Raw genomic sequence first — 576,716 nt, 5'->3', positions numbered from 1 at the left:
CTCTTATCCGCCACACGCTTATATCTCTCACTCATGCTCTTCAGATTATCCTGAATCTTTTGCCAAATAGATGACAAAGACGAGGAGAATCTGTCCTCATCAGGTAAACCAGAAGACCCCTCTCCCGAGAATGTCCCAAACTGTGGATGAAACCCATATGCACCAAAAAATTGTGACTTATCAGAGGACTCCAGGCGACGGTTATTTAAAGCAAACTCAGCAAGGGACAAAAAAGAAAACCAATCCTCCTGATTCTCCGCCACAAAACAGTGCAGATATGTCTCCAGATTCTGATTGACGCGCTCTGTCTGGCCATTCGACTGCGGGTGGAAAGCAGAAGAGAATGATAACCGAACCCCCAAGCGAGAACAGAAAGCCTTCCAGAATCTTGCAACAAACTATGTGCCCCTATCAGAGACTATGTCTGAAGGAATACCATGCAATTTGACAATATGATCAATAAATGCCTGCGCCAGCGTCTTAGCATTGGGCAAGCCAGGAAAAGGGATGAAATGCACCATTTTGCTAAAACGGTCCACCACCACCAGAATCGTAGTCTTCCCCGAGGAACGAGGCAGGTCCGTTATGAAGTCCATGGACAGATGTGTCCAAGGACGGGAAGGAATGGGTAAGGGAAGGAGAGGACCTGATGGCCATGGATGAGGGACTTTGGTACGAGCGCAGGTCTCGCAGGCTGCCACAAAACCCTCAACCGACTTACGAAGCGCCGGCCACCAGAATTTCCGAGCGATGAGATCCACTGTGGCTCTTGCCCCCGGGTGCCCAGCAAGGACCATATCGTGGTGTTCCTTAAAAATCTTGTGTCTTAAAGCGAGAGGCACAAACAACCTCCCAGGAGGACAAAGATCAGGAGCCTGTGACTGGGCTACCTGCACCTCTGCCTCCAATTCAGGATAAAGAGCAGAGACCACCACACCTTCAGCCAAAATTGGACCCGGGTCTTCAAAATTCCCACCTCCCGGAAAACAATGTGACAGGGCATCTGCCTTCACATTCTTAACCCCAGGGCGGAACGTGACAACAAAATTCAACCTTGAAAAGAACAAAGACCATCTGGCCTGTCTCGGGTTCAGACGCTTGGCTGACTCCAAGTAGGCCAGATTTTTATGGTCAGTAAACACGGTAATAGGGTGTCTGGCTCCCTCTAGCCAATGGCGCCATTCCTCAAAAGCCAACTTGATGGCCAACAACTCCCTATCTCCCACATCGTAATTTCTCTCTGCGGAGGAGAGTTTCTTCGAGAAAAAGGCACACGGTCGCCATTTGGCAGAAGAGGAACCCTGAGACAAGACCGCACGCACACCCACCTCAGAAGCATCGACCTCAACTATGAAGGGTAGAGAAATGTCAGGTGGTACCAAGATGGGAGCTGAAGCAAAACTCTCCTTGATATTAGAAAAGGCCTTACGCGCCTCTACCGACCAGGAAGAAAAATATACCCCCTTTCTGGTCATATCAGTGAGTGGTTTAACAACAGAGGAATAATTCAAAATAAACTTCCTGTAATAATTGGCAAAGCCCAAAAAACGCATCAGCGCCTTCTGATTCTCAGGAAGCTCCCACTCAACACAGCGCGGACCTTCTCGGGGTCCATGCGAAAACCAGAAGCGGAGAGAAGAAACCACAGAAATTGAATTTCTGGAACCGCAAACACACATTTTTCCAGTTTCGCGTATAGTTTATTCTCCCGCAGGATGAGCAAGACCTGACGTAAGTGTTCCTTATGAGTCTTGAAATCAGGAGAAAAAATCAAAATGTCATCCAAATACACTAATACAAATTTCCCCATTAAATGATAAAAAATGCTGTTCACGAAATGCTGAAAAACAGCTGGAGCATTCATCAAACCAAAAGGCATAACCAAATTCTCAAAATGGCCCTCAGAGGTATAGAAGGCTGTCTTCCATTCGTCTCCTTCTCTGACCCTGACCAGGTTGCATGCCCCTCTTAGATCTAATTTGGAAAAAACTTTAGCCCCAACAATCTGGTTAAACAGGTCCGGGATCAGAGGAAGCGGATAAGGGTCACGAATTGTGATACTGTTCAGCTCCCTGAAATCCATCTTTTTTCTTAACAAAGAAAAAAACAGCGGCAACAGGTGACTTTGAGGGTCGTATGTGTCCTTTTCTCAGACTCTCAGAGATATAAGCACGCATAGCGACCCTTTCAGGTTGGGAGAGATTGTATAAATGAGATTTAGGCAGCTTGGCGCCTGGGATGAGATTAATAGGGCAATCGTACTCCCTGTGCGGGGGCAAATCCTGAACTCCACTCTCAGAGAAGACATCCGAAAATTCAGAGAGAAAAGATGGTACAGTCTTAGTAGAAACCTCAGAAACAGATGTCGTGAGGCAATTCTCTCTGCAAAAGTCACTTCAACCATTTATTTGCCTCGCTTGCCAATCAATGGTGGGGTTATGTTTAGTGAGCCAGGGTAGCCCCAACACTAGAGGAGTAGGCAATCCGCTAAGGACGAAACATGACATATCCTCAACATGAGCATCACTCACAATTAAACGGATATTGTGAACTATGCCCTTTAATGATTTCTGAGAAAGTGGAGCGGAATCAATAGCAAAAACAGGAATATCCTTTCCCAAAGTGCATACCTGGAAACCATGAGTTATCGCAAATTGATTATCAATGATATTGACAGCTGCTCCACTATCTACAAAAATCTCACAAAAAATGTTCTTGCTCTCTAGCGCCACCCTGGCAAGCAGGACTAAATAGGAACTACAAGCAAACGGAAAACCTTCCATTTCCGCCTCAACCCTGCCAATGTTAACAGATGGAACATTTTTAAAGGATTTTTTCCTTTTTGTTTCTTTATTACTCCCAAAAAACTGCCTGAATCTCCTAGAGGGACAAACATTTGCCAAATGATTTATACCTCCGCAACAAAAACAAACCTTCCCATGCAGGCTGAATCTTCTATTGTCAGAGGCAATCAACCCCAGCTGCATGGGCTCCTGCTCAGAAGGGGTTGACAGCGACTGAGACCCCTGCGCACTGAATGTGACCGCTGCACTGTCCTGGGATTGAGTATGACAGGAAGGAGTGATCTCTCCTCTCTCTCTAAGACGCCTGTCAATACGAACGGCCCGATACATGGCAGAGTCCAAGGAGGTCGGCCTCTCATGAAAGGCAAATGCATCTTTCAATCCCTCTGAAAGACCATGGCAAAATTGACTTCGGAGTGCAGCATCATTCCAACCAGTATCAGCTGCCCATCTCCGAAATTCTGAGCAGTATATCTCTGTGGATTGTTTACCCTGGCATAACAGACGTAGTCTAGATTCAGCCAAAGCAATACGATCCGGATCATCATATATCTTACCCAGGGCTAAAAATAATTCATCCACTGAACGGAGGGGCCGTGCAGTTACCGGCAGCTAAAAAGGCCCAGGACTGAGCGTTATCCCTGAGCAGCGATATAATGATCCCCACCCTCCGTTCTTCATCACCAGAGGAATGGGGAAGTAGACGAAAATGGAGTTTGCACGCCTCTCTAAAACGATCAAAATTCTCACTACCCCCGGAGAACGTATCCGGAAGCGAGATCTTAGGCTCAGAACAAACTCCATGAACGTAAGCAGAAACGGTCACCTCAAACTGAGAGACAGTTTTCCGGAGATCTTCTACCTCCAGTGAAAGACCCTGCATGCGGTCAATCAAGGTTTAAACAGGATTCATGCTTAAGATGGTTTTGGCGGTTTATAATGTCACGGAAGGTGTACAGGAAACAAGACAACACAAAATGAATATACGACTCACTGGATCCAAAACTAAGGAACAAAAAGGGAGACCCCTGCATCAGACCTGGCACTCTCCCTGACTGCTCAGCCTATGCGAAAATCCCAATGGTAGATGATAGCATATCCTCGTACCTCGACTGTATAACACATGAACACCCTATAATAGTGAGGGGACACGACCACCGGCTCCCTACACTAGAAACGGAGGGAGTCAGGGTCACCTGGGATCCAGCAAACAGAAAAACACAAATTAATGCACAACACTTATCTTGTAGAAGACTGGGAAGTAGGATCAGCATGCACACACACTCCAGGAAGTAATATAAACCGCAAACTGATGCACTATGGGGAGGAATTTAAAGGGATGCAATCAGTACAACTACATGACAGCTGAGAGAGGCTAACGAGATGAGGAACTGAAAGCAAAACAAAGGAAGCTCAAGGAGAAGGTTCTGAAAGGCATCTGTCAGAGCTTCTCAGATGTCTGGTGGTGACAATTAGGTAGACAATGGGGAAAAAGGGAGGGGGTGTGTAGGGTATACAGCTTGTTAAGTCGTCAAGTCTGGAATGCAGCCATCTGGAAAATTCAGTCTATTATAGGGATTTGTGTAATATTACTGGATATCACTTGTTTATCAAAGCCTCTAAATGATACCCAAGGGTACCAGGTCTTCTGAAAAGTGTGAGTGGATCTGGCTTCCCAATCAGCTATCTGCTCCATTCTATAGATATCGTCACATTGATTAAGCCACATAGCTAATGTGGGAGGTCAGTCACATCTCCAATTAGAGGCGATAAGTATCCTAGCAGAGGCCAGCACGGTTATCAGTTTCTTTGCATGTCTAGGGAGTGGTATCAGATCCAACAGGTTAAATAGGCATAGTTGTGGTGTTGGCTGAACTTTGGTTTTACATATCTCACTAATCGAGGAACATATGGTATTCCAAAAGGAAGTTATATGGCTACATTGCCACCATATGTGAATAAATGTACCGGAATCTTGTTTACAACACCAGCATAGGTGGCTGATGTCTGGGTATATTTTGTGAAGGACCTCCGGGGTGTAGTACCAACGTGTGAGTACCTTATAATAATTCTCCTGCAGACAAACACATGAGGCGATCTTCGGAGTGAGCGCTAAACATTTGTTGAGGGACTTTTGTGACAGTGTCATTTGTAGGTCCTTTTCCAATTTTATCATAAACAATAGGGTTTCAGGTTTGTTATGTTGAAGTAACTCGGCATATATAGTAGTTATCTTTTTAGTTGGCTCTTTTAATTGTAATACTTTTGCCACAAATTGAGTCGGAGTTGTATATTTTGCTGGGAGTAATGCTTTCATAGAGTTTTTGACATGTGACAAATGGAGGTAGGATAAAGAGGGTACGTGGAAGGGTTGTTCCCAATTTTCTAGTAAATATCCCTGCGAATTCAGCAGGTCTATGATTGGAGTGGTAAGACGTCAAAGCCAACTTGGAAGGGTCTGGAGGAATTGAGGTGGCGCATCCCATAGTATTTCTCTTATTTGTAGTAAAGGAGATATAGGGGTAGAAATCAGAAAGTGTTTTAGGTGGTGATTCCATATTCTAACCTTGTTTTATGTTAGGAGGCTAAAAAGCTTTGTATGGGACAAAAGTTTGTCCGATAATAGGAGGGATCTTAGTGAGATGCGGTTGATTGCTTGCTCAGCTTGTATGTCCAGTTGGGCCTCTGACTGGCGGAGCCAGTCTAGACACTGTACTCCTTGTATAGCTATATAATAACTACGTATATCCGGTACTCCCATCCCACCCTGAAGAGAAGGTAGTATAGTGTACTGTTTTTTAAGTCTAGGTTTTTTCTTATGCCACAGGAAATTGGAGAGGATGGTCTGAATTTGCGTAAAGAAAGATCTGGGAAGAGGTATTGGTAAGGTCTGTAGGTAATATAGTATCTTAGGCAGTAATATTGTTTTAATTAAAGAGTGTCTGCCGAAACCAGGATGAGAATTAGATGTCCCAAGTATTAATGGTTTGGCTTAAAGCTTTGGGGAGTTCCTGGAAGTTTGTTTTATATAGATCTTTTGGGTGAGCTGTTAACCAAATTCCCAGGAATTTTAGGGAGATGTTGGACCATTGGTAAGGTGTAATTAGTTGTAATCTGTTTTGGGTTAGTAAATCCAATGTCACGTTTAGAACTTGGGATTTGGCAGGGTTTATAAGGAACAAGACAAAACATGCAATGCGACAACTCACTGCAATATAGAGTACAAAATTGCATAATAATTACAAGTGCTACAGTATAAGTGAGAGATACTTGGCAAATCGTTTTGTACAAAATTATTTGAGCCCGTCTGCCGCACGTCAAGGTGATCTCTGTTAGACGGGTTCCTTACACTAAATACTACCTGTTAAGTGCCATGACGGCTACCATACACTTCAGGGAGTGTAGGTTCCATCCTGGGTCTGCTTCAATAACTGTCATTTTGGGTGCCAAAATGGCCTCCACTGTATCCAATGAGTGCAGGTACCAACATGCATGCAGGCCCACTCCACAACACCCCCGGCGCCAAATGGCCACCAAAGACTGCAGTGAGAGTCCACAAACTATCTCACTCCTGGTGCCAAATGGCTTCAGTGAGTGGGGGGTAGCAGGCCTGACTATATACACTCACACTAATTAAAATCAGCCTACAGGGCAGACAAGGTGGTCAGGAGTGCATGACTGAGGAGGCAGCCACACCTCCAATACACTCCACTGCAGTCTTTGGTGGCCATTTGGCGCCGGGGGTGTTGTGGAGTGGGCCTGCATGCATGTTGGTACCTGCACTCATTGGATACAGTGGAGGCCATTTTGGCATCCAAAATGACAGTTATTGACGCAGACCAAGTATGCATGTGGAACCCACACTCCCTGAAGTGTATGGTAGCCGTCATGGCACTTAACAGGTAGAATTTAGTGTTAGGAACCCGTCTAACAGAGATCGCCTTGACGTGCGGCAGACGGGCTCAAATAATTTTGTACAAAACGATTTGCCAAGTATCTCTCACTTATAGTGTAGCACTTGTAATTATTATGCAATTTTGTACTCTATATTGCAGTGAGTTGTCGCATTGCATGTTTTGTCTTTTAATGTTGTTCCCTGCCATAGCAATGTGCTCCTGCGGTTTGGTATGCGCTTACTGACCCCCTTTATTGTCTTTCTTTGGGTTTATAAGGAAGTTAGATAATTTCCCAAAAAGGTCAAATATATTCTGTATAGCGGGGAATGCTGAATCTGGATTTGTTATTATTACCAAGCGGTCATCCGCGAATGCGGCAAGGTGGTGCTGTACCCCCTGCAGATCAATACCCTTTATTCTATCGTCCTGTCTAATTGCCTGAAACAAGCATTCTACTGTGAGGACAAATAGTAGAGGAGACAAGGGTCATCCTTGTCGGGTCCCATTATTGATCTGCAGAGGGGGGTATAAAGTGCCATTTATTAGGACCCTGGCTGTGGGTTTATTATACATTGCCATGATGGTAGAGATAAATTGGTCCGGTATACCAAATTTGTCGAGCGCTCTCTTCATGAACATCCAATCAATACGGTCAAATGCCTTTTCAGCGTCAGTGCCTAGTAACTGTCATGGTCTTACCTTCTTACTGTTCTCCTTCGTTTGACATGTGCTGGCGGCCATCCTGGTTTCTGGGTTTCTTGTAGCCTCCCACCCTGCGGCTTCTCCTTCCCACTGGGAGGAGCTGGATGCCTAGCTCATATATATAGGAGGTCTGTGGCTTCAGTTCCTTGCTTGGTCCTCCTGTGTTCACATGCTTCTAAGACTGCTGCTGCTTCTGGTTCCTGATCCTGGCCTCGTCTGACTACCCCGTTGGTTCCTGATCCCGGCTTCGTCTGACTACCCTGCTGGTTCCTGATCCAGGCTTCGTCTGACTACCCATCTGGTTCCTGACCTCTGTCTACGCAAGACCCTGCTTCGGTTTAGCCATCCGTTTGGACTTTTGCTCACAGCTTGATTTTCAATAAAGCCTTCTTATTTCCACTTATCTCTTGTTGTACGTCTGGTTCATGGTTCCATGACAGTAACACTAGGGGCACATGACGGCTACTAGCGCAATTTATGATATGGATCAGTCTAGTGGTGTTCATTCTGCCCTCTCTCCCAGCCACAAATCCAACCTGTTCACTTCGGATGAGAAGGGGTAGAATCGGTTTTAGCCGAAGGGCTACGAGTTTGGCGAACATTTTGAGATCGGTGTAAAGGAGTGATATAGGTCTATAGTTGGCACAGAGAGAGTTGTCCTTGCTCTCTTTAGGTATGGTTGTGATATGAGCCATCAACATCTGGGACGGCAAAGGTTCTCCTTTTAGTGCCCCGTTGCATAGGTCCAGAAACCTAGGCAATAGGTTAGTACGGAAAGTACGATAGTATAACATCGATAAACCATCTGGGCCCGGACTCTTATGGGGAGGGGTATTTTTTTAGTACTTCATTCAATTCGTGGATTGTAAAACGGTTTTAGTAAAAACCTGGACCCTTCTGCAGAGAGAGAGGGCAGACTGAGGGTAGCCAACCAGTTATCTATTGCCGTAACCTTATCTTCTACTTTTATCAATGAAAGAGAAGGGGTGATATTGTATCGACTTTCATAAAAGTCTTTGAACCGGGAGGCTATCTCATCAGTGTTTCTCAAAGGATGTGAAGAGGGTGACTGGCTCATATGGATATAGGATTTGGTTTTCGTTTTTTTAATCTGTGCTAGCATAAACTTTGAGGCTTTGTCGCCATGTGAAAAGTACTTATATTTAGCTGACAAAAATAGTTTAGCTGTGCGGACATTATGAGTGTTCTTAAGGGTAGATCTTAACTTAACAGTGTGAGTTGGCTTAGGGTCCCATCAGATATATGTTTCTTATGTATATTTTCAAGTTTCTGGATTTGCCTAGACAGATCCAGTATTTGTTTTTACTAGTTTTTCCAGTCTAGTTGTGGGAATAATGCCAAGTTTAAGCCACCACCTAAGATAACCTCTCCTTCCGCAAAGCTTCTTAGGTGTTCTAGAGTGCTACAAATCCATATGGAGGGGGTAGATTAGGGGATATTTTGAGAAAAAGAATTTAGGGAAGTGGAGATAGAGATAAGAAATAAGAAATAAAACTCTGGATAGATTCAGAGTTCAGAAAATTAGAACTTAGTAAGGGAGAACAGAGTGAACTTAGTATCAACTTATGACTTTAGCTAGTAAGACTTCAGGTGAAGGACTAATTGTGGACCAGGAGTGGAGGTTCCCTCAAGTGGAAGAGTAGCAGGAATCAGGTAATCTTCCTGTGGAGAGTCAATCTGGGTCCAGGGAAATCCTTCTTGGGGTTGTCTTCATCATCCTTCTCTGTGAGCGCTGGGCTCTGGAGGAAGCACTCGGGGTCCAAGGTTCCAACAAAAGTATAGCAGGTAAGTCCGGTTTTTAACGATGTACCAATCCGGTTTATCCAGCGGCTCGATCTCCAGGGTGCTGTATACCTGGGGAAGGTCAGAGGGAGATCTGATCATTAGCTTGCGCCCCGGGTTGTTAATCAATAAACCAAACGGATGGAGCCAACGGTAGGTGATAAATTTCTGCTGCAATCCACCTAGAAGAGGTTTTAGCGCTCTTCTTTTCTGTAATGGCATTGGTGATGAATCCTGGAATAAAGAAACAGTGGACCCAAAGCAAGAAAGTAGGTGTCTTTTTCTCGCCGCTTTAAGCAACTTTTCTTTGGTGCTAAAACTGACCAGCTTGCAAGTTATGTCTCATGGAGGTTCTTGTGGCTTGGGAGGTGGGTGAAGCGCCCTGTGAGCTCGATCCGTAGTGAGGTCATCTGTGGCCTCGGGGCCTAGTAGCTTTAGGAACAGCTCTTTCAATGCCGGCATGATAGACTCAGGCAATACAGTCTCTGGAATGCCCTTAATATGGAGGTTGTGTCTCCGTCCCCTGTTATCTTGGTCTTCGACCAGGCTGTACAGGTGGTTAATGTGAGCCTGTGTGTGTTCAAAGCTGTGGGATGCCGCGGTGTTAAAAGCCATTGCTTCCTCGTGACTGGCCTCTAGCACCTCCACACGTTCTCTGAGTTGCTTCTGGTCGCTCTTAATTTCTTGTAAGTCCTGTTTTAAAGGAGCTAATGCGACTCCTAAAGCCTTTCTTATAAAAGATCTGGAGACCGGGAGGTTTTCCCCAGTGTGAAGGGATTCTGCTTTGCTTTCCCTACCTCCGTCCGAGTCTGCAGATGCGTCTGCCTGCTCGTCTCTTACTGCTTACTCTCTCTCCCGCGCTATCTTGGATTCAGCGCGGGGTCTCTGAGCGCTTTTCTTAAAGAATTTCTCCATCTCTCCATGGACTGGGTTTGATCCCCGTGGTCCGGGGTTATCTCTGGATTTGTCTCGCCCGATTTTCCCCATTTTCTCCGCTCTGAATGTGCTGATTAAGCTCGCTTTCACTGTGTCTGCAGCAGAGCTCACACAAGCATGTGCGTCTCGCTCTGTGGCCAAGCTCCGCCCTGGAAATGGCAATTTTGACCTAACAGGTGTTTCGCTAAAATTAATTAGCAGTGGTTGGCGAAAAAAAGCTATGCGGACTAAATCAGAGATATAAGGTGGTAAAACTACAGGGTACATCATGGATGAAATTAAATTAATACTCCATGGATGAGTGCTAGATTTTAAAACACTCCTGCATGCACAGGCCAGGTTTTTCAGGGCAGGTTTTGCAGTAGTAAATGGTGTCTTTCCTTTTCCCCCTTTTGGAACACACCCTGCATCTTTTTGGGTCCTTCCCTTCCTTGCTGTCTGGGGGACTTGACCTGGAAAAGTTGCCCTAGTACAACACAGGCACCATGACTTCCTGAAGTACTTGGACCCTCCCTGACCTGCGTTTGAAAAATTATGGCCTTGATAACACCTCTTGGAACTGAAGGAAAGTTCCTGTGTGGCCGGCAGATTAAAATAGCGCGTACACATTGCACATTGCCATCTGTACAATGTGTACGGCCAGCTTTTTGTACAACACTTGTTTTTCGTGTTTGAAAAGTAATAGGGACTCATCTACACTGACATTTTTATCAGGGTTGTACACCTCAACAAACTTGGTGTTAAAGTAGTCAATGACAGGCCTAACCTTGAACAGACATTCAAATATCTGTGTATGGTCGTTGTAGTGTAGGAATTTACAAATTGACTCAAATTGCATCTGGGTCATGATCTTACTGTAAATTGGAGTCTGGTAGAAAATGTCCAAACTCCAATATTGTCTAACGTTTGGCTTTTTTACAGTGCCCATATGCAGCACGAGTCCCCAAAACGTCATCATCTCTGCTACACTTACTGTGGTCCAACCTAGGGGTCTAGTGTATGCTAATATAGGGCTCTGATCAATGAATTGTTGGGCGTATAAATTGGTTTGGGCCACCATTCAATTTACAAAATCTTCAGAGAAGAAGAAGATTTTGAAAAAATCTAGTTCAGTGAAGCCTGCACAATCTGTATTCCGGAGCTGCCCTCAAAATCCAGAATTTAGGGCTGAAAATGATCAGGGGGTGGGGTCCATATGGGCTCACTCTGGGGGGCTGCATTAGCTGTTGTTCTGGGGTGCCTTCTAGAGGGTCCCTCATCAGCGGATGATGATGAGGGGGTAGAGGAGTAGAGGAAAGTGGCATCCTCTTCTCCCTCACTGGCAGTATCAGAGGCAAGCATGACGTATGCCTCTGCAGCTGAGTATTTTTGTTGGGACGGATGGGCCATTTTGATTTTATTGGGGTGTGAAATGTGTAAACCTTAATTTAGTGTGAGCGGTGTGTATGTTGTGTTTTCACATGTGAAGGGGCTTGTAATACATTTGAAATATAGAGAAAAGGAGTAGAGAAAAAAATTTAAAATAACATTTATTGATGCACACACGCACAAAGATGTTGCATAAATCTTCACTAACACTACCTAACTAAAATTGAATTCAATATATATACTGTATGTATATGGAGATTTATATATATATAGTTGGAAGGCGCAAGGGGCAGTCATTGATGGAAGGTATGTGTCACCGAAGTTCCTGGCCTCGGTGAGGTAAGAGTCAGTAGTTTTTAGTGTCAATGGCAGCTAGTGCTGATTGACACTGTTTGTTGTTAGTATGGCTGTAAAACCAATCCGGTCCGGCTCTTACTAGCAGTAGCCAAACTACTGGGTGAGTGGCTTCTCCACACGCTCCAGGTCTTCATTGGCCAATATAAAACCCAGTCAGCAGTCTCAGCTGGGTGTGGATTATTATCCATCTGATAGGGAATCTGTGGAGACTCTGTGTTGGGATCTGTGAATTGGTGCCGTGCTAAAGGCTTGAAAGCTGCATGCTGGACAACAGGCACCTAAAGCCTGCTGTGGACGGCTGGAGGAAATACTGCTAACCAGGTGAAGATTTTGTTCTATGAACATTGCATAGTATGAACAAACTAAGACTGTGAGTGGTCATTTTGTGTTTCCTTATGTGTGAATAAACACAGAACTGTTTACAGTAAGTTAAAGACTTTGTGATTGCCTCTATACTGCGTCCGCTAGCCTGTCTACCAGAGCAAAACCCTACAATTGGTGTCAGATACGGGCAGAAGCGGTAGAGGCAGGCCTAAAAGACAAAAAGTTTTTAAGTTTTTCCCGGGCACAAGTGCATGTCCTATATTAAGCCGGCAAGGTTACGACCCGTGTCCCCTGACAAAATGGAAGCGGACATGAAAGCCCTCGTGGAGGCTAACTTGCAGCAGCGGTAGGCTAACAAGCAGCAGCAGGAAACTAAACAGCTGGTATTACAACATGTAATGGCGTTGCAAGCGGCCGGAGCATCCCAGAACGTCCACGATACCCGGAAAGCTGTCCATGCGGCGATCCCTAAGATGTCCCCCTTGGATCACGTCGAGACCTATCTGGCAATGTTCGAAAAGGTGGCCGTGAGGGAGAAATTACCCCTAAACCAGTGGGCTGAGGTCTTCGCTCCGTTCCTGGCGTCTGGACCCCAGCAACAGTTTTTTTGATCTCCCCAATGATCAAGCGGCCGACTATTCGACTGTAAAATGTGAGATCCTGGCGTGACTGGGGGTAAATGTATTGGTCCGGGCTCAGCGGGTGCAACAGTGGGAATTTAACTCGGCTGAACCTGCCAAACCACAATATTATGACCTGCTACGCCCGTTGCAGAAGTGGCTGCAGCCTGACATATTGACACATACTGCTATGCTCGACCATCTGTTGGCAGATGTGTTTTGGAGGGCTTTGCCATACCCTCTCCAGCACTGGATCGGCCAGGTATCGCCTGGTAATGCTTTAGAGATGGTTGACCTGGTGGAGCGCTACAAGGTCACCAGAAATCTGCAGGGGGGTGCTTTAGGGAGGAGGCCAGTCTAACCCCGGAAATCTCGACCCCAGACCCGGCGCCAGCCAAGCCCACCAGGGATGTATCCCTTGCAGACCCAGCCACGATGGTTTTCTGGTGGTGTCACGAGCCTGGACACATAAGGGCTGACTGTCCCCATCGGGGTGAACCCATAGATAACATGCCAGGAAGCTGTTTGCCACAGGTACCTCAGAGACTGTAGACAATAGCCACCTGTGCCAGGTGGAAGTGGGGGACCCTCTGGCAGTGGCATTGCTGGACTCAGGGATCCTGGTGTCCCTGGTAAGAGCTGCCCTGGTGCGGCCCATCGAGTATACTGGCCGAAAGGTCGGTGTTGTGTGCATTCATGGGTCTCTCTATCAACGCCCTGGTCTCTCTATCAACGGTGGCCGGCAGTTAGACTCATGAGGTGGCCGTCGCCACAAAATTACCGTATTAACTAATAATTGGGAGAGACTTCCTCGGTTTCCCGGCACTATGGCCGGGAAACCGGCCCGTGAGACAGATGTGACCCTAGCAGAGTGGCCCGGCTCAGGGGAAAGACCAGAACCCTGGGAACCTGAGTCCAAAGTCCTTAGACCCAACCCTATCCTGAGCCTGGGAAAATGTATTAATAATAGATGGTGAACCACAACAACCGGGGCAGAGACGGTGTTTCCACATTTTGTGGTTTATCAAGAGATGTTGTATCTAGTAAACCAGCTGCGAGGTCAATCCATTGACCAGTTGTTGGTGCCTAAGGCTTATCGCAAACTTGTGTTAGAGGTAGCCCACCAGCATGTTCTCAGAGGTCATCTGGGATAGCAAAAAACGCAGGATCGGATTCTACAGCGGTTTTACTGGCCCAGTGTGTTCAGAGAGGTACAAGAATATTGTAAGTCTTGCCCAACCTGCCAGATAACTAGCCCCCAGCCACATTTCCGTAGTCCCCTGGTACCCCTCCCGGGTACCAGTTCAAGTGAATCGCTATGGATATCGTAGGCCCAGTACCAAAATCTGCTAGGGAACACCAACACATCTTGGTCATCCTCGACTTCGCCACTTGGTACCCGGAGGCGCTGCCACTGTGGCATACATCAGCCAAACTCATAGCTAAGCAGTTAATGGAGATGTTTTCTTCTGTGGGTCTGCGTAAGGAGGTTCTAACTGACCAAGGGACCCCGTTTATGTTTAGGGTCATGAGGGAACTCTGTAAGATTCTCCACATAAAACAGCTACCGACGTCCGTGTATAAAAAATAATCAAATATTAAAAAATATGCTAAAAAGAGTGGTCTCTAAGGATGGGAGGGACTGGGACCTTCTTCAGCCCTATCTCATGTTCGCAGTGCGAGAGGTGCCCAAGGCCTCTACTGGGTTCTCACCCTTCGAACTGCTATACGGCAGACACCCTCGCCGTCTGTTGGACGTGGCCAACAACCCACACTGCAAATAAGTGTTGTTGAGTGCATCACCCAGATGCAAGGACGGATGGAAACAGTTTTACCTCTGGTTAGGGAGCATATAGAGGCAGCGCAGCGAGCCCAGAGTAAGATCTATAATCGACAGGCTCAGGAAGCAAGGGAGTTCATTATTCGGAACACAGATGTGTTCTCGGACCTTCCTGGACGCACTTCCATAGTCCGACATGACATTATCACCGAGCCTCAGGCAAAAGTCCGGTTAAAACCATACCGGGTACCCAATGCTCAGACGACAAGCCATTGCGGAGGAAGTGCAGCTAATGCTCCAGCTAGGTGTCATTGAGGAGTCAAAAAGTTAATGGGCCAGTCCGATAGTTTTAATACCCAAGCCGAACAGGACATTGCGGTTATGTAACGACTTGCGCAAGCTGAATGAGGTGTCCAAGTTTGATGCATATCCCATGCCCCGAGTGGATAAGCTTATTGAGAAGTTGGGCCAAGCCCAATATTTTTCTGTGTTGGACCTCACCAAAGGGTACTGCAAGTACCCTTGACAGAGGCTGCCAAGGAAAAAACGGCTTTCATCAAGCCAGAGGGGCTGTATCAGTACAAGGTATTACCCTTTGGTCTACATGGCTCTCCCGCCACATTTCAACATGCTAATGGACATTGTACTCCGTCCACATTGTCGGTACACTTCGGCGTACCTAGATGAAATCGTTATCCATAGCACTGACTGGAAAAGTCACCTACCTAAAGTACAGGCGGTAGTGAACTACCTTAGAAAGGCTGGCTTAACCGCTAATCCAAAAAAGTGTGTGATAGGATTAGAAGAGACCAAGTACCTGGGGTATGTAATTGGGCGCAGAATTATCAAACCTCAGGTGAACAAAATTGAGGCAATTAGGAATTAGCTCCGACCTGTCAATACTCGCCAAATAAAGTAGTTCCTGAGTATGGTGGGGTACTATATGAGGTTTGTCCCAAATTTTGCTACAGTCGCCACACCATTGACAGGCCTTTTGAAGGGACACAAGTCAGTGACAGTTCAGTGGAATGAGCAGGCGGAAAAGTCTTTCTCTGCTTTGAAGTCTGCCCTGTGTGGGTCCCCTGTATTGGTGACACCTGACTTAAAGAGGGAGTTTGTGGTACAGACTGATGCCTCTAGAGTAAGCCTCGGAGCTGTACTCTCTCAGGACACCAATGGGGAGGAACATCCTGTTGTTTTCCTGAGCCGAAAGCTTACCCCAGCCGAGACAGTGTACATAGGTACAGTATAGTGGAGAGAGAGAGTGCCTGGCCATCAAATGGGCACTCGAGTCTTATCTGTTGTGGAGAAAGTTCCATTTAATGACCGACCACTCCCATCTCAAGTGGATGAGCCAGGCCAAAGAGAGGAATGCTCTGGTCACCAGGTGGTTCTTGTCATTACAAAACTTAAAATTTTCTGTGGAACATAGGGCAGGCAGGTTACAGGGAAGCGCAGATGCCCTGTCCCAGGTACACTGTCTGGCAGGTGTTCACCCCCTCTGGGTTGAACAAAGGGGGGAAGGTATGTAGGAAGGTGCAAGGGGCCATCATTGATGGAAGGTATGTGTCACCGAAATCCTGAGGTAAGAGCTGGTAGTTTTAAGTGTCAACGGCAGCTAGTGCTGATTGACACTGTTTGTTGTTAGTATGGCTGTAAAGCCGATCCGGGCCGGCTCTTACTGGGAGTAGCCGAAGTGCTGGGTGGGTGGCTTCTCCCCATGCTCCAGGCTGGGTCTTTATTGGCCTATATAAAACCCAGCCAGCAGTCAAAGCTGGGTGTGGATGATCCTCCATCTGATAGGGAAGCTGTGGAGACTGTTTTGGGATCTGTGAATTGGTGCCGTGCTAAAGGCTTGAAAGGTAAAAAGGCACCTAAAGCCTGCTGTGGACGGCTGGGGGAAAGACTGCTAACCAGGTGAAGATTTAGTTCTATGGACATTGTATGGTATGAACAAACACCAAGACTGTGAACGGTCATTTTGTGTTTCCTGTGTGAATAAACACCAAACTGTTTAAGTTAAAGACATTGTGATTACCTCTATACTGCATCTGTCTACCAAAACAAAACCCCACAATATATTTATATATAAATCGTATTTTTTGCCCCATAAGACACACCTTTTTCCCCCCAAAATAGGAGGAAAATGCTAGTGCATCTTATGGGGTGAATACAAGGCCTACACCTTATGACACGTGCTCGGATCACTAATAGTCAGGGAGAGCAGAGCGTAGGAAGGGAAAGGCAGTGTAGGGAGCAAAATTTACAGTTACTATTCTAAGAAAGCTTTAAGCCTTTTTAGGACTACTGTGTGGGTGTGTGTTTTAGAGCAGCAATATATTTTTACCTGTGCTAAATTGATCAGTCTCAGGGACATGTGTGCTGAGGAAGGGACAGATAGTGCAGGGAGAGAAATTTGCAGTTTTTTCTACCAAAAGCTCTTCAAAGACCCCAAAGTCCTTTTTAGTACTACTGTGTGTGTGTTTGACAGCAGCAAGATATTTTTCTTTAATACCAATTAGTGATATATACTGTACATCATCCGCAGACTGTCTTTTTGAGTATACTCAAATAATCAGCGCCACATTTATTGTCTATAGTGTGCGTTTAATACACATCCGTGACATACAGTCAGGTCCATAAATATTGGGACATCAACACAATTCTAAAATGTTTTGTTCTATACACCACCACAATGTATTTAAAATAAAACGAACAAGATGTGCTTTAACTGCAGACTGTCAGCTTTAATTTGAGGGTATTTACATCCAAATCAGGTGAACGGTGTAGGAATTACAACACTTTGCATATGTGCCTCCTACTTGTTAAGGGACCAAAAGTATTCACTTTTTAATACTTGGTTGCAAATCCTTTGCAGTCAATTACAGCCTGAAGTCTGGAACGCATTGACATCACCAGACGCTGGGTTTCATCCCTGGTGATGCATTGCCAGGCCTCTACTGCAACTGTCTTCAGTTCCTGTTTGTCTTTGGGGCATTTTCCCTTCAGTTTCGTCTTCAGCAAGTGAATGCATGCTCAATCGGATTCAGGTCAGGTGATTGACTTGGTCATTGCATAACATTCCACTTCTTTCCCTTAAAAAAACCTATTTGGTTGCTTTTGCAGTATGCTTTGGGTCATTGTCTATCTGCACTGTGAAGCGCCGTCTAATGAGTTCTGAAGCATTTGGGTGAATATGAGCAGATAATATTCCCCAAAACACTTCGGAATTCATTCTGCTGCTTTTGTCAGCAGTCACATAATCAATAAATACAACGGAATCAGTTCAATTGGCAGCCATACACGCCCACGCCATGACACTACCACCACCATGCTTCACTGATGAGGTGGTATGCCTAGGATCATGAGCAGTTCCTTTCCATCTCCATACTCTTCTCTTCCCGTCACTCTGGTACAAGTTGTTCTTGGTCTCATCTGTCCATAGGATGTTGTTCCCGAACTGTGAAGGCTTTTTTAGATGTCGTTTGGCAAACTTTAATCTGGCCTTCCTGTTTTTGAGGCTCACCAATGGTTTACATCTTGTGGTGAACCCTCTGTATTCACTCTGGTGAAGTCTTCTGTTGACTTTGACACACCTATCCCCTGGAGAGTGTTCTTGATCTGGCTAACTGTTGTGAAGGGTGTTTTCTTCACCAGGGAAATAATTCTTCGGTCATCCACCACAGCTGTTTTCCGTGGTTCCGAGCTTTTGGTGTTGCTGAGCTCACCAATGTGTTCCTTCTTTTTAAGATTGTTCCAAACAGTTGTTTTGGCCACGCCTAATGTTTTTGCTATGTCTCTGATCGGTTTGTTGTGTTTTTCAGCCTAATGATGGCTTGCTTCACTGATGGTGACAGCTCTTTGGATCTCATCTTGAAAGTTGACAGCAACAGATTCCAAATGCAAATAGCACACTTGAAATGAACTCTGGACCTTTTATCTGCTCATTGTAATTGGGATAATGAGGGAATAAGCACACACCTGGCCATGGAACAGCTGAGAAGCCAATTGTCCCATTACTTTTGGCCCCTTAATAAGTGGGAGGCACATATGCAAACTGTTGTAATTCCCACACCGTTCACCTGATTTAGTTGTAAATACCCTCAAATTAAAGCTGACAGTCTGCAGTTAAACCACATCTTGTTCATTTAATTTCAAATCTATTGTGGTGGTGTATAGAGCCACAAATGTTAGAATTGTGTCAATGTCCCGATATTTATGGACCTGACTGTATATAGTACTCCATCCGAAAACTGTTTCTTTAGTGTAAATTTAAATAATCTGGGCCTAACCTAGTGTCTACAGTGTGTTGTTTTCTGTGACATATACAGTACGCCATCTAAAAACTGTTTCATTAGGGCAAATTTAACTAATCTGGGCCTAATCTAGTGTCCATATGCTGTGGGTTTCTGTGTCATAATGTCCTGCAACCGAAAACTGTGTTTATTACAAATTCCAATAATCTGGGCCTTATATAGTGTCCATAATCTGTGGTGTTCTGTAACCAATACTGTACTACATCAGAAAACAGTGTCTTTATTACAAATTCCAATAATCTGTGCCAAATTTTACTAAGTGGGCCGAACACCTGGGTCCATAATCTGGGTCTGCGGGTCGCACCACTGCCTCCTTTTCCCCTGTGTTACGCACTGCTGGCCAATCCCCTGTCAAAGGCGCAGGCCCGGATGCCCCTCTCCCTGCACCTGGACTTTCGCGTGAACCATCAGCAACAACATCCACTTCTCTGTCCCAGTGCAGCTTCCACAGTCATTTGAATGCAAGCACAAATACCCACCCACCCACAGGCCATAGCACCAAATGTGCAACTTTCGAAATTACTGGCCCTTGAAATGTTGCCATTTAGGCTTGTGGACACTGAGGCCTTCTGCAGCCTGATGTCAGCGGCCGTCCCTTGGTACGCAGTCCCCAGCCGCCACTATTTTTCAAGGTGTGCCGTGCCCGTCTTACACCCGCATGTGTCCCAGAACATCACCTGTGCCCTGACCAACGCAGTTACTGGGAAGGTCCACTTTACCACAGACTCATGGACCAGTGCTGGTGGTCAGGGATGCTACATTACCCTGACCGCACACTGGGTGTATGTTGTGGAGGCCAGGAGTCAGTCGTACCCTGGGATGGCACAGGTGCTACCCACGCCCAGGATTGCGGGCCCTGCGTCCATCAGGGCCTCCGCCAGCAGCTATAATACTGGCTCCAACCCCCACTTCACCTCCGCCACCTCCTCCTCCAGCAGCAGTCAGCCATCAGTCGCTAGCTGGAAGCAGTGTAGCACTGCTGTGGGTAAGCGTCAACGGGCTGTGCTGAAGCTGATCTGCTTAGGGGACAAACAGCAAACCGCCGCAGGGCTGTGGCAGGGTATAAGGGACCAGACCGAGCTGTGCTACTCAACCTACAACCAGGCATGGTTGTGTCTGACAATGGCTGTAACTTGGTGGCGGCTTTGGAGCTCGGCAACCTGACACACATCCCATGCCTAGCCGACGTCTTAAACTTAGTGGTTCAGTGGTTTATCAAAACCTATCCCAATTTGCCAGAGCTACTTGTAAAGGCGCGCCGCGTGTGTGCTCATTTCCACAAGTTGTCCACAGCTTCAGCCGGTCTGTCAAAGCTGCAGCAGTGCTTGCAGCTTCCAGCTCACCAACTGTTGTGCGACGTTAGCACGCGCTGGAACTCTACGTTCCACATGTTGGCCAGGCTTTGTGAGCAGCAAAAGGCAGTTATGGAATACCAGCTGCAACATTGTTGTCGCCTTTCGAGTCAACTGCCACTTTTCACAAGCGAGGAGTGGGGATTGATGTCAGACCTCTGAGGTTTTAAAAAACTTTGATGAATTTACACAGATGGTTAGTGGCAATAACGCTATTATCAGCATAACCATCCCACTGCTGTGTCTACTCAAACATTCGCTACTCACAATTAAGGACGACTCTTTGAATGTGGCAGACGAGGAAATGGGGGAGGACATTACACAGGATAATAGCCAGACCACCCACAGTTTGTATTCTCAGAGCGAATTGGACCATGAAGAGAAGGAGAAGGAGGAGGAGATGGAGACGGTTGCCTCTGCTACAGAGGTTAGTACCCATGGAACTTTAATTCCATCTGTTCAGCAAGGATGGGCAGAAGAGGTGGAGGAGGATAAGGAGATGTAGAGTCATGCTGATGTCGACATCAATGTTTTGCCTGTTGGTACTTTGGCACACATGGCTGACTTCATGTTAGGCTGCCTTTCCTCGCATTATATGCATTTTAGATAACACAGATTACTGGGTGTTCACCCTTCCTGACCCCCGCTACAAAGAGAACTTCTCATCTCTCATTCCTGTGGTGTAGAGGACGAGTAAAACGGTGCAATATCAGAAGGTACTTGTTGAGAGATTGCTCCAAAATTTTCCATCTGATAATGCGGCCGGCAGAGTCTGTACTTCCTTAGGCAACCGAGGAAGGAAGACAAGGGGAACAAACAGCAGTTCCAATAAAGGCAGGGCAACGTTCTACAAGGCATGGGCCACTTTCATGACACCCCGCCAGCAACCTTACCCTGAAGCGTGGCCTAGTGGTACAAGGAGGGAAAAGTTTTGGAGGATGGTGAGGGAATACATAGCAGATCGTGTCAGCATCCTAAATGATCCCTCAGTGCCTTACAACTACTGGATGTCCAAGCTGGACACATGGCACAAACTTGCGCTCTACGCCTTGGAGTGCTGGCCTGCCCTTCCGCCATCGTTTTGTCTGAGCGTGTATTTAGTGCTGCTGGTGGCATTATAGCAGCTAAGCGTATCCGCTTGTCCACTGGCAATACTGACAGGTTGACTCAGATAGAAATTAACAAGGCCTGGATTGCCCCTGACTTCTCAACTCCACCAAAGGAGAGCTGAGCTGATGATGAACATAAAGGCAATTTCAATCTATCATTTATAATGTACTCAATCTACTGTAGTGTATTCCACGCACCTTTTCCACTACAAAAAAAAAAAGAGTATATGGTTGAATCTTGTTTTCTCCTCCTCATCCAGATTGTATATATTCCCTCCACTCTAATTTTTTTAATAGGGTCAGCTCAACTGCAGGCCCTCAACTCATACGGTTTATTAGGGTCAGCTTAACTGCAGGCCCTCAACTCAAATTTTTTTATATGGTCAGCTGAACAGCATGCAATCACATATAATGTTTTAGAATGTCAGCTGAGCAGCATGCACTCGCATATAATGTTTTAGAGCATCAGCTCACCTGAAGGCACTCACAAATAATGTTTTAGAGCATCAGTTGAACAATATGCACTTGAAAATAATGTTTTAGAGCATCAGCTGTACAGCATGCACTCGCATATAATGTTTTAAAACATCAGCTCATTTACAGGCACTCACATATATGGTTTTAGAGGCCTAGATAAAAGAGATCAAGGAAGAAACAGAGAGAACTTATCTTGAGCTGAGCTGGAGCAGATGATCCAGAACACATCCAAAGCCAACAGGAATTAACTATAACCCGCACAGGCCCTGGGAGAAGTAGGAATAAATAGCCTCACTAAAAATCAACCCAGTACACCTGAGGGAAGGTGGATCCAGCTCAAACCCAAACCAAAACAAAGAGAAGAGTCAGACATATGCTACCAGTCTGACAGATCTCCGCACATTCATAGGGCAAGGCGTGACGCATATATATTTTACACTTTAATGTTTTAGAGCGTTAGCTCACCTGCAGGCACTCGCATATAATGTTTTAGAGGGTCAGCTGGACATCATGCACTCGCATATAATGTTTTAGAGCATCAGCTGAACAGCATGCACTCGTATATAATGTTTTAGAGCGTCAGCTCAACAGCAGGCACTTGCATATAATGTTTTAGAGCATCAGCTCACCAGTAGGCCCTCGCCCCTCATGTTTTGGATGGTCAGATCAGCAAGCCCTTTCTCCAAATGTTTTTGAGGGTCACCAGCAGGCCACCAATCATAATTTTTCAAGAGTGTGTAAGATGTCCTCCTTTATGTGTATTAAATAGTGCATTATTCTGCCGATTCCTTGTTATTTTTGGCAGCCCTTTCACTTAGTGCATAGGCTTTATGAGTGTAGGAGTCCCACTACCTGAACAATTGTACCACAATGTGAATGAGGCCCTCCTTTATGTGATATACAAACTGTTTTGGAGTGCTTCTTGCTTGTAATTTTTGACAGCACTTGCACTTTATATACAATTGAATATACAGATTTTTTTTTTTTTTTTGGGGGGGGGGGGTTTGTGCGTATTTTTGTCAGTCTGTAAAAGTGGTGTACAACTCAGACAACATGGTTCCTAGCAGCGACCTGGGAGTCCAAGATGCATCCAGACATTGTCCCCAGGGTGTTTAAGATCAATTCTGGTGGTGTTTCTGTCACTTTCTGACCTTTTTCAATGGACCAGGCACCCTCCCCTCTTCAGAGTAGGAGGTGCCTGGTTGTCTCCCATTGACTTCCATTATACTCGGGTGCTCGGTCAAGCATACGAATATAGCAATGTGTTCGGGCCGAACACCCGAATACTTTGGCGCTCGATCATCACTAGTGGTAATGTGTACAGTAAAATGCATTTTAGAGGTATGCTGGGGGGTTTGTATCTCACCCAGTTGTTCAGTTTAGCTGGGTGAGATAACTGAAATCTAGATATGGTTTTGCTTCAGCTAGATAGGCAGTTGCAAGAAAAAGTATGTGAACCCTTTGGAATGATATGGATTTCTGCACAAATTGGTCATAAAATGTGATCTGATTTTCATCTAAGTCACAACAATAGACAATCACAGTCTGCTTAAACTAAAAAACACACAAATAATTAAATGTTACTATGTTTTTATTGAACACACCATGTAAACATTCACAGTGCAGGTGGAAAAAGTATGTGAACTCCGAGACTAATGAAGAGACTCTCCAAGAGCTAATTGGAGTAAGGTGTCAGCCAACTGCAGTCTAATCAATGAGATGAGATTGGAGGTGTTGGTTACAGCTGCCCTGCCCTTTAAAAAACACACACCAGTTCTGGGTTTGCTTCTCACAATAAGCATTGCCTGATGTGAATGATGCCTCGCACAAAAGAGCTCTCTGAAGACCAACAATTAAGAATTGTTGACTTGCATAAAGCTGGAAAGGGTTATAAAAGTATCTCCAAAAGCCTTGTTGTTTATCAGTCCACAGTAAGACAAATTACCTATAAATGGAGAAAGTTTAGCACTGCTGCTACTCTCCCTAGTAGTGGCCATCCTGTAAAGATGACTGCAAGAGCATAGCACAGACTGCTCAATGATGTGAAGAAGAATCCTAGAGTGTCAACTAAAGACTTACAAAAGTGTCTGGCATATGATAACATCCCTGTTAGCAAATCTACGATACATAAAACACTAAACAAGAATGGATTTCGTGGGAGGATACCAGATAGGAAGCCACTACTGTCCCCAAAAAATTGCGGCACATTTACAGTTTGCACAAGAGCACTTGGATGTTCCACAGCAGTACTGACAAAATATTCTGTGGACAGATGAAACCAAACTTGAGTTGTTTGGAAGAAACACACAACACTATGTGTGGAGAAAAAGAGGCACAGCACACCAACATCGAAACCTCATCCCAACTGTGGTGGTTGCGGCATCATGGTTTGGGGCTGCTTTGCTGCGTCAGGGCCTGGACGGATTGCTATCATCGAAGGAAAAATTAATTCCCAAGTTTATCAAGACATTTTGCAGGAGAACTTAAGGCCATCTGTCCACGCTCAACAGAAGATGGGTGTTGCAACAGGACAACAACCCAAAGCATAGAAGTAAATCAACAACAGAATAGCTTAAACAGAAGAAAATGCGCCTTCTGGAGTGGCCCAGTCAGAGACCTGACCTTAACCCGATTGAGATGCTGTGGCATGACCTCAAGAAAGCGATTCACACCAGACATCCCAAGAATATTGCTGAACTGAAACAGTTCTGTAATGAGGAATGGTCAAGCACTCCTGACAGTTGTGCACGTCTGATCTGCAACTACAGGAAACATTTGTTTGAAGTTATTGCTGCGAAAGGAGGTTCAACCAGTTATTAAATTCAAGGGTTCACATACTTTTTCCACCTGCACTGTGAATGTTTACATGGTGTGTTCAATAAAAACATGGTAACATTTAATTCTTTGTGTGCTATTAGTTTAAGCAGACTGTAATTGTCTATTGTTGTGACTTAGATGAAGATCAGAGCACATTTTATGACCAATTTGCGCAGAAATCCATATCATTCCAAAGGGTTCACATACTTTTTCTTGCAACTGTAGCTTGCTGGAGATTATTTAATTTAAAGTTGTATGGGCTGGATTTCTTTGGACTTGGAGACAGGTTAGCAGTGGGAGTCTTCCTGTCAACAACCTTAATCCATTACAGGTTTCCTGGCCCCAGGTGAGGCCAGCTGGGTTAATCAAGGAGGTATAGGTCAACCCTCAGTGTATGAGTCTAGGTGAGAGGAAGTGACCCTACAGAGAGGGAAGCCTGAGAGGCTTGTGTGGTCACTGCCAGGTGGGCTGCTAGACCGTATGGCTTAGTGAAGCCGGATCTCTCCCCTGGACTTATGTTTGGTGAGCTGCTAAAGGTTGGAGCCTAAGACCCTGTGGGTAAACTGCGCTTTAGAGGTGAGTCAGGGAGAAGACCTCTTTATTAGCTAGGGCCCAGATGGGCAGATGTTTATTTTGGTTTGGATTTATGTTTGTGCTGGTGCTAAAGTACCAAAAAAAAGGACCATTTGGACTTGAATCCCATCGTCAGAGGAGAAGTCTGTCATTTCGACCCCATGTGAGAGAGCGATCCCTTACAATTGGTAGGTCACAGCGACCTAATTAAATGGCTGAATAATTATAATATATTTCCTTTGACCATGGCAAGTACAGTGTATTTTAAAGCAAAAATATATATAGGTAGGTCACATAGACCCAATTAACTCGCTGGATAACTGTTATATATTCCCTTTGACCTTGGCAAGTAAAGTGTATTTTAAAACAAAAAAAAGGTAGGACACACCGTCCCTATTAACCAGCTAGATAACTGCAGCATGCCGGACCCGCAGGGGAAAACACGTGAGGCTCACCGTGGGCCGATGAGGGTAGTAGTTCATGTACTCACAGTCAGCAGAGCCCCCCTGGGCCAGCGTGCAGTGATGAGGAAGACAGCACTAAATCTTCTGGGGCACTCTTGATTGCAGGGAACACCAGCCAGATGGAAGTTGAGGTGCCCTTGATGGTGTACAGTCGTGGCCAAAATATAAATTTTCACAAAGTTTGCTGCTAAACTTCTTTTAGATCTTTGTTTCAGTTGTTTCTATGATGTAGTGAAATATAATTGCACGCACTTCATACGTTTCAAAGGCTTTTATCGACAATTACATGACATTTATGCAAAGAGTCAGTATTTGCAGTGTTGGACCTTCTTTTTCAGGACCTCTGCCATTCGACTGGGCATGCTCTCAATCAACTTCTGGGCCAATTCCTGACTGATAGCAACCCATTCTTTCATAATCACTTCTTGGAGTTTGTCAGAATTAGTGGGTTTTTGTTTGTCCTCCCGCCTCTTGAGGATTGACCACAAATTCTCAATGGGATTAAGATCTGGGGAGTTTCCAGGTCATGGACCCAAAATGTCAACGTTTTGGTCCCCGAGCCACTTAGTTATCACTTTTGCCTTATGGCACGGTGCTCCATCGTGCTGGAAAATGCATTGTTCTTCACCAAACTGTTGTTGGATTGTTGGAAGAAGTTGCTGTTGGAGGGTATTTTGGTATCATTTTTTATTCATGGCTGTGTTTTTGGGCAAAACTGTGAGTGAGCCGACTCCCTTGGATGAGAAGCAACCCCACACATGAATGGTCTTAGGATGCTTTACTGTTGGCATGACACAGGACTGATGGTAGCGCTCACCTTTTCTTTTCCGGACAAGCCTTTTTCCTGATGCCCCAAACAATCTGAAAGAGGCTTCATCGGAGAATATGACTTTGCCCCGGTCCTCAGCAGTCCATTCACCATATTTTCTGATGTTTTTTGGGGGAGAGAAGTGGCTTCTTTGCTGCCCTTCTTGACACTAGGCCATTTTCCAAAAGTCTTTGCCTCACTGTGCACGCAGATGTGCTCACACCTGCCTGCTGCCATTCCTGAGCAAGCTCTGCACTGGTGGCACTCCGATCCCGCAGCTCAATCCTCTTTAGGAGACGATCCTGGCGCTTGCTGGACTTTCTTGGACGCCCTGAAGCCTTCTTAACAAAAATTGAACCTTTTTCCTTGAAGTTCTTGATGATCCTATAAATTGTTGATTGAGGTGCAATCTTAGTAGCCACAATATCCTTGTCTGTGAAGCCATTTTTATGCAACGCAATGATGGCTGCACGCGTTTCTTTGCAGGTCACCATGGTTAACAATGGAAGAACAATGATTTCAAGCATCACCTTCCTTTTAACATGTCACGTCTGCCATTTTAACCCAATCAGCCTGACATAATGATCTCCAGCCTTGTGCTGGTCAACATTCTCACCTGAGTCAACAAGACAATTACTGAAATTATCTCAGCAGGTCCTTTAATGACAGCTATGAAATGCAGTGGAAAGGTTTTTTTGGGAGTAAGTTCATTTCCATGGCAAAGAAGGACTATGCAATTTATCTGATCACTCTTCATAACCTTCTGGAGTATATGCAAATTGCTATTATAAAAACTTAAGCAGCAACTTTTCCAATTTCCAATATTTATGTAATTCTCAAAACTTTTGGCCACGACTGTAGGTGTTTAAGGTGTTTTGGTGGCTGGGCTGCATTCATATGGCATAAGTGATGTCTCAGAAATAATAATAATTAAATTGTATTCCACTTATCAGTTTTAGGCAATTGTCAGTTAAGGAGTTCTCTTTAAGGTTGACACTTTATAGGCAAGACTTCAAACATTATTCTAAGTCCTAACTATAGCACTCTGGTACTAAATTTACTGTTTTCTACTTATCTTGAGCTATCCAATAAGGGTGTTCTTCCTTGTGGCATGCATCAGTCTTCTGCTACATCTATTTGCAGGATGCTCTACTAAAAATATTTAGGTTTGCCACTATATCCCAGAAGGCTTCTAGTGAATAAGGACAATTCTGTGCACTAATTATCCATTTGTGTCCCAGCACTTGGAAAGTTACTCTCAGGCACTTGTGCTGATGAGGTCTGTAATGTAGATTCAGATATAACCCTCACTAGCTTGCTTCATATTTAGACGTAGACTCACTGTCTGGATCTTGGTTGCTATGCTTGTCTTCTCCAGGCTTGATCAGGGCACAGAGGAAAGAAAAACAGCTACGTGTTGATTTAGGCCTGTTTCTCTCCCCCATGAACTTGCTTCTACTCTCACACGCTCACTCTGACTCTAACATAACCTTCTCTAACATAACCTCCTCTGAACTAGACATACCCAAACTATATATATCTAGCACCATCTAGGGGCAAATAGTTGAAATAACAATAGTGATAGACGAATATCGGGACAGTTCGCGTACGCGATCAAATGTTCACGAACCGCAAGTTCACAGCAGACCCCATTCACTTTAATGGCAGGAAAACCTGAAAAACCTTCAGGTCATATTTGCAGCCACCAAATACATAGTAGAAGTGTACAAATAGTCCCACTACATGGACAGTGACATACCAGAGGGGGATCAATGACAAAAATTCCAACAAAAAATATATATCTTATTCAGGGGACATTTTAATGCATTTGTAATGAATATGGATTCATATTTACTGTCAGCCATGTCCTCACACCCACTATTTGCTGAAATATGGTAGAGGAAATCGAGCTACACAGGGGGGCCCTGCTTCAAAGCTGAAGCCAGTTAGTAGAAAACTCCTAGCAGGCCACCTTTTGTTACATTTCATGCCTCCAGTCAGACAGGAGGGATCCTGCAGAAAAAAAAACCAGCAGAAGGTATAAGCCCTTGCCAGGATCAATACTACCGCCCAGACATGTTACATTTCATAAGGAATTATGAATCGCCCGACCATCGCAGGTGAAAACCGGATACATATTTGTGTCCCAGTGGCCACGATGAATGTGCCCATGTTCTTGGTTTGATGGTGGGATGCCAGGGAAGGGTATATTTATTACTCCCCACAGAAACCAACTAACAGTACCATGTTTGGACTTTATTTGTAGCCGGAAGGTGATTAAATATATAATTTAATCTTGTGCTATCTTATATCTCGATCACAAATCCCCACGTCCGTGTTTTGGCCTAGTTATAAGCTACCACGGGTTGGTTTCTCACCCTATATAATCCAGTTAGCAGATCGGGCATATATCTAACGAGAAGCTGGTGGCAGATACTCGGGCTGAGACAGCGCTGTTTTCACTGCGGCAGTGAAAAGGCTCTCTCAGCTTGTTGCCTCCCTGTGCCCGCTTGGACAGGAGATATGTGTGTAAACTGTACCAAGCTGACCTTACCTGCTCTTCTGGAGGGCGTAACGTCATGCTTTGGTAACCCGTGACCATACCGCTTCTCGTGAGCTAGACGTAGGTGACGTCAAGCGGGCAGGAGGTGTGGTATTCGTCACATATTGGTGGCAGCAAAGTGGGATCGAGATACTAGTGTGTGTGAGTGTGAGACCCATACTCCCAGACACTAAAGACGACCAGCGATAGATTTTGCCGCTGGAGTCTTAGGATCAGCTCAACACTAGACAATCTGAGTGCAAATACAATAAGGTGTGTGTGCATCAAAATGTGGTCTGTGTCAGTGACCATCCATGGCGATGATGGCCAGTTACACACGAAGCAAGGCTAAGGAGATGGCTGAGGCTATCAATGATGGCGGGAAGGACGCAGTCCAGATAGGGGGCCGATAGGAGGTAGAAGGCAGCTTTATTCAAGGCGAGGGGGGGCACAGCCAAAGCTCTCCAAGGATAAAACAAAGTACGGGTACCGCGCTATATTTAAAGTAGTGTATGAAAGTGGTTATCGTATAGAACCATAAAACACAGAGACCGCAGCCCCTGACGAAGCTCAGTGCGAAACCCGGGTCGGGCAATTTTATACGCATGTAAAAACTGCAAAATCTGTGAGTAGAATAAAACTTTTCTTACCTCTAAGTGTTCAGGGTATTGCACCATCTCTTTGTCCTTTTGTGAAGGTAATCCTGACCGGTTTGGAGTGGGCGGTCGGTGGCTCAAGGCGAGATCCGATTATATGCTGGAGGTGGATAACAGGTTCATCGCATGTGGAGTATAGACTTGTGGCAGCTGCCTCTGTATATGCGAAGCGAAGGAAATTGCTGCTGAAAATCACATGTGGAGTATAGACTTGTGACAGCTGTCTTTGTATATGCGAATCACGGACTTGCGATCGCCACCTCTGTAGCAAATTACTCACTTGACTCTCTGCGTTTTATGGTTCTATACGATAACCACTTTCATACACTGCTTTAGATATAGCGTGGTACCCGTACTTTGTTTTATTTTTGTATTAAGGAATTTGAACCTACCCTATTAAGGACACCGCTGCTCTAGTCCAGCAGTTCACATCAACCATCTTCTGTTCTACTAAAGCTCTCCAAGGATCCAGTTGCCAGAGGTGAGGTCCGCGGTGGGCCTCACACCACCTGCCCATCCCCCCAGCCTGGCAGGCTCAACTGCTCTCCTACAGGCTGCCCTAGACCATCTCCAGGCTGGAGACCAGGCAGCCTCTGAGCTCCTCCTGGCGGCTGCAAAACGTCGGGAGAAAGCTGAAGCTGCAGAGTGTAAGCACCAGCTACAAATACTTCAGCTGAAGCTACAATTCCAGCAGCCCTCCCCAGCCCAATGTAAGTCTCCAGATTCCCAAACTGCGGACGGAGGACTTTCTCCATACTGGACAACGATGGGGACCTGGACACCATTTTGTTGGCATTTTAGATGGCCTGCCATCAGTACAAGCTGCCAGAGGACCAGTGGGTCAGATTCCTCACTCTACGGCTCAGGGGAAAAGCCCTTGAAATATTCAGGTACCTGCCCAGCGAGACCATCCTGAGCTATGAGGACATCAAGCAGGCTCTGGTCAGGCAGTATAACTTAACCCCTGAGTCGTACCGGAAAAGCTCAGGAATTTGCAGCAGTTTTCTACCCAGAGCTGGATCACATGCAGGCCTTGCTGAGAGCGGTCGACCAATGTGCAGCACGCCAGACCTGCAGGGTATTGCAATAGTGAGGTCACGGTTATGGGCAATCAAGGGTTACTCACTTTTTAGAGGGGAACCCTGGGCAGGCATGCGGCAGTGAAGGAGAGGTAGACACAAGTTCTTCTGGGGCACACTCTGGATCTAGGGACCAGACCTGATGGTGTGTGAGGTGCCCTGGATGTTGCAGGTATTTTGAGTGCCTGAGGCAAGGTCTCTTTAAGGATCGTGACGCCAGTGCCTGTAACTGTGGCACACCAATTTATAGGAGTAGTAATGGAGTACACAGATGGTATGGTAAACCAAACGTTGCTTTACTTGGAGAAACAGTCCAACTTTGTACATACAATTGATGATGATGCAGTCCCTTATGTCACATATGCACAGCAGGTTCACTTCACAATATGGCAGGTATAAATCTTGCAAGGTACTTGGAGGGCAAACAGTGAATGCTTCGCAGAACTATGCTGCACTATCCCCTCAGCTATTCTAGCTGGCTGGATCCCAAGGCCCGGATGCCTAAATGCTGGCTTTAATCCTTGGTATATAAATCTTCCTCCAGCATTGACCCTTGCTTTATATTCAAGTACCTCCGGCCATTAGCTTACTAATCTGAGCTGGTAGTTCTGTTCCTGTGCTGGGTTGCTGCAGGTTTCTCACAGGAGGTCCATTCCTACTACTGGGGTTACTTCATCTGTGCTAGCTGGGTTTACTGTTCTCCAGGCAGGCTGTACTCCTTCTCTAGCCTCCTGGTACAACTAGAAGCCTGGACTATCCACCTGCATGTCAGGAGGAGGCCCTCAGCATATCTCTGGCTGGTGCCTTCTCACTTCTGTCTCCACAGACTCCTGACTATGACCTAACCCCTCCCTGTCTGGGCCTGGACATTTATACTAGGGGCTCCCTATCTTCCTCTAGTGTCTGGGATGTCTAACTACACCCAAATAGGCCGGCTAAGCATTAACAGGGGAAACATACAAATGTAAAAACACACAGAAAATACATTACATGCATAGATCAATATAATATCACTGTCCCTTGTGAGCAGAAGTAAAACGTTACCCAATTGACCCTTGTGTAGTGCCCACTCCTACCTAGTGGGACACTACAAATGGACCACAGGATTGGAGCTCACCACCGTCCAGCACCTGAAGGAGCTTATCGCCTACTTCCGGTCATGTGACCGAGGAGGGCGGAACCAGAGAAGGACCGTACACGATGAAGTTAGTTGATCGAGAAGGTAAACGTCACTGATGATGTAGCGGCGCATGTGCAGAGGGAGGAAGAGGACGCTAAACACACCACGTGAGGTGTAGGAGAAATGAGTGAATAGAGCACGCAGTGTACCCCCCATGGATGTGTCCCAATGCCTGGGATAGGGGTAAGAAATGGAGTGAGGGATCAGTTAAAAGACAGGAAATGTCTACTAAGTGATGTGGTTGACAAAGGATACATTTTTTAGCATGAAGGGGGAGGTATCTATATCTAATTAAGGTGGAGCTAAGTCTGACCAATTGTTGGAGTTGGGTGATTATATATATGTTCACTATTGGTAAGTATTTATGAGCTTGATAAAGACATAACAGGTTAAAACGTCACTGATTTTGGTGAAATAAAGGTGAAGGGAAGAGAGACATACATATCTCCCCACAGAAACCAACAAACGCTACCATGTTTGGACTCTAGTTGTAGCCGGAACCCAGGCAGGTCCGTTGGTTCCAGAACCATCTCCCTGTGACTTTCTGGACTAGCGCTATGAACCCTAAAGGGTTTTGTGGGTCATTTGCAGCCAGTCCAGCAGAGGGGGAGTGGACCAGGAGGGAAGGGACCAGCTACAGGTTAAAAGGCTTGTGCCAGCAAGGCGGCTTGTCTTTTCTCTGAAGAAGGGTCACATAGTGTAATGTGTTTAGGGGGACCCAGGAACTAGCTGAGATCACTCCGCTTTATGTGACTACAGCAAAGAACACACCACAACCGAAAGGAACTTTCATCTTACCCGGTAACTGAATTTTGCTCTGCTTAACCCTGTTTGTACTGTAAAATCAGACCAATGTATATATTCTCTTTGTATAGTGTTATAGCTAGTGTGCCCTTAAGGTGATTAAATATATAATTTAATCTTGTGCTATCTTGTATCTCGATCACGAATCCCCACGTCCATGTTTTGGCCTAGTTATAAGCTACCACGGGTTGGTTTCTCACCCTATATAATCCAGTTAGCGGATCAGGCTTATATCAAAAGAGAAGCTGGTGGCAGATACTCGGGCTGAGACAGCGCTGTTTTCACAGCGGCAGCAAAAAGGCTCTCTCAGCTTGTTGCCTCTCTGTGCCCGTGTGGACAGGAGGTGTGTGTGTAAACTGTACCAAGCTGACCTTACCTGCTCCTCTGGAAGGCGTAACATCACGCTTTGGTAACCCGTAACCATACCACGTCTCATGAGCTCGACGTAGGTGACGTCAAGCGGGCACAAGGTGTGGTATTCGTCACAGCATCTTAAAGGGAAATTCTCTGAAATGTGCCCTGTTGGAGCCTAGAAACATTTTATTTTAGGCCACAGGAGTACAGGCCTTAAAAATTAGGCATTCAACCGACATAAAAGAAATTGTGATTATGTGGTTCAAGGTACATTATGCAGTCACTGAATAACAATTTTACTGTAGCCCACTTTTTTTATAACTTTTTTTTGGGGGGGGCAACTGGCTGGTATCTCACACTAGTAGAAATTATTTGTTCCAATGTCGTTTGTCGCTATCTGTAGCTGAGGTAACGCAGCAAAACCGCAAACCAATGCTGCACTACCCAAATGCACTATATAGAAAGTATATAATTGGTATATCACACCCCTGCTTTAATCAGTTTTTTTTTTTTTTTTGGGGGGGGGGGGGGCAATTGATATATCACATCAGTAGAAATTATTTGTTCCAATGGCTTTTTGTCTCCATCTATAGCTGAGGTAACGCCGAAAAAACGCAAACCAATGCTGCACTACCCAACTGCACTATGTAGAAAGTATAAAATTGGTAAATAACACCCCTGCTTCAATCAGTTTTTGTGGGGGGCAACTGGTATATCACACCAGCAGAAATTATTTGTTCCAATGTCGTTTGTCCCTATCTGTAGCTGAGGAAATGCAGCAAAACCGCAAACAAATGCTGCACTACCTAAATGCACTATATATAAAGTATATTATTGGTATATAACACCCCTGCTTCAATCAGTTTTTGGGGGGGCAACTGGTAAATCACACCAGTAGAAATTATTTGTTCCAATAGCGTTTGTTACTCTGCGTAGATGTGATAACGCAGCAAAACCACAAACAAATGCTGCACTACCCAAATGCACTAAATAGAAAGTATATTATTGGTATATAACACCCCTGCTTCAATAAATTTTTTAGGGGGGCCAACTGGTAAATCACACCAGAAAAAATTATTTGTTCCAATAGTGTTTTTCACTCTGTGTAGATGTGGTAATGCTGTAAAACTGCAAACAAATGCTGCACTACCCGAATGCACTATATAGAAAGTATATTATTGGTATATAACACCCCTGCTTCAATCAATATTTTGGGGGGGCAACTGGTAAATCACACCAGTAGAAATTATTTGTTCCAAGAGCGTTTGTCCCTCTATCTAGCTGCAGTATCGCAGCAGAACTGCTGCATAATACAATTTCACTATAATATACTTTCTATGTTAGAATGTATATTATAAGTATATTAAACCCCTGAGTAAGTCGGACCTATTGATAGCACACCTATACCAGTCCTTAAAGGGAGTTTTGTGGCCCTATTAGCTAGCGTTTTGTGTCCCTAACAGCCTGCCCCTGCTCCACACAGCAACCTCTACCTACACTGGCATAAGACTGAATGTAAAATGTCGGCCATCTCTAAATAACAATGCCAGACTGATAATGTGAAATACCATACATTAGATACATACATAAATAAGCAGATGTTGAAAGTGTCCCTTTCAGACATATATGGGGCGCTGCATACTCCACTGCTGAAAGATAAGTCGTCCTCGACGTTTGCAGTGACTGAATCTATGGATCTCTACATATCCTGAAATACACCAAATACGCTCCATACACAAATATGCATATGTTTATTGCAAAGTACTATTATGACACTTTGATAACCTCCTGTAATAATGGTTTGTGCTCAACAATACAGAATAGGCAATTTATCACATATATACAGTCAGGTCCATAAATATCGGGACATCGACAAAATTCTAAAATTTCTGGCTCTATACACCAGCACAATGGATTTGAAATGAAACAAACAAGATGTGTTTTAATAGCAGACTGTCAGCTTTAATTTGAGGGTATTTACATCCAAATCAGGTGAACGGTGCAGGAATTACAACATTTTGCATATGTTCTGCTGAATGAGGGAAGAGCGAGCATCGGACGTCACTGGGCTTGGCGCATGCCCAGTGACGAGGATGAAGCTCCTGCCCTCAGTCTCCTGCAGATTGCACTGGCGCAGCCCTCAGTGGGTACTGCTCCTGTGCGAGAGTTCGTTCGGCCGTGAGGGAGGGGGAGGAGAGGGATGAAAGGCTGTGGGAGGCTGGGGGCGGTTAGACAGTCGCAAGGAAGGCGGGCTGGGCACTGTAAGAGGGGCGTTACTGGGCTCACTAAGGGGAACAAAACGCCCCTCTGGGCACCTTCAGGGCTAATTTGCATAACCATAAAAGTTGATTTTCACATAAACTACTGGACGGATTAAAAGATAGAAGAGCACAGCCTATTCAAGGTAAGTTGTGCTGCATGACAGAATCCCTTTAAGGATATGGGTCTTATTTCCGGTGGATAGCTAACCTGTGGGGTAGGCTGGCGATTTTGGTGGAGGGTCTACCTCTTGCTCTCCCCCTTGGCTGTCCCACAGTGCCCGTATGCAGGCTAGCAGTGCTCCCCATCGGCGCTCACCACAGGAACAGACTGGGTCCCAATCACTAATGCTACTGGGCAAACCTCCTCCATATCTGGAGTGACAGTGAAAGTACTCTCTGCTTCCCTGGCTGCAGCTCCCGGTGCGATTTCAACTTGTATTTATGGCTCGTGATCATGCTCGCCCTCAGCCATGCGGTCCTTCTCTTCTTCTATGGCGTGCACTGCCTCTGGCACTTATTCTGTGTCCCGTTCGGCCATGCTTTAATCCACTTCGTTCTCCATCACTTCTCTAGGCGTCTTCTCTGCTGCTTGCACTAAGTCTACTAACGTGTTCAGCGTGCGCACATACATCACGCTCTTCTGGTGCGCGACCCTCCCCCTGGGTCCGCTTTGCATAGGGGAGGCGCTGGCATTGTTGGGATGATAGTGGGACGAGGTGGGAGGCACATTATTAATTACTTTGCATAAAGGGGTGTCACAATAGATTTTCCTGCTCAGAAGTGGGTGTACCTCAATTTTCCAGCTGCTAGCAGGGCGCAGCTTAAAGTAATGGCGCAGAAAATTAATCAAGAAGGCCTCCCGCAGCCATTTTAGGTTCAGTAATGACAGTCTATTCACTGACAGCAAACATTGATAGTGACACAAAAATAATCATTTTTTGTACTTTTGACACTGCGATTTAAAAGCAGGTAACTTGTATAGTATGCCCATGTAGTATGCCATGCCCATGTAGGTTTCAAGCGATTTAAACAGTTTTCCAGTTCAATAAAATGTGCAAAAAGCAAAAGTCTCTCAATTAAATAAGTGGGGCTAATTCTCATAAGGCGCAGAGGAGTTTGTTTCCTGTTCACATAAGGCACAAGGGATTTTGGCGCAGAGGAGTGCATCCCGTTTGTGACGCCAATTCTATGCAGTGTGCCAGACCAGCAGGGGAAAACATGTGAGGCTCAGGGTTGGCCGAGGAGTGTAGTAATTCATGTACTCACTGTTAGCAGAGCCTCCCTGAGTCGGCGTGCAGTGATGAGGAAGACAGCATGAAATCCTCTGGGGCACTCTCGATTGCAGGGAACACAAGCCAGATGGAAGTTGAGGTCAGGGCCGGCCTTTGGGGTGTGCGGGCTGTGCGGCCGCACAGGGCGCCATAGCAACAGGGGCGCCGGGCGGCCGACAGCCCGCAATGTAATATGGGCAGGCGAGGCGGCACTTATGTTTCCCCCCCCTCCTCCTCCTCCTATATTCAGCAGGGGGCGCACGGCGCCCGTTGCGGTTTAAAAAAAAAAGTTGCTTATATAAGTTGGGGGCGGCTGGCGGCGCCCCTCATTCTGCGCCGCCTGAGTGGCTGAGGCTGAGCGCTTGCCGCTCTAAAGAATCCTGCGCCTGTTAATGTAGCGTGGCCGAGCTCTGTTAGGTCCGCGGTACAGGAGCTTTTGTTTCCTGTACCCGGCCGGACTGACAGGAAGTGCTCACTTAGTGTGCACTTCCTTTCAGTCCGGCCGGGTACAGGAAACAAATGCTCCTGTACCGCGGATCGAACAGAGCTCGGCCACGCTACACTAGAGGTGGAGGTGGGAGTAGAAAGAGAGTGACAAGGGGGGAGGGGGGAGGAAAGAAAGAGAGTGACAAGGGGGGAGGGGGGAGGAAAGAAAGAGAGTGACGAGGGGGGAGGAAAGAAAGAGAGTGACAAGGGGGGAGGGGGGAGGAAAGAAAGAGAGTGACAAGGGGGGAGGGGGGAGGAAAGAAAGAGAGTGACAAGGGGGGAGGGGGGAGGAAAGAAAGAGAGTGACGAGGGGGGAGGAAAGAAAGAGAGTGACATGGGGGGGGGGAATAATGAGAGTGATGGGGGGGAATAATGAGAGTGATGGGGGGGGGAAATAATGAGAGTGATGGGGGGGGGAATAATGAGAGTGATGGGGGGGAAATAATGAGAGTGATGGGGGGGGAATAATGAGAGTGATGGGGGGGGGATAATGAGAGTGATGGGGGGGGGGGATAATGAGAGTGATGGGGGGGGGGGATAATGAGAGTGATGGGGGGGGGGGGGGATAATGAGAGTGATGGGGGGGGGGAAATAATGAGAGTGATGGGGGGGGAAATAATGAGAGTGATGGGGGGGGAAATAATGAGAGTGATGGGGGGGGGAAATAATGAGAGTGATGGGGGGGGGAAATAATGAGAGTGATGGGGGGGGGGAAATAATGAGAGTGATGGGGGGGGGGAAATAATGAGCGTGACAAGGGAGAGGGGGGATAATGAGAGTGACAAGGGAAGGGGGGGGGAAAGAGTGACAAGAGAGGGAGGGGGGGGGGAAGAGAGTGACAATGGAGTCCCCAGAGCCAGACTGCAGCCAGAGTCCAGATCATCTAATTGTCCTGGCGGTAAGTAGACAATGCAATATGTTATTATTTAATTGTTTAGTTATTAATACTACATTGGAAACGAATTTTCTCAGCTGGACACCGGCCGACACTGCGCATGCGCTGGGAGCCTCACCAGCGGTTAGGGTAGGGAAAAAGCACTGGCCCGTACGTAATTTTTCCCTTCCCTAACCGCTGGTGAGGCTCCCGATGCATGCGCAGTGTCGGCCGGTGTTCAGCTGAGAACATCCATCCGATCACTGCGCCTGCGCATTGGCCCATAGTTTTTCCCTACCCTAACCGCCGGCGAGGCTCCTGGCGCATGCGCACTCTGCTGTGAAATTTCCCTAACCTGTCGTTGTGCGCCTGCGCGGCGCTGCACACCTCCTCACGTCATGTCCGGTGCGACCGGAAGTGACGAGGGTAGGGAAATCTCACGAACTAGGGAAGTATAACATTACACCGGCCTTTGGGGTGTGAGGGCTGGTAACTACTTGGTTGGATAGTCAGCCAGCCTATGCCATGATGCCAGCAACAAGCAGTGTTTTTTTTTTTTTTTTGGGGGGGGGGGGGCGCCACAAGGTTATCTCGCACAGGGCGCCTGAACACCTAAGGCCGGCCCTGGTTGAGGTGCCCTTGATGGTGTAGGTGTTTAAGGTGCTTTGATGGCTGGCCCCCTGTGTTCATGATGCCAGCACCGTAAGGTGCAAATGTTGAGTGTAGTAGTAGTAGTAATGAAGAGTCAGTTGTTGACACTTTACAGGCAAGACTTCTGCAATTATTTTAAGTCCAAACTATTGCACTCTGGTACAAAATATACTCTATTCTACCTATCTTGAGCTATCCAATAAGGGTGTTCTCCCTTGTGGCAGGCATCAGACTTCTGCTACATCTATTTGCAGGATGCTCTCCAAAAATGGTTTAGGTTTTCCACTATATCCCGGAAGACTTCTAGTGAATAAGGACAATTCTGTGCACTAATTATCCATTCATGTCCCGGCATTTGGAAAGTTGCTCTCAGACACTTGTGCTGATGAGGTCCATAAGCTAGATTCAGGTATAACCCTTACTAGGCTTGCTTCATATTTAGACATAGACTCACTGTCTGGTGCTTGGTTGCTGTGGTTGTCTTCTCCAGGCTTGATCAGGGCCCAGAGGAAAGGAAAACAATTACATCTTTATTTAGGTCTGTTTCTCTTCTCTATGAACTTGCTTCTACTCTCTGTCTCTGACTCTAACATAACCTCCTCTAAACTAGACATACCCCAACTATATATATTATTTGGCGCCAGCACTGTGATCCAGCATTTATTTATGCAGGGTCACATGGTGCGCCAGCCAATTACAGCTATGTCAATACTAGGCATGACTGTGAAGGCTTCCAAGTGCCCACAGCTTAATCGCTTGTTGATTGGCTGCTTTGAAGTCTTTCAACAAGCTTTATTTAAAGTATGAACAACGAACCAGGACATGGACTGGAAACACTGACTCGATACACGGACACCCAAATGTGCAGTATGGTCCCGAACGTGGTGGTCCGGGTTCGCTCATCCCTAATGATGTGTCTTTCATCTGCTGCACTAAGTTTTCAGCAAATTGAGGTAAAGACTTGGGCAGGATTAATATTTACTCATCGCGTAATACCACCAGGGAAACCTCTCATTGGTTCCAAATTTGTTCTGCAGCAGAACAGTGATCCCAAAAATACAGCCAATGTCATTAACAACTATCTTGATTGTAAAGAAGAACAAGGGGAGGTTTATTCTCTCCCGTGCACTCAAAAAGTGTCTTTAAAAATTCAGAAACAGTGTGTTTGTGATTTCTTAAATGTAACTTTTTTGTAAGTTCCTCTTTTTATGCCGCTCTTACCACTTTTCCAAAAGGGGGCATAATAAGGGCAGGAAAGGGGCGTGGTCAACATCAGAGGCAAACTTATCTTCATTTATGCCAGTCTTCTGGTTCAAATGAAGCCAGAAATCCACTGAGCTGTCATAGATTTCTGTTTAGGTGCATGAACTACAGTAGGATGCACCTAATTTATGATGAGGCCTGCGACTTGTCATAAATGTGGTCCATCCTCCAGTAGTATAGGGAATATCAAGACCGGTGCAGAAAGTGCCTGTCTTGATAAATCTCCCCTAAGGAGTCCTGGAAGTGATTATATGGTCTCCACAGAACCCTGATCTTGACATAATTGCGTTTGTCTGAGATTAGATGAAGAGACGGAAGGAAATGAGCAAGTCTACATCCACAGAAGTTCTGTGGTTATCTCTCCAAGATGTTTGAAACAACCTCCCTGCCAAGTTCCTTCAAAAACTGTGTGCAAGTGTACCTAGAAGAATTGATGCTGCTTTGAAGGCATAGGATGCCTACACCAAATATTTAGATTTCTATTTCATTCATTCACTTTTCATTTTATTATTTGATAACAATAACCTATTAACACTTCTATTTTTGAAAGTATTCTTACTTTGTAACATTTCTTACACACCTGCCTAAAACCTTAGTTTTTATTATTGATGCTTGAAGACATTTAATTGGGTTCTTCATTTACACACACAGGTGCAGAGCTTGTTAGAATTCACAGCTTCGATAACTGTGTTGTTAGTTTTTATGAGTCATACACCTACGTACATGTCCATCATATAGCCAGGACAGCTTTTTACAACTTGGAACTAAACCATGAAGGTTAACTTTGAAAGAGAGAATGAAGAAACCTTGAAAAACCATAAATTGATACAGATACAATACATTAGAAAATGTAAAGGTTTGTTTTTTTTCTGAGAAAAATATTTGAGGCCTCAGTAAGATCAAATTATTTTATAAAATGTACTGTATCCTCAGCTCGATTATCACCTGCTGCTCCTGTTCTGACATTACTTCAGAGGGAAATATTACCTCGGCAGCCAGTCACTGGCTGTAAAGAGTTAATGGTTGCAGAATCACAAATCCTGTATCATCAGTGCAGGAGGAAGTAGTGGACATTGGGAGACCAGGCATCCATTGGAACTAGAGCAGTGTGAGATGCATGTTTTTATTCCGTTTGAGACTGCTGAAACATTTTAATACCTTGGCACCATAAATATTTTATCTTTTTTTTTTTTTTTTCTTCCTGCCTTCTAAGAACCATAACTAATTTTCTTTCCTTTTAAATAGCTGTATGAGGCCTTTTTTTTGTTACCAGACACATTGTTATTTCTAGTGGCACCATTTAATGTCCCACACTATGAATTTTATGGAAAGCTGGAAAACTAGCAATAGGATGAAAAAAAACGCTATTGTGTCATGGTTTTACAGATTACATTTTTATGGCATTCACAGTATAGTAAAAAATTATGTTACCTTTTATCTTTTAATTCTTTAAAAAAAAATAAGCCAAGCTAAAATTGACTCTGATAACACATCACATTGTTAACTGGTGCCATCTTGTGACAAAAGCCATTGAAATACATTGAAAAAGCTAGATAACCTTTTTGTGCCATTTTTTACTTAAAGCATTAAAGCATTACTTAAAGCATTAAAGTGTTGAGCGCGAATATTCAAATTCTGAATATTTATTGCGAATATCGCAACTTCGAGAATTTGCGAATATTTCGAATATAGTGCTATTTATTAGTTTTTTAGAATATTCGTCATTTTTTTCCATCTTAAAACATGATTCTTCCCTGCTTCTTGCTTGTGGGCCAATGAGCCATTGGCCCACAAGCAACTTAAGCAGGGAGGAATCAAGACTTCAGATGGAAAAAAATGACAAATATTCTAAAAAACGAATAAATAGTACTATAGTCTTTAGTGCTATATATTCGTTTTTGACCCACTTCGCAGTACGCGATTTTTTACATTGCATATTTTTTGGAATCACTTAAATAATCTTACGCAATTTTTACATTGCAGATTTAATCTCGAATACGAGATTAAATATATGACGATTATTCTACCACTGATTCATGAAATATTGCAAATTCGAATATTGCCCCTGCCGCTCATCGCTATTAACCATCAAGTTTAGCTCGGCCACATCTTTATGTATCACTTTTTGATGGGGGCCAGTGATTTTGGGATCCAGTCAGTCAGAGCTGCTCTTAGGTATAGAAAGAGCATACATGTATGTTTAAATGTTTAAAATACCTATTTTGTACCTATTTTACGAAATTCTTATCCACAAAACTATATACCAGTTTGCTCAGTTTCTCCTGTTCTATAACATGCTGCCTATGGCTTACATTACATTTTGTGATGACAGGTCCTGTTTAAGCAAGCAGTCAGGATAGTGTGTCCTCTTAGTTCCTAGTGAGAAAAATCCAGGTTGAAAGACAATCTAAACAATGTAATACGTGGTAAACATGAGGCTGATTACCAGACAAACAAGCAAACTAAAGTTAAATGGGTGGTTGCATCTTTCACAAGGCACCAAAAATAATAATTTATTGCCAGCACTTTGACCTTTGGATATGCTGCTGACAATAGGCAAACTGAACGGGGAACATCCAGCTGTAGTAGCAATAATTCTTTCTTCAGCTTGCATCAAGCCATGATAAAAATGAGCACAAATCGACTTTGTTCGCTCAACACTCAGTCAGGATCTAAAATTGCCTAGTGTAAAAAAACCTTTACTATAGTCCCTCAAAAATACCACTTGCACTGCCCACTTGGAAACCCATAATTAGAGATGAGCGAATTTCTCAAAAATTTGATTCAGCTGGTTTGCCGAATTTTCCTACATTTTTTTATTCAATCAGAATTTATTTGCGGTGAATCACATTCAAAATGGCTATTTCTGGGCTGCAGAGAGACTTTATATGGATGTAGAACACTGTGCCTTGCAGTAACACGCATAGGGAGTCTGCTGGGTTAGTAAAATAATACTGTCAGTGAGGATGACATGCAGAGGACAGGCGTCGCTATTAGAATCACTGCACACTTCACTTATTTGGGCAGTCATGGGGCCAAAACTGACCAAATAACTTAAGTATTAACTCAGTCTTACAGGTCCATGTTAGCATCAAGAAGGCTACAAAGTGGCAAAATGACAGAGTGTGGAGGTGGCAGCAGCATGAGGAGGCCACAGAGTGGCACAACGACACAGTGTGAAGTTCACAGCAGTATGAGAAGGCCACAGAGTGACACAATAAAAAAGTCTGAAGTTGGCAAAATCATTAGGAGGCTACAGAGTGGCTCAATGACAGATTCTGTAGGTGGCGGCCGCATGAAGAGGCCACAGAGTGGCACAATGACAGAGTCTGGATAAAAGACTGAGGGCACAGATTGTTGAGAAAGATGCAGATGGAAAGTTTTCTGTAGAACTGTATGACAGTAACCTGCAGATTAATGCAGCCCTCAAAAGCAAGTTGGGTTTGTCAGTTCCAAAACCTAAATTAGATTGTGGGGTAGGTGATCAGTCTAAGGCCTTTTAAGCAGCAGAAGCTTGATGATAAAAATGAGTGGCAAGGTGACATAGTGGGGAGAGGGCAGCATTAGGAGGCCACATAGTGGCATGGTGACATAGTGTTGAGATGGCAGCAACAGCAGCAGCATGATACCACAGAGTTGCACAGTGACATAGACTCGGGCTGCTGCTGATGGAGCTGCTACTGTTCCTGCCACTGCACCCCTCCCCAGCAGCCATGGCAGTGGAATGTGAGTGCAGACTTGCGAGAGGATGGACAATGGCAGAGGCCAACTGACTATTTAGGATGTCTCTGTAGTACTTCAGTTTGTCCCTGGTTTCAGTGGGTCCAAAAAGACCCCCATTTTGTAACGATAGCGAGGGTCCAACATGGTTGAGAGCCAGAAGTCATCCCTCTGCCGAATGGTGACAATTCTGCTGTTGCTAGACAAACAAGCGAGCATGCAGGCCATTTGTGCAAGTGACTCTCAAGGAGTCACTTACTGCCATGGTGTGTCTGGGTCTTCCTCATCGCCCTATTGCTCCTCTGGCTGCTCCTGCTCCTCCTCTCCTGTCACCACAGTAGAAAAAACACTCAATTGGCTACATATTACCTGTGCTCCAATGTCCTCCTCACCCTCCTCCTCTTTCAGTTCAGGCCCCACAGGGCTCATGTGGCCATGAGATCTAGGCGCCATGTCTCCAGTCCCCTGACAAGCAATATTCACCAGCATCTGTTTCAGGACATGAAGCGGTGGAATTATGGCATTCATCCCGTAGTCCTGGCGACTGACATATAACGTGGCCTGCTCAAACAGCCTGAGCAAACGACAGGTGTCACACATGAGATTCCACTGGATGACATCGAAATTGCAAAGGGGAGTACTCCTATATGCTTGGAACATCAACAAATCGTTGATGGACTTTCTCTGTTCGTACAGTCGGTACAACATATGTCGGGTTGAATTCCAATGGGTGGAAAAATCACATATCAGCCTATGTTGGGGAATGCCGTTCTGCCGCTGCAGCTCAAGGAGGGTGTGCTTTGCGGTGTATGAGTGGCTGAAGTGCATGCAAAGTTTTCTGGCCATTTTTAGGATGTCTTGCAGATGGGTGTAAGACTTCAGGAACTGCTTGACAACCAGATTGAACAGGTGTGTCATGCAGGGCGCATGGCTCAGCCTTCCTTGACGCAGCGCCGACAACACGTTCTTCCCATTGTCTGTCACCATGGTTCCAATTTTCAGTTGTCGCTGAGAAAGCCAGCAGTCGATTTCTTTCTGAAGGACATGGAGCAGTTCCTCTCCATGTGACTACGTTTGCCCAGGCAAACCAGGTGCAGAACCGCGTGACACCGCCATGCCCTGCACATGTGGAATTCTGGAGGGACACTGTGACTTGTCCCTGCTGTGGAGGCTGAGGACATGGTGGAGGATGAGGAGGCAAAGGCGGATATTGTTGCAGGACAAATGGTGTGACAACATGGAGGTGGAAGTGTCGTCACCTGGCCAAGTTGCTAGTGTGGATGTGCAGGAACCACATTCACCCAGTGGGCCATAAAGGACATGTATTGTCCCTGACCGTAGTTACAACTCCACACAATGGCGCTACCGCGCACTTTGGCAGACATAGACATGTTCAAGGACTGGCCCACCTTCTGTTCTACATGTCTGCGGGGCTGGTACTGCCTTTTGTCAAAAGACATGAAGGCTTGGGACTCTCCACCTCGGCTCGGCACAAGACATCAGTTCTATGGCATCAACTGACTCGATCCTCTCACCCCTGGCAGTCTTTCTTGAAAGATACTAACACTGTTCACCAAAATGTCTCCCTTGTATCTGCGTGACACCAAGCATTTCCTACTGGAAATTAAATCTTTAAAATCGGGCAAAGATGATATACTTGTTACTTTTGACGTATGTAACTTATATACATCCATATCACATGAAAAAGGTTTGAAAGCGGTACAGATGCTTATAGCATCGAGTCATTATACTGTAAAAATACAGAACGAGTATTTTTCCTGACATTATTGAGGATTGTGCTTGAAAAAAATTATTTTTTATTTCAGGATCCTTTTTATCAGCAGCGGCGTGGGACTGCAATGGGATTGAACGTCGCATCGCCATACGCAAATTGTTATATGGCGCAATTTGAGACAGAATTTGTCTATACTAATGATCTTTATAAGGAACACTGCAATTTTTGGCGTCGTTTCATCAATGAAATTTTTTGCGTGAGGCATGGCGACGTTCGATCCCTTTAACAATTTACATTGCACCTCAATTCTGTCTGGCCTGAATTACAGTTCACTTTGCATTTTGATATACATAGAATTTCATAAATACACATTGGCATGTGGTATCAAAATATTATCCTCAAGTTGTAGAATTTCAGCAACCACCCATGATGTGTTTTAAAAGGGGCAAACAATATGCGTGACAGGATAGTGCGGGCAGATATTGGCAGTAATAAAACTGGACCCATAGAGAGAGTATTGACTACCCCCAAAATGGGAACTTTCCCTTGTTTAAATTGTGTACATTGTTCCAGTGGTACACATTTTACACACCCACAATCGGGTGGACGCATACCAATTAGAGTCTTTTTCACATGTGATAGCCAGTTTGTTGCCTGTATTTTGAAGTACCCTTGTGGTTTATTGTACGTGGGAGAAACCTCTACAAGGATGAAAAATAGATTGAGTAATCTCAAATCCACTATTAGAAAACAAAATTTATTATTTCCTGTACCATTTAATTTCCACGAGCACAGACACACAGTAGCACAACTACGTTATCAAATCATTGAGAGTGTACCCCTACCTCGGTGGGGTGGTGATAGAAATAAATTATTACTTAAAAGGGAGGCTTATTGGATACACTGATTACAAACAATTGAGCCCCGTGGACTCAATCATGAATATAATGTACAGAGCTTCCTATGATAGAGTACCCTAATTAACATTTTTGTGATAAAGATTACAATTTATAAAAATAAATCTTTTTGAAAATATTTTTTTCTCTTATTTTTTTCCATAGCGGAATTAAAGAAAAAGCAGAACACAATAAGGAAAATGAATAATGTTTAATTTATTGGATTTAAAAATAATGCCGCAGCAAGGCTTGATTTCGTTTTGTTTATATGTTTTGATTTATCACTGATTGGTGGGAGGGTTTCCCTGTGTTTTGGCGGTCTATTTAAACATGCTTTATTCTTGTATGATGATAAGTCTGATGAAGGTGCAGTAGCACCGAAAAGCGTCACTTATTTACTGTATATGTGACTAATAAAAGCAGCAAGATTTTATCTACAGCGAGTGCCGGTCTTTTCTGCAGAGTTCTATGGAAGGTGCAGAGTCAACCACTTGGAAAGGGAGGGACTGCAGCACCAGCAACTTGTCCAGAAGCATGTTCAGCTGCTGCACCGTTGGATGCGTGCATGCATTCTGCTTTCTTTTGGCAATCGCTTCAGTGATTGATTGCTGGCGGAATGACTGACGATGAGTAGAAGGAGGAGGAGCAGGAGCTTCAGGACCAGCAGACAATAGGACAGACAGACAGCTCCCTTCTGCTGAGTAGGTGGGGCCTTGACTGCCTGAAATAGGGTGCCTGCCACTAGGTGATGCAGTGGTGGCTGCGGCAGGCTAGACCACCACATCAGAGCCACGATTGTCCCAGGCCACTTTATGGTGTTGCTGCATATGTTGTCGCAAGGCAGTGGTGCCAACATGGGCCCCCTGGCCACACCTCACCTTCCGCCCACAGATTCAACATATGGCCATGTTCATCTCCTCCGGAGTCTTGACAAAAAACTGCCACACTGCCAAGTAGCTCATTTTCCCCCCAAAACTCTGCACTGACTGACTGCTAGTGCCGCTGCTTGCGTGAACCTGTGCACCACTGCTTTCTGTACAGCTAGGCTGCTGTGAAGCGGGTGGTCTACCCCGGGCCCGTTTGGCTGCTGACCTCCTACTGCTGCCACCTTGCTGACTCTGAGCTATGCTACCACGTTGCTGGCTCAGCCGCTGCCTCGTGGGCAAGCTGCCACCCTCTTTTCTCGATGATAATGAAGCCCCTTCTTCACCCGACTCCCAAGTGCGATCGGTTTCATCATCATCGAGTATTGTCTGCAAGTCACTGGTGTCCTCCTCAACGCTCTCTGGATCAGGAGCCTTATCGCTCTCAACACCACCTCTCACGCCACTCTCCTCATCAATACATGCCCGCCTAGCAGAGGAAGCGGCGGATGTCTCCTCCAAATATTGGCTGTGCATTAGCTGCTGACTGTCCTCGAGTAGCTCATCATCGCTGAATAGTAGAGCTGAGCCCACAGCAGATAGTTATTCTGTGGCTGAGGGAACAGCAAAGGACAGAGGCAGTTTGAGGACAGGTGAGGGCACAAGGCCTGATCCCGGGCCATGCAAACTAAGGGTTGTGTCTGACAAACCCACCAACTGTTGGCTGGGGGTGTCCGATGTTACTTGAGATGAATTGGATGACCAAGTTAACCAATCAATAACCGCTGGGTTGCTGGTCAAGACACGACCAGTAGATGACACAGGGAGCTCAGGCCTCTCGCTGCAACTTCTGCTGCCACAGCCCCTTAATCTGCTGCAACCTCTGCCCGCACCAGAAACATTTATGCCTTTGCCACTTCTCTGTGCATGTCTTGGCACTTCTCTGTCTGACATATTTTTAGCTGAACTAAAATAATTAAAAGAAAATTAAAACAACCCTAAAAGCCCAGAATATATTTTATATATATTTAGACAGAAATAGACCACTAACCACTTTTAGCACAAATACAAGTAAACATAAACAGCCTATATATTTCTCGTTTTGGACTGAAATAGGCCACTAAATTATTATAACAGAAATAAAAACAAACGTGACCTGCATATATAGTTCTCGTATTCGACTGAAAAAGGCCAATAAATGATTTTAGCATAAATAACAGGAAAAGTTAACTGTGTATATTTTTCACTTTTGTTTCTTACATTTGGTGATAAACGCTTTTAGCGCAAATAACACCAAAATGTGAACTGCATATATTTTTCTCTTATTGTACTGAACTGGCAATAAATGGTTTGAATGCAAATAACATCAAATGTCAACTATGTGCATGAAATAACTGCAGAAAAGACCTGAGTAAATATATTTCTTGGTGAACTGAAATAGGCCACTATATGCTTTCACCAGAAATTACTGCAACACTGTAGTGGGTATATATTTTTCTTGTATTACTGATATAAGGCCACTATATGCTTTCACCAAAAATAATGGCAATAGTGCAGTGGGTATATATTTCTCTTTTTTTACTGGAATACTGCTCTATACGCTTTCAACTGAAATAACTGCAACAGGGCAGTGGGTATATATTTTTCTTGTATTACAGAAATACGTCCCTATGCGCTGTCACCAGTAATTACTGCAACAGTGCAGTGGGTATATATCTTTCTTAAATTACTGAAATAAGGCCTTTATACGCTTTCACCAGAATTACTGCAACAGTGCAGTGGGTATATATTTTTCTTATATTGCTGAAATAAAGCCACTATACGCTTTCTCCAGGAATAACTGCAGAAGTGACCTGAGAAAATATATTTCTTGTTGGACTGAAATACATAGGCCACTATACTCTTGTACCAGAAATAACTGCAACAGTTCTGTGCGTATCTTTTTTTCTTTGTTTACTGAAATACGTCCCTATACGCTTTCAACAGAAATAACTGCAGAAGTGACCTGAAAATGTTTTTTTTTTATGTTGGACTAAAATAGACCACTATGCACTTTCAACAGCAGTGCATTTATATTTTTATTTTTTTAATAAAATAAGCCCCTATACTCTTTCACCAGAAATGAATGCAACCGTGCAGTGCGTTTAAATGTTTTGTATATTACTGAAATACCGCCCTATACTCTTTCACCAGAAATGACATAAAATGATTTTAGCGTAAATAACAACAAAAGTGACCTGCGTATATATTTCTTGTATTGTATTGAAATAGGCCACTAAATGATATCAGCGCAGTTAACGGCAAAAGTGACCTGCGCATATATTTATCTTTTTCCACAGATAAAAGCCACTAAAGGCTTTTCAACAAAGCACTTGCACCCCAATAACTAATTGCTGGAATGACAGAGAGGTATTATGAGACTATCTGGATCCCCATGTAATGTTTCACTGCATTTGTAAATCGATTGTTTTCACAATAAGGAATTTACTATAACTCTCCCTAGCATCTGCACATGTCTCTCTCTGACTGTGAAATGATTCCTCTCACTGTCCTTTCCCTGCACTTGTAAGGCTACTTTCACACTCGCGTTTTGGGTGGATCCATCATGGATCTGCAAAAATTGATCCGTTACAATAATACAACCGCGTGCATCTATCATGAACTGATCTGTTTGTATTAACTGTAACATAGCCAAGACGGCAGTTGAAAGGAGATGGATCCGTTTTCTATTGTGCCAGATTATGTCAGAGAAAATGTATCTGTCCCCATTGACTTACATTGTGTGTCAGAATGGATCCGTTTGGCTCAGTTTTGTCAAGCGGACAGCAAAACCCTGCAGACAGCGTTTTGGTGTCCGCCTCCAGAGCGGAATGGAAAACTGATCGGAGGCAAACTGATGCTTTCTGAGCGGATCCTTTTCCATTCAGAATGCATTAGGGCAAAACTGATCAATTTTGGACCGCGTGTGAGAGCCCATGAAGTATCTCACAAACGGAAAGCCAAAACATGAGTGTGAAAGTAGCCTAAATCGCTGGTTTTCACAATGAGGAAATTCCAATGATTTTCCCTACTAGCATCTGCACACGTCTCTCCCTGCCTATGAAATGATTCCTCTCACTAGCCTTTCACTGCACTAGAAAATCGCATCTTTCCTTTTATTTTTTAACAATTAGTTTTTCTTTTACTCTCCCTAGCTCCTGCATACACGTCTGTCCCTGACCAATGTACGATGGTAAATGTCAGCATCTAAGATGGCCACCATATTTATAGGGCTGTGACATCACCGGGCTGGCTGGCTTCTGATTGGCTGCATGCATGGCATTATGGGTCATCCCGCCTTCCCAGAGTTCCTGGACCCATGTCATCACACACATAGCCACTATTTTAGATGCCATTTAGCCTCCCTCCATTGTAGGAAATAATGCGATTTGTTACCATGAAGCGTGAGGAAATTCGTTCAGAATAAAAAAAAATCAGAAATTTGAAATGAATTCAACTTCGTCAGCTTCGATTCGCTCTTCTTTACGGCCATAATAGAATATGTTTACCTGATTTTCATGCATGTAGTCAGCAGAGGGTATTCACACTGTCTACCCCTGTCCTAGACCTGTATTCTGGAGCATTTGACAATCTCTTTAACTTAAAAAAGAACTCCCGCATATTTTTTTTTTCTGACCTGTTAGAAAGGTACATGATTGTAATCTGTAATGAATGATGTAATCTTATCAGCGTCTGTATTTGTGAGTTATCCCCTCTTTCTGCTTCTCGACTGTGTCATGTGATCAGCAATCAGACTCTCTAAATAACATGGCATCTTATGTGTGGTCAGGATGTCAGTTTTTATATGCATTCCTATGGGAGCCATTCTCTCAGTCTCGTAGTAATGATTTGAAAAGTAACTGACTTCCTGTCCTGTGTCAGTTGGAGATCAGAGAGTTGGTCACATGATACAGCTAAAAATTAGAAGAGACTGGATAGCTCACAAATACATTCACTGGTGAGAATATTACATTCACTGCAGTTTACATCATACCTCTTTCTAACAGGTCAGAGAATAAACGTTTTTGTGAGAGTTCTTCTTTCTCTACCATAAAAATTATACTATTGGCATGGTTGGAGTGGCCCACCAGAGTACCAGAGGATCATCAGGTGCTCCCAGGCTCTGATATTATAATCGGCCCCAAAGATCCAGGAGAAGAAAATACTATTTGACAGCCTTTGGAGCCAATCAGTTGCCACTAAAGTTTATTTATTTGATTTAAAAACCGTTTGACACTATTGATTATAATAGGGTTAGGACTTGATAAAAATTTCCTCTGGTGTGTCCAAGGGCGCACAGTTTGACATTGACTATTGAGACTCAAACATGCCATTTTCAGTGGGACCAGCTGATAGTTTAATATGTATGGGGTGCTCCCAACTCTCCCCCAACAGATGATGTTGGGGAGAGAAGGATTGGGTGCTTTGAATTTTAATACCTGATCCTTTTGTTCTTCATGGACGTAAGTCATCAGTGTCTAGCAGTGGCTTTCTCCACTATCCCAATTGAAAACACACACATGCTTTGTCAAACCAAGCGTTATTGTGTATGGAGAAGGTGGTAGAGAAAAGGGTTAACAGAACAAACCTGCCAACTGAAAGCTATTGAAAGGGTAAAGGCACCGTTACAGGAAAATGTCTATCAATGCAATGCAAGAACAATTTTACAGATACATTTTTATGGTAATCTTCAATAAAGGCGGATTGAGAAGTGCTTTGTCATGCATTGTCCAATAAATTGTGTTAGGTGACACAATAAATTAGACTGTGAACACAGTTCTTGAGCCTTTGGATCTTGGTGCTCTTCTAAAAATGGACAATGACTGATGATAACTGTCGATTTTTGAAACAAAGAATCAAACCTGTGCAACATATTGTGCCAAAATGATATAAGCAAAGATTTTTTGTCTTTCCATATATGCAGTTATTGGCCAACAGATATAGTTGTGGACTGAAATTCATATGATTTGTGTTTGATAAGTCTTTTCTTTTTAAGTTTTGTAAACATAGGAAGGCACACATAATGTACAGGGAGTGCAGAATTATTAGGCAAATGAGTATTTTGACCACATCATCCTCTTTATGCATGTTGTCTTACTCCAAGCTGTATAGGCTCGAAAGCCTACTACCAATTAAGCATATTAGGTGATGTGCATCTCTGTAATGAGAAGGGGTGTGGTCTAATGACATCAACACCCTATATCAGGTGTGCATAATTATTAGGCAACTTCCTTTCCTTTGGCAAAATGGGTCAAAAGAAGGACTTGACAGGCTCAGAAAAGTCAAAAATAGTGAAATATCTTGCAGAGGGATGCAGCACTCTTAAAATTGCAAAGCTTCTGAAGCGTGATCATCGAACAATCAAGCGTTTCATTCAAAATAGTCAACAGGGTCGCAAGAAGCGTGTGGAAAAACCAAGGCGCAAAATAACTGCCCATGAACTAAGAAAAGTCAAGCGTGCAGCTGCCAAGATGCCACTTGCCACCAGTTTGGCCATATTTCAGAGCTGCAACATCACTGGAGTGCCCAAAAGCACAAGGTGTGCAATACTCAGAGACATGGCCAAGGTAAGAAAGGCTGAAAGACGACCACCACTGAACAAGACACACAAGCTGAAACGTCAAGACTGGGCCAAGAAATATCTCAAGACTGATTTTTCTAAGGTTTTATGGACTGATGAAATGAGAGTGAGTCTTGATGGGCCAGATGGATGGGCCCGTGGCTGGATTGGTAAAGGGCAGAGAGCTCCAGTCCGACTCAGACGCCAGCAAGGTGGAGGTGGAGTACTGGTTTGGGCTGGTATCATCAAAGATGAGCTTGTGGGGCCTTTTCGGGTTGAGGATGGAGTCAAGCTCAACTCCCAGTCCTACTGCCAGTTTCTGGAAAACACCTTCGTCAAGCAGTGGTACAGGAAGAAGTCTGCATCCTTCAAGAAAAACATGATTTTCATGCAGGACAATGCTCCATCACACGCATCCAAGTACTCCACAGCGTGGCTGGCAAGAAAGGGTATAAAAGAAGAAAATCTAATGACATGGCCTCCTTGTTCACCTGATCTGAACCCCATTGAGAACCTGTGGTCCATCATCAAATGTGAGATTCACAAGGAGGGAAAACAGTACACCTCTCTGAACAGTGTCTGGGAGGCTGTGGTTGCTGCTGCACGCAATGTTGATGGTGAACAGATCAAAACACTGACAGAATCCATGGATGGCAGGCTTTTGAGTGTCCTTGCAAATAAAGGTGGCTATATTGGTCACTGATTTGTTTTTGTTTTGTTTTTGAATGTCAGAAATGTATATTTGTGAATGTTGAGATGTTATATTGGTTTCACTGGTAAAAATAAATAATTGAAATGGGTATATATTTGTTTTTTGTTAAGTTGCCTAATAATTATGCACAGTAATAGTCACCTGCACACACAGATATCCCTCTAAAATAGCTAAAACTAAAAACAAACTAAAAACTACTTCCAAAAATATTCAGCTTTGATATTAATGAGTTTTTTGGGTTCATTGAGAACATGGTTGTTGTTCAATAATAAAATTAATCCTCAAAAATACAACTTGCCTAATAATTCTGCACTCCCTGTATAATATAAGCACTGAGTCTTATTACTGTGTTTAAAACAAGTACAATTACAGTAAATGAATTTTATATCACTCATATTCCCTTTTTTCAAGAACCTTGTTCGGTGTAAACATGAAATCTCTTAATTACAGAAAGACTCATAAGCGTAAGCCCTTTTTTACTAAATCAAAAAACAATAGTCAGTTTACTCATTGTTTCCTGTATTGGGAGATCTTTGTCTGGTTCCTTAGCATTTCTCTATCCCTTTGAGATTGCCGTAAGACTTTCACAATCAAGGATATATTTGGTAATAAAAGTACATTTCAATAGGCTTTTTGTTGGCAGGCACTGTAGTGAAAGAACTTTCAATTACTTGTGATACATAGAAAGTAATATACTGTAACCCCCTAGATATCAAACCAAAGTATTAAAATATCTGAAGTGGGCTAGCTATGCTGGAGAGAAAATAACCACATTTACATAAAAATAAATCTTATCTAAATACTGCAGCTTTGAGAGAATAGCATGCACTTGCAAAGCGTTACAAAGAAGGCTACAGCAAACCTATAGTCTTCCCACACAATATTGTACTCGGTTTCCCACTGAGGTTACAGCATTGGAAAGTGGCATGCATGTGATTGTGCAGACTTGGCATGTGTCATATTCTTGAAATTGATGGCCTACATTGTAAGTTAAATGAATTGAAGCATTTTTTGTTTTTACTGTAAAGTGTTAAATTTGTGCATAAAAGAGCTCAGTTGAGGACAAATATATTGGGGAAGATTTATTAATCAAAATGCGGCTGAATCCTGGCTTGGTTTGCGCCAATAAAGCTGGCATACATGTTTTGCATGATACATATTAACCGTTGTAGTCCAGCAAAGGGGTGGGATGGGGATGATGGATGTTGCAACAACGTGCATCAGAAATGTGAAAAAAGTCTGGCACACAATTTTAATGATGGGTGATGACCAGACAATCTGTTCACTAGACATAATTTTGAAGTTCAAAAAGTTGGAGCTTATACGGAGCTCATTTAAAGTGAAATTAAGGGGTGCCATTTACCTGTTTCCACCAAATACTGATTGATGGGTGCTATATACCTTTTTCTGCCAAATAATGATTGAGGTGTGCTATATACTTTCTTCCACAAAATACCGATTGAGGGCTGTGATACACCTGCTTCCACAAAATACTTATTGAGGGGTGCCATATACTTATTTCTGCCTAATACTGATTATTACCATTCTGGGCTGTAAGGTAGAAGGTTGTGAGTTCGAATCCCATCAAAAGTAGAGGATAAATTTATTTTAAACATACAGTTGCAAGAAAAAGTGTGTGAACCCTTTGGAATGATATGGATTTCTGCACAAATTGGTCATAAAATGTGATCTGATCTTCATCTTAGTCACAACAATAGACAATCACAGTCTGCTTAAACTAATAACACACAAAGAATTAAATGTTACCATGTTTTTATTTAACACAACATGTAAACATTCACAGTGCAGGTGTAAAAAGTATGTGAACCCTTGCATTTATTAACTGGTTGAACCTCATTTAGCAGCAATAACTTCAACCAAACGTTTCCGGTAGTTTGAGATCAGGCGTGCACATTGGTCAGGAGTAATTCTTGACCATTCCTCTTTACAGAACTGTTTCAGTTCAGCAATATTCTTGAGATGTCTGGTGTTAATTGCTTTCTTGAGGTCATGCCAAAGCATCTTAATTGGGTTGAGGTCAGGACTCTGACTGGGCCACTCCAGAAGGTGTATTTTCTTCTGTTTAAGCCACTTCTGTTGTTGATTTACTTCTATGCTTTGGGTCGTTTTGCAACACCCATCTACTGTTGAGCTTCAGCTGGTGGACAGGTGGCCTTAAGTTATCCTGGAAAATGTCTTGATAAACTTGGGAATTAATTTTTCCTTTGATGATAGCAATCCGTCCAGGCCCTGACACAGCAAAGCTGACCCAAAACATAATGCCCCCACCACCATACTTCACAGTTGGGATGAGGTTTTGATGTTAGTGTGCTGCGCCTCTTTTTCTCCACACATAGTGTTGTGTGTTTCTTCCAAACAACTCAACTTTGGTTTCATCTGTCTACAGAATATTTTGCCAGTACTGCTGTGGAACATCCAGGTGCTCTTGTGCAAACTGTAAACGTGCAGCAATGTTTTTTTTCCTCTGTGGTATCCTCCCATGAAATCCATTCTTGTTTAGTGTTTTACGTATTGTAGATTCGCTAACAGGGATGTTAGCATATGCAAGAGACTTTTGTAAGTCTTTAGCTAACACTCTAGGATTCCTTTTCACCTCACTGGGCAGTCTGCGCTGTGCTCTTGCAGTTATCTTTACAGGATGTCCACTCCTAGGGAGAGTATCAGCAGTGCTGAACTGTCTCCATTTACAGACCATTTGTCTTACTGGCACTGATGAACAGCAAGGCTTTTGGAGATACTTCTATAACCCTTTCCAGCTTTATGCAAGTCAATAATTCTTATTCGTAGGTCTTCTGAGAGCTCTTTTTTTATGAGGCATCATTCACATCAGGCAATGCATCTTGCGAAAAGCAAACCCAGAACTTGTGTGTGTTTTTTAAAGGGCAGGGCAGCTGTAACCAACACCTCCAATCTTATATCATTGATTGGACTCCAGTTGACTGACACCTCACTCTAATTAGCTCTTGGAGATGTCATTAGTCTAGAGGTTCACATACTTTTTCCACCTGCACTGTGAATGTTTACATGGTGTGTTCAATAAAAACATAGTAACATTTAATTCTTTGTGTGCTATTAGTTTAAGCAGACTGTGATTGTCTATTCTTGTGACTTAGATGAAGATCAGATCACATTTTATGACCAATTTGTGCAGAAATCCATACCATTCCAGGGTTCACATAATTTTTCTTGAAACTGTATATATATATATATATATATATATACAGTACAGACCAAAAGTTTGGACACACCTTCTCATTCAAAGAGTTTTTTTTATTTTCATGACTATGACAATTGTAGATTCACACTGAAGGCATCAAAACTATGAATTAACACATGTGGAATTATATACATAACAAAAAGTGTGAAACAACCGAAAATATGTCATATTCTAGGTTCTTCAAAGTAGCCACCTTTTGCTTTGATTACTGCTTTGCACACTCTTGGCATTCTCTTGATGAGCTTCAAGAGGTAGTCACCTGAAATGGTCTTCCAACAGTTTTGAAGGAGTTCCCAGAGATGCTTAGCACTTGTTGGCCCTTTTGCCTTCACTCTGCGGTCCAGCTCACCCCAAACCATCTCGATTGGGTTCAGGTCCGGTGACTGTGGAGGCCAGGTCATCTGAAGCAGCACCCCATCACTCTCATTCATGGTCAAATAGCCCTTACACAGCCTGGAGGTGTGTTTGGGGTCATTGTCCTATTGAAAAATAAATGATGGTCCAACTAAACGCAAACCGGATGGAATAGCATGCCGCTGCAAGATGCTGTGGTAGCCATGCTGGTTCAGTATGCCTTCAATTTTGAATAAATCCCCAATAGTGTCACCAGCAAAGCACCCCCACACCATCACACCTCCTCCTCCGTGCTTCACGGTGGGAACCAGGCATATAGAGTCCATCTGTTCACCTTTTTGCACAAAGACACAGTGGTTGGAACCAAAGATCTCAAATTTGGACTCATCAGACCAAAGCACAGATTTCCACTGGTCTAATGTCCATTCCTTGTGTTCTTTAGCCCAAACAAGTCTCTTCTGCTTGTTGCCTGTCCTTAGCAGTGGTTTCCTAGCAGATATTCTACCATGAAGGCCTGATTTACACAGTCTCCTCTTAACAGTTGTTCTAGAGATGTGTCTGCTGCTAGAACTCTGTGTGGCATTGACCTGGTCTCTAATCTGAGCTGCTGTTAACCTGCGATTTCTGAGGCTGGTGACTCGGATGAACTTATCCTCCGCAGCAGAGGTGACTCTTGGTCTTCCTTTCATGGGGCGGTCCGCATGTGAGCCAGTTTCTTTGTAGCGCTTGATGGTTTTTGTTACTGCACTTGGGGACACTTTCAAAGTTTTCCCAATTTTTCGGACTGACTGACCTTCATTTCTTAAAGTAATGATGGCCACTCGTTTTTCTTTACTTAGCTGCTTTTATCTTGCCATAATAAAAATTCTAACAGTCTATTCAGTAGGACTATCAGCTGTGTATCCACCTAACTTCTCCACAATGCAACTGATGGTCCCAACCCCATTTATAAGGCAAGAAATCCCACTTATTAAACCTGACAGGGCACACCTGTGAAGTGAAAACCATTTCAGGTGACTACCTCTTGAAGCTCATCAAGAGAATGCCAAGAGTGTGCAAAACAGTAATCAAAGCAAAAGGTGGCTACTTTGAAGAACCTAGAATATGACATTTTCAGTTGTTTCACACTTTTTTCTTATGTATATAATTCCACATGTGTTAATTCATAGTTTTGATGCCTTCAGTGTGAATCTACAATTTTCATAGTCATGACAAGAACGAAAACTCTTTGAATGAGAAGATGTGTCCAAACTTTTGGCCTGTACTGTATGTATATATATATATATATATATATATATATATGTTATAGGAAGGCGCAAGGGTCCGTCATTAGGAACCGGTTATTTTGTGTGTCAGTCGCAGCTAGTGCTCGCTGACAGTTTTTTCTTAGTGTGGTTGAAAAGCTGATCCAGGGACGGTTCCTATTGAGAGCAGCCAAAGAGCAAGGTGGATGGCTGTTCCCCAAGTCCAGGCCAGGTTTTGGGCTGGGGTTTAAAAACCCACCCAGCAACTCAGCTGGGTGTGGAATGAACCTCCAGGTGATAGTGGAGCTCTGTGTTTTGGGAGCTGAGGAGTTCTACCATACTACAAAGCTGCATGAGAGCTGCCAGCTGGACGCCAGGCACCCTAAAGCCTGCTGCGGACTGCTAGGTGACGTGTTTCTTTGAGTTCTGTGGACTTTTGCTGTGTGAATTAACACGAGGATTCCTGTAGTGTGAATTAACACCAGGGCCCTGCCTAGTATTGTGTTTTTTCCTGCCTTTTTTTGTGTGAATAAACACAGACTTTTTTTTATCAACTGTGGTTTTGCCTCTGTATTGCGTCCGCTTACCCTGCCTACCAGAGCAAATCCCTGGAGGATGCATGCAAGCGCAGTGAGGCTGTCATGAACGCCCAAAAATTTTGGTTTGCACACGGTTGTATGTCATTTATCAAACCGGCTAGATTCAAACCGGTGTCACGTGACGAAATGAAAACTGTTAAGAAGGCCCTCTTGGAGGCTAACCTGCAGCAATGCGAGACTAATAAGCAGCAGCAGGAGACCAACCAGTTGCTGCTACAACATGTAATGGATTTGCAGACAGCAGGAGCAACCCCAAGCATACACGATGCCCAGAAAGCAGTACGTGCAGCGATCCCTAAAATGACCCCTGCAGACAACGTTGAAACCTACCTGGCGATGTATGAAAAAGTGGCCACCAGGGAAGAGCTGGTGGTCACTTTTTCACTCCTTTTCTGACATCAGAGTCCCAGCGGGTGTTTTTCAACTTGCCGGACAATCAAGCGGCCGACTACCCAAAGGTAAAGGGGGAAATTTTGGCAAGACTGGGGGTGAATGTGCTGGTCCGGGCCCAGCGGGTGCATCAGTGGCGGTTCAACCCGGCGGAGCCCGTGAGACCCCAGTATTATGACCTGCTTAACCTGTTGCAAAGTGGCTACAACCTGACGTGTTGAGCCCCACTGCTATGTTGGACCGGTTGTTAGCAGACAGGTTCTGGAGGGCTTTGCCATCTCCTCTCCAGAAATGGATTGGCCAGGTCTCCCCAGGTAATGCACTGGTCGACCTAATGGAGTGCTATGAGGCTACCCGGAACCTACAGGGGAGTTCTGTTGGGGAGGGGGCAGTCAGATTCTCTACCCCACTCCAGCAGAGGCTCTGTTGGACTCAGGAAGTTTGGTGACCCTGGTAAGGGGCTTCCCTGGTAAGCTCCACTGAGTACACCGGCCTTAAGGTCGCAGTCATGTGTATCCATGGGGACTTAAAAGACTACCCTACTGCTATGGTGTTGTCTCTGTCTACGGTTTCCGGCAGGGGGCTCCACAAGGTGGCTGTTGCAACCCACCTCCACTATGAACTTATAGTAGGGAGAGACTTCCCGGGTTTCACAGCACTGTGGCCTGTTCCAAGAGTGACTGATACGCGTGAGATGTAACCCTAGCAGAGAGGCACAGCTCAGGGGGAGACCAGAACCAAGTCCGACGGTCCAGCGGTAGGGGTGACCACCACTTCGGTGGAAGAGGAGAAGATAACTATGCTGAGTGTAATGGTGGGAGACATGGAGCACTTTCCACAGGGGCTGGAGCTGGCAGACCTCAATGTCTCCGGGGATAATTTTGGTACCGCGCAACACCGGGATCCAACGTTGTCCCGAGCCTGGGAAAATGTACTAATAATAGATAGTGAACCACAGGAACCAGGGGCAGAGTTGGTGTTTCCCCGTTTTGTGGTTCATCAGGATATGTTGTATCAGGTAAATCAGCTGCGAGGTGAAACCGTTGAACAGTTGGTGGTGTCCCAGGCTTATCGCAAACTCGTGGTAGAGTTAGCCCACCAGCATGTTTTTAGGGGTCATCTGGGAATGCAGAAAACACAGGACCGGATACTACAACGGTTTTACTGGCCCAGTGTGTTTAAAGAAGTGGACGAGTTCTGTAAGTCTTGCCCGACCTGCCAGGCAACTAGCCCCAAACACCTTTTTCACAGTCCCTTGGTACCGCTCCCGATCAGCGAGTCCGCTAGGGGACACCAACACATTTTGGTTGTCCTTGATTATGCTACTCGGTACCCGGAGGCAGTGCGACATACATCGGCAAAACTTATAGCTAAAGAGCTAATGGAGTTGTTCTCCCGAGTAAGGCTACCTAAAGAGGTCCTGACTGACCAGGGGACCCCTTTTATGTCCAAGGTCATGAGGGAACTCTGCATGTTGCTGCGTATTTAACAGTTACGGACCTCCGTGTACCATCCACAAACAGACGGACTGGTTGAAAGGTTTTACAAAACTCTAAAAACTATGTTAAAAAGGGTGGCGACCAAAGATGGAAAGGATTGGGACATTCTTCTACCTTATCTCATGTTCGCAGTGCAAGAGGTGACCCAGGCCCCCAGGCCTCTACTGGGTTCTCGCCCTTCGAATTGCTTTATGGCATCCTCGTGGCTTGTTGGATGTAGCCAAAGAGGCATGGGAACAACAACCCACTCAGCATAAAAGCGTCCTTGAATATGTTACCAAGATGCAACAGCGGATAGAGACCGTTTTGCCTTTTGTCAGGGAACATATGGAGGCCGCTCAGCGAGCCTAGAGTCGGATCTATAATCGGCAGGCTCAGGTCCGGAACTTTAACCCGGGTGATCGGGTTTTGGTTCTGGTGTCGACAGTGGACACTAAGTTCCTAGCCAGGTGGCAGAGGCCCTACGAGGTACGCCCAAAAAATTGGAGAGGTAAATTACAAGGTACACCAGCCGGGGAGGCGAAAGCCAGAACAGATTTACCATGTTAATTTTCTAAAACCTTGGAAGGATAGGGAAACTTGTATGGAAGACAGTCCGTGGCTGGGCTTTCTTGGACAGTCTCTCCTCTAAACAGGCTCAGGAAACCAGGGAGTTCGTTAGTCGGAATACGGATGTGTTCTCAGACCTCCCTGGACGCACTTCCGTAATCCAACATGACATTGTCACTGAGCCTCAGGCAAAAATCTGGTTAAAGGCATACCGAGTACCTGAGGCTCGACGAAAAGCCATCTCGGAGGAAGAGCAAGTGTTGCGGCTGGATGTCATTCAGGAGTCTAAAGTGAGTGGGCCAGTCTTATAGTCTTAATTCCCAAGCCAGAGGGGACGTTGCGATTTTGTAACGATTTTCGGAAATTAAAAAAAATATCAAAGTTTGATGCATATCCAATGCCTCGGGTGGATTAACTAATTGAGAAATTAGGTCAAGCCAGGTATTTTTCTGCTCTGGACCTCACCAAAGAGTACTGGCTGCCAAAGAGAAAACTGCCTTCATTACACCAGAGGGGCTGTACCAGTATAAAGTGTTACTCTTTGGCATGCATGGCGCCCCCGGCACTTTCCAACGTCTAATGGATATTGTACTTCGTCCACATCGGCGGTACGCCTCGGCTTACCTGGACAATATTATCATTCACAGTACCGACTGGGAAAGTCACATGCCCAAAGTACAGGCCGTAGTGGACACGCTTTGAAAGGCGGTACTAACAGCTAACCCAAAGAAATGTGCAATAGGGTTAGAGGAGACTAAATACCTTGTATGTCATTTGGCGCGGAGTCATTAAACCCCAAGTGAGCAAAATAGAGGCAATACGGAATTGGCCCCGACCTGCCACCTCTAGACAAGTAAAGTCGTTCCTGGGAATGGTGGGCTATTACATGAAGTTTTACCCCCATTTTGACACTTTAGTGGCTCCGTTGACAGTGCTCTTAAAGGGATGGAAGTCCGTGATAGTCCGCTGGAATGAACAGGCGGAAGAGCCTTTCTCCACTTTGAAGTCGGCCCTGTGTGGGTTCCCGGTTTTGGTGATGCCCGACTTCAAGAATTTGTGGTACAGACTGATGCCTCCGAAGTGGGCCTCGGTGTGGTGCTGTCTCTGGAAGTCAACGGTGAGGAGCATCCCATTGCCTTCCTCAGTCGTAAGGTCACTCCAGCGGAGACCCGGTACAGTATAGTGGAGAGAGAGTGCCTGGCCATCAAGTGGATTCCTGCAGTGTGAATTAACACCAGGGACCTGCCTAGTATTGTGTTTTTTTCCTGCCTTTTTTGTGTGAATAAACACAGAATTTTGTTTATCAACTGTGGTTTTGCCTCTGTATTGCATTCGCTTACCCTGCATACCAGAGCAAATCCATAATATAATAATATATATATATATATATATATATACACACACAATTTTTTTTTGCCATAATATACATAATTTTATATAATATATTATATTTGTAAATATATTAGGGCTAAAACATCAGTAGTAGTTTCCCACATATTATGCATTCATATATATCAGAAGTAATATATATATATATATATATATATATATATACATATATATATATATATATATATATATATATTATTATTATTATTATTTTTTAATTATTATTATTATTTATATATATATATATATATATATATCTATATATATATCTATATATATGTATATATATATATATATATATATATATTTGTAATTACACATTTACAATTACTAAAAAAAATATATATAAATTTCATTTAGCCTCTATTTCTTTTTTTTTCTTTTTTTTTTTTTTGTTTATAAACTTTTTTATTTTACTTTCAAAGCCGTAAATCACGACAGTAGGTTACAGGGTAAAATGTAACATGGAAAAGGTACATAATCTTCAATAACGTACGATTCAGGTATCAATATAGAGGAAGCACGTAGTTAAGTGAGCAGCAGGTGCAAATCAGGTACAATGTACTATTATTCTGTCCATACTCATAACAAGTTATATGCGGAAAAAGCACTCCTATCAGATTTAAGGGTCTATACCTAAGTGCGGTCGTGCCTATTCCTAAGCAGCAGAGATTTTGTCTGAGCTTAGGTGTCGGAGACAAACCTAGGAGTAAAGGCCTATCTAAGCTTAGAGAACTCGGGTCTTATGAGAGGTATATTATTAGAGCATCAGAGATAGGAGGTATATATAACCAGCCAGGGAAGGGAGGGGAATGTGCCTATGTGCTATTGGAAAACCTGAACGCAGACCAGAGTGACCAACGCTTCAAGAAGGCTGGGTGTGTGCGAGACTCCCAAGCAGATAGTTCTTCAAAACGATAGAGCTGGTCTACCTTAAGCTTCCATTGTTCAATTGTAGGTAATGAGGTCTGAAGCCAGTGTTTAGGGACGAGTAAACGAGCTGCAACCAAGAGCTGTTTGAAGAGATAATTAGGAGGGGGTTGATTCGCGTCTTTATAGTGGGACAGCAATGCCCCAAGTGGAGACATCTTTACAGATTCACGGCATATTTGGTTGCTTAAGCGGTCCACCATTTGCTAATAATTGGACAACTCCACCATATATGGAGGAAGGTCCCAGTCTCCTCGGAGCACCTCCAGCACCTGTCCGAGGACGATACAGCGAAAAGTGCGGATCTAGAATGGGTGATGTACCATTGGGTCAGTATTTTATATCCATTTTCCTGGATGCGCACACATCGGGAAGCCTTATGGGGGGTGTTAAATAAGTCGGGCAGATCATTGAAAGATATAGTTAACCCAGTATCTCTTTCCCAATTGTGTATAAAATATGGCTTGGCGATAAGTGGTGGGGTACGCAATTTACTATGTATTTGTGATATTAATTTTCTCGGGGGTTTAGGATTGATGATGAGGGCCTCAAACCAGCCTATTGGGCGAAGGAGTTCACCTTTAGTATTGTTTCTTGTTAAAAAGGACCTAATGTGAGGGATCAAGGTAAGGTCACATGGGCTTGGGTTAAGAAAGGTATTCATGGCGTCGGGCTCTAGGATCCTTCCCGGAAGGTCCAAGAGGTTCCTAACGGGCAAAGAAGAGGATTTGATACGTTTAGAGGAAGATTGCAATAATATTGGAGAGGATGTGCCTAAGATGTCTGCAATCGTCAGGATAGGGATTGAGCAATGGGAGGAGTTCAGCCATCTCCAGGCATCCAGTGTAGCTTTTAGTATTGGATAGTTGGGCAGTGATATGTGAGGGGGAAATTGGTGACCTAGCAAAGCTGTCCGAAAAGGAATATCTAGAATATTTTGTTCTAGGCTTACCCAAGGTTTATCAGTAGGGTTACGGAGCCAGTCAACTACTCTAGCTAATAGTATCGCTTTACCATACAGTTCGGGGTCTGGGAGAGCCAATACCGCCTAGCTGGCGTGGATGGGCCAATAATTTGTAGGAAAGTCTGGCCTTATTTCCATTCCATATAAAGTTTCTAAACTTTTGTTTCAGGGATGTGTAAAAGGAATTGGGTATAGGGATTGGGAGGACCTGTTGTAGGTATGTTAGGCGTGGTAGGATTAATGAAGTGAGAAGGTTTTTACGCCCAAACCAGGATAACATAGGCGCCCTGGTCTGCAAATTGTCAATAGCAGTAATTAGAGAGTTTTTAAGGGGAATGTAGTTTAGGGAGAAGAGATCTGAAATTTGGGGGCTGATCTTGACTCCTAGATAGGTGATAGTTGGGGAAGACCAATTGAAGGGGGAGTTATTCATCAATAGGGACTTAGTATGAGTGGCTATTCCAAACGTAAGAATCAGCGATTTGCTAGTGTTAATCTTAAAGTTTGAGATGGAGCCATATCGTTGTAAGTGATCTTGTATATAAGACAAGGAAGTGACGGGGTTTGTCGTCATAATCATAACGTCATCAGCAAACGCCGCAATTTTGTGGTCTCTTCCTCCCAAAGTAAAGCCTCTGATATTATGATCTGTCCTAAATGTGGACAGGAGAGGTTCCATTGCCAAAACGAAAAGGAGAGGGGACAGGGGACAACCTTGGCGGGTGCCATTGTGTATGCTAAATGGTAATGAAAGACTACCATTGACCATTACCAAGGCAGTGGCCTGTGTATACATAGCAAAGATCGCTTGAACATAGGGACCAGGTAGGCCAAAGCCCAGCAGAGCTTGTCTCAAATATGTCCAGTTGATTCTGTCGAACGCTTTTTCTGCGTCGGTGCTAAGTAGAAGAAGAGGAGAGGAGGTGTGTTTGGCATGACACATCGCATTGATAACTCTCGTAGTGTTGTCTTTAGCTTCTCTATTGCGGACAAAGCCCACCTGGTCCCCATGTATCAAAGAGGGAAGGAAGTTTGCCAGCCGGTTGGCCAACATTTTCGCTAACAGTTTAAGATCCAAATTCAGAAGGGAAATGGGTCTGTAATTTACGCATAGCTTGGGGTCCTTTCCCTCCTTGGGGATCAGTGCTATGTGAGCAGTCGTCATATCCCTAGATAGGGCATTACCCTGTAACGCTGAATTGCATACATCAAGAAGGTGTGGGAGTAGCTGGGTCTTAAAGGTTTTATAATATGATGATGGAAAACCGTCAGGGCCAGGGCTTTTCCCCAAGGGCAGTTGGGAGAGAGCTACAGAAAGCTCCTCTATTGAGAAGGGAGCTGCCAATAGGGTTCTCTGATCATCGGAGAGCTGAGGGAGGGTGTTCGCCTCTAGAAAAGAGGAGATTAAGGACAAATGGGTTTCAGAGGATGGAGGAGGCGGGATGTTGTAAAGCTCTTCATAAAATGATCTAAATTGATTAGCTATTTGGTTTGTGGCAAAAATGGTATCACCATTAGGGGACCTTAGTTGATGTATGTAATTGCTGTCCCTTCTTGCCTTAATTCTATTCATCAAGAACTTAGTAGTCTTATCGCCATGAGCATAAAATTTATGCTGCGAATTTAAATAATATTTGGCGGATTTAGCATCCAATAAAGCTTTCAGTTCTGCTCTAAGACTAGAGAGGTCTTGACGCTGAGAATCGGCTAAGAAACGTTTGTGTAGGGTCTCCAGTTTTTTAATTCTAATGAGAAGAGATGCTATTTTTTGCTCCCTGATTTTCTTGATGTATGATCCAATACTAATGAAGTGTCCCCTTATGAAGGGTTTGTGTGCATCCCAAAGAGTTTGAGGGGACAGAGAAGGGTCAGTATTCAGTTCAAAGTATTCCTCTAGTAGGGAAGAGATTTTTGTAATGATTTTAGGGTCTCCAATAATGGATTCATTTAGGCGCCAGGTAAAGCACGAGGTATTGCGTGTGGGGGACGTGACCCTGAGAAAGACAGGTGCATGATCGGATATATGGATAGATCCAATCTTGGCCTCTGAGCAGTGCTGGAGGTGCTCCTTGGACACAAAAAGGTAGTCGATGCGATGGTACGTATTGTGTACATGCGAAAAAAAGGTGTAGTCTACATCGCTAGGATGTAGGGAATGCCAGGAATCTACCAGGTGCAAGTTCCAGAAACCTTCTCTCACCCTTCTCAGTGAGTTCAGGGAGTGAGTTGATTTATGGGAAGATATATCTAGCAGAGGGTCAAGCGCAATATTAAAGTCGCCTCCCAGTACAACAATACCTTCCTTAAAGGACTCGATGAGTTTATATATGCTGGCGAACCAAGATGTTTGTTTGTTGTTGGGAGCGTACAAATTAATAAATGTATATGTCTGAGGGCCTATGTTCCCTTTCACTAAGAGATATCTCCCCTCTGGATCTTGAGTATGTTCAGAGTATTTAAAAGGGATTTTTCTTTTAAACCCGATGCTGACTCCTCCGGAAGCCGACGAATTACCACCACAGTGGAACCACACAGGGTAATGTGAAAATTCCAGGTTGGGGTAATGGTTGAACCGGAAGTGTGTCTCCTGGAGAAGTAACACATCTGATCCCTCCTTACGTAGCATTGCCAAGATTTGGCTTCTCTTAGAAGGGGAGTTGAAACCTCTCACATTGTAGGTGGCAATTTGTAGGTCAGCCATGGTTGTATAGTGAGTGGGGATCAAGGCGTATCAGTGTGTCAGTCCCCCAGGGGAGAGCACTTACCAGAGAGGCGTCAGTCAGCTGGTCAGAAGAAAGGGATGAGATCCATAAGCTGGAGTAGAGACCTCTATTGAGTTGTGACAATAGAATCATGTACCTTAGAACAAACCGGGGAAAAAAGGAAAACATTAGAACAGGGGAAAAACATTTCAAGCATAGGGTCGCCCCTGAACTAGTCATCTTGGAGGGAACCAAGAAATAACTTGGGGTATGGGTTAACCCAGTTATGTAAAACATAGGGGGAAATTGGTCAAGGACCGGTGTACAAGACACTTCAGCACATTGTATTGCCACCTGAAAGGGGGAACATGTTCAGAAAGGTAACTATCAGAACCCAGTGGGGAAGAGTACAGGTCAAATTGAACTAATTAAGGCGGGTCTCTGGCCTAGAGAACCATAGGAAACCTGTAAGAATACAAGTATATGTTAAAGGGAGGGGAGACGGGTGGAACCTGTAAGAAATGGTGTTAAGTATTAATGTATATCAAAAACATGACTTCACTCAATCATAGTTTGGATCTACTAGCAGAAAAAAGAACTAGCTAACGGATAAAGCAAATTATCTGGATAGATCCGACATAGTCCTGAGAAGGAGCGATTCCCTGTATGTTGAATGGAGCCGAGAGTTCAAGCTTATCAATCTTGAGCTAGTCTCTTGGGTGTCAGCTGTCGATTCCTCTTCCCCACTTTGTGAGCCTTAGGAGTGTGCTGCAGGTTAAAGGCTGGAATCACAGGTATATCAGGTAGGGCATAGAGGTCTTGGAACGAGTCCCAATCGTCTATCGGCAGAGGAGAGATTTGCAGGTGGTCATAGACGGCTTCTAAATCGGTGTGTGAGGTAATATTGAAGCGGCGGCCCCCTTGTGAAAAAGAAAGACCGAAAGGAAAGTTCCATTTGTAAAGGGTTTTGTTAGCCCGCAGCCATTCCGTCAATGGTTTGAGAGACTTGCGCTTCCTCAAGGTGGAGGGGGCCAAATCTTGATAGATTGAGATACGGGCACCTCCAAACATGATGTCAGGTTGATTTCTAGCAGCCTCCTGGACTGCTGATTTGACCTGGAAGTTCAGGAACTTACATATAATGTCCCTTGGCGGTTCCTCTATCTTGGGCTTGGGTCGCAGGGCTCTGTGGGCCCTCTCCAATATGATCTCAGTGGCAAATTCTGGGCCTAGGAGCGAAGAGCAGAGGGAGAGAATCGCAGCCGGAATGTCTCCAGGCGCAACGGACTCAGGGATCCCTCTTATGCGCAAGTTATTTCGGCGGCCTCTGTTTTCTTGATCCTCAAGAGCGTTCTGAAGCTCAGACAGGTAAGTGCTGCATTTTCGAAGCGAACTGGAGGTAGCCCTCTGATGGTCCAGTATCTGGGCTTGGTTACTTTCCAGCGCTTCAACGCGATCGCCCACCTGTCTAACATCCTGGCGCAGGGCAGCGAATTCACAGAGCAGGGGCTCGAGGGCTTTGTTCAGAGGAGAGATTTGCAGGTGGTCATAGACGGCTTCTAAATCGGTGTGTGAGGTAATATTGAAGCGGCGGCCCCCTTGTGAAAAAGAAAGACCGAAAGGAAAGTTCCATTTGTAAAGGGTTTTGTTAGCCCGCAGCCATTCCGTCAATGGTTTGAGAGACTTGCGCTTCCTCAAGGTGGAGGGGGCCAAAACTTGATAGATTGAGATACGGGCACCTCCAAACATGATGTCAGGTTGATTTCTAGCAGCCTCCTGGACTGCTGATTTGACCTGGAAGTTCAGGAACTTACATATAATGTCCCTTGGTGGTTCCTCTATCTTGGGCTTGGGTCGCAGGGCTCTGTGGGCCCTCTCCAATACGATCTCAGTGGCAAATTCTGGGCCTAGGAGCGAAGAGCAGAGGGAGAGAATCGCAGCCGGAATGTCTCCAGGCGCAACGGACTCAGGGATCCCTCTTATGCGCAAGTTATTTCGGCGGCCTCTGTTTTCTTGATCCTCAAGAGCGTTCTGAAGCTCAGACAGGTAAGTGCTGCATTTTCGAAGCGAACTGGAGGTAGCCCTCTGATGGTCCAGTATCTGGGCTTGGTTACTTTCCAGCGCTTCAACGCGATCGCCCACCTGTCTAACATCCTGGCGCAGGGCAGCGAATTCACAGAGCAGGGGCTCGAGGGCTTTGTTCAAGGTGCTTTTCAAGTAAGACCTAGTAATCGGGAGGGCCCCCCTACCTTGCGGTTCTTCAGCGTCGCTGTCTTCATCAGACTTGTCATGCAGGCTTGCTTTCTGGAGTTGGTTCGGCGCCATCTTGGAATCTCGGGCGACGAACAAGGCAGCCGCTTTCCTGACAAATTTGTCCATGTCGCCGCCAGATGCGTGGCTTTTGGTGACGCTCGGGTGTTCCCCTGCTTTGGGGTTTCCGATTTTGACCATTTTCAGGTAGAAAGCTAAAGATTGCTGGTGCTGTAAGCTGTCTGTGACACGGAGCTCAGAGTCAAGCGGCCATCTCAGACCGGCGCTGGCTCCGCCCCATTTAGCCTCTATTTCTAAAGCGTTTCTGATGGGATTTGAACCCACAACCTTCTACCTGCTCGCCCAACACTAGCTTTGATTACTGCATGTTTCATGCAATAACAGTGGGTGTAAATTAACAAGTCCATCTGAAGCAAATATATTTTGGTTCCTCCAAACAAATATCTAGCATTAGCATTTGTCTGATTTCCACCACCTGGTACTAAATACAAGACTCAAAAACAGACATATGAAACCAAAACCTAAAGTCTACGGCTACTTTCACACTAGCGTTCGGCTGTCCGCTCGTGAGCTCCGTTTGAAGGGGCTCACGAGTAGTGATGAGCGGCAGGTGCCATATTCGATTTCGACGAAATTCGCGAATATTCGATAGAATATTCGTTTTATATTCGTCAAAATCGAATATTCGTCATTATTCTTGTTATCGCGATTAATATGCGATTTAAATAATCGAATTTCGATTTTAACTTACAGGCTACTCTCCTATTGAAATTGCAATTCGATTTTTTCAAGTTATAATAATCGAATTTCGATTTTAACTTAGCACTGCTATATGCCATATTAGGCTAACTAATATGGCATATAGCAGTGCTAAGTTAAAATCGAAATTCGATTATTATAACTTGAAAAAATCGAATTGCGATTTCAACGTAATTCTCAAATCCGACAGTACATTCTAGTATATGGAGTCGTTCCCATGGTGATGGGGACGCTCCATAAGCATGGAATATGGCTTCAATGGCTTGGTAGAATTAGCGAATTGACGAATATATTCGTTATATTCCACAAAACGAATATAACGAATGTATTCGTCATATTCCACAAAACTTCTGCATCTTCATTTTAGCTACCTATTCATCAATTTCGCTAATTCTAGCAATCATATAGGAAAGTTGACTATAGAGACAGCTAAGTTTAATTCGCTATGCGATTATATTACTGCTTTTTTTTAAATAAATAGAATAATTATAATACCTGATAATTATTATAATTATACTATTTATAAAAAAAAGCAGTCATATAATCGCATAGCGAATTATACTTAGCTGTCTCTATAGTCAACTTTCCTATATGATTGCTAGAATTAGCGAAATTGATGAATAGGTAGCTAAAATGAAGATGCAGAATACTTCGTTATCTTCGTTTTGTGGAATATGACGAATACATTCGTTATATTCGTTTTGTGGAATATGACGAATACATTCGTTATATTCGTTTTGTGGAATATAACGAATATATTCGTCAATTCGCTAATTCTACCAAGCCATTGAAGCCATATTCCATGCTTATGGAGCGTCCCCATCACCATGGGAACGACTCCATATACTAGAATGTACTGTCGGATTTGAGAATTACGTTGAAATCGCAATTCGATTTTTTCAAGTTATAATAATCGAATTTCGATTTTAACTTAGCACTGCTATATGCCATATTAGTTAGCCTAATATGGCATATAGCAGTGCTAAGTTAAAATCGAAATTCGATTATTATAACTTGAAAAAATCGAATTGCGATTTCAACGTAATTCTCAAATCCGACAGTACATTCTAGTATATGGAGATGTTCCCATGGTGATGGGGACGCTCCATGAGCATGGAAGTCGGCAGAAGCGGCAACGGGCACTGACTGGAGCAGCCAGGAAGCAAGGAATCCAAAGGACAGGTAAGAACAACTTTAGGGAAGTGGGAAAGAAAAAAATATAACAATAAAAAAAAAACAAAAAAAACGAATATTCGAAATATCGAATTTATATCACTATATTCGAAATATTCGCGAATTAGCGAAGTGCCGATATTCGCGAAAAAAATTCGATATTCGAATATTCGCGCTCAACACTACTCACGAGCGGACCCGAACGCTTCCGTCCAGCCCTGATGCAGTCTGAATGGATGCGGATCCGCTCAGACTGCATCAGTCTGGCGGCGTTCAGCCTCCGCTCCGCTCGCCTCCGCACGGACAGGCGGACAGCTGAACGCTGCTTGCAGCGTTCGGGTGTCCGCCTGGCCGTGCGGAGGCGTGCGGATCCGTCCAGACTTACAATGTAAGTCAATGGGGACGGATCCGTTTGAAGATGCCACAATATGGCTCAATCTTTAAGCGGATCCGTCCCCCATTGACTTTACATTGAAAGTCTGGACGGATCCGTCCGAGGCTACTTTCACACTTAGCTTTTATATGCCAATATAATGCAGACGGATCCGTTCTGAACGGAGCCTCCGTCTGCATTAATATGAGCGGATCCGTTCAGAACGGATCCGATCGAACGCTAGTGTGAAAGTAGCCTAAAAAGGAATTGGAAAAGTAACAAAAAATGATAAATCTGATCTTATTTTTATTTAGAATGAATCCAATACTTTCCCTTGAGTATGGAATTCTAAGCAATATTTTTCCTATTAACACATCATGAACATGAAAACAAGTTTGATATTTGAGTGTAGTGATTATATAATAGAGTCTACCCTGTATCATTGCATTGGCTATTTTTCAGCATGCATTTTAAATGTCAGATACCTACAAGGCTCTTTGAATTGCCATACCTTATTACATTCTTTTATCTCTTTTCTGTCCACCAACTTAGGACTCATGCTCACAACTGTTGGATATTGGATATTATTTCTTGTGCTTTGCGCATTTTGTGGGCCAGAAGGGCCGGCCCCTAATAGGACAATCTTATCCATGTCTGTAATGTGGACAATAATAGGACCTGTTCTATTTTTTGCAGAATAGCCATGAGCCCTTACTGTGTAGCAAAAACATTTTACCATGTTAGGGTCCATTCACACATGCATAAGTGTTCTGTGGATCAGCTTCAGAGATGAAAACAAACATAGTGTGAAGTAAGGGAAAGGACTTCATAGCAGTACAGTGCTAGAAGATTCAACAGAAGGGACACTTCTGCTTCTGAGAGAAATTAATTTAGCTGTACAGCTGAAGAGAGGGATTATTAAGCTGAAGAAGACATTAGGGAAGTCAAAAAAGACCTATTCTGCAACAGCAGGGCCAGCATTAGGGGGGCAAACTGGACCCCGATCCTCTAAGGGGCCCCCTGCTTCAGTCTGCAGATCGCAGAAGGTAGAACAGTCAGGAATCCAAAGTGGGGAATTTCCCCATTTTTGGAGTCCCTGCTCTGACTCCATATATGCATATGTCCTCATATGGAGTCAATGTTATGAACATGAAAGGGGTATTCCCAAGTACTGATGAGCGACAGGGTGTCACGCCGGACGGGATATCAGACATACAGATAAACCTGATGGGTCTTCAGATCAGGAGAGTAAATTAAAATGTCATCCAAGTAAACTACTACGAACCTCCCCACCAAATGATAAAAAATGTCATTGACGAATCGCCGAAATACTGCTGGTGCGTTAGTCAACCCAAAAGGCATAACCAGGTTCTCAAAATGACCCTTGTGCGTATTGAAGGCCGTTTTCCACTCATCCCCCTCTTTGATTCTGATCAGATTGTAGGCCCCTCTCAAATCCAACTTGGAGAACACCTTGGCCCCAACAATCTGATCGAAAAGGTCAGAGATCAAAGGCAGGGGATATGGATCCCGGACCGTAATATGGTTCAATTCTTGGAAATCCAAACACGGTCTCAGCGATCCATCCTTATCCTAACACAGTTTGTGCAATCTCCTAAAGTTTCTACTATCAGAACGGCAAGAAACCTGACCCAGCTGCATGGGTTCCTCCGCTACCCCAGAGTTACCTGTAACATCACCTGGGGGAGGCAGTCAAGACGAAACCACTCACAGAAGGGATCCCTTGCGCGGAGGGAGCCCTACTCCTTTCTCTGATACATCTATCTAACCATACTGCTAAAGACATTGCATTCTCGAAAGAATCTGGGTACTCATGAAAAGCAAGGGCATCTTTCAATCTCTCAGACAAAACTGACTACGTAACGCAGGATCATTCCACTTTGATTCGGTCGCCCATCTCCTAAACTCAACACAGTAAGCCTCTGCAGAATGTTCACCCTGAAATAAATTACGTAATCTCGATTCCGCCATCGAGTCCCGGTCTGGGTCATCGTAGATCAATCCCAGGACCTTAAAAAATTCCTCCACCGACCGGAGGGCCTGAGAACCGGGCGGCAGAGAAAAGGCCCAGGATTGCGCGTCCCCCTTAAGCAGAGAAATGACTATACCTATCCTCTGACTTTCATCACCAGAAGACGATGGACACAGCCAAAAATATAATTTGCAAGTCTCTAAAACGGATAAAATCATCCATACCCCCTGCAAATCGATCAGGAAGAGCAACTTTAGGCTCCACATAAATTTGACCTCCTCCTGATGCCAGAGCATTCTGACACTCCGCAACCTCTAGGGATAGCCCCTGCATGCGGTTAACTAACGTATCAATTGACGTAATCACAAAAAAACGCTGAGCAATGACAGTCAAAGTATGGCGGGTTATAATGTCACGCCCGGACGGGATATCAGACATACAGATAAACCAGCAAACTAGGCTCTAGGAGAGAAGTAGGGGAAGGGTCACCTCCTAGCAAATCCCTGACTTCTCTCCCTGCTCTGCTCAGCCCACATTCAGACCTAGATGGTAGGAATGATGTGTCCTCGTGCCTCGGCTAAAACACCCTAGATTCCCTGAGATGGTGAAAATGGGAATAGGAGCAGCCTGCTCGCACAGAACCTGGATGGGAGAGATGACACCAACACAACCAAGATAGCAAACAACAAAAACTGAAACCACACTTATCTTTTCTGAGCTGGAACAGACAACCTTCCTTCCTTGCTTCCAAGGCCAGAATGATTTCTATAACCCGCTCAGAGCACTGGGCTAGAGTGCTATTTAAACTAATGACCCTACCCAGTGCACCTGATGGGAGGCGGATCCAGCAAGGCTCCAAAACAAAACATTAAACCCGTGCTGCTATTCTGGCCGACCTCTGCACATAGTCAGAGCAGGGCATGACACAGGGATCATAATCAAATTCGTGATATTTTTTGAATATTTTGTAAAATATTTGTCATATATTTGCAAATTTGTATATTTGTTATATTCTACTTTTTTTTTGTTACGCTATAATCGGCAAGGTAATGATCGCGTAATATGCGAAAATTGTGTGGTCAATACAGACTTGGGTAAAAAATTAATATATAGCACTATAGAATATATGATTTCTACCTGCTTCTTGCTTGTGGGCCAATGAGTCATTGGCCCACAAGCAACTTAAGCAGGGAGGAATCGTGTTCAGATGGAAAAAAATCATGAATATTCTAAAAACGATTATATAGCACTATATTCTATAGTCCTATATATTTCTTTTTGACCCACACCTGTATTTAGTGTGCAATATTTGCATATTACGAGATCATTACCTTGCTGATTTTCACATAACAAAAAAAAAAAGTAGAATATACAAATTTGTGAATATATGAAGAATGCTTCTGTGGGGATTCGAACTCACAACTTTCTACATTACAGGTAAAAACCTTAACCAGTAGGCTATAGAGCTCTAAGGCTCTAAATATAATACAAGAGAAACTTCTATACTTTTTTTAACAGAAGAGAAACTTCTATGAGGTTTTTCAGCACTGGATTAGCATTGAGCTCTATAGCCTAGTGGTTCAGGCTCTGAATTTTAATATAGAAGGTTGTGAGTTAAAATTCCTACAGAAACTAAAGGCTGAATAAACTTAAATACACAGGGTGTTCCTAAACGTGAAAAATTTGACTTTATTGAGGAAATAAATGGAGCAAAACGTAAAATATGATCAAATAACACCTATATTAACCCATACTAACTTGTGTAGCCAGTATTTTTTGTTGGGAAAAGTAGAAATCTTAACAGCCCCCCCCCCCTTTCCCCCACACTCAGGACCTTCATAGGCCCGCTCACTGCAGCAAGCTAAGCCTCATCAGGACTCAGTTCATTAAAAAAATAAAAATAAAAATTTTCATCGTGATTTTCTTACCCTTCATAACATTTTTATAATTATGTCCATGGAGATGTGTGGGGGCTATTTTTTTGTGGGACGATCTGTTGTTTTTGACAATACCATTTGGGTTGTGTATGACTTGATCACTTATTTTTTATTTTTCTTGTTGAGGTAAAGTGATGAAAAAAAAAACTTGAAACGGCCTTTTAACCACTTCAACCCCCCTAGCTGAAACACCCTTAATGACCAGGCCACTTTTTACACTTCTGCACTACACTACTTTCACCGTTTATTGCTCGGTCATGCAACTTACCACCCAAATAAATTTTACCTCCTTTTCTTCTCACGAATAGAGCTTTCATTTGGTGGTATTTCATTGCTGCTGACATTTTTACTTTTTTTTGTTATTAATCGAAATTTAACAATTTTTTTGCAAAAAAATGACATTTTTCACTTTCAGTTGTAAAATTTTGTAAAAAAAACTACATCCATATATAAATTTTTTCACAAAATTTATTCTACATGTCTTTGATTAAAAAAATTTGGGCAAAAAAAATGGTTTGGTTAAAAGTTATAGCGTTTACAAACTATGGTACAAAAATGTGAATTTCCGCTTTTTGAAGCAGCTCTGACTTTCTGAGCACCTGTCATGTTTCCTGAGGTTCTACATTGCCCAGACAGTACAAACACTCCACAAATGACCCTATTTCGGAAAGTAGACACCCTAAGGTATTCGCTGATGGGCATAGTGAGTTCATAGAACTTTTTATTTTTTGTCACAAGTTAGCGGAAAATGATGATTTTTTTCTTTTTTTTTTCTTACAATGTCTCATATTCCACTAACTTGTGACAAAAAATAAAAACTTCCATGAACTCACTATGCCTATCACAAAATACCTTGGGGCGTCTTCTTTCCAAAATGGGGTCACTTGTGGGGTAGTTATACTGCCCTGGCATTTTAGGGGCCCAGATGCGTGAGAAGTAGTTTGAAATCAAAATCTGTAAAAAATGACCGGTGAAATCCGAAAGGTGCTCTTTGGAATGTGTGCCCCTTTGCCCACCTAGGCTGCAAAAAAGTGTCACACATCTGGTATGGCCGTACTCAGGAGAAGTTGGGGAATGTGTTTTGGGGTGTCATTTTACATATACCCATACTGGGTGAGAGAAATATCTTGGCGAAAGACAGCATTTCCCATTTTTTTTATACAAAGTTGGCATTTGACCAAGATATTTATCTCACCCAGCATGGGTATATGTAAAATGACACCCCAAAACACATTCCCCAACTTCTCCTGAGTATGTCGATACCACATGTGTGACACTTTTTTGCAGCCAAGGTGGGCAAAGGGGCCCACATTCCAAAGAGCACCTTTCGGATTTCACAGGCCATTTTATTTGCACATTTTGATTGCAAACTACTTCTCACGCATATGGGCACCTAAAATGCCAGGGCAGTATAACTACCCCACAAGTGACCCCATTTTGGAAAGAAGACACCCCAAGGTATTCTGTGAGGGGCATGGCGAGTTCCTCGAATTCTTTATTTTTTGTCACAAGTTAGTGGAATATGAGACTTTGTAAGAAAAAATAAATAAAAAATAAAATCATCATTTTCCGCTAACTTGTGACAAAAAATAAAAAATTCGAGGAACTCGCCATGCCCCTCATGGAATACCTTGGGGAGTCTTCTTTCCAAAATGGGGTCACTTGTGGGGTAGTTATACTGCCCTGGCATTATAGGGGCCCTAATGTGTGGTAAGTAGTTTGAAATCAAAATGTGTAAAAAATGACCTGTGAAATCCTAAAGGTGCTCTTTGGAATGTGTGCCCCTTTGCCCACCTAGGCGGCAAAAAAGTGTCACACATGTTGTATCGCCGTACTCAGGAGAAGTTGGGCAATGTGTTTTGGGGTGTCATTTTACATATACCCATGCTGGGTGAGAGAAATATCTTGGCTAAAGACAACTTTTCCCATTTTTTTTATACAAAGTTGGCACTTAACCAAGATATTTCTCTCACCCAGCATGGGTATATGTAAAATGACACCCCAAAACACATTCTCCAACTTCTCCTGAGTACGGCGATACCACATGTGTGACAATTTTTTGCAGCCTAGATGCGCAAAGCGGCCCAAATTCCTTTTAGGGGGGCATTTTTAGACATTTGTATCCCAAACTTCTTCTCACGCTTTAGGGCCCCTAAAAAACCAGGGCAGTATAAATACCCCACATGTGACCCCATTTTGGAAATAAGACACCCCAAGGTATTCAATGAGGGGCATGGCGAGTTCATAAAAAAAAACATTTTTTGGGCACAAGTTAGCGGAAATCTCCCTTTCCGCTAACTTGGGACAAAAATTTAAATCTTTCATGGACTCAATATGCCCCTCACAGAATACCTTGGGGTGTCTTCTTTCCGAAATTGGGTCACATGTGGGGTATTTATACTGCCCTGGCATTTTAGGGGCCCTAAAGCGTGAGAAGAAGTCTGGAATACAAATGTCTAAAAAATTTTACGCATTTGGATTCCGTGAGGGGTATGGTGAGTTCATGTAAGAGTTTATTTTTTGACACAAGTTAGTGGAATATGAGACTTTGTAAGAAAAAAATAAAATAAAATTCCGCTAACTTGGGCCAAAAAAATATATGAATGGAGCCTTACAGGGGGGTGATCAATGACAGGGGGGTGATCAGGGAGTTTATATGGGTGATCACCCCCCTGTCATTGATCACCCCCTTGTAAGGCTCCATTCAGACGTTCGTATGTGTTTTGCGGATCCGATCCATGTATCCGTGGATCCGTAAAAATCATGCGGACGTCTGAATGGAGCCTTACAGGGGAGTGATCAATGACAGGGGGGTGATCGGGGAGTCTATATGGGTGATCACCCCCCTGTAAGGCTCCATTCAGACGTCCGTATGTGTTTTGCGGATCCGATCCATGTATCCGTGGATCTGTAAAAATCATACGGACGTCTGAATGGAGCCTTACAGGGGGGTGATCAATGACAGGGGGGTGATCAATGACAGGGGGGTGATCAGGGAGTCTATATGGGTGATCACCCCCCTGTAAGGCTCCATTCAGACGTCCGTATGTGTTTTGCGTATCCGATCCATGTATCCGTGGATCCGTTAAAATCATACGGACGTCTGAATGGAGCCTGACAGGGGGGTGATCAATGACAGGGGGGTGATCAGGGAGTCTATATGGGTGATCACCTCCCTGTCATTGATCACCCCCCTGTAAGACTCCATTGAGACGTCCGTATGTGTTTTGCAGATCCGATACATGTATCCGTGGATCCGTAAAAATCATACGGACGTCTGAATGGAGTCTGACAGGGGGTGATCAATGACAGAGGGATGATCAGGGAGTTTATATGGGGTGATCATGGGTGATCAGGGGTTCATAAGGGGTTAATAAGTGACAGGGGGGGTGTAGTGTAGTGTAGTGGTGTTTTGCGGTACTTTACTGAACTACCTGTGTACTCTGGTGGTCGATCCAAGCAAAAGGGACCACCAGAGGACCAGGTAGCAGGTATATTAGACGCTGTTATCAAAACAGCATCTAATATACCAGTTAGGGGTTAAAAAAATCGCATCTCCAGCCTGCCAGTGAACGATCGCCGCTGGCAGGCTGGAGATCCTGTCTCTTACCTTCCGATCCTGTGAACGCGCGCGACTGCGTGCGCGCGTTCACAGGAAATCTCGCCTCTCGCGAGATGACGCACGGATGCATCCAGGAGGAATAAATCAACCGCCTCCCGGACGCATCCATGCGTACAGTGGTCGGGAGGCGGTTAAAAGTGTTACTGTTACGCCATTCAACATAAAGGCTAACTTTAAAAAAAAAATTTAATAGTATGAGCGCTTTCGCATGCGGCGGTTCCCATAATTCTATATTTTTTTGTTTCTTTTTATTTTGGGAAATGGGTGATTTAAATTTTTATGGTTTTTTATATTTTGAAAGCTTCTTTTTTACTTTTTTATTTTGTTAAGTCTCTCAAGTGGACCACAACTTACAATCATCAGATGCAAATTGCTCCATCATTCTATATAGAAATCACTTTACCACAGTTCAGTGCTGCCATCTAGTGGCCTGAACTGGGATATACTAACAATGAGCCTGGAAGCCTAGAACAGGCTGTGACTCATTTTTAGAACAGGGTGCCTTCCCTGATCTCCTCTGGGGGAAAGCACGCCTGAAGAGGAATCCCGCGCTTCCGGTTTTTAACACTCTCAGATGCTGTGAGTAAAGGGAACTTATTGCTGTGAGGTGAGGGGGCATGTGGCATATTCTGGGGCCATGAGGGTGAAGAACTGTGAGGAGCTTTGCATGGTTTAAATCTGTGAGGGAGCGCCGGCATCGACAGAATGTAACTGTGTTGTCAGTAAATTATTACAAGATTTGGAGACCCACTTTTGATTTTGCCCAGGACCACATTTTGTCTAAGGCTGGGTTCAGACCTGAGCGTTTTACAACGCGTTCCTACGCGCTGTAAAACGCTCAACAAGCAAGAACCAATGATTCCCTATGGGAATGGTTCTCACCTGAGCAGTTTTACAGCGCGTACGATCGCGCTGTAAAACGACCGACGCCCCAAGAAGTACAGGAGCTTCTTTGGGGCGTCTTGTCGCGCGTTCCCGTACATAGACTTCAGCGGGAACGCGCGACAATGGGCGTTCGCTTGTCTCTGTATGCACGATTGCAAACACCCGTACAATCGCGCATACAGAGGAAACAAAAAACAGAACGGTTCCGTAAAAAATGGACCGCAAAACACTGACGTAATTGCGCTAACCACGTGGTTAGCGCGATTACGTCATCAAAGGTCCTTTTGCAGGTCCTGAAAGAAGAAGCAAGAAGACAATGCCGGCTGAGCGATCAATTGGATAAGATGAGTTATTTTATTTATTTTTTTAACCCCTCAATCCACATTTTAGTAAGCATTCTGTTTTAAGAATGCTATTATTTTCACTTATAACCATGTTATAAGGGAAAAAAATAAATGAATAGAACACTTAACTCAAAGGTAAACTTCAGTAAAGAAGTCCTGGTTCGGGTACCAGGACTGCAATTGCGTGCCTACTCGTGTGGTTTTCCCGCAATGCAAACTTGGCCCCTTTCACACGAGCGAGTTTTCCGCACCGGTGCAATGCGTGACGTGAACGCATAGCACTCGCACTGAATCCTGACTATTAATTTCAATGGGTCTGTGTACATGAGCGTTTTTTTCACACATCAGTTCTGCGTTGCGTGAAAAACACAGCATGTTCTATATTCTGCGTTTTTCACACAGCTCTGGCCCATAGAAGTGAATGTGGCTTCAGTGAAAAATGTATTGCTACCGGATGCAAGTTCGGATGCAATGCATTTTTCTCTGATGGTTGCTAGATGTTAAAATGTGGGGGGTTCAGTCAGCACAACCCTGTATGCAGGTGCACATTGCTATGGCGAAATACACATACAAAGGCAAAAACACAAATGCAATGGCACTCTGCAACCAGCACTCTGCAACCAGCACTCTGCCCTTCCTCTATGCTGGATGTTGAATGAGGCATTAGTGTACATTTTGGCCAAAGCGTAATAAGCCACTCACCACGTCAAGGTCGCCTTTATGAGTGGTCCCTAGCACTAGTTCCTACCTGTTATGGGCCATGACAGCCACACAAAGTCCAGGGAGCGCAAGTACAGCATGCACGCCAGGCAAACTCTGCTTTTAACCCTGTCCGGTGCCATAACAGCTTCCATCGGATCCAGGGATACAAGTGCCAACATGCATGCTGAGCCCACTATATACTTCTCCTGGAGCCAAATGGCTACTGGTAGGCGCTATAAAAGCAGACTCAGTTTTATACTGACTTTAAAACCAGCCTCCAGGGCAGACTAACTGGTCAGGTGTGCATGACTGCAGGGAGATCGCCACGCCTCCAATATATACTACAAAGAAAAAATGTGGGGGGTTCAATTGGACATACCCTCTACCTTATAAATAAACCTGATCTGGGCGCCATTTTACATTCAGTCTTTTGCCAGTGTAGGGAGAGGTTGCTGTGTGGAGCAGGGACAGACTGTTAGGGACACAAATCGCTAGCTAATCGGGCCAAAAAAGTCCTTTTAAGGACTGGTATAGGTGTGCTAACGATAGGTGTGACTTACTGAGGGGTGAAATGATACTTATCATATACTTTCTAACATAAAAAGTATATTATAGTGAAATTGTGCAGCAGTTGTGTGCGGTTCTGCTGCATCACCACATCTACACAGAGTGCCAAACACTATTTAAAGATATAATTTCTACTGGTGTGATTTACCAGTTGCCCCCCCCCCCCAAAAAAAAACTGATTGAAGCAGGGGTGTTATATACTAATAATACACTTTCTATATAGTGCATTTAGGTAGTGCAGCATTTGTCTGCGGTTTTGCTGCGTCTTACCACATCTACACAGAGTGACAAACTATTTGAAGAAAAAATTTCTACTGGCGTGATTTACCAGTTGCCCCCCAAAAAACTGATTGAAGCTGGGATTTTATATACCAATAATATACGTTCTATATAGTGCATTTAGGTAGCGCAGCATTTGTCTGCAGTTTTGCTGCGTCACCTCATCTACACAGAGGGAAAAACACTATTTGAAGAAATAATTTCTACTGGTGTGATTTACCAGTTGCCCCCCCAAAAAAACGATTGAAGCTGGGATTTTATATACCAATAATATACGTTCTATATAGTGCATTTAGGTAATGCAGTCAGAGTCAGAGGAATTATTTTCCCATACATTCCAAGACCTTACTGATGCGCAGCCATTCTTGGCATCGGATCAGAAAGTGGAGGTATCAACAGTCACCACCCAGCAGTCTGATGACAGTACCCAGATCAGCCCATGGAGGGTGTTCCCCGCTGTTGCTACCTACTCTAATTAGATCTCTAATGTCAGTGGTGGTGGTGAAGGTGACGAATCTGACGATGAAGTGTCGATGGACATCATGTGGGTGCCCACAAGAGAGGATGAGGAAGGGAGTTTAGAGGGAGAGACGGAGCAGCAGATAGGGAGGAGAAGCTGGCAGAACTTACAGTGCACAAGAGGCAAAAAGCAGGCTGATAATGTATCTGGAACGAAACATCCACCATGCACAGTCACATCTTGTGCTCCCAGGACGCCGGCACATGGCTCCGCAGTGTGGGCTTTTTTTTAATGTGTCTGCTGCTTACAATAGTGTTGCCACCTGCAGCCTGTGCTGTCAACGTATAAGTTGCGGTAAGCCCAACACTCACCTAGGGAGGACCACCTTAAGAATGCACCTGGCCTCCCATCACCGAGCCCAGTAGGAGCAACATCGTTAGAACCCACAAAGCCACACTTCCAGTGCTCACCATCCTGCCTCTTCTCCTTCTCCTCTCTCCTCACAGTTATCCTCCACTCCATCTTCCATCGTGCTGTCGTTGCATTCATCTGGCAAAAGGCAGGCTTCCTTGCCCCAAATGTTCGAGCAAAAAAAGATGATGATGCCGGATAACCCTCTTGCCCAATGGCTGACCACTGGCTTGTCAGAAGTGCTAGCCCGCCAACTACTGCCATATAAACTGGTGGACTTGGAGGCCTTTAGAAAATTTGTGGCTATTGGAACACCGGAATGGAAAGTCCCCGCAAGGAAATATTTCTCCCAGAAGGGCATCCCAGAGCTATATGGTCACGCACAGTGGTAAGTGAATGTATCTCTGGCACACAGTGTCGGTGCCAAGATACATCTGACCACAGACACGTGGTCTAGCAAACACGGGCAGGGAAGATGCATAACTTTAACTGCCCACTGGGTGAACCTTCTGACGGCTGTCAAGCATGCAACCCATGGCACCCGTGTATATTTGGTGTTACCGCCACGGATTGCATGCAGGCCTGCCTCTTCTTCTCCTCCTCCTACTTCATCCTCCCTCTCCTCCTCGGCTGACTCCTCTTTTTCCGCTGCTACCGTCTCTTCCGCTGCACCCCCCAAGATCCCCAGAACCTATTTGACGTGCCAGGTGAGACGTTGCCATGCTGTACTGCGTCTGTTGTGCCTGGAAGCCAAGAGCCACACCGGTTATGCACTACTTTCAGCTTTGCTGTCACAGGCAGAACAGTGGCTAACCCCGCTCAATTTGACAATTGGTAAAGTGGTGTGTGACAACGGTGCCAATCTGCTGAGCGCGCTGAAACAGGGCAAAATGAGACACGTGCCGTGCATGGCACACGTCCTGAAATTAGTCGTGCAGCGATTCGTTGCCAAATACCCCGGGGACCAGGACGTCTTGCGGCAGGTCAGGAAATTCTCTGGCCATTTTAGAAGATCTTACACGGCCATGGCTCGCCTTGCTGACATTCAGCGGTGACACCACCTGCCCATCAGACGTCTGGTTTGTGACTGCCCGATGCGCTGGAACTCCACCTTGTATATGCTTGATAGGCTGCACCATCAGAAACGTGCAGTTAATGACTATCTGTACGAACTCTGCGGCAACACAGGTTCTGGGGAGCTTGTTTTTTTTTCACCGCGCCAGTGGCTGCTCATGCGCAACGCATGCAGACTTCTGCGGCCATTTGATGAGATCACTAAACTGGACAGTCGCAGCCAGGGCGCCATCAGTGACATCATACCTTACACCTTCTTTTTGGATCATGCATTGTGTCCTGTCATTGATCAAGCCATCGAGGAGCAGGAGCAGGAAGATGAGGAAGTTGCAATGCTGGATGATTTCCTAGGGGGGCTACTCCATCTGAGACAAGTCAACAGCAGGGGTCTGAAGAGGAGTCAGAGGAGGATGGTGCTGTGGTGGAGGAGGAGAAAGAAGAGCATGCTTTAAATGTTTCTGGGATCCCTGGTGTTGTCCGTGGATGGGGGGAGGAGAACGAGGACGACATTATCCTGGATGATTAGCAGGAGCCAGGCCACTTCACCGCTTCCAGTTTAGTGCAAATTATGGTCTTCATGCTCCAGTGTTTGAAGAGGGATTCCTGTATAGAAAGCATAAAGGGCAATGAACAGTACTGGGTGGCAACGTACTTAGATCCCTGGTACACACACAAAATGGCGGAAATTTTACCACCATCACAGAGGGCTGTCAGAATGCAGCACTTCCAGGCCTTGCTTCGAGAAATGCTGCATTCTGCTGTTGCGAGCACTGGCAGAGGAATTTCCACTCACAGAGAAACAGTTGTGCGTACCAATCCAACAGCTCATGGAAGAAGAGGGCGGTTTGAAAATGTGTTGGTCACTTCGGATATGAGATCATTCTTGCAGCCCACCCATCGACAGCCGTCCTCTGGATCCAGTCTCGGGGAAAGCCTAGACCTACAGGTGTCCAACTACATCAGGTTAAAGGCCGATGTGGACGCTCTGAGAAGTGATGAACACCTGGACTACTGGGTGTGCAGGCATGACCTGTGGCCAGAGCTGGAACAATTTGCCATTGAACTGTTGGCTTGCACCTCTTCCAGTGTCCTGTCTGAAAGGACGTTCAGCGCAGAAGGGGGGATCGTGACCGATAAGTGCACTCACCTAGCTCATGACAGTGTGGACTACCTCACATTTCTAAAAATGAATGAGGCATGGATCTTGGAGGAATTCATCACAAGTGGCGAGTGGACCATGTTTGATTGAAAATCCTCATGACATCCGACAAATATCCGCTACCACCCAGAAAAAATCATGGTCCCTGTCTTGGGTAAATACAGCGGCATAAAAGGCCTTTTATGTCCGTTGAATGCCTAATTTTTGAGGCCTGTACTGGCCTGCCGTTATATATTTATCCTGCGACCGCCTAATGTACCTCCAGCCACAGAATTCAAAGTTCTTTGCTGTCAGGTGAATGCCTTTTGGCTAATTTTTGGGGCATTCACTAGCCGACAGTTAAATTTTTATCCTGTGACTGCCTAATGTACCTCCAGCCACAGAATCCTACAAAGTTGTGTGCTGTCAGTTGAATGCCTATTGGCTAATTTTTGGGGCCTGTACTGGAGTGGCAAGTTCTCACAACAATACTTAGTGCACCAATTACTAATATCTCATGAGACCTTATAAAATGTGAAGTTGTGTGTAACGCGAAAAAATAAATCGCATCATTAGAGATTTTCGCAATGGTGCTTTTTTAAACACTCGATCGGCATATACAGCGATTGTTATAACATGCATGTGAAATGTAATCAAATACACTGCTTTAATGTCAAATTACTTAAGTGATCAGAAATTCTTCCTCAACATTGCGAAAATTGTTGCCAACCATCTTTTCTGATCGCATCCAACTTCCGTCTGGTGGAAACCCAGTTGCTGTAGTAGGCCGCGCATATTTTGCACATAGGCAAAAATGACATTGCCGATATTTCACATTGAAAAAAATTATGAATGGAGATCGCAAATTCAAATAATACATCTGGTATGTCACTGTCCATGTTGTGGGACGATTTGTGCACTTCTTGCAATTATTTGGTGTCTGCAAATATGAGCTGAAGGTTTTTCAGTTTCGCCTGCCATTAAAATGAATGGGGCCCGCCGCGAACTTGCGGTTTGCGAACATTTGATCGCGTTCACGAACCGTCCCGGACGATGTTCGTCCATCACTACAAATGTTGCGTGACAATTTTTATAATGGTAGTCTATGGCGTCGCAATGCGACATGCTGCAACTGCGACGCGACAGTCGCAGAAAAATCCATCTCTTTTTTGCTACTGTCTCAGCCTTTTAGCACGCCACAAGTTCTCAGTTCCCAAACACGCAGAGACTAACAGCGCTCCACTGTCAGAGAAGAGTAATGCAAGCCCAGCTGAGACTGCTGGCCGGGTTTGATATAGGCCAGTAAAGACCTGGCCTGGAATTTAGGGAGCAGCCACCCACCCAGCACTTTGGCTACTCCCAGTAAGAGCCGGCCCGGATCGGCTTTACAGCCATACTAACAGCAAACAGTGTTAATCAGCACTAGCTGCTGCTGACCCTTGAAATTACCGTCTCTTACCTCACCGAGGCCAGGAATCTCGGTGACACATACCTTCCGTCAAAAACGGCCCCTTGCACCTTCCTACACCGGTTATCAGTGGGGTACCCCAAAATTCTATGCTGGTTCTGCTATTGTTTAACGTATTCATTAATGACAGAGAGGATGGGATTAATAGTGCTGTTTCTATTTTTACAGATGACACCAAACTTTGTGATATAATGAAGGCTATGGAAGATGTTCATAATTTATAAGCTTACTTGGACAAACTTACTGTTTGGGCCTCCACTTGGCAACTGTACAGATATGCAACTGGGGGCCTAACAATCTACCGTATATGCAGAATATGTCTTAGGGGGAGTAAAACTGGGAGAGTCACTGTTTTTAGGATCTGGGTGTATTAGTAGATCATAAATTAAATAACAGCATTCAATTCCAGTCATCTGCCTTTATGGCCAACAGAATTTTCTTTTGTATTAAAAGATGTAAGGATTTGTGGGACCGGGATGTAATATTGCCACTAGGGATGATCGAAGTGAGCTTCGGATCCTAGATACAGCATTAAAATTATTCTATTTTTATTTATTTTTTAAAAGATTAATCCCTGAAAGCCCTCAATGGTCATCTCAGATGCCACAATCAGTGATGAACGCAACATTTAAGGAGTTCAATGATGTGGGGGCTGCACCATGGATGTTCTCGTTCATTGCACTAGCTACTCACAAAGAAATGTGCTTCATGACAAAGTAATTCATTATGAAGCAAATTTTTTTGTGAAATTTGGTTAAGCAGCCAAATCAAAGTTTTGTGAACTTCGTTAATCTCTAATTAACATTTATGAGCTCCGGTGAGGCAAATTCGTTATCACCAAAGTCTCGGGTTTTGATTTTTCAACTTGAAATCCTTTTAAAACTTGGATCCGAAGTCGGCTTCGGTATTGAGGTACCAATTGGTACTGAAGCCGACTTCGGACACCTGTTTTAAAATAGTTTTCCAGTTTAATAAACAAATGCCGAAGACTTTGGTGATAACTCATTTCATCTTGCCAGAGCCCATACATTTGAATACTGTATGGAGACAAATCTCCATACGGTATTCAAACAAAGTTTTGACCGAAGCGACTTCAGATCTAGGATCTGAAGTTTGCATTGCTGAACACTAGTTGCCACTATACAAAGCTTTGGTGCGGCCTCACCTGGAATAGATGGTTCAGTTCTGGGCAACAGTTCATATAAAAGGTGCCCTGTAGTTAGAAAAAGTGCAAAGGAGAGCAAAAAAACTAATAAAGGGCTTGGAAGATCTTAGTTATGAGCAAAGATTAAAGGAACCAAATTTGTTTAATCTTGAAAAAAAGACATCTGGAGAACAAAATATTCAGTCATAAGAGGTGACAAGCGTTCTTAACAGTAAGGGCTGTGAATCTTTAGAAGTCTTTACATTTTAGTAGCAATTTTGACATAAAAAAAATAAAACCCAAACCTACTTTTTTAAGTACTAATTCAGTTATGAAGTCACTTTGTAGGACTAAATTGTAGAAATCACCCATAAATTACCCCATTTTAGAACCTGCTCCCTTCACATTATTCAAAACTGACTTTACAAACTTTGTTAACCCTTTACATGTTCCAGAAGAATTAAAATAAAATGGAGGTGAAATTTAAAGATTTCACTTTTTGCAGATTTTCCATTTCTATCAATTTTTTCTGTAACACATCAAGGGTTAACAGGGAAAAACTAAACTCAATATTTATTACGCCGATTCTGCAGTTTACAGAAACACCCCATACAGGGGCGGACAATCAGCTGCACAGGGGGCCCAGCAAGAAAGGGGCCCCATCCCAGTGCCAGCAGAGGTGTTTATTTTTTTTTATCTTATCAATATCATATTTTTCATTCCCTACCTCTGCCAACAGGGTAACCTGGGCACCTTATGGGAGGTAGGAGCTGGGAGGGGGCAGAGTTTTTTTGGCTTGGGCGCGCTTACTGCGAATCTGCTGCTGTTTGTGTCTACACTCCATAGCTGAAGGACCTTCGATGACATCATAGTCATGTTATCTTTGCAGCAGTGGAAGTGGAGGTAGAACCTGTGATGAGGTCACTGTCATGTGACCAGTGCAAAAAGAGGCAGCGCTCAGCAGTAGAGACCTGTGATGCCATGGAATGAATGTAAGTGTCAGAGAAATGCTGGGAGATATGGTTCTCCCCATTATACCTCCTCCCTGCTTAGTGGGAGGGAAATATGTTATTTAACTATGACTGTATGTTAGAGGAGCTGAAGGGAGGGGTGCCAGTTACATAGGACTGTATGTTATAGAAGATTATAAGAAAGATATGTTTTTTACATGGGACTGTATGTTATAGAAGATTGATGGGAGATGACTGGTGATATTTACATGAGACTGGATATTTTAGAAGACTGGCGTGTAAGGGGTGATGATATTTATATGGGACTATGTGTTGGAGGGGGGTGAAGGAGGGGATTTAAGTTATTTACATTGGATAGTATGTTATAGAGAACTGTAAGGAAGATAAGTTATTTACATGGGACTGGAGGGCGAGGACTGATGTTATTTACATGGGACTGCATTCTATAGAAGACTGTAAGGAAGATAGGTTATTTACATGGGACTCTATCATATAGAAGACTGGTGGGAGCTGACTGGTGTTATTTACATGGGACTGCATGGTATAGAAGAGTGTAAGGAAGATAGGTTATTTACATGGGACTGTATCATATAGAAGACTGGTGGGAGACAACTGATGTTATTTACATGGGACTGCATGGTATAGAAGACTAGAGGGAGAGGACGGGCATAATAAATTATGGGGGCACTATAGAAATGATTATAACTCCGAGGGGTACGGCAGGAGGTATTATAATTACATGGGGCACTGCAGGGAACATTATAAATACTGTGGGCAGTGGTGGAGGGCATTACTACTACTGATGGCTCTATAGAAGTATCTTATAGATTATAAGAGGTACCCTATAGGGAGGCCTTATTAATACTGAAGGAACAGTAGGGAGCCTTATTACCACTAGGGGTACTATTTGGGGTTGGCTTCCGCCTAGCAGTGAGCCCGGTGATGTCACTGGCACTAATGGACATGCTTCAGCGCTGCCTTAGCCTGTAAAATGGCTAGGGTAGTGCTAAAGCCACCCATCAGTGCCGGTCTGTGTTGGGCCCATGTTCATATATGCCTGCATTATTGAGGAAAAAAAACGATATTTTAATATATGCAAATGATCCTCTAGGAGCAATGGGGGCATTACCATTTCACCTAGAGGCTCTGCTGTGTCTGCAACTGCCGCTCCCTGTCTACTTTGACAGGGCCTGGCAGTGACAATGCCATCCCACCAGGCCATGTTAACCACTTAAGGACCACAGGTTTATACCCCCCTAGTGACCAGGCCCTTTTTTACAAATCGGCACTCCACAACTTTAGCGGTTTATTGCTCGGTCATGCAACTTACCACCCAAATGAATTTTACCTCCTTTTCTTCTCACTAATAGAGCTTTCATTTGGTGGTATTTCATTGCCGCTGACATTTTTACTTTTTTTGTTATTAATCGAAATTTAACGATTTTTTTTGCAAAAAAATGACATTTTTCACTTTCAGCTGTAAAATTTTGCAAAAAAAACGACATCCATATATACATTTTTCGCCAAATTTATTGTTCTACATGTCTTTGATAAAAAAAAATGTTTGGGCAAAAAAAAAATGGTTTGGGTAAAAGTTATAGCATTTACAAACTATGGTACAAAAATGTGAATTTCCGCTTTTTGAAACAGCTCTGACTTTCTGAGCACCTGTCATGATTCCTGAGGTTCTACAATGCCCAAACAGTAGAAAACCCCCACAAATGACCCCATTTCGGAAAGTAGACACCCTAAGGTATTCGCTGATGGGCATAGTGAGTTCATAGAATTTTTAATTTTTTGTCACAAGTTAGCGGAAAATGATGATTTTTTTTTTCTCTTTTTTCCTTACAAAGTCTCATATTCCACTAACTTGCGACAAAAAATAAAAAATTCTAGGAACTCGCCATGCCCCTCACGGAATACCTTGGGGTGTCTTCTTTCCAAAATGGGGTCACTTGTGGCGTAGTTATACTGCCCTGGCAATTTAGGGGCCCAAATGTGTGAGAAGTACTTTGCAATCAAAATCTGTAAAACAATGACCGGTGAAATCCGAAAGGTGCACTTTGGAATATGTGCCCCTTTGCCCACCTTGGCATCAAAAAAGTGTCACACATCTGGTATCTCTGTACTCAGGAGAAGTTGGGGAATGTGTTTTGGGGTGTCATTTTACATATACCCATGCTGGGTGAGAGAAATATCTTGGCAAAAGACAACTTTTCCCATTTTTTTATACAAAGTTGGCATTTGACCAAGATATTTTTCTCACCCAGCATGGGTGTATGTAAAATGACACCCCAAAACACATTCCCCAACTTCTCCTGAGTACGGCGATACCAGATGTGTCACACTTTTTTGCTGCCAAGGTGGGCAAAGGGGCACATATTCCAAAGTGCACCTTTCGGATTTTGCAGGGCATTTTTTACACATTTTGATTGCAAAGTTCTTCTCACACATTTGGGCCCCTAAATTGCCAGGGCAGTATAACTACGCCACAAGTGGCCCCATTTTGGAAAGAAGACACCCCAAGGTATTCCGTGAGGGGCATGGCGAGTTCCTAGAATTTTTTTTTTTTTTGTCGCAAGTTAGTGGAATATGAGACTTTGTAAGGAAAAAAGAAAAAAAAAGAAAAATCATAATTTTCCGCTAACTTGTGACAAAAAATAAAAAATTCTAGGAACTCGCCGTGCCCCTCACGGAATACCTTGGGGTGTCTTCTTTCCAAAATGGGGTCACTTGTGGCGTAGTTATACTGCCCTGGCAATTTAGGGGCCCAAATGTGTAAGAAGTACCTTGCAATCAAAATGTGTAAAAAATGGCCGGTGAAATCCGAAAGGTGCACTTTGGAATATGTGCCCCTTTGCCCACCTTGGCTGCAAAAAAGTGTCACACATCTGGTATCGCCGTACTCAGGAGAAGTTGGGCAATGTGTTTTGGGGTGTCATTTTACATATACCCATGCTGGGTGAGAGAAATATCTTGGCAAAAGACAACTTTTCCCATTTTTTTATACAAAGTTGGCATTTGACCAAGATATTTTTCTCACCCAGCATGGGTATATGTAAAATGACACCCCAAAACACATTCCCCAACTTCTCCTGAGTACGGCGATACCAGATGTGTGACACTTTTTTGCAGCCTAGATGCGCAAAGGGGCCCAAATTCCTTTTAGGAGGGCATTTTTAGACATTTGGATCCCAGACTTCTTCTCACACTTTCGGGCCCCTAAAAAGCCAGGGCAGTATAAATACCCCACATGTGACCCCACTTTGGAAAGAAGACACCCCAAGGTATTCAATGAGGGGCATGGCGAGTTCCTAGAATTTTTTTTTTTTTGCATAAGTTAGCGGATATTGATTTTTTTTTTGTTTTTTTCTCACAAAGTCTCACTTTCCGCTAACTTAGGACAAAAATTTCAATCTTTCATGGACTCAATATGCCCCTCACGGAATACCTTGGGGTGTCTTCTTTCCGAAATGGGGTCACATGTGGGGTATTTATACTGCCCTGGCTTTTTAGGGGCCCTAAAGCGTGAGAAGAAGTCTGGAATATAAATGTCTAAAAATGTTTACGCATTTGGATTCCGTGAGGGGTATGGTGCGTCCATGTGAGATTTTATTTTTTGACACAAGTTAGTGGAATATGAGACTTAGTAAGAAAAAACAAAAACAAAAACAAACAAAAAATTTCCGCTAACTTGTGCCAAAAAAAATGTCTGAATGGAGCCTTACCAGGGGGGGGGGGGGTGATCAATGACAGGGGGGTGATCAATGACAGGGGGGTGATCACCCATATAGACTCCCTGATCACCCCCCTGTCATTGATCACCCCCCCTGTAAGGCTCCATTCAGACATCCGCATGATTTTTTACGGATCCATGGATACATGTATCGGATCCACAGAACGCATGCGGACGTCTGAATGGAGCCTTACAGGGGGGTTATCAATGACAGGGGGTGATCAGGGTAATCACCCCCCTGTCACTGATCACCCCCCCTGTAAGGCTTCATTCAGACATCCGCATGATTTTTTACGGATCCATGGATACATGGATCGGATCCACAAAACGCATGCGGACGTCTGAATGGAGCCTTACAGGGGGGTTATCAATGACAGGGGGTGATCAGGGTAATCAGGGTGATCACCCCCCTGTCACTGATCACCCCCCCTGTAAGGCTCCATTCAGACATCCGCATGATTTTTTACGGATCCATGGATACATGGATCGGATCCACAAAACGCATGCGGACGTCTGAATGGAGCCTTACAGGGGGGTTATCAATGACAGGGGTGATCAGGGTAATCAGGGTGATCACCCCCCTGTCACTGATCACCCCCCCTGTAAGGCTCCATTCAGACATCCGCATGATTTTTTACGGATCCATGGATACATGGATCGGATCCACAAAATGCATGCGGACGTCTGAATGGAGCCTTACAGGGGGGTTATCAATGACAGGGGGTGATCAGGGTAATCACCCCCCTGTCACTGATCACCCCCCCTGTAAGGCTCCATTCAGACATCCACATGATTTTTTACGGATCCATGGATACATGGATCGGATCCACAAAACGCATGCGGACGTCTGAATGGAGCCTTACAGGGGGGTTATCAATGACAGGGGGTGATCAGAGTAATCACCCCCCTGTCACTGATCACCCCCCCTGTAAGGCTCCATTCAGACATCCGCATGATGTTTTACGGATCCATGGATACATGGATCGGATCCACAAAACGCATGCGGACGTCTGAATGGAGCCTTACAGGGGGGTTATCAATGACAGGGGGGTGATCAGGGAGTGTATATGGGTGATCACCCGCCTGTCATTGATCACCCCCTGTAAGGCTCCATTCAGACGTCCGCATGTGTTTTGCGGATCCGATCCATGTATCCATGGATCCGTAAAAATCATGCGGACGTCTGAATGGAGCCTTACAGGGGAGTGATCAATGACAGGGGGGTGATCAATGACAGGGGGTGATCAGGGAGTGTATATGGGTGATCACCCGCCTGTCATTGATCACCCCCCTGTAAGGCTCCATTCAGACGTCCGTATGCTTTTTGCGGATCCGATCCATGTATCCGTGGATCCGTAAAAATCATACGGACGTCTGAACGGAGCCTGACAGGGGGGTGATCAATGACAGGGCGGTGATCAATGACAGGGGGGTGATCAGGGAGTTTATATGGGGTGATCATGGGTGATCAGGGGTTTATAAGGGGTTAATAAGTGACGGGGGGGGGGGTGTAGTGTAGTGTAGTGTGGTGTTTGGTGCGACTGTAGTGACCTACCTGAGTCCTCTGGTGGTCGATCCTAACAAAAGGGACCACCAGAGGACCAGGTAGGAGGTATATTAGACGCTGTTATGAAAACAGCGTCTAATATACCTGTTAGGGGTTAAAAAATTCGGATCTCCAGCCTGCCAGCGAACGATCGCCGCTGGCATGCTGGAGATCCACTCGCTTACCTTCCGTTCCTGTGAGCGCTGCGCGCCTGTGTGCGCGCGTTCACAGGAAATCTCGCGTCTCGCGAGATGACGCCTATTGGCGTTAGTGTGACCTGGGAGAGCCGCCGCGATGACGCCTTTCGGCGTTAGCGTGGCGGCAAGCGGTTAAAGTGCAGAGGGCGTGGCAGTTACAGAGAGAGCGGAGCCTCTAGGTGTAATGGTAACGCCCCCTTTTGTATATAATAAAACCTAATTTTTCTCAGCAATGCAGGCGCATAAGAACATGGGACCACAGCACATATGCCTTCAGCTGCCAAGTGCACACGTGACAGTTCAGTCCTTTAATTGTCCAAGTGTATGAGGGGGTCCTGAGGGATAGCTGAAGGCCTAGGGAGAATTTAACCATCAGCTATGGACTTCATTGGGGGGAGAAAGCTGGCACTTAAGTGCCTAGGGCAGCATCCAAATATCTAAATATGGACCTGGCTCCACAGCAGTAGCAGAATGTAGAGTCACACATCACACTGCTGGTCTATGTATGAGGAGGAGCGGTGCGGCCGGGAATCTGCTGTGCTTCTCCTTCTACACAGACCAGCAGAGCAATATGTGATACTACATCCTGGTACTGCTGTGGAGCGCCAGTGGCTGAACTGTAATCATGAGAAACTAGGTAAGTATATTTTTTTTACTTCCTGTGAAGAGGGCACACATCTAACCATTACTACTGCGAGGGGGCACATACTGTATCTGGACATAACTACTATGTACTGGCACAAAGGGGAAATAATTACTATGTGGGAGCATTAAGGGAACTGGGTGTGTATAGTTATGCTTTGGGCAGAGTTAGAGGCTAGTATGAAAAGTTTATCTATACATATTGTAAACATATTCACAAGATGTTTTTTATTTGCACATATGTTTATATTTGTATGTGTGGTTTGGAGGGGGGGGGGGGGGCAGGGGCCCTTTGCTGCCTGTGTCCTCCCGTGACCCCATATGTGGTTGTAAACTGCTGAATGGTCACATGGCAGGGCACAGAAGGGAAGGGGTGCCATATAGTTTTTAGAGGGCAGATTTTGGACTGTTTTTTAGGCATGAAGTCACGTTCGAAGACCCCCTGATGCACCCCTACAGTATAAACGCCCAAAAATTTACTCTATTTTGGAAAATACTTGATGAGTTGACCGGTTTTATTGGTGCTGTTTTGGGGTACATATTTTTGATCGCTTGATATTACGCTTTTTGTGAGGCAAGGTAACCACAAAATGGCTGTTGTGGCACCAATTTTTTTGATTTTTTTTATGGAGTTCTCCCGACAGGATAAATTATGTGTTGTTTTTATAGAGCAGGTTAATAAGGACACGACAATTCCAAATATGTGTTTTTTTATATTTTTGTTTCAGTTTTACATACTAAAGCATTTTTAAAAACAAAAATACTACATAATGCATTTCTTTTATTTTCTGCTGATCGACTTGTGTAGGGGCTATATTTTTGCAGGAAGAGTTGACATTTTTCTAGGTACTTTTTTTATCACATTATATTACCCTTAATGGGCAAAGTGACTGAAAATTGGTTGTTTTGGCAGTTTTTTTTTTTTTTTTAAAGAATTCACATAGAGCTGTTTTTTATGAATGTGGTAATACCTAATATGTCTACTTTAAAAAAAAAAAAATCAGTTTTACACAATAAAAGCATTTTGAACAAAAAAATTTTTGTTTTAGCATCTCCATTTTTTAAAAAGCCATATTTTTTTGGCGGGAGAGGGATTGTCTCATGTAGGGGCTCATTTTTTGTGGGATATGATGACGGTTTAATTGGTACCATATTGGGGTACATATGTCTTTTTGATTGCTTGGTACTACAATTTTTGTGATGTAAGGTGACAAAAATGGCATCTTTAGCACAGGTTTTAGTATTTTTGTTTTCACACAGTTCACTTTAGGGGGTAGATCATGTGACAGTCGTTACGGATGCGACAATACCTAATATGTCAGTTTTTTATTTATTTTTATTTTTTATGCACAATTTTGTGGTGAAGGTTTTTTTTCTTTCTTTACCTGAAACTTTTTTTTTTTATTATTATTAAAAAACACTTTTTTCACTTTTTTTTTACTTTGTATATTTGTCCCACTGTGGAACTTATACTTTTCAGGGTTTGGTCCCTGTTTTAATTCAGTACATACATTCTGTATTGTACTGAATTAAAACGTCAGCATCTTACACAGTAAGATGCTGACAGTTGCCTAGGAGACGCAGCCTGGGGGCTTGATCTCCTGGGCTTCAGTAGCTGCTAGGCTCTGATGCCTGTGTAAGGCATCGGAGCTGCTACAGCAGCCATTGGCCCCATGTCACCGCAGTGCGGAGGGCTGATGGAGTCAGATAGAGCCCCCACCCTCTGTAAAGCCCACACATGCCACAGTCAGCGCTGACCGCAGCATGAAGCGTTAATATGCCGGCATCGCCCGAAACAGCGATGATGGCGGATGCAGTTCTGGCACCCGCCTGTTCACATCATGTACATGCGCATGAGGATGCGGAAAGAGACTGCATTCCCTCACATACATTTACGTGATTATGCGGGAAGGTGTTAAAGGAAGATGAACATTGATCCAGGGACTTTTTTTTTTTTTATCAACAATTTTTTATTGTTTTTTAAGCAAAAGATAGCTTAAAATAGCAGTAAAATAATACATACATAAGAGATACAAAATAAAAGATGTACGGTATTCAGTCATACCAGTAAAGCATGAGAATGCAATTCAGTATTCAAAATCAATAAGTTAACACAAAGGAAAAGGGGATAACAAGGTTTGGACTAAACATGTGGGAAAAGTCCAGGCTGAGTACATATTATAGCTAGTATAATGCATCGACATACAATAGAGATTCAAGACATTACTTAAACTTGAAAGGAAGGGTGAGAAAGTGGTTAGGGAGAGGGGGAAGAAGGAGGGTAAGCCTCAGGAGAAGGCTCTATATTTCTTCCAGGGAGACCATATATCTTAAAAGGTAGCTCTAGTGCGGGTTTCCCAATGGGAGAGTTCTTCTAGTCTGTATAATTGATCTACCTTTTGGGTCCACTTAGCTTCTTCTGGAGCGTCAGTGGATAGCCATGCAGAAGCTACTAAAATTCTGGCTGCAGCTAGAAGAATGAGAAGCAGATACCTAACCTTTCTGTTAGTCTTGTCTAGCCCTAGGTTAAGGAGGGTCAGTTCGGGGGAGCATTGAAAAGAGGTACCACAGACACTATTGCATTTATTTACTATATAGCGCCACCAGTTCTGAATAATTGGACAACTCCACCATATGTGATAAAAAGTGCCCTTGGAGGTTTTACATCTCCAGCAGATATTGGAGACAGTAGGAAAGTATAGCGCAATGTTTTCTGGCGTTTTAACCACCTCATCATGATTTTGTATCCATTTTCTTGGATTCAAACGCATCTAGAGATTTTGTGGGGCATAGAGAACATCACTTTAATCTCTGATGGGGTCAGGGAACGGTTGAGGTCCTTTTCCCAGACACCCACTATTGCTGGTTTGGCAGTAGTTACGGGGGACTTCATCCGTTTATACAGGGATGAGATCAATCTCTGAGGCGGCTGTTTAGACCCTATTAGTTCGTCAAACCAAGAAGACAGAGGTGATTTAGGGGGGAAGTTGTTTATAGAGGACACTTCAGACACAATAAATTTGTGTGTGAAGGAGAGAGACAGAGACTCCTTTAGGTTTTCAAAAAGAAGCGGAAGGGGAGTGATGTTACCTTCCTCGTTCAGAATTTCAGAGATGAGCAAGTTAGATTGTCTGATCTGGGGGTAACACAAATCTTTAAGATCTAAAGGTGCTAAATCTATCACATCTTTAAGAGTCAGGAGTGGTGATGGAGTGGTAAGAACATTACTTTGAGAAGAGAACCAATGCCATACTGTCAGCGAACACCTTATCAGGGGGTTTTGAATTTGGTGAGATGGGGGAAAGGATTTTCCAGAAAGCAATATAGCCCTGGGAGTGGAGGGAAGGAAGTTGCTTTCCATATGAACCCAAAGTTTATGGGGGGGAGCTCTAATCCAATCCACTACTCTGGCTAGATGTATGGCCTTCATATATATTTCAGGATCAGGAAGATTAATACCTCCTAATTGTTTTGGTTTAGTGAGGTTATCAAAGGAAATTCTGGGTCGACGTCCTTTCCAGATAAACTTGTGAACTGCTTTGTTAAACCTGTTAAAGAAGGACCTCGGAATTTTTATAGGAAGAGTCTGCATGACATATGTTAATTTGGGCAGGATCAGGGCCGATACCATGTTCTTTCTGCCAAACCATGATAGGTATGGGAGGTCCAACGAGTCCATCTGAGCAATAACCGAGTGTAAAAGTGGGATAAAATTCAGTTTATATAGGTCTGCAGTATTAGGAGAGATCTTTACACCTAGATAGGTTAACAGTTGTGTTGACCAATTAAAAGGAGAGTGGAGTTTGAGAGACCTAATTGCTGAAGGGGGGAAGCCTCTATGTAGGAGTTGTGATTTAGCGGGGTTTACTTTGAAGTTAGAAAGTGATCCAAATAGATCTAATAAGGATAGTATAGAAGGAAGGGATTTTTTGGGATTAGTTGTGCAGATCAGGAGATCATCAGCAAAGGCTGCCAGTTTAATTTCCTGATCGCCAACCCTAAGTCCCACAATATCATTTTGTTGTCTCAGGGCTTGTAAAAGCGTCTCCATAACTAGTACAAATATAAGCGGGGGAAAGGGGGCAGCCCTGTCTAGTGCCATTTTGTATACGAAAACTGGGGGATAAAGTGCCGTTAACTAATACCGATGCTGAGGAGGAGTGATACATAGCCTTAATTGCATTAGAAAATCGGTCAGGTATGTTGAATTTGGCAAGCGTAAGACTAATATACAGCCAATCTATTCTGTCAAACGCCATTTCAGCATCAGTACCCAGCAGGACTATAGGGATCTCTTTGAGGGAGGAGAAATATAAGGCATTCAGAATCTTCATAACATTATCTTTCCCCTCTCTTCCTTTAACAAACCCTACCTGATCAGGATGAATTAGGGAGGGGAGGAATTTTTGCAATCTAGTAGCCAACATTTTAGCCAATAGTTTAAGGTCAGTATTAAGCAAGGATATAGGATGGTAGTTCGAACATAGTGAAGGGTCTTTGCCAGGTTTGGGGATAATAGTGATTGTGGCTCTGGACATGTCGGGCGATACAGGGGTGTTGTGTAAAGCATTATTGCAGATTGGAAGAAGATGGGGGAATAAAACATCAGAGAAAGCTCTATAGTAGGACAGAGGTAAGCCGTCCGGGCCGGGGCTTTTTCCAGCTGGAGAGGAATTTAGTGCCTCCTGAATGTCTGATATAGTGAATGGAGCAGCGAGCTGGGTATATCGGCTTTCTGAGAGGGCTGGGAGATGTAGTGAACTGAGAAAAGAGGAGATATTTTGCACTCTATCCAATCCAGGATTAGGAAGGGGAGATGTGGGGAGATTATAAAGGGATTCGTAATAAAGTTTGAACTGTTCTGCGATTTCTTCTGTTTTGAACAACATAGAGCCCGATGGAGAAGCTATGTTTTGTACAAAACTTGTCATTTTTCTACACTTTATTTTCTGTATTTGAAATTTTGTTGCTTTATCGCCATGGGTGAATATTGTTTGTTGAGAACTTAAAAAGAACTTCGCAGAACATTCATTTAGCAAGTCTTTTAGCTCTGTTTTAAGCATAAGTAGTTCCGATAGATGGAGTTGCAGTAGAGAAATTTTATGGGTCTTCTCTAATGTATTAATCTTGAGGAGTAGGGAGTTTACTTTCTTGTCAGACTCCTTTTTCAGATATGAACAAAGGCTTATTAGTTGGCCTCTTATATATGCTTTATGAGCATCCCAAAGGGTGTTAGGGGAGGTGTCAGACGAATGGTTAATAAGAAAGTATTATTTTAGGAGGGACATTATTCGCTTTTTATGAATGGCATTACTCAGGATGGACTCGTTGAACCTCCAACCAGTTTTATTACCCAATCCCTGAGGAGGACGAATGGAGCAAAAAATTGGTGAATGGTCAGACAGCGTCATGGACTCTATTTTCGCTGAGGTGCAAAGTTGCAGATGTTCTTTCGATATCGTAATGTAGTCAATTCTGCTATATGAGTTATTGGCTGCAGAGAAAAAAGAATAGTCAATGTTGTTAGGATTAAGGCATCTCCAAACATCTATAAGACCAAGATTATACAGTCTAGCCAGAGTAGCTCGGATTGCCCTAGAGGGAAGAGCTGATCTTTTCGAGGACGTATCTATTAGGGGGTTAAAAGACATATTCAAATCACCAGCTAATATTAGGATACCCGCACTCTGCTTCTCGACAAGGGACAGAAGGTTTGCAATCCATCTAGTTTGGTCTGTATTGGGGGCGTAGGCATTGACAAAGGTGTATAATATTTGGCCAATTTTACCTTTTAATATGATGTAACGACCCTCAGGGTCTTGATTATGGCTTACATAAGTGAAAGGGGTGCCACGCCGGAAACAAATACTGACCCCTCTAGATGCCGCTCCATCTGCTCCATAGTGATACCATGTGGGGTACCTAGAGAATGAGAGATCTGGGAAGTTATTTTGCTTAAAGTGGGTTTCTTGTAGGAGAAGAGAAAAAATTTGGTTGCGTTTAGAGGGAGATCTCAACCGTTTTACGTTATATGAGACAACTATTAGTTCAGACATGTCTTGGTTACTGTATGATAGGAAACATATCTAGATGTAATGAGCATATTAAAGGCAGGAAACCCAGCGTTATAACATAATAACATGGGAACAAAAACTTGGAACCACAGTGAGTGGTGTAACAACAACATAGGAAGTTGCGTGTATAGCAACCACAAAAGAGTAGGGGGAAAGTGAATCAAATTCACATGTAACCTGTTTCGAGGAGGGAACAGTCAAGAGAGATAACATATAAAATCATAAGAGATAAGAACCTAGGTTAGGATCTTAAGAAGTAGGTGGAAGCACAGCAAAAGTAACAGAGTATTAAGGGGCACAGAAGAAAGAGTTACAAAAAGTGAGAGACAGACAGAATAATAAGAGAATAGAAGTAGCGGGCATACATATAGGTGAGTCCCATATACTGTATAGCTTTGGCAGATATACATGGAAAAAAGTTAGAGTGAAGAGCAAAGTTGTATATAGAGTTCCATCTTATCTGATGAAAATAGAAAAAGGAAGAAATCGCAGGGATCTCAGGAATCTTCTTGAATGAAGTGAGTCTTCTTGGGTGTTATTAAGTCCTTAGACTTCTTGGATCTTTGTTTCTTCTGCATTGTAGTGAGCTCCCATGGCTGGAGAACAGGTAGAGCCGGTAAAGCTGTAATATCTTGTACTTTATCCCAATCTGGGATGTTTAGTGGAGGAGAGTCCAGAGCTGTGTAAGCTTCCGAAAGGTCAGAAAAAGAGGATATCATGATCCTTTTTCCAGCTACAAGGAAAGAGAGCCCAAATGGGAAAGACCATCTGTATAAGATCTTCTTTTCTTTAAGTAGAGCAGTAAGAGGCCTTAGAAATCGCCTTTTCTGCAGTGTGGACAGGGATAAGTCCTGGTAAATTTGTATCAGAGCCTCCTCTAGGAGGATCGAGGGTGCGATTCTGGATGCTTTTAAAATCGCTTCCTTGTCTTGGAAGTTTAAGAATCTGCAAATAACGTCCCTGGGAGGGTCATTGTCCTTTGGACGCGGTCGTAGAGCTCTATGAGCCCTTTCAATTATCAGCATGGCTGGATCAAAGTCTCCTAGCAAGGAATCAACAATCTTTGCGATAGCATTTGGGATGTCGGTGGCTAGGACCGACTCTGGGATCCCTCTAAACCGGAGATTGTTTCGTCTTCCACAGTTTTCCTGGTCTTCCAGGGATGAATAAAGCTGGTTTATATGGAACTGACAAGCAGACAGAGAGTTGGTAACTGCAGCGCTGTGATCTAGCGTCGCAGCCTGCGTAGCCTCCAGCGAGTCCACTCTGTGGCCTATCTGCTGAATGTCTTGGGCTACTTCTTGTAGTTTGGAATAAATGGGGAGCATCGCCTCCTCTAAGGCTTGTTTAATAAAGCGGCGTGAAACCGGGAGATTGCGGGACTCACCCTCTTCTCCTGCGTCTTCTTCTCCCTCTGATAAGCTTGCGGTGCGGCCTCGTGGTACGCTGCAGGGAGCCGCGGCCATCTTGGTTTCCTTGGCCGGGCTGGCTGCTTGCTGTTTTTTCAGATATTTTGTCATGTCCGAGACAGCAGGAGATGGTTTGGCTTGTGGGACCGGGTCCCCTTGTTTCTGGCCACCGTACTTTACTTTGGATCTCTGTGCTGAAGATTGCCGTTCCCTCAACAGGTTGAAAGCAGGAGCTTCAGCCGGACGCTGCCATTCAGCTCAGGCACTAGCTCCGCCCCCCGATCCAGGGATTTGTTCTGATTGACGCATGGAGTGGGGAAGGATTTTCTTTTTTTTATCCCATAGGGTTTTTTTTGCCCTTGAATCAATATCAGGATTACAGGTTGGACTTGATGGACTATTGTCTTTTTCCAACCTGAACAACTATGTAACTATATAACAAAAGAACAGTAACATTTAGCATAATGAGCCCTACCAGGCAATATGCCTGGTTTAATAGGGTTGCTCTTGCTGACAGAGCCTCTTTAAAATGATTGAATAGGAAAAATGGCCTTTTGTACTTTTGAGGCTCAGTGCCTAGGCAAAATGTCTACAACTGCAGTTTTATATTTATTGTCTCATACTTTCATACTAAAACACTACCACAGTGTCACTTGGGGGGCCTGTAACAGATCTTGCATTGGGGCCCAGGAGACTCAAATTACAGTATAAATATATATATATATATATATATATATATATATACACACAAAGTATTCAAAATTCTACACAGTCCACAATTAAACAAGACATAGGAAATATGAAAAGGAAGCTTTTATTGTCAGCTGTCTGCTCTACAGTACATTATTTTAGCCTTGAAACATTTCAAATTATGGAATAATTAGGGATAAATGCTAATAAAGAACACTTTAGAGTAGTTCTTCAATGACTTTATAATTTTGGGCTATAAGAAATAAAAAAATTCCCGACTTTTTTGTGTCCACAAATATCCTACAAATGGTATTTAGTTAGTCACATATGCTGCTAGTGTGCATTAGTGTTATTGCAATTTTATTACAGCAATTTAACAGCCTTTCAGCCTCAAAGAGTCAAAACTATTTCTTTTTTTCAAAGCTTTATGTTTCACTGTCAAAAGTTCACTGTAAAAAGTACTTTCATATAGTCCTACGGGTTCTTGTGCCTAAGAGTCACATGTACAGTATATATTTTGTACATTTAAAGTTTCAATATAAAATCATAAATCTGGAAAATACTAAGCTTCCTTGTAGTAGCTAAAGTAGCTTGTAGTAGCTAAAGTTGTGTCAGTTGCCACTTGAGCTCATGATATAGTGCATGCTGGCAAATGATGGCAATGAAAAGTGGGAAATGCTGTAACTTATAGGCTCATACTGACCTATCAGAGTCCCCAAGGATCCTGTAGCATGTCCAGGCTCAGCTACAAAAATGAGCCACAAAGAATCAGCAAAAGACAATAAGGTGGCCGGGTCTATTTGGTCAATGGAAAATTACTCCTAAACGCCATGCTTATTAATAGGGTTCAGCAAATCAAAGCATCTGAACTGGACTTCAATCCAAATTTCAGGAATAATTTGATTTTCTGCAAAGCCGAATTTCCTTGTGCTTTGTGGTAACAAATCAATTTTCCCTTAAATGGCGTTAAAAAAAAAAATAAAAAATACTCACTAATGTTGATCGAGCACTGTAGTGCTCGGGGGCTTGGGCCGATTACATTAGGATGTTCGGGTGCTCGACTGAGCACCTGAGTATAATGTAAATCGATGGGAGAATCCGAGCAACAAACCAGGTACCCCCTGCTCTGAAGAGGGGAGGGTGCCTGGTTCATAGGAAAATGTCAGAAATTTATGGAAACACCACCAAAATGGTTCTGTAACAGCATTGGGAGGATGTCTGGATGCAACTTGGACTCGCAGATCGCTGCTGGGAATAATGTTGTCTGAATAGTACGCCACTTTCACAGACTGACAATAATACGCACAAAACCGAATAAAAAATTGATTTTAGAGGAAAAATTTATAGGAAACATTCTTTCCTATATATATTTACTTGTATATAAAGTGCAAGTGCTGGCAAAAATTACAAGAAAGAGGCACTCCGAAACAACCTATATATCACATGAAGGAGGGCTTCATTCACAATAAGGTACAATTGTTCATGTAGTTGGACCCCTACACTCATAAAGCCTACACAATAAGTGAAAGGGCTCCCAAAAATTACAAGGAACCGGCACTCCAATACACCCTTAATTACACATAAAGGAGGGAATCATACACACCCTTGAAAAATTATGATTGATTGCCTGCTGGTGACCCTCAAAAACATTTGGATCAAGGGCCTGCTGATCTGACCATCTAAAACATTATGGGTGAGGGCCTGCTGCCGCTTTGGTGACTCTAGTTAACCTGGGGCCGATCTCACATCCCTGTGACTGAGAGGATCCATTTGGATGTATGGCCTGTAAATTTTCGATGTTATTTTTAGTTCAAACAATTGTAACTACAGGTAATGGGGAATCAGTCTTTGATCCAGGAGAGGGAGCCTGAGGAACGGCTACAGCTACGACATCAAAGCAAGCAGCATGAGCGTAAATTACCTATTAGGTGCAGGTGAGCTGACCCAGTAAAATATTTTAGGTGTGGGCCTGCTGGTGAACGGACCCTGTAAAAAAATTATATGGGAGCGCCTGCTGGTGAGCTGACCCTGTAAAACATTATATGCAAGGGCCTTCAGGTGAGCTGACCCTCTAAAAAATTAAATGGGGGGGCCTTAAGGTGAGTTGACCCTGTAAAAGATTTGAGGTGCGGGCCTACAGGTGAGCTGAACCTCTAAAAAATTCAATGCGAGGGCCTTCAGGTGAGCTAACCCTGTAAAAGATTTGAGTTGCAGGCATGCTGGTGAGCTGACCCAGAAAAATATTGTAGGTGAAGGCCTGCTGGTGAGCTGACCCTCTAAAAAATTCAATTTGAGGGCCTTCAGGTGAGCTTACTCTCTTAAATATTTGAGGTGCGGGCCTGCTGGTGAGCTGACCCAGTAAAAGATTGTATTTGAATGCCTGCTGGTGAGCTGACCATCTAAAAATGATATGCGAGGGCCTGCAAATGATATGCGAGGGCCTGCAGCTGAGCTGACCCTCTAAAAAAATGATATGCGAGGGCCTGCAGGTGAGCTGACCCTGTAAAACATTGTATTTGAAGGGCATATATGCGAGGACATTATATGTGACGAATAAGTATGTTGCTATGATGGAAGAGGAGGATGAAAAAGGAAGAGTCAACCATATACCATTGTTTGTGGTGGTATGGGTGCATGGGAATACAGTGTATTCAGTACATTATAAGTAACACATTTAAAGTGTCTTTATGTTCAGCCGCTTTCCTCTGGTGGAGTCGAGAAGTCATGGTTAATCCAGGCCTTCATTTTTAAAGTGGTCAACCTGTCAGCATTTTCAGTTGACAGGCGGATACGCTTATCTGTTATAATGCCACCAGCAGCACTACATACCCGCTCAGACAAAATGCTGGCGGCAGGGCAGGCCATCACCTCTAAAGTGTAGAGTGCCAGTTCGTGCCACGTGTTCAGCTTGGACACCCAGTAGTTGTAAGGCACTGAGGAATCATTGAGGATGCTGACACGGTCTGCAATGTACTCCTTCACCATCTTCCAAAAATTTTCTTTCCTTGTGGAAGTAGGCCGCACATCAGGGTGAGGGTGCTGGCGGGGTGTCATGAAACTGTCCCAGGCTTTTGTGAGTGTTGCCCTGCCTCTGTTGGAACTGCTATGTGTTCCCCTTGTCTTCCCTCCTTGGTTGGCCAAGGAACTACAGACTCTACCGCCAGCATTGTCAGATGGAAATTTTTGGAGCAATGTTTTAACAAGGATCTTCTGGTATTGCACCGTTTTGCTCGTCCTCTCCACCAGAGGTATGAGAGATGAGAAGTTATCTTTGTAGCAGGGGTCGAGAAGTGTGAACAACCAGTAATCCGTGTTGTCTAAAATGTGTATATTGCGTGGGTCGCGGGAAAGGCAGCCTAACATGAAGTCAGCCATGTGTGCCAGAGTACCAACAGGTGAGACTTCTGCTGTCGTCATCAGGATGATCACTATCAATCTCCTAATCCTCTTCCTCCTCTTCTGCCTACCCACGCTGAATAAATGGAATTAAACTTCCATGGGTGCTACCGTCTGTAGCAGAGGCAACCGTTTCCTGCTCCTCCTTCTCTTCATCGTCCAAAACGAACTGAGGGTGGTCTGACTATCACCCTGTGTAATGTCTTCCCCCATTTCCACCTCTTCCACATGCAAAGAGTCGTACTTAATTGTGAGTAGCGAGCGTTTGAGTAGACACAGAAGTGGGATGGTTACGTTGATAATAACATTATCGCCGCTCACCATCTGTGTTGATTTCTCAAAGTTTCTTAGAACCAGTAACTGCATTGGTCGGGGCACGTGTGATTTTACGGGACACATGTTGGTGTAAGGGGCACGGCACCTTGAAAGCTGTGCATTTAGTGCTATGGCCTGTGGGTGGCTAGGTATTTTCGATTACGTTGAAAGGCCTGGGGTAAGGACATTTGGATGCGGCGTTGGGTCACAGTAGTGGATGTGGTCGCTGATGATGCTTGCGAAGGTACAGGTGCAGGGAAGGAGGCATCCGGGCCTGCACCTTTGACAGGGGATTTGCTAGCAGGTAACATAGGTGAAGCGGAGGCAGTGGTGTGACCCGCAGACACAGATTGTGGACTCAGGCGTTTGTCCCACTTATTACGGTGCTCGGATGCCATGTGGCGGATCATGCTGGTGGTGGTAGGGTTGCTAGTGTTTATGCCCGGCTCATTTTCGTATGGCACAGGTTGTAAACTACTATTCTTTTGTCGATGGCACTTTCTTCAATAAAATGCCAGACTGCAGAACATCTGCCTTTGGCAAAGGAGATTTCCGCAAGGGGGTGCTCCGTGGTTGCTGGCCTGTTTGGTATGTCCTGCCTTCTCCCTTTTTGCCACCCCCCTCTTCCAGCCTGTTGCAGTGCTGCAGATCCCTCACCCTCTGTACTGCTCTACTCGCTCGGCTTGCCACCTTCCCAGGTTGGGTCAGTGACCTCATTGTCCACAACCTCCTCTTCCACTTCCTCACCCTGATTTGTTGACTTAACCAGAACCTCAGTGATTGCCAAGTGTGTCTCATCCATTTCATCCAACTTCTTGAGACAGTAATTTGCGGTTGACTCATTGGCAACTGTGTCTCATCATCATCCACTCCATTAAACTCTAATTGTCGTTCACTACTGTCATGTTCTTGTGACTGTGGATGCTCAAGAGGTTGGGAATCAGGGCACAAGATCTCATGTCCCTCTGCAAGCGTGCTTGGTGAGAGGGCCAAATCAAGTAATTGCGCTGAAAAGAGCTCCTCAGAATATCCGAGTGTGGGATCACTTGTTTGGCCACACTGTAAATGGTGGGAGGAAGGAGGATCAGGGTGAGGATTGTGTGGACCAGACTCCTGGCTACTGAGACTGGACTGAGACAGTGTGGTGCTTAACCGACTGGAAGCATTATCTACTGCAATCCAACCGATCACCTTCTCGCACTGGGATGACTTTAAGAGTGAAAAATTTGTATATTACAGTGGCTTGACCTCCTGTATCACCTGGGTACGGTGCCAACCCTGGCGACCTACCCCTGATCGCAGTAAAATAGAAACAGTGATATATATATAAAGATAGGGGGCACACAACTATCTGGATCCAAATAGATAATAATTGCAGTATGGAACTATTGTAAATTTTCCAAAATGTAATTAATTATATTAATACGTATTCTTACACATCAATTCATCCAAATATAGGATCACGGACTGGAGGTTGTGTATACCACGTCTATTGCTATGATACAAGGTGACTTGCAGTGAACTTATAACATACTGAGGTGATAACGCTATCTGCAATCACCTGGAGTCATTGTGATAGTCGGACCTGGTGCAATAATCAGTGTTGTGTATGATTCCAATTTTAACATATTGAGTGTTTTATTTATTGGCGCCTTTTTACGTGACGCAATATGTTTATGATGTATTTTAAGTAGTTTGATCAAATATAATTAAATTTTTGAAAATTTACAATAGTTCCATACTGCATTTATTATCTATTTGTATCCAGATAGTTGAGTGCCCCCTATCTTTATATATATCACTGACTTTAAGAGTGGTGTCCTGTCCTGGGTCATCATGGACAAGGATACATATGGCAGTCAGATGCGGGATATGTTAACGGACGCATCCACATACAGGGTACTAACCAGCAACCCACTCAGTGAATATATGATTGAGTATATGTCCTTAATACAAAAGGGAAGAGATATGGGTGTTTTTACGGAAACAGAATATAGGTACCTGTGTGTGGATGCGCCCGTGACCCCAATTATGCATGCCCTGCCAAAGATCCACAAGGGTGTCCACCCCCCCCCCCCCTCTTCGCCCCATAGTGTCTGGCATGGGATCCCTGACGGAGCGCCTGGGCAGTTGGCTGGATAACATTTTCCAGCCACTTGTCAGGCGCACGCCGGGTTTCCTCAAGGACACAGCAGACGTGTTGAGAGCCATGTACAGCCTGAAATGGGAAGCCAACTATATATGGATCACGGCTGACGTCATAGCTCTGTATCCCTCCATCCCCCACGGGGTCGCCCTGATGGCTATGGAGTACCATCTCCACAGGTATACGGGATGTGGCCCCAACTACATTGATTATGTGTGTGAGGTCACAGCATTCTTGCTGATTCACAACTACTTCATGTTCGATGGTGTGCACTACCTACAGACACGCGGGGTGTCAATGGGGGCGAAATTCTCGCCCTCGTTAGCGAATTTAACCATGGCATATTGGGAGGAAAAATTTATATATAGTTTAGATAACCCTTTTGAGCATGGATTGGTCTGGTACGGCAGATACATCGATGACCTGCTCATGATTTGGGCAGGCGGTGTATCTGCCGTCCCGGACCTCCAGACGTACCTCAATGCGAATAATTATAATTTGCGTTTCACATGTACATCTAGTGAGACCACCATCAACTTCCTAGATTTGACACTCCGTGGTTGTCCAGGGGAGGTGGTGCACACCCGAACATATAGAAAAGAGGTGGCTGGGAACTCCATCCTGAATGCCAGGAGCCATCATCCCATACACACCATCAGGGCGATCCCCGTGGGGGAATACACACGAGCAGCCAGGAATTGCAGTCTTCCTGCACTTTTGAATGAGGAATTTAATAAGGTAGATGCAAGATTAAAAGCTAGAAACTACCCCACCTGGATGCTAGAGAGGGGCCGAGCTATTGCACAGAGAAAGAATAGAGGAGAAATGCTTTTTGGCAAAACAGAAGCACGAGGCAAACAGGATACCCCATCCAGGAAGGTGGGGGGGTATGGGGACAGTGACCAGGACAATGTACCAACGTTATCGCTGGCATATAGCAAGGAGTTCAATAAAATTAGCTCCATAATTAAGGGCTGCCTACCTATTTTGTATGACGATGAAATATTATATAATGCCCTAAAATCAGGCCTCAAAATTGTTTCTAGAAGAGCCACTACGTTGTCCTGCTCGCTGTCCCCATCCCGCTTTACGGCTAATAGGACGGGAGCTAGTATGAAGTCTAGTTGGCTTAGATACAAGGGCTTCTCCACATGTGGGGGCAACCCCTGCAAGACCTGCAATTATGTCACCCCCTCAAAGTCTTTTGACAGATCTGACCACTCCTGCAGCTTTCCAATACAAAGCTATATTAATTGCAACACTGCAGGAGTGGTATACATCATACAGTGCATGGATTGCGACCTAATGTATGTTGGAAGCACGATCCGAAGGTTCAGAAATCGCCTTCTGGAACATTTAAATTATATCAGCAACCCCAATGCACTCAATATCTCGAATGCAGCCAGACATTTTATACATATACACGATCGTCAAGTAAGGGGCTTCAAAGCCTTCGCGATAGAGAGGGTCTTTGCCCCTAAGAGAGGGGGTGACCACCGCAAGAAACTCCTCCTACGGGAGGCGTTTAGGATTTTCAGGCTGAACGCTAGAGTTCCACATGGCCTCAATTTGAAAAAAGAACTACTGTACATATACCAATAATAAGCAAAGATATATAAAAAATATATGTGCCTATGTGTACTATTCTTCTGTGTTTCCTCCTTCTCCTTCCCCCCCCCCTCTCCCCTTCCCCACTCCCCCCTTTTGTCTGTCCTTCTAGTCCCCAGCTTTTGGTGCCATTATTATTGGTTTTCTCCTGCATAGTAAGAATACAAAGCGTGGTATTGGTCTTCTAAGTAGAAAAATACTGTTACAAGGGTGAAGGCTGTATTGGTTATGTACAATATATGTTTTTATATGTTGCAAGAGTCGGTGTGTTCACACTGTGCGTTTCTTTGGACTTTCTCTGTTTCCTTTTCTACTGAATGTCCACGGGAATTGGATCAGAGTCCCCCAAGGGTTAACTTTTTGTTAAGTCCCAGCACAGTCTGTAATGCATCAACTCGGTAATGAGTGGGTGGCAACCAGGGTGTGATGCACAGTGAGACGACCAATAGGGCCAATGCCGCCTCCCATGGATTGTTTGGGGGAATGGTTACCTTTTTCTTTTATATTGGGGTGTCTCACTGTGCAACAACGTTACGACTAAGGGTCCCAGTACCCGAAACGCGTCAACGCCATTCTGTTGTACTAAGTGGCAGTCTGTTATGTCCACATGATGTTCCAATAAAGAAGCGGTTTTAACATGGATCCAATTTGAATCTGAGACCTTTCTTCAAAATTACCTGCAGCCTGCGACGGGGTCACACCCCTAGGGTTTCGGAATCGGGGTTATACAAGACTGGGAGGTGAGCTGGATAAAGTTTTCTCTCTCTGTGTCCTGCGCCTCCCTGCAAGCTGGGACATGAAGCTAGGTATCTTGGATAATTGCTTTTCTTGTGCTCTGGCAGCAGGCAATTTCTCCGCGCCCAGGGCCACGGTCTCTGCGTGCACTATCAGCATCACGGCAACTACTGCCCCTCCTTCTTCATTTTAAATGTGATATATTCTTGAAAGTAGGTCACATGTACAGTAGCGTAGGATTTGGAAGTATACAGTATGTGCAAAAAAATTTACAACATTATTTGTGATGAGGAAACGTTATACAGGACAGGTACAACAGGTAATGTCACAGTTCGCAGTGTCTACAGAAAAACTGCACTGGATGTCACTGATATTTTAAGGAAGCGCACACTTTAAACAGGAGATGTGGTGCGGATAATTTAACATTTTGCTGCGGACACCGTCTACGGAAAAACTGCACTGGATGTCACTGATATTTTAGAGATGCGCACACTTTAGACAGGAGATGTGGCGCTCATAATTTAACTGTCCACAGGGGACACCCTCTGTGGAAAAACTGCACTGGATGTCACTGATATTTTAGGGATGCATGCACTTGAAACAGGAGATGTGGCGTGGACAATTTAACTGTCCGCAGCAGACACCGTCTACTGAAAAAGTACACTTGATGTCACTGATATTTTAGGGATGTGCATACTTTAAACAGGAAATGTGGTGCAGATAATCTAACTGTCCGCAGCGGACACCGTCTACTTAAAAACTGCACTGAATGTCACTGATATTTTACTGATGCATGCACTTGAAACAGGAGATGTGGCGCGGAAAATTTAACTGTCTGCAGCAGCCTATTACATGGTATATATTGCTGCTGTCACACACAAAAGTCCTTAAAGAGGACCTTTAATCAGTTTTGACATAGGCTAATTATGGTATATTCTTGTAGAGTGGCCCCCACTGATGCCATGGGTGTTTTTTTTATTTCAAAAGCCCCCCCACGTTCGTCCGCTGTGGTACCCCAATGACTCCAATGAGAAGGAGGCTCCCACAGCAGAAGACTGCGTCTCCTCCCCATTGCGAGTTTAATAATCATTATAATACAGCACACGAAATCATCAGGGGGCCACATGGCTACTGGCATTACAGTGACGGCATTACTTACCTGCATGTTTATTGGCTGCTTAGCAGCCGCAAAATGTGTGGGGAGGAGACTAGAGCATTGCGCTCGAGCACATGCGGTACTTGGCCGAGTACCGCTATGTGCCGAGCATACTCGCTCAACACTAATACTCACCTCATCCATTTGAATGCAAAAAAGGCAACCGCTTCCATCTTGATTGAAGAACCTGTGCGAAATCATCTGCATGGTCACACCGGCCAGCCTGATGACATCATCACGCACTAAGCAAGATTTTGCACAGTGTCTTCAATCAAGATCAAGCGGTCTCTTCGCGCTCAAATGAGTATTTTTTTTTTTTTTACCGGCTATAAGCCCTGAAAGCCCTCACTATAATTCTCTGATGAAGGATCAAGTGTGTTGAAATCTGACAGCTGTATCTTTTCCCAGACATTGACTGGCCAATGTTTATATAATGAAAACTACAACGTTTATCTGTGAATAGCGGGCACTCAGAATCATTTTTAATGGCAGGTTCAGAGAACCTCATTTAAATACTGATAGCTTATTGTAGAGTAAGTGGTGACTAGGGTTGAGCGAAAACCTGGAACTTCGCCGCAAAATTTTGGGACCCGAACTTGACCGCGAACCCCATTGAAGTCAATGGGGACCCAAACTTTCAGGCACTAAAATGGCTCTAAAAAAGTCATAGAATGGGCTAGAGGGCTGCAAAAGGAAGCAAAACAGGGGTAAAAGCAGGACAATTACCCTGCAAAAAAATGTGGATAAGGAAATGAATTAAATAACATAAATTATAAAAAAAAGTTAAAAATTATGATCTTGAACTAAGAGGCAGAGGTCAAAGTGAAGTAGAAGGTTGAGGAGGCGGTGCACGTGTAGATGGAAGCGGTGGTGGAGGACGAAGAGGTAGCCAACACTATTTTTGTAGTTTATTTTTTGTTTGGTTTTTATAAATTTGGGAAGACCCCAAAACATTGGGAAATATAAAAAAGAAAACAAAGAGAAAGTGCGCTGGAGTATAACAATGGCTGGGTGCAGCCGGTATACTTGTCTATTCTGCACAAGGCACAGACAAGTCCTGTGGGATCCGTGCCTGGTTCATTTTAATGAACTTGAGCTTGTCCACATTGGCTGTGGACAGGCGGCTGTGCTTGTCTGTGATACCGCCCCCCTGCCGTGCTAAACACACGTTCAGATAATACACTGGCTGCAGGGCAGGCCAGCACCTCCAAGGTGTAAAGGGCAAGCTCAGGCCATGTGCCCAATTTGGAGACCCAGAAGTTGAATGGGGCAGACCCATCAGTCAGTTCGTGTAGGTGTGTGCATATGTACTGTTCCACCTTATTGCTAAAAAGGCTGCCTCCTGCTAAGATGTTCCATATCAGCTGGTGGTGCTGGTTTTTGTGGCGTGCTGACAAACCTTTTCCACATTTCGGCCATGGTAACCCTCCCTTCTGAGGTGCTGGCGGTGCCCCAGATGCGTTGGCAACTTCTTCCTCTGCCTTCACCTTGTGCTTCCACTGAGCACCAGCTGTCAGGTGGGAATGCCATCAGCAGCGTGTCTACCAGCATGCACTTGTACTCGGTCATCTTCCGATCATGCTTCAGTGATGAAATTAAGGATGGCACGTTGTCCTTGTAGCAGGGATCCAGCAGGGTGGCCACTCATTAATCAGCACTGGTTAGAATGTGGGCAACTCGGCTGTCATTGTGCAGGCACTGTAGTATGTAGTCACTCATGTGTGCCAGGCTGCCCAGAGGCAACGACAAGCTGTCCTCTGTGGAAGGTGTATCTTCTGTGTCCTCTGTATCCCCCCACTCATGCTCCAGTGATGCCCATGAGCTGCTGTGAACACGGTTCCTCTTCATCATCATCCTCCTCCTCCTCATCATCCTCCAGAACTGTGTCCTGACTGAACAGTTGTAAACCTGACCTCTGTTGGTGCAGGAACCCACCCTCTGAGCCACTTGTAAATGACTGGCCTGATAACCATGGAAATTATCCCTTTTCCTCGTCCTCTTCCTCCAGTGCCACATCCTCTTCCATCATCGGCAAAAGCATTTTTTAAGGAGACATAGAAGTGGGATAGTAACGCTGAGGACTGAGTCATCGGCACTGGCCATGTTGGTGGAGTATTCGAGGCCCACTCTTTGGTAGTGAAGTGTTGCTGTTCCGCAGAGCGACTCACCTGTGCGTCCTGCAGCTGAAACTCCACTATCGCCTGCTGCTGCTCGCACAGTCTCTCCAGAATTGTCTTTCCACCTTGTGGGAACGTCGCATATGAGGTGGCGAGCGGGAAGGCCAAAGTTACGCTGCAGCGCAGACAGGCGAGCAGCAGCAGGATGAGAATGCTAAAAGCGTGCACAGACAGACCGCACTTTCTGCAGCAGCTCTGACATATCGAGGTAATCTTTCAGGAACCTATGCACCACCAAATTCAGCACATGCTCCAGGCAAGGGATGTGTGTCAAACGGGCTAGGCCAGAGCTGCTATGAGATTTCTCCCATTATCGCACACCACCAGGCCGGGCTTGAGGCCCAGTGGCACAAACCTCTCATCGGTCTGTTGTTCCATGCCCGTCCACAGCTGCTGTGCGGTGTGGGTTTTTTCCCACAAACAGATACATTTCAAAACAGCTTGCTGTCATTTCTCCCTGGCTGTGCTGATGGCATTGCGCAGTGCACAACTAATTTTATCAGCCACTTGGTTGTGCAGGGCAGGGATGGCTCACCTGGAAAAGTAGTGGCGGCTGGGAACTACGTAATCTGTGACAGCCACTGCCATAAGTTTTTTTAAAGTCTCCACCAGACGGAATGACAGCATTTCAAGGGAGAGGAATTTTGAAATGCTGGCATTCAGGGCCAGTGATCGCAGGTGGGTAGGGGGGTACTTCCTCTTTCTCTCCAGTGTTTGAGAGATGGACAGCTGAACTCTTCCATGGGACATTGTGGAGATGCTTGGTGATGATGACTTACTGGTTGCGTTGCTGCCATATTCTCTGTTTGTGGGATTGCAGGTGCCACTGTCACTCCAGAGGGGGAGGAAGAGGCCGAGACTGCAGCAGAAGAGGGACCAGGAGGAGCCTGAGATCTTTTGTGTTTTTTGAGGTGTTTACTCCACTGCAGCTCATGCTTTGCATTTAGATACCTGGTCATGCAGGTGGTGCTCAGGTTTAGAACATTTATGCCTCGGTTTAGGCTCTGATTGCACAGCATGCAAACCACTCACATTTTGTCATTAGCACATTGTCTGAAGAACTGCCATGCCACTCTGGGGACGGCCACTCTGCTTTTGCACACTGCACCCTCTTTATCTGTGTGGCTGGTGCTGTGTGCCCACAACATCTTCCTTCGAACTGCACACGACACTCGAATGACCTTGATTCTATGTGGGGTCTAGGACCTCGTCATCCTTTACATGATCTTCCACCCACTCTTCACCCCTGCCCTCCTTGCCAGTCTGCACACTGCAGAAAGCTGCCACAGTTGGCACCTGTGTTTTGTCATCATTATTCCTGCGGTGGTCCTCCCATGTCCACATCCTGAAACATAAGTGGTTGGGCATCAGTGCACTCAATCATTTCCACTTCTGAACCAGGGCTATGTGGACGGCCCTCGGAAACCCTGCCAGCAGAGTCATCAAAAAGTATAAGAGATTGCTGCATGACTTGGAGCTCAGATTGCTTGGCTGATTTGCAAGGGGGAGAGGTGAAAGACAGATGCCCATGGGCTGCAGGTGCCAATTCTGTGCTTTCAGCAGGGGAATTGGTGGGAGACAATTTGAAGGAACTGGAGGTACTGTCAGCCACCCAATCTACTAGCGCCTCTACTTGTTCTGGCCTCGCCATTCGTACACCGGTATTCAAGCCTACAATATAATGCTTAATGTTCTGTCGCTACGTGCACCTGAGGAAGGTGTATCATTTGGGCGTGTAGCTGTCACAGATCGACCACGTCCTCTCCCTGTAACAGGAGCTCCACCAACCCCAGCAGCACCAAGACCAGGGCCACGACCCTTATTTGATACTCTCCTTATTCTTTGAGGTCACACACCGAACTAACAGACGGATTAACTATATTATTTTCCCTGTCACGTAAGCAGTGCAGGTGTACTTCCCGCAATAAATGGGTATATGATGTGCGCCTAACAGACAAATTAACTATATCAATTTCCCTGTCACGGTATGCAGTGCATGTGTACTTCACACAATAAATGGGTATATGAAGTGCACCTAACTAACAAATGGATTAACTATATTATTTTCCCTGTCACGCATGCAGTGTAGGTGTAGTTCACGCAATAAATGGGTATATGATGTGCACCTAACAGATGAATTAACTATATCAATTTCCCTGCCACGTATAAAGTGCAGGTGTACTTTGCGCAATAAATGGGTATATGACATGCACCTAACTAACAGATCGATTAACTATATTATATTCCCTGTCAGGTATGCAGTGCAGGTGTACTTCACGCAATAAATGGGTATATGACGTGCACCTAACAAACAGACGGATTTACTGTATCAATTTCCCATCACGTATGCAGTGCAGGTGTTCTTCACACAGTAAATGGGTATATGACGTGCACCTTACTAACAGACGGATTAACTATTATATTTGTGTGTCAGGGGCACAATGTGGCATTGCACCCACAAAAAAAATTGCTGTAGGTCACCCACAGAATTAACAGCCAGATTTATGATGAGCTTTCTGTGTCAGGGGTGCAAAGATGGTGCATTGCACCCACAAAAAATTGCACTAACACTTTCCCTAACTTCAGCTGCCTGCTTTCTGTCCCTTCACTGCTGGGAGAGCTGATGGGCAGTGCTACACGTGATCCAGCTTATATAAAGGCTGGGTCACATGATGCACCAGCTAATCACAGCCATGCCATTAGTAGTCATGGCTGTGATGGCTTCTAAGGGCACACCGCTTAAAAGCTTGTTGATTGGCTGTCCGGCATCCTTTCAACAAGCTTTATTAAATGCCTGAACACTGAACTCGAACCCTAACTTTTCCAGCAATGTTCGTGTTCGGGTCCGGGTATCAAAAATAAAGTTCAGTACGGACCCGAACTTTACAGTTCAGGTTCGCTCAACACTAGTAGTGACCATCAAGGCAATTAACATAAAATTATAGGAGTACAAGTTGAATTATTTAATGTCCCATTTTTCTGAATTTCAAAATAAAAAAATGAGCAGCACACCACAAAGACCTTTTTTTGCATAAAAGTTTATTAACCGTGTGTGATAGCATTCCCAAAGTTAGAACAAGCCAACAACCCTTCATGGTTTAAACCTGAAAGCAGTTGGTAAAGTTATACATTCACACTGATAAATTCTGAGTAAAGGTAAATATATGTACTATTGAAAAGATTGTATGTATCATGCAGCTTCATGCATGTTACAACCAAGGAAACACTTCATTGGAACACTGTCTGTTTTTCATATGAAAATAGACACTAAATACTTCATGATAAAATTTATAAAGGTCAACTATGGTTTCTTCGGATATTCCAGTCAGTTGTGTAGCTTGTTTTTCAGAGGTTTCCAAACACAAGAGGTTTGTAATATGTAGCCACTTTTTCAGAGAGATGTATAACTTTGCAAAAAAAGAGCCCTTTCTGATGGATATAAATGAGGACACACAGTTAAGAACACAATCTTCATTTGTTCAAACAGGGGAACATAATCTTCACTTCATCTGGAAAATTATATTCCAAGCACTGGGTAGATGCTAACGGGTGGAGTGAAAAAGGTGCTAACCAGAAGGGAAAAAAGGTCAAAGCCAAATCAGAAAGAGGCCAAAATAGAGACAAGCTGAGTCAAAACCAAGACAGGTAAACAGCTCAAAAACTAAAGGCAGGAGTGTAGTCAGAATAGGAACTGGGTCATCAACACAAGAAAATTTACTAAATGCACCAGGAAAACTAGCATGAACCAGGTTGAATAGTCAGTAACTTGCAAAGATCAATCTGATAGCAGGAATTAAGTAGAGAATAGATCTCACTGATTGGTTCTCAAGCCAAGCCCCTCTTGTCTCTCAAGCTACTTCCTTTCCTATGTCTTTAAATTATCCAACAACCTCAGTGCACTTCAATTGAATGTGCCGAGGTATGTAGTCACACTTCCAAATAAATAAAAAATTCCTCTGTGGACAGGGTGTTCTAATATTCTAAAATATAACTTTTACTAGATATGCCATAAAATAATAAGTGAATAAGATTAAACATAACACCAAAAACAGTGAGCAAATCAAAAAAGATTGAACCACTATCAGCACACCCTACTATTATCTCGTTATACCATCAGATCTAGTCTAGTCGCCTGAAGATAGATCATAAAATTAGTAAGATACAGTCTTACCGCCTCCAGACGTGTAGATTGCAGATAGGTATAAGGTGTGTGATAAAATAGTATCCCTAAAATGCAGTGTCCACGGATATTGAAGACAGGCGCTCTGCTTGTGAGTGCAAAAAACAGCTATATAATAGTAAACCTAGTTATGATTCCCTCACAGATCATTCAGAGGAGGGGGGCTAATGCATTAGCTGCCTAACAGACACAGAGCACCCGCCCAGATAGGGGTGACCCCATACGGAACTTGTCCCTAGTTAGAGGCCTATTCCATATGCTTGCCCTTACTAGATCCCTACATGCCACGTTCCGTCCTTACTACGGGATTCATCAGGGGAATTTATTTAGTGAAGTTCAACTGAAAAACACAAAAGCCAGACAAATATATAACTACCAGAAACATATAACTACCAGTACTCCATTCTTCACAAGATTCAGTCAAATAAACACTATGCATATAGTACACATTAATCCATCTCCTACTTACTAGTAGAGTATCACATCAACTCCCATACAGGGGTGGACACAGTCCGACAGCGGTTCCGCTGTGTCTAGATGTAGGGAAGTGTCCCATACATCTTGCCGCCTCACCGTTGGTGTAACCGAGCGGGGAGAGCGCAGACCTGCATCTCATCCCTCTTATTGAATTTGCCTCGATCCTAAACAGATTCACTTAGGCTAGTTAATAGCACAGACACAATCAGATAGTAGTACCACTAGACCAACCACCCCCCTTTTTTTGGGGGGTTGTGTTCACAGTAGGGGTGGTCTAGACCAAGAATGTGTTACAGTGGTATTTTAGGGTAATAATGGTTGTTTAATTTAATCATAAAGAGATTTAGATGTGTTAAGTGTGTAACATAACCACACATACATTTCAAGTATGTGTAATCCACTTATCCATTCAGGGTTCACAAACAGTAGTGGTGGATGTGGGATCACCTTGTAGAGGCCATATGGGACAATTTTATTATTGCACGGATAATGCCACATGCCTGCCTCATTAAATGAAGCAGCTAAAGTTCTGCTGCTCATTCAGTCCGTTGGGCTGTACAGTTTTAAGATAATAAATCCACTTAGCCTCACATTGGAGGATTTTCTGATCCCAATGTGAGGCCAAGTGGACTTATTATCTTAAAACTGTCCATGCGTTAATAAAATTGCATTGCCTACATCCAGACACAGTGGGAGCACTGTTGGAATGTGTCCACCCCTGTATGGGAGTTGATGTGATACTCTACTAGTATGTAGGAGGTGGTTAAATGTGCACTATTTGCATAGTGTTTATTTGACTGAATCTTGTGAAAAATGGAGTACTGGTAGTTCTATGGTTGTCTATCTTTTGTGTTTCTCAGTTGAACTTCACTAAATAAATTCCCCTGATGAATCCCGTAGTAAGGACGAAACGTGGCATGTAGGGATCTAGTGAGGGCAAGCATAGGGAATAGGCCCCTAACTAGGGACAGGTTCCGTATGGGGTCGCCCCTATCGAGGCGGGTGCTCTGTGTCTGTTAGTGTCACGGATGGGAGTAGGGGAAATGCCCATCACGCAATGTCCTAGGCTACCAGGCTGCAATGCAGGGAAAAGGGAGCTGGTCACCTCCTACGACTTCCCTCAATAGGCCCTAGTCTCCTAGCGGTATGAGCCCCCTTCAAAGGTAAGGGGACTCATACCCACGTGCCTAGAAGTCTAGGAATCCCTGCATTGCTCTACAAATGATGACAGGGCAGAGAACACCTGTTTATCCATGACACGGATGACAGACGTCTCCAGAGGCCCAGTAGCTGCCAGGGAGCAAGACTTTAAGAGAAACAGTACAGTAGGTAAATAGCACAGCAACACAACAAATGCTATCAACACATACCTGCCGCAGCTAAGATGGAATGATGGCACAAACGACAACCCGGACCTCTCTGCGGCTACAAGATGCATGGAGGATCCAGGTTGGGAAGCACACAGTCTTACTTTTGCTTAAACCCCTCCAGGAAAGCAAGCCCCTTCCGGATCAACATTCACACACCAAAAGGAACATGTCAAGCAGCCATGCTGGTCACAACACCACAAATACCAGACATGGCACACCACACTAGACATGAAACAAAACCAGGAAGGGTACAGGAAATAGACACCAAGGGGGAAGCAATGGACATAGATAACAACAATGACAACTGAGGGTGGCTCACACAGAAGGTACACAAACAGCCCAGGAGCAGAGCTCCACACCAAGCTGACAACAAGCAAACTGACCTCAGGCTCCAATACATCAGAATATAAAGAAACCTGAGGCCACACCCAACACACTCCAACAAGTTTAACCCTGAGCAAACCAAAGCAGGGAAAACACCATTAAAAGGGAAAGACACACACATGTAAACAGCATGTTGACCAGACAACCACATGCGCGACAACCGTGCCTCGGCCAAAACAACTAGCCGAGACGGAAGACTCATGTGAGGCAAACATACATAAGCCACACATGCAGCAACCATCAAACGTTGCCACAGGCAACAAGATGAACCCACGACCTTAACACAAGGTCGTGACAGTTAGGCAGTTAATGTATTAGCCCCCCTCCTCTGAATCATCTGTGAGGGAATCATAACTAGGTTTACTATTATATAGCTGCTCTTTACACTCGCAAGCAGAGCACCTGTCTTCAATATCCTCGGCCACTGCATTTTAAGGATACTATTTTATCACACACCTGATACCTATCTGCAATCTACACGTCTGGAGGCGGTAAGACTGTATATTACTAATTTTATGATCTGCCCTAATTTTATGACTGGATTTGATGGTATAACGAGATAATAGTAGGGTGTGCTGATGGTGGTTCAGTCTTTTTTTGATTTGCTCACAGTTTTTGATGTTATGTTTAATCTTATTGACTTATTATTTCATGGCATATCTAGTAAAAGTTATATTTTAGAATATTAGAACACCCTGTCCACAGAGGAATTTTTTGCCTACTACTTTCTTCCCAGCTGTCCCTGCTGAGAAGAAAACGGTAGGAGGTGGGTCCAGGCCGGTGGGCAAGGTAGGAAGAGCAGTGGCGGCAATTTTCCCTTTTTTTTTTTTTAATACCTGCATATCAAAAAATATTTGTCGACCTAGGCCGAACAGAACATTTACAAACACAAATTATAGGTAGATATCGCACACATTGAAAGCATGTATGAAGTGACTGACAGGTAGGCATATTGAGGTTATAAAAGGACAATACGGACAATGTTTCAATGGCAAGATGGCAAATAAACAGATTTAGAACTTCCTAAACCTTTCCCATTGCGCCCATTTTGTCTTAAATCTAGCATGGGATCTGTTTTCCCATGATGCTATCTCCTCAAAGCGGTATATGGCATCTACTTTGTTAACCCAAGAAGTCTCCGATGGGGTGTCTGGAGACAACCATTGCTGCGGAACCAACAGACATGCAGCCACAATTAGCTGGTAGAAGAGGAAGGGAACCTTGATTGGTTTGACACCTTCAGGGCTACCTAAGAGGGCAAGTAGGGGGGGACAATGGAACTTTTGAGCCACAAATCAGATTGCATTTATTGAAAATTGTAACCCACCACTTATAAATATTCGGACATAGCCACCAAATATGGTAGAAGGTACCTCTTGCTTGGCCACATCGCCAGCAGATATCCGAGTTCCCTTCTTTATACCTGCAAGTTATATCCGGGGTCTTATACCACCTGGTTAATATTTTATACCCGTTCTCCTGTATCCTTACGCAACGGGATGAGGAGTGAGGGGTCATGTACATGCGAGTCAATTCCCTCGAGGAAAAACTACAATCAAGGTCCTTCTCCCAAAGGCTTATGAAGGCCGGTTTTGGTGGCATGACAGGTGAGTTAAGCCTTTTATAAATTTGTGATATAGGCTTGACAGGGGGGGATTGAGTCTGGATGATATGTTCTAACCATGTGATAGGTCTTAGAAGAGAATGAAATGGAATAAGTCTAGTGATAGGATTCTTTAAAAAGGAAATAATGAGAGGGTTGGCATAAGGGACATTCAAGGCCGCACAAAAAGCATCTCCCTCCAACAGAACTCCAGACTCTGTATATAGAGATATGATGGGAGTAGTTGAAAGGCGGAGAGCTGTTGGAATATGTTGCTTCAATGCCTTGGAGGCTAGGTCAAGAACGTCCCTTATCTGAACCAACGGCGAGGGGGTGGGAATACCCATATTGGAAGCCTGAAACCATTTCCATGCTTCTAGAGTCGCTTTAGTTGAAGGGCTAGCAATTATATCCTTAAAAGGAAAGTTAGTGGTGTCGACTAAAAGACCTCTAAAGGAGTAACCGGATTGGGAAACTTCCATGCCTACCCAAGACTTGTGAGGAGGTTGCATGAACCAATCTAGGACTCTCGTCAAGAGAATAGCCCTATTATACATAAGCGGGTTTGGGAGGCCTATACCACTCTCTGATCTATGTTTCTGGAGAGCTGGTAACGAAATCCTAGGTCTCTTTTTATTCCAAATAAACAGTCTAATTGCCCTAGAGAGGGCATCATAAAATTTTGTCGGGATAGAGATAGGGAGGACCTGTTGAAGGTAATTAAGTCTGGGGAGGACCAGGGACATCACCATATTCTTACGACCAAACCAGGATAGAAAGGGAGAGTGTAACGTGGCTAGTTGGTCCTGTATTGATTTAAGGAGAGGAGTATAGTTAAGGGAGAAAAGCTTATCTAAATCATCGGATATTTTGATGCCAATGTATGTAATATAAGGCGTGTCCCAATTAAAGGGGGAAGTTCTAGCTAGCTTTAATTTAACTGAAGGTTTCATGCCAACAGCCAAAACATTGGACTTCTTTAGGTTAAACTTAAAGTTTGAGATCGGGCTGAAGGTCTCCAATATCTTATAGATGATAGGCAGAGATATCTCCGGGTTTGTTGTAGTGATCATAAGGTCATCCGCAAATGCGGCAACTTTATGGTCTTGACCCCCTAATTTAACACCCTCTATCTTCCTTTCCTGACGGATAAGTTGTAGGAGGGGCTCCATGACCAGAACAAACAAGAAGGGGGAGAGGGGACATCCCTGTCTCGTTCCATTCTGAATAGAGAAAGGAAGAGAGAGGGAGCTGTTAACTATTACCGCTGCTGAGGCTCTAGTGTACATTGAGTGGATTGCGTCAACGAACTCTGGAGGTAAGCCAAACTTTCCCAAGGTGAGTGTCATATAATCCCATTTGACCCGGTCAAATGCTTTCTCAGCATCGGTGCTGAGAAAGACTAGAGGGGTGGAGTGTTTTTTAGCAGAAAACAGAGCATTTAGCAGTCTGGCTGAGTTATCTTTACCTTCACTTCCAGTAACAAAGCCAGTCTGATCTCTGTGTACCAGCAGGGGAAGTAGAGGGGATAAGCGGTTAGCTAACATTTTCGCAAGTAACTTTAGGTCCAGATTTAGGAGAGATATGGGGCGGTAATTAGCGCAAACGGAGGGATCTTTCCCTTCTTTGGGAATAATAGTTATGTGCGCTTTGGACATTTCAGGGGTCAAAGGGTGGCCTTTTAAGGACATATTACAAATTTTCAGCAGGTGGGGGGCTAGAATTCCACTAAAGGTACGATAGTAAAGAGCAGGAAAGCCATCTGGGCCAGGGGCTTTATTCTTAGGGAGCTGCTTGATAGTGAGCAGAAGTTCTTCCGAAGTAAATGGAGAGCTAAGTTTACTTCTTTGGGAGTCATCAAGGCTGGGTAAGGGGATCCGACCGAGGAATTGTTGAATTGATAGAGATGATGATATGGAGTCTGCATCCCCGCTAATTGAGGAATATTATATAGGGCCCTATAATACTCATGGAATTGATGGGCTATCTCCTTTGTAGTTAAAGCCTGGTCACCTCCAGCCTTGATAATTTTGTGTATATAATTATGGGCTCTTCTTTTTTTTATTCTACTCATCATAAATCTAGATGTTTTATCACCATGAGCGAAGAATTTATACTGAGAATGCAAGAAAAGCTTCGCGGATTGTGTGTTTAGATAATTTTTCAGTCCTGCTCTCAGTTCGCTAAGTCTGGTGAGCTGGGAATCTTGCAAAGACCTTTTATGAAGGGTCTCTAATTTACGGATTTCTAACATTAGGTGGTCCATATGTTCCTTCCTTTTTTTCTTAAGAATCGAGCCTGCCTTGATGGACTGACCTCGTATGAAGGCCTTGTGGGTGTTCCAGATTACATGGGGGGAAGTTTCAGGAAGCGCGTTAAACGCGAAAAATTCTTCAATGGAGTTCTGGATATCTAGAATTTGTTCTTTAGACGATAGGAGTTGTTCATTAAGCCTCCACATAAAAGACCTTGGGGACAATTGAGGCGTAGAAATGTTGACTAAAATAGGGGAGTGATCGGATAAATGGATAGAATCGATCCATGCTTTAGAACACAAATGGATATGCTCCCTGGAGATCATAATATGGTCTAGTCTTTGATATGAACCATGGGCCTGGGAGAAAAAGGTATAGTCTCTAGTTTCTGGATTAAGGGTTCTCCAGACATCAATGAAGTCCTGATTATGAATTTGTTTGTGAGGGCTGATTTATGGGAAGATGTATCTTTCAAGGGGTCCATGACCAGGTTAAAGTCTCTGCCCAAAACAGTGATACCCTCTTTAAAGGATTCTATTATTGGGGAGAGACTTTGAAACCATTGTTGTTGGTTAGTGTTTGGGGCGTATATATAAATAAACGTGTATACTTGGTTTGAAATACGGCCCTTAATCAAAATGTAACGTCCTTCTGGGTCCTGTAATTGAGAACACAATTGGAAAGACACATCATCCCTGATTCCCACACTGACTCCCCTGGATGCTGAGGAGTTGGAGCCACAGTGGAACCATAGCGGAAATTTTGAGTGGGATAAATTTGGATAACGATCAAATCTGAAATGTGTTTCCTGCAGCAGCAGGATTGAACAGTCTTTTTTTTTAAGTAGGGAGAGAATCTGACATCTCTTGGAAGGCGCGTTAAAACCTTTTACATTGTAGGAGACAATATTTAAATCCGCCATCTAGTTACCTCAGAAGTGGGAGTGCCTGAACTATTGAATGCTCGAGTGACCATAGAAGCCAGGGGTATAGATGTGCCTTCCCAGATGCAGCCATCAACTGCATTGCCATCATCCTAAAATGATATATCAAATCAAAAATGTCAGTGGTAGTTCTACCTATAAGAACAACATATATAACCAATAATAACAGGTAACTGTTATACCGCATACTCTTCTGCTTTACAATCAGCAAAGAGGTCATGTGGTAATAAAATGGAAAACATAATGGCTTGGATAGAAAATAAAATACAACCATAGGATAGAGGTAGGAATATGAAAATAATATCCCGAAGGAAAGGTAAAGTAGGGGGGAGAAAAACAGATCAGTTTCAGTGCCCTTATGACAAGAAAGTGGCCTGGTTAGATCAAGGAGGGAGTGTAAAGATCTATATCAAGAAGGGGGAAAATAGGATGTAAGCGAAAGAAACTAAGGGGGAGATACCCCAGTAAGAGGAGAAGTGCGGATAATACAAGACCTCGAGTCCTTCATTATGCTGGAGGAGAATTATTCTCCCATAGGAAGTCTTCTCGGGGTGGTTTTCTGGTTCCCTCTTCTGTTTCTCTGCTGTTTGGGTGTATGTAGTTTGTCCCAGGTTTCAATAGGAGGGAGAGCAGGTAATCCGCAGATATCTTGCACCGGATCCCAGTCCTGGATATCCAGTGGAGCTATGTTCAGATGTTCATACACCGCCTCCAGATCCACATAGGACGAAATCGACATCCTGCGGCCATCATAGACAAACGTAAGGCCAAAGGGAAAGGTCCATCTATACATGATGTTGTTCCTTCTGAGCCAATCCGTTAGTGGCTTAAGAGATCTCCTTTTCCTCAGTGTAGATTGGGCTAAGTCCTGAAAGACAAGGATCTCATAACCATCCCACTGCACCGTTTGCATATCTCTGGCTTTATTTAGCACTGCTTCTTTTACTGGGAAGCTTAAAAATTTGCAGATGACATCTCTCGGTGGTGCTGGGCTTGGGCTTCAGAGCCCTGTGAGCTCTTTCTAACAAAATCTCATGAACTGAGTCTGGGCCCAGCAAGGAAGAGCATATTTGCATCACAGTGTTAGGAATGTCACTCTGATTAACCGTTTCAGGTATCCCCCTGAAACGGAGGTTGTTGCGGCGGCCTCTGTTCTCCTGATCTTCTAAGGAGCTATAAATCGTATTCAGATTCATTTGTACCGCCTGCAGCTTTTGTGCCACTACTGTTTGATGATCCAACAGGGCTATTTGTGTCTCCTCCAGCGCTTCCACCCTGCGGCCTATGTGGCGGACATCTTGTTTTATCGCACCAATATCAGTGCTGATCGGTTCTAAAGCAGATGCCAGCGATGCAGTCAGAGTGTCCCTGAGGTAAGAGCGGGAGATCGGGAGGGTATCAGAGTCATCCTCACCTCCGTGCGCGCCTATGATCGCTTCACCTTGTCTTCTGCTGGCCGCATGTGGAGACGCCGGCGCCATCTTAGCTTCCCTGCTAACGTAGGTAGCGGCAGCTTTTTTTATGAATTTATCCATATTGCCGCTTGCTGGAGCAGATTTCACTTGGGCAGTGGATTCCCCTGCCTTGGAGCCTCCGATCTTGACCATGATTCTGCCTAATCACTCTGTAATACAGGCTGTAAGGGCAATTTTACAACGGAGCACTGTCTTCACACAGCCATTCAGCACGGCTGCAGGCTCCGCCCCCCAATACCTGCATTTCTGGAGCCATACATTTTTATTTTGCTGTGCTGGGGAGGTGGGTATTGGAAGGAGCAAGTAGTACTTCCTAATGGCACCATCTTAGATTGCATACTATGTAGTGGGAGGCTGGAAACAAATTTCAAAAGGAATGGACATTAAAAAAATTAAAAAACACAATTCTGCCATAAATTTTAAGGTTTCATTTTTACAGTGTTCCCTGAGGTGTAAAACTGAACAATTCCCTTCATTGTATAGGTCAGTACAATTATAGAAATACCAAATTTATATAGGTTTTCTCGTGTTTTAATTCTTAAAAATATAACTTTTTTATTTATGTTTACAGAGTTTGTGAGGGCTTATTTTTTGCAGAGCAATCTATAGGAAAGATTTTTTTTACAATTTTTGAGGTTGTATGACTTTTTTATAGGCTTTTATACATTTTTCTTGTGAGACAAACAGCCAAAAATGGCAAATTGGCAATTTCTTTCCATTATGGCATTGGTATGATAAATATGTTTATATTTTAATAGTTTAACATTTTGAGATGCAGTAATGCCTTGTCATAAATCAAACTCATCCTCTGGCAGCGCAGGAGATACCAAAGACCAGCATAAAAGACCTTTTTTTCATAAAGGATCCCAGTTATGTTGAATTGGTTTCATTAGAACCAAATTAGAGCTAAAGATGAAGTCTTAGGCCCCTTGCAGATGAGCGTTCCTCCCGCAGCATGTCTGCATCGCAGCACCCAGCCTGCCATCCCAATGATGATGGAATTCACATAGCATTATATTGATTTATGATGCTATGTAATCCTTACAGTTCTGGCATGTATTGGATAACACTGGCAGCATCATGCTGTGACCCCCAGCAGCGCTGGGAGGTCAGGCCGGGAGCTGCGTTTTCTAAACTTTCTAAACTTTTTTGCAAAATTTCTAAAAAGTTTCTGTTAAGGCCAATAATATATGTTGTTCTGACATGTTAATTTGCGGTTTATCATATTTTCTATAAGTCATCCAAATGAAAAATAATTGAGGTTTGTGCATGCTTTCTACTTTGTAGTTTTATCCTTGCTGGTAAACTACCGTAACTTCAAAAACTAAGGCTGTTCTAAGAAATCAAAAGCAATTACAATTATTTATTTAAAGTGTTTATGTTGACAAACAAGTTTTAGAACTGTGTCAGATGCAATGTTGATGTTTAAATGATTAAGTGGAAAGTTCAATAACATCAATAATTTTCTTGTAGAAGATGACTTTACCACTTCCAGCAAAATGTTGAAGTTTTATTTTTATTTTCATTTTTTTTATTTAACAATTTTTATTGTTTTTGAAGACATTCACCAAAGAGATAAGAGGCACATATCATCTGGTATACAGACATTACATATGCAAGATGACACAATAATGATAGTACAACATCGGTGATGTCTGAATTACAAAAAGGCAGCACAAGGAAAATATGCATAGTACAGAACAAAAAGGGAAAACTAAACAAAACAAAACAAAAGGGCATGATTTAAAAGAAGCGAGCCACGTTGCCACAGATAGGACGAATTAGATTATGCGGTCTGAGACATGATCGTAAGCATAGATACAGGAAAGGGTCAGTGGAACCCTCTATATTGTTTCCAAGAGGACCAAATGGCCAGAAAAAAAAGACAGGGAACGGAGTTCCCAGTGGGAGAGTTCTTCTAACCTGTAGATCTGGTCCACTATTTGGAACCACTTAGCCACAGCTAAGACCTCAGGGGAGAGCCAAGAGGATGCTACCAGAAGTCTGGCTGCAGCTACAAGAATAAGGAAGAGAGATCTCTGTCATTTATTCAAACCCCTGAGTCCCAGGCTGAGGAGAGTTAGGTCTGGGGTGCAGGTAAGGGTCGTCTGGCATATGTGATTGCAGGTTTTCACTATTGTGCACCACCAGTCATTAATAGATTGACACTTCCACCAAATATGAAAAAAGGAGCCTTCATCTCCAGCATAAGTTGGAAAATAGAGCGAGATTGACTCAGGAGTCTTGTACCCTCTGGTCAAATTTTTTTAGCCATTCTCCTGGATATGTACACATCTAGATATTTTGTGAGGGGTCGAAAAGGCTGTAGTGATCTCCGTGGGAGTCAAAGAATGACCCAAGTCCCGCTCCCGAATTCCAATTATTGCTGGTTTGACGAGAGATACAGGAGTTTTTAAGCGACTATATAAAGCTGAGATGACTCTTTCGGGAGGGTGTTTTGCACCAAGTGTTTTGTCAAACCAGGAGGACAGGGGCTGCAAAGGGGGTGACTTAGGAGGGAGAAGATTTCTGAGTTAAGGGAACCCTGTAGAAAAGTAAGAGTTATGGGGTTTCCTAAACCGTCACAGAAATCCGACAGGGATCTAACACATCCTTTGTTATCTAACAACTCTGATAAGGGCGTAGACGAGAGTCTAATTGGGAGAAGGCAGCTCTCCTTTAGAACACAAGAAGCTAAATCAATAATATCTCTTAGAGTGAGAAGGGGCGAGGATGTTGTCAACTGGTTACTGTGTGAGGAGATCCAATCCCAGACTGATAGCGTGCTCTGTATCAAATGGTTCGGGACCTTCTGCGGTAGTGGGAGGGTCTTACCGGATAGATGGAGAGCACAAGGGGAGGAAGGGAGAAAAGCATTCTCCATGTGGATCCATGCCTTGTGAGGGGGGATCTGATCCAATCCACCTCTCTGGCTAGATGTATGGCTCTCATGTACATTTCTGGGTCGGGTAGGCCAATTCCCCCCATTCATTTAGGCTTGGTCAAAGTGTCGAAGGAGATCCTATAATGTCTTCCACTCCAAATAAATTTACGGATAAGTCTATTGAAAGAAATGAAAAAGGATTTCGGAATCTTAATTGGCAGAGATTGCATTAGGTAAGTAAATCTCGGCAGTACCAGTGCAGATACCATATTTTTTCTGCTGAACCAGGAGAGGTACGGGAGGTCCAACGAGTCCATCTGGGCCATGATAGAATGTAAGAGTGGCAAGTAGTTGAGTTTTTTATAAGTTTGCAGTGTTAGGGGAGAGCTTCACGCTAAGTATGTTAGCTGTTGGGTGGGCCAGTTAAACAGGGATAGAGATTGGAGGGACCTAAGGGCAGCAAGGTGGAAACCCTTATGAGGAGTTGGGATTTAGCAGGATTGACTTTAAAGTTGGAGATTGAACCAAAGAGGGAGAAAATAGCAGGCAGGGACTTTTTCGGGTTTGTCGTGAGGATCAGGAGGTCATCGGCAAAGGCCGCCAGTTTAATCTCTCGATCCCCAACACAAAGACCTACAATGTATTTTTGTTGTCTTAAGGCTTGCAACAATATCTCCATGACCAATATGAAAATAAGGGAAGAGAGGGGCAGCCCTGTCTAGTGCCGTTCCGAATACAGAAGCAGGGATATAAGATGCCATTCACCGACACAGACGCCAAGGAAGAATAATACATAGCTGAAACCGCATTCGAGAACTGCACTGTGATATTAAACTTGGCTAAACTAAGCCTAATATGCGTCCTGTCAATTCTGTCAAAAGCTTTCTCGGCGTCTGTGCCAAGGATGACCAATGTGATCGCCCTGTGGGATGAAAAATAGAGGGCATTTAAAATTTTCATCACATTGTCTTTCCCCTCTCTTCCCCTCACGAATCCCACCTGGTGCAGGTGGACTAAAGAAGGGAGTAGTCGTTGCTGCCTATTAGCCAACATTTTCGCCAGCAGCTTGAGGTCAGTGTTTAGTAAAGAAATGGGATGGTTAATTAAAGGAGCGATAATAAGACATCCGGTCCTGGACATTTCCCTGTAGGGGAGGATTTGAGTGCAGCTGCCAAGTCTGACAAGGTAAATGGGGCTGCTAGTGTGGCGTGTTGGACCGGCAAAAGAGCCGGGAGGTTTAATGTTTTGAGAAAGGAAGAAATGTTGTGTTCTTTATCGTGACGAGGGTCAGGTAGAGGGGGAGGAGGTAGATTGTAGAGGGATTCATAGTAGAGCTTAAATTGCTCTGCAATATCTTACGATCTAAATAGAGAGGCGCCCGAAGGAGCCGTGATGCTTTGGACATAGTTCGCAAGCCTTCTACGCTTGATTCTCTGCATTTGAAATTTTGTGGCTTTATCACCATGAGCGAAAAAAAATTGTTTGGGAAGCTAGATAGAACCTAGCAGAACATTCATTAAGAAGGTTATTCAGTTCCGATTTAAGGGACATCAATTCAGACAAATGGAGCTGAAGCAGAGAAACTTTGTGGGCTTTTTCTAAGGAGTTAATCCGTTAGAGTAGGGAGGTTAGTTTTTTGTTTTCGTACTCTCTCTTTATAAAGGAACAGAGACTGATAATTTTACCCCTAATATAAACTTTGTGAGCGTCCCAAAGTACATTAGGGGAAACAAAGGGGGACTGGTTAAGGGTGAAGTATTCTTTCAAGAGGGAAGATAACCAATGTTTGTGATGATCATTACCGAGAATGGACTCGTTGAGCCTACAGCAAGACGACCTACCCAGTCCAGGGGGAGGACAAAGGGTGAAAAAGATAGGTGCATGGTCGGAAATCATAATAACCCTGATTCTAGCTCAGGAACAGAGTTACAGATGCTCCTTTGACACAAATATATAGTCAATTCTGCTGCAAGAGATGTTAGCTGACGAGTAAAAAGAATAGTTAATGACATTTGGATTCAAACATCTCCATACATCAGTTAACCCAAGACTGAAAAATCTAGCCAGAGTAGCTCGGATCACCCTAAAAGATATAGCAGACTTCTTCGAGGAGGTGTCAATCAGAGGATTAAAAGCTAAGTTCAAATCACCTGCTAAAATAAGGATACCTTCCTTGTGTATCTCTAACAAGGAAAGAAGGTCAGCAATCCACCGGGCTTGATCAGTATTGGCCTACACGGCCTTTCAGGATAATATAACAACCATCCGGGTCTTGAATATAGTTCAAATATGTGAAGGGAATGCCCCTACGAAACCCAATATTGACTCCCTGTGAAGCTGTGCCATTTGCACTGCAATGGTACCATGTTGGAAATTTAGAAAAGGTGAGGTTGGGGTAGTTGTTATGTTTATAGTGGGTCTCTTGGAGGAACACCACCGAACTTTTTTCCTTCACAGTAGGGAGAATATTTGGCAACATTTAGAGGGAGACCTCAAACCCTTTACGTTGTAAAAAAACACATTTAAATCAGCCATATCTAATCTGATCAAAGGCATTAACCAATGCTGAGTACATGTATTGTGGCAAATATAGAAACTATAACTAACTAAGAAAAAATCTACCGAAACTGATAACCATGGTGAAGGGAGCATACCATGAAATGTAGTTGCACAAGGAGCAGTGGAAGGTTAGGAGGGAGGGGGGGAGGGTAAATGTTAGTACACATGAAACCTGCAGTAAGGTGGGGGATTGAAAGCGCAAGAAACAACTCCGTGTGCAGTCCGCATCCGTGGCTCCGTTCCGCGGCCCCGCAAAAAAAATAGGACATGTCCTATTCTTGTCCACAATTTGCAGACAAGAATGGGCATTTATATTGCCGGCGCCCATTCCGTTCCACAAATTGTGGAAGGGAACACGGGCGCCTTCCATTTTTTGCGGATCCGCAGTTTGCGGACCGCAAAAAACGGCAGGGTCGTGTGCATGAGGCCTAAGGAGAATAGCAGAAACTCCTAATGCTGGCCATACATGTAATGACTGGAGACCCTCAAATGCCAGGGCAGTACAAACACCCAACAAATGACCCCATTTTGGAAAGACGAAAACCCAAGGTATTTGCTGAGGGGCATATTGAGTCCATGAAAGATTGAACTTTTTGTCCCAAGTTAGCGAGACTTTGTGAGAGAAAAAAAACTAAAAAAAAATCAATTTCCGCTTTTCTTCTATGAACTCGCCATGCCCCTCACGGAATACCTTGGGGTGTCTTCTTTCCAAAATGGGGTCACATGTGGGGTATTTATACTGTCCTGGCATTTTAGGGGCCCTAAAGCATGAGAAGAAGTCTGGAATTCAAATGTCTAAAAATGCCCTCCTAAAAGGTACTCATTGGAATTTGGGCCCCTTTGCGAACCTAGGCTGCAAAAAAGTGTCACATATGTGGTATTGCCATACTCAGGAGAAGTAAGGCAATGTGTAAAAAACAACTTTTTCCATTTTTTTATACAAAGTTGTCAATTTACAGAGATATTTCTCACACCCAGCATGGGTATATGTAAAAATACACCCCAAAACACATTGCCCCACTTCTCCTGAGTACAGCAATACCACATGAGTGGCACGTTTTTGCAGCCTAGGTGCACAAAGGGGCCCAAATTCCAATGAGTACCTTTAGGATTTCACAGGGCATTTTTACGCATTTGAATTCCAAACTACTCCTCACGCTTTTGGGCCCCTAAAATGCCAGGGCAGTAAAAGTACCCCACAAGTGACCCCATTTTAGAAAGAAGACACCCCAAGGTATTCCATCAGGGGTATGGCGAGTTCATGTAAAATTTTATTTTTTGTCACAAGTTAGTGGAATATGAGACTTTGCGAGATAAAAAAAAAAAACAATTTCCGCTAACTTGTGCCAAAAATAAATAAATCTTCTATGAACTCGCCATGCCCCTCACGGAATACATTGGGGTGTCTTCTTTCCATAATGGGGTCACTTGTGGGGTATTTATACTGCCCTGGCATTTTAGGGCCCCTAAAGCGTGAGAAGTAGTTTGGAATCCAAATGCATAAAAATGCCCTGTGAAATCCTAAAGGTACTCATTGGAATTTGGGCCCCTTTGTGCACCTAGGCTGCAAAAAAGTGTCACACATGTGGTATCGCCATAATCAGAAGAGGGCAATGTGTTTTGGTGTGTATTTTTACATATACCCATACTGTGTGTGAGAAATATCATTGTAAATGACAACATTTAAAAAAAAAGTTATACAAAGTTGTCAATTTACAGAGATATTTCTCTCACCCAGCATGGGTATATGTAAAAATACACACCAAAACACATTGCCCTACTTCTTCTGAGTACGGCGATACCACATGTGTGACACTTTTTTACAGCCTAGGTGCGTAAAGGGGCCCAAAGTCCAATCAGTACCTTTAGGCTTTACAGGGTTGCTCACAATTTAGCCCCACCCAAAATGCCAGAACAGTAAACACACCCCACAAATGACCCCATTTCGGAAAGTAGACAACCCAAGGTATTCACTGAGGGGCATAGTGAGTCCGTGGGAGATGATTTTTTTTGCCAGAAGTTAGCAGAAATGGAAACTTTATAAAAAAAACATTTCCTCAGAAAGTGTCATTTTCCGCTAACTTGTGAAAAAAAATTAAATCATACATGAACTCACCATGCCCCTCCGCGAATACTTTGGGGTGTCTTCTTTCTAAAATGGGGTCATTTGGGGGGTATTTATACTATCCTGGCATTCTAGCACCTCAAGAAACATGACAGGTGCTCAGAAAAGTCAGAGCTGCTTCAAAATGCGGAAATCCACATTTTTGCACCATAGTTTGTAAATGCTATAACTTTTGCGCAAACCAATAAATATACACTTATTGGATTTTTTTTTTATCAAAGACATGTAGCACAATAAATTCTGACACAAACTTGTATAGAAATGTAATAATATTTGAACAATTTTACCAGAAAAAATTAAAAATACACTTTTTGAGAAAATTGCGCTCTATTTTGATCAATATCAGAAAAACAAAAAATCTCAGCAGCAATCAAATACCACCAAAAGAAAGCTGTATTTGTGAGAAGAAAAGAAGGTAAAATTCATTTGGGTGCCAAGTTGCATGACGGAGCAATAAACCGTTAAAGTTATGAAGTGCCGATTTGTAAAAAAGGGCCCGGTCACTAGGGGGGTATAAACCTGTGGTCCTTAAGTGGTTAATAAAGTGGCGGGAGATCGGGAGGTTGTGTGACTCACCGGCTTTCCCGCAGTCATCCTCGCAGTCAGATTGCCCCGAATCGCAGGAGCCCGCGGTGCTGTTGAGAGTGGCAGCCATCTTGGGATCTTTAGTTGATCCAGCTACATGTTGTTTTTTCAGATATTTAATCATGTCCGCCACAGCAGGGGTCACTTTGGCTTGGGGGGCAGGTTCCCTATGCTTGGGTCCACCGTACTTGACCATTCTGTGAACCGTCAGCTCATAAATGCCGTCCCCACAGCAGGTTGAAAGCAGGAGCTACCACCAGACGCAGCCATTCAGCACAGGTGCTAGCTCCGCCCCCCGAAGCTTTATTTTTAAATATGACATGCGTCACTTTATCTGGTATAATAACTTTGGAATGCTTCTACTTATCCAAGCAATTCTAAGAATCTTCTCTTTTGACACATCCCATTTCATGTAAATTTGAGTTCATATGTATTCGCTTTATGTATAGAAAAAATAATAATATTTACCGAAAATTTTGAAAATTTTACAATTTTCTAAATTTGAACTTCTCTCCTTTTAAGTGCTCATGCACTCAGCCGTTGATCGGCTGTTCCATGCAATTTGCGGCTCCCAATGCACAGGCAACATCTGTGCGGATTCTGCAGACAGATCCAGACCAATTCAACTTGAATGGCTCGTGGTCCGTCCGCATAGTATGCATTTTATGCGGTGCGTAGGACAGTACTTCCGTGCGGTTCCGTGCCTCCGTTCTGCATTGACCGTCTGGATTTCAGACCCATTCAAATTAAAGGGTCCGCATCCATGATGCGGGGTGCACATGGCCGGTGTCCACATATTGCGGACCTGCTGTTTGCACGCCACAATATGGGCATGGCTGTGTATTAGATCTAAGGCCTCTTGCACATGAACGTTTTTTTTTTCCATTTACGTTCCGTTTTTTGCGTTCCGTATACGGACCGTACACGGAACCATTTTTTTCAATGGATCCACAAAAAATATACGGAAATATGGAAATGGAAGGCATACAAAGTACCTTCCGTTTGCATATTTCCATTCAAAGATAGAATTGTTCTATCAGGGGCCAGCTGTTCCTTTCCGCGAAAAATAGAATGCACACGGACGTCATCCGTATTTTTGGCGGATCAGTTTTTTTTGGACCGCAAAATACTGAAAAAGCTATACGGCCGTGTGCAAGAGGCCTAAGACAAATGGTGATTCCTTGCAAAATAGTTACTAATTAACATTCACCATATATTAAAACTGATTTTACTAACTTTTTTAACCCTTTAGGTGTTCCACAGGAATTAAAGCAAAATGGAGTTGAACTTTAAAAATGTATTTTTTTGTTCAGATTTTCCATTTTTAATACATTTTTCCTGTAAAACAACCTGCAATATACCTGTATATTACCTTGATTCTGCATTTTACAGGAACACCCCATATGTGGTTGTAAATCTCTTCCTGGGCACATGGCAGGGCTTAGGCTACTTTCACACTAGCGTTCGATCGGATCCGTTCTGAACGGATCCGATCATAATAATGCAGACGGAGGCTCTGTTCAGAACGGATCCGTCTGCATTATTTTAGCATATAAAAGCTAAGTGTGAAAATAGCCTCGTACGGATCCGTTCAGACTTTCAATGTAAAGTCAATGGGGGATGGATCCGCTTGAAGATTGAGCCACATTGTGGCATCTTCAAACGGATCCGTCCCCATTGACTTACATTGTAAGTCTGGACGGATCCGTACGCCTCCGCACGGCCAGGCGGACACCCGAACGCTGCAAGCAGCGTTCAGCTGTCCGCCTGTCCGTGCGGAGGCGAGCGGAGCGGAGGCTGAACGCCGCCAGACTGATGCAGTCTGAGCGGATCCGCTCTATTCAGACTGCATCAGGGCTGGACGGCTGCGTTCGGGTCCGCTCGTGAGCCCCTTCAAACGGAGCTCACGAGCGGACCGACGAACGCTAGTGTGAAAGGAGCCTTAGAAGGAAAGGAGCACAATACTGTTTTTGGAGGGCAGATTTTGCTGTAATGATTGTCAGTGCCATGTGACATTTGAAGAGACCCTGATGTTGCCCTTGAAAGGAAACCTCCAAAAAGTGACCCCATTTTGGAAACTACACCACTCAAGGAATTGATCAAGGGATGAAGTGAATGCTTTGACCCAACAAGCATTTCATAGAATTTAGAAACTGTGAAAATAAAAGATTACTTTAACCCCAAATTTCCATAAGGGATAACAGGAGAAAATATACCCCACAATTTGTTTTCCATCTTTTCCTGAATGTGGCAACATGCCATATGTGGTCATAAATTGCTGTTTGAGTGCACAGGACACCAATTTAATATTTTTTTTTGTATAAAACCATATTATATTAAAAATAAGTTAGATTTTGTCACAATATAGTAACATCCATACTAGAGATGAGCGAATTGAAGCGGACAAAGTGGAATTCTATCCAAATTTTAGGAAAAAAAAATCGATTCACACCAAAGCCAAATTTCCTTGCGCTTCGTGGTAACAAATCGCATTTTTCCTAAAAAGGCTGCTACACATGTGAGGACAAGGAGAAAGGAACTCTGGGAAGGCGGTATCACCCATAATCCCATATAAATAATGCCTATAAATAGCATCAGCCATCTTAGATTCTGCCATATACCAGTGTACTTAGAGCAGGGAGCGATGTCAGCAGGCGCTAGGGACAGTGTTAGAAAAAACTTAATTGTGCTATAAAAACGATTTACAAGTGCAGGGCAAGATTATTCAAGGTGTAGGGAAAGGATAGGGAGGAATCATTTCACAGCATTTATGTTGAACAGGGTTCAGTAGGGAAAGTTACACCCTGGGTAATAGGAACAATCCTATTACACCTTGCTGCACTGACTGTGCACCCAAATTGCCATTATACAGGTCTGTATTTTCAGCAAACCGTTCTTATTAGGGCGCAAGTGCTGTTTGAAACAGGCATTAACAGGGTTTATTACAAGGAAATATTTCTATGTCTTATTTGCCCTTGTGTGGTGCAGTTATATGTTCTAAAGCCTTTTGTGGCTTGTATTAGTGGAAAAATAAAAAAATATATTTGCCATTCAGTGGTGTAGTTATATGTTCTAAAGCCTTTTTTGTCATGTAATAGTGGCAAAATAAAAAAAAATATTCAGGTCAGTGGTGCAGTTATGTGTTCTAAAGCCCTTTTTGGCGTGAATTTTTTTGTGATACAGCCTTTTTTGGGAAAATTGATGGGTGATTGTAGACTTCCTTTTGCTGTATGGACCAAATTACATCAATTAGCCATTCAGTAGTGAAATTTGTTTGTGATACAGCTTTTTTGAGAAAATTGATAAGTGATTCTAGACTTCCTTTTGCTGTATGGACCAAATTACGGTAATTAGCCATTTGTTGGGGAATATTTTTTGTGAAACAGCCTATTTTGGGAAAATTGCTGGGTGATTGTAGACTTCTTTTTGCTATACAGACCGAATTATGTTGATTAGCCCTTCGTTGGGGAATTTTTTTGTGAAACATCTTTTTGGGGGGAAAATGAATGGGTGATTGTAGACTTCCTTTTGCTGTATGTACCAAATTACGTTGATTAGCCATTCATTAGAGAAATTTTTTTTGTGAAAGCCTTTTTTGGGAAAACTGATAGGTGATTGTAGACTTCTTTTTGCTGTACGGACCGAATTGTGTCGATTAGCCATTCGTTGGGGAATTTTTTTTTGTGAAACAGTCTTTTTTGGGAAAAATTGATGGGTGATTGGAGACTTTCTTCTGTATGGACTAAATTACATCGATTAGCCATTCAGTGGTGAAATTTTATTTGTGAAACGGCCTTTTTGGGGAAAATCGGTCGGTAGCTGTAACTACGGTCAAGGACAATATATGTCTTTTATGGCCCGCTGGGTAAATGTGGTTTCTGGCCAGCCACACCAGCAACTTGGCCAGGTGACAATGCTTCCGCCTCCACGTTCTCACGCTGTTGGTCCTGCCACAATGTCCACCCCTACCTCCTCATCCTCAACCGTGTCCTCAGCCTCCACTGCAGGGACAATTGAATACTGATGGATTACTGACCAAATGCTGACTGAGCGAAGGCAGATGCTCAACAGACAGGATCCGTTTTTTGTGGGTTATTGTTCTGACAGATCAGAGCAAGGGCAAAATAATCAGTGACGTCAACACAATCTTACTGCTGATACCTTCTCCACTCTGTCGGGGGGCTCTACATGTATAATTGTTTTATAGACCAGGTTCTGTAGACATCTATGTGGAATCAGCTGACAACAGTGTAAAAGGAGTGTGTTTCTTCTTGGTGCTAACATCGACCTGTAAGGCTGAATTCATACTTGCTCAGTTTTGGCCCCGTGACTGCCCAAATAAGTGAAGTGTGCAGTAATTCTAAGAGCGATTCTTCTCATCTGCATGTCATACTGACTCACAGTATTATTTCACTACCAAAGTAAACTTGCCATGCTTACTGCAAGGCACAGTGTTCTACACCACTATAAAGGCTCTCTGCAGCCAGGAAATAGCTGTTTTTTAATTAAATTCCCAGCAAATAAATTGGGATCGAAGCAATTTTTTTTTTTATTCGTTCAACTGACCGAATCGAATTTTTGAAAAATTTGCTCATCTCTAATGGCCATGTGTAGAATCTGTGGGCAGAAGGTGAAGTGTACCCAGGGTGTCAATGTTGGCACCAAGGCCCTGAGTCAACATATGCAGTGTCACCATAAAGTGGCCTGTGGAACCGTGCCTCCAATGTGGTGGTCCAGCCTGCCGCAGCAACCGCTGCATCACCCAGTGGCACACAGCCAATTTCAGGCAGTCAAGGCTCCATTACCTCAACGGAAGGGAGCTATCTGTCCTTCTCATCTTCTGCTGGTCATGATGCTTCTGCTCCTCACCCTCCTACTCCTCGTCAGTAATTCTGCCAAGAGACAACAGTATGTGTGCACTAATTCAATTGCACAGATGCTAAACGTGCTCCTGTCCAAATTGCTGGTGCTGCAGTCCCTCCCTTTCCAAATGGTAGACTCTGCACCTTTCAGAGAACTGATAGATGAGTCCCAAGCCGTCTTTTCTTTGCCAAAAAGACAGTACCAGTCCTGCACATACTGTACATTTAGAACAGAAGGTGGGCCAGCCCTTGAGCCTGTCGGTGTCTGCCAAAGTGCAAGGCAGCGACGACGTGTGGAGCTGTGACTATGGTCAGGGACAACATATGTGCTTTACAGCCCACAGGGTGAATGTGGTTCCTGTACAGTCACACCAGCAATTTGGCCAGCAACTTCCGCCTCCACGTTCTCACTCCTTTGGTCCTGCGACATTGTCCGCCTCTGCATACTCATCCTCCACCGTGTTCTCATCCTCCACTGCAGGGACAATTCACAGTGCCCCTGCAGCATACCACATGTGCAGGGCACAAGGGTGTCACGCTGTTCTGCACCTCCTTTGGGTGGGCGAACAGAGTCACACAGGGGAGGAACTGCTCCGTGTCCTTCATCAAGAAATCAAATCCTGGCTTTCTTTTCGATAACTCAAAATAAGAACCATGGTGACTGACAACAGGAAGAACAGTTCAATCTGGTTGTCAAGCGGTTCCTGAAGTCTTACAGCCATCCACAAGACATCCTAAAAATGGCCAGGAAACTTTGCATGCACTTCAGCCACTCGTACACCGCAAAGCATACCCTCCTTGAGCTGCAGCAGCAGAACGGCACCCCCCAACATAGCCTGATATGAAACCTTTCCACCCGTTGGTATTCCACCCTCCATATGTTGGACCGACTGTACGAACATAAATGGCCATAAATTATTTCTTGATTAAAGATGGCCTTGCTGTTCGCCCGGCGGTCGGTTCACAGCGAACTTAGCATGTTCGGCAAATCGCGAACGCGCAAACATATGGAGATATTCGCGTCCGCCATATTCTTTTACATTGTGTCACGGGGCGCCAAAGGCACACTTGGTCTCCCATCAGCCGCAGACCTGCTGCTTAGCTTCGGGAGCAAGGATCTGTGTTTGGCCTTGTTCCCAGGGCAGCTTTGCTAGCTGGGAGGCTCCCTGCTCCTAGGTCTGCCTTGAGCACCGAGCTGATCACTCGGTGCTCGATTTGCCTGTCTGTCGGTCATGTGACGCTGGCCACGTCACATGACTCTCACTCCCACTATAAATACAGGCAGCTGTCTGGCCACAGGTTGCCTGTTAATTTTTTAGGTATCTGGTGATTGTTTTGTTCCTGCATACTTACCTGATCCTGTGTTCCCTGACAATTTTCTGCCTGCTCCTCCTGTACTGCGGATCTCTCCTGGTATCCCGATCCCGGCTTCCACCTGACGATTCTTTGCGGACTCCTGTTGTACTTTAGTTCTCTCCTGGTATTTGACCTCGGCTTTCCTGACTATTCTTTGCTCATTCCTTAGTACTGCGTAGCTCTCTAGGTATTGACCCGGTTCATTCACATTCCGTTATTTGTCTTGTCTGTCTTCCCAGCACGTATCCTAAGTTAGGGACTGCCGTCTAGTTGTCCCCTGTCATTAGGACTTGCGAGGCAAGTAGGCAGGGCCACGGGTGAGGGTGGAGTGCAGTGGTGACTATCCTCCCCCTGTGTGTAGTGTACGTTACCGTCACAGATTAACAGGCCACCTAAGAAGCAGGTCTGCGGCTGATGGGAGACCGAATGCGCCTTTGGGAGACCGAGTGCGCCTCTGCGGCTGATGGGAGACCGTCACAGATTAACAGGCCAGCTAAGAAGCAGGTCTGCGGCTGATGGGAGACCGAGTGCGCCTTTGGCACCCCGTGACAGTACTGTCACGGGGCGCCAAAGGCGCACTCTGTCTCCCATCAGCCGCAGACCTGCTGCTTAGCTTTGGGAGCAAGGATCTGTGTTTGGCCTTGTTCCCAGGGCAGCTTTGCTAGCTGGGAGGCTCCCTGCTCCTAGGTCTGCCTTGAGCACCGAGCTGATCACTCGGTGCTCGATTTGTCTGTCTGTCGGTCATGTGACGCTGGCCACATCACACATTGTGAAGAACTTTGACCCATGACACATCCATCAGGTGGTACAGGACAGCCAATTGAGACGTTTCAGCCCATGGACAAACCCTCTACCTTATAAATAGACCCGATCTGGCCGCCATTTTAAATTCAGTCTTTTGTCAGTGTAGGGAAAGGTTACTGTGCGGAGCAGGGACAGACTGTTATGGACAAAAACACTATCAAATAGGTCGACAAAAGTCCTTTTAAGGACTGGTATAGGTGTACTATTGATAGGTGTGCAGTACAGATGGGTGTAATACACGTATAATATACTTTCTAACATAGAAAGCATATTATAGTGGATTTGTATTGTGCAGCAGTGGTGAGCGGTTCTGCAGCGATACTACAGCTACACAGAGTTAGAAAAAAAAAATTATAACTGGTGTGATATACCAGTCGCCCCCCAAAAAAACTGATAGAAGCGGGGTGTTATATACCAATAATATACTTTCTATATAGTGCATTTGGGTACAGCAGCATTTGTTTGCCTTTTTTCTGCATTCCCTCTGCTACACACAGTGACAAACGGTATTGGAAACAATAATTATAACTGGTGTGATATACCAGTCGCCCCCCAAAAAAAATGATTGAAGCGGGGTGCAATATACTTTCTTTATAGTGCATTTTGGCATGTGCGTACGTGAAAATTATATTGCCGATATTTTGCATTGAAAAAAATTCTGAATGGAGATTGCAAATTCTAATAATACATCTGGTATGTCACTGTCCATGTTGTGGGACTATTTGTGCACTTCTTGTAATTATTTCTTGGCTGCAAGTATGAGCTGAAGGTTTTTCAGGTTCGCTTGCCATTAAAATGAATAGGACCATCTGCAAACTTGTGGTTCACGAACCGTCCCGGCAGATGATTCAAGTGGACAGAAGTACTTCTCTTTGTAACTTTGATGTCAGCCATTGGCAGCTCATGCGTGACACCTGCTGTTTGCCCTTTGAGAAGGCCACGTTATTTGTCAGTCGCTAGGACTACGGGATGAACAATGTCATTCCACTGTTTGATGTCCCGGAACAGATGCTGGTCAGGGGACTGGAGACGTGGCGCCAACACTTCACGCCAGATGAGCCTAATGGGGGCTGTACTGGTGGAGGAGCACATTGGAGCACAAGCAATGTGTAGCGAAATGGGTGGTTTTTCTACACAGGTGACAGGAGAGGAGGAGCAGGAGCAGCCAGAGGACAGTGGCCTACTGCCAATATAGGCAGACCACGCATCTGCTACGGGGCCTGTGCCGAGGGGGGGGGGCCCAGAGTTGATAGAAGACCCCGCCGCCTACAATGTCTCCAGTTGTGTATTATGACATTGCCACAGCCCTATCTGCAGATAAGCCCTGCTTCCCCCTCTGCTCGGGCCCCTCTCCTCCCTTACATACATTGTTGCCTGGCATCACCTGATCTCTTACAGGGGGCTAATTGTGCGGATCACAGCCCCCTGTAAGAGATCAGGTGATGCCAGGCAGCAGGGGGCTGTTATGTCCACAGTTCTCAGTATATTCTAACTTGAAACGTCCCCATCACTATGGGAATGCCTCTGTGTTAGAATATACTGCCGGATCTGAGTTTTCACAATCTAACTTAAATCCGATGGTATATTCTAACATAGAGGCGTTCCCATGGTGATGGGGATGCTTTAAGTTAAAACATACAATCGGATTGGAGAAAACTCAGATCTGATGGTATATTAATATTGCCTGAACACCGAACCCGATCTTTTACTGAAATGTTCAGGTGCCGAACACCGTAAAGTTTGGTACAAACCTACCCTAGTGCCATCCCCTATAAAGCCTGGCTCCTGTACAGTGTCGGGATGACTACGGTCTGTATCAGGATCCGGATCGTGATATTAATACAGAGCAAAATACCAATATCCACAGTAGTTCCAAGCGCCACCTGGTGTGTACTTACCACAATTAAACCCTTTGTTTTCTCTAAAGTCTATTACGCGCTTCAGGTTAACAAAGGAAATGAGATATTGTTACGCGCTGCCGCGAGTCTGCTAAGGGTGCTAACGATGATACTACTGTATGGCTCCCTGTGCCCACTTTGCTAAAACCTGACATACCTTGCCAAAACACACTATATCTTGCCAACGCTATACCTTGCCAAAACCTGACTATACCTTGCCAAAACGAAGTGACGCGCCGCACCGGAAGTGATGAGGCCGCACAGGAATCAGCTGGAGGAGGGTGTGTGCGGCACTGTGCAAGCGCACATCCACTGGATTAGCAAAAAATCATTGCAGCGCGGCGCGAGAAGGACTTCATGCGCATGCTATGTGGTGACCTCGATATTCTGTGCACTCAGGGTTAGGGAGATCTGATGGAACATTTTGCGCTGGGAAAATCTACCTACCCTTAAGTGCGCACATGCAGTGTATGATTTTGTGCATGCGCATTAAGTACTTCTCCTGCGGCACTGCAATGATTATTTGCTAATCTAGTGGATGTGTGCTTGCGCAGTGCCGTACACACCCTCCTCCAGCTGATTCCTGTGTGGCCGCGTCACTTCCGGTATATCGTTTTGGCAAGGTATAGAAATCTGGCAGAACACCGGCTCTATCAAAGCAGACAGGCAGGAGCAGTGATGTGTGCAGTACATGGCTCACTGCACCCCAGTGAGATCCTTACTCCCATACACCAGTGTAATATCAGTGGTTTATGAGGGTACGGATTATAAAGCGTTATATGTACCTGAATTCAGCGCCTATTTCAAATAGATAATATTTTCCATTTCGTCCACCATGACGGCTCTACTATGAGATTGACCCTTGACCTCTGTAGGGGCAGGAACACACAGAGTTTAAAAGGCAACCACCCACTCTCACCCTCAGTGTTTCCTGTCCCTACGGGGTCAACCACACAGAGAGCCCTCCTGGTGGAGGTCAAGAAAGTTTTTATTATTTTAAAAATACCTGAGGATTCTGTCCTCTTCCCCTGCCCTCCTGCGGTCTGGTCCAAAGCTGCACAGGGGATCCATACGGAGCCGATCTCGTTCCTCCCTCCCCACAGTGCGGTCCCCCTTCCCTACATTGAGGAAGCTGACCGCAGAGAAGCAAGAGCATGCTGCACGCTGGCTCTGGGGGAAGCCTCAGCATTACACCCTGCTCTCGGCGGCTGGAGGCAGAAGGGGCAAAGCTTGGATCGGGCGCACGGTGATGACGTCAGACGCTGTGCTGACTACTTGTGGCGGCAGTTTCAAACAGGCAGTGGCACACACCGATCTTCCTCCTGGCGCTTACAGCACAGATGTCTGCTCCTGAAGCCCCGGACGCCTCTACAGCCCAGATGGAATCTGAAACACCCTCAGCTACTCCAACAGTGAGTTCCCCTGTGGGGAAAGGACAAAAGATGTATCAATTTTTGACTTACTTGCTTGTTTATCTATTGATACCTGGCTTCTCCTCTCTTATAGGGAGTTAAAGAGCCCAGAACAAGATCTAAAGTTCAGAGATGTGCAACTTGTAGCAAGAGGCTTCCTGAGAATTATAAAAAGAAGCTCTGCCAAGGTTGCATAAAAGATCTTATAAAAGAGGAGCAACCGTCAATTTTGTCTGAGGTCAAATTGCTTATTCAAAATGAAATTAAGTCATCTCTGGCCTCCCTCAGATCAGTCCCGTCTACACCTCCGGCAAAAAAAACTAGATTATCCACCCCATCCTCCTCTGTTTCGGAGGTCATGGACGAGGAGGCCTCCACCTCTAGACAGAATGTGGATCTTGACGTTCTATCAGAGGGTGAAATAATGGAAGATAGTAAGAAATACTTCTTTTCTTCCAAAGATATGGAGGAGCTATTGGGAGCTGTTAGAGCAACCATGGGGATTGAGGAGGTGAAAAAAACCAAGGTCCGTCTTAGATGAAATGTTCGGGGGACTAAGAGCCAAAAAATTAAAAGTTTTCCCAATGAATGAGAATTTAAAGGATATGATTCTAGACGAATGGACTGACCCCGAGAGAAGACTGGGGGTATCCCGTGAATTCAGAAATAGGCTGTTATTTGATCCAGCGGACGTCAAATTATTTAACGAAACCCCCAAAATTGACATCCAAGTAGCGAAAGTTCTTAAGAAGACTTCCCTCCCATTTGAGGACTCTTCACAACTACAAGACCCAATGGAAAGGAAGGCCGACTCGCTCCTAAACAAATCCTGGGAGACAGCTATGTTTGGGGTCAAAACCAACATAGCCGCAACATCGGTCGCAAGATCTATATGTTTTTGGCTTAACGAATTAGAAGAGCATATCAAAAACAAGACCCCTAGAGAGGAAATATTGAGCTCTATCCCACTCCTCAGATCTGCCACTGCCTTTTTGGCGGACGCCTCGGCTGAATCAGTGAGGTTCGCCGCTAAGGATGCGGCCCTCACCAATTCTGCTAGAAAGGCATTGTGGATGAAAGCCTGGGGAGGGGATAGAGCATCAAAAGCCAAGCTATGCTCCATAGCGTTTTCTGGGGAATACGTCTTTAGACCAGTATTAGACTCCATCCTGGAAAAGGCTGCAGATTAAAAGAAGGGGTTTCCGGAAGAAACTAAAAAGAAGCCCTTTCGTTCCTTCAATTCCCAAACTAGACCCTATAGGGGCAAAGGGAAGGGAGGTAGGTGGAGTTACCAGAAAGGGGGAAAAGGCAAAATAACAGAAACTTACTGCTGACACCCTCTCCACGCTGTCGGAGGGCTCTACTTGTATTAGCGTTTAATAGAACAGGTTTTGTAGACATCTATGTGGAATCAGCTGACATGTAAAAGGAGTGCCCTTCTTCTTAACTCTAACATCGACCTGTAAGGCTGAGTTCATAATTGAGTTATTTGGTCAGTTTTGGCCCCATGACTGTCCAAATAAGTGAAGTATGCAGTGATTGTAAGAGCGACGCCTGTCATCTGCATGTCATACTGAATCACAGTATTATTTCACTACCACAGCACACTCACTATGCATGTTACTGCAAGGCACAGTGTTATACACCACTATAAAGGCTTTCTGCAGCAAGGAAATAGACGTTTTTTATCTGAAATAAATTCGGATTGAAACAAATTATTTCAGAAAATTTGCCGAACTGGCCGAATTAAATTTTTAAAAAATACGCTCATCTCTAGCTATTATCAAAAGGGCATCATCCATGACATTTCCTATGATATACAAAAAAGTCATTAAGATTGTACATTTCTTCCAGCCTATTTTCTATGAAACTCAAGTTAACATTGTTAATTACAGGAATACATCAAGGTTTTGCATCATGCACATTTCTGGCTGGTTGAGGTTGGCAAAACGTCAAACATTATTCTGCTGGTCTTGACAACGTGTTGACAGTAGATAAGAACGGTATATTTGAAATATGCCTGCTTTCATTTATAAGCAATTTGTCGATGCAACTCATTTGGGGTAAGAAAAAAGTTGCTATCTGAAAACAGCAGGAATGAACTATGTCTGACAGCAACTTGCTGCAACAATGACAAATGTCAATGCGTACAATGTGGAACAATAACATGCCTTCATTTAGACAGAATTATAAACCTTATGGTAATAGATGTAAAAATATAAGCAACATTAAAAAACAATAAATATTATACATTTCATACATACAGCATTGTAGTAAAAAACATACATTTTAGAAATTCCTTGTGGACACAGAACTGGATATAAACAGCAGAAATCAAACAGAATTTCAGCAAAAAGTCCAGTTTAGACATTTATGAAATATCCTAAAATGGGATTAGGGATGAGGGATCCCATTTCCCCCACTTTGAAATAAGCATATTTCAGACATTTATACAATTTTCTGTGGGTGTTTTATAAATGTCTAACTTGGGAATACCCCTTTAATGCTATGATCAAGCAATAGAGGAAATGTATGTCTTGTCATGAAGACCCAGTGATTTCTATGGCTTTATTTGCCTCTTTAATTGCCACATTTCCTTGAATAAGTGAAGCTCAATGATTATGCTACAGACAGACTAATGTATTGGATAATTCTATAGTTTAAACAGGGAGAGCTATGGAAATTAAAAGGATTGAGAGGGAACTGAAATAATTCAGTTAGCCAAGATAACTTATGCTGTAATTTTCCTTAGCAGGTGAGAGTCCATTATACAATATAAGAGTAATAATTACATACTACAATGGGAAGTGGAGGTCGAACCATTGTGCCAACTAACTAGTTTGGTTTTGGGCTATCCCTAAGGGCATTATCCTGGCAGTATAAGGCCTTAGAGCAAGGGTACTTTGCCATGCTGAGAACCGTGACGTGGTGCATGTTGGGCTCCGATATCTTCCTGACAGGAATATATTGGCAAAAGTCTCAGCTTTTAACATCTGCTTGTATGACCAGCTAGTATAGTCAGTGGTATATCCGTTTGGTGCACTTTCTTCAGTGATTTGTATAATTGTATTGTCATCCGCACAATGCTCCGGTCTGTGTAGGATGCTGTTGTGGTGCATGTGGACCGCGCGGGCGTCCTCCTTTGTACGCATAATTGCTCGGGATGGTCGTTTGCTGCGGTCCACATGCGGTGGGACTGCTCCCCCAATGAGAAACACGCCACAGTGTTTGGGGTTTGAGCAGCTCCCCCATACTTGCCACGGTATTTTAGTGGTTCACATGCGGTGGGACTGCTCGCCCAATGATAAACACGCTACAGTGTTTGGTGTTTGGGCAGTTCCCCCATATTGGCCACTATATGTCTGTGATTTTACTTTGGAATAAGGACACTTGTGAACATGTGCCCTTATTGCTACTATGCAAAACTATCAGCTTACTACTTTATTGCACTTTGAAGGGTTAGCTTGCACTGTGATTTATGCTGTTGTGTGCACTTATACTGTTTCATATTGTTGAACTGAATTTTATATATTTATTGTAATCTATCCTATTACTTTGTGCTGTTATTGCACTATATCGACACTGCACTGTGGAAAGGATTAATGCACTGCCATATAATACTGAGAGACTTTGGGACTTTCCACCTATGCCATGTTTTGAAAGTAAAGACACAGACACCCTGTCCTTCTGACTGTCTGGTTTAGCTCTGTTGTCTGATGGCTTGTTCATATCTTGAAAAACTGCTTAGTCATTCCCATAGACTTGCATTGAAACGTTATGTAAGTCTAAATGACAGATTAAAACTGTAACATTGTTTATGTTTAGGCTGTGATTCTCCACTCTACCCTCCCACTAGAAGGTTTTATTTCAGCTAGCAACTATATATAAGAAGAGCAATTAGAACCCCCTAGTTGTCTGCAGTGTTCATTAGAAAAGACTCTGCTAGTCTGCGGATAGGAGCCAGTGTTTAGTAGCAGAGTGACCAGAGTGACCAAAATAAGATGCTCAGATGGGAATGCTGAGCCACAAACCCTGGGTCAACGGCCCTGTGACCAGGGAGCCAGCCTGACAACTGAGCCACATATGCTGGGTAGTGATAGACGAACGCCCCATTCACTTTAGGATATCACTGATGGTGCCCTGGCTGGGACTGACCAGTTTGGTGATCTCATCAAATGGATGCAGAAGTCTGCATGCATCGCATATGAGCAGCCACTCACACATTGAAAAAAAACTAGCTCCCCAGAACCTGTCCTGCCACAGAGTTCGTACAGGTAGTCGTTAACTGCACGTTTCTGCTTGAGCAGCCTATCAAGAATATACAAGGTGGAGTTCCAGCGTGTCGGGCAGTCACAAATCGGACGTCTGATGGGCAGGTAGTGTCGCTGGGGTATTTGGCAATGAAACGCTGCACGACTAAGTTCAGGACGTGTGCCATGCACGAACATGTGTGTCATTTTGCCCTTTTTCAGCGTGCTCAGCAGATTGGCACCATTGTCGCACACCACTTTTCGAACTGTCAAATTGAGCGAGGTTAGCCACTGATCGGCCTGTGACCGCAAAGCTGAAAGGAGTGCAGGACCGGTGTGGCTCTTGGCTTCCAGACACAACAGCCACAGCATGACAATGTCTCACCTGGCACGTCGAATAGGTTCTGGGGAGCTTGGGGGGCGCAGCGGAAGAGGCAGTAACAGTGGAAAAAGAGGAGTCGGCTGAGGAGGAGACGGAGGATGGAGTAGGAGGAGGAGAAGAAGAGGCAGGCCTGCATGCAATCCGTGGCAGTAACACCAAAGCCACAAAGGTGTCATGGTTTGCATGTTTGGCAGCCGTCAGAAGGTTCACCCAGTGGGAAATAAAAGTTATGTACCTTCCCTGCCCATGTTTGCTAGACCATGTGTCTGTGGTGAGATGTATCTTGGCACCGATACTGTGTGCCAGAGATATATTCACTTGCCGCTGAATGTGGCCATATAGCTCTGGGATGCCCTTCTGGGGACCCTCTATTGCGGTGTGTCAATGGCCACAAATTTTCTAAAGGCCTCGGAGTCAACCAGTTTATATAGCAGTAGTTGGCGGGCTAGCAGTTCCAACAAGCCGGCAGTCAGCCATTGGACAAGAGGGTAATCCAGCGTCATCATCTTTTTTTTATATATATTTTTTTATAAGCTTTATTGAGAGCTTATGGGAATACACACACAATGTAAACATATTGTACAGTATCAACAACAAAGATTGTACATGGATAATATACATAAACAATATAGTAGATGTAGATACATAATGAGCTGAATACACGGTAAGAACAATTTACTTCTAAGGCATCAATGCATTACTGGTGTTTAAAGTTTCTGTGAACCTCCCAGTCCCTCCACCTACCCCTGAATCTTGGTATTGTAGAAGCTTCCCAAGCTGCTATTTCTTCAAATCTATATATCGTGTCTGTTTTTTTCTATCCAATGCTCATGTGAAGGAAGTTCCGTTGATAATCAGTAGCGTGGTATGAGGAGCCGGGCCGCCATAAGGAGGTTGTGGAATAAGGTTGGAACATTAGGGATCTTGTCTGATATAGAAAGGCCCAACAGAGCCAGTTAGGGGGAGGGGGGAGATGGATGTTCTACATATAGCATTACTTTTACAGAACAATTCTCCCCAGTTTAGAATAGGTGGACAAGACTACCAAACATGGAAGAAAGTACCCCTCTCCTTTCCACACCGCCAACAAACATCAGAATACGAGCTATTGTATCTAGACATGATATCTGGGGTTTTGCACTCTCTTGTGAGAATATTGTATCCATTCTCCTGTATACGCACACATCTCGACGAGGTGTGTGATACTAAAAAAAAGCTTGGACTGTTCAGATGTAGGCAGGGAAACCTTCAGATCTCTCTCCCAGAGACCAACGAAAGCTGGTTTTGGCATCAGGATAGGAGTGCTGAATGTTTTGTATATTTGTGAGATTGGTTTGGAGGGAGGGACATGATGACATCCAATCCTCAAACCATGTAATAGGCCCAATTAGGGCCTGATGAGAGATGTGCTTGGATATATAAGAATGGAGGAAAGAAGTTTGAGAAGGGAATGCCATGGATTGAGGTAAAAGAGTGAGTATATTTTCTCTATTTATCAATCCCCACTCATCTCTAAAAAAAGACAGAATGTGGAGCTAGGACAAGCGTAGCGAAGAGGGGAGGCTCTGTCTCAACTATATTGGGTCCAGCTTTATCAGATCTCTCACCTGGATAAGTGGGGAGGAAAGTGGGATCCCCCAGGTCCTGAAACCATTTCCACACGTTGAGCGTAGCTTTAACTGTTAGATTTGGGCCTAGAATATTAGGGGAATTTTTGGTTTCCCCTATCAGCAATGTTCTAAAGGATGATTGGAAATTTGAGGATTCCATTTCTACCCAGGATTTATGTGCTGGTCGGCGGAACCAGTCCAAAGCTCTTGACATGTGGATAGCTCTGTTGTATAATAGAGGATCAGGCAAGCCTATGCCCCCATAGCCCTAAGTCTCTGGAGGGTTGTTGCAGCTATTCTTGGGCTTTTCTTCCTCCATATAAACCTGCGTACCTGCTTCATAAGAGTTATGTAGAAAGTTTTTGATATAGGTATGGGTAATACTTGTTGCAAATAATTAAGTCTAGGGATCACTAATGAAGTAACCAAATTTTTGTGCCCGAACCATGACAGTGTTGGGAAATATAATAGGGTCAGTTGTTCAAGTATGTATATATATATGAGGTAATCAGACCGTCGGATTCGTCATTATTATCAACAAATCATCAGCAAAACTATGGCCTTATGTTCTTGGTTGCCTAATTTAATGCCTTCTATCTTGTCTTCCTGTCTGATAGCTTGGATAAATGGTTACATTATCATCACAAACAACAGAGGGGAAAGTGGACATCCCTGTCTAGTTCCGTTCCGAATCCCAAATGTAGGAGATACATTATCATTCATCAACTCTGCCGCTGAGGTATTGGAATACATGGAGAATATGGCATTGAAAGGTCTCAGGGATGTCAAACTTGATCAGGGTATGGCGCATAAAATCCCAATTGACCCTATCGAAGGCCTTTTCTGTGTCGGTGCTAAGAAGCACCAGGGGGAGAGAGTAATTTTTTGCATGGTAAAAAGCATTTAAAATTCTAGCCGAATTATCCTTGCCTTCTCGTCCCTTATAAACCTTGTCTGGTCTCTATGAATCAGGGTAGGTACAGTAGGTACAAGGATAAGCGGTTGGCTAACATCTTCACCAGTAATTTTAAATCTAGGTTCAATAAAGAAATAGGGCGATAATTTGAGCAGTGGGCCGGGTCTTTGCCCTCTTTGGGGAGGATAGTAATATGAGCTCTTGCCATGTCTACTGTTAATGGGAAGCTTTGAAGGGAGTGGTTACATATGGGTAGTAAGTGTGGAATTAGGGACTTACTAAAGGTGCGGTAGTATAGGGCTGGGAGGCCATCAGAGCCTGGGGCTTTCCCCTTTGGGAGTAGTTTCAGTTCTTCAGGCCTAAAGGGGATCCTAGGGCTGACGTCTGGGAATCAGGCATAGCTGTATAGCTGTATTATTCCCCAATGGGTAAGCGACTGTGGGATGGTCCAGAGGTTCAGCTGGTGGTAAATCCGGGAGGATGGTTAAGTCCTGGACATGGTCCTAGTTTTAAATATCCAGAGAACCAATCTTTAGATGATCGTACACTGAGTCCAAGTTCAGAAAGGAGGTGATGGACATTCTGCGGCCGTCATACATAAAGGAAAAACCAAATGGGAACGACCATCTGTAAATTATTTTAAGAGCCCTAAGCCAGTCGCTCAGGTGTTTTAAAGCTCTTCTCTTTTTCAAGGTGGACTGGGTGAAATCCAGAAAAATAAAAATGTTGTGTCCATCCCACTCCACAGATTGAGCATTTTGTGCTTTTGCCAAGATGTCTTCTTTAACAGGGAAACTCAGAAATTTACATATCACCTCTCTGGATGGCTCGTTGAGTGAAAGTTTGGACTTTAAGGTCCTGTATGCCCTCTCCAAGATGACTTTGTGGGCTGAATCAGACCCCAAAAGAGACAGGCAGATCTTAACTACTGTGTTGGGGATATCACCCGTATCAACCGTTTCTGGGATACAGCGGATGCACAAATTATTGTACCTTCCTCTATTCTCCTGATCTTCAAATGCGCTGTATAATGAATTATGGTTGCATTAAATCAAGTGGATGTGTTGTGATTCCTCCAGGACCTCCACTCGTCTCCCTATATGACGGACATCTTGTTTGATGGACGACATGTCAGAGCTTAGCGGTTCCAGTGCTGAGGCTAGTGATGAAGCTAGAACCTCTTACAGGTATGTGCGGGATATAGGTAAGTTGTCTGTCTATTCCTTGCCTCCCTGCTCCTCATCTGTCTGCTCCATGTGCTTGTGTCCCGCTGCACGCGGTGTGGCCGGCGCCATCTTTGATTCACGGGCAACATAAGTTGCGGCAGCTTTCTTAATAAATTTCTCCATCTCCCCGCCACTCGTCGATGTGTTCTGGTGACCCGGAGTTTCTACAACCTTAGACTCTCCGATCTTGACCATTGTGGATCCGCCATGCTGTAATAACACGCTGTTAGAGTGAAGTGAGCGACTGAGCAACAGTACTGGGCATCCATATCCTTCAAGCGCTGGCTCAGCCCCCCCCCCCCCCCCTCCCCCGGCATCATCATCTTTTTACACTCAAAAACTTTGGCCACGGAAGCCTGCCTTTTGCCAGATGAACGCGATGACGGCACGGTGGAAGGTGGAGTGGAGGACAAATGAAAGGAGAGAGGAGAAGAAGAGGCAGGACGTGGAGCGCCGGGAGTGTGGCTTTGTGGGCTCTGATGGTGTTGCTCCCACTGGGCTCAGTGATGGGAGGCCAGGTGCCTTCTTAAGGCAGTCGTCCCTAGGGGAGCATTGGGCTTACAGTGACTTATAGGTTGACAGCACAGGCTGCAGATGGCAACACTATTGTCAGCAGCTGACACGTAAAAAAAAAAGCCTACATTGCTGAGCCATGTGTGGAGTCTGCTTTTTGCCTCCTGTGCACTGCAAGTTCTGCCTGCTTCTCCTCCTTCTCCTCCCTATCTGCTCCTCCATCTCTCCCTCTGAACTCCCCTCCTCTTCCTCTCTTGTGGGCACCCACGTGATGTCCATCAAAACGTCATCATTGTTACCTTCATCACCATTGACATTAGAGATCTTGGTGTAGGTAGCAACAGCGTGGACCACCCTCCTTGGGCTGATCTGGGTACTGTCGTCAGACCGCTGGGTGGCGGACATTGCTACCTCCTCTTCCTCATCCAAAGCCAAGAATGGCTGTGCATCTGGGAATGGAAGGGAAAATAATTCCTCTGACTTGAATGGAGGGGCTATGGTGGTGGTGGTGGTGGTGTCTTTGGGGGTGCACACAGCACAGAGTGAGGAGGGTGCCAAAACAGAAGATGAGGAGGGTGCAGAAGCGGAAGGCTGAGTGAGCCACTCAACCAACTAAAGTGTGTCCTTTGACGTAATTGCACGCACTTTCTTCAAATTCCCACTTAGACTCTGGCCTGGTGCACCTGCCGACCACTAACATCCCTGCAGAATGGCCTGCCTCTTCCTCTACCTGTCATTTTCAAAATGACCCTGTGACAAAAGTTCCTATATAAAAGCTGTATTTGTAGAAGAAGGTATATCACACCCCTGCATCAATCAGTTTTTTGGGGGAGCAACTGGTATATCACACCAGTTGAAATTATTTGTTGCAACAGCGTTTGTCACTCTGTGTAGCTGCGGTAACGCAGCAGAACAGCAAACAGATGCTGCACTACCCAAATCCACTATATAGAAAGTATATTATTGGTATATCACACCCCTGCTTCAATATTTTTTTTTTTTTTTTGCAGGGGCAACTGGTATATCACGCAAGTTGAAATGATTTGTTCCAAGAGCGTTTGCTCCTCTGTATAGCTACAGTATTGCAGCAGAACCGCAAACAAATGCTGCACTACCCAAATGCACTATATCGAAAGTATATTATTGGTATATCACCCCCCCCCCCCCATTTCAATCCGTTTTTTGGGGCGGCAACTGGTATATCACACCAGTTGAAATTATTTGTTCCGTTTGTCACTCTGTGAAGCTGCGGTAACGCAGCAGAAATGCAAACAAATGCCGCACAATACAATTGCACTATATAGAAAGTATATTAATGTTAGATCACACCCCTGCTTTAATCAGTATTTTGGGCGGCAACTGGTATATCACACCAGTTGAAATTATTTGTTCCAATAGCGTTTGCCTCTTTATAGCTGCAGTATCACAGCAGAACCGCAAACAAATGCTGCACTACCCAAATGCACTATATAGAAAGTATATTATTTGTATATCACACTCCTTCTTCAATCAGTTTTTTGGGGGGCAAATGGTATATCACACCAGTTGAAATTATTTGTTCCAAGAGCGTTTGTCCCTCTGTGTAGCTGCAGAATAGCAGCAGAACCGCACACAACTGCTGCACAATACAAATGCACTATAATATACTTTCTATTTTAGAAAGTATATTATAAGTATATCACACCCCTCAGTAAATCACACCTGTCGATACCACACTCATACCAGTCCTTAAAAGGATTTTTGTGGCCCTATTAGCTAGCGTTTGGTGACCCTAACAGCCTGTCCCTCTACACACAGCAACCTCTCCCTACACTGGCAAAAGACTTAATGTAAAATTGCAGCCTGATCGGGTTTATTTATAAGGTATGGGGTATGTCCATGTGCTGAAATGTCTCAATTTGCTGTCCTGTACCACCTGATGGATGTGTCATGGGTCAAAGTTCTTCACAATGTAAAGGAATATGGCGCCGGTGGACAACGCCATATGTTCGCCCGTTCGACAAACCGCAAACAAGCAAAGTTCTCAGCAAAACGACCGCCGGGCGAACCGCAAAGCCATCTTTAATGCTGGGTGTGTCCAGCCTTTGGCCAGGATACCAGCCTTTGGAGACAGAGAAGGTCATCTAGCTCAGGCTTTTCCTTTAGCATGAAACCTTCTTCTGCCACAGAGGAGACTAGAGAAGCCAGCTCAGTTTCTTGCCTGTATTATTTTGCACTTGAGCTCCTTCAGTAAAGAAGCACACTGACTGGTACACTGCAGACTGTGACTCTGGACTTAGAGGACAAGCTGTACCTTTTCATAACATATTTTTATATTGCATATGATGTAGTGGGAAGCTGAAAAATTTTTCCATATAAAACTGACCTGTTACATCCATTCTGTGGGTCAATGCGATCATAACAGTACAACTTTTGATAGTTTTTTGTGTCAATGCTTAAAACAATACTTTTTTTATATTTGAGTCTACAGAGCTGTGTAAGGACTCATTTTTGCAGGGCAATCTATAGTTTTTATTGATACCATTTTGGAGCATGTAAGACTTTTTGGTCACATTTTATTCAATGTTTTTGGGAGGCAAAGTAACAAACAAACTGTGAATCAGCCATTGAGGTTTTTATTTTCTGTTGGGCCATTTATTGAACAGGTTAACTATTTTTAGATTTTAAAAGTATGAGCATATTAGGAACTGATGATGCTACTGATTTTTATTTTTATTGTTTATATTTATTTTTAAATTGGGGAAAGGTGGATTAATTTGTATATCTTTTTATTTTTTTATATTATTAAAAACCTTTTTCCCTTTTTGCTACAGTTATTTTAAGTTCCCCTGTCTGATCTCTTCTCTCATAGACGGCAATTAGTGTTAAGCAAATCGAATCTAAATGAATTGACTTTGATACGAATTTCAGGTAAAATTTAATTGGCCAAAAAGCTGAATTTCCTGGTGCTTCATGGTAACTAATAAATTTTTTCTGAAATGGCAATAAATAGATAGAAATACATACTCACCTCATCCATTTGCTCATAGAGAGGCAGTCGCAGCCATCGTAATAAAAAAAAATGCGACAAATCTCGTGAACACTGACGTGTGACGTCTGACCATCATGATGATGTGATGATTTTTTTTTTGCTTGTTTTTAACCGCTGATTAACCCCTAAAAGGCCTTAATGTGACTGACTGACAGATAATGTGATCAGTGTTGAATGCGGCATCAGAGGGGTTCAATTATGGGGGCGGCACAATCGTCATACAATAGAATGCAATTCATGATGAAGTAATTCGTAACTAATCAAAATTTCTTTGTGAACTGCAGTGAAGCAGCTGAATTGAATGTTTGATAACAATAATTTAACATTGTGGCCTATGGAAGATTCAGTGTGCTCCTATCAAGCCCTGCCACAGAGAGGGCCTGATAGGAACTTTGTTATGGCAGGCCTTGAAATATTCAGAAGGCCAGAGGCTGCCACAGCAACTGAATGGCCCCCTCAATCTTGACGCAATTGCCCATGGCATCTAAGAGGTTAAATATCCATGATTGGTATTATCGTGGATCACAGACTCTGTTTCCGGATGTCTGCAGTGTAAGATAAAAGGCACTCAGTGGTTATGGCGCCTGCTCAGGTACTCAGAGGGCACTGTCTTTAAAGTCCCAAATTTTCCATAGATGTATGATTGCAGGTCATGAAAGGGTTAAAGAGAATGTGTCATTAGAAAATAATATTTGTATCTTAGTAAACATTTATATAAACCTTTTTTTTTTTTTGTATTTCGGTGATTCTAAAGGGTCATTGAGTTATCATAAAATTTTGATATGTCATGCAGAGATATCAAAGTTTTTGACAGGTGGGGATCTAAAGGCTTAGACGGTCCCTACTGATCGCTAGAATGAGAAGAGGCAAGCATTCACATCATCATGCTCTATCCTCACTAGAGATGGCCTTGCGATTCTCCCAGCGGTCGTGGGACAGGACAGCCAATTGAGATGTTTCAGCACATGGACACACCACCTACCCTATAAATCTGGCCGCCATTTTACATTCAGTCTGTCAGCTTTAATTTAAGGGCATTTACATCCAAATCAGGTAAATGGTGTAGGAATTGCAACAGTTTGCATATGTGCCTCCCACTTGTTAAGGGACCAAAGGTAATGGGACAATTGGCTTCTCAGCTGTTCCATGGCCAGGTGTGTTATTCCTTCATTATCCCAATTACAATGAGCAGATAAAAGGTCCAGAGTTCATTTCAAGTGTGCTATTTGCATTTGGAATCTGTTGCTGTCAACTCTCCAGATGAGCTCCAAAGAGCTGTCACTATCAGTGAAGCAAGCCATCATTAGGCTGAAAAAACAAAACAAACCCATCAGAGAGATAGCAAAAACATTAGGCGTGGCAAAAACAACTGTTTGGAACATGCCTAAAAAGAAGGAATGCACCGGTGAGCTCAGCAACACCAAAATACCAGGAAGACCACAGAAAACAATGTGGTGGGTGACCGATGAATTCTTTCCCTGGTGAAAACTCCCTTCACAACAGATGGCCAGATAAAGAACACTCTCCAGGAGGTAGGTGTATGTGTGTCAAAGTCAACAATTAAAAGAAGACTTCAACAGAGTGAATCTAGAGGGTTCACCACAAGATATAAACCATTGGTGAGTCTCAAAAACAGGAAGGCCAGATTAGAGTTTGCCAAACAGCATCTGAAAAAAGCCTTCACAGTTCTGGAACAACATCCTATGGACAGATGAGACCAAGATCAACTTGTACCAGAGTGGGAAGAGAAGAGTATGGAGAAGGAAAGGAACTGCTCATGATCCTAAGCATACCACCTCATTAGTGAAGCATGGTGGTGGTAGTGTCATGGCGTGGGCATGTATGGCTGCCAATGGAACTGGTTCTCTTGTATTTATTGATGATGTGACTGCTGACAGCAGGATGAATTTGGGCAATATTATCTGCTCATATTTTGCAAAATGCTCCAGAACTCATTGGACAGTGTTTCACAATGCAGATTGACAATGACCCAAAGCATACTGCAAAAGCAACCAAAGAGTTTTTTAAGGGAAAGAATTGGAAGTTGTGCAATGGCCAAGTCAATCCCCTGACCTGAATCAAATTGAGCATGCATTTCACTTGCTGAAGACAAAACTCAAGGGAAAAATCCCCAAGAACAAGCAAGAACTGAAGACAGTTGCAGTAGAGGCCTGGCAGAGCATCACCAGGGATGAAACCCAGCATCTGGTGATGTCTATGCGTTCCAGACTTCAGGCTGTAATTGACTGCAAAGGATTTGCAACCAAATATTAAAAAGTGAAAGTTTGATTTATCATTATTATTGTGTCCCATTACTTTGAGTCCCTTAAAGGGAACCTGTCATCGGGTTTTTGCCTATAGAGCTGAGAACATGGGTTGCTAGATGGCCGCTAGCACATCCGCAATACCCAGTCCCCATAGCTCTGTGTGCTTTTGATTGTGGCAAAAAAACGATTTGATACATATGCAAATTAACCTGAGATGAGTCCTGTATGTGAGATGAGTCAGGGACAGGACTCATCTCAGGTTAATTTGCATATGTATCAAATCGGTTTTTTTTATACAATAAAAGCACACAGCGCTATGGGGACTGGGTATTGCGGATGTGCTAACGGCGATCTAGCAACCCATGTCCTCAGCTCTATACACAAAATCCCAGGGACAGGTTCCCTTTAAGTCGGAGGCACATATGCAAACTGTTGTAATTCCTACATTGTTCACCTGATTTTGATGTAAATACCATCAAATTAAAGCTGACAGTCTGCAGTTAAAGCACATCTTGTTCGTTTCATTTCAAATCCATTGTGGTGGTGTATAGAGGCAAAACTGTTAGAATTGTGTCGACGTCCCAATATTTATGGACATGACTGTAGGTGTGCTATCGATAGGTGTAACATACAGAAAGGTGTGATATACTTATAATATATTTATTAAACAAAGTCCCTTTTAGGAACCCTCGGGATATTATTATTATTATTGATACATCATTGGTCTGTTGAGACCTAGAATCCCTGTATCTATGTATTTGCTAATCTTGTATCTATTTGCCTCTCACGCGGGGCTGCCTCTAGGTCACTAGTATCGCTCTCTCTGAGCTGTCTTCCCTCTCTCTCTCTCCGCTTATTAGACTGACTCCTCTATTATTTTCATAGAGGTCTCAGTTAGCACTATGATTGCTAGTAAGGCTCGCTCTACCACTCTCCTTTATGTTCTGTGCTGCGCCTGCAGCGTACTATTAAGCCATTTCTCCCTAACAAGCCTGACACTGTTTAAAACACACGACGCTAAACCACCCCTTTCGTGTGGCGAAACATGTCGGGAGGGGTGGTATAGCGTTGTGTGTTTTAAACAGTGTCAGGCTTGTTAGGGAGAAATGGCTTATTAGTACGCTGCAGAGAGGCAAATAGATACAAGATTAGCAACATTGTTAGCTGCTTGTTTACCCTGAGTACAGAGGTTGGAAGGCAGAGAGCCCCAGCAGGAGCGATATCCCTGCTACTACACCGCATGTGATCACAAATAAAGTATTAGCATGATGATTGCGAGTTTGAACATTACCCCATAATAACAAGTGGGAGGAGCTGCACCCACAAAGGGGCTGTATTGAATAAAAGGCGAACGCAACCACATACTCCGAATGTATCCCATGTAATACCGGACACTGATAATTTTAATATATATTTTTTCTGTAGAGTGTGTGTTTCTTCCAAACTTAATTTTAAATAAATAACTAATAAAAAAATAATTTTTAACATTAGTTAGGGACCCCTACAGGGATTCTAGGTCTCAACAGACCAATGATGTATCAATAGTACATATAATATACTTTCTAACATAGAAAGTATATTATAGTGCATTTGTATTGTGCAGCAGTTGTGTGCGGTTCTGCTGAGATACCGCAGCTATACAGAGGGACAAATGCTATTGGAACAACTAATTGCAACTGGTGTGATATACCAGTTGCCCCCCAAAAAAACTGATCAAGGCAGGGGTGTGATATATCTATAATATACTTTGTATACAGTGCATTTGTATTGTGCATCAGTTGTGTGTGGTTCTCCTGAGATACCGCAGCTATACAGAGGGACAAATGCTATTGGAACAAGTAATTTCAACTGGCGTGATATACCAGTTGCCCCCCAAAAAAGCTGATTGAGGCAGGGCTTTGATATACCTATAATATACTTTCTATATAGTGCATTTGTATTATGCAGGTGTTGTGTGCGGTTCTGCTGCCATACCGCAACTATACAGAAGGACAAACGCTATTGGAACAAGTAATTGCAACTGGTGTGATATACCTGTTGCCCCCAAAAAAACTGATTAAGGGGTTTGATATACCTGATTCCAGCAAATAATGATTAAGGGGTTCTATATACCTGCTTATACAAATATTGCCCTTCTATAGGGACTTTGTCACAGGGTCATTTTGAAAATGAGAACCAGAGGAGGAGGCAGGCCACTCCATATGGGTGGTAGGGGTTGGGCAGATGCACCAGGCCGTAGCCAAAGTGGAAAGTTGGAGAAGGTGCGTGTGATTATGTCAAAGGACGCACCAGAGTTGGTTGAGTGGCTCACACAGCCTTCCGCTTCTGCACCCTCTTCACCCTCTGCTGTGTGCACCCCCAAAGACACCACTACCACCACCATATCCCCTCCTCTCGAGTCAGAAGAATTATTTTCCCTTCCATTTCAAGACCTTATAGATGCGCAGCCATTCTTGGCATCGGATGAGGAAGAGGAGGTAGCAACTTCCGCCACCCAGTGGTCTGACGACAGTACCCAGATCAGGCCAAGGAGGGTGGTCCCCGCTGTTGCTGCCCACGCCGAGTTCACTAATGTCAGTGGTGGCCCGCTAACTACTGCCATATAAACTGCTGGACACGAAGGTCTTTAGAAAATTTGTGGCCATTGGCACAATACAATGGAAGATCCTCGAAAGGAAATATTTCTCTCAGAAGGGCATCCCAGATCTATATGGCCATGTTCAGCGGCAAGTGAATGTATCAGTGTTGATGTAAAGATACATCTGGCCACAGACACATAGTCTAGCAAACACTCACAGGGAAGGTACATAACTTTTACTGCCCACTGGGTGAACCTTCTGACAGCTGTCAAGCAAGCAACCCGTGGCACCCGTGTGGATTTAGTGTTACCGCCACGGATTGCATGCAGGCCTGCCTCTTCTTCTCCTCCTCCTACTCCATCCTCCATCTTCTCCTCGGCTGACTCCTTCTTTTTCACTGCTACCACCTCTTCCGCTGCCTCCCCAGAACCTATTTGATGTGCCAGGTGAGACGTTGCCATGCTGTGCTGCGGCTGTTGTGCCTGGAAGCCAAGAGCCACACTAGTCCTGCACTCCTTTCAGCTACGCGATCACAAGCCGATCATTGGCTAACCCCGCTCAATTTGACAGTTGGTAAAGTGGTGTGCGACAACATTGCCAATCTGCGGAGCATGCTGAAACAGACACATGTGCCTTGCATGGCACACGTCCTGAACTTAGTCGTGCAGCGATTCGTTGCCAAACACCCAGAGGTCCAGGACATTTTGCGACAGGCCAGGAAAATCTCTAGCCATGTCAGAAGATCTTACACGGCCAATGCTCTCCTTGCTGACATTCAGTGGCGACTCAACTTGCCCATCACACGTCTGATTTGTGACTGCCCGACGCACTGGAACTCCACCTTGTATATGCTTGATAGGCTGCTCCAGCAGAAACATGCAGTTAAAGACTATCTGAATGAACTCTGCAGCAGAACAGGTTCTGGGGAGCTTGTTTTTTGTTTTCAACGTGCTAGTGGCTGCTCATGTGCGACACATGCAGACTTCTGCTGCCATTTTATGAGATCATCAAACTGGTCAGTCGCAGCCAGGGCGCCATCAGTGACATCGCACCCTAAGACTTCTTTCTGGAGCGTGCATTGCGTCGCGTCATTGATCAAGCCATTGAGGAGCAGGAAGATGAGGAAGTTGCAATGCTGAATGAATTTCCAGGGGGGCTACTCCATCTGAGACAAGTCAGCAGGAGTCTGAAGGGGAGTCAGAGGATGGTGGTGCCTGGAGGGAGGAGGAGGAGCAAGAAGAGCAGGCGTTAAACTTTTCTGTGATCCCTGGTGTTGTCTGTGGCTGGTGGGAGGAGACCAAGGACGAGATTCTCCTCAGAGATGAGCAGGAGCCAGGCCACTCCACCGCTACCAATTTAGTGCAAATGAGGGCCTTCATTCTCCAGTGTTTGAAGAGGGACCCCGGTATAAAAAGCATAAAGGGAAAAGTCTAGTACTGGGTGGCAACGTACTTAGTACACAATGGCAGACATGTTACCAGCATCACAGAGGGCTGTCAGAATGCAGCATTTCCAGGCCTTGCTTTGAGAGATGCTGCATTCTGCTGTTGCGGGCATTGGTAGAGGAATTTCCACCCACAGAGAAACTGTTGCGGGTACCAACCCTACAGTGCATGCAAGAAGAGAGCGGTTTGAAGATGTGTTGGTCACTTTGGATATGAGATCATTCTTGCAGCCAACCCATCAACAGCTGCCCTCTGGATCCAGCCTCAGAGAACGCCTAGACCGACAGGTGTCCGACTACATCAGGTTAATGGCTGATATGGATGCTCTGAGAAGTGAGGAACCCCTTGACTACTGGGTGTGCAAGCTTGACCTGTGGCCATAGCTGGCACAATTTGCTATGGAACTCTTGGCTTGTCCCTCGCGAGTGTCCTGTCCGAAAAGACGTTCAGCACATCAGGGGGGATCCTGAACAATAAGAGCACTCACCTAGCTCACCACAGTGTGGACTACCTCACATTTATGAAAATAAATAAGGCATGGATCTCGGAGGAATTCAACACTTGTGACGACCACGTTTAATTGAATTTCACCAATTACCATTGTTGTTTATTTCAAGAGGGGGGATTTCGCCATGTTTTTAATACAATTTTATATTTTTAGTTCTTTTAAAAATATGTATTTGACATGTATTTGTACTGGCCTGCAGTAAAATTGATATCCAATGACCGTCTAATATACCTCCAGCCACATAATCACTTGATGTTTTCTGTCCGGTGAATTAATAATTTTTGGGGCCTGTAGTGCACTGGCCTGCAGTAAAATTGATATCCATTGACTGTCTAATATACCTCCAACCATATAATCACTTGATCTTTTATGTACGGTGAATGCATAATTTTTGGGGCCTGTAATTTAACTGGCCACCAGTAAAATTGTTATACAGTGACCGCCTAATGTACCTCCAGCCACATTATCAATTGTTCTTTTCTGTCTGGTGAATAATTTTTGGAGCCTATAGTCCACTGGCCTGCAGTAAAATTGATATCCAATGACCGTCTAATATTCCTCCAGCCACATAATCACTTGATGTTTTCTGTCGGTGAATGCCTGATGTTCTGGGCCTATACTCCACTGGCCTGCAGTAAAATTGATATCCAATGACTGTCTAATATACACCCAGCCACATAATCACTTGATCTTTTCTGTTCGGTGAATGCATAATTTTTGGGGCCTGTAATCTAATAGGCCAACAGTAAAATTGTTATACGGTAACCGCCTAATGTACCTCCACCCACATTATCAATTGTTCTTTTCTGTCTGGTTAATAATTTTTGGGGCCTATAGTCCACTGGCCTGCAGTAAAATTGATATCCATTGACCGTCTAATATACCTCCAGCCACATAATCACTTGTTCTTTTCTGTACGGTGAATGAATAATTTGTTTTGGCCTTTAGTCCACTAACTTGCAGTAAAATTGATATCCATTGACCGTCTAATATACCTCCAGCCACATAATCACTTGTTCTTTTCTGTACGGTGAATGAATAATTTGTTTTGGCCTTTAGTCCACTAACTTGCAGTAAAATTGATATCCATTGACCGTCTAATAAACCTCCAGCCACATAATCACTTGATCTTTTCTGTAAGGTGAATGTATAATTTTTGGGGCCTGTAATCTAACTGGCCAACAGAAAAATTGTTTTACGGTGACTGCCTAATGTACCTCCAGCCACATTATCAATTGTTCTTTTCTGTACAGTGAATTAATAATTTTTGGGGCCTGTAGTTCTTTGGCCTGCAATAAAATTGATATCCAATGACTGTCTAATATACCTCCAGCCACATAATCACTTGATGTTTTCTGTCCGGTGAATGCCTAATGTTTGGACCCTGTTCTCCCGTGGCCTAAAAAAAAAAAATTCTAGGCTCCAGCAGGGCACATTTTTGAGAGTTCCCCTTTAAGATGCATTAAAATGGCCCCTGATCAAAATACATAATTTTGTGGGAATTTTTGCCATTGATCTTCCTCTGGTATGTCACTGTCCATGTACAGTGTTTTTTGGCAACCAACTATGTAAAGGCGGAGTTCCACTGGTTACTTCAAATGAAAGAAATACAGGGTAGGCCTCAGATCTGCTATGTAGGCCGAAACCAGTGTTTATTGCAAACAACTGTAGAAATGCAGTTTTTTACTGCTTAATTATCAAATAGGTAATACTGTGCTGTACGCAAAAGTGCTCTGGGGCAATAATGCAGTGTTTTTTGGCAACCAACGGTGTAACTGCAGAGTTCCACTAGTTACTTCACATGAAAGAAATACAGGGTAGGCCTCAGATCTGCTATGTACTGTAGGCCAAAACCAGTGTTTATTGCAAACAACTGTAGAAATGCAGTTTTTCCCTGCTTAGTTATCAAATAGGTAATACTGTGTTGTACGCAAAAGTGTTCTAGGGCAGTAAAACACTTTTTTGGAAACCAACTATAGAAATGCAGTATTTCACTGCTTAATTATGAAATAGGTATTAATACTGAGGTGTATGCAAAAGAGTACTGCGGCACTAGAACACTTTTATTGGCAACCAACTATAGAAATGCAGTATTTAACTGCTTATTTATAAAATAGGTATTAATACTGAGGTGTACGCAAAAGTGCACTGTGGCACTAGAACACTTTTATTGGCAACCAACTATAGAAATGCAGTATTTAACTGCTACTGCGGCACTAGAACACTTTTATTGGCAACCAACTATAGAAATGCAGTATTTAACTGCTTATTTATAAAATAGGTATTAATACTGAGGTGTACGCAAAAGTGCACTGTGGCACTAGAACACTTTTATTGGCAACCAACTATAGAAATGCAGTATTTAACTGCTTATTTATAAAATGGGTATTAACCCACAGCCTTATTTCACCTTAAGGACCAGGCCATTTTTTGCAAATCTGACGAGTGTCACTTTAAGTAGTGATAACTTTAAAACGCTTTGACTTATCCAAGCCATTCTGAGATAGTTTTTTCGTCACATATTGTACTTCATGACACTGGGAAAATGAAGTAAAACATTTATTTATTTATTAAATACCAAATTTACCCCAAATTTAAAAAAAAATGCAAATTTCCAAGTTTCAATTTCTCTACTTCTATAATACATAGTAATACCTCCAAAAATAGTTAATACTTTACATTCCCCATATGTCTACTTCATGTTTGGATCATTTTGGGAATGATATTTTATTTTTTGGGGATGTTACAAGGCTTAGAAGTTTAGAAGCAAATCTTGAATTTTTAGGGACCAGTTCAGGTCTGAAGTCACTTTACGAGGCTTACATAATAGAAACTGTGCCGGCATACATACATAATTCCTCTGGGTAGCCATCTTATATGCTTCTGGCATATGTAAAAAAAAAAACTGTGAACTCTCATCTTCCTGAAGCCTGGGTCGCCTATGATATAGATAGACACTTTTATTACCACTACTCTTTGAGGCTAGCTATAAAAGGTCATAAAGGCTATACCAGGCCCAGCTCATCCTGTCCGGTAAGATAAGATCAGCTCGCTGTCAAGCCTGGCTGGAGCATGACGTCATTAATTTCCAGGTCTGGTTTGAGGAGAGCTAATAGCCCCTTAATTAGCTCTGGGCATAAAGCCAGTCCACTTTCATATTTCATTTATGAATCAACTTATGCCCTTTCTGACACCAGATCCAGGCTCTACAGAGTATTGTGGTTAATTGGGTATCAAATATGACTAGAGGATGTGATTCTGTAGCTGACCTATGGGTGGTAGAAGAACTACAGGTCCCAGCATTACCGTGTGTGGTTCATTCTGTATGTAAATAAATAAGGATCGCAAATATGTATTCTGTATAAAAATATGCCGATGTATCAGGGAAATACGAGCTTAAGTATAATCCTCATTGTAGGAACTGAACTTTGATGGGGTCATAAAACACTTGGGGGCAATCCCTAGGCTTTGCAGTCACTCTGCTGCCATTGGCTGACAGGAGTAAGTCTCCTGCCCATGGGAGAGTTCGTAAAAATCCATGCACAAGGACAGAGGAGAGAGACCCATGGAACATCACCAGACACTTAATTGGACATTGACGGCATATCCCTGTATCAGAAAAACTTTGAGGGTCTCCCCTGATACATACTGAAAAGGGGTTTGCAAGGATTCAAAAAGGACATATGAACGACCATCTGAAACCCTCCAGAGAAACTAAGTATTCTTTCATCTTTTTCCCTTTCATTTGAACTGTCGTGATTATTTATATTGTTATTATTATTCTGCAGTTTTATAGTCATTTTCATTAGACTTGTATGCACTGCTTTTTACCGCTTATTAAAGATGATAAAATCTAAATGGCCAAGTCTTCCATATTCTAAGCTGCTGAACAACGTACCTTGCCTTTGAAGAGACGTTACCAGGTAGTTAGTTAAATTGCATTTAGGAATTGTAGTTGGGGGTGATTGACTGCGGTTGGTCAGTAAGTGATATCCGGTTCATCCACTGATCTGTGTGATAGTGAATGACCCGGATAGTCAGCTCGTGGACCGGGAACCCACGTGGTGGCAGTTACCGAAGTGTAGTGGGGGGTGTTAGCCGAATTGTACCCCGGTCACGTGAGGTCTCTGTGTGTGCGCAGACTCCGTCACAGACCACTACGTCAGAGCTGTGGGATCCGGAGCGATCGGATCCATAGTTCGTGACAGAAAACACCCAAAAATAACCCTATTCTAGAAACTACACCCCTCAAGGTATTCAAAACTGATTTTACAAACCTTGTTAACCCTTTAGGTGTTGCACAAGAGTTATTGGCAAATGGGGATGAAATTTGAGTTAATTTTTTTTGCCAAATCTTCAATTTTAACCAACTTTTTCCACTAACAAAGCAAGGTTTAATAGCCAAACAAGACTGTATATTTATTGCCCTGACTATGCCGTTTACAAAAACACCCCATATATGGTCGTACACTACTGTACGGCCACACAGTAGGGCGTAGAGGGAAAGGTGCGCCATATGGTTTTTGGAAGGCAGATTTTGCTGGACTGGATTATTTAAACTATGTCCCATTTGAAGCCCCCCTGATGCACCCCTGGAGTAGAAACTCCCTAAAAGTGACCCCATCTAAGAAACTACACCCCTCAAGGTATTCAAAACTGATTTTACAAACATTGTTAACCCTTTAGGTGTTGCACAAGAGTTATTGGCAAATGGGAATGAAATTTGAGAATTTCATTTTTTTGACAATTTTTTTTATTTTAACCCATTTTTCCACTAACAAAGCAAGGGTTAACAGCCAAACAAGACTGTGTATTTATTGCCCTGACCAGCAACATGTTTCCAGTGGTAAGGGCACGGGTCTCACCCCTGGGGATAGGTACCTGGAGGGGGAGGGTAGGGAGGGCGCGTTGATTTTTTGGCATGGTCCCTCAGGATTATGATTATGTGCTGTGGACCCCAGACACCCTACTTGGGGTGATGCAATAAAAGTTTTTTTCGCACTAACTTTCCTTTTATTATCCCTGCCTAGCCCAACCTTTCCCTATACTTTCCATAATTACCTACTAATCAGATGGGGGGTGCTGGGGCACAGATCGGGTCCTGGTGGGCAAGGATGGGTGCTGGGGCCCAGATGGGGTGATGCTGGCTCAAAAGGAGGAGGAGAGGAGCGCTGGCAACATTTGAATCTCCCGCCCACCAACCAATCAGAAGCAATCCTGAGAGGTGATGTCACATCACCTCTGAGGATCGCAGGATGGTGATTGGTGGGGTAAAATCACACCACCGATCAACATCCTGTTTCGGGTTATCGGGTCCTCAGAGACCCGAATAACCCGGAAACGCAGCAAACCACATGTCTGAATTGACCTGCTGTTTGCTGCGATCACCGACATGGGGGGGGGGGGGGGTCACATCTAGCCATCTAGCCAAGGTGCCTGCTCAATGATTTGAGCAGGCACTGGGATACGATCACCGGAACCATATGACGTACCGGTATGTTATGTGTCCTTAAGTACCAGGACAACATGACGTACCAGTACGTCATGTGTCCTGAAGAGGTAAATACCGAGGTGTACGCAAAAGTGCACTGTGACACTAGAACAGTTTTTTTGGCAAGCAACTATAGAAATGCAGTATTTGACTGCTTAATTATAAAATAGCTATTAATACTGAGGTGTACGTAAATGTCCACTGTGGACTAAAGCACTTTTTTTGGCAACCAACTATTGAAATGCAGTATTTCTCTGCTTAATTATGAAATAGGTAATACTGCGCTGTACGCAAATGTGCACTGTGGCACTAGAACATTTTTTTGGGCAAACAACTGTAGAAATGCAGTATTTCACTGCTTAAATATAAAATTGGTAATACTGTGCTGTACGCAAAAGTGCCATCTAGCACAAAAATTTAGCTTTTTTACACCAACAAGGTAACGGCACTTTTCAACGGCTTTATTGGACTGTCAGATATGCAGTGCCTGTGGCAGACAGATAAAAAAAAAACTCTCTTCAGGTCACAAAAATGTGGGACAGTCTGACAGACTAATGTAATTGAGTAATTTTAAATGCCATGCCACTGACCGCTGTAGCGGTACTTGACCTGCCAATAAAGGGAATTTTACCTCCACCGAGCTACCAAAACAGAATTAGACTAATGTCCCTGGCACACAGGCAGTTAACATGCCGTTTCAAGGTGACTGCATTTAACAAAATGGCCATCGACGCCGACCTCCCTAACAGATGGATTAAAAATTATTTTGGAGTATCACTGGGCTCAGGGCTAGGTACAATATTGTAGCATAGCACCCCCAATTATCGCTGTAGTTTGCAGAGTGTACAACACCAGAATTCTGCCCTAATCTGTCCCTCATAGCAGCAGCAGCAGCAGCTTTCCCTACACTGACAAAAGAAGAGTGACGTGCGGCGCTATGTGATTCCAGCTTATATAAAGGCTGGGTTTTGTACGAAGAACACTAGAGAACTCCAGAATTTCAGTGTGTATTTAGAAAAAAAACAATGCATTTCCATATCTTCAGTGGACTGTTTGGCTTGTTTGTAAAACTCTGAAAGTAGGAACTAAGCAAACAACTGTTAGATGACAGTTATACATTTGTGGTAGGGGCTGAGGTGTACGTCAGCTTGGAGTTGGGGGGGGAGGTGGCCTACCACCCTCCAGGATCTGTATGGCTGAACTGTGCCTGGAGCCAGAGCGGGGTAGGCCTGAATATGTGGGCCACCCAAGGGAGAGAAATTAAAGAAAAGGGGTCGGGAGGGTGGGGCCTGAAGCGACCGTCCCGGAGGTGAGGTCGCGTGAGAATATAACGCCGGCAGCCCCGCCCACAAATGCAGGCTGTGACCAGCCTTAATACTTGTGGTAGGGGCTGAGGTGTACGTCAGCTTGGAGTTGGGGGGGGGGAGGTGGCCTACCACCCTCCAGGATCTGTATGGCTGAACTGTGCCTGGAGCCAGAGCGGGGTAGGCCTGAATATGTGGGCAAGAAGATTACCAACGCGTTAGGAATGAAACATGTTTATTGAATGAACTTACAAAGCTAACGAACCAAAAGCCCTGGCAATCTCAACCTGCGGGTTGGGTATATACCTGGCAAAGCAGGAAGATCGCCAGCGCCCCATCCTGTGGATGACGTGCGCGGGAACCCGGTGTTTAGAGGCCGCGGAGGCGGCTCCTATGCGGAAAGAATGCCCTGAAATCGTATCTGGGTTGTGCCCTAGCCCTGCCGCTAACGCGCGAACGTGGGACATGAACTGGGGCGCGGTGAGAGGCCTGCCCTGGAGGGGAAGTAGCGGATCCTCTGGAGCGAGAGGAAGGAGAAACTCGGCCAGGGCCCCCAGGACCTTGACGGGGCACCAGGAGTTAGATGTGGGGAAAAACCTAATCTCGACCGGAGGACCCGATTGGCTAGTCTTTGAAGAAGGCAGAAATAGGGAAAACTGGTCACCTTGACGAATGAGATGGCGTTTAAGGAGGGTGGAGCGTGTCAAGGCGCTGGAAGTAAATTCCCCTGGTCTTAGGAAACCATAAAACCCGAGATATATTGCAGCCTTGATGACAAGGCTTGCTGGGTGCCCAAAGGGGGAACCATCTAGGGCTAGTGACAGACTTCGAAATAGCTCCCCAGGGACTGGCTGTCTCCGCGCCACTGGGCTTGGACTGTTTTTTTGTATGCCCCTGAGGGTTGCCTTCACCGCCTGGTTGGCTAGGATGGATTGGCAAGAAGGATCAGCAAGCAGTCTGTAGTGCTGGACCCCCGCTAGGTACTCCTTGATGGAGTTGTGAGTGAGGTGCAGGTGGAGATGGCAGTGGGCGATGAATGCCATGACAAAGGTCACATTGTCCTGGCCTTTCTGCGGGTGGCTGAGCCTGAAGCGCCGGAATGCCCTGAAGCCCGTGAGATAGTTCCTGGCGGTGTTTTTGGCTAAAGATCCCTGGACCAACTTCTTCGCGGATGCCACCAGCTGTCCTAGTCCATGGTCAGGAGGTTGAAGGGGGGAACGGGCGTGCCCACCGGATCTGCGTCTGGCATAGCCTGGAAGAAGATGGTGTAGTTAAAACGGGACAAGGCGTCCGCCGCTACATTCTCAGCCCCCGCGATGTGGGACGATGGAATCCTGGTCCTGTGCCGAGGGAAGAAGAGAGAGGAGCCTAGACACGAAGGATCTCCCCTGGGGCATGATCCGTGAGGCAAAATTAAGGGAACCCAGGAGAGACTGCAACTCCAGTTTAGTAAGAACCCGGGAGGAAGCCGCGGTGGAGACTACAGACCTGATCCAAGATAATTTCGCCTCCGGCAGACTTGCTTCCATGGAGATGGAATCTAACACGATGCCCAGGAAGGTGACCCTCGTGCTAGGGCCCTCGGTCTTGGAAGTGGCGACTGGAACCTGGAGACTGGAAAACAGCTGGAGGAGGACTTCCAGCCCGGAGGCTTCACCCCGGGGGTCTTGGACGATTAAGTAGTCGTCGAGGTAGTGAATGACCCTGTCCAGACCCCCGTGGTGACCCAAGATCCAGTGCAGGGCGCCCGCGAACTGGTCGAATAACCAAGGACTGCTCTTGGAGCCAAAGGTGAGTCTATTGGCAAAGTAATACTTATGATCCCACTTGATGCCATAGAAACCCCAAAGATGAGGTGCAATGGGAAGCAGCTTAAAGGCGTCCGCTATATCAGCTTTGGCAAGAAGGGCCCCTCTTCCTAACTGCAAGATGAATTTGATGGCTTCCCCTATGGTGGAATAGGACATGGTGAACTCTTCTGACGGAATCAGGGAATTCAAGCTGGGTGTGGAGGACATGTGGGGCGCAGACAGGTCGTAAATTAACCTTTTTTTATTTGAAGATTGCTTGGAGACTAACCCGATTGGGCTAATCCTCCAGGTAGCAAAAGGGATTAAATCGAATGGGCCCAGCAGAACCCTTTTTGGACCTCCGTCAACAACAGACTATCGACTGCCCCCGGGTCGTGCATGGCCGACTGCAGGTTTTTCCCCTCCCAGGACTCAAGAGGGAGGGCAATCAACCCAGTGTGGAAACCCCTCCTGAATCCTGAAAGGAGAAACTGGACCAAATGCTGATCGGGGTGTTCCTGCAAGAGGACAGCCAACAATTCGATGTTGATGTCGGCTAGTCATGGCTTTGAGGATTTTTTTGGGCAGGAAGAACGGGGGTGAGCTCTGAAGCACAGCGAGCAAACGTGTAGAGCTCTGCAGCTACCAAAACCGCACCCTCCTGCATTAAAATTGTTACATACTTGGCTCTGCCCAAGAAACACAATGGGCCTGCCCAACTTGTCCACGGACGGCTGGCTTCTTAGGCCAGAAGGACCCGGGAGGGCCCGGTCCAGACCTGGAGTGGCCAGCAAGGGACACCAGTCGGCCGTGTGCGAGATGGACTGGCACGTCGTGCAGGTGGGAGCTCTCAGCCCGGCGAAGTGTTGGAAAAAGAGCTCCATGTCTAATATAGCCCAGTTGGTAACAAACTGAAACTGGACTAAGGCTGCCGCGGCCTTGGCGGAAAATGAACGATGATAATCGTAAAAGTTGGAGCCGCCATATTTGTATCCTAGGTCCGTCAGCCGGTACAGATAAGTGTCCAGTTCCTCCCGCCTGAGCGGGTGGGCTGAGCAGACCACATCGCGGTAAAGGCTAAATGCCAGCACAAACTCCGGAATAGAAAGCTTTCTATTCAGGCGGGCATCTTTGGCCCTGAGTAGTACTGCAACCTCCCCGCAATTGATGACTCTGTTTTCAGCCACATCTTGGGAAGCTATCAGGATGGACGCCAAGTTGACGTCCTTCCCAGCTAAAATGTCCTTTTTGATAGCTTCGGGAACAAAGTGGGCTGGGGCCACAACAGGACCAGCACTGAGCGTACCCAATACTGGCTCCTGGGAGGACGAGGGCACGATCGCCGTGATTGCGGCCGGGGGATCCTCTGGACCGCGTGATTCCAGCTCTGTGACTCTGGATTGGACGTCCGCCAAAGAACCGACGAGGCCACTTATGGTGGCTTGCAGCTGATTCAGCGACAGTTGGATAGATGAGAGGGAGGACTGCGAACTGCCGCTCCCTTGCTCTGTCCTCAGAAGGCGATAGAGCTCCGCCTTCCGGGCCGAAGCTGGATGGGGAATACCTCTCTTACTCAACTCGGCGATGAGTTTAGGGACAGTCCAACGCCTGAGTGATGGGCTACCAGCGTGCCCTGAAACTGATGAGCCGGGGCCCGAGAGGGAGTCCTCAATATCAGATGGTTGGGACATCTTGCACCTGTTAAAGAAAAGTCAAAACGACAGATGGGGAGAAAATTTTTTTTTTTTTAAATACAACCAAGGACTGGCATGAAATGAGGAGAGAGGCGAGAAGGAAACGTAATCCTACCCGAATTGCACAGAACTGGACCTTGCTACAGGAGGGTACTGGAGAGAGTACGGGGAAAAATAATTACCTGCGGACATAAGCAAGATAGGCACGAATGAACACCGCTTTTGGGAGAGCCGACGAGAAAGGAAGACCTAGGGGTGCCGAGGGCGGGGTGGGTGAACAGGCGAGAAGAGGAACTGAACGCCTCTGGTGCCTGCTTGAAGGACCTGGATGAGTTGGGTGAAAATTCTTAGAATGGGAGCGTGTCGTGACCGAAGGGGGACCCACGTGACGCAGGAAAAGGGAGGCGAGAAAAGGACCTGGCGGTCCGGGAAGGAAAATGACCCTGGCAGCCGGGGTCGACTGAAGAGGCGTCACTGGGTGGACCTGGCGTGCTCAGGAGTGCCTATAAAGAATGTGAATGGGTGGATCAAGACGACAGGGACAGAGCGGGCCTGGGCGATCCAGGACGACAGAGACAGCACGGGCCTGGGCGATCCAGGACAACAGAGACAGCACGGGCCTGGGCGATCCAGGACGACAGAGACAGAGCGGGCCTGGGCGATCCAGGACGACAGAGACAGAGCGGGCCTGGGCGATCCAGGACGACAGAGACAGAGCGGGCCTGGGTGATCCAGGACGACAGAGACGGAGCGGGCCTGGGCGATCCAGGACAACAGAGACAGAGCAGGCCTGGGCGATCCAGGACGACAGAGACAGAGCAGGCCTGGGCGATCCAGGACGACAGAGACAGGGCGGGCCTGGGCGATCCAGGACGACAGAGACAGGGCGGGCCTGGGCGATCCAGGATGACAGAGACAGAGCGGGCCTGGGCGATCCAGGACGGCAGAGACAGAGCGGGCCTGGGCGATCCAGGATGACAGCAAGAAGATGAGCCTGAGTAAACCAGGAAGACTAAAGACACAAGCCTGGGTGATCCAGGAGGAAGGAGACAAGCGAGCCTGGGCGGTCCAGGTAGACTACGTATGGCGTGTGGGAGCAAAACGATACTGTAGAAATAGTAAAACAACATGTATAAGATACCTGAGGAACCCAGGAACATGATGAACAGCTAACCGGCTGAACGGGAAGTCTGGACAAGCTTAACCGCGATCCTGCTCCTATTGGGGAAAAACGTATCAGCACCCAGGTATGACAATGAGCTCACAAGGAGGAAAAGAAAAATGACACCGGAAGCAGCATTGCGACCCAGAAGGGAAGGCCCGTCTAAGTGATCTGCCGCCCTCCTCCACATACGCGCCGGGCCGGAAAGCCGGCAGAGCCACATGCCTGTGCACAAAGGGGCGGCGCGGCCGTTATGCCAGGATCCCGAGCACGGAGGGCAGCCCACGCCACCAAGCCATGAAAAGCGCCCAGAAAGGAGGCGGTAAGTGGAGCCAACCAGGCGCGCGGGAGGCGACACCACCGCCGCGCCACAAACGAGGGCACAGGAGGGTAGCATGCGATGCGGAGGTGCAAATGCACACAGGAGGGCGGCACAACAGGAGTTGTGGACATGGCAGTTGGAGCATCGCACGGGCATGGCGTTGGGGACATGTCTACATGTAATAAGGAATCATATTGGATCAGTGGAACTGCTGGAGAACACACATTGACAAAATAAACAGAGAGCGGGGCTCTTTTTTTTTTTTTTTTTTTTATCATTCCCCAGCTCTGCGTCCACTGATGAGAGTCCCAACCCCAGTTAGGCTAGCTATGAGTTTTCGCAATTTATGACACTGAAACGTAATGAAAGTTACTCCCCACTGAAAGAAATTCACAAAATAATGAAGCGCACGGCTGGGTGAACATCAATATAATATGGACCGTAGAACGGACCGCCCCCACCTGGAGTGCCGCCGACGCCGGTATCGCCGAACCCTGCTGAGGAGAACCAGACCTGTGGAGAAGAGGTTCCCCTGGCGCTGGAGAGAAGAGGGAGACCGGCCGGGCCCGACCGGGCGGTGGACGGATGCTGCCGCACGCTCGAGGCAGCCGAGCGAGCCGAGACTTACCCGGAAGTGACGAGGCCGCAAACCGGAAGTGACGAAGCGGAACGAAGGAGCCAGCCTGAAGCAACCGTCCCGGAGGTGAGGTCGCGTGAGAATATAACGCCGGCAGCCCCGCCCACAAATGCAGGCTGTGACCAGCCTTAATACATGTCATCTGCCGAAGTTATGTAAAGGTGCCGGCCTCTACATAACTTCAGCGCATCCAGCACTGCTTCTAAATGTAAGCCAGCTTCGTAGCTGGCTTACATTGAGACCATTTTCTATGCCTAAACCAGGCATAGGAAATGATGAATGAGCCCATCCCTCCCCCACCCATGCCACTCCCACTTTTTTAGACCTGGTGTGAGTGGGGAAAAGTCACATATGCCTAATATAGTAATATAGTAACATAGTATATAAGGCCGAAAAAAGACATTTGTCCATCCATTTCAGCCTGTTATCCTGCAAGTTGATCCAGAGGAAGGCAAAAGAAAAAAAATGAGATACAAGCCAATTTTCCCCACTTAAGGGGGAACAAATTCCTTCCCAACTCCAACCAGGCAATCAGAATAACTCCCTGGATCAACGACCCCTCTCTAGTAGCTATAGCCTGTAATATTATTACACTCCAGAAATACATCCAGGCCCCTCTTGAATTTCTTTATTGTACTCACCATCACCACAGCCTCAGGCAGAGAGTTCCATAGTTTCACTGCTCTTACCGTAAAGAATCCTCTTCTATGTTTGTGCACAAACCTTCTTTCCTCCAGACGCAGAGGGTGTCCCCTTGTCACAGTCAGTCCTGGGGATAAATAGATGATGGGAGAGATCTCTGTACTGACCCCTGATATATTTTTACATAGTAATTAGATCTCACCTCAGTCGGCTTTTCTCTAAAGTGAATAACCCTAATGTTAATAATCTTTCAGGGTACTGTAGTTGCCCCATTCCAGTTATTACTTTAATTGCCCTCCTCTGAACCCTCTCCAGCTCTGCTATGTCTGCCTTGTTCACAGGAGCCCAGAACTGTACACAGTACTCCATGTGTGCTCTGACTAGTGATTTGTAAAGTGGTAGGACTATGTTCTCATCATTGGCATCTATGCCCCTTTTGATGCAACCCATTATCTTATTTCAGATTAATAAATGACCCCCAAAACCCTTTCACATTAGTTTAAAATTTGCATTTTTTATTATATTGAGCGGGTTTCCAGTCAAATACATTTTGGTGGCTGTGGACTTAAAAATATAAAAGAACAGTGTAGGAGAGTACCTGGGGTGGTAGTAGATGGGAGGTACGTGCCACCGGGGGTCCTGGCCCCGGTGGAGTAAGAGCCAGAAAAGTGCATTTTGCAGCGGTTATGCTGTTAACACAGCGGATCCGGGCCGGCTCTTATTGGGAGCAGGCAGATATGCAGGCGGGTGCCTGTCTCCCCACGGTCCAGGCCAGGTTTTGCAGGGAAGGGTTAAAACCTGACCAGCAACAAGGGTGTGGTGTGCAATGTGAAGCTTCTGTGTTCTCTGGCTGTGAGAGTGAGAAGTGGAGGTGAGCTGGGCTGTGTGCTGAGGCCTGTGGAGGACTGTGCAGGATCCTGCAGCTGAAACCAGGAGGGATCTGTGTCCTGTGGCTAGAAGCAAGACCCATGGACTTACTTCACCAAGGAGAAAAAGGTGACATTACTCCTGGCTTTAAATAGACTTTGCTTTATGTGACTAAAACAGGCCTCAAGTAGCCTGCAGCAGGGACTTGCTGTGTTTGAACTATTATTTTGCTGTTGTGTGTGACCACCCTCCCTATGAACTGCACCGTCTTTCACAAATATGCACCGTGTGAATAAACAAAGCATCGTGTTTTACACCAAGACCATTCTGTGTTGCCTCTATACTGCACTCGCTACCATTGCCTACCAGAGCGGATCCCCACAACAGATACTAACCCTAACCAATCCCCTCCACTGTTTCTCTGATAATGCTCCAGTGATCCACTTTAGAGAGTGATTGGCTGAGTGGACATTTTCTGGCATTTCTGATACGTCAAGCCAGACAGGAAGTAGAAAGCAGTTGAAACTGGAGAAGTGTCGGAACAGCAGCAATAGGGAATAGATGACAATGACTATATATTCTTAAATGGATTAAGCGCTTCTGGGCTCACAGTTATTTTTTTCTAGAGAACCTCTTTAAGGTCTGTTTTAGGACTAAAATAATGTGAAAAACTTAAAGACTCATCTACAAACACGAAAGAGGAAGATACTATGTGATGGAACCTTAAAACTTGCAAACAAAATTAACTTTCCTCTTATGTTTGGATTTTGTATCCTACAGTGACACAGGCCCAACATGAACTTCAATTTTATTGACAGAATAATTAATTCAAATCATGTTTTTCAGTATGTTTGCTACTTGTAGTATTCATCACATTGTGTCAAGTTATTCATTATAGACATAATGTACTGAAATCTATTTGTAAGAAAAGTTCTTCAAATAAACTGTTTTCACAAGAAACAATGCTCCTTAAAGCGTTGAGTAATTATAATAATATTAGAAAAGCAAGAGGTGCTAACTTATAATAACAGTCTGCAGTCAAACATTGTATATGCAAGAGAGAAAGAACACGTGTGAATAATTTTTTTTATTTATTATGTACTGTATTTCTAAAATATCTTAATATGACAATGATTTTAATTTGTACATTGTAAAAGGTCTTTGAGTTTACAAAGTTTACATGCAGCCTTCAGAAACCAGTATTATTACATTATGTAACTTTGGTGATAGACACCACAAAAGTACTACACCAAAGGTTGCTTTCCATGTTAAAAGATGCAAGGTAATGGTACAGAAACTACACACGAAAAAAGAGCACACCAAGTAATAACACCACTCAACAACAAAAATAACTTTTCGTCTGCTACTGGGCAAAAAACATTTTTGCTATACTAAATTGAGTGTGCGAATTACAAATCCGAAGTCAGAATTGCTGTAACACGTCACTAAATTTTGCTATGCATAAGTATGGCTAAATGAATTAAGCACTTGGAAAGCATTGAATAATTTTGAACAGAAGTTTTACTCAAGCAATTACCTGATCTACATCAACGTTTGCAAAGTAAACAGTGTATGAAAATGTGATGGAATAACAACATTTCTAAAAGTCTATTTTTTCAGTTTAAAAATCTTACTTGAGCAAGGCCCAGTACTGTTAAAAGTGCTTTGGTATCTGCTTTTGCTTTTGTGAATGGTCATATTTTCCCGTTGGAAAAACCAGCAGTAGTCCCCCATCATGTTGTGATTCCAGCGGCCTTGATACCTTTTCTCCATTGTAGAAATATCTTTATGGAACTGCTCTCCATGTTCGTCACTTACGTGTCCCAAATTGGGTGGGAAAAAGTCAAGATTTGAATGTAAGAAATGCACTTTCAATGACATTCGGCAGCCAAGTTGTTCATCTGCTGTAAGCATGTTGTCTAGTAAGCATGTTGTCTACTAATTTAGCATAGTTTGCAGCTTGTCTGTTCCCAAGGAAGTTCTGCACTACTAGCACAAATGCATCCCAAGCTGCAAGTTCCAGAGGGTTGAGTTTTGTTCTGAATATATCATCATGCATTTAGTTTGTTGATTTTGGGGCCAATAAAAATCCAGGCCTTTATTTTAGCATCAGTTTTCAGTGTGCTAAAATTCTCCTTCAAATACTGGAAACCATTTCCATCACGATCAAGTGCAATTACAAATTTTTTCATTAAACCTGTGTGCTCGACTCTGAGAGGCCACTGTCTTATTTTGTCATGATTGTTGTCATCATAACACCTGTGTGAAGTTGGCACCCCATGTTCTTAAATTTCAAAAAGAAATACACCATTCGTTTGTGCTGCGTTTGTGCTGGTTTGTGCCGCAAAAATGAACGTTTGTGCCGGTTCGGTTCCTGAGATATTGCGCGTTAGATTTTTATGAAGCCCCGCCCATTTTCCACCCCATGTTCTTAAATTTCAAAAAGAAATACACCATTCGTTTGTGCTGCGTTTGTGCTGGTTTGTGCTGCAAAAATGAACGTTTGCGCCGCTTTGGTTTCCGAGATATTGTGCGCTTGATTTGCTGAAACCCCGCCCACTTTCCACCCCATGTTTTTAAATTTCAAAAAGAAATACACCGTTCGTTTGTGCTGCGTTTGTGCTGGTTTGTGCTGCAAAAATGAACGTTTGCGCCGCTTTGGTTTCCGAGATATTGCGCGCTTGATTTGATTAAACCCCTCCCACTTTCCACCCCATGTTTTTAACCCTGACTCTAGACCCCCCAGGTGTCCTGCAGCTTGCCCCCCTCCCGCCCCCTTTCACAACTTTTTTTGGGGCACAAGCATATTATATTTTTTTTTCTGCATACTCTGACTGTGGCCGGGACTCTTAGCGTCACTGTTAGCGCATCGCACGCCCCACCGCTGATCAACTTCGGACGGTTGATCAGCGAGTTTGAATTAAAAAAAAAATCTCATTTTTGGGCCTTTTTTTTTTTTTTTTTGTCTGTAAGGTTTAGGGTAAGTTCCCGAACACCTGTCCCCCCACACACACGCACACCAAATAAAGTTTATCACACACACTCCCCTATGGCCTGCCGGATGTTCTAGGCGGCATATGCCCAGCTTGCCTCCGAGTCCGAGAGCCCCAGTGAGGACGAGGATAACCCCTCTTTCCTTTTGTCATCCGCGTCCTCCTCATCATCTAGCAATGATGATGAGACCCCAAGGCGGCGGAGACGCCGCCAGGTGGAGCAAGGAGACCGCCATGCTAGGGACCCTGTGGCCCACACTAGTACGAGAAGCTCTGGGGCTCGTACTAGTTTTCCGGCCCACCAGTTAAGACCACCGGAGCCCCCTACCGGTGAACTTGTCTGGTATACCCCAGAGCGTTTTGACCCTGTGATTCCTGATTTTGTAGGCCAACCAGGAATCCAGATTTCCACAGTGGGCTTCACTGAATGCGACTACTTTAGTCTTTTTTTCAGTGACCCCTTTGTGAATCTGATGTTGGAGCAGACGAACCTGTACGCCCCACAGTTCATTGCTCAACATCCGGGCTCCTTTTTGGCTAGGCCCGGTGGCTGGACTCCGGTCTGTGCAGCCAAGATGAGGACGTTTTGGGGCCTCGTGCTGCATATGGGCCTAGTCAAGAAACCTAGTGTCAGGCATTACTGGAGTGGGGACGTCCTCTACCAGACCCCACTTTACAATTATGCAGATAATGCAGCATGTCCCCCCCAAGGTGATCCTGCCTATGACCGCCTGTACAAAATCAGGTCGGTCATCGATCACTTTGGGGCCAAATTTGTGTAGGTCTATGTACCTGGAAGGGAAGTCGCGGTTGATGAGTCTCTCATTGCTTTCAAGGGGAGACTCATTATCCGCCAGTATGTTCCCTCTTACCCTAAGTTCACACCTGAGCGTTTTACAGCGCGTTTAAACGCGCTGTAAAACGCTCAACACATGAAAACCAATGCTTCCCTATGGGAATGGTTCTCACCTGGGCGTTTTACAGCGCGTACGATCGCGCTGTAAAACGCCCGACGCATAATCAAGTACTTGAGCTTCTTTGGGGCGTTTTGGCGCGCGTTTGTGGCCATAGGACACTGCAGTCAATGACACAAACGCGCGTCAAAAGCGCGTTTACTATTACAAAAAACGCGCATAAAAACGCGCGACAAAAACGCTCAGGTGTGAAAGCAGGGTAAGCGTGAAGCTGTACAAACTTTGTGAGAGTACCTCAGGGTGCACTTACAAATTGTGTGTGTACGAGGGGCGAGATTCCCGTATTTAACCCCCAGAAGGTTCCCCCACTCTGGGTGTTAGCGGGAAACTTGTGTGGGACCTTATGCACCCACTGCTGGATAATGGTTACCACCTGCACATGGATAACTTTTATACTAGTATCCCCATAGTTTTATATCCGATTGTCAGTGGCTAAAATGGGGAAGGGGAACATAAATTTAGTACTCCATGGAAGTGTGGTACTCCTTGAAGCAACCAATAATGCGGAGGCCCGGATGATTGGGGAACGTGTCACACTGAGTGGTGGTGTCCTTCCGTATCCCCCTCTTGTGACACACTCTGCACCTTTTTTGGGTCCGCCCTTCTTTCCAGTATGGGGTACCACACCTGGAAAGTGTTGGCCAGGGACGATCCGGGCGCCTCCAGTTCCCGAGGTACTCCGGCCTGCTCTTTCCCGGTCAGAAAAGATCAGGTCCTTGAGGACTGCCTCATAGAACTGGAGGAATGTCCCTGTGTTGCCAGCGCTCCGGGACAGCACAAAAGAGTTGTACAAGGCAACCTGCACCAAGCAACTTTTTTATACCATGTCCGGGTTTTGCGCATGGCGTTATATGGCTTGAGGACTTGATCAGAGAGATCAACTCCTCCCATATACCGATTGTAGTCGACGATACAATCGGGCTTGAGGACCGTTGCCGCGGTACCTCGCACAGGGACAGGGGTGATGCCGTTACCGTGAATTGTGGACAGTACAAGGACATCCCTCTTGTCCTTATGCCTGACCAGCAACAGGTTTCCACTGGTAAGGGCACGGGTCTCACCCCTGGGGATAGGTACCTGGAGGGGGTGGGCAGGGAGGCCGCGTTTATTTTTCCGCACAGTCCCACAAGCGAACGTGGATCTGGCGGCGAGAGACTGGAACAAGGGGATACTAGTATAAAATTTATCCACACAAAGGTGGTAACCACTATCCAGCAGTGGGTGCATAAGGTCCCACACAAGTTTCCCGCTAACACCCAGAGTGGGGGAACCTTCTGGGGGTTAAATACGGGAATCTCGCCCCTCGTACACACACAATTTGTAAGTGCACCCTGAGGTACTCTCACAAAGTTTGTACAGCTTCACGCTTACCCTGCTTTCACACCTGAGCGTTTTTGTCGCGCATTTTTATGCGCGTTTTTTGTAATAGTAAACGCGCTTTTGACGCGCGTTTGTTTCATTGACTGCAGTGTCCTATGGCCACAAACGCGCGTCAAAACGCCCCAAAGAAGCTCAAGTACTTGATTATGCGTCGGGCGTTTTACAGCGCGATCGTACGCGCTGTAAAACGCCCAGGTGAGAACCATTCCCATAGGGAAGCATTGGTTTTCATGTGTTGAGCGTTTTACAGCGCGTTTAAACGCGCTGTAAAACGCTCAGGTGTGAACTTAGGGTAAGAGGGAACATACTGGCGGATAATGAGTCTCCCCTTGAAAGCAATGAGAGACTCATCAACCGCGACTTCCCTTCCAGGTACATAGACCTACACAAATTTGGCCCCAAAGTGATCGATGACCGACCTGATTTTGTACAGGCGGTCATAGGCAGGATCACCTTGGGGGGGACATGCTGCATTATCTGCATAATTGTAAAGTGGGGTCTGGTAGAGGACGTCCCCACTCCAGTAATGCCTGACACTAGGTTTCTTGACTAGGCCCATATGCAGCACGAGGCCCCAAAACGTCCTCATCTTGGCTGCACAGACCGGAGTCCAGCCACCGGGCCTAGCCAAAAAGGAGCCCGGATGTTGAGCAATGAACTGTGGGGCGTACAGGTTCGTCTGCTCCAACATCAGATTCACAAAGGGGTCACTGAAAAAAAGACTAAAGTAGTCGCATTCAGTGAAGCCCACTGTGGAAATCTGGATTCCTGGTTGGCCTACAAAATCAGGAATCACGGGCTCAAAACGCTCTGGGGTATACCAGACAAGTTCACCGGTAGGGGGCTCCGGTGGTCTTAACTGGTGGGCCGGAAAACTAGTACGAGCCCCAGAGCTTCTCGTACTAGTGTGGGCCACAGGGTCCCTAGCATGGCGGTCTCCTTGCTCCACCTGGCGGCGTCTCCGCCGCCTTGGGGTCTCATCATCATTGCTAGATGATGAGGAGGACGCGGATGACAAAAGGAAAGAGGGGTTATCCTCGTCCTCACTGGGGCTCTCGGACTCGGAGGCAAGCTGGGCATATGCCGCCTAGAACATCCGGCAGGCCATAGGGGAGTGTGTGTGTGTGATAAACTTTATTTGGTGTGCGTGTGTGTGGGGGGACAGGTGTTCGGGAACTTACCCTAAACCTTACAGACAAAAAAAAAAAAAAAAGGCCCAAAAATGAGATTTTTTTTTTAATTCAAACTCGCTGATCAACCGTCCGAAGTTGATCAGCGGTGGGGCGTGCGATGCGCTAACAGTGACGCTAAGAGTCCCGGCCACAGTCAGTGTACGCAGAAAAAAATATATAATATGCTTGTGCCCCAAAAAAAGTTGTGAAAGGGGGCGGGAGGGGGGCAAGCTGCAGGACACCTGGGGGGTCTAGAGTCAGGGTTAAAAACATGGGGTGGAAAGTGGGAGGGGTTTAATCAAATCAAGCGCGCAATATCTCGGAAACCAAAGCGGCGCAAACGTTCATTTTTGCAGCACAAACCAGCACAAACGCAGCACAAACGAACGGTGTATTTCTTTTTGAAATTTAAAAACATGGGGTGGAAAGTGGGCGGGGTTTCAGCAAATCAAGTGGCAATATCTCGGAAACCAAAGCGGCGCAAACGTTCATTTTTGCGGCAAAAACCAGCACAAACGAACGGTGTATTTCTTTTTGAAATTTAAAAACATGGGGTGGAAAGTGGGCGGGGTTTCAGCAAATCAAGTGGCAATATCTCGGAAACCAAAGCGGCGCAAACATTCATTTTTGCGGCACAAACCAGCACCAGCGCAGCACAAACGAATGGTGTATTGCTTTTTGAAATGTAAAAACATGGGGTGGAAAGTGGGCGGGGTTTCAGCAAATTAAGCGCGCAATATCTCGGAAACCAAAGCGGCGCAAACATTAATTTTTGCTGCACAAACCAGCACAAACGCAGCACAAACGAATGGTGTATTTTTTTTTTAAATTTAAAGACATGGGGTGGAAAGTGGGCGGGGTTTCAGCAAATCGAGCGCGCAATATCTCGGAAACCAAAGCGGCGCAAATGTTAATTTTTGCGGCACAAATCAGCACAAACGTAGCACAAACGAATGGTGTATTGCTTTTTGAAATTTAAAAACATGGGGTGGAAAGTGGGCGGGGTTTCAGCAAATCAAGCGCGCAATATCTCGGAAACCAAAGCGGCGCAAACGTTAATTTTTGCAGCACAAACCAGCACAAACACAGCACAAACGAATGGTGTATTTCTTTTTGAAATTTTAAAACATGGGGTGGAAAGTGGGCGGGGTTTCAGCAAATCAAGCGCGCAATATCTCGGAAACGAAAGCGGCGCAAACGTTAATTTTTGCAGCACAAACCAGCACAAACGCAGCACAAACGAACGGTGTATTTATTTTTGAAATTTAAGAACATGGGGTGGAAAGTGGGCGGGGTTTCAGCAAATCGAGCGCAATATCTCAGAAACCAAAGCGGCGCAAACGTTAATTTTTGCTGCACAAACCAGCACAAACGCAGCACAAACGAATGGTGTATTTCTTTTTGAAATTTAAGAACATGGGGTGGAAAATGGGCGGGGCTTCATAAAAATCTAACGCGCAATATCTCAGGAACCGAACCGGCACAAACGTTCATTTTTGCGGCACAAACCAGCACAAACGCAGCACAAACGAATGGTGTATTTCTTTTTGAAATTTTAAAACATGGGGTGGAAAGTGGGCGGGGTTTCAGCAAATCAAGCGCGCAATATCTCGGAAACCAAAGCGGCGCAAACGTTCATTTTTGCAGCACAAACCAGCACAAACGCAGCACAAACGAATGGTGTATTTATTTTTGAAATTTAAGAACATGGGGTGGAAAATGGGCGGGGTTTCCGAAAATCAAGCGCGCAATATCTCGGGAACCAAAGCGGCGCAAACGTTCATTTTTGCAGCACAAACCAGCACAAACGCAGCACAAACGAATGGTGTATTTCTTTTTGAAATTTAAGAACATGGGGTGGAAAATGGGCGGGGCTTCATAAAAATCTAACGCGCAATATCTCAGGAACCGAACCGGCACAAACGTTAATTTTTGCGGCACAAACCAGCACAAACGCAGCACAAACGAATGGTGTATTTCTTTTTGAAATGTAAGAACATGGGGTGCCAACTTCACACAGGTCATCATAACAGTTCCATAGACTCTGTGTACCCTAACTGTAGCCAAGCAGCAGTGCTACCACTTTCAGGTCTGCACAAATTTTCCATTAATGTTTTGAGTATTTGATCATTTTCAAAATTAACTCCATAGAAGCATGGGTCTCTTTCATTCCAACTGCATGAGCCAATAGAACACATGGTTTTTCATTACTATTGTGCAACAAGACAGCTTTCAAACTTGTTTTGCCAGAGTCTATGAATAGCCTCCATTTATCGGGAACATGTGTACCATCTAGCTCCATCATAAGACCATTTACATCAGTACAGAAACAGACATCGCTTTCCATTACATAGTATGCAGCTAACTTGTCTGGATCGTTAACACATTTGTGTTTATCTATCTGAAGTTTCAAAACTGATAGCACTATAACAGATCACTTAATAAAAATCTGTCCAGCTTGCCTTATATACTTACTGCTGACATCATCCTGAGTGCGTCCAAAAAGGTCTGGACATGTCCATTGGAATGTCTCCAATAAAATGCATTATTATTATAACTGAATAGGCTTTGCATGTATAACTTAACCCTTTAAGGACCTCCGCCATACATGTATGTCCCCAAACATGGCGCCCGCTCGCACGTGCAGCGGGTGCCATAGCCACCGGGTTTCTGCTATTTTAAATAACAGAGACCCGTAGCATATGTATGTGATCAGCCATAGGGCTGATCGCATAACTTTTTCCTTTCAGATGTCCTGGTCAAATGTGACCATGGCATCTGCGCAGTCTGGAAGCGGAAGTCGCGCACTTCCGCTCCGATAACAGCGTTCCCCGGCTGAGATCGGAGAACCTGTTACATTGATCTAATAGGCTGTAGCCTCTAGCAGGCTTCGATGCCTATTAGATAACTATACCAATACAGGACACTAGGTGGCAGCATTGTATTGGTATAGTGCAAATGAAGTGTTCAATGTTGTCTATATAGACATCAATGAACGAAATAGGCAATCTAAAGGTGACTTAAAAAAAGTAAAAAAAAGTTTTTCCAAATATATGTCTGTGAAGGTTCTCATTTATCCAGGTCATGGTATATCTGTAAAGAATAAATCAAGGCAACTAGATGTACTGTAGATTTCTTGAAAACGTTTCACCCGTTCTTCCAACGAGCTTTCTCAATTCTGAGTGACTGTACAAAAATTCTGGGAATAAATATGTAACTGAATCAACATCCAAATATAAAATAAATAAAAGTTCAAATCACCCCCCTTTACTTAAAATTAAAATACTTAAACAATAAAAAAATAAACATCATGGGTATCGCCGTGTGCAAAAATGCCCATACTATTACAATATAACAATATTAATGGCATGCAGGAAATGGCGAAACAGGAAAAAAACTAAAAAACTGCCAATTTGCCATTTTTTTGTCACTTCAACTACCCAATCATTTTTTAAATAAAAAGTGATCAAAAAGTCACACACACTTTAGTGGTATCACTGAAAAGAGCAGATCGTCCCACAAAAAATGAGCCCTCACACAGCTGCATACACATAACTATAAAAAAGTTATAGGGGTCAGAATATGGTAAAAAAAAATAATCATTATTAAAACGCAAGAAAAATTATACAAATGTGGTATCGTATTGACCTGGAGAATTAAGATAATTTGGTCAATTTTACTGAATGGTGTACAGTGTAATTCTACCCCATTTGGAATTTATTTTACGCTTCCCACTACATGGTATGCAACCATAAATGTTGCCATTAGATAATACAACTTGTCCCGCAAAAAAATAAGCCCTCATAAGGTTATGTGAATGGGAAAAAAAAAGTTAGGACTACATGAAGGCGGGGGAGTGAAAATCAAATTAGCTAAAATTGAAAATCCCAGGGTCCTTAAGGGGTTAAAATCTAGACATGTCAGGCAAATTCCAAGTTCATATTTGGAATCAGAACACTCATTTTAGTATAAATCACATGTTTTTCTCTCAGTAGCAAAATGTCCTCTTTCACTATCTCGAAAAAGATTTGCACTGCTGGATAGTGATCAACGGTAGGGGTCATATTCGAATTCGCGATATTTCATGAACATTTTGTAGAATATTCGCTGAATAGTCGCAAATTCGATTATTCGTTATTTTCTACGACTCGCGTAATATGCAAATTTTTGTAATGCAAATTTTCATTGTGAATTTTTCAATCATGCAAAAACATCATTCCTCCCTGCTTCTTGCTTGTGGGCCAATGAGTCATAGCACTATATCAATTAATTTTTTCGAAATGTAATATTCTAAAACAAGAATATATAGCAATACAGCGAATATTTGAAAAAAACTAATGTAGAGCAATTTAGCTAATATAGTGCTATAATCTTGTTTGTCTAATAGTCGTAAGTTTTTTCTTATCTGAAGTACAGATTGGGAAAAAAAATCAACTATTGAAAAAAAGATTATAGCACTATATTAGCTAAATTGCTCTACATTAGTTTCTTAGAATATTCGCTGTATTGCTATATATTCTTGTTTTAGAATATTACGAATATTAAAAAAAACTAATTTGTTTTTTCGAATATTCGTAATATTCTAAAACAAGAATATATAGCAATATAGTGAATATTCGGAAAAAAAAAACACGAATATAGAGCAATTTAGCTAATATAGTGCTATAATCTTTTTTTTCAATAGTTAAATTTTTTTTTCCAATCTGGGCTTCAGATGAGAAAAAAATTACAACTATTAGACAAAGAAGATTATAGCACTATATTAGCTAAATTGCTCTAAATTCTTTTTTTTTTTCTGAATATTCGCTATATTGCTATATATTCTTGTTTTAGAATATTACGAATATTCAATATATATATATATATATATATATATATATATATATATATATATATATATATATATATGTATTCAATATATGCTATGCATTAGTTTTTTTTGAATATTCATCATTTATCCCATTTAAAGTCATGATTCCTCCGTGCTTCTTGCTTGTGGGCCAATGAGTCATTGCCCCACATGCAAGAAGCAGGGAGGAATCATGTTTTTACTCAGCAATTGAAAAATTTGCGATAAAAATTTGCATTACGCAAATTTGCAATTAAAAAAATCTTGAATATTTGAAATTACAAATATATATCACTATATTCTAAATATTCACGAATTTTCAAAGTACCTACAATACAGACCAAAAGTTTGGACACACCTTCTCATTCAAAGAGTTTTCTTTATTTTCATGACTATGAAAATTGTAGATTCACACTGAAGGCATCAAAACTATGAATTAACACATGTGGAATTATATACATAACAAAAAAGTGTGAAACAACTGAAAATATGTCATAGTCTAGGTTCTTCAAAGTAGCCACCTTTTGCTTTGATTACTGCTTTACACACTCTTGGCATTCTCTTGATGAGCTTCAAGAGGTAGTCACCTGAAATGGTTTTCACTTCAAAGGTGTGTCCTGTCAGGTTTAATAAGTGGGATTTCTTGCCTTATAATCGGGGTTGGGACCATCAGTTGCATTGTGGAGAAGTCAGGTGGATACACAGCTGATAGTCCTACTAAATAGACTGTTAGAATTTGTATTATAGCAAGAAAAAAGCAGCTAAGTAAAGAAAAACGAGTGGCCATCATTACTTTAAGAAATGAAGGTCAGTCAGTCCGAAAAATTGGGAAAACTTTGAAAGTGTCCCCAAGTGCAGTCACAAAAACCATCAAGCGCTACAAAGAAACTGGCTCACATGCGGACCGCCCCTGGAAAGGAAGACCAAGAGTCACCTCTGCTGTGGAGGATAAGTTCATCCGAGTCACCAGCCTCAGAAATCGCAGGTTAACAGCAGCTCAGATTAGAGACCAGGTCAATGCCACACAGATTTCTAGCAGCAGACACATCTCTAGAACAACTGTTAAGAGGAGACTGTGTGAATCAGGCCTTCATGGTAGAATATCTACTAGGAAACCACTGCTAAGGACAGGCAACAAGCAGAAGAGACTTGTTTGGGCTAAAGAACACAAGGAATGGACATTAGACCAGTGGAAATCTGTGCTTTGGTCTGATGAGTTCGAATTTGAGATCTTTGGTTCCAACCACCGTGTCTTTGTGAGACACAGAAAAGGTGAACGGATGGACTCTACATGCCTGGTTCCCACCATGAAGCATGGATGAGGAGGTGTGATGGTGTGGGGGTGCTTTGCTGGTGACACTGTTGGGGATTTATTCAAAATTGAAGGCATACTGAACCAGCATGGCAACCACAGCATCTTGCAGCGGCATGCTATTCCTAGTTGGACCATCATTTATTTTTCAACAGGACAATGACCCCAAACACACCTCCAGGCTGCATAAGGGCTATTTGACCATGAAGGAGAGTAGTGGGGTGCTGCGCCAGATGACCTGGCCTCCACAGTCACCAGACCTGAACCCAATCGAGATGGTTTGGGGTGAGCTGGACCGCAGAGTGAAGGCAAAAGGGCCAACAAGTGCTAAGCATCTCTGGGAACTCCTTCAAGACTGTTGGAAGACCATTTCAGGTGACTACCTCTTGAAGCTCATCAAGAGAATGCCAAGAGTGTGTAAAGCAGTAATCAAAGCAAACCGTGGCTACTTTTGAAGAACCTAGAATATGACATATGTTCAGTTGTTTCACACTTTTTTGTTATGTATATAATTCCACATGTGTTAATTCATAGTTGTCTGCACTTTTCCCCCCTGATGTCTGCACTTTTCCCCCCTGATGTCTGCACTTTCCCCCCTGATGTCTGCACAATGGTGGAAGTCGAGGCGGAGGAAGCCGGACCTTCTCATCCACTAGAATCTATCCACCCAGGTCAAGAAGAAGAGAAGGAGGGAGAGGTGGTCTACACCCCCCACCAGGAGGGTAAATATGTGCACACATCAAAATAATTCTGTATACATAAGATGTTCACATGCATCACATGATCTCACAACCCACCTTCAACTCTGGAACTAAAATGCACATGTGCAAAAAATCTAAACTATAGCCGACCTTAGTTAACATGGCTGCCTGTTTACCTGAGCAGCCTTTGCATCCTGGTTAGCAAGCGACTACGCCTGGAGCCCGGGGATTTGTTGTTACATAATAGTGCGTCCCTGTGAGTCCAGTCACTTCCCGCTGCGGCTTTCTAGTAAATTGTCCGGTTGGTAATTGTTTATAAGTGCCTACAATGAGGGGGGTCAACATAAACTACCTTACTATAATGAAACAGAAATTTACCCTTCCATTAGGCGCATGACCGTTTTTTAGGTCCGCATCCAAGCCGCAGTTTTTACAGCTTGGATATAGAGCCATTCAATTCCATGGTGCCGAAAAAGATGCGTTCTGCAAACTGTGTGCTTTCCCCATCCGTAGCTCCATTATGTGGTGCCTAGAAAAAGTATTACCTGTCCTATTGTCTGTTTTGCGGACAAGAATATGCAGTTTTTTAAATGGCTGTCTGGGCAGTTACGCTAATTACATAATGCACAGGGAAGCCTTATGGCTTTTTCAGATACACCATTTACGCGCCATGCAAAACACACAACAGTTGTGTGCATGTAGCCTAAGGTCCCTTGCACACAATTGTATGCCCTCCGGGACATAAGGGCAATGAGCATGCCATATGTCCCGGAGCAGCATACAACGTGCGCACGGGAGCGCGCAGCATCATAGATTACTATGCCAATAATGTATATTAACCATAGGTTACTATTGATGCTGTGCACATCGGCCACCTGCAGGACAATTGTCCTGCACTCATATGAACACAGGACTATAATTCGACGGGCGGCCGATGTGGAGAGTATCATAGTAACCTCTGCTGCTGTGCGCTCCCATGTGCACGATGTATGCCGCTCTGGGACATATGGCATGCTCATGGACCGTATGTCTGGAAGGGCATACGGTCGTGTGCAAGTGGCGTAAGTTTCTAAAGTAGCTAAAAAATATAAACTACCCAAAAAACACTATAATGACCATAAACATGTGTAACTTCTGGATTTTAATGTAAATCTGAAGTGTTTATACACCTACTCTACACAATGCACTAATTGTCTGCTAAACTAAATTGCATTAATATTTTATTTTAAACATACAGTAATCAATAAATGCCATAAACAAATGGCCAAGTTCCAGAAGGAGCATCAAAAGGATCTATTGGCTCTCTAAAAGCTGCTGCGACAGGTATGAAAGAAAGCTTGTAAGATGGATAAGAGGAACCGTCAAATAATGAAGGAAATAGTGGATTTCCATGAACAACTAACAAAGTAGCCCAAAAGGACAGTTATTGTTAAAATGTTAATTGTTAAAAATATTGATCTGTTACACACTCGATGTGCCCGATCTTGAAAGTTCTAGCAGTTGGAGGAACACGTCGTGTCATGTGTAGCTAATTTTGTACTTCTTTTTTTTTTGTTTAAAGGGACACTGACAGGCCCAAAAACCATATTTAGTGGTATATATGACAGTATAGGTCTTATAAAGGGTATTAAAATCATCTAAGTATACCCCCTGTCTGCCTCATAAATACAGTAATCTGAAGTTTTAAAACCTGCTTTCCTGGTGTTCAATCTGCCCAAGGGGCGGTGCTTCATATCAACTTGCGCCCAGCCAGCCTCGCCACAACTGCCGTTTGAAGCGCCGCCCAGCTCATCAATATTCGCTGGGCGGCTACTCTGAAGCGCTGTGCTAGTGTCCCCGGCCCAGTTGTGGCGAGGCTGGCTGGACGCAAGTTGATATGAAGCACGGCCCCTTGGGCAGATTGAACACCAGGAAAGCAGGTTATAAAACTTCTTTTTACTGTATTTATGAGGCGGACTTAGATGATTCTAATACCCTTTATAAGACCTATGCTGTCATATATACCCCTAAATATGCTTTTTGGGCCTGTCAGTGTCCCTTTAAAAAAAGAATTATTTATTTAACCCCTTAAGGACCAGGCTCATTTTCACCTTAAGGACCAGGCCATTTTTTGCAAATCTGACCAGTGTCACTTTAAGTGCTGATAACTTTAAAACGCTTTTACTTATACAGGCCATTCTGAGATTGTTTTTTCGTCACATATTGTACTTCATGACACTGGTAAAATAAAGTCAAAAAAATTATTTTTTTTGCATAATAAAATACCTAATTTACCAAAAATTTGGAAAAATTTGCAAATTTCAAAGTTTCAGTTTCTCTACTTCTGTAATACATAGTAATACCCCCAAAAATTGTGATGACTTAACATTCCCCATATGTCTACTTCATGTTTGAATTATTTTGGGAATGATATTTTATTTTTTGGGGATGTTACAAGGCTTAGAAGTTTAGAAGCAAATCTTGACATTTTTCAGAAATTTACAAAAACCCAATTTTTAGGGACCACTACAGCTCTGAAGTCACTTTGCGAGGCTTACATAATAGAAACCACCCAAAAATGACCCCATTCTATAAACTACACCCCTCAAGGTATTCAAAACTGATTTTACAAACTTCGTTAACCCTTTAGGTGTTGCACAAGAGTTATTGGCAAATGGGGATGAAATTTGAGAATTTCATTTTTTTGCCTAATTTTCCATTTTAACCCATTTTTTCCACTAACAAAGCAAGGGTTAACAGCCAAACAAGACTGTATCTTTTTTGCCCTGACTCTGCCGTTTACAGAAACACCCCATATGTGGCCGTAAACTACTGTACGGCCACACAGCGGGGCGTAGAGTGAAAGGTGCGCCGTATGGTTTTTGGAAGCCAGATTTTGCTGGACAGTTTTTTTGACTCCATGTCCCATTTGAAGCCCCCTGATGCACCCCTAGAGTAGAAACTCCATAAAAGTGACCCCATCTAAGAAACTACACCCCTCAAGGTATTCAAAACTGATTTTACAAACTTTGTTAACCCTTTAGGTGTTGCACAAGATTTAATGGAAAATAGAGAAACAATTTCAAAATTTCACTTTTTTGGCAGATTTTCCATTTTAATATTTTTTTTCCAGTTACAAAGCAAGGGTTAACAGCCAAACAAAACTCATTATTTATGGCCCTGATTCTGTAGTTTACAGAAACACCCCATATGTGGTCGTAAACCACTGTACGGGCACACGGCAGGGCGCAGAAGGAAAGGAATGCCATACGGTTTTTGGAAGGCAGATTTTGCTGGACTGTTTTTTTGACACCATGTCCCATTTGAAGCCCCCCTGATGCACCCCTAGAGTAGAAACTCCAAAAAAGTGACCCCATTTTAGAAAGTACGGAATAGGGTGGCAGTATTGTTGGTACTAGTTCAGGGTAGATATGATTTTTGGTTGCTCTATATTACACTTTTTGTGCGGCAAGGTAACAAGAAATAGCTTTTTTGGCACGTTTTTTTTTTTGTTATTTACAACATTCATCTGACAGGTTAGATCATGTGGTAATTTTATAGAGCAGGTTGTCACGGACGCAGCGATACCTAATATGTATACAATTTTTTTTATTTATGTAAGTTTTATACAATAACTTCATTTTTAAAACCAAAAAATTGTTTAGTGTCTCCATAGTCTGAGAGCCATAGTTTTTTCAGTTTTTGGGCGATTATCTTGAGTAGGGTCTAATTTTTTGCGGGATGAGATGACAGTTTGATTGGCACTATTTTGGGGTGCATATGACTTTTTGATCGCTTGCTATTACACTTTTTGTGACGTAAGATGGCAAAAAATAGCTTTTTTTACACCGTTTTTTTTTTTTTTTTTACGGTGGTCACCTGAGGGGTTAGGTCATGTGATATTTATATAGAGCCGGTCGATACGGACGCGGCAATACCTAATATGTATACTTTATTTTTATTTATGTAGGTTTTACACAATGATTTCATTTTTGAAACAAAAAGAATGATGTTTTAGTGTTTCCATAGTCTAAGAGCCATAGTTTTTTCAGTTTTTGGGCGATTATCTTGAGTAGGGTCTCATTTTTTGCGGGATGAGATGACGGTTTGATTGGTACTATTTTGGCGTAAATGCGACTTTTTTGATCACTTTTATTACCTTTTTTGGGAAGTAAGGTGGGCAAAATTTCAATTTTCTCATAGTTTTTATTTTTTTATTTTTATGGCGTTCACTGTGCGGGGAAAGTAAAATGGCCGTTTTATAGATCAGGTCGTTACGGACGCGGCGATACCTAATATGTGTAGTTTATTTTATTTTTTTAATTTTTATTCAGTGATAAATGTTTTTTTTTTTTATCTTAACTTTTTTCACTTATTCTTTTTATTTACCCCTATAGGTTTCTGTACTGTATTTTACTTACACTGAACAGATCTATGCTTTCAGCACAGATCTGTTCAGCACCATGGACAGCAGGACGCCTGAGCAGGCGTCCTGTTGCCATGGGAACCTTCCCCATCTGCTCAGTTATGGTCAGAACTTCGCAGACGGGGAAGGGTAAGGACGGGGCTTCGGGGGGCTCTCTGGGGGCTCTCTCCCTCTCCATCGGGGGGCTGCAAAGGCACAGCAGCCCCCCGATCGGAGAGGGAGGGAGCTCCCTCTTACTGTTAACCTTTTCCATACAGCGGTCCGTACGGACCGCTGTATGGAAAGGGTTAAACGGCTGACATCGCATCAACGATGTCAGCCGTTTATACCAGGGTGCCAGCAATGTGCTGGCACCCTGGTATACCCACTGTACACCAACGATTACGCAATAGGAGGCGGGCGGGGGATCGCGATCCCGCCTGCCGCACCGCCCGCCTCCCGCAACGCCCCCACCGCCTGCGACACCCCCCTTGCACCACCCGCCGCCATAAAATCATGCAGGGGTGCAGGGGGGGGTGTACTATATTGATTTTAGGCACTCTAAAGTTTCTGATCCCCGCGGTCAGGGACCGCGGGGATCAGAAACTGCAAAAAGCGCAGCAAACCGCAGGTCTGAATTGACCTGCGGTTTTCTGCGATCGTCGATGCGGGGGGGTCAAATGACCCCCCCCCCCTGCATTGTTACAGGATGCCGGCTGAATGATTTCAGCCGGCATCCCGTTCCGATTAACCCCCGCGGCGCCGGCATCGCTATTTAAAGCCATGACGTACCGGTACGTCATGTGTCCTTAAGGACTCGGGAAACATGCCGTACCGGTACGTCATGTGTCCTTAAGGGGTTACACAAAAATTTTACAAAGTCATATAGTGCATTTTTTCATGTTAGCCCATTCCTGCTGCACACTTACAACATGATGCTGCTGGTTGTCGTGCTGAGTTAGGCCGAGCTATGTGTAGGCCTTATACTGGACCTTTAACATCTACCTGCTGCTGATGCTGCAGTCTGTCCTGACCCTGATGACCTATGTGTGGGCCTTATACTCCACTGTTACCAATACTTGCTGTTGTAGGTCCTGACACTGCTAAGTTATGTGTGGGCCTTATACTAGAGTATTACCATGTACCTACTGCTGTCTGTCCTGATCCAGATGAGTTTGACCCTGGACTAAAGTGGCCTTACAACACAATTATACAATTACACTGTAATATAACATTTAAAAAAACAAAAGCACACATTATCAAAAATGAAACCGGTATTTATTGCCTACAAAAACTTAAAAATGGCCTCTAGGGCAGTTTCTTTAAATTAACTTAATAGTGCAGCTTTTTTAAATCAATCATATCAAGTCTGTGTTTGGCCTTCATTTCTTCAAAATGCTTGATGCAACTGAAAAAATAAATAAAAAAAAGTTCAGGTTACTTCCAAGACAATTATCGCATTGTGTGCAGTATGTGTTTAAACACTACCGATTTACATCTAAATTCAGTAACTCTAGATCTTTACGTTAATTATAAATTGGTTTGCTTAGTGATAGTTTGGATAGAATATAATGTTATTTATTTGCTTAGTTAATAGTCTTTCTCTATTTTGCAGACTAGGTTTTCCCTAGTTTGAATTTTTCTATTTCACTAGTTTTTGTTGTCCTCGCACTGCTGCCACTTTTAACCATTTCACGGCCGGCCATTAAGATTAGGCCTCAGCGGTCTGTGACTTAACGCAGAGGGACAGTTTATTACAGATCAACAGACACCCTGCCCCAAGGCATACATTTTTGTGATCCGGGGTGCAAATGCTGCTCAGCTGAACAGGCAGCCATGTTAACTAAGGGCTGCTAATTTGTCAGATTACGTACACGTTTGCATTGCAGCGCTGGAGAAGCAGGGTGGGGGGAGGATTGTAGGATGCTTGAGAATATGTTATGTATACTGAATTATAGAAATGTGTGCACATATTTACCCTCCTGGTGGGGGGTGTAGACCACCTGGTCCTCTTCTGCAGCTGGGGGGTCTGAAACCTGGGTTTGGGAGGGTCCGGCTTCCTCCGCCTCAACCGCCACTGTTACAGCAACATCTTTTGATGGTCCAGGAGGCTCTGGATCCACCTGCTCCTCCACTACCTCCTCCTATTCCTCCATGGAGTAATCTGGCTCCTCCACAACCACCTTTTTAGGTTTTCGAGTTTTGACTTTTGGAACGGGTTGACCTGTAATTACACATTTTTAAGAATTAAGTTAAACTAATTAGAAATCATAACAAAGTTAAAGATCCAGAAATTCCTATATGAAGGGATCTGCATGCTATTATGAATATCCCAACAGTGCATTTGCCTCATTTTGGGGGGAAATAACATGCCAAAACCAGTCATACAGATGGGTGAAACACGACTATGTTACAAGGTAGGATGAATTAGAGATATATGATGTTATCGTAACCGGATCAATTTGTACATGTCACACCAGGTATTAAGTAATCATTTTAAAAGGCGTTAAATAAGGATGTAGTTTACACACATGCTTTATGACGTGTTATGCAAAATAAATGCAAAAAAAAATGCGTTTTTAAATGTTTTTTTTTGCAAGATAGCGCAATGAGTTAAGACATTTCAGTTAAGAGGTTGTGTTAACTCTTCTACATCTGTACTGATTAGCTTAGCAGCAGAACTGAATATATACATTACAGAGTGTTATAGAGAGATACAAAAGTCATGTAAGCATACTATGCAATCATTGTACCTGGGCATAATGTGTTGCTCGTATTGCAATTCTTGTAAGATGGTCACACTACTTCTTTTGAACTGCCCTCTTGCTGTGACTCCGTTGAAACTTTTGCCACAGCTCATAACAGAGTGCCCTTTACTATGGAATTTTTTTTCCACCCTCTTGCTGGTGCGCTTATATCCACGGACCAACATGCACTGCAGAATAAGGCCTCTTTCACACAAATGTATGCCATTTTAGTGATTTGGGGTCCGCTTTTCATGGATCCGTTTTTTGTTTCCCTTGTGTTTCTGTTCCGTGTCCGTTCCGTATGTGCTAGGAAACTTATCCGTTTGGTTTCCATATATGATCCGTTTTATACAGATCATATATGGAAGTAGAAAAAACCTTGACATCATCATTTTTGGCCACATCCCCTTTCACTCCCCCTATTTAACTTGGTCATGTGATCATTGTGACTCCATTAGCTTCAGCTTTGTGCAGCATTGAGAGCATACTTTGAATCCTGTGTTTTGGCGACATTAGTTTTTGAGTACAATTTTCTGTTGTATGATGGCTGAGGAGGAAGTGGTGCCCTTGTGCTGGCTGATTTCTCAGGAACACGGACATCAGCCTACTATGGTGAACGTGGAACCGAGAAGGAGGCATTGGGTTCACCCAATTGTCTCTCAGCGGCGCACGAAGGGTCATTTCCACACGCTGTACATGGACCTGCGACCGCATCCTGAGAAATTTCATGGGTTTTGTTGTATGTCTGTGAACAGTTTTGACTTGTTGTTAGCGACTCTGCACCCTGGCCTCACACATCAGGACACAAATATGAGGCGCTGCATTTCTCCTGAGGAACGGCTCATCGTTACGTTGAGGTATGTAATATTTGTGTCATTTAACATATAGCAGAATCTGGCTAATATAACGTTATAGAAATGTTGAGATTTAGTTGTAATTTGTGGTTGTCTATGTGTAATGTGTTATGAATAAAATTAGTATATTCTGTTTAAAATCTAGTTGTTATTGGATGTGTGTTCACCTGTTGTTCTATTGTTGGTTCTGTTTTTCAGATTTTTGGCAATCTGAAATTCATTTTCTTCTCTGCATTTTGAGTTTCTGCTGGGAGTCTCAACTATTTCTGGGATTGTTTGTCAAACATGTGATGTGATTTGGCAGCGACTCGGGAGCACGGTGATGCCAGAGCCCAAAGCTGAGTATTGGATCCGAATTGCTGAGGGTTTTCATGTCAATGCGCAGTTTCCAAACTGTATTGGTGCACTGGATGGCAAACACATATGTGTTAAGAAGCCGTCTCACTCTGGGTCCCAGTATTTCAATTATAAACAGTATTTTTCTCTTGTGCTAATGGCCTTGGCTGACGGTACGTACAAGTTTATAATTGTAGCTGTTGGGGCCTATGGGAGCACTGCAGATGCGTGCATTTTCAGTTCTTCTAGAATGGGTGACCGACTTCGTGCCAACCAGCTTGCCCTACCAGAGCCCAGAATGCTGCCAGGTTCTGCGGGACCACCGGCTCCATTTGTTTTTGTGGCTGATGAAGGGTTTGCTTTGACACCCCATGTCATGCAACCCTTCCCCAGACGCAACCTGGATGACAGCAGACGTATGTTTAACTATCGGCTGAGTAGAGCCCGTCATTATGTAGACTGTGCGTTTGGAATACTCACACATAAGTGGAGAGTATTACTGTAATCCTTACAGATGGCGCCAGAGAATGCCACCCTGGTTATTCAAGCATGTGTGATCCTGCACAACTTTGTCAGGATTCATGATGCTCCCTCAGAAGTTGAGGATTTGCCTCCTGGATCAACTTCTTCATCTGGAGGGTTGGACCAGACCCTTCATGGACGACTGGGATCTGCAGGCCTTGCAGTCTGGGCCCTCTATGAGCAATATTTTTCAAGTCCTGAGGGTGCATTGCCGTGGTAGATGGATGTACAACTTTGCAGATTATGACATTTCTGGACTCTGGTCATCTTAGTATTTTTTTTTATAGTTAGTTATATTAAGTTGGTGTGGGGTGTGGTTCTATGTAGATAGTGTAGGGACTCACAAGACAAAGAGGACCCTTGACGTGGGCTTGTGGGCTGGGGTGAAATAGTTGGCACAACAAACAATCACAAATTATGTACTGAAGGATGTTCCATGTTTAACCATGTTCATGATTATGTTTTTTGTTGTCACTACAATAACCCTCTAATTCCTCTGATGTGTATACTTTTTTTTTCTTACCTATTATAATATGTAGTATATGTAGCCTATAATTGTGTGTTACCATTGTTAATTTATTTTTCTTTCTTGGCGCTTGCAGATAACTTATTTGACGCTGTCCAAGGTCCTGCATTTTCTGTGGATACCAGCACTTACAACACTTGCCCTATGAATGGCCGCGGGATTGTTCCTTTTTATATTAGGAGACTAAACGCATTTTTAATGACCAACCTGCGGCACCAAAGCTTTTTCTCTAAATATTTCTCCTGGTTTTCACAAAAATGTTTGCCATAATTTTGCAAGGATTAATGATTTTTAACTACATACATCTTGTGGCCAGTATGTTGAGCATAGTTGGACTATAAAAGCATGTATTGGCCAACTGTGGATCGCCAGCTGTTGACAAAATGGCAATACCACCATGGCCCCACAAACTCCAGCTATCAGCGTACAATAGGGCATTGTGGTAGTTGTGATTTTTCTTTTACGACAGCTGTAGAGGCACAGCTTGGCCATCCCTGTACAAACGTATGCACCCTGGCCTATTTGTTGGTATGTGTAAGAATGTAGAAAACACATAGTGTTAGATCTGATATGTTTGCCTGCCAATAAACCCAAAGCATGCATGTAAAAATTGTAAATATGTGAAATATATAAAGACATGTGAAACTTTTTTAACTTGTTTCCAAAAATGTTTGTGCAACATCCCAAAATATTAAACACAAACAATGGCTTAATATTCAGCCGACATAACCCCAAAAATAAAATTAGCATAAAATACACATTATTATATGTTGAATAGATCACGCGTATAAGGACCCAGTCCCTGTGTATGAGGGTCAGACCCTTGACTTTGGTGTTGGTAAGTTAATGTCCACCCAGGAACATTTTGCCGGGGCATGATTGGTGCCTCCGGAGAAAAAAGTTCCAACACCTGGGTCTGAAGTATTTGCAGCCGCATTGGGGTTCGTATTTGGCTGCCTTCTACTCCTCGCCGGTTTTCTTCTGGCCTCGGGGCTAAAGACTTGTGGTGCTGAAGGTCCCTCCTGAGGCGACGATTCCTCCCTCTGCTGCTGCTGCTCAATCCCAAACTGGGGATCCTCTGGACGAGGGGAGTCCTGCCCAGCCACTGGCAGCTCCGAATCACTGCTGCTGAAAACAGGATCCCTCTGTTGGTCCAGGCTGTCCACGGTCCTGTAGCACCAAATATCAAGATTGTTAGAGTATTCACAAACCAGACATATAATTAGGAGACATATTGGTGCAAGTAGCCCAACAGCCATGTGCTATATTGCAGAGGCCACTTTATCTTTTCTAAACTGCCAATGTAGCGTCCCACGTGTGTAGGTGGCCACTGCAAAGTTGTAGCATCTTATGTCATATAGTATTTCATGTCATTTTAGATATACAACCTGTTGAAGGTGGATTTACTGCATTCCTCCTCTATATGCCTTTAATAAAAACTGTATTAACCTTTCAATGTACTTGTGATTATGCACCTGCGTACAGTAAAATTATCGAGTTGGATTGAACATTTGTCTCAGACTTTCTTCAAAATTACTACTGCTCTCATCATCTTGCCCCATCATGGTGCTGCCATGGCGACCAGGGGCCCAGCCGGACAAGCACAAGAAACCCAGTTTACCATCATGTCGAAAAACACAAAAACCTGGCCGGTGTACCCGGTATCTATAAAATATAGTGTGCCCCTGAAAAAACTGTGCTGTTCTCCACATTTTATAATATAATGTGTGGTCCTGGGCAAGGAGCAAGAAAACTCGGAGTTCAAAGAACGGAGTTTGAACACTTGGCCTATCTACACTACACCGTGACTTGACGTAATAACATTTCCCCTGTTGGCCTAGCATTTAACGCAGCGGTGATATACTGTTTTATTGGCAACATTAGATGACACATGTTATACACACAGACTTTTTTGCATACCAATGTTATTGACCTCTCTGTAGAAAATGATTTGCACATATGGGGGTTTCTTTGCTATATTGTCCCCTTTTTCGATAATGTGGCCCATTTGTGTTGTTCCGGTGGAGGCCAAAAATACTATATATTGTATGTATTTCTGTGACATGCAGTGCACAAGGCCTGTATAGTGAAGAATACATTACATTGGACCCCGCATGTGCAATACATATCAACATATACCCTACAATGATAAATAATTAGTTATATGCTTCAAAACATTTGAAACAAAAAAGCCTAGAACGACTAATGTTATTATCATGTACATTTTATGAAAACATACATATGCAGGAATAATGTATTTATATTTTACTCACGGCCAAAGATCCAGAACAGGCTTGAGAAAACTCAGTTGCTGGTTGTAGACATACAGCTTTTTCCGCAGCGCACCCTCACCACTACGTAAAGAGGCCTGCACCATTTCACGGCGATACTGGTCCCTGCAGGACTGCCATCTTGTTTTGGCACGTTGTACTGCATATAAAAAAATAATGACATAAAAAAATGAATATAAAAAAAATATTACATTTCAAACTATATGGTTCAATACAAACACTAACATCCATCGGCTGTGACCACACTTTGCATTGTACTTGATTAAAAATCACACACAATTGAAATATACTTCAAGTGTTCCCAGACATAATATAGGCAGCCATGTTTATTTTTAAAATACTCAGCAACACATGGCCACTACAGGGTTGTTCTAAAACTAGGGAAACGTGACAGGGCCCAAACGTAATGCTACACACGTACAGGGAGTGCAGAATAATTAGGCAAGTTGTATTTTTGAGGATTAATTTTATTATTGAACAACAACCATGTTCTCAATGAACCCAAAAAACTCATTAATATCAAAGCTGAATATTTTTGGAAGTCGTTTTTAGTTTGTTTTTAGTTTTAGCTATTTTAGGGGGATATCTGTGTGTGCAGGTGACTATTACTGTGCATAATTATTAGGCAACTTAACAAAAAACAAATATATACCCATTTCAATTATTTATTTTTACCAGTGAAACCAATATAACATCTCAACATTCACAAATATACATTTCTGACATTCAAAAACAAAACAAAAACAAATCAGTGACCAATATAGCCACCTTTCTTTGCAAGGACACTCAAAAGCCTGCCATCCATGGATTCTGTCAGTGTTTTGATCTGTTCACCATCAACATTGCGTGCAGCAGCAACCACAGCCTCCCAGACACTGTTCAGAGAGGTGTACTGTTTTCCCTCCTTGTAAATCTCACATTTGATGATGGACCACAGGTTCTCAATGGGGTTCAGATCAGGTGAACAAGGAGGCCATGTCATTAGATTTTCTTCTTTTATACCCTTTCTTGCCAGCCACGCTGTGGAGTACTGGGACGCGTGTGATGGAGCATTGTCCTGCATGAAAATCATGTTTTTCTTGAAGGATGCAGACTTCTTCCTGTACCACTGCTTGAAGAAGGTGTCTTCCAGAAATTGGCAGTAGGACTGGGAGTTGAGCTTGACTCCATCCTCAACCCGAAAAGGCCCCACAAGCTCATCTTTGATGATACCAGCCCAAACCAGTACTCCACCTCCACCTTGCTGGCGTCTGAGTCGGACTGGAGCTATCTGCCCTTTACCAATCCAGCCACGGGCCCATCCATCTGGCCCATCAAGACTCACTCTCATTTCATCAGTCTATAAAACCTTTGAAAAATCAGTCTTGAGATATTTCTTGGCCCAGTCTTGACGTTTCAGCTTGTGTGTCTTGTTCAGTGGTGGTCGTCCTTCAGCCTTTCTTACCTTGGCCATGTCTCTGAGTATTGCACACCTTGTGCTTTTGGGCACTCCAGTGATGTTGCAGCTCTGAAATATGGCCAAACTGGTGGCAAGTGGCATCTTGGCAGCTGCACGCTTGACTTTTCTCAGTTCATGGGCAGTTATTTTGCGCCTTGGTTTTTCCACACGCTTCTTGCGACCCTGTTGACTATTTTGAATGAAACGCTTGATTGTTCGATGATCACGTTTCAGAAGCTTTGCAATTTTAAGAGTGATGCATCCCTCTGCAAGATATCTCACTATTTTTGACTTTTCTGAGCCTGTCAAGTCCTTCTTTTGACCCATTTTGCCAAAGGAAAGGAAGTTGCCTAATAATTATGCACACCCCTTCTCATTACAGAGATGCACATCACCTAATATGCTTAATTGGTCGTAGGCTTTCGAGCCTATACAGCTTGGAGTAAGACAACATGCATAAAGAGGATGATGTGGTCAAAATATTAATTTGCCTAATAATTCTGCACTCCCTGTATATGTATATGTTTTTTAACATTATGCATGGTCAACTATGGGGTTAAAATATATACAATGCATTTGAAAAGGTGGCATTCTTAAAATACCGATTGCAACTAGTGCATATTCCTACGTCGTCATACTTCCTTTCTAGACATTCAGATAATAAATACACTGCATCTAGTAATAAAGTTATTATAAAGAATAACACACCTTTTAATACACAAGGAAATACACATGGGTAGGCTTACCTAATTTTTAGTGTTTGGCGGAATTGGCCCTCTCCCAATGTCTGGCAAACATTTCCTGGGTTACCTCCTCCAGCCACGATCTTTTAAGAACTTGTCGTGGTAGCTGTCTGTCCTGGTGTCCCATAGCTGGGGCCTATCCTTAATTAAACTCAGCAGCTTCTCCACATCCATGTTTTTGGCAGCCTTTCTTGACAAGCCGAACTTGTTTGAGCAGGTTTCCGCACCTGCACATGTGCTGTGATAAAGTTTATAAACACAAAACACATGGCTAGGTGGGCAGAGCATAGCATACGGATCCGCTAAATACGGAACACATACGGATGGTCTTCCATATGCATTCCGTATTATACGGACCCATTAACTTTAATGGAGCCGCGGAACGTGATTTACGGCAAAATATAGGACATGTTCTATTTTTACATGGAACGGAACGACGGACATACGGCAACGGAATGCACACGGAGTACATTCCGTTATTTTTGCGAATCCATTGAAATGAATGGTTCCGTATACGGAACACAAAAAAACCGGTCCGTACAGTCGCAAAAACAACATTCGTGTGAAAGAGGCCTACAGATGAATGCATATAATCACAAAGTTTTACAAATCGATTGTTAAAAACACTGTCCTCATCTAAACAGCAAAAAGTAGTTACGTCTTTAGATGGGAAATACTCTGATTGCAATTGTATGTGTGTGGGGTCTGAGCAATCTGATATTGCCCAGCTAAGCAGATATGTACCTGTCTAGTGAAGTGACGGTACAGTATGGGGTGTACTTCTGGTTCGCCTGCCAGTGGTGCACTCTGGGTAAAGCCTAATTCCCACGTCAGTGTTCGGTCAGTGAATTCCTCAGTGTTTGAGCCATAACCAGGTGCGGCTCTAAGCACAGAACATGTGCAGATGTTTCCCTTATACCTTATGTCTGTGGAGGCTCCTGTTTTGGACTCACAATCACTGATGGAAATCACTGACCAAAACACTGACGTGTGAATGAGGATTAACTCTAAATTAAACAGCAAATACTTACAGTCAGACAAAGTAAGCGGACTTCCAAAAAATTGGACATATATATATTTTGTGAGATGCAAGCTAGTGTGTGGTTTATACTGTGTGCCATGTAAATTGATGTGCTATGTGCATGTGACAGATTTTTCTATGCTGTGTGTACATACATGCTACAGACACAGTGCTGTCCAGACTGAAAATACGGTCATGTGAATGGCCTAATTCACAAATCCTTGTTTTGACAGTGACCATGGGTCAGCGGAATACAACCATACAAGTCTATGGGTCCATGGAAACCACCGACAGAACACAGATGGCATTCCAGAAGTCCTCTTTACAAAATAGCAGCGCACATGGCAAATGGATGCAAAAAAATACAATGAATGGGATAAAAATTTCCATCTTCATGGATTAAACTATTGCAATTTTCACATATATGACAAACAGATTTGTGCATAAGGCCTAACTCATGATGGAACTTCTGTCAGCTGCTGGATAACTCTGTTTTTGCACATTATTCAAAATTTTGCGAAAGCCCTGTGGTGCAGTATATCACTGAATGCCAACCATCAGTCCTGCAATGTTTTTATTACGGTGGTGGTGTATACAGCAGACTGCATTTTATTACATAGTAAGAATAAAAATAAAAATAAAAAAAGTTTTTATTCATTTACACTCTGTGTGAACTCTGCCGAAGGGTACTTTTACACTTGCGGCAGGACGGATCCGACAGGCTGTTCACCCTGTTGGGTCCACCCTGACGCTATTTGTTCTGTTTTTTTTGCAGGCCCATTGACTTGAATTTGTGGGCAATAATAGGACATGTTCTATCTTTCAATGGAAAGGAAAAACGGAAATACGGAAACGGAGTACATTCAGTTTTTTTTGACGATCCATTGAAATGAATGGTTCCGTATACGGACCGTATATGAAGCGCAAAACAAGGCCCGTAAACGGGAAAAAAACCGGTTGTGTGCATGAGGCCTTAGTCCGGCGTTCTCTCGCCGTGCGCTGCCGTGCTGTGCCGTAGCTCCGCCCCCCACCCCCATTATAGTCAATGGGGACGGAGCGTCATGAATCTAACAATATACCATCGGATCTAAGTTTCCAGTATATCTGACTCAGAACCGATGTTATAAAAAAATTATAATATTATATTCTGAAATATGAATACATTCAATATAGTGCTCGCAATGCTTATACATACACTCACCTAAAGCATTATTAGGAACACCATACTAATACGGTGTTGGGCCCCCTTTTGCCTTCAGAACTGCCTTAATTGTACGTGGCATTTATTCAACAAGGTGCTGATAGCATTCTTTAGAAATGTTGGCCCATATTGATAGGATAGCATCTTGCAGTTTATGGAGATTTGAGGGATGCACATCCAGGGCACGAAGCTCCCGTTCCACCACATCCCAAAGATGCATAATTGGGATGAGATCTGGTGACTGTGGGGGGCCATTTTAGAACAGTGAACTCATTGTCATGTTCAAGAAACCAATTTGAAATGATTCGAGCTTTGTGACATGGTGCATTATCCTGTTGGAAGTAGCCATCAGAGGATGGGTACATGGTGGTCATGAAGGGATGGACATGGTCAGAAACAATGCTCAGGTAGCCCGTGGCATTTAAATGATGGCCAATTGGCAATAAGGTTATTTCAGTCAACGTTGCTCTTCTATCAGCTTGAATCAGTCGGCCCATTCTCCTCTGACCTCTAGCATCAACAAGGCATTTTCGCCCACAGGACTGCCGCATGCTGAATGTTTTTCCCTTTTCACACCATTCTTTGTAAGCCCTAGAAATGGTTGTGCGTTAAAATCCCAGTAACTGAGCAGATTGTGAAATACTCAGACCTGCCAGTCTGGCACCAACAACCATGCCACGCTCAAAATTGCTTAAATCACCTTTTGTTCCCATTCTGACATTCAGTTTGGAGTTCAGGAGATTGTCTTGACCAGGACCACAACCCTACATGCATTGAAGCAACTGCCATGTGATTGGTTGACTAGATAATCGCATTAATGAGAAATAGAACAGGTGTTCCTAATAATTCTTTAGGTGAGTGTATATGTTATTAAAATATTTGTCATTTTTTCAAATCTAAAGTCATGATTCCTCCCTGCTTAAGTTGCTTGTGGGTCAAGACTCATTGACCCACAAGCAACTTAAGCAGGGAGGAATCATGACTTTAGCTTTGAAAATATGACGAATATTCGATATAGCGAATATATAGCACTATATTCGTTATATTTACAAATTATTGAAGTTGCGATATTCGCGATTAATATTCACTATTCGAATATTCGCGCTCAACACTACTGCTGGAAACAATGAAAGAGAGGACACTATGGTGGATCGTTTCTTGTAGGGACAGAAAGTCATACCTTTTGAAGCCTGATTCTTCTGTAGAAAATCCAAAAGATCCTGAAATAATATAATAAAAGGAACACTAATTTCCTGAAAAGAAAAAAAAATATTTAACGAAAACAAACTTCTCATAAGTCTACTTACAAGGTACAGGCCTTTCAGAATCTTTGAGAACATGACTAAATAAATTGATAAATTGGAATTGATCCCTTTTTGGAACCAAATAAAGTGTAAAATGAAGGTAACTCACATTGAGTTTCCAAGCATGTGTCAGTGTTGCTGGTTTCTGATGGTAAAAAATAATATCACTGGTGCTGGTATCACTATTATTTGTTATTAGCATAAATATACAGCTTTAACAAGAGACAATGATCCTTAAAAAGTTGAGTAATTGTAACAATAATAGACAAGCAAATTGTACTAAGTTCTTTTAACAGTATGGTCAAACATTGTACATGCAACAGAGAAAAAAAAACACTGAGTACAAAATTAAACTAGCAATCTATTTCTAAAATATTGTCATTTACTATTTTGATTTGTTCACTGTAAAACCAGTATTATCACTTCATATTACCTGACACATTGGGTGACAAACATAAAGTTCTGTGAAAATAAGATCCCTTACATTAATTATTGTCACTCACCATCTGAGCCTGTAATGTGGGTGCAACTGCAAGTATTAATCTAGCTCTACTCACTCAACCTTGTACTCACCTTCCATTTAGGGTGACAATTGATCATAAATCACACCAAAACACAATCAAGCCCTAATTTGCAACCACACATTGTTATAGCCAAAGTAAAGTAACTCTGCTAACACACAAATACACGTTTTGAAAAACTAAGGATTCTTTTGGTGCATACAGTGACTAATGTCTTAAGGCTTTAGGCACCAACCACCTAACTGTACTGCCCGAGATGAGCTCGGGCAGAAGTGGAAGGCGGATGGCTACTTTAGCTGCTGAAATCTCCTACACGTGTTACAAAGTGAAAAGTAAGAAGCCCGGGAATGCAAGATCACCCATAATACTGTGCAGCCAGCCAAACCACAGATAGCCATCCCCTGTGATGTCATAACCCTATAAAGGCCTCATCCTGTGCAGTCGCCACCATTGTCCTGTGAGATGAGCATAGGTAGAGATGTTATATAAGTGCTCTTGCACTAGGGAGAGTTTGGGTACTCGGATCATATTTTATGACCAATTTGTGCAGAAATTCATATCATTCCAAAGGGTTCACATACTTTTTCTTGCAACTGTATTCAGCTGCAGATGTGAATAGAGTATATACTTCTCTTTTTCCGCAGATATAAGCCACTAAAGACTTTTCAACATTACACTTGCACCCCTACAACAAATTGCTGGAATGACAGAGCTGTATAATGGCTATTTGGATCTTTCCCTGCACTTGTAAATCGTATTTGTTTCCCAATGATGTTTTCTGTATGGCTCTCCCTAGCCCCTGCAACATCTGTCCCTGGACTAAGATGCTGTGAAATGATTCTTCCCTATCCTTATTGTGCACTTATAAAACGCTTTTTTTTTTTTTACAATGAGGTTTTCTTTAACTCTCCCTAGCGCCTACATAAACGTCTGTCCCTGAACAAAGTACAATGGTAAATTGCAGAATCTAAGATGGCTGCCGTATTTATAGTGCTGTGACATCACGGGGCTGGCTGCTTGCATGGCATTATGGGTCATCCCACCTTCCCTTTCCTCACACGTGTAGCCACCATTTTAGCTGCCATTGTAGCCATGTGAGGAAAAATTGTGATTTGTTACCATAAAGCATGAAGAAATTCGCATTTGTTCAGAATCAAATTTTTCCTGAAATTCGGAACGAATTTGACTTTATCAGCTTTGATTCGCTCATCTCTAATGCTTATATATTAGTCTTATCTACATTTATCACATATTAGAAGGAGAAGTGTACAGAAATTGTAACGATGTATGTGGAAAAGTACTGGAAGGGGTATATATTTCACCCAGAGTTCCCAGGTGGGTGAGATAAAAAGAATCCAGTAAGCTGTATTTGTTTCAGCAAAGTGTAGTTTGTTGGAGCTGTTTTGTTCAAACTTTGTTATGGGTTGGATTTTTGTTTTTTTTGAGTGGTTGGTAGGTTTAGAAGTGGGACCAGTCCACACTTACTCCAGTGCAGCTATTCCCCCTAGCCCGAGGAGATCCCAGGTGCTGGGTTTGGCTACTAGGATCCTTACTGGGGAATAAATACAGGCCCCAGAGCCTCAGTCTCTGTCAGAGTATGGTGGCCATTTGACTGTGTAGATGTGCAAATCCAGATCCCCCCTGACATGCTGAAAGCATAGGTGAGAAAGAAGTTCTCTGTATAGTTAGGCATTTATTTGATGTTTTTGTGTTATGCTTTATATACTGTGGCTTCACCCAAGTGGCATTAACTTGGATGCCTTTCATTTTGCTGTGCTGGATAAGAAATAAAGCACAAATTGTTTTTTTAACCCCTAAGTCAGAGAGTCAGTCGTTGCCGACCCCACCAAAACTACACATACCCTCTAGTGATGTCCCGAACTATTGCGATGTTTGGTCCGCCCCCTATACATCATCATTGAGTTAACTTTGACCCTGTACCTCACAGCCAGCAGACACATTCCAGCCAATCAGCAGCAGACCCTCCCTCCCAGACCCTCCCACCTCCTGGACAGCATCCATTTTAGATTCATTCGGACGCTGCATTCACAGTGAGAGGAGGGAGAGTGCTGCTGCTGCTGATTCAATAGGGAAAGCGTTAGCTAGGGCATTGTTCTGTGTCCACAGACTCATCTGCTGTAAGGACAGCGTCCTGACAGCACCCCAAAAAGCCCTTTTCAGGGCTGGTAAATCAGTCTGCTTTTTTATTTATTTATTTATATATATATATATATATATATATATATATATATATATATATAGATGAAATAACGAGTCAGCACTTCCAGCTTTTGGTGTACGGGTGAAGACCCCAAACTTTAATCCAAGCGACGTTTCGGCCTGCTCAATGAGGCCTTTATCAAGCTTGATAAAGGCCTCATTGAGCAGGCCGAAACGTCGCTTGGATTAAAGTTTGGGGTCTTCACCCGTACACCAAAAGCTGGAAGTGCTGCCTCGTTATTTCATCTTTGTATATCGTGGAGGAGGGGCCTACCTCTGTGGGGATTTGCACCCAGTTCACCAACTCTGACTGTGCTGCTGCACTATCTGTGTTTTATATATATATATATATATATAATGAAGCAAAAGAAGGCAGCACTCCAGATGAAAATGAAAAAGTGGACGATTTATTCACTCATCAGCAACGTTTCAGCTCTCTCTATGGAGCCTTTTTCCAGCTGAGTAACATGTGCAAAATTGCATTTATAAATAGTGCAAGTGATTAACAAAATACAAATTGATACATCATTTAATAAAGTGCAAATGCATAAATATTACAACCATATTACAAGTATAGTCAGTATATCATCGTGGTTCAATATAGCAGCAATATAAATATAGTAATGAAAATTCCACAGTGTAATAAATACAATATAAAATCACAAAAAAATCCATAATTGCTAATCAAAAGTGACAAGTTAACAAGTGTGTTTGACATAATATACCAAATAAAAAAGTTAAAAACCTTTGAATGAATCACTTCAGGCAGATTAGACATGGTGGGAACTGTTGGCATCCGGAAGAGAAGATGGCGCAGAAAAGAAAATTCATTTTCACCATCAAGTCTGCTGACAAGGGTGGTGGGGTTGTGGTCATGGACACCAGATCCTATGTAGCTGAAATCAGACAGCAGCTTGCAGATACTAAAGTATATGAAAGGATTTATAATGATCCTAAATTTGTGCTTTTGAGAGAGCTCAAGGAAATAGTAATTGAAGCTAAAGAGAAAGATATAATTGATGAGAAAACGTTTGCCTTCTTGTATTGCGACAAATCTGCTACACCCATCTTATATACTTTACCCAAAATACATAAGTCCCTGACTTCACCCCCGGGACGTCCCATCGTCTCGGGGATGGACTCATCGTTCTGCAGGGTAGCTATTTTTCTTGATAAGATTTTGCGTCCCTTTGCCTTATCCTCAAGATCATATATCAGAGATACTAGTGACTTTCTGGTTAAGATTGATGGTCTGTCTATCCCCAAGGGGGCACTGTTGGCTTCCTTTGATGTGGTAAGCCTATATACCTCGATAGAACATGAATTGGGCATACAAGCCATTGAACAGGTTCTACATAAAACACATTATAGCACCAACTGACGTGGCGCCGACCTATGCAAATCTTTACATGTCACATCTTGAGGAATCTGTCGTTTATGTGAGCCACCACTTCAGCCATGTGCTGGGGTGGTGGCATTACATTGATGACATTTTCCTGGTTTGGGTCGGCGCCGCGGAGGACCTCATCACCTTCCATAGCTTTTTGAATACTATCGATCCCAGTGTTAAGTTTAGACTAACACACTCAAAGGCTTCTTTGCAATTTTTGGACACTCAAGTTAGCATTCACAATGACAAGTTAGTGACTGACTTGTATGTGAAACCGACAGATAAAAACACCTTATTGCGTTATGATAGTCACCACCCAAAACTTATGATAAGGTCCCTTCCTTTTAGTCTATAATTATAGTGGATGGCACTCCTTATACGGCTGTTGGTGCTCAGTGGAGATAATCAAAGAGATTTATGAAGTAACCACGGCACTCATTCAGATGATCAAAGGTAAGTAATTTATTTAGTTATCCATCCCAAAATGATCTTTTTAAGTTTGGCCATACTTAAAAAGATCATTTTGGGATGGATAACTAAATAAATTACTTACCTTTGATCATCTGAATGAGTGCCGTGGTTACTTCATAAATACCTTCCTTTTAGTCAGCTCCTCAGGGTCAAAAAAATTGTCCAAGATCCGGTAAAAGCAGAGAATAGATTGCAAGAAATGGGGTCTAAATTCCAGACACGTGGGTACCCCAAAAAACAGATTCAAGAACATATTAATAGAATCAAACCACTCACTACAGAAATCATTAGAGAGGGATTAGGTGATCACAAATGTTCCCAGGCTCGAATTCCTTTTGTGTCGGAGTTTAGCACCAATAGTGGTAGGATTGCTGCCATAATTAAAAAACATTGGCAAATTCTTACTAGCAACTTTGAGAAAGTGCAGTAGTTTAAATTGCCACCTTTATGTTCTTATCGACGCAGTCCCAATTTAGGTGATAGATTAGTGAAATCTGATATTGGCTCTACCAGGGAGACGTGTGAAACCTACTTCGGTTCTACTCGAAAAGGTTGTTATCCTTGTTACAATTGCATCAATTGTAAACTGATGTTGAGAGGTGACTTTTTTGTGCACCCCACTTCGGGACAGAGGTTTAAGATCAGACAGTATTTAACATGTGATTCGTCCTATGTTATCTATCTGTTGATGTGCCCCTGTCGCCTATACATTGGTGAGACCACATGGGACATCAAAACTCGTCTCAATCAACATCGGTATTCCATTAGAAAACAAAAAATGGATCTCCCTGTGTCCAAACATTTCACTGAAGCTAAACACACACAGAATGATTTACGCTTTAGAATCTTGGAGCAAATATCCCCCTCAAGGCCAGGTGGTGATCGAATAAAATTATTTAAAAAAACATGAGCTTTACTGGATTTACACACTTGGCACCTTAAGGCCACATGGTTTAAATGTGGAGTTCAGGGTTGTCTAGTCATTGATTATGTACTTTATCCCCTGGTTTGATGGCTTATGTGGAAAACAACATGTGCTATATAATAATAAAAATATTTTTTTCTTTCTATCTTTTCTATAGGATATGACAGCATACGAATGTTCACATATGGCGATGACTGTAGGAATTTTGTTGGCGCTCCCTTTTTTTTGTATTTTGCAGTATCTATAGCTAATGCTTGAGGACAGCCCCTGTCTGTGTGATGGTGAGACTCCAGCCCCCCTATGGGACTTGGGTGGCACCTACACAGACAGGAGTTGCTGTCACATTTAATATAAACAAAATATTGATATATTATGAGCCCCGATGCAGTTTGGTCCGTGTCTCTTCAGCTGACAGTGGTTTTGGACCCACACACTGTGGATCCTGCCTACTTTATGGCTGTTGGTGACATGGAGCAGATTTGCTGTTATTCTGGACTGCGGGATGTTAACGGTTTGAATACTGCATCATCCCGCAGATACAGATATCCTATTGGTGACCGATGTTGACCCGCCGGTCCCCGATGCTTGGATCAGCTTAGTCTGCAATATGCTGCGGCGCTCAGGCACTGTACAAGTGCCTGTCAAATCTACATGGGCGGTTGTATTGGCATGCGCATGCGCCCTAAAGCAAATGCTCAAAAGTACCCATCTTTGATGTGGTTTGTACGTTACGTACTACCTCTGTGAATCTCGCGATAGCGGTTGGAGCGGCGCATGAGCCGTCTTCTATTCCGGACGCCAACAGTTCCCACCATGTCTACTCTGCCTGAAGTGATTCATTCAAAGGTTTTTAACTTTTTTATTTGGTATATTATGTCAAACACACTTGTTCACTTGTCACTTTTGATTAGCAATTATGGATTTTTTGTGATTTTATATTGTATTTATTACACTGTGGAATTTTCATTACTATATTTATATTGCTGCTATATTGAACCACGATGATATACTGACTATACTTGTAATATGGTTGTAATATTTATGTATTTGCACTTTATTAAATGATGTATCAATTTGTATTTTGTTAAATCACTTGCACTATTTATAGATGTAATTTTGCACATGTTACTCAGCTGGAAAAAGGCTCCATAGAAAGAGCTGAAACGTTGCTGATGAGTGAATAAATCGTCCACTTTTTCATTATCATCTGGAGTGCTTCTGGAGTGCTGCCTTCTTTTGCTTCATTATCCATACCCGGGACCTTGGTCGCAGGTCCCTCAGGAGGATTTTTTTGCACCCGCACGTTTTCTTTTTTTGTGTGCTGCTTCTCTCTATTATATATATATATATATATATATATATATATCACAGTTGCCTGGCTGCCCGTGTGTGAGAGGCTGCAGGCTCAGTCACAGACAGCACTGTGTGCACACCATTCATACAGGGTGTGACAGAAAATTCCTGGCAGATAAAAAAAAATTCTATTTAATATTTTTCTGTAATATAATCACATTTGCAAGCCCGTGTGTGTCAGGCCCAAACAGACTGTATTGTGGCCACTGGCTAGTGGCTAGGCCTCCACTCATACCGTTACAGGGTGTCACTCACTCAAATACCTTGCAGATAAAAAAAAATTCTATTAAAAAAAATTCTGTGATATAATCACATTTGCAAACCCATGGGTGTGAGGCCCACACAGACTGTACTGTGCCCACTGCCCACCACTTATATAGGGTGGCATAGTACCTAGCACGCATAGTACCACTTATCTAAAAAAAAATGACAGGCAGAGGCAGGCCATCCCGCAGGGGCCGTCGTGGTGCTGTGATTTCCACTGGCCCTGGAATAATGCCCAGTGTTCAGAGGCCACGTACCCTGAACCCAAAAACTTCTGAGGAAATAGTTGACTGGCTTACACAGGACACCCAATCTTCAACAGCTTCTGCTAAGAACCTTGACGCACCATCCTCCTCCAGCTCAGCTTTGGTCACCTGCTCTCAAGTTACCACTCTCCCGCCCACCACCACCACCACCACTACCACCACAGCCACCACAGCCACTTCACTTGATCCCTCAGAGGAGTTATTTACACATCAGTTGGATAAAATTAGTGATGCGCAACCGTTATTGCCAGAGGATGTAGATAACAGGGATATGTCTCAGTCAGGCAGCATTACACACATGGACGTACAGTGTAATGATGATGATGTTGTACCCGCTGCTGCTTCCTTTGCTGAGGTGTCAGATACAAGTGAAGTGGTTGATGATGACGATGTGTCTGTGTATGCCACGTGGGTGCCTGCTCGAAGAGAAAAAGAAGAGGGGAAAGTTCAGAAGGGGAGACAGAGAGAAGGAAGAGACGAGTTTAAAAGCAGGGGGAGGTCGTCGCAAGGAGCTAGTGGCACAGTCAGACAGCATGTATCGGCACCCGGGGTCAGCCAGACAGCACGCCAATCAACGCATGCTGTTGCCACCACCAGAATGCCGTCATTGCAAAGCTCAGCAGTGTGGCATTTTTTTTGTGTGTCTGCCTCTGATAACAGCGGTGCCATTTGCAACCTGTGCCAAAAGAAACTGAGTCATGGGAAGTCCAACACCCACCTCTGTACAACTGCTTTACGAAGCCACATGATCTCACATAACAAAAAAGCCAATGGGATCAACACATGAGTACAAGCAGCACACAAGCTCAAAGCCACCATCCTCCTCCTGGTCCACCATCTTCAGCCACGTCAACCACTGCTGTCCTCCTTGCCCCCTCTCAACCACCCGCCACTTCGCCTCTCACCTTCAGCAGTTCCATCTCATCTGCCCACAGTCAGGTGTCTGTAAAGGAAATGTTTGAGCGTAAGAAGATGTCACAGAGTCACCCCCTTGCCCAGCATCTGGCTTGACGGAACTCTTAGCCCGCCAGCTTTTACCATACCAGCTGGTGGAGTCTGAGGCCTTCAAAAAAATTGTCGCTATTGGAACACCACAGTGGAAAGTACCCGGACAAATAAAAAAAAATAAAAAAGGCAATCCCAAACCTCTACTCGGTGATTGAAAAGGAAGTCATGGCATCTCTGGCATACAGTGCTGGGGCAAGGGTCCATCTGACCACTGATACCTGGTCTGCAAAGCACGGTCAGGGCTGGTATATCACCTACACTGCACATTGGGGCAACCTGCTGACGGCTGCCAAGCATGGAATGCGTGGCTCTGCAGTGGAGTTGGTGACACCGCCACGACTTGCAGGCAGGCCTACTGCCACCTCCTCTGCTCCTCCTACTCCATCCTCTTCCATAACCTCCTCGGCTGAGTCCTCTTCTGCTGCAGCGTCTGGCTGCACATCAAGTGAATCCCCCCAGCTCCCCAGGGGCTATTCCACATCCCGGATACAACAGTGTAACGCTGTCTTGGGATTGACTTGCCTGAAAGCTGAGAGCCACACCGGACCAGCACTCCTGTGCTCCCTGAACGCACAGGTGGATCAGTCGCTGACCCCGCACCAAATGGAGATCGGAAAAGTGGTGTGTGACAATGGAAGCAATTTGCTGGCAGCATTGAATTTGGGCAAGTTTTCACATGTGCCGTGCATGGCACATGTGTTGAATCTTATCGTACCACGCTTTGTGTCTAAGTAACCAGGCTTACAGGACGTCCTCAAGCAGGCCAGGAAGGTGTGCGGCCATTTCAGGCGTTCCTAGACGGCCATGGCGCACTTTTCAGACATTTAGTGTCGAAACAACATGCCAGTGAGGCGCTTGATTTGCGACAGCCCGACACGTTGGAATTCAACACTCCTAATATTCGACCGCCTGCTCCAAAAAGAAAAAGCCGTCAATGAGTATTTGTATGACCAGGGTGCTAGGACAGCCTCTGCGGAGCTCGGAATTTTTTTGCCATGTTACTGGACGCTTATGTACAATGCCTGTAGGCTCATGCGTCCTTTTGAGGAGGTGACAAACCTAGTCAGTCGCACCGAAGGCACCATCAGCGACCTCATTCTATTTGTTTTCTTCCTGGAGCTTGCCCTGCGAAGAGTGCTGGATCAGGCTGTAGATGAGCGTGAAGAGGAAGAGTTGTGGTCACCATCACCACCAGAAACAGCCTTGTCATCATTGCTTGCCGGACCTGCGGCAACGCTGGAAGAGGAGTATAAGGAAGAGGAGTCAGAGGAGGAATGTGGCTTTGAGGAGGAGGAAGACCAACCACAGCAGGCATCCCAGGGTGCTCGTTGTTGTCACCTATCTGGGACCCGTGGTGTTGTACGTGGCTGGGGGGACGAACAGACCGTCAATGACATCAGTGAGGAGGTGGAACGGGAAATGAGTAGCTCGGCATCCAACCTTATGCAAATTGGGTCTTTCATGCTGTCATGTCTGTTGAGGGACCCTCGCATAAAAAGGATGAAGGAGAACGACCTGTACTGGGTGACCACGCTACTAGACCCCCGATATAAGCAGAAAGTGGCAGAAATGTTACCAAATTACCGAAAGTCAGAAATGATGCAGCAGTTCAAAACCAAACTAATAAATATGCTTAAGGCTACATGCACACGCCCGTATTTTGTTTCAGTGTCCGATCCGTTTTTTTTGCGGATAGGATGCGGACCCATTCATTTCAATAGGTCCGCAAAAAACAAGGACAGCACACAGTGTGCTGTCCGCATCAGTATGTCCGTTCCGTTGCTCCGCTAAAAAAATAGTGCATGTCCTATTTTTTTCTAGTTTGCGGACAAGGATAGGCATTATTACAATGGATCCGCAAAAAAAAACGGATCCGCAAAAAAAACGGATGCCATACGGAATGTCATCTGTTTTTTTTGCGGAACCGCAATTTGCGGACCGCAAAACACACACGGTCGTGTGCATGTAGCCTTACACAGCTTATAAGGGGGATGTCACAGCACAACAGGAATCTAACAGGGGAAGAGGTGAAAGTAATCCTCCTCCTACCACGACCACGGCGGCAAGGACAGGCCGCTTTACAGATGTGTTGTTGATGGAGGACATGCAGAGCTTTTTCAGTCCTACACATCGCCACAGCCCTTCAGGATCCAGCCTTACAGAACGACTCGACCGACAGGTAGCAGACTACCTCGCCTTAACTGCAGATATCGACACTCTGAGGAGCGATTAACCCCTTGACTACTGGGTGTGCAGGCTTGACCTGTGGCCTGAACTATCCCAGTTTGCGATAGAACTTCTAGCCTGCCCCGCTTCAAGTGTCCTGTCAGAAAGGACCTTCAGTGCAGCAGGAGTCACTGACAAAAGAAGTCGCCTCGGTCAAAAAAGTGTTGATTACCTCACCTTCATTAAGATGAATGAGGCATGGATCCCGAAGGGACTGATAGTGGGGGATACGTTTGACTAACAAAAGGCCTGGTGACATTCCTTGGCCTCAAAATTGTCCCCACGCTGCTGTATTTAATGTCTGCATACCGGATGACTTTTGCGAATTCTCCGCCACCAACTAGGGTTCAAGCCGCAATGTTTTAGTCACCTTTCTGCCTGGAAAACATCCATTTTTCCAGCCACTGCTGTAGCAGCGGCTGCAACAATACCTAGTTTTTCAGTCATGTGTACATGCCTAATTTTTCTGGCCTCTGGTGCTGCACTGTGGCCGCAAAAAACAAAACCAAAAAAAAAAAAGGCACATACATGTGTCAATTCCCCTTCGTGATCAGTACCCTGTTTAGGTAAAGGGGCTTGCGTATCACAATGAAGTGATCATCACCTCTATGAGTATGTTGGCAATGTTGCCACACCCCAGATAAGGCCGTTGCTTCATTATGATCAGACTAAAAGCGATCGACTGGATAATTTTTCATAGAAAAACATTATTTTTCTTTTTTTTTTTATCTTTTTTTAAGTTGTATGGGTTTTTAATACATAAAATAAAAAAAATCATAATAAAGTCTCTTAATAGTTTATTAGAAATAATGCAGACAATTTAAAAAATCCCCATCAATTCCAATACAAAGCAAGTACAGAGCTCAGAAAAAAAGTATTTCAGGATGTCGTTAATTTCAGAATGATTAATCAATTTGACACACGTCCCAGGGTAGGGGACGTAACAGGGATTATACTGATAGGAATAGTACTAACACTCATATAGGGTGTCACAGCACATTGCTCCGTGCACGCGCAGTGCCCCAACTTGGGAGTAAGAGGACCGACCAAGCAGCTTTTTCCATCTCCCGGTTCCTAAAATCAATTCAGTTTGGTGTATCAGGGTTTGGTCTGTCACTCTGCAGGCAGTCGAAGGTACCCGGCCTAAATTTTTTTTCACAAAAGGCAATCCCTGATATGGGACGTAACAGGGATTAAACTGATGAGAATAGTACTACAGAAAATACCACTCATATCGGGTGTGACAGTAAATTGCACGGCGCAGACGCAGTGACCGTGGCGTGGATTCAAACAAAGGGGAGGGAGCCAGTGTTTTTTTAACCATCTCCCCGTTCGAAAAATCTATTTAATAAATGGACCCCAGATTGGGGACGTCACGTAACAGGGATTAAACTGATGAGAATAGTACTACACAAAATACCACTCATATCGAGTGTGACAGTAAATTGCACAGCGCAGACACAGTGACCGTGGCGTGGATTCAAACAAAGGGGAGGGGGCCAGCATTTTTTTTAACAATCTCCCTGTTCGAAAAATCAATTTAATAAATGGACCTCAGATTGGGGACGTCACGTAACAGGGATTAAACTGATGAGAATAGTACTACACAAAATACCACTCATATCGGGTGTGACAGTAAATTGCATGGCGCAGACGCAGTGACCGTGGCGTGGATTCAAACAAAGGGGAGGGAGCCAGCGTTTTTTTAACCATCTCCCCGTTCAAAAAATCAATTCAATTAACCTTTCGGGGACCCTTGGTGTTGTACGTGGCTGGGTGGAGGAAGAAACCTTCAATTACATCAACGGGACATGTCTAGCTTGGTATCCAACCTTGTGCAAATGGGAAGTTTGCAGTTGGGCAAATGGACCATTTACGGTGCATCAAAAGGGGAGTTTGGTCTGTCAATGTCTGTGAAGCGGGCGTAACCCTTACACTACCTGATCGATACATCATACCTGATCGTATACACACACTGGATGTTTTAAACCATGTTGTTAAAAAAAAATTAGGATTGTTAGGTGATTTATGCCCTTTATGGATTAAAACCCAACTCTGCGTCAACTATGTAATTTTCCATGGGAGTTTTGCCATGGATCCCCCTCCGGCATGCCACAGTCCAGGTGTTAGTCCCCTTGAAACAACTTTTCCATCACTACTGTGGCTAGAAAGAGTCCCTGTGGGTTTTAAAATTCACCTGCCTATAGAAGTCAATGGCAGTTCGCCTGGTTCGCCCGTTCACGAACATTTGCAAAAATTCGCGTTCGCCATTCGCGAACGGAAAATTTTATGTTCGCGACATCTCTAATACCCTCTACAATAACCATAATTACAGCTGATCACCATGGATCTCAGAACCTGATCTTCCAGCTTCAGTCTAAAAAAGGGTTCTTATGGTGAAACAACTAACTTAAAATGGCCAGAAAGTATTTCTGCATAATTAGCCTTGTCATCTATAACCTTGTGCACTTTATAACCCCTTTAATACTTTTGGCAAGCTATCCTTGTACTGGCAGTTAAACTGCTTGTGTCTCCAACTTATTTTTTTATCTGTATATCAAAGTACAGCAATTTCAGTTAAGGGATCATTAAACTGACCTCCCTCTATAGTAATGAGGCAGTTCAATATCATGATTCAGAGCCACTGTCATTTGTACCTTGAAGTAGCTACAGTATATGAAAGTCCCATTTTATATGTTATACACTTAAATACATATGCTGCTCCAGAAATTATATGTTTCATCAGTAATATTACAACTTAAAAACTAGGTAATCTTGTCATGATCACTTCCTGACTGCCAGCAAAACCACAGGTGAGTATCAAATTTCTTAGCAGAATGAACATACCATACTTGCGGATGCAAATAGGGGAGACATGGTGTCATGACCCCACTATTTGCATGTGTAAATTTGCACATCAATAAGCTAATTACCTGGAAACAGATGGACATGGATCAGGCTGAAATCCTCATAGAAGAGCCAAGGAGCAATTTGATTGGAGGAAGAGTCAACAGTTGCCACGAGGATCAACCTATAAGAGAAGGAGAAAGACAGTTAGCTGCGCATGCACGTAAGTGGCAGTGAAGAAACCTGCACTTACATGAAAAATGGAAGACCTCCTAAATTAATTAAAAAAATAGAAACTCATGGAGGTGAAGAATGGCTGAAGCAATGTCTTCAGGCGGAGAGCAGCATCGATGAATCGGATCTTCAATCATCTAATCCGGTCTGCACCGCAGCCTCAGGCAGGAGCGCAGATCCGGTCACAAAAACGACATCACAGCGCTCCGCCGCAGCAATTCTCCACAGTCTCCACCTCCATCAAAAAGACACTGCAAGGAGAAAAGAAACTATTCCCCACCTCAAGACACCATAAGACGCACAAATAGAAATTCTGCGTCATGCAGCACAGGAGGCAGGGAAAAGAAAAGATTTTTATCTCGCCAACGGTCTCCTCCAGCAACTGCCAGTATGGCTTGTTAAATCAACCGCATCAGATCTTTTAGCAAGACACAGTGCAATAGTTCAAATAGAAAAAAAAAAATACTGTCATTTCTGACACATTAGCTGATGAAAAAATACAACTGTTTAAATAATGTTTTTCTTTTATGTCTCAGAAGGAGGCTAGTCAGAATCCAGTAACTGTATGGTCATTACCAGACAGACACTCAGATTCGGATAGTCTCAAGGAAACTGATTACATAACCACTAATGTTTACCCCCCTGGCAATTCAATTCACTTCCCAAATGACAGATGTTTAATCCCATCCTTGGAAATGTGTAGTGGCATAAAACAAACATCTGTGAAAGAACTAATGCCATGTCAAATTTCTCTGTTGGGATTTCATCTGTCACGTCAAACTAAAGAAAACTTTTGGAATAGAGAATTTATTGATGTTTTTTCTCTCCTCCCATCTTACAAAAAAAATCTGAAAATAGACCAAAAAAAAGGAAGATGAAAGAAAAAGAAACTAGCAAAAAACTTTCCTGAATTGGCTACAAGCATTCTGTATATATTCGGCTGTTCTGGGTGAAAACAACCAAATTTATGCAGGTTATTTCACCACTTAAATAGTATCCTAGAGCCTAGAGGCGTACAAAAACTTTGGAGGATCAGCATGGTGCAATTATGACTAGAGTTGAGCGGACACCTGGATGTTCGGGTTCGAGAAGTTCGGCCGAACTTCCCGAAAATGTTTGGGTTCGGGATCCGAACCCGATCCGAACTTCATCCCGAACCCGAACCCCATTGAAGTCAATGGGGACCCGAACTTTTCGGCAATAAAAAGGCTGTAAAACAGCCCAGGAAAGGGCTAGAGGGCTGCAAAAGGCAGCAACATGTAGGTAAATCCCCTGCAAACAAATGTGGATAGGGACAATGAATTAAAATAAAAATAAAATAAATAAAAATTAACCAATATCAATTGGAGAGAGGTTCCATAGCAGAGAATCTGGCTTCACGTCACCCACCACTGGAACAGTCCATTCTCAGATATTTAGGCCCCGGCACCCAGGCAGAGGAGAGAGGTCCCGTAACAGACAATCTGGCTTCATGTCAGCAGAGAATCAGTCTGCATGTCATAGCAGAGAATCAGGCTTCACGTCACCCACCACTGTAACAGTCCATTGTCATAAATTTAGGCCCTGGCACCCAGGCAGAGGAGAGAGGTCCCTTAACAGAGAATCTGGCTTCATGTCAGCAGAGAATCAGTCTGCATGTCATAGCAGAGAATCAGGCTTCACGTCAGCCACCACTGTAACAGTCCATTTTCATAAATTTAGGCCCAGCACCCAGGCAGAGGAGAGAGGTCCCATAACAGACAATCTGGCTTCATGTCAGCAGAGAATCAGGCTTCACGTCACCCAACATTGGAACAGTCCATTGGCATATATTTAGGCCCCGGCACCCAGACAGAGGAGAGGTTCATTCAACTTTGGGTAACCTCGCAATATAATGGCAAAATGAAAATAAAAATAGGATTGAATGAGGAAGTGCCCTGGAGTCCAATAATATATGGTTAAGGGGAGGTAGTTAATGTCTAATCTGCACAAGGGATGGATAGGTCCTGTGGGATCCATGCCTGGTTCATTTTTATGAACGTCAGCTTGTCTACATTGGCTGTAGACAGGCGGCTGCGTTTGTCTGTAATGACGCCCCCTGCCGTGCTGAATACACGTTCAGACAAAACGCTGGCCGCCGGGCAGGCCAGCACCTCCAAGGCATAAAAGGCTAGCTCTGGCCACGTGGACAATTTAGAGACCCAGAAGTTGAATGGGGCCGAACCATCAGTCAGTACGTGGAGGGGTGTGCACACGTACTGTTCCACCATGTTAGTGAAATCTTGCCTCCTGCTAACACGTTGCGTATCAGGTGGTGGTGCAGTTAGCTGTGGCGTGTTGACAAAACTTTTCCACATCTCTGCCATGCTAACCCTGCCCTCAGAGGAGCTGGCCGTGACACAGCTGCCTTGGCGACCTCTTGCTCCTCCTCTGCCTTGGCCTTGGGCTTCCACTTGTTCCCCTGTGACATTTGGGAATGCTCTCAGTAGCGCGTCTACCAACGTGCGCTTGTACTCGCGCATCTTCCTATCACGCTCCAGTGCAGGAAGTAAGGTGGGCACATTGTCTTTGTACCGTGGATCCAGCAGGGTGGCAACCCAGTAGTCCACACACGTTAAAATGTGGGCAACTCTGCTGTCGTTGCGCAGGCACTGCAGCATGTAGTCGCTCATGTGTGCCAGGCTGCCCAGGGGTAAGGACAAGCTCTCCTCTGTGGGAGGCGTATCGTCATCATCCTGCCTTTCCCCCCAGCCACGCACCAATGATGGGCCCGAGCTGCGTTGGGTGCCACCCCGCTGTGACCATGCTTCATCCTCATCCACCTCCTCCTCATCCTCGTCCTCCTCGTCCTCCAGTAGTGGGCCCTGGCTGGCCACATTTGTACCTGGCCTCTGCTGTTGAAATAAACCTCCCTCTGAGTCACTTCGAAGAGACTGGCCTGAAAGTGCTAAAAATGACCCCTCTTCCTCCTCCTCCTCCTCCTCCTCCTCCTGGGCCACCTCCTCTTCCATCATCGCCCTAAGTGTTTTCTCAAGGAGACATAGAAGTGGTATTGTAATGCTGATAACGGCGTCATCGCCACTGGCCATGTTGGTGGAGTACTCGAAACAGCGCAACAGGGCACACAGGTCTCGCATGGAGGCCCAGTCATTGGTGGTGAAGTGGTGCTGTTCCGTAGTGCGACTGACCCGTGCGTGCTGCAGCTGAAACTCCACTATGGCCTGCTGCTGCTCGCACAGTCTGTCCAGCATGTGCAAGGTGGAGTTCCACCTGGTGGGCACGTCGCATATGAGGCGGTGAGCGGGAAGGCCGAAGTTACGCTGTAGCGCAGACAGGCGAGCAGCGGCAGGATGTGAACGCCGGAAGCGCTCACAGACGGCCCGCACTTTATGCAGCAGCTCTGACATGTCGGGGTAGTTGTGAATGAACTTCTGCACCACCAAATTCAGCACATGCGCTAGGCAAGGGATGTGCGTCAAACCGGCTAGTCCCAGAGCTGCAACGAGATTTCGCCCATTATCGCACACCACCAGGCCGGGCTTGAGGCTCACCGGCAGCAACCACTCGTCGGTCTGTTGTTCTATACCACGCCACAACTCCTGTGAGGTGTGGGGCCTGTCCCCCAAACATATGAGTTTCAGAATGGCCTGCTGACGTTTACCCCGGGCTGTGCTGAAGTTGGTGGTGAAGGTGTGTGGCTGACTGGATGAGCAGGTGGAAGAAGAGGAGGAGGAAGCTGAGTAGGAGGAGGTGGCAACAGGAGGCAAAGAATGTTGCCCTGCGATCCTTGGCGGCGGAAGGACGTGCGCCAAACAGCTCTCCGCCTGGGGCCCAGCTGCCACTACATTTACCCAGTGTGCAGTTAGGGAGATATAGCGTCCCTGGCCGTGCTTACTGGTCCACGTATCTGTGGTTAGGTGGACCTTGCCACAGATGGCGTTGCGCAGTGCACACTTGATTTTATTGGATACTTGGTTGTGCAGGGAAGGCACGGCTCTCTTGGAGAAGTAGTGGCGGCTGGGAACAACATACTGTGGGACAGCAACCGACATGAGCTGTTTGAAGCTGTCTGTGTCCACCAGCCTAAATGACAGCATTTCATAGGCCAGTAGTTTAGAAATGCCGGCATTCAGGGCCAGGGATCGAGGGTGGCTAGGTGGGAATTTACGCTTTCTCTCAAATGTTTGTGAGATGGAGAGCTGAACGCTGCCTGGTGACATGCTTGAGACGCTTGGTGACGGAGGTGGTGGTGTTGGTGGTATATCCCCTGTTTGCTGGGCGGCAGGTGCCAACGTTCCTCCAGAGGCGGAGGAAGAGGCCGAGGCGGCAGCAGCAGAAGAGGTAGCAGGGGGAGCCTGAGTGAGTTCCTTGTTTTTAAGGTGTTTACTCCACTGCAGTTCATGCTTTGCATGCAGGTGCCTGGTCATGGCATGCAGGTTGTGCTAAGGTTCAGAACGTTAATGCCTCGCTTCAGGCTCTGATGGCACAGCGTGCAAACCACTCGGGTCTTGTCGTCAGCACATTGTTTGAAGAAGTGCCATGCCAGGGAACTCCTTGAAGCTGCCTTTGGGGTGCTCGGTCCAAGATGGCGGCGGTCAGTAGCAGGCGGAGTCTCTTGGCGGCGGGTGTTCTGCTTTTGTCCACTGCTCCCTCTTTTGCTACGCTGTTGGCTCGGTCTCACCACTGCCTCTTCCTCCGAACTGTGAAAGTCAGTGGCACGACCTTCATTCCATGTGGGGTCTAGGACCTCATCGTCCCCTGCATCATCTTCCACCCAGTCTTGATCCCTGACCTCCTGTTCAGTCTGCACACTGCAGAAAGACGCAGCAGTTGGCACCTGTGTTTCGTCATCATCAGAGACATGCTGAGGTGGTATTCCCATGTCCTCATCATCAGGAAACATAAGTGGTTGTGCGTCAGTGCATTCTATGTCTTTCACCGCTGGGGAAGGGCTAGGTGGATGCCCTTGGGAAACCCTGCCAGCGGAGTCTTCAAACAGCATAAGAGACTGCTGCATAACTTGAGGCTGAGACAGTTTCCCTGGTATGCATGGGGGTGATGTGACAGACTGATGGGGTTGGTTTTCAGGCGCCATCTGTGCGCTTTCTGCAGAAGACTGGGTGGGAGATAATGTGAACGTGCTGGATCCACTGTCGGCCACCCAATTGACTAATGCCTGTACCTGCTCAGGCCTTACCATCCTTAGAACGGCATTGGGCCCCACCATATATCGCTGTAAATTCTGGGGGCTACTGGGACCTGAGGTAGTTGGTACACTAGGACGTGTGGATGTGGCAGAACGGCCACGTCCTCTCCCAGCACCAGAGGGTCCACTAACACCACCACGACCATGTCCACGTCCGCGTCCCTTACTAGATGTTTTCCTCATTGTTATCGTTCACCACAACAACAAAAATATTATTTGGCCCAATGTATTGTATTCAAATTCAGCTGGATATAAATTTGAGGCCTAGTATTTAGGCGCTGGGTGACAGGTATGGGTTTACTGACAGAATTAGACTTGGAAATGCACAGTAGCGGGTGTGTGAAGTTATTCTGAATGTCCCTATGTGCACCTTCAATATGATCTACCCTTTTAGGGATAGATTTTAAATAGCTCTGATACAGCAGAAACCACTATATTTTGAAATTGCTAAATTGGGAATTGTATTTCAACCCAGAACAAGAAATGTGCTTGAACGGACACTAAATAACTCGCCCAGCTACAGCACTGACGACAGATTTAGCTGGATATAAATTTGAGGCCTAGTATTTAGGCGCTGGGTGACAGGTATGGGTTTACTGACAGAATTAGACTTGGAAATGCACAGTAGCGGGTGTGTGAAGTTATTCTGAATGTCCCTATGTGCACCTTCAATATGATCTACCCTTTTAGGGATAGATTTCAAATAGCTCTGATTCAGCAGAAACCACAAAATTTTTATATTGCTAAATTGGGAATTGTATTTCAACCCAGAACAAGAAATGTGCTTTAACGGACACTAACTAACTCGCCCAGCTACAGCAGTAACAACTGATTTAGCTGGATATAAATTTGAGGCCTAATATTTAGGCGCTGGGTGACAGGTATGGGTTTACTGACAGAATTAGACTTGGAAATGCACAGTAGCATTTCGATGGTTAAATGCACTTGGTGTGACAGCTTGACAAACCACACTACTGAGGGTTAAATGCACTTGGTGACAGGCGCAACTTGCCCCTGATGTAGTATATGGCCAAAAAATAAACAGACTATTGCTGGTTAAATGCACTTGGTGTGACAGCTTCACCCTGATGTAGGATTTAGCCAAAAAACAACCACACCATTGAGGGTTAAATGCACTTGGTGACAGCTTGCCCCTGATGTAGTATATGGCCAAAAAATAAACAGACTATTGCTGGTTAAATGCACTTGGTGTGACAGCTTCACCCTGATGTAGGATTTAGCCAAAAAACAACCACACCATTGAGGGTTAAATGCACTTGGTGACAGGCGCAGCTTGCCCCTGATGTAGTATATGGCCAAAAAATAACCAGACTATTGCTGGTTAAATGCACTTGGTGTGACAGCGTCACCCTGATGTAGGAATTAGCCAAAAAACAACCACACCATTGAGGGTTAAATGCGCTTGGTCGCAGCTTGTGCTAGCACACCACAAGACACAAAATGGCCGCCGATCACCCCAGTAAAAAGTGACTGACAAACGGTCTGGGCAGCCTAAAAACAGTGAGCAATTGAATTTCAGCAGCTCAATGATGCACAGCTGCAGATCGATCGATTAATCAAGTCCTTTGGAGGAGTTAATCTGCCTAATCTCGCCCTACTGTCGCAGCCGCAACCTCTCACTACGCTAATCAGAGCAGAGTGACTCCAGCTTAAATAGAGGCTGGGTCACATGGTGCTCTGGCCAATCACAGCCATGCCAATAGTAGGCATGGCTGTGATGGCCTCTTGGGGCAAGTAGTATGACGCTTGTTGATTGGCTGCTTTGCAGCCTTTCAAAAAGCGCCAAGAAAGCGACGAACACCGAACCCGAACCCGGACTTTTACGAAAATGTCCGGGTTCGAGTCCGTGTCACGGACACTCCAAAATTCGGTACGAACCCAAACTATACAGTCCGGGTTCGCTCATCCCTAATTATGACGAATCATTTAGTCAAAAAATTTGCTGCCTATCCAGATCTAAACTGGGGTTTCCAAAGATGTTGGATTGTGGATTAACCTCATTTTACCACAAAGGTCTAATCTTTTTTTGTCAGCAAATTACAAAGAAAGGAATTTGCTTTACATTCAATGAGTCCACCTGCAAATGGCAAACAGATTGCAAATACAAGCACGAATGCACTTTTTGCAATGGAAGCCACCCAGCAACAAAATGCTTTAAAAACGAAACTGGCATCATTCAAACACAAAAGAATCCAATAGATCAAGTGACACCATTGATCATACCAAGGCTCCTCAGCTATTTTAAAATTTACACAACAATGAAATATTAATTGATGGCTTTTCTGTACCTGCGTTAACTGGTTCCTTTGTAAAAAATAAAAATGAAATGAAATCTGTAAAATTAAACAAATTAGCTGCTCAGGAAAAAATAGATAAAGAAATTTCTGAAAATAGAGTCGCTGGTCCTTTCACTAGTCCACCTTTTCAAAACTTTAGACCATCTCCACTGGGTCTAGTCCCAAAAAAGGAACATAACAGTTACCGCCACATTGACCATTTATCATATCCCAAAGATTAATCTTTGATTTAATTGATACAAATTAGTCTACTGTCAATTATTCTTCATTTGACCAAGCATTATCCTTCCTATGAGGGGCTGGAAGGAACGCATTAATGACTAAAACTGACAAAAAAAATCTGCCTTCAGATTGTTACCAATAAACTCACTTGGTTTTCAATTTGAAGGCAAATATTATTATGACAAAGCATTACTGATGGGTGTTTCTTTATCCTGTTTTTACTTTGAGGCATTCTTGACCTTCTTGTAATGTATGTTATAAAGTCATTCAAGTGGTGGTTATGTAATACACTACTTGGATGATTTTCTATTTATTGAAAAAAAACAATAAACTTCTTTCTACTTTATATAACATAGCAGAGTACTTCAACAGTCTAATAGCCGAAAAGACTGTCTATCCCACAAACACTATAATGTTTCTGGGCATTTCCATAGACACAGAAAAAATGGAATTTAAAACACCAGAATAAAAAATATTCTCCTCACATATTATATTAAACTACTTATTATCAACAAAGATAACCAATTTAAAACGGTTGCAATCAGCCCTAGGCTCATTATACTTTATATCCAGAGTCATCAGGAGACCCATTTATTCAGCCATCAAAGGAAAAAACTCCCCATTCGATCATATCCGCTTAACAAAACAAATAAAAGACGACATACAACTATGGTTACGTTTTTTAGAAACATTTTATGGAAAAACTATTTGGCAACAATAATTTTTTGTTTCAGATTCTCTGCATTGATATACTGATGCAGCTGCTTCAGTCGATTATGGAGCAATGTTCAAAAATCAATGGTCATCTTAAAGGTGGCCATTAAACTGGTCAATCCTTTATTAATATCGTATTCCTCAATTTTTTTGCCGTACTTGTAGCATTAACTATTGCAAGAAGAATTTATAAACAAAACACATTTTATTATTTTCTGACAATAAAGGAGTGATATTCTTCATAAATTGTCTATCTGCTAAATCAGAGGTAGTAGTAAATGTATTAAGACAAATTGTTTTAACTTGTTTAAGCAATAACATATGGCTTAATGCCAAAAATAAAGAAGGTAATTCCTTGCCCACAACAAATTTTGAAGACAATATGGAAATGATCAACTGGTTAATCAGTAATTCATTGGCTCAGAACACATGGGCTGCTTATACAGCTGCATGGAGAAATTGGGGACATTTTGTTCTGCCAATGATATAAAAATTTTAGACAACAACGTTGATCATGCTATCCTTTTTGTTTTAAAACTGACAAAAAATGCCAAGAAAGCGGATTACATTAAAAAAATTTAGCTGGAGTTTCATTTTTCCAAGGAATCTGCAATTTAATGCCCTTTTCATCTAATTTCTTATGTGAGGATTCGCTCTGGTAGGCAGGGTAAGCGGATGCAGAACAGAGGGAAAAGAAACAGTTTGTAAAACATACAGGAGAAAAAAAAAAAGCAACATTTCAGTTTTAGTGTTTGTTCACACAAAGGAAAGTCCAAAGCACCAGTCACCTTTTTAGCAGGTTTTTCCAGCGTCCACAAGAGGCTTTAGGGGGCCTGTTTCCCCGCATGTGGCTCTCAGCCCTCTAGCATGGCACCATGCCTCAGATCCCAAGGCAGAGACTTTGATTCTGAGCCCAGCTGCCTATTTAAAGGACAGCCAGGTGCTGCCAAAACCCGGACCGGCACTTAAACTCCGTTCCGGTATTCAATCTCACCTGGCTGGAAATCAGCCCAGCCGCCCATGTTGGGAGGAAAATACCTGCCTTCCCAAACAAAACCCCTTGCTATGTCACACTTATTAAAACAAATATTAAAAGGTCTAAAAAGAGGCAATCCAGTCAAAATCAGAACTAGGCCTTTATCGCTAAAAAACGTAAAATATTTCCTTGACTACTTATCTTATATCTGTACGTCTTCTTACAAGGTTTCCTTATTCAAAGCAACATATTTAACCACCTCTTTTGGAGCTTTCCGTTAAGCGAAATCGTAGCTGCAAATAATTTAAAAGAAGCACATTACAAATTAATGATTTACTCTTACATCCTGACTACATCAAATTGTACTTAAAAAGATCAAAAACTGACCAATCAGCAAAAGGAACATGGATAAAATTAAATCAATTCCAATACTCAGCACTGTGCCCAGATCAGGCCTTGAAATAATGGGTAACCAATAGGTCATGTTAACCAGGCCCACTATTTATACACAAAGACAAATCCCCATTAATCAAATTAAAATAAATTTTGCATAAATGAAAAAACTATTTGGTTTACAAAAAGAAAAAAATTATAGCACATTCTTTCCGCATGGTGTGGCAACTTTAACTTCTAAGTTAGGTTTAAGGGAAAAAACTATAAAAAAAATTGCCAGATATAATCCTACAAGATATAAATTATACATCAGACATGAATTATTTATTTTATCTATGGCAGATTCTATGAAGAATATCTGGATAGTCAGAAATGAACTTATTTCTTCCGCCAGAAAATGTTCTTCTTTTAAATCTAATGCAGATAATTTAGGTTTCGGTACTAAGGTCAATATTTTATGGAAAAGTAATTATGGAATTTGCATAAAAAATATAATTAAGTAATGTATAGAGTTATTAAAAACTTGTCCGACACCTAACATGCTAATTATTCATGCAGGTTCGTTTGATATGGGCAGATTGCGTACACACAAACTAATAAGCAACTTAAAAAATACAATAGAAAATATCCACATTCATTTCCCATTGACTAAGATCATCCTTTCGGAATCATCCTTTTGGAAATACTGCCAAGGTGTGCCTGTAATTCCCCAAAAATTAATTCATGGAAACAATCATAATATGAATTAACAAAAATATTGAAAAATATATGATTTTAATTCTTGGTTCTTCGTATAGACATAAATAATTGGAAGGATATGTTAGAGGTCTATATTACAAATCTAAACAAACATTGTCAGATATTGGCCTAGATATATTTAACGCTGGCCTACAAAATGTGATTGAAGTAGCCTTCGGTGCATGTTAGCCATACAGCTTCGCTATATGGCGGTATGGGTTAAGTCACTCTTCGAGTGGACTATGTTGTTGGTTAAGTTATTGTGTTTATTGAATAGGGATAATTTAATTGGTTAGTTATATTATAAAATAGGTACCATTAAGCACTGTGGCCAATATAGTATCCTTCCACTAATAAAAGATTTAACAAATCTAAGGTGGTTAATCCTGACGACTAATAAATTATAATCGCAATTGGGATCTATGACACCATGAATATACCATATTTGCGGCTTAAAATAGAGGTGACATGGTGTCATGACCCCACTATTTGCATGTGCAAATTTACACATCAATAAGGTACTTACCTGGAAACAGATGGACATGGATCAGGCTGAAATCCTCATAGAAGAGCCAAGGAGCAACTTGATTAGAGCAAGAGTCAACAATTGCCACAAGGATTAACCATTAAAATCCATGCACGTAAGTGACAGTAAAGAACCCCCCCCCCCCCTATTTTATTAATTTAATACATAATGTCACGGTGCTTTGAATGGGAATAAGTTACTTTTAGAGTGGACTATGTTGTTGTTTTAGCTATTGTGTTAATTGGATATGGATAATTTAATTGGTTAGTTGTTAGTGTTGATCGAGCACCAAAGTGCTCGGGTGCTCGAGTAGAACACCTTGGGATGCTCGGGTACTCTACTAAGCACCCAAGGACAATGGAAGTCAATGGCAGAACCCGAGCATTAAACCAGGCAGGGTGTCTGCTTCACATAAAAAAGGTCAGAAATTTATGGAAACCTCACTGAAATGATTCGGGAACAGCATGGGGGAGTGTATGGATGCAAGTTGGACTCCCAGGTCGCTGCTGGGAACAATGTTTTCCGAGTAGTATGCAAATTTTACAGACTGACAATAATACGCACAAAAACCAAAGATAAAAATCGATTTTAGACGAAAACATTTTAGGAAACATTGTTTCCTGTGTATTTACTTGTATTTAAAGTGCAAGTGCTGCCAAAAATTACAAGGAAGAGGCATTCAGATGCAACCTGTATATCACATAAAGGAGGGCCTCATTCACATTGTGGTACAATTGTTCAGGTAGTAGGGACTCCTATTCACAGTGAAAGGGCTGCCAAAAATTACAAGGAACCGGCACTCCAATACACCCTTTATTACACATAAAAGAGGGCATCATACACACCCTTGAAAAATTATGATTGATGGCCTGCTGGTGACCCTTAAACACATTAGGAGCAAAAGCCTGCTGGTGACCCTCTAAAACATTAGGGGCGAGGGCCTGCTGCTGATCTGACCATCTAAAACATTAGGGGTGAGGGTCTGCTGATGAGCATGTAAAACATTAGGGGTGAGGGTCTGCTGCTAAGCTGACTCACTAACGCTGGGTTCAGACCTGAGCGTTCTGAAACGAGCGCTCTGTATGCGCGATTGTACGGGCGTTTACAATCGCGCATACATCGACTGGCGTTCACACATTGTCGCGCGTTCCCGAATTTCTATGTGCGGGAACGCGCGACAAACGCCCCAAAAAAAGCTCAAGCACTTGTTTGAGCGTCGGGCTTTTTACAGCGCGATCGTACGCGCTGTAAAACGCCCAGGTGAGAACCATTCCCATAGGGAATCATTGGTTCTTGCCTGTTGTGCGTTTTACAGCGCGTAGGAACGCGCTGTAAAACGCTCAGGTGTGAACCCAGCCTAAAACATTAGGGACGAGGACCTGCTGCTGATCTGACCATCTAAAACATTAGGGACGAAGCCCTGCTGCTGAGCTGACCATCTAAAACATTATTGGTGAGGGCCTGCTGCTGAGCTGACCATCTAAAACACTATGGGCGAGGGCCTGCTGCCGAGCTGACCATCTAAAACATTATGGGCGAGGACCTGCTGCTGAGCTGACCATCTAAAACATTATTGGTGAGTTCCTGCTGCTGAGCTGACCATGGAAACATTTTATGGGCAAGGGCCTTCTGCTGAGCTGACCATCTAAAAAATTTGGGGTGAGGGCATGCTGCTGAGCTGATCATCTAAAACATTAGGGGCGAGGGCCTGCTGCTCATCTGACCATTGAAAAAATTATGGTAGAGGGCCTGCTGCTGAGCTGACCATCTAAAACATAAAGCCCCCTTTCACACGGGCGAGTTTTCCGTGCGGGTGCGATCCGTGCGGCGAACGTATGGCACCCGCACTAAATCCTGACCCATTCATTTCTATGGGGCTGTGCACATAAGCGATGTTTTTAACGCATCACTTGTGCGTTCAGTTGAAATCGCAGCATGCTCTATATTGTCCGATTTCGACGTGACGCAGGCCCCATAGAAATGAATGGGGTGTGTGAAAATCGGATGGCATCCGCAAGCAAGTATGGATGCCATGCGATTTGCACGCACGGTTGCTAGGAGACGATCGGGATGGAGACCCGATCATTATTATTTTCCCTTATAACATGGTTATAAGGGAAAATAAGAGCATTCTGAATACAGAATGCATAGTAAAACAGCGCTAGAGGTCCTTAACCTGTATTTAATGGAGCAGCTCACCCCAGGTCCTGTTCATCAGCAGAGGAGGCACAAGGAGATGCCGGGCTTCGCGAGCAAGTGGACTAAGGTGAGTTAAATTTTTTTTTATTTTTTTTAATTTTTTTTATTTTTTTTAACCCCTCTAGCGCTGTTTTACTATGCATTCTGTATTCAGAATGCTATTATTTTCCCTTATAACCATGTTATAAGGGAAAATAATACAATCTTCAGAACATCAATCCCAAGCCCGAACTTCTGTGCATTTTCCCGCAACGCACCCGCCTCTTATCCGGGCAAAAAAACTCACGCCCGTGTGAAAGAGGCCTAAGGGTGAGGGTCTGCTACTGAGCCTACTCTCTAAAACATTAGTGGCGACTGCCTGCTGCTGATCTGACCATGGAAAAAATTATGGGTAAGGGCCTGCTGCTGAGCTTACCATCGAAAAAATTATGGTTGAGGGTCTGTTGCTGAGCTGACTCTCTAAAACATTACGGGCGAGTGCCTGCTGCTGATCTGACCATGGAAAAAATTATGGGCGAGGGCCTGCTGCTGAGCTGACCATCTAAAACACTATGGGCGAGGACCTGCTGCTGAGATGACCATCTAAAACATTAAGGGTGGGGGTCTGGTGCCAAGCTCAGATAATGTCGCTGTCCGCAGCGTCTAAGGAAAAAGTACACTGGATGTCACAGATATTTTTAGGATGCGCAAATGTTATACAGGAGATGTAGCGCAGGTAATGTCACTTTCTACAGCGTCTATGGAAAAAGTACACTGGATGTTACAGATATTTCTAGGCTGTGCAAACGTTATACAGGAGATGTAGCGCAGGTAATGTAACTGTCCGCAGCGGATACTGTCTACAGAAAAAGTACACTGGATGTCACAGATATTTTTAGGATGAGCACACGTTATACAGGAGATGTAGTGCAGGTAATGTAACTGTCCGCAGTGGACACCGTCTACGGAAAAAGTACACTAAATGTCACAGATATTTTTAGGCTGCGCACATATTACACCGGAGATTATATCGCAGGTTGCGCTAAAAATATATATTGCTGCCAGATACAACAATAGTCCTTAAAAGGACTTTTGGGTCTCTGACACCAACCCTGGCTAACAAAAATTTTTTATTAAATTCCCTACACTATCTGTCCCTTCTACAGCACAGCTCTCCCTGACGAAGACTGAGCTGAACCATGTGTCATCGGGAGCTTTATAGCACCCGATGACGCGTTCTCGCCAGCCAATTACTGTAATGCCAGTAACCAACATGGCTACGGCATTACAGTGAGTGGCAGTACTTACCTGTATGTTTATTGACTGCGTAGCAGGCAACAAACGTGCGGGGAGGAGACTCGAGCATCGCGCTCGAGCACACGTAGTATTCGGCCGAACACCGTGATGTGCCGAGCATCACGGTGCTCGAGCCGAACTGGTATTCGGCCGAGCATACTCGCTCAATTTGAATATTGCCTATGCCGCTCATCACTACTCAACCCTACTAGTTATATTTATATAATTGGTAACATTAGGTACCATGGCCAATATCATTTAACTAATAAAAGATTTAACAAATTGAATGTGGTTAATCATTATTTACTAATGCCTAATACATTATAATCACAATTGGGATCTATGACACCCTGTAATTCATGCATAGTCTGTGAATAACAGACAAATAGCAAATTATCACATTAATCTCAGCATTAAAGCATGAAAGTGTGATTTCCTTCTTTCACCACTAAATACGTTGATATGTATTTTTAGGCAGAACAAAAATAATATCACTTCCTTGGAACAATTATGAACAGCTTACAGTTTTCAAAAGTCTTTGAAAGTGGAATAAGTGATAACTAGATGAATGGTTATATACAAACTTCAACATTATATTTAATGATATAGCATCATGGCCAACCCAATAACCGCAAAATGGGATTCCAGCAACAATGTATTATCCAGAAAACTGGCATACTAGTTTGACAAATTCCATACCCCTGTATTTTTTAGTGATTGACCCATTAGTGACTGCAAATCTACCTTATTATGGTGGTCGCTAATGGGTCTTAGGCTAGGCTGCCGCCTTTTTACCATGACCTAGTCCTAGTCCAAGCACTGCATAGGTCTGCCATGCAAAAGAGAGCAGGGCTTTGCTCTCAGATAAGAGATGGACTCCTGCTTTAATGGCACAGATCAGCAAAAGTGCCGATATGGCAGTTTAATCCCTTAGATGCGCATACAGTCAATAGCAAGTATGGCATCGAAGTAGTTTAGGCTTCTTCTTTATCCCTTCAGCCTGCCTGCAGAGGATTCCTATCAGGCTGCACCTCTCTGACACAGCCGACAGGTGGCTGCTAGTATAGTACTAACAGTATAATACACACTTCATAAGCATGACAGTGTAGAAGTATCCTTTAAAGAAAAAAGCATTGGAATGGGAGTTGAAAAAATAAAATCCCTACCACCTACATATTCCCTGTGCTAGAGTTTGTAAAGACTCGCATTTCACAATGAGCGTTTAATTTATCTTACATGGTGAACACTGTAAAAAAAAAAATCTGAATTGCTGTTTATTGCTTACTCGCCACCAAAAAATGAAATTAAAAACAATCAAAAAGTGTTATTTACCTGAAATGATATCAATGAAAACTATGAGTTGTCCTTCAAAAATCAAGTGTTAGGATCAAGTGATGCAAAAACATTTTATTTTAAAAAGGGTTTTTATTATGCAATATTACAAAACATAAAAACGGTGCCATTAAAATGGTGCCATTTAAATTGTGCCACTATAATTTGTCTTGCAAAGATAAGCCCTCATACTGTTATGTAAACTTTTAAAAAAGTTAGTTTTTAGAATGCGATGATGAAAAAAATGAAAAAATTACTTGATGGTAACTAAGGGTTTAATATACAATTGCATTATAGTTTACATACAATGGTCTCATTATTAGGATCTACACTAATTTCTGACTGATGATCAGATGTTTTGCTATGACCCACTTTGAAAAGACTGCATGAATCATTTAATGTATCATTTCATGGAAAGGCATGTTGTGGAATGAGAAGGAGAGAAGAGTCATGGTGCTGTTTGAATAGCAGGTTAAGTCATTCTGGGGACTGCTAAGAATAAGGGGGTTAGCCATGCTAAGGACTGAGTAAAGAGTTGCCAGACTTGGGATTAAGTAGAGTGGAGTCATGCTAGGGACTAGTGTTGAGCTAGCATGCTCAGAGTAATACCAGTTCGCTCGAGCATTGCTATGCTCGGCACATGGCAGTACTCTGCCGAGTACCGCATGTGCTTGAGCACAATACTCTAGTCTCCTCCCCGCTAAGCAGCCAATAAACGTACAGGTAAGTACTGCCCTCACTGTAATGCCAGTAGCCATGTTGGCTACTGGCATTACAGTGATTGGCTGTCCAGAACCCGTCATCAGGTTCTATATAGCACTCGATGATGCATGTTCGGCTCATTCTAAGTCAGGCAGAGCTGAGCATAGGAAGGGGCAAAGAGCATAGGGAGAGTAATTAAATATTATTTCTGTACAAAAACCTTTCAGAGAACCAAAAATCCTTGTAAGGACTATTGTGTGTGACAGCAGCAATATATGTTTGTAGCGCAACATGCGCTAAATTACTCAGTGTTAGGTAGAGCTGTGCATAGGAAGGGACAGACAGTGTAGGGAGTGTAATAGGAAGATTTTTATACAAAAACTTTTCAGAGACCCAAATGTCCTTTTAAGGACTATTGTTTGTGACAGCAGCAATATATAATTTTAGCGCATCCTGCGCAAAATACCTGTGTAATAGGCCGATGCGAACAGTTAAATTATTTGTGCCACATCTCCTGTGAAAAGTGTACTCATTCCTAAAATATTAGTGACATCAAGTGCACTTTTTCCATAGACGGTGTCCATTGCGGACAGTTAAATTATCCGCGCCACATCCCCTATGTAAAGTGTGCGCATCCCTAAAATATCACTGTCATCCAGTGCATTTTTTCCGTAGACGGTGTCCGCTACGGACAGTTAAATTATCCGCACCATATCTCCCGTTTAAAGTGTGCACATCCCTAAAATATCATTATCAATACCAATATCAATATCCAGTGCTGTTTTTCTGTAGAAGGTGTCTGCTTTTGACAGTGACCTTACCAGGCCCACATCTGCTGTGTAACGTGTGCACTTTTTTGGTGCAATTTTTTGGTGACACAAAATTAAATTTTTCAATAGATGATGTCCTCTTCTGACAGACGGAAATAGGGAATTTGCACGCCCCCCCCCGATTGCCTTCCTTGGATGTAGTAGCCGTTTCTCAGGTTCCCTCTCCGGATTCGAACACTGATTCCCCGTTACCCGTGGTCACCATGTTAGCCGCTTAATTGAAAGTTAATAGGGCAGACATCCAAATGGATCATCAACGTCACAGGGACGTGCGATCAGGCAGAAGTTATCTAGAGTCAACAAAGCGGCAGCAGGCCCTCGCCCATAATGTTTGCGATGGTCAGCTCACCTGCATGCCCTCGCATATCTGTGACATACAGTGTACTTTTTGCATAGATGCTGCGAACAGTGACATTACCTGTGGTACCTCTCCTATATAACGTCTCCTCATCCTAAATACCAGTGATATTACCTGTAATTTTTTATTACTCATTCCAATAACAGGGCCTCTTAGGAGTCCTATATTTTTATTTATCGTCACTACCTCCCCGAGTCGGGAGTGGGTAATTTGCGTGCGCCCCGCTTGCCTTCCTTGGATGTGGTAGCCGTTTCTCAGGCTCCCTCTCCAGAATTGAACACCGATTCCCCGTTACCCGTGGTCACCATGTTAGGCACATAAAAAAACATCGAAAGTAGATAGGGCAGACATCTAAATGGATCATCGACGTCACTGGGACATGCGATCAGGCAGAAGTTATCTAGAGTCAACAAAGCGGCAGCAGGCCCTCGCCCATAATGCTTGCGATGGTCAGCTCACCTGCAGACCCTCAACCATAATATTTACGATGGTCAACTAAGCAGCAGGCACCCTCCCATAACAGTCTGGTCAACACAATCCACACCGTTGGGGGTCACGTAACTAATTAGCACAGAGGAGTCTTGTTGGTTATCGGAATTAACCAGACAAATCGCTCCACCAACTCAGAACGGCCATGCACCACCACCCACCGAATCGAGAAATATCTATCAATCTGTCAATACTTTCCGTGTCCGGGCCGGGTGAGGTTTGCCGTGTTGAATCAAATTAAGCCGCAGGCTCCACTCCTGGTGGTGCCCACCCATCAATTAGTTTAAGTTTCAGCTTTGCAACCATACTCCCCCAGAACCCAAAGACTTTGGTTTCCCGGAAGCTGCTTGGCGGGTCATGGGAATAGCGCCACCGGATTGCCTGTCGAATCTCTTTGAACCTCCGACTTTTGTTGTTGATTAATGAAAACATTCTTGGCAAATGCTTTCAATGTGGTTCGTCTTGCGTCAAGCCACGAATTTTAACTCTAGCGACGCAATACGGATGCCACTGGCCGTCCCTCCTAATCATGGCCCCAGTTCCGAAAATCAACAAAATTTCTGGCTGAACTTGCACTTTATATACAAGTAAATATACAGGAAATAATGTTTCTTAACAATCTTTCCTTCTAAAATCGATTTCATCTTCGGTTTTGTGCGTTCTATTTTCAGTCTGTAAAAGTAGCATACTAATTGGACAAAATCGTTCCCAGCAGCGACCTGGGAATCCAAGATGCATCCAGACACCCTCCCCATGCTGTTTCCGAACCATTTTGGTGGTGTTTCCATTAATTTCTGACATTTTCCTATGAACCAGGCACCTTCCCCTCTACAGAGCACGGGTGCCTGGTTTAATGCTCGGGTTCTCCCATTAATTTCCATCATACTCGGTGCTCGGTCGAGCACCCGAACATCCTGATGTGTTCCGCCCAAGCCCCCGAGAAGCCGAGAACTACGGTGCTCGATCAAAAATACTAGTGACTCACAGTGATACACATGATGTAGCATACTATGCAATGTTCTTCTACAGGTCGCTCTACAAATATTATGGAAGAAAATCTCTCATCTTACATAGTAACATAGTTTATAAGGCTGAAAAAAGACGTCTGTCCATCCAGTTCAGCCTAGTATCCTGCAAGTTGATCCAAAGGATGGGAAAAAAATGAAAAACTGTGAGGTAGAAGCCAATTTTTCCCACTTAAAGGGACACTGTCACCTGGATTTCACTTACTGAGCTATTAACATCACCACAACAGTCTCCACGATTTACCTTAAAATATGCTAGTATTACTGCGCGGTGTCTTGTAATTTGTCTATAAAATTGCTTTTATTAATATGCTAATTACCTCAATAAGGAGCCTAAGAGGCTGTCCCTCTGGCCATTGGAGCCCAGCCACTAGTGGCGTCGCTAGAGGGGGGCGAGGGGGGGCAATTGCCCCCCCTATGTTGTCCCTTGCCCCCCCGGGTGCCCCCCCCCGCTGATTCCCCAGAGTGAATACTAATGAGCGCTTCCATTATGGAAGCGCTCATTAGTACCGACGGACCCGGAAGTGGTGAACGCTCTGTACTCACCACTTCCTGGTCCTCGGCTGTCGGCTGTGCAGGGCTGCGCACAGCGTGAGGGCGCTCTGTGACCTCACGCTGTGCGCGCCAGTTTAGAGCACAGTCGACTGAGGAGAAAATGGCAGGCGGCGTCCGTCCAGGAGCAGGAGAGGTAAGTGTTTTTATTTTTTATTTTATAAAAAATGTGGCTGCTGGGGGCATTATGGGGGCTAATAGGAGGCATATAAGGGCTAATTGGAGCCATATGGGGCATTTGGAGGCATATTTGGGGGCTAATAGGAGGCATATGGGGGCTATTTGGGGGCTAATTGGAGGCATATATGGGGGCTAATTGGAGGCATATTTGGGGCTAATTGGAGGCATATTTGGGGCTAATTGGAGGCATATTTGGGGCTAATAGGAGGCATATGGGGCTAATAGGAGGCATATGGGGCTGATAGGAGGCATATGGGGGCTAATTGGAGGCATATGGGGGCTAATTGGAGGCATATGGGGGCCTATGGGGCTAATAGGAGGCATATGGGGGCTAATTGGAGGCATATGGGGGCTAATTGGAGGCATATGGGGGCATATGGGGCTAATTGGAGGCATATGGGGCTAATTGGAGGCATATGGGGGCTAATAGGAGGCATATGGGGGCTAATAGGAGGCATATAGGGGCTAATAGGAGGCATATGGGGGCTAATAGGAGGCATATGGGGCTAATAGGAGGCATATGGGGGCTAATAGGAGGCATATGGGGGCTAATAGGAGGCATATGGGGGCATATGGGGGCTAATAGGAGGCATATGGGGGCTAATAGGCATATGGGGGCTAATTGGAGGCATATGGGGGCTAATAGGAGGCATATGGGGGCTAATAGGAGGCATATGGGGGCTAATAGGAGGCATATGGGGGCTAATTGGAGGCATAATGGGGCTAATAAGAGGCATAATGGGGCTAATAAGAGGCATAATGGGGGCTAATGAGGCATAAGGGCTGATATGGGGGCTAATGAGGCATAAGGGCTGATATGGGGGCTAATGAGGCATAAGGGCTGATATGGGAGCTAATGAGGCATAAGGGCTGATATGGGGGCTGATATGAGAGGCATAATGAGGGCTAATGAGAGGCATAATGTGTCATCCACAGATGCCCCCATAACAGTGTGTCTTCCACAGATCCCCCATAACAGTGTGCCTGTGCACTGACGAGAGACAGAAAGAAGGGGAAAGAATACGTGGATGCAAGCAGAGGACGGCACAGCAGACGACTGAGTAGCTTCTTTTGTAAGTAAATTGCTTTATTATAACTGTATCCCTGCATATCGCAATTCACTCGTATTTTGTAATCTTATTGATATATACTTATTTTGTTTGTGCCCCCCCATTTTTGACTGTGGTATCTTTGTGCCCCCCCTATATATTGTTCCTAGAGTCGCCACTGCCAGCCACGCCCATTACTTCGGAGCCCAGCACCGCCCCCACTGCTAATTTATTCACTCCTCTTTACCGATGTAATGTTTGTGCAGCGCCCGTGATCCCACGCATGCGCCCTGGATACACATGTCAGCGCCCGCTCGGTGTCCTGGCATCATATTCACAGAACTCATTGTGCATGCGCCAGCTTTGCTCGACCCGGAAAGGTAGAGTGGAGGACGGAGGAGCAGGAGCGGGGCAACGTAACTCAAGCAGCCAGTGATCAGGCCGTTTCAATAAAGTGTGTAAAATAGGTAAAAGTGAAATAGTTTATCAAGCACACTGGAGGACACTGCACAGGCGCTGACATGTAAATCCAGGGCACATGTGCGGGATTACGGGCACTGCATAAACATTACGTCGGTGAAGAGGAGTAAATAAATTTGCAGTGGGGCGGTACTGGGCTCCGAAGTAATGGGCGCGGCTGGGCTCCAACGGCCGGAGGGACAGCCCCTTGGGCTCCTTAGTAAGGTAATTAGCATATTAATAAAAGTGATTTTCTAGACAAATTACAAAACACTGGGCATTAGTACTAGTATATTTTAATGTAAATCGTGGAGACTGATGTGGTGATGTTAATAGCTCAGTAAATCCAGGAAATCAGATTAACTCCCTGGATCAACGACCCATCTCTAGTAGCTATAGCCTGTAATATTATTACACTCCAGAAATACATCCAGGCCCCTCTTGAACTCTTTTAGTGAACTCACCATCACCACCTCCTCAGGCAGAGAGTTCCATAGTCTCACTGCTCTTACCGTAAAGAATCCTCTTCTATGTTTGTGTACAAACCTTTTTTCCTCCAGACGCAGAGGATGTCCCCTTGTCACAGTCCTGGGGATAAAAAGATGATGGGAGAGATCTCTTTACTAGGGATGAGCGAACTCGAACTGTATAGTTCGGGTTCGTACCGAATTTTGGGGTGTCCGTGACACGGACCCGAACCCGGACATTTTCGTAAAAGTCCGGGTTCGGGTTCGGTGTTCGTCGCTTTCTTCGCGCTTTTGTGACGCTTTCTTGGCGCTTTTTGAAAGGCTGCAAAGCAGCCAATCAACAAGCGTCATACTACTTGCCCCAAGAGGCCATCACAGCCATGCCTACTATTGGCATGGCTGTGATTGGCCAGAGCACCATGTGACCCAGCCTCTATTTAAGCTGGAGTCACATAGCGCCGCCCGTCACTCTGCTCTGATTAGCGTAGGGAGAGGTTGCGGCTGCGACAGTAGGGCGAGATTAGGCAGATTAACTCCTCCAAAGGACTTGATTAACTGATCGATCTGCAGCTGTGGATCATTGAGCTGCTGATCCTCAATTGCTCACTGTTTTTAGGCTGCCCAGACCGTTTGTCAGTCACATTTTTCTGGGGTGATCGGCGGCCATTTTGTGTCTTGTGGTGCGCCAGCACAAGCTGCGACCAAGTGCATTTAACCCTCAATGGTGTGGTTGTTTTTTGGCTAAAGCCTACATCAGAGTGAAGCTGTCACACCAAGTGCATTTAACCAGCAATAGTCTGTTCATTTTTTGGCCATATACAAAATCAGGGGCAAGCTGCGCCTGTCACCAAGTGCATTTAACCCTCAATGGTGTGGTTGTTTTTTGGCTAAAGCCTACATCAGGGTGAAGCTGTCACACCAAGTGCATTTAACCAGCAATAGTCTGTTCATTTTTTGGCCATATACTAAATCAGGGGCAAGCTGCGCCTGTCACCAAGTGCATTTAACCCTCAATGGTGTGGTTGTTTTTTGGCTAAAGCCTACATCAGGGTGAAGCTGTCACACCAAGTGCATTTAACCAGCAATAGTCTGTTTATCTTTTGGCCATATCCCAGTCTAATTCTGTCACTAAATCCATACCGGTCACCCAGCGCCTAAATACTAGGCCTCAAATTTATATCCTGCTAAATCTGTCCTTAGTGCTGTAGCTGGGCGAGTTATTTAGTGTCCGTTCAAGCACATTTCTTGTTCTGGGTTGAAATACAATTCCCAATTTAGCAATTTCATAATTTAGTGGTTTCTGCTATATCAGAGCTATTTGAAATCTATCCCTAAAAGGGTATATAATATTCAAGGTGCACATTGGGTCATTCAGAATAACTTCACACACACCCGCTACTGTGTATTTCCAAGTCTAATTCTGGCACTAAACCCATACCTGTCACCCAGCGCCTAAATACTAGGCCTCAAATTTATATCCAGCTAAATCTGTCCCTAGTGCTGTAGCTGGGCGAGTTATTTAGTGTCCGTTCAAGCACATTTCTTGTTCTGGGTTGAAATACAATTCCCAATTTAGCAATTTCATAATTTAGTGGTTTCTGCTATATCAGAGCTATTTGAAATCTATCCCTAAAAGGGTATATAATATTCAAGGTGCACATTGGGTCATTCAGAATAACTTCACACACACCCGCTACTGTGTATTTCCAAGTCTAATTCTGGCACTAAACCCATACCTGTCACCCAGCGCCTAAATACTAGGCCTCAAATTTATATCCCGCTAAATCTGTCCCTAGTGCTGTAGCTGGGCGAGTTATTTAGTGTCCGTTCAAGCACATTTCTTGTTCTGGGTTGAAATACAATTCCCAATTTAGCAATTTCATAATTTAGTGGTTTCTGCTATATCAGAGCTATTTGAAATCTATCCCTAAAAGGGTATATAATATTCAAGGTGCACATTGGGTCATTCAGAATAACTTCACACACACCCGCTACTGTGTATTTCCAAGTCTAATTCTGGCACTAAACCCATACCTGTCACCCAGCGCCTAAATACTAGGCCTCAAATTTATATCCCGCTAAATCTGTCCTTAGTGCTGTAGCTGGGCGAGTTATTTAGTGTCCGTTCAAGCACATTTCTTGTTCTGGGTTGAAATACAATTCCCAATTTAGCAATTTCATAATTTAGTGGTTTCTGCTATATCAGAGCTATTTGAAATCTATCCCTAAAAGGGTATATAATATTCAAGGTGCACATTGGGTCATTCAGAATAACTTCACACACACCCGCTACTGTGTATTTCCAAGTCTAATTCTGGCACTAAACCCATACCTGTCACCCAGCGCCTAAATACTAGGCCTCAAATTTATATCCCGCTAAATCTGTCCTTAGTGCTGTAGCTGGGCGAGTTATTTAGTGTCCGTTCAAGCACATTTCTTGTTCTGGGTTGAAATACAATTCCCAATTTAGCAATTTCATAATTTAGTGGTTTCTGCTATATCAGAGCTATTTGAAATCTATCCCTAAAAGGGTATATAATATTCAAGGTGCACATTGGGTCATTCAGAATAACTTCACACACACCCGCTACTGTGTATTTCCAAGTCTAATTCTGGCACTAAACCCATACCTGTCACCCAGCGCCTAAATACTAGGCCTCAAATTTATATCCCGCTAAATCTGTCCCTAGTGCTGTAGCTGGGCGAGTTATTTAGTGTCCGTTCAAGCACATTTCTTGTTCTGGGTTGAAATACAATTCCCAATTTAGCAATTTCATAATTTAGTGGTTTCTGCTATATCAGAGCTATTTGAAATCTATCCCTAAAAGGGTATATAATATTCAAGGTGCACATTGGGTCATTCAGAATAACTTCACACACACCCGCTACTGTGTATTTCCAAGTCTAATTCTGGCACTAAACCCATACCTGTCACCCAGCGCCTAAATACTAGGCCTCAAATTTATATCCCGCTAAATCTGTCCCTAGTGCTGTAGCTGGGCGAGTTATTTAGTGTCCGTTCAAGCACATTTCTTGTTCTGGGTTGAAATACAATTCCCAATTTAGCAATTTCATAATTTAGTGGTTTCTGCTATATCAGAGCTATTTGAAATCTATCCCTAAAAGGGTATATAATATTCAAGGTGCACATTGGGTCATTCAGAATAACTTCACACACACCCGCTACTGTGTATTTCCAAGTCTAATTCTGGCACTAAACCCATACCTGTCACCCAGCGCCTAAATACTAGGCCTCAAATTTATATCCCGCTAAATCTGTCCTTAGTGCTGTAGCTGGGCGAGTTATTTAGTGTCCGTTCAAGCACATTTCTTGTTCTGGGTTGAAATACAATTCCCAATTTAGCAATTTCATAATTTAGTGGTTTCTGCTATATCAGAGCTATTTGAAATCTATCCCTAAAAGGGTATATAATATTCAAGGTGCACATTGGGTCATTCAGAATAACTTCACACACACCCGCTACTGTGTATTTCCAAGTCTAATTCTGGCACTAAACCCATACCTGTCACCCAGCGCCTAAATACTAGGCCTCAAATTTATATCCCGCTAAATCTGTCCCTAGTGCTGTAGCTGGGCGAGTTATTTAGTGTCCGTTCAAGCACATTTCTTGTTCTGGGTTGAAATACAATTCCCAATTTAGCAATTTCATAATTTAGTGGTTTCTGCTATATCAGAGCTATTTGAAATCTATCCCTAAAAGGGTATATAATATTCAAGGTGCACATAGGGTCATTCAGAATAACTTCACACACCCGCTACTGTGCATTTCCAAATCTAATTCTGTCACTAAACCCATACCTGTCACCCAGCGCCTAAATACTAGGCCTCAAATTTATATCCCGCTAAATCTCTCGTTACCGCTGTCCTGTTGTGGCTGGGAAAGTTATTTAGTGTCCGTCAAAGCACATTTTTTGTTCTGGGTTGAAATACAATTCCCAATTTAGCAATTTCATAATTTAGTGGTTTCTGCTATATCAGAGCTATTTGAAATCTATCCCTAAAAGGGTAGATCATATTGAAGGTGCACATAGGGTCATTCAGAATAACTTCACACACACGCTTCTGTGCATTTCCAAGTCTAATTCTGTCACTAAATCCATACCGGTCACCCAGCGCCTAAATACTAGGCCTCAAATTTATATCCCGCTGAATTTGAATACAATACATTGGGCCAAATAATATATTTGTTGTTGTGGTGAACCATAACAATGAGAAAAACATCTAGTAAGGGACGCGGACGTGGACATGGTCGTGGTGGTGTTAGTGGACCCTCTGGTGCTGGGAGAGGACGTGGCCGTTCTGCCACATCCACACGTCCTAGTGTACCAACTACCTCAGGTCCCAGTAGCCGCCAGAATTTACAGCGATATATGGTGGGGCCCAATGCCGTTCTAAGGATGGTAAGGCCTGAGCAGGTACAGGCATTAGTCAATTGGGTGGCCGACAGTGGATCCAGCACGTTCACATTATCTCCCACCCAGTCTTCTGCAGAAAGCGCACAGATGGCGCCTGAAAACCAACCCCATCAGTCTGTCACATCACCCCCATGCATACCAGGGAAACTGTCTCAGCCTCAAGTTATGCAGCAGTCTCTTATGCTGTTTGAAGACTCCGCTGGCAGGGTTTCCCAAGGGCATCCACCTAGCCCTTCCCCAGCGGTGAAAGACATAGAATGCACTGACGCACAACCACTTATGTTTCCTGATGATGAGGACATGGGAATACCACCTCAGCATGTCTCTGATGATGACGAAACACAGGTGCCAACTGCTGCGTCTTTCTGCAGTGTGCAGACTGAACAGGAGGTCAGGGATCAAGACTGGGTGGAAGACGATGCAGGGGACGATGAGGTCCTAGACCCCACATGGAATGAAGGTCGTGCCACTGACTTTCACAGTTCGGAGGAAGAGGCAGTGGTGAGACCGAGCCAACAGCGTAGCAAAAGAGGGAGCAGTGGGCAAAAGCAGAACACCCGCCGCCAAGAGACTCCGCCTGCTACTGACCGCCGCCATCTGGGACCGAGCACCCCAAAGGCAGCTTCAAGGAGTTCCCTGGCATGGCACTTCTTCAAACAATGTGCTGACGACAAGACCCGAGTGGTTTGCACGCTGTGCCATCAGAGCCTGAAGCGAGGCATTAACGTTCTGAACCTGAGCACAACCTGCATGACCAGGCACCTGCATGCAAAGCATGAACTGCAGTGGAGTAAACACCTTAAAACCAAGGAAGTCACTCAGGCTCCCCCTGCTACCTCTTCTGCTGCTGCCGCCTCGGCCTCTTCCTCCGCCTCTGGAGGAACGTTGGCACCTGCCGCCCAGCAAACAGGGGATGTACCACCAACACCACCACCACCACCTCCGTCACCAAGCGTCTCAACCATGTCACACGCCAGCGTTCAGCTCTCCATCTCACAAACATTTGATAGAAAGCGTAAATTCCCACCTAGCCACCCTCGATCCCTGGCCCTGAATGCCAGCATTTCTAAACTACTGGCCTATGAAATGCTGTCATTTAGGCTGGTGGACACAGACAGCTTCAAACAGCTCATGTCGCTTGCTGTCCCACAGTATGTTGTTCCCAGCCGGCACTACTTCTCCAAGAGAGCCGTGCCTTCCCTGCACAACCAAGTATCCGATAAAATCAAGTGTGCACTGCGCAACGCCATCTGTGGCAAGGTCCACCTAACCACAGATACGTGGACCAGTAAGCACGGCCAGGGACGCTATATCTCCCTAACTGCACACTGGGTAAATGTAGTGGCAGCTGGGCCCCAGGCGGAGAGCTGTTTGGCGCACGTCCTTCCGCCGCCAAGGATCGCAGGGCAACATTCTTTGCCTCCTGTTGCCACCTCCTCCTTCTCGGCTTCCTCCTCCTCTTCTTCCACCTGCTCATCCAGTCAGCCACACACCTTCACCACCAACTTCAGCACAGCCCGGGGTAAACGTCAGCAGGCCATTCTGAAACTCATATGTTTGGGGGACAGGCCCCACACCGCACAGGAGTTGTGGCGGGGTATAGAACAACAGACCGACGAGTGGTTGCTGCCGGTGAGCCTCAAGCCCGGCCTGGTGGTGTGTGATAATGGGCGAAATCTCGTTGCAGCTCTGGGACTAGCCAATTTGACGCACATCCCTTGCTTGGCGCATGTGCTGAATTTGGTGGTGCAGAAGTTCATTCACAACTACCCCGACATGTCAGAGCTGCTGCATAAAGTGCGGGCCGTCTGTTCGCGCTTCCGGCGTTCACATCCTGCTGCTGCTCGCCTGTCTGCGCTACAGCGTAACTTCGGCCTTCCCGCTCACCGCCTCATATGCGACGTGCCCACCAGGTGGAACTCCACCTTGCACATGCTGGACAGACTGTGCGAGCAGCAGCAGGCCATAGTGGAGTTTCAGCTGCAGCACGCACGGGTCAGTCGCACTACAGAACAGCACCACTTCACCACCAATGACTGGGCCTCCATGCGAGACCTGTGTGCCCTGTTGCGCTGTTTCGAGTACTCCACCAACATGGCCAGTGGCGATGACACCGTTATCAGCGTTACAATACCACTTCTATGTCTCCTTGAGAAAACACTTAGGGCGATGATGGAAGAGGAGGTGGCCCAGGAGGAGGAGGAGGAGGAGGAAGAGGGGTCATTTTTAGCACTTTCAGGCCAGTCTCTTCGAAGTGACTCAGAGGGAGGTTTTTGGCAACAGCAGAGGCCAGGTACAAATGTGGCCAGCCAGGGCCCACTACTGGAGGACGAGGAGGACGAGGATGAGGAGGAGGTGGAGGAGGATGAGGATGAAGCATGGTCACAGCGGGGTGGCACCCAACGCAGCTCGGGTCCATCACTGGTGCGTGGCTGGGGGGAAAGGCAGGACGATGACGATACGCCTCCCACAGAGGACAGCTTGTCCTTACCCCTGGGCAGCCTGGCACACATGAGCGACTACATGCTGCAGTGCCTGCGCAACGACAGCAGAGTTGCCCACATTTTAACCTGTGCGGACTACTACTACAAGTGGAAGCCCAAGGCCAAGGCAGAGGAGGAGCAAGAGGTCGCCAAGGCAGCTGTGTCACGGCCAGCTCCTCTGAGGGCAGGGTTAGCATGGCAGAGATGTGGAAAACTTTTGTCAACACGCCACAGCTAACTGCACCACCACCTGATACGCAACGTGTTAGCAGGAGGCAACATTTCACTAACATGGTGGAACAGTACGTGTGCACACCCCTCCACGTACTGACTGATGGTTCGGCCCCATTCAACTTCTGGGTCTCTAAATTGTCCACGTGGCCAGAGCTAGCCTTTTATGCCTTGGAGGTGCTGGCCTGCCCGGCAGCCAGCGTTTTGTCTGAACGTGTATTCAGCACGGCAGGGGGCGTCATTACAGACAAACGCAGCCGCCTGTCTACAGCCAATGTGGACAAGCTGACGTTCATAAAAATGAACCAGGCATGGATCCCACAGGACCTGTCCGTCCCTTGTCCAGATTAGACATTAACTACCTCCCCATAACCATATATTATTGGACTCCAGGGCACTTCCTCATTCAATCCTATTTTTATTTTCATTTTACCATTATATTGCGAGGCTACCCAAAGTTGAATGAACCTCTCCTCTGCCTGTGTGCTAGGCCTAAATATATGCCAATGGACTGTTGCAGTGGTGGGTGACGTGAAGCCTCATTCTCTGCTATGACATGCAGACTAATTCTCTGCTGACATGAAGACAGATTCTCTGTTACGGGACCTCCCTCCTCTGCCTGGGTGCTGGGCCTAAATATATGCCAATGGACTGTTGCAGTGGTGGGTGACGTGAAGCCTGATTCTCTGCTATGACATGCAGACTAATTCTCTGCTGACATGAAGACAGATTCTCTGTTACGGGACCTCTCTCCTCTGCCTGTGTGTGTGCTGGGCCTAAATATATGCCAATGGACTGTTGCAGTGGTGGCTGACGTGAAGCCTCATTCTCTGCTATGACATGCAGACTAATTCTCTGCTGACATGAAGCCAGATTGTCTGTTACGGGACCTCTCTCCTCTGCCTGTGTGTGTGCTGGGCCTAAATATATGCCAATGGACTGTTGCAGTGGTGGCTGACGTGAAGCCTCATTCTCTGCTATGACATGCAGACTAATTCTCTGGTGACATGAAGACAGATTCTCTGTTACGGGACCTCTCTCCTCTGCCTGTGTGTGTGCTGGGCCTAAATATATGCCAATGGACTGTTGCAGTGGTGGCTGACGTGAAGCCTCATTCTCTGCTATGACATGCAGACTAATTCTCTGCTGACATGAAGCCAGATTGTCTGTTACGGGACCTCTCTCCTCTGCCTGTGTGTGTGCTGGGCCTAAATATATGCCAATGGACTGTTGCAGTGGTGGCTGACGTGAAGCCTCATTCTCTGCTATGACATGCAGACTAATTCTCTGCTGACATGAAGACAGATTCTCTGTTACGGGACCTCCCTCCTCTGCCTGGGTGCTGGGCCTAAATATATGCCAATGGACTGTTGCAGTGGTGGCTGACGTGAAGCCTCATTCTCTGCTATGACATGCAGACTAATTCTCTGCTGACATGAAGACAGATTCTCTGTTACGGGACCTCCCTCCTCTGCCTGGGTGCTGGGCCTAAATATATGCCAATGGACTGTTGCAGTGGTGGGTGACGTGAAGCCTCATTCTCTGCTATGACATGCAGACTGATTCTCTGCTGACATGAAGCCAGATTGTCTGTTACGGGACCTCCCTCCTCTGCCTGGGTGCTGGGCCTAAATATATGCCAATGGACTGTTGCAGTGGTGGCTGACGTGAAGCCTCATTCTCTGCTATGACATGCAGACTGATTCTCTGCTGACATGAAGCCAGATTGTCTGTTACGGGACCTCTCTCCTCTGCCTGTGTGCTAGGCCTAAATATATGCCAATGGACTGTTGCAGTGGTGGCTGACGTGAAGCCTCATTCTCTGCTATGACATGCAGACTGATTCTCTGCTGACATGAAGCCAGATCGTCTGTTACGGGACCTCTCTGCTCTGCCTGTGTGCTAGGCCTAAATATATGCCAATGGACTGTTGCAGTGGTGGGTGACGTGAAGCCTCATTCTCTGCTATGACATGCAGACTGATTCTCTGCTGTCATGAAGCCAGATTGTCTGTTACGGGACCTCTCTGCTCTGCCTGTGTGCTAGGCCTAAATATATGCCAATGGACTGTTGCAGTGGTGGGTGACGTGAAGCCTCATTCTCTGCTATGACATGCAGACTGATTCTCTGCTGACATGAAGCCAGATTGTCTGTTACGGGACCTCTCTCCTCTGCCTGTGTGCTAGGCCTAAATATATGCCAATGGACTGTTGCAGTGGTGGCTGACGTGAAGCCTCATTCTCTGCTATGACATGCAGACTAATTCTCTGCTGACATGAAGCCAGATTGTCTGTTACGGGACCTCTCTCCTCTGCCTGGGTGCTGGGCCTAAATTTATGACAATGGACTGTTGCAGTGGTGGCTGACGTGAAGCCTGATTCTCTGCTATGACATGCAGACTGATTCTCTGCTGACATGAAGCCAGATCCTCTGTTACGGGACCTCTCTCCTCTGCCTGTGTGTGTGCTGGGCCTAAATATATGCCAATGGACTGTTGCAGTGGTGGCTGACGTGAAGCCTCATTCTCTGCTATGACATGCAGACTGATTCTCTGCTGACATGAAGCCAGATTCTCTGTTACGGGACCTCTCTCCTCTGCCTGTGTGTGTGCTGGGCCTAAATATATGCCAATGGACTGTTGCAGTGGTGGCTGACGTGAAGCCTCATTCTCTGCTATGACATGCAGACTAATTCTCTGCTGACATGAAGACAGATTCTCTGTTACGGGACCTCCCTCCTCTGCCTGGGTGCTGGGCCTAAATATATGCCAATGGACTGTTGCAGTGGTGGCTGACGTGAAGCCTCATTCTCTGCTATGACATGCAGACTAATTCTCTGCTGACATGAAGACAGATTCTCTGTTACGGGACCTCTCTCCTCTGCCTGGGTGCCGGGGCCTAAATATCTGAGAATGGACTGTTCCAGTGGTGGGTGACGGGAAGCCAGATTCTCTGCTATGGAACCTCTCTCCAATTGATTTTGGTTAATTTTTATTTATTTAATTTTTATTTTAATTCATTTCCCTATCCACATTTGTTTGCAGGGGATTTACCTACATGTTGCTGCCTTTTGCAGCCCTCTAGCTCTTTCCTGGGCTGTTTTACAGCCTTTTTAGTGCCGAAAAGTTCGGGTCCCCATTGACTTCAATGGGGTTCGGGTTCGGGACGAAGTTCGGATCGGGTTCGGATCCCGAACCCGAACATTTCCGGGATGTTCGGCCGAACTTCTCGAACCCGAACATCCAGGTGTTCGCTCAACTCTACTCTTTACTGACCCCTAATATATTTATACATAGTTATTAGATCTATCCTCAGTCTTCCTTTTCTAAAGTGAATAACCACAATTTTGATAATCATTCAGGGTACCGTAGTCCATCCATTCCAGTTATTACTTTAGTTTCCCTCCTCTGAACCCTCTCCAGCTCTGCTATGTCTGCTTTGTGCACTAGAGCCCAGAACTGTGCACAGTACTCCATGTGTGGTCTGACTAATGATTTGTAGAGTGGTAGCACTATGTTCTCATCATGGGCATCTATGCCCCTTTTGATGCAACCCAATATCTTATTGGCCTTGTCAGAAGCTGCCTGACACTGGTTTCTACAGCTTACTTTGCTGTTCACCAAAATTCCTAGGTCCTTTTCCATATCAGTGTTACCCAGTGTTTTACCATTTAGTATGTACTGGTGACTTGCATTATTCCTTCCCGTGCGCATACCCTTACATTTGTCAGTGTTAAATCTCATCTTCCCCTTCTCTGCCCAAGCCTCAAATCTATCCAGATCCCTCTGTAGCATTATAGTGTTAATTACTTTACACAGTTTAGTGTCATCTGCAAAAATTTATGTTTTACTGTGCAAGCCTTCTACCAGATCATTAATAAACATATTAAAGAGAATAGGACCTAATCCTGACCCCTGAGGTACTCCACTTGTGACAGTGACCCAATCAGAGTGTGTACCATTACTAGCCACCCTCTGTTTTCTATCACTGAGCTAGTTACTTATCCACATACAGACATTTTCTCCCAGTCCAAGCGTTCTCATTTTATATACTAAACTTTTATGCGGTACAGTGTGAAATGCTTTGGAGAAGTCCAGATATACGACATCCATTGATTTGCTGCGGTCAATTCTAGAACTTACCTCTCATAGAAACTGATCAAATTATTTTGACATGACCGATCCCTCATGAAGCCATGCTGATATGGAGTTATTTGCTTATTTTCATTGAGGTACCCCAAGATAGCCTCTCTTAGAAAACCTTCAAACAGTTTACACATGACAGATGTTAAACTTACCGGCCTATAGTTTCCGGCCAATGTTTTTGGACCCTTTTTGAATAGTGGCACCACATTTGCTATGCGTCAATCCTGTGGAACCTGTCAGTATAGAGTCCTTAAATATCAGAAATAAGGGTCTGGCTATGACATTACTTAATTCTCTTAGGATACGGGGGTGTATATCATCCGATCCTGGCGATTTGTCTATTTTAATCTTTTTGAGACACCGCTGTACTTCTTCCTGGGTCAGACAGGGCATTTTTAATAAGGAATTTACTTTTACATTCTGCATATCATTCCTTAGTGAATGCAGTGAAGAGAAAAAATAAATTTAATAGGTTTGCTTTCTCTTCATCGCTCTCTCGCTCCCCCCTCATTACTCTGTAAAGGGCCGACACCTTCAGATTTATACGTTTTAACATTTACATAATTGAAGAACATTTTAGGGTTAGTATTACTCCCTTTGGCAATTAATCTCTCGGTCTCTAGTTTGGCTGCTTTTATTTGTTTTTTACATATTACATTTTTTTACTTATAGTTTTCAGTACTTCCATGCTACCTTCCTGTTTTAGTGATTTATATGCTTTCTTTTCGTCATGTATTGCTTTCTTTACATTTCTATTTATCCACATTGTTTTTTTCTTGTTCCTTAATCTTTTATTCCCATAAGGTATGTACCTCTCACAATGAGATTTTAGGATGCTTTTAAAAATATCCCATTTTGTGGCTGTATTTTTATTTTTGAGGACTTTGTCCTAGTTAGTTAGGCCTATGGCCTCTCTTAGTTGGCTAAATTTAGCTTTTTTTTAAGTTTGAAATTTTTGTTCCTTCCTGAAGAAACATTCTTTTGAATGACAATTCAATCTTGACCTACAAGTCTCTGTTCAGGTAAAATGGGAAACCATAGGTAGAAGACAGCAGTATACAGTTTAGATATTAAATGTACTTGTGTATGTCACATGCAAACATAATTTGGGGGTGTTTCATCAATTTTTGATTATATATTGGATGAATTGCTTTATTAGTGAAATAAAATTGAATGACTGCATTAGGCCTCATGCAAATAACTATGAGGCCACCGTACCTATGTTGCAGACCACAAACCGTGATTCTGCAAAACATAGGCACCGGCCATATGCCCTCTGCATACTATTTGCTAACGCCGTCAAACATGGGTTTGCCCAAAGTTATGTTTGTCACTGTCACTCTGACATGATTTGCTATTGCTGTCATTGCGTTAAAGAGCTTAGGGAGGGGAGAATATAAAAAGCAAAAATGAATTAAAAAAAATGAATGAAAAGAGATTCAATATTTTCCTAAAAATTCTGGGTCCTTGGAGACTAGCGGGAGTTATATACCAATTTCCAGGGAAATTGAAGCCACTTTGGTTCGAGTGGAATTGATTCAGGTTAGAACAGAACTTATTAAACAATTCAGATAACCGGACAAAATCTCTAAAGTTTTGCTCATCTCTAGCGTGTATAATGAAGAATATAAGTGCAGTATTTTTTTTATGACATTTCTGTAATATATTAATCATTAACCAAAATTTAAAGGGTGGCATGTGGTATTGCAACTCAGCTCCATTTACTTTAATGCAGTTGCACAGCCATACCAGAACTAAGCAATGTACAATTGTGATGCAATGCAAGAAAGCAAGCATGTTTTTCTAATCCTGGACAATTTCTTTAAAGGGGTTGTCTCATCATGGACAATGAGGGAATATCGCTAGGATATGCCCCCATTATCTTATAGGTGCGGGTCCCACTGCTGGGACCCGCACCTATATTGAGAACGAAGCCCCGCAAGTGAAGGAGGGAGCAGCCCCTCAAGTGAAGGAAGGCGCACTGCGCATGCACAGCCTTCTTTCATTCATTTTCTATGGGGACAGCACAAATAGCCAAGCGCTGGCTCGGCTATTTATGTCGGCCCCATAGAAATGAATTGGAGCCTGGTTCTGTGCATGCACGGTACGCTCCCATTCACTTCTATGGAGAGCTGGCTTGATGGTGCCGGACCGGAGTCCTACAGCTACCACATTGCAGGGCTCTGTTCTCAATATAGGTGCTGGTACCAGCGATGGGACCCACACCTATAAGACAATGGGGGCATATCCTAGAGATATGCCCCCAGTATCCATGATGAGACAACACCTTTAAGTTTGCTGCAACTTATTTGTTCTTTTAACACTAGTAAGAAAAAAAAAAGAAGAAAAAGAAGGCATATTCATATACTGTACAAAAGAAAACTGCACAGAAGCCTCAACAGCTAAACCACGATCTGAAAAACTTGTTTGAAACAAATTCCCCAAAGAATTGACTTTAATGGGTCGACAATCTGCAAGATGCTGTGTCAGAAGAAAAAGTGGCTAATTCAAAATGAGCCTACAAAAATGTTCCCTTTTAATTGGGAGCAGCACAGTTTGGAAAGGGTAGGGTAATAGAGAAACGTGGCCACAACAGTAATGGCAGCAAAAACAGCATAGCATGGAACGTACAAGACAGTAGATCAGATGCCTATGGGTAGTAGTAATATAAGTGGTCATAGAAGTATTAGTGACAGATGCCTAACGTTAATAGTGGTGGCAGTAGATAATTAGAAGCAAAGAACAGTATCTGCGGAGGCAGCAGCCATATGGTACATGTTAGCAGGCAGGCAGACAGCAGTAATTGCCAGATGGTGGAAGTGGTATGATGATAGCAGCAGCCATACAGACCATACTGTTAGGTAGGCAATATGATGGTAGACAGGCAGATAGGGACAGTGTCATGATAGGGCACTGTCAGCAAAGGCCAGATCTATTCATCGGCGTCAGCCAGAGGATTGTAAAAATCCTCCAGAATCCAGGCTTGGTTTATTTTGACAAATGTAATGTTCTGTCCGTTTGGGTGTAACCACACCCCCTGAGGCACTGAAACTTCTCTCCAAGATGACACTGGAGGTTGGAAAAGAAAGAAGAAAGGTGGCATACTGAGCCAGTTTGGGTCACTGCTCTAGTCTGCCTGCCTAAAAGTCCATGGGGTCAGGGAACAAGGTATGCTTTAGAGACTGTGCAGAGTGTAAGTCACCTGGGCATTGAGGAAGGAGGTGTCTGCTTGCTGATTTGCCTTAGCCTGGTGTAGGACATAAAAAAAACATTTCCATCAAGTTGAGGAGAATGAAATGGCTGCTGCTGCTACTGCTGCTGCTTGTGGCAGTGGAAGGTGGGTGACTCTGTGGGGGGATAGAGGGGGCCTTCCTTTTAGACATGATGGTGGCAGATGTCTGCTTACTGCAAGCTGTAGCAAACTGTATACACAATGTTTTCTGGAAATATTGTTATTTGTTCTACCTTTTTGCAGGAGGAAGACATTCCCCCATTTTGCTTTGCTAGTGAGGGTATAAAAGCATGGCTATCTAGAAAACATAAAACTGCTTGATGTCAATAATACATCTTTTATGGTAGTAAGCAAGCGAGTCTACAGGTTGCCATTCTGGCCAGCATGCCTGTGGCACAAGTTCTTGTGTGTTGTGGCCAGTTTTACTGTCATCATCTTCCATCTCCGACTCCTCCTACTTCTCCAGTGGTAGCTCCTCATCCTCTTCCTCCACCACCATGGGAGTTTCTACTTGTGGGTCCTGTGGCAATGTGATTAGTGATGGGTGCAGTAAAGTTCTGGGGAAGCATGAAAAAGGGGTGTTGTTTGCACCAGGAGCGTGTCACCAAGCCTTGTTGGAGTAAAGGCCCTAGATATAGGTGGCCACTAAGTTAGTTGTGCAGCGTCCTACTCAGGACACGTGGGACTGCATATGTATTTCTTCATTGTCATTGCTGTATTGCATGTCATTTTGCATTGCTACATCTGTTGTATCCCTGTTCATAGGCTGATCAAGTGTGCTTTATACATCCCACCACTAGATGGGGATAGCACCACCCTGGGATATCTAGCCCAGCTCAGGTCTAATCTGTGTTCAGTTATTTTCAAGTTAGTGAGTGTGCAGATCAAGCACAAGTCTGCCTAGGAGTGAAATCTAGTCCAAGAAGGGACAAAGTAGAAAAAGGACTTAAACCAAAGGATAATAGCTACTACCCAGGCATCAAAAACCTTTGGGGAGTCTAGATTAAGGATTCTCTAGCCACGGGCAACCTCACCAAACTTCACTGGATTTAAAAGGGACCAGAAGCAAAGTCACCTTCTAGAAAGAATTATACTGAACCACAGCCTGAGTCAGGACCTAGCCAAAACCTATTAACAGTGGATCAACAGAATTCCTCTATATACATTCCTCTATATACATTCTGTCTGGATGTTTATGCTGCAACTAAAACCAGCTACAGTATAAGTTGTGAGTTGTATCATACCACTGTCTAGCTCATTCATCAATACTACCACTACAACTGGTTGTACCACCATAAACAGTACTGGCGTCACGACAAATACCACAAAGGGACCCAGCTGCCACAAGCACCCTAAACACCGCCGTCATCAAGAGCACCTCAACCTCCATCTTGGCTGGTGCTCCCCTACCACAGAGTGTGCCCTGGAAGGTTTCGTGCTGTCTTCCTCATCACTGTGCTGACGGCCCAGGGAGGCTTTCTGCTAACCGTGAGTAAACCAATGAACTGTATCACTACTCCCCCTCATCGGCCCACCGTGCACCTCACGTGTCACCCCTGCGGTTCTGGCATGTCACATTAGAATGTTGGCGTTACGAACAGGATATTAACCCCTGTGCCTTATTTAAAAGACTGTCGCATGAGAATAAGCCTCTTTGCTTCATTGAGAGACTTTTACTTATTGCACTCTGTGTTGGGCCACTGAACTGTTTAAAGTGTTTGGAAGTTGCATGGAAGTGTTATACCAGTCTTCAGCATGAAAATCGCAGTGTCAAAAGTGAGAAAATCTGATATTTGTGTGTTACTAAAACGGCTTGCTGTGATTGAATGGACTGTTTCTATGCGAAAAATGGCTGCCAGAGGCCTTCTTGTTTGAAAAATACAGTGCCATCACTGTGGATAAGTTAGTGACACCCCCTGAAGAGCGGGAAAACCTAGTGCCGCCCATTTATGCAAAATTGTCCAGCCAGCCCTTCCTACCACACCACATCAAAATGTGGTTAAGAGCATGGTAAGTGATCTGTAAACAAATGTGGATAGGGAAATGAGTTAAAATAGTATAAAATATTTAAAAATAACAATTGTGAGCTAGGAGAAGGAGGTCCATATGGAGTAGGAGGTTGAGGAGGCGGTGGATGTGACGGCGTAGGTGCAAGCTGTGGTGGAGGAGGAGGAGGGAGCTAACACTGTTTTTTTGTTTTAATTATTTTATTTCTTTGTTTAAATTAAGGTAGACCCCAAAACATTGGAAAATATAACCTGTGATGACCCCCTCCAGCCATGCTAAATACATGTTCAGACAATACACTGGCTGCAGGGCAGGCCAGCACCACCAAGGCGTAAAGGAGAAGCTCAGGCCATGTGCCCAATTTGGAGACCCAGAAGTTGAAGGGGGCAGACCTATCAGTCAGTACGAGTAGGCATGTGCACACATACTGCTCCACCATGTCGCACGTCCTCGTGATGTCCAAGATCCAATTGGATATCTGCTCTATCAACTTTCAATGTTCTTTTCTGCGCCTATCATGTTGATCATGGTTAGCGGCAAATCAGGGTTCCACGCCAGAGTGGAAGCGTGAGAAAGGGAGACCACATCCAAGGGAGGTCAATAGCTGCAATGAGATCAAGCTGAAATGTGGGACAAGTTATTAAAAGCAGAGGGATCGAATGAAAGGACCAATTAAAGACAATTTTTTGAAATTTAAGACCCTGTCACCTATGCAGAGCAGTGGTTTTTCATTGCAAAAAATGGGTTAATGTCACCCACCAATGGAACAGATGATTTGTTTAAATTTCGGTCCCTGTCACCTATGCAGAGCAGGGGTTTATTCACAGCAAAAATTGTAAAATGTCACCCAAGAATGTAACAGAACAATTAGTGAAATGTATTAACCTGTCTACTAGGTAGAGCAGGGGTATATCACAGCCAAAGATTGGTGAATGTCACCCAACTATGTAACTGAAAAGTTAGTGAAATTTTATTAAACTGTCTACTAGGTAGAGCAGAGGTATATCACAGCCAAAAATTGGTGAATTTCACCAGAAAATGTAACAGACGAATTAGTGAAATTTATTTACCTGTCTACTAGGCAGAGCAGGGGTATATCACAGCCAAAAATTAGTGAATGTCGCCCAACTATGTAACCGAAAAGTTAGTGAATTTATTAACCTGTCAACTGGGTAGAGTAGGGGTATATCACAGCCAATAATTAGTAAATATTACCCAAAAAAGTAACAGACAAATTTGTGAAATGACATAAAATAAAATACGTACAAATTAAAAATAATAATCTTGATGTATGAGGTGGAGGTCCATATGGAGTAGGCGGTTAAGGAGGCGGTGGACGTTGCCGTGTAGGTGGACAAGGTAGCCAACACTGGTTTTTGGTTTGAATAACAATTTTTTATTTTATTTGAATACACCCCCAAAAAATGGGAAATATCAAAAATACAGCAATAAGCAGGGTAAAGCAGGTATACATGTCTATTCTGCACAAGGTACGGACAACTCCTGTGGGATCAATGCCTGGTTCATTTTAATGAACGTGAGCTTTTCCACATTGGCTGTGGACAGGCGGCTGTGCTTGTCTGGGATAATGCCCCCACGTTCAGATAATACACTGGCTGCAGGGCAGGCCAGCACCTCCAAGGCATAAAAGGGCTCAGGTCATGTGCCCAATTTGGAGACCCAGTTGAAGTGGGCAGACCCGTCATTCAGTACGTGTAGGCGTGTGCACACATACTGCTCCACCATGTTGCTGAAATGCTGCCTCCTGCTAAGACATTCCATACCAGCTGGTGGTGCTGGTTGTTGTGGCGTGCTGAAAAAGCTTTTCCACATTTTGGCCTGCTAACCTTGCCTTCTGAAGTGCTGGTGGTGCCCCAGATGCATTGGCGACCTTTTCCTCCTCCTCTGCCTTCGCCTTGTGCTTCCACTGTGGCCCCACTGTCAGATGGGAATGCCACCAGCAGCTCATCTACCAGTGAGAGCTTGCACTCGCGCATCTTACGATCATGCTCCAGTGACGGAATTAAGGCTGGTATGTTGTCCTTGTAACCGGGATCCAGCAGCGTGGCCACCCAGTAATCAGCACAAGTTAGAATGTGGGCAACTCGGTGGTCGTTGCGGAGACACTGCAGCATGTAATCACTCATGTGTGCCAGGCTGCCCATAGGCAACGACAAGCTGTCCACTGTGGGAGGTGTATCGTCTGTGTCCTCATTATCCCCCCAGCCACGCACCAGTGATGGTCAAGAGCTGGTTTGGGTGCCACCCTGCTGTGGACACGGTTTCTCCTCCTCCATCTCCTCCTCCTCATCCTCCACCTCATCATCCTCCAGAACTGTGCCTTGACTGGGCAATTGTGTACCTGGCGTTTATGGGTGGAGGAACCCACCCTCAAAGCCCTCTTCCTCTTCCTCCTCATGTGCCACATCCTTTTCCATCAAGTGTTTTTTCAAGGAGGCGTAGAAGTGGGATAGTAATGCTGAGAACGGCGTGATCGGTACTGCACATGTTGGTGGAGTACTCAAAACAGCTCAACAAGGAACACAGATCTCGCATGGAGTCCCAGTCATTGGTGGTGAAGTGGTGCTGTTCCGCAGAGCTACTCACCTGTGCGTGCTGCAGCTGAAACTCCACTATTGCCTGCTGCTGCTCGCACAGTCTGGTCAGCATGTGCAAGGTAGAGTTCCACCTTGTGGGCACGTCACATATGAGGCGGTGAGTGGGAAGGCCAAAGTTACGCTGCAGTGCAGACAGATGAGCAGCAGCAGGGTGAGAACGCCAAAAGCGCGCACAGAGCACTTTATGCAGCAGCTCTGACATATCGGGGTCATTTTTAAGGAACCTCTGCACCATCAAATTCAGCACATGAGCCAGGCAAGGGATGTGCATCAAACAGGCTAGTCCCAGAGCTACTACAAAATTTCACCCATTATCACCTACCAGCAGGCCGGGCTTGGGGCTCACTGGCACCAACCACTCATCGGTCTGTTGGTCCATGCCCGTCCACAGCTTCTGCCCGGTGTGGGGTTTGTCCCCCAAACAGATAAGTTTTAAAACTGCCTGCTGTCGTTTACCCCTGGCTGTGCTGAAGTTGGTGGTGAAGGTGTTACGCTGACCGGATGAGGAGGCGATAGAGAATAAGGAAGCGGAGTAGGAGGAGGAAGCAACAGGAGGCAAAGAGAAGCACCCTGCAATCCTCGGTGATGGAAGGACATGCGCCAAACTGCTATCCGCCTCAGGCCCAGCCGCCACTGCATTTACCCAGTGTGCTTTTAGGGAGATATAACATCCCTGACCGTGCTTACTGGTCCACGTATCCATACTTAGGTGGGCCTTGCCACAGATGGCATTGCGCAGTGCACACCTGATTTTGTCCCCCACTTGGTTGTTGCAGGAAAGGGATGGCTTGCCTGGAAAAGTAGTGGTGACTGGGCACGGCATACTGTGGGACAGCCACCGCCATAAGGCTTTTAAAACTCTCCGTCTCCACTTGACGGAATGACAGCATTTCAAAGGATAGTAATATTGAAATGCTGGCATTCAGGGCCAGTGGTCGTGGGTGGGTAGGGGCATACTTTCTCTTTCGCCCCAGTGTTTGGGAAATAGAGAGTTGAAAGCTTCCATGGGACATTGTGGAGATGCTTGGTGACCCAGGTGGCGGAGCTGCTGGCAGATTCTCTGTTTGCGGGGTGGCAGGTGCCACTGTCACTCCAGAGGTGGATGAAGAGGCCGAGACTGCAGCAGAAGAGGAAGCTGGAGGAGCCAGAGACCTTTCTTTGTTTTTGAGGTGTCTACTCCACTGCAGCTCATGCTTTGCACTTAGATGTCTGGTCATGCAGGTTGTGCTCAGGTTGAGGACGTTTATGCCTCACTTCAGGCTTTGAATGCACAGTGTGCAAACCACTCGTCTCTTGTTGTCAACGCATTGTCTGAAGAACTGCCATGCCAGGGAACTCCTTGGAGCTGGCTTTGGTGTGCTCGGTTCTTTGGTGCGGTGGGCAGTAGTCATGAGCGGGAGGTGCCATATTAAATTTTGCAATATTTTGCAAATATTCGTTTGAATATTCATCAATATATTCGTCGAAATCGAATATTTGTCATTATTCTATATATTGCAAATGTTAGTCAAATTTATTTTCGCATTGCAAATTAAACTTTGAGTGCCTGATGGTTGTATTGCTAGAATTGACGAAGATAATGAATATCACGAATATCACTATATTCTCAATCTTCGTTATATTCTAGAAAGCCAACGATTAGGAACTCAGCTCTATGTTTAATTCACAATGCGATTAATATAACCTGTATTACTCGCATTGCAAATTCAACTTAGAGCTGGGTTCCTAATGGTTGTATTGCTAGAATTGACGAAGATGACGAATATCACGAATTCAAGAATATAGCACTATATTCTCAATCTTTGTTATATTCTAGCAACAACCCATTTGGAACTCAGCTCTAGTTGAATTCGACATACGATTAATATAACCTGCCTTACCCGCATTGCGAATTCAACTTAGAGCTGGGTTCCTAATGGTTGTATTGCTAGAATTGACGAAGATGACGAATATCACTAATTCATGAATATAGCACTATATTCTCAATCTTCGTTATATTCTAGCAACAACCAACCATTAGGAACTCAGCTCTAAGTTTAATTCGCAATGCGATTAATATAACCTGTATTATTCGCATTGCGAATTCAACTTAGAGCTGGGTTCCTAATGGTTGTATTGCTAGAATTGAAGAAGATGACAAATATCACAAATTCACGAATATAGCACTATATTCTCAATCTGCGTTATATACTAGCAACAACTATTAGGAACTCAGCTCTAAGTTTAATTTGCAATGCGATTAATATAACCTGTATTACTAGCATTGTGAATTCAACTTAGAGCTGGGTTCCTAATGGTTGTATTGCTAGAATTGATGAAGATAATGAATATCACAACTATAGCACTATATTCTCAATCTTCGTTCTATTCTAGAAAGCCAATTATTAAGAACGCAGCTCTAAGTTGAATTCACAATGCGAACATATGCTCGCATTGCGAATTAAACTTAGAGCTGGGTTCCTAATGGTTAGCTTGCTAGAATTAACAAATAGGACGAATACAAATATAGCGCTATATTCTCTATATTCGTTAATTCTAACAAGCCAACCATTAGGAACGTTGCCTATACACAAAATTAAGTTGGATGGTGATGGGGACGCTCCATGCGCACGGGAAGTCGGCACTTGGCAGACTCGGCAACGGGTACTGACTGGAGCGGGCAAGGAGCATGGAGTCCCCTGGAGTAGAACTGCTTTTGGGAAGTTGGAACAACTTAAAAAAAAAATACATATATATTAGAATTAACGAATATATAACACTAGATTTGAAATATTCGCGAATTAGCCAAGTGCCGATATTTGCAATTAAAATTCGCTATTCGAATATACGCGCTCAACACTAGTGGGCAGTAGCAGGCGTACTGTCTAGGGGATGGCCGCTTCTGCTGTGCTAGTGGCTCTGTGCGACCACCGGCTCTTCCTACGAACTACACAGGTAATTTGTATGACCTTGATTCCATGTGGGGTTGAGTACCTCATCGTCCTCCACATCATCTTCCACCCCTGCCCTCCTTGTCGGTCTGCACACTGCAGAAAGCCACAGCAGTTGGCACCTGTGTCGTCATCATCCAAGACGTGCTGCGGTGGTCCTACCATGTACTCATTCTGAAACATAAGTGGTTGTGCATCTCTTCCACTTCTGGGGCAGGGCTATGTGGATGGCCATGGGAAACCCTGCTAGCAGAGTCATAAAAAAACAGAAGAGACTGCTCCATGACTTGGGGCTCAGACTGCTTGGCTGATTTGCAAGGGAGTGAGGTGAAGGGCTGATGGATTTGGGCTGCAGCTGATCCTTCAGCAGGAGACTGGGTGGGAAACAATGTGAAGGAACTGGAGGCACTGTCAGCCACCAAATCTACTATCGCCTGTACTTGTTCTGGCCTCACTATTTGTAGAGCCGCATTCGACCCTACCAAATAATGCTGAAGGTTCTGTCGCCTACTCACTCCAGAGGAAGGTGTTTTACTTGTTCGTGTAGCTGGCACAGATCGACCACGTCCTCTCCCTGCAACAGGAGCTCCACCAACAGCACCACGATAGGGGCCACGTCCCTTATTTGACGCTCTCCTCCTCCTTTGCGTTCACCCACCAAACTAACAGGTAGTTTATGTCAGGACAAATGCAGCAAAGGCCCCAGATGTAGGGTCTTGCAAAAAAGTGGTATTTTTTTAAAACCAGAATATAATAGCAGTATTTAAAGTTTGTATGTGACTTTCACAAATGCAACAAAGGCCGTAAATGTATTATCTTGGCCCAAATGGGTGTTTTTTTTTTTTAAACCAGAATATAACAGCAGTACAGACTGTATTGGTCGTGACTCCTTGTGTTGCATGCAGTTGTCAGCGGTCTGCTTGTTGTCTACCGCAGGTGAGGGCAGTTAGTATGTTGTCTCATGTGTGGTTGCCGCTGGCAACATGTTGGCAGTGTAGCAGCCTGAGCTGGTTGCCAGGCAGCTCACTGTCAAGGCATGCGGTTGCATCTAGCAACGTGTGTTTGTATGTGTTCAGTTTCTATGTTTGGTGTGCACGGGATTTAGTTGTGTATACACTTCCCCTTTAAGTGACACTTACCTTGTCTGGTGTTGGAAGTGTTAACTCATTTCCTTGTATGTGTGTGTGGGTGTGGCTGCTTGGGCTATTTAGCTCCTGCTGGATGCCTGTAACTGAGGGGTAATGCAGCCATGCTTTATGCTGGAGTCATCCTCCTGGTCTTTATATGCCATCTATCCAGTGAGAGCCACCCTTGTGGTCATAAAAAATATATGCATGATGTTAAGAAGATGTTTTTATGCTCTTTATATTTATTGCAGCTATGGGTGTCCTGGGTTCCTGTGTGATTTGTGGTGTGTGCTGTGTCCTTAGTGTTTGTGTGGACATTAGTACTTGTGCACGGGTTCCAGTCAGCGTGTCTGTGGCAGGTAGGTGTAGTACTAGTTTATCTCATCTGCCATATCCATATGCTGTATATGTTTCCCCTCTCCTTGCTCCTTGGCCAGTGAGACTCCTGTTCGTCCGTGTCTAGGAGGAACAGGTAGTCTTATCCTGCTCCTAGTCCAGGGATTTCCTGAGGGCTAGTAGGGACCCTAGGTTACGGAGTATGAGCCCTCCTACCATCTGGGTTGGCTCATATGGTTAGGAGTCAGGGTCAGAATTAGGGACGCGCTAGGAGGTGACCTGCTCCCTGATCCTGTCGTCCTGGCCTAGCAGCTACCCTTATCCTTTTGACATTGCACTGTTGAGGGTTTCCCCCACTCTCAGCCGTGACATTAACGTTAGTATTTGACTGTGACAAATGCAGTAAAGGCCCCAGATGTATGGTCTTGCAAAAATAGTTTTTTTTATTTTAAACCAGAATATAACAGCAGTTTTTAAAGTTTGCATTGGACTGTCAGAAATGCAGCAAAAAGCATCAAATGTATTATCTTGCCCAAAATGGGTGTTTTTATTTAAACCCAGTATATAATTGCAGTATTTAAAGCTTGTATTTCACTGTCAGAAATGCAGCAAAGGTCCCAAATGTAGGATCTTGCCAAAAATTTGTGTTTTTTTTAAACCAGAATATAACAGCAGTATCTAACACTTTGGGCTGCCAGAAATGCAGCAAAGTACGCAAATTTATTATCTTCCCCAAAATGGGTGTTTTTTTAAACCCAGTATATAAATGCAGTATTTAAAGCTTGTATTTCAGGCTGACAAATGCAGCAAAGGCCCCAGATGTAGGGTCTTGCAAAAAATGGGTGTTTATTAAACCCAGAATATAATTGCAGTCTTTAAAGCTTGTATTTCACTGTAACAAACGCAGCAAAGGCCCCAGATGTACGGTATTGCAAAAATTGGTGTTTTTTTAACCAGAATATAACAGCAGTATCTAATACTTGTATTGGACTGTCAGAAATGCAGCAAAGGCAGCAAATGTATTATCTTGCCCAAAATGGGTGTTTTTTTAAGCCCAGTATATAAATGCAGTATTTAAAGCTTGTATTTCACTGTGACAAATGCAGCAAAGGCCCCAGATTTAGGGTCTTGCCCAAAATGGGTGTTTTTTTTAAACCCAGAATATAATTGCAGTATTTAAAGATTGTATTTTACTGTCACAAATTCAGCAAAGGACCCAAAATGTATTATCTTGCAAAAAATGGGTGTTTTCTTAAATCCGGTATATAAATGCAGTATTTAAAGCTTGTATTTCACTGTGACAAATGCATCAAAGGCCCCAGATGTAGGGTCTTGCAAAAAAAGGGTGTTTTTTTAAACCCAGAATATAATTGTAGTATTTAAAGCTTGTATTTCACTGTGACAAATGCAGCAAAGGCCCCAGATGTAGAGTCTTGCAAAAAAATGGGTGTTTTTTTAAACACTGAATATAACTGCAGTATTTAAATCTTGTAATTCACAAAATGGCCGCTGACGCCCACCTAACTTACAGACAGATAAAAGTTATTTTTCTGTGTCACTGGGCTCAGAGCAGGGTAAAAAAATGTTGCACTGCACCCACAAAACAAAATCGCTGTAGATCGCTGAGTTAACAAGCACTTTTGATAACAAATTCCTTCCTATTCTCTCCCTCACAGCAGCAGCATCCTATCCCTACACTAGTAAGAACAGAGTGAAGTGCAGCGCTACGTGACTCCAGCTTATATAGAGGCTGGGTCACATGCTGCACTGGCCAATCACAGCCATGCCATTAGTAGGCATGGCTGTAATGGCTCCTAAGGGCACAAGAGTTAGGCCTCATGCACACGGCCGTGTTCCGCGGCCGAGAGCGGACCCTGGAAGCCCAGCCGGGATTCCTCCTGACAGCATGAGCGCACGGCGTCATTGGTTGCTATGATGCCATGCTCTTTAGAAGGCATGGCTGTGATGGCTTCTAAGGGCACACAAGTTAAAACGCTTGTTGATTGGCTGCTCTGCTTCTCAAGTTTGCTGTTGACACTGGGCTGTGAACACTATCAACTATAACAATATCTTATCAGAGGATTGAGGGCACTTAAATTACAAAAATCAACAGCTCTTGAATCAGGGATCGGGGTAAGATTAGCCCCAAAATAACTTCCCACTATCTTTTAATGGTGGGTCTTGCTGTTTGTTGGGCTGCCCTTACAGTAGCCAGTATCATAGAGACACAGAACATCTATTAGCATTTAGAAATATGCTAATAAATTGAAAGTATAAAATAAAGATGTCAAATAGTAATCCATTAATGGTATTTAAAAAATAAATAATATAAATATACACAAATCCTTGAAGATACAATGGCCTCAGAATACAATATTTTCAACTTACAATGGTCTTTAATAGGGCATATATTAAGTTGGAAATACTCGTAGAACCAACATATTATGCCTCAGACTCAGATTCATGGCCATTTCTCTGGTAAAACACCATATTGGGTATGTAGCTTGTCCTGTACTGCCCCTCTGTCTGTGCCAGGATGATATGCTCCTTTTTATATCAGGTGAGGGCAGCACTATTTTTTTTCCTGGTACACCATGTATATAGTATACAGTTCTGAAGAAGCTCCATTCCTTATCACATATATTTATATATAGCTTCCATCATCTATTACTGACTATCATATGTAAGGACTTGCTTTATCTGTCTTAGTTATCAGATTTTTTTTTTCCACTTTCAGGCCTGGTCATTAAGGGGTTAATACACAAAAAAAAAAAAAAAAAACACCTGTTAATGTATGCTTCTTTACTGAATAGAAAAGTGGGGAGTGCTACACTTCAAGACTTTTGTTTTTTTTCCCTCCACATATACTTTAAACAGATGGCAAAAATCTTTATATTTCCTATGCCTCCGCCTGGAATTACATTTGGAGTCTTTGGAACTGATTACTAGTATTCCATAGAGTTATGGACTCAAGTTAGAATGATCATCCTGGAACCAATTAATATTTTAACTTCAGGGAGCACTGAAAAGTCAGCAAGAAAAATTAAAAATGACATTATGCAGTATAAAATATATTAAAATTTGCATACATACATAAAAAATTACCCATATTAGATATCTACACAGCTATAATAACTTGAAGAATTAAGTTAACAGGTTATTGAATGTATGAAAAGAATTTATAAAATGCATAAAATCACTTTATTATATATTTGCCCAGCAATATAATTTAAATGTATCCTTCCCCCTTCAACACCACTGAGAAATAATAAAGCAGGGTCTTGTACAGGCACATTAATAAAAAAAATATATATATAAAAGTTATGGCTGATGAAATGCAAAGAGGTAAAACAAAAAAAAATAAAAAATTCACTAAGGGTGGGTTCATATTGCCTTTTGCTATCTGTTTAAAGTATATGTGGGGGGAAAAATGCTAAAGTGTAGCACTCCACACTTTTCTATTCAGCAGTGTCCAGTAAAAAAAAAGCATGCATTAAAGGGGAGCTGAACCCGGACATACCCTTATTTTCACCCCGGCAGGATCCCTGAGGCTAGCATCGGAGTATCTCATGCTCCGATGCGCTCCTTTGCCCTGCGCTAGATCGTGCATGGCAAGGGCTCTTTTGTTTATCATAACACACTGCTGGGCAGAAAATTCCTCCCGGCAGTGTGTTCTGTGACGTCACCGGCTCTGATGGATGGACTTTAGTGCTGCCATAGCCATTTTACTGGCTAGGGCAGCACTAAAGCCCGCCCATCAGTGCCGGTAATGCCCATCAGCCCGCCCATCAGTGCTGCTTCCTGGCAGCCCCATGTAGAGCCCCAGTACATCACCGGAACTTCTAAAAATCCCTTTGCCCTGCGCAATCTAGTGCAGGGCAAAGGAGAGCATCGGAGTATGAACTTCTCCGATGCTCAAGTCAGAGAGGGCTGCCTGGGTGAAAATGGAGGTATGTCAAGGTTCAACTCTGAACCCAGACAACCCCTTTAAAGGGGTTCTCTGGGAATTAAGAAAATTAAATTACTTAAATATTACTTTATTATAAATATATTCTCAAATACTTGTCACTATTTATAATGGCTTGTTATGTCAGGTGAGCAATCATTAGTGGAAACAAAATGGCCGCTGTCCTATTAGTTCATACAAAACCTGTCCTGATGACATTTGAGGACAACTTACTTTACAACACTGAGGTAAAGAGCTGCCTCATCCTTCTCTCTCCTCTCCTACTTGTCAGGGATTATGATCCTAAATACAGATGATAAGAACTTTAGGTGAATCTCTGGGGAATTTAGTTCATAAGGAGACATGAAGTACAGAGAGGACGGACAGGACAGACTGTGGTAATCTGTTCCTGTGGTAATGGAGACTGTAAACAAGTGCTGAGGGCTCATTAGCCACATCTTACCCTCTTCTCATGTCTCCTCATAATCTCCATTACCACAGAGACTCACCTGCATTCAGGATCATGATTCCTGACCGCCAGAGCAGAGAGGAGGAGCTCTTTACCTTGTGAAGTAATGTGTCCTGCTGTGTGATTAGGACAGGTTTTATGTGTACTAATAGGACGGCAGCCATTTCATTTCTGCTGATAATTGCTCCCCAGACAAAACAAGCCATTATAACTAATGAAAGGTATTTGTGAATATATTTATTATAAAATAATATTTAAGTATTTTATTTTTTTTATTCCTGGAGAATAGTGATGTCCCGAACTATTCGCCGGCGAATAGTTCCCGGCGAACATAGCTTGTTCGCGTTCGCCGCTGCGGGCGAACATATGCAATGTTCGGTCCGCCCCCTATACATCATCATTGAGTAAACTTTGACCCTGTACCTCACAGTCAGCAGACACATTCCAGCCAATCAGCAGCAGACCCTCTCTCCCAGACCCTCCCACCTCCTGGACAGCATCCATTTTAGATTCATTCAGAAACTGCATTCACAGTGAGAAGAGGTAGAGTGCAGCTGCTGCTGATTCAATAGGGAAAGCGTTAGCTAAGGCATTGTTCTGTGTCCACAGACTCATCTGCTTCTTTTTTTTTTTTTTTCCTTATATATATATATATATATATATTGCAGTTGCCTGGCTGCCCGTGTGTGAGAGGCACAGTGCACACCATTCATACAGGGTGTGACAGAAAATACCTCGCAGATAAAAAAATTTTTTATTTAATATTTTTCTGTGACATATTCACATTTGCAAGCCCGTGTGTGTCAGGCCCACACATACTGTATACTGCTAGTGTCTAGGCCTGTACTCATACCGTTACAGGGTGTCATTCACTCAAATACCTTGCAGAAAAAAAAAATCTATTGAAAATTTTTCTGTGATCTAATCACATTTGCAAGCCCGTGTGCGTCAGGCCCACAGATACTGTATTGTGCCCAGTGGCTAGTGGCTAGGCCTGCACTCATACCGTTACAGGGTGTCATTCACCCAAATACCTTGCAGAAAAAAAAAACTCTATTGAAAATTTTTCTGTGATCTAATCACATTTGCAAGCCCGTGTGCGTCAGGCCAACACATACTGTATTGTGCCCACTGGCTAGTGGTTAGGCCTCCACTCATACCGTTACAGGGTGTCATTCACTCAAATACCTTGCAGATAATAAAAAATTATATTGAAAAATTTCTGTGATATAATCACATTTGCAAGCCCGTGTGTGTCAGGCCCACACAGACTGTACTGTGCCCACTGCCCACCACTTATATAGGGTGGCACAGTACCTTGCACGCATAGTAACACTTATCTAATAAAAAATTACAGGCAGAGGCAGGCCACGCCGCAGGGGCCGTCGTGTTTGTGGTGCTGTGATTTCCACTGGCCCTGGAATAATGCCCAGTGTTCAGAGGCCACGTACCCTGAACCCAAAAAATTCTGAGAAAATAGTTGACTGGCTTACACAGGACACCCAATCTTCAACAGCTTCCGCTAAGAACCTTAACGCACCATCCTCCTCCAGCTCAGCTTTGGTCACCTGCTCTCAAGTTACCACTCTCCCGCCCGCCGCCACCACCACCACCACTACCACCACAGCCACCACAGCCACTTCACTTGATCTCTCAGAGGAGTTATTTACACATCAGTTGGATGAAATTAGTGATGCGCAACCATTATTGCCAGGGGATGTAGATAACAGGGATATGTCTCAGTCAGGCAGCATTATACACATGGGCGTACAGTGTGATGATGATGATGTTGTACCCGCTGCTGCTTCCTTTGCTGAGGTGTTAGATACAAGTGAAGTGGTTGATGATGACGATGTGTCCGTGGATGCCACGTGGGTGCCTGCTCGACGAGAAGAAGAAGAAGTTCAGAAGGGGAGACAGAGAGAAGGAGGAGACGAGTTGGAAGCAGGGGGAGGTCGTCGCAAGGAGCTAGTGGCACAGTCAGACAGCATGTATCGGCACCCGGGGTCAGCCAGACAGCACGCCAATCAACGCATGCTGTTGCCACCACCAGAATGCCATCATTGCAAAGCTCAGCCGTGTGGCATTTTTTTTGTGTGTCTGCCTCTGACAACAGCAATGCCATTTGCAACCTGTGCAAAAAGAAACTGAGTCGTGGGAAATCCAACACCCACCTAGGTACAACTGCTTTGCGAAGGCACATGATCGCACATCACAAACGCCTATGGGATCAACACGTGATGACGAGTAGAAGCAGCACACAAGCTCAAAGCCACCATACTCCTCCTGGTCCAGCATCTTCATCCACGTCAACCACTGCTGTCCTCCTTGCCCCCTCTCAACCACCCGCCACTTCCGCCTCTTACTTTGAGCAGTTCCATCTCATCTGCCCACAGTCAGGTGTCTGTAAAGGAAATGTTTGAGCGTAAAAAGCCAATGTCACAGAGTCACCCCCTTTCCCGGCATCTGACAGCTGGCTTGACGGAACTCTTAGCCCGCCAGCTTTTACCATACCAGCTGGTGGAGTCTGAGGCCTTCATAAAATTTGTCGCTATTGGGACACCACAGTGGAAGGTACCCGGACCAATTTTTTTTTCTAATAAGGCAGTCCCAAACCTCTACTCATTGATTGAAAAGGAAGTCATGGCATCTCTGGAATACAGTGTTGGGGCAAGGGTCCTTCTGACCACTGATACCTGGTCTGCAAAGCACGGTCAGGGCAGGTATATCACCTACACTGCGCATTGGGTCAACCTGCTGACAGCTGCCAAGCATGGAATGTGTGGCTCTGCAGCGGAGTTGGTGACACCGCCACAACTTGCAGGCAGGCCTACTGCCACCTCCTCTACTCCTCCTACTCCATCCTCTTTCATAACCTCCTCGGCTAAGTCCTCTTCTGCTGCGGCGTCTGGCTGCACATCAACTGAATCCCCCCAGCTCCCCAGGGGCTATTCCACATCCCGGATACGACAGTGTCACGCTGACTTGGGGTTGACTTGCCTGAAAGCAGAGAGCAACACCGGACCTGCACTCCTGTCCACCCTGAACGCACATGTGGATCAGTGGCTGACCCCGCACCAACTGGAGATCGGCAAAGTGGTGTGTGACAATGGAAGTAATTTGTTGGCGGCATTGCAATTTGGGCAAGTTGTCACATGTGCCATGCATTACACATGTGTTGAATCTCATCGTACAACGCTTTGTGTCTAAGTACCCAGGCTTACAGGACGTCCTCAAACAGGCCAGGAAGGTGTGTGGCCATTTCAGGCGTTCCTACACGGCCATGGCGCACTTTTCAGACATTCAGCGCCGAAACAACATGCCAGTGAGGCGCTTGATTTGCGACAGCCCGACACGTTGGAATTCAACACTCCTAATGTTCGACCGCCTGCTCCAACAAGAAAGCTCCAACAAGAAAAAGCCATCAACGAGTATTTGCTAGGACAGCCTCTGCGGAGCTGGGAATTGTTTTGCCACGTTACTGGATGCTCATGCGCAATGCCTGTAGGCTTATGCGTCCTTTTGAGGAGGTGACAAACCTAGTCAGTCGCACCGAAGGTCAGCGACCTCATCCCATTTGTTTTCTTCCTGGAGCTTGCCCTGCGAAGAGTGCTGGATCAGGCTGTAGATGAGCGTGAAGAGGAAGAGTTGTGGTCACCATCACCACCAGAAACCGCCTTGTCATCATCGCTTGCCGGACCTGCGGCAACGCTGCAAGAGGAGTATGAGAAAGAGGAGTCAGAGGAGGAATGTGGCTTTGAGGAGGAGGAAGACCAACCACAGTAGGTTGTCACCTATCTGGGACCCATGGTCTTGTACGTGGCTGGGGGAAGAACAGACCGTCAATGACATCAGTGAGGAGGAGGAACGGGAAATGAGTAGCTCGGCATTCAACCTTTCATGCTGTCATGTCTGTTGAGGGACCCTCGTATAAAAAGGATAAAAGAGAACGACCTGTACTGGGTGGCCACGCTACTAGACCCCCGGTATAAGCAGAAAGTGGCGGAAATCTTACCAAATTACCGGAAGTCAGAAAGGATGCAGCAGTTCAAAACCAAACAAAAAAATATGCTTTACACAGCTTATAAGGGGGATGTCACAGCACAACGGGAATCTAACTGGGGAAGAGGTCAAAGTAATCCTCCTTCTACCACTACCACGGCGGCAAGGACAGGACACTTTATAGATGTATTGTTGATGGAGGACATGCAGAGCTTTTTCAGTCCTACACATCGCCACAGCCCTTCGGGATCCAGCCTTAGAGAATGACTCGACCAACAGGTAGCAGACTACCTCGCCTTAACTGAAGATATTGACACTCTGAGGAGCGATGAACCCCTTGACTACTGGGTGTGCAGGCTTGACCTGTGGCCTGAGCAATCCCAGTTTGCGATAGAACTTCTGGCCTGCCCCGCTTCGTGTCCTGTCAGAAAGGACCTTCAGTGCAGCAGGAGGCATTGTCACTGACAAGAGAAGTCGCCTCGGTCAAAAAAGTGTTGATTACCTCACCTTCATTAAGATGAATGAGGCATGGATCCCGAAGGGACTGCCAGTAGGTGATACGTTTAACTAACAAAAGGCCTGAGGACATGCCTTGGCCTCAAAATGGTCCCCACGCTTCTGTATTTAATGTCTGCATACCGGATGACTTTCGTGAATTCTCCGCCACCAACTAGGGTTCAAGCCGCAATGTTTTAGTCACCTTTCTGCCTTGAAAACATCAATTTTTCCGGCCACTGCTACAATAACATTGTTTTTCAGGCATGTGTACATGCCTAATTTTTCTGGCCTCTGGTGCTGCACTGTGGCTACAAAAACAAAACAAAAAAAAAGGCACATACAAGTGTCAATTCCCCTTTCGTGATCGTTACCTTGTTGTGGTGAAGGGGCTTGCATATCACAATGAAGCAATCATCACCTCTATGAGTCACACCCCAGATGATAAGGCCGTTGCTTCATTATGATCAGACCAAAAGTGATCGGGACGGCTGGATGTTTTTTCATAGAAAAAACATAATTTTTTTTTCAATTTTTTTTTAAGTTGTATGGGTGGGTTTTTAATACATAAAATAAAAAAAATAAAAAATAAAGTCTCTTAATAGTTTATTAGAAATAATGCAGACAATTTAAAAAATCCCGAACAATTCCAATACAAATCAAAGCTCAGAACTAAATTATTCCAGGATGTCGTAATGGTTAGTTGATTCGACAATGGTTAATCAATTTGACACACGTCCCCGGATAGGGGACGTAACAGGGATTAAACCGATAGGAATATTTCTAGTCAACACACCACTCATATAGGGTGTCACAGCACATTGCTCAGTGCACGCGCAGTGCCCCAACTTGGGAGTAAGAGGACCGACCAAGCTGCTTTTTCCATCTCCCGGTTCCTAAAATCAATTCAGTTTGGTGTATCAGAGTTTGGTCTGTCACTGTGAAGGCAGTCGAAGGTACCTGGCCTAAATTTTTTTTCACAAAAGGCAATCCCACCCTGATATGGGACGTAACAGGGATTAAACTGATGAGTATAGTACTACAGAAAATAGCACTCATATCGGGTGTGACAGTAAATTGCACGGCGCAGACGCAGTGACCGTGGCGTGGATTCAAACAAAGGGGAGGGAGCCAGCGTTTTTTTAACCATCTCCCCGTTCGAAAAATCAATTTAATAAATGGACCCCAGATTGGGGATGTCACTTAACAGGGATTAAAATGATGAGAATAGTACTACATAGGCCTGCACAATATATCGCCAAAGCAATCGCAATTAATCGCCATATCGCAATCGCCAATTGGCCGACCCAAAAATGCTGCAATTATATTGCCATATTTTTCGCTTTATAAGACAAACTCCCCCCCCCCCCCAAAAGTGGGGGGAAAATGGCAGTGCGCCTTATAAAGCGATGGTTGACTTTTTACGTGGTTGACACGGATGTATCGCCGGCCGCTATGCTGCACAGTGCGGCCGGCGATACATCAGTTACAGTATGGGGAGGGAGGAGGGGCTGGAGGCAAGTCGTTATTTTAATGAACAAATGTTCTTTTATTTATTCTATTTTATTTATCTGTTCTGTGCAGTGCTATTAAGAAAATGGCAAGTTTTGTATTTTGTACTTTTGCAGTAATGCAAATATGTTATTTAATTTAGTAAAAGATGTTTTATTTTGAAAAACACTGTGCATTTCAGTTCTTGAGTTAAGGCCGAATGCACACGGCTGTTTTTCACGGCCGTGAGCGGTCCGTGGAACCGCGGCCTGGATTCCTGCTGAGAGCACGAGTGCACGGCGTCATTGGTTGCTATGACGCCGTGCGCTCCCTGCTGCCGCCACAATACAGTAATACACTGGTATACCAGTGTATTACTGTATTGTGGCGGCAGCAGGGAGCGCACGGCGTCATAGCAACCAATGACGCCGTGCGCTCCTGCTCTCAGCAGGAATCCAGGCCGTGGTTTCACGGACCGCTCAAGGCAGTGAAAAACGGCCGTGTGCATTCGGCCTTAAGCATAACTACATTTCAGCATTATCAGTAGTTTGTGTGTGCTTTTGCCTTCAAAATCCAAGCAAATAGACCTCTAGCACAATTCCCTTAAAATATTGCATCGCATACCGTTATCGCAATTTTTAGGGCCCTAATCGCAATCGCACGAAATTCCCATGTCGTGCAGCCCTAGTATTACAGAAAAAAGCACTCATATCTGGTGTGACAGTAAATTGCACGGCGCAGACGCAGTGACTGTGGCGTGGATTTAAACAAAGGGGAGGGAGCCAGCGTTTTTTTAACCATCTCCCCGTTCGAAAAATCCATTTAATAAATGGACCCCAGATTGGGGATGTAACAGGGATTAAACTGATGAGAAGAGAGAACTATAGAAAATAGCACTCATATCGGGTGGGACAGTAAATTGCACGGCGCAGACGCAGTGACCGTGGATTTAAACAAAGGGGAGGGAGCCAGCGTTTTTTTAACCATCTCCCTGTTCGAAAAATCTATTTAATAAATGGATCCCAGATTGGGGACGTAACAGGGATTAAACTGATGAGAAGAGAGAACTACAGGAAATACCACTCATATCTGGTGGGACAGTAAATTGCACTGCACAGACGCAGTGACCGTGGCGTGGATTCAAACAAAGGGGAGGGAGCCAGCGTTTTTTTAATTTGCCTGCCTATAGAAGTCAATGGCGGTTCGCCCGGTTCGCACGTTCGCGTATATTTGTAGAAATTATTATGTTCACGACATCTCTACTGGAGAACCCCTTTAACTGATCTTTTTTTTTTTCTTTTTTTTTTTTTAACAATGGACCTCTAGTGTGAACGGATGCCACTGTATGACATCTGTCTGAGGCATATGTTAAGGCTACTTTCACACCTGCGTTAGGTGCGGATCCGTGTGATATCTGCACAGACAGATTCGCACCTATAAATGCAAACGATGGTATCCGTTCAGTATAAGTCTGCATAACTTAGTCAAAAAAGGTCTAAGTGTAAGTCATACTGATCCGTCCTGACTTTACATTGAAAGTCAATGGTGGACAGATCCGTTTACAATTGCAACAATAATGTGTTAATGTAAACTGATCCGTCCCCATTGACTTACATTGTAAGTCAGGATGGATCCGTTTGGCTCCGCATCGCCAGGCGGACATCAAAACGCTGCAAGCAGCGTTTTGGTGTCTGCCTCCGGAGCGGAATGGAGGCTGAATGGAGGCAAACTGATGCATTCTGAACGGATCCTTATCCATTCAGAATTCATTGGAGCTAAACTGATCCGTTTTGGGCCGCTTGTGAGAGACCTGAAATGGATCTCACAAGCGGACCCAGAAACGCCAGTGTGAAAGTAGCCTAAGGCACTTACAGGCCTGGTCTTTAAGGGGTTAATACATGCTGTCAGATTTATTTCTTTAGTGCCACTACAGGTTATCTTTAGTACACAAAAAATGTCTGTGTAGCACCTAGAATAATTTGTATGCTGTTATACAGTGGGTGTGGATGCACTGTACAGATTTGGCTTGGGGCTACTTTCAAGGACATTATCTAAGTGCCCCCCCTCCCGTATTTACCCTTTCGCCCCTATACAGGGATTTGGACTTCAGTGCAGGGGAACCACCAGATTACTACCTCTCGGAGTAGTCTCTGTTCAAGTGACTGCTGATCGACAAAAGACAAGAAACACCAGAGCAGAACACAGAGGGATCAGGCAAAGGAGCAGTCAAGGAGCTGCCAAGCAATTCATTGACTTATATTATTGCTCTACTTAACATTTTAGATTCTTTGGTCTAGAAGTGGTTAAATGTCCTTTACAGGGTAAGTACTGGAAGAAAAAGCAGCTGTTTCGGGAGGCATTTTGGATACTAAAGTTGGACAAAAAGATATCCCAATGGACTACACTTTGGAAGTGACTTGTTGCATATTTGCTAAATTGTGGGATTTTTCCTTTGATATCGCCATTTATCCCTATGTTTAGGTTTCTATTACCTTTACTACAGTTGAATAGCTCTGCCTCCAAAAAAATGCTGCATGAAGTGGTTTGACTCTAATGGATATATATGTTTTCACCAGGTTCTGATGATTTGCATGCTGTGCCATGATGAAGCATGCATGCTTAAAACATGTTGACGGTACTACTGCATCGTGCTATTTTTTATGTTTTTGGAGTAAAATGATGATTTTTTTCCTGATGTGCAGAAACCTTTTTTCTACTTGGATTATCTTTCACAAGCCAGAAAGTGTTTCCTGCAATAATTCATTTAGGAAACTCAGTGGAGATTATTAACTGAAGCGTAAGTGGACTCCATTTACACAACTTGTTTACATGTAGTCAAGGACAGGCAGAGCACATGCAATCCAGTAAACAGTTCGCGGGCAGCTCAGGATCGGCACAAAAATCAGACAGGAGTCAGGACAGGCAGCAAAAAGTAAAAATCTAGAAAACATGCAGGAGTTGATGCACAGGCAAAAGAATGTAAAGTAGCACACCTTAGCATAAACTAGCTATCTGGAACCTATTTCTCAGGCACCCTCCCACAACCAAGTTGACCATCAATTGAATGGGAAAGATTAGGGTGTGCATGCTGGCCCTTTAAAATAAAGGAAGCATGTGCATGTCCTATGAGCAGCAGGCCTACAGCCTCCAAGAGGAAAAATGGCGCTATTCTGGCAGTCAGGCCTAACAAGAAGGTGGAGGAGAAGACTGGCGGATTCGAACTGCAGGAGCAGGAGAACAGGTGAGTAGTGCAGTCACACGTCAGGGAGAGCAGGATGGAGTAAAGAAAAGGAAATAAAGTATAAACTAGAATAAAGACAAAAAAATTTAATGAAAACTACAAAATAGATCCACACCTACAGGTGTAACAGACAAATGCTTAGGTAAAATGCAATGACTAAAAATGCAAAGACAGTATATGAGACAAGACAGGGGTTAGAATTTAAAGAAAAATAAATTCTGCAAAAAAATCCATTAGGATCTCAGTATAGCAGCACTGAAATAGCTGTCATATAAGGGTCACTGCCGGCAATCATTCAAATGAGCAGTGTTCCACATACAGTACATTACTTTTAATGTGCTGTATATACCAATCATGCTCAAATCATCTAAACTAAATCAATGTCAGGTTAAACAAGATCTGAAAAAATATTAGGTAACATTACCTGATATAGTTGAAAATTAGATCATTTGGATGCACCTAAGAATGTAGTAAGAATTTTCTAACAGATAAAGAATAGAGTTGAGTGGACACCTGGATGTTCGGGTTCGACGGGTTCGGCCGAACTTCACAAAAAAGTTTGAGTTCTGGACCCAAACGTGACCCGAACTTCACCACGAACCCGAACCCCATTGAAGTCAATGTGGACATGAACTTTTGAGCACTAACATGGCTCTAAAAGTGTCATGGAAAGGGCTAGAGGGCTGCAAATGGCAACAACATGTGGTTAAGAGCATGGCAAGTGCTCTGCAAATAAATGTGGATAGGGAAATGACTGAAAATAAAATAAAATACTAAAAAATTAAAAATAATAATCTTGATCTAGGAGGAAGAGGTCCATATGGAGTAGGAGGTTGAGGAGGCGGTGGATGTGGCGGTGTAGGTGGATGTGGCGGTGGAGGAGGTAGCCAACACAGTTTTTTGGTTTAAGTTTTTTTTTTTATTATTAGGTTACACCCAAAACATTGGGAAATATAACCTGTGATAACCCCCTCCAGCCATGCTAAACAAACATTCAGACAATACACTGGCTGCAGGGCAGGCCAGCACCTACAAGCCGTAAAGGGCAAGCTCAGGCCATGTGCCAAATTTGAAGGGGGGCAGACCCATCAGTCAGCACGTGTAGGCATGTGCACACATACTGCTCCACCATGTCGCACGTCCCCATGATGTCCACGATCCAATTGGATATCTGCTCTATCAACTTTCGATGTTCTTTTCTGCGTCTGCCATGTTGATCACGGTTATCAGCGAATCAGGGTTCAACCCCGGAGAGGGAGCGTGAAAAAGAGAGACCACATCCAAGGTTGATCAATGGATGAAATTTAATTGTGATTGAGCGGAAATGTGGGAGAAGCTATTAAAACGGAAGAATTTGGAGGAAAGTAGGGGGCAAATACCCACTTCCGACTCGGGGAGGTAGTGACAATAAATAACAATGCAGGACTCTTAAGATGCCCTGTTATTGGAATGATTAATAAAAAAATTATAGGGAATGTCACTGGGGCATTTTGGATTTTGAAACATTAGCCTGGAGAGGCCCTGCTGCCGCTTTGCTGACTCTAGATAACTTCTGCCTGATCACACGTCCCTGTGACGTCCACCATCCATTTGGATATCTTCTCTATCAACTTTCGATGTTCTTTTCTGTGCCTACCATGTTAATCATGGTTAGAGGCGAATCAGGGTTAAACCGCCGGAGAGGGAGCATGAGAAAGGGATACCACATCCAAGGGAGGTCAATGTATGAAATTAAATGTGATCGAGCGGAAATGTGGGACAAATTATTGAAGCCAAAGCTTCCAAGTAAAGGAGGGGGCGCGAGGCAATTGCCCACTCCCGACTCAGGGAGGTAGTGACGATAAATAACAATACAGGACTCTTAAGATGCCCTGTTATTGGAATGATTAATAAAAAATTAAAGGGAATGTAACTGGGGTATTTTGGATTTGTAAACGTTAGACAGGAGAGGCCCCACTGCCGCTTTGGTGACTCTAGATAACTTCTGCCTGATCACACGTCCACGATCCAATTGGATATCTTCTATATCCATTTTCGATGTTCTTTTCTGCGCCTACCATGTTGATCACGATTAGCAACAAATCAGGGTTCCACGCAGGAGAGGGAGCGTGAGAAAGGGATACCACATCCAAGGGAGGTCAATGGATGAAATGCGATTGAGCGGAAATGCGGGACAAGTTGTTAAAGCTGAAGAATCAAATGAAAGGAGGTGGCGCGCATCAATTAAATTTTATTAAATATTTCAAGAGTTACAAAGATCTGGCTTCACATAATTTAAGAGCATTTAAAATTACATAGGCTTTAGGTGTGTGGTAATTTAAATTCATCCATATAAAGTGCAAGTGCAAGGATATATATCCAAGGGTAGTATAATCAGTGCATATAAAAAGTGCTATTCTGACCACAGTATACCGAGATCACAGTATCAGTATTTCTGACACTTAGATCTCATGGACATAACATAGCACCATGCCATACATCAACATCATATAGAGTTAGAATAATACACAGCATACTGACCCAAATGTACACCAAACACCCGCCAGACCATACCCCGACGCGTGTTTCACCGTCAGCTTTTTCAAGGGGTTATAACATCCATTAGATAGCCGGGTATATGTAGCCAAGAAAGTAGGCGGAGTATCATACATTAAACCAATGAACACTGACTAAACTTAAAGTGGGCTGAGTGAGATAAATATTTTCACCTGTGTTGAATCAAACAGTGTGCACCACTATGTATGCGGCGCGCGACTCGCCGTGCACCGCCGGTACGTTCGTACACAGTCACGGCAATGACGAGAGGCGGCCGCGCTCCTTGGAGCACAGAACTTAACTAAACACAAGACTTAACATGTTTCTTCGCAGAATATCCAGTGGTGAAGTTGCGATTTATGAATAGTTTGATCCATATATTTTTGAGTATTGGTTCCAATAATGTTGATATTAGGTCATTGATACATTAAAAAAGGGAAATATTTATTGGTTGTTTATGTGCGTCAATTAAAGACACATTTTAGAAGTTTAAGTCCCTGTCACCTATGCAGAGCAGGGATTCTTCATCGGCAAAAATGGGTTAATGTCACCCACCAATGGAACAGACGATTTTAAAAAAAATTCGGCCCTGTCAACTATGCATAGCAGGGGTTTATTCACGGCAAAACTGTGTTCATATCACCCACAAATTTTACAGACAATTTTACAAAAATTAGGTCCCTGTCATGCAGAGCAGGGGTTTGTATAGGGCAAAATTGGTAAAATGTCACCTGACAATGTAACAGGCGATTTTTTTAAATGTATGCCCCTGTCACAGAGGTTTATTCATGGCAAAAATTGTAAAATGTTACTCAAGAATGTAACAGACTATTTTGCACCCTACTCCCTCTTTTGCTGTGCTGGTGCCTCTGTGCGACCACCGCCTCTTCCTCCGAACTAGACAGGTTACTTGCATGAACTTGATTCCATGTGGGGTCTAGTATCTCATCATCCTCCACTTCATCTTCCACCCACTCTTTACCCCTGCCCTCCTTGTCGGTCTGCATACTGCAGAAAGGTGCAGCAGTTGTCACCTGTGTTTTGTCATAATCAGAGACATGCTGCGGTAGTCTTCCAATGTCCTCATCCTGAAACATAAGTGGTTGGGCATCAGTGCACTCAATCTTCTCCACTTCTGGTGCAGGGCTATGTTGATGGCCCACGGAAACCCTGCCAGCAGAGTCTTCAAAAAGCATTACAGACTGCTGCATGACTTGTGGCTCAGACTGCTTGCCTAAATTGCAAGGGGGTGAAATGAAAGACAGATGGCCATGGGCTGCTAGTGCTAACTCTGATCTTTCAGCGGGAGACTGGGTGAGAAACAATGTGAAGGAACTGTAGGCACTGTCAGCCCCCCAATCTACTATAGTCTGTACTTGTGCTGGCCTCACTTGATTTGTACTGTCCTAAATGCAGTGTAGGCTGCAAATATATTTTCAAGCGCAAAAAATTTGCATTTGTCACCCAACAATGTAACAGACGAATTAGTGAAATGTATTTCCTTGCCCACTATGTAGAGCAGGTGTATATCACAGCCAAAAATTGGTGAATGTCACCCAACTATGTAACAAACAAATTAGTAAAATGTATTTCCCTATCTACTAGGTAGAGCAGGGGTCTATCAGAGCCAAACATTGGTGAAATTCAGCCGACAATGTAACAGACGAATTAGTGAAATGTATTTCCTTTTCCACTAGGTAAAGCAGGGGTATATCACAGCCCAAAATTTGTGAATTTCACCCGACAATGTAACAGACAAATTTGTGAAATTTATTTACCTGTCTACTAGGTAGATGAGGGTATATCACAGCCAAAAATTGGTGAATTTCACCCGACAATGTAACAAACAAATTAGTGAAATGTATTTAGCTATCTACTAGGTAGAGCAGGGGTATATCACAGCCAAAAATTTGGGATATGTAACCCAAAAATCTATCAGCCAAATTAGTGAAATTACTTAAAATAAAATACGCATAAATTAATAGAAAAGAATCTTGATCTATGAGGTGGAGGTCCATATGGTGTAGGAGGTTGAGGAGGCGGTGGATGTAGAAATGTAGGTGGAAGCGGCGGTGGAGGAGGATGAGGTAACCAATAGAGTTGAGCGAACACCTGGATGTTCGGGTTCGAGAAGTTCGGCCGAACATCCCGGAAATGTTCGGGTTCGGGATCCGAACCCGATCCGAACTTCGTCCCGAACCCGAACCCCATTGAAGTCAATGGGGACCCGAACTTTTCGGCACTAAAAAGGCTGTAAAACAGCCCAGGAAAGAGCTAGAGGGCTGCAAAAGGCAGCAACATGTAGGTAAATCCCCTGCAAACAAATGTGGATAGGGAAATGAATTAAAATAAAAATTAAATAAATAAAAATTAACCAAAATCAATTGGAGAGAGGTTCCATAGCAGAGAATCTGGCTTCCCGTCACCCACCACTGGAACAGTCCATTCTCAGATATTTAGGCCCCGGCACCCAGGCAGAGGAGAGAGGTCCCGTAACAGAGAATCTGTCTTCATGTCAGCAGAGAATTAGTCTGCATGTCATAGCAGAGAATGAGGCTTCACGTCAGCCACCACTGCAACAGTCCATTGGCATATATTTAGGCCCAGCACACACACAGGCAGAGGAGAGAGGTCCCGTAACAGAGAATCTGGCTTCATGTCAGCAGAGAATCAGTCTGCATGTCATAGCAGAGAATCAGGCTTCACGTCAGCCACCACTGCAACAGTCCATTGTCATAAATTTAGGCCCAGCACCCAGGCAGAGGAGAGAGGTCCCGTAACAGAGAATCTGGCTTCATGTCAGCAGAGAATCAGTCTTCATATCATAGCAGAGAATCAGGCTTCACGTCACCCACCACTGTAAGAGTCAATTTTCATAAATTTAGGCCCAGAACCCAGGCAGAGGAGAAAGGTCCCGTAACAGACAATCTGGCTTCATGTCAGCAGAGAATCAGTCTTCATATCATAGCAGAGAATCAGGCTTCACGTCACCCACCACTGTAAGAGTCAATTTTCATAAATTTAGGCCCAGAACCCAGGCAGAGGAGAAAGGTCCCGTAACAGACAATCTGGCTTCATGTCAGCAGAGAATCAGTCTTCATATCATAGCAGAGAATCAGGCTTCACGTCACCCACCACTGTAAGAGTCAATTTTCATAAATTTAGGCCCAGAACCCAGGCAGAGGAGAAAGGTCCCGTAACAGACAATCTGGCTTCATGTCAGCAGAGAATCAGTCTTCATATCATAGCAGAGAATCAGGCTTCACGTCACCCACCACTGTAAGAGTCAATTTTCATAAATTTAGGCCCAGAACCCAGGCAGAGGAGAAAGGTCCCGTAACAGACAATCTGGCTTCATGTCAGCAGAGAATCAGTCTTCATATCATAGCAGAGAATCAGGCTTCACGTCACCCACCACTGTAAGAGTCAATTTTCATAAATTTAGGCCCAGAACCCAGGCAGAGGAGAAAGGTCCCGTAACAGACAATCTGGCTTCATGTCAGCAGAGAATCAGTCTTCATATCATAGCAGAGAATCAGGCTTCACGTCACCCACCACTGTAAGAGTCAATTTTCATAAATTTAGGCCCAGAACCCAGGCAGAGGAGAAAGGTCCCGTAACAGACAATCTGGCTTCATGTCAGCAGAGAATCAGTCTTCATATCATAGCAGAGAATCAGGCTTCACGTCACCCACCACTGTAAGAGTCAATTTTCATAAATTTAGGCCCAGAACCCAGGCAGAGGAGAAAGGTCCCGTAACAGACAATCTGGCTTCATGTCAGCAGAGAATCAGTCTTCATATCATAGCAGAGAATCAGGCTTCACGTCACCCACCACTGTAAGAGTCAATTTTCATAAATTTAGGCCCAGAACCCAGGCAGAGGAGAAAGGTCCCGTAACAGACAATCTGGCTTCATGTCAGCAGAGAATCAGTCTTCATATCATAGCAGAGAATCAGGCTTCACGTCACCCACCACTGTAAGAGTCAATTTTCATAAATTTAGGCCCAGAACCCAGGTAGAGGAGAAAGGTCCCGTAACAGACAATCTAGCTTCATGACAGCAGAGAATCAGTCTGCATGTCATAGCAGAGAATCAGGCTTCACGTCAGCCACCACTGCAACAGTCCATTGTCATAAATTTAGGCCCAGCACCCAGGCAGAGGAGAGAGGTCCCGTAACAGAGGATCTGGCTTCATGTCAGCAGAGAATCAGTCTGCATGTCATAGCAGAGAATGAGGCTTCACGTCAGCCACCACTGCAACAGTCCATTGGCATATATTTAGGCCCAGCACACACACAGGCAGAGGAGAGAGGTCCCGTAACAGACAATCTGGCTTCATGTCAGCAGAGAATTAGTCTGCATGTCATAGCAGAGAATGAGGCTTCACGTCACCCACCACTGCAACAGTCCATTGGCATATATTCAGGCCCAGCACCCAGGCAGAGGAGAGAGGTCCCGTAACAGAGGATCTGGCTTCATGTCAGCAGAGAATCAGTCTGCATGTCATAGCAGAGAATGAGGCTTCACGTCAGCCACCACTGCAACAGTCCATTGTCATAAATTTAGGCCCAGCACCCAGGCAGAGGAGAGAGGTCCCGTAAAAGAGGATCTGGCTTCATGACAGCAGAGAATCAGTCTGCATGTCATAGCAGAGAATCAGGCTTCACGTCAGCCACCACTGCAACAGTCCATTGTCATAAATTTAGGCCCAGCACCCAGGCAGAGGAGAGAGGTCCCGTAACAGAGGATCTGGCTTCATGTCAGCAGAGAATCAGTCTGCATGTCATAGCAGAGAATGAGGCTTCACGTCAGCCACCACTGCAACAGTCCATTGGCATATATTTAGGCCCAGCACACACACAGGCAGAGGAGAGAGGTCCCGTAACAGACAATCTGGCTTCATGTCAGCAGAGAATTAGTCTGCATGTCATAGCAGAGAATGAGGCTTCACGTCACCCACCACTGCAACAGTCCATTGGCATATATTCAGGCCCAGCACCCAGGCAGAGGAGAGAGGTCCCGTAACAGAGGATCTGGCTTCATGTCAGCAGAGAATCAGTCTGCATGTCATAGCAGAGAATGAGGCTTCACGTCAGCCACCACTGCAACAGTCCATTGTCATAAATTTAGGCCCAGCACCCAGGCAGAGGAGAGAGGTCCCGTAAAAGAGGATCTGGCTTCATGTCAGCAGAGAATCAGTCTGCATGTCATAGCAGAGAATCAGGCTTCACGTCAGCCACCACTGCAACAGTCCATTGTCATAAATTTAGGCCCAGCACCCAGGCAGAGGAGAGAGGTCCCGTAACAGAGGATCTGGCTTCATGTCAGCAGAGAATCAGTCTGCATGTCATAGCAGAGAATCAGGCTTCACGTCAGCCACCACTGCAACAGTCCATTGTCATAAATTTAGGCCCAGCACCCAGGCAGAGGAGAGAGGTCCCGTAACAGACAATCTGGCTTCAAGTCAGCAGAGAATTAGTCTGCATGTCATAGCAGAGAATCAGGCTTCATGTCAGCCACCACTGCAACAGTCCATTGGCATATATTTAGGCCTAGCACACAGGCAGAGGAGAGGTTCATTCAACTTTGGGTAGCATCGCAATATAATGGTAAAATGAAAATAAAAATAGGATTGAATGAGGAAGTGCCCTGGAGTCCAATAATATATGGTTATGGGGAGGTAGTTAATGTCTAATCTGGACAAGGGACGGACAGGTCCTGGGGGATCCATGCCTGGTTCATTTTTATGAACGTCAGCTTGTCCACATTGGCTGTAGACAGGCGGCTGCGTTTGTCTGTAATGACGCCCCCTGCCGTGCTGAATACACGTTCAGACAAAACGCTGGCTGCCGGGCAGGCCAGCACCTCCAAGGCATAAAAGGCTAGCTCTGGCCACGTGGACAATTTAGAGACCCAGAAGTTGAATGGGGCCGAACCATCAGTCAGTACGTGGAGGGGTGTGCACACGTACTGTTCCACCATGTTAGTGAAATGTTGCCTCCTGCTAACACGTTGCGTATCAGGTGGTGGTGCAGTTAGCTGTGGCGTGTTGACAAAAGTTTTCCACATCTCTGCCATGCTAACCCTGCCCTCAGAGGAGCTGGCCGTGACACAGCTGCCTTGGCGACCTCTTGCTCCTCCTCTGCCTTGGCCTTGGGCTTCCACTTGTTCCCCTGTGACATTTGGGAATGCTCTCAGTAGCGCGTCTACCAACGTGCGCTTGTACTCGCGCATCTTCCTATCACGCTCCAGTGCAGGAAGTAAGGTGGGCACATTGTCTTTGTAGCGTGGATCCAGCAGGGTGGCAACCCAGTAGTCCGCACAGGTTAAAATGTGGGCAACTCTGCTGTCGTTGCGCAGGCACTGCAGCATGTAGTCGCTCATGTGTGCCAGGCTGCCCAGGGGTAAGGACAAGCTGTCCTCTGTGGGAGGCGTATCGTCATCGTCCTGCCTTTCCCCCCAGCCACGCACCAGTGATGGACCCGAGCTGCGTTGGGTGCCACCCCGCTGTGACCATGCTTCATCCTCATCCTCCTCCACCTCCTCCTCATCCTCGTCCTCCTCGTCCTCCAGTAGTGGGCCCTGGCTGGCCACATTTGTACCTGGCCTCTGCTGTTGCAAAAAACCTCCCTCTGAGTCACTTCGAAGAGACTGGCCTGAAAGTGCTAAAAATGACCCCTCTTCCTCATCCTCCTCCTCCTCCTCCTCCTGGGCCACCTCCTGTTCCATCATCGCCCTAAGTGTTTTCTCAAGGAGACATAGAAGTGGTATTGTAACGCTGATAACGGTGTCATCGCCACTGGCCATGTTGGTGGAGTACTCGAAACAGCGCAACAGGGCACACAGGTCTCGCATGGAGGCCCAGTCATTGGTGGTGAAGTGGTGCTGTTCTGTAGTGCGACTGACCCGTGCGTGCTGCAGCTGAAACTCCACTATGGCCTGCTGCTGCTCGCACAGTCTGTCCAGCATGTGCAAGGTGGAGTTCCACCTGGTGGGCACGTCGCATATGAGGCGGTGAGCGGGAAGGCCGAAGTTACGCTGTAGCGCAGACAGGCGAGCAGCGGCAGGATGTGAACGCCGGAAGCGCGAACAGACGGCCCGCACTTTATGCAGCAGCTCTGACATGTCGGGGTAGTTGTGAATGAACTTCTGCACCACCAAATTCAGCACATGCGCCAAGCAAGGGATGTGCGTCAAATTGGCTAGTCCCAGAGCTGCAACGAGATTTCGCCCATTATCACACACCACCAGGCCGGGCTTGAGGCTCACCGGCAGCAACCACTCGTCGGTCTGTTGTTCAATACCCCGCCACAACTCCTGTGCGGTGTGGGGCCTGTCCCCCAAACATATGAGTTTCAGAATGGCCTGCTGACGTTTACCCCGGGCTGTGCTGAAGTTGGTGGTGAAGGTGTGTGGCTGACTGGATGAGCAGGTGGAAGAAGAGGAGGAGGAAGCCGAGAAGGAGGAGGTGGCAACAGGAGGCAAAGAATGTTGCCCTGCGATCCTTGGCGGCGGCAGGACGTGCGCCAAACAGCTCTCCGCCTGGGGCCCAGCTGCCACTACATTTACCCAGTGTGCAGTTAGGGAGATATAGCGTCCCTGGCCGTGCTTACTGGTCCACGTATCTGTGGTTAGGTGGACCTTGCTACAGATGGCGTTGCGCAGTGCACACTTGATTTTATCGGATACTTGGTTGTGCAGGGAAGGCACGGCTCTCTTGGAGAAGTAGTGCCGGCTGGGAACAACATACTGTGGGACAGCAAGCGACATGAGCTGTTTGAAGCTGTCTGTGTCCACCAGCCTAAATGACAGCATTTCATAGGCCAGTAGTTTAGAAATGCTGGCATTCAGGGCCAGGGATCGAGGGTGGCTAGGTGGGAATTTACGCTTTCTATCAAATGTTTGTGAGATGGAGAGCTGAACGCTGGCGTGTGACATGGTTGAGACGCTTGGTGACGGAGGTGGTGGTGGTGGTGTTGGTGGTACATCCCCTGTTTGCTGGGCGGCAGGTGCCAACGTTCCTCCAGAGGCGGAGGAAGAGGCCGAGGCGGCAGCAGCAGAATAGGCCGAGGCGGCAGCAGCAGAAGAGGTAGCAGGGGGAGCCTGAGTGACTTCCTTGGTTTTAAGGTGTTTACTCCACTGCAGTTCATGCTTTGCATGCAGGTGCCTGGTCATGCAGGTTGTGCTCAGGTTCAGAACGTTAATGCCTCGCTTCAGGCTCTGATGGCACAGCGTGCAAACCACTCGGGTCTTGTCGTCAGCACATTGTTTGAAGAAGTGCCATGCCAGGGAACTCCTTGAAGCTGCCTTTGGGGTGCTCGGTCCCAGATGGCGGCGGTCAGTAGCAGGCGGAGTCTCTTGGCGGCGGGTGTTCTGCTTTTGCCCACTGCTCCCTCTTTTGCTACGCTGTTGGCTCGGTCTCACCACTGCCTCTTCCTCCGAACTGTGAAAGTCAGTGGCACGACCTTCATTCCATGTGGGGTCTAGGACCTCATCGTCCCCTGCATCGTCTTCCACCCAGTCTTGATCCCTGACCTCCTGTTCAGTCTGCACACTGCAGAAAGACGCAGCAGTTGGCACCTGTGTTTCGTCATCATCAGAGACATGCTGAGGTGGTATTCCCATGTCCTCATCATCAGGAAACATAAGTGGTTGTGCGTCAGTGCATTCTATGTCTTTCACCGCTGGGGAAGGGCTAGGTGGATGCCCTTGGGAAACCCTGCCAGCGGAGTCTTCAAACAGCATAAGAGACTGCTGCATAACTTGAGGCTGAGACAGTTTCCCTGGTATGCATGGGGGTGATGTGACAGACTGATGGGGTTGGTTTTCAGGCGCCATCTGTGCGCTTTCTGCAGAAGACTGGGTGGGAGATAATGTGAACGTGCTGGATCCACTGTCGGCCACCCAATTGACTAATGCCTGTACCTGCTCAGGCCTTACCATCCTTAGAACGGCATTGGGCCCCACCATATATCGCTGTAAATTCTGGCGGCTACTGGGACCTGAGGTAGTTGGTACACTAGGACGTGTGGATGTGGCAGAACGGCCACGTCCTCTCCCAGCACCAGAGGGTCCACTAACACCACCACGACCATGTCCACGTCCGCGTCCCTTACTAGATGTTTTTCTCATTGTTATGGTTCACCACAACAACAAATATATTATTTGGCCCAATGTATTGTATTCAAATTCAGCGGGATATAAATTTGAGGCCTAGTATTTAGGCGCTGGGTGACCGGTATGGATTTAGTGACAGAATTAGACTTGGAAATGCACAGAAGCGTGTGTGTGAAGTTATTCTGAATGACCCAATGTGCACCTTGAATATTATATACCCTTTTTGGGATAGATTTCAAATAGCTCTGATATAGCAGGAACCACTAAATTATGAAATTGCTAAATTGGGAATTGTACTTCAACCCAGAACAAAAAATGTGCTTTGACGGGCACTAAATAACTTTCCCAGCTACAACAGGACAGCGGTAACGAGAGATTTAGAGGGATTTAAATTTGAGGCCTAGTATTTAGGCGCTGGGTCACCGGTATGGATTTAGTGACAGAATTAGACTTGGAAATGCACAGAAGCGTGTGTGTGAAGTTATTCTGAATGACCCTATGTGCACCTTCAATATTATATACCCTTTTAGGGATAGATTTCAAATAGCTCTGATATAGCAGAAACCACTAAATTATGAAATTGCTAAATTGGGAATTGTACTTCAACCCAGAACAAAAAATGTGCTTTGACGGACACTAAATATCTTGCCCAGCAACAACAGTACAGCGGTGGGTAACGAGAGATTTAGAGGGATTTAAATTTGAGGCCTAGTATTTAGGCGCTGGGTGACCGGTATGGATTTAGTGACAGAATTAGACTTGGAAATGCACAGAAGCGTGTGTGTGAAGTTATTCTGAATGACCCAATGTGCACCTTGAATATTATATACCCTTTTTGGGATAGATTTCAAATAGCTCTGATATAGCAGGAACCACTAAATTATGAAATTGCTAAATTGGGAATTGTACTTCAACCCAGAACAAAAAATGTGCTTTGACGGGCACTAAATAACTTTCCCAGCTACAACAGGACAGCGGTAACGAGAGATTTAGAGGGATTTAAATTTGAGGCCTAGTATTTAGGCGCTGGGTCACCGGTATGGATTTAGTGATAGAATTAGACTTGGAAATGCACAGAAGCGTGTGTGTGAAGTTATTCTGAATGACCCTATGTGCACCTTCAATATTATATACCCTTTTAGGGATAGATTTCAAATAGCTCTGATATAGCAGAAACCACTAAATTATGAAATTGCTAAATTGGGAATTGTACTTCAACCCAGAACAAAAAATGTGCTTTGACGGACACTAAATATCTTGCCCAGCAACAACAGTACAGCGGTAACGAGAGATTTAGAGGGATTTAAATTTGAGGCCTAGTATTTAGGCGCTGGGTGACAGGTATGGGTTTAGTGACAGAATTAGACTTGGAAATGCACAGAAGCGTGTGTGTGAAGTTATTCTGAATGACCCAATGTGCACCTTCAATATTATATACCCTTTTAGGGATAGATTTCAAATAGCTCTGATATAGCAGAAACCACTAAATTATGAAATTGCTAAATTGGGAATTGTACTTCAACCCAGAACAAAAAATGTGCTTTGACGGACACTAAATATCTTGCCCAGCAACAACAGTACAGCGGTAACGAGAGATTTAGAGGGATTTAAATTTGAGGCCTAGTATTTAGGCGCTGGGTGACAGGTATGGGTTTAGTGACAGAATTAGACTTGGAAATACACAGTAGCGGGTGTGTGTGAAGTTATTCTGAATGACCCAATGTGCACCTTCAATATTATATACCCTTTTTGGGATAGATTTCAAATAGCTCTGATATAGCAGGAACCACTAAATTATGAAATTGCTAAATTGGGAATTGTACTTCAACCCAGAACAAAAAATGTGCTTTGACGGACACTAAATATCTTGCCCAGCAACAACAGTACAGCGGTGGGTAACGAGAGATTTAGCGGGATATAAATTTGAGGCCTAGTATTTAGGCGCTGGGTCACCGGTATGGATTTAGTGACAGAATTAGACTTGGAAATGCACAGAAGCGTGTGTGTGAAGTTATTCTGAAGTACCCTATGTGCACCTTCAATATTATATACCCTTTTAGGGATAGATTTCAAATAGCTCTGATATAGCAGAAACCACTAAATTATGAAATTGCTAAATTGGGAATTGTACTTCAACCCAGAACAAAAAATGTGCTTTGACGGACACTAAATATCTTGCCCAGCAACAACAGTACAGCGGTGGGTAACGAGAGATTTAGAGGGATTTAAATTTGAGGCCTAGTATTTAGGCGCTGGGTCACCGGTATGGATTTAGTGACAGAATTAGACTTGGAAATGCACAGAAGCGTGTGTGTGAAGTTATTCTGAATGACCCTATGTGCACCTTCAATATTATATACCCTTTTAGGGATAGATTTCAAATAGCTCTGATATAGCAGAAACCACTAAATTATGAAATTGCTAAATTGGGAATTGTACTTCAACCCAGAACAAAAAATGTGCTTTGACGGACACTAAATATCTTGCCCAGCAACAACAGTACAGCGGTGGGTAACGAGAGATTTAGAGGGATTTAAATTTGAGGCCTAGTATTTAGGCGCTGGGTCACCGGTATGGATTTAGTGACAGAATTAGACTTGGAAATGCACAGAAGCGTGTGTGTGAAGTTATTCTGAATGACCCAATGTGCACCTTCAATATTATATACCCTTTTAGGGATAGATTTCAAATAGCTCTGATATAGCAGAAACCACTAAATTATGAAATTGCTAAATTGGGAATTGTACTTCAACCCAGAACAAAAAATGTGCTTTGACGGACACTAAATATCTTGCCCAGCAACAACAGTACAGCGGTAACGAGAGATTTAGAGGGATTTAAATTTGAGGCCTAGTATTTAGGCGCTGGGTGACAGGTATGGGTTTAGTGACAGAATTAGACTTGGAAATACACAGTAGCGGGTGTGTGTGAAGTTATTCTGAATGACCCAATGTGCACCTTCAATATTATATACCCTTTTAGGGATAGATTCCAAATAGCTCTGATATAGCAGGAACCACTAAATTATGAAATTGCTAAATTGGGAATTGTACTTCAACCCAGAACAAAAAATGTGCTTTGACGGACACTAAATATCTTGCCCAGCAACAACAGTACAGCGGTAACGAGAGATTTAGAGGGATTTAAATTTGAGGCCTAGTATTTAGGCGCTGGGTGACAGGTATGGGTTTAGTGACAGAATTAGACTTGGAAATACACAGTAGCGGGTGTGTGTGAAGTTATTCTGAATGACCCAATGTGCACCTTCAATATTATATACCCTTTTTGGGATAGATTTCAAATAGCTCTGATATAGCAGGAACCACTAAATTATGAAATTGCTAAATTGGGAATTGTATTTCAACCCAGAACAAGAAATGTGCTTGAACGGACACTAAATAACTCGCCCAGCTACAGCACTAGGGACAGATTTAGCTGGATATAAATTTGAGGCCTAGTATTTAGGCGCTGGGTGACCGGTATGGATTTAGTGACAGAATTAGACTGGGATATGGCCAAAAAATAAACAGACTATTGCTGGTTAAATGCACTTGGTGTGACAGCTTCACCCTGATGTAGGCTTTAGCCAAAAAACAACCACACCATTGAGGGTTAAATGCACTTGGTGACAGGCGCAGCTTGCCCCTGATTTTGTATATGGCCAAAAAATGAACAGACTATTGCTGGTTAAATGCACTTGGTGTGACAGCTTCACCCTGATGTAGGCTTTAGCCAAAAAACAACCACACCATTGAGGGTTAAATGCACTTGGTGACAGGCGCAGCTTGCCCCTGATTTTGTATATGGCCAAAAAATGAACAGACTATTGCTGGTTAAATGCACTTGGTGTCACAGCTTCACCCTGATGTAGGCTTTAGCCAAAAAACAACCACACCATTGAGGGTTAAATGCACTTGGTGACAGGCGCAGCTTGCCCCTGATTTTGTATATGGCCAAAAAATGAACAGACTATTGCTGGTTAAATGCACTTGGTGTGACAGCTTCACCCTGATGTAGGCTTTAGCCAAAAAACAACCACACCATTGAGGGTTAAATGCACTTGGTCGCAGCTTGTGCTGGCGCACCACAAGACACAAAATGGCCGCCGATCACCCCAGAAAAATGAGACTGACAAACGGTCTGTGCAGCCTAAAAACAGTGAGCAATTGAGGATCAGCAGCTCAATGATCCACAGCTGCAGATCGATCAGTTAATCAAGTCCTTTGGAGGAGTTAATCTGCCTAATCTCGCCCTACTGTCGCAGCCGCAACCTCTCCCTACGCTAATCAGAGCAGAGTGACGGGCGGCGCTATGTGACTCCAGCTTAAATAGAGGCTGGGTCACATGGTGCTCTGGCCAATCACAGCCATGCCAATAGTAGGCATGGCTGTGATGGCCTCTTGGGGCAAGTAGTATGACGCTTGTTGATTGGCTGCTTTGCAGCCTTTCAAAAAGCGCCAAGAAAGCGTCACAAAAGCGCCAAGAAAGCGACGAACACCGAACCCGAACCCGGACTTTTACGAAAATGTCCGGGTTCGGGTCCGTGTCACGGACACCCCAAAATTCGGTACGAACCCGAACTATACAGTTCGAGTTCGCTCATCCCTAGTAACCAACACTGGTTTTTGGTTTTGTTAAATATTTTTTTGTTTAAATTAGAGTATAGCCCAAAAGAGTGGGAAATATGAAAAATACAAAAATGAGCAATTGCGCTGTAGTATAACAATGGCTGGGTAAGGCCGGTGTATATGTCTATTCTGCACAAGGTACGGACAAGTCCTGTGGGATCCATGCCTGGTTCATTTTGATAACTGTGATATTGTCCACATTGGTTGTGGACAGGCGGCTGCGCACGTCTGTGATAACGCCCCCTGCCGTGCTAAACACACGTTCAGACAATACACTGGCTACAGGGCAGGCCAGCACCTCCAAGGCATAAAAGGGAAAGCTCAGGCCATGTGCCAAATTTGAAGACCCAGAAGTTGAATGGAGCAGACCCATCATTCAGTACGTGTAGGCGTGTGCACATATACTGCTCCACCATGTTGCTGAAATGCTGCCTCCTGTTGAGACGTTCCATATCAGCTGGTGGTGCTGGTTGTTGTGGCGTGCTGACAATGCTTTAACACACCCTGCCTTCTGAGGTGCTGGTGGTGCCCCAACTGCGTTGGCGACCTATTCCTCCTTCTCTGCCTTCGCCTTGTGCTTCCACTTACGATCACGCTCCAGTGACAAAATTAGGATGGTACGTTGTCCATGTAATGGGGATCCAGTAGCATGGCCACCAAGTAATCAGCACAAGTAAGAATGTTGCCAACTCGGCAGGCGTTGCGGAGACACTGCAGCATGTAATCGTTCATGTGTGCCAGGATGCCCAGAGGCAACAATAAGCTGTTCTCTGTGGGAAGTGTATCGTTTGTGTCCTCTGTATTCCCCCAGCTACGCACCAGTGATGGCCATGAGCTGGTTTGGGTGCCACCCTGCAGTGAACATGGTTCCTCCTCCTCCTCCATCTCCTCCTCCTCATCCTCCACCTTGTCATCCTCAAGAACTGTGCCCTGGCTGGACAATTGTGTACCTGGCGTTTGTGGGTGCAGGAAACCACCCTTGGAGCCACTTGTGAATGACTGGCCTGAAATCGTAGGAAATGATCCCTATTCCACCTCCCCCTCCTGTGCCACATCCTCTTCTATCAACTCTCAAAAGGTGTTTTTTTAAGGAGGCATAGAAGTGGCATAGTAACGCTGAGAACGGCGTCATCGACACTGGCCATGTTGGTGGAGCACTCAAAACAGCGCAACAAGGCACACAGGTCTCGCATGGAGGCCCACTCATTGGTGGTGAAGTTGTGCTGTTCCACAGAGTGACTCACCCATGCGTGCTGCAGCTGAAACTTCACTATCGCCTGCTGCTGCTCGCACAGTCTGGCCAGCATGTGCAAGGTGGAGTTCCACTTTGTGGGCATATCGCATATGAGGCGGTGAGCGGGAAGGCAAAGTTACACTGCAGCGCTGACAGGCAAGCAGCAGCAAGGTGAGAAGCCGCAAGTGCGCACAGACGGCCTGCACTTTCTGCAGCAGCTCTGACATATCAGGGTAATTTTTAAGGAATCTCAGCACCACCAAATTCAGCACATGTGCCAGGCAAGGGATGTGCATCAAACCCGCTAGTCCCAGAGCTGCTACGACATTTAGCCAATTATTGCCCACCACTAGGCCGGGCTTGAGGCTCACTGGCACCAACCACTCATCGGTCTGTTGTTCCATGCCCGTCCACAGCTCCTGCGTGGTTTGGGGTTTGTCCCCCAAACAGATACGTTTTAAAACAGCCTGCTGTCATTTACCCCTGGCTGTGCTGAAGTTGGTGATGAAGGTGTTACACTGACCGGATGAGGAGGCAGTAGAGAATGAGGGAGAGGAGGAGGAAGCAACAGGAGGCAAAGAGAAGCACCCTGCAATCTTCGGTGATGGAAGGACATGCGCCAAACTGCTATCTGCCTCAGGCCCAGCCGCCACTGCATTTACCCAGTGTGCTGTTAGGGAGATAACATCCCTGACCGTGCTTACTGGTCCACTTATCCGTAGTTGGGTGGACCTTGCCACAGATGGTGTTGCGCAGTGCACACCTGATTTTGTCCCACACTTGGTTGTCCAGGAAACCGATGGCTTGCCTGGAAAAGTAGTGGTGGCTGGGCATGACATACTGTAGGACAGCCACCGTCATAAGGCTTATAAAACTCTCCGTCTCCACCAGACGGAATGACAGCATTTCAAAGGCTAGTAATTTTGACAGGCATTCAGGGCTAGTGGTCGCGGGTGGGTAGGGGGGTACATTCTCTTTCGCTCCAGTGTTTGGGAGATAGAGAGTTGAATGCTTCCATGGGACATTATGGAGATGTTTGGTGACCCAGGTGGTGGCGCTGCTGGCAGATCCTCTGTTTGCGGGGTGGCAGTTGCGACTGTCACTCCAGAGGTGGATGAAGAGGACAAGACTGCAGCAGAAGAGGAAGGAGGAGCCAGAGACCTTTCTTTGTTTTTGAGGTGTCTACTCCACTGCAGCTTGTGCTTTGCACTTAGATGCCTGGTCATGCGGGTTGGGCTCAGGTTGAGAACGTTTATGCCTCGTTTCAGGCTCTGATTGCACAGCGTGCAAACCACTCGTGTCTTGTCGTCAATACATTGTCTGAAGAACTGCCATGCCAGGGAAGTCCTTGGAGCTAAATTTGGTGTGCTTGATCCCTTGGTGCGGTGGGCAGTAGCAGGCGTACTGTCTAGGGCAGTGATGGCTAACCTTGGCACTCCAGCTGTGGTTAAACTACGACTCCCAGCATGATCCATTTATTTCTATAGAGTTCTGAGAGCAACCAAGCAAAGGAGGCATCTTGGGAGTTGTAGTTTTACCACAGCTGGAGTGCCAAGGTTAGCCATCACTGGTCTAGGGGATGGGCGCTCAGCTTTTGCACCCTGCTCCCTCTTCTTCTGTGCTGGTGGCTCTGTGCGACCACCGCATCTTCCTACGAACTACACAGGTCATTTGCATGACCTTAATTCAATGTGGGGTCAAGGACCTCATCGTCCTCCACATCATCTTCCACCACTGCCCTCCTTGTCGGTCTGCACACTGCAGAAAGCCACAGCAGTTGGCACCTGTGTCATCATCATCTGAGACGTGCTGCGGTGGTCCTCCCATGTACTCATTCTGAAACATAGGTGGTTGGGCATCGGTGCACTAAATCTCTTCGACTTCTGGGGCAGGGCTATGTGGATGGCCCTGGGAAACCCTGCTGAAACCCTGAAGAGAGTGCTCCATGACTTGGGGCTCAGCCTGCTTGGCTGGTTTGCAAGGGGGATGAGGTGAAGGACTGATGGACTTGGGCTGTAGGTGCCAATTCTGATCTTTCAGCAAGAGACTGGATGGGAAACAATGTGAAGGAACTGGAGGCACTGTCAGCCACCAAATCTACTATCGCCTGTACTTGTTCTGGCCTTACCATTTGTAAAGCCGCATTTGACCCTACCAAATAACAATGAAGATTCTGTCGTCCACTAGCACGTGAGGAAGGTGTTTTCACTTGTGCGTGTAGCAGGCACAGATTGACCACGTCCTCTCCCTGCAACAGAAGCTCCACCAGCAGCACCATGACTGGGGCCACATCCCTTATTTGACGCTCTCCTCATTCTTTGCGTTCACCCACCAAACTAACAGGTGGTTTATGTCAGGCGACAATGTAACCACCAATAGTCAACAATTAAGTTCACTGAGATTAAGGCTGTGCCAGTGTCATAAAGAGGAAAACTTTCTTTAGGTCACACAACAGTGTGACAGGCAAATTTTATACAATTACTTCACGGTTCCAAAATGTTTTAATTTGTCATCCAACAGTGTAACTGCAGTATGGACTGGTTGTATTTGACTGTGACAAATGCAGCAAAGGCCCCAGATGTAGGGTCTTGCAAATAATTGGTGTTTTTTTTTTAAACCAGAATATAATAGCAGTATTTAAAGTTTGTATGTGACTCTCACAAATGCAACAAAGGCCACAAATGTATTATCTTGCCCAAAATGGGTGTTTTTTTAAAACCATAATATAACAGCAGTATTTAAAGTTTGTATTGGACTGTCAGAAATGCAGCAAAAGCAGCAAATGTATCATCTTGCCCAAAAGGGGTGTTTTTAAAAAAAACAGAGTATAGCAGCAGTACCTAATCCTTGTATTGGGCTGCCAGAAATGCAGCAAAGGCCGCAAATGTATTATCTTGCCCAAAATGGGTGTTTTTTTAAACCCAGAATATAATTGCAGTTTTTAAAGCTTGTATTTCACTGTCAGAAATGCAGCAAAGGCCTCAGATGTAGGGTCTTGCCAAAAATTGGTATTTTTTTTTAAACCCAGTACCTAACCCTTGTATTGGACTGCCAGAAATGCAGCAAAGGCCGCAAATGTATTAGCTCGCCCAAAATGGGTATTTTTTTTAAACCCAGTATATAAATGCAGTATTTAAAGCTTGCATTTCACATTCAAAAATGGAGCAAAGGCCCCAGATGTAGGGTATTGCAAAAATTGGTGTTTATTTAAAACCCAGAATACAACAGCAGTATCTAACACTTGTATTGGACTGCCAGAAATGCAGCAAATGCAGCAAATGTGTTATCTTGCCCAAAGTGGGTGTTTTTTTAAAACCAGAAAATTACTGCAGTATTTAAAGTTTGTATCTAACTGTCACAAATTCAGCAAAGGACCCAAAATGTATTAGCAGTATTTAAAGCTTGTATTTCACAGTGACAAATGCATCAAAGGCCCCAGATGTAGGGTCTTGCAAAAAAATGGGTGTTTTTTTAAACACTGAATATAACTGCAGTATTTAAACCTTGTATTTGACTGTCACAAAGCCACATATGCTGTGCTGGTGCACTGAACTTGCGCAAAATGGCCGCTGACGCCCATCTTACTAACAGACGGATAAAAGTAATTTTTCTGTGTCACTGGGCTCAGGGAAGGGTAAAAAAATGTTGCACTGCACCCACAAAAGAAAATTGCTGTAGATCGCTGAGTTAACAAGCACTTCTGATAACAGATTCTTTCCTATTCTCTCCCTCACAGCAGCAGCATCCTATCCCTACACTAATCAGAGCAGAGTGACGTGCAGTGCTATGTGACTTCAGCTTATATACAGTCTGGGTCACATGCTGCACTGGCCAATCACAGCCATGCCATTATTAGGCATGCCTGTGATGGATTCTAAGGGCACACGAGTTAAACGCTTGTTGATTGTCTGCCCTACAGCCTGTAAAAAAATGCTATTAACTCGCTGAACACCGAACTCGAGCCTAAACTTTTACTGAAAAGTTCGGGTTCGGGTCCAGGGTTCAAAAATCATAAAGTTTGGTACGAACCCGAACTTTACAGTTCGAGTTCGCTCAACCCTTATAAAGAACAAGAGGCTAATATTTAAAAGGTTCAACAGAATGGTTGAGTAATTTTTTTTTTTAAAGTAATCCATTAATAAAATGTAATAAAATTTAAATTAAATAAGATGAAAAAAAAATATAAAGAATTGCACCGCCATCTATGATTTTGTAAGAAAACATGACAAAAACAGTGAAACAGTGCAGCATATCTTATGGGGTCCGTCTTGTCATCTGTTTCTGTTACACGACAGATCAGAGCCTTAGTTATCTTTATTATTCTGCTCCTATAATATTGCACAACTGCAATATTTAGCATAGATGTAGAAGAAGAAGTAATCTGTTTTGATATTGATGGTTTGCACATTGAAAAATGATTCACAACTTGACAGACTGTTCTGTCTGTGTTTATTGAATTTGTTCCAGGGATGCCCAGGAGGCCAAAGCATGCCCTGGCTTTTTTTTTATACCGAAATTGCTCTTAGCCCTACATACACCAGGAGGTACATAGTTTATTTAATTTTTGAATATCCCCTGTGACAGTGACTTCCACAGAGCCCAGGCACTTAAAGGTCCATTCACACGTCTGCAATTCTCTTCCGTATTTTGCAGAACGGAATTGCAGACCCATTAATTTCTCACAATGTGCGGCCCGGATCCCGAAATGCGGACCCACACTTCCGAGTCTGCATTTCCGTTCCCTAAAAAAATAGAACATCCCCTAGTCTTGTCCGCATTTGCAGACAAAAATAGGCATAGTTTATTAGTGCCGGCGATGTGCGGTCCGCAAAATGCGGAACGCACATTGCCGGTATCCGTGTTTTGCGGATCCGCAAAACACACACGGACATTTAAATGGACCCTTACTGTGACCTCCATGCATCCCACCCCTTAACTGTGATCCCCACAGTACCCCATCCCTTAACTGTGTCCTTCACAGCTCTCCACCTCCTTAACAGTGACCTCCACAACATCCCACCCCCTTAACAGTGACCTGTAGCAGTGAAGAAAACCACTGCTGCAGCTGCAATTCCCTGCTGTTAATCCCCTACTGCTACTGTCACCACTATTACTACTATCCCTAAACAGCCACACACATATTTATTGCCTTATCTGTTCCATGTTATGCTGTTACTTCTGCTGTTACTATTACTCCCAATTAAAAGGGAGAATGCTTTCAGGTTCATTCAGAAAAAGCGACTCTTTCTTCTGACAATTAACATTCGTGCATGCATAAATACGAGCATGCATTCCACCCCTGTTAAGGCATTATTTTAGATCTATTGTGCAGGAGAAGCCAGTATATCTTAACATGTGTATATAAACAGGTGCAGGAATCTACCCCCATTGAGGAAAAATTTTGGGATGTTTGGTCCCACAAGCCACTTTTCTTTTATCCACTGTGTGTCTTTAAACAATTCTGTCAATTTTCAGAAGCTTTCTAATATGAAAAAGCATAACATATGCAACAGCGCAGCACGTTTTTAAATATAGTTTTTTTTTCAACTGCTGCCATACTTTTAAGGTGGAAGTCACGTCTTTGGAAAAAGCAGCCGCTGTGGAGTGAGCCCCATGGTCACCATGTGCCTGCCGTTTCATATATTAAATACTGGGGCTGTTAGTACATCCAGTAATATACTCAATTGGCTAACTGTAGATATGGTCCAAGACAACTCAAATAGGGTAAATGTGAACAAGGCTCCGGGTCCAGATGGATTACACCCAAGAGTCCTTAAAGAGCTCAGCTCAGTCATTGCTGTGCCCCTGTTTATATTTTTTAAAGATTCTCTAGGGACTGGTACAGTGCCAAGTGATTGTAGCAAGGCAAATGTGGTGCCCATATTCACAAAAGGATCAAGGTCCTTCATAGGTAATTATAGACCAGTTAGTTTAACTTCTGTTGTGGGAAACATTTTGAAGGACTCTTAAGGGACTATATACAGGTGGATGTGACTGTAAATAATATTATAAGTGATAACCAACATGGGTTTACCAAGGACAGAAGTTGCCAGACTAATCTGATTTGTTTTTATGAGGAGGTGAGTAGTAGCCTGGACAGAGGCGCGGCTGTGGATGTAGTGTTTATGGATTTTGCTAAGGCTTTTGATACTGTCCCTCATAGACGTTTAATAGGTAAAGTAAGGTCTAAAGGCTTGGAAAGTATAGTTTGTAATTGGATTGAAAACTGGCTGAAGGACCGTGTCCAGAGAGTTGTGATCAATGATTCCTATTCAGAATGGTCCCGGGTTATAAGTGGTGCACCCCAAGGTTCAGCGCTGGGCCCTTTATTATTTAATTGATTTATTAATGATATCGAGGACAGGATTAATAGCACCATTTCTATTTTTGCAGATGATACTAAGCTATGTAGAACTGCACAGTCTATGGAAGATGTCCATATACTACAAGCTGACTTGAACACAGTTATTCAGCATCAACTTGGCAAATGAGATTCAATGTGGACAAATGTAAAGTTATGCATCTTGGTAGTAAAGTTATGCATCTTGGTAGTAATAATCGCTGTGCTTCATAAGTCCTAGGTGATGTAACACTGGAAGAGTCACTTATAGAGAAAGATTTGGGTGTCCTTGTGGATGGTAGATTAAATAACAGCATACAATGTAAATCAGCTGCTTCTAAGGCCACCAGGATATTGTCATGCATTAACCCCTTCCCGACCTATGACATGTATACTCGTCAAGGAGCACTGCTACTTAGTGCTCCATAACAGATCTATGCCTTCTATCTATGAGTATAAACGTCATGGCATTAAACTGTCACCATGTCTGCAGACATGAATGGTATTATGTGGGCGGGTGGTGCAGGGGGAGGGTTGCGGGCGGTGCGGCAGGCGGGATTGCGATCCCCCGCCCGCCTCCCCTTGAATAATGGTTGGTTTCTAGTGGGTATACCAGGGTGCCAGCACATTGCTGGCACCCTGGTATAAACGGCTGACACCGTTGATGCGATGTCAGCCGTTTAACCCTTTCCATACAGCGGTCCGTACAGACCGCTGTTTGGAAAAGGTTGACAGTGCAGGGAGCTCCCTCCCTCTCCGATCGGGGGGCTGCTGTGCCTTTGCAGCCCCCCGATGGGAGAGGGAGAGAGCCCCCAGACAGCCCCCCGACACCCCAGTCCTCACCCTTCCCCGTCTGCGCAGTTGTGACAGACGGGGAAGGTTCCCATGGCAACAGGATGCCTTCTCAGGCATCCAGCTGTCCATGGTGCTGAACAGATCTATGCTGAAGGCATAGATCTGTTCAGGCAAACTATAAGTAAAGTACAGTACTGTATAGTATATTATACTGTACTGTATTATACAGACATCAGACCCACTGGATCTTCAAGAACCAAGTGGGTCTGGGTCAATTTTTTTTTTTTAAAAAGTGAAAAAAGTAAAAGATAAAAAAAACATTTATCACTGAATAAAAATTAAAAAAATAAAATACACTACACATATTAGGTATCGCCGCGTCCGTAACGACCTGATCTATAATACAATCATGTTACTTTCCCCGCACGGTGAACGCCATAAAAATAAAAAAATAAAAACTATGAGGAAATATAAATTTTGCCCACCTTACTTCCCAAAAAAAGATAATAAAAGTGATTAAAAAAGTCGCATGTACGCCAAAATAGTGCCAATCAAACCATCACCTCATCCCGCAAAAAATGAGCCCCTACATGAGACAATCGCCTAAAAACTGAAAAAACTATGGCTCTCAGGCTATGGAGACACTAAAACATGATTTTTTTTGTTTCAAAAATGATATTATTGTGTAAAACCAAGATAAATTAAAAAAAGGTAGACATATTAGGTGTTGCCACGTCCGTAAGAACCTGCTCTATAAAAATTCCACAAGATCTAACCCCTCAGATGAACACTGTAAAAAATAAATAAATAAAAACGGTGTCAAAAAAGCAATTTTTTTGTTACCTTATATCACAAAAAGTGTAATAGCAAGCGATCAAAAAGTCATATGCACCCCAAAATAGTACCAATCTAACTATCATATCATCCCGCAAAAATGATACACAACCTGAGACAATCGCCTAAAAACTGAAAAAACTATGGCTATCAGACTGTAGAGACACTAAAACATGATTTTTTTTTGTTTCAAAAATTATATTATTGTGTAAAACCTAGATAAATTAAAAAAAGGTAGACATATTAGGTATTGCCACGTCCGTAAGAACCTGCTCTATAAAAATAACACATGACCTAAGCCCTCAGGTGAACACTGTAAATTTTTTTTAATAAAAACGGTGTCAAAAAAGCAATTTTTTTGTTACCTTACATCACAAAAAGTGTAATAGCAAGCGATCAAAAATTCATATGCACCCCAAAATAGTACCAATCTAACCGTCATCTCATCCCGCAAAAATGATACCCAACCTGAGAATGATATTATTGTGTAAAACCTAGATACATTAAAAAAAGGTAGACATATTAGGTATTGCTACGTCCGTATGAACCTGCTCTATAACAATAGCTCATGATCGTACCTGTCAGATGAACGTTGCAAATAATAAAAAATAGAAACTGTGCCAAAACAGCTATTTTTGGGGAAATTTTCCATTTTAATCCATTTTTTCCCGTAACAAAGCAAGGGTTAACAGCCAAATAAAACTCAATATTTATTGGCCTGATTCTGTAGTTTATATAAATGCCCCATATTTGGTCGTAAACTGCTGTATGGCCACACGGCAGGGCACAGAAGGACAGGAATGCCATATGGTTTTTGGAAGGCAGTTTTTGCTGGACTGGTATTTTTAACACCATGTCCCATTTGAAGCCCCCCCGATGCACCCCTAGAGTATAAACTCCAAAAAGTGACCCCATTTTGGAAACTACACCCCTCAAGGTATTCAAAACTGATTTTACAAACTTTGTTAACCCTTTAAGTGTTCCACAAGAGTTAGTGGCAAATGGAGATGAAATTTCTGAATTTCTATTTTTTGTTACTTTGCCTCACAAAAAGTGTAATATAGAGCAACCAAAAATCATATATACCCTAAAATAGTACCAACAAAACTGCCACCTAATCCCATAGTTTCCAAAATGGGGTCACTCTTTTGGAGTTTCTAACCTAGGGGTGCATCAGGGGGGCTTCAAATGGGACATAGTCCCCAAAAAAAACTGTCTAGCAAAATCTGCCTTCCAAAAAACATATGGCATCCCTTTCCTTCTGCGCCCTGCCGTGTGCCCGTACAGCAGTTTGCAACCACATATGGGGTGTTTCTGTAAACTACAGAATCAGGGCCATAAATAATAAGTTTTGTTTGGCTGTTAACCCTTGGTTTGTTACTTGAGAAAAATATTAAAATGGAAAATCTGCCCAAAAAGTGAAATTTTGAAATTGTATCTCTATTTTCCATTAAATCTTGTGCAACACCTAAAGGGTTAACAAAGTTTGTAAAATCAGTTTTGAATAACTTGAGGGGTGTAGTTTCTTAGATGGGGTCACTTTTATAGAGTTTCTACTCTAGGGGTGCATCAGGGGGCTTCAAATGGGACATGGTGTCCAAAAAACTGTCTAGCAAAATCTGGCTTCCAAAAACCATACGGCGCACCTTTCACTCTACGCCCCGCTGTGTGGCCGTACAGTAGTTTACGGCCACATATTGGGTGTTTCTGTAAACGGCAGAGTCAGGGCAATAAAGATACAGTCTTGTTTGGCTGTTAACCCTTGCTTTGTTAGTGGAAAAAATGGGTTAAAATGGAAAATTAGGCAAAAAAATGAAATTCTCAAATTTCATCCCCATTTGGCAATAACTCTTGTGCAACACCTAAAGGGTTAACGAAGTTTGTAAAATCAGTTTTCAATACCTTGAGGGGTGTAGTTTATAGAATGGGGTCCTTTTTGGGTGGTTTCAATTATGTAAGCCTCACAAAGTGACTTCAGACCTGAACTGGTCCTTAAAAAATGGGTTTTGGAAATTTTCCGAAAAATGCTTCTAAACTTCTAAGCCTTGTAACGTCCCCAAAAAATAAAATGTAATTCCCAAAATGATCCAAACATGAAGTAGACATATGGGGTCATCACAATTTTTGGGGGTATTACTATGTATTACAGGAGTAGAGAAACTGAAACTTTGAAATTTGCTAATTTTTCCAAATTTTGGGTAAATTAGGTATTTTTTTGTGCAAAAAAAAAAAAAATTGGACTTCATTTTACCAGTTGCATGAAGTACTATATGGGATGAAAAAACAATCTCAGAACGGCCTGGATAAGTAAAAGTGTTTTAAAGTTATTCACACATAAACTGACACTGGTCAGATTTGCAAAAAATAGCCTGGTCCTTAAGGTGAAAAATGGCTTGGTCCTGAAAGGGTTAAACGAGACATGGACTCGCGGGGCAGGGATGTAATACTACAACTTTACAAAGTGTTGGTGCGGCCTCATCTGGAATATGCAGTTCAGTTCTGGGCACCAGTCCATAGAAAAGACGCTCTTCAGCTAGAAAAAGTGCAGAGGAGAGCGACTAAACTGATAAGGGGCATGGAGGGTCTTAGTTATGAAGAAAGATTAAAATAATTGAATGTATTTAGTCTTGAGAAGAGACATCTAAGGCGGGACATGATTAACCTATACAAATATATAAATGGGCCAAACAAATATATGGTGAAAAACTGTTCCATTGGAGAGGAAAAAGTTCAGTCTCCGGAAGCGCCAAAGCTTCTTTACTGTAAGAACTGTGAATCTGTGGAATAGACTTCCTCAGGACGTGGTCACAGCAAGAACAGTGGACAGTTTTAAAAAGGGTTTAGATGAATTCTTAAAAGTAAACAACATTAATGCTTATGAAAACATGTAGTAATCTGAGTCTCAATTCCTTCTGGGATTCGAATCCCCACCTATCCCTATCCCTTAGTTGAACTTGATGGACTTATGTCTTTTTTCAACTGTATTAACTATGTAACTATGTATGTAACTGTGTAACTAATGTCTTTGACTGGCAATAACATAGCTAGCAGGAATTTAAGCCCACAGATGTTGTGGTCAAATGTGAAAATGGTAATCTGTTTACTGGTAGTAATGATAGACAGGAGCCTGCTGGACACTGGTATATTTCAATATAGGGCTGTATGTAACAGCACTACATGAAATATACCGAATTCCATATTGATTGAGGTACCAATAGATCAATTTCCATTACCGAATATAAATATTAATCTAATGATTGCTTGTTATGATCTCCTAGGATGACTTAAAAAAAGATTTATAAAAAGTTACGCTTATATCAAAATATATATTTTTTAAATTCTAAACATCCCACTTTCCCCACTATAAAAATAAATACTATGTATAAATATATCAGGGGTCAGTACAGAGATCTATCCCATCATCTGTTTATCCCCAGGACTGCGACTGTGACGAGGGGACATCCTCTGCGTCTGGAGGAAAGAAGGTTTGTACACAAACATAGAAGAGAATTCTTTACGGTAAGAGCAGTGAGACTATGGAACTCTCTGCCTGAGGAGGTGGTGATGGTGAGTACAATAAAGGAATTCAAGAGGGGCCTGGATGTATTTCTGGAGTGTAATAATATTACAGGCTATAGCTACTACAGAGGGGTCGTTGATCCAGGGAGTTATTCTGATTGCCTGATTGGAGTCGGGAAGGAATTTTTTATTCCCCTAAAGTGGAGAAAATTGGCTTCTACCTCACAGTTTTTTTTTTGCCTTCCTCTGGATCAACTTGCAGGATAACAGGCCCAACTGGATGAACAAATGTATTTTTTCGGCCTTATGTACTATGTTACTATGTTGTCAAAAATAATACCAAAAACAAATGAAAAACTATGTAAATGTGGTATCACTGTAATCATACTATATAGGGAACACCTCAAAAACAAAACCCACAAAACTGTGGCAGAATGGTGTTTTTTTTCCAATTCCACCCCATTTGAGATGTTTTCCAGCTTCCCACAACATTGCATGCAACATTAAATGTTTAATTATAAAGTACAACTTGTCCCACAAAAGCAAGCCCCCATACAGTTAAGTGAATGGAAAAATTAAGTTATGGTTTACAAAACGGCAGTGAGAGAAAAAAAAAATGCAGAAACCAAAAAAATCCTCCAAGGCTGAAAGGGTTAACTCTGTTAAACATTTGTTTGTTCATAGATATATATGTCACTCTGTCATTATTTTCTATTGCTGTCATTGCGTTCAAAAGCTTAGGGAGGGAGGAGAGAAAGAGCAAAAATTTTAAGAATATCTTTTAATAAAAAATCTGATGGTGTTATGTACAAATTGTCAGGGCAATTGGAGCAACTTCGATTCATGTAGAATCAATTCAGGAAAAAATCTAATTTAAAAAATGCAACAAATCAGACACAAAACAAATTTCAAGAAATTTGCTTATTTCTAAGTCCTGCATTTTTCTATTTCTGTCAAAGAATATATCTATGAGTTATGAGCAATAGGGATTACCCTATTCTTGGGTATTTGCTTACAACTGCCTTGTATCTGAATCTTGGCTTGGTTATCGCCAAGCTTGGCCGGTTTATTAAGGTGGAGTTGCTGATTGCAGAGCCCATCTATTCTAGTTACTGGGAACAGGGTTTGCTATGTTCATTTTCTCCCAGATTTTCTTGTATCTTTGTCTAGTTCAGCATGTTTTCTGTGTATTTTGGGATCTGTATTGCCATGATATGCCTTTACTGTGTTTTGGAATGTATCTGTTCCTATGTTGTTTTATTGTCTCAGCTGTTCTGCTGGGTTGAATTCAGAGCAGTGTGAGTTTAGTATTGCTTAATTTCTGCTCACTGCCATTCACCAACTATCATCCTATATGTCAGCGGTGGCCAACCCACGGCTCGCGAGACACATGCGGCTCCTTGTATCTTCACCTGCGGCTCTCAGAGGAGGGCGCTCTCCTTTACATATACGGCTCGCAGGGGAGCTGGCGAGGGATCTCGCAGGTATCAAAATATTAGCAGCACAGGGGAGAAGGAATATAAAAGCAGTCCGCCCTCCCCCCTGTGCTGCTGCCACTGCCACCATTGAAAATGCATAGGGGAAGAGGAGGGGCTGTGGCCACTGCCACCAATGAAGGTAACTCACTCATTTATTCAAATGAGCACCCAACTTCTAATGAGCAAATGAGCACCCAACCTCTATGAGAAGTAGTTGAGATCCCCGGCAGTTAAACCCGCACCTGACCTGACGCTCTGCATGTCAGGTCACTGTGGAGAGGGCGCCACAGTCTTCAGAGCAGAGGCAGCTGAGGTAGGATAAGCCTCCTACACAGTTTTATTTTATTAAAGTACTGATCTGGGGGACTTATCCGACATGGGGGTATGAGCTCAGATAAAACCCCCAAATCCTCATCAGACCCACAAAATAAGCCTCACCAGTGCTCATATAAGACACCAAAAATCAGACACCCCATGCTCACATCTCCCCTATGTCAAATCACCCCTGAGCATCTGAGCATGAGGCATCATCTGCTAATAAGGCGGTCATCTGAGCATAGGGCAGTCATCTGAGCATGGGGCAGTCATCTGAGCATGGAGCAGTCATCTGAGCATGGGGCAGTCATCTGAGCATGGAGCAGTCATCTGAGCATGGAGCAGTCATCTGAGCATGGGGCGGTCATCTGAGCATGGGGCAGTCATCTGAGCATGGGGCGGTCATCTGATAATAAGGCAGTCATCTAAGCATGGGGCTGTCATCTGAGCATAAGTCGGTCATCTGAGCATAAGTCGGTCATCTGAGCATAGGGCGGTCATCTGAGCATAGGGCGGTCATCTGAGCATAGGGCGGTCATCTGAGCATGGGGCAATCATCTGAAAATAAGGCGGTCATCTGAGCATGGGGCGGTCATCTGACCATGAGGCGTCATCTTATAATAAGGCGGTCATCTGAGCATAGGGCGGTCATTTGAGCATGGGGCGGTCATCTGAGCATAAGGCAGCCATCTGAGCATGGGGCAGTCATCTGAGCATAAGTCGGTCATCTGAGCATAAGTCGGTCATCTGAGCATAGGGCGGTCATCTGTGCATAAGGGTGTCATCTGAGCATGGGGCGGTCATCTGAGCATAAGGGTGTCATCTGAGAAATCTTAAAGCACATTGTGAAAAACAAAGATTGACAGAATTCTCACTAAAGCTGTCTACACTACAGGTAGGAAAGGTGATTTAAATGCACTTTTAAATGTTTGATAACTCAATTGCAGTAATACTGTTGTGTGCATGCATATTTGTGTAAATGGATAGCTTGTGGCTCTTGGCAGTCATACGATTTGGTTTTCTGGCTCTTTGTGTCTGTAAGGTTGGCCACCCCTGCTATATGTCATACATCTTCCATCCACTTCATAACCAAATTGCCTCCTCCATCTAAGAGAATCATTATCACCTAGTTAATGTCATGTATTGGTGAGTGTATGTTGCAAGTTGACCCTTGTCTGCCACCTGTGTCTTTCTTCATCTGTTGTTCTTCTAACTATCCAGTTTTTGCAGTTTAGCCCTATAGAAAGTCCTGATCATATCGGAGTACCAAAAGATACTGTTAAAACGTGTGAAAGGCTACTGCAATGGATAAATCAAGTTCTGTAGTCTTTTACAAAACTGCTGTTGTTAAAAGATTTCTAGAACATACAGATATGAGTTTCTTATATTTACCCATACAATTAAGGCAAAGTTATGTGAAATTACAGTGACTATTTCAGAAAAATCCTTTTTTTGTGTGTAAAATGTTTAGCAACAGCACATAATCGGGGTAGAAATGTAATCAATTTGGAAGGTTTGAGAATCATAGCAAGTTTAAAAAAGCAATGGAGAAGACAAAGATTTACATATATGGTTTCATTTGGTTTAAGCCAAAAAATAGTAAATCCCTTTTTTAATAAAAATGTTAGAAGTAGATTCAGTAATTATTTCATGTGAAGGTGGTAAGAAATCTATAATATATTGTGTGTTAGGCATGTATGTAATTTCTGTTATCTAATTATACCTAGACCAAACTTTTTGAAATGAATCCATCTTTACTATTATGTGGTTAAAGAAAATGCAGGACTAATATCTTTATATTCAGAGACCTACACACAAAACATAGCATTCACACAAGTCACATAATAGACAGATTTTGCTGTGTAAGCACTGACAAATGTATTAAAATAAATGTAAATCTATTCTAACTTTATCTTTCTAATGCTCAATAAACTATGGCACAGAAGTTAATGTGTTTCACTCATAATCTAGAGGGATTGAAAGTTGAAAGGAATTAAACCCTGACATGAAAAATTATTTTATTTCCTAAGCTTTCTTTCACAAATACATTATGTAATAGAATGACTTCTACACATGGGCTGATTTATTTCTGGAGCTTAATAAACCAATGGTTCTGGGATTAGCTTATTGCATACATTACAACTTTCCATCAACCTTTGGAGAGTAGCTCTCCTTGTGACTAAAAGTAATACTTGATTTATGACATGAGTTAAAATCAAATCTAAGCAATAATTGTGCATGGAATAAATATTAACAAAACAAACTGTGCATTCAATACATTTGTTTCCGGGATAGAAGAGACCTGCTGGGACTGGAAACCTTTTCCTATAAATCAGCTACACGCAGTTTGTTTCCAAATGAAAAAAGGCCATTAAAGCAGTATGAGTTTTTGTAGATTTTTTTTTTTTTTTTAACATCAAAGAATATTAAAATGAAAAGAAAAAAAAACAGTCTGGAACCATAATAGTCTACATTTGTATTTGCTATTTGTAGATACATTTTACAGGGTTTAAAAATATGTTAAAGTGCATACACATGTAGTATATAGAGATGAGCGAAGGTTTGAAAATTTGATTCGCAGCTTCACCGACATTCGAAAATAAATTTGATTCGTTCTGAGTTACCTTGTTCTAAATTGCAATAAATCAGTTATACTCAGGTGATTCTGCCTAATCGTATGCTTCCCATCCGGAACCACATTTACCCAGTGGGCTGTGAACGACATATTTTGTCCTTGACCATAGTTACAACTCCATACGTCATACGGTACACTTTTTGGGAAAAGTAATGTTGGCTTAGGACTCTCCACCTCGAGTGGGCACAAGCTATCAGTTCTCTGAAATGTGCAGAGTCAACTACATGGAAAGGGAGGGACTGTAGTACCATGAACTTGGCCAGGTGCACGTTCAGCTTCTGCATCGTGCACAAGAGCACGGAAACTGTTGTCTTTTTGCAATCGCCTCAGGCATCAATTGTTGTTGAAACAAGTGACAAGGAGGAGCATCAGGAGCAATAGATGACATTGAGGTCGATGGTAAGGAACGACAGCTTCCCTTTGCTGATGTTGATGAGCCCTGCTTGAGAGGGGGTGTGGACCTATGGGAAATGCAGCCGCTGTAGCACTCAACGAGTGGTACGGTTTTCCCATGTCATTTTATGGTGATGCTCCATGTGTGTTGACGCAGGGCCATCATGCCAACATTAGCACCCTGACCGTGCCTCACCTTCTGCCAACACATCCCGCATACCACCACACGTTCGAGTATGGCATTTTCCATCCACCACTTTGTGATGCCTGCTGTTGCCCTTATGACTCCGTGAACTGCAAGTAGCAGGCAGTGTACCCTTCCCGCGTTTGGCTCTAGATCCCCTACTGCTTCTACCCTTCTGACTCATGAGCACACTGCCACCCTGCTGTCTCATTGGCAAGCTTAACACCACAACACCACATCTCTAATAAATATTACATAACATATTTATTCAAAATACATCTATAAAATATTACAATAATACACAGTACATGATAATAATACTCCTCAGCAAAAGTTGCGGCGAAACGATAGCAATACAAATCACATGGTCAAAAACACATGAAATCAGAAAAGGTCCACATAAGTACAAATATATGATAAATATCAGTCCTCCTTAGCGACTATATGTCTCCAATATACATGTCATCAAAATACACAGATCACAATAGCTATGGGAGGTGCTCAAAAAAGGTACCCGCCACTACTTCATTACGTGCACAGGTAGACAGAAGTCAATCCTGTGTGTGTAAGCCACGAATGCACTAATCAGATGGCAGGTATGTCAGAGTATAAAACACATCACAGGAGATCCATGAGACACAAGGGAGATAATATAAGATCAATACAGACCGCAGTGCTATCGAATCACCACCGCTTCCCCAACGTACGTTTCGCCCTTCAGCTTTCTCCAGGGGGACTGACATTTATCATATATTTGAACTTATGTGGACCTTTTCTGATTTAATGTGTTTTTGACCATGTGATTTGTGTTGCTATCGTTCCGCCACCGACTGTCACATTGGGTTCTAACTTTAACTGAGGAGTATTACTATTATCATGTACTGTGTATTATTATAATATTTTATAGATGTATTTTGAATAAAGATGTTATTTAATATTTATTAGTGGGGTGGCGTTGAGGTGTTGGGTTTGATTGGTACCACACACTTGTAGTTGTTATAGTGGGTTTAGTGTTTGGTGTACTATTAGTAATTTTTGCTACTTTTGCCTGTATCCTTACAGAAGAAATCATTGTATTATTTGCCCCCTGGAGGAAGCTGAAGGGCGAAACGTACGCCGGGGAAGTGGTGGTGGTTCGATAGTACTGCGGTCTGTATTGATCTTGAATTATCTCCCTTGTGTCTCATGGATCTCCTGTGATGTGTTTTATACTCTGACATACCTGCCATCTGATTAGAGCATTTGTGGCTTACAGACACAGGATTTACTTCTGTCTACCTGTGGACCTAATGAAGTCATGGGGGGGTACTTTTATTTGAGCACCTCCCATAGCTATTGTGATTTGTGTATTTTGATGTCATGTACAGTGGATAAACAATGGGCCCCCTGGAGGGGGGAGGAGTATCACTGTCTATATGCAACTAAAACACACCACATAGATGCAAAATCTAAAAGACATGCACATGAGGTCCAAGCCTTGTACCCCAATGCTGGTAGAAGAATAATAATAAACCTGTTCCACCTAGTGAAAGGTGCGAGCAGTCTTACCAAACCAATATTACTGGGATCAGGGAAGATGTCCAGGTGGATGATAGACGGTATCAATGGGGTACGAGGTCACACTGTGGGATGGCGTCTGTAACGTAGATGCAGAAGTGTGCCCTAAGAGACCCTATGAAAGGGGAAGGGGGCTGGTTTTATTCTGGACATCTATACAGAGCACCCGCCCCGTCCAGATACCGGTCCCTACTTCGGACCTGATCCCTAATCTAAAGTTGTGGCCAGCTAATAGATTTCTGGTGATCTCCCAACGTGGCACATTTCTGTCTGTGTCAACTCTTCAGAGGAAATTTGCAACAAGGAAAAAAGGAAAACAAAAAAGCCGCAGGTGTGTACCCTACGGTAGTAACTGGATAAAAAATAAATAAACTTAAACTTATATTTGATGCCCCAGGGTGCTTGGACGCAAATCTGCAAAGGAGATGGTAATCCTATGCTGGTCGGTTGAGAGGGTAAGATAATCCTCTGTATGGCAGATCCCCCATGGTTGGGGAATGAATGATCTACCAGCCGCGATAGAACACCTAATCTGTGGGGTTTAAATCGTACCTACCCGTGCTTCTCATGATAGTGCCTATCATGATAGTGCCCACCTTCGGTGTTGGCGTGTGACATCAGACGCAAAGCGCCGCTCATGACGTCACACGTCTGCGCGTGGTCACGTGGGATGGCCAGTAACTAGATAGGTGGAGGCGGTGGTTGCCTGGAAACATGTAAACAGGAAACCTCACAGAGCGCATTAGTCTTGCGCATCCATAATAACGCTGTGGAAACAAACCGCAGCATAATAATAAATCTAGCATTTATTGCAGGATTGGAGACAAAGGGAGCTCAGAGTGAAGTCTGAAACATTTAGATGACACATATTCATGATGCCAGGGACAAAAGTCCTAGATAGTGAACCCAGATTATGAATACTTCCTAATCATACACAATGAAAGAATGGAGATGGCAAATATGTGCTTAAATAAAGCAGCCATAATCAAGTCTCTCATTCAGACCTAGAGAGGCAGATGTTTTTAAATAGAATATCCAGCGTGATTCACGCTGGAGAAGGTTCCTGTCCCAGTCACCTCCTCTGGGTGGAGGTTTAACCAGATCGATGCCTGTAAATAGCAATTGGGCTCTGCCATTGTGTGTTGCATGTACGTGTTTAGCCACCGGTGTGTCTCTATTGTGCGAAATGTCCCCAAGTGCTCACCTATACTTCTTCTGAATTCTCGTATCGTCTTGCTGATATACTCCATCACACATTCACAAAGGATGCAATAAATCACTCCTTTGGATTTACAATTGATGAACTATGAGATGGAGTATTTTTTGCCTGTGACAGAACCTGTGAAAAACTTGTCGGTCTGTATATCTTTGCACGCTACACAATTACCGCATCTATGGCAACCTGCAATATTATACCACAACCAGGTTGAACTGGGACCAAGATAAATCATTTCAGAACTTTTTCCACCTTTAATGTGACCTATAAACTGTACCACTCAATTGAAAGACAAACTGAAATCTTTTAGGTGGAGAAGAAAACAAAAAAAACTAAAATAATGTGGTTGCATAAGTGTGCACACCCTTAAACTAATACTTTGTTGAAGCACCTTTTGATTTTATTACAGCACTCAGTCTTTTGGGGCATGAGTCTATCAGCATGGCACATTTTGACTTGGCAAGATTTGCCCACTCTTCTTTGCAAAAACACTCCAAATCTGTGAGATTGTAAGGGGATCTCTTGCGCACAGCCCTCTTCAGATCACCCCACAGATTTTCAATCGGATTCAAGTCTGGGCTCTGGCTGGGCCATTACAAAACTTTCTTCTTCTTCTGGTGAATCCTTTCCTTTGTTAATTTGTATGTATGCTTTGGGCCGTTGTCATGCTGAAAAATGAAGTTCCTTTTCATGTTCAGCTTTCTAGCAGAAGCCTGAAGGTTTTGTGCCAATATTGACTGGAATTCGGAACTGTTCATAATTTCCTGTAGCTTAACTAAGGCCCCAGTTCCAGCTGAAGAAAAACAGCAATAAAGCATGATGCTGCCACCACCATGCTTCACTAATGGTATGGTGTTCTTTTGGTGATGTGCAGTGTTGTTTTTGCGCCAAACATATCTTTTGGAATTATGGCCAAAAAGTTCAACCTTGGTTTCATCAGACCATAACACCTTTCCCCACATGCTTTTGGGAGACTTCAGATGTGTTTTTGCAAAATGTAGCCTGGCTTGGATGTTTTTCTTTGTAAGAAAAGGCTTCCGTCTTGCCACTCTCACCATAGCCCAGACATATAAAGAATACGGGAGATTGTTGTCATATGTACCACACAGCCAGTACTTGCCAGATATCTGGCGCATCTGGAGGTACTTAAACAGTTCTCCTTTAGGAATTTGGAACTCTTCTTGGAGTTGTAGGAAGGATTTTAATGTATCCTTCTGATAAAGCTGGCTCATAAATTTAAAACCTCTTTCCCTCCATGTGCGCAGCCCCAAGTCCCGGAAGTGGAGTTCCAGTAACTGTAAGTGCCGGTCAGTGGCATTAGTATGTGGAGACTTTTTTGGTGGAATGTACGCCAATGAAATATTGATGCCTCTACTAAAGTGGGCAATTGTGGGGTTTTAGCTGGGGATACACTGATACTATTTATCAAGAGGGCTCTCAGCTGTTTAGTGGGAATCTGGGTGGCTTCTATTTGAACCCATGGAGCAGAGATCTCCAGCGACCACCAATTTCTCAGGGCTTGAATTTGGGAAGCCAGGAAGTAGTCCTCTCAGTTAGGGAGACCTAACCCTCCCATGGTCTTTGGTTTAGATAGAGTAGTTGCTGAAATTGAGTTTTTTTTTACCTGCCCAAACAAAGTTATGGAGCTGCCCTGAGCCCTTCTAAAAAATTGGCTGGGGGTTTTTATGGGTATGTTTCTAAATGTGAATAAACGTTTTGGTAGGATAAGCATAAGCATTGGAAGGACGCAATGCGACCAATCCAGGATATTTCATGTTTGCCGTAGGTAGATGTGTCTTGTTTAATTACTTCCAGTAAAGGAATGTAGTTTAGTTGGTATAGGCGGGAGAGAACCGGGGGAATGGATATTCCCAAGTATTGGACTCTGTCTTGCCTCCAGTCTAGAGCAATTTTTGTTTCAGGGACTGTAAGGTACAACTAGGAACGTTTAAGGGCAAGATTTATGATTTGGTCTCATTTACTTTGTAGTATGACAGATGTCTATACTCCTCTATGACAGAGAAGGCTGCAGGTAGGGCTTTTTGAGGTGAGGATAAAGATAATAGAACGTTGTCTGCGTATCTGTATACCGGAGATGTTTGGGTGTAATCGTATTGCTTGGGCCAGGGGTTCCACGGCGATGATAAAAATTAAAGGCGAAAGAGGGCAGCCCTGTCTAGTGCCCTTTGATAGCAAGAAAGGTGTGGACAGAGCTCCATTTATAAATACTCTGGCTAAAGGCCTACCATAAAGGGCCCCTATAGCTGTTCCAAAGGCCTTTCCCAGCCCCATCGCTTGTAACACATAGAAGGCAAACAGCCAATTAAGGCAGTCGAACGCCTTTTCCGCATCCAGGGTTATTAGCAAGGCTTGTTCCCTCCTACTGTTAACCCAATCAATCAGATTGAGAACCTGAGGTGTGTTATCTGTTATCTGTCTACCTCTTACAAATCCTGTCTTGTCTGGGTCCACCAGACATGGCAGAACCTCGGACAGTCTATTCGCAAGAATTTTGGCATAAATTTTTAGGTCCGTATTTAATAGGGAGATGGGCCTGTAGTTCTGGGGCTTATCCATAGTTTTGCCTGGTTTCGGTAGAGCCACTATTGTGGCTGAAAGCATCTCATCAGGGAGGGTGCCATCCGAGAAGGCTTTATTGAAAACTTGGGTCAAATAGGGGGAGAGGAGGTTCTAGAAGGTTTTGTATTCGAGATCTGACAGGCCATCAGGGATAAAACTGAGTCTGCTTATATAGCACCTACCAGTAGCCATTTGGCTCCAGGAGAAGTATATAGTGGGCTCAGCATGCATGTTGGTACTTGCATCCCTGGATCCGATGGAAGCTGTAATGGCACCGGACGGGGTTAAAAGCAGAGTGTGCTTGGCGTGCATGCTATACCTACACTCCCTGGACTTTGTGTGGCTGTCATGGCCCATAACAGGTAGGAACTAGTGTTAGGGACCACTCATAAAGGCGACCTTGACGTGACAAGTGGCTTATTGCGCTTTGACCAAAATGTACACCAATGCCTTATTCAACATCCAGCATAAAGGCAGGGCAGAGTGCTGGTTGCAGAGTGCGATTGCATTTGTGTTTTTGTGTTTGTATCTGTATTTCGCCATAGCAATCTGCACCTGCATAGGGTTATGCGGGCTGAATCCCCCATATTTTATCAGGGATTGGGGACTTATGTGCAGGGAGGGAGGATATTATTTTAGTGAGTTCTAATTGGGTGACAGATTGTGATAGTAGATCTCTCTGGGTGGTGTTCAATGATGGGAGGTTAAGTTTATTCAGGAACGTATTGATCTCTGATGGAGTGGCCTTTTGGGTCTCGGGTGAGTCTTTAAGATTGTATAGTGTTGAATAATATTTAGCAAAGTGGTCGGCTAAAGCTTTCGGGTCATATAACCTGGAGTTGTTAGGTGAGCTAGTTAAAAAGGGAATTCTAGATTTTGCAGCTCAGGATTTCAGGCGTTGGGCTAGAAGTTTGCCCACTTTGTTGTCTTGTGAGTAATATTTGGCTTTAATAGCTGTAAGGTTTCTTCCATACATGACCAGGAGACATTCCTTGAGTTGAGTTCTGAGAGATTGGATCTGCAGTGCTCTATTAGAGGAGAAGTGGGATTTATTGGGTGTCTCCAGGGAGGTTAGTTGGGAGAGTATTTCTTGGTTCATTTGTTCTCTTAGTTTTTTGGCTTGGTGGCCTAGTTTGATAAAAAAAAAAAAAAATACCTCAGATGACTGCCTTATGGGCATTCCAAAGGCTATATGGGCTGGAGACCGACAAGCTATTTAATAGAAAATATTCGGAAATGGCCTTCTCCAATTCAGTTTTGAGTGTTGGGTTTGATATGATGTAGGGGCTACAGCATCATAAGGTATATTTGTGGCCAAATGCTTCTTTTTTTGTGAGGGTAATTGCGGTGTGATCAGACCACTTAATGGCTCCTATGGTGGACTGGGAGGATAATTGGAATAAAGATCTACTAACAAGAAACAGGTTGATACGTTAGTAGGTTCGATGTACCTGTGAATAGAAAGAATAATCTTTCTCAGATGCATGGTGTAACCTCCACACATCATATAGTCCTTCCTGCAGAAGCAGAGGCTGGAATACGGGGTAGGAGCTTCTGGTGGTGGATGAGGAGTCAATTGAGGTGTCAGGGATAATATTGAAGTCACCGGATACAATGAGATGGCCTCTCTTCAACTTGTTCGCCTTGTTCAACCAATTTTTTGGCTTTGAAATGAAACTTACAAGATGTGCTTTAACTGCAGACTGTCAGCTTTATAATTTGAGGGTATTTACATCCAAATCAAGTGAACGGTGTAGGAATAAGGGACCAAAAGTAATGGGGCAATTGGATTCTCAGCTATTCCATAACCAGTTGTGTGTTATTCCCTCATTATCTCAATTACAATGAGCAGATAAAAGGTCCAGACTTAATTTCAAGTAGTGCTATTTGCATTTGGAATCTGTTGCTGTCAACTCTCAAGATGAGATCCAAAGAGCTGTCACTATCAGTGAAGCAAGCAATCATTAGGATGAAAAAACAAAACAAACCCATCAGAGAGATAGCAGAAATATTAGGCGTGTCCAAAACAACTGTTTGGAACATTCTTAAAAAGAATGAACACATTGGTGAGCTCAGCAAAACCGAAAGACCCGGAAGACCATGGAAAACTGTGGTGGATGACCAAAGAATTCTTTCCCTGGTGAAGAAAACCAGCCAGATCAAGAACACTCTCCAGGAGGTAGGTGTATGTGTGTCAAAGTCAACAACAAAGAGAAGACTTCAGAGTGAATACACAGGGTTCACCACAAGATGTAAACCATTGGTGAGCCTCAAAAACAAGAAGGGCAGATTAGAGTTTGTCAAACGACATCTAAAAAAGCCTTCACAGTTCTGGAACAACATCCTATGGACAGATGAGACCAAGATCAACTTGTACCAGAGTGGTGGGAAGAGAAGAGTATTGAGAAGGAAAGGAACTGCTCATGATCCTAAGCATACCACCTCATCAGTGAAGCATGGTGGTGGTAGTGTCATGGCTTGGGCATGTATGGCTGCCAATGGAACTGGTTCTCTTGTATTTATTGATGATGTGACTGCTGACATATGCGTTCCAGACTTCAGGCTGTAATTGACTGCAAAGGATTTGTAACCAAGTATTAAAAAGTGAAAGTTTGATTTTTGATTATTATTATTATGTCCCATTACTTTTGATTCCTTAACATGTGGGAGGCACATATGCAAACTGTTGTAATTCCTACACCGTTCACCTGATTTGGATGTAAAGACCCTCAAATTAAAGCTGGCAGTCTGCAGTTAAAGCATATCTTGTTTGTTTCATTTCAAATCCATTGTGGTGGTGTATAGAGCCAAAAATGTTGTGTTGACTTCTCAATATTTATGGACCTGACTGTATTTGTACTGTGGACCTTTTCAGATTTTATGTGTTTTTGACCATGTGATTTGTGTTGCTTTCGTTCCGCCACCTACTGTCACATTGGAATCCAACTTTTACTGAGGAGCATTATTATTATCATGTACTGTGTATTATTGTAATATTTTATAGATGTATTTTTTATAAAGATGTTATATAATATTTATTATTGGTGTGGTGTTGTGGTGTTACGTTTGATTGGTACCACACACTTGTAGTTGTTATAATGGGTTAAGTGTTTGGTGTACTCATGGGCAAGCTGCCACCCCGCTGTGTCATGGGAAAGTATCACCCCCTTATGATGATGCCCCCTCTTCACCCGGCTCCAACGTGCAATTGGCTTCATCATCTACAAATGTTTGGTCGTCACTTGTGTCACACTCACCTGTCACTTGCGCACATCCATGACCTCATGTGCTACCACCTGTCATAATCAGCAGTTGCATGCCTAAAGGAGTCTACAGCAGACTCTCCTCCAAGACTGTGCTGGCCTGTAACTGCTGACCGTTCTCACAAACTTCATCATCACTAAAAAGCAGAGCCAAGCTGGTAGCTATAATTACTTGGCTAGCAGAAAGAGCAGCAAAAGTAAGACGTAGGTTCAAGACAGGTGAGAGAATAGAGGCAGTTCCTGGGCCGTGCCAACTAAGCATGGTGCCAAAGGAATCCACAGGTTCCTAGATATGTGTATCTATTGTCACTTGAGATGATGTTGAAGAGCATTCTAGTACAATTGAATTGATGGTTAAAAAACAACTGCTGGATGACAGTGGCAGCTCTGGCCTGTACTGCGGCTGCCACCATCCCCACTTCTTCTGCTACAGTAAATTTTTTATCACTGCCCGTTCCTTTGGAGGGCCCAGGCAACTATCTGTTGGTCATAGTGTATACCAACTGTATCACTAACAGAAAGGATTAGCCATGATTAGGGATGAGCGAACTCGAACTGTATAGTTCGGGTTCGTACCGAATTTTGGGGTGTCCGTGACACGGACTCGAACCCGGACATTTTCGTAAAAGTCCGGGTTCGGGTTCGGTGTTCGTCGCTTTCTTGGCGCTTTTGTGACGCTTTCTTAGCGCTTTTTGAAAGGCTGCAAAGCAGCCAATCAACAAGCGTCATACTACTTGCCCCAAGAGGCCGTCACAGCCATGCCTACTATTGGCATGGCTGTGATTGGCCAGAGCACCATGTGACCCAGCCTCTATTTAAGCTGGAGTCACATAGCGCCGCCCGTCACTCTGCTCTGATTAGCGTAGGGAGAGGTTGCGGCTGCGACAGTAGGGCGAGATTAGGCAGATTAACTCCTCCAAAGGACTTGATTATGGATCGATCTGCAGCTGTGGGTCATTGAGCTGCTGATACTCAATTGCTCACTGTTTTTAGGCTGCCCAGACCGTTTGTCAGTCACTTTTTTCTGGGGTGATCGGCGGCCATTTTGTGTCTTGTGGTGCGCCAGCACAAGCTGCGACCAAGTGCATTTAACCCTCAATGGTGTGGTTGTTTTTTGGCTAAAGCCTACATCAGGGTGAAGCTGTCACACCAAGTGCATTTAACCAGCAATAGTATGTTTATTTTTTGGCCATATACTACATCAGGGGCAAGCTGCGTCTGTCACAAAGTGCATTTAACACTCAATGGTGTGGTTGTTTTTTGGCTAAAGCCTACATCAGGGTGAAGCTGTCACACCAAGTGCATTTAACCAGCAATAGTCTGTTTATTTTTTGGCCATATACTACATCAGGGGCAAGCTGCGCCTGTCACCAAGTGCATTTAACCCTCAATGGTGTGGTTGTTTTTTGGCTAAAGCCTACATCAGGGTGAAGCTGTCACACCAAGTGCATTTAACCAGCAATAGTCTGTTTATTTTTTGGCCATATACTACATCAGGGGCAAGCTGCGCCCGTCACCAAGTGCATTTAACCCTCAGTAGTGTGGTTGGTCAAGTTGTCACACCAAGTGCATTTAACCAGCAATAGTCTGTTCATTTTTTGGCCATATACTACATCAGGGGCAAGCTGCGCCCGTCACCAAGTGCATTTAACCCTCAGTAGTGTGGTTGGTCAAGCTGTCACACCAAGTGCATTTAACCAGCAATAGTCTGTTCATTTTTTGGCCATATACTACATCAGGGGCAAGCTGCGCCTGTCACCAAGTGCATTTAACCCTCAGTAGTGTGGTTGGTCAAGCTGTCACACAAAGTGCATTTAACCAGCAATAGTGTGGTTATTTTTTGGCCATATCCCAGTCTAATTCTGTCAGTAAATCCATACCGGTCACCCAGCGCCTAAATACTAGGCCTCAAATTTATATCCCGCTAAATCTGTCGTTACCGCTGTACTGTTGTGGCTGGGCAAGTTATTTAGTGTCCGTCAAAGCACATTTTTTGTTCTGGGTTGAAATACAATTTCCAATTTAGCAATTTCGTAATTTAGTGGTTTCTGCTATATCAGAGCTATTTGAAATCTATCCCTAAAAGGGTATATAATATTCAAGGTGCACATAGGGTCATTCAGAATAACTTCACACACACGCTACTGTGCATTTCCAAGTCTAATTCTGTCAGTAAATCCATACCGGTCACCCAGCGCCTAAATACTAGGCCTCGAATTTATATCCCGCTAAATCTGTCGTTACCGCTGTACTGTTCTGGCTGGGCAAGTTATTTAATGTCCGTCAAAGCACATTTTTTGTTCTGGGTTGAAATACAATTCCCAATTTAGCAATTTCATAATTTAGTGGTTTCTGCTGTATCAGAGCTATTTAAAATCTATCCCTAAAAGGGTATATAATATTCAAGGTGCACATAGGGTCATTCAGAATGAAAGCAACGGAATGAGGCGCAGCCATAATGTAGTGCGGATTGACTTAGGGGGAAGACCGCAGGATAGTGAAGGGTTAATATCTGTATGCTGGGTTAGGGGTTGGTTTAAGGGAGGAAGGGGCGGATTAGCAAATTCGCGGGCTGCATATATGGGCAGGAGGTGGAGCGGCGGTCAGTTGCTAGTGTAGAGCAAGTGCGTTTAGCAGTCACGATGTCGTCGCTGGAGGATTTATTGGAGGCGGTTAGGGCGGCTGTGCAGGTACACGGGGCTGCCCGTTTGCGTGAGACCGTGCAGTCGGTCCTGGACCCCCCTTCTGTGTCTGCGCGTCCCTGCAGGGCTAGGCGTTCGGTTCCCCCTGAACGCCTGAGCCCTGAGTCTACTCCTCGTTTGCGCCGGCGATTGCGGAGCCCCCTCAGGAGCCCTCCGCCGCAGTCTGCTCGGCCCGTTTCTGAATCGGCTCGCAGACGCAGCGGGAGGACGGCAGCGAGACATGGCGGGCCGGCGGTGGAGGGACGGCCGGGTTCGGGTCCTGTCTCGCGGTCTCTGAGAGGGAGAGGGCAGGTGCGCGCGGCTGTCTCCCCGCGTGAGTCTCGGCGGGGGGGGCGAGTCGGGGCGGACGTACCTGCGGTGGATGGAGGTGTTTCTGCGGCCGGGTCGCTTCCTGGCCTGGGCCTTCTGGACGGCGGTGAAGGAGTTTTGCCTGCGTCGCGGTCAGTCTCCTCTGATCGGCGACGTCATCATGGGGGGAGCGGCAGTGCTGGAAGAGAGAGTGCGTCGCGCCCCCTGGCGGTGGGCCGGCGACATTGCGCCTTATCGGGAGCTGCAGCGGTGAATGAGCCCCCTGAACTGCGGCATGAGAGTGCGGCTCACAGTGCCTCTGCTGTGGAGCCTGCTTTGCTGGGTGTCGCCGGGATGAGGGGCTTGCGGCCAGGTGTGAGGGCCTCTGCTTCACAAGGGGCTGCGGATGTCAGCCCTATGCAACCGGAGTCGGAGGGGGAGTTGTCGCAGCTGGAGGACGGTGAAGTGGATCCAGGAGAAGAGTCGCGGCTGGCGGTGTGGACGCTGGGCCATCCGGGGGTGACGTCTCGTTTGCGGTACCTGGAGGGAGGTCTGCGGCTGCCGGCGACGTCGTCCGGGGACGGCCAGGTGAGAGACCGACGTGTCAGGTTCCTGTGGGGGGGGTTGGGACTTCATTGTTGCCTGGTGGGGGGGGTTCTGAGGCTTTGGTGAGGGATGTATTGTCAGGTATGCTCGCTTTGTTATCGCGGTTGGGCCCGGGAGCTGCTGTGTCCCCGGCGGCTGTGTGGTCGCCGGCTCCGGATTTGGCACTGGATACAGGGGCGGGGCAGGGTTTGCTGGGGGTGAGTGGCGGCTCGGCGGCTATTGTGCAGGCCTGTGGTTCTGGGTTGGCGGCGGGGGCGAGAGGTGATGTGGTGGACGGTGTTCGGTTGGCGGATTCGGCGAAAGGGGAGATTTATGTGTGTTTTGAGGGGCCGCTGGGGGCTCATTTGAAGCAGGAGGTCAGGGAGAAGATCTGGAAGGATGAATATGTGGAAATTTTCTCGTTGCTTCCTTTGGAAAAAATTAATTTGGATAGGGGTAAGCTGGACGAGAGTGAGGAGGAAAGGAGGAGGTTTAGGTTGATTCCGCGCACGTTTCAGAATTGGTTGCAGGCTTTTGCGATTTTGGCCAGCGTCATTGGGGAAAAGGCGCCCGAGCACTGCTCGGCCCTTTTTTGCTATATGGATGCTATCGGGGAGGCTCATCGGACGTATGGGGGTGTGGCTTGGCTTAGGTACGATGAGCAGTTCCGGCAGCGGAAGGCGGTCAGGCCTAGCATTCGTTGGGACCATAAGGATATTGGTCTGTGGATGCGATTGATGGCGGCTCCTCGGGGTGGGGGGTCTCAGCCCTTTCGTGGAGCGGCCGGGGGTGCCTCGGCTGCGGAGTCTCAGGTTGGGGGCAGAAGGGGTTGTTGCTGGCAATTCAATGAAGGACATTGTCGGTTCTTGTCCGACTGCAGATTTAAGCACGAGTGCTCCAGTTGCGGAGGTTCCCATAGCCTGTCTCGGTGCTTCCGGAGGGGGAAGGGTAAGGGATCCGAGGTTATGCAAAAAAGGGGTGACGCCGGTGAGGGTGGACGAGATGGAGCCGTATTTAAGGATGTACCCAAATAGGGAGGCGGCTCGGTTGTTGTTGGAGGGGTTTACTGTGGGGTTTGTTATCCTGTGTAGTTTGGTCGGGACGAGGGTTGCGTCTCGGAATTTGTCTTCAGCTTTGCGCTACCCTGATGTGGTGAGGGATAAGATTGTGAAGGAGGTTGCGGCTGGCAGGGTGGTTGGCCCCTTTGCAGAGTGTCCTTTGCCGGATTTATGGGTGTCCCCGTTAGGTTTAGTTCCTAAAAAGGAGCCCAATAAGTTCAGGCTCATTCATCATTTGTCCTATCCGCTTGGTGGGTCCGTGAATGATGGGATAGCGGACGAGTTATGCTCGGTGTCCTATACGTCTTTTGATGAGGCAGTGCGTTGGGTGCGACGTTTCGGGCAGGGCGCTCTGCTTGCTAAAACTGATATTGAGGCTGCGTTTCGGTTGTTGCCCATTCACCCTGACAGTTTGCATTTGCTTGGTTTTCAGTGGGAGGGTTGTTTTTATGTTGATTGTTGTCTGCCTATGGGGTGCGCGATCTCGTGCTCTTTGTTTGAGTCGTTTAGTTGTTTTCTTGAATGGGTGGTGAAACAGGAGGCGGGATGGAGCTCTGTTTTGCACTACCTGGATGATTTTTTGTTTCTGGGTCCCGCTGGATCCAGGGTGTGCGCGGTTTTGCTGCATACGATGGAAAGGGTGGCGGCGCGTTTTGGAATCCCGTTGGCGGCGGATAAGACGGAAGGCCCGGCCACGGTCATCAAGTTCTTAGGTATTGAGATCGACAGTTTGGCTATGGAGTGTCGTTTGCCTGAGGATAAGGTGCTTGATCTCTTGCACGAGGTTGTGTTTTTGCGGAAGGCTAGGAAGGTGCAGCTTAAGCGGGTTCAGTCGGTTTTGGGAAAATTGAATTTTGCTTGTCGCATCTTGCCGATGGGGCGGGTGTTTTGCCGCCGCTTGGCTTTGGCGACTGCGGGCGTTACAGCTCCTTTTCATTATTTGCGGTTGCCGGTGGCTGTGAAGGATGATTTGGTGGTGTGGGAAAATTTTTTGTTGGATTATAATGGTCGGTCGGTCTGGATGGAAGCGGTGGTTAGTAATGTGGACTTGGAGTTGTTTTTGGATGCGTCTGGTTCGTGTGGTTATGGTGTTTTTTGTCGGGGTCAATGGAGTGCAGGGGTTTGGCCGGCTGAATGGCGGCAGGCGGGTTTCCTTTCTAACTTGGTGTTGTTGGAGCTTTTTCCTATTGTGCTGGCTACTGAGTTGTGGGGGGACTGGCTTAGGAATCGGCGGGTGCATTTTTACTGCGATAACATGGGTGTGGTTCAGGCAATTAACAGTCAGTCAGCTAACTCGCCGCCGGTGTTGAATTTGCTGAGGCACTTGGTGTTGAGGGGTTTGCGATTGAATGCATGTTTTGTTGCGGTTCATGTCCCGGGAGTAGATAACTCACTTGCTGATTCCCTTTCTCGTTTTCAGTGGGAGCGTTTCCGCGGCTTGGCGCCGGGGGCCGAAGTTCGGGGGTTGCCCTGTCCCCAGTGGCTCTGGAGCGTGGCCTTGGGGTGTCAGCGGGCCTGATTAGGCGGTCACTTAGTCACGGTACGTGGGCTGCTTACTCTTCTGTGTGGTCTTTGTGGGAGGGTTTGATTGAGCAGGTGGGAGGTTGTAGCTCGCTGGAGGATTTTCGGACGCTATTGGTCTTTTGGTTAGGAACGTTTTATGCTGCGGGGTTGTCTTTTTCGGTGGCGTCAAAGAGGTTGGCGGCGGTTGCTTTTTGGTTGCGGTTGCGAGGCATGGCCGATGTGTCTAAGTGTTTTATGGTGCGGCAGGCATTGAAGGGTTACCGCCGTTGCGGGGTACGGAAGGACAATCGTAGACCGGTTTCGTTTGCGGTGTTGCAGACGTTATGGATGGAGGTAGGATCAGTTTGTGTGTCGACGTTTGAGGTATGTCTGTTTCGGGCGGCCTTTTCTTTGGCCTTTTTTGGGGCATTTCGCATCTCGGAGTTGGTGGCAGCGAGTCGCTCAGGCGAGGGGGGTTTGTTATGGGAGGACGTTGTTTTGGTGGATGGTGTCTTGCGGTGTTGCATTCGCAGGTCTAAAACGGATCAGGAGGGTAGAGGGGTTGTTTTGTGGTTGAGGCCCTTGGGGGGGTCCGTACTTTGTCCTGTGCGGTGTGTGGAGGAGTTCTTGGCTGTTAGGCCAGGTGGCAGGGGGACATTTTTGATCCATCAGGACGGTTCGCGGTTGTCGCGTTTCCAATTTGTTGCGGTTTTCAGGAAATGCTTGTTGGCTGCGGGTTTGCCTGCTAGGGAGTATGCATCTCACTCTTTTCGTATTGGGGCTGCTACCGAGGCGGCTCGGTGGGGCCTAGGGGAGGAGGTTATTCGGCGTATCGGACGCTGGGAGTCGGATTGTTTTCGATCTTATATCCGCCCCCATTTGTTGTGAATGTCTGGTTTTGGGCTTAGGAGGGGTGGGATGTTGCTGATTATCTGGCGGTGTTGGTTGTAGTTTAATTTTGTTTGTTTTGTTGCAGGATCGGCGCCTTGTTTGGCTTGGATCTTCGGGCACTCGTATGTCCATTGGGGGGCCTTGCGTGCGGACGTCAGGCGGAACGGACGACAATTGGGTTCGGCGGACGACATGCAGATTAGGTGGATTGGTTTGCGGGGGCTTCTTTGGGGGAGGGTTTTGCCTGAGATTCATTTGAATGTCAGGTTGGATCGTCCGCCGGATGTGTTGGTTCTTCATGTCGGCGGAAATGATTTGGGGGTCCGTCGGTCCCGGGATGTCATCCGGGATATTAAGCTGGATGTATTGCGTTTGCTGGCGGATTTTCCTGAGATGTTGTTGGTTTGGTCGGAGGTGGTGGCAAGAAGTAGTTGGAGGTTTGCCAGGTCTGTGGAGCGGGTTAACAAGGCGCGGGCTAAATTGAACAAGGAGGTGGGGCGCTTTGTTCGCAGGCAAGGAGGGATAGTTGTGCGCCATCGGGAATTGGAGGCGGCGTCGCCTCAGTTCTTGAGAGCTGATGGAGTGCACCTTAATGATGTTGGTATTGACATGTGGGCTTTGGGCATTCAGGAGGGTTTGGAGACGGCCCTGAGGGTGTGGCAGGATGCCCACAGGTGAGGTGTCACCGGTGGTCTTCTGGTGGCTGATTGTTATGGGATCCTGGGGGAGCGATTCAATGGTTAAGAGATGCGGGACATGTTGGAGCCTGCATCTCATGTGGTTTGTGAATGCCGAGGATGGGGGCTCCTGTTTGGGCTAAAAGGCCTACAGGAGGAGATACTTGGATACTTCAAGGAGTTGGTGCTCTTGGGTCGGTGAGTGCGGCCGAGGGTAAGCTTGAAGTACAAGGTGAGACGGTTAAGGAAGAGGCCGCTGGTTTGGGTTGCCCTCCAGGATCCTTTGTTACAGTGCAGTGGGTCATAACATTGAAGGTTGTGTTAAAGTGCCTGTTGTTATTATTATTGTTATATTATTATTATATGTGAATAATAAAGTTCGGCCGTCATGGTCAATTTCTCCAAACAGGACGGTGTCAGTGTGGTTTATTGAAGGGTCAGGTTAGTGGGAATAGACGGAGGAAATTCTTCCATCCTATTAAGTCATGAAAGCAACGGAATGAGGCGCAGCCATAATGTAGTGCGGATTGACTTAGGGGGAAGACCGCAGGATAGTGAAGGGTTAATATCTGTATGCTAAGTTAGGGGTTGGTTTAAGGGAGGAAGGGGCGGATTAGCAAATTCGCGGGCTGCATATATGGGCAGGAGGTGGAGCGGCGGTCAGTTGCTAGTGTAGAGCAAGTGCGTTTCCCACCCTCCCACCCCTTTTTTATGTGATGTCTTGGATTGCGTTTGGGGGGGCTGATTGTTATGGGATCCTGGGGGAGCGATTCAATGGTTAAGAGATGCGGGACATGTTGGAGCCTGCATCTCATGTGGTTTGTGAATGCCGAGGATGGGGGCTCCTGTTTGGGCTAAAAGGCCTACAGGAGGAGATACTTGGATACTTCAAGGAGTTGGTGCTCTTGGGTCGGTGAGTGCGGCCGAGGGTAAGCTTGAAGTACAAGGTGAGACGGTTAAGGAAGAGGCCGCTGGTTTGGGTTGCCCTCCAGGATCCTTTGTTACAGTGCAGTGGGTCATAACATTGAAGGTTGTGTTAAAGTGCCTGTTGTTATTATTATTGTATATTATTATTATATATGAATAATAAAGTTCGGCCGTCATGGTCAATTTCTCCAAACAGGACGGTGTCAGTGTGGTTTATTGAAGGGTCAGGTTAGTGGGAATAGACGGAGGAAATTCTTCCATCCTATTAAGTCATAACTTCACACACACGCTACTGTGCATTTCCAAGTCTAATTCTGTCAGTAAATCCATACCGGTCACCCAGCGCCTAAATACTAGGCCTCAAATTTATATCCCGCTAAATCTGTCGTTACCGCTGTACTGTTCTGGCTGGACAAGTTATTTAGTGTCCGTCAAGGCACATTTTTTGTTCTGGGTTGAAATACAATTCCCAATTTAGCAATTTCATAATTTAGTGGTTTCTGCTGTATCAGAGCTATTTGAAATCTATCCCTAAAATGGTATATAATATTCAAGGTGCACATAGGGTCATTCAGAATAACTTCACACACACGCTACTGTGCATTTCCAAGTCTAATTCTGTCAGTAAATCCATACCGGTCACCCAGCGCCTAAATACTAGGCCTCAAATTTATATCCCGCTAAATCTGTTGTTACCGCTGTACTGTTCTGGCTGGGCAAGTTATTTAGTGTCCGTCAAAGCACATTTTTTGTTCTGGGTTGAAATACAATTCCCAATTTAGCAATTTGATAATTTAGTAGTTTCTGCTGTATCAGAGCTATTTAAAATCTATCCCTAAAAGGGTATATAATATTCAAGGCGCACATAGGGTCATTCAGAATAACTTCACACACACGCTACTGTGCATTTCCAAGTCTAATTCTGTCAGTAAATCCATACCGGTCACCCAGCGCCTAAAAACTAGGCCTCAAATTTATATCCCGCTAAATCTGTCGTTACCGCTGTACTGTTCTGGCTGGGCAAGTTATTTAGTGTCCGTCAAAGCACATTTTTTGTTCTGGGTTGAAATACAATTCCCAATTTAGCAATTTCATAATTTAGTGGTTTCTGCTGTATCAGAGCTATTTGAAATCTATCCCTAAAAGGGTATATAATATTCAAGGTGCACATAGGGTCATTCAAAATAACTTCACACACACGCTACTGTGCATTTCCAAGTCTAATTCTGTCAGTAAATCCATACCGGTCACCCAGCGTCTAAATACTAGGCCTCAAATTTATATCCCGCTAAATCTGTCGTTACCGCTGTACTGTTCTGGCTGGGCAAGTTATTTAGTGTCCGTCAAAGCACATTTTTTGTTCTGGGTTGAAATACAATTCCAATTTAGCAATTTCATAATTTAGTGGTTTCTGCTGTATCAGAGCTATTTGAAATCTATCCCTAAAAGGGTATATAATATTCAAGGTGCACATAGGGTCATTCAGAATAACTTCACACACACGCTACTGTGCATTTCCAAGTCTAATTCTGTCAGTAAATCCATACCGGTCACCCAGCGCCTAAATACTAGGCCTCAAATTTATATCCCGCTAAATCTGTCGTTACCGCTGTACTTTTCTGGCTGGGCAAGTTATTTAGTGTCCGTCAAAGCACATTTTTTGTTCTGGGTTGAAATACAATTCCCAATTTAGCAATTTCATAATTTAGTGGTTTCTGCTATATCAGAGCTATTTGAAATCTATCCCTAAAAGGGTATATAATATTCAAGGTGCACATAGGGTCATTCAGAATAACTTCACACACACGCTACTGTGCATTTCCAAGTCTAATTCTGTCAGTAAATCCATACCGGTCACCCAGCGCCTAAATACTAGGCCTCAAATTTATATCCCGCTAAATCTGTCGTTACCGCTGTACTGTTCTGGCTGGGCAAGTTATTTAGTGTCCGTCAAAGCACATTTTTTGTTCTGGGTTGAAATACAATTCCCAATTTAGCAATTTCATAATTTAGTGGTTTCTGCTGTATCAGAGCTATTTGAAATCTATCCCTAAAAGGGTATACAATATTCAAGGTGCACATAGGGTCATTCAGAATAACTTCACACACACGCTACTGTGCATTTCCAAGTCTAATTCTGTCAGTAAATCCATACCGATCACCCAGCGCCTAAATACTAGGCCTCAAATTTATATCCCGCTAAATTTGTCGTTACCGCTGTACTGTTCTGGCTGGGCAAGTTATTTAGTGTCCGTCAAAGCACATTTTTTGTTCTGGGTTGAAATGCAATTCCCAATTTAGCAATTTCATAATTTAGTGGTTTCTGCTGTATCAGAGCTATTTGAAATCTATCCCTAAAAGGGTATATAATATTCAAGGTGCACATAGGGTCATTCAGAATAACTTCACACACACGCTACTGTGCATTTCCAAGTCTAATTCTGTCAGTAAATCTATACCGGTCACCCAGCACCTAAATACTAGGCCTCAAATTTATATTCAGCTGAATTTGAATACAATACATTGGGCCAAATAATATTTTTGTTGTTGTGGTGAACGATAACAATGAGGAAAACATCTAGTAAGGGACGCGGACGTTGACATGGTCGTGGTGGTGTTAGTGGACCCTCTGGTGCTGGGAGAGGACGTGGCCGTTCTGCCACATCCACACGTCCTAGTGTACCAACTACCTCAGGTCCCAGTAGCCGCCAGAATTTACAGCGATATATGGTGGGGCCCAATGCCGTTCTAAGGATGGTAAGGCCTGAGCAGGTACAGGCATTAGTAAATTGGGTGGCCGACAGTGGATCCAGCACGTTCACATTATCTCCCACCCAGTCTTCTGCAGAAAGCGCACAGATGGCGCCTGAAAACCAACCCCATCAGTCTGTCACATCACCCCCATGCATATCAGGGAAACTGTCTGAGCCTCAAGTTATGCAGCAGTCTCTTATGCTGTTTGAAGACTCTGCTGGCAGGGTTTCCCAAGGGCATCCACCTAGCCCTTCCCCAGCGGTGGAAGACATAGACTGCACTGACGCACAACCACTTATGTTTCCTGATGATGAGGACATGGGAATACCACCTCAGCATGTCTCTGATGATGACGAAACACAGGTGCCAACTGCTGCGTCTTTCTGCAGTGTGCAGACTGAACAGGAGGTCAGGGATCAAGACTGGGTGGAAGACGATGCAGGGGATGATGAGGTCCTAGACCCCACATGGAATGAAGGTCGTGCCACTGACTTTCACAGTTCGGAGGAAGAGGCAGTGGTGAGACCGAACCAACAGCGTAGCAAAAGAGGGAGCAGTGGGCAAAAGCAGAACACCCGCCGCCAAGAGACTCCGCCTGCTACTGACCGCCGCCATCTGGTACCGAGCACCCCAAAGGCAGCTTCAAGGAGTTCCCTGGCATGGCACTTCTTCAAACAATGTGCTGACGACAAGACCCGAGTGGTTTGCACGCTGTGCCATCAGAGCCTGAAGCGAGGCATTAACGTTCTGAACCTGAGCACAACCTGCATGACCAGGCACCTGCATGCAAAGCATGAACTGCAGTGGAGTAAACACCTTAAAACCAAGGAAGTCACTCAGGCTCCCCCTGCTACCTCTTCTGCTGCTGCCGCCTCAGCCTCTTCTGCTGCTGCCGCCTTGGCCTCTTCCTCCGCCTCTGGAGGAACGTTAGCACCTGCCGCCCAGCAAACAGGGGATGTACCACCAAACACCACCACCTCCGTCACCAAGCGTCTCAACCATGTCACACGGCAGCGTTCAGCTCTCCATCTCACAAACATTTGAGAGAAAGCGTAAATTCCCACCTAGCCACCCTCGATCCCTGGCCCTGAATGCCAGCATTTCTAAACTACTGGCCTATGAAATGCTGTCATTTAGGCTGGTGGACACAGACAGCTTCAAACAGCTCATGTCGCTTGCTGTCCCACAGTATGTTGTTCCCAGCCGCCACTACTTCTCCAAGAGAGCCGTGCCTTCCCTGCACAACCAAGTATCCGATAAAATCAAGTGTGCACTGCGCAACGCCATCTGTAGCAAGGTCCACCTAACCACAGATACGTGGACCAGTAAGCACGGCCAGGGACGCTATATCTCCCTAACTGCACACTGGGTAAATGTAGTGGCAGCAGGGCCCCAGGCGGAGAGCTGTTTGGCGCACGTCCTTCCGCCGCCAAGGATCGCAGGGCAACATTCTTTGCCTCCTGTTGCCACCTCCTCCTTCTCGGCTTCCTCCTCCTCTTCTTCCATCTGCTCATCCAGTAAGCCACACACCTTCACCACCAACTTCAGCACAGCCCGGGGTAAACGTCAGCAGGCCATTCTGAAACTCATATGTTTGGGGGACAGGCCCCACACCGCACTGGAGTTGTGGCGGGGTATAGAACAACAGACCGACGAGTGGTTGCTGCCGGTGAGCCTCAAGTCCGGCCTGGTGGTGTGCGATAATGGGCGAAATCACGTTGCAGCTCTGGGACTAGCCGGTTTGACGCACATCCCTTGCCTGGCGCATGTGCTGAATTTGGTGGTGCAGAAGTTCATTCACAACTACCCCGACATGTCAGAGCTGCTGCATAAAGTGCGGGCCGTCTGTTCGCGCTTCCGGCGTTCACATCCTGCCGCTGCTCGCCTGTCTGCGCTACAGCGTAACTTCGGCCTTCCCGCTCACCGCCTCATATGCGACATGCCCACCAGGTGGAACTCCACCTTGCACATGCTGGACAGACTGTGCGAGCAGCAGCAGGCCATAGTGGAGTTTCAGCTGCAGCACGCACGGGTCAGTCGCACTGCGGAACAGCACCACTTCACCACCAATGACTGGGCCTCCATGCGAGACCTGTGTGCCCTGTTGCGCTGTTTCGAGTACTCCACCAACATGGCCAGTGGCGATGACGCCGTTATCAGCGTTACAATACCACTTCTATGTCTCCTTGAGAAAACACTTAGGGCGATGATGGAAGAGGAGGTGGCCCAGGAGGAGGAGGAGGAGGAGGAAGAGGGGTCTTTTTTAGCACTTTCAGGCCAGTCTCTTCGAAGTGACTCAGAGGGAGGTTTTTTGCAACAGCAGAGGCCAGGTACAAATGTGGCCAGCCAGGGCCCACTACTGGAGGACGAGGAGAACGAGGATGAGGAGGAGGTGGAGGAGGCTGAGGATGAAGCATGGTCACAGCGGGGTGGTACCCAACGCAGCTCGGGCCCATCACTGGTGCGTGGCTGGGGGGAAAGGCAGGACGATGACGATACGCCTCCCACAGAGGACAGCTTGTCCTTACCCCTGGGCAGCCTGGCACACATGAGCGACTACATGCTGCAGTGCCTGCGCAACGACAGCAGAGTTGCCCACATTTTAACGTGTACGGACTACTGGGTTGCCACCCTGCTGGATCCACGCTACAAAGACAATGTGCCCACCTTACTTCCTGCACTGGAGCGTGATAGGAAGATGCGCGAGTACAAGCGCACGTTGGTAGACGCGCTACTTAGAGCATTCCCAAATGTCACAGGGGAACAAGTGGAAGCCCAAGGCCAAGGCAGAGGAGGAGCAAGAGGTCGCCAAGGCAGCTGTGTCACGGCCAGCTCCTCTGAGGGCAGGGTTAGCATGGCAGAGATGTGGAAAAGGTTTGTCAACACGCCACAGCTAACTGCACCACCACCTGATACGCAACGTGTTAGCAGGAGGCAACATTTCACTAACATGGTGGAACAGTACGCGTGCACACCCCTCCACGTACTGACTGATGGTTCGGCCCCATTCAACTTCTGGGTCTCTAAATTGTCCACGTGGCCAGAGCTAGCCTTTTATGCCTTGGAGGTGCTGGCCTGCCCGGCGGCCAGCGTTTTGTCTGAACGTGTATTCAGCACGGCAGGGGCGTCATTACAGACAAACGCAGCCGCCTGTCTACAGCCAATGTGGACAAGCTGACGTTCATAAAAATGAACCAGGCATGGATCCCACAGGACCCGTCCGTCCCTTGTCCAGATTAGACATTAACTACCTCCCCTTAACCATATATTATTGTACTCCAGGGCACTTCCTCATTCAATCCTATTTTTATTTTCATTTTACCATTATATTGCGAGGCTACCCAAAGTTGAATGAACCTCTCCTCTGTCTGGGTGCCGGGGCCTAAATATATGCCAATGGACTGTTCCAATGTTGGGTGACGTGAAGCCTAATTCTCTGCTATGACATGCAGACTAATTCTCTGCTGACATGAAGCCAGATCCTCTGTTACGAGACCTCTCTCCTCTGCCTGGGTGCTGGGCCTAAATATCTGACAATGAACTGTTGCAGTGGTGGCTGACGTGAAGCCTGATTCTCTGCTATGACATGAAGACTGATTCTCTGCTGACATGAAGCCAGATTGTCTGTTACGGGACCTCTCTCCTCTGCCTGGGTGCTGGGCCTAAATTTATGAAAATGGACTGTTGCAGTGGTGGGTGACGTAAAGCCTGATTCTCTGCTATGACATGAAGACTGATTCTCTGCTGACATGAAGCCAGATTGTCTGTTACGGGACCTCTCTCCTCTGCCTGGGTGCTGGGCCTAAATATCTGACAATGGACTGTTGCATTGGTGGCTGATGTGAAGCCTGATTCTCTGCTATGATATGAAGACTGATTCTCTGCTGACATGGAGCCAGATTGTCTGTTACAGGACCTCTCTCCTCTGCCTGGGTGCCTGGCCTAAATTTATGAAAATGGACTGTTGCAGTGGTGGCTGACGTGAAGCCTGATTCTCTGCTATGACATGAAGACTGATTCTCTGCTGATATGAAGCCAGATTGTCTGTTACGGGACCTCTCTCCTCTGCCTGGGTGCTGGGCCTAAATATCTGACAATGGACTGTTGCATTGGTGGCTGACGTGAAGCCTGATTCTCTGCTATGACATGAAGACTGATTCTCTGCTGACATGAAGCCAGATTGTCTGTTACGGGACCTCTCTCCTCTGCCTGGGTGCTGGGCCCAAATTTATGAAAATGGACTGTTGCAGTGGTGGGTGACGTGAAGCCTGATTCTCTGCTATGACATGAAGACTGATTCTCTGCTGACATGAAGCCAGATTGTCTGTTACGGGACCTCTCTCTTCTGCCTGGGTGCTGGGCCTAAATTTATGAAAATGGACTGTTGCAGTGGTGGGTGACGTGAAGCCTGATTCTCTGCTATAATATGAAGACTGATTCTCTGCTGACATGAAGCCAGATTGTCTGTTACGGGACCTCTCTCCTCTGCCTGGGTGCTGGGCCTAAATTTATGAAAATGGACTGTTGCAGTGGTGGGTGACGTGAAGCCTGATTCTCTGCTATGACATGAAGACTGATTCTCTGCTGACATGAAGCCAGATTGTCTGTTACGGGACCTCTCTCTTCTGCCTGGGTGCTGGGCCTAAATTTATGAAAATGGACTGTTGCAGTGGTGGGTGACGTGAAGCCTGATTCTCTGCTGACATGAAGCCAGATTGTCTGTTACGGGACCTCTCTCCTCTGCCTGGGTGCTGGGCCTAAATTTATGAAAATGGACTGTTGCAGTGGTGGGTGACGTGAAGCCTGATTCTCTGCTATGACATGAAGACTGATTCTCTGCTGACATGAAGCCAGATTGTCTGTTACGGGACCTCTCTCCTCTGCCTGGGTGCTGGGCCTAAATTTATGAAAATGGACTGTTGCAGTGGTGGGTGACGTGAAGCCTGATTCTCTGCTATGACATGAAGACTGATTCTCTGCTGACATGAAGCCAGATTGTCTGTTACGGGACCTCTCTCCTCTGCCTGGGTGCTGGGCCTAAATTTATGAAAATGGACTGTTGCAGTGGTGGGTGACGTAAAGCCTGATTCTCTGCTATGACATGAAGACTGATTCTCTGCTGACATGAAGCCAGATTGTCTGTTACGGGACCTCTCTCCTCTGCCTGGGTGCTGGGCCTAAATATCTGACAATGGACTGTTGCATTGGTGGCTGATGTGAAGCCTGATTCTCTGCTATGATATGAAGACTGATTCTCTGCTGACATGGAGCCAGATTGTCTGTTACAGGACCTCTCTCCTCTGCCTGGGTGCCTGGCCTAAATTTATGAAAATGGACTGTTGCAGTGGTGGCTGACGTGAAGCCTGATTCTCTGCTATGACATGAAGACTGATTCTCTGCTGATATGAAGCCAGATTGTCTGTTACGGGACCTCTCTCCTCTGCCTGGGTGCTGGGCCTAAATATCTGACAATGGACTGTTGCATTGGTGGCTGACGTGAAGCCTGATTCTCTGCTATGACATGAAGACTGATTCTCTGCTGACATGAAGCCAGATTGTCTGTTACGGGACCTCTCTCCTCTGCCTGGGTGCTGGGCCCAAATTTATGAAAATGGACTGTTGCAGTGGTGGGTGACGTGAAGCCTGATTCTCTGCTATGACATGAAGACTGATTCTCTGCTGACATGAAGCCAGATTGTCTGTTACGGGACCTCTCTCTTCTGCCTGGGTGCTGGGCCTAAATTTATGAAAATGGACTGTTGCAGTGGTGGGTGACGTGAAGCCTGATTCTCTGCTATAATATGAAGACTGATTCTCTGCTGACATGAAGCCAGATTGTCTGTTACGGGACCTCTCTCCTCTGCCTGGGTGCTGGGCCTAAATTTATGAAAATGGACTGTTGCAGTGGTGGGTGACGTGAAGCCTGATTCTCTGCTATGACATGAAGACTGATTCTCTGCTGACATGAAGCCAGATTGTCTGTTACGGGACCTCTCTCTTCTGCCTGGGTGCTGGGCCTAAATTTATGAAAATGGACTGTTGCAGTGGTGGGTGACGTGAAGCCTGATTCTCTGCTGACATGAAGCCAGATTGTCTGTTACGGGACCTCTCTCCTCTGCCTGGGTGCTGGGCCTAAATTTATGAAAATGGACTGTTGCAGTGGTGGGTGACGTGAAGCCTGATTCTCTGCTATGACATGAAGACTGATTCTCTGCTGACATGAAGCCAGATTGTCTGTTACGGGACCTCTCTCCTCTGCCTGGGTGCTGGGCCTAAATTTATGAAAATGGACTGTTGCAGTGGTGGGTGACGTGAAGCCTGATTCTCTGCTATGACATGAAGACTGATTCTCTGCTGACATGAAGCCAGATTGTCTGTTACGGGACCTCTCTCCTCTGCCTGGGTGCTGGGCCTAAATTTATGAAAATGGACTGTTGCAGTGGTGGGTGACGTGAAGCCTGATTCTCTGCTATGACATGAAGACTGATTCTCTGCTGACATGAAGCCAGATTCTCTGTCACGGGACCTCTCTCCTCTGCCTGGGTGCCGGGGCCTAAATATCTGAGAATGGACTGTTCCAGTGGTGGGTGACGTGAAGCCAGATTCTCTGCTATGGAACCTCTCTCCAATTGATTTTGGTTAATTTTTATTTATTTAATTTTTATTTTAATTCATTTCCCTATCCACATTTGTTTGCAGGGGATTTACCTACATGTTGCTGCCTTTTGCAGCCCTCTAGCCCTTTCCTGGGCTGTTTTACAGCCTTTTTAGTGCCGAAAAGTTCGGGTCCCCATTGACTTTAATGGGGTTCGGGTTCGGGACGAAGTTCGGATCGGGTTCGGATCCCGAACCCGAACATTTTCGGGAAGTTCGGCCGAACTTCTCGAACCCGAACATCCAGGTGTCCGCTCAACTCTAGCCATGATACATTTTGCTCCACTGCACACTTAGGCATAGTGCAATAAATTACACCTGCCTGTAACATGGACGCAACGTAATGCCACATCTAACAGAATGGATTAGCTATGTTGAATTTCACTTCACTGCACACTTATATACACTATAGGAAAAAGCACGGTCCTCTCTTGTGACCAAGACCACCAGGGTATGTATAGGCTAGCGCTTTTCTATTCTGTGCAAACACGGCCATCATTGCTGGATTCCAGGGGTTTTATAACTCCTGGATACGAGCAGTGTATGGAGAAATTATTCAAACCAGCAAAGGAGTCAATATGGGCAATAACAGTACATTAGTAAGTGCCTTGTATTAACTTTCTCTACATAATAAATGCCATTTGCTGAAGTGAGAAAAACCCTTTAAAGGAGTTCTAATCTGAAATCCTGACCTACTTTTCACTCCACTTATGAAAGTGTCGAGGAATCGAGGATCACCAAATGTCACAAAATATGCACCAAATGTTGCATGCAGGCATCAAATGTGTAGGTCACAAAACTGTCATAGCAGACTTAATAAATGCTCCCTTTAAACTTTACTTTATCAGTGCCTTTGTTAAGTGTCAATTTAAAGTTTGCTGCAATTTTGCATTTAATACATTGTCAAATTATCTTTGCTACTTCTGTAGATTGATGATTCTGTATACCGCTTGTCCTGGGAGTTTCATAAACGATCATGCTTATGTGAATCATCACAGTTGTGATCTGTGATTTTTTTTTTAGGGATCTAAATTTAACAGGTTATTATCCTCCCCCATACAATATAAGATAGTCCAGTAATGTGTATTGCTATAAAGTAAACCTTTTCAACCCTAGCCCACTCCAACCAATTACAGTACCTTTTTTCACCACCTTCTTCCATTCCATAATTTTGTGTGGTGTTGAACCCATACATTCATTTTAAGAGAGCAGTGCTACAGCAATCAAGCACAACTTCTACACAGTGGGGCACATTTTTTTATGAAAATGGGCCAGAATAGTTGATTGCTTGACATTTAGAACCGTTTAATGTATTCTGGTGTAGGATTTATTTTAATTAAACAGAAGTGGAATTCGATACAAATTTCAGGATAAATTTGATTTGCTGCAAAGCTGAATTTCCTCGTGCTTCATGGTAGCGAATCGATTTAACCGGAAATAGTGTAAAAATAAAAAATAAATCATACTTACCTCATCCATTTGCTTTTGACGGTCCGGCCGCCGCCATCTTGATTGAAGATCTCGGACGAAATACCTGCTATAACAGATCCCTGTCATTGCACCCGCTACTTACAAAAAAATGTGCTTCGTGACAAAGTAATTTGTCACAAAGCAATTTTTTTTTTTTATTCGGCGAAGCAGCCAAATTAAATTTTCTAAAACTTTGCTCATCTCTACTTTTAATGTTAAATATTATTTTTTTGTTATATAGATGTTGTATAGATGTGAATAATTAGCAAGTACCAGAACAGGTCCTCACTATCTAGTCTGCCTGACTCTCTGTCAGCACAGACCACCACTGCCTCCTTTCTAGCACTTTTTAGTGTCTGACATTGAGTTGTCTGAGCATGTTCAGTACAATTTGCCACATTCAGTAATATTTTAATTCTACAAATATAAGCTGACTGATAGATAACTATGAAACACAACTTTAGTTACATTTAAAAAATAACACCGTGGAATACATGTTATGCAAATACTAGAACAGGATGCAATAAATACCGTACTATAGGCATGTGTCCCCCTTGTTTGTCCATTTTAGTCTTCTACAATGCTGCAGCCATATTGGGTGCACTGGTAGGAAGGGTACTTCTAACACATTACAGAATACTCATTTGCCTTTACTGGGACAGCACCAGGTCCAGTTACATTATCTGCCCTTGGACCTTGCAGTTCATCAAAAATGTTGAATTACACATATTCTCCTGTTTTTCAGATAATGAAATAGCTGATCGTGGAATTTTTTAAATACCATCGTAATGCACAAAACACATTGGTGTCATGTCTCTTAATGAGGCAACCCTTGGTAGTAGTTGTTCTCACAGTAAGTGCTCTGTGTACTTGTGTCCACCATGTTTTGGGAACAGGGAAATATATTTGAGCTGCCTTGCAAAAAAGATCCAAGAAGTATAGGATTGTAACTATGCCTATTCATAATGCCACACCTAGAGTCACACAATGGTGGCCTGTCACTTTCTCTTGCCACAACTGCTCCTTCCTTCAGGTTGGTTAATTGATCTATGTGTTGTTAAGAGATGTAATTAGTTCTTCAAAAGACTCATGTCTTCTATGCACTTGAGAATTCACCAGTCTTGGGTGCCTTTGTGCCTTCTTCCTGCATCCCACAGTCAGTCTGAAAATGCCCTTCTTTGTTGTACTAAATTGCATCAATAAATAACTTTGGAAAAGTAAAATCTGGGTGAAACTTCCCACTTTTCTTAAAAAAAAAAAAACTGTTTTAAATGAATACACTTTAGATTTAACATAAATTGGCCACATCCTTTAACAGGCCCAAAACTAATGGCCTCCCTCTTCTGGAGTCTAGGCATTAACTCCTGATTTGCCATTTCAAATTTCAGTAATGTTTCCCTTTCATGCTGCCACTTGGTGAAGAATTCCCCCTCAGTGATGAGGCAATGACTTGTCTCCATATAATCTAAATACTACATTAGATTCCTAGTTATTTACTCTTTTTACACACTTATATAGCACTGATATTCCGTAGTTCCTCAGTACCCTATTAGTATGTCTTTTGAAGTGTGGGAGGAAACAGAACTACCTGAAGGAAACCCACGCAAACAAAGGAAAAACATACATACAAACTCCATGCAGATGTTGTCCTTTGTCCGTTCCAAACCGTTCAAGGACCTCAGTGCTGCAAGGCACTAGTGCTAACCACTGCCCATAACATCACTCAGACCTTTGTTGATTTCTTCAAGAGCAGCCAGCATAATGCTCCAGGGCTCTCCTTCCATCAATAATATAGTCAAGGTCGACATCATAAGCCTATAGGAATTCACATAAGTGAGCTGCACAGTTTAATGTTATGTTAGAGCCATTGCATTTAAGTACTTAACCCTGCTCTCAGTTTTCTTGGCTCTCTCTGTAGGTGCTCTCTCCGTAGAAGCTGCTCTCTTTGATGACTCTCCTCACCGAGGTCTCTAAAATCTTTCCAGACTCTCCTCTCATAACCTCTCCAGAACATGTTGTCCCTACTCTTTGTGCAGCTCTGCCTCTCCTTTCTAGGACCTTTTACAGTGTCTGATACTGTGCACTATAAACATGCTCAGGACACTCTGCCACATTCAGTAATGTCATGCTACAGATATAAGTTGACTGATAGATAATTGTGAGCAACAACCTCAGTTTCATTTTACACATACAGTAGTACAGTGAATGCATGTTATACATATAAAACAACTACCAAATTACCTCTCTTAATTAAAATATACCTTGTATTAAATATACATTAAAATATGAAAAACCTCTCCATATGGTGCAGTATTATATCATACAAAATCAAATATAGTACCATGAAGGGTCTAATTCATAGGCAAGTGTACTCGATATATGATCTAGATTGAAAACAGGTATATGAAAAGGTGGGACATTAATGTCCTTCTTTACTCATGGTTTGTTGACACAAGATATCAGGGGAGAATAAGGTTCAGCATGTCTTTTATATTCACATCTTTTGCTGTTCAATGCGCTCCAAATGATTCTCCAGATCTGGGTGTTCTTGGGAATAAAATATGTGTCCCTATTCCACCCCTATATCTCTCCCTGCCTACAGGCAGAGCATCCGTCCCGAAAGCGGCCCCACCTCTCGGTGGCTAAACCCTTTCAATCCCTGCATTTGCCCTAAAATTGCCCTGTTATTCCAAACTGAAGATAAACTCTCTAATACACAGAGTAGTCACACGGGAACAAAAAAACGATATAGCCCTGTAAAGTAGGTTGCATGTTATAGGCTGTAATAATATACTATAGATATGTCTACCCCTCTTACACATTTATTGCTATTGAAAGTGTTAAGGAGTAGTGTTGATCATGAATATTCGAATTGCTAATTTTTATCGCGAATATCAGCACTTAGAGAATTCGCGAATATTTAGAATATCGCTAAATATATTCGTAATTGCGAATATTCGATTTTTTTGAAAATACCAGTTCATGCGAATTTTATGCGAATTTTCGCAATCAAGAAAATAATGCCTGGAGATTACGAATTTGCGAATTCTCAAATATATGGCGAATATTCGCCCGAATATCGCGAATTTGATTATTGCCCCTGCCGCTCATCACTATTAAGGAGCTGCTTCACAAATAACTGTATAAATATATACGGTAGTAATGATACAATGTGTGTACAATAATAATAAATTTGCTTAGGATGAAGTAGACATAAATTACACATGTTGAATATGTTGTGGACTTTTGGCAAATTTCCTTCAGTCTGTCCATGATTCCCCCAGTTTTTTTTTTTTTTTTTTTTTTTAAATTTACAAATATACTTTATACAAGTTAATACACTTGTTCTTTTTAACCCACCCCATCCCTTTTGTTTCCCTGCTGCGGGATCCGTCCGCATTTTAATATTTACCTTGATTTCTGTTTCCAAAAATTCCCAGTATAAGGGATCTTGGGAGCCTGAAGCAAGTAAGGGAGCCTGCCCCCTCGGGGAGCCATCACTCCAATTTCCTTGCCACTCTTCTATAGTCCTCAATAGTGTATAGCCGAGCCCTCCATTCATAAAAACTAGGGCTATTCTTCGTACCCCAATATTTAATTATCAAGGCCTTTGCCACCATACAACCTTCCATGCTAACTCGTAATTGGTAGGGGGTCAGCTCAGAGCGGGGGAAAAGACCCAATATTGCCTGCGTAAAACTTCGCTTCAATTTGATCTTATATCTTTTATATAATTCCTCATAAATACTATTCCATAGTAGGTGACCTAACTCCGCATTTTCTGATGAACATTTCCAACACAAGTCCTTCCTTTCCTTATATATCTTGGCGATGAAGGCGGGGGAGTAGTATAGGCGATGAACAATCTTGAACTGTATCAATCTGTATTTCTGAGAGATCGATACGTTTTTTATGTTTTTATATACCATATCCCATTCCAAGCTGTTCCCCTTGCCCAATTCAGCTTCCCATCCTCCCTCACTTTTTAAATATAGATATTTCCCCCAAACAGTCCTGGAGTTTATGATATATTTGAGAGAGTGTAAGTTGAGTATCCTTAAATCTGAAACAATAATCCAAAAAGGGGCTTGCCCTAATGGCCAATAAACTTTTATCCTGAGCGCTCATATATGCATGACTAATTTGTGCATACCTATATCTATCTAAGAAAGACGGTGTACCTTTTATTAATTCATCTAAAGGAATAATATTACTGCGTGATATTATATGAGTTAAGCGGTTAATTCTGCGTGAATTCCAGTATTTATAATATACAATTGATTTAAATCCTTTTAAATTATAATTGTGCCAAAGTGGGGTAAAATAAGTAGGGAATGTCTCACCCAGTAATTTTTTTATCTTATTCCAAACCTTATTTAGGCCTCTTTCACACTTGCGTTGTCCGGATCCGGCGTGTACTCCACTTGCCGGAATTACACGCCGGATCCGGAAAAACGCAAGTGTACTGAAAGCATTTGAATACGGATCCGTCTTCAAAATGCTTTCAGTGTTACTATGGCAGCCAGGACGCTATTAAAGTCCTGGTTGCCATAGTAGAAGCGGGGAGCGGGGGAGCAGTATACTTACAGTCCGGTTGGCTCCCGGGGCGCTCCAGAATGACGTCAGAGCGCCCCATGCGCATGGATGACGTGCCATGCGATCACGTGATCCATGCGCTTGGGGCGCCCTGACGTCACTCTGGAGCGCCCCAGGAGCCGCACGGACGGTAAGTATGCTGCTCCCCCGCTCCCCACTACACTTTACCATGGCTGCCAGGACTTTAGCGTCCCGGCAGCCATGGTAACCATTGAGAAAAAGCTAAACGTCGGATCCGGCAATGCGCCGAAACGACGTTTAGCTTAAGGCCGGATCCGGATCAATGCCTTTCAATGGGCATTAATTCCGGATCCGGCCTTGCGGCAAGTCTTCAGTATTTTTGGCCGGAGCAAAAAGCGCAGCATGCTGCGGTATTTTCTCCGGCCAAAAAACGTTCCGGTCCGGAACTGAAGACATCCTGATGCATCCTGAACGGATTTCACTCCATTCAGAATGTATTAGGAAAAAACTGATCAGGATTCTTCCGGCATAGAGCCCCGACGACGGAACTCTATGCCGGAAGAAAAGAACGCAGGTGTGAAAGAGCCCTTAGTGTATCGCTAATCAAACATTGTTTTTTCCTCATGTCCAAATGACCAGTCTCCAGGACAGAAAAAATATCCTCATATGGCCCCTGGAAATCCCTTGAGAGGATACCCAACAACAAAGCAGCCTGGCTTTCTGACCTCCCCCCTCCCAAACACCACTTTATCTGTGCTGCAATATAGTATCCCTGGAGAAATGGAAGGGAAAGGCCACCCCTTCTCTCCGATATACAGAGATATTTTTGCTTAATCCTAACCCTTCCCCTCCCCCAGATTAAGTCGTTCATCAATTTGTCTACTAACCCAAAAATGGAATCATCAATCCATATCGGGCATGCTGTCAGAGGGTATAATGCAATAGGGAGGACCACCATCTTGATCAGTGCAATCCTTTCCTCCTGTGACAGAGGCAGCTTCTGCCAAGACCGGATCTTCTCCCTGATCTTATTAACCATAGGAGTTATATTTAAGGAATTATATCGAGACAGGTCCGCACTTATACTGATACTCAGATATCGGATGGAATCAGTTAGTCCGACTAACTTAATGCCTAAGGGCCTGTCAGGGGGCACTCGGACCAGAGGGAGAAGTTCAGATTTATCCCAGTTTACTTTATACCCCGATATCGCCCCATATTCTATACCCCGATATCGCCCCATATTCTTTCAAGATATTCATAACAGGTGTAACGGCTTTCCATCCCTGCCTCAGGAATACAAGAATGTCGTCCGCATATAGACTAATCTTATCTTCCTCTCCCTCCAAATCCTATGATCTGATTAGACTGCTGGATTTTACAAGCGAGAGGTTCCAGAGCAAGGGCAAATATCAGAGGTGAAAGGGGACAACCCTGCCGTGTACCTCGCTGTAGGGAAAGCTGTTCCGAGTCAATCCCATTTATCTTAACCCTGGCCCTAGAATCCGAATAAAGTAACTGTATCCATTTAATGAAATGTTCGCCCAAATTCATTTTATCCAAAGTCGCCCACAGGAAAGACCACTCCACCCTGTCAAAGGCCTTCTCGGCGTCCAAAGACAGGATGGAGCGATCCTCCCCCTCCCCAACATATACGTTAAGAAAGGCCCTGCGAATATTAGATTGTATATCTCGTTTTGGGATGAAACCCGTCTGATCCGAATGGATCAGACGGTGAACAACCCCCCCCTTAACCTGTTTGCAAGTACTTTCGCTAGTATCTTGTAATCGGTATTGAGTAGCGAAATAGGGCGATACGCCCCCACCTCTGTCTTATCTTTATCTTTCTTCAGGATTAAGGAAATGGAGGCTTCCCTCAAGGAGGGGGGGAGTGAACCACTCCTCCAAGATTCATTAAACATTTGCAGAAGAAGAGGCAATACGGTTTTGCGATATGCTCTGTAAAATTCAAGGGTATGCCGTCCCTGCCCGGAGCCGTATTGCCCTTTATACTGTCAACAGCTTTTTCCACCTCTTCAAGAGAAAGTGGTAAATTTAGTTTGGCACTATATTGCCCAGAAAGGCAAGGGAGTGCCATACCTTCAAAAAAAGGGCCTGGGCTCCATCATCCACCCCGAGGTCCAACCGATACACTTTAGTCAAGTGTTCTACGATGGCAGTTTTGATTTTAAAGCAAATTATTAGTCATTAGTTAGTACACCCGTTGGCAGTTTTATTTGCTTTATTGGGATTTGGGCCTTTTGACTAGCAATCACCGTTGCCAACATTCTACCTGTCTTGCCTTTCTCAAAGAAATCTTGCTGTCCAGTAAAAAAGCAGTCTATGTTGCGCCTTTTCATAAAGAAAAGTCTGGTATTCCCTCTTTGCCTCCATTAGTAATGATCGAGTGCCATTCTCATTTTATTTGGCCAAGGCTGCCTCAAGCTCCCCGACCCTCTCTACCAATTCCTTTTCAGTGTTGGCATATTCCCCAGTTTAATGCTGCTTATATGGGCTGGGCTTTCTGTTCCCTTTTTTTCTGAATCAACACAGAAAAAAATTGAATGGGATGAATTTGATATTTTTTTTCATAAAAGTTTTAAAACAAGATGAAAAAGTATTTTATTCTACCGTTTTGGGTCATTGTAAAGAAAATCATTTAAAAAATAATATACTAGATTATTTTATTGAAAAAGTAACATAAATGTTCTTTACATTCCCAGGTTTTAATGGATTAGAAAAGAATGTAAATATAGGTATGAGGGTGGAAGGAGAATGCAAATAATACATTTCTCTGCTTTTAAAATTATATTGATCATTTTGTGTAAAAACATACTTCGACTGTAGGTTTGATCAATAAAAAGGTTATTACCTAAGGTTATAGACTAAGTAAAAGTGTGCTCAAAGCAAATTTTTACTGCACTGAAACATCCAACTATCCACTTTAACACCCTCTGTTATTGTGTGAGCTTACAAACCCATCCGAAGATAAAGCATTTTATGTGCTGAGGCAATTTTAGGAAAACATTTGTTCCATGCTGAGATTCCATGAGCTCTGACAGCCTGCAATGTGAATGTCAGTGCATTCAGCGTCCACACTCGCAGTTTATTACATTTATGCAAAATAGGAAATCACGTTTCAGCATCAATGCTGTCCAGTGAAAGGAAAACATCACTTGTCCTGTGAATGGATGGAAAAAAATCATTCAAGTATTAAAGATGGAAGCAGATATGTTTTCTAAAGGAACTCTAATCTGCAAGTAGATTTTTTTCTCTTTGCACTATATTCAAATTTAACTCACTATCATCTTGTTAGGGTGCATTCACATCACCATTTAGCTTTCCATTCTTCTAATCCGTCAGAAGAAGAGAGAGAGAGAGAAAAAAAAATGCATGCAGAACTTTTGTTTCCGTCTAAGACTACTTTCACATTAGCGTTTTCAATTCCGCTATTGAGATCTGTCATAGGATCTCAATAGCGGAAGAATAGGCTTCAGTTTTGTCCCTATTCATTGTCAATGGGGACAAAACGGAACTGAATGAAACGGAATGAACCAAAATGCATTCTGTTACGTTTGGTTGTGCTCTCATCGCGGACAGAATAACGCTGCAAGCAGTGTTTTTCTGTCCGCGATGTGATGCAGAGCAAGATGGATCCATTCTGGCACACAGTGTAAGTCAATGGGGACGGATCTGTTTTTTCTCACACAATAGAAAACAGATCCGTCCCACATTGACTTTTAATGGTGTTCATGACTGATCTGTCATGGCTATAGAAGACATAATACAACCGGATCCGTTCATGACAGATACATGCGGTTGTATTGTGGTAACGAAAGCATTTTGGCAGATCCATGACGGATCAGCAAAAAAAACGCTAATGTGAAAGTAGCCTGAAAAACAGAGCTCAAACGGATTACAACTGATACAACAGGATCCATTTTATTACAGGATCCTGTAAAAAAAATGATTCAATGGCAATCCTATGTATAACTAATGCAACAGGATCAGTTTTTTTTTTACTCTCTTATCTCTTCTGACGGATCAGAAGGACGGAAAGCTAAATGGTGATGTGAATGCACCCTTAACAAAACTACTAAGAACATTTTAACCAAATGTGAGCTTGTGAGGGGAAGGATTAAAAGTAATCTCATATATTGCACATTAAAGGGAACCTGTCACCATGAAAATGCAGTGAATAACTTCTCTCTATGACTGTGCATATGTAGATACCTATCAGTCACTGATAGGACTGCCTCCTTGACTTCCAAGCCCAGAATGAGCAGGAATATAAATGGATAATATACAAGTTTTACTGAATCTTTTGCTTATAAAACAATATATCAATCTGCTCAGCTCCCCCTCCTCTATACTATAGCATGATATTTTCGTCTCACACACCATGTTCTGCATGACTGGTTCCCTCTAAGGACATATTTAGTGTATGCAATTTTGATCATTGGCAGGCATAAATGAAACTACTTCAAAATTGGTAGTAGGGATGAGCAGATCAAAGTCCACGAAGTCATAAAATCATAAAGCTAAATTTCCTTGTGCTTCGTGGTAGCAAATTTATTTAACCTGAAATAGTGTAAAAAAAAGACAAAAAAATTATACCTGCTCCATTTGCTTGCGACGGGTTACCCGCTGCCATCTTGCTTCAAAATTCCGTGCGCAGTGACGTATGATGACACCACGTTGGCTGGCGTGATTACGTCATCTTGGGCAGTGCAAGATTTCGAGCCAGACCATCAAGATGACTGGGGCCAGCCCCTCTTGAGCAAATGGATCAGGTATTTTTTTCTTTATGCACTCTTATCTATATAATGTATGTACACGGCATTTGAGGGGTACAATGAGGCGGAGCGGTGCAATCGTCGCTCCCTGTCATTGCAACCATTACTTACAAAGAAATGCACTTCGTGACAAAGTAATTAATCACAAAGCGTTATTTTATTTTTTTGTTGGCAAAGCAGACAAATCGAATCTTACCAAACTTGGCTCATCTTAAAGACCTCCTGCACACAACCGTTGTTTTGGTCCGCATCCGAGCCGCCGTTTTTGCGGCTCAGATGCGGACCCTTTCACTTCAATGCACCGTTCTGTGGACCCGCAAAAAAATTATAGCATGTCCTATACTTGCCCGTTTTGCGGACAAGAAAAGGCATGTCTACAATGGCCCGCCTGTTCTGTTCCGCAAATTGCGCAAGGCACACGGGCAGCTTCCGCTTTTTGTGGATCCGCGGTTTGCGGACTGCAAAAAACAGCACGGTCATGTGCATGTAGCCTAATTGGTAGTTTTTATAGAATTTTAGATGTTCCATTTAACCCATAAACAACAAATGATGGACTTAGGCTGCATTCACACAGGCGAGATTTCTGCGCGGGTGCAATGCGGTAGGTGAACGTATTGCACCCGCACTGAATCCTGACCCATTCATTTCAATGGGGCTGTGCACATGAGCGTTTTTTTTTCACACATCACTTCTGCAATGCTTTAAAATCGCAGCATGTTCTATATTCTGCGTTTTTCACGCAACCCTGGCTCCATAGAAGTGAATGCTCCATAGAATGTGAATAACGCATTGCATCCGCAAGCAAGTGCGGGTTGCTAAGAGATGTTGTTTGTACACCTTCAGTTTTTTATCACACGCTTGAAAAACGCATCAAAACGCACTGCACCCGCGTGGAAAAAACTGATCAACTAAACGCAATCGCAGACAAAACTGACTGAACTTGCTTGCAAAATAGTGCGAGTTTCACTGAGCGCATCCTGAACACATCCTGAGCCAATCCGTCACGCCCGTGTGAACCCAGCCTTATCCATCATATCAGAGTAGGGAATGTCTGCAGCAGGCTCACAAGTTAAGCCCATTCCAACACAGCAGGTGCTGGCTATGTAATACATCTGACATCTGGGTAGTATGACTGAAATCGTAGATAACTCTGATCATGGGTATTTATCCACATATATGCTGTCATCAATTAGACATTAGACAGTGAGAGGGCACTCCCTTTGTCATCCAATTTTATCCCCTCACAGTGAAGTTACAGGGTGGTTAGGGCAGCCTGAGATCATGTGAAGGCACCCAGGCTGCTATTAAGACCTTTGTGAGAAGGTATGGTGGCTAACTCTGTTTATAGTTATGGAGTGGGTGCTGCTAAGCCTGGTATGACTCACCCAGTCATAAGTAAAACAATGTAAAAGATATAGAAAGGCTGAGCATTCACCAGCTGGGCCAGACAGAGACACAGACCATGTAGTAAATGACAATTTTTATTATACCTAACTGTAGACAATTAAAATCTATATTAAAACAAAAGGTAATAATAATGAAAATCGCATAATATATCACCACATCTGATATAAATAATCAGCTAAAAGAATAAGTGTTAACAGTCAGATGGGATAAAAATCGATAAGGATAAATCGATAACATATTCGGTGAGGAATTCGATAAGAACTTCGACCCCGAAATGCGTCTGGTTACTGCAAGACCCGTACATCAGCTGATGGACATTTAGAAGACCCCAACATCCTGATAATTGGACTTTAAACTCCGTCAAAATCCGACCTTCTCAGCGTGGAACGAACACCTCGATATCTCCAAACCAGGTCCTGACTCTAAATTCGGTGAATATCATCGGGAGATTGTTTGGATTGGGGACTATATGACTACCCGAACTACTCCGAAAAATCAACTGGAATCAGGTACCGCCGGATCTGACATTGTGAGCCACGTGGGACGCCACTGCAACCTCATGTCAGACGGCAATTGAATTATATTAAGAGGTGTAATCTAGAGTTGAGCGAACACCTGGATGTTCGGGTTCGAGAAGTTCGGCCGAACATCCCGGAAATGTTCGGGTTCGGGATCCGAACCCGATCCGAACTTCGTCCCGAACCCGAACCCCATTGAAGTCAATGGGGACCCGAACTTTTCGGCACTAAAAAGGCTGTAAAACAGCCCAGGAAAGAGCTAGAGGGCTGCAAAAGGCAGCAACATGTAGGTAAATCCCCTGCAAACAAATGTGGATAGGGAAATGAATTAAAATAAAAATTAAATAAATAAAAATTAACCAAAATCAATTGGAGAGAGGTTCCATAGCAGAGAATCTGGCTTCCCGTCACCCACCACTGGAACAGTCCATTCTCAGATATTTAGGCCCCGGCACCCAGGCAGAGCAGAGAGGTCCCGTAACAGAGAATCTGGCTTCATGTCAGCAGAGAATCAGTCTGCATGTCATAGCAGAGAATGAGGCTTCACGTCACCCACCACTGCAACAGTCCATTGGCATATATTTAGGCCTAGCACATAGGCAGAGCAGAGAGGTCCCGTAACAGACAATCTGGCTTCATGTCAGCAGAGAATCAGTCTGCATGTCATAGCAGAGAATGAGGCTTCACGTCAGCCACCACTGCAACAGTCCATTGGCATATATTTAGGCCTAGCACACAGGCAGAGCAGAGAGGTCCCGTAACAGACAATCTGGCTTCATGTCAGCAGAGAATCAGTCTGCATGTCATAGCAGAGAATGAGGCTTCACGTCAGCCACCACTGCAACAGTCCATTGGCATATATTTAGGCCCAGCACACAGGCAGAGCAGAGAGGTCCCGTAACAGACAATCTGGCTTCATGTCAGCAGAGAATCAGTCTGCATGTCATAGCAGAGAATCAGGCTTCACGTCAGCCACCACTGCAACAGTCCATTGTCATAAATTTAGGCCCAGCACCCAGGCAGAGGAGAGAGGTCCCGTAACAGACAATCTGGCTTCATGTCAGCAGAGAATTAGTCTGCATGTCATAGCAGAGAATCAGGCTTCATGTCAGCCACCACTGCAACAGTCCATTGGCATATATTTAGGCCCAGCACCCAGGCAGAGGAGGGAGGTCCCGTAACAGAGAATCTGTCTTCATGTCAGCAGAGAATCAGTCTGCATGTCATAGCAGAGAATGAGGCTTCACGTCACCCACCACTGCAACAGTCCATTGGCATATATTTAGGCCTAGCACACAGGCAGAGCAGAGAGGTCCCGTAACAGACAATCTGGCTTCATGTCAGCAGAGAATCAGTCTGCATGTCATAGCAGAGAATCAGGCTTCACGTCAGCCACCACTGCAACAGTCCATTGGCATATATTTAGGCCTAGCACACAGGCAGAGCAGAGAGGTCCCGTAACAGACAATCTGGCTTCATGTCAGCAGAGAATCAGTCTGCATGTCATAGCAGAGAATGAGGCTTCACGTCAGCCACCACTGCAACAGTCCATTGGCATATATTTAGGCCCAGCACCCAGGCAGAGGAGGGAGGTCCCGTAACAGAGAATCTGTCTTCATGTCAGCAGAGAATCAGTCTGCATGTCATAGCAGAGAATGAGGCTTCACGTCACCCACCACTGCAACAGTCCATTGGCATATATTTAGGCCTAGCACACAGGCAGAGCAGAGAGGTCCCGTAACAGACAATCTGGCTTCATGTCAGCAGAGAATCAGTCTGCATGTCATAGCAGAGAATCAGGCTTCACGTCAGCCACCACTGCAACAGTCCATTGTCATAAATTTAGGCCCAGCACCCAGGCAGAGGAGAGAGGTCCCGTAACAGACAATCTGGCTTCATGTCAGCAGAGAATTAGTCTGCATGTCATAGCAGAGAATCAGGCTTCATGTCAGCCACCACTGCAACAGTCCATTGGCATATATTTAGGCCCAGCACCCAGGCAGAGGAGGGAGGTCCCGTAACAGAGAATCTGTCTTCATGTCAGCAGAGAATCAGTCTGCATGTCATAGCAGAGAATGAGGCTTCACGTCAGCCACCACTGCAACAGTCCATTGGCATATATTTAGGCCTAGCACACAGGCAGAGGAGAGGTTCATTCAACTTTGGGTAGCCTCGCAATATAATGGTAAAATGAAAATAAAAATAGGATTGAATGAGGAAGTGCCCTGGAGTCCAATAATATATGGTTATGGGGAGGTAGTTAATGTCTAATCTGGACAAGGGACGGACAGGTCCTGTGGGATCCATGCCTGGTTCATTTTTATGAACGTCAGCTTGTCCACATTGGCTGTAGACAGGCGGCTGCGTTTGTCTGTAATGACGCCCCCTGCCGTGCTGAATACACGTTCAGACAAAACGCTGGCTGCCGGGCAGGCCAGCACCTCCAAGGCATAAAAGGCTAGCTCTGGCCACGTGGACAATTTAGAGACCCAGAAGTTGAATGGGGCCGAACCATCAGTCAGTACGTGGAGGGGTGTGCACACGTACTGTTCCACCATGTTAGTGAAATGTTGCCTCCTGCTAACACGTTGCGTATCAGGTGGTGGTGCAGTTAGCTGTGGCGTGTTGACAAAAGTTTTCCACATCTCTGCCATGCTAACCCTGCCCTCAGAGGAGCTGGCCGTGACACAGCTGCCTTGGCGACCTCTTGCTCCTCCTCTGCCTTGGCCTTGGGCTTCCACTTGTTCCCCTGTGACATTTGGGAATGCTCTCAGTAGCGCGTCTACCAACGTGCGCTTGTACTCGCGCATCTTCCTATCACGCTCCAGTGCAGGAAGTAAGGTGGGCACATTGTCTTTGTAGCGTGGATCCAGCAGGGTGGCAACCCAGTAGTCCGCACAGGTTAAAATGTGGGCAACTCTGCTGTCGTTGCGCAGGCACTGCAGCATGTAGTCGCTCATGTGTGCCAGGCTGCCCAGGGGTAAGGACAAGCTGTCCTCTGTGGGAGGCGTATCGTCATCGTCCTGCCTTTCCCCCCAGCCACGCACCAGTGATGGACCCGAGCTGCGTTGGGTGCCACCCCGCTGTGACCATGCTTCATCCTCATCCTCCTCCACCTCCTCCTCATCCTCCTCGTCCTCCAGTAGTGGGCCCTGGCTGGCCACATTTGTACCTGGCCTCTGCTGTTGCCAAAAACCTCCCTCTGAGTCACTTCGAAGAGACTGGCCTGAAAGTGCTAAAAATGACCCCTCTTCCTCCTCCTCCTCCTCCTGGGCCACCTCCTCTTCCATCATCGCCCTAAGTGTTTTCTCAAGGAGACATAGAAGTGGTATTGTAACGCTGATAACGGTGTCATCGCCACTGGCCATGTTGGTGGAGTACTCGAAACAGCGCAACAGGGCACACAGGTCTCGCATGGAGGCCCAGTCATTGGTGGTGAAGTGGTGCTGTTCTGTAGTGCGACTGACCCGTGCGTGCTGCAGCTGAAACTCCACTATGGCCTGCTGCTGCTCGCACAGTCTGTCCAGCATGTGCAAGGTGGAGTTCCACCTGGTGGGCACGTCGCATATGAGGCGGTGAGCGGGAAGGCCGAAGTTACGCTGTAGCGCAGACAGGCGAGCAGCAGCAGGATGTGAACGCCGGAAGCGCGAACAGACGGCCCGCACTTTATGCAGCAGCTCTGACATGTCGGGGTAGTGGTGAATGAACTTTTGCACCACCAAATTCAGCACATGCGCCAAGCAAGGGATGTGCGTCAAATTGGCTAGTCCCAGAGCTGCAACGAGATTTCGCCCATTATCACACACCACCAGGCCGGGCTTGAGGCTCACCGGCAGCAACCACTCGTCGGTCTGTTGTTCTATACCCCGCCACAACTCCTGTGCGGTGTGGGGCCTGTCCCCCAAACATATGAGTTTCAGAATGGCCTGCTGACGTTTACCCCGGGCTGTGCTGAAGTTGGTGGTGAAGGTGTGTGGCTGACTGGATGAGCAGGTGGAAGAAGAGGAGGAGGAAGCCGAGAAGGAGGAGGTGGCAACAGGAGGCAAAGAATGTTGCCCTGCGATCCTTGGCGGCGGAAGGACGTGCGCCAAACAGCTCTCCGCCTGGGGCCCAGCTGCCACTACATTTACCCAGTGTGCAGTTAGGGAGATATAGCGTCCCTGGCCGTGCTTACTGGTCCACGTATCTGTGGTTAGGTGGACCTTGCCACAGATGGCGTTGCGCAGTGCACACTTGATTTTATCGGATACTTGGTTGTGCAGGGAAGGCACGGCTCTCTTGGAGAAGTAGTGCCGGCTGGGAACAACATACTGTGGGACAGCAAGCGACATGAGCTGTTTGAAGCTGTCTGTGTCCACCAGCCTAAATGACAGCATTTCATAGGCCAGTAGTTTAGAAATGCTGGCATTCAGGGCCAGGGATCGAGGGTGGCTAGGTGGGAATTTACGCTTTCTATCAAATGTTTGTGAGATGGAGAGCTGAACGCTGGCGTGTGACATGGTTGAGACGCTTGGTGACGGAGGTGGTGGTGGTGGTGTTGGTGGTACATCCCCTGTTTGCTGGGCGGCAGGTGCCAACGTTCCTCCAGAGGCGGAGGAAGAGGCCGAGGCGGCAGCAGCAGAATAGGCCGAGGCCGCAGCAGCAGAAGAGGTAGCAGGGGGAGCCTGAGTGACTTCCTTGGTTTTAAGGTGTTTACTCCACTGCAGTTCATGCTTTGCATGCAGGTGCCTGGTCATGCAGGTTGTGCTCAGGTTCAGAACGTTAATGCCTCGCTTCAGGCTCTGATGGCACAGCGTGCAAACCACTCGGGTCTTGTCGTCAGCACATTGTTTGAAGAAGTGCCATGCCAGGGAACTCCTTGAAGCTGCCTTTGGGGTGCTCGGTCCCAGATGGCGGCGGTCAGTAGCAGGCGGAGTCTCTTGGCGGCGGGTGTTCTGCTTTTGCCCACTGCTCCCTCTTTTGCTACGCTGTTGGCTCGGTCTCACCACTGCCTCTTCCTCCGAACTGTGAAAGTCAGTGGCACGACCTTCATTCCATGTGGGGTCTAGGACCTCATCGTCCCCTGCATCGTCTTCCACCCAGTCTTGATCCCTGACCTCCTGTTCAGTCTGCACACTGCAGAAAGACGCAGCAGTTGGCACCTGTGTTTCGTCATCATCAGAGACATGCTGAGGTGGTATTCCCATGTCCTCATCATCAGGAAACATAAGTGGTTGTGCGTCAGTGCATTCTATGTCTTTCACCGCTGGGGAAGGGCTAGGTGGATGCCCTTGGGAAACCCTGCCAGCGGAGTCTTCAAACAGCATAAGAGACTGCTGCATAACTTGAGGCTGAGACAGTTTCCCTGGTATGCATGGGGGTGATGTGACAGACTGATGGGGTTGGTTTTCAGGCGCCATCTGTGCGCTTTCTGCAGAAGACTGGGTGGGAGATAATGTGAACGTGCTGGATCCACTGTCGGCCACCCAATTGACTAATGCCTGTACCTGCTCAGGCCTTACCATCCTTAGAACGGCATTGGGCCCCACCATATATCGCTGTAAATTCTGGCGGCTACTGGGACCTGAGGTAGTTGGTACACTAGGACGTGTGGATGTGGCAGAACGGCCACGTCCTCTCCCAGCACCAGAGGGTCCACTAACACCACCACGACCATGTCCACGTCCGCGTCCCTTACTAGATGTTTTTCTCATTGTTATGGTTCACCACAACAACAAATATATTATTTGGCCCAATGTATTGTATTCAAATTCAGCGGGATATAAATTTGAGGCCTAGTATTTAGGCGCTGGGTGACCGGTATGGATTTAGTGACAGAATTAGACTTGGAAATGCACAGAAGCGTGTGTGTGAAGTTATTCTGAATGACCCTATGTGCACCTTCAATATGATCTACCCTTTTAGGGATAGATTTCAAATAGCTCTGATATAGCAGAAACGACTAAATTATGAAATTGTTAAATTGGGAATTGTATTTCAACCCAGAACAAAAAATGTGCTTTGACGGACACTAAATAACTTTCCCAGCCACAACAGGACAGCGGTAACGAGAGATTTAGCGGGATATAAATTTGAGGCCTAGTATTTAGGCGCTGGGTGACAGGTATGGGTTTAGTGACAGAATTAGATTTGGAAATGCACAGTAGCGGGTGTGTGAAGTTATTCTGAATGACCCAATGTGCACCTTGAATATTATATACCCTTTTAGGGATAGATTTCAAATAGCTCTGATATAGCAGAAACCACTAAATTATGAAATTGCTAAATTGGGAATTGTATTTCAACCCAGAACAAGAAATGTGCTTGAACGGACACTAAATAACTCGCCCAGCTACAGCACTAAGGACAGATTTAGCGGGATATAAATTTGAGGCCTAGTATTTAGGCGCTGGGTGACAGGTATGGGTTTAGTGCCAGAATTAGACTTGGAAATACACAGTAGCGGGTGTGTGTGAAGTTATTCTGAATGACCCAATGTGCACCTTGAATATTATATACCCTTTTAGGGATAGATTTCAAATAGCTCTGATATAGCAGAAACCACTAAATTATGAAATTGCTAAATTGGGAATTGTATTTCAACCCAGAACAAGAAATGTGCTTGAACGGACACTAAATAACTCGCCCAGCTACAGCACTAGGGACAGATTTAGCTGGATATAAATTTGAGGCATAGTATTTAGGCGCTGGGTGACAGGTATGGGTTTAGTGCCAGAATTAGACTTGGAAATACACAGTAGCGGGTGTGTGTGAAGTTATTCTGAATGACCCAATGTGCACCTTGAATATTATATACCCTTTTAGGGATAGATTTCAAATAGCTCTGATATAGCAGAAACCACTAAATTATGAAATTGCTAAATTGGGAATTGTATTTCAACCCAGAACAAGAAATGTGCTTGAACGGACACTAAATAACTCGCCCAGCTACAGCACTAAGGACAGATTTAGCGGGATATAAATTTGAGGCCTAGTATTTAGGCGCTGGGTGACAGGTATGGGTTTAGTGACAGAATTAGATTTGGAAATGCACAGTAGCGGGTGTGTGTGAAGTTATTCTGAATGACCCTATGTGCACCTTGAATATTATATACCCTTTTAGGGATAGATTTCAAATAGCTCTGATATAGCAGAAACCACTAAATTATGAAATTGCTAAATTGGGAATTGTATTTCAACCCAGAACAAGAAATGTGCTTGAACGGACACTAAATAACTCGCCCAGCTACAGCACTAGGGACAGATTTAGCGGGATATAAATTTGAGGCCTAGTATTTAGGCGCTGGGTGACAGGTATGGGTTTAGTGCCAGAATTAGACTTGGAAATACACAGCAGCGGGTGTGTGTGAAGTTATTCTGAATGACCCAATGTGCACCTTGAATATTATATACCCTTTTAGGGATAGATTTCAAATAGCTCTGATATAGCAGAAACCACTAAATTATGAAATTGCTAAATTGGGAATTGTATTTCAACCCAGAACAAGAAATGTGCTTGAACGGACACTAAATAACTCGCCCAGCTACAGCACTAAGGACAGATTTAGCGGGATATAAATTTGAGGCCTAGTATTTAGGCGCTGGGTGACAGGTATGGGTTTAGTGCCAGAATTAGACTTGGAAATACACAGTAGCGGGTGTGTGTGAAGTTATTCTGAATGACCCAATGTGCACCTTGAATATTATATACCCTTTTAGGGATAGATTTCAAATAGCTCTGATATAGCAGAAACCACTAAATTATGAAATTGCTAAATTGGGAATTGTATTTCAACCCAGAACAAGAAATGTGCTTGAACGGACACTACATAACTCGCCCAGCTACAGCACTAGGGACAGATTTAGCTGGATATAAATTTGAGGCCTAGTATTTAGGCGCTGGGTGACAGGTATGGGTTTAGTGCCAGAATTAGACTTGGAAATACACAGTAGCGGGTGTGTGTGAAGTTATTCTGAATGACCCAATGTGCACCTTGAATATTATATACCCTTTTAGGGATAGATTTCAAATAGCTCTGATATAGCAGAAACCACTAAATTATGAAATTGCTAAATTGGGAATTGTATTTCAACCCAGAACAAGAAATGTGCTTGAACGGACACTAAATAACTCGCCCAGCTACAGCACTAAGGACAGATTTAGCGGGATATAAATTTGAGGCCTAGTATTTAGACGCTGGGTGACCGGTATGGATTTAGTGACAGAATTAGACTGGGATATGGCCAAAAAATAAACAGACTATTGCTGGTTAAATGCACTTGGTGTGACAGCTTCACCCTGATGTAGGCTTTAGCCAAAAAACAACCACACCATTGAGGGTTAAATGCACTTGGTGACAGGCGCAGCTTGCCCCTGATTTAGTATATGGCCAAAAAATGAACAGACTATTGCTGGTTAAATGCACTTGGTGTGACAGCTTCACCCTGATGTAGGCTTTAGCCAAAAAACAACCACACCATTGAGGGTTAAATGCACTTGGTGACAGGCGCAGCTTGCCCCTGATTTTGTATATGGCCAAAAAATGAACAGACTATTGCTGGTTAAATGCACTTGGTGTGACAGCTTCACCCTGATGTAGGCTTTAGCCAAAAAACAACCACACCATTGAGGGTTAAATGCACTTGGTCGCAGCTTGTGCTGGCGCACCACAAGACACAAAATGGCCGCCGATCACCCCAGAAAAATGTGACTGACAAACGGTCTGTGCAGCCTAAAAACAGTGAGCAATTGAGGATCAGCAGCTCAATGATCCACAGCTGCAGATCGATCAGTTAATCAAGTCCTTTGGAGGAGTTAATCTGCCTAATCTCGCCCTACTGTCGCAGCCGCAACCTCTCCCTACGCTAATCAGAGCAGAGTGACGGGCGGCGCTATGTGACTCCAGCTTAAATAGAGGCTGGGTCACATGGTGCTCTGGCCAATCACAGCCATGCCAATAGTAGGCATGGCTGTGATGGCCTCTTGGGGCAAGTAGTATGACGCTTGTTGATTGGCTGCTTTGCAGCCTTTCAAAAAGCGCCAAGAAAGCGTCACAAAAGCGCGAAGAAAGCGACGAACACCGAACCCGAACTTTTACGAAAATGTCCGGGTTCGGGTCCGTGTCACGGACACCCCAAAATTCGGTACGAACCCGAACTATACAGTTCGAGTTCGCTCATCCCTAGTGTAATCCACTAACTGACTATATGCCGAATCTATTCATATGATCGAACTGACTCCAAACGATCGAATAGACTTTACAGAGTACGGACTTTGGTTACAGCTCCACTTGCACAAATATCGAGTATCTTATTGGCAAAGTTCTTATCGAATTCCTCACCGATTATTTTATCGATTTATCCTTATCGATTTTTTATCCCATCTGACTGTTAACACTTATTCTTTTAGCTGATTATTTATATCAGATGTGGTGATATATTATGCGATTTTCATTATTATTACCTTTTGTTTTAATATAGATTTTAATTGTCTACAGTTAGGTATAATAAAAATTGTCATTTACTACATGGTCTGTGTCTCTGTCTGGCCCAGCTGGTGAGTGCTCAGCCTTTCTATATCTTTTGCTATTAAGACCTGCCTTCAGTAGAGCTTAACTAGAAGCCAGAAAAAAAATCCAATAGAGTGCAATAGTATACTAGTAGTCTATGCTATAAGCGAACAAACAATTGCATGTTCAAGTCCCATAGAGAACTAAAAGTGAAAGTAAAAAAAATATTGCTTTTAAAAATTACTGCAAAGAATAAAAAATATACATTCTGTATGGCTATAACATTTGTGAACTGTTACGCCTTCCTGCGGGGTTGTTTTGGGCCAAAACAGGTACACTGACACCTTTGTAGCTTGTGCGTCAGACTGTTGCTAGTTTATTTTTGCAAGTTGCTCAAATTAACAAACAAAACCAAAAACAACAATAGCCGTCTGGCTCCTGCCTATCTCACTCGGCAGCCCTAGCTAAACTCATAACACAAAACACAAAGAGCATTTTCAAGGGGAAAACAGAGCAACTTACAGTTCAGTAGTTAGGTGGAGAAACTAACCGTTCTCAGAGCTCCTGGGCTTGCAGCTTCTCAAACAGACTGCCAGAGAGAGAGCTCCTGGGTCAGGGCTGCTGACTTAATTAGTACATCTGTGTGAGCAGTCCCCCAGGGAGGTAAAACCCGGACTGGCTCTGGATGGTCAGGGAACCCACCCAACTCTTCCCTGACCGGCTCCAGGACCCTAAACTGGTTTTCTTTTTCCCAGAAAGCTTCTGGATGCAAGGAAAACCAAACCTTCCTGGAGCCTTTTAACACATGAAGTGCTGGAAACTTGGTGCAATGTACACACCATCCAGCACTTTCTCTGCAAAACATTGTGACACCCTGTCACATACCCCCTCCCTCTGTTCAAACCCGTGGGTACGGACACTTTCCGAGAACATACAATGAGTTCGGGAGAGAGCGTCAGCATTGGCCTGCATTTCCTGCTCTGTGCTCCACTGAGAAATTATAGTCCTGTAGTGACATGAACCAGCGGGTCACCCTTGCATTATGATCTTTGGCCCGTGACATCCAGGTAAGAGGGGAGTGATCTGTCACTAACTGAAATTGATGGCCGAGCAGATAGTATCGCAGAGTCTCTAAAGCCCATTTGATGGCCAAACACTTGCGCTCCACAATACTATAGTTTTTCTCAGCTGGGGTTAGCTTCCTACTCAAATATATCACTGGGTGTTCTTCTTCATGCACCAACTGACAACACGGCCCCTAGGCCCACATTGGAAGCATCTGTTTGAACAACAAACTTTTTTTTTAAATCAGGAGCGATCAAAACTGGCCTACTGCATAACACCTCCTTGAGTTTACAGAACGCAACATCAGCATCTTTGTTCCAAGAAATTCCCCCTGAGCTTTTGCCCTTGATTAGGTCCGTAAGCGGAGCAGCTATGGTGGCAAATCTGGAATAAACCTCTGGTAATACCCTACCATGCCCAGAAACGTCCTCATCTGTTTTTTGTGCAAGGTTGAGGCCAGTCCTTAATTGCCTGTACCTTTTGAGCCTGAGGCTTGATGAGGCCTTTACCAATAATGTACCCTAGGTATCGTGCCTCTTCAAGGCCCAGGGCACATTTCTTGGGATTGGCCGTCAGATCAGCCTGCCGAATTGAGTCTACCACCGCTTGGACCTTGGGAAGATGACTTTCCCAATCCGAGCTGAATATCACCACGTCGTCAAGGTAGGCTGACGCGAAGCGCCGGTGTGGCCTAAGGACTTCATCCATCAACCTCTGAAAGGTGGCAGGGGCCCCATGAAGCCCAAACGGCATTCTCACATACTGGAATAGGCCCTGAGGAGTAGAAAATGCTGTCTTTTCCCTAGCCGTTGAAGTAAGTGGAATCTGCCAATAACCTCTGGTTAGATCCAGGGTGGTAATGTACCTGGCTGGACCTAACCTTTCTATCAACTCATCCACCCGTGGCATGGGATAAGCGTCAAACTTTGAGATATCGTTTAATTTGCGAAAGTCGTTGCAAAACCGTCAGGACCCATCCGGTTTTGGTACCAACACCACAGGGCTAGACCAATCACTATGGGACGGCTCAATAACACCTAGCTCCAACATTCTCTGGATCTCACCGGCTACTGTCTGTCTGCGAGCTTCAGGAATGCGATATGGCTTCAAGCGAACCCGAGCTTGTGGATCTGTAACAATATCATGCTTAATTACATGAGTGCAACCTGGCCACTCTGAAAACACATCAGCATTCCTAAGGAGGAATTCCTTTACCTCTTGGGCTTGTGCCCTTGACAAAGTCTCTGAGACCTTCACCTCAGTAACTTCCCCCTGAAGTGTAGGGCTGAGAGGCTCAGCCGCCATAGAAACTAACGGTTCCTTCCAGGCCTTTATTAAATTGACATGATAAATTTGCATTTTTTTCCGTTTGTCAGGTTGGTGGACTTTATAATTCACCTCCCCTATCTTCTCTACAACCTCATAGGGCCCTTGCCATTTCGCTAGGAATTTGCTTTCGACGCTGGGAACCAGAACCAGGACCCGGTCACCCGGCTGAAAAACCCTGAGTCTGGCTCCCCGATTGTATATGCGACTTTTCGCCTCTTGAGCCTGTCTCATATGTTCTTGTACTATGGGCATTACAGCTGTGATGCGATCCTGCATCTGTAGAACATGTTCCACCAGGGAGCGGTGGGGAGAGGGCTCCTCTTCCCACGACTCCTTTGCAATATCCAAAAGCCCCCGGGGTTGTCGCCCATACAAAAGCTCAAACGGGGAAAACCCAGTAGACGACTGAGGCACCTCACGAACAGCAAACATCAAGTAGGGGAGCAGGCAATCCCAATCTCTCCCGTCTGCCTCAACGACCCTTTTTAACATTCTCTTGAGGGTTTTGTTGAAGCGCTCAACCAACCCATCAGTTTGAGGGTGATAGACAGATGTCCTTAACTGTTTTATACCCAGCAGCTTACACAAACCTTTCATTACGTTTGACATAAAAGGCGTTCCTTGATCTGTCAGGATCTCTTTTGGAATGCCTGTTCTAGCAAACATATGAAACAGCTCCCGGGCAATTGTTTTAGCTGACGTGTTCCGCAGAGGAACCGCCTCGGGATACCTAGTGGCATAGTCTAAAACCACAAGAATGTATTGATGTCCCTTTGCAGATTTCACCAGGGGCCCCACCAAATCCATTGCAATCCGGTGAAAAGGTACCTCAATGATGGGTAACGGTACCAAGGGTCCCCGGTAATGAGGCGCAGGGGACGTCAACTGACATTCTGGGCAAGACGAACAGAATCGTTTGATTTCTTCAAATATGCCAGGCCAAAAAAACCTCTGGAGTACCCGTTGCTGCGTTTTCTCGGCCGCCAGGTGTCCTCCCATGGGGTTTTTATGAGCCAGGTCAAGTACCACTTTCCTATGCGATTTGGGAACAACTAGTTGCTCTACGACTTCACCCCTTATATTATCAACACGATAGAGAAGATCATGGTTGACAGCAAAGTGAGGGTACACCTTCTCCAAGCCCGTACTGTGGGCAACCTCATTAACCACAGCCACATTTTCCCAAGCATGAGCCAACGTTGGGTCCCTCAGTTGGGATGTGTCAAAGTTATCTTGAGAGCAGTTTATTTCTGGCATAGGTAACTCTTCCATAGACTCTTGTGGTCTCTCGGATTCCCCCACTAGCACAGAGAAGGGGAACTGGTCAGGCTCAACTGGGGTCAATCCAGCGGCTGGTGCTTCAGAACCAGAATCCCCAAAGTTAGGCAGGCTAGCCAGAGTTTCATCTCTCACACTTAGGGAAACTTGAGGTGGAAAGTCGACTGCCCACAGGTCCCAGAACAAAGGAAAGTCCCGCCCTAGTATGACACTATGCATCAGGGATTTAGACACTCCAACCTCATGGGATGTCACACCAAACTGAGTCTCAATGGGGACCACCGCCGTACCATAACTTTTTGCATCACCATGTATGCACACAACAGCAATGCACTGGTTTTTCAGCTGGTCTGGAGCTACCAGGTCTGAGTGTACAAGCGTAACGAGGCTTCCAGAATCCAGCAAGGCCTGGACACTCCTTCCATCCACTTTGACTTGTGCCATGTGAGCCAGCGCAGATGTCAGACACGCTGGATGAGCAAAGAAGGAAAGGCGCCGAGCGGCTCCACACTCCATAGGTACTGGGATGTCAGGACATTTAGCAGCCACATGCCCCCGGGCTTTGCACCTCCATCACTGGACACCGGAGCCTGGTAGGGTCTCTTTCAGCGGCCTAGTATCCATGTTGGTCTTCACCCACGTTTTCAAACCAGGATCAGCACTTAAGGTTGAGGTGCCTCTCCCCGCCACTGCGGGCAGACGCCGCTTTACAGGCAAGTTCTCGGGGTCAGACCCCCCTGCCAAAAACCCCTCTGCTGCGAGGTAGCGTTCAACCATCTCAACTAACTCATTGGCAGACTTTGGATCAGCGTGACTGACCCATTTTCTTAATTCATACGGCAGCGCCGTCGGGAAGCGATCCATTGTGACCCTTTCGACAATCTGGGGTGCCGTGAGTATCTCAGGTTGCAACCACTTTCGTACCAGATAAATTAGGTCATGCATCTGTGACCTGGGAGACTTATTAGGTTGGTAATTCCAGCGGTGCACGCGTTGGGCCCGCACAGCAGGAGTGACACCCAAACGGCGGAGAATTTCAAGCTTTAGCTTCTCGTAGTCCTGGGCATCCTCGGCAGACAAATCAAAATACGCTTTCTGAGAGTCACCAGTTAGAAACGGAGCAACCAACCCCGCCCACTGAGGCTTAGGCCACGCCTCCCGATCTGCGGTACGTTCAAAAGTATTCAGAAACGCTTCCACGTCATCGTGTGGGGTCATTTTCTGAAGAAAATGGCTTGCTTTGATCAACCCACTATTGCTAGGTCGATCCGGACGCGTATTCGCCAGCTGCTGCAGAACCTCTGTAAGAGTTTCTCTGTCTTTCCGAGCGGCTTCAGCTTGCATTTGCCTGTCTCTTTCCGCAGCCTCAGCTAGTGCAGCCAAAGCCTTTTCATATCTGGCATTAGTCTCTCGCTGGACTGCATTTGCGTCTTGCTGGGTTGCACAGGCTTGTGCCAACCTCAACACCAGGTCTTCCATCGTACTGGATGATAAGATGAAATGCAATTCAAGTTGCTAGATGGGTGGTATCTGGCAGGGATCCGTTTGCCCGCATCCGACACCAATTTGTGAACTGTTACGCCTTCCTGCGGGGTTGTTTTGGGCCGAAACAGGTACACTGACACCTTTGTAGCTTGTGCGTCAGACTGTTGCTAGTTTATTTTTGCAAGTTGCTCAAATTAACAAACAAAACCAAAAACAACAATAGCCGTCTGGCTCCTGCCTATCTCACTCGGCAGCCCTAGCTAAACTCATAACACAAAACACAAAGAGCATTTTCAAGGGGAAAACAGAGCAGCTTACAGTTCAGTAGTTAGGTGGAGAAACTAACCGTTCTCAGAGCTCCTGGGCTTGCAGCTTCTCAAACAGACTGCCAGAGAGAGAGCTCCTGGGTCAGGGCTGCTGACTTAATTAGTACATCTGTGTGAGCAGTCCCCCAGGGAGGTAAAACCCGGACTGGCTCCGGGTTGTCAGGGAACCCACCCAACTCTTCCCTGACCGGCTCCAGGACCCTAAACTGGTTTTCTTTTTCCCAGAAAGCTTCTGGATGCAAGGAAAACCAAACCTTCCTGGAGCCTTTTAACACATGAAGTGCTGTAAACTTGGTGCAATGTACACACCATCCAGCACTTTCTCTGCAAAACATTATGACACCCTGTCACACTGTACTTACCCACGTTTAACAAAATGCAACTTTTTGAGCAAAAAATAAGCCCTTGTATGGCTATGTGAATGAAAAAGTAAAAACTTTATGGATGTTGGAATGCAGAAAGGAAGAATTGAGAGCACAAACGGTAAAATTAGGCTTAAGGAGTTAATTAGTGATGAGCAAAGTATTGTAACATTTTATTTGGCTGTTTTACCGAATTTTGTTAAAAAAATTTGCTTTGTGATTAATTACTTTGACAAGAAGCACATTGGGTGCAATGACAGGGAGCAACAATTGCGCCACTCCTTGTCATTGTACCCCTCATAGCTGATTGCTGCATCTGACAATAATAACACAGTCTAAAATAAACAAAAAAAATTGTAATCTTCCTTACCTTATCGATTTGTTTGTGACTAGAGATAAGTTCGATACGAATATATTCACGGTGAATTACGTAAAAAAAATGCTATTTCCTGGCTGCTAAGAGCAACACAAGAGTGATAGTGAAATAATACTGTCAGTCAGTATGACATGCAGATGACAGGAGTCACTCTTAGAATCACTGCACACTTCAATTGTTAGGGCAGTCATAGGGCCAAAACTGACCAAATAACTCAAGCCTTACATGTTGTTGTTAGCGCCAAGAAGAAGCGCAGTCCTTTTACACCATCGCCAGCTAATTCCACATCGATGTCAACAGTAACTGTTCTATTAAACGCATATACATAGTGGAGCTGGTGTCAGTAGTAAGTTTGTGTTGATGTCACTGATTAATTTTCCCTTCGTCTGATCCATCAAAACAATAACCCACAAAAAATGGAACCTGTCTGTGGAGCATCCGCTTTCACTCGGTCAGCATTTGCTCAATAATCAACCAGTATTGCTAAAGCCCAAAAAAAACAGGAGTGGATGTAAAACAGAGATGACACGGGAATGGAATATTTGAACGTCTTCTGTGTTTTGCACCCACTCCTTTTTTTGGCTACCGAACATTTCAGTAAAAGTTCGGGTTCGGGTTTGGTGTTCAGAGAGTTAATGGCGCTTTTTGAAAGGCTGCAGAGCAGCTAATCAACAAGCGTTTAAGGCCTCATGCAGACAGCCGTGTTCCGCTGCCGAGAGCGGATCCTGGAAACCCAGCCGGGATTCCTCCTGACAGCATGAGCGCATGGCGTCATTGGTTGCTATGACGCTGTGCGCTTCATGCAGCCGCTGCTGTACATTAATACACTATACTAGTGCGCTCATGCTGTCAGGAGGAATCCCGGCTGGGTTTCCAGGGTCCGCTCTCGGCCGCGGAACACGCCCGTCTGCATGAGGCCTAACTCTTGTGCCCTTAGGAGCCATTACAGCCATGCCTACTAATGGCATGGCTGTGATTGGCCAGTGCAGCATGTGACCCAGCCTCTATATAAGCTGGAGTCACGTAGCGCTGCACGTCACTCTGCTCTTATTAGTGTAGGGATAGGATGCTGCTGCTGTGAGGGAGAGAATAGAATAGAATCTGTTATCGGAAGTGCTTGTTAACTCATCGATCTACAGCAATTTTGTTTTGTGGGTGCAGCGCGCAATTTTTTACCCTGCTCAGAGGCCAGTGACACAGAAAAACAACTTTTATCCGTCTGCTAGTTAGGTGGCATTCAGCGGCCATTTTATGCAAGTTCAGTGCACCAGCACAGCACATGTGCATTTGTGACAGTAAAATACAAGGTTTAAATACTGCAGTTATATTCTGAGTTTAAAAAAAACACCCATTTTTGGCAATATCCTACATCTGGGGCCTTTGCTGCATTTATCACAGTGAAATACAAGCTTGAAATACTGCAATTATATTCTGGGTTTAAAAAAAAACACCAATTTTTAGCAAGAACCTATATCTGGGGCCTTTGCTGCATTTGTCACAGTGAAATACAAGCTTGAAATACTGCAATTATATTCTGTTTTTTTTTTAAAACACACCAAATGTTTGCAATACCTTACATCTGGGGCCGTTGCTGCATTTGCCACAGTGAAATACAAGCTTGAAATACTGCAATTATATTCTGGGTTTAAAAAAAGACCCATTTTGGGCAAGACCCTACATCTAGGGCCTTTGCTGCATTTGTCACAGTCAAATACAACCAGTCAATATTGCAGTTACATTGTTGGTTGACAAATTCAAAAAAATTTGACCGTGAAGTAACTGTTGTGTGACCTCAAGAAATTTTTCCTCTTTATGACACTGGCACTGCCTTACTCTCGGTGAAAATTGTTGACTATTGGTGGTTACATTGTCCCCTGACATAAACCATTTGTTAGTTTGGTGGGTGAACGCAAAGAATGAGGAGAGCGTCAAATAAGGGACGTGGCAACGTTCATGGTGCTGCTGGTGGAACTCCTGTTGCAGGGAAAGGACGTGGTCGATCTGTGCCAGCTACACCCACAAGTGAAACACCTTCCTCAGGTGTCAGTAGGCGACAGAACATTCAGCATTAATTGGTAGGGCCGAATGCGGCTCTACGAATGGTGAGGCCAGAACAAGTACAGGCTATAGTGGATTGGGTGGCTGACAGTGCCTCTAGTTCCTTCACATTGTCTCCCACCCAGTCTCTTGCTGAAAAATCAGAGTTGGAACCTGCAGCTGATGTCCATCAATCCTTCACCTCACCCCCTTTCAAATCTGCCAAGCAGTCTGAGCCCCAAGTCATGGAGCAGTCTCTTCTGCTTTTTGATGACTGTGCTAGCAGCATTTCCCAGATCCATTCACAAAGCCCTGCCCCAGAAGTGCAATATATTGAGTGCACCGATGCCCAACCACTTATGTTTCAGGATGAGTACATGGAAGGACCACCACAGCACGTCTCTGATGATGACGAAACACAGGTACCAAATGCTGTGGGTTTCTGCAGTGTGCAGACCGACGAAGGGAGGGCAGAGGTGAAGACTGGATGGAAGATGATGTGGAGGACGATGAGGTCCTCAACCCCACATGGAATCAAGGTCATGCGAGTGACCTATCTAGTTTGGAGAAAGAGGCGGTGGTCGCACAGAGGAAGCAGCACAGCAAAAGTGGGAGCAGAGTGCAAAAGCGTATGTTACATTCTTGTTTTTTTTTACAATTTTTGCCGTGAATAAACCTCTGCTCTGCATAGGTGACAGGGAAATAAATTAAAAAAATCGACTATTACATTGTCAAGTGATATTTTACCAATTTTGCCTTATACAAAACCTTGCTCTGATTAGGTCACAGGGACCTAATTTTTTTAATATCGTCTCTGTTCAATTGGTGGTTGACATGAACACAGTTTTGCTGTGAATAAACCCCTGCTCTGCATAGTTGACAGTGCCCAAAATGTTTTCAAAATCATCTGTTCCATTGGTGGGTGACATTAACCCATTTTTGCCTATGAAAAACCCCTGCTCTGCATTAAATTTCTAAAATTTGTGTTTAATTGACGTGCTCCACCTCCTTTCATTCGATCCTTCCGCTTTAACAACTAGTCTCACATTTCCGCTCGATCACATTTCAGCCAATTGACCTCCCTTGGATGTGGTATCCCTTTTTCACGCGGAACCCTGATTCGCCACCAACCGTGATCAACATGGAAGGCGCAGAAAAGAACACCGAAAGTTGATAGAGAAGATATCCAATTGGATCGTGGACGTCACAGATATGTGCGATCAGGCAGAAGTTATCTAGAGTCAACAAAGCGGCAGCAGGGCCTCTCCTGTCTAACGTTTCCAATTCCAAAATACCCCAGTGATATTCCCTATAATTTTGTATTAATTATTACAATAACAGGGCATCTTAAGAGTCCTGTATGGTTATTTATCATCACTACCTCCCCGAGTCGGGAGTGGGTAATTGCCACGAGCCCCCTCCTTTACTTGGATGTTTCTGCTTCAATAAATTGTCCCACATTTCTGCTCGATCACGTTTAATTTTATACATTGACCTCCTTTGGATGTGGTATCCCTTTCTCACGCTCCCTTTCCAGCCCGGAACCCTAATTCCCCGTTACCCGTGATCAACATGGTAGGCACAGAAAAGAACATCTTAAGTTGATAGTGAAGATATCCAATTAGATCGTGGATGTCACGGGTACGTGTGATCAGGCAGAAGTTATCTAGAGTCAACAAAGCGGCAGCAGGGCCTCTCCTGTATAACGTTTCCTTATCCAAAATACGCAGTGACATTTGCTGTAATTTTTTATTACTCATTCCAATAACAGGGCATCTTAAGAGTCCTGTATTGTTATTTATCGTCACTACCGCCCCGAGTCGGGAGTGGGTAATTGCCGAGCGCTCACTCCTTTACTTCTGCTTCAATAACTTGTCCCATATTTTCTGCTCAATCACATTTCAGCCATTGACCTCCCTTGGATGTGGTATTACTTGCTCACGCTCCCTCTCTGGCATGGAACCCTGTTTCCACTTTACCCGTGATCAAAATGGTAGGCGCATAAAAGAACATCGAAAGTTGATAGGGAAGATATCCAATTGGATCGTAGACCAATGGGGACGTGCAAAATGGTGGAGCAGTATGTGTGCACACGCCTACACGTACTGACTGATGGGTTTGTCCCCTTCAACTTCTGGGTCTCCAAATTCGGCACATGGCCTGAGCTTGCCCTTTACGCCTTGGAGGTTCTGGCCTGCCCTGCAACCAGTGTATTGTCTGAATGCTTGTTTAGCACGGCAGGTTGGGGTTATTACAGACAAGCGCAGCTGCCTGTCCACAGGGAATGTGGACAAGCTCACGTTCATTAAAATGAACCAGGCAGGGATCCCACAGGACTTGTTCGTACCTTGTGCAGAATAGACATGTATACCAGCGTCACCCAGCCATTGTTGTAATGCAGCTCACTTTGTCTTTGTTTTATTTTTTATATTTCCCAATGTTTTGGGGTCTACCCAAATTTAAACGAAAAAATAAATAAAAAACAAAACCACAAACCAGTGTTGGCTACCTCCTCCACCGCCACTTCCACCTACACCGCCACATCCACCGCCTTCTCAACCTCCTACTCCATATGGACCTCCTCCTAGATCAAGATTATTATTTTTTATTTTTGGTCATTTCCCTATCCACATTTGTTTGCAGAGCACTTGCCATGCTCTTAACCACATTTTGCTGCCTTTTGCAGCCCTCTAGTTTCCATGACATTTTTAGAGCCATTTTAGTGCTCCAAAGCTTGGGTCCCTATTGCTTTCAATGGGGTTCGGGGTCAAGTTCGGGTCCCGTACTTAAACTTTTTAGGCTACTTTCCCACTAGTGTTCGGCTGTCCGCTTGTGACCTCCGTTTGAAGGGGCTCACAAGCGGACCCGAACGCATCCGTACTGCCCTAATGCATTCTGAGTGGACGCGGATCCGCTCAGAATGCATCAGTCTGGCAGCGTTCAGCCTCCGCTCCGCTCAGCAGGCGGACACCTGAACGCTGCTTGCAGCATTCGGGTGTCCGCCTGGCCGTGCGGATCCGTCCAGACTTACAATGTAAGTCAATGGGGACAGATCCGTTTGAAGATGACACACTATGGCTCAATCTTCAAACGGATCCGTCCCCCATTGACTTCACATTGAAAGTCTGGACGGATCCGTGTGAGGCTACTTTCACACTTAGAAATTCTTTAACATTATAATGCAGACGGATCCGTACTGAACGGAGCCACCGTCTGCATTATATGAGTGGATCCGTCTCAGACGGATCCGCTCTGAACGCAAGTGTGAAAGTAGCCTTAGCGAATTTCGGCTGAACTCGGCAAACCCGAACAACCAGATGTCCGCTTAACTCTATATGTGATCAGTACTGGATTAACTGTATGGTCTGTAGTGAGATAATGGGTTGCGAAACAACTCCCAGCAAACTCTTACCACTGTTCATGGCATACCGGGAGCTTTAATTTCACATTGTTCAAAAGTATTGTGCAAGGTTTAGGCTGAAAATGTTCTTTGAACTTGGTTCTAGTATTGTCTTTGTATAATGAGATCGGTTCTGGTACTGTATTTACAGATGTAGCGCACCATAGCACTCTACAGGGAGTGCAGAATTATTAGGCAAGTTGTATTTTTGAGGATTAATTTTATTATTGAACAACAACCATGTTCTCAATGAACCCAAAAAACTCATTAATATCAAAGCTGAATATTTTTGGAAGTAGTTTCTAGTTTGTTTTTAGTTTTAGCTATTTTAGGGGGATATCTGTGTGTGCAGGTGACTATTACTGTGCATAATTATTAGGCAACTTAACAAAAAACAAATATATACCCATTTCAATTATTTATTTTTACCAGTGAAACCAATATAACATCTCAACATTCACAAATATACATTTCTGACATTCAAAAACAAAACAAAAACAAATCAGTGACCAATATAGCCACCTTTCTTTGCAAGGACACTCAAAAGCCTGCCATCCATGGATTCTGTCAGTGTTTTGATCTGTTCACCATCAACATTGCGTGCAGCAGCAACCACAGCCTCCCAGACACTGTTCAGAGAGGTGTACTGTTTTCCCTCCTTGTAAATCTCACATTTGATGATGGACCACAGGTTCTCAATGGGGTTCAGATCAGGTGAACAAGGAGGCCATGTCATTAGATTTTCTTCTTTTATACCCTTTCTTGCCAGCCACGTTGTGGAGTACTTGGACGCGTGTGATGGAGCATTGTCCTGCATGAAAATCATGTTTTTCTTACCTTGCAGACTTCTTCCTGTACCACTGCTTGAAGAAGGTGTCTTCCAGAAACTGGCAGTAGGACTGGGAGTTGAGCTTGACTCCATCCTCAACCCAAAAAGGCCCCACAAGCTCATCTTTGATGATACCAGCCCAAACCAGTACTCCACCTCCACCTTGCTGGTGTCTGAGTCGGACTGGAGCTCTCTGCCCTTTACCAATCCAGCCATCTGGCCCATCAAGACTCACTCTCATTTCATCAGTTTATAAAACCTTAGAAAAATCAGTCTTGAGATATTTCTTGGCCCAGTCTTGACGTTTCAGCTTGTGTAAATAAAAGAAAAGACCGGCACTCACTTATCTTCAAAGATTTTTTCTCTTTTATTCGCCACACATAGATATGTTCAGTGACGCGCGTTTCGGCTCTGTTGCGAGCCTTTCTCAAACCAATGGCATATAACAAAATCATACACTACAATTGATTTAAATAGACCGCCAAAGCGGAAATGACATCATGTAGTCATGGTAATTCAGACAAACAAAATGGAGTAAAGGGTAAAAAAGAAAAAAGAAAACAGAAAAAGCAAGAAGGAGGGAACAAAAGAAAAGGGGAAACACAGAGTAACAATTTAAATAATCAGATACACGTGAGAAACAGCCCAATCGCAACAGCATCAATAAGAATGATAGTAGTCATAGATTCTTTTGAAGTTCTCTAGATATTCGTACTAGCTTGCAATTCAGATGATGCGGTTGGGGGGTTCCTCACGTTTTCTGTAAAATACAAAAAACACAAAATATAAATTTAACATACATATAAAAGAAACAGCCATCTATAAAAAGCTATGGAGATCATACTCCCGGTTTAACCCCATGGGTTCCAGTGTCTGGAGTGTATGAATCCAATAGGATTCACGCTTCTTTAGCATTTTTAAGCGATTACCACCTCTGCGAGGTTGTTGTACCTGCTCAATGATTTGAAAGCGCAATTGCGCAATATTGTGCTTGCAGCGATCAAAGTGATGAGGGACGGGTAGGAGTAAATTACTTTTTCTAATAGTGGACTTATGCTTAGAGAAGCGGTCCTTCATGCGCATGGATGTTTCACCTATATATAACAGTCCACAAGGGCACTTGAGTAAATATATGATGAAACTACTATTGCATGTAAAAAAACCTCGAACTGGAAAGCGCTTGCCTGTATGGGGATGCGTGAAATATTCCCCTTTAATTACACTTGAACAGTGTATACACCCTAGGCAAGGGAATGTGCCCTTTCTAGGAGTTGATAAAGTCTGCTGACGCTTCTCAATTTGAGCACTGCCCACATCCGCCCTTACCACCATATCGCGGATATTCTTATTACGCTTATAGCACAATAAGGGGGGATTTTTGAACTCCTCAATAGAGGGATAAGCCCTTGACAATATATTCCAATGTTTAGAAAAAATAAATCGACACCTGTTCACCCATGGGTGGAACTTAGTAACAAACGGTATACGTGACCCCCTAGACTCCTGTTTAGGGGTCAAGGAGGTGACCCTACTTCTCTCACTATCCAGCAGTGCTGTGGGATATCCTCTATTCTCAAATCTCATAGACATTTCATCAAGACGTTTATCCTTCACTTCAGTATTAGAAACAATCCTACGTACCCTTTGAAATTGGGAGTGGGGTAAGGCTTTTTTTACTGTGGGGGGATGATAACTTGAGAAATGGAGAAGAGAATTTTTGTCGGTATTTTTGATATATAAATCAGTCACAATTGACCCACCTGCACCCTTAATGACCAGGGTGTCTAAAAAATTAATCTCATGATCACTATGATGTAAAGTAAACTGCAGCTCGGGCCAAATTGAGTTCAGAAATTCTGAAAAGGCACGAAGGGATCGAATGCCGCCCCGCCATACACAAAACACGTCATCGACGAATCTTCGCCAAAAAATACAATGAATTTTAAATAGATCATTGGTGTAAATATATTTGTCTTCAAACCATGACATGTATGAATTTGCATATGGCGGTGCGGCATTCGAGCCCATCGCGGTCCCACAGCACTGCTGGTAGTAGGTGTCCTGAAATAAAAAGTAATTCTCAGTTAAGATAATTTCAAGAAGTTTCAGAAAAAATTCTTTGGCACCTTCACTGTGAGAGGAGAAGGATAGAAGCCACTCTACAGCCCGTATACCCTTCCAGTGAACAATAGAAGTGTACAGAGAACAAACATCGAAGGTAACTAACAAATCATCATCCTGTAACACCAGGGTTCCAACCTCACGCAAAAATTGATTCGTATCAAGCAGGAAAGACGGCATGTTTTTGGTCAGGGGTGTCATAACCTTTTCAAGCAAAATAGCTGGTGGAGACAAAATTGAATCAGTCAAGGCCACAATAGGCCGACCCGGTGGTTGGGACAAGGATTTGTGCACTTTGGGCAGTGTATAAAACACAGGTGTTACAGGATGATGATTAATCAGATATTCCCCCAATTTGGGGTCAATAATCTGCTGTGCAATAAATGTATCAACCAAAGTACACAATTTCTTTTTTATAATGTATACCGGATCGCCGTCCAAAGGACGATACACATCGGTATTGGCCAACTGGCCCAGAATTTCACTGACATAATACTCCTTGTCCATAAGGACAAGAGCACCCCCCTTGTCAGCAGGCTTGAAAATCAGGCTATCGTCCCCCAATAAGTTATCGATAGCCTGCTTCTCAATGCGCGACAAGTTGTGGTTAACATGAAATCCACCCTGCCGTATCTCCTGCAGGGATTTTGACATGTCACGTTGGACTAATAAAATGAACGTTTCAACAGGATGATAACACTTAGGTGGTTGAAAGTGACTCTTGGTTCTCAGTCCAAAATCCTTCAATGATAGGCCAGTGTCACTGGTGGTTGCTGTACTTGCGCTTTTTTCAACATTGGTGGACTGCAAGCCTGAGAAATGCGCCTTAAGTCGGAGGTTCCTAAAGAAACGCTGACAGTCCATATCAAATTCAAAACTGTCCAGCGGACTAGTAGGACAAAATGATAGTCCCTTCTCCAATACCTGCAACTGGAGAGGACTTAAGCTTTTAGAGGATATATTGAAAATTAAAGTGTCATCTCTACCTGAGAGCGTGTTATCCGTGGTGCGTCGATACCCCCGATAATGGCGTCCTGCTCGTCTGGTGTTTTTCTTTGTTGAGGTCTTTGTCTCCTTCTGCCTAAAAAAGGCGCACGCGGAGGTCCAATAGTGGAATCACTTCCCGATCCGGATGACATCGAGGTTCCCCGACGTTGCTGCCTGGTAAATAGAGGTATAGCTGTGCCAGACAGATCTTGCCATTTATATACACGTTTATTCTGATAGTCCTCAGAGTCTCTGATAAATTTCTGGCGTTTAGTGCTTTCTATCTCCCTTTTCAGGTCAGCGCCAATTTTTTCCACTTTGGATTTTAGAGTAACCAATTCCTCAGCTGGTAAAGCGTCCTTGAGTTGCGTCTCAATGGTGGCAATTTTCTGCCTGCTAGTCATGATAGCTTCCGTCAGGTATTCGATGGTTAATACCATCAAGTCCATGGAGCACTTATTTAGAATATTTGAGAAGTTAGTGCAATAATCAATGTTGTCACAAAAAAACGTGGGTCTCAAATGGACTCGCAATCCACGTGGGATACGGTGCAAGCGGCAATATTCAGCAAGTGTGGATACATGTAGTTCCCAGGAGGTTAATCTCCTTACCTCCTTTTCGAGTTCTCTCCCTCGATACTCCGTGGGAGGTATTTTGAGAAAGTCCACATTAGCAGTCACATTGGACACGATTTCCCGTGCCCGTTCTTCCGTGTAGGAAAATGAAGCCATGTTGTATAGAAAATACACAGGTGCTCGCGCTGAAGAAAATTTGAAGTATTTCAACGAGGGTCAGCCGGCACTCCGTTTGTAGGCGTGGTGCACGTGTCCAGGGCCGAAGTCCAAGTACAAATAAAAGAAAAGACCGGCACTCACTTATCTTCAAAGATTTTTTCTCTTTTATTCGCCACACATAGATATGTTCAGTGACGCGCGTTTCGGCTCTGTTGCGAGCCTTTCTCAAACCAATGGCATATAACAAAATCATACACTACAATTGATTTAAATAGACCGCCAAAGCGGAAATGACATCATGTAGTCATGGTAATTCAGACAAACAAAATAAGTGCTCCATGGACTTGATGGTATTAACCATCGAATACCTGACGGAAGCTATCATGACTAGCAGGCAGAAAATTGCCACCATTGAGACGCAACTCAAGGACGCTTTACCAGCTGAGGAATTGGTTACTCTAAAATCCAAAGTGGAAAAAATTGGCGCTGACCTGAAAAGGGAGATAGAAAGCACTAAACGCCAGAAATTTATCAGAGACTCTGAGGACTATCAGAATAAACGTGTATATAAATGGCAAGATCTGTCTGGCACAGCTATACCTCTATTTACCAGGCAGCAACGTCGGGGAACCTCGATGTCATCCGGATCGGGAAGTGATTCCACTATTGGACCTCCGCGTGCGCCTTTTTTAGGCAGAAGGAGACAAAGACCTCAACAAAGAAAAACACCAGACGAGCAGGACGCCATTATCGGGGGTATCGACGCACCACGGATAACACGCTCTCAGGTAGAGATGACACTTTAATTTTCAATATATCCTCTAAAAGCTTAAGTCCTCTCCAGTTGCAGGTATTGGAGAAGGGACTATCATTTTGTCCTACTAGTCCGCTGGACAGTTTTGAATTTGATATGGACTGTCAGCGTTTCTTTAGGAACCTCCGACTTAAGGCGCATTTCTCAGGCTTGCAGTCCACCAATGTTGAAAAAAGCGCAAGTACAGCAACCACCAGTGACACTGGCCTATCATTGAAGGATTTTGGACTGAGAACCAAGAGTCACTTTCAACCACCTAAGTGTTATCATCCTGTTGAAACGTTCATTTTATTAGTCCAACGTGACATGTCAAAATCCCTGCAGGAGATACGGCAGGGTGGATTTCATGTTAACCACAACTTGTCGCGCATTGAGAAGCAGGCTATCGATAACTTATTGGGGGACGATAGCCTGATTTTCAAGCCTGCTGACAAGGGGGGTGCTCTTGTCCTTATGGACAAGGAGTATTATGTCAGTGAAATTCTGGGCCAGTTGGCCAATACCGATGTGTATCGTCCTTTGGACGGCGATCCGGTATACATTATAAAAAAGAAATTGTGTACTTTGGTTGATACATTTATTGCACAGCAGATTATTGACCCCAAATTGGGGGAATATCTGATTAATCATCATCCTGTAACACCTGTGTTTTATACACTGCCCAAAGTGCACAAATCCTTGTCCCAACCACCGGGTCGGCCTATTGTGGCCTTGACTGATTCAATTTTGTCTCCACCAGCTATTTTGCTTGAAAAGGTTATGACACCCCTGACCAAAAACATGCCGTCTTTCCTGCTTGATACGAATCAATTTTTGCGTGAGGTTGGAACCCTGGTGTTACAGGATGATGATTTGTTAGTTACCTTCGATGTTTGTTCTCTGTACACTTCTATTGTTCACTGGAAGGGTATACGGGCTGTAGAGTGGCTTCTATCCTTCTCCTCTCACAGTGAAGGTGCCAAAGAATTTTTTCTGAAACTTCTTGAAATTATCTTAACTGAGAATTACTTTTTATTTCAGGACACCTACTACCAGCAGTGCTGTGGGACCGCGATGGGCTCGAATGCCGCACCGCCATATGCAAATTCATACATGTCATGGTTTGAAGACAAATATATTTACACCAATGATCTATTTAAAATTCATTGTATTTTTTGGCGAAGATTCGTCGATGACGTGTTTTGTGTATGGCGGGGCGGCATTCGATCCCTTCGTGCCTTTTCAGAATTTCTGAACTCAATTTGGCCCGAGCTGCAGTTTACTTTACATCATAGTGATCATGAGATTAATTTTTTAGACACCCTGGTCATTAAGGGTGCAGGTGGGTCAATTGTGACTGATTTATATATCAAAAATACCGACAAAAATTCTCTTCTCCATTTCTCAAGTTATCATCCCCCCACAGTAAAAAAAGCCTTACCCCACTCCCAATTTCAAAGGGTACGTAGGATTGTTTCTAATACTGAAGTGAAGGATAAACGTCTTGATGAAATGTCTATGAGATTTGAGAATAGAGGATATCCCACAGCACTGCTGGATAGTGAGAGAAGTAGGGTCACCTCCTTGACCCCTAAACAGGAGTCTAGGGGGTCACGTATACCGTTTGTTACTAAGTTCCACCCATGGGTGAACAGGTGTCGATTTATTTTTTCTAAACATTGGAATATATTGTCAAGGGCTTATCCCTCTATTGAGGAGTTCAAAAATCCCCCCTTATTGTGCTATAAGCGTAATAAGAATATCCGCGATATGGTGGTAAGGGCGGATGTGGGCAGTGCTCAAATTGAGAAGCGTCAGCAGACTTTATCAACTCCTAGAAAGGGCACATTCCCTTGCCTAGGGTGTATACACTGTTCAAGTGTAATTAAAGGGGAATATTTCACGCATCCCCATACAGGCAAGCGCTTTCCAGTTCGAGGTTTTTTTACATGCAATAGTAGTTTCATCATATATTTACTCAAGTGCCCTTGTGGACTGTTATATATAGGTGAAACATCCATGCGCATGAAGGACCGCTTCTCTAAGCATAAGTCCACTATTAGAAAAAGTAATTTACTCCTACCCGTCCCTCATCACTTTGATCGCTGCAAGCACAATATTGCGCAATTGCGCTTTCAAATCATTGAGCAGGTACAACAACCTCGCAGAGGTGGTAATCGCTTAAAAATGCTAAAGAAGCGTGAATCCTATTGGATTCATACACTCCAGACACTGGAACCCATGGGGTTAAACCGGGAGTATGATCTCCATAGCTTTTTATAGATGGCTGTTTCTTTTATATGTATGTTAAATTTATATTTTGTGTTTTTTGTATTTTACAGAAAACGTGAGGAACCCCCCAACCGCATCATCTGAATTGCAAGCTAGTACGAATATCTAGAGAACTTCAAAAGAATCTATGACTACTATCATTCTTATTGATGCTGTTGCGATTGGGCTGTTTCTCACGTGTATCTGATTATTTAAATTGTTACTCTGTGTTTCCCCTTTTCTTTTGTTCCCTCCTTCTTGCTTTTTCTGTTTTCTTTTTTCTTTTTTACCCTTTACTCCATTTTGTTTGTCTGAATTACCATGACTACATGATGTCATTTCCGCTTTGGCGGTCTATTTAAATCAATTGTAGTGTATGATTTTGTTATATGCCATTGGTTTGAGAAAGGCTCGCAACAGAGCCGAAACGCGCGTCACTGAACATATCTATGTGTGGCGAATAAAAGAGAAAAAATCTTTGAAGATAAGTGAGTGCCGGTCTTTTCTTTTATTTGTACTTGGACTTCGGCCCTGGACACGTGCACCACGCCTACAAACGGAGTGCCGGCTGACCCTCGTTGAAATGTTTCAGCTTGTGTGTCTTGTTCAGTGGTGGTCGTCTTTCAGCCTTTCTGAGTATTGACCTGGCCATGTCTCTGAGTATTGCACACCTTGTGCTTTTGGGCACTCCAGTGATGTTGCAGCTTTGAAATATGGCCAAACTGGTGGCAAGTGGCATCTTGGCAGCTGCACGCTTGACTTTTCTCAGTTCATGGGCAGTTATTTTGCATCTTGGTTTTTCCACACGCTTCTTGCGACCCTGTTGACTATTTTGAATGAAACGCTTGATTGTTCAATGATCACGCTTCAGAAGCTTTGCAATTTTAAGAGTGCTGCATCCCTCTGCAAGATATCTCACTATTTTTGACTTTTCTGAGCCTGTCAAGTCCTTCTTTTGACCCATTTTGCCAAAGGAAAGGAAGTTGCCTAATAATTATGCACACCTGATATAGGGTGTTGATGTCATTAGACCACACCCCTTCTCATTACAGAGATGCACATCACCTAATATGCTTAATTGGTAGTAGGCTTTCGAGCCTATACAGCTTGGAGTAAGACAACATGCATAAAGAGGATGATGTGGTCAAAATACTCATTTGCCTAATAATTCTGCACGTAGTGTATGCTATCAATTTAGTACAGCGTTCTTAGTACTTATTATTAATAGAACTGTGTATCATGTTAATAGCTTGGAGCGCTATGATGCACCACAGATGTAGCAAGCACCAATTGTACAATGGTATGCTACTGTATTTGTGTATTGTACCGTTCTGATACTAAAGTAAGTCTACTTTCACTAGCCTTTAGGTTTTCGGGTATTGAGTTCCGTCATAGGGGCTCAATACCGGAAAAAGCGCTTCAGTTTTGTCCTAATTAATTTTCAATGGGGACAAAATTGAACTGAACAAAACGGAATGCAACAAAATGCATTCCATTCTGTTTAGTTGTGTTCCCAGACCAGAGAGCAAACCCCAACATGTAGTATTTTGCTTACCGTCCTGGGAAACTGATCAAGATGAATCAGTCATGACCCCCAAATGCAAGTCAATTGGGACAGATCTGTTTTCTCTGCCACAATAGAAAACGGATCAGTCCCCCATTGACTTTCAATGGAGTTAATGACAGATCAGTCTTGGCAATGTTAAACATGTTAAAGATAATACAACTGGATCCGTTCATAACAGATGCAGATGGTTGTATTATCAGTAACAGAAGCGTTTTTGCTGGACCCTGCTGGATTCAGCAAAAACGCTAGTGTGAAAGTACCCTAAGTGAATTAGAGTTCTATCTGTATAAATGGTGCTTGCTGCATCCATACAGCATTTCTTCTGCAGGAGCAGAGCTGTGTTTTTACATTTCCATCATGGGTTAAAGATGCAAATATTTCATGTAAATAGAATACTACTCTTCTAATAATAGGTTGGTTTATGTATCAAGAATGCAGTGGCTCTGCAGGATATTAAATACCATTTCTTTCATTTTCATTTATGCCAGAAGCAAACATTCTTGTATTGAACCTGCTTTACAACTCTCAGCTCTCCCTGGTAAACACTACTCTAAAGACAATAGAAACAAAGAAACAAGCGTCACTTCGCAATGTCATGCTAAATATGGTTTACGTACTATTCATAAACCTGAAATACAAATCGATGGAAACACACAAAGACTATTTACTAAGGAATAGTTTTTTTTCCAGTACAAACATTTCTAATATTATTTCAAATGCTTTAAGTAATTGTGTTATTTAAAGGGCCCCCTATTACCCCCCCCCCCCCCTCTTCTTCATGATTATAGAAAACATGGATGGTCTTTTTTTTTCTGACAAAAGTTCCGCAACTGTGATATTACATTGTTGACAGACTGATCTGTAATAACAGACCCAAAACACTATGTTTTTTTAATCCTAAGCAACACTTTTAATCAGTTCAAGACCAGACCATTTACCCTTTTTTCTGATCAAGCACATTTCGATGAAGTTCATGCATCATCAAAAGCCATAACTTTTTTTTTTTTTTTCTAATAGATAATGTCTTAACGCAAAATATAACTCTACATCATTTGCATGTAAGGAATGTATGGAGGGGCATCATGAGCTGAGTCTATTCCATTGTTGCTGAGTAATTTGGCTGTGTAATACAGCTTACATCCGCAGGCAATAGCATTCATTTAACACCTCAAAAGTGACTGCTGGATCTGAGGGGTAAGGTAGAGAGAGAGGGCTGCAAAATTACAGGGTCCGATCAGTTACTATGGCAGCCTGGAATTTTGTGAAGGCTCTCATACCTGCCATAGTAAGATGCCTTCTATGCCCTACATGTGGCAGGGATTAAAAGGTGACGGTCAACATCCTATAAACTGCAATAGTATTCCATTGCAGTCTATGGTACATGTGATCAGAAGCATGTTCAAGTTCCCTAAGGGAAATAACAATTACAGTGAAATAAATAAATGCAAATTTTATTTTTCTATTTCACCCCACAATGGGCGATTTTCCAATCAAAGTTGTGGCAAATTAAATGCATCTCGTATCACAAAAAACATATAATTTAGGAACTTAACCATGCCTTGCATGTCAAAATTGTAATTCTGCCGTCAGCTTTCCAAGCACAGTGTCATAGATCGTATAGCTGCTGCACCTGGTATTGCAGCTCAGCACCATTGACTTAAATGGGGCTGAGCTGTAACTACTGTAGGCCATATGAAAAATGTACGGTGACATCACTGGCCTATGAAGAAGCTGTGGCACTCACGGAGAGTCCAGCCTCTTCTAACAGCTGATTATGGGGGACCCCTGAAAATCTGATATTGATGACCTATCCTGAGGATAGGTCATCAATAGAGAAGACCTTGCGCTTCGCCTGGCAGTCATTTTGCGGCGAACTTTGCTCATTCGTTGTTCGCGGAATGGACAAACATATCGCGATGTCTACCGGCACCATATTCTTAGCATTGTGAAGAACTTTGAGCCAGGACGCATCCATCAGGTGGGACAAGACAGCCAATTAAGACGTTTAGGCACATGGACACATCCCTACCCTATAAATAAATCCATTTTACATTCTGTTTTTTGCCAGTGTAGGGAGAGGTTGCTGTGTGGAGAAGGGGACAGACTGTTAGGGACGCCAAACACTAGCTAATAAGGCCACAAAAGTCCTTTTAAGAACTGGTATTGGTGTGATATAGATAGATGTGACATACAGAGGGGTTTGATATACTTATAATATACTTTCTGACATAAAAAGTATATTATAGTGCATTTGTATTGTGTGCGGTTCTGCTGAAATACCGCAGCAAGCTAGAGGGAAAACGCTATTGGAATAAATAATTGCAACTGGTGTGAAAAACCTGTTTCCCCCAAAAAAAACTGATTAAGGGGTGTGATATACCTATAATATACCTTCTAACATAGAAAGTATATTAATATTATTATAGTGCATTTGTATTGTGCAGCACTAGTGTGCGGTTCTGCTGAGATACCGCAGCTAGCTAGAGGGAAAATGCTATTGGAATAAATAATTGCAACTGGTGTGAAAAACCTATTTCCCCCCCAAAAAAACTGATTAAGGGGTGTGATATACCTATAATATACCTTCTAACATAGAAAGTATATTATAGTGCATTTGTATTGTGCAGCAGTTGTGTGCAGTTCTGCTGAGATACCGCAGCTATACAGAGGGACAAACGCTATTGGAATAACTAATTGCAACTGGTGTTAAATGCCTGTTGCCCCCCCCCCCCCAAAAAAAAAAAAACTGATTAAGGGGTGTGATATACCTATAATATACCTTCTAACATAGAAAGTATATTATTGTGCATTTGTATTTTGCAGCAGTTGTGTACGGTTCTGCTGAGATACTGCAGCTAGATAGAGGGACAAATGCTATTGGAATAAGTAATTGCAACAGGTGTGATATATCTGTTGCCCCCCCCCCCCCCAAAAAAAAAAAAAATGATAGAGGGGTGTAATATACCTATAATATACTGTACATTCTAACATAGAAAGTATATTATAGTGCATTTGTATTGTGCATCAGTTATGTGCGGTTCTGCTGAGATATCACAGCTGTATAGCGGGACAAACGCTATTCGAATAACTAATTGAACTGGTGTGATATACCTGTTTCTCCCCAAAAAACTGATTAAGGGGTGCGATATACCTGCTTCCACAAAATACTGAATGAGGGGTGTGATACACCGGCTTCCATAAAAAATTGATTGAGGGGTGTGATAAACCAGCTTCCACCAAATATTGATTGAGGCTTGTGATACACCGGCTTCCACCAAATATTGATTAAGGGGTTTGATTTACCAGCTTCCAGCAAATACTCATTATCGTTTTCTATATAATTGTTTCCACAAAATACTGATACAGGGTATTGATATACCGGCTTTGACCAAATATTGATTGAGACCTGAGATACACCAGCTTCCACCTAATATCGATTAAGGGGTTTGATTTACCGGCTTCCAGCAAATACTAATGGTTGGGTTCTATATACCTGTTTTCACAAAATACTGATACAGGGTATTGATATACCGTCTTCCACCAAATATTGATTGAAGCTTGTGATACACCAACCACCACCAAATGACGATTAAGGGGTTTGATTTGCCGGCTTCTAGCAAATACTCATGATTGGGTTCTATATACCTGTTTCCACAAAATACTGATACAGGGTATCGATATACTCGCTTCCAACAAATATTAATTGAGGCCTGCGATACAACAGCTTCCACCAAATATCGATTAAGAGGCTTGATTTACAGGCTTCAAGCAAATACTCATTATTGGGTTCTATATACCTGTTTCCACAACATACTGATACAGGGTATTGATATACCATCTTCCACCAAATATTGATTGAGGCCTGCAATATACCTGCTTCCACAAATACTGCTCTTCTATAGGGACTTTGTCACAGGGTCATTTTGAAAATGACAGGCAGAGGAAGAGGCAGGCCATTCCGCAGGGATGGTAGGGGTCGGGCAGGTGCACCAGGCCGGAGCCGAATGGGTCCCTAATAGGGTTGAGGGAACCCTTACTGTAAAGTTTGGGTTCATACCAAACTTTAGAAATTTTGGACCCCGGACCCGAACCCAAACAATCCAGTAAAAGTTCAGGTTCGGTGTTCGGCGCTTTCTTGGCGCTTTTTGAAAGGCTGCAGAGCAGCCAATCAACAAGCGTTTAACTGTGCGCACTTAGAAGCCATCACAGCCATGGCTACTAACGGCATGGTTGTGATTGGCCAGTGTAGCATGTGACCCAGCCTCTATATAAGCTGGAGTCACGTAGCGCTGCACGCCACTCTGCTGTGCTTAGTGTAGGGAGAGGATTCTGCTGGTTATTTCAGGGAGAGAATAGGAGAGAATCTTTTTTCAAAATGTTAATCTAACTCAGCGATCTACATACATTGTGTTGTGTGGGTGCAGGGCACAATTTTTTTATCCTGCCCTGAGCCCAGTGACCGAAAAAAAAATTGCTTTCACAAGTCAGTTAGGTGGGCGGCAATTTTATGCAAGCTTAGTGCACCAGCACTGCATCTGAGCATTTGGGACATTGAAATCCAAACTTTAAAAACAGCACAAATAATCAGTTTGTAAAAAAATAATCACAATTTTTTTGCAATTTACAACATGTGGTGCATTTGCAGGCTTAGTCAGTGTGCAATTTAATCTAGAAATACAGCCATAATTTTCTGGGTTGTTAAAAACACACTTTTTTGCCAAAATCCACCATTTTACAAATCTGCAAGTGTTAAATTCAAGTTTAATATATACAGCTTTCATATTCTGTTACAAAACCCCCCCACTTTTTTGGCAATATACAACATCTGTATTAGTGAGTGTGCAATTTAAGCTAGAAATACAGCCATAATTTTCAGTGTTTTTAAAAACACACTTTTTTGCCAAAATCCACAATTTGTCTTGCCTTGCAGCATCAAGACGTTTGAAATTCCAGGGTTATATACTGCTGTCATATTCAGTTATTAAACTAACACCCGTTTGGGCAAAAAAAAAATCTGTTGCCAGCCTTTGCTGCAGATGTCTTTGTGATATACAACCTTTAAATACAGGGGTTCTATTCAGATATTTGAAATACCACCATTTTGTGCACAAATCTTTAATTGCGGCCTAGTGTGGGTCAAGGCATGTGAGATACACCCTGTATATGCAGGGATTATATTCTTCTATTAATAAAACACCCTTTTTTGTGCAAAATACACCATTTTTCAGGCCTTGCAGTATCAAGATGCTTGAAATTCCAGGGTTATATACTGCTGTAATATTCGGTTATTAAACTAACACCCGTTTGGGCAAAAAAAATTGATTTGGCAGCCTTTGCTGCAGATGTCATTGTGAGATACAACCTTTAAATACAGGGGTTCTATTCAGATATTTGAAATACCGCCATTTTGTGCACACATCTTTAATTGCGGCCTAGTGTGGGTCAGGGAGTGTGAGTTACACTCTGTATATACGGGGCTTCTTTTCTTCTATTAATAAAACACCCTTTTTGGGGCAAAATACACAATTTTTCAGGCCTTGCAGCAACAAGACGTTTGAAATTCCAGGGTTATATACTTCTGTCATATTCAGTTATTAAACTAACACCCGTCTGGGCAATAAAAATTGATTTGGCAGCCTTTGCTGCAGATGTCATTGTGAGATACACCCTTTAAATACAGTGATTATATTCAGATATTTAAAATACCGCCATTTTGTGCACAAATCTTTAATTGCGGCCTAGTGTGGATCAGGGCGTGTGAGCTACACCCTGTATATATGGATGGAGTAGAGTTAACACTTCTGTTTTCTGAGATTTCTGAGTTGTGTTACCTAATCTAAGCAAACACCTTCAATTGCTTTTCAATGGCTTTTGTCTCAAGATAATGCGATGAGTTAAGAAATTTGAGTTAATTGCTGGCGTGCTAACCCTGCCACATCTGTACAGGGCTTATATTCTTCTATTAATAAAACACCCTTTTTTGGGCAAAATACACAATTTTTCAGGCCTTGCAGCATCAAGACGTTTGAAATTCCAGGGTTATATACTGCTGTCATATTCAGTTAATAAACTAACACCCGTTTGGGAAACAAAAAAATTGTTGGCAGCCTTTGCTGCAGATGTCATTGTGAGATACACACTTTAAATACAGGTGTTCTATTCAGTTATTTGAAATACAGCCATTTTGTGCACAAATCTTTAATTGCGGCCTGGTGTGTGTCACGGCGTTTGAGATACACCCTTTAAATACAGGGCTTCTATTCAGGTATTTGAAATACAGCCATTTTGGGCAATTTTTTTTTAATTAAGGCCTAGTTTGGGTTTCGGGGCGTGTGAGATGCACCCTGTACATACTGTCATTATATTCTACTATTAATTAAACACCCATTTAGGGCAAGATCCCAAATTCAAGACATATGAGGAGAGCGTCAAATAAGGGATGTGGCCCAGGTCGTGGTGCTGCTGGTGGAGCACCTGTTGCAGGGAGAGGACGCAGTCGATCTGTGCTAGCTACACGTACAAGTGAAACCCCTTTCTCAGGTGTGAGTAGGCGACAGAAACTGCAGGGGTATTTGGTCAAGCCTAATGCGGCTCTACGAATGGTAAGGCCTGAACAAGTACAGGCGATGGTAGATTGGGTTGCTGACAGTGGCTCCAGTTCCTTCAGATTGTCTCCCACCCAGTCTTATGCTGAAAGACCACAGTTGGCTCCTGCAACCGATGTCCATCAGTCTTTCACCTCACCCCCTTGCAAATCAGCCAAGCAGTCTGAGCCCCAAGTCATGCAGCAGTCTCTTCTGCTTTTTGATGACTCTGTTAGCAGGGTTTCCCAAGGCCATTCACATAGCCCTGCCCCAGAAGTGGAAGAGATTGAATGCACCGATGCCCAACCACTTATCTTTCAAGATGAGTACATGGAGGACCATCGCAGCGTGCCTCGGATGATGACGAAACACAGGTGCCAACTGCTGGGGCTTTCGAAAGTGTGCAGACCAACAAGGAGTGCAGGGGTGAAGACTGGGTTGAAGATGATGTGGAGGACGATGAGGTCCTCGACCCCACATGGAATCAAGTTCATGCGAGTGAAATATGTAGTTCGGAGGAAGAGCAGACGAGGGAGCAGGGTGCAAAAGCGGAGCGCTGTCCTCGAGACAGTACGCCTGCGACTGCCCACCACAGCAAGGGACCAAGCACACCAAAGCCAGCTCCAAGGAGTTCCCTGGCGTGCCAGTTCTTCAGACAATGTGCTGACAAGGCACGAGTGGTTTGCACGCTGTGCAATCAGAGCCTGAAGCGAGGCATAAACGTTCTCAACCTGAGCACAACCTGCATGACCAGGCATTTAAGTGCAAAGCACGAGCAGCAGTGGAGTAGACACCTCAAAAACCAAGAAAGGTCTTTGCCTCCGCCTGCTTCCTCTTCTGCTGCAGTCTTGGCCTCTTCATCCACCTCTGGAGTGACAGTGCCACCTGCCACCCCGCAAACAGAGGATCTTCCAGCAACACCATCACCTGGGTCACCAAGCATCTCCACAATGTCCCACGGAAGCGTTCAGCTCTCCATCTCCCAAACGATGGAGAGGAAGAAGAAGTACCCCCCTACCCACCTGCAATCACTAACCCTGAATGCTAGCATTTCTAAATTACTGGCCTTTGAAATGTTGTCATTCCGTCTGGTGGAGACGGATAGTTTAAAAGGCCTTATGGCGGTGGCTGTCCCACAGTACGTCGTGCCCAGCCACCACTACTTTTCCAGGCGTGCCATCCCTTCCCTTCACAAGTGGGTGAGGTGTGCACTGTGCAATGCCATCTGTGGCAAGGTGCACCTCACTACGGATACATGGACCAGTAAGCACGGTCAAAGACGTTATATCTCCATAACAGCACACTGGGTAAATGCAGTGGCCGCTGGGCCTGGGGCAGATAGCAGTATGCTGCTTGTCCTTCCACCACGAGGATTGCAGGGCACTTCAGTTTGCCTCCTGTTGCTTGCTCCTCCTACTCCGCTTCCTCATCCTCTACCGCAGGCATCTCAAACTGCAGCCCTCCAGCTGTTGCAAAACTACAACTCCCACAATGCCCTGCTGTAGGCTGATACCTGTAGGCTGTCCAGGCATTGTGGGAGTTGTAGTTTTGCAACAGCTGGAGGGCCGCAGTTTGAGATCCCTGCTCTACCGGCTTCTCATCCGGTCAGCGTAATACCTTCACCACCAACTTCAGCACAGCCAGGGGTAAACGACAGCAGGCAGTTTTAAAACTTATCTGTTTCAGGGACAAACCCCACAACGCACAGGAGCTGTGGACGGGCCTTGAACAACAGACCGTTGAGTGGTTGGTGCCAGTGAGTCTCAAGCCCGGCCTGCTGGTGGGCGATAATGTGCGAAATCTCATAGCAGCTCTGAGACTAGCCGGTTTAACGCACATCCCTTTCCTGGCGCATGTGCTAAATTTGGTGGTGCAGAGATTCCTTAAAAATTACCCCGATATGTCAGAGCTGCTGCATAAAGTGTGGGCCGTCTGTGCGCGCTTTCGGCATTCTCATCCTGCTGCTGCTCGCCTGTCAGTGCTGCAGCGTAACTTCGGCCTTCCCGCTCACCGCCTCATATGCGACGTGCCCACAAGGTGGAACTCCACCTTGCACATGCTGGCTAGACTGTGCAAACAGCAGCAGGCGATAGTGGCGTTTGCTGCGGCACGCACGGGTGAGTCGCTCTGCGGAACAGCACCACTTCACCACTAATCACTGGGCCTCCATGCGAGACCTGTGTTTCTTGTTACGCTGTTTCGAGTACTTCACCAACATGGCCAGTGCCGATAACGCCGTTCTCAGCTTTACTATCCCACTTCTATGCCTTCTTGAAAAAACACTGCTGGCGAAGATGGAAGAGGATGTGGCACAGGAGGAGGAAGAGGGATAATTTTATAAGGCTTCCGGCCAGTCATTCACAAGTGGCTCCAAGGGTGGGTTCCTGTACCCACAAATGGCAGGTACACAATTGTCCAGCCAGGCCGCAGTTCTGGAGGATGACGAGGTGGAGGAGGAGGAGGAGGAGATGGAGGAGAAGGAACCATGTTTACAGCAGGGTGGCACCCAGACCAGCTCATGGCCATCACTCGTGGCTGGGGGGGATACAGAGGACACAGACGATACACCTCCCACAGAGGACAGATTTTCGTTGCCTCTGGGCAGCCTGGCACACATGAGCGATTACATGTTGCAGTGCCTCCGCAATGACCGCCGAGTTGCCCACATTGTAACTTGTGCTGATTACTGGGTGGCCACGCTGCTGTATCCCCATTACAAGGAGAACGTACCATCCTTAAACATACCGTGATTGTAAGATGTGCAAGTACAAGTGCACGCTGGTACACGCGCTGCTTTTGGCATTCCCACCTGACAGTGGGGGCACAATGGAAGCACAAGGCAGAGGATGAGGAAGAGGTCGCCAACGCAGCTGTGGCACCGCCAGCACCTCAGAAGGCAGGGTTAGCATGGCCAAAATATGGAAAAGCGTTGTCAGCAAGCCACAACAACCAGCACCACCAGCTGATATGGAACGTCTTAGCAGAAGGCAGCATTTCACCAATATGGTGGAGCAATATGTGTGCACACGCCTACATGTACTGAATGATGGGTCTGCTCCCTTCAACTTCTGGGTATCCAAATTGGCACATGGCCTGAGCTTGCCCTTTACGCCTTGGAGGTGCTGGCCTGCCCTGCATGCCAGTGTATTATCTGAACGTGTGTTTAGCATGGCAGGGGCGTTTTCACAGACAAGCGCAGCCTCCTGTCCAACTCTTTTGGAGTGTACCCTAATAAAATAAAAAAAACAGTGTTGGCTACTTCGTCCTCCTCCACCGCTGCTTCCACCTACACCGCTGCTTCCACCTCCTCTTCAAACTGCTACTTCATATGGACCTCCACCTCATAAATCCATTTTATTTATTTATTTGTATGTATTTTATTTTATGTAATTTCACTAATTTGTCTGTTGAGTTTTCGGGTGAAAAATCAATGGTTCCATTGGTGGGTGACATTAACCCATTTATGGCTATGAAAAACCCCTGCTCTGCATAGGTGACAGGGACTTAAATTTCTAAAATTAGTCTTTATTTGTCCCTTTCCTTTGATCCTTCTGCTTTAATAACTTTTCTCATATTTCCGCTTGATCAAAATTTCATCCATTGATCTCCCTTGGATGTGGTCTCTCTTTTTCACACTCCCTCTCCAGCGTGGAACCCTGATTCGCCGATAACCGTGAAAAAGAACATCGAAAGTTGATAGAGAAGATATCCAAATGGATCGTGGATGTCTCAGGGACGTGCGATCAGGCAGAAGTCAACAAAGCGGTACCAGGGCTGTCTAATGTTTCTCTCCTGTCTAATGTTTCCCAATCCAAAATACCGCAGTGACATTCCCTGTAATTTTTTTATTAATCATTCCAATAAAAGGGATCTTAAGAGTCCAGTATTGTTATTTATCGTCACTAGCTCCCCGAGTCAGGAGTGGGTAATTGAAGCGTCCCCCCCTTAACTTGGAAGCGTATGCTTCAATATTTTGTCCCACATTTCCACTCGATTACATTTAATTTCATCCATTGACCTGCCTTGGATGTGGTATCCATTTCTCACGCTCCCTCTCCGTTCTGAAACCCTGATTCCCCACCACCCGTGATCAACATGCTAAGCGCATAAAAGTACATTGAAAGTTGATAGAGAAGATATCCAATTGGATCGTGGACATCACGTGGACGTGCGACATAGTGGGGCAATATTTTTGCACAAAACTACACGAACTGACTGATGGTTCTGCCCCCTGCAACCTCTGGGTCTCCAAATTGGGCACATGGCCTGAGCTTGCCCTTTACGCCTTGGAGGTGCTGGCCTGCCCTACAGACAGTGTATTGTCTGAACGTGTGTTTAGGACGACTGGAGGGGGTTATCACAGGTTATATTTATAATAACTTATATATAATAAATTTATATATAATAAATTTAAAACCAAAAAGCAGTGTAGGCTACCTCCTCCTCCTCCACCGCCGCTTCCACTTACACAGCCACATCCACCGCCTCCTGGATGAGATTATAATTTTTTTTTAAATGTATTTTATATTATTTAAAGTAATTTCACTTGCCATGCTCTTAACCGCATTTTGATGCTATTTACTAAATAGTTCGGGTCCTCATTGACTTCAATGGCGTTCGGGTTCACGGTCAAGTTCGGGTCCTGAACTCGAACCTTTTTGTGAAGTTCGGCCAATCCCGTCGAACCTGAACATCCAGGTGTCCGCTCAACTCTAGTATTGTGCATATACCCAGGGTCAGGAAGTCGCAGCGGTTGGCTGCTCGCTCTATGTAAGATAGGGCTGTTTCCTTATGGTAGCTTTCTGGGTTTGCTTTGCAACCCTTTTTGGCTCACTCAGGAATCCGTAGCTCCTCCTCAGCTGTTCCTTGTCCAGCACGCCCAACCTCCTTATATTCCCCTCTCACGCTTCTCTGGTTGCCAGATATAGAGCTTCCTGCCTGGACATCTATACTGACCCACTGGAGCTGTGTTGCTGCGTTCTCTGGTTGTTGGTCCAGGACGTTTCCCTCCGGATCCCTGTTGGACCTTTGGGGTCTGCTGTGGTCGCCCACCTGGGTTTATGTGTTTGTCTGTATTGTCTGTCCTCTCCCTGGTGTTTTCCTCTTAGTGTCAGTGGTGCGGACTAGCGATCCCACCGGCCCGTTCACTATCTATGGCTCATTTTAGGGAAAGCCAGGGTTTAGGCACGTGATCGCCGCACGGGTGAGGAACCCGTCTAGGGACGTCAGGGCAGTCAGGTGCCAACCGCAAGGTGAGTCACCACCTTTCCCTCTCCCTTGGGCAGGGCTTTCCCTTTTCCCTCCCTGTGCGTGACGCCGGTCATTACACTCTGCTGATCAAAAGAACATGCTTTCCAACGTTTGACAGAAGGTACCTTCACTCATGTCCACTGCCACTCCATTCAACTCTGCACGACTAGCCTGTGGACAGGGGAGAATGGTTTTTCATGGTTTCACTCAATAAACTTAAAAGGAAGCTGTCATCAACTTTATGCTGCTCATACTAATGACAGAATAAAGTAGAGATAGGTGAGTTGATTTCAGCGGTCTGTCATTGATAAGTTAAAAGCAACTGGTTGCCAAGGTCTGACATCACAATCATTGCAGACTGGGCCTGAAAAAGAGTCACAGACACCTGAGAAGAGTCATGGTTATTTATAAATTCCTGCCCACCTGCTGATGATTGACAGTCTTCTACCTAGTTTTATCCCTTTCTCTGTAGGAGAGAACTGCCAATCATGAGCAGATGGGTGAGAGAGCAGGAGATTATGTATAACCATGACTCTTCTAAGGTAGATTTGACTCTTTTCAAGGCCAGTGCTGCAATGATTTTGATACTGGTTCTCGGCAACCACTTACTTTTAGCTCATGAGTGACACACCACTGAAATCAGCATTTCTGTCACTAATGTATGCTGCCTTCAGAGAGGTCAGCATAAAGTTGATGACCAGTTCCCTTTAAATAATTACTTAGTTTCATATTAACCAAGATTTTTGCTAGTGATGGCTTTGCAAATCAGCCTGATTGACTTGAATTTGGATGAGCTACTTTACCAGACACAGTCAACGAACCAGACTGGCACTGTTTCTGGGGAAAAAAATGGGATTAATGGACTCTTCTTTCTAACCCTGAATATTTCCTCTGTTAGCAAATTATTTAAACAGGTCTAATTTGCAGAGATGAGCAGCAGCTGGAATCTAAGACTTACAGTAGGTTACTTTCACATGGGTCCAAAACACAGAAATCTTTCAATTGTACTTTTTCTCCACTCCTGGTTTTGACTTACGAAAAATACTGACCAATAATGATTACGTGAAAGTGACCTAAAGAAAAGTTTCTTAAAAATAAACATGGCAATAGCTGACTTAATTTTTGGTACTTTGTATTCAGTGGTTTAATACAGCTGAGACCCACAGTATGTAACCTTTGAAAACCTACAGACATTTATGTCTCCCTTTACTTCTTATACAAACAACATCACACTGTTTTAAACCTTTTATATTCGCTCTGAAATGATGTAATATGTTTCTATTTTATGTAGCAAACAGATATCAAAAGTTCCTGTGAACATTCAAAAAGTACCATTGTAAAAAATTCTAAAGGCTAACTGGGGAGTTGGGGAATGAACAAGAAGCAAAGCAGAACTGAAATGCATCAAATAAGGCTGCTGACAATTTATTGAAAGATATTTAACCAGGCTTTCAAGTGTGAGGCATTTGTACAAAGAAATGTATCGTGTGCTTCAGCCCAGACTCTCATTCCACATAAAATGCTATTCGGAAGCACAGTATCCTTTTCATTATATGAGTGATTAAAAAAACTGTTAAGTCATTATACTAATACATACAGGAATCATTTAAAATTGATTGCATACCAACAAGTCTTAAAGGGATTTCCTGCCTAAAACATTTATCACCTATCCTTATTAGCTGTCCACTGCATAAGTTAACATTTTGAAATGGTAAGGGTCTGGTTCACCCATCTCCAAAGCTGTTTTTATAAGTCCAATACATTTTGAAAGGAGCACTAGCATGTAAGCTCAACTTTAAATCCATTGGTGGTAAATGTTTGATGCTGGAATATCCCTTTAAAGAATATTTCCCCTAGAATTAAAGGATTTGGTCACATTTGCACAGATTTTTTTTTAAAGATTTATTTGTTTTGACAAATACTTAAAAATATAATAAGTGGTTGTCATTACCAATATGCTGCTGTTGAGTCTGTGTAACTTCATAACTGTCTGTCCTGCTGCTTCTGACATAGATCTGACAGCACACAACTCCTGACTGTTTAGGCTTTCTGCTCTATCCATCCATTCTCTCAGTGTTGTATATATCAGAAGGAAGGCCATGAGGATGCACATGGTAAATCGGAGAGTGGAAAGGAGAATAAACATCTAAGGCTACCTTCATATCTGTGGCTTGCTGTAACGGCAGAGAATGCAGGTAATCGACTGTACAATAACCACTACATGGCAATGGTTTTTGTCCGGCCCATTCTCGACATAATTGCTGGGTAGCGGCTGGATCTCTGCCAGACCCAATTATAGTCAATGAGGTCCGGAAGACAGGTGGCAGAATCTGGTGAACTCCGGCAGACTGTTCTCTGGCGGAACAGCCTGACAGAGAGCTCTGCTGCAGATGTGAAAGTAGCCTAAGTCTTCATGTAGGGCAGATTATACAAAGCAACTTATCTTGTTTAAAATCCTATTTAGACATTTTTAGATCTATTTAAGAGTTAATTGACATTTAAAATAAAATAAAGTAAATATTATTATTAGTGATGAGCGAAGTTATCAAAACTTTGATTCAGGCTGGTTTAATTAGAGGGTGCAATGACGGGGAACGTCAATTGCGCTGCCCCCATCATTGAACCTCTCAGATGCCAAGTTCATCGCTGATTGCAGCATCTGAGAGGAACTTTGAGGGCTTTCAGGGGTTAATCCAATGGAAAATAAATAATACTCACCTTATCCACTTGATCACTTATAGGCCGCTGTGACCGACGCTAACTTATAGGCCGCTGGGTGCTAACCGACGCTAACTGCCTAACAAAGGGGCCTAAACTATCCTAAACCTAACCGTCAATACTAGTGGGAAAAAAAAGTGACAGTTTACACTGATCACTTTTTTCCCTTTCACTAGTGATTGACAGGGGCGATCAAGGGGTTAATTGGGGTGATGGGGGTGATCTGGGGCTAAGTGTACTGTAGGTGTGTACTCACTGTGAACTGTGCTTCTCTGCTGGAACCAACCAACGAAAAGAACCAGCAGAGGAGCACAGCAGCCATTTAACACATTATATTTATAAATATGTGTTAGATGGCTTCTGATTTGATTTTTTGAAAATCATCAGCCTGCCAGCGAAGATCATTGGCTGGCAGGCTGATGACGAAATTGTCCTGAAACTTTTGCCGGCCCGCGATGCACATGCGCGGGCCGGCTGTGAGCGTCATCTCGCGTCTCGCGAGATGACGCGCCAATGCGTGACTGTGCCTGAGTGAGCCGCCTCCGGTGGTTATTTAGTCTGTTAGTTTGGTGGTGACATACATCCATTTTTGGTGTGAGGTACACCTGCATTGCATACGTGACAGGCAAATTAATACAGTTGATCTGTCTGTTAGATCGTGGGTGAGATATACTCATTTTTGGTGTGAGGTACACCTGTACTGTATAGGTTACAGGAAAATTAATATAGTTAATGTTTGTTAGTTCAGTGGGTGAACAATGAATGAGGAGAGCATCAAATAAGGGATGTGGCCCTGGTCATGGTGCTGCTGGTTTTGGTGGAGCTCCTGTTGCAGGGAGAGGACATGGTCGATCTGTGCCAGCTACATGCCCAAATGAAACACCCTTCTCAGGTGCACATAAGTGACTGAACGTTCAGCATTATTTTGTGGGCCCGAATACCGGTGTATGAATGGTGAGGCCAGAACAAGTAGAGGCGGTAGTAGTTTGGGTGACTGAAAGTGCCTCCAGTTCCTTCACATTGTCTCCCACCTGGTCCCCTGCTGAAAGCGCAGAGTTGGCATCTGCAGCCCATGGGCTTTCACCTCACCCCCTTGCAAATCAGCCAAGCAGTCTGAGCCCCAAGTCAAGCAGCAGTCTCTTATGCTTTTTGATGATTCTGTTGGCAGAGTTTCCGTTGGCCATCCACCTAGCCCTTCCCCAGAAGTGGAAGAGATTGAGTACACTGATGCCCAACTACTTATGTTTCAGGATGTGGACATGGGAGGACCACCGCAGCATGTCTCTGATGATGACGAAACACAGGTGCCAACTGCTGCTGCTTTTTGTAGTGTGCAGACCGGCAAAGAGGGCAGGGTTGAAGAGTGTGTGGAAAATGATGTGGAGGATGATGAGGTCCAAGATCCCACATGGAATCAAGATCATGCGAGTGACATATGCAGTTCGGAGGAAGAGGTGGTGGTCACACAGCTCAGAGTTGCTGTCCCCAAGCCAGTACACCTGCTACTGCCCACTGCACCCAGGGACTGAGCACACCAAAGCCAGCTCCAAGGAGTTCCCTGGCGTGGCAGGTCTTCAGACAATGTGCTGATGACAAGATGTGAGTGGTTTGCGCGCTGTGCAATCAGAGCCTGAAGCGAAGCATAAATGTTCTAAACCTGAGCACCACCTGCATGAACAGGCATCTAAATGTAAAGCACCAGCTGCAGTGGAGTACACGCCTCAAAAACCACGAAAGATCTCAGATGACTCCTGCTCCCTCTTCTGCTGCAGTCTCGGCCTCTTCCTCCCCCTCTGAAATGACAGTGGCACCTGCCACCCCGCAAGCAGAGTATGTGGCAGCAACACCATCAACTCCACCACCGTCACGTCACCAAGCATCTCCACACTGTCCCATGGAAGCGTTCAGCTGTCCATTCCCCAAACACTGGAGAGAAAGATTAAGTACCCGCTACCCACCAGCGTTCCCTAGCTCTGAACTCCAGCATTTAAAAACTCCTGGCCTTTGAAATGCTGTCATTCCGTCTGGTGGAAACAGAGCCTTTAAAAAACTTTTTGGCGGTGGCTGTCCCACAGTACGTGGTTACCAACTGCCATTACTTTTCCAGGCAAGCCATCCCTGCCCTGCACAACTAAGTGGCGGACACAATCAGGTGTTCACTGTGGAATTCCATCTGTGGCAAGATCCACATAACTGCCAATACATGGAACAGTAAGCACGGGCAGGGACGTTATATCTCCCTAACTGCACACTGGGTAAATGCAGTGGCAGCTGGGCCTGAAGCAGAAAGCAATTTGGCGCATGTCCTTCCAACACCGAGGATTGCAGGACATTTCCTCATCCGGTCAGCGTAACACCTGCACCACCAACTTCAGCACAGCCAGTGGGAAACGATAGCAGGCTATTTTGAAACTCATATGTTTGGGGGGAAAAACCCACACCGCGCAGGAGCTGTGGACGGGCATGGAACAACAGACCGATGAGTGGTTGGTGCCAATGAGCCTCAAGCTCCGCCTCTTGGTGTGCTATAATAGGCAAAATCTCGTTGCAGCATTGGACCTTGCCAGTTTGATGCACATTTCTTGCCTGGCGCATGTGCTGAATTTGGTACTGCAGAGGTTCCTGAAAAAGTACCCCGATATGTCAGAGATGCTGCAAAAAGTGCGGGCGGGCTGTGTGTGCCTTCGGCGCTCTCACCCTGCTGCTGCTCGCCTGTCTGCGCTGCAGCGTAACTTCGGCCTTCCCGCTCACCGCCTCATATGAGACGTACCCACAAGGTGAAAATCCACCTTGCACATGCTGGAAAGACTGTGTGAGCAGCAGCAGGCGATAGTGGAGTTTGAGCTGCAGCACGCACAGGTGAGTCGCTCTGAGGAACAGCACCACTTCACCACTAACGAGTGGGCCTCCATGGCGGAAGTGTGTGCCGTGTTGCGCTGTTTCGAGTACTAGACCAACATGGCCAGTGCCGATGACACAGTCCTCAGTGTTATTATCCCACTTCTATGTCTCCTTGAAAAAACGCTTCGGGCGATGATGGAAGAGGATGTGGCACAGGAAGAAGAGGAGGAGGAAGAGGGATCATTTCCAAGGTTATCAGGCTAGTCATTCACAAGTGGTTCGGAGGGTGGGTTTCTGCACCAACAGTGGCCAGGTACACAACTGTCCAGCCAGGAAACAGTTCTGGAGGATGAGGAGGAACTGTGTTGACAGCAGGGTGGCACCCAAAGCAGCTCATGGGCATCACTGGAGTGTGGCTGGGTGGATACAGAGGACACACATGATACACCTCCCACAGAGGACAGCTTTTTGTTGCCTCTGGGAAGCCTGGCACACATGAGCGACTACATGCTGCAGGGCCTGTGCACCGACCGCCAAGTTGACCATATTTTAACCCGTGCTGATTACTGGGTGTCCTATTGCTAAAAGGACTACTTGCCATCCTTAATTCTGTCACTGGAGTGTGATCAGAAGATGCGCGAGTACAAGTGCATGCTGGTAGATGCACTGCTGATGACATTCCCACTTGACAGTGGGGGCTTAGTGGAAGCACAAGGCGAAGGCAGAGGAGGAGGAAGAAGTCACCAACGCAGCTGGGGCACCGCCAGCACCTCGGAAGGCAGGGTTAGCGTGGTCGAAATATGGAAAAGCTTTGTCAGCACGCCACAACAACTAGCACCACCAGCTGATACGGAACATCTTAGCAGGAGGCAGCATTTCAGCAACATGGTGGAACAGTACATGTGCACATGCCTACATGTACTGACTGATGGGTCTGTCCCATTCAACTTCTGGGTCTCCAAATTGGGCACATGACCTGTGCTTGCCCTTTACGCCTTGGAGTTGCTGGCTTGCCCTGCAGCCTGTGTATTGTCCGAATATGTGTTTAGCACAGTAGGGGGAGTGATCACAGACAAGCACAGCCGCCTGTCCACAGCCAACAAAAAACAAGCTCACGTTCATTAAAATAAACCAGGCATTGATCCCACAGGACTTGTCAGTACCTTGTGCCAAATAGACAAGTATAACGGACGCACCCAGCCATTGTTATACTCCAGAGCACTTTCTTTTTGCGTTCTCTTTTCCATTTCCAAATGTTTTGGGGCCTTCCCAAATTTAAAAATAAAAAATAAAAAAAAATAGTCTTGGCTATCTCCTCCTCCACCGCCGCTTCCACCTACAGCGTGGGGCCTCTCTACAGCGTCTACCGCCTCCTCACCCTCCTATTCTACTTTGACCTCCGCCTCCTAGTTCAAGATTATTTATATTTAATTTTTTTTCTATTCTATTTTATTTTAAGTCATTTCCCTATCTACATTTGTTTGTTGGGCAATTGTCCTGCTCTTACCCCCATTTTGCTTCCTTTTGCAGCCCTCTAGCCCTTACTATGACTATTTTACAGCCATTTTAGTGCACCAAAGTTCGGGTCCCAATTGACTTCAATGGGGTTCGGGTTAAGGTTTGAGTTTGCGTCCTGAAGTTTGACCCAAAGTTCGGCTGAACCCGGCGAACCCGGACATCCACGGGTCCGCTCATCCCTACACGAAGTACCAGGAGATATACTTCTCAATTATTTGGAAAAACTACAATCCATTGTTCTAAAACTAAACATTTATTATTGTATATGTTATTTCATGAGTTATCAGTTGTATTTTACAAATATAGCTCCCATTTCTACCATCTCTGTTTCTTATAGTCAGAAACATTTTTGTTCTGCAAAAGAAAAGAAAAAAAAATCAATCTCCGGTCAATAAAGTAAACATTGCGTTCTTTCCTAATAGTTCTTTCTGATTCTTCTAATTATATCTATATGGATATACAGCTCAAATTGTTATGATTTTTAATTGATTGGTCCTGTTTCTCCATTATTACATTGAGTGCTTATAAAACTAAAGAGCAGGGTAGGATTGTATTTGAAATCTCTCAGGTTCAAGAGATTATTATTATTTTTTTGGTGATAGCATTTATTCAATGTTGCTTTCAACCACCACTCTCTCTCTTTTGAGATTTGTCCCAGAGAAGTGCTGTCACCCAAAGGTCTTAAAATTTCATATGTGTTCATTTATATTTTGTTACCTTCTAGCATTTTTCCTGATGTAGCAATTTCACCTTGAAATAAATGGCTGTGGCTTCCGTTTCAGCATTTTCTCCATTTGTTTCCATTGAGTGATAAATACCACTTTTATTGCCATATAGTTTAAAGAAAAACACTATGATTCATACCAGAATTCCTCGAACCATGGTTTATGTCATAAACCAGGGTATGTTCACTTTATAATATTATTTTGCTATTTGCCTGTAGAATCTGTCTGCATAAAATGTTGAGTAAATGATCTGATTGGTCTTCTGAATTTTAGATATAGCCTGTTTTACTGTGCAGTGATGTATTAATTAGAGATGAGATAATCAATTCTAAACTAATCAAATTAGTTGAGACTTCCAAAAATATTCCGATTATAGCTAATCTGAAATTTTTTGCTTTAGGTGAAATATTTAAAATGGAAAAAAAAAACTTTTACTGAAGAAGGCATCAGTCACCAAAAAGGGATAATCTTTGTACTATTTTTTATTTTTATTTTCATTTAAAAAACAATCTGATAGTATAGTGTGCTTTCAAACAGGCTGATTGAAACCATTGGCTACCATCCATTTTCCCATAGCAGATATGTTGCTGTCACTATGACATTACTAATGCTGACTTGGCATTAGAGAGCTTGAATGGAGTTGGACACAGTCACACAGTCCTAAGAAGCCACACATTGTCATTCATTGCCCTCAGGGCAATAGGGCACTTTTATTTTGGACTGAATTTATTTTTACCCGAACCAAATCTGACAACTGATTCAAGAAATTTTCTCATCTCTAGTATTAAAGGGGTTGCCCTGGTTCAGAGTTGAACCCAGACATAGCCCCATCCTCACCCCTCCAGCCCTCCTAATATAAGAATTTCATGCTCCGATGCTCTACCTTGCCCTGAGCTGAATCATGCAGGGCAAGGCATTTTTGGTTTACATTGGCACACTGCTAAGTGGAGGCTTCCATCCAGCAGTGTCATTATCGGCTCTGATGGCTTTAATGCTGCCCTAGCAATTTTACAGGCTAACACAGCGCTAAAGCCCACCCATTAGTGCCGGTGACATCACCTACCCTCAACCTAGCAGTCCCTATGGAGAGTCCGGTACATCACCGGATCTAAAAAAAAATGTTTTTGCCCTGCGCGATACAGGGCAAGGCCAAGGAGAGCATTGGAGTATGAAATGCTCCAATGCTCATATCAGAGGGGTGAAGATGAAAATATGTCCAGGTTCAGCTCTGAACTCGGACAACCCCGTTAAATATGGGAACTAAGAGAACCAGGGTCAGACAGGGGTTCCTTGGACTCACCAGAGGAAAATGATCTCAGGGCCCAACCCATATCCTCAATAAAGTCTAGTGGCTCCAAAAGCAGCACCAAATTATTTTTTCTCCTGGACTTTTGTGACCCCCTATCAGTGGCGTAGCTATAGGGGGTCGCAGTTGCAACCGGGCCCCCAAGCCAAGGGGGTCCCGAGGGCCCCCCTTTGCCAGTGGCACTGTATTTTGTCTTTATAAGATGCACTGCATCTTATAAAGAGAATCCTAGTGAGCGCTTCCATTATGGAAGCGCTCACTACTATGCAGGAGGCAGGGAGAGAAGCGCTTTGAGCGCCGTACTTACCCCCTCCTCCTGCTCACTCTTCTCAGGTCCCACGCTGCCCTGTCCTGGCTGCTTGCAGCGTCAGGATGTACAGAGCACACTCTGACCCGACGCTGCAGGCAATCAGGTGACTGCAGTGCGGGCCCTAAGAAGAGAGCCAAGACAGAGAGAGTGGCGGCAGGAGAGGTAAGTTATTTTATTATTTTAGTCTGATCTAAAGTCTGATATGGGGGTCTGAAGGGTCTAATGGGGGGACTGGGGGTCTGGAGGGTCTAATGGGAGACTGGAGGTCTGATATAGGGGTCTGAAGGGTCTAAAAAGGGGACTGGAGGTCTGATATGGGGGTCTGAAGGGTCTAATGGGGGTACTGGAGGTCTGATATGGGGTCTAAAGGGTTTAATGGGGGGGCTGGAGGTATGATATGGGGGTCAGAAGGGTCTAATGGGGAGAATGGAGGTATGATATGAGGGTCTGAAGGGTCTAACGGGGTGAATGGAGGTCTGATATGGAGGTCTGAAGAGTTTAATGGGGGGACTGGAGGTCTGATATGGGGGTCTGAAGGGTCTAATGGGGAGACTGGAGGTATGATATGGTGGTCTGAAGGGTCTAATGGGGGGACTAGAGGTCTGATATGGGGGCCTGAAAGGTGTGGTAGGGGGTCTGAAGTGTCTTATTTGGGGTCTGAAAGGTCTGATTAGGGGTCTGACTGGGGGTTTAGAGAGGTATAATGGGGGTCTGGTCTGAGGTCTAATGGGGGTCTAGAGGTCTAATGGGGGTCTTATCTGAGGTATGATATTGGGTCTGGGTCTGACATGGAGATCTAAGGCGAGTCTGATATGGGGTCTGACAGAGGTCTAAAGGGGGTCTGGTCTGAGATGGGGGGGTCTCATCTGGGGTTTGATATGGGTATCTGATCTGAAAGGTAAGGGGGTATTTTTTTAGTACTAGCACACTATCTGTATGGTTCTAGTATTTTCAGGGAGACTGTTTCTGCAGTATAGTATTGGGGGGGAAGAATGGGGTGTTGAGAAGGTGAGGAGGATGATTCAAAAGTAGGAAAGTAAGATGGATGTCTGTTTATTAAACTCTGCAGGGACAAGACACGGCTGAAAGAAGTCACCATGGCGGTCTGGTCTGAAAGGAGAAGATGAGGAAAGAGAATATCTACATCAGAGAGGAGACACCACTGGATGTAAGAGGTACATATGTGGCTCTGTATTACCCTGTATGTTCTGCAGTGCTGTATGTAATGTTTTCCAAGTATGTCTTTAAAGGTTTTTTCTTTTTTTTTTCACACGAGCGCTGCATTCTCTGCTCTGTTTACCTGCTCATCATTGCAATTGCTGCAGCGAGCAGGTAAACAGAGCATAGAAAGCAGCTCTCATATGAGCGCTGCCCTCTCCTCAAACCAGCTGATCAGCCGGGGTGCCGGGAGACCCCTGCCAATCTGATATTGATGACCTATCTTAAGGCTAGGTCATCAGTAGTAAAAAGAGAACAACCCCTTTAACAGTAGAACTGGAGGGAATGGGTTAGGTTGAGAATTTGGCATGAGGGGGAAACATTTTAATTTTTGCCTCAGACAGCAGAAAGGCTAGGTGCACCCCTGCCCCTTGCCATAAAGCAATCAGGGAAGGTGGGGAGGTCCAAGCTGAACTCTTGCACCAGGGCCCATGAGCCTTTAGCTACGCCCCTGCCCACTATCAAAGCCTGGGCTCGCTGGAGAGTCCTCTGGTAATCTGGTTGGCCAATCTGACACTGAAGGGAACCAGACTAAAATGTAGATGGAAAAAAATGATAGATGACTGCAAAACAACAGATTAAGATTATTCTCTATGGGTAATCATTGAGTCCAAAAACACCCAATGTCAAATACTTTGCCCATACAGATCACAAATAAATATAGCATACACATTAATTACAATTATTTAATTGTATGTGTGGATGCATACCTGAGGTACATATGGCATATATTGTATCCATTACAGGTCATGAACACATTTGAAATATACTGTATGCTGTGTGCATTTCAGGTGTATATGGCAAACATAGACCACAAACATGAGGTAAACAAAGTCTGATGCATTGACATTCTAAAAACAATTAAAATAAATGTACATTATATTAATATTTACTAATGTAGTCAAGCATAGATAACTTTGAACTTAGAGAATATGCATACCTTAAAGTGCTCCTATCCAAACTTAATTGCTTTTCTGGCAGCACATAATTCACAATTCACTGGTAATTATATCAAAAGAAATCATTAACATTAAAACCATTCTATTGCAGACACTGAGTTAAAAATGTTCCAATTACAATATAAAATACTGCATATTTAATATACTATAACATGCTATACAAATTTTGCAATACTAATAAATATGCAGTGTGATGTTAATATGAACACATACAATATTTGATAGAATGTGCTATCTAAATAATATAATGTAATAATCAATAACAGCAAAGTTCTCATATCAGATGCTCTAGAATTGTAATTTCATAGGGGATAAAAGCATTTATTAAAACACAAAACTCAAGAGAGTTGAAAGGTCCACCTTGATGATATAGTACTAAGGCCACAATTACCACATCAATATATATATTTATCAGAAAAAAAAAAAAATTTCTTTAGAAAACTTTTTTGTATATAAGCATCCTTTTTCAATGTAGCAAACTAAAATATCTGATTTCTGATTGGGACGACAGGGAGGATCAATTTTGCAGCTGAAAAAAAAATTTGTTATATTGATCAACAAATAAAAAACATACAACATAAACATAGTAAAATGAAATTGCTCGTTAGTTTTCACTTTTGAAAAAAATTGCGAGGAAGACAAATAAAACAAAGTATCATTCCAGGCTTACAGAATATTGCAATTTATGTCATCTTCACTGATTTTTGAAACTGAAACATGAATATTTCATGCAAACTAAGAATTACTAGGCACCAGTGGATTGACGGAGACAGAATCAAATAAAATACTATACAAAACTAAAACTATTCACAAGTTTCTGAAACTTTTTAAGTGCGCAAAGGCACAGTATCTACTGAGCATTTCCAGCATAGACTTACATGCTATTTTTCAAGAGACAATATGTACTGCTTAAGCCTTATTCACACGTTAGTGTTCCATGGATGTGTGCTGTACGTGTTCTCCACGGACAACACATGTCCCCATTCATTTTAATATGTGTATTCACACATCAGTGTTTTAGCACGGTCCACCGGTCCCTGTTTTTAGCACTAATGCATGCTTTATTTTGTCGGTGTTCACAAATCTATGACGCCCATTATAGTCTATGGGTCCGTGAATAGGGATGAGCGAACTCGAACTGTATAGTTCGGGTTCGTACCGAATTTTGGGGTGTCCGTGACACGGACCCGAACCCGGACATTTTCGTAAAAGTCCGGGTTCGGGTTCGGTGTTCGTCGCTTTCTTGGCGCTTTTGTGACGCTTTCTTGGCGCTTTTTGAAAGGCTGCAAAGCAGCCAATCAACAAGCGTCATACTACTTGCCCCAAGAGGCCGTCACAGCCATGCCTACTATTGGCATGGCTGTGATTGGCCAGAGCACCATGTGACCCAGCCTCTATTTAAGCTGGAGTCACATAGCGCCGCCCGTCACTCTGCTCTGATTAGCGTAGGGAGAGGTTGCGGATGCGACAGTAGGGCGAGATTAGGCAGATTAACTCCTCCAAAGGACTTCACTTGATTAATCGATCGATCTGCAGCTGTGCATCATTGAGCTGCTGATACTCAAATGCTCACTCACTGTTTTTAGGCTGCCCAGACCGTTTGTCAGTCACTTTTTTATGGGGTGATCGGCGGCCATTTTGTGTCTTGTGCGGTGCTGCGACCAAGTGCATCCAAGCTGCGACCAAGTGCATTTAACCCTCAATGGTGTGGTTGTTTTTTGGCTAAAGCCTACATCAGGGTGAAGCTGTCACACCAAGTGCATTTAATCAGCAATAGTCTGTTCATTTTTTGGCCATATACTAAATCAGGGGCAAGCTGCGCCTGTCACCAAGTGCATTTAACCCTCAATGGTGTGGTTGTTTTTTGGCTAAAGCCTACATCAGGGTGAAGCTGTCACACCAAGTGCATTTAACCAGCAATAGTCTGTTCATTTTTTGGCCATATACTAAATCAGGGGCAAGCTGCGCCTGTCACCAAGTGCATTTAACCCTCAATGGTGTGGTTGTTTTTTGGCTAAAGCCTACATCAGGGTGAAGCTGTCACACCAAGTGCATTTAACCAGCAATAGTCTGTTCATTTTTTGGCCATATACTAAATCAGGGGCAAGCTGCGCCTGTCACCAAGTGCATTTAACCAGCAATAGTGTGGTTATTTTTTGGCCATATCCCAGTCTAATTCTGTCACTAAATCCATACCGGTCACCCAGCGCCTAAATACTAGGCCTCAAATTTATATCCCGCTAAATCTCTCGTTACCGCTGTCCTGTTGTAGCTGGGAAAGTTATTTAGTGTCCGTCAAAGCACATTTTTTGTTCTGGGTTGAAGTACAATTCCAAATTTAGCAATTTCATAATTTAGTGGTTCCTGCTATATCAGAGCTATTTGAAATCTATCCCAAAAAGGGTATATAATATTCAAGGTGCACATAGGGTCATTCAGAATAACTTCACACACACGCTTCTGTGCATTTCCAAGTCTAATTCTGTCACTAAATCCATACCGGTCACCCAGCGCCTAAATACTAGGCCTCAAATTTATATCCCGCTAAATCTCTCGTTACCGCTGTCCTGTTGTAGCTGGGAAAGTTATTTAGTGTCCGTCAAAGCACATTTTTTGTTCTGGGTTGAAGTACAATTCCCAATTTAGCAATTTCATAATTTAGTGGTTCCTGCTATATCAGAGCTATTTGAAATCTATCCCAAAAAGGGTATATAATATTCAAGGTGCACATAGGGTCATTCAGAATAACTTCACACACACGCTTCTGTGCATTTCCAAGTCTAATTCTGTCACTAAATCCATACCGGTCACCCAGCGCCTAAATACTAGGCCTCAAATTTATATCCCGCTAAATCTCTCGTTACCGCTGTCCTGTTGTAGCTGGGAAAGTTATTTAGTGTCCGTCAAAGCACATTTTTTGTTCTGGGTTGAAGTACAATTCCAAATTTAGCAATTTCATAATTTAGTGGTTCCTGCTATATCAGAGCTATTTGAAATCTATCCCAAAAAGGGTATATAATATTCAAGGTGCACATAGGGTCATTCAGAATAACTTCACACACACGCTTCTGTGCATTTCCAAGTCTAATTCTGTCACTAAATCCATACCGGTCACCCAGCGCCTAAATACTAGGCCTCAAATTTATATCCCGCTAAATCTCTCGTTACCGCTGTCCTGTTGTAGCTGGGAAAGTTATTTAGTGTCCGTCAAAGCACATTTTTTGTTCTGGGTTGAAGTACAATTCCCAATTTAGCAATTTCATAATTTAGTGGTTCCTGCTATATCAGAGCTATTTGAAATCTATCCCAAAAAGGGTATATAATATTCAAGGTGCACATAGGGTCATTCAGAATAACTTCACACACACGCTTCTGTGCATTTCCAAGTCTAATTCTGTCACTAAATCCATACCGGTCACCCAGCGCCTAAATACTAGGCCTCAAATTTATATCCCGCTAAATCTCTCGTTACCGCTGTCCTGTTGTAGCTGGGAAAGTTATTTAGTGTCCGTCAAAGCACATTTTTTGTTCTGGGTTGAAGTACAATTCCAAATTTAGCAATTTCATAATTTAGTGGTTCCTGCTATATCAGAGCTATTTGAAATCTATCCCAAAAAGGGTATATAATATTCAAGGTGCACATAGGGTCATTCAGAATAACTTCACACACACGCTTCTGTGCATTTCCAAGTCTAATTCTGTCACTAAATCCATACCGGTCACCCAGCGCCTAAATACTAGGCCTCAAATTTATATCCCGCTAAATCTCTCGTTACCGCTGTCCTGTTGTAGCTGGGAAAGTTATTTAGTGTCCGTCAAAGCACATTTTTTGTTCTGGGTTGAAGTACAATTCCAAATTTAGCAATTTCATAATTTAGTGGTTCCTGCTATATCAGAGCTATTTGAAATCTATCCCAAAAAGGGTATATAATATTCAAGGTGCACATAGGGTCATTCAGAATAACTTCACACACACGCTACTGTGCATTTCCAAGTCTAATTCTGTTAGTAAATCCATACCGGTCACCCAGCGCCTAAATACTAGGCCTCAAATTTATATCCCGCTGAATTTGAATACAATACATTGGGCCAAATAATATATTTGTTGTTGTGGTGAACCATAACAATGAGAAAAACATCTAGTAAGGGACGCGGACGTGGACATGGTCGTGGTGGTGTTAGTGGACCCTCTGGTGCTGGGAGAGGACGTGGCCGTTCTGCCACATCCACACGTCCTAGTGTACCAACTACCTCAGGTCCCAGTAGCCGCCAGAATTTACAGCGATATATGGTGGGGCCCAATGCCGTTCTAAGGATGGTAAGGCCTGAGCAGGTACAGGCATTAGTCAATTGGGTGGCCGACAGTGGATCCAGCACGTTCACATTATCTCCCACCCAGTCTTCTGCAGAAAGCGCACAGATGGCGCCTAAAAACCAACCCCATCAGTCTGTCACATCACCCCCATGCATACCAGGGAAACTGTCTCAGCCTCAAGTTATGCAGCAGTCTCTTATGCTGTTTGAAGACTCTGCTGGCAGGGTTTCCCAAGGGCATCCACCTAGCCCTTCCCCAGCGGTGAAAGACATAGAATGCACTGACGCACAACCACTTATGTTTCCTGATGATGAGGACATGGGAATACCACCTCAGCATGTCTCTGATGATGACGAAACACAGGTGCCAACTGCTGCGTCTTTCTGCAGTGTGCAGACTGAACAGGAGGTCAGGGATCAAGACTGGGTGGAAGACGATGCAGGGGACGATGAGGTCCTAGACCCCACATGGAATGAAGGTCGTGCCACTGACTTTCACAGTTCGGAGGAAGAGGCAGTGGTGAGACCGAGCCAACAGCGTAGCAAAAGAGGGAGCAGTGGGCAAAAGCAGAACACCCGCCGCCAAGAGACTCCGCCTGCTACTGACCGCCGCCATCTGGGACCGAGCACCCCAAAGGCAGCTTCAAGGAGTTCCCTGGCATGGCACTTCTTCAAACAATGTGCTGACGACAAGACCCGAGTGGTTTGCACGCTGTGCCATCAGAGCCTGAAGCGAGGCATTAACGTTCTGAACCTGAGCACAACCTGCATGACCAGGCACCTGCATGCAAAGCATGAACTGCAGTGGAGTAAACACCTTAAAACCAAGGAAGTCACTCAGGCTCCCCCTGCTACCTCTTCTGCTGCTGCCGCCTCGGCCTATTCTGCTGCTGCCGCCTCGGCCTCTTCCTCCGCCTCTGGAGGAACGTTGGCACCTGCCGCCCAGCAAACAGGGGATGTACCACCAACACCACCACCACCACCTCCGTCACCAAGCGTCTCAACCATGTCACACGCCAGCGTTCAGCTCTCCATCTCACAAACATTTGATAGAAAGCGTAAATTCCCACCTAGCCACCCTCGATCCCTGGCCCTGAATGCCAGCATTTCTAAACTACTGGCCTATGAAATGCTGTCATTTAGGCTGGTGGACACAGACAGCTTCAAACAGCTCATGTCGCTTGCTGTCCCACAGTATGTTGTTCCCAGCCGGCACTACTTCTCCAAGAGAGCCGTGCCTTCCCTGCACAACCAAGTATCCGATAAAATCAAGTGTGCACTGCGCAACGCCATCTGTAGCAAGGTCCACCTAACCACAGATACGTGGACCAGTAAGCACGGCCAGGGACGCTATATCTCCCTAACTGCACACTGGGTAAATGTAGTGGCAGCTGGGCCCCAGGCGGAGAGCTGTTTGGCGCACGTCCTTCCGCCGCCAAGGATCGCAGGGCAACATTCTTTGCCTCCTGTTGCCACCTCCTCCTTCTCGGCTTCCTCCTCCTCTTCTTCCACCTGCTCATCCAGTCAGCCACACACCTTCACCACCAACTTCAGCACAGCCCGGGGTAAACGTCAGCAGGCCATTCTGAAACTCATATGTTTGGGGGACAGGCCCCACACCGCACAGGAGTTGTGGCGGGGTATTGAACAACAGACCGACGAGTGGTTGCTGCCGGTGAGCCTCAAGCCCGGCCTGGTGGTGTGTGATAATGGGCGAAATCTCGTTGCAGCTCTGGGACTAGCCAATTTGACGCACATCCCTTGCTTGGCGCATGTGCTGAATTTGGTGGTGCAGAAGTTCATTCACAACTACCCCGACATGTCAGAGCTGCTGCATAAAGTGCGGGCCGTCTGTTCGCGCTTCCGGCGTTCACATCCTGCTGCTGCTCGCCTGTCTGCGCTACAGCGTAACTTCGGCCTTCCCGCTCACCGCCTCATATGCGACGTGCCCACCAGGTGGAACTCCACCTTGCACATGCTGGACAGACTGTGCGAGCAGCAGCAGGCCATAGTGGAGTTTCAGCTGCAGCACGCACGGGTCAGTCGCACTACAGAACAGCACCACTTCACCACCAATGACTGGGCCTCCATGCGAGACCTGTGTGCCCTGTTGCGCTGTTTCGAGTACTCCACCAACATGGCCAGTGGCGATGACACCGTTATCAGCGTAACAATACCACTTCTATGTCTCCTTGAGAAAACACTTAGGGCGATGATGGAAGAGGAGGTGGCCCAGTAGGAGGAGGAGGAGGAGGAGGAAGAGGGGTCATTTTTAGCACTTTCAGGCCAGTCTCTTCGAAGTGACTCAGAGGGAGGTTTTTGGCAACAGCAGAGGCCAGGTACAAATGTGGCCAGCCAGGGCCCACTACTGGAGGACGAGGAGGACGAGGATGAGGAGGAGGTGGAGGAGGATGAGGATGAAGCATGGTCACAGCGGGGTGGCACCCAACGCAGCTCGGGTCCATCACTGGTGCGTGGCTGGGGGGAAAGGCAGGACGATGACGATACGCCTCCCACAGAGGACAGCTTGTCCTTACCCCTGGGCAGCCTGGCACACATGAGCGACTACATGCTGCAGTGCCTGCGCAACGACAGCAGAGTTGCCCACATTTTAACCTGTGCGGACTACTGGGTTGCCACCCTGCTGGATCCACGCTACAAAGACAATGTGCCCACCTTACTTCCTGCACTGGAGCGTGATAGGAAGATGCGCGAGTACAAGCGCACGTTGGTAGACGCGCTACTGAGAGCATTCCCAAATGTCACAGGGGAACAAGTGGAAGCCCAAGGCCAAGGCAGAGGAGGAGCAAGAGGTCGCCAAGGCAGCTGTGTCACGGCCAGCTCCTCTGAGGGCAGGGTTAGCATGGCAGAGATGTGGAAAACTTTTGTCAACACGCCACAGCTAACTGCACCACCACCTGATACGCAACGTGTTAGCAGGAGGCAACATTTCACTAACATGGTGGAACAGTACGTGTGCACACCCCTCCACGTACTGACTGATGGTTCGGCCCCATTCAACTTCTGGGTCTCTAAATTGTCCACGTGGCCAGAGCTAGCCTTTTATGCCTTGGAGGTGCTGGCCTGCCCGGCAGCCAGCGTTTTGTCTGAACGTGTATTCAGCACGGCAGGGGGCGTCATTACAGACAAACGCAGCCGCCTGTCTACAGCCAATGTGGAAAAGCTGACGTTCATAAAAATGAACCAGGCATGGATCCCACAGGACTTGTCCGTCCCTTGTCCAGATTAGACATTAACTACCTCCCCATAACCATATATTATTGGACTCCAGGGCACTTCCTCATTCAATCCTATTTTTATTTTCATTTTACCATTATATTGCGAGGCTACCCAAAGTTGAATGAACCTCTCCTCTGCCTGTGTGCTAGGCCTAAATATATGCCAATGGACTGTTGCAGTGGTGGCTGACGTGAAGCCTCATTCTCTGCTATGACATGCAGACTAATTCTCTGCTGACATGAAGCCAGATTGTCTGTTACGGGACCTCTCTCCTCTGCCTGGGTGCTGGGCCTAAATTTATGACAATGGACTGTTGCAGTGGTGGCTGACGTGAAGCCTGATTCTCTGCTATGACATGCAGACTGATTCTCTGCTGACATGAAGCCAGATCCTCTGTTACGGGACCTCTCTCCTCTGCCTGGGTGCTAGGCCTAAATATATGCCAATGGACTGTTGCAGTGGTGGCTGACGTGAAGCCTCATTCTCTGCTATGACATGCAGACTAATTCTCTGCTGACATGAAGCCAGATTGTCTGTTACGGGACCTCTCTCCTCTGCCTGGGTGCTGGGCCTAAATTTATGAAAATGGACTGTTGCAGTGGTGGGTGACGTGAAGCCTGATTCTCTGCTATGACATGCAGACTGATTCTCTGGTGACATGAAGCCAGATCCTCTGTTACGGGACCTCTCTCCTCTGCCTGGGTGCTGGGCCTAAATTTATGAAAATGGACTGTTGCAGTGGTGGGTGACGTGAAGCCTCATTCTCTGCTATGACATGCAGACTGATTCTCTGCTGACATGAAGCCAGATTGTCTGTTACGGGACCTCTCTCCTCTGCCTGGGTGCTGGGCCTGAATTTATGACAATGGACTGTTGCAGTGGTGGCTGACGTGAAGCCTGATTCTCTGCTATGACATGCAGACTAATTCTCTGCTGACATGAAGCCAGATTGTCTGTTACGGGACCTCTCTCCTCTGCCTGGGTGCTGGGCCTAAATTTATGAAAATGGACTCTTACAGTGGTGGGTGACGTGAAGCCTGATTCTCTGCTATGACATGAAGACTGATTCTCTGCTGACATGAAGCCAGATCCTCTGTTACGGGACCTCTCTCCTCTGCCTGGGTGCTGGGCCTAAATATCTGACAATGGACTGTTGCATTGGTGGCTGACGTGAAGCCTGATTCTCTGCTATGATATGAAGACTGATTCTCTGCTGACATGAAGCCAGATTGTCTGTTACGGGACCTCTCTCCTCTGCCTGGGTGCCGGGGCCTAAATATCTGAGAATGGACTGTTCCAGTGGTGGGTGACGGGAAGCCAGATTCTCTGCTATGGAACCTCTCTCCAATTGATTTTGGTTAATTTTTATTTATTTAATTTTTATTTTAATTCATTTCCCTATCCACATTTGTTTGCAGGGGATTTACCTACATGTTGCTGCCTTTTGCAGCCCTCTAGCCCTTTCCTGGGCTGTTTTACAGCCGTTTTAGTGCCGAAAAGTTCGGGTCCCCATTGACTTCAATGGGGTTCGGGTTCGGGACGAAGTTCGGATCGGGTTCGGATCCCGAACCCGAACATTTCCGGGATGTTCGGCCGAACTTCTCGAACCCGAACATCCAGGTGTTCGCTCAACTCTATCCGTGAACACTATGGATGCAATTTGTGTTGCATCTGTGTTTTATGGATCATTAGGAAGAGATGCTTTGAAAATTATTTTTCAGCTGTGCAGTGTCAGTGAAACACGGATGGCACATGGTCAGCAAAGAACTGACACACTTCACTAATTTGGGCAGTTATGGGGCCAAAACTGACCAAGTAACTCAAGTGTGAACTCAGCCTAAGGCCCATTCACACATCCGCAATTTTGTTCCGCATTTTGCGGAATGGAATTGCAGACCCATTCATTTCTAAGGGGCCGTACGATGTGTGGCCCGGCTCTGGAAATGCAGACCCACACTTTCAGGTCCACATTTCCGTTTCGGAAAAAAATAGAACATGTCCTATTCTTGTCCGCAATTCCGGACAAGAATAGGCATATTCTATTAGTGCCAACGATGTGCAGTTCGCAAAATGCTTAAAGCACATTGCCGGTGTCCGTGTTTTGCGGATCCGCAGATCCGTGGATCCGCAAAACACGTTAAGGACGTGTGAATGGGACCTTAGGCCTCTTTCACACGACCGTATGGCTTTTTCAATGTTTTGCGGTCCGATTTTTACAGATCCGTTGTTCTGTTATTTTCATTGTGTTTCTGTTCCGTTTTTCCAGTTCCGTTTTTCTGTATGGCATATACAGTATACAGTAATTACATAGAAAAAATTGGGCTGGGTATAACATTTTCAATAGATGGTTCCGCAAAAATGGAATGGATACGGAAGACATACGGATGCATTTCCGTATGTGTTTAGTTTTTTTTGCGGACCCATTGACTTGAATGGAGCCATGGACCGTGATTTGCAAACTAGAATAGGGCAAGACTCAAAATCTAACTGAACGGAATTGCAGACATACGGAAACGGAATGCTCACGGAGTACATTCCGTTTTTTTTGCGGACCCATAGGAATGAATAGTTCCGTATACAAAAAACGGTCCATATACGGAACAGCAAAAAACGTTTGTGTGAACGAGCCCAGGAATGGAAAAACAGAAATACAGAAACGGAATGCATACGGAGTACATTCCGGTTTTATTTGCGGGACCATTGAAATGAATGGGTCCGTATACGGACCAAATATGGAACGCAAAAAACGGCCTGTAAACAGAAAAAAAAAACAGTCGTGTGAAAGAGGCTTTAGGCCTCATGCACACGAGCGTTGTACTGGTCCGCAACCGAGCCGCAGTTTTTGCAGCTCGGGTGCGGACCCATTCACTTCAATGGGGCTACAAAAGATGTGTGTGCTGTCCGCATCCATTGCTCCGTTCCGTGGTCCGCCCAAAAAAAAAATAACGTCCTATTCTTGAGCATAAAGCAGAAGAATAAGGCAGCACTCCAGTTTTCCAGTGAATAGATGGATACTTTATTGCACATTACACCCAACAGCAATGCAGCATTTCAGCTCTCTCAATGGAGTCTTTGTCAAGCTAGTGATAATAGTGCTCAAACACATTTAAAAACAGCTGAGTACATAAGTGTTCCATAATTGATAATAAACATATTAACATGATTAAAGGGTGAATACATGATGGTAGATACATTTTATAAAGTTAAAAACATATAAAAACATCAAGTGCTTACAGTGATAGCAGTGACACATTGATACATGATCTCAATTTCATAATATTGTGCATATACCATGATTACATATTATTAATTCATTAATCATCAATAAGGTGCTCCTGTGCAAACCCTAACATGACCGGCTCCATGCGCCATCCTGTTAGCGTCCCACGATGCTCGCAGGTGTCCCGCTCTCGCGAGAATTCTGCCTGTTCCACGCATGCATGCACCACTTGTACCTCAGATTCTCCCAACCAGGTATTGCGCATGCGCCAGCATGGATCCTGACAACGCAGGATCCACGTACCGCGCGCCTGCATCCTGCATTAGGGATCAATGTCCACACAGGACGTGACGTGCCCCGTGCGGCAAGACCCACTACAATTAGTTACAGGACCGGTTGTCATACTCCTGTATAGAACATAAACTATAAAGTGGTGACAATTTAAAGTAAAAGGAGCAAGGCTTAAATACTCTATAGACGATGTCTATGAAAGGTCAATGCACCCAGTTTCCACCAGGATGTAGTAACTCATCGTGATATAGGGAAGAGGAACAAATCAATGTCCACTCCTCCCAATCACTACATCCCTATTCCATGTATATTCTTAGGGTAGAATTTATGCATGCAATGCTGCATTGCTGTTGGGTGTAACAAAGTATCCACCCATTCACTGAAAGACCGGAGTGCTGCCTTATTCTTCTGCTTTATAATCATCGTTCCACATCCTTGGAACAATTGGGGATTTGCACCTGGCATCAGAGGAGTGCTGTTGTTTACTTTTTATTAAAAAAAAATTCTTGTCCTATTCTTGTCCAAAAAATGGATCCTGTCTGTTGAGAATCTGCCTTCACTCCACTCGGTCAGCATTTGTTCAGTAATCCATCAGTATTGCTAAAGCCAAAAAAAACAGGAGCGGATCCAAAACAGAGATGACATATAAATCGAATATTTGCATGTCTTCTGTGTTTTGTACCCATTCCTGTTTTTGGCTACCAAATCATAAGCCAATTCTGATGCAAAATAGGGAACATGTCATACAGGCCTTACAGATGCTACATAGAGAAGATCCCTTGTGTGTCTCATTTTTTCTTCCTTCAGACAGATCAGTAGAAGGGTCAAATAAATGATGATGTCAACCAGGCCAAAAGGGCAAAATAGTGGTCCAGTCATGGAGTGGGGGGGTGGGAACAGCATGAGAAGTCCACAGAGTGGCCCAATGACAGAGTGTTGAGGTAGTATTAGCATGAGGAGACCACAGAGTGGCCCAAGGTCAGAGTAGAGAGGTGGCAGCAGCATGAGGAGACCACAGAGTGGCCCAGTGAAAGTGTGCTGAGCTAGCAGCAGCAGAAGGAGACCACAGAGTGGTGATGTGGCAGCAGCATGAGGAGACAACAGAGTGTTGAGGTAGCAGCAGCATGAGGAGATCACAGAGTGGCCCAGTGAAAGAGTGTTGAGGTAGCAGAAGCATGAGGAGACCACAGAGTGGTCATGTCGCAGCAGCATGAGAAGACAACAGAGTGGTCTAGTGACCTAGTGGGGAGGTGACAGCAGCATGAGGAGACCACAGAGTGTCATAGTGACAGAGTGGGAAGGTTGGGGGCAATATCAGTACCAACTGAAGATGGTTTGAAAATCCTGGCTTATTTACGCCTTATTCATCTTCACAATGGTCAATTTATTCACATTTTGGGTGGATAGGCGAGTTCTCCTTGGGATAATGGCCCCCGACGCCAGTAGAGAGGGTCTAATATGGTGGAGAGCCAGTAGTCATACCTCTGCCGAAGCAATCAACTAAGGGTACTTTCACACTTGCGGCAGGACGGATCCGGCAGGCTGTTCACCCTGTCGGATCCGTCCTTCCGCTGCTTCGCCGTGCCACCGGACCACCGCTCCGTCCCCATTGACTACAATGGGGGCGGGGTGGCGCAAGAGACAACAGTATGCAAGCACTAAAAAGTCAGACATGCAGGACTTTTAGTCTGGCGGCCTTTCGCCGTGCACTGCCGTACTGCACCGGAGCGCCGCCCCCATCCCCATTATAGTCAATGGGGACGGAGCAGTGGTCCGGCGGCACGGCGAAACAGCGGAAGGACTGATCCAACAGGGTGAACAGTCTGCCGGATCCGTCCTGCCACAAGTGTGAAAGTACTCTAAGCATGAATTGGGCGATTTGGGAAGTGACTTCCTGCCTCCTTCTCCACTGTATACTGCCACAGTATTTCTGCGTTATCTGCCTCGTCTTCCTCCTCACCCTGTAGCTCCTTTGGCTGCTTCTGCTCCTCCTCTCCTGTGACCTGTGCAGAAAAAACAGCCATTTCTCTAAGCGTTGCTTGTGCTCAAATGTCCTCCTCCTCCTCTAGTTCAGCCGCCACAGAGCTCATGTGGGATGTAGTCGCCACTTTTCCTGTCCCCTGGCCAGCCAGATTTAGCAGCATCTGTTCCAGAACATGAAACAGTGGAATGATGTTGTTCATCCCGTAGTCCTGGCGATAAATAAAAAACAAAATGGCTGCACACCGTTATATATACAAACAATAGAGCTAAGAAAAGGGGGTCATTCTAGATAAGTGGTACAATACCGACTATAAATGAATAATGGAAGCTCCTAGTGCACATACGTGTCGGGCCCATCTACCAGGCGTCAAGGTGGCTTCCGCAGACGGGTCCCTATCACTAAGTATACTGCCTCACTTTGGACTGAAGCCTCCACCCGGCAGTGTGTTATTGTAAACAAAAGAGCCTTTGCCCTGCGCAATTTAGCGCAGGGTAAAGGAGAGCATCGGAGCATGAACTCAAGTCAGGGGGTTGCTCAAGCTAGGAGGGTTGCCTGGGTGAAAATGGAGGTTTGTCCGGGTTAAGCTCTGAACCCGGACAACCCCTTTAAAGGGTTTGTCTCACTTCAAACAGTAGTATATCTCTAGGATATGCCACTAATGTGAGATGTGTGTGGGTCCCACCCTGGATAAATCATTAGTAAAAAAATAAAATAAAATCAGAAAGGCCTTTTAAGTAGCTGTATTATGTTGGCACTTTATGGCAATGTTTGGGTCCTTTTGGGCACATTTTATCTATCTATTATTCTATAACTACATCAAATATAATAAACAATATTATAAGAAATTATTTTCAGAAGATAATTATTACCCTTGGTTATTACTTAAAAAGGGAAGAATTTAATGTATTGTGATTTATAAGTGTTACATAACTAGCATGTAAAAACATAGAAAAAGATGTTATATTCTGATATACAGCAGAGTTTGGCATAAATCTCTCAGGATTCTGACTTTAACTAATGATGTTATAAATATGGAAGACATGCTTATATTGAATTGTAGCACACTGACACAATCCTATAAAATAATGCATAAATAAAATTTAAAAAAAGCATTTGTCTTATGTAAATGAATTGCCTATGTTGTGGCAAACATGTCTTCATCCCTATAACATGAAATACGTCAATGAGATTGTCTTCTATAGTGTAATTTATGCAAATGTATATGGTCTACTAGAGTGCTGATTTTTAATGGCCATATAATTTTGCAGTTTCAGAATATAAACCCATTATGCTTGCTGAACTTGCCCTGCCAGTAGATTTAATACCTAGTCTACAAAATGTATAACTTAATTATCGAGAAATTTAGCTTCTTAAGGAGGCAGACTTTATGACCTTGTTTGTGGCTGGCAGTGGCAGAGTAATTGTCTAAAGAGATGGCCTTGCTGTTCACCCGGCTGTGGTTTCGTGCCGAACTTTGCTCGTTCGTGATTCACCGAACATGCAGAAATATGGTGATGTTCGCATGCACCATATTCTTTTGCATTGTGCCGAACTTTGACCCATGACACATGCATCAAGTGGGAAAGGACAGCCAATTGAGACGTTTCAGCACATAGACACTAGAGATGGATGTTCAAATGTTCGCAAACCGCGAGTTTGCGGCGGACCCTATTCACTTTAATGGCAAGCGAACCTTAAAAACCTTCAGGTCATATTTGCAGCCACCAAAGACTTACTAGAAGTGCAAAAATAGTCCCACAACATGGACAGTGAAATACCAAAGGGGATCAATAGCAAAAATTCCCACAAAAAATATGTATTTTAATCAGGGGCCATTTCTAAGCGTTTTAAAGGGAAACACTTAAAAATGTGCCCTGCTGAAGCCTAGAAAATTTTTATTTTAGGCCATGGGAGTACAGGCCCCAAAAATCTGGCATTCACCTGAAAGAAAAGAATAAGTGATTATGTGGCTGGAGGTATATTAGACGGTCAGTGGATAACAATTTTACTGTAGGCCAGTACAGGCCCCAAACATTAAGCATTCACCTAACAGAAAAGAACAAGTAATTATACAAGTAATTATATGGATGGAGGTACATTAGGCAGTCACTGAATGACAATTTTACTGTAGGCCAGTGGAGTACAGGCCTCAAAAAATTAGGCATTCATCTGACAGAAAAGAACAAGTGATTATGTGGCTGGAGGTATATTAGACGGACAGTGGATAGCAATTTTACTGTAGGCCAGTACAGGCCCCAAAAACTAAGCATTCACCTGGCAGAAAAGAACAAGTGATTATGTGGCTATAGGTATATTAGGCAGTCACTGAATAACAATTTTACTGTAGGCCAGTGGAGTACAGGCCCCAAAAATTAGGTACAGCATTCACCTGGCAGAAAAGAACAAGTGATTATGTGGCTGGAGGTATATTGGGCAGTCACTGAATAGCAATTTTACTGTAGGCCAGTACAGGCCCCAAAAATTAGGCATTCACCTGATAGAAAATAACTTGTGATGATATGGCTGGAGGCACATTTGGCGGTCATCAGATAAACATTTTAATGTAGGCCAGTACAGGCCCCAAAAATTAGGCGGCATTTCGAGATAGCTTTGCGGTGTGCCTAGCGATCATTTTGCATTGAACTTTGCTCGTTCGCAGTTCGCCGAACAGGCGAACATATGGCAATGTCCGCCGGCGGCATATTCTTTTGCATTGTGCAGAACTTTGACCCATGACACATCCATCAGGTGGGACAGGACAGCCAATTGAGACATTTCAGCACATGGACACACCCCCACCCTATAACAGAACCCGATATGGCTGCCATTTTACATTCTATTTTTTGCCAATGTAGGGAGAGGTTGCTGTATGGAGCAGGGACAGACTGTTAGGGAGACCAAACACTAGTTAATAGGGCCAAAAAATACTGGTATAGGTGTGCTATCCATAGGTGTGACATACAGAGGGGTGTGATATACTTATAATATACTTTCTAACATAGAAAGCATAATATAGTGCATTTGTATTGTGCAGCAGTTGTGTGCGTTTCTGCAGCAATTCTGCAGCTAGATAGAGGGACAAACGCTTTTGGAATAACTAATTGCAACTGGTGTGATATACCAGTTGCCCCACCCAAACAAAAAACGGATTGAGGGGTGTGATATACCTATAATATACCTTCTAACATAGAAAGTATATTATAGTGCATTTGTATTGTGCAGCAGTTGTGTGCGGTTCTGCTGAGATACCGCAGGTATATAGAGGGACAAACGCTATTGGAATAACTAATTGCAACTGGTGTCATATACCTGTTGCCCCCCCCAAAAAACTGATGAAGGGGAGCGATATACCCGATTCCACAAAATACTGATTAAGGGGTTTGATATACCTGCTTCAGGAAAATACTGATTGAGGCCTGCGATACACCAGCTTTCACCAAATATTGATTAAGGGGTTTGATATACCAGCTTGCAGAAAATGCTCATTAAGGGGTTCTATATACCTGTTTTCACAAAATACTGGTAGAGGGGATTGATATACCGGCTTCCACAAAATATTGATTGAGGCCTGCGATACACCGGCTTCTACGAAATATTGATTAAGGGGTTTAATATACCAGCTTCCAGCAAATACTCATTATTGGGTTCTATATACCTGTTTCCACAAAATACTGATAGAGAGTATTGATATACCAGCTTCTTCCAAATATTGATTGAGGCCTGCAATACACCGGCTTCCACTAAATATTGATTAAGGGGTTTGATTCACCGGCTTCCAGCAAATACTCATTAAGGGGTTCTATATACCTGTTTCCACAAAATACTGATAGAGGGTATTAATATACTGGCTTCCACCAAATATTTATTGAGGCCTGTGATACACCAGCTTCCACCAAATATTGATTAAGGGGTTTGATTTACCAGCTTCCAGCAAATACTCATTAAGGGGTTCTATATACCATATTTTTCGCCCCATAAAACGCACTTTCCCCCCCAAAAAAATGCTTCCATTTTACATCGGGAGAGAGGAGGGGCTGGAGTCCGGAACTAGGGGCGGGACCCGGTGCAGTCACTGTACACTTACACCGGGCCCCGCCGCTCACCGCAGTATTTCTAGACATTAATCCTTAACCTGTTAATAAGTTTAACTAAAGCTGCGCTCTCCCCTGTTCCCCTGTATCAGTACAGCACTTAATAACACGCTTCCATAGCAGGCAGAGCAGACGGCAGCAGTAACTTCACTCACTGACGTTGCGCGCCTGCTCCTCCCACTTTATGAATGAAGCAGGCGGAGTAGGCGTGCGACATCAGGGAGTGACGTTACTGCTGCCGTCCAATCTGCCTGCTATCGAAGCTTGTTAGTAAGTGCTGTACTGATACAGGGGAACGGGGAGGGGGGGGGGGGGAGCGCAGCTTTAGTTAAACTTATTAACAGGTTAAGGATTAATGTCTAGAAATACACTGGGGGACACTGTTATGAGGGGGGATCTGTGGATGACACATATATAGCAGTGTCATCCACAGATCCCCCCCATAACAGTGCCATACACAGATCTCCCACCCCATAATAATGCCATCCACAGATTCCCCACCCCATAGCAGTGCCATCTACAGATCTCCCACCCCATAATAATGCCATCCACAGATTCCCCACCCCATAGCAGTGCCATCCACAGATGCCCTTCCCCATAACAGTATCATCCACAGATGCCCCATAAAAAGTGCCACCCACAGATCTCCCATAGCAGTGCCATCCACAGATCCCCCATAACAGTGCCATCCACAGATGACCTACATGACAGTGCCTCATCCACAGATCCCCAATATTAGTGTCATGCACAGACCACCATTAGTTCGAAACCCACCAAAAGCACACCTTTTGGTTAAAAATATATTTTTTCTTATTTTCCTCCTCAAAAACCTAGGTGCGTCTTATAGGCCGGTGTGTCTTATAGGGTGAAAAATATGCTACCTTTTTCCACAAAACACTGATAGAGGGGATTAATATACCGGCTTCCACCAAATATTGATTGAGGCCTGCGATACCAAAGCTTCCACCAAATATTGATTAAGGGGTTTGATTTACCAGCTTCCAGCAAATACTCATTAAGGAGTTCTATATACCTGTTTCCACAAAATACTGATAGAGGAGATTGATATACCAGCTTCCACAAAATATTGATTGAGGCCTGCGATACACCAGCTTCCACCAAATATTGATTAACCTCTTGGAAACACAGGGCGTACCTGTACACCCTGATGTCCCGGTACTTAAGGACACAAGGCGTACAGGTATGCCCTGTGTATTTCCGATCACCGCTGTGCGGCGGGCGGTGATCGGAACAGAGTGCCTGATAATATCATTCAGCAGGCACTCTGCGACAATGCAGAGGGGGGTCCTGTGACCCCCCTGTATCGGCGATCGCTGCAAACCGCAGAACAATTCAGACCTGCGGTTTGCAGCGTTTATGGGTCATTCCGGCGGGAATCGGTGCAGCCATTGGTCCTCGTGCTGCTGTAATGGGGACCCGATGGCATTGGAGGCAGCGCGATGCCATCCTTAGGCATCGTGGCTGCCTTCCGATAGAGAGCCTGTGAGATCCAGCCCCTTGGATCTCACAGGCAGAAAGCTGTATGAGTAATACACACTGTATTACTCATACAACCAATGCATTCCAATACATAAGTATTGATATGCATTGCAAAGGGGATCAGACCCCCAAAATTTGGTCCCAAAGTGGGCCAAAAAAGAAAGTGAAAAAAAAAGTTGAAAAAATAAAGTTTTCCCCCCAAAAATAAAAAGTTTCAAGTAAAAAAAAAACAAAAAGATGAACACCGTAAAAAAAAACTGTACTAAATAAACCATTTTTTTTGTCACCTTACATCACTAAAAGTACAACAGCAAGCGATCAAAAAGGTGTATGCCCAGCAAAATAGCACCAATCTAACCGTCACCTTATCCCACAAAAAATGAGCCCCTACCTAAGACAATCGCCTAAAAAATAAAAAAAAATATGGCTCAGAATATGGAGACACTAAAACATCATTTTTTTTGTTTGAAAAAAGCTGTTATTGTGTAAAACTTAAGTAAATTTAAAAAAGCATACATATTAGGTATCGCCGCATCCGTAAGAACCTGCTATCTAAAAATATTGCATGACCTAACCCCTCAGTTGAACACTGTAAAAAAAAAGTGTAAAAAAAAAAGCAATTTTGTCAAGCGATCAAAAAGTCATATGCACCCAAAAATAGTGCCAATCAAACCATAATCTCATCCCACAAAAAATGAGACCCTACCAAAGATAATCTCCCAAAAAACTGAAAAAACTATGGCTCTCAGAATATGGAGACACTAAAACAAGATTTGTTTTGTAGAGAACCTAGAGAGTCACACACATATATATTTGATAATGCTTTATTAGTAGAAAAACACAATAATTATTACATATATGGCGGTTTCAATTAATGGTAAAAAGTGCAGGAGTATAAAGTGACAAGTGCATGAAGCCACCCAACCAATCCAAAGACTGATAAGTCTGATAGGTAAGCTGGTACTAGGGGTGATAAGACGATTATGAGCTAATGCAATAAATGGTAAGAGTCCCAATAATAATTGCAAACAGCACAACGTCCTTATTACACTACCAAGGGTCATTAATATGTAAGAGAAAAAAGAGAGAGGAACATAAGTCCGCACTTATGATTTGCAGAGTGGTCAGCAATGAAAGCTAGCACCAATGAGCAGATGCTGATCCGCCTGCAACCAACAATTCAAGTACAATCGACCATGGTAACCTATACTGACCAGAGAGGATAGTGTGATGGCTCCTTGCCCGACGCACGTTTCGCCTTGCTTCTTCAGGGGGCGTATGAAGAAGCAAGGCGAAACCATCACACTATCTTCACACTATCCTCTCTGGTCAGTATAGGTTACCATGGCCGATTGTACTTGAATTGTTGGTTGCAGGCGGATCAGCATCTGCTCATTGGTGCTAGCTTTCATTGCTGACCGCTCTGCAAATCATAAGTGCGGACTTATGTTCCTCTCTCTTTTTTCTCTTACATATTAATGACCCTTGGTAGTGTAATAAGGACGTTGTGCTGTGTGCAATTATTATTGGGACTCTTACCATTTATTGCATTAGCTCATAATCGTCTTATCACCGCTAGTACCAGCTTACCTATCAGACTTATCAGTTTTTGGATTGGTTGGGTGGCTTCATGCACTTGTCACTTTATACTCCTGCACTTTTTACCATTAATTGAAACCGCCATATATGTAATAATTATTGTGTTTTTCTACTAATAAAGCATTATCAAATATATATGTGTGTGACTCTCTAGGTTCTCTATCTATGTACACACATATTCTCTTACACTCTAGCCTAACATCTTTTGGTTGTGTATACTAAGATTTGTTTTGTTTCAAAAATTATATTATTGTGTAAAACTTACATAAATAAAAAAAACATACATATTAGGTATCGACGTGTCCGTAGTAACCTTCTCTATAAAAATATCATATGATCTAACCCCTCAGGTGAATACCGTAAAAAAGAAAAAGAAAAACTGTGTATAAAAAAGCCATTTCTTGTCACCTTACATCGCAAAAAGTGTAATAGCAAGCCATCAAAAAGTCATACGCACCCCAAAATAGTGCCGATAAAACCGTCATCTCATCCCGCAAAAATCATACCCTACCCAAGTTAATTGCCCAAAAACTGAAAAAACTATGGCTCTCAGACTATGGAGACACTAAAAGATGATTTGTTTTGTTTCAAAAATGAAATCATTGTGTAAAACTTACATAAATAAATAAAAAGTATACATATTAGGTATCGCCGCATCTGTAATAACCTGCTATTTAAAAATGTCACATTAGATGAATACCGTAAAAAAATTAAAAATAAAAATGTCATTTTTTGGCACCTTACATCATAAAAAATGTAATAGCAAGCGATCAAAAAGTCATACACACCCCAAAATAGTGCCAATCAAACCGTCATCTCATCCCGAAAAAAATGAGCACCTACACAAGACAGTCGCCCAAAAAGTAAATAAAACTATGGCTTTCAGTATGTGGAGACACTAAAGAATCATTTTTTTTATTTTTTTATTCTTTGTTATGTAAAACTGAAACAAACAAACAAAAAAAAACTGTCATATTTGGCATTGTCGCTTCTGTGACAACCTGCTCTATAAAAATACCACATGATCTATCCTGTCAGAGGAATGTTGTAAATAACAAAAAATAAAAACGGTGCCAAAACAGATATTTTTTGTTAACTTGCCTCACAAAAAGTGTAATATAGAGCAACCAAAAATCATATGTACCATAAAATAGTACCAATAAAACTGCCACCCTATCCCATAGTTTATAAAATGGGGTCACTTTTTGGAGTTTCTACTCTAGGGGTGCATCAGGGGGGCTTCAAATGGGACATGGTGTCAAAAAAACAGTCCAGCAAAATCTGCCTTCTAAAAACCGTATGGCATTTCTTTCCTTCTGCACCCTGCCGTGTGCCCATACAGCAGTTTACGACCATATATGGGGTGTTTCTGTAAACTACAGAATCAGGGCCATAAATATTGAGTTTTGTTTGGCTGCTAACCCTTGCTTTGTAACTAGAAAAAATGGATTCAAATGGAAAATCTGCCAAAAAAGTGAAATTTTGAAATGTTATGTCTATTTTCCATAAATTCTTGTAGAACACCAAAAGGGTTAACAAAGTTAGTAAAATAAGTTTTGAATACCTTGAGAGGTGTAGTTTGTAAAATAGGGTCATTTTTGGGTGGTTTCTATTATGTAAGCCTCACAAAGTGACTTCAGACCTGAACTGGTCCTGAAAAAGTGGGTTTTAGAAATTTTCTGAAACAGTTCAAGATTTGTTTCTAAATGTCTAAGCCTTCTAACGTCCCAAAAAAATAAAATGGCATTCACAAAATGATCCAAACATATAGTAGAAGTAGACATATGGGGAGTGTAAAGTAATAACTATTTTTGGAGGTATCATAAAAGTAGAGAAGTTGAAATGTGGAAATAAGCTAATTCTTCCCCATTTTCCGTAAATTTGGAATTTTTTTTATAAATAAAAAAATAATTTTGTGACTCAATTTTTCCACTGTCAGGAAGTAAAATACGTGACAAGTAAACAATCTCAGAATGGCCTGGATAAATAAAACCGTTTTAAAGTTATCACCACATAAAGCGACACTGGTCAGATTTGCAAAAAATGGCCTGGTCCTTAAGGTGAAAATGAGCCTTGTCCTCAGAAGTTAAGGGGTTTGATACCTGTTTCCACAAAATACTGATAGAGGGGATAGATATACCGGCTTCCACAAAATGTTGATTGAGGCCTCTGATACACCAGCTTCCAGCAAATACTGAATAAGGCTTTTGATTTACAGGCTTCCAGCAAATACTCATTAAGGGGTTCTATGTAACTGTTTTCACAAAATACTGATAGAGGGTATTGATATACTAGCTTCCACCAAATATTGATTGAGGTCTGTGATACACCAGTACCCACCAAATATTGATTAAGGGGTTTGATATACCATCTTCCATCAAATACTCATTAAGGGGTTCTATATACATGTTTCCACAAAATACTGATAGAGGGTATTGATATACTGGCTTCCACCAAATATTGATTGAGGCCTATGATACACCTGTTTCCACAAATACTGCTCTTCTATAGGGACTTTGTCACAGGGTCATTTTGAAAATGACAGGCAGAGGAAGAGGCAGGCCATTCCACAGGGATGGTAGGGGTCGGGCAGGTGCACCAGGCCGGAGCCTAAATGGGAAGTTGGAGAAGGTGCCTCCGATTACATCTAAGGACGAACCAGAGTTGGTTGAGTGGCTCACTCAGCCTTCTGCTTCTGCACCCTCTTCATCCTCTGTATCTGCACCCTCCTCACTCTCTGCTGTGTGCACCCCCAGAGACCCCACCACCATAGCCCCTCCACTCGAGTCCTAATGCGCAGCCATTCTTGGCATCAGATCTGGAAGAGGAGGTAGCAATGGCCGTCACCCAGCGGTCTGACGAAGGTACCCAGGACAGAGGTCTCCGCTTGCTGCCTACTCCGAGATCTCTAAGGTCAGTGGTGGTGAAGGTGACGTTGATGACGTGTCAATGGATGTCACATGGGTGCCTACAAGAGTGAAAGAGAAGGGGAGTTCAGAGACAGAGCAGCAGATAGGTGGTAGAAGGAGAAGAAGCAGGCAGAACTCGTAGTGCACAGGAGGCAAAAATCAGACTGCAAATGTATCTGGAGTGAGCCATCCACCATGCAAGGTCACATCTGGTGCTCCCAGGACGCCGGCACATGGCTCCGCATTGTGGGCTTTTTTTTTTAACGTGACAGCTGCTGACAATAGTGTTGCCATCTGCAGCCTGTGCTGTCAACGCATAAGTCGCAGTAAGCCCAACACTCACCTAGGGACGACTGCCTTAAGAAGGCACCTGGCCTCCCATCACTGAACCTAGTGGGAGCAACACCGTCGGAACCCACAAAGCCACACTCCCTGGCAAAAGGCAGGCTTCTGTGGCCCAAATGTTCATACGTAAAAATTTGATGACACCGGATAACCCTCTTGCCTAACGACTGACCGCTGGCTTGTCGGAACGGCTTGCCTGACAACTACTGCCAAATAAATTGGTGGAGTCGGAGGCCTTTAGAAAATTTGGGGCCATTGGCACACCACAATGGAAGGTCCCCGGAAGGAAATATTTCTCCCAGAAGGGCATCCCAGAGCTGTATGGCCATGTTTAGCGGCAAGTGAATGTATCTCTGGCCCACAGTATCAGTGCCAAGATACATCTGACCACAGACCCGTGGTCTAGCAAACACAGGCAGGGAAAGTACATAACTTTTACTGCCCACTGGGTGAACTTTCTGATGGCTGTCAAGCATGCAACCCGTGGCACCCGTGTGGATTTGGTGTTACCACCACTGATTGCATGCAGGCCTGCCTTTTCTTCTCCTCCTCCTACTCCATCCTCTGTCTCCTCCTCGGCTGACTCCTCTTTTTCCACTGCTACTGCCTCTTCCCCTGCACCCCCAAGAAGAGCAGGCTTTAAACTTTTCTGGTATCTCTGTTGTCCGTGGATGGGGGGAGTAGACCGAGGACGAGCCAGGCCACGCCATTGCTTCCATTTTAGTGCAAATGGGAGCCTTCATGCTCCGATGTTTGAAGAGGGACCCCTGTATAAAAAGCATAAAGGACAAGGATCAGTACTAGGTGGCAATGTACTTAGACCCCCAGTACAAACACAAAATGGCAGACAGGTTACCAGCATCACAGAGGGACTGTCAGAATGCAGCATTTCCAGGCCTTGCTGCGAGAGATGTTGCATTCTGCTGTTGCAGGCTCTGGCAGAGGAATTTCCACCCACAGCAAAACAGGTGCGGGTACCAATCCTACCGCGCCTGCAATAAGAGGGCAGTTTGAAGATGAGTTGGTCACTTTGGATATGAGATCATTCTTGCAGTCAACTCTTCGACAGGCGCCATCCCAATCCAGCCTCAGGGAACGCCTAGACCGACAGGTGTCCGACTACATCGGGTTAACGGCCAATGCGGACACTCTGAGAAGCGATGAACCCCTGGACTACTGGCTGTGTCGGCTTGACCTGGGGCCAGAGCTGGCACAATTTGCCATGGAACTCTTGGCTTGCCCCTCGTCGAGTGTCCTGTCCAAAAGGACGTTCAGTGCAGCAGATGGGGATCGCCTAGCTCACGACAGTGTGGACTACCTAACATTTCAAAAAATGAATGAGGCATAGATTTGATCAATGTCTCAGCCGAGACAAGATCCTGGATTTCTTCCTTATATCTGGGAGCTCCTAACATGCACAGCCTTCCCCAACAGGGGGGTGGCTGGCACACTACCTCTAACTTCCTTCCCTCCCCATCCTGCAGGATGTGGGCACAGCCCACTCTGCTCACAGAGGGGGAGCTAAGCTGGAATGAACTATTCCAGCTTAGAAATACTAAACTGAACCTAAGTCCTTACTAACACATTGCTTCCAGCTGCTGGTGAACATGGAAATTAAAGCAAGTATTAGATTTAACAAGGTTTTATGCACATTTGTGAAGATATGATGTAAAATGACACCAGATGACAAAGTTAAAGCTCTTAACAGATTGTAGCGGAGTAAAAGAGTTTAGTAACACAACACCCAAATTCCTAATGTTTGGGGGCTATACTACACTCGCTTGCCGTAAGATTGTTATCCAATGACCGTCTAATACCTCCAGCCACATAATCACTTGATCTTTTTTGTACGGTAAATGCATGATTTTTAGGGCCTATAATCTAACTGTCCAAAAAGTAAAATTAGTATACGTTGATCATCTAATGAACCTCTAGCCACATGATCACTTTCTATACGGTGAATGAATAATTTTTGGGGCCTGTAGTCCACTGTCCTGAAGTAAAATTGTTATACAATGACCGTCTAATATACCTCCAGCCACATAATCACTTGATGTTTTCTGTTCAGTAGTGTTGATTGCGAATATTCCAATCGCAAATTTTTATCGCGAATATCTAGAAAATAGTGCTATATCTTCATAATCGCAAATATACTAGATTTTTTTTTCATCAGTACCCATGATCCCTCACTGCTTCTTGCTTCTGGCCCAATGAGAAGGCTGCAATATCTATGACTTTAGGAGTAGTGTTAATTGCAAATTTTCTTATCGGAAATTTCCTGATTGCCAATCTTTGCAATCAAGAAAATAATGACTGGAGATCACGAATTCTAAAATTTGCGAATATATGACAAATAATCACCCAAATATTCGCAAAATATCGCAAATTAGAAAAAATGGCCCCTGCCGCTCATCACTGCTGTCCAGAGAATGCCTAATGTTTGGGGCCTGTACTACACTGGCCTGCATAAAAATTGATATCTAATGACCATCTAATATACCTCCAGCCACACTTTTTTGAATGGTGAATTAATAATTTTTGGGGCCTGTAGTCCACTGGCGTGAAGTAAAATTGTTATCCAATGACCATCTAATATACCTCCAGCCACATAATCACTTGATGTTTTCTGTCCGGTGAATGCTTAATGTTTGGGGCCTGTACTCCCGTGGCCTAAAATAAATGTTTTTTAGGCTACAGCAAGGCACATTTTTGAGACTTTAACTTTAAGACGCATAAACATGGCCCATGATTAAAATACATATTTTTTGTGGGAATTTACGCCATTGATTCTTCTATGGTATGTCACTGTCCATGTTGTGGGATGATTTGTGCACTTCTAGTAAGTATTTGGTGGCTGCAAATATGACCTGAAGGTTTTTAAGCTTCGCCTGCCAGTAAAGTGAATGGGGCCCGCCGCCAACTTGCAGTTCCCAAACATTTGATCGCGTTTGCGTGAATCGTCCTGGCCGATGTTCGATCATCACTAGTGGCGTTCACCTGACAGAAAAGAACTTGTGATTATGTGGCTGGAGGTACCTTAGGCGGTCACTGGATAACAATTTTACTGTAGGTCACTGGAGTAAAGGCCCCAAAAATTAGGCATTCATCTGACAGAAAAGGCCTTTTATGCCGTTGTATATACATAAGACAAGGCCCATTCTTTTTTCTGGGTGGTGGTGGATATGTGTGGGCTGACATGAGGAAATTCAATTACACGTGGTCGTCACAGGTGTTGAATTCCTCCGAGATCCATGCCTCAATCATTTTTAGAAATGTGAGGTAGTCCAGACTAGGCGAGTGCGCGTATCAGTCACGATCCCCCCTGCTGCACTGAACGTACTTTCAGACAGGACACTCGATGAGGGGCAAGTCAAGAGTTCCATGGCATATTGTGCCAGCTCTGGCCACAGGTCAAGCCTGCACACCTAGTAATCCAGGGGTTCCTCGCTTCTCAGAGCGTCCACATCGGCCGCTAACCCGATGTCGTCCTCGGTCTCCTGCCCCCAGTCACGGACAACAACAGGGATCCACAAAAAGTTTAAAGTCTCCCTCAAAGCCTGCTCTTCTTGCTCCTCCTCCCCCAAGCCACCATCCTCCTCTGACTCCTTTTCACACTTCTGCTGACTTGTCTCATATAGAGTAGCCCCCCCTGGGAATTCATTCAGCATTGCGACTTCCTCATCTTTCAGCCCCTGCTACCTGACAGCTTGATCAATGACACAACGCAATGCATGCTGCAGAAAGAAGGCGTAGGGTACAATGTCAATGATGGCGCCCTGGCTGCGACTGACCAATTTGATGATCTCGTCAAATGGCCGCAGAAGTCTGCATGTGTTGCACATGAGCAGCCACTGGTGTGTTGAAAAGGAACCAAGCTCCCTAGAACCTGTCCTGCTGCAGAGTTCGTACAGGTAGTCGTTAATGGCACGTTGCTGCTGGAGCAGCCTATCAAGCAGATACAAGGTGGAGTTCCGTGTCGGGCTGTCATAAATCAGATGTCTGATGGGCAAGTGGTGTCGTCGCTGAGCGTCAGCAAGGCGAGCCATGGCCATGTAAGATCTTCTAAAATGGCCAGAGATTTTCCTGGACTGCAGCAAGATGTTCTGGACCCCGGGGTATTTGGCTACGAATCGCTGCACGACTAAGTTCAGGACGTGTGCCATGCATGGCACGTGTCATTTTGCCCTGTTTCAGCACACTCAGCAGATTGGCACCGTTATCGCACACCACTTTACCATCTGTCAAATTGAGTGGGCTTAGCGACTGATCGGCCTGTGACCGCAGAGCTGAAAGCAGTGCAGGACTGGTGTGGCTCTTGGCTTCTAGGCACAACAGCCGCAGCACAGCATGGTAACGTCTCACCTGGCACATCAAATAGGTTCTGGGGAGCTTGGGGGGCGCAGCGGAAGAGGTGGTAGCAGGAGGAGTCAGCCGAGGAGGAGACGGAGGATAGAGTAGTAGGAGAAGAAAAGGCAGGCCTGCATGCAATCCGTGGCTGTAACACCAAATCCACACAGGTGCCACTGGTTACATACTTGATGGCCGTCAGAAGTTTCACACAGTGGGCAGTGAAAGTTATGTACCTTCCCTGGCCGTGTTTGCTAGACCACATGTCTGTGGTCAGATGCATCTTGGTACAGACACTGTGTGCCAGAGATACATTCACTTGCCACTGAATGTGGCCATATAGCTATGGGATGTAATTCTGGTAGAAATATTTCCTTCCGGGGACCTTCCATTGCGGTGTACAAATGGTCACACATTTTCTAAAGGCCTCCGAGTCCACCAGTTTATATTGCAGTAGATGGCGGGCTAGCATTTCCGACAAGCCATGGTCAGCCGTTGGGTAACAGGGTTATCCGGTGTCATCAAATTTTTACATTCGAACATTTGGGCCACGGAAGCCTGCCTTCTGCCAGATGAACACGACGATGGCACGGTGGAAGGTGGAGTGGAGGACAAATGGGAGGAAAAAGGAGAACGAGAAGAAGAAGCAGGGCCGGACTGGCCTGCCGGGATACCGGGAAATTTCCCGCTAGACCAGCAGGCCTGAGTGCCGCAAGGCTGCGGCCCTGGTGACAAGTGGGAGCGGCCGTCGGCAGGGCACAGCAGCAGGAGATGAGCGCTTCCATTGTGAAAGCGCTCATCTACATAGTCATCTGTATCGCCGTCCTCAGGGCGGCGATACAGATGTCTATGCTGCGGCAGGGGAGGGAAAGGTGTGTCCCCTCCTGTTCTTCTGATAGGCTGCGTCATCGCGCCGCCTGAGCCGTATAGCAAGGGATACAGGCTGGAAGAGTCCTGCATCGCATCACTGGAGGTAAGTATAAGTGTTTTTTTTTTTTATATATATATTAGTTGGCTAAATTTAGCTGTACCACGGGCCACACAAGAAAGGCAGTGGGAGATTAGGGACATTAACAAGTGCCTCAAGAACTGGTGTAGGAAGGAGGGATTTGGGTTCCTGGAGAACTGGGCCGACTTCTCTATTGGCTACAGGCTCTATCGTAGGGACGGGCTGCACCTCAATGGGGAAGGGGCAGCTGTGTTGAAGAAGAAGATGGCTAGTAGGTTGGAGGAGTGTTTAAACTGGGGACTGGGGGAGGGTAATTATGTTATAGGATGGGAAGATAGTGCAGATAGAGACCGGGGGCAAGGTAGTGAGACTGGGGGGAGGAATGGAAGGAGAGGCTAGAACAGTTCAGAAGGAAAGGTAAAGGGTAAAAAATATACATAAGCCTCTCAAATGTATGTATACTAATGCCAGAAGCCTGACTAATAAAACTGGTGAACTGGAATTAGTGATGTGTGTGGAGAACTATGACATAGTGGGAATAACTGAGACATGGCTGGATGATAGCTATGACCGGGCAGTTAATGTACAAGGTTACAGTCTGTTTAGAAAGGATCGTCAAAACCGGAGAGGGGGAGGGGTCTGCCTTTATGTAAAGTCCGGTATAAAGCCCACACTCCGTGAAGATATAAGTGAGGGACATGAACATGTGAAGTCACTGTGGGTAGAGATACATGGCGCTAAAAACAATAATAAATTACTGATAGGCGTTTACTATAAACCACCTAATATACCAGAGTCCACAGAAAATCTACTACTAAATGAGATTGACGAGGCGGCAAATCATAATGAGGTGGTTATTATGGGGGACTTCAACTACCCAGATATAGACTGGGAAACTGAAACTTGTATATGTCATAAAGGAAACAGGTTCTTGGCAATAACCAAAGACAATTACCTCTCCCAACTGGTTCAGGACCCGACTAGAGGGACGGCCATACTGGACTTAGTATTAACCAATAGGCCTGACAGAACAACAGACGTGCAGGTTGGGGGACACCTGGGAAATAGTGACCACAAAGTAATAACCTTCCAATTATCATTCAAAAGAGCGTTTCTACAGGGAGGAACAAAAATACCAAACTTCAAAAAAGCTAAATTTAGCCAACTAAGAGAGGCCATAGGCCTAACTAAATGGGATAAAGTCCTCACAAATAAAAATACAGCGACAATATGGGATATCTTTAAAAGCATCCTAAAATCTCATTGTGAGAGGTACATACCGTATGGGAATAAAAGGTTAAGGAACAAAAAGAAACCAATGTGGATAAACAGAACTGTAAAGAAAGCAATAAATGACAAAAAGAAAGCATATAAAACAGCAAAACAGGAAGGTAGCACGGAAGCACTGAAAAACTATAAGGAAAAAAATAGAACATGTAAAAAACAAATAAAAGCGGCCAAACTAGAGACCGAGAGATTAATTGCCAAAGAGAGTAAAACTAACCCTAAAATGTTCTTCAATTATATAAATGTTAAAAAGTATAAATCTGAAGGTGTCGGCCCGTTAAAGAGTAATGAGGGGGGAGTCGCAGAAAGCGACGAGGAGAAAGCAAAGTTGTTAAATATTTTTTTCTCCAATGTATTCACTGAGGAAAATAAACTGTCAGATGACATGCCGAATGTTGAAATAAATTTCCCATTAAAAGTGTCCTGTCTGACCCAGGAAGTACAGCAGCGACTTAAAAAGATTAAAATAGACAAATTGCCAGGACCGGATGGCATACACCCCCGTATCCTATGGGAATTAAGTAATATCATAGCCAGACCCTAATTTCTGATATTTGCAGATTCTATATTGACAGTGAATGTCCCACAGGATTGGCGCATGGCAAATATGGTACCAATATTCAAAAAGGGTCCAAAAACAGAGCCTGGAAACTATAGGCCGGTAAGTTTAACATCTGTTGTGGGTAAACTGTTTGAAGGTTTTCTGAGAGATGCTATGTTAGAGCATCTTAACGGAAATAAGCAAATAACGCCATATCAGCATGGCTTCGTGAGGGATCGGTCATGTCAAACAAATTTAATCAGTTTCTTTGAGGAGGTAAGTTCTAGACTTGACAGCGGCGAATCAATGGATGTCGTGTATCCGGACTTCTCCAAAGCATTTGACACTGTACCACATAAAAGGTTAGTATATAAAATGAGAATGCTCGGACTGGGAGAAAACGTCTGTATGTGGGTAAGTAACTGGCTCAATGATAGAAAACAGGGTGGTTTTTAATGGTACACACTCAGATTGGGTCACTGTCACTAGTGGGGTACCTCAGGGGTCAGTATTGGGCCCTATTCTCTTCAATATATGTATTACTGATCTTGTAGAAGGCTTGCATAGTAAAATATCAATTTTCGCAGAAGACACTAAACTGTGTAAAGTAATTAACACTGAAGAGAACAGTATACTACTACAGAGGGATCTGGATAGATTGGAGGCTTGGGCAGATAAGTGGCAGATGAGGTTTAACACTGACAAATGTAAAGTTATGCACATGGGAAGGAATAACGCAAGTCGACGTACTTATTAAATGGTAAAACACTCGGTAACACTGACATGGAAAAGGATCTAGGAATTTTAATAAACAGCAAACTAAGCTGCAAAAAACAGTGTCAGGCAGCTGCTGCCAAGGCCAATAAGATAATGGGTTGCATCAAAAGGGGCATAGATGCCCGTGATAAGAACATAGTCCTACCACTTTACAAATCATTAGTCAGACAACACATGGAGTACTGTGTACAGTTCTGGGCTCCAGTGAACAAAGCAGACATAGCAGAGCTGGAGAGGGTCCAGAGGAGGGCAACTAAATTAATAACTGGAATGGGGCAACTACAGTACCCTGAAAGATTATCAAAATTAGGGTTTTTCACTTTAGAAAAAAGACGACTGAGAGGAGATCTAATTAATATGTATAAATATATCAGGGAACAGTACAGAGATCTATCCCATCATCTATTCATTCCCAGGACTGTAACTGTGACGAGGGGACATCCTCTGCGTCTGGAGGAAAGAAGGTTTGTACACAAACATAGAAGAGGATTCTTTACGGTAAGAGCAGTGAGACTATGGAACTCTCTGCCTGAGGAGGTGGTGATGGTGAGTACAATAAAGGAATTCAAGAGGGGCCTGGATGTATTTCTGGAGTGTAATAATATTACAGGATATAGCTACTAGAGAGAGATCGTTAATCCAGGGATTTATTTTGATTGCCTGATTGGAGTCGGGAAGGAATTTTTATTCCCCTAAAGTGAGGAAAATTGGCTTCTACCTCACAGTTTTATTTTTGCCTTCCTCTGGATCAACTTGCAGGATGACAGGCCGAACTGGATGGACAAATGTATTTTTTCGGCCTTATGTACTATGTTACTATGTTATGTTACTATTAGGGATGAGCGAACTCGAACTGTATAGTTCGGGTTCGTACCGAATTTTGGGGTGTCCGTGACACGGACCCGAACCCGGACATTTTCGTAAAAGTCCGGGTTCGGGTTCGGTGTTCGTCGCTTTCTTCGCGCTTTTGTGACGCTTTCTTGGCGCTTTTTGAAAGGCTGCAAAGCAGCCAATCAACAAGCGTCATACTACTTGCCCCAAGAGGCCATCACAGCCATGCCTACTATTGGCATGGCTGTGATTGGCCAGAGCACCATGTGACCCAGCCTCTATTTAAGCTGGAGTCACATAGCGCCGCCCGTCACTCTGCTCTGATTAGCGTAGGGAGAGGTTGCGGCTGCGACAGTAGGGCGAGATTAGGCAGATTAACTCCTCCAAAGGACTTGATTAACTGATCGATCTGCAGCTGTGGATCATTGAGCTGCTGATCCTCAATTGCTCACTGTTTTTAGGCTGCCCAGACCGTTTGTCAGTCACATTTTTCTGGGGTGATCGGCGGCCATTTTGTGTCTTGTGGTGCGCCAGCACAAGCTGCGACCAAGTGCATTTAACCCTCAATGGTGTGGTTGTTTTTTGGCTAAAGCCTACATCAGGGTGAAGCTGTCACACCAAGTGCATTTAACCAGCAATAGTCTGTTCATTTTTTGGCCATATACAAAATCAGGGGCAAGCTGCGCCTGTCACCAAGTGCATTTAACCCTCAATGGTGTGGTTGTTTTTTGGCTAAAGCCTACATCAGGGTGAAGCTGTCACACCAAGTGCATTTAACCAGCAATAGTCTGTTCATTTTTTGGCCATATACTAAATCAGGGGCAAGCTGCGCCTGTCACCAAGTGCATTTAACCCTCAATGGTGTGGTTGTTTTTTGGCTAAAGCCTACATCAGGGTGAAGCTGTCACACCAAGTGCATTTAACCAGCAATAGTCTGTTTATTTTTTGGCCATATCCCAGTCTAATTCTGTCACTAAATCCATACCGGTCACCCAGCGCCTAAATACTAGGCCTCAAATTTATATCCCGCTAAATCTGTCCTTAGTGCTGTAGCTGGGCGAGTTATTTAGTGTCCGTTCAAGCACATTTCTTGTTCTGGGTTGAAATACAATTCCCAATTTAGCAATTTCATAATTTAGTGGTTTCTGCTATATCAGAGCTATTTGAAATCTATCCCTAAAAGGGTATATAATATTCAAGGTGCACATTGGGTCATTCAGAATAACTTCACACACACCCGCTACTGTGTATTTCCAAGTCTAATTCTGGCACTAAACCCATACCTGTCACCCAGCGCCTAAATACTAGGCCTCAAATTTATATCCCGCTAAATCTGTCCCTAGTGCTGTAGCTGGGCGAGTTATTTAGTGTCCGTTCAAGCACATTTCTTGTTCTGGGTTGAAATACAATTCCCAATTTAGCAATTTCATAATTTAGTGGTTTCTGCTATATCAGAGCTATTTGAAATCTATCCCTAAAAGGGTATATAATATTCAAGGTGCACATTGGGTCATTCAGAATAACTTCACACACACCCGCTACTGTGTATTTCCAAGTCTAATTCTGGCACTAAACCCATACCTGTCACCCAGCGCCTAAATACTAGGCCTCAAATTTATATCCCGCTAAATCTGTCCCTAGTGCTGTAGCTGGGCGAGTTATTTAGTGTCCGTTCAAGCACATTTCTTGTTCTGGGTTGAAATACAATTCCCAATTTAGCAATTTCATAATTTAGTGGTTTCTGCTATATCAGAGCTATTTGAAATCTATCCCTAAAAGGGTATATAATATTCAAGGTGCACATTGGGTCATTCAGAATAACTTCACACACACCCGCTACTGTGTATTTCCAAGTCTAATTCTGGCACTAAACCCATACCTGTCACCCAGCGCCTAAATACTAGGCCTCAAATTTATATCCCGCTAAATCTGTCCCTAGTGCTGTAGCTGGGCGAGTTATTTAGTGTCCGTTCAAGCACATTTCTTGTTCTGGGTTGAAATACAATTCCCAATTTAGCAATTTCATAATTTAGTGGTTTCTGCTATATCAGAGCTATTTGAAATCTATCCCTAAAAGGGTATATAATATTCAAGGTGCACATTGGGTCATTCAGAATAACTTCACACACACCCGCTACTGTGTATTTCCAAGTCTAATTCTGGCACTAAACCCATACCTGTCACCCAGCGCCTAAATACTAGGCCTCAAATTTATATCCCGCTAAATCTGTCCCTAGTGCTGTAGCTGGGCGAGTTATTTAGTGTCCGTTCAAGCACATTTCTTGTTCTGGGTTGAAATACAATTCCCAATTTAGCAATTTCATAATTTAGTGGTTTCTGCTATATCAGAGCTATTTGAAATCTATCCCTAAAAGGGTATATAATATTCAAGGTGCACATTGGGTCATTCAGAATAACTTCACACACACCCGCTACTGTGTATTTCCAAGTCTAATTCTGGCACTAAACCCATACCTGTCACCCAGCGCCTAAATACTAGGCCTCAAATTTATATCCCGCTAAATCTGTCCCTAGTGCTGTAGCTGGGCGAGTTATTTAGTGTCCGTTCAAGCACATTTCTTGTTCTGGGTTGAAATACAATTCCCAATTTAGCAATTTCATAATTTAGTGGTTTCTGCTATATCAGAGCTATTTGAAATCTATCCCTAAAAGGGTATATAATATTCAAGGTGCACATTGGGTCATTCAGAATAACTTCACACACACCCGCTACTGTGTATTTCCAAGTCTAATTCTGGCACTAAACCCATACCTGTCACCCAGCGCCTAAATACTAGGCCTCAAATTTATATCCCGCTAAATCTGTCCTTAGTGCTGTAGCTGGGCGAGTTATTTAGTGTCCGTTCAAGCACATTTCTTGTTCTGGGTTGAAATACAATTCCCAATTTAGCAATTTCATAATTTAGTGGTTTCTGCTATATCAGAGCTATTTGAAATCTATCCCTAAAAGGGTATATAATATTCAAGGTGCACATAGGGTCATTCAGAATAACTTCACACACCCGCTACTGTGCATTTCCAAATCTAATTCTGTCACTAAACCCATACCTGTCACCCAGCGCCTAAATACTAGGCCTCAAATTTATATCCCGCTGAATCTCTCGTTACCGCTGTCCTGTTGTGGCTGGGAAAGTTATTTAGTGTCCGTCAAAGCACATTTTTTGTTCTGGGTTGAAATACAATTCCCAATTTAGCAATTTCATAATTTAGTCGTTTCTGCTATATCAGAGCTATTTGAAATCTATCCCTAAAAGGGTAGATCATATTGAAGGTGCACATAGGGTCATTCAGAATAACTTCACACACACGCTTCTGTGCATTTCCAAGTCTAATTCTGTCACTAAATCCATACCGGTCACCCAGCGCCTAAATACTAGGCCTCAAATTTATATCCCGCTGAATTTGAATACAATACATTGGGCCAAATAATATATTTGTTGTTGTGGTGAACCATAACAATGAGAAAAACATCTAGTAAGGGACGCGGACGTGGACATGGTCGTGGTGGTGTTAGTGGACCCTCTGGTGCTGGGAGAGGACGTGGCCGTTCTGCCACATCCACACGTCCTAGTGTACCAACTACCTCAGGTCCCAGTAGCCGCCAGAATTTACAGCGATATATGGTGGGGCCCAATGCCGTTCTAAGGATGGTAAGGCCTGAGCAGGTACAGGCATTAGTCAATTGGGTGGCCGACAGTGGATCCAGCACGTTCACATTATCTCCCACCCAGTCTTCTGCAGAAAGCGCACAGATGGCGCCTGAAAACCAACCCCATCAGTCTGTCACATCACCCCCATGCATACCAGGGAAACTGTCTCAGCCTCAAGTTATGCAGCAGTCTCTTATGCTGTTTGAAGACTCCGCTGGCAGGGTTTCCCAAGGGCATCCACCTAGCCCTTCCCCAGCGGTGAAAGACATAGAATGCACTGACGCACAACCACTTATGTTTCCTGATGATGAGGACATGGGAATACCACCTCAGCATGTCTCTGATGATGACGAAACACAGGTGCCAACTGCTGCGTCTTTCTGCAGTGTGCAGACTGAACAGGAGGTCAGGGATCAAGACTGGGTGGAAGACGATGCAGGGGACGATGAGGTCCTAGACCCCACATGGAATGAAGGTCGTGCCACTGACTTTCACAGTTCGGAGGAAGAGGCAGTGGTGAGACCGAGCCAACAGCGTAGCAAAAGAGGGAGCAGTGGGCAAAAGCAGAACACCTGCCGCCAAGAGACTCCGCCTGCTACTGACCGCCGCCATCTGGGACCGAGCACCCCAAAGGCAGCTTCAAGGAGTTCCCTGGCATGGCACTTCTTCAAACAATGTGCTGACGACAAGACCCGAGTGGTTTGCACGCTGTGCCATCAGAGCCTGAAGCGAGGCATTAACGTTCTGAACCTGAGCACAACCTGCATGACCAGGCACCTGCATGCAAAGCATGAACTGCAGTAGAGTAAACACCTTAAAACCAAGGAAGTCACTCAGGCTCCCCCTGCTACCTCTTCTGCTGCTGTCGCCTCGGCCTATTCTGCTGCTGCCGCCTCGGCCTCTTCCTCCGCCTCTGGAGGAACGTTGGCACCTGCCGCCCAGCAAACAGGGGATGTACCACCAACACCACCACCACCACCTCCGTCACCAAGCGTCTCAACCATGTCACACGCCAGCGTTCAGCTCTCCATCTCACAAACATTTGATAGAAAGCGTAAATTCCCACCTAGCCACCCTCGATCCCTGGCCCTGAATGCCAGCATTTCTAAACTACTGGCCTATGAAATGCTGTCATTTAGGCTGGTGGACACAGACAGCTTCAAACAGCTCATGTCGCTTGCTGTCCCACAGTATGTTGTTCCCAGCCGGCACTACTTCTCCAAGAGAGCCGTGCCTTCCCTGCACAACCAAGTATCCGATAAAATCAAGTGTGCACTGCGCAACGCCATCTGTGGCAAGGTCCACCTAACCACAGATACGTGGACCAGTAAGCACGGCCAGGGACGCTATATCTCCCTAACTGCACACTGGGTAAATGTAGTGGCAGCTGGGCCCCAGGCGGAGAGCTGTTTGGCGCACGTCCTTCCGCCGCCAAGGATCGCAGGGCAACATTCTTTGCCTCCTGTTGCCACCTCCTCCTTCTCGGCTTCCTCCTCCTCTTCTTCCACCTGCTCATCCAGTCAGCCACACACCTTCACCACCAACTTCAGCACAGCCCGGGGTAAACGTCAGCAGGCCATTCTGAAACTCATATGTTTGGGGGACAGGCCCCACACCGCACAGGAGTTGTGGCGGGGTATAGAACAACAGACCGACGAGTGGTTGCTGCCGGTGAGCCTCAAGCCCGGCCTGGTGGTGTGTGATAATGGGCGAAATCTCGTTGCAGCTCTGGGACTAGCCAATTTGACGCACATCCCTTGCTTGGCGCATGTGCTGAATTTGGTGGTGCAGAAGTTCATTCACAACTACCCCGACATGTCAGAGCTGCTGCATAAAGTGCGGGCCGTCTGTTCGCGCTTCCGGCGTTCACATCCTGCTGCTGCTCGCCTGTCTGCGCTACAGCGTAACTTCGGCCTTCCCGCTCACCGCCTCATATGCGACGTGCCCACCAGGTGGAACTCCACCTTGCACATGCTGGACAGACTGTGCGAGCAGCAGCAGGCCATAGTGGAGTTTCAGCTGCAGCACGCACGGGTCAGTCGCACTACAGAACAGCACCACTTCACCACCAATGACTGGGCCTCCATGCGAGACCTGTGTGCCCTGTTGCGCTGTTTCGAGTACTCCACCAACATGGCCAGTGGCGATGACACCGTTATCAGCGTTACAATACCACTTCTATGTCTCCTTGAGAAAACACTTAGGGCGATGATGGAAGAGGAGGTGGCCCAGGAGGAGGAGGAGGAGGAGGAAGAGGGGTCATTTTTAGCACTTTCAGGCCAGTCTCTTCGAAGTGACTCAGAGGGAGGTTTTTGGCAACAGCAGAGGCCAGGTACAAATGTGGCCAGCCAGGGCCCACTACTGGAGGACGAGGAGGACGAGGATGAGGAGGAGGTGGAGGAGGATGAGGATGAAGCATGGTCACAGCGGGGTGGCACCCAACGCAGCTCGGGTCCATCACTGGTGCGTGGCTGGGGGGAAAGGCAGGACGATGACGATACGCCTCCCACAGAGGACAGCTTGTCCTTACCCCTGGGCAGCCTGGCACACATGAGCGACTACATGCTGCAGTGCCTGCGCAACGACAGCAGAGTTGCCCACATTTTAACCTGTGCGGACTACTGGGTTGCCACCCTGCTGGATCCACGCTACAAAGACAATGTGCCCACCTTACTTCCTGCACTGGAGCGTGATAGGAAGATGCGCGAGTACAAGCGCACGTTGGTAGACGCGCTACTGAGAGCATTCCCAAATGTCACAGGGGAACAAGTGGAAGCCCAAGGCCAAGGCAGAGGAGGAGCAAGAGGTCGCCAAGGCAGCTGTGTCACGGCCAGCTCCTCTGAGGGCAGGGTTAGCATGGCAGAGATGTGGAAAACTTTTGTCAACACGCCACAGCTAACTGCACCACCACCTGATACGCAACGTGTTAGCAGGAGGCAACATTTCACTAACATGGTGGAACAGTACGTGTGCACACCCCTCCACGTACTGACTGATGGTTCGGCCCCATTCAACTTCTGGGTCTCTAAATTGTCCACGTGGCCAGAGCTAGCCTTTTATGCCTTGGAGGTGCTGGCCTGCCCGGCAGCCAGCGTTTTGTCTGAACGTGTATTCAGCACGGCAGGGGGCGTCATTACAGACAAACGCAGCCGCCTGTCTACAGCCAATGTGGACAAGCTGACGTTCATAAAAATGAACCAGGCATGGATCCCACAGGACCTGTCCGTCCCTTGTCCAGATTAGACATTAACTACCTCCCCATAACCATATATTATTGGACTCCAGGGCACTTCCTCATTCAATCCTATTTTTATTTTCATTTTACCATTATATTGCGAGGCTACCCAAAGTTGAATGAACCTCTCCTCTGCCTGTGTGCTAGGCCTAAATATATGCCAATGGACTGTTGCAGTGGTGGGTGACGTGAAGCCTCATTCTCTGCTATGACATGCAGACTAATTCTCTGCTGACATGAAGACAGATTCTCTGTTACGGGACCTCCCTCCTCTGCCTGGGTGCTGGGCCTAAATATATGCCAATGGACTGTTGCAGTGGTGGGTGACGTGAAGCCTGATTCTCTGCTATGACATGCAGACTAATTCTCTGCTGACATGAAGACAGATTCTCTGTTACGGGACCTCTCTCCTCTGCCTGTGTGTGTGCTGGGCCTAAATATATGCCAATGGACTGTTGCAGTGGTGGCTGACGTGAAGCCTCATTCTCTGCTATGACATGCAGACTAATTCTCTGCTGACATGAAGCCAGATTGTCTGTTACGGGACCTCTCTCCTCTGCCTGTGTGTGTGCTGGGCCTAAATATATGCCAATGGACTGTTGCAGTGGTGGCTGACGTGAAGCCTCATTCTCTGCTATGACATGCAGACTAATTCTCTGCTGACATGAAGACAGATTCTCTGTTACGGGACCTCCCTCCTCTGCCTGGGTGCTGGGCCTAAATATATGCCAATGGACTGTTGCAGTGGTGGCTGACGTGAAGCCTCATTCTCTGCTATGACATGCAGACTAATTCTCTGCTGACATGAAGACAGATTCTCTGTTACGGGACCTCCCTCCTCTGCCTGGGTGCTGGGCCTAAATATATGCCAATGGACTGTTGCAGTGGTGGGTGACGTGAAGCCTCATTCTCTGCTATGACATGCAGACTAATTCTCTGCTGACATGAAGACAGATTCTCTGTTACGGGACCTCCCTCCTCTGCCTGGGTGCTGGGCCTAAATATATGCCAATGGACTGTTGCAGTGGTGGGTGACGTGAAGCCTGATTCTCTGCTATGACATGCAGACTAATTCTCTGCTGACATGAAGACAGATTCTCTGTTACGGGACCTCTCTCCTCTGCCTGTGTGTGTGCTGGGCCTAAATATATGCCAATGGACTGTTGCAGTGGTGGCTGACGTGAAGCCTCATTCTCTGCTATGACATGCAGACTAATTCTCTGCTGACATGAAGCCAGATTGTCTGTTACGGGACCTCTCTCCTCTGCCTGTGTGTGTGCTGGGCCTAAATATATGCCAATGGACTGTTGCAGTGGTGGCTGACGTGAAGCCTCATTCTCTGCTATGACATGCAGACTAATTCTCTGCTGACATGAAGACAGATTCTCTGTTACGGGACCTCCCTCCTCTGCCTGGGTGCTGGGCCTAAATATATGCCAATGGACTGTTGCAGTGGTGGCTGACGTGAAGCCTCATTCTCTGCTATGACATGCAGACTAATTCTCTGCTGACATGAAGACAGATTCTCTGTTACGGGACCTCTCTCCTCTGCCTGTGTGTGTGCTGGGCCTAAATATATGCCAATGGACTGTTGCAGTGGTGGCTGACGTGAAGCCTCATTCTCTGCTATGACATGCAGACTAATTCTCTGCTGACATGAAGACAGATTCTCTGTTACGGGACCTCTCTCCTCTGCCTGTGTGTGTGCTGGGCCTAAATATATGCCAATGGACTGTTGCAGTGGTGGCTGACGTGAAGCCTCATTCTCTGCTATGACATGCAGACTAATTCTCTGCTGACATGAAGCCAGATTGTCTGTTATGGGACCTCTCTCCTCTGCCTGTGTGTGTGCTGGGCCTAAATATATGCCAATGGACTGTTGCAGTGGTGGCTGACGTGAAGCCTCATTCTCTGCTATGACATGCAGACTAATTCTCTGCTGACATGAAGACAGATTCTCTGTTACGGGACCTCCCTCCTCTGCCTGGGTGCTGGGCCTAAATATATGCCAATGGACTGTTGCAGTGGTGGCTGACGTGAAGCCTCATTCTCTGCTATGACATGCAGACTAATTCTCTGCTGACATGAAGACAGATTCTCTGTTACGGGACCTCCCTCCTCTGCCTGGGTGCTGGGCCTAAATATATGCCAATGGACTGTTGCAGTGGTGGGTGACGTGAAGCCTCATTCTCTGCTATGACATGCAGACTGATTCTCTGCTGACATGAAGCCAGATTGTCTGTTACGGGACCTCCCTCCTCTGCCTGGGTGCTGGGCCTAAATATATGCCAATGGACTGTTGCAGTGGTGGCTGACGTGAAGCCTCATTCTCTGCTATGACATGCAGACTGATTCTCTGCTGACATGAAGCCAGATTGTCTGTTACGGGACCTCTCTCCTCTGCCTGTGTGCTAGGCCTAAATATATGCCAATGGACTGTTGCAGTGGTGGCTGACGTGAAGCCTCATTCTCTGCTATGACATGCAGACTGATTCTCTGCTGACATGAAGCCAGATCGTCTGTTACGGGACCTCTCTGCTCTGCCTGTGTGCTAGGCCTAAATATATGCCAATGGACTGTTGCAGTGGTGGCTGACGTGAAGCCTCATTCTCTGCTATGACATGCAGACTGATTCTCTGCTGTCATGAAGCCAGATTGTCTGTTACGGGACCTCTCTACTCTGCCTGTGTGCTAGGCCTAAATATATGCCAATGGACTGTTGCAGTGGTGGGTGACGTGAAGCCTCATTCTCTGCTATGACATGCAGACTGATTCTCTGCTGACATGAAGCCAGATTGTCTGTTACGGGACCTTTCTCCTCTGCCTGTGTGCTAGGCCTAAATATATGCCAATGGACTGTTGCAGTGGTGGCTGACGTGAAGCCTCATTCTCTGCTATGACATGCAGACTAATTCTCTGCTGACATGAAGCCAGATTGTCTGTTACGGGACCTCTCTCCTCTGCCTGGGTGCTGGGCCTAAATTTATGACAATGGACTGTTGCAGTGGTGGCTGACGTGAAGCCTGATTCTCTGCTATGACATGCAGACTGATTCTCTGCTGACATGAAGCCAAATCCTCTGTTACGGGACCTCTCTCCTCTGCCTGTGTGTGTGCTGGGCCTAAATATATGCCAATGGACTGTTGCAGTGGTGGCTGACGTGAAACCTCATTCTCTGCTATGACATGCAGACTGATTCTCTGCTGACATGAAGCCAGATTCTCTGTTACGGGACCTCTCTCCTCTGCCTGTGTGTGTGCTGGGCCTAAATATATGCCAATGGACTGTTGCAGTGGTGGCTGACGTGAAGCCTCATTCTCTGCTATGACATGCAGACTGATTCTCTGCTGACATGAAGCCAGATTCTCTGTTACGGGACCTCTCTCCTCTGCCTGTGTGTGTGCTGGGCCTAAATATATGCCAATGGACTGTTGCAGTGGTGGCTGACGTGAAGCCTCATTCTCTGCTATGACATGCAGACTAATTCTCTGCTGACATGAAGACAGATTCTCTGTTACGGGACCTCCCTCCTCTGCCTGGGTGCTGGGCCTAAATATATGCCAATGGACTGTTGCAGTGGTGGCTGACGTGAAGCCTCATTCTCTGCTATGACATGCAGACTAATTCTCTGCTGACATGAAGACAGATTCTCTGTTACGGGACCTCTCTCCTCTGCCTGGGTGCCGGGGCCTAAATATCTGAGAATGGACTGTTCCAGTGGTGGGTGACGGGAAGCCAGATTCTCTGCTATGGAACCTCTCTCCAATTGATTTTGGTTAATTTTTATTTATTTAATTTTTATTTTAATTCATTTCCCTATCCACATTTGTTTGCAGGGGATTTACCTACATGTTGCTGCCTTTTGCAGCCCTCTAGCTCTTTCCTGGGCTGTTTTACAGCCTTTTTAGTGCCGAAAAGTTCGGGTCCCCATTGACTTCAATGGGGTTCGGGTTCGGGACGAAGTTCGGATCGGGTTCGGATCCCGAACCCGAACATTTCCGGGATGTTCGGCCGAACTTCTCGAACCCGAACATCCAGGTGTTCGCTCAACTCTAGTTACTATATATATACGTACAATACTGACACATGATAAGGGGGGACTACTGGGCTGGCACTTGATAAGGGGGGACTACTGGGCTGGCACTTGATAAGGGGGGACTACTGGGCTGGCACATGATTAGGGAGGACTACTAGGCTGGCACATGATAAGGTGGGGACTACTGGGCTGGCACATGATAAGGGGGGACTACTAGGCTGGCACATGATAAGGTGGGGACTACTGGGCTGGCACATGATAAGGGGGGACTACTGGGCTGGCACATGATAAGGGGGAACTACTAGACTGGCACATGATAAGGTGGGGACTTCTGGGCTGGCACATGATAAGGGGGACTACTGGATTGGCACATGATAAGGGGGGACTACTGGGCTGGCGCATGATAAGGGGGGACTACTGGGCTGGCGCATGATAAGGGGGGACTACTGGGCTGGCGCATGATAAGGGGGGACTACTGGGCTGGCGCATGATAAGGGGGGACTACTGGGCTGGCACATGATAAGGGGGGACTACTGGGCTGGCACATGATAAGGGGGGACTACTGGGCTGGCACATGATTAGGGGGGACTACTGGGCTGGCACAAATGGGGGGACTACTGTGCTGGCACATGATAAGGGGGGACTACTGGGCTGGCACTTGATAAGGGGAGACTACTGGGCTGGCACTTGATAAGGGGGGGCTACAAGGCTGGCACATGATAAGGAGGGACTACCGGGCTGGCACTTGATAAGGGGGGACTACTGGGCTGGCACATGATTAGGGGGGACTACTAGGCTGGCACATAATAAGGTGGGGACTACTGGGCTGGCACATGATAAGGGAGGACTACTAGGCTGGCACATGATAAGGTGGGGACTACTGGGCTGGCACATGATAAGGGGGACTACTGGGCTGGCACATGATAAGGGGGAACTACTATGCTGGCACATGATAAGGTGGGGACTACTGGGCTGGCACATGATAAGGGGGACTACTGGATTGGCACATGATAAGGGGGGACTACTGGGCTGGCACATGATAAGGGGGGACTACTGGGCTGGCACATGATAAGGGGGGACTACTGGGCTGGCGCATGATAAGGGGGACTACTGGGCTGGCACAAATGGGGGGACTACTGGGCTGGCACATGATAAGGGGGAACTACTGGGCTGGCATATAAGGGAGGCTACTGGCACATAAGGGAGGCTACTGGCACATAAGGGGGACTACTGGCACATAAGGGGGGCTACTGGCACATAATAAGGGGGGCTACTGGCACATAATAAGGGGGGGGCTACTGGCACATGATGGGAGCACTCTGGATACTGGCACATGATGGTGGGGAGGCTCTTATTACTGGCACATGATTGGGGGCATCTATGGGGGCACATCTTACTGGCACATGATTGGGGGAATCTATTGGGGCACTTATTACTGGCAGATTATTGCGTGGCACTATAGGGGCATCTACTGAGGCAAAAAAGGGGTATTTTATATTGGGGGCTCTGTATAGGGGCATTTTATACTGTGCGACATTATGGTGGGTACTATGGGGAAGGGGGGAGCACTATGGGGGTCATCTATGGGGGTACTAAGAAGGGGTATTTTATATTGGCACATTATGGGAACATTAGCTCAACTGGGGGCATTACAAAGGGGTATGTTTTGCACATTATAAGGAGAATTATTACTACTGGGGGGGGGCATTATGGTGGGCTTTATTACTCCCCCATGATCTGACCCCCTAGTAGCAGCACCATTCTCTCCCTGCTCTGCTATCCCTCTGCCCCTTCTCCAAATCCTAATTATGAAATCTTTCTCATTAGGATAAAGCACAACATCAGTTCCGCCGAGCCCCCGGCCAAGTGTTAAAGTGGTGTCAGAGATCCCCAAGGGTTTTTATGTGAAATATGTTTATGTTTGTAGTTGATCTTTATTATCTATTTTACATTGCAGATTTTTTTTTGCAGCATATGGTTGAGATTTTATAAATATTTGTATTATTTGGTCGAAAGGCTCATTGGGGGGGATTGTAACTGGACTGCCGTAGAATATCTAAAATAGCTAGTCAAGTAAAATGTTGCATGCAACAATCATTAAATAGGTGGCCAACAAAAAAGGGGCGGATCAAAGGGCATGGTAAAACAGTTGGAGGCATCCTGGTTGGGAAAACACTGTGATAATATGAACAATGGGGGTTCTACAAAAGAGCTATCGTGGGGCAAAGTTCATATTCGTGTTTACACACGTGTTTTAAAATTAATGCTTTCTCGTATTATAAACAAGTAAATAATGACGCAATGCTGTGGGGCTGGTATGTAACTTTTTTCAGGGCTGGTTTTTATCCCCAGTCCGGCCCTGAGGAGAAGAGGCAGGATGTGGAGTGCCGGGGGTGTGGCTTTGTGGGTTCTGACAGCGTTGCTCCCACTTGGCTCAGGTGCCTTCTTAAGGTGGTATTCCCTTGGTTAGTGTTGGGCTTACGGCGACTTATGCATTGACAGCACAGGCTGCAGATGGCAACACTATTGTCAGCAGCTGACACGTTAAAAAAAGCCCACACTGTGGAGCCATGTGCCGGCGTCCTGGGAGCACAAGATGTGACCGTGCATGGTGGACGGCTCCCTCTGGATACATTTGCAGTCTGCCTTTTGCCTCCTGTGCACTGCGAGTTCTGCCTTCTTCTCCTCCTTCTCCTCCCTATCTGCAGCTCTGTCTCTCCCTCTGAACTTTCCTCATCAGATGGGAAAATAATTCCTCTGACTCGAGTGGACCGGCCATGGTGGTGGTGGTGGTGGTAGTGGTGTCTTTGGGGTGCACACAGCAGAGAGTGAGGAGGGTACAGATACAGAGGATGAGGAGGGTGCAGAACAGGAAGGCTGAGTGAGCCACTCAACCAACTCTGGTGCGTCCTTTGACGTAATCACATGCACCTTCTCCAACTTCCCACTTAGGCTCCGGCCTGGTGCACCTACCTGAACCCTACCACCCCTGCAGAACGGCCTGCTTCTTCCTATGCCTGTCATTTTTAAAATGTCCTTGTGCCAAAGTCCCTAGAGAAGAGCAGTATTTGTGGAAGCAAGCATATCGCAGGCCTCAATCAGTATTTGATGGAAGCTGGTATATCAAACCCCTTAATCAGTATTTTATCGAAGCAGGTGTATCGCAGGCCTCAATCAATATTTGGTGGAAGCAGGTATATCAATCCCCTTAACCCCTTCTCATAAAATCACGTACATGTACGTGGGGGAATGTGATGCCTAACCGCATCCCCATGTGCATGTACATGATTGGGTTTCACTGTCAGAGCACGGAGTAAAACGCTGACAGTTCAGTGAAGTCAGCGTGCTGGGGTTGCTAGGCTACCAGTGATGCCGGCGGGAACGTAATCGGAGCGCTGACCTACCCGCTTCTCCTTCTCTTTTCATCCCAATTCCTGTCAGGGAAGCAATCAGAGAAGGAGATAGTGTCAAACGCTGCAGTACAGTATTACTTACCAGAGAGAATTAACCTCTCATCAACACTCTGTCATCTGTCATCAGTTCTTTGCCTCATCCCCTGCTTCATACATAATTAACCCCTAATTAGCCCATTCAGTGCCGATTTGTTACTCTTCTGTGCCTGATTTGCCCCAGTCAGTGACAGATCAGTCCTGTCCAGTCATCATCACCTCATTCAGGCATCTCTCACTACAGCCTGTCTGTCCGTCAAGACATCTGTCACTTTCATCTGTCCATCCATCAAGACACCTGTCACTTCCACCTGTCCGTCCATCAAGACAACTGTCCTCCATCAAGACACCTGTCACTCCAGCCTGTCCATCCATCAAGACACCTGTTAGTCCAGTCTGTCCGTCCATCAAATCCATGTTAAGAGTTGATTGGATGGCACTCCTCTTTCTTCAGTACGGTGCTCAATGGAAATTAGGATCAATATAGTGGAAATAAACCACGGCACTCGTTATATAAGGTTGAATCAATTATGCTTTTTTTAATTATTAATCCATCCAGGAATAAATTGTATACACTGGCCAACGTTTCAGTCCTATCACAGGACCTTGCTCATGGCCATCAAGAGACACCTGTCACTCCAGACTGTCCGTCCATCAAGACACCTGTGACTCCAGTCTGTCCGTCCATCAAGACACCTGTCACTCCAGCCTGTCCATCCATCAAGACACCTGTCAGTCCAGCCTGTCCGTCCATCAAGTCACCTGTCACACTAGCCTGTGCGTCCGTCAAGTCACCTGTCACACTAGCCTGTCCATCCATCAAGTCACCTGTCACACTAGCCTGTCTGTCCGTCAAGTCACCTGTCACACCAGCCTGTCTGTCCGTCAAGTCACCTGTCACACCAGCCTGTCCGTCTACGTGTGCCATCCTCCTGTGTGTACATACTTGTGTACTGTGCTTGAGTGGCACCATTCTGTAAAATATGTCTCTTATGCCCCATATGGATTTGTGCCACCTATAAATGTAAAATAATACATTAATTAACAGCTTTTCTGCCCCAGTAAGGCCATTGCCACTACTCTGTGCCCCATACTAGACCCCTGGCTCATTGTCAGCCATCTGTGTTATCTGTGACACCTGTCAATAACTGCCAAGTGACTCAGGGAGTTTTTATACTATTCTTAAGGATATACAATATTTTAGTTTGCTGTTCTATAAAAAAAAAAAATAAAGATTAAAAAAAGACAAAAAAAAGATCTACGTTAGTTTACAGTTAAAAATGACTAAACGGCATTTCTCTGCCGAAGAGGCATATGCTGTGCTTTTTGAGGACACTGACTCCAACAATGGGGATGAAGTGACATTTTTAGTTTCATCTTCCTCAGATGATTCATCTAATGATGAACCCCCTGGCAGGCGTCCTAGGGGTATTGCGCAGTCGCAGCCCCGTACAAGTGACTTTTCATGGATCCCCACAGATAACTATGTGACCCAGGTGCCTGAATTTACTGCCACTCCAGGCATCAATGTAGATACCACAGGTTTCAGTGAAATTCATTTTTTCAAATTATTCTTCACTGATCACCTAATTAACTTGATGGTGGAACAAACAAATATATATGCAGAGCAATTTATTGCCTCCAATCCAGATAGTTATATGGCAAGGATCCACAAATGGACCACTACTAACACAACTGAAATGCAAAGGTTTTGGGGACTTCTCCTAAGCATGGGCATTATAAAAAACAACAACAATACGTTTGTATTAGAACAAAGATATTCTTTATCACACCCCTCTTCATTGTCTGCCATGCCCCAGGCCCGTTTCAAAGCTTTTCTAAGATTTCTACACTTCAACAATAATAATGAATGCCAACCCCCAAGCGACCCCAGTTATGACAGACTCTTTAAAATTAGGCCAGTGGTTGAATCATTGGTCCACTTTAAAAGCCGATAAAATTTCCACTAGTACCTGCCCAATTAAAGGGCTAGGTATGATGTGAATTTGTATAAGGCCTGTGAAAGTGTATCTGGGTATACATGGCGCTTTCGTATTTACGAGGGAAAATATTCCAAAATTGAGTCACCCGATTGTCCCCCGGCTCTGGGTATAAGTGGGAAGATAGTATGGGATTAAGTCCACCATCTGCTGGACCACGGATACCATCTATATTTGGACTGAAGTGCCTTGCTGCCAGAGGCATAGACACATGTGGCACAAATAGAAGAAATCAAAATGGGCTCCCTAAATATTTTATAGACCAGACAGTGCGTCGTGGGGAAAGCAGGACTGTTTGCTCAGAAAATTTGATGCTGCTAAAATACAAGGACAAATGGGATGTTCTTGTGTTAACTACCATTCATGCAGATCAGTCCACCCCAGTCCCAGTCCGAGGAACCACAGAGCAGAACATCAAGCCTGTGTGTATCCAGGATTACAACAATTTCATGGGTGGAGTGGATCTTTCAGACGAGGTACTACAGCCCTACAGTGCCTTAAGAAAATCTAAGGTGTGGTACAAAAAATTAGCTATATAACTAACCCAAGTGTCACTATATAATGCCTTTGTCATTCAGGAAGGAGAGGGCAGTTTTTCAGCCAGCAGTGCTTCTGGGGGTCTTAATAATAATACATCGGCAGCATTTCCCTGGAATACTTCCCATTACAGAAAAAAGAGGCTTCCCCAAAAAAGGTGTCGAGTTTGCTCAGTTAAAGGGATTAGGAAAGACACCACTCGCTACTGTCAGACCTGCCCTTCTAAACCGGGCCTCTGCATTGGAGAGTGCTTTCAAGTTAATCACACCTTCACTCATATCCATTAAGTCCATTTCATGAATTTCTTAATTAATCCATGGGAAGACACTTTCAGTTTAGCATTTTTCCATTTGGCAATCCAATAATAAAAAAATTAAAAATTCTCATTATACCCCTAGATAAATACATCAAAAGGTGTAATTTTATTAAATGAGGCATTTCTTCAATTTCCTTTTATGTTCTGGCGCCTTGTTTTTGTGCTTTTCACTGTTTGGATGCCTTAGGGTATCTTCAAATGCGACATGGTGCCTGAAAATTATTCCAGCTAAATCTGCCTTCCAAAAGCCACACGGTGTTCCTCCCATTCTGAGCCCCGCTGTGTGCTCATACAGCACTTTAAAACCAAATCTGGGGTGTTGACATATTCAGGAGAAAATGGGTAACAGATTAGATTAGTTTTCATTTTCACTGCCAAGTCTTTCTAAATTCTATAAAACAGCTATTGTACAAAAGTGTTCAGTGCACCCCTTTAAAAATTACTTGGGGGTGTATTTTCCATAATGGGGTCCTTCAAATGCGACATGGTGCCCAGCAAAATCTGCCTTCCAAAAGCCACACGGTGTTCCTTCCATTCTGAGACCCGCTGTGTGCTTTACAGCACTTTACAACCACATATGGGGTGTTGATGTATTCAAGAGAAAATGGGTAATAGATTATGGGGTGCATTTTTTTCCTGATACCCCTTGTTAAAATGAAAAATTTGGGCCTAAAGCGAGATATTCTTGTAAAATATGAATTTCTTTCATTTTCACTGCCAAGTGTTTCTAAATTCTATTAAACGGCTATTGGCCCAAAGTGCTCAGTGCACCCCTTTAAAAAAAATTGGGGGGTGTATTTTCCATAATGGGGGTCGCTTTTTTTTTTCACTGTTGGGGTGCCTCAGGGTGTCTTAAATGCGACATGGTGCCTGAAAATTATTCCAGCGAAATCTGCCTTTCAAAAGCCACACGGTGTTCCTCCCATTCTGAGCCCCGCTGTGCACCCATATAGCACTTTATGACCACATATGTGTTTATGTAAACTTAAGAATCAGGGTAACAAATATTGAGATTTTTTTTTCTGTTAACCCATGCTGGGTTGCAGGAAAGATTGATCTAAATGGAAAAATCTGCAAAAAAAGTGAAATTTTAAAAATTCATTATGATTTTCCATTAATTCTGGTGGAACACTTAAAGGGTTAACAATGTTTGTTAAGTCAGTTTTGAATACCTTGAGGGGTTTAGTTTCTAAAATGGGGTCATTTTTGGGTGGTTTCTATTATATAAGCCCCACTAAGTGACTTCAGACCTGAACTGGTCCTTAAAAAGTGGGTTTTGGAAATGTTCTGAAAAGTTTTAAAATTTGCTTCTAAACTTCTAACGATCTAAAAAATAAAATCATTTACAAAATAATGCAAACATGAAGTAGACATATGGTAAATGTAAAGTAATAACTATTTTGTGAGGTACCACTATCTATCAGAAAAACAGAGAATTCAAAATTCAAAAATTTCTGTAAATTTTGGATTTTTTAAATAAATAAAGGTAGAACATATTAACTCTATTTTATCACTAACACGAAGTACAATGTATCACGAGAAAACAATCTCACAATGGCTTGAATAAGTAAAATTGTTTAAAAGTTATTACCACATAAAGTGAAACATATCACATTTTCAAAATGTGGCTTGGTCATGAAGGGGTTAATCAGTATTTTGTGGAAGCAGGTGTATTGGGGCCTCAATCAATTTTAGGTGGAAGCAGGAATATCAATCCCCTTAATCAGTATTTTGTGGAAGCAGGTTTATCGCACCCCATAATCAGTATTTTGCGGAAATAGGTATATGGAACCTCTCAATCAATATTTTGTGGAAGCAGGTATATCGCACCCCTCAATCAGTATTTTGTGGAAGCAGGAATATCAATCCCCTTAATCAGAATTTTGTGGAAGCAGGTATATCGCACCCCTCAATCGGTATTTTGCAGAAACAGGTATATAGAACCTCTCAATCAATATTTGGTGGAAGCAGGTATATTGCACCCCTCAATCAGTTTTTTTGGGGGCAACAGGTATATAGTTGTTCCAATAGCGCTTGCCCCTCTATATACCTGTGGTATCGCAGCAGAACCGCACACAACTTCTGCACAATACAAATACATTATATACTTTCTATGTTAGAAAGTATATTATAGGTATATCACACCCCTCAATCAGTTAGTGGAGGGCAACAGGTATATCAGACTGGACCACCACATCGGAGCCACAAGCCACATTATGCTGACACTGCATATGTTGACGCAGGGCCGTGATGCCAACATTGGCACCCTGACCACACTTCACTTTCTGCCCACAGATTCAACAAATGGACATGTTCACCTCCTCCAGCGCTTTAAAAAAAAAATGCCACACTGCCGAGTAGGTGATTTTACCCCAAACACTCTGCACTGACTGACTGCTATCGCCGTTGCTTCCATGAACCCCTGCACCACTACTTTCTGGTCAGGTAGGCTCCTGCGCAGTGGGTGGTCTACCACTGGCACGTTTTGCTCCCGACCTCCCACAGCTGCCACTGTGCTGACTCCCGGCCACGCTAGTGACTTGCTTGCTCAGCCACTGCCTCACGGTGTTGTGGAAATTTTATTAGGATGTGTATTTAATATATTGTGTATTGTCATCATGTCTCTCAGTGTCAGGGTAAACCATTGGAGTGGATATCTTCCTGCATATGTGGAGACACAGCTGCCGGGCGCAGAGATGTCCGTCGGTGAATGGTCCAATATGCTATGCACTTGGCTGTGGGCCGGGGGAGACTGTTGTGTTCAGCAAAGCAGTGTTTTCTTGGCTGATGTATAGACGCCGGCTAGGGCCCCCGCACAAGACGCCTATTTATTGGCTTGGCTAGGATGCATTTGTTAATAAAACAATATATGAAAGGAACGTGCGTTTGTTGTCTCTAGTGCGCCTGATCAGCCGCTGGAGATAATGACGTTGTCCTGTAAATAAACATGCATGAGGATCATACTAACTTTATTTGACATTGATCACTGAGCAAGGCTGGATAAAGTTCACTCCAGTGGTAATGGGAGATTATTGTATACATGTGTTTGTTAGCTGGCTATATTATTCTAAGGCCCCATGCACACGGCCGTGTTTCACGGCCGTGTGCGGGCCCTGGAACCGTGGCCTGGATCCCCCCTGAGAGCAGGAGCGCACGGCGTCACTGGTTGCTATGACGCTGTGCGCTCCCTGCTGCCGGCACAGTACAGTAATACACTGGTATAGATCATACCAGTGTATTACTGTATTGCGGCGGCAGCAGGGGGCGCAGGGCGTCATAGCAACCAGTGACGCCGTGCGCTCCTTCTCTCAGGGGGGATCCAGGCCGCGGTTCCACGGCCCGCACACGGCCGTGAAACACGGCCGTGTGCATGGGGCCTAAATGATGGTGGTTTCTCATCTTCCTGTGTCATCGCTTCCTGTATCCTTTTTACATGAAGTAAGTGGTCGGGTGACGGTCAGGTGAACAGACTGGGCAGGGAGGGGGATTGCTCAGCAGAACTCAACATGATAACACCTTTGTCTGACTCTGAGTCTTGAAGAGATTTACCTTTCCTTACACAGACTGATGCAAGCAAATTTCTACTACAAATATTTATATTACAACGGGCAAGCTGCAACCCTCTTCTCCCGATGATGATAAATCCCCTAATTCACCCGGCTCTCAAGTGCGATCAGCTACATCATCATCATCATCGAGTACTGTCTGCACATCACTCATGTCCTCTTCAACGGCCTCTGGGTCTGGAGCCTGATCACTCGCAACAACAGCTCAACTATACCTTTAGCTAATGGAACAGAAAAAGACAGAGGCAGGTTGAGGACAGGTGAGGGCATAGGGCCTGCTCCCGGGCAATGCCAACTAAGGGTTGTGTCTGACGAACCCACCGACTCTTGGCTGGCACTGTCAGATGTCACTTGGGACGACGTGTATGACCGAGTCAACTATTCAAGAACCTCTGGGTTGCTGGTCAAGACACGACCACTAGATGACACCGGGAGCTCAGGCCTCTCACTGCGACTCCTGCTGCCACTTCCCCTTACTCTGCTGTGACATGTGCCTGTGCCAGAAGCTGTTAGGCATATGCCACTCCCCTATGCAAGGCCTGGCACTTCTCTGTCTGACATGTTAGATCAAATAAATAAATAGAAATTTAAAACACCCCAAAAAAGTCTGTTATTTGCTCACTTCACCACACAAAGGCTAATAATAAGCCCATTTTTCCCACTATTACACACCAAAAAGGGCTTTAGAACATATAACTGCACTGCTGAACGGCAAATATATATATTTTTTGCCACTTGTACACGCCACAAAAGGCTGTAGAACATGTAACTACACCGCTGATCGTCAAATAACAAATTCTTTTTTGCCACTAATAAACACCAAAAATGGCTTTAGAACATATATCTGCACCACTGAACGGCAAATCACATATATGTTTTTTGCCAGTAATACAAGCCACAAAAGGCTTTACAACATATAACTGCACCACTGAACGGCAAATCATACAGTTGCAAGAAAAAGTATGTGAACCCTTTGGAATGATATGGATTTCTGGACAAATAATTTACAATAGGCAATCACAGTCTGCTTAAACTAATAACACACAAAGAATTAAATGTTACCATATTTTTATTGAACACACCATGTAAACATTCATAGTGCAGGTGGAAAAAGTATGTGAACCCCACTAATGACATTTCCAAGAGCTAATTGGAGTGAGGTGTCAGCCAACTGGAGTCCAATCAATGAGATGAGATTGGAGGTGTTGTTTACAGCTGCATTGCCCTATAAAAAACACACACCAGTTCTGGGTTTGCTTTTCACAAGAAGCATTGCCTGATGTGAATGATGCCTCGCACAAAAGAGCTCTCAGAAGACCAACGATTAAGAATTGTTGACTTGCATAAAGCTGGAAAGGGTTATAACAGTATCTCCAAAAGCCTTGCTGTTCATCAGTCCACGGTAAGACAAATTGTCTATAAATGGAGAAAGATCAGCACTGCTGCTACTTTCCTTAGGAGTGGACGTCCTGTAAGGATGACTGCAAGAGCACAGCGCAAACTGCTCAATGAGGTGAAGAAGAATCCTAGAGTGTCAGCTAAAGACTTACAAAAGTCTCTGGCAAATGCTAACATCCCTGTTAGCGAATCTACGATACATAAACACTAAACAAGAATAGTGTGGCTGACATGGCCCATAACAGGTAGGAACTAGTTTTAGGGACCACTCTTAGAGGCGACATTGACATGGTGAGTGGCTTATTATGCTTTGGCCAAAATGTACACTAATGCCTCATTCAACATCCAGCATAGAGGCAGGGCAGAGTGCTGGTTGCAGAGTGCCATTGCATTTGTGTTTTTTGCATTTGTATGAGGATTTTGCCATAGCAATGTGCACCTGCATACAGGGTTGTGCTGACTGAACCCCCCACATTTTTTTTCACAACAGGGACATTGTGGCACAAAAAAACTCATTTTGTGGGCCATAAAGTACCTTTGCGGCCTGCACTGCATTTGCCATAGTGAAAGAAAATCAGTTAAATCCACCTGTTTCATTTGTGGGTGAAAAAATCATATCTTAATTTCCATAAAGTACCTTTGCGGCCGGCACTGCAAATCTGATAGTGAAATATAATCAGTGAATACAACTGGGACATTGTTGGTAAAAAAAAAACACTTTTCTTTGCTAAAAAGTAACTTTGCGGTCTGCACTGCATTTGTGATAGTGAAAGAAAATCAGTTAAATCCATCTGTTTCACTGTGGGTGAAAAAAACATATTTCTTTTGCCAGAAAGTACCTTTGCGGCCTGCACTAAGAATCTGATAGTGAAATAGAATCAGTAAATCCATCTGTTTCACTGTGGGTGAAAAAATCATCTTTTTTCTTCAATAAAGTACCTTTGCGGCCTGCACTGCAAATCTGGCAGTGAAATATAACCAGTGAATACAACTGGGACATTGTTGATCAAAAAAACACTTTTTTTTTTTTTGCTGAAAGGACCTTTGTGGCCTGCACTGCAAATCTGATAGTGAATTAAAATCAGTAAATCCATCTGTTTCACTGTGGGTGAAAAAATCTTTTTTTTTTTTATAAACTACATTTTCAGCCTGCTCTGCATTTCTGGCAGTCCAATAAAACCAGAAAAACTTCTGTTAAATTGTTGGTTGAAAAAAGCTCACTTTGTGTGCTAGATAGTACATTTGCGGCCTGCGCTGCATTTCTAACAATCCAATAAAACCATTAAATACTGTTGTTACATTATTGGTTGAAAAAAACTCACATTTTGTGCTAGACAGTCCACTAAAAAACTGTTAAATACTACTTTTACATTGTTGGTTGAAAAAAGCATACTTTTTGTACATTTGCGGCCTGTGCTGCATTTCTGGCAATCAACTAAAACCGTTAAATACTGCTGTTACATTGTTGGTTGAAAAAAGCATACTTTTTGTACATTTGCGGCCTGTGCTGCATTTCTGACAATCAACTAAAACCGTTAAATACTGCTGTTACATTTTTGGTTGAAAAAAGCACACCTTTTGTGCTAGATAGTACATTTGCGACCTCTGCTGCATTTCTGACAGTCCACTAAAACCGTTAAATACTGCTGTTACATTGTTGGTTGAAAAAATACACTTTCTGTGCTAGATAGTACATTTGTGGCCTGCGCTGCATTTCTGACAGTCCAATAAAACCGTTAAATATATGGTTGGTTCAAAAAAACTCACTTTTTATGCTAGATAGTACATTTGCGGCCTGCGCTGCATTTATGACAGTCCAATAAAACCGTTAAATACATTGTTGGTTGAAGAAAAAACACTTTTTGTGCTAGATAGTACATTTGTAGCCTGCGCTGTATTTCTGACAGTCCAATAAAACCATTAAATACATTGTTGGTTAAAAAAACATCCTTTTTGTGCTAGATAGTACATTTGCGGCCTGCACTGCATTTCTGACAGTCCAATAAAACCAGTCGTTACTGCTGTTACATTGTTGGTTGTGACCGTGAAGTAATTGTATTAAATTTGCCTGTCACACTTGCCTGTTGTGTGACCTCAATAATTTATTTCTCTTTCTGACACCGGCACTGTCAGTGAACTTAATTGTTGACTATTGGCGGTTACATTGTCGCCTGACATAAACCATCTGTTAGTTTGGTGGGTGAAACGCAACGAATGAGGAGAGCGACAAATAAGGGACGTGGCCCTGGTCGTGGTGCTTCTGGTGTTGGTGGAGCTCTTGTTGCAGGAAGAGGACGTGGTTGATCTTTGCAAGCTACACGCCCAAGTGAAACACCTTCCTCAGGTGCGAGTAGGCATCAGAACCTTCAGCATTATTTGGTAGGCCCGAATGCAGCTCTACGAATGGTGAGGCCAGAACAAATACAGGCGATAGCAAATTAGATGGCTAACAGTGCCTCCAGTTCCTTCACATTTTCTCCCACCCAGTCCCCTGCTGAAAGCTCAGAGTTGGCAGCTACAGCCCATGGCCATCTGTCTTTCAAATCACCCCTTGCAAATCAGGCAAGCAGTCTGAGACCCAAGTCATGCAGCAGTCTCTTATGCTTTTTGATGACACTGCTGGCAGGGTTTCCATGGGCCATCCACATAGTCCTGCCTCAAAAGTGGAAGAGATGCCCAACCACTTATATTTCAGGATGAGGACATGGGAAGACCACCGCAGCACGTCTCTGATGATGATGACAGACAGATGCCAACTGCTGCGGCTTTCTGCAGTTTGCAGACTGACAAGGAGGGCAGGGGTAAAGAGTGGGTGGAAAATGATGAGGTACTAGACCCCACATGGAATCAAGGTCATGCTAGTGATGTGTGCAGTTTGGAGGAAGAGGCGGTGGTCACACAGAGGCACCAGCACAGCAAAAGAGGGAGCAGGGTGCAAAAGCGTCTGTTACATTCTTGGGTGACATTTAACCATTTTTGCCGTGAATAAACCTCTGCTCTGCATAGGTGACAGGGACATAAATTTCTAAAAATTGTCTGTTACATTCTCAAGTGACATTTTACCATTTTTGCTGTATACAAACCACTGCTCTGCAGAGGTGACATGGACCCAAATTTCAAAAAATCATCTGTTACATTCTCGGGTGACATTTTACCAATTTTGCCGTATACAAACCTCTGCTCTGCATAGGTGACAGGGACCTAATTTTTGTAAAATCATCTGTTCCATTGGTGGGTGACATTAACCCATTTTTGCCGGTGAAAAACCCCTGCTTTGCATTGCTGACAGGGAACTAAATTTAGTAAAAACGTCTGTTACTGATCAGAAGATGAGCGAGTACAAGCACACGCTGGTCGACGCGCTGCTGATGGCATTCCCATCTGACAGCGGGTGCTCAGTGGAAGCACAAGGCAAAGGCTGAGGAGGAAGAGGTCACCAACGCAGCTGGGGCTCATCCAGCACCTTAGATGGCAGGGTTAGCATGGCTGAAATATGGAAAAGTTTTGTCAGCACGCCACAACAAACAGCACCACCACCAACTGATATGGAAAGTCTTAGCAGGAGGCAGCATTTCAGCAACATGGATCAACTTCTGGGTCTCCAAATAAGACACATGGCCAGAGCTTGCCCTTTATGCCTTGAAGGAGCTGGCCTGCCCTGCAACCAGTGTATTGTCTGAACGTTTGTTTAGCACGGCAGGTGGGGGTTATTACAGACAAGTGCAGCCGCCTGTCCACAGCCAATGTGGACAAGCTCACGTTCATTAAAATGAACCATGTAGAGATCCCATAGGACTTGTCCGTACCTTGTGCAGAATAGTCATGTATACCGATATCATCCAGCCATTGTTGAACTCCAGCGCACTTTCTCTTTGTTTTATTTTTTATATTTCCCAATGTTTTGGGGTCTACCCAAATAAATAAAAAAAAATAATAATAATAATAAAATAAAAAACAAAAACCAGTGTTGGCTACCTCCTCTTACTCCACCGCCGCTTCCACCTACATCGCCACATCCACCGCCTCCTCAACCTCCTACTCCATATGGGCCGCCTCTTCCTAGATCAATATTATTTTTATTTCTTACGTATTTTATGTTATTTTAAGTCATTTCCCTAGCCACACTTGTCATGCCCTTAACCACATTTTGCTGCCTTTTGCAGCCCTCTAGCCCTTTCCATGACTTTTTTACAGCCATTTTAGTGCTCCAAAGTTCGGGTCCCCATTGACTTCAATGGGGTTCGGGTTCGGGGTCAAGTTCGGGTCCCGAACTAGAACTTTTTTGAGAAGTTTGGCTGAACCCGCGAACTTCGAGGTGTCCACTCAACTCTAGAGATGACCTATATATATTGGCGCTTCTGTGTGGTACAGTGCTTTGCACAAAACTCTGGGCCTGTCAAAAGTCTGCCTGCTTCTGTTCTTCATTTCCTCACACAGCATACAATGTCACAAATCAGATACACCACTGGAAAAGAAAACCCATTGCAGCTTTTCCATTGATGTTTTGATATTGTGTTAATTGCTAAATATTTTATTCCAAGCATAGAGGCACACTCCAATTACGGTATAATACTGTATGTTGTACTTTCATGCAACTGTGTACAATGTATATTGTTCTCTTTGTGGTTTAGTTTAAAATATGGGAACTGTCTTTTGTCTTTAGTTTTAAAAAAGCAAGGAAACTATATATTTTGGGACAATACATTGTAGATCAATGTAGAATTTCACTCACCATTGTAATGTATTCTCTAAGAAAAATGAACAAAATGCACTTGAAATGCCTGAAGTAATTACTGCAAGAGGTAAATATACAGAAGAATGTGTATTTTTAGATTTCATTTGACAAGATATATAACGTATGAGATAATATTGAGGAAGTGATTAACTTGGAAATGGGAATAGAAAGCTATTTCACTAACCTTGATAATGCTGTAATTCTTACGAGGGTCATTGGAAGTAAACAGAACCTCTGAGAGAAAAATCAATGATAGAGTGAAAATGTCAAATTCAAGTTTTACTTTTCACAAATGATTATATGACAATTTATGGTAAAAATAAAAAATGTTTTGCCCAAGAGCAGGTAAATCTTCTCTATATAAGTAGAATGGGCATTTGTTTTTGACAATGAGTCGATCTATATATATATGAAAAACCAGAAAGAACATCCTGACAGTACAGAACTGCTAGCCAAGTAGAGATAGAGAAAAGCGATGAATCTGACTGCACTGGGGAAATTGTGCTAACGGCTTCTTCAGTCAGTGAGCAGAATTATTTATTTCATTTTTTGCATGGTTGTCCACAGAGGCAGATAATGCAGAAAGCAAATTTGAGACAGAAGGGCTTGTTACTGTGTTAATAACAGTGAGAACCACTGAAGGATTCTGATTTACAGAAGAAGCAAAATGCAATCAAGTAGGGGGTTGGGATAAGGCCCAAGGATCATAAAAGGAGAAACAAACACTAGGTGCTTCTGTCCTGGATGGAAAAATCCAGCACCAAAATGAGGGCCCAATTTGCCAAAAGATGTGCCCAATTCAGGCCTGCAACCTATTAATACATTTGGCACATCTTACTCTTAGTGTGTATTAAGACTGGCATATGAAATACCAGTTGTAATAATTACCTCCCATGAACACATTAATACACACAACAGACGAACAATCACCCAATGCACACACACATAGTTCCACACAGTCACTACAGGCATGAATGCATTACACGAAAGCATATACATAGTCATTCACACAGTAATGGCCTCAAACCTGAGAGAAGAATTAAGCAGAACAGAGAGTTATAGTAAATATGAACAAATCAATTATACAAATCAGGAATTCGACCCAAATTTTCGAAAAAGGATAGATAGACTTTTCTAGGCAATCAGAGCACTTGAGATTCAGGTTAAATTTATTAGGACCCAAACTGAATTTTAAGAAATCTCTAGTGGTGAGCAGTTCCTAGGCTGATCTTAGGCAGCTTCTTCAACCTCATCATGCATTTAAGTCACCAGGATGCCTATAAAATGAATGACTGACCACTCATGAGATGAGTATCTTGCCGCAGGTGGCTACTGACCTGCCTCTGAGGGGGGCGGCAGTTTATAGCAGAGCATGGAAGTCTATGGATCACATCCCCGCCATTCAGCCCAACCTGAAGACTATAAGACAGTAGAACAGGAAAGGAGATAATGAAGACATCACCACAACCATCTCACCCTGCTCTTGTGGGATGATGTCATGATGTCCTGATGAAGGTGTTTGTGATTACATCATAGCATGAGACCCAGTGCAGAAGGGCACACTGATGTCATTGTGGGGAACTCGGACACAGATGGGAAGAGCCTGTGGCCTGCATCACAAACCAAATGAAGGTGGAGAGCAGAACACAGGTGAATATTTTATTTTTTAAATGTCTGCATGCTGTCAATACTGGGGCACAACCGGGGGAGGGAGCATTATATATACTACAGAGGAGAGCATTATATATATTACAGAGGGGGCCATTGTATATGCTATCAATACAGAGAACCATTATATATACTGCCAATGCAGAGGATCATAGTGGGCAGAGTATTGGGGGTAGCAGCAGGATGATTATGTTGGAGTGCCAGGAGGGGGAGGATGATCAAAAAGCGAGGAATTTAAGGTGTGTCAAACTCAGTGATCGGATGAAAGACGTTATCAAGGCTGTTTGGTCTCTGAATGGAGAAGATGAGGAAAGAAAAGGTCTACATCAGAGTGCTGTATTGCCCTGTTTGTTTTTTTTGGCTCTGTATGTAATGTTCCTCCAAATTTGTGTTTAACAGTAGGAGTAGGAAAATTTTCACCTCAGGCAGCCTGGCAGGTAATTTGTTAAATGCAAATAGTACTATGATACAATATTATACAATGATGTATTTTTAATAGAAAAAATACTGCTATTTTACTTTTCAGTATTTTAGAGCAAGTCAGTCAACAAAGCAATAGATCTCTGTATAAATCGATTGATAGCAGCTACATTTGACTAATGACATCAAAGATGGCAAGACACAACTCTTGGTTTAACGACTTTCTCAAGGGACAGCATTCAAGAAAAGGGAACAAAAAAAATCATACCTAGAAAAGAAAATAATGATTATTGATGACTGAAAATATTCTTTATTTCTATAAATTCCCAAGGGTTTTACAAACCATCACTAACTGACAAGATGATGTGATAAATGTTACATACTTTTTCTTAAAAGTGAAGGTGCTGAAAGTGCACTGGCAGTACAGCCCAGGAGAAAAAGCCTATTTAACTCAAGAGAAATGTATGAGTTTGACATGGAAAAAGTGCAGTATTATTTTCAACACAAGACAATTTTGTTTTATGAAGCAAAAGCATATTTTATCCTGCTATTTATTTATTTTTTTCTAAACTGTTAAACCAAAGGAAAGTAAAATACCGTAAAAAAAAACAACAACAACTTAACAAGTAACAGTTCAAAGTTTTAGAAAAACAGTATCAAAAGAAAGCATAGCAAGAGGTGTGAGGCTGGTTTTCCAAGGTCAGGTTTTTCAGAGAAGGGAAGATGTATGAGGGAAAGACTGAGTCTTCTCTTTTTGAATGCATGCCTGACTTTGGCTTCAAAAACTCTATCAAGAAACCTTAATGTGGAAAGCCAGTCGTAATGTTAAAGCGAATGAGCAATATAAAATAATAGCTGAGAATATTCCTAAGGTAGAATGGGTATTTGTATTACACGATTTATGTAAACCATTGAAGATGGATTTATGCATAGTTATTGAACTCAATCATCAATCCACCCTTAATAAGCTTCTAAGGTCCCGTTAGTGGTTACAGGTAGTTAAACTGTAACTTTATGGGGCTATTTATAAATGGCAAATATTCGTGCAAGCCTTATTTTGGGCAAAAAGTAGAAACTTTGCACAGAATTTTGCAATTCTGTGCTTTTCTCATTACTTTTTAAAAGTTGTGAGAAAAGTGTGTGGGGACTACTGGAAGGGGGCATGGTCCAATAGATTTATCATAATTTACAAGAGAAATTGTCATATATTATGTCTCACATCTATGATTGCTTTTCAGGGTGCATGGACACTATAAATGATCAAATCGATTTGTAGTTATCAATTCAATACATCAAGCAGGGTCCTTCTATCTGCAATGAAATAATGACTGTTCATGTGCCACTAGTGGAAGCAGAGCCTCTGTACTTGTGCCGCTACTTGGAGCAGTGCCACGGGCATGAGATTGGCAGATCTGGTCGAGATGTCTAGCTCTGTCAATTAAACAGGGAGGTGGGGGGGCGGACATCCTCAGCTTCGGGGACGTTGCAGGTGCAGAACCTTGCTTGACTGAACAATTCTTGCAAATCAATTCACTGATTTCTATTGGACACTCATCTTACTTCACAGCGCACTTCAAATTAAGATCAGCATATGAAACACTAATTTTAACAAATTATGTATCTCCTCAGGAGACTGGAATATCCCAGAAAAAAAATGAGCTCCATGCAATCTACTCCTAGAGGAGGTCTATAGCTCTTATATATGTGTACTACTACTGTGAGTTTGTACTGTATCATTCCTGTCAATGTTATTTTTTAGAGGTTGTCTGGTTCCAAAATCAAAATTCTTTATGTGTTCCTAACACCCCTCACTGCCCCTTATGTCCCCAATACCTGTTTTTTGTGTCTATGCTTTCTTCTCCCCTGTCTGGCCATCAGACTATCCTGGCAAATCTTTTATATTCCGTGCTTCCTGTTTATATGGCTGCTCTAAAGAGTGATGACTCACAGGCTGGCCCCACCCCCACCCTGATCAGTCTGCTGGAGCCACATCTACTACACCTCCTGTGTCCCTCTTACTACACCCATACATAAATCCTGATAGTCTATTTCTCACTCAGTTTTTAAATCACATCAGTGACAGTCCACATGAACTTTCCCACCAGGAGTTTTATGTGTAAAACATTAGACACCCAATGGCTATGGCACCTGCTCAGCACCTAAGTGGACACCTTCTGACATTCACTGGATGTACATGTACATTTCTGGAAGGGGTTAAGCAGGATGTATGCTATCACTGTCTACCATCTGTTTATCCACATTGCCAAATATTCTGCTGTCACTTTGACTCCAAGGGAAGCCGCTGTGTGGTACTTCCATGTAGGAGGGGGACTTTGCGAAAAATGTGCCCAGGCTTATGGAAGTGTAATCGGGTAACATAGTCTGACTTTGACCCCGGGTGGAACTTCCATGAGGGGTGCAGTTTTGAGAAAGAGGACCGCTATGAGAACAAATCTGGATTTTTTATCCGACCAGCAGTTCCAGAGCCTGGGCAGGCCGGCGCGCCACACCTCGGTCACAGGGGTGGCGTGACACGCGAGGGGGCCCCCCTTTTCAACACCTCCCGGAAGAAGGTAGAGAGACCCTGGAGGGTGGGCAGGGTGTTTGCGTCCCACCATCAGTTCCAGAACTTCAGAGCCCCGCGGGGCCCGCTGAAGGGCGGACTTCCACCGAAGGGGGGAATTTTGGAAATTTCTACCCAGGAAAGGAGCACTATAGGCGGGTAAGAATTTCTGACTTTGACCCTCTGCCATTTCCGGAGGGAAGGTGGTACACGCAAGCTGGAGGTCTCCTCTATCAATAACACTGTTTTGGTGTTAAAAAGCTTGAAAGGGGTTGGATAGAGTTCTAGGAGACCTGAGTTTCATACATGACTTTTCAGGGAAATCAGGGCACTTACTATTCAGACTGAATTTATTCAGACCAAATAAATTTGACAGCCAATTTGACTGAATAGGACCAGAAAAGAATTTCAAGAAATTTGCTCATCTTTACATACAAATCCCATATATATCCTTGGTCAGAATCAAACCCAAGATGTGTAAAGCAACAGTCCTGATTATGCTGGCCTAGCTAGTAAGACTGAAAAAGTCTACAGCTGGATAGGTAAATCAATGCATAAATACAATGTAATCAAAGAACTGGTAGGAATGGAAAAAGTTTAGCTTTTTATACTTTATATTCCAATGACCTTTAAAAACAACAGTGGATTCTCACCTAATGAATGGGGAATGGAAAGAGGAAAACATTAAGATATTCTGTCCTACTTATTTTGTTGTGTGTTACAAGCAATCAGCAGGTATATTTGTCATGCCTTTGAGTTGTCTTCTCCCCTCTATACTATCTGACATTGTGAATGAAGAACGTGTTAGTGAAGATGAATGAGGAAAAGTATCACTGCTGCTCTGGCTAATTTTCCTTTTAGAGGAAAATATATACAATATTAACTTTCCTAAGTTTGTCATGGATTGAATGCTCCAGACAAAAAAAGAAACATAGAGGAGCAGGCTGTCTTCTTACCAGCCAATAAATAAAGGCTAATAAAGTGGATGTGTCTTCCTTAGTGGATAGTAATTTATTTAGTTTGAGATGATCCTTTCTTAGTTAAGAAGAATGCTATTATATGGTCACATTTATTGCTTCATGCTGGAAGGATAAATGGAATTCTTTATGGCATTTAGTTCTTGGGCTTGCTACAGTAAAGCTATACATGTCTGTGGAAGCATAAATACACCTGCAGAATACACAAGGTAATTAAGATAATGAGAGAAATACAGCACATGTAGACACAATGATATAATGATTTTATGTTCTTTTTTTACATTTAGCCACTTACAGAAGCAGTGACAAAGATTTATTAGTAGTGACATAGGAAACACACATTCAGTAGTCTGCAAAAATTGCATCAAATGTATTAAAGTTAAGCATATAGCATGATAAATGTGATGTTTTCTCTTTCTTAGACAATCCCACATCTGACGTACATGTGCAATCCACATTTTTTCACATTACATCCACCAACTTAAATGTATTTTATTGGGATTTTATTTTAAAGACTAACACAAAGTAGCAAGTATGTGTGAAGTGTAAAAAAATGATACATGGTTTTCAAAATTTGCAATAAATAAAAATCTGGAAAGTGTGGCCTGCATTTGTATTCAGCCTAGGGATGAGCGAACTCGAACTGTATAGTTCGGGTTCGTACCGAATTTTGGGGTGTCCGTGACACGGACCCGAACCCGGACATTTTCGTAAAAGTCCGGGTTCGGGTTCGGTGTTCGTCGCTTTCTTGGCGCTTTTGTGACGCTTTCTTGGCGCTTTTTGAAAGGCTGCAAAGCAGCCAATCAACAAGCGTCATACTACTTGCCCCAAGAGGCCATCACAGCCATGCCTACTATTGGCATGGCTGTGATTGGCCAGAGCACCATGTGACCCAGCCTCTATTTAAGCTGGAGTCACATAGCGCCGCCCGTCACTCTGCTCTGATTAGCGTAGGGAGAGGTTGCGGCTGCGACAGTAGGGCGAGATTAGGCAGATTAACTCCTCCAAAGGACTTGATTAACTGATCGATCTGCAGCTGTGGATCATTGAGCTGCTGATCCTCAATTGCTCACTGTTTTTAGGCTGCCCAGACCGTTTGTCAGTCACATTTTTCTGGGGTGATCGGCGGCCATTTTGTGTCTTGTGGTGCGCCAGCACAAGCTGCGACCAAGTGCATTTAACCCTCAATGGTGTGGTTGTTTTTTGGCTAAAGCCTACATCAGGGTGAAGCTGTCACACCAAGTGCATTTAACCAGCAATAGTCTGTTCATTTTTTGGCCATATACAAAATCAGGGGCAAGCTGCGCCTGTCACCAAGTGCATTTAACCCTCAATGGTGTGGTTGTTTTTTGGCTAAAGCCTACATCAGGGTGAAGCTGTCACACCAAGTGCATTTAACCAGCAATAGTCTGTTCATTTTTTGGCCATATACAAAATCAGGGGCAAGCTGCGCCTGTCACCAAGTGCATTTAACCCTCAATGGTGTGGTTGTTTTTTGGCTAAAGCCTACATCAGGGTGAAGCTGTCACACCAAGTGCATTTAACCAGCAATAGTCTGTTCATTTTTTGGCCATATACAAAATCAGGGGCAAGCTGCGCCTGTCACCAAGTGCATTTAACCCTCAATGGTGTGGTTGTTTTTTGGCTAAAGCCTACATCAGGGTGAAGCTGTCACACCAAGTGCATTTAACCAGCAATAGTCTGTTCATTTTTTGGCCATATACAAAATCAGGGGCAAGCTGCGCCTGTCACCAAGTGCATTTAACCCTCAATGGTGTGGTTGTTTTCTGGCTAAAGCCTACATCAGGGTGAAGCTGTCACACCAAGTGCATTTAACCAGCAATAGTCTGTTTATTTTTTGGCCATATACTACATCAGGGGCAAGCTGCGCCCGTCACCAAGTGCATTTAACCCTCAGTAGTGTGGTTGGTCAAGCTGTGACACCAAGTGCATTTAACCAGCAATAGTCTGTTCATTTTTTGGCCATATACTACATCAGGGGCAAGCTGCGCCCGTCACCAAGTGCATTTAACCAGCAATAGTGTGGTTATTTTTTGGCCATATCCCAGTCTAATTCTGTCACTAAATCCATACCGGTCACCCAGCGCCTAAATACTAGGCCTCAAATTTATATCCCGCTAAATCTCTCGTTACCGCTGTCCTGTTGTAGCTGGGAAAGTTATTTAGTGTCCGTCAAAGCACATTTTTTGTTCTGGGTTGAAGTACAATTCCCAATTTAGCAATTTCATAATTTAGTGGTTTCTGCTATATCAGAGCTATTTGAAATCTATCCCTAAAAGGGTATATAATATTCAAGGTGCACATTGGGTCATTCAGAATAACTTCACACACACCCGCTACTGTGTATTTTCAAGTCTAATTCTGTCACTAAACCCATACCTGTCACCCAGCGCCTAAATACTAGGCCTCAAATTTATATCCTGCTAAATCTCTCGTTACCGCTGTCCTGTTGTAGCTGGGAAAGTTATTTAGTGTCCGTCAAAGCACATTTTTTGTTCTGGGTTGAAGTACAATTCCCAATTTAGCAATTTCATAATTTAGTGGTTTCTGCTATATCAGAGCTATTTGAAATCTATCCCTAAAAGGGTATATAATATTCAAGGTGCACATTGGGTCATTCAGAATAACTTCACACACACCCGCTACTGTGTATTTTCAAGTCTAATTCTGTCACTAAACCCATACCTGTCACCCAGCGCCTAAATACTAGGCCTCAAATTTATATCCTGCTAAATCTCTCGTTACCGCTGTCCTGTTGTAGCTGGGAAAGTTATTTAGTGTCCGTCAAAGCACATTTTTTGTTCTGGGTTGAAATACAATTCCCAATTTAGCAATTTCATAATTTAGTGGTTTCTGCTATATCAGAGCTATTTGAAATCTATCCCTAAAAGGGTAGATCATATTGAAGGTGCACATAGGGTCATTCAGAATAACTTCACACACACCCGCTACTGTGTATTTCCAAGTCTAATTCTGTCACTAAACCCATACCTGTCACCCAGCGCCTAAATACTAGGCCTCAAATTTATATCCCGCTAAATCTCTCGTTACCGCTGTCCTGTTGTAGCTGGGAAAGTTATTTAGTGTCCGTCAAAGCACATTTTTTGTTCTGGGTTGAAGTACAATTCCCAATTTAGCAATTTCATAATTTAGTGGTTTCTGCTATATCAGAGCTATTTGAAATCTATCCCTAAAAGGGTATATAATATTCAAGGTGCACATTGGGTCATTCAGAATAACTTCACACACACCCGCTACTGTGTATTTCCAAGTCTAATTCTGTCACTAAACCCATACCTGTCACCCAGCGCCTAAATACTAGGCCTCAAATTTATATCCTGCTAAATCTCTCGTTACCGCTGTCCTGTTGTAGCTGGGAAAGTTATTTAGTGTCCGTCAAAGCACATTTTTTGTTCTGGGTTGAAATACAATTCCCAATTTAGCAATTTCATAATTTAGTGGTTTCTGCTATATCAGAGCTATTTGAAATCTATCCCTAAAAGGGTATATAATATTCAAGGTGCACATTGGGTCATTCAGAATAACTTCACACACACCCGCTACTGTGTATTTCCAAGTCTAATTCTGTCACTAAACCCATACCTGTCACCCAGCGCCTAAATACTAGGCCTCAAATTTATATCCTGCTAAATCTCTCGTTACCGCTGTACTGTTGTTGCTTGGAAAGATATTTAGTGTCCGTCAAAGCACATTTTTTGTTCTGGGTTGAAATACAATTCCCAATTTAGCAATTTCATAATTTAGTGGTTCCTGCTATATCAGAGCTATTTGAAATCTATCCCAAAAAGGGTATATAATATTCAAGGTGCACATAGGGTCATTCAGAATAACTTCACACACACCCTCTACTGTGTATTTCCAAGTCTAATTCTGTCACTAAACCCATACCTGTCACCCAGCGCCTAAATACTAGGCCTCAAATTTATATCCTGCTAAATCTCTCGTTACCGCTGTCCTGTTGTAGCTGGGAAAGTTATTTAGTGTCCGTCAAAGCACATTTTTTGTTCTGGGTTGAAATACAATTCCCAATTTAGCAATTTCATAATTTAGTGGTTTCTGCTATATCAGAGCTATTTGAAATCTATCCCTTAAAGGGTATATAATATTCAAGGTGCACATTGGGTCATTCAGAATAACTTCACACACACCCGCTACTGTGTATTTCCAAGTCTAATTCTGTCACTAAACCCATACCTGTCACCCAGCGCCTAAATACTAGGCCTCAAATTTATATCCTGCTAAATCTCTCGTTACCGCTGTACTGTTGTTGCTTGGAAAGATATTTAGTGTCCGTCAAAGCACATTTTTTGTTCTGGGTTGAAATACAATTCCCAATTTAGCAATTTCATAATTTAGTGGTTCCTGCTATATCAGAGCTATTTGAAATCTATCCCAAAAAGGGTATATAATATTCAAGGTGCACATAGGGTCATTCAGAATAACTTCACACACACCCTCTACTGTGTATTTCCAAGTCTAATTCTGTCACTAAACCCATACCTGTCACCCAGCGCCTAAATACTAGGCCTCAAATTTATATCCTGCTAAATCTCTCGTTACCGCTGTACTGTTGTTGCTGGGCAAGATATTTAGTGTCCGTCAAAGCACATTTTTTGTTCTGGGTTGAAATACAATTCCCAATTTAGCAATTTCATAATTTAGTGGTTTCTGCTATATCAGAGCTATTTGAAATCTATCCCTAAAAGGGTATATAATATTCAAGGTGCACATTGGGTCATTCAGAATAACTTCACACACACCCGCTACTGTGTATTTCCAAGTCTAATTCTGTCACTAAACCCATACCTGTCACCCAGCGCCTAAATACTAGGCCTCAAATTTATATCCTGCTAAATCTCTCGTTACCGCTGTCCTGTTGTAGCTGGGAAAGTTATTTAGTGTCCGTCAAAGCACATTTTTTGTTCTGGGTTGAAATACAATTCCCAATTTAGCAATTTCATAATTTAGTGGTTTCTGCTATATCAGAGCTATTTGAAATCTATCCCTAAAAGGGTATATAATATTCAAGGTGCACATTGGGTCATTCAGAATAACTTCACACACACCCGCTACTGTGTATTTCCAAGTCTAATTCTGTCACTAAACCCATACCTGTCACCCAGCGCCTAAATACTAGGCCTCAAATTTATATCCTGCTAAATCTCTCGTTACCGCTGTACTGTTGTTGCTTGGAAAGATATTTAGTGTCCGTCAAAGCACATTTTTTGTTCTGGGTTGAAATACAATTCCCAATTTAGCAATTTCATAATTTAGTGGTTCTGCTATATCAGAGCTATTTGAAATCTATCCCTAAAAGGGTATATAATATTCAAGGTGCACATTGGGTCATTCAGAATAACTTCACACACACCCGCTACTGTGTATTTCCAAGTCTAATTCTGTCACTAAACCCATACCTGTCACCCAGCGCCTAAATACTAGGCCTCAAATTTATATCCTGCTAAATCTCTCGTTACCGCTGTCCTGTTGTAGCTGGGAAAGTTATTTAGTGTCCGTCAAAGCACATTTTTTGTTCTGGGTTGAAATACAATTCCCAATTTAGCAATTTCATAATTTAGTGGTTTCTGCTATATCAGAGCTATTTGAAATCTATCCCTAAAGGGTATATAATATTCAAGGTGCACATTGGGTCATTCAGAATAACTTCACACACACCCGCTACTGTGTATTTCCAAGTCTAATTCTGTCACTAAACCCATACCTGTCACCCAGCGCCTAAATACTAGGCCTCAAATTTATATCCTGCTAAATCTCTCGTTACCGCTGTACTGTTGTTGCTGGGCAAGATATTTAGTGTCCGTCAAAGCACATTTTTTGTTCTGGGTTGAAATACAATTCCCAATTTAGCAATTTCATAATTTAGTGGTTTCTGCTATATCAGAGCTATTTGAAATCTATCCCTAAAAGGGTATATAATATTCAAGGTGCACATAGGGTCATTCAGAATAACTTCACACACACCCGCTACTGTGTATTTCCAAGTCTAATTCTGTCACTAAACCCATACCTGTCACCCAGCGCCTAAATACTAGGCCTCAAATTTATATCCTGCTAAATCTCTCGTTACCGCTGTACTGTTGTAGCTGGGCAAGATATTTAGTGTCCGTCAAAGCACATTTTTTGTTCTGGGTTGAAATACAATTCCCAATTTAGCAATTTCATAATTTAGTGGTTTCTGCTATATCAGAGCTATTTGAAATCTATCCCTAAAAGGGTATATAATATTCAAGGTGCACATTGGGTCATTCAGAATAACTTCACACACACCCGCTACTGTGTATTTCCAAGTCTAATTCTGTCACTAAACCCATACCTGTCACCCAGCGCCTAAATACTAGGCCTCAAATTTATATCCTGCTAAATCTCTCGTTACCGCTGTACTGTTGTTGCTGGGAAAGATATTTAGTGTCCGTCAAAGCACATTTTTTGTTCTGGGTTGAAATACAATTCCCAATTTAGCAATTTCATAATTTAGTGGTTTCTGCTATATCAGAGCTATTTGAAATCTATCCCTAAAAGGGTATATAATATTCAAGGTGCACATTGGGTCATTCAGAATAACTTCACACACACCCGCTACTGTGTATTTCCAAGTCTAATTCTGTCACTAAACCCATACCTGTCACCCAGCGCCTAAATACTAGGCCTCAAATTTATATCCTGCTAAATCTCTCGTTACCGCTGTCCTGTTGTAGCTGGGAAAGTTATTTAGTGTCCGTCAAAGCACATTTTTTGTTCTGGGTTGAAGTACAATTCCCAATTTAGCAATTTCATAATTTAGTGGTTTCTGCTATATCAGAGCTATTTGAAATCTATCCCTAAAAGGGTATATAATATTCAAGGTGCACATTGGGTCATTCAGAATAACTTCACACACACCCGCTACTGTGTATTTTCAAGTCTAATTCTGTCACTAAACCCATACCTGTCACCCAGCGCCTAAATACTAGGCCTCAAATTTATATCCTGCTAAATCTCTCGTTACCGCTGTCCTGTTGTAGCTGGGAAAGTTATTTAGTGTCCGTCAAAGCACATTTTTTGTTCTGGGTTGAAATACAATTCCCAATTTAGCAATTTCATAATTTAGTGGTTTCTGCTATATCAGAGCTATTTGAAATCTATCCCTAAAAGGGTAGATCATATTGAAGGTGCACATAGGGTCATTCAGAATAACTTCACACACACCCGCTACTGTGTATTTCCAAGTCTAATTCTGTCACTAAACCCATACCTGTCACCCAGCGCCTAAATACTAGGCCTCAAATTTATATCCCGCTAAATCTCTCGTTACCGCTGTCCTGTTGTAGCTGGGAAAGTTATTTAGTGTCCGTCAAAGCACATTTTTTGTTCTGGGTTGAAGTACAATTCCCAATTTAGCAATTTCATAATTTAGTGGTTTCTGCTATATCAGAGCTATTTGAAATCTATCCCTAAAAGGGTATATAATATTCAAGGTGCACATTGGGTCATTCAGAATAACTTCACACACACCCGCTACTGTGTATTTCCAAGTCTAATTCTGTCACTAAACCCATACCTGTCACCCAGCGCCTAAATACTAGGCCTCAAATTTATATCCTGCTAAATCTCTCGTTACCGCTGTCCTGTTGTAGCTGGGAAAGTTATTTAGTGTCCGTCAAAGCACATTTTTTGTTCTGGGTTGAAATACAATTCCCAATTTAGCAATTTCATAATTTAGTGGTTTCTGCTATATCAGAGCTATTTGAAATCTATCCCTAAAAGGGTATATAATATTCAAGGTGCACATTGGGTCATTCAGAATAACTTCACACACACCCGCTACTGTGTATTTCCAAGTCTAATTCTGTCACTAAACCCATACCTGTCACCCAGCGCCTAAATACTAGGCCTCAAATTTATATCCTGCTAAATCTCTCGTTACCGCTGTACTGTTGTTGCTTGGAAAGATATTTAGTGTCCGTCAAAGCACATTTTTTGTTCTGGGTTGAAATACAATTCCCAATTTAGCAATTTCATAATTTAGTGGTTCCTGCTATATCAGAGCTATTTGAAATCTATCCCAAAAGGGTATATAATATTCAAGGTGCACATAGGGTCATTCAGAATAACTTCACACACACCCTCTACTGTGTATTTCCAAGTCTAATTCTGTCACTAAACCCATACCTGTCACCCAGCGCCTAAATACTAGGCCTCAAATTTATATCCTGCTAAATCTCTCGTTACCGCTGTCCTGTTGTAGCTGGGAAAGTTATTTAGTGTCCGTCAAAGCACATTTTTTGTTCTGGGTTGAAATACAATTCCCAATTTAGCAATTTCATAATTTAGTGGTTTCTGCTATATCAGAGCTATTTGAAATCTATCCCTAAAAGGGTATATAATATTCAAGGTGCACATTGGGTCATTCAGAATAACTTCACACACACCCGCTACTGTGTATTTCCAAGTCTAATTCTGTCACTAAACCCATACCTGTCACCCAGCGCCTAAATACTAGGCCTCAAATTTATATCCTGCTAAATCTCTCGTTACCGCTGTACTGTTGTTGCTTGGAAAGATATTTAGTGTCCGTCAAAGCACATTTTTTGTTCTGGGTTGAAATACAATTCCCAATTTAGCAATTTCATAATTTAGTGGTTCCTGCTATATCAGAGCTATTTGAAATCTATCCCAAAAAGGGTATATAATATTCAAGGTGCACATAGGGTCATTCAGAATAACTTCACACACACCCTCTACTGTGTATTTCCAAGTCTAATTCTGTCACTAAACCCATACCTGTCACCCAGCGCCTAAATACTAGGCCTCAAATTTATATCCTGCTAAATCTCTCGTTACCGCTGTACTGTTGTTGCTGGGCAAGATATTTAGTGTCCGTCAAAGCACATTTTTTGTTCTGGGTTGAAATACAATTCCCAATTTAGCAATTTCATAATTTAGTGGTTTCTGCTATATCAGAGCTATTTGAAATCTATCCCTAAAAGGGTATATAATATTCAAGGTGCACATTGGGTCATTCAGAATAACTTCACACACACCCGCTACTGTGTATTTCCAAGTCTAATTCTGTCACTAAACCCATACCTGTCACCCAGCGCCTAAATACTAGGCCTCAAATTTATATCCTGCTAAATCTCTCGTTACCGCTGTACTGTTGTTGCTGGGCAAGATATTTAGTGTCCGTCAAAGCACATTTTTTGTTCTGGGTTGAAATACAATTCCCAATTTAGCAATTTCATAATTTAGTGGTTTCTGCTATATCAGAGCTATTTGAAATCTATCCCTAAAAGGGTATATAATATTCAAGGTGCACATTGGGTCATTCAGAATAACTTCACACACACCCGCTACTGTGTATTTCCAAGTCTAATTCTGTCACTAAACCCATACCTGTCACCCAGCGCCTAAATACTAGGCCTCAAATTTATATCCTGCTAAATCTCTCGTTACCGCTGTACTGTTGTTGCTGGGCAAGATATTTAGTGTCCGTCAAAGCACATTTTTTGTTCTGGGTTGAAATACAATTCCCAATTTAGCAATTTCATAATTTAGTGGTTTCTGCTATATCAGAGCTATTTGAAATCTATCCCTAAAAGGGTATATAATATTCAAGGTGCACATTGGGTCATTCAGAATAACTTCACACACACCCGCTACTGTGTATTTCCAAGTCTAATTCTGTCACTAAACCCATACCTGTCACCCAGCGCCTAAATACTAGGCCTCAAATTTATATCCTGCTAAATCTCTCGTTACCGCTGTACTGTTGTTGCTGGGCAAGATATTTAGTGTCCGTCAAAGCACATTTTTTGTTCTGGGTTGAAATACAATTCCCAATTTAGCAATTTCATAATTTAGTGGTTCCTGCTATATCAGAGCTATTTGAAATCTATCCCAAAAAGGGTATATAATATTCAAGGTGCACATAGGGTCATTCAGAATAACTTCACACACACGCTTCTGTGCATTTCCAAGTCTAATTCTGTCACTAAATCCATACCGGTCACCCAGCGCCTAAATACTAGGCCTCAAATTTATAACCCGCTGAATTTGAATACAATACATTGGGCCAAATAATATATTTGTTGTTGTGGTGAACCATAACAATGAGAAAAACATCTAGTAAGGGACGCGGACGTGGACATGGTCGTGGTGGTGTTAGTGGACCCTCTGGTGCTGGGAGAGGACGTGGCCGTTCTGCCACATCCACACGTCCTAGTGTACCAACTACCTCAGGTCCCAGTAGCCGCCAGAATTTACAGCGATATATGGTGGGGCCCAATGCCGTTCTAAGGATGGTAAGGCCTGAGCAGGTACAGGCATTAGTCAATTGGGTGGCCGACAGTGGATCCAGCACGTTCACATTATCTCCCACCCAGTCTTCTGCAGAAAGCGCACAGATGGCGCCTGAAAACCAACCCCATCAGTCTGTCACATCACCCCCATGCATACCAGGGAAACTGTCTCAGCCTCAAGTTATGCAGCAGTCTCTTATGCTGTTTGAAGACTCCGCTGGCAGGGTTTCCCAAGGGCATCCACCTAGCCCTTCCCCAGCAGTGAAAGACATAGAATGCACTGACGCACAACCACTTATGTTTCCTGATGATGAGGACATGGGAATACCACCTCAGCATGTCTCTGATGATGACGAAACACAGGTGCCAACTGCTGCGTCTTTCTGCAGTGTGCAGACTGAACAGGAGGTCAGGGATCAAGACTGGGTGGAAGACGATGCAGGGGACGATGAGGTCCTAGACCCCACATGGAATGAAGGTCGTGCCACTGACTTTCACAGTTCGGAGGAAGAGGCAGTGGTGAGACCGAGCCAACAGCGTAGCAAAAGAGGGAGCAGTGGGCAAAAGCAGAACACCCGCCGCCAAGAGACTCCGCCTGCTACTGACCGCCGCCATCTGGGACCGAGCACCCCAAAGGCAGCTTCAAGGAGTTCCCTGGCATGGCACTTCTTCAAACAATGTGCTGACGACAAGACCCGAGTGGTTTGCACGCTGTGCCATCAGAGCCTGAAGCGAGGCATTAACGTTCTGAACCTGAGCACAACCTGCATGACCAGGCACCTGCATGCAAAGCATGAACTGCAGTGGAGTAAACACCTTAAAACCAAGGAAGTCACTCAGGCTCCCCCTGCTACCTCTTCTGCTGCTGCCGCCTCGGCCTATTCTGCTGCTGCCGCCTCGGCCTCTTCCTCCGCCTCTGGAGGAACGTTGGCACCTGCCGCCCAGCAAACAGGGGATGTACCACCAACACCACCACCACCACCTCCGTCACCAAGCGTCTCAACCATGTCACACGCCAGCGTTCAGCTCTCCATCTCACAAACATTTGATAGAAAGCGTAAATTCCCACCTAGCCACCCTCGATCCCTGGCCCTGAATGCCAGCATTTCTAAACTACTGGCCTATGAAATGCTGTCATTTAGGCTGGTGGACACAGACAGCTTCAAACAGCTCATGTCGCTTGCTGTCCCACAGTATGTTGTTCCCAGCCGGCACTACTTCTCCAAGAGAGCCGTGCCTTCCCTACACAACCAAGTATCCGATAAAATCAAGTGTGCACTGCGCAACGCCATCTGTAGCAAGGTCCACCTAACCACAGATACGTGGACCAGTAAGCACGGCCAGGGACGCTATATCTCCCTAACTGCACACTGGGTAAATGTAGTGGCAGCTGGGCCCCAGGCGGAGAGCTGTTTGGCGCACGTCCTTCCGCCGCCAAGGATCGCAGGGCAACATTCTTTGCCTCCTGTTGCCACCTCCTCCTTCTCGGCTTCCTCCTCCTCTTCTTCCACCTGCTCATCCAGTCAGCCACACACCTTCACCACCAACTTCAGCACAGCCCGGGGTAAACGTCAGCAGGCCATTCTGAAACTCATATGTTTGGGGGACAGGCCCCACACCGCACAGGAGTTGTGGCGGGGTATTGAACAACAGACCGACGAGTGGTTGCTGCCGGTGAGCCTCAAGCCCGGCCTGGTGGTGTGTGATAATGGGCGAAATCTCGTTGCAGCTCTGGGACTAGCCAATTTGACGCACATCCCTTGCTTGGCGCATGTGCTGAATTTGGTGGTGCAGAAGTTCATTCACAACTACCCCGACATGTCAGAGCTGCTGCATAAAGTGCGGGCCGTCTGTTCGCGCTTCCGGCGTTCACATCCTGCCGCTGCTCGCCTGTCTGCGCTACAGCGTAACTTCGGCCTTCCCGCTCACCGCCTCATATGCGACGTGCCCACCAGGTGGAACTCCACCTTGCACATGCTGGACAGACTGTGCGAGCAGCAGCAGGCCATAGTGGAGTTTCAGCTGCAGCACGCACGGGTCAGTCGCACTACAGAACAGCACCACTTCACCACCAATGACTGGGCCTCCATGCGAGACCTGTGTGCCCTGTTGCGCTGTTTCGAGTACTCCACCAACATGGCCAGTGGCGATGACACCGTTATCAGCGTTACAATACCACTTCTATGTCTCCTTGAGAAAACACTTAGGGCGATGATGGAAGAGGAGGTGGCCCAGGAGGAGGAGGAGGAGGAGGAAGAGGGGTCATTTTTAGCACTTTCAGGCCAGTCTCTTCGAAGTGACTCAGAGGGAGGTTTTTGGCAACAGCAGAGGCCAGGTACAAATGTGGCCAGCCAGGGCCCACTACTGGAGGACGAGGAGGACGAGGATGAGGAGGAGGTGGAGGAGGATGAGGATGAAGCATGGTCACAGCGGGGTGGCACCCAACGCAGCTCGGGTCCATCACTGGTGCGTGGCTGGGGGGAAAGGCAGGACGATGACGATACGCCTCCCACAGAGGACAGCTTGTCCTTACCCCTGGGCAGCCTGGCACACATGAGCGACTACATGCTGCAGTGCCTGCGCAACGACAGCAGAGTTGCCCACATTTTAACCTGTGCGGACTACTGGGTTGCCACCCTGCTGGATCCACGCTACAAAGACAATGTGCCCACCTTACTTCCTGCACTGGAGCGTGATAGGAAGATGCGCGAGTACAAGCGCACGTTGGTAGACGCGCTACTGAGAGCATTCCCAAATGTCACAGGGGAACAAGTGGAAGCCCAAGGCCAAGGCAGAGGAGGAGCAAGAGGTCGCCAAGGCAGCTGTGTCACGGCCAGCTCCTCTGAGGGCAGGGTTAGCATGGCAGAGATGTGGAAAACTTTTGTCAACACGCCACAGCTAACTGCACCACCACCTGATACGCAACGTGTTAGCAGGAGGCAACATTTCACTAACATGGTGGAACAGTACGTGTGCACACCCCTCCACGTACTGACTGATGGTTCGGCCCCATTCAACTTCTGGGTCTCTAAATTGTCCACGTGGCCAGAGCTAGCCTTTTATGCCTTGGAGGTGCTGGCCTGCCCGGCAGCCAGCGTTTTGTCTGAACGTGTATTCAGCACGGCAGGGGGCGTCATTACAGACAAACGCAGCCGCCTGTCTACAGCCAATGTGGACAAGCTGACGTTCATAAAAATGAACCAGGCATGGATCCCACAGGACCTGTCCGTCCCTTGTCCAGATTAGACATTAACTACCTCCCCATAACCATATATTATTGGACTCCAGGGCACTTCCTCATTCAATCCTATTTTTATTTTCATTTTACCATTATATTGCAAGGCTACCCAAAGTTGAATGAACCTCTCCTCTGCCTGTGTGCTAGGCCTAAATATATGCCAATGGATTGTTGCAGTGGTGGCTGACGTGAAGCCTCATTCTCTGCTATGACATGCAGACTGATTCTCTGGTGACATGAAGCCAGATTGTCTGTTACGGGACCTCTCTCCTCTGCCTGGGTGCTGGGCCTGAATTTATGACAATGGACTGTTGCAGTGGTGGCTGACGTGAAGCCTGATTCTCTGCTATGACATGCAGACTGATTCTCTGCTGACATGAAGCCAGATCCTCTGTTACGGGACCTCTCTCCTCTGCCTGGGTGCTGGGCCTAAATTTATGAAAATGGACTGTTGCAGTGGTGGGTGACGTGAAGCCTCATTCTCTGCTATGACATGCAGACTGATTCTCTGCTGACATGAAGCCAGATTGTCTGTTACGGGACCTCTCTCCTCTGCCTGGGTGCTGGGCCTGAATTTATGACAATGGACTGTTGCAGTGGTGGCTGACGTGAAGCCTGATTCTCTGCTATGATATGAAGACTGATTCTCTGCTGACATGAAGCCAGATTGTCTGTTACGGGACCTCTCTCCTCTGCCTGGGTGCCGGGGCCTAAATATCTGAGAATGGACTGTTCCAGTGGTGGGTAACGGGAAGCCAGATTCTCTGCTATGATATGAAGACTGATTCTCTGCTGACATGAAGCCAGATTGTCTGTTACGGACCTCTCTCCTCTGCCTGGGTGCTGGGCCTAAATTTATGAAAATGGACTCTTACAGTGGTGGGTGACGTGAAGCCTGATTCTCTGCTATGACATGAAGACTGATTCTCTGCTGACATGAAGCCAGATTGTCTGTTACGGGACCTCTCTCCTCTGCCTGGGTGCCGGGGCCTAAATATCTGAGAATGGACTGTTCCAGTGGTGGGTGACGGGAAGCCAGATTCTCTGCTATGGAACCTCTCTCCAATTGATTTTGGTTAATTTTTATTTATTTAATTTTTATTTTAATTCATTTCCCTATCCACATTTGTTTGCAGGGGATTTACCTACATGTTGCTGCCTTTTGCAGCCCTCTAGCCCTTTCCTGGGCTGTTTTACAGCCGTTTTAGTGCCGAAAAGTTCGGGTCCCCATTGACTTCAATGGGGTTCGGGTTCGGGACGAAGTTCGGATCGGGTTCGGATCCCGAACCCGAACATTTCCGGGATGTTCGGCCGAACTTCTCGAACCCGAACATCCAGGTGTTCGCTCAACTCTAATTCAGCCCCCTCTGAGGCCATACTTTGAAGGACCACTACCTGTCTCTACCAGCTTTGCACATCTAGAGGCTGAAATTTTGCCCATTCTTGTTTGCAAAATAGTTCAAGCTCAGTCAGATTGGATGGAGAGAGTCTGAGAACAGCAATTTTCAAGTCTTACTTCAGATTCTCAATGAGACTTAGGTCTGGACTTTGACTAGGCCATTATAACACATGAATATGTTTTAATCTAAACCATTCTATTGTAGCTCTGGCTGTTTAGGGTTGTTGTCCTGCTGAAAGGTGAAGCTCCACCCCAGTCTTAAGTCGTTTGTAGCCTCTAACAGGTTTTTCTCCAGGATTGCCCTATATATAGTTCCACCCTTCTTCCCATCAAATCTGACCAGCTTCCCTGTCCCTGTTGAAGAAAAGCTACTGTGGGCATGGTGTGTCCAAGGTAATGTGCAGTGTTAGTTTTCTGCCACACATAGCATTTAGGCCAAGAAGTTCAACTTTGTTCTCATCTGACCAGAGTACCTTCATCCACAAGACAGACTCAATGATGTTGAGATTAGGGCTTTGTGAGGGCCATATCATCAATTACAGGACTCCTTGTTCTTCCTTATGCTGAAGATGGTTCTTAATAACATTGACTGCATGTTTGGGATCATTGTCCTGCTTCAAAATTAATTTGGAAGGAGTCAGACGCCTCCCTAACAGCATTGCATGATGAACGAGTGCCTGCATTTCTCAGCATTGAGGACACTATCAATCCTGACCATGTTGAGCACTGTAGATGCAGTGGTCAGCCAAGGAAACTTAGTGCAGCGAACAAAATAGACATCATTCTTTTTGAAACTGGGAGATGTCCAGCAGTGCCAGCAGCTTAGAACTAGCAGAAATAAGTTGGATCCAAATTCCAGATGCACTCATCTACTGCTTGGAGAAATTTGTCCAGAAGTGAATTCATGGAAGAAATTTGGCAAAAAAAGCTATACCTTTAACATGGAAAGAAGACTAAACAACCCAACTATGTATGAACATGTAGCAACTAGGGTGCAGATAAATGGCACCAGGTGCTCTAGACCGATGAATCAAAGTTTGAAATAGCTGTAACAGAATGCAGTTTGTTCACCTAAAAGGCTGCAAGGCAGCATAATATGGAGTGTTTGCAGGCAGTGAACAGTGAAGCATGGTGGAGGTTCCTTGAAAGTTTGGACTACATTTCAGTAAAATGGAGTTGGAGATTTGGTCAGGTTCCACCCCCAATGTTTACTTCTGTAGTAGGACAACAGCCCCACAATTTAATGCCTATATCATCAATAACTATCTTCAGAACAAGGAGTCCTGGAAGTCCTGAGCCCCCACAGAGCTCTGATCTCAAAATCATCGAGTCTGTCTGGGATTACACGAAGAGACCGAAGGGTGTGATTAGTTGTCTAAGATGTTTATTTATTTTGATAATAAAGATCCCAACCCCTGCAGTGCCCTCGGTACACATAATGTCCCCCATAATGGCCCCCAGCAGTAATAATGTCACTTATAGTGGCACCCATTTTAATAATGTCCACCACACTGCCCCCAGCATTAGTAATGTGTCCCACAGTGGCCTCCAGCAGTTATAACATCTCCTATAGTGGCCCTAAGAATTAGTAATGTCTCAAATAGTGCCCCCCAGCTTAAGTTATGTCTCCCATAGTGACCCCAAGAATTATTAATTGTCCCTCATAGTGGCCCATAATGTTCCCCATAATGGTCTCCAGCTGAAATGTGTATATACTCACCTCATCCACTTGCATGCACAGAGGCAGTTGCTCGTCTCTTCATTGAAAAGGACTTGCCGAAGGACCTGCGTTCAGCGTGATGATGTCATCACGCTGACCGCAGGTCCTCCGGCAGGTATTTTTCAATCAAAAGAGGAGTGACTGCCCACTGCGCGTGCAAGTAGATGAGGTGGGTATATTTTTTTTTACATTTTTAACCCCCTAAAAGATCATATTGTTCTAGTGTACCTGTTTTTAATGGCCATTAGATGGCTGCGTTCCTGTCCAAGGGGCAATTAAAAACTGTCCCATTGATTTCAATGGGATCCGTCTGGCCGTGAAAATGGACAAAAATAGGACATGTCTTATTTTTTTACTGCCATTATTCACTGGTTGTTAAGAAAACGGCCATGTGAATAGCCACATAGACTTTCATTGGTGTTAAAAATGGCCGTGTGATGGACCTTAATTTAATGGCCATCACGCTGCCATTTTTAACTGTTGTGCATGTAGCCTAATACTTTTATTTTTGAAAGCATTCTTACTTTCCAGCATTGTTTCCACACCTGTCTAAAACTTTTACATAGTACTGTACATATTTTTTTTATCTTTATTATAGTTGTATTATGCTTTTATTTTTTTTAAATGTAAAATACACCTAATGTGCCCAATGTTACATTTACAATACTCATATGTGAATCCAAACAATCTTTTATTTCACAGAAAAACATATTTGTTCTAGATTACAAAATATATCATTGTTTTCTACTTGATATTTTTCTATGAAAGAGCTATAAATCACTACTGCAATGTTTTTCTTTTCTGCAGAATGTTTTTCTTTCGGCTCTCTCATCAATTCAACTTGAAAATGATTTTCTATTCTTTGTTGTCTAAGATATAGTATAGTATATGTAAGTAGCCACTGCCACATTGTTTATACTAGCCTTTGATTGTATATTACATTATTATGTTCTGGTTAATATATATAATGTGGTGATTTGCTCTGGTAGACAGGTTAGCTGATGCAGTATAGAGGCAAGGAACCAGGTTGTAAATCAAACTTTAGTGTTTTATTCACACTCAGTAAAACATAACAGTCTTGTTACTTGTTCACACACACCGCAAAATATAACAGTCTTGGTGCAGAAAAGTTCACTGGCAGGCTTCCAGGCGGCCTGCACACCCATTTGCAGTCTTCAGCTTTCAGCCCAGAGGATGCAACAGCTTCACTGTCAGATGGAGGTAAAATCCACACCACCTGATAGTGCTGACCGCTTTTTAACCTGCCAAGATCCGGCCTGGAACGTGGGGAGTAGCCACCCACCCAGCACTTTGGCTACTCCCAGTAAAAGCCGTCCTGGATCAGCTTTACAGCCATCCTAAACAGCTGAAGTGTCAGACTGCAATCTGCAATAATGACACTTGATAAAAACCGTCTCTTACCTCACCGAGGCCAGGAACCTCGGTGACACATACCGACCATCATATATACAGTGATCCCTTAAGATACAACGGCCTCAGGACAATATTTTCAACATACAATGGTCTTTTCTGATCCATCGTAAGTTGAAACTAGACTCAACATACAAAGTCCCAGACTCAGGTCTATCCAATCAAAGCCACTTCTCTGGTAAAATAGCTGTATTAGTTGCCAGTTAGGCTACTTTCACGCCTGCGTTAGGTGCGGATCAGTCTTGTATCTGCACAGACGGATCTGCACCGATAATGCAAACGCTTGTATCTGTTCAGAACGAATCCGTTTGCATTACCATGAACAAAAAATAAATAAAAATGATAATGCAAACTGATCCGTTTTGACTTACACTGAAAGTCAGTGGGAGGCGGATCCATTTTCAATTGCACCATATTGTGTCAGTGAAAACGGATCCGTCCCCATTAGCCTTAGCGTGTACATACATACTCACAAAAAGTTAGGGATATTTGCCTTGTCAGTTACATTTCAAGATGAACCCAAAATTAACTCTAACAAGGAGCTTAACAGCAAAATTTGCTACCGATGAATCGCCCAATAAATTTCCTGCTTCAATTGGAATTGGTATTTAAACAATCTGTCATGGCTGTGTCACGGTTTTGTTGCTGTATGCCGTGACACGTTAGCCGTGCATGCTGTTTCCAGGGGCAATGTGTCAGTATGTCTGCATGTGTGTGCACTGCCCTTATATCTTAGTTCCTTCCCTAAGTGAGGGGTTCACTTCCTGGCTTGGTGAGGCCACTTGGTGTTTATATTGCCTGTGGCTGGCAGGCTGGAGTCAGTTGTCGTCCAGCCTTGGTGTGTGCAGGAGCTTGCTCTTGTCCAGCTTATTCCATCTGCCCAGTGTTTGAGGGCCACCGTGTGGAACATCTAGGTCTCAGCTTTGTCTGTCCTATGTCATCCCCGTGTCTCATTCCCTTAACTACCCTACTTAATGTGTAGTGTTGTGTGTATGGGTAGGTGTTGTGTCTGGTCATTGTTAAATGTCTGTTGGAGTTTGCTGTCCAGCATGTTTGCTAGATATTCCCCTGTCTATTGTTTCCTCCGGAAGGGAGTGTCAGGATTCCCAGGAGGGGACACTACAAGTCTGTATGCTGCTCTGCCTGGAGCTGCCATGCGTCGTGTTTGCATGGGGGTTTCCAGGCAGTAACTGGTGTGCTGGATACCTGGGTGCAGTTGTTTGTACTGTGTACTGTATGGTGTGTGGGCAGCAGTACTCGTGCTCGGGTTCCAGTCGGTGTTGCTGCGGCAGGTAAGTGTGTTGTATGGTGTGCTTACCTGCTGATCCAGTTACTGTATGCGGTCTCCACTTTTTCCTTTTAGCTAGGCCGGTGGAGACTCCTGTTCATCCTTGTCTGGATGAACAGGTCGTCTCTGCCCATTCTTTATTTTAGGGATTATCAGTGTGAGGCAGGGTCCTAGGTTTCCTGGGTATGAGCCGTCCTACTATCCAGGTCCGCTTATACGGTGAGGAGTTAGGGCAAAGATTAGGGATACAATAGAAGGTGACCTGCTCCCTTATTCCAGCCTCTGGACTAGTTGCTTTTCCATCAGGGCCACATTGTCTGGTGGGGAGTTTCCCCTACTCCTCACCGTGACACAGTCCTCCTCATCATACTGTTCACATTGTGACATCATGAGACCAATATGTCACCTAACAACTAATCAACAGTACCTCGCCATTGTGAGGCTTTAAACAGGATGTTCTTATCACGTCTGATATGGCAGGTAGGGAAGGGGAATGCCCTTTCACTAGGGAGAGGGAGGAGTGGTGACCCTTAACTCACCTAGCACTTGCACCTGGCTGCCCTGACGTCCCTAGATGGGCTGCTAACCCGTTTACTGATCACATGCCTTGTCCCTGGCTTACCCTGAAATAAGCCCTAGGTAGTGAGTAGGGCGGTGAGAGCACTAGTCTTCACCACTGACACCTAGGGTAAGTATAGGGAAAGGACAAAACACAAACACCACAAACAATTCCAGAAGGCAGACAATAAACAGGAGAGAACCGGAGATCCAACAGCTCCAGTTCCAACAGCTCCGCAGCAACTCCACCAGAGGTCAGAATAGAAGATCTGGAAAGAAGGTCTGTATCTGGCAACAGGGGAAGCAGAAAGGGAGGACAGGAGGATATATAATAGCTGGGAGTGGCTGACAGAACAGCTGAAAGAGAAAGCTACAGTACAGATTCAGAAATGGGACAAAAAGGATCGTAAACCTAAGCAGGAAAACCTGGATCAGAATCCATTTCCACCATTAGGTCATAGAGCAATCTCTTGAAACTGAGCAAGTAGCCACCTGCTGCAACCTTCTGACCCCAGGCACAACAGGGTCAGCGATAGGTCGTGACACCCTGGTGACAGTACCCTCCTTTCTACGAGGGGCCACCAGACACTCAGGACCAGGTCTTTCCGGATGATAAATGTGGAAACAACAAATTAACCTGCTGGCGTTTACTTCTGACTCTGGCACCCACATTCTTTCTTCCGGACTGTAACCTATCCAATGCACCAGATATTGAAGAGAGTGACGGACAAAACGAGAATCAACAATTCTTGCCACCTGGAACTCCAAATTGCAATCGACAATAATTGGAGTGGACGGTAACGGTGATGGTTCCGGAGGTGCAACATGCTTTTTGTGCAACGATTTATGAAATACATTATGAATTTTCGAAGTTTTAGGTAGCTCCAGGCAAAATGCCACAGGGTTAATGATGCCGACTCTTTTATAAGGACCAATAAACCTAGGACCCAATTTCCAAGATGGAACCTTTAACTTAATATTTCTAGTCGACAACCACACAGTCATTCACCCCTAGGTCCACACCTTGCGAACGTTTATTATCAGCCATACGTTTATATCTGCCTCCCATATTTTTCAAATTGCTTTAAACCTTTCGCCATACAGAAGAGAGTGATGACGTAAACCGTTCTTCTTCAGGGATCTCAGAAGGCTCCTCCTCACTGAAAATTGAGAATTAGTGTTAGGCGCAAATATTGCCACTTCTAGAATTTGTGAAGGTTTAGAATACAGTGCTATATATTCGTATTTTCGAATATATTGGAGCACTCTATCTGCATATAAAGCTATTGTAATGTTATGCCATGCCAACCATTTTCTCCAGTCTCAGAAAACTTTTAGCAGCATATTACATTGCCGATTTTCGCAATCAAGAAAAAATTTGCGAATTCGAGACTATATGACGAATATTCACCGAAATATTCACAAAATATTGTGAATTTGAATATTGCCCCTGCCGCTTATCACTATTGAGGATGAAAACCATATGCACCAAATGGAGACTTACCAGTTGATTCTTGACGGCGATTGTTTATAGGAAACTCTGCTAAAGGTAAGTAAGATGACCATTCCTCCTGATTTTAAGACACAAAACACCTAAGGTAAGTCTCTAGATTTGGGTTGGTGCTTTTGGTCTGGCTGTTCAACTGCGGATGGAAGGCTGAGAAGACTAGAACAAAAAGCTATCCAGAATTTAGAAATAAACTGAGTTCCCCGATCCGAAACAACATTGGAAGGGACCCCGTAAAGATTCACAATTTCACTGATAAAAACCTGAGCCAGGGTTTTAGCATTTGGCAACGGGGGTAAGTGTTAGCCCAGTGGTCCGTGCCAGCGCTGCTGCCCCTTACTACGGACAGGGGCGCCGGGCTCCATCTTTCCCTCCTGCACGCCATGCTGTCAAGCAAGGGCAGCAGGTAACTTAAATATGGTATCTGTGATCCATGCTAGAGTTTCCTTCCTGCTGGAAACCTGTACTGGTGTTTGAGCTTGCATAGGTGTGTCTCTCTTCACCTATGAAGCAGAACATACACATCTTCTGTCTCACCAGCCTATGGCTGGATTGCAGCAGGTATTTAAAGGCACTTCCTACCACAGGAAGATGCCTGAGCATCTCATGGTCTCTAGCTTGTCTAGCTCCAAGTGCAAAGGTGTTTCTCTTGTCTGCTTCACTGTGTACCGGACCCTGCTTATTGAACTCCTGGACTTTGCCTGTTTACCGCCTGCCTCTGACCTCAGACTTCGTTTATGGACTTTGCCTGTTTGCCGCCTGCCTCTAACCTCGGATTTCGTTTATGGACTTTGTTTGTTTGCCTCATGCCTCTGACTTGGACTTCACTTACTGACTTTGCTTGATTGCTGCCTGTCCTGACCTGGAACCTCCTGGACATGCACATCCCCTCGCTGCTTACACCTGGTACTATGACCCCCTGGCCAGCTGCCACTGACTTGGGAACTGCTCTGGAGTGGCACCTGGCAACTACCCTAACGGCTCAAGTCTATCCTCACCATGAGAGGCCCTAGTGAAGACCAGGTAGTTGCTTAGTTACATCCCTCCAGAGTGCAGTCAGTCAGTGGCACAGTGGTTTCACACCCGCTTGCATAACAGTAAGACAATGAAATGCACCATTTTACTGAACCTGCCTACTACCTCCCGGATAACAGTTTTACCTGCAGATAGAGGTAGGTCAGTTATAAAATCCTATCGACAGGTGTGTCCACGGTCTGTTGGGAATGACCAGTGGCAACAGAGACCCCTCCGGACAAGTATGAGTGACTTTAGCGCATGCAAAGATCGTGCAGGTAGGCACAAAATCAATTACATCCTGGTGCAACCTTGGCCACCAAAAACAATGAGACAATAGAACTGAGGTTGCCCTACTACCAGGGTGCCCAGCTAGTGCAGAGTTATGGTGTTCTTTTAATATTTCAAGGTGCAAATTCAAAGGCACAAACAACTTTCCTGGGGAGCAGGAGAACGGGAAGTCCCCCAGAGCCTCCAACACCATCCCTTCCAGGTAACAGCCAATTTTGTAAAATCAGCACCGGATCATCAACATCACCCCCTCCAGTAAAACTTCTGGATAACGCATCAGCTTTGGTATTTTTTGCCCCAGACGATAGGTGATAATAAAATTAAACCTGGTAAAAAACAAAGACCACCTAACTTGTCTAGGGGTAAGACATTTAGTAGACTCAAGTATAACAGGTTTTTATGATCCATAATCACCGTGATGGGTTGAGCTGCCCCCTCCAAACAGTGACGCCATTCCTCAAAAGCTTATTTAATAGCTATAAGTTCCCTGTTGCCGATATCATAATTCTTCTCAGCTGCCGACAATTTCTTAGAAAAGAAAGCACAAGGATGCCATTTACTTGGAGATGGACCCTGGGACGGTACAGACCCCACCCCCACCTCCAATGCATCAACCTTCACAATAAAAGATTGAGAAACATCAGGCTGGACCAGTATGGGTGCCGAGGTTAAACTCTCCTTCAGAGAGGAATAAGCCAGTTTAGCAGCGTCAGACCATTTAAAAAAAATGAGTCCCCTTCTTTGTCATGTCCATAAGGAGTTTGACAATTGCAGAATAGTTCTGAATGAATATTGTATAGAAATTGGGAAAACCCAAAAAACACTGCAGAGCTTTTAGGTTCTCAGGAAGATCCTATTCTAGGATCGTGCGGAACTTCTCTGATAGCAGATACACCAGGAATTGTACCTCCTGTAAGGCGAATACACATTTCTCCAATTTAGCATATAACTTATTTGTCCGGAAAATCTGCAATACCTGCCTACCTGCCTGACATGTACCTTGTGTGTCTCCGGGTGAATAGATCAAAATATCGTCAAGATATATCACCACAAATCTGCCCAGAAGATGACTAAAGATATGGTTGACAAAGTGTTAAAAGACAGCAGGAAGATTAGTCAGGAAAATAGCATGACCAGGTTTTCATAATGCCCCTAAGGAGTGTTAAACGCTGTCTTCCACTCATCCCCCTCTTTAATGAGAATCAGATTGTAGGCTCCCCTTAAATCCATTTTGGAATACCATTTCGCACCAGCAATCTGATTAAAAAGGTTGGGAATGAGAGGAAGAGGATAGGGATCTTGGATATTTATCCGATTTAGTTCATGAAAATCTAGTCAAGGATGCAGGCCACCATCTTTTTTTCTTCACAAAGAAGAAACCTGCAGCTATGGGATAAGAAGAGGGTCTGATATGTCCTTTAGCCAAACTCTCGGAAATATAGTCGTTCATAGCTTGTCTTTCGGGGCCAGAAAGATTATATAACCTGGTTTTAAGTAACTTTGCTCCAGGGAGCAGGTTAACTCGGCAATCATATGGACGATGGGGTGGTAACTCCTGCCACACCTTCTCAGAGAAAGCATCTTCAAAGTCAGACACAAATGCTGGTGAGGTTGTAATGGAAGTGGCTGAGCAACTGCTGCTTAAGCAATTGTCCCTACAATGCTCACTCCACTCCAATATCTCCCTGGCCTGCAAATTAACAGGAATGTGCGCTACCAACCAGGGAAGACCTGATGCCATAGGAGTAGGAAGACCTTCAAGGACATAGCAAGACATAAACTCATAATGGAGGGCCCCCACCTGAAGATGTATGTTATGTACAATGTGTGTTAGGTTCCCCTGAGTAAGAAGAGGATAGTTGATAGCGATTACGGGATAGATCAAGGTAAAGGACTAACAGAAAAACCCAGAGTCCGAGGGAATTCCGCATCCACCAAATTGACCCCCGCCCCACTGTCTAAGAAAACAGAAATCATCTCAGATTTATTACCCGAAACTACTATAGCTGGCAAAACAAACTGAGATGTTCGTATGGAGGAGATGTATACACCCAAGTTGTCATCCTCCGCACAACCGGGGGTCAGTAGTCAGTTGTTTATTTTTGAGTACAAGCTAAAATGACCACTCCAACCACAGAAAAAACAAACCCCAGACTAACGGCGAGCCCCAGTAGGACCAATCTGAGGAGTGGCTCCCCCTAGTTGCATAGGTTCGTCTGAGTCAGAACAAACAGACTCCTGCCTGAGAAAAGTCTCTGGAGGATAAGAACTCCTCAGTAGTGTTGATCGAGCACCAAAGTGCTCAGGTGCTCGGGTGCTCTGGCCGAATACATCTGAGCACCCGAGTATAATGGAAGTCAGTGGGAGAACCCGAGCATTAAATCAGGCACCCCCTGCTCTGAAGAGGGGAGGGTGCCAGGTTCATAGGAAAAGGTCAGAAATTGATGAGAACACTACCAAAATGGTTCGGGAACAGCATGGGATGGATGTCTGGATGAATCTTGGACTCCCAGGTCAATGCTGGGAACCATGTTGTCCGAGTAGTACACCACTTTTACAGACTGACAATAATGCGCAAAAAAAAGGAAAAATTGTTAGGAAACACTCTATCCTGTATATTTACTAAAAGGTGCAAATGCTGCCAACAATTACAAGGAAGAGGAACTCTGATACAGCCTGTATATCACATAAAGGAGGGCCTCATTCACATTATGGTACAATTGTTCATGTAGTGGGACATTAATAAAGCCTATGCACTAAGTGAAAGGGCTGCCAAAAAATACAAGGAACCGGCACTACAATACATCCTTTGTTACACGTAAAGGAGGGCATCATACACAGCCTTGAAAAATTATGATTGATGGCCTGCTGGTGACCCTCAAAAACATTTGGAGCAAGGGCCTGCTAATCTGACCATCTAAAACATTATGGGCGTGGGCCTGCTGCCGCTTTGGTGACTTTAGATAACCTGGGGCTGATCGCATGTCCCCGGGATGGCGACGATCCATTCGGATGTCTGCCCTATCAACTTTCAATGTTATTTTCAGTGCAAACCATAGTGACCACGAGTAACGGTGAATCAGTGTTTGATTCCGAAGAGGGAGCCTGAGAATCGGCTACATCTACCACATCCAAGCAAGACAGCATGCACGCAAATTACCTATTAGAAATAATTAGATGAAGGTCTGCTGGTGAGCTGGCTCTGTAAAAGATTTTAGGTGCTGGCCTCCAGCTTGGACACCCAGTAGTTGTAAGTAGAGATGTCGCGAACATAAAATTTTCCGTTCGCGAACGCGAATTTCCCCAAATGTTCACGAACAGGCGAACCAAGCGCACCGCCATAGACTTCAATAGGCAGGCGAATTTTAAAACCCACAGGGACTCTTTCTGGCCACAAAAGTGATGGAAAAGTTGTTTCAAGGGGACTAACACCTGGACTGTGGCATGCCGGAGGGGGATCCATGGCAAAACTCCCATGGAAAATTACGTAGTTGACGTAGAGTCGGGTTTTAATCCATAAAGGGCATAAATCACCTAACATTCCTAAATTGTTTGGAATAACATGCTTTCAAACATCAGGTATGATCAGGTAGTGTAAGGGTTACGCCCACTTCACAGTGACAGACCAAACTCTGACAGACCAAACTCCCCGTTTAACGCACCGCAAAAAACAGCAAACAGTCCATTTGCACAAACGCAAACTCTCCATTTGCACAAGGTTGGATACCAAGCTAGCCATGTCCCGTTCTTTGTCCTCACTGACGTCATTGAAGGTCTCTTCCTCCACCCAGCCACGTACAACACCAAGGGTCCCCGAAAGGTGACAAAAAGACCCCTGGGACGCCTGCTGTGGTTGGTCTTCCACCTCCTCAAAGCCACCTTCCTCCTCTGACTCCTCTTCTTCAGACTCCTCTCTCTGCGTTGCCGCTGCGTTTAAAGCCTATGGTCGTGCTGAGGTAGTTCAGTGACAGTTAAGTGACCCAGAAAACAATATTTCTGCAGTGTGGGCCCATTGTTGGCCTAGTAGGCTTTATTGATCACCTTAGATGATCACAAAGAAAAATCATGTTTTTTCTATGCAAAATTATCCAGCCGATCGCTTTTGGTCTGTTCACAATGAAGCAACAACCTTATCATCTGGGGTGTGCCAACATCGCCATTGCCAACACACTCATAGAGGTGATCGCTTCATTGTGATACGCAAGCCCCTTCACCACAATAAGGTAACGATCACGAAGGGGAATTGACACATGTATGTGCCTTTTTTTTGTTTTGTTTTTGCAGCCACAGTGCAGTACCAGAGGCCAGAAAAATTTGGCATGTACACATGTCTGAAAAATTAGGTATTGTTGCAGCCGCTGCTGTAGCAAAAAGTGCACTAAAACATTACGGCTTGAACCTTAGTTGGTGGCGGAAAAGTCACACAAGTCACCTGGCATGCAGAGATGAAATACAGCAGCATTTGGACCATTTTTAGCCCAAGGCAGCTCATCTCATCAGGCCTTTTCTATTCGAATGTATCGCCCACTGTCAGTCCCTTCAGGATACATGCCTTATTCATCTTAATAATGGTGAGGTAATCTAGACTTTTTTGACCTAGGCGACTTCTCTTCTCAGTGACAATACCTCCTGCTGCACTGAAGGTCCTTTCTGACAGGAAGCGGGGCAGGCCAGAAGTTCTATCGCAAATTGGGATAGCTCAGGCCACAGGTCAAGCCTGCACACCCAGTAGTCAAGGGGTTCATCGCTCCTCAGAGTGTCAATATCTGCAGTTAAGGCGAGGTAGTCTGCTACCTGTCGGTCGAGTCGTTCTCTGAGGGTGGACCCCGAAGGGCTGTGGCGACTTAAAAAGCTCTGCATGTCCTCCATCAACAACACGTCTGTGAACCGTCCTGTCCTGGCCGGCGTGGTCGTGGTAGGAGGAGGATTACTTTCACCTCTTCCCCTGTTAGATTCCCGTTGTGCTGTGTAAAGCATACTTTTTAATTTATTTTGGAACTGCTGCATCCTTTCCGACTTCCGGCAATTCTATAACATTTCAGGCACTTTCTGCTTATACCGGGGGTCTAGTAGCGTGGCCACCCAGTACAGGTTGTTCCCCTTCAGCCTTTTTATACGAGGGTCCCTCAACAGGCATGACAGCATGAAAGACCCCATTTGCGCAAGGTTGGATGCCGAGCTACTCATGTCCCATTCCTCGTCCTCACTGATCTCACTGAAGGTCTGTTCTTCCCCCCAGCCACGTACAACACCACGGGTACCAGATAGGTGACAACGAGCACCCTGGGATGTCTGCTGTGGTTGGTCTTCCTCCTCCTCAAAGCCACATTCCTCCTCTGACTCCTCTTCTTCATACTCCTCTTGCAGCGTTGCCGCAGGTCCGGCAAGCGATGATGACAAGGCTGTTTCTGGTGGTGATGGTGAACACAACTCTTCCTCTTCCTCTTCACGCTCATCTACAGCCTGATCCAGCACTCTTCGCAGGGCACGCTCCAGGAAGAAAATAAATAGGATGAGGTCGCTGATGGTGCCTTCGGTGCAACTGACTAGGTTTTATACCTCCTCAAAATGACGCATAAGCCTACAGGCATTGCACATGAGCGTCCAGTAACGTGGCAAAAAAATTCCCAGCTCCGCAGAGGCTGTCCTAGCACCCCGGTCGTACAAATACACATTGATGGCTTTTTCTTGTTGGAGCAGGCGGTCAAACATTAGGAGTGTTGAATTCCAACATGTCGGGCTGTCGCAAATCAAGCGCCTCACTGGCATGTTGTTTCGGCGCTGAATGTCTGAAAAGTGCGCCATGGCCGTGTAGGAACAACTGAAATGGCCAAACACCTTCCTGGCCTGCTTAAGGACGTCCTGTAAGCCTGGGAACTTAGACACAGCGTGGTACGATGAGATTCAACACATGTGCCATGCACGGCATATGTGACAACTTGCCCAAATTCAATGCCGCCAACAAATTGCTTCCATTGTCACACACCACTTTGCCAATGTCCAGTTGGTGCGGGGTCAGCCACTGATCCACCTGTGCGTTCAGGACAGACAGGAGTGCTGGTCCGGTGTGGCTCTCTGCTTTCAGGCAAGTCAACCCCAAGACAGCGTGACACTGTCGTATCCGGGATGTGGAATAGCCCCTGGGGAGCTGGGGGGATTCAGTTGATGTGCAGCCAGATGCTGCAGCAGAAGAGGAATCAGCCGAGGAGGTTATGGAAGAGGATGGAGTAGGAGGAGTAGAGGAGGTGGCAGTAGGCCTGCCTGCAAGTCGTGGCTGTGTCACCAACTCCGCTGCAGAGCCATGCATTCCATGCTTGGCAGCCATCAGCAGGTTGACCCAATGCGCAGTGTAGGTGATATACCTGCCCTGACCGTGCTTTGCAGACCAGGTATCAGTGGTCAGATGGACCCTTGCCCCAACACTGTATGCCAGAGATGCCATGACTCCCTTTTCAATCACTGAGTAGAGGTTTGGGATTGCCTTATTAGAAAAAAAAAAATTGTCCGGGTACCTTCTACTGTGGTGTCCCAATAGCCAATTTTTTTTTGAAGGTCTCAGACTCCACCAGCTGGTATGGTAAAAGCTGGTGGGCTAAGAGTTCCGTCAAGCCAGCTGTCAGACGCCGGGCAAGGGGGTGACTCTGACATTGGCTTCTTACGCTCAAACATTTCCTTTACAGACACCTGACTGTGGGCAGATGAGATGGAACTGCTGAAGGTGAGAGGCGGAGTGGCGGGTGGTTGAGAGGGGGCAAGGAGGACAGCAGTGGTTGACGTGGCTGAAGATGCTGAACCAGGAGGAGGATGGTGGCTTTGAGCTTGTGTGCTGCTTCTACTCGTCATCATGTATTGATCCCATAGGCGTTTGTGATGTGCGATCATGTGCCTTCGCAAAGCAGTTGTACCTAGGTGGGTGTTGGATTTCCCACGACTCATTTTCTTTTGGCACAGGTTGCAAATGGCATCGCTGTTGTCAGAGGCAGAAACACACAAAAAATGCCACACTGCTGAGCTTTGCAATGACGGCATTCTGGTGGTGACAACAGCATGCGTTGATTGGCATGCTGTCTGGCTGACCACGGGTGCCGATGCATGCTGTCTGACTGTGCCACTTGCTCCTTGCGACGACCTCCCCCTGCTTCCAACTCGTCTCCTCCTTCGCTCTGTCTCCCCTTCTGAACTTTCCCCCTCTTCTTCTCTTCCAGCAGGCACCCATGTGGCATACACGGACACATCATCATCATCAACCACTTTACTGGTGTCTGACACCTCAGCAAAGGAAGCAGCAGCGGGTACAACATCATCATCATCATCACACTGTATGTCCATGTGTGTAATGCTGCCTGACTGAGACATATCCCTGTTATCTACATCCCCTGGCAATAATGGTTGCGCATCACTAATTTCATCCAACTGATGTGTAAATAACTCCTCTGAGGGATCAACTGAAGCAGCTGTGGTGGCTGTGGAGGTAGTGGTGGTGGTGGCGGCGGGCGGGAGAGTGGTAACTTGAGAGCAGGTGACCAAAGCTGAGCTGGAGGAGGATGGTGCGTCAAGGTTCTTAGCGGAAGCTGTTGAAGATTGGGTGTCCTGTGTAAGCCAGTCAACTATTTTCTCTGAATTTCTTTGGGTTCAGGGTACATGGCCTCTGACCACTGGGCATTATTCCAGGGCCAGTGGAAATCACAGCACCACGAACACGACGGCGTGGCCTGCCTCTGCCTGTCATTTATTATTAGATAAGTGTTACTATGCGTGCAAGGTACTGTGCCACCCTATATAAGTGGTGGGCAGTGGGCACAGTACAGACTGTGTGGGCCTGACACACACAGGCTTGCAAATTTGATTATAATCAATTAATCATTAATTTCAATAGAATTTTTTTTATCTGCAAGGTATTTGAGTGAATGACACCCTGTAACGGTATGAGTGCAGGCCTAGCCACTAGACAGTGGGCACAATACAGTATGTGTTGGCCTGACACACACGGGCTTGCAAATGTGATTAGATCACAGACAAATTTTCAATAGAATTTTTTTTTTCTGCAAGGTATTTGGGTGAATGACACCCTGTAACGGTATGAGTGCAGACCTAGCCACTAGCCAGTGGGCACAATACAGTATGTGTGGGCCTGACGCACACGGGCTTGCAAATGTGATTAGATCACAGAAAAATTTTAAATAGATTTTTTTTTTTATCTGCAAGGTATTTGAGTGACTTATACCCTGTAACGGTATGAGTGCAGGCCTAGCCACTAGCCAGTGGGCACAATACAGTATGTGTTGGCCTGACACACACGGGCTTGCAAATGTGATTAGATCACAGACAAATTTTAAATATATTTTTTTTTCTGCAAGGTATTTGAGTGAATTACACCCTGTAACGGTATGAGTGCAGGCCTAGCCACTAGCCAGTGGGCACAATACAGTACGTGTGGGCCTGACACACACGGGCTTGCAAATGTGATTAGATCACAGAAATGTTTTAAATAGGATTTATTTTTTCTGCAAGGTATTTGAGTGAATGACACCCTGTAACGGTGTGAGTGCATGCCTAGCCACTAGCAGTATACAGTATGTGTGGGCCTGACACACACGGGCTTGCAAATGTGATTATGTCACAGAAAATTATTAAATAGAATTTATTTTTATCTGCAAGGTATTTTCCATCATACCCTGCATGAATGGTGTGCAGTGCACACAGTGCTGTCTATGACTGAGCCTGCAGCCTCTCATACATGGGCAGCCAGGGAACTGCAATATATATATATATATATATATATATATAATATATATATAAAAGCACACTGATGTACCAGCCCTGAAAAGAGCTTTTTGGGGTGCTGTCAGGACGCTGTCCTTACAGCAGATGAGTCTGTGGACACAGAACAATGCCCTAGCTAACGCTTTCCCTATTGAATCAGCAGCAGCAACACTGTCCCTCCTCTCACTGTGAATGCAGCTTCCGAATTAATCTAAAATGGATGCTGTCCTGGAGGTGGGAGGGTCTGGGAGGGAGGGTCTGCTGCTGATTGGCTGGAATGTGTCTGCTGACTGTGAGGTACAGGGTCAAAGTTTACTCAATGATGATGTACAGGGGGCGGACTGAACATCGCATATGTTCGCCCGCAGCGGCGAACGCGAACAAGCTATGTTCGCCGGGAACTATTCGCCGGCGAATAGTTCGGGACATCACTACTCTCTTGTACCACCTTGAATTTTGTTATTTCTACAAAATTCAATCTGGCATTCTATCCGATTTATACTTACCTTTTTTCTGTTTATGTTAGTTTTATTATGTTAGTTTGATTATGATACATACCTTCTGTCCTATATCTACCCACCCACCTTCATCCAGCCAATTGTGGTCATTCCAACACTAATCCAGACACTACTACCTCAATATATTGATTATAATTCTGCTATAATATCCCTATGCAACCGCATAGGTTTGACACTAAGGAATCTCTTTGGAGAACAGCAGATCAGATGAAAAGGTCCGCCTATAAAAGGCGCAGACTTCCTCATCAGTTTGCTATTGGAGACAAGCTATGGCTTTCTTCCAAAATATCCGTCTCAGACATCCTTCTTACAAACTGGCTCCGCGATTCTTGGGACCATTTCCAATAATAAAGAAAATTAATACTGTTGCCTACAAGCTCAAGCTACCAGCTACCTTGCGGATTTCAAATTAGTATATATGACAAATAAATACTATTTATGGCAGATATAATAGAATATTTTGCCTCATAACAAACAGCTACTTTGCGGATTTTCAACTCATGTCATGTTCCTTACCTAAACCAGCTGTCTTTAACAGGTTCTGCAAAGACACTTAACAGAACCCTCCTCCAGTCACCTATGGATGATAAATTTGAAGTCAAGGACATCCTGGATCGGAGGATAATTGCATGATTTTCCTATTGTATGACGTAAAGTCATGATTTTATTAAAGACACGGAGGCGAGTATTGCGTAATACTTTCTTTACTTCACTCCCAGCAGCAAAGAGTTAATATAAGAAATTAAGGACAAACCCCCAACTAACCCCTCCCCTAAACAGTCCATAAATAGGTCTTCCTCCCACATATCTTCCTCTTTCTTTGACGCGACTAGCCGACCACACACGAAACCGAACACTCTTCCAAGCGAACTCCGGCTGGGATCCGCGGACTTAGAAACTTAACCTCAGAACTGAACCGAAACAGCGGTCAAGCAGAACGATGAACTTCTCGGAACCATGACAGGATGAAGATCCAGAATCAACCTGAGAAAACAACAGAAAAATAGAGACGGTAATACGTGGAACCTGAAGTCGGAACCAATCATGTGGCGAGAGGAATCAAATATAACACAAAGGAATAAAACACTAAATACCAAAACACTCCACATTGAAGAAAAAATATATATACACAGTAATAAATAACATAAATACGTTAAACAAATAATATCACAAGATGAACCTCCGAACCTAATTAAATAAGGGTGGGTGAAAAAATAGGGTGGGCAATACTCGCCTCCGTGTCTTTAATAAAATCATGACTTTACGTCATACAATAGGAAAATCATGCAATTTTATAACAAGACACGGAGGCTTCGTATTGCAAGTTTAAAGTGAAGACATTACAGAAGAAAAGGCATGAGGAGGCGGTCGGAAGTAGAACTCCCTAAACGTTGAAGCCCTAGACCAATCCGCCAACCGAAGGACATCCTCCAAGCGAGCCCCGGCAACCGTCATGGAGGTAGCCGAAGCTCCTCTCACCGAATGAGCCGTGAAAATCGATGTATCCACGCCGGCCAGCGACAAAATCCACTTGACCCAACGAGAAAGGGTGACAGCAGCAACCGGCCGAAAAGGCCTGCGGAAAGACACAAAGAGTTGAGGGGAAAGCGGATCACGTAAGGAAGACGTGCGGCTTAAATACTCCTGCAAACATTGCACCGGACAAAGGGAACTGTTATCCGGAAAGGCCGGATAGGAAACCGACCGGATATTAGATTTGGTGCGGCGAGAAATGTTAAAGGACACCCCGTCAGGAGTAAAAGACAAGGCATCGAAATCCAAGGCACGCACGTCCGAGACCCTTTTGCAGGAAATCAAGCAAAAAAGGGTGACCAGCTTGGCCGAAAGTTGACGAAGGGATAAATCCGAGTTAAGAGGCCAGGCCGAGAAAAAACGAAGGACCAGCATAACATCCCAGGACGAAGTGAAACGGGGCCTAGGCGGACGAGAAAGGCGAGAGCCCTTAAGAAGACGACAGACCAAGGGATGTTGACCTGCCGGACAGCCCGAAAAACCCCGGTGGCGAGAAGATATGGCGGAACGGAAGAGGTTAATGGACCTATAGGCTTTTCCTTCCTCAAAAAGGGACGACAGGAACTCGAGCATGTCCGTCACAGGTGCCGAAAAGGGATCCAGACTCCGGCCCATGCACCAACTAGACCAGCGCCTCCAGGCCGACTGATAAGCCCGTCGGGTGCCGGGGGCCCATGCGCTCTCCAAAAGGAAATGAGCCATTCTCGATAAGCCCGAGACACTCCACTGATCCCCGAAACCCTGCACGCGAGGAGAGTGAGAGAGCCGTCCGACACCAGCGAAGGAGATCCGGAAACGATGGAAGTAGCCGTGGGTCCTCCACTAGGAGTTCCAAGAGTTGAGGAAACCACGACTGGGCCTGCCAAAAGGGGACCACCAGTATCACTTCCGCCAGTTGACGCCGAACCTGAGACAGCACTCTCGGGATGAGAGCAAATGGAGGGAAAGCGTAAGCTCGATGACCCGACCAATCCTGTAGGAGGGCGTCCACAGCTTCCGAAAGGGGGTCCGGTCTCCAACTGTAAAAACGCGGAAGCTGCGCGTTCCATCGAGAGGCAAAGAGATCCACCAACAGGGGCCCCCAAATCGACAAGATAGAGGAGAACACCGTCGGATCTAACCTCCAGTCGCTGAAATCTGACGAGTGGCGAGAGCTCCAATCCGCGAAGGTATTGTGGAGCCCTGGGATATGTTCCGCGACCACCGTGAAGCCTTTGTCGAGGCAAAAGGTCCAAAACTCCTTCGCCAGATGGGTCAGTATCGAAGAATGGGTGCCCCCCATGGCATTCACATAACGCACAGCAGACACGTTGTCCATCCTGAGTCTGACGCACGCCGATATCCTGTCGCTGGTGAAGCTGCGTATGGCGAAAGATCCTGCTAAAAGTTCCAGAACGTTGATATGGAGATGAGTCTCGTTGCCTGACCAGGGACCTCCGGTGGAGACCCCATTGCAGTATGCACCCCAGCCGAGAAGGCTGGCATCCGACTCCACAATCAGATCGGGTTGGGGCCCCACGAGAGCTTTGCCGTTCCACGCGTCGAGGTTGGATATCCACCACGCCAGTTCGTCCCTCGTCTCGCGATCCAGAGACACTAGATCCGCATATGAAGCCCCCGCCTGTAAGTGGGCAATCTTCAGCCGCTGCAATGCTCTGTAATGAAGAGGAGCCGGGAAAATCGCTTGGATGGAGGAGGAGAGGAGACCGATGATGCGAGCCAAGTGCCGAAGGGACAACTGAGGGAGCCTCAGAGCGTGACAAAGCTCTTTCCGTATGGATTTGACCTTGGCCCGTGGCAGGAAGAGGGATAGCTCGGTGGAGTCCACCACGAAACCCAGAAACTCTACTGACCTGGAAGGCTGCAGACAGGACTTCTCGGTGTTGATGACAAAACCAAGACCCGTAATGAGGGACATCGCCGAGTGTAGGTGAGACAGGAGTTCGGATGGGGATTGAGCCATGAAGAGGATGTCGTCTAAGTAAATCACAAGACGAACACCCTGACTGCGGAGCCAAGCTACCACTGGTCTCATCAACTTGGTAAAACACCAAGGGGCTGATGAGAGGCCAAACGGTAGGCACGTGAACTGCCAGAGGAGGCCCTGCCAGCGGAATTGCAGAAGAAGTCTGGACTGGGGGGGAAACCGGCACCGTCAGGTATGCATCCTTCAGGTCCAACTTCGCTAACCAGTCCCCTGGAAGAAGAAGGTCCCTGAGAAGATGAATCCCTTCCATTTTGAAATGGCGGTAACATACAAATCTGTTCAGGTTCCGTAAATTTATTACTGGGCGAAACTGGCCTCCTTTCTTTTCTACTAAAAAGATGGAGCTGATTACCCCGACCGAATGGGGAGGAGCTCTCTCTATCGCTCCTTTGACCAAAAGGGAATGGAGTTCCAGGTCCAAGAGAGACCGGGCCGAGTCCGCTAAGACCAGTGGATGAAGCTCTGGGAGCGATAACTGTGCAACCACCAGCTCTATCTGGAAGCCCTGAACCGTGGCCAGCACCCACGGATCGGATGTGACACGGTTCCAGGCGGGCAAAAAATGTCGGAGTCTGCCCCCGATACAATGGCTGGAAGAAAACCCCAGATTTTGAGGACTTACCGAGCGGACGTCTGGAACCAACAGCGCCTCTGAATCCTCTTGGACGGTAGGATTGGCCTCTAGAAGGGAAGAAGGAGGAGGACTGCTGCCTCTGGTCCTGGAAGGACGAACGCTGATGGTAGGGGCCTCGAGCGCTTCCGCGCGACTGGAAATGGACACGGCCGGACAGACGGCCCCTGAAGCTGCCGGCCCTGCCAGAGACACGCCCCTGGAAAACCCTGCGCATGGAGCTCTGCGCTTTGTCAAGAGCGGTAAACGCTCCCACAAACTTCCCTAAATCTTTGATAAAATTATCTCCAAAAAGGAGTCCCTGAGCCTCCTTGCCCGACTCAGTCAGAGCCATATTGGATAATTTGGGCTCGATCTTCATAAGAAGAGCCTTTCTTCGTTCTATGGAGAGGGAGGAATTGACATTCCCTATTAAACAAATGGCACATTGCGCCCAGCCACTTAGTTCTTCTGGGTCTATGGCCGAACCCTCAGATCTGGCAGTCTCAGCCATCTCAAATATTTTTGTCAGGGGTCCTAGGCTGTCTAGGAGCTTGTCCTGACAAGCCCGGAGGGCCGAGTCAAGGCCTTTGCGGGGGTTAAAGCCCGACTTAGAAAGGAATTGGATCATTTTGGGATCCACATTAGGTGTCTCGCACACTTTATTCGGTATTAGGGGCCGGGGGCATTCTGCCTTCAACTTATTCCGAGTCTCTTTTCAGAGCGGCTTCCTAATTCTATTTTCCAAATAGTGGGCCACATGAGGAATGGGCAACCATTCCGCCGACCTGGGGTGGTGTAGGCTGTCGGGATCAAACAGGGGTTCACCCTGCGGGTCAACAAGGGAGTCAGGACCCGAGGTACCAGCTTCCGGACCTGAGCCAGAAGGGGGGGGAGGGGGGGAGAAACCCGTAAAATCATCAGCCACCTGGACCCCTTCCAGGTCCGTATCAGAGGCGTAAAGATCCTCACTCAAATCCTCCTCATTCGACTCAACATCAGAGTCAGAACTAGGCTCGGGGCGAGACCGAGCGGATTTCCAGTGACGCGCTTTTTCCGCCTGGCGCGGGCAGGCTTGTTTACGTGACCTTGGCACGTCGTCTCTTGATGGAACTAAGCCATCTGCATCAACAGTTCTGGAGGTACTAGGAACCGTGGCAACCGCGGGAGCGGTGACTGGGTTCTGCGCTCTAAGCGCTTGGGAAACTGATTGTGAAATGATACTGGACATATTACCCATGGCGCTGGCAATAGCTGACGAAATGGATTGATGTAAATCCAGAACCTGAGATTCAGCTTGCCTGGGGTTCGAATCAGTAGGTGGGCTGGGGGTGGGATCCACCAGGGGCAAGGGGACGTCACTGGGCAGAGACATGATAGGAGTTAGTCACTCCTGTGGGACACACAGACAGACAAGAGGAGAAGAGAAGCAGCAGAGGTAGGAGCAGGCAGCCTCAGGCGACGAGCGGCGCACAAGGACAGAAACCGGAACAGGAAGAGGGAGAGGAAAACGCCTCTTCATCAACAAAGGTGTAGAAAGATGGCGGCCGCAACCGCCTTCACCGCCAGCAATAGAATGAGCCGACGGGTGAAGCAAGATGGCGGCCGAGAATCTCGGCCCCGGCGCGACCCGCCCCTCCAGTGAGCGCCGCCGAAATCCCGCGATATCGCGAGATTTCGGACGGCAAGAAGCGCGAACACTGAAGAAACCAGGAGCAATGGCGCCGGAACCAGACAAGGTACGGCGATAACACAAGGCGAAAAAGGGGGGGGGGAAGCGAATGAGAAGAGAAAACAGCGCTCAACGAGCGGAAGAAGAAAAAACTTGACTAGAGCAAGGGAAAATAATAAAACGAAAGTGCTAAAACTATAAGGCCTCTTTCACACGGGCGTCATGTTTTTTGCCCGGATAAGAGGCGGGTGCGTTGCGGGAAAATGCGCGATTTTTCTGCGCGAGTGCAAAACATTGTCATGCGTTTTGCACTCGCGTGAGAAAAATCGCGCATGTTTGGTACCCAGACCCGAACTTCTTCACAGAAGTTCGGGCTTGGGATTGATGTTCTGAAGATTGTATTATTTTCCCTTATAACATGGTTATAAGGGAAAATAATAGCATTCTGACTACAGAATGCTTTGTATAATAGTGCTGGAAGGGTTAAAAATAATAAAAAAGTTAACTCACCTTCTCCTCTTGTTCGCGCAGATGCCACTCTGTTCTTTAGCTGTGGACTGAATGACCTGAGGTGACGTCAGATCACATGCTCCAATCACATGCTCCAATCACATGGTCCATCACCATGGTGATGGAGCATGTGATCTGACGTCATCAAAGGTCCTTTAGCCCACAGATAAAGAACAGACCGGCATCTGCGCTAACAAGAGGAGAAGGTGAGTTAACTTTTTTATTATTTTTAACCCTTCCAGCACTATTATACAAAGCATTCTGTATTCAGAATGCTATTATTTTCCCTTATAACCATGTTATAAGGGAAAATAATACAGTGAATAGACTGTCACCTAGAACCCATGCGTGAAAATCGCACCGCATCCGCACTTGCTTGCGGATGCATGCGATTTTCACGCAACCCCATTCATTTCTATAGGGCCTGCGTTACGTGAAAAACGCACAAAGAGGAGCATGCTGCGATTTTCACGCAACGCACAAGTGATGCGTGAAAATCACCGCTCGTGTGCACAGTCTCATAGAAATGAATGGGTCAGGATTCAGTGCGGGTGCAATGCGTTCACCGCACGCATCGCACCCGCACGGAAAACTCGCCCGTGTGAAAGGGGCCTAAGGGTAGAAATATATAATGAACAATGAGAACTAAGGCAAAATAACACAGCTAAATGATTAAAGGTCGTAGGAATAAAAAACCTCTAGCGATAAAACCATATAATAAAGCACAATAAAAAGGGTACTCATCTGCTGGGGAGCAGCAAAGAAAGAGGAAGATATGTGGGAGGAAGACCTATTTATGGACTGTTTAGGGGAGGGGTTAGTTGGGGGTTTGTCCTTAATTTCTTATATTAACTCTTTGCTGCTGGGAGTGAAGTAAAGAAAGTATTACGCAATACGAAGCCTCCGTGTCTTGTTATAAAATCAGGGGTAAGACCTTCTATTTGGTGAACTGTAAGGGCTAAGGGCCTAAATGAAGAAATTTCTCTCCAAGTCGGCTGTGTGGAGGAGGGGGCACAAGGGGGGGGTACTGTCAGTATTGGGTCCGTGACCTCACACAGTGTGGCAGACCGCCATCTGCACACTGCAGCGCCATGGGTCCCAGCTCTGGCCTAACTCGCAAGTGGAGCAGGCACCCGCCAGCATACCTCCACATCCCCCCTTACTGCCAGGTCTTGTCTTGTGCACTATGGCGCACACGTGTGCACTTCTCCCTTTGTTATAGGAGAAGAGAGCACGCTTCCTGATTACTGTCTCCGCCCAGTGGTGGGGCTACGGGTGTTAAGGGCAGCTTCACTGACCATGAAGTGCCCAAGCCTGGTTGTTATACCGGATAACCTCAACCTCTGCTGAAGCTTCCTGCTGCTCTGCCCTGCTGTGTACTGGACTTTTTGCCAATTAACCCTGACCTTCCCTGTCTGCCGTCATCTGTATGTTCGTCTAGACCTTGCACTGCCTGACTACGAGTCCGCCTGACCCAGTATACCGTATTAGGCCTCATGCACACGGCCGTGTTCCGCTGCCAAGAGTGGTCCGTGGTAACGAGGCCTGGATTCCTGTTGAGAGCAGGAGCGCATGGCCTCATTGGTTGCTATGACGCCGTGCGCTTCATGCCGCCGCTGCACTACAGTATTACACTCGTATAGTGTATTACTGTAGTGCAGCGGCGGCATGAAGTGCACGGCGTCATAGCAACCAATGACACTGTGCGCTTCTGCACTCAACAGGAATCCAGGCCGCGTTACCACGGACCGCTCCTGGCCGCAGAACACGGCCGTGTGCATGAGGCCTTACTCTGAACTTTGTTTTGCCTTTGCTTCAAGTGAATTTTGTCTACCTTCTGCCAATAAAGATCATCTGTTACTTTACTCTGCCTTTGTTAGACTCTGTACACACTGCTGCAATTAGCTGCTTTCTGGGTGACTGGCATAAACACCAGGGTCCTGACTCTGGGAGTCAGCAGTCAGCAATATTGGGCAAATTCCTTGTTCACATCCTTTGGTTGTGACAACCAGTTAGTTGCATTATATTGCTGCATTTAATATACCAGTAAAATTAAGTGCATTATACTACTGTAGTAATATAACAAATTTAACGCATTTTACTGTGTAAATATACCATTATAAATTGTCAATTCCAGTGCGCACTGTGTTCGTAGAAGGGGAGATATGTTTATTTTAACTTAACCTCTTCCAGACACATGTATTTCCGATCTGTGCCTCGCGGCGGGCGGTGATCGGGACAAGGTGCCTGCTCAACTCATTAAGCAAGCACCTTGGCTAAATGTGTCGGCGATCAATTCAGACCTGCGGCTTTTCATGATGCGGGCGGCGACGGTGCCATCGGGTCCCCATGGGGCTGTGGGGGGGACCCAATGGCATGGAAGGCAGCGCGATGCCGTCCTTAGGCATTGGCGCTGCCTTCCGGTGACGGAAGCTGCATGAGTAATACTCACTGTATTACTCATACAGCCAATGCATTCAAATACAGAAGTATTGGAATGCATTGTAAAGGATTAGACCCCAAAAAGTAGAAGTCCCAAAGTGGGACAAAAAAAAGTGAAAAAAAAGTTGCAAAAATAAAGTTTTCCCCCAAAAAATTCAATGTTTCAAGTAAAAATAAACAAAAGTGTCATTTTCCCCAAATAAAGTAAAAAAAAATTGGTAACAAATAGGGGAATAAAAAAAGTAGACATATTAGGTATCACCGCGTCCGTATCGACCGGCTCTATAAACATATCACATGACCTAACCCCTCAGATGAACACTGTAAAAAATAAAAACTGTTCTAAATAAACATTTTTTTTGTCACCTTACATCACAAAAAGTACAACAACAAGCGATCAAACAGGGGTACGCCCACCAAAATAGTACCAATCTAACCGTAACCTCATTCTTTAAAAAATGAGCCCCTACCTGAGACAATCGCCCAAAAAAAAAAAAAAACTATGGCTCAGAATATGGAGACACTAAAACATAATTTTTTTGTTTTAAAAAAAGCTGTTATTGTATAAAACTTACATAAATAAAAAAAGTATACATATTAAGTGTCACCGTGTATGTACCGACCGGCTCTATAAAAATATCACATGACCTAACCAACCCCTCAGATGAACACTGTAATAAATAAAAAATAAAAACTGGGCTAAATAAACCATTTTTTGTCACCTTACATCACAAAAAGTGTAATAGCAAGCGATCAAAAAGTCATATGCACCAATCAAACCGACATCTCATCCTGCAAAAATCATACTCTACCCAAGATAATCGCCCAAAAACTATGGAAACACTAAAACATGAGATTGTTTTGTTTCAAAAATGAAATCATTGTGTAAAACTTACATAATTTATACATATTAGGTATTTCCGCGTCTGTAATAAGTTGCTCTATAAAAATATCACATGTCCTAACCCCTCAGATGAATACCGTAAAAAATAAAAATAAAAACGGTGTAAAAAAAGCCATTTTTTGTCGCCTTACATAACAAAAAGTGCAATAGCAAGCGATCAAATAGTCATACGCACCCCAAAATAGTGCCAATCAAACCGTCATCTCATCCCGCAAAAAATGATAATCTCCCAAAAACTGAAAAAACTATGGCTCTCAGATTATGGAGACACTAAAACATTATTTTTTTGTGCAAGAGTGATGCAGAAGAAGCCTTTTCTCCGCCCACAGCACAAAAAGTGCCGCTTGAGGTGGGCTAAAGCACATTTGGACAAGCCAGCTTCATTTTGGAATACGGTGCTGTGGACTGATGAAACTAAAATTGAGTTATTTGGCCATAACAAAGGGCGTTATGCATGAAGGAAAAAGAACACAGCATTCCAAGAAAAACACCTGCTACCTACAGTAAAATATGGTGGTGGTTCCATCAAGCTGTGGGGCTGTGTGGCCAGTGCAGGGACTGGGAATCTTGGCAAAGTTGAGGGACGCATGGATTCCACTCAGTATCAGCAGATTCTAGAGACCAATGTCCTGGAATCAGTGACAAAGCTGAAGCTGCGCCGGGGCTGGATCTTTCAACAAGACAATGACCCTAAACACTGCTCAAAATCCACTAAGGCATTTATTCAGAGGAACAAGTACAACGTTCTGGAATGGCCATCTCAGTCCCCAGACCTGAATATAATTGAAAATCAGTGGTGTGACTTAAAGAGAGCTGTTCATGCTCGGAAGCCATTAAACCTGAATGAACTAAAGATGTTTTGTAAAAAGGAATGGTCCAAAATACCTTCAACCAGAATCCAGACTATCATTGGAACCTACAGGAAGCATTTAGCGGCTGTAATTTCTGCATAAGGAGGATCTACTAAATATTGATTTCATTTCTTTTTTGTGGTGCCCAAATTTATGCACCTGCCTAATTTTGTTTAAACAATTATAGCACACTTTCTGTAAATCCAATAAACTTAATTTCACTTCTCAAATATCACTGTGTGATATATTTAACTGACATTTTTTATCGTAACAACCAACGATTTATACAGGAAAATCATGACGATTAACAAGGTTGCCCAAACTTTCGCATCCCACTGTATGCTCCCATCCAGACGTCATCTCTTTCAGGGAAGACCCTGCATTTTTCGACAAGATAATGCCAGACCACATTCTGCATTAATCACAACATCATGGCTGCGTAGGAGAAGGATCCGGGTACTGAAATGGCCAGTCTGCATTCCTATTTCTAAACTTGAGAAACTGGTCTCCTCGGTCCCCAGACGTCTGTTGAGTGTTGTAAGAAGAAGGGGAGATGCCACACAGTGGTGAAAATGGCCTTGTCCCAACTTTTTGGGGATTTGTTGACACCATGAAATTCTGATTCAACATATTTTTCCCTTAAAATGGTACATTGACTCAGTTTAAACTTTTTTTCCGTGATTTATGTTCTATTCTGAATAAAATATTAGAAGTTGGCACCTCCACATCATTGCATTCAGTTTTTATTCACGATTTGTATAGTGTCCCAACTTTTTGGGAATCCGGTTTGTACTACCATGTGAGCGAGAACTTGGAGTTGTTGCTGTGCATCAGGTGCATGCCACTGTTGGACACCCTGGATAAACTGTTACAGGCAGGGACAGTATATGTCAGCCCACTGGGTCAATATTTTTTCTTTGCAGAATCTGGTTGGTTTTCACACCAGAAGCTTATTTACCTTCTCCATGTCCTCCTCATTGGACATCCTCCTGTCCCCAACAGAAACAGGGCAGTGTGTTACATTTGGGGGAATTTACACATGCTTCCTGCATGGCAGAGATGATAAATGTAGTCATGCAACTCCTTTAAAAAAAAATTACTGTGGCTTGCAGAAGGTGCCATGTACAGGAGACTGTTCTCACATTTTAGTCATTCTTATGTGGCAAGAAATTTCCTCTGGGACAGTTATAGAACGGTCTGCCATTGTACCACTTGATCCACTCACTGAAATTCCACCTTACATATTCTGGAGTGTCTGTTTGAGCAGCATAAACGGGTGAATGATTTTATTATGCTCTAAACCACCTCAGCAGAGCGTATTTGTTGTTTCTAGGTCAGGCCATGGCAGCTAATCAAAGACACATGTTTCCATTTATAGTGAGAGGCGGAGCCAGAAAGAACCAAGTCCTCGGACACGCTGGCAAACATGGGAATCTGTATGCTTGCTTGATTGCGTAATGACAGAGATATCTTTACCACCAAGCAATATGATGATTACTGGATAGCCATTATTTTAGACCATAGATATCAAAGCAAAATGGGGGAATGTTTACGTGCTGCCAAACGGGAGGAAAAATTGCTGTATGCGCTGTGTAAGCTGCTTACTGCAACTTTTGGTGAGCAGAAACCTACTCACGTACACATTGTACTGCAGTTAACACAAAGGGGGAGTTTTTTTAGGCTTTTGCAGAACAAGCTGCTGTTTCTTCTGAAATGTACATTGTTGTGTGTGTATAAGACATTAACATTTGTGTGTATAAAAAAAGTGCAGGCATCTGCTACCATTTAGGTATAATTTTTGGATGCTTGTTCAAAACAATCAACTGCTCCTTCTCACTTTGTGTGAATAAACAGAGGCAAGCAACTGCTCCTGTTAAGGCATAATTTTTGGACCACATGTTCAGAATGTTTTTTACTATAACATTGTGTGTTTAAGCACTACACCAATAAGGAAACATTTTTTTTTAAGTTTTTAATTATAAAAAAAAAATTACAAAGGGGATGGCGCTGTGTGCTTTTGAACATCCTGTTTGTTCACACCACCAACCATGCATTTACCTATAGCCATATATGTCAGTGTCATTCTGAAAGATACAAAAATAAAAATAAAATGAAAAAAGTGCAAGACAAGAGAAAAAACAAGAGTCCGAGAAGACCTCAGATTGTCATATGCCAATTTTCAGGACATTTTGAACACTTTTGATTTAGGTAGAATCGGTTGAGACCCAAATCAAATTTTTGGAGCAATTCATTCAAAGCTGACCTGAAACAAATTTCCAAAATTTGTTCATCTCTGTTTAGGGTGTAAACTGTATGGAAGGTAATCTCTTTTCATGATTGAAAAAAAGAAAAAGAAAGGAAAGCTACAGTAATTCATCAAATGAATTTATAAATTTGCACTGGATTATTCTATCTCTATCTGTACAAGGGTATTATTTTCTTCACCAAGCTAGCTGAAAAGAAATCTCATCAGAGACACTTTGAATTTAAGTATCTTAGTTCATTAATAAGAACTATAGAAAATCAGCAGTAAAGCCTCTTCAATTAATACAGTATGTAAAGAGTTCTTCAGACTTCAGTTCAGAAAACAAAGCAATTTCTAACCTTGAAAATATTAATTGAACTGGAAAAAGTGTTTTAACCCCTTAAGCCCCAGAGGATTTTTTGTTTTTGCATTTTCGTTTGTCACTCCCTGTCTTTTAAGAGCTATAACTTTTTTCTCATTAAAATGTGTATTGACATCTTACGGACACAGGGTATACCTGTACACCCTAATTTCCGAGTCCTTAAGGACACAGGCCGTACAGGTATGCCCTGTGTATTTCGGATCACTGCCGCGCAGCGGGCGGAGATCGGAACAGAGTGCCTGCTAAAATCATTCAGCAGGCACTCTGGTGACTAGTCCCAGGGGGGTCCTGTCACCCCCCCCCCCCCCCGTATCGGCGATCGCAGCAAACTGCAGGTCAATTCAGACCTGCAGTTTGCTGTGTTTCCGGGTCATTCGGGTCTCCGGTGACCCAATAACCCAGAATAGGATGGTGATCGGTGGTGTGATAATACGCCACCAATCACCATCCTTAGATCCTGAGAGGTGGCGGTGACATCACCTCTCAGGATTGCTTCCTATTGGCTGGATGGGCGGGCAGGGCTTAACTTCCCTCCAGCTCTGCTCTCCTTCTCCACACTGCTTCCGTGGAGGAGAGGAGAGAGGAGCCCGTCATCCATCAATGAGCCCAGCACCCACATCACCCCCAGCGTCCGGCCACTGATAGCGCATCGCCCACCCCACAGATGATCAGCTTTGGACCGCTAATCAGCGAGTTTGAATCGTTTTTTTTTTGTTTTGTTTTTTTCATTTAGTTGTATTTATTTTTTCTGTTTGGGTAGTGAATGTGAACACCCCCCCCCCCCACACACACACACACACTAAATAAAGTTTTACACACACACACACTCTCTTATGGCATACCAGATGTTCTCGGTCGAGGAGGCATACGCCCTGCTTGCCTCCAACTCCGAGACCCCAAGTGAGGATGAGGATGACCCCACTTTCCTCTTGTCATCCGCGTCCTCCTCATCATCTACTGATGATGATGAGCCCTAAAGGCAGTGGAGCAAGGGTACCGCCATGCCAGGGACCCTGTGGCCCACACTAGTATGTGCCGCCCTGGGATCAGGTGGACTTATCCGGCCCACCAGATAAGTCCACCTGATCCCCCTACCGGTGAACTTGTCTAGTGTACCCAAGAGGATTTTGAGCCCATGATTCCTGAATTGTTGGCCAACCAGGAATCCAGATTCCTACAATGGGCTTCACTGAATATTACTTTATTTTTTTTTATTTTTTTCAGTGACCACTTTGTGAATCTGATGAAGGAGAAAACAAACTTGTTCGCCCAACAGTTCATAGCCCAACACCTTTTTGGCTAGGTCCAGTGGCTGGACTCCGGTCAGTGCAGCCGAGATGAGGACATTTTGGGGCCTGTGGCTGCACATGGGCCTAGTCAAAAAACCCAGTGTCAGGCAGTACTGGACTGGGGATGTCCTCTACCAGACCCCACTCTACTGTATGGCCATGACACGTTCCTGTTTTAAATCCATTCGGAAATGTGATCCTGCCTATGACTGCCTGTACAAAATCAGGCCGGTCATCGATCACTTCGGGGACAAATTTTTGGAGGCCTATGTACCTGAAAGGGAGGTCGCTGTTGATGAGTATCTCATTGCTTTCAAGGATAGACTCATTTTCCACCAGTATGTTCCCTCTAAGCGGGCAAGGTATGGCGTGAAGCTGTACAAACTTTGTGAGAGTACCTCAGGGTACACTTACAAGTTTCATGTGTACGAGGGGTAAGATTCCCGTACTAAATACCCAGAATGTCCCCCCACTCTGGGTGTTAGCGGGAAACTTGTGTGGGACCTTATGCACCCACTGCTAGATAAGGGTTACCACCTGTACGTGGATAACTTTTATACCTGTATCCCCTTGTTCCATTCCCTCGCCATCAGATCCACATCCGCTTGTGGGACCGTGCGGAAAAATCAACGCAGCCTCCCTACCCACCCCGTGCTGTACCCACGGTCAGGGAATGGGAGAGGCTCACTAGAACTTCACTTGCCAGAGAGGAATTTCATCTGGCAAATATTTAGAAAAAAAATAGATTTATTAGAACATGGCAGAAATGGTTAATAAAGTGATGTTCCTTTGAGATGACCGCATGGGGTGTGCTGGGGCTGTGGGGGGCTGGGGAGAGAGAAAAGCCTTTTTTTTTTTTATTAAGCGGAAAATGAATATGGGTTTTGGGTGGGGGGGTATACAAAATGTTATTGAAATTATAAGGTTATGAAATTAAAAGATTGTTATAATTATTTGTATTATGGAAAAGAAAACAATAAAGAATTATTTATAAAAAAATAAAAGAAAGTTGCAAGCAGAGAGCTACAAGATTTCTTCACTAGTGGAAGAACATCAGAAAGAATCCGCAGAAAAAAATTCAGATCTGCTCAAGCTATGGAGACACAGAAAGCAACTGTTTATGCAAAAGGGACTTATGTTGATTAGAACCATAGATCCCATCACCAATTATCGGCTGCATCAAATTATAGTACCACGCCGAGATGCCAGAATTATCCTCGAAAATGTACCACGACAGGTCAGGACTAGAGTTGAGCGGACACCTGGATGTTCGGACTCGATGGGTTTGGCCGAACTTCACAAAAAAGTTTGAGTTCGGGAACCGAACTTGACCCCGAACCCCATTGAAGTCAATGGGGACTAGAACCTTTGAGCACTAAAATGGCTCTAAAAATGTCATGGAAAGGGCTAGAGGGCTGCAAATGGCATCAAAATGTGGTTAATAGCATGGAAAGTGCTCTGCAAACAAATGTGGATAGGGAAAAGACTTTAAATAACATAAAATATGTAAAAATAAAAAATAATCTTGATCTAGGAGGACAAGGTTCATATGGAGTAGGAGGTTGAGGAGGCAGTGGATGTGGTGGTAGCCTACACTGCTTTTTTTTTTTTTTTTTTTTTTTTTTTTTATTAGGGTACACCTCAAAACATTGGGAAATATAACCTGTGATAACCCCCTCCAGTCGTGCTAAACACACGTTCAGACAATACACTGGCTGCAGGGCAGGCCAGCACCTCCAAGGCGTAAAGGGCAAGCTCAGGCCAGGTGCCCATTTTGGAGAACCAGAAGTTGCAGGGGGCAGACCCATCAGTCAGTTCATGTAGGCGTGTGCACACATACTGCCCCACCATTTCTCACGACCCTGTGATGTTCACGATGCAATTAAATATCTGCTCTATCAACTTTCGATGTTCTTTTCTGCAGTTACCATGTTGATCTCGGTTAGCAGCGAATTCAGGGTTCCACGCAGAAGAGGGAGCGTGAGAAAGAGAGACCACATCCAAGGGAGATCAATAGATGAAATTTAATTGTGATCGAGTGGAAATGTGGGAAAAGTTATTAAAATGGAAGAATCGAAGGAAAGGAGGGGGCGTGCAGCAATTACTCACTCCCGATAAATAACAATACAGGACTCTTAAGATGCTCTGCTATTGGAATGATTAATAAAAAAATTATAGGGAATGTCACTGGGGTATTTAGAATTTGGAAACGTTAGACAGGAGAGGCCCTGCTGCCGCTTTGTTGACTCTAGATAACTTCTGCCTCATCGTGACGTCCACGATCCATTTGGATATCTTCTCTATCAACTTATCACTGTATTTTTCTGAGCCTACCATGTTGATCACGGTTATCGGCGAATCAGGGTTCCACGCCGGAGAGGGAGAGTGAGAAAGAGAGACCACATCCAAGAGAGGTTAATTTTTTTAAATTAAATATGATCGAGCGGAAAAGTGGGACAAATTATTGAAGCACAAATGTGGGACAAGTTGTTAAAGTTTAAGCATTGACTGAAAGGAGGGGGTGCATCAATTAAAGAAGAATTTTTGAAATTGTATTCCCTGTCACCTATGCAGAGCAGGGGTTTGTATACGGCAAAATTGGTAAAATATCACCTTGTAACAGATGTTTTTTTTAATTTTTTGTCCCTGTCACCTATGCAGAGTAGAGGTTTCATCACGCCAAAAATGTCTACTAAGTATAGCAGGGGTATATCACAGCCAAAAATTAGTGAATTTCACCCGAGAATGTAACAGACAAATTAGTGAAATTTGTTTACCTGTTTACCAGGGCCGGTGCAAGGATTTTTGCCAAAACAAGCAAAGCTACATTTTGGTGCCCCCCCTCCTCGTAGCTTACCTGGCCTGGTCCCATCTGCAGCAGCTGGCTTCTCCTCTGTGTGGTCCTGGTATCTTCTCTCTGCTTCAGACAATCGCTGGTTCGAGGACCGTATTTTTCACCCCCTAAGATGCACCCCCTAAGATGCACCTAGGTTTTAGAGGAGGATAATAAGAAAAAAATATTTTCCATTACACCTCAGGTCAGACCAGCAATCAGACCCCCAATGTTAATCAGACCTCAGATCAGACCCCCATGTCAGACATCAGCCCCCCATGTCAGCCATCATGCCCACATGTCAGCCATCATGCCCCCATGTCAGCCATTAGCCCCATCCATCAGCCCCCCATATAAGCCATTATGACTAGGGTTGAGCGAACCCGCACTGTAAAGTTCGGGTTCGTAGCGAACTTTAGGATTTTTGGACCCCGGACCCGAACATTTCAGTAAAAGTTCGGGTTCGGTGCTTTCTTGGTGCTTTTTGAAAGTCTGCAGAGCAGCCAATCAACAAGCGGTTAACTGTCTGATCTTAGAAGCCATCACAGCCATGCCTACTAATGGCATGGCTGTGATTGGCCAGTGTAGCATGTGACCCAGTCTCTATATAAGCTGGAGTCACGTAGCGCTGCACGTCACTCTGCTGTGCTTAGTGTAGGGAGAGGATGCTGCTGGTGATTTCAGGGAGAGAATAGGAGAGATTATTTGCTCAAAATCTGAATCTGACTCAGCGATCTACATACATTGCGTTTTTTGGGTGCAGGGTACAGTTTTTTTTATCCCCAGTGACCAAAAAAAATAACTTTAATAAGTCAGTTAGGTGGCAGCGGCGGCCATTTTATGGAAGCTCAGTGCACCAGCACTGCATCTGAGCTTTTGGGACATTGAAAAACCCCTTTTTTTTGGCAATATGCAATATCTGGATTAGTCAGTGTGTAATTCAAGCTATAAATACAGCCATCATTTTCTGGGGTTTTAAAAAACACTTTTTTTGCCAAAAAACACAATTTTCCTGATCTGCAAGTGTTAAATTCAAGTTTAATATATACAGCTTTCATATTCTGTTACCAAAAAAACACTTTTTTGGCAATATACAACATCTGGATTAGTCAGTGTGCAATTTAAGCTAGAAATACACCCATCATTTTCTGTGGTTTTAAAAACACACTTTTTTGCCAAAAAACACTATTTTCAGGCCTTGCAGCATCAGCACGTGTGAAATTACAGGATTATATACTGCTGTCAAATTCAGTTGTTAAACAAACACTTGTTTGGGGAAAAAAAAATTAGTTGGCAGCCTTTGATGCAGATGTCATTGTGAGACACACCCTTAATACATTTGGGTTAGATTCATAGATTTGAAATACCGCCATTTGGTGCACCAATATTTAATTCAGGCCTACAGTGGTTCAGGCCGTGCGAGATACACCCTTTACATACAGGGGTTTGATTCAGGCATTTGAAATACAGCCATTTTGTGCACAGAAATCTTTAATTGAGGCCTACAGTGGTTAAGGCCGTATGAGATACAACCTTTACATACAGGGGGCTTTGATTCAGGCATTTGAAATACAGTCATTTTGGTCAAAGAAATATTTAATTGAGGCCTACAGTAGGTCAGGCCGCGTGAGATACACCCTGTATATACAGGGGATTATATTCTTTCATTAATAAAACACAATTTTTGGGGCAAAATACACAATATTTCAGGTCTTGCAGCATAAGCATGTTTGAAATTCCTGGGTTATATACTGCTGCCATATTGAATTATTAAACAAACACCTGTTTGGGCAAAAAAAGTTTATTTGGCAGCCTTTGCTGCATATGTCATTGTAAGATACACCCTTAATACATTTGGGTTAGATTCAGAGATTTGAAATACAGCCATTTGGTGCACCAATATTTAATTCAGGCCTACAGTGGTTCAGGCCGTGTGAGATACACACTTTACATACAGGGGTTTGATTCTGGCATTTGAAATACAGCCATTTTGGGCAAAGAAATCTTTAATTCAGGCCTACAGTAGGTCAGGCCGTGTGAGATACACCCTTTATACACCCCGTAAATGGCTGTTATACAATGTAACTTCACCGCTGAACAGCAATTATGACATATTTTTCCATTTTTTTTTTCTAATAATAACCCCCCGCCCCCGAAAAAAAGTTAAACAATGTAAACTCAACGCAGAAAGGCTATTAGGATGTACGTATTGTTCCTATTAATACACCTTGGAAATGGCTGTATCACAGAACTTGCACCCCAATCACAAGCAAGGTTTGTTGGAATTAGTGATGCACTGTATAGTACAAACAACCATAAAGCAATTTGGATCCCCAATAAGTGCAGCAAGGTGTAATGGAATCACTCCTATTGCACCCTGTACTACTTTTATAGTGTAGATGATGCCTCCCTATCCTTCCCCTACACCTTGACTAATCTTTCCCAGAACTTGTAAATATTTTTTTTTAGCACAATGAAGTCTTTCCTAGCACTGTCCCTAGCACCTGCCGACGTCTCTCCCTGCACTAAACACACTGGAAAATGTCAGAATCCAAAATGGCTGAGGATATTTATAGGGCTGTGACATCACAGGGGCTGGCTGGTTGCTGATTGGCTGCATGCATGGCATTGTGGGTGATCCCTCATTCCCAGCGTTCTTTGCTCCATGTCCTAACACGTGCAGCAGCCATTTTAGGAAACAATGCGATTTGTTACCACTAAGCATGAGGAAATTCGGATTCGGTGAAAATCTAATTTTTCCTGAAATTCGGATCAAATTCCACTTTGTCTACTTTGATTCGCTCATCTCTATCAACTGACATTAGACATCATGTCACATTTATGACTAAGGTTAGGAGCAATATCATATGTTGCATAGTTAAGTGGACTCTCCAAATAAGAAGATCCTTTTCTAAATTAGTTAATTAAGAGTTTAATCAGGAGTACCTGACACTTCCATACATTACAAAAAATAAGAACTGTGTAATATTTAATTTCCTCTGTGGTAGCACTGCAGAAAAATGTAATACTTCTGCCAGATGACAGATAATTACTGGGAGTCCCATCAGCGGAATACTCTGTATCTGCTTACAGCTATGCACACTCTTACCTTAGCTCAAATTTGGCTAAGTACTGCACAAAACCACTTCAATTCCATATCACAACATGCTAGCAAATCCATTGATGGGCTGCAAGTCAGAACTGGTTGATCGCATGTAGACACATATGAATAGAAATCTTACAACACAATAATGCTAAACATTAAAAAGCTTATCACCTTGCACCACTGATCTCAGGACATGTCCAGCCAAGCAGAAGAGCATAGAACGACACATTAGTGACCATTCTAACCAACAGGTATGGGTTAAAATGGAGAACCGATTCAAAGCTATAGCAGCCATGGGCAAGGAATCTCCTTCCATAAGAAAGAACGGAGACTGATCATGATTAGTTAAAGCAGTTGTCCCATGAAAAATTGTCCACATATTTCAAATTAGCACCTAATACTTTATAATTGCAAGTAATTAAAAATATAGTAAAGCCACAGAGTTATGCAATAAAATCTATCTGTATATTGCCAACTGCTGTTAGTTCTATACCTTATTTTTTTTCCAACTCAGTAACATCGCTGGATTGGATGCACATGCTCAGTTCCATCTTTCAACTGCCGAATCTACTGTTCAGACAAAATGAGAAGTGGTATATTTGAAAAAAGGAAAATACTGTGTTCCAGCATAAAAGCCTTGTCCCATCTGTGAAACACGGTGGTGGTAGTGTCATGGTTTGGGCCGGTATTTCTGCATCTTGGCGTGGACGGCTTGCTGTCACTGATATAACAATGAGTTCTGATTTACACCAGCAAATTGTAAAGGAAACTGTCAGGACATCTGTCCATGAGCTGAATCTCAAGAGAATGTGGGTCATGTAGCAAGACCATAAGAACACAAGTCATTCTATGAATGAACTGCTAAAGAAGAATAAAGTTAAAGTTCTGGAATGGCCAAGCCAAAGTTTTGACATTAAACTAATAGAAATGCTGTGGAAGGAACTGTGCAAGCAACCAGTTCATGAAAGGAAACTCACCAACCTAACAGAGTTGAGCCAGTTTTGTATGGAGGAATAGGCTACAATTCCTCCAAGCCTATGTGCAGGACTAATCACCAATTTCTGGAAACAGAAACTGAACACGTGCTCAGTTCCATCTTTCAACTGCCGATTCTTACAGGGAGAGAGCTGCTGCAGGAAGGACATTCCCCCTAATAAAGGGCATGCTCCCTGAGATGTGACTGGAAGAGCGCTTTCTCAGAGAGGACATATCCCCCTGATAAAGGACAAGCCTCTGAGCTGCCAGTTTTAAATACATCTAGCAGAGCAATTGGAGCAGCAAATGGGAAGATCTCTAGATCCATGTGAGGTACATGGCTTGTTTTAGCCGAGTTAGAAAGAGATTGTACTATATGATCTCAAACATTACATGGCAGATGTATGGTACAATATAACATGTATATAATAATAACTTATATTTATAGTCCCATGTGTTTGTTTTTTATCTGTATGCACAGATGCACATAAATATGCAATGATTGTAAAGCAGCAATACAATTATTTGTGTTAACTTGTATTTGTAGAGGAGGACTCACAAGTTTACACATTACCGTATACATTAAATGAGATGCAATGCTGCATGAAAACACAGCAAGACTGTATATAACCCCTATCAAGCATTAGATGGCATCTGTTGTTCAGAATTCACAGTGATCTTCACGGTGAATATCTAATGTCTATCTGTGTCAACTTCATCTAGATAATTAGCGGTTTCCGTTTAATAAAACAGTAGTGTTTAGCACTTGTCTATTTATATAAATAATTCACGATGCTACCATTACAATCTAATTAGGTGTTAGGTTGTAAGGCAAATAAACCTTGGAAAACCATATCTGACTGGTTCACTGCATTGACAGTGAATACAATGCATCTTTCAAACAACTTTGCTGCATTATATATTACTTACTTTAATTTTGAGTTCTAATTTTGAGTTTTAAATTGAGTTCAGTTGAGTTGTAGAGATGAAAGGACAACATAAAATATAATATGATTATGAAACAGGTTAACATAAAATTAATTTTGGGTGCTTTACAATACCAGTGTATATATTTTACCTATACACTTCATTAGGCATTTGTCTTCATCTCTGATGCTCCCATAACACTAACATTTTTTTTGGCAAATGGTAATCAATAGACAATAAACCTGATAATGTAAGGGATTGTCTACTCTTACGGGGGGGGGGGGGGGGGGGGGTCACCATCACATACTTCCTCTCAGTATCAAAACTGTATTTATTGTGACATAAGCACCAATAACAAAAACAATACAAAATAAAAGCCTGCCCGTTTGGGCTCTACCTAAACACATATGTTATCGGACCTACCAACAGAGACGGCTGGCTGGGAAGCAAGGGGGGACTGTCCACCAGCAGTTCCAGCAGTTGAGGGTACCAAGACTGGGTCCCCCAAGCAAGTCGTCCGACCAAGGTTGAAGATAGGTGTCTACCGCCTCCGCGGCAGGATCTGGTCTTCAGCTAAAATATCTGGGCAGTTGGGCATTCCATCGAGACGCAAAGAGGTTGATAGAAAATGGACCCCAACGTGATGAGATGGTGGAGAAAACCCCCACATCTAACCTCCAATTTCTGGCATCCGAGATGTAGCAAGAGTTCCAATCGGCCAACGTATTGTGGAGATCGGGAAGATATTCCGCCACCACCGTCACACTGTTGGTCAGACAATAGTCCCAAAAGTCCTTCGCCAAGTGCGTCAACATTGTGGAGCGGGTCCCCCCATCGAGTTGATGTACCGAACTGCGGAAATATTGTCCATACGGAGACGGATGCAAGCCTCGGCTCTCCCACTGGTAAAGCTGCGGATCGCAAAGGACCCCGCCAGAAGTTCAAGTGCGTTGATGTACAGGTGAGACTCAACAGCTGACCATGGACCTCCGATAGATATTCCCTCGCAGTGGGCTCCCCACCCATGGAGACTGGCATCCGACTCCACCACTATATTCGGTTGAGGGCCGAAGATTGCCCTTCCGTTCCAAGCGGAAAAGTTGCCGATCCACCATTTCAGTTTGTCTCGCGTCTCTTGATCCAAGGAAATCAGATCCGCATATGCCGCACCAGCCTGCAGGTGTGCGATCTTGAGCCGTTGGAGGGCACGATAATGCAGTGGTGCAAGAAAGATGGCTTGAATCGAGGACGATAGGAGACCTATGACCCGAGCCAGATGCCTGAGAGAAATCTGTGACAAAACCAGAGTGCGGAGTAATTACTTGTGAATCGTCCGAACTTTTTTCCGACGGGAGGCTGAGTGTCAATGAGGTAGAACTCACCAGAAAACCAAGAAACTCCATGGTCTGGGAAGGAGAAAGACATGACTTCTCGTGATTGATTATGAACCCCAAGCCATGCGAAGATGGACCTGATGTGTAGCACAATCCCTGGCCATGATCAGGATTTTGTCCAGGCAAATTATAAGTCTCACCCCCGACTGCGGAGGTAAGCTACCACCGGCCGCATGAGCTTGGTAAAACACCAGGGGGCAGAAGACAGCCCAAACAGGAGGCACGTGAAGCTCCAAATGTTCCCTTGCCAGCAAAACTGGAGAAGATCCCTGGAGGAGGGAGCAACCGGGACCAGTAAATACGCATTCTTGAGGTCCAGCTTTGCCATCCAATCGCCCGGCAACAGCATGTCCCTTAGAAGGTTAATGTCCTCCATCTTGAAGTGTCTATACCTGACCAAGGTATTCAGAGCCTTCGGGTTGATGACGGGGCGATACTGGCCCCCTGCTTATTACTCCACTGTGAATGTGAGGAGCTGGCTCCACGGCTGCCTTTATGACCAGAGCCAGTAACTCTGCGTCTATGAGGGCCTGAAGTGCCCGAGACCGGGTCATGGACAGTGGTAGAGGAGAAGCCAGAGGGGGGTCCACGAGATCCGAATCGTGGTTAACACCCAAGGGTCGATGGTAATGGAAGCCCAAGCATGCGAAAAATGTTGGAGTCTGCCCCCTACATAACTGTCCGAAAAAAGGAGATTAGGTGGAAAACTTACCAAAGGGTCGCCTGAGGTTTGGGTTTCTTTTTTACGCTCTCCCTCTTCCTGGTACTCCGCAAGACGGGAAAAGGTGGGTTGGTGTTTCGGGTTCTGTCCATGAGTCCGGTAGGATTGGAAGGAGCCTCGACCTGCGCCACGGGTCTGAAAGGAGAAACGGCCAGACAGACGCACCTTGTACTGCCGGCCCTGGAGGAAACTCTACCACTAAGGTCTGCACATGGAAGACTGCGCTTTATCCAGGGCGGTAAAGGTACCCATAAACTTCCCTAGGTCCTTTATAAACGGGTCTCTGAAGAGGAACCCCTGGGCCTCCTTTCCTGACTCTGTTAGGGCCATGTTGGTGAGTTTAGGCTCAATTTTCATCAAAATGGCCTTGCGTCTCTCAATCGCTAAGGATGTATTTGCATTTCCTGCCATGCAAATGGCTCTCTGGACCCAACCTCGGAGGTCCTCCGGGTCAACTTGTCGTCCCTCAGCTTTGGCAGCTTCTGCCAGATCAAATATCTTAGCCAGCAGCCCCATTATATCCAACAACATGTCCTTGCAGGCTCGCAGAGCCGAATCTAAGCCTCTACGGGGGTTAAACCCTGATTTAGATAAAAATTGGACTATCTTAGGGTCCACTACTGGCGTCTCACAAACTTTATTAGGGATGGTCGGACACGGCACTCGGCCCGAAGCTTATTCCGTGTCTCTTTACTAAGAGGTCTGCGGATCATAGACTCTAAGTAACTGGCTACATGAGGGGCTGGGAGCCACTCCGAGGACCTAGGGTGGTGGAGGGAGTCCGAATCAAATAACGGATCACCCGCAGGGTCCGTAAGTGGAACAGGCGAACCCGAGGTTGTAGCGGACTTACTAAAGGTAGGCTGAAGTGGCTGAGGTGAGAAAGCCACTGATGCCCCTTGGTCCTCTGCCATTTCTACACCCTCCTGCTCGAAATCGTGAGGGGATTCCAGTAACGCCTCCTCCTCAGACTCTCTGCAGGAGTCAGTATCAGACTCAGGATGAGACCGGGCTAATTTCCATTTCCATGCACGTTCTGCCTGGTGCGGACAGGCTCGTTTGCACGACCTAGGCGCGCCATCATGGGATGGTACCGGGCCATTGTTACTAATGATTCTGGAGGTACTTGGTGTTTTCACAGGAGGAGGGTTAAGGGCCAGACTAGTGGACGGATTAGCAATCAGGACTTGGGAAATGGAATGGGTCAGTACAGACGACATGGACCCCATAGCCGTCATAATGGCATTGGAAATAGACTGTTGCAGGGCCAGAACCTGCACCTCAGAGGAAACAGGAACCAATCCACCTGATGCAGTCATGGATCCCTGTAAGGCAGGAGGGGGAGGGTTGTCCTCCTGACTGGAGCTACCTCGAGCAGGTGTAGGGGCCCTATGACCAGACATTTATTCAGGCTGTTGAGGAGCAACACAACAAACTAAAAGCAGAAAAAGTATTCCTCTATTTCTAATAATTTCTGCAGGGCAGTGACACTAAACTTGGTCCTGGGAAGGAAGCTGCCTAACCACTTTACTATTATACAGAGAAGGTGGGGTTAGTCACCCACACCTCAGAGAAAACTCGGCCGCCAACCTAAAACAGTTGGAAACCGCCCGCCAAACAACGGAAAAAGGAGGAAAAAAACTAAACCCCACAAGACAGAAACCACCAATAAGATAACAAAACCCACAGGCAAAGACAGGTGGGACACTCAATATAAGAAAAAATAAATCAAATTTGAGCAAATATAGGTAAAAAATACCACAATAAACCTGAACCCAAATTAGTGTGGATACTCAGCTGAGTGGCGGCAGCAAAGAAAGAGGAAAATATGCTGAGATGGAGCGTCCTTTATAGGGGGCTGGGGAGGCGGAGCTATCAGCCCATTGGTGGTTATATTCTTGTTTTTTCTTTGCTGCTGTATGGTTCAGTAAAGAAAGGGCTAAGCAATAGGAGCCTCAGTGTCTTGAAATAAAATTCAGGTTCTCGAATACAATTTAATAAAATGGAAGTCAATGGGAGAGCCCCAGGCATCCCCTGCTCGGAAGAGAAGAGGGTGTCTGGTTCATAAAAAAAGGTTAGAAATTGATGTAAACCCCATTAAAATGGCTTGGCAACAGCATTGAGAGGTTAGCTGGATGCATCTTAGACTATTATTATGTACGACATGCAATAGACAAACACACAAAGGCTATGGTATATGCCAAAAGCCAGGTATGTACAAGCCATCCATCTATCATGACTCATGAACAGCTCCCTCTATTAGTTGCATAGTGTTAGGACAAGACTATTCGCTGTATTGAGTGAATAGTCTTGTTATAACACTATGCAACTAATAGAGGGCACTGCTCATTTGCATGTCTTTCCCATATTTCCATGTTTATGTAAATTAGTTTTTACATGACAAAACTGTATAGAAAGGTTATTGAATATTATGTTAGGACAATCAGAAAACGTTTTGTCGACCTAATGATATTAATCTAGGTGTGCAGGTCCACCCAAGCCATCCAACAGATGCAAAATAACTTTGAGGTTTACTGGTTCTCAGTCAGATGAGAGCTGGTTTGGAATATCTCATAGTGCACAAGGCTGCCATTGTAAGGTAATGCTGGCTGTTATCTGTCTCATGGATAGATGGATGGTTTGTACATACCTGGCTTTTGGCATATAGCCTTTATGTGGTTGTCTAGTGTATGTTGTGCATAATAGGAGTCCAATATGCATCTAGCTATCCTCTTAATGCTGTTGCCAAGCCATTTTGATGGGGTTTCCATCAATTTCTAACCTTTTTTTAAGAACCAGACACCCTCTTCTCTTCCGAGCAGGGGGTGCCTGGTTGTCTCCCATTGACTTTCATTATACTCGGGTGCTCGGCCGAGTACACAAATATAGTAACGTGTTCGGGCCAAACACCTAAATATGTTGGTGCTTTTGTAGAGCACCCTTCACATACGGTAGTCACATGCGGCTTTCTTAGCCTAACAGTCCCACAGCCTCCAGTCTGTAACCAGACCAATACCTTTATGGGGGAGTGTGGCCTAGTAGTCCTCCCGACCATGTGACTGTCACTCCAGCAGGTGTCGCTGGGCCCCCCAAACTTCAGGCTATCGCCTAGCCTCATGGCTCCTCAGCCAACCCAGCTGAGACCACTCACACAGAGCCTCACCAGGACTCTGCTTCACAAAAACATTCCCCAGACTGACAGTCTGGGATGGGCTCTTACTTCCCATTAATGATCGAAGGTGGATTTTACGTACCTGTAGTTCCCTCATGCTAGGGAAAACCTGTCCCTAGCATGGGAGGGGTAGATTGGGAGATCCCACTACCAACCTACATCCCAATCCAAGTAAAATCCAGCCCTTAAATACTAAACAAAATAGCTCCGGCAGCTATATATAGGTATATAGTTTTTCACTATTTCTATATAGAAAACCTTCTTATTCTCTTTTCTTCCTCTTTCTTATTACATGGATTCTGCTTCCTTTCTCTTCTTTGCCTTATCTTCCACGGATTTTTTTTCACACTCCTCTTATCTCATTTGGTTTACCTCTCCCTGTTTCACAATATCTTAATTTATTATTTACCATAGAGGTCATTATACTGTTATATTCTGAAAAGGAGTTCAAGTAGTTCTCATACTTGACTGTAACTCCACCTTCTAGCTGTCACCTGTGACACTCCTGCTAGGTTGTGATCCACGGGCGGCTCACCTCCGGCCGTTGGAACGCACTTCCAGTCCCAATGGAACGCATTTCCGGTTTGATGCGCTCCACCGGCCGATTCACTTCCGGCGGGTGGAACGCATCGTGTTTGGAGCATGGAGAGATATGCAGGCTGCCATTTGGGCAGCTATCTACATTCAATTATCAAACCTGATATAAATAAGGCATGACATGCGGACCATGGGCACACCATTTACCTATTTGCGCTATATGCACCATCTCTTCAGGTGTACACACCTCTTTCTATTCAGGCTACCGATTGCGGCATAGGTAAGTCCTACAATGGGGATCATGACCTAGGCACATTGAATATTGAATTTGAATTGGCACTTAGAAGCTGGTATTAGGATCAGTAGATTATCTCAGCCCTATTAGTAACGGCAATGATCCCAGATATGAAGTGTCTATTTCCTATAGTTCCAGGCAGAAACCGATGTGGGGTAAATGTAGGATTCCTTAATAATGTTTTTAGCATACTGTCACGAGGGTGTCAAGAGCCACGTCTGACTCCGTTATACCCGGGGTCAGGAAGTCGCAGCGGGTGGCTGCGCGCTCTATGTCTAAAGATCACGGTGTTTCTTAGTGTTTGTTTTCTGTGTTTGCCTTGCTATCCTTTTTGTCTCACTCAGGGATCCGTAGCTTCTCCTCCTCAGCTGTTTCTTGTCTGCCACTCCCAAACTCCTTATATTCTCCTCTCACACTTCTCTTGTTGCCAGTTATAGAGCTTCCTGCCTGGACATCTATGCTGACCCACTGGAGCTGAGAATCTGGTTGTTGTTCCAGAGTGCTACCCTCCGGATCCCTGTTGGGCTTTTGTTGTCTCCTGTTGTTGCCCACCTGGGATTATATGTTTAGTTTGTATTGTCTGTCCTCCCCTTGGTGTTTTCCTTTAGAGCTAGTGGTGCGGACTAGTGTTCCCACCGCCCTGTTCACTATCTAGGGCTCATCCTAGGGAAAGCCAGGGTTTTAGGCACGTGATCGGCGTACGGGTGAGGAACCCGTCTAGGGATGACAGGGCAGCCAGGTGCCAGCCGCAAGGTGAGTCAGGGGTCACCACCTTCCCTCTCACTAGGGCAGGGCCTCCCTCTTTTCCTCCCTCCGTGTCACGTATGTGACAGTTACGCCGATCGTGATATTATAACTGGCCCTTATTTTTTTTGAGAAAAAAAAAATATATATATATATATATATATATATTTTTTTTTTTTTTTTTCTCTACTTAGAATCCAATATGGATCCTATTGCTGCTTTGGCAAAACAGCTTCAAGGCCTGTCTTTGGAGGTGGCAGGATTGAAGGCGTCTGTCCTCCAACAGCAGCAGCAAATGCAGCAGACCGTAAGCCCAGCGGTTGCTATGGGTAACCAGGTTGTTACAGAACCCAAGGTTGTTCTTCCTGACAGATTCTCTGGGGGAAGGGACAAATTTGTGTTGTTCCGTGAGGCCTGCAAATTATATTTTAAGCTGCGCCCTTACTCCTCAGGTAATGAAGAACAGCGGGTGGGGATTGTTATTTCCCTGCTTCAGGGGGACCCGCAATCCTGGGCGTTCTCGTTACCCCCTGGTTCCCAGGCTCTCCGGTCAGTGGAGGGATTTTTTGGGGCTTTGGGTCTCATATATGATGACCCTGACCGTGTCGCCCTGGCTGAGTCGAAGTTACGGAGACTCCTACAGGGAGATCGGCCAGCAGAGGAATATTGCTCAGAGTTCCGCAGGTGGGCTACGGATACTCAGTGGAACGACCCGGCTCTCAGGAGTCAGTTCTGCTCTGGGTTATCTGAAAGGGTTAAGGATGCGCTGGCGCTGTATGAGACCCCCCTTTCCCTTGATGCTGTTATGTCCCTCTCTATCAGGATAGATAGACGTCTTAGGGAGAGATCGAAAATTCCTGAGCAATCGGTAACCTCTCCCAAGCAGCAGTTAGTCTGTACTGACTTGGATGAGCCTATGCAGCTAGGAGGAACTTCTCATCAGGTCCGTCCTCCTGAGGTTCGCCGTAGGTGGGGGGCTTGTTTTTTCTGTGGGGGGAAGGGTCATTTCATTAATGTCTGTCCCTCCTTTCCCAAAAACAAAAGACCGTCGGAAAACTACTAACCCCAGGCTGTGCGGAGGATGTCAGCCGGGGGGTATACGTTTCCTCCATACGAACATCTCAATTTGTGTTGCCAGCGGTTATTGTTTTTGGTGTTAAGACGGAGTCTATTTCTTTTTTTCTAGACAGTGGTGCAGGGGTAAATTTGATAGATGCCCATTTTGCCCGCACTATGGGTTTGTCTCTCTGTACGCTGCAGAGACCCATTCCCATATTCGCTATTGACTCTGCTCCTCTGTCTCAGAGAAACCTCACTCACGTTGTCCATAACTTACATCTTCGGGTAGGGGACCACCATAAGGAGCGTCTTTCATGTTACGTTCTGGAGGGCCTTCCCTCTCCTGTGGTATTGGGTCTTCCCTGGTTGGTAGTGCACAATCCAGTGGTGGATTGGCAGGCCAGGGAGATATTGGAGTGGAGTGAGCATTGCAGAGAGAATTGCTTAAATAACAATTGCTTAATCGCCTCCATAGCTTCCCTACCTACATTTATTTCGGACTTTGAGGACGTTTTTTCTGAAAAGGGTTGTCAGAAGCTACCACCTCATCGTCCTTATGATTGCCCGGTTAACCTGATTCCCGGTGCAAAATTACCCAAGTCCAGGTTGTATAATCTTTCGGGTCCCGAGAGACAAGCCATGAAAGATTATATCTCCGAGAGTCTGGCCAAGGGACACATCAGACCCTCTTCTTCACCCGTGGCTGCAGGGTTTTTTTTTTGTTAAAAAGAAAGATGGGGGCCTGCGTCCTTGCCTAGATTTCCGTGAGCTAAACCGGATAACCGTCCGAGACCCATACCCTCTTCCTCTCATTCCTGACCTTTTTAATCAGATTGCGGGTGCTAGGTGGTTCTCCAAACTTGATCTTAGGGGGGCCTACAATCTGATTCGTATCAAGGAAGGGGATGAGTGGAAGACAGCTTTTAACACCCCTGAGGGGCATTACGAAAATTTAGTCATGCCTTTCGGTCTGACCAATGCCCCTGCTGTCTTCCAACATTTCGTTAATGATATTTTTAGTCATCTCATCGGCAGGTTTGTAGTCATATACCTAGATGATATCTTAATTTATTCGGCTGATCTGAAAACACATGAAGTACATGTCAGGCAAGTACTGCAGGTCCTACGGACGAATAAATTATATGCGAAAATTGAAAAATGTGTCTTCGCCGTTCAGGAAATACAATTCCTGGGATATCTATTATCTGCTTCAGGTTTCCGTATGGATCCTGGGAAGGTCCAGGCAATTTTAGATTGGGATCTTCCTGAGAACCTTAAAGCTCTACAACGGTTTTTGGGTTTCGCAAATTTCTACAGAAAGTTTATTAAAAATTATTCAGTGATCGTTAAACCCCTTACTGACATGACTAGGAAGGGGACTGATTTTTCTAAATGGTCTGACGCCGCTAAAATTGCATTTTCCTCTCTAAAAGAGAGATTTACCTCGGCACCTGTTCTAATTCAACCTGATGTCTCCCAACCTTTTATTGTTGAAGTTGATGCGTCGGAGGTGGGAGTGGGGGCTGTATTGTCTCAGGGTCCGTCTCCTGGCAAATGGCGTCCTTGCGCTTTCTTTTCCCAAAAATTATCTGCAGCAGAAAAGAACTATGATATTGGAAATAGGGAACTGTTGGCGATTAAACTGGCGTTTGAAGAGTGGTGTCACTTCTTAGAGGGAGCAATCCACCCCGTCACGGTAATTACGGATCACAAAAACCTTCTGTACCTAGAATCGGCTAAGCGTCTCACCCCTAGACAAGCTAGGTGGTCGCTATTCTTTACCAGATTTAACTTTGTAATCACCTATCGTCCTGGGGCAAAAAATACCAAGGCAGACGCATTGTCTCGTAGTTTCCCGGGAGGGGGTAATGTTAGTGATCCGGTACCTATTTTACAAAGAGGAGTGGTTGTCTCTGCTGTACACTCTGTTCTAGAGGGAAAGGTGTTAGAGGCCCAGGGGGACGCCCCGGCCTCTTGCCCCTCAGAGAAATTGTTTGTACCGTTAAACCTGCGTCTTGAGTTATTGAAGGAACATCATAATTCGGCACTTGCTGGGCACCCGGGTAGTAAAGCAACCTTGGAGCTATTGTCTCGTCGTTTTTGGTGGCCAAGGTTGCGTCAGGATGTAATAGATTTCGTGTCTACTTGTTCTACTTGTGCACGCGCGAAAGTCTCTCATACACGTCCAGCAGGGTCTTTATTGCCACTTTTCATCCCTAATAGACCATGGACACATCTATCAATGGATTTCATCACTGACTTACCTTTGTCTGCGGGTAAAACAGTTATCTTGGTAGTAGTAGACAGGTTTAGCAAAATGGTACACTTTATTGCGCTACCCGCACTTCCTAATGCTAAGACTCTTGCTCAGGTGTTTATCAGTGAAATCGTGAAGCTTCACGGGGTCCCTTTCGATGTGGTTTCGGATCGGGGAACCCAGTTTATTTCTAAGTTTTGGAAAGCTTTTTGTACCCGTTTAGGGGTACACTTATCCTTTTCCTCAGCTTTCCATCCTCAGTCGAATGGACAGACTGAGCGTACCAACCAAAACCTAGAAACATATTTAAGGTGTTTTGCGTCTGAAAACCAAGAGGTGTGGTCATCATATTTACCGTTAGCCGAGTTTGCCATAAATAATCGCCGTCAGGAATCCACTGGCAAGTCACCATTTCTTGGTGCATACGGTTTTCATCCCCAATTTTGTACTTTCAAAGAGGGGGGGTCTCCTGGGGTTCCCGAAGAGGAACGGTTTTCTTCATCTCTTTCATCGGTATGGCAGAAGGTGCAAGCTAACTTGAAAAATATGAGTGGTAAATACAAATGCATGGCCGATAAGAAACGGTCGCCAGGTCCGGACCTAGGAGTGAATGACTATGTGTGGTTGTCTACTAGGAATATTAAGTTGAAGGTTCCCTCTTGGAAACTGGGTCCTAGGTTCATTGGTCCTTATAAAATTGTAGCCGTCATTAACCCTGTGGCTTTTCGCCTGGAGCTACCTCAGACTTTTAAGATCCATAACGTCTTCCATAAGTCGTTGCTCAAGAAGTATGTTCCACCTCTAGAACCATCACCGCTGCCACCTCCTCCTGTTGTTGTGGATGGTAATCTGGAGTTTCAAATATCCAGAATTGTTGATTCTCGTCGGGTCCGCCGCTCTCTTCAGTATCTGGTGCATTGGAGGGGTTACGGTCCCGAGGAAAGAATGTGGGTTCCAGCGTCAGAGGTAAACGCCAACAGGTCAATTCAGGCCTTCCATGCCTCTCATCCTGAGAGACCTGGTCCTGAGTGTCCGGAGGCCCCTCGTGAAAGGGGGGGTACTGTCACGAGGGTGTCAAGAGCCACGTCTGACTCCGTTATACCCGGGGTCAGGAAGTCGCAGCGGGTGGCTGCGCGCTCTATGTCTAAAGATCACGGTGTTTCTTAGTGTTTGTTTTCTGTGTTTGCCTTGCTATCCTTTTTGTCTCACTCAGGGATCCGTAGCTTCTCCTCCTCAGCTGTTTCTTGTCTGCCACTCCCAAACTCCTTATATTCTCCTCTCACACTTCTCTTGTTGCCAGTTATAGAGCTTCCTGCCTGGACATCTATGCTGACCCACTGGAGCTGAGAATCTGGTTGTTGTTCCAGAGTGCTACCCTCCGGATCCCTGTTGGGCTTTTGTTGTCTCCTGTTGTTGCCCACCTGGGATTATATGTTTAGTTTGTATTGTCTGTCCTCCCCTTGGTGTTTTCCTTTAGAGCTAGTGGTGCGGACTAGTGTTCCCACCGCCCTGTTCACTATCTAGGGCTCATCCTAGGGAAAGCCAGGGTTTTAGGCACGTGATCGGCGTACGGGTGAGGAACCCGTCTAGGGACGACAGGGCAGCCAGGTGCCAGCCGCAAGGTGAGTCAGGGGTCACCACCTTCCCTCTCACTAGGGCAGGGCCTCCCTCTTTTCCTCCCTCCGTGTCACGTATGTGACAGTTACGCCGATCGTGATACATACATGTACAAAACGGACGGCTACCACATCCTGAGAATGGATGGGACAGACACCGTATTGTGCTTGGAGGCATATGTTATATTATTCCTTTGAATCATGTTCTGTAATATGTTCTATTTTTTTGCATCCCATATGAATTGTAATGGAAATGTAATTGGAGTTGATTGTGGACCAGATGATTAATACTCACTCCAGAAGTGATGGCCATTTTTTAACTTATTATTGTTTAATTTGTAACTCTTTAATTTTCATTTATACTCAGTCATGTATTAATGATATCATGGATGTCCGTCCTTTGTAAATTTTTGATGCAATTTATTCTATCACACTTGCAGTGTCTGACGAAGGCCCATGTGCCGAAAACGTTTACACACGAAATTGCCACATGTCTATATGATTGATGCACAAATAAAAAGCATTTTTATTTAATTGTGTACTGGGGTGGGAACCCTTTACACAGCAAGACCAACACAGAGTGCAACAAAGCTCCTATAAATACATTGCTGAAGACAGCACCACTCTGGAACTTTACTTACCTCACCCAGTTGAGGAACCTGGGTGAGATATACCCCTCTTTTGGGACTTCCTTATACACTTTAGCACTCACATCACCACATATCCCCCCCCCCCCCTTTGTTTTAACCTTTGGTGGTGAACACTTTTAGACAATTAGACCCAATTTGTCTCTGGTGGTCCAGGTCCACCATCCGATCACGCAATTTTTAATCAAGCTGAGCAACCCTGGCTTCCAAATGTCTTTTCTCCTCCAAGAGAGCAGATTTTCCTGAGATGCTGTTTGCGACCTCATCAGCCAGCTCATCTCTTTCCTGCTGCGCATGACGTCTGGATCGCTCAGAAGCTGCAAGTTCCTCTTGAAGTTGGAGAATTTCCGCTTCTATTTGTGACTCTAGAGCCTTTAGATCATTTATTTCTTGCCTCCTTTGACTCTTCTGGAGCTTTCTCCAGTTGCTCTGGGAGAACAGCTAGTCCCTTCTCTAGTGTATCTAGGTACTGTGCGGAGCGGGTGAAAACACATTCAAGTTTGCAGCTGTACTGACCTGCCAGGCCCAGCTGGTAGTGAGCATCTGCCAGCAGTCGGTCATGCCCTCCTACATGCGCTTTTTGGTTGGTCACACCTGCCAGGAAGTCTTCCACTGCCTGGGTATAATTCTCAGACCCTATGCTGACGTCTCCCCACTTAACTCTCGTCATGTCAGGTATAACTGTTGTCTGGTCGCTACTAGTAACTACCTAAATTTTGCAAGACCTTGACATTGTAGCTTCCCTCTCTGACTTGCTATCGGTCATAGCACATACGTCATATATACCGGTCGGGTCATTATCAAGCCTGACCTCTAGGGGCACCGATGAGCCAATCCCCACATTGAAAATGTCCTTTTTAAACATAGAACACTGGAGAGACCGCACACTCTCCTCTGGTATGTGTGGTACATATGCTAGCCCTGCCCCACTTTCCCGCACATCACCTATTTCACATGACATCACATTTTCATTATGCAATTCCGAAAACCTGGTACAATCACCTTGCACCTTATCAGCACCATTGCTTAAAATGGTCACTTCAATTAAAGGGCTAGGTACCAGTTCTGCAGGAGTTTTGACACTGACTGCATAAGTGTTTCCCTTTCCCCACAACTTCCAAAAGAAGGGGAAATCATGGCCCAAAATGACATCCTACATGAGCGCATTTGCAACCACAAACTTATAAGTCTCAGTTCCTACTGGAGTCTCACGAGTTGTGAGAACAACCAGATAGTCCTTACTACCCACGTGAACGTCCAGCACATAGTCCCCAGCTGCTGGCATGTACCAGGCTCATCTGGCTTTCGGTGTCCAACAACGGTCCAACTAACTGCCATTTATCACAATGTCACACATTTTCTTAGCAGTCTCCAGTCCCGGTGTCTTAACACCATCCAGCTTGGCATATAGCAACTGCCGCTGGCTCACACCACAGTTCACGGTTTCTGAGGTACCAGGGCCCCCGTCAGTAACATGCCCAACCTCCAGAGCCGTGCTCACTGTGACGTGGTCTGCTACACCAGCAATTACAGGAACGATCTTACCAATTGTCGTCTCGGGTTTGTCCCTCTCACGTGCGATACGTCCATCTCCACAGTGGACACCATCCTTTTCCGGGATGCAGTAATTGCCACGGGAAATGCCTTGGCCTTGACTCCAGTCTTTTTTCAGACAGTCACTCCATCTGCACCCTTTAGAACTTTGCACATACGTGCAGGAAACATAGGATCTCCAGAGAGCCACACCTCCTTTTCTTCCCGACAGTTGTCTTTGGCAACGGCACACATCTGCTGTTCCTCGGATTCTCCAGGTACACAATTCGCAGCATTTTCTCCGAATATTCTCCGAATATTTTTTTTTTTGTATGTAAATTATTTGTATTTTGCATTAAAGGGACAAAGGCATCTGCCATCAAAAAAAGGTAAATTTTTGGACTGTATTTTTATTTTTAATTTCTGGGTGTTTTGTAACAGGCAGTTTGTTACCGACAGGACTATTTTTTCAGCCATGTATAACGGGAAAAAACGGAACAGTCCTACATTGGTGCTTAAAAGTTTTTGAAACCTTCAGGATTTTTTACATTTCTACATACATAATTTTACCTAAAACAACATCAGATTTTCACAAAGGTCCTAAAGTAGATAAAGATAAGCAAAACAACCACATTAGTTATAAATATTAGAATTAGTAATTTCGATCAATAGGATGATAATCGGGTTTTAGTGGGCATCCTGCTTTATTTAAAGTTCAGCAATATATTAAAGTATGATCTTTATATCACATGCATAGATTTTGTTGCCCTCAGAGGAAGAGTTGTTGAGGCTCATCAGTCTGGAAAAGGTTACAAAACCATATCTAAAAAGTTTTGACTCCACCGATTCCACAGTCAAATGAAGAAAATTCAATGTACAGGGTTACAGTCTGTTTAGAAAGGATCGTCAAAACCGGAGAGGGGGAGGGGTCTGCCTTTATGTAAAGTCCTGTCTAAAGCCCAACCCACACTCATGAAGATATAAGTGAGGGACATGAACATGTGGAGTCACTGTGGGTAGAGATACATGGAGCTGAAAACAATATTAAATTACTAATAGGAGTTTACTATAAACCACCTAATATACCAGAGTCCACAGAAAATCTACTACTAAATGAGATAGACAAGGCAGCAAATCATAATGAGGTGGTTATTATGGGGGACTTCAACTACCCAGATATAGACTGGGAAACTGAAACTTGTATATCTCATAAAGCAAATAGGTTCTTGGCAATAACCAAAGACAATTACCTCTCCCAACTGGTTCAGGACCCGACTAGAGGGATGGCCATACTGGACTTACTATTAACCAAGAGACCTGACAGAACAACAGACGTGCAGGTTGGGGGACACCTGGGAAATAGTGACCATAAAGTAATAACCTTCCAATTACCATTCAAAAGAGCGTTTCTACAGGAAGGAACAAAAATACCAAACTTCAAAAAAGCTAAATTTAGCCAAATAAGAGAGGCCATAGGCCTAACTAAATGGGATAAAGTCCTCACAAATAAAAATACAGCCACAAAATGGGATACATATTTAAAAGCATCCTAAAATCTCATTGTGAGAGGTACATACCGTATGGGAATAAAAGGTTAAGGAACAAAAAGAAACCAATGTGGATAAACAGAACTGTAAAGAAAGCAATAAGTGAAAAAAAGAAAGCATATAAAACACTAAAACAGGAGGGTAGCACGGAAGCACTGAAAAACTATAAGGAAAAAAATAGAACATGTAAAAAACAAATAAAAGCGGCCAAACTAGAGACCGAGAGATTAATTGCCAAAGAGAGTAAAACTAACCCTAAAATGTTCTTCAATTATATAAATGTTAAAAAGTATAAATCTGAAGGTGTCGACCCTTTGAAGAGTAATGAGGGGGGAGTCTCAGAGAGCGACGAGGAGAAAGCAAAGCTGTTAAATATTTTTTTCTCCAATGTATTCACTGAGGAAAATAAACTGTCAGATGAAATGCTGAATGTTGAAATAAATTCCCCATTAAAAGTGTCCTGTCTGACCCAGGAAGAAGTACAACAGCGACTTAAAAAGATTAAAATAGACAAATCGCCAGGAACGGATGGCATACACCCCCGTATCCTAGAGGAATTAAGTAATGTCATAGCCAGACCCTTATTTCTGATATTTGCAGATTCTATACTGTTAAATATGTTTTTCTCCAATGTATTCACTGAGGAAAATAAACTGTCAGATAAAATGCTGAATGTTGAAATAAATTCCCCATTAAAAGTGTCCTGTCTGACCCAGGAAGAAGTACAACAGCGACTTAAAAAGATTAAAATAGACAAATCGCCAGGACCGGATGGCATACACCCCCGTATCCTAAGGGAATTAAGTAATGTCATAGCCAGACCCTTATTCCTGATATTTGCAGATTCTATACTGACAGGGAATGTCCCACATGATTGGCGCATGGCAAATGTGGTGCCAATATTCAAAAAGGGTCCAAAAACAGAGCCTGGAAACTATAGGCCGGTAAGTTTAACATCTATTGTGGGTAAACTGTTTGAAGGTTTTCTGAGGGATGCTATGTTAGAGCATCTTAACGGAAATAAGCAAATAACGCCATATCAGCATGGCTTCGTGAGGGATCGGTCATGTCAAACTAATTTAATCAGTTTCTATGAGGAGGTAAGTTCTAGACTTGACAGCGGCGAATCAATGTCGTGTATCTGGACTTCTCCAAAGCGTTTGACACTGTACCACATAAAAGGTTAGTATATAAAATGAGAATGCTCGGACTGGGAGAAAACGTCTGTAAGTGGGTAAGTAACTGGCTCAATGATAGAAAACAGAGGGTGGTTATTAACGGTACATACTCAGATTGGGTCACTGTCACTAGTGGAGTACCTCAGGGGTCAGTATTGGGCCCTATTCTCTTCAATATATTTATTAATGATCTTGTAGAAGGCTTGCATAGTAAAATATCATTTTTCGCAGATTACACTAAACTGTGTAAAGTAATTAACACTGAAGAGGACAGTATACTACTACAGAGGGATCTGGATAGATTGCAGGCTTGGGCAGATAAGTGGCAGATGAGGTTTAACACTGACAATTGTAAAGTTATGCACATGGGAAGGAATAATGCAAGTCACCCGTACATACTAAATGGTAAAACACTCGGTAACACTGACATGGAAAAGGATCTAGGAATTTTAATAAACAGCAAATTAAGCTGCAAAAACCAGTGTCAGGCAGCTGCTGCCAAGGCCAATAAGATAATGGGTTGCATCAAAAGGGGCATAGATGCCCGTGATGAGAACATAGTCCTACCACTTTACAAATCATTATTCAGACCACACATGGAGTACTGTGTACAGTTCTGGGCTCCAGTGAACAAGGCAGACATAGCAGAGCTGGAGAGGGTCCAGAGAAGGGCAACTAAAGTAATAACTGGAATGGGGCAACTACAGTACCCTGAAAGATTATCAAAATTAGGGTTATTCACTTTACAAGAAAGACGACTGAGGGGAGATCTAATTACTATGTATAAATATATCAGGGGTCAATACAGAGATCTATCCCATCATCTGTTTATCCCCAGGACTGTGACTGTGACGAGGGGACATCCTCTGTGTCTGGAGGAAAGAAGGTTTGTACACAAACATAGAACATATACCTATAATATAATTTCTATATAGTGCATTTGTATTGTGACAGTGCAGTATTTGTGTGCGGTTCTGCTGATATACCGCAGCTAACACTGATGAGATACCGCAGCTATACAGACAGACAAACGCCATTGGAACAACTAATTGCAACTATTCTGTCCGGTGAATGAATAATTTTTGGGGCCTGTCGTCCACTGGCCTGCTGTAAAATTGATATCCATTGACCGTCTAATATACCTCCGGCCACATAATCACTTGATCTTTTATGTACTGTGAATGCATAATTTTAAGGGCCTGTAATATAACTGGACAACAGAAAAATTGTTATACAGTGACCGCCTAATGTACCTCCAGCCACATTATCAATTGTTCTTTTCTGTCAGATGAATGCCTAATGTTTGGGGCCTATACTACACTGGCCTGAAGTAAAATGTATATTGAATAATATAACACTAGCCACATAATTGCTTGTTCTTTTCTGTCCGGTGAATGCCTAATGTTTGGGACCTCGGAGGAATTCAACACCTGTGACGCCCACGTGTTATCGAATTTCAACTATTATCTTTTTTTTTTTTTCAAGAGGGGGTATTTTGTTAGCCATGTTTTTAATCCAATTTTAAATATTTTGTTCTTTTAAACATATGTATTTGATATCTATTTGAACTGGCCTGCAGTAAAATTGATATCCAATGACCATCTAATATACCTCCCGTGGCCTAAAATAAAATAATTCTAGGCTCCAGCAGGGCACATTTATGAGAATTTCACTTTAAGAAGCATAAAAATGGCCCATGATTAAAATACATATTTTTGGGGGGAATTTTTGCCATTGATCTTCCTCTGGTATGTCACTGTCCATGTTGTACGACGATTTGTGCACTTCTTGTAAGTATTTGGTGGCTGCAAATATGACTTGAAGGTTTTTCAGGTTCAGCTGCCATTAAAGTGAAAAGGGCCTGCTGTGTTCGCGAATGGTTCTGGCCGATGTTCGTCCATCACTATTGGGAGGGACCAGAAACTGGGGGCAGTGGTGGATCCAGGCAGTGTCAGAAATGGAGTGGTAGGGGATCAGTAATTAGAATATGCTTTTATTATTTTTTACCACATTAGAAGCTGGTTTAAAAGTATTGTTCATTCACTGGTCAAACCCTTTAAGCCGTGGTACTAGACATTATAATGCAATGAGGAACTGAATGGAGTCACCCATTCCGATTACAGCATATTTGTAGATTATCTAGAAGTCACGTAGACCTCAAGATATCCTAGTAGGAGACATTTTGCACACTGGCAGGGAGGCATACAGCTTGATTAATTTGTAACCTCAGTGAGGGATCACAAATTCACAATCTTTTGCGTCTATGTAAAAAAGTCTAACAGTATGTGAGCGACCAAAGGTAGTGCAGCTCTGGTAACTTATAGTCTCTTTCACAACATAGTTCTATTTCACATTTTAATGTCACAATAACGAGATGGTACATTTAGGTAACCTATACATGGCAACTGTTTATGCGGCAGCTCCAGGAGATTGTGAACTGCCAAAAAATTTTGGGTGTTGGCATGCCCTTTTAGTCATGTTGTGCCCTCTTAACCTATAAATCATGCACCTTCTGATCCAAAGACCCACCCCTTCAATGCACCTTTGGGTGCCACGGCTGTGTCTGACAATGCAGCATGCCAGTGCTACCTAGAGTCAAAGCATATGGAGGGCTGCTTTCTGGGAGAAATGCTGTGCTCAGGAAGTTTGCTCTTCAAGAGTACAATAGGTTTCTCCTTTTTTAGAAGCCTTCCAGACATTTCAGGAGAGTCAGTTAATATAAATTAATCACAGAACTTTTTGACCAATCTGTATCTCTAATTACCTGCAAATGATGCAATACAAGATGATTTCAACAGAGTCTCTGCACATCTGAACTAAAACGGAAAATTCAGGTTTTGACCATTTGACTTTTGACGCTCACATAGTTTTACTTGCCTGAATTATCTATCACAGAGGTAAACCACCTAAAATATAGCTTTTAATAGTAAATATTAAAAATGACCATAAATCCCTCACGTGGGGACAATAGAACAAGACAGACAGAAACACCAACACACGTGGGCTGGATCAAGGACAGGTGGGAAGGATGGTATGACAGGGAAAAGGCAGGCCCCTAGTATCACCCTAAGGTGTCCCTTACTCGTGCTCATCCCAGAGATGCACCCGGACAGTTCTTTCACCAGCTCAGGGGGACTTCAATGGGGAGCCCCTGTGCCCCCCTCTTATGCAAACCTCCTCCTGGGCTGGTGGGAAGATAATGTGGTCTTCCCGGACATATATACATGGTGGGGTGACAGGATCGTCTTCTGGACTCGATACATCGATGATGTATTCATCATATGGAATAGTACACGGGAAGAGTTTGATTTGTTTATCAGGGCTCTTAACATGAACGAATTGGGACTCTTGTTTACTTCGGAGTACCATCCAGAATCTTTGACATTTCTCGATGTTAGAGTAACCAGAACTGGAGGCTGTCTTGTCACCTCCACTTTCAGGAAGACCACAGTCACCAATAACCTTTTGCATTGGAATAGCCATCATCCACTCAGTTTAAAGCGGGGCATACCCCGCGGTCAATACCTCCATATGAAGAGGAATTGTTCAGATACGGAGGGTTTCCACCAGGATGCGAGGAAATTACAAAATAGATTTACGGAGAGAGGTTATCCGCAACACGTTCTGAGGGATGCATTCCAACATGCATCTGCATGAGAACACAACACCCTGCTGGTCCCGAGGAAATCGATTAAGGAGGATAAAGAGGTTATTAGAATAATCTCAACCTTCGACAATATGAGCCATGAAGTGAGAAACATTATTGGAAAATACTGGCCCATTTTATTAATGGACCCGGACGTGGCGGATAAACTCTCTCCTCAACCTAATATCACATTTAGACGCGGTAGGAGTCTCCGTGACTGACTTGTTCACAGTCACTATACAGGGCCCGCACTCAAGGGCACCTGGCTGGATCATAAGCCCCTGGGTACCTTTTGGTGTGGATCCTGTCTGGCGTGCTGCAATAATCGGAACTCCAGACAGAATATCTGTACTGTCACAGGAAAAACATACGATGTCCGTGAATTTGTGAACTGTCGTAGTAAGGGAGTGGTGTATTTAGCTCAGTGCACCCGTCCGAAAGACTACGTGGGGAAAACGTTTAGGGAGCTCCGGAAACGGGTCCTAGAACATCTAAATGACATAAAGAATAAAAAGGATACCACTCTAGCCAACCATATGTGGGAGTACCACAATGGGGACCCCCGACTCATTACATTTTCAGCATTAGAGCTGATTAGACCCTCCCCACGAAAAGGAGACTGGGACCAGGTGGCCTGAATGAGCAGCTCACATTTACCTGCTTTCTTTAGCAGACCTCAGCATTCCTTCTCGTTTTAGGGGATCCGCCCCCTTCTTTACTTCTCGTCCTCAAATGACAGAAAGCGACATCGACACAAGAAGTGTCAAATACATACATCTTAGGTTTTGCCTTAATATACAGACCCATTATATCTTGTACTATCTTGAAGACGGCATTAACATTCGAGTAGCCATTAACCCTCTTTATACAGACGTGGACAAAATTGTTGGTACCCTTTGGTCAATGAAAGAAAAAGTCACAATGGTCACAGAAATAACTTTAATCTGACAAAAGTAATAATAAATTAAAATTCTATAAATGTTAACCAATGAAAGTCAGACATTGTTTTTCAACCATGCTTCAACAGAATTATGTAAAAAAATAAACTCATGAAACAGGCATGGACAAAAATGATGGTACCCCTAGAAAACACAGAACATAATGTGACCAAAGGGACATGTTAATTCAAGGTGTGTCCACTAATTAGCATCACAGGTGTCTACAACCTTGTAATCAGCCATTGGGCCTATATATATGGCTCCAGGTAATCACTGTGTTGTTTGGTGATATGGTGTGTACCACACTCGACATGGACCAGAGGAAGCAAAGGAAAGAGCTGTCTCAAGAGATCAGAAAGAAAATTATAGACAAGCATGTTAAAGGTAAAGGCTATAAGACCATCTCCAAGCAACTAGATGTTCCTGTGAGTACAGTTGCACATATTATTCATAAGTTTAAGATCCATGGGACTGTAGCCAACCTCCCTGGACGTGGCCGCAGGAGGAAAATTGATGACAAATCTAAGAGACGGATAATCCGAATGGTAACAAAAGAGCCTAGAAAGACTTCTAAAGAGATTCAAGGTGAACTTCATGCTCAAGGAACATCAGTGTCAGATCGCACCATCCGTCGTTGTTTGAGCCAAAGTGGACTACATGGGAGACGACCAAGGAGGACACCATTGTTGAAAACGAATCATAAAAAAGCAAGACTGGAATATGCCAAACTACATGTTGACAAGCCACAAAGCTTCTGGGAGAATGTCCTGTGGACAGATGAGACAAAAATCGAAGTTTTTGCCAAGGCACATCAGCTGTATGTTCACAGACGAAAAAATGAAGCATATCAAGAAAAGAACACTGTCCCTACTGTGAAACATGGAGGAGGCTCTGTTATGTTCTGGGGCTGCTTTGCTGCGTCTGGCACAGGGTGTCTTGAATCTGTGCAGGGTACAATGAAATCTCAAGACTATCAAGGAATTCTAGAGAGAAATGTACTAGCCAGTGTCAGAAAGCTTGGTCTCAGTCGCAGGTCATGGGTCTTGCAACAGGACAATGACCCAAAACACACCGCTAAAAACACCCAAGAATGGCTAAGAGGAAAAAATTGGACTATTCTAAAGTGGCCTTCTATGAGCCCTGACCTCAATCCTATTGAGCATCTTTGGAAGGAGCTGAAACATGCAGTCTGGAAAAGGCACCCTTCAAACCGGACACAACTGGAGCAGTTTGCTCATGAGGAGTGGGCCAAAATACCTGCTGAGAGGTGCAGATGTCTCATTGACAGTTACAGGAAGCGTTTGATTGCAGTGATTGCCTCAAAAGGTTGCGCAACAAAATATTAAGTTAGGGGTACCATCATTTTTGTCCATGCCTGTTTCATGAGTTTATTTTTTTACATAATTCTGTTGAAGCATGGTTGAAAAACAATGCCTGACTTTCATTGGTTAACATTTATAGAATTTTAATTTATTATTACTTTTGTCAGATTAAAGTTATTTCTGTGACCATTGTGACTTTTTCTTTCATTGACCAAAGGGTACCAACAATTTTGTCCACGTCTGTATATCTCTTTAGGGTCCTGTACTACCCCGCTATTTTTCATGGGATAGATATGCCTCTGTCACTCACCCCCGAGCTGGGGCTCCGCACCTTGGTTAGATAAGGGCATCAATAATAATCTATTTCCTGCATACACCGATTTCTATATGTCTGATAATAATATAATATATATATTGAAGTTTGTCATATTTAATGACATCAAAAATTGTCTATCAATATAGTTTAATAATCTGATTTCCAGTTGATTAAACATGGTCCCCCCCTTCCCCCCCCCCCCTCTACTTTGAACTGTATTGTAGGGGTAACGTTATATATTGATATATATGGGACCCTATCTTTGGGATTGATATCCTTATATCACTATATATGAACATTTTTATCTATTCCTACTGGATATCTAAGGTGCCCCGTCTGTATTATATTGTTTGGGAGGTGCCTATATACCTTGTTGTGCACTCCTCGATAGCGCTTATTTGACCCAGGCACACTAACACTGTGTCCTGGATGTATCCTGTGCTGTGGAACGCACGGCCATCTTAGACGTCGGCGTGCGTTCCACAGTCACTTCGGCTGAGGATCAGCGATAGGTGGCTGTGACAGCGCTCCCTGGACGGTGGAACGCACGGCCATTTTGGATCTTGGCGTGCGTTCCACACGTTGGAATAGTGCAGGCGGCACATCATACTGGTAAGCTCATGGTGGAAGTGAGTTCATTTACAGGTTACTGCCCTACTAATACCAGGTCCATATTTATGAATAGGGGGGAACCACACATCATTATGCTATATTGCATTATATTAACTTCCTTCATTTAGTAATGACATGCAGGATAGATCATGTGAGATAGCCCTCACTGTGATTGGGGGAGACCTTGATAGGAACCTCCTACTCAGGGTTTAAATGTATTGGCGCAGATATACACATTGAAGCCTCATCTTAGTGCCCCCTGGAGCACCCCAAACCGCCTGGACACACTTCTCAAACATAAGTACAGCACGTTTTATCTCTTTTTGGAGTTGATAGGTACTCCCTTCCGCTGCATGCTCTGCTTAATTGACAAATACAGCACCGTTGACTAACTTTTAGGTGGATGTTTGTACTCGTTTGCCGCATGCTTTGGTGTTACACTATCCTGTCTGTTGCATTATCTTTGTATATTTGGTAGTGTGTCAGGCGGTTTGAAGGTGTTTTTCTTTGGTGCTCCAGTATTTTGGTTTATTTTCCTTCTGTGGATTGTATATGTATAGATATAGCTGTGTGTTAGCACTGCATTGTTTTTTCTCTAGTGGTCTCCTGACGAACCAAATCTAATGGGGAAACGCATCGAGACGAGAACCTTTAATTGAATCTTGACAATCCTTTCGGTATATATCTTATTATATTATATGTCCTGGGCATCCATAAGGGTCTATTGTGTGTTTTATGGCTGTTCTAAGGACAGACAGGGCAGGCACGGGGACAGAGTGCTCCCACCATCTGGGTGCATCTCTGGGCTGAGCACAAGTAAGGGACACCTTAGGGTGATACTAGGGACCCTTCTGGCCTGCCTTTTCCCTGTCATACCATCCTTCCCACCTGTCTATGATCCAGCCCACGTGTGTTGGTGTTTCTGTCTGTCTTGTTCTATTGTCCCCACGTGAGGGATTTATGGTAATTTTTAATATTTACTATTAAAAGCTATATTTTAGGTGGTTTACCTCTGTGATAGATAATTCTTTATATAACCACCATTAACGCATTTATTCAGTGTTTAAAATACTTGCCTGAATGTTGTTATCCTGGAGATTCACTACTGTTCCATTGTAATCCATAGATGAAGCCGGTGATGGTAATGATATCAAGAGAACTGTAAAAACTGACATGAACCATCTTGCAGTCAGTAAGCTAAAATCTATATCAACCAAGAGGATTATGGCAGTTCTGCTGGGTTACCAATAACACTGAATAACAATTTAAAAAAAAGAGGAATAAGGAGCGCCTACTGGTAAAAGTGGACTTTTATTAACAATATAAATGCAAAAAATAAGCCCATTAGATGGTTCTGATGAAGAAGGGAGACCCTCTTTGAAACATGCTAGCCTGCTTATTTTTTGAATTTATATTTTAATAAAAGTCCACTTTTATCAGTGAGTTCTCCCTATTCCCCTTTTTGCTTTTTATTTTGTGTTATTGCTACTTACCTTCTGGACCACAGAAGAGTATTTCCAGTGGGAGGGAGAAACTTTTGTTCTGGACTGACTTCACCTGCCTTTGGTTTTACCTAGTGATACGTCTACACTCAAGGATTTCCTCTGGTGAGCAGCTTTTTATTGTGCCACGTTTGGTATATATACAGTTCTCACACATTGCTGTGTCTGTCACATTTTTCTTTTGTATCTAAGTTCTGTTAGGTTGTCATTTGTGTTGAGCGAATTGAAGTTGAAAATTTGATTCGCCACAAAAACACATTTTCTGGTGATTTGTGGTAATAAATTGGATTTTTTCTAAAATTGCTGAAGCACATGTTACAAAGTGAAAGTAAGAAGCCCAGGAATGAGGGATCATCCATAATGCCATGCAGTGAGCCAATCAGCAGATAGCCAGCCCCTGTGATTTCACAGCCCTATACAAATCTTCATCATGCCATTTTCCAGTGAACTGAGCATAGGGACAGATGTGACAAGTGCTAGGGAAAGTGTTTAGGAAATACTTTATTTGAAAAATATTAGTTTTCAAAAGTTCAGGGGCAGGGGAATCAGGATTACATTGGATGGTTAGCCATGTTGTATTTGGCAGACTTGTATTTTCATCTCAAAGAGGAGTTTAGTAAAGAGTTAAGGTGAAGAAATAGCTTGGTTAGGGAAATATCTTGATGTAGAGATTCTTAAGTAATCGATTAAAAGGGTCATGATATAATGGTAAGCTAGGATAAATGTACTTGTCTATTGAAACTGAAGAAGTCCCTTGGCATGTTTATGATCATGTTCGATCCTTGGTGTTGGATAGGTTATAAATGAAGGGGCCCACTTTTGGTTTTATGTCCCATATGGCTCCTTGGAAAGAAAATGGAGATTGGTACTAAAATTGGAGTGGATTAATGGAGGACCCAAGGAATAAATGATTTCCGCATGAAGTGGTCATGATTGGGGATGAGCGAATCGACATGAGCGAATGAGCTCTGTATAGTATTAGAATGTATTGGCTCTGATGAGCCGAAGTTATTGCTTTACGAAGTCTTGCGAGACTTCGCGCAATAACTTAATAAATTAATTTGTACTGTAAAAAAACATTTCTCGAACTCTGGTTCGGTTCCAAGTTACTTGTTGTAACCGATCCCAAGTTTGGGAAATATTTTTTTACAGTACAAAATAGTTTGTGAAGTTATTAGCCAAGCATTGCACTGTTCATTTGGCCCCTGCCCTCTCTCAATAGTGTGGATAAAGTCTCCCTATTATATCCTTCGCAAAGCAATAACTTTGGCTCATCGGAGCCAATGCATTCTAATACTTTACGGAGCTCCTGCTATATACAGTATTAGAACAACGTTTTATGCAAATCGACTTCGGATGTTTCATCCGAAGTTGATTCGCTCATCCCTAGTTATGATAAGAAACTTTTGTTCAATTAGAAGGTGTAACTTTAGATCAGTGGTTATGTAGAACATTGATGTAATCTGTGTGAGCAACATTGAAGCCTATTGACTGCAGCACACTGCGTAAAACCTGAATTAAAATATTAATTATTCCTTTGCTCTCTGGGGTATAAGAAACTGTGTCTGGGGATTTTAAGCAAGCACTGTCTTTTTACCCCTGCTCACACTTTCATCTTCATGCCATAATCTGATTGACTTTTATATTTATTTATACGCTGTCTTGCTGCTCTTATCTTCAAATAAACGAAGTTGCTTCAAGAAGTTTTGTGTTGCTGCGGCCAATTTCTAACAATAGTGTAGGGATATAATAGGGAGACTTTATCCACACTATTGATAGAGGGCAGGGGCCAAATGAACAGTGCAATGCTTGGCTAATTGAGAGGCTATTCTTTTACACCTTGCTGCATGAATTGGGTTGAAAAAGTGGTCTGATACTACTGGTTTTAGGTTGGTCACTTTTTTTATACATAAGTAATTCCGCTAATCCTTGATTCTGTAATTGGGTTGAAATAGCGGTCTCATACAACTGATTTTTGGGGGTTAACATTGTTATTTTACATAAGTAATTCCATTTATCCTTGATTCTGTAACTGGGGTGAAATTTGTGGCCTGATACTACTGATTTTTGGGTGTTCATGCTCTTTTATAAATAAGTAATCCTTTAATAATCTTTGATTCTAGGGTGAAATTGCGGACCAATACTACCAATTTTGGGGTGTTTACATTCTTTTATACATAGGTAATACTTGATTAATCCTTGATTCTGGGGTGAAATTGAGGCCAGATACTACTGATTTTGGGGTGTTCACATTCTTTTATACATAAGTAAATCTGTTAATCCTTGATTCTGTAATTGGGTTGAAAAAGTGGTCTGATACTACCGGTTTTAGGGCAAACAGGTTCTGTAGCAATGTACAGTTGCAAGAAAAAGTATGTGAACCCTTTGGAATGATATGGATTTCTGCAAAAATTGGTCATAAAATGTGATCTGATCTTCATTTAAGTCACAACAATAGACAATCACAGTCTGCTTAAACTAATAACACACAAAGAATTAAATGTTACCATGTTTTTATTGAACACACCATGTAAACAGTCACAGTGCAGGTGCAAAAAGTATGTGAACCCTTGGATTTAATAACTGGTTGAATCTCCTTTGGCAGCAATAACTTCAACCAAACGTTTCCTGTAGTTGCAGATCAGACGTGCACAACGGTCAGGAGTAATTCTTGACCATTCCTCTTTACAGAACTGTTTCAGTTCAGCAATATTCTTGGGATGTCTGGTGTGAATCGCTTTCTTGAGGTTATGTCACAGCATCTCAATCGGGTTGAGGTCAGGACTCTGACTGGGCCACTCCAGAAGGTGTATTTTCTTCTGTTTAAGCCATTCTGTTGTTGATTTACTTCTATGCTTTGGGTCGTTGTCCTGTTGCAACACCCATCTTCTGTTGAGTTTCAGCTGGTGGACAGATGGCCTTAAGTTCTCCTGCAAAATGTCTTGATAAACTTGGGAATTAATTTTTCCTTCGATGATCGCAATCTGTCCAGGACCTGACGCAGCAAAGCAGCCCCAAACCATGATGCCCCCACCACCATACTTCACAGTTGGGATGAGGTTTTGATGTTGGTGTGCTGTGCCTCTTTTTCTCCACACATAGTGTTGTGTGTTTCTTCCAAACAACTCAACTTTGGTTTCATCTGTCCAAAGAATATTTTGCCAGTACTGCTGTGGAACATCCAGGTGCTCTTGTGCAAACTGTAAACGTGCAGCAATGGGTTTTTTTGGACAGCAGTGGCTTCCTCTGTAGTATCCTCCTATGAAATACATTCTTGTTTAGTGTTTTACGTATCGTAGATTCGCTAACAGGGATGTTAGCATATGCCAGAGACTTTTGTAAGTCTTTAGCTGACACTCTAGGATTCTTCTTCACCTCATTGAGCAGTCTGCACTGTGCTCTTGCAGTCATCTTTACAGAACGGACACTCCTAGGGAGAGTAGCAGCAGTGCTGAACTTTCTCCATTTATAGACAATTTGTCTTACCGTGGACTGATGAACAGCAAGGCTTTTATACTTTTATAAACCTTTCCAGTTTTATGCAAGTCAACAATTCTTAATCGTAGGTCTTCTGAGAGCTCTTTTGTGCGAGGCATCATTCACATCAGGCAATGCTTCTTGTGAAAAGCAAACCCAGAACTGGTGTGTGTTTTTTTTAGGGCAGGGCAGCTGTAACCAACACCTCCAATCTCATCTCATTGATTGGACTCCAGTTGGCTGACACCTCACTCTAATTAGCTCTTGGAGATGTCATTAGTCTAGGGGTTCACATACTTTTTCCACCTGCACTGTGAATGTTTACATGGTGTGTTTAATAAAAACATGATAACATTTAATTATTTGTGTGTTATTAGTTTAAGCAGACTGTGATTGTCTATTGTTGTGACTTAGATGAAGATCAGATCACAATTTATGACCAAATTGTGCAGAAATCCATATAATTCCAAAGGGTTCACATACTTTTTCTTGCAACTGTATGTGGAACCAGCAGACAGTGTAAAGGGAGAGCGCTCTTTCACTCCATAATAAAATCTTGGGCCACTGCACTGTTATAACCTTTAGAACTCATGCTATCATTGACTTGGAAGGCTGGCTTAACACTTCAGTTATTTGGTCAGATTGGACCTATAACTGACCAAATAACCGAGGTATGAACTGATTCTAAGAGTGACGCCTGTCACCTGCTTGTCATACTGACGCACTGTAACTGTTTCACTACCACAGCAGACTAGCTATACATGTTTCTGCAATGCACAGTGATGCACACTGATATGCACACTCTCCACAGTCGGGAAATAGCTGATTATTAAAGTGCTTGCTCACAAATAAATTTGGATTGTGTCAAATTTTTGGGGAAAATTTGGCAAAGCGTCCAAATCAAAATATTAAAACTTTGCTTATCTCTAGTTGTCATATTGTAATGGTTAATAGTGTTGATCACGAATATTCGAATTGCAAATTTTTATCGCGAATATAGGTACTTTGAAAATTCACAATTAGGGATGAGCGAACTCGAACTGTATAGTTCGGGTTCGTACCGAATTTTGGGGTGTCCGTGACACGGACCCGAACCCGGACATTTTCGTAAAAGTCCGGGTTCGGGTTCGTTGTTCGTCGCTTTCTTGGCGCTTTTTGACCATTGCTTGGCGCTTTTTGAAAGGCTGCAAAGCAGCCAATCAACAAGCGTCATACTACTTGCCCCAAGAGGCCGTCACAGCCATGCCTACTATTGGCATGGCTGTGATTGGCCAGAGCACCATGTGACCCAGCCTCTATTTAAGCTGGAGTCACATAGCGCCGCCCGTCACTCTGCTCTGATCAGCATAGGGAGAGGTTGCGGCTGCGACAGTAGGGCGAGATTAGGCAGATAAACTCCTCCAAAGGACTTGATTAATTGATCGATCTGCAGCTGTGGATCATTGAGCTGCTGATACTCAATTGCTCACTGTTTTTAGGCTGCCCAGACCGTTTGTCAGTCACTTTTTTCTGGGGTGATCGGCGGCCATTTTGTGTCTTGTGGTGCGCCAGCACAAGCTGCGACCAAGTGCATTTAACTCTCAATGGTGTGGTTGTTTTTTGGCTAAAGCCTACATCAGGGTGAAGCTGTCACACCAAGTGCATTTAACCAGCAATAGTCTGTTTATTTTTTGGCCATATACTACATCAGGGGCAAGCTGCGCCTGTCACCAAGTGCATTTAACCCTCAATGGTGTGGTTGTTTTTTGGCTAAAGCCTACATCAGGGTGAAGCTGTCACACCAAGTGCATTTAACCAGCAATAGTCTGTTTATTTTTTGGCCATATACTACATCAGGGGCAAGCTGCGCCCGTCACCAAGTGCATTTAACCCTCAGTAGTGTGGTTGGTCAGGCTGTCACACCAAGTGCATTTAACCAGCAATAGTCTGTTCATTTTTTGGCCATATACTACATCAGGGGCAAGCTGAGCCCGTCACCAAGTGCATTTAACCCTCAGTAGTGTGGTTGGTCAAGCTTTCACACCAAGTGCATTTAACCAGCAATAGTCTGTTCATTTTTTGGCCATATACTACATCAGGGGCAAGCTGCGCCTGTCACCAAGTGCATTTAACCCTCAATGGTGTGGTTGTTTTTTGGCTAAAGCCTACATTAGGGTGAAGCTGTCACACCAAGTGCATTTAACCAGCAATAGTCTGTTCATTTTTTGGCCATATACTACATCAGGGGCAAGCTGCGCCCGTCACCAAGTGCATTTAACCCTCAGTAGTGTGGTTGGTCAAGCTGTCACACCAAGTGCATTTAACCAGCAATAGTCTGTTCATTTTTTGGCCATATACTACATCAGGGGCAAGCTGCGCCTGTCACCAAGTGCATTTAACCCTCAATGATGTGGTTGTTTTTTGGCTAAAGCCTACATTAGGGTGAAGCTGTCACACCAAGTGCATTTAATCAGCAATAGTCTGTTTATTTTTTGGCCATATACTACATCAGGGGCAAGCTGCGCCCGTCACCAAGTGCATTTAACCCTCAGTAGTGTGGTTGGTCAAGCTGTCACACCAAGTGCATTTAACCAGCAATAGTGTGGTTATTTTTTGGCCATATCCCAGTCTAATTCTGTCAGTAAATCCATACCGGTCACCCAGCGCCTAAATACTAGGCCTCAAATTTATATCCCGCTAAATCTGTCGTTACCGCTGTACTGTTCTGGCTGGGCAAGTTATTTAGTGTCCGTCAAAGCACATTTTTTGTTCTGGGTTGAAATACAATTCCCAATTTAGCAATTTCATAATTTAGTGGTTTCTGCTATATCAGAGCTATTTGAAATCTATCCCTAAAAGGGTATACAATATTCAAGGTGCACATAGGGTCATTCAGAATAACTTCACACACACGCTACTGTGCATTTCCAAGTCTAATTCTGTCAGTAAATCCATACCGGTCACCCAGCGCCTAAATACTAGGCCTCAAATTTATATCCCGCTAAATCTGTCGTTACCGCTGTACTGTTCTGGCTGGGCAAGTTATTTAGTGTCCGTCAAAGCACATTTTTTGTTCTGGGTTGAAATACAATTCCCAATTTAGCAATTTCATAATTTAGTAGTTTCTGCTATATCAGAGCTATTTGAAATCTATCCCTAAAAGGGTATATAATATTCAAGGTTCACATAGGGTCATTCAGAATAACTTCACACACACGCTACTGTGCATTTCCAAGTCTAATTCTGTCAGTAAATCCATACCGGTCACCCAGCGCCTAAATACTAGGCCTCAAATTTATATCCCGCTAAATCTGTCGTTACCGCTGTACTGTTCTGGCTGGGCAAGTTATTGTTCTGGCTGGGCAAGTTATTTAGTGTCCGTCAAAGCACATTTTTTGTTCTGGGTTGAAATACAATTCCCAATTAGCAATTTCATAATTTAGTGGTTTCTGCTATATCAGAGCTATTTGAAATCTATACCTAAAAGGGTATATAATATTCAAGGTGCACATAGGGTTATTCAGAATAACTTCACACACACGCTACTGTGCATTTCCAAGTCTAATTCTGTCAGTAAATTCATACCGGTCACCCAGCGCCTAAATACTAGGCCTCAAATTTATATCCCGCTAAATCTGTCGTTACCGCTGTACTGTTCTGGCTGGGCAAGTTATTTAGTGTCCGTCAAAGCACATTTCTTGTTCTGGGTTGAAATACAATTCCCAATTTAGCAATTTCATAATTTAGTGGTTCCTGCTATATCAGAGCTATTTGAAATCTATCCCTAAAAGGGTATATAATATTCAAGGTGCACATAGGGTCATTCAGAATAACTTCACACACACGCTACTGTGCATTTCCAAGTCCAATTCTGTTAGTAAATCCATACCGGTCACCCAGCGCCTAAATACTAGGCCTCAAATTTATATCCCGCTGAATTTGAATACAATACATTGGGCCAAATAATATTTTTGTTGTTGTGGTGAACCATAACAATGAGGAAAACATCTAGTAAGGGACGCGGACGTGGACATGGTCGTGGTGATGTTAGTGGACCCTCTGGTGCTGGGAGAGGACGTGGCCGTTCTGCCACATCCACACGTCCTAGTGTACCAACTACCTCAGGTCCCAGTAGCCGCCAGAATTTACAGCGATATATGGTGGGGCCCAATGCCGTTCTAAGGATGGTAAGGCCTGAGCAGGTACAGGCATTAGTCAATTGGGTGGCCGACAGTGGATCCAGCACGTTCACATTATCTCCCACCCAGTCTTCTGCAGAAAGCGCACAGATGGCGCCTGAAAACCAACCCCATCAGTCTGTCACATCACCCCCATGCATACCAGGGAAACTGTCTGAGCCTCAAGTTATGCAGCAGTCTCTTATGCTGTTTGAAGACTCCGCTGGCAGGGTTTTCCAAAGGCATCCACCTAGCCCTTCCCCAGCGGTGAAAGACATAGAATGCACTGACGCACAACCACTGTGTTTCCTGATGATGAGGACATGGGAATACCACCTCAGCATGTCTCTGATGATGACGAAACACAGGTGCCAACTGCTGCGTCTTTTTGCAGTGTGCAGACTGAACAGGAGGTCAGGGATCAAGACTGGGTGGAAGACGATGCAGGGGACGATGAGGTACTAGACCCCACATGGAATGAAGGTCGTGCCACTGACTTTCACAGTTCTGAGGAAGAGGCAGTGGTGAGACCGAGCCAACAGCGTAGCAAAAGAGGGAGCAGTGGGCAAAAGCAGAACACCCGCCGCCAAGAGACTCCGCCTGCTACTGACCGCCGCCATCTGGGACCGAGCACCCCAAAGGCAGCTTCAAGGAGTTCCCTGGCATGGCACTTCTTCAAACAATGTGCTGACGACAAGACCCGAGTGGTTTGCACGCTGTGCCATCAGAGCCTGAAGCGAGGCATTAACGTTCTGAACCTGAGCACAACCTGCATGACCAGGCACCTGGATGCAAAGCATGAACTGCAGTGGAGTAAACACCTTAAAACCAAGGAAGTCACTAAGGCTCCCCCTGCTACCTCTTCTGCTGCTGCCGCCTCGGCCTCTTCTGCTGCTGCCGCCTCGGCCTCTTCCTCCGCCTCTGGAGGAACGTTGGCACCTGCCGCCCAGCAAACAGGGGATGTACCACCAACACCACCACCACCTCCGTCACCAAGCATCTCAACCATGTCACACGGCAGCGTTCAGCTCTCCATCTCACAAACATTTGAGAGAAAGCGTAAATTCCCACCTAGCCACCCTCGATCCCTGGCCCTGAATGCCAGCATTTCTACACTACTGGCCTATGAAATGCTGTCATTTAGGCTGGTGGACACAGACAGCTTCAAACAGCTCATGTCGCTTGCTGTCCCACAGTATGTTGTTCCCAGCCGGCACTACTTCTTCAAGAGAGCCGTGCCTTCCCTGCACAACCAAGTATCCGATAAAATCAAGTGTGCACTGCACAACGCCATCTGTGGCAAGGTCCACCTAACCACAGATACGTGGACCAGTAAGCACGGCCAGGGACGCTATATCTCCCTAACTGCACACTGGGTAAATGTAGTGGCAGCTGGGCCCCAGGCGGAGAGCTGTTTGGTGCACGTCCTTCCGCCGCCAAGGATCGCAGGGCAACATTCTTTGCCTCCTGTTGCCACTTCCTCCTTCTCAGCTTCCTCCTCCTCTTCTTCAACCTGCTCATCCAGTCAGCCACACACCTTCACCACCAACTTCAGCACAGCCCGGGGTAAACGTCAGCAGGCCATTCTGAAACTCATATGTTTGGGGGACAGGCCCCACACCGCACAGGAGTTGTGGCAGGGTATAGAACAACAGACCGACGAGTGGTTGCTGCCGGTGAGCCTCAAGCCCGGCCTGGTGGTGTGTGATAATGGGCGAAATCTCGTTGCAGCTCTGGGACTAGCCAGTTTGACGCACATCCCTTGCTTGGCGCATGTGCTGAATTTGGTGGTGCAGAAGTTCATTCACAACTACCCCGACATGTCATAGCTGCTGCATAAAGTGCGGGCCGTCTGTTCGCGCTTCCGGCGTTCACATCCTGCTGCTGCTCGCCTGTCTGCGCTACAGCGTAACTTCGGCCTTCCCGCTCACCGCCTCATATGCGACGTGCCCACCAGGTGGAACTCCACCTTGCACATGCTGGACAGACTGTGCAAGCAGCAGCAGGCCATAGTGGAGTTTCAGCTGCAGCACGCACGGGTCAGTCGCACTACAGAATAGCACCACTACACCACCCATGACTGGGCCTCCATGCGAGACCTGTGTGCCCTGTTGCGCTGTTTCGAGTTATCCACCAACATGGCCAGTGGCGATGACGCCGTTATCAGCGTTACAATACCACTTCTAAGTCTCCTTGAGAAAACACTTAGGGCGATGATGGAAGAGGAGGTGGCCCAGGAGGAGGAGGAGGAGGAGGAGGAAGAGGGGTTATTTTTAGCACTTTCAGGCCAGTCTCTTCGAAGTGACTCAGAGGGAGGTTTTTGGCAACAGCAGAGGCCAGGTACAAATGTGGCCAGCCAGGGCCCACTACTGGAGGACGAGGAGGACGAGGATGAGGAGGAGGTGGAGGATGATGAGAATCAAGCATGGTCACAGCGGGGTGGCACCCAACGCAGCTCGGGTCCATCACTGGTGCGTAGCTGGGGGGAAAGGCAGGACGATGACGATACGCCTCCCACAGAGGACAGCTTGTCCTTACCCCTGGGCAGCCTGGCACACATGAGCGACTACATGCTGCAGTGCCTGCGCAACAACAGCAGAGTTGCCCACATTTTAACGTGTGCGGACTACTGGGTTGCCACCCTGCTGGATCCACGCTACAAAGACAATGTGCCCACCTTACTTCCTGCACTGGAGCGTGATAGGAAGATGCGCGAGTACAAGCGCACGTTGGTAGACGCGCTACTGAGAGAATTCCCAAATGTCACAGGGGAACAAGTGGAAGCCCAAGGCCAAGGCAGAGGAGGAGCAAGAGGTCGCCAAGGCAGCTGTGTCACGGCCAGCTCCTCTGAGGGCAGGGTTAGCATGGCAGAGATGTGGAAAAGTTTTGTCAACACGCCACAGCTAACTGCACCACCACCTGATACGCAACGTGTTAGCAGGAGGCAACATTTCACTAACATGGTGGAACAGTACGTGTGCACACCCCTCCACGTACTGACTGAAGGTTCGGCCCCATTCAACTACTGGGTCTCTAAATTGTCCACGTGGCCAGAGCTAGACTTTTATGCCTTGGAGGTGCTGGCCTGCCCGGCGGCCAGCGTTTTGTCTGAACGTGTATTCAGCACGGCAGTGGGTGTCATTACAGACAAACGCAGCCGCCTGTCTACAGCCAATGTGGACAAGCTGACGTTCATAAAAATGAACCAGGCATGGATCCCACAGGACCTGTCCGTCCCTTGTCCAGATTAGACATTAACTACCTCCCCTTAACCATATATTATTGTACTCCAGGGCACTTCCTCATTCAATCCTATTTTTATTTTCATTTTACCATTATATTGCGATGCTACCCAAAATTTAATGAACCTCTCCTCTGTCTGGGTGCCGGGGCCTAAATATATGCCAATGGACTGTTCCAATGTTGGGTGACGTGAAGCCTGATTCTCTGCTATGACATGCAGACTAATTCTCTGCTGACATGAAGCCAGATTCTCTGTTACGGGACCTCTCTCCTCTGCCTGGGTGCTGGGCCTAAATATATGCCAATGGACTGTTGCACTGGTGGCTGACGTGAAGCCTGATTGTCTGTTACGGGACCTCTCTCCTCTGCCTGGGTGCTTGGCCTAAATTTATGAAAATGGACTGTTGCAATGGTGGCTGACGTGAAGCCTGATTCTCTGCTATGACATGCAGACTGATTCTCTGCTGACATGAACCCAGATTCTCTGTTAAGGGACCTCTCTCCTCTGCCTGGGTGCTTGGCCTAAATATATGCCAATGGACTGTTGCACTGGTGGCTGACGTGAAGCCTGATTCTCTGCTATGACATGAAGACTGATTCTCTTCTGACATGAAGCCTGATTGTCTGTTACGGGACCTCTCTTCTCTGCCTGGGTGCTGGGCTTAAATATCTGACAATGGACTGTTACATTGGTGGCTGACGTGAAGCCTGATTCTCTGCTATGATATGAAGACTGATTCTCTGCTGACATGAAGCCAGATTGTCTGTTACGGGACCTCTCTCCTCTGCCTGGGTGCTTGGCCTAAATTTATGAAAATGGACTGTTGCAGTGGTGGCTGACGTGAAGCCTGATTCTCTGCTATGACATGCAGACTGATTCTCTGCTGACATGAAGCCAGATTCTCTGTTACGGGACCTCTCTCCTCTGCCTGGGTGCTGGGCCTAAATTTATGAAAATGGACTGTTACAGTGGTGGGTGACGTGAAGCCTGATTCTCTGCTATGACATGAAGACTGATTCTCTGCTGACATGAAGCCAGATTGTCTGTTACGGGACCTCTCTCCTCTGCCTGGGTGCTGGCCCTAAATTTATGACAATAGACTGTTGCAGTGGTGGCTGACGTGAAGCCTGATTCTCTGCTATGACATGCAGACTGATTCTCTGCTGACATGAAGACAGATTCTCTGTTACGGGACCTCTCTCCTCTGCCTGGATGCCGGGGCCTAAATATCTGAGAATGGACTGTTCCAGTGGTGGGTGACGTGAAGCCAGATTCTCTGCTATGGGACCTCTCTCCAATTGATTTTGGTTAATTTTTATTTATTTAATTTTTATTTTAATTCATTTCCCTATCCACATTTGTTTGCAGGGGATTTACCTACATGTTGCTGCCTTTTGCAGCCCTCTAGCCCTTTCCTGGGCTGTTTTACTGCCTTTTTAGTACCGAAAAGTTTGGGTCCCCATTGACTTCAATGGGGTTCGGGTTCGGGACGAAGTTCGGATCGGGTTCGGATCCCGAACCCGAACATTTCCGGGAAGTTCGGCCGAACTTCTCGAACCCGAACATACAGGTGTTCGCTCAACTCTAATCACAATTATTTAGAATATAGCGATATATATTCATAATTTCGAATAGTCGAGATTATTTTATTGCGAATTTTCGGAATGCGAATTTTTATCGCAGATTTTTCAATTGCTGAGCAAAAACATGATTCCTCCCTGCTTCTTGCTTGTGGGCCAATGACTCATTGGCCTACAAGCAAGAAGCAGGGAGAAATCATGACTTTAAATGGGAAAAATGAGGAATATTCAAAAAAACAAATATATAGCACTATATCGAATATATTTGTTTTTTCGAATATTCATAATATTCTAAAACAAAAATATATAGCAATATAGAAAATATTTGAAAAAAACTAACAGTGCTATAATCTTCTTTGTCTAATAGTTGAAATTTGTTTCTCATCTGAAGTTCAGATTGGAAAAATATTTTAACTATTGAAAAAAAATAGATTATAGCACTATATTAGCTAAATTGCTCTATATTTGTTTTGTTTTTTTGAATATTCGCTATATTGCTATATATTCTTGTTTTAGAATATTACAAATATTCGAAAAAACAAATATAGTTTTTTTTCGAATTCGTAATATTCTAAAACAAGAATATATAGCAATATAGCGAATATAAAAAACAAACAAATATAGAGCAATTTAGCTATTATAGTGCTATATTCTTCTTTGTTTAAAAGTTGTAATTTTTTTTCTCATCTGAAGTTCAGATTGGAAAAAAATTACAACTATTAAAACAATAGATTATAGCACTATATTAGCCAATTTGCTCTACATAGTTTTTTTTTATATTCGCTGTTTTTGCTCGGCAATTGAAAAATTATCGATAAAAATTTGCATATTACGAGATCATTACCGTGTTGATTTTTCGAGTAAAAAAACGGCATAATATAACGAATATTCCAAATCGCAAATATTCGCTAAATACTCTAAAAAATATTCACAAAATATTGTGAATTTGTATATGACCCCTTCCGCTCATCACTAATGATTAATACATATTTTAAACTATGACCTATAGGGGGTAGAGGGGGTCATCTGGGAAAGAGTCAAATAAGTAAAAGTTATATCTTAGAATTGTGGCTTAAAGCTGTACTTTTTGAAATGTTTTGCTGTACTTTAAAACAGAGGATTAAGTCATACTTGGAACCAAAACTGTTTAACCACTTTGTGCAATCCCATAGATAGATAGATAGATAGATAGATAGATAGATAGATAGATAGAGAGTTTCAAACATGGTAGCTGATCAGGCACTGTAGCTAGCCAGCATCCATGATCGACGATAACTCTGATCACTGACATCTAACACTTCAGATGCTATTGTCGATTGTGACCACGCCATTTGAGGGGTCATTTATTGGGAGTGGGCCACTTCCTAAGATTGAATGGTTCTTGTGTGACGAGATCACAAGAGTGGTTTTCTATGGCAGCCTGGAGCCTTGTTAAAGTTTGCAGGCCTGCCACAGCAAAGTGGCTTTTGGCAGGGCTCAAAACAAACACAACAATTTTACCATAAACTGCAATGGTAAACTATTGCAGTCTATGATATAAGCAATCTAATGATTGCATGTTTAAGTCCTCTATAAGGGCTAAAAACAAAAGTTTCAAATAGTTTTTAAAAACACAAAAAACCCAAAATATATAAAATTCAAATTGCCACTTTACAAATAAAAATACATAAACAAAAGAAAATGTATACACATCATCAGCATTGTCGCGTTCTAAAAAATGCCTATGAGCTTGAATATCTTAACGGAAAAAGTCAAAATGCTCAAATTGCAATTTTTGGGTTGCTTCGCCTCCCAAAAGAATTGAATAAAAAGTGATTCAAAAGTGATTCACACACCAAAATAATATCTGTGAAAACTAAATCAATTAAACACCCATTTAGGGCAAGAGCCTAAATTTGAGAAATATGAGGAGAGCGTCAAATAAGGGACGTGGCCCAGGTCATGGTGCTGCTGGTGGAGCTCCTGTTGCAGGAAGAGGACGTGGTCGATCTGTGCCAGCTACACACACAAGTGAAACCCCTTCCTCAGGTGCGAGTAGGCGACAGAACCTGCAGCGGCATTTGGTCGGGCCTAATGCGGCTCTACGAATGTTGAGGCCTGAACAATTACAGGCAATAGCAGATTCACATTGTCTCCCACCCAGTCCCCTGCTGAAAGATCAGAGTTGGCACCTGCAGCCCATGGCCATCAGTCTTTCACCTCACCCCCTTGCAAATCAGTCAAGCAGTCTGAGCCCCAAGTCATGCAGTAGTCTCTTTTGCTTTTTGATGACTCTGTTAGCAGGGTTTCCCAGGGCCATCCACCTATCCATACCCCAGAAGTGGAAGAGATTGAGTGCACCGATGCCCAACCACTTATGTTTCAAGACGAGTACAAGGGAGAACCATCGCAGCACATCTCGGATGATGACGAAACACAGGTGCCAACTGCTGGGGCTTTTGAAAGTGTGCAGACCGACAAGGAGGGCAGGGGTGAAGATTGGGTGGAAGATGATGTTGAGGACGATGAGGTCCGCAACCCCACACGGAATCAAGGTCATGCGAGTGACCTATGTAGTTCAGAAGAAGAGGCGGTGGTCACACAGAGCCACCAGCACAGCCGAAGAGGGAGCAGGGCGCAAAAGCGGATCGGCCGTCCCCTAGACAGTACGTCTGCTACTGCCCACCGCAGCAAGGGACCGAGCACACCAAAGCCATCTCCAAGGAGTTCCCTGGCATGGCAGTTCTTCAGACAATGTGCTGATGACAAGACACGAGTGGTTTGCACGCTGTGCAATCAAAGCCTGAAGCGAGACAAAAATGTTCTCAACCTAAGCACAACCTGCATGACCAGGCATTTAAGTGCTAAGCACAAGCTGCAGTGGAGTAGACACCTCAAAAAACAAGAAAGGTCTCTGGCTCCTCCTGCTTCGTCTTATGCTGCAGTCTCGGCCTCTTCATCCACCTCTGGAGTGACAGTGCCACCTGCCACCCTGCAAACAGAGGATCTGCCAGCAACACCACCACCTCGGTCACCAAGCATCTCCACAATGTCCCATGAAAGCGTTCAGCTCTCCATTTGCCAAACACTGGAGAGGAAGAGGAAGTACCCCCCTACCCACCTGCGATCCCTAGCCCTGAGTGCCAACATTTCTAAATGACTGGCCTTTCAAATGCTGTCATTTCGTCTGGTGGAGACGGATAGTTTTAAAGGCCTTATGGCGGTGGCTGTCCCACAATCCATCTTGCCCAGCCGCCACTACTTTTCCAGGCGAGCCATCACTTCCCTGCACAACCAAGTGGGGGACAAAATCAGGTGTGCACTGCGCAATGCCATCTGTGGCAAGGTGCACCTCACTACAGATACGTGGACCAGTAAGCACAGTCAGGGATGTTATATCTCCATAATAGCACACTGGGTAAAGAAAGTGGCGGCTGGGCCTGAGGCGGATAGCAGTCCTTCCACCACCGAAAATTGCAAGTCGCTTTGGTTTGACTCCTGTTGCTTCCTCCTCCTACTCCGCTTCCTAACATCTTCACCACCAACTTCAGTACAGCCAGGGGTAAACGACAGCAGGCAGTTTTAAAACTTATCTGTTTGGGGGACAAAACCCACACCGCGCAGGAGCTGTGGAAGGGCCTTGAACAAAAGACCGATGAGTAGTTTGTGCCAGTGAGCCTCAAGCCCGGCCTGGTGGTGTGCGATAATGGGCGAAATCTCGTAGCAGCTCTGGGACTAGCCAGTTTGACGCACATCCCTTGCCTGGCGCATGTGCTGATTTTGGTGACGCAGAGATTCCTTAAAAATTACCCCGATATGTCTGAGCTACTGCATAAAGGCCGGGCTGCCTGTGCGCGATTTTTGGCGTTCTCACCCTACTGCTGCTCGCCTGTCAGCTTTGCAGCGTAACTTCAGCCTTCCCACTCAACACCTCATGTGCAGCGTGCCCACAAGGTGGAACTCCAACTTGCACATGCTGGCAAGACTGTGCGAGCAGCAGCAGGCGATAGTGGAGTTTCAGCTGCAGCACGCACGGGTAAATTGCTCTGCGGAACAGCACCACTTCACCACCAATAACTGGGCCTCTATGCGAGATCTGTGTTACTTGTTGCACTGTTTCGAGTACTCCACCAACATGGCCAATGCCGATAACAGCATTCTCAGCGTAACTATCCCACTTCTATGCCTCCTTGAAAAAACGCTGCTGGCGATGATGGAAGAGGATGTGGCACAGGAGGAGGAAGAGGGATCATTTTGTAGGGTTTCCGGACAGTCATTCACAAGTGGCTCCGAGGGTGGGTTCCTGCACCCACAAACGCCAGGTACACAATTGTCCAGCCAGGGCACAGTTCTGGAGCATAAGGAGGAGGAGATGGAGAAGGAGGAACCATGTTCACAGCAGGGTGGCACCCAGACCAGCTCATGGCCATCACTGGTGCGTGGCTGCGGGATACAGTGTACACAGATGATACACCTCCCACAGAGGACAGCTTTTCGTTGCCTCTGGGTAGCCTGGCACACATGAACGATTACATGCTGCAGTGTCTCCGCAACGACCGCCGAGTTGCTCACATTCTAACTTGTGCTGATTACTGGGTGGCCACGCTGCTGGATCCCCGTTACAAGGACAATGTACCGTCCTTAATTCGCTCACTGGAGCGTGATCGTAAGATGCGCGAGTACAAGCGCACGCTGGTAGAGCGCTGCTGGTGGTATTCCCACCTGACAGCGGAAGCACAAGGCGAAGGCAGAGGTCACCAATGCAGCTGGGGCACTGCCAGCCCCTCAGAAGGCAGGGTTAGCATGGCAGAAATGTGGAAAAGCTTTGTCAGCACGCCACAACAACCAGCACCACCAGTTTATATGGAACATCTTAGCAGGAGGCAGCATTTCACCAACATGATGGAGTAGTATGTGTGCACACGCCTAGACGTACTGAATGACGGGTCTGCCCCCTTCAACTTCTGGGTCTCCAAATTGGGCACATGGCCTGAGCTTGCACTTTACGCCTTGAAGGTGCTGGCCTGCCCTGCAGCCAGTGTTATTATCTGAACGTTTGTTTAGCATGGCAGGGGGCGTCATCACAGCCAATGTAGACAAGCTCACGTTCATTAAAATGAACCAGGCATAGATCCCACAGGACTTGTCCGTACCTTGTGCAGAATAGACATGTATACTGGCCTTAACCAGCCATTATTATACTACAGTGCAAGTGCTTATTCTATTCTATTGTATTTTGGATATTTCACACTCTTTTAGAGTGTACCCTAATAAAAGAAAATTAAAACCAGTGTTGGCTACGTCGTCCTCCTCCACAGCCTCCTACACCTTTTTTTGTACGTATTTTATTTTATGTCATTTCACTACTTTGTCTGTTACATTTTCGGGTGAAATTAATAATTTTTTGGGTGTGATGTACCACTGCTATACCTAGTAGACAGGTAAAAAAAAAAAAAGTGACTATTACATTTTCGGGTGAAATTCACCAATCTTTAGGTGTAATATACCCCTCTTTTACCTAGTTGACAGCTTAATAAATTTCAATAATTCTTATTTTACATTTTCGGATGACAATAAACAATTTTTTTCTGTCATAGACCCCTGCTCTACCAAGTAGACAGGTTAATACATTTCTGCAATTTTTCTGTTACATTATTGGGTTGACATTTTACAATTTTGGACGTGAATAAACCCCTGCTCTGCATAGGTGACAGAGAATAACATTTCTGAAATTCTTCTTTAATTGATGCACTCCACCTCCTTTTATTCAATAATTAAACTTTAACAAGTTGTCCCACAATTGCGCTTCACTAATTTGTCCCACACTTGCTCTTCAATAATTTGTCCCACATTTGCGCCTCAATAACTTTTCCCATATTTCCGCTCGATGAAAAAAAATGTAATACTTGTATCTCCCTTGGATGTGGTCTCTCTTTCTCACGCTCCATCTTTGGCGTGGAACCCTGATTCGCCGATAACCGTGATAAACATGGTAGGCTCAGAAAAGAACATCGAAAGTTGATAGAGAAGATATCCAAATGTATGGTGGACGTCACAGGGACGTGCAATCAAGCAGAAGTTATCTAGAGTCAACAAAGCCGCAACAGGGCCTTTCCTGGCTAACATTGCCAAATCCAAAATACCACAGTGACATTCCCTATAATTTTTTATTAATCGTTCCAATAACAGGGCATCTTAAGAGTCCTGTACTGTTATTTATCGTCACTGCCTCCCTGAGTCTGGAGTGGGTAATTGCTGCGCACCCCCTAATTTCCTCAAAATTCTTCAGTTTTAATTGCTTCTCCCACATTTCCGCTCAATCACAATTACATTTCATCCATTGATCTCACTTGGATGTGGTCTCTCTTTCCCACGCTCCCTCTCCGGGGTGGAACCCTGATTCGACGCTAACCGTGATCACCATGGTAGGTGCAGAAAGGAACATCGAAAGTTGATAGAGCAGATATCCAATTGGATCGTAAACATCACGGGGACGTGCAACATGGTGGGGCAGTATGTTTGCACACTCCTACACATAATAACTGATCGTTCTGCCCCCTGCAACTTCTGGGTCTCCAAATTGAGCACATGGCCTGAGCTTGCCCTTTACGCCTTGGAGGTGCTGGCCTGCCCTGCAGCCAGTGTATTGTCTGTATGTGTGTTTAGAACGACTGGAGGGAGTTATTACAGGTTATATTTCCCAATGTTTTGAGGTGTACCCTAATTTAAAAAATAAAAATAAAAATTAAAACCAAAAAAACTGTGTAGGCTACCTCCTCCTCCGCCGCCGCTTCCACCTACACCGTCACATCCGCCGCCTCCTCAACCTCCTACTCCATATGGACCTCGTCCTCCTAGATTACGATTTTATTTTATTTTTTTACATATTTTATGTTATTTAAAGTCATTTCATTATCCACTTTTGTTTGTAGAGCAGTTGTCATGCTCTTAACCACATTTTGATGCTATTTGCAACCCTCTAGCCCTTTCCATGACATTTTTACAGCCATTTTAGTGCTCAAAATTTCGGGTCCCCATTGACTTCAATGGGGTTCGAGTTCGGGGTCAAGTTCTGGTCCCAAACTCAAACTTTTTTGTGAAGTTTGGCCGAACCCTTCGAACCCGAACACTCAGGTTTCCGCTCAACTCTATTTCTGACTAGATCACATTTTCACTCAACTGCATCCCTAGTGAGATTCCCTCTTGTTACATATTTTCCCTCCAGCAGCAGCCTCACATTACGAGCTGCAACATTACTTCAGCCTTTGATATATGGAAAAAGACAATTTTTCTTTGATAATCCATTTACAGAAAAATAAACAATAGATACACTTATATATAATACAGTATCTTTGTTATTGGCAGTGATTAAAGTGCAACTGTCATGTTTTCATAAAAAAATTATGTTAAAATGTTACTGCTGCTGTAGCATTGTGCATAACACAATCATTCGTTTCTTTACATACCACTGCTTTCCTTGAACTTTTCCCTTAATTACAGCTGTTTTGGACCCTACAATATGAGATCTTCTCAAGATGGCTCCTCTGCCAGTTCTGATGCCAATTCTGCCTTCCCTCACTTCACATACACACTTGCTGTAGCCAGCAACTTCCTGCCAGCCAATCAGATTGGATTACTAAGATACACTCCTCCTTACTCTGAATCCTAATGCAGGAATACAATGCCCCTCTGTCTTCAGTTTATATTAAAAGAGACAAGCCATACCAACGGTCTTTTAGGGGCCAGTGGAAAGGGATAGGGGACATAGCTGTTATAAGGTAATTACAGAGTCTTTAAGAAAAATGAAAAAGAAAATTGCTTATACAGTGCTACACAATGTTAGAGAGGATCGATCTTATACAAAAACAATTAATATTTAACATTTAGCAAATAACCAGGGAAATGACAACATACTAGAATCTGGTAATATACCGTAATATTCTACATAACTGAAGCAAACCTCCCCACATGGGACTACATCGTCAGTTTTAATGATGAATCAGCTATTGTTTAAGTGCTTGGGCTTCAAAATCACAAATAGTATGTGTAGCCACATAAAGCAGTATAATAGGTAGCCCCACAGTTTCAAATACTGTAGTATCGAAAACAGTTTTAAAAATGTAAGCATCTAAAGAGGAACTGCTGCTTTTCTTTCTCATTAACTGTTTTCCAAAAGGTATGATAAGTGAGCAAGCAAATATTATTCTTTGCATAATTTAAAGTTACATAAAATTTCTACAATATGAATTCAAACATTTTACTCATTAAGTCACCATATCATTTCAGCTTGCTCATGGGAAGATATATTAAAACTAATATAAATGAAACATGAAGCGGTTTCCCACAGCAACCAATCTGGTTGCAGATTTCATTTTTTAAAAAAATCTATGAAAAATGAGAACAGAAATCTGTTTGGCTGCCATGGGTAACTAACTTTCTTTGCACTAATTTTTTTTTAAAAGTCTCACAAAATTAAAAATAATGTAAAACTTTCATTTTCTAGTTTGAAAATTGCAAAGTGTACAGTACACTATATCATGTATTTCATGTGCAACATTTTTGAGAGATGATTACACATACAATACAATGGCATCATATATTAAAGGGGTTGTCTAATAAACTCATGCACATCTCGGCTCTAGCTAATACAAATTCATTTCTAGCTCACCTACTGAGCACAGGTCACACACGGAGAATCATGCTTCACTAGCCAGCAAGGCAGCCAGCTTCCTAGGGTTTTTCCAGGCATAACTCTTTCTCAGACTGACTGGGGAGGTCCCACTACCAAACCTACCTTCCCAGTCCAAATAAAATCCAGCCCCTGAACTTTAACAAAACAAATAGCTCCAGCAACTACGTTTGCTGAAGCCATTGTCATCTTCCTGGATTTTACTTACCTTGCCCAGTTGAGAAATCTGAGTGGGATATACACCCCTTCCAGGACTTTATCACACACTTTACCACATAGCCCCCCCCCCCCTTCTCCAGACCGGTCGTCTAGGCACTTTCAGCAAACATACAATGTATCCTGAACACCTACCAAATTCAAGGGCCGAAAAGGTTCTCCTGTTTACGGTCTGGAGAAGGGGGGGGGGGGATATGTGGTAAAGTGTATGAAAAATTCCTGGAAGGTGTGTATATCCTACTCAGAGTTCTCAACTTAGTGAGGTAAGTAAAATCAAGGAAGAGGACGCTGTTGCGTCCTGGTTTATTGGATGTGACTTTATCAAATGTGAAATAAAGCAGTGATACTTCAATACAAGACACGGCTGCTGGGATCTCTTACTGTACATGTGGAGTCTGCCCCTTCCCTCTGCAGCGTGTACTAAGGATCGCGTGCTGGCCGTATTGCTCTTTACCTGGAATTGGGGTGGACTGGGGAGGTCCCACTACCAAACCTACCTTCCCAGTCCGAATAAAATCCAGCCCTTGAACTTTAACAAAAAAAGTAGCTCCAGCAACTTCCTGGATTTTACTTAACTCACCCAGTTGAGGAACCTGGGTGGGATATAAACCCCTTACAGGACTTTACCATACACTTTACCACAGTATACACAAACACATACAGTGAGGAACAGAAGTAGTTGAACACCCTGTGATTTTCCAAGTACTCCCACTTAGAAATCATGGAGGGGTCTGAAATTCAAATTGTAGGTGCATTCCCACCTGAGAGACAGAATAAAAAAAAATATATATATATATAACTGGAATGGGGCTACAGTACCCTGAAAGATTATCAACATTAGGGTTATTCACTTTAGAAAAAAGACAACTGAGAGGAGATCTAATTAATATGTATAAATATATCAGGGGTCAGTACAGAGATCTATCCCATCATCTATTCATTCCCAGGACGGTGACTGTGACGAGGGGACATCCTCTGCGTCTGGAGGAAAGAAGGTTTGTACACAAACATAGAAGAGGATTCTTTACGGTAAGAGTAGTGAGACTATGGAACTCTCTGCCTGAGGAGGTGGTGATGGTGAGTACAATAAAGGAATTCAAGAGGGGTCTGGATGTATTTCTGGAGTGTAATAATATTACAGGCTATAGCTACTAGAGAGGGGTCGTTGATCCAGGGATTTATTCTGATTGCCTGATTGGAGTCGGGAAGGAATTTTTATTCCCCTAAAGTGAGGAAAATTGGCTTCTACCTCACAACCTCACAGTTTTTTTTTGCCTTCCTCTGGATCAACTTGCAGGATAACAGGCCGAACTGGATGGACAAATGTATTTTTTCGGCCTTATGTACTATGTTACTATGTTACTATGTTACTATATATATATATATATATATACAGGTCCTTCTCAAAAAATTAGCATATTGTGATAAAGTTCATTATTTTCTGTAATGTACTGATAAACATTAGACTTTCATATATTTTAGATTCATTACACACCAACTGAAGTAGTTCAAGCCTTTTATTGTTTTAATATTGATGATTTTGGCATACAGCTCATGAAAACCCAAAATTCCTATCTCAAAAAATTAGCATATCATGAAAAGGTTCTCTAAACGAGCTATTAACCTAATCATCTGAATCAACTAATTAACTCTAAACACCTGCAAAAGATTCCTGAGGCTTTTAAAAACTCCCAGCCTGGTTCATTACTCAAAACCGCAATTATGGGTAAGACTGCCGACCTGACTGCTGTC

Source organism: Bufo gargarizans, chromosome 5 (assembly GCF_014858855.1).
Source record: "Bufo gargarizans isolate SCDJY-AF-19 chromosome 5, ASM1485885v1, whole genome shotgun sequence".
Lineage (NCBI taxonomy): Eukaryota > Metazoa > Chordata > Amphibia > Anura > Bufonidae > Bufo > Bufo gargarizans.
Note: the sequence above shows the minus strand (reverse complement) of the source record.